This window comes from Cyanistes caeruleus, chromosome 1 (assembly GCF_971803275.1).
Source record: "Cyanistes caeruleus chromosome 1, bCyaCae1.hap1.1, whole genome shotgun sequence".
In the NCBI taxonomy this organism is placed as follows: Eukaryota; Metazoa; Chordata; class Aves; order Passeriformes; family Paridae; genus Cyanistes; species Cyanistes caeruleus.
This window is the reverse complement of record NC_141701.1, coordinates 40,332,788-40,909,503: the sequence shown is the minus strand read 5'-3', so window position 1 is coordinate 40,909,503 and position 576,716 is coordinate 40,332,788. Positions and strand designations below refer to the sequence as shown.

Genomic DNA, 576,716 nt, shown 5'->3' with positions numbered 1-576,716 from the left:
ACTAAGTTTGTGAATGACCAAATCAAGATACAGGAAAAAATGCAGCTCAGTAAAGTCAGATGAAAGAAAGGCATCAGTTTTTCTGAGCAGAGGAAGTAAATGACAGCAAAGTTCACTTAACATGTGATTCTCTGCTTTCCTTGTTCAGGTGACGTTGCTACAACAAATGAGGCATGCAGTAACTGCAGAAATCAGTGTTAAGAACAAAAGGAGTTATCACAAGGCACACATTTCCACAACATCAAAACTTCCTATCAGTTCTTTCTGTTGTTAGCATTATTATTCACCACAAAGGTCATTAGTCTGTGTAGTTTCCACTCTTATGGGTGCTGTTCATGTCAGGTGATGCTGATGTACCTGGGATGACACCCTGAGCACTGTGACAAGAATAAAGCTGCAGGCAGAAGGTGACTGCATTCAGGTTTGACCTCAAGCTGTGGTCCTTGTTGCTGTTGTTGTTGCTAGGTTAGATGGTTGGTTGGTTGGTTATTGGTAATTTTTATTCTGGGCTATGTTTGGGTTTGTTTTTTTTTTTTGGGGGGGGGGGGTTGGATGACATGTTGCATAAAAGCACAAATTTAATACATTTAATATGTAGCGCACTGTTATCAGTCAGAAGTTAAGGTACTTGTATATGTGGCAATACAGTCTAGCAAAAAAAACCCCTATAAAACAGAATCTTTTTTTTATTATTCCATTATGCTGTGATCAGAACAAGAAAACTTCTTTACGATGTCTGCATCTTGATTTCCAAATGTCATTTTCCAAGTGTTATCACTCTGAAATTATTCTACACTACCTGTATCTTTCCTTCCTGTCTAACTTGAGAAGATTGCAGATTGTAGAAATCACTAAGCAATATCTTGAGTAAACTGAGCTTTAAACTTCGATGTATTATATGCTGAGAAGTTAATTTGAAGGCAAGTTTCAACACCAATTTAAGATGAAACACGCTACTATTATCCCTGTACTACCTTATAAATTATTCAAAAGGTTAATTTCTGTTGAAAGCTTTTTAGTAAACCATTGTTTATTAATTGCCTCTGTTCATTCTCTCTTTAATAATAAAAGAAGCACCATTAATGAATGTGTCTGTTCTGCCTTAGGTATTATATCTGCCCCTAGAGCATGGAAAAAACTTTCAACTAAGTTGAAAAAACACAACTAAGCCAGCAGTCTTAACAATCTTTTACCATGCATTTTCATTAAGATTTGGTCTAGCATCATTTCTCTTGAATGTACATGCTTTCAGGAATTCCAGAATAAAATTACTTCCTGTCAAACAATCAAGTAAATATCTTTATATGCTATATACATCATCTATTTTATATGAAATGGACCAGGATTATGATACACTACACTAAGAAGTAAATTGTGTGCATCAAAGCTTCTTTGATTAACCTTATTATTTAAATCTGCCACTCCAGTATATGTACATGGCTTCCATTCAGTGAAGTGTAATTCTTGTATTGCACTACTGGCAAATTTGTTGCTAAGATAGAGATTTTTGGTCTGATTGAATATAAGTAATAAAAGATGACAAATCATACAGAACAGACATAAATTTCAAGTAATTTATAACCAGAATTACAGACTAGCTGATAGATAGTAATCCAATAAAATTTACACAAAACAGCATACACTTGTTCTTTATGTTCTGTAGTGTTATTTCTGATGGTTCACTAAATTATGTATTTGAAATCATAGAATCATAGAATACCAGGCCAGAGGGGACCTCAAGGATCATCTGGTCCAAATTTTTTCATCAAAAGCAGAGTCTATAAAAGATGTCTCAGCGCCCTGCCCAGATGAATCTTAAAAATGACCAATATGGGGAAATCCACCACTTCTATGGGGAGATTATTCCAATGGCTGATTATTTTCATTGTAATATATTCACCCTTTGTGTCTACTTGGAATCTCTACAGGAGTCACTTGTACCCATTATTCTTTATCTTTTCCATGTGAGTCCTTGTAAAAAGGAAGTATTTTATCTTCTTTATAGCCACCATTTAAATACAGGAACATGGTAATAAGGTCTCCCTTTAATCTTTTTTCTCAAGGCTGAATAAACCCAGTTCTTTTTCCTTGTATATCAGGCTCCCTGGTCCTTTGATCATCTTTGTGACTCTTTTCTGGACCTTCTCCAGCCTGCTTATGTCCTTTTTGTATTGTCAAAATTAAAACCAAACACAATACTTAAGGTGTGGACTGACAACTGGGTAGAGTGCATGATAACATTCTTGCTGATACAACACAGCAACCTGTTGCCTTACAGGGCTTGAACAGCACAGTGCTCATTCATATTGAGCTTGCTGCTCACCAGGGTCCCCAGGTCCCTTTCTAAAGACCAGGTAGATCTTTGACCATTCCTGGATTATATTTTCTCATAGGCAAAGTTGTCCTTGTTGAATTTCATGAGGTTCTTGTTAGTACACTCTTCCTGTACCCCTGTCCTGCATTATTCCACTATTCATGTCTTCCTGCTGGGTCACTGTCCCCTCTGAAGTGTCTACTTCCCCAACCAGTTTGGTATCATTGACAAGCTTTATCAGGGTACAGTTAATCCCATTATCCAGATCACTTATCAAGATCTTAAACAGCATTGGGTCCCACATGGACCCCTGTGGGACCCCACTTCTGACAGGTTCCCATTTAAAAAAGAGCTGTTCACCACCACCCTCTGGGTGCAGCCTGTCAGCCAGATCCCCACCCACCACACCAAGAACCACATGTCTGGATCACACCACATCACTCCAGAAGGAAGCTGTGGGTAACCGTGTCAAAAGCCTTGGAGAAGTCCAGGTAGACAATGCCCACCTCATCCCACATCAAGTGGACAGGTTACTTTGTCATAGAAGGCAATCAGGTTTGTCATATATATTTTTTGCTGAAGCCATGCTGTTTTTTCCCAATTCCAAGATGTGGTTCATCTGATTTATGCCTGACCCAGGAGAATTCATTCCATAACTTTCCCAGATACTGAAGTAAGACTGATGGGCCTATTATTTCTTGGATCCTCCTTTAAGCCAAAGGAAACAAAGATATTGATGAGCTCTTCAAATAATTAAATCTGTCACTTTATTCAAGTTTTAGAGGACATTATTTCCCGTTCTTCATTAGAATTTTAACCACTTTGGACTAAGCTGGATTACCTGCAATTAGGAAGACTCTAAAAGCATTAACACACGTAATTTTCTCTTGGTCAATTTTATTATTGAAAACTGTGAAATATTGGCATAGGACATGCTTTACTAAGATTTAGTATGAACATAACATCTAACAGTGTTTATTTTTAGGGAGTATATCTGAATTGTAGAGGCATCTTGCATTATACCAATTAGTCTAAGATCTCTCTCATCACACAGTGTATGCCTCCAAAACTGACAATGGATTCTGTTTAAACAAATGTTATTGTCATAAGTAAATTAAAAAGGGTGCTGCAAGAAGAACTTCAAGAAAAAAGACAGGTTTTATCTGCCTTGATATACCTTTGATTAAATGAACAATTGTTCCAGGAAAAAGTTACCTCCAAATGGAACTGGAATTTATTTCAGGATTAAGAACAAATTTACTTTGATTCAAAGGTCCTATTGTATGAACATATATATCTCCTCCTCCCCACTTTCCCCTTAAGGATTTCAGTTATTCAGGAAAAACTATTTTTGCATAAGAATGGTGCTTTTTTTCACCCTTTACTTAATTGTGTTCAATAATTAAGTGTTGCAGAGCATTATAACATACATACAGAGATTATAGAACAGGGTAATCACTTTGAAGGGAAAACACTTTGGAAATTTCCAGCTAGGAATTAAAATACAATATTAGTTATGCTTTTAATGTTCAATCCTTGCTCCAAAAAGTCCATTATCACAGTACATCACAGTAGAAAAAAATGAAAGTATAAAAGCAAGAACACAATTAAACTATTCTCGCAGAATTTTTATATTGAAATAGAATAAAATTCCTTAAACACTCTAAATATATCCTTTTTATGATTTTATGGTTATGGAAAACTAATGCAAAGAGCTAGTGGCACAGAATTTCTATAGATACTAAATACATAATGTATTTGGCTCTTTATGTGATATGTAAAAAGATCATTTGATGTCTCAAAATTAGCCATTGAGGCAATCCATTCACCTAAATAAACTTTTATGCCAATATCACTGTCTTCTTTTAGGTGTTTTGTCATACTAAATTATATATGTGCATGGTCAATAAATAATATGTACATGTAAATATGTATATAAACATATTTATATGTTATTTCTCTTTTTCTTTTTCTTTGTAAGAATTTTTTCTTTAACTCATTTCACAAGATTCTTTGATTTTACCAAATAATGGTTGGGAGAATCAAGGACATTTTAATTCATTTTTCTATACCTCAAATATAAACCTTTAGCCACCAAACTGAGACTAATGGAGGGTTCAATACTTGGGAGTATAACAGTGTCCATTAGGTCTGCAAACAAAGAGAAGTTTTTGCATCTTCCTTTCTCTGTGTAGTAGATTACTCTGGCATTGGAGGTCTGAGGAAATACATAATAGTTTGAAGGTAAAATATGTTGTTAGTCTCAGAAGGTTTGTCCTGTCTGGTTTGGAGACTCTGCTAGTAAGCAACTTTGCCACCTACATTAACAATTGCAGCATAGAAGCAAAGGTCATGTTTTAAATAGCACAAAAAAAATTCAGACCCTTCTCCCTCCTATGTAAATGCCTTGACATTCACTTTATATTACATGGAATGTTCTTTCACCTTGTTATTCAGACCAAGAGTTACCTCTTCATGCAGCTCACCTTTTGCGTACTGCAGTCTCCAGATACTGTTATCAGCCTTAAAAAGGCACGATTTTGCACAATTATGTTGATTGTATACTAAAAATTTTGAAAGCTTTATTCAAACTAATTTGCTTTGCTTTTCTATACATTGTTTTCTAACAGGACTTTTCATGTGGTTGATATAAAATTAATATTTTGATGAATCTGCTATACTAAGATCCTCAATGGAATTTCCAAATAGTGTACATCAAACATGTACAGGTGTAATAGTAAAGTATGAATCATACTTTCAGTGCAATTTGGGTTCTTAGCCTCAGAATCAAATCTACCTAGAAAATAACTCTACAACTAATCCAATAAAATATATGGATGTTTTAAAATCTCTAAGGCAACAATCAAGGTGACATAAAAGTAAACAAAAATAATCTCTAAAGGGCACAAAAGGGAGAGGGATGAATTGGTTATATTGTTCTTTAGCGACTCTAAAATATTCTCAGTCTAGGAACTAAGATTTGTCATTATTCTTTGTGATTCATCTATCTCCATAAACAGATACTTCAAACATGCAAAATAAATGACCTCTATAAACAAATATTTGGCCAGAGGGCAATTTAAAATCCACCTTTTTTCTCCATGCTTATGCAAGCACAAGTAACTGAGATACTAACTGGTATCAGTTATAAAATGCTCATTAATTTTTTTTCATTTTTATTTTTTCTCTTTTCCTTTTTCTATTTCTTTTTTCTTCCTTTTTTCCCATTTTTATTCTGTTTATTTTCCCCTCAGTCTATTTATGCTTTGTTAAAACACATTCATGATAGAGGAAAAATCATATTTATGAAATGTTCGTTGTACCATGTTTCTCAACTGCTTGCACTTTTCTCTCTTGTATATATTTATTGTGTGACTGAAATGTGTGTATTTCCAGGGCATAAACTGAGACTGAGATATAGCTGTAGAACAGAAGATGCAAAGCAGAATGGCATATTGATTTTCTCATTAAAATATCCCACATGTGTTTTGATAGTCTGCGGACACTGTTCAAAACAATTTCATCCTTGCAAAGTAGTCGCTACAAAAATTCTGGTGGTCTCTTTGAAGTGTTGATTACGTCTGCAAGCAAGCATTAGTTTCAGTAGAGATCATCAATCATTTGACAGGACTATTAATTTGTCTTTTGCTTTCTTCTAGATGCAGTCTCCCTGCAACATGATGACATATCACAGTATGATCATGGTCTGGATTAGGGTTTAGAAAATCCCCAACAGATAAATATTGCTTTTGGTGGCTCAGATCATAGGCTTGATCTATACCTTACTCTTGCAGAGAAGCAGTTTTTCACAGTTACAGCCTCTTAGGCCAAATAAACTGGAAGAAAGGTGTTCTCAAAGGCCTATTCTGTTACTGAGAAATTCTTTCACTAACCAAAACAAATTTATTTTCAGTACCTCAGGAATTCTTGAAACTGAGCAGTCCTAGAGGAAAGTGGAGAATAAACACAAGAATGGAAGACTAAACTAATCAAAAGACTGCTCTGGAGTTAACTTGAAAAATGTATGATGACAACTAGATTTAGGTCTCTTTAGAAGGCTTAGAAGTCAACAAATCATAACTAGAAATGCCTCCTTAAGAATCTGTAAGTGAACAGACAGACAATCAGCAGTAAGACTTATTTCTCACAATAACAGGTGCTAATGACCTGATTGTACAAACTCATTGCAATAATTTATTAATTTCAGTGAGGGAGCTGCATTACACTTCAACTCCCCCTACTTTCGATCTGCTGTCAGTGGTGAGGGAGCCAAAGGGTAATTGAGATTATTTTTTATCATTGAATTAATTTATCTGTACTGAATATTTACTTCTGAAAATAAGAAGTACTTCTGGCTCCTAACTCAGAACCTTTTTGAGCGATGGTTGGCTGCTAGAACAGGTCATGACTGCTGTTTTTAATAGCTCTTGGTTAAATTGGTAATGAAAATTATGTGTTATTTCAAAAAACCTGCTAAACAGAGTGTTCCATATGTATATGTATATGTATATGTATATGTATATGTATATGTATATGTATATGTATATGTATATGAAGTACTTTTTTACACAAAGTAAACTTTTTGAAGTATCAGGAGTACTTTTTTACAAAACTGTAGATTTTTTAATTTTAACAAAATATGTGAATGCTAGAACAGAGGAAATAATCTTGCAACACACCTGCCTCCAGGATAACCAGTAGCCATAACCGGATCAATATAACCACCAAACTACTGCAAGTTCAAAAATAGCCTTGAAAAAGGTAAGTTTGTACAGTAGTGAGCCGTGGGAGAACAGAAAGAGTTCTTGTCCTGTAAAAGAAATTGAGAATCTACTGAGTGCATCAATGGAGGGTTCAGGACACACATTGAACTGCAGAATAAACACCAAAATCAGAGTACAGAATAACAAGATTTTTGTCAAGGTATTTTATATTTAATATTTCTTATTAAGGAATATTGCTGCAAAGCCTTGTCTCAGAAGGCTGCCTTGGCATTAGAAACCTTGCCTTTGAGTTTCACAGCTCCAGAGACAAAATAATCATCAGAATAAAGTATTTTGTTGTTCAGGAACTTTGGAAAGTGTCCACTAATAATGAAAAGCTTTTTATAGTACCTAGGATTCAGAACAATAACTGAACAGGATGTATACTTGTTCAGATGCATTTACTGAACAATTTGAATAAGTGAAATTCATACTGAGTAATTGTAAGCTTCTTTCATGGCTGAATCTAAACTTTTGAAGATAAACTGAGAATAGATGAGCATGTGTGAAACTGAATATGAAGCTGATGTAAGAAAGGCTTTAAATAAAGTGTGTTTCTTAAAATCCCTCATTTCAACAACACAGTCCTGGAATTAAGAACTTTTCAGGGACCATTTATGATTCTGTTCAATGTAAGCTAATGTGCTTGATGTCTGAATTAACAGATCTGGGTAGTTTCTCTGTTCCTTAGGTATTCTGCCTGCTTCAAGTGAGTCAAAAAGTATGTACAAAAAGAATTATGCATAAAATATTTGCTGGTTAAGTGCTACATAGTCAAAGTTAGCAATATGTTTCCTCCAACTGAAGACTCAATCATACTCAAAGAAACAGTAATTCTAATTAATTAATTCTAAGCTTGCTTTTTGTATGTGTTGTGCTCCCTGGAATCACTCTAAATCAACAGACATGGAAAAGTTTCTCACTGGTTGCTGTACTTCAGAGCAAAGATGTGACACATAGTATGTTAGGAAGGAGTTAACTGTTTGCACCAAGCGAAATTGTCAGATTATGTTTTAAACATTTTGGTTTCCTAGAATAATTAAACTAAAATGCTTACTACATTTTTCAGATCCCCTTGAAATGTTTCGTTAATCAAATCTATAGGTCTTGAGGCTCATGACTGCATTGAGACTTTAATTTCTTTCAACACAACGTGTTTTCTTTTATATTTACTTTTAGGTTTTAATGAAAGCAACTTAATTCCACCACTAATGTAAGTTTTAAGATGCCCTAGAATATTTTCAGATGGTAAATAAATATTACTTTTACAAAATATCATAGTGACAGTTCCTTACTTTTTTTTTTCTTTTTTTTTTTTTCTTGTGATTATTTAAAGAGCCTAAGTCTCAAGAAGCAGAAGAAGCATTTTTATAAACTGTGGGAGCAGAGAGGGGGAAAAATCCTCCTATCACCATGGCAGCAAGTGGTCTTTGTCAATGCTTGTGCTTATACTTTGCATAAGAAGAGAATATAGTGATTTAGACTGCAGGACTGCAATGTTGTTCTGAAAATGAACTGGGACCAGACATAACCCACCATTCTTGAAGTCTGAAAGTGCAGTCAAAAACTGATGAGAGCAAGGTGTTAGCTTGCTTACACTGAAGGCCATGAACTTCAAATACTTCAGCCAAGGGTGAAATAGAATCTTCATTATTAACCTGGAATCTCAAAAAAATTTTATAATGGCAGATCTCCTATAAAAATCATCTTTTTTTAAGATCACAAAAATTCAAAGCACTTGAGGGAAGAACACAGACATAGCAGTACCTTCCCATCATATTTCTGAAATTTTTATCTCACCATTCTACAAATATTTATCAGCTTGTAGTACTTGATGTTTACAGGAGCTCAGCCCAAAATCTACCACCTGCATTTCAGAAAACGTTGTCTCTTTAGGGGAACACAACTACAGAAATCAAGGCATCTTGAAAGATAAAGACCATTTGTATGTCCAGTTATGACAAATCCATTATTGCAATTGCTTACATGAATACAGAATCAGATAAACCAGAGTGTACTAAACACTGAGGTTGTTGTGACACTGAATGAATTTTACATGAAGGTAAAATACCAGAATAAAACCTTCTCTTGCAGACCTCAGCTGACAACAGAGATTTTAAAAATAAAACCTGATTGTGAGTGTGGTTCATGAGTGCGTAAATTCCACATTTTTGTTAGAACATAACCCAAGGAACCCTTTCATTTCTTAGTCATCATCTCACTCAGCCATACAAGAGAAGCAGTATTCATCTTGGATCTAAAAATAGGTCCTCCAGTTTCAGTGCTTAGATCTCTTTCTCTGAATCTGCTTCAGCTTTAAATATTTTTCAGGGTTGGATGATGACATCTGAATAAAATAGTTTCTTTCAGATGGAATTATGTCATGCTAACACAAATATAATTTATTTTTTTTTTCCATATCTCGTCTGGATGTATCTTGTCTGACTTAAAACAATCGACTTTTTCACAGCCATGTGCTTTTACAGGCAGCACTTGCTCCATAAGCAGTTCATCAAGCAAGTCTAATTCCTATTCGTCTGCTTACATGCAGTGAGTTCCAAGCTTATATCTAAAAATCTTGTTATTAAAAATCATCCTTTTAACTTCACATTGATTACTGATCACTCTCTTACTGATATTACATATTATATTCCAAAGGCATAGGAAGAAGCATATGAAATCCAGCTCCTAGTTTTAAGGTGGCCACAATTGCGCCATTAACATATTTCATTATGAAATTTGCATTTTTTCCCACCACAGCCATAAAAAAAAAGAAAAAATATAGAAGATATATCCCCAAAAATGTACAAATATTCTAATACTTTTCTACGATACTATCAGCACAAACTGTGCTTTTGTCTGTTTCCTCATAGTTCTTATACTAACACCCAGAAAAAACAAAGATTTGCCACATGACAATACTAATAAATCTGATGCATTTTATCTGTATAGAAAAATGGATATTTTAGATCTGATATAACACCAGAGTGTGAGAAAGTCTAACTTTGACAGGTGTGGTTGCTTTTGATCTAATTTCAAATTTTGGAATATACTTATTCCTCTTCCCAGTTCTTCAGGTCAGCAGCAGGCCATCTCTGAGCTCTTTCTCACTCAGATAAAAATTTCTGTGTGGTTCTGAAAGTAAGTTAAGTTTCTACCCTGTAACACAGACAGAATACAGTCTTCAATTGTTTCCAGTTTTCATCTATTTTAGGCCTCTGAGATTAACCATGTTACAAATGTAATTGCTTTCTTATTCTCAAGCAAACAGGAAACTGCAGATTCATTGGTGAAAAATCTGAGATAAAAACAGGGTTTTTTTTTATGTGTACACCCCATGGGTTCAGAATAAAACCTGGATTTTCCAGCTTCAGTAATTTTTTAAAAAGTGGGGAAGAGGTGGCTGTAAGACAGCAATTATTTGCCAGTGGGACACATTGTCACTTGGACAATTTGAACTGAGAAGCCTCAGGGGGAGGTACTTCTGCCATCTTTTGCTAGCAGACAAATCTACTAATTAAAAAAACTTAGGGCTTGTGCTTTATAACAAGAGCTGAGGAGGTATATTTGGTGAAGATCATGTTCTGAAAGTCCACATATGCTGACTGTAACTAAGTAAATTAATCAGAATTCATTCATAATGTTACAATGTCATACCTGAAGAAAAAAAGCTAATGAAAATATGCAAGTATCCGAAAAAAAGTTTAAAAATTTACTAAAAAAAATAAATACCTAAACTGCATATTATCCTGTCAAATAACTGCTTTCATGAAAATTAAACTAGATTCCTTTGATGTAAAATGATTACTTTTTCCAAATTATTTGAGAACAGTTTATTTAAATGGTTGTAGTTAACAATATCCTCAACATTCAGGCATTAAAAACATTATGTAAAAAATGGGTTTCTTTTCCATAATATTGATTCTGAAAACCCTCTATGGAGTTTGCTTTCAACTTAGCAGATTATCCAACCTGAGAATGAAAGAGAAATATAAAATACAAAATACATCCCCCAAAGAAAACACTTTCCCAATCATGAAAATTCCCAAGAGATGATCTTGAATATATTTGAAATCGCTGCTTTTCAAAGGGATTATTAGCCACAAAGATTTTTTTTTTATTAAAACCCACTTGTGGGAAAGCTGTTCATCAGTTTCACTCTACTAAGTCCCTTGGGTATTTCACACCATATAGAAAGCTACAAGCTAAAATCTGAAGCCAAAAAATGATTAGAAACAAGAGAAAAACCCAGCAAATATTTGTGGTGATTATTCTCTTCCTTCTAATCCTATCCTCTTCTTACTCCTCCCTTTTTCTCTTTAACAAAGGCACTTTAAAACGGACTTTGCCAAAATTATTTGTACTTTATATTTCAAATGGCTTTTCACAAGTCTTGTTATTCTTTTGTTTCCTTTCTGCCTGAGATTAAATCCATTGTATCTCATGTATCATTAGTTTTTATTTGCAACTTCTTATACTGCAGTTTCATCTGCTTGTTGTAGCCCTGAGTTATTTATATATCTTTTCATTTAAATAGTCTTTGTTGTTATGTAAAGACAGTTTAAAAATACTTAATATTGATTGCAGAGTCATTCTGTCTTGCATCTATTTTTTTAAACTCTCAGATCACCTCATGTAAGCAAAAGTATTTTTGTTTATTTCCTTGCCAGCATAATTTCTTTTAAATCTTTCCATCACTCTATGCCAATATTTATTCTGAAAGTCTGAAACTTTTCAAGCTGCGGATGGCCTAACATGCCAGACAAGATCCATCCAAATCCAATTCTCTGCTTAAGGTCTGGGCATTAAGAGATTTCCAGCATGACTTGCCTTTTTGTCTCTAGGATTTGTTAAATACGAGATTTTCAAGACCTGATGCAGTGGCTCAGGCTGAATTTCCCATCCTGTTCCAGGAAAATTTATTTTTTTGTATTCTAAAACAGATCTGGTTTTGAAGTTGTCTTCATGTCTATTTCCACATATAACCACAAGAGGTGCAATTACCAGACATTTTTCAGGATAACCTCCCACTTTTCTGACCATGCTATCTTACTGTGTTTTGAACTTGGATCACAGAACTTTTAGGTGAAAAAAACATGTTCTGCGCTCATCAGATGAGCTTATTTATCCAAGCCTAACGAGGACAGAGAGGACTGAGCTTCAGCACTGACTCCCATCATGATCTGCCTGTTTAAACACTCAAGCTTGCCTCTAACAATCAGCCTCAAACTCTCATCTTAGGCATCTCACATGGTGAGAGTTTGCCTTCCAGTGCAGTCAGTATCAGAATACAATTTTGCAGGATACCTTTTTCTTCCATAGGGCAGAAAAAGTTTAGGGAGGCATCCCTAATTTCAGACTTCAAACCTTTTTGAAGCTTGCAGAGCTCTGCCACATAATGGTCTTTTTATTATTCCCAACAGTGGCTTTTCTCTTTTGACATAGGAATCATTAAGTGACCTTCTGAGAAAAAAAGATTTCTCCTGCGTTAGGAGATCTGCCAGCTGTACCTGCACTGATGGAACTTATCACTATGACTCAAAACTGATCAATGCCCACCTACCCAGGACAATGTTATGGCATCCAAACCTGGCAAATGCACACCTTATCTTAGCACAAACCCTCTCTTTTTATTTAAGGCTGTCGTTTCTTCAGTCACCTGTGCTCTCACTTTATGGATTAGTTGCCTGAATGCTGCCCATGAACTGTATGCTCTTCTTACCAGCTGATGAGCAAACAGGACAAAATAGCCACAACCTACCTATCAATCTTGTCACTAATGAGCAATGAGCACAGGATTAAATAAATAGCTGTTGGCAGTTTTTGTAAGGGTTCAGTTGCAAGGAAAATATAGCAATTCTTGAGCTGTGCACTCTCCTTTAAAGTCTGTTTTACTGTAGGATGGATTCAAAGGAATTGTCAGCTATAGAGAACTTTCGCTCTTCTCCTGCTTTTGGTTCTGCACTTTGGTCACCACTTTTGGACTCTATTTTGAACTATTCTCAGTACAACATAGCTTTGGGAAATTTTCATGGCTTTTACCCTCTCTGTCTCCCAAAACCATAAGGAGCCAGGCATTAGGAAAAGAGATATTAGGAAAAGAGATTATTAGGAAAATAATGACATTATTAGGTTAAATGCTGGTGTGTCTCTTCTAATCAGTGATGATTATAGCAAACTAAACATGAGTAATAAGAGGCCTATATTGCTCCAGTTATTGACTCTAACTCTTATTTAAACTAAATTGTCTTTTTTCTTAACTGATACAGTGTATCATTATAGTTAGATTTAAATCTAGAGTAATTCACTTTCAGCTAAATCAAAGCAGTAAGACAAGAATCAAAGAGTAAGAACAAGTATAGATGTAAGCAGTGGTGCAGTTCAACAAATTGAATAAACTAAGGGAAAGTAATGTGTAGTCATGTCAGAAGAATTTTCTTTGGTAACTTATTTTCAAAGAATTCATCTCAAAATCTCAAATTTGAAAGGCAGAAGTAAAAATTGTGACATCCCAAGTTGATTTTTTGATTAAAAGCAGACCATTAAGGTATGAACTGGAGATATTTTTAATGTGTAGATGACAGCAAGGCATCTTCATTCTTCTTGGCTAACCAATGATTTATAACTGAGAGTCTGGCAAAAAGCTTAACGTCCCTTGGACGCTACATTCCCAAAAAGATCAGTAAAGTGTGGAATAAGATCTGCATTCAGGGTTTACAGATTTTTTTTTATTTTACTTTGAAGGTAGAGAGGAAAGGAAGGTGAAAAGATAACTGAAACATTGCATGAACTAACCTGAAAGATTGAAAGGTAATTGCATCCAGAAGCCCTGTGTTGCTATTCATATTCAGGTACACATATAGGCATGTAAGGACACTGCTTTTACACAAAATGTCACTTAATATCGTCTACAGAAAGGTTGTGAGCATGAAAGGTATAGTCTAGTCAGAGGCAGATGGAGATCAGACTGGGATTTGAAGATATGAGGGCAGTTGTCATGTTCCATGATCCCTGGTAAGACTTTTCAGCAGAGCTCACTGGAGCTGCCAGAGGTAGCAGCAGAGCTGAGAAAAGCAGTTTGCCTCTTTGCAAACCTTGGCCATGGCTGAAATAGGAGAGGGCTGTCCTAGAGCAGAGTGCATGGCTGCAGTCTCCTATTCCCTCACAGGCATAACTACAGGGAGGGAAAATGGGATTCCAGTCAAAAATACTTAGAAATATCAGGGATTGAGACCATTAAGGTATTTTTTTATTAGTTTGAGTGCAAGTCATGCATTTAAGCTCTATGAAAAATTAGATAGTTTTGTGATAGAGATGACTAATCAGAAGGGACTAATCAAGACATTTTCTGTAATAATAATGCCTGCTATCAACTGAAAATGACTAAACTAAAAGATCACAATATTTTCTTGATTCTGAGCCAAGTATAAAATACAGATGAATTTATATACTTTATCAGACAAGTATTTCTCAAAGAGCTGGAAAAGTTTAAAAAACCCTCTGGTCTAAACACCCTCTCTGCAAAAAGTCTGTGATCCTATGAGAATTTTTAGAATGTGGAAAAATTGCAAATAAATTTATGTAAAAACTTGTGACCAAGAGAGCCTTTTTTGTCAGAAGTGATTATGAGAGCACAAAGGCATAAGGATTTAGCCCAGTAAAACAAAGACTGTGAGGATTGATATAATTGTTTTCTATAAATACATTAGTAAGGGCAAATTGCAGAGAGGGAAAAAAAACTATTCAAGACAAAGAACAATGCTGTCAGAAGAGCAGAAGCATATTCAGTGGTCATGAATACACTTAGGTTGAACTATCAGAGCAAAGGGGTTCTGGAAAGCTTTCCACTGGGAGCTTGGGGGGTCCAAAGGAAGCTCATTTTATATGAAGCTTGCAAATTTTATGAAAGATATTATGAGGTAAAAGTCTTCAAATGTGGAATATTGGGCTAAATGATCCCTGGATTTCCTTTTGGTCTTTATTCCTATGTATATTAAACAGAGTAATACTTTGGGATTAAAAAACTAAAAGTAATGTGAGAATTTGGCAGCCTACTGTAGACAGTGATTCTGAGCAAGAAGAATAAGCTAAAGGAAAAGCTTTTTTTATTTTTTTGTCAAAGGGAATTATGCAAAATAAAAAGTCTGAGCTGCATAAAGATTTTTTCATCAAAGCAACATTCAAATGGTAATTTCTAAATATGTTTTTTTTTAAAGTGTATCCTATCTCTGTAGAAAATATGTATAAAAAGTTTGAATCCTCACTCACCTTGTGATTTTCAGTTGTTAATTTTGTGGGGCAATCATTCGAGTGGCATGCCATGAAAATAAGCAGCACATTGATACAAAATACAGATAGATGAGAAACGTAGGTGATCTTAAAAAAAAGACAAAGTTACATGTTCCAGTTCTGATTATGTATTTCTGATTAAGGTACATGAGATGTGAGCAGGATGGCTGATATATTTTCCCTAGCCACCTTAATTCATGTAAAAAAGGTAAAAATCTATTATCTCCTTTGTCACACATAAACATTTCATAGTGAATTCCTCTGCAGGCTGCTAGAAAGGAAGCTGTTATGTTCCTACTACTCCAGAAAAGCTGTGCTTCACAAAGTCCGAATCTTTCTTATAGACAAAACCCATACAAAACAGATAGCTAGCTCACTGTTACCTGAAATGTCACAGAATACCAGATGAATCCCTGAAACTGTGTGCATACTCTTAGATGCTCTATCAACAGTGAGATAATTTGAATCATGTTTTACTCCCTGCATCACATGCTCACCTGTATCACAGGCTGGTACAAATGCTAAAGAAGAACGTAAAGATATTAGTTTGTTTGACATGGTGAGCATGTCAGCTTTTCTAAATTGAAGGGGCAAGGCACTGACAGTCCTGGAGAGTGAAAGTGCTGGACAAAATCATTTGCAAAATCATCACTATACAGCTCTCAGAGCTTCTTACTTGACTAAGATTCTGAATCCTATTGGACTTTTTTTTTTTAGATGGATGTATGAAGAGAGAAAGGCTTTAGAAAACAATGAGTATAGCACAGCATTTTCCAAAGGGCATTAAAGCCCTTCCTCACTTCAGATGAAAGCTTTACTGTTGTCTTTGTTATAGCTGTGTCTGACATGAATCATGTTGAAAACAGGGACCAACCATTTCCTCTCCCAAGAGAACCATTATCCTTACTTGAGAAAAATCTCGTTCTGCACATCACACCAACCTGAACACAAGATAAGGAAGCTGCACAACACAAATAACTCTTTCATGTAAGGTCACAAGGACAAACTCTGAAGGTAGTCAGGGTCTTTAAAATCTCTTAACTATATTCTGTGCTGTGCTTTAAATTTGAACTGTGAATTAAATTAATTTCAGGTAAAATGAAGTTACAGCTATTTCAATTGATTTGAAGAGCTGAGGAATTGCTAAAATTTCTTTAGCATGTGCTAAAGAAAGCATATAAATATTTCTAGAATGGACTATCATAACCAACAAAATATTAATTGGTAGAAAAAATGAAAATCAGGTAAACCACAAATGTTTCTGACTTGATACCCATGCTACAAAAACCAGAAAACAGAGATTGAAATGTAGCGTGACCAGTTTTAAAAGAAATCCAAGACTGAAAATACTGAAGCGCAAAGAAAGAGAAACATTCTGCAAGGTTATGAAAAAATCCAGAAACTTGTTTTTTCTGGCTAGTATTTTCATTCATTCAGATAATATTTTGAATGCTGCTATGATTGGTATTAAATCTCACTGAAATTTGTGGGGAGCATAATGCTATTTTAAAAATACTGAGGTCCCTTTCTCATTTGCCACCACTGGTGATATACTAGGAAAGAAAATATGAAAGAATCATAGACTCACAGAATTTTTTAAGTTGGAAAAGACCTTTAAGATCATTGAGTCCAAGCACCAAACTAGCACCACCATGTTTACCACAAAACTGTGTCCCTAAGTCACATATGCACATTTCTTGAACACATCTAGGGATGGTGATTCAAATCTTTTTGCTTGTTTGTTTAATTTATGAACATTGAAATATTTAAAGCACGATATCTCAATATTACATTAAGCTTGGTTTAGGCAGTTCATGCACAATCTTATTGCCGTTTCATTATAACTTCCTGTTTTTACTCTGTTATTCAGTAGTTTTTGGGGGTGGTAGATGTAGAGTTTGAGATGTGACAAGCCAACTTTTCAATTTATGTTAAAAATCAAAAGAAGTAAAATTACTCCCCTCAAATGTCATGTGTGTTACTGGCCTTTTAATTTCCCTGATGCTTTAGTCATAGTAATGGTAAATTGATGAGGGAATGAAGACAGTGACAACATCTCATTCAATTGAAAGATGTTCATTTGAATGTTAAAAAATTTACAGCAAGGTTACTTTGAATACATGACAAAGTAGCAATAAAATACAATTTAGTCTTTTTGTGTGTGTGTGTGTGATGACAATTTGAAGATATTTGCATATCTGTCATGAAGGGATGTGCTACCAGGCCTGTCTGACAGAGCTGGATCATGCACAGGACAGTTATCACAAAGCAGATGTCACCCAGCAAATTTACAACAATATTCATAAGGTGGCAGTAATTCATACTGTATTTGTGTGAACTTCTAATAGCTTTGTCAAGGAGCACAATTCTCCTATAATATTTTTTACACCATAGAAGTAGAAAATCTAGAAATAGTCATCTACAAATAAGCTTTGACAGAGTAAATGAAAAAACATTGTGAATATAATCTTTCTATACATGGATTTGTACCGAATTGTTAGACTGATCTTAATTTAAAAAAATAAAACTAATATCCATTCATCTTCACTGTTCCTGGAACTGCAAAACTTAAAGCATACTTTAAAATAAAGTATTTAATTGTTCTAAAAAAGCAGTTGTGTAGCAAATATAGAAGTAGAGCTGTAATTCAAACCAACTCCAAATTAAAATACCTTCATCCCCTCCTCAAGAAAACTCTAATTGGAAATACAATGGACATATCAAAGATAAGAGTGTAACAAATTACTGATACAGAAACTTTAAGAGTTTCTTGCCATGACATCTTCTCAGACTGAGTCCTAGAAATTTGCATTACGGGAAGGTTAAAGAGAGTTGATTACTAGTGTAGAATACAATAATGCAATTGGTGTCTTCTGTAGTTGGGTTCAATGTCCAAACAGGATGTGACTGCTCAGTTTATTGAAAGAAAAGAATAATCCTTCTGACAGTAATCCTCAACATGACTTTGAAAAGCTTATTTACTAATCCAAATTAGTTTAGTTTTCTGACTGACAGCTATTTCAAAAGATAAAACAAAATGTATCTGATCACAGCTTGTCATGGCAAAACATACGGATTGTAAGACGTTATGCAATTATTTACAGAGTTAAGTACACTGGCACTGAGGAGATACAACCTCTGAGCTTCATGTTACCCCTTCCTTAATCCTTTCACTGATTTGCCTTATCAATAACCAACTCTTTCAAAGCTGGTTTCAAAGATCAACACTCCTAAGTGCTTATTAAATCTATCTGACATGACTGCTGTCTTCATCACCTCCCTCCCTCTACCTGAATAGTTTCCCACAGCCTGTCCCACAGCCTGTCCTTGTCCTTTTGGGAAGACAAAGTATGTTGGAGCCTTCTAAGAATTAGTGCAGTAAAATGATAAAGCAATAGTAAAAGATTTTTTTTAGAAAGCCCAGTAGCCTATTTTGGAGGCTTTTTGGGAGCATCAATAGGGATAAGTAAGGGAAGATGAGCATCAGTTACACACAGCTTCCTGACTAAGCTGTAGCTCCAGTCCAGAAGATTCCTAGTGCAAACAGGAGGCAACATCACCAGGATGAGTGAAGAAACCCATAGTTTATGGATTCCAAAACACTCAGTGCTGTGTTGCTTTGGTTTTTTGCATTGCACACTTCTAAGCTAATGAAGATGTCTTGATGTCAATGCCAAAGCTCACATCAGTTAGATCTGCACTTTGTATCTTCCAGATATATTATGAAGCTTATGCTCATGAAGAGTGTTAAAAATAAACTGTGCTCTTCACAAAATGTCAATAGGTTTGTGAAGTTCTAGAAAACATGAGGAATGGCTGAAGGAGCTGGGGTTGTTTAACATGGAGAAAGACTTCACTGCTCTCTACAACTACCTGAAAAGAGGTTGTAGTGAGGTAGTGGTCACTCTCTTCTGCCAGGCCTGCAGCAAGATGATCAGAGGAAATGGCCTTGAGATGAGACAAGGGAGATTCAGATTAGATATTAGAAAAAAAAATTCATTGTTACAGTGGTCAGTCATTGAAATAAGTTAATAAGGTAAGTCATTGAAATGTGGTGGTGTCACCAACCCTGGAGGTGCTCCAGAGGCATCTGTATCTGGTGTTGGATGATGTGATTTAGTGGTTTATGGGTTACAGTGACTATGCTGGCTGGGTGGTTGGGCTGGGTGGTCTCTTCCTACCTTGATGATTCTATAATTCTAAAATTAGTCATAACTAAGTACAGCAACACAAACTAGTAAAATTATTCCTTTGCATAGAGAGAATTCCATTTACAATGTCAAATATTTATCACATAGCTTCTGCTCTCAAAGCATTAAATGATGCTCACGTTATTGGCCTCAATTAACAGCAGCAGCAACAGAAACACTAACTAGAGTCATAGGTTTGGAATATGAGCTCCTGATTCAGAAAAACAGTCTCTCTCCTTCTCATTCTCATTGTGGTCAGCTTTTTCATCTCACATCTCTCTAAGACGTACCTCTGTGTCAGCATTAAAAACAGATTACAGCAGCAGCAGGACAACATCAGTGCTTTTAATATTAAAAGCGTATTAATTATTTTCCCTAAATTGTAGAAAAAAGATGCCTGATACCTGTGACCTTGTGAACCAGCTTGTCTATTTCTGAAATTTTATAGCTGAGTTTTAAAACTTTTCAGAGTTTGTAATGGAACGGGTAGTAGACTTTTAAATTTATAATGAAAGTTGTTGGCAGTGAACCTTTGTAACAGCAATACTTTTCAAGCTTGCTGAAGGCTGAGAAAGATACCAGATTTCACTTATTGCTCAAAGAATTATTATATATCTGAGAGTACTGAACCTTCATTATATGCATTTCTTAATATGAATTTCCACTATCATTCTTAGAGTCTCTCCTTAGCAAATAAAATTCATTATCGTTCTCAAATTCACTGATAAATATAGAAGAAAAACTCATGGGACTTAAGTAAGCATTATCCTGAAGAGAAGTATTACAGCTAGAGTAGTCATTTGCTCATTTTATCAGTGGAAAAAAAAAAAGAAAAACCAATAAACCTTTGATTTTGGTCTATATTGACATGGTAGGAAAATATTTGGAATAGTTGTATTTTAATTATAAGATAGTACTTAATCTACAGCATAATAATGCTATAATTTGCAGGTGATATACTTACAGGATAGTGAGTCATCTTTCAACTGAAATAAGAAAACAGCAAAGTTTGGAGAGAACATAACTTCATTTGTTCTTTATCTATATCACAACTGAATTCAAATTTCTATTCCTAAAACATAAAACATCTAGGCAATATGAATCCTTTTAGTTCAGACACAATATTTTCCCACCAAATACAGAAGACACCAAGCTGCAAGAAAGTTGTAGAGGTGGCTGTTTCTATCATCACTTGCTAATGAGTGTACATCCTTGTTAGTGTTCTATCCAGGTTATGGGAACACTTTGCAGTTTCCCTTGACTGCCAGAATAGTGGCTACAGGAATGTGCAAAGTTGCATGTTTGCAACTAATTCGCAAAAAAACTAAAAAAAAACTAATTGAAGCTTTGTTGGTTTTCTAATTTCACTCCTCTAACATTTTCTACTTGCTAATTTTATTTTAATAACAAAAATTTATTTCATTTTTTTTTAAAAAACTAAGTTCTATTGCCTTATTAATATTTTTCCTGTATTTTATGGCTCATTATCTTGGCTGCAAATTATTTTCCCAAAATATGCTACAAAGTTGCAAACTCACACTTTATATATATTTATAGCTTGGCCATTGCAGTAGTAATGAGAGCCTAGTAGTGGCAGGACAGAACACTTTGAATTCCTGCATGGAAAATGGTCACAGCTTTGCCTCCACAGAGATGAGTGTAAGCAGTAGTTGGAAGTTACAAGTTAGCCAGCAGAGAGATAAAACTGAAAAAATGCTTTACATCAGTCCTTCTTCTGAGCCTGTGCCATTTCAGTCTAAGTGCTGAGATTCAGCAGCCAGGTCCCATGGGAAGGAGCCATCAAGGTTTTGTATCATGAATATTCAATGTTAACATCAGAATGATGGTGGGACTGGAACTTAATTTGGAAGTCACAGACTCTCTTTCAGCTGCCCTACTTAGCAGAGACATCTACAGCTAATGTGTCCAGGTGAAGACTGCTGTTTGTTTATCAGAAAACATTTTCAGAATAGCACATTGGAGTACAGCACTTCAGGTCAAGGGCCATTATCCCAAATTGCCCAATACATGTGTGCTGTGTAAGAGGGGAGGATCCAGTGCCCACCAGGGGCACTTTACAGCCTCAGGACTTGCAGCTAGGACATAATGAGGTTTCACAGCTACCCCAGAGGTCAGACCAGGGCTCTGACTGTATAAGGTGCTCCTCAAAAGGATGACAACAATGCATGAGCACTTCAAGTCCAAGAAACTTTTCCCCCTGAGCTTTAGGGCAGAAGCAGTTCACTGAACACTGCTTGCTTAGAGCTCCACAGGAAATTGTATGTTTGTACGTATGTATTGTATTGTATGTATCATTCTCTGCCAGAGAGAGTCCAATCATATCAATACAGGCAAAAAAGGGGGGGAAGTGAGAAAAACATCTAAGAAATTTTTCTTATTTTCAGGTGTTTTAAGTTTTTTTCTTCTATAGAAAACAAATTTCTAGCAAATCAAGGGGCATCTAATATAATTTGTCCAAAATTCTTGTGAGATTCATTGCAGTGCATGAAAAAGATAAATGTATATACATATATCTTTATGTGTGTTTTTGTAAGTATAAGCCAACAGTGCATGTTGAAATTGCTTGTTTCCTTATTGCTCTCCTATTACTATAATATTAACAGTGCCTTTGTGAAAGTCATGGTTTCCCTCAAGAAGCAATATCTTCCTGTTGTTGATTGGAACAGTCAAACTGTACAACCATTTATGACATTACAATTTTGTATTCTAAGCTGTATTGGATATTTTGACAGAAAACACAGAGCATGAAAACCCCCAGCTGTTGGTAAGTGGTGGAAGTAGGAAACTTGCTCCAGAGAATTAATTTACACATGTCAAAATACTTTTTAATAATGTTTGGATAAGAAGAATTTTGATGCAAATCCAAACAATAGTGGCTATCTCAACCCAATTTTCTTTTGTATGTTAGATCAACGGCAGATCATGGTAAGCAAATGAACTGAATTAGTCATATATTCCTCTCTGAGCTGGAGCACACTTCTGCAGGTAAACTGAGCTGATTATCAATCACCACAGCACTTTTGGGCGCTTAGAAGTCTGCTGAACTTATGGTTTTCTGTAAGACTAGAATATAGATACATTTTGCTTCCTCTCAGGATATTTTTGTTAGTGAATTTCTTAGATAAATGACTATATCTATATAAAGATTATTTTAAAGCATTTTTATCCTGACAACAGTTAATTGAAGAGACAGATACATAACATAAGCAGGTATTTTGAAATTAAAGCCTATACACATAGAAAAAGTTACATTTTCATTAATCCCTTTCCTTTTCACTATTTCTTTTCCTTCCTTGTGTATTCACAACTCAGTTACCATTTCAGAAGGAAGAAAGTGGCATTGTGGACTCAGAAGCCAGTAGGTGACTGCAGAAAATGCAGGTGGGACCCTGGTCCAGGAGGAGCAGCACCTCATTTGATGTGACTGGGTGAGCACCTGTGCACTCTTAGAGAAGTCATTTAAAAACCCACACTGAGGAAGTGTAATGCTGAGTGGGAACTGCAAATGAGAGTATTCTATGGAAGACAGTGGTGGTTGTTTCATATGAAGAAATGGTGCTAAACCCAGAGCATTAGACACATGACTGGGAGTCCTTGCAGCAGTACCAGAGACAAAAATATTTCATTTTACCATTTTTAAAAATGGTTTTGTTTCAGCCCTTTTAGAAGTGGGAGAGAATATAACACCAAATGATGTACATTAAAAACCCACCTCTATTAAGAGCTAATGTGTCTTTGCCTCGGTGATGGTACCTGAGCTAGCTCTAACTGAATATACTTACTTCTTTTATTTCCAGACTATTAAATACAAATTGCCTTTAATGTTTTTGATTTATCAGGCTCATGTTAGACTCATGTTTGGCAATATTGCCCATTTTTTCATTATTTTTTCCATAAATACTGAAGGATGCCTTCCATGTACATCATATGCCATGTATACTAATCTGGTTTTATGCAGTCCTGTTACTAGAGGACAATAAGAATTTTATATTCCCATTGAAAGAAAAAAAAAAATGTGCCTCTGGTCTAATAAGAACATATCCTAAAGTCAGTGTTCTTGGTTCTTTACAGCTCCTGTGACAACTTTATCTACTTACTAATAGTATACCTACCTGGGAAATTACTCTCAAACTGGAACATTTCCTAATGTATTTTTGCCTTCATGAAACTGGTTTAGAGCTGCAGACAGAGGTCACTAAAGCCTGAGGGAAAAACACTTCATGCCATTTTGCTTCAAAAAATATGTATTTGAATTTTAACCAAGACCTTAGAAAGATCATATTGCCACCTGTTCACCCACTGCCTTTCCCCCCCACCACACACCTCAATGACACAAAGCTTTTCTATTCAGACAATTGCAGTACTATGGTGCTAAGTACTATGGATTTTCAGATTAAGGAAATAAATTCCACAGGTCTAAACCTCCAGATTTCAAATCTGTTATTGCTTGAGATACACAGCATCAGATTTGGGCTTGACTTAGCTTCTGTCTTGCACTAAACCCAGGAGATGAAGGGCTGTTTCTAATTTCTACTGAAAAACCCCAACCCAAACCAAACCAAAACCCAACCAGTGACTAAATATCCGCTCCAGACAAATTCCAAAAAGATTTTTGCTCAGGGTGCCATTTTTGGGGGAAAGTAAAATGTGGTTCTAGGGGGAAAGAGTAAAATGTGGTTCTAGGGGGACACCTGAGTGATTTGTTTTGTTTCATTCTTTTAATATTCCTTTTATGTTATTTTATTTATTTTTACAAATATATTTATTTTCCATTTCTACTTGGGAGAGACTCAATCAGTTTGTATTTTTAATCCCAAAAATCTGAAAAATTTATGCCAGCCATTGAACCTTAAACAATGCAGAGAACAGGTCTTTTAATAGCAGGTTGTGACAAAAATAATATTCTTAAACACTGACATCTCGTGGCACGCTCTAGAAATAGCAAAATTCTCCAGAGAGGTGATGTCTTTTTCTAAGTGAAGGTCAAGCAGAGAAAATGATACATAGGACTCAAAATGCATAAACATTTTCATTCTCTTTTAAAAAGCAAAAGTGATAGATCTATTTTCTGGCTACATCATTATCAAAAAAAGACAACACAGAATTAGTTTCACAAAATACTGGTAAATGCTACATTAAACAGCACTAAGATAAATAGTTAAGAGTGTTTTACAATTACTCAGGAATCTTTTTTCCATTAAGGCTATTAATAAATTGGGCAGCCTTTTCGGTAACCACAACAGGATGTGTAATGCCAATAAAGCACTTGAGTAACAGGTCACATAATTAAAGAGCAAATAATCATCCTGGAAACCACAATGATGATTTTGAAGTGGTTTCATTACTGGGGTACATCACAAGGTGATTGCCATTAAACTAAAACTATCGTGTATTCTTGAACTAGAGGAAAATTATTACCATGCTGCTGTCAAGGGAGGTAGTGTTCCATTCTAACCTCTTCAGAATCAGCCCTAGAGAAAAGTCCACCACGTCTGTCTAGTCCAGAGAGTCAAGCAAATGGCTTTTTCTAATAGTAATAGCATATTTTTTTTATTATTTTTATTTTTTAATTGGTGCTACTGGAATACCTCTTAAAAATATTTGATCTCAGTTTGCAAAATATAGTAAGTACAGTTGACACTGACCTAAAAACCTGAAACAAATTACTTGTTACTACAGTCATTTACAATCAGCTTTTATTTGATTTTACAACGTGACTACTTGCACTCCTATTAGATATACTTACTCATCTCTCTGGCAGTGGTCTTTAGAAAGTGCTGTTAGAAGAATCACAAAACCTTTTTTCTGGAGAATTAAACCCCCTTATAGCCATTTGATTTTGATATTCATATGACATTCATCTCTGTTCTGTGTTCCAACAGTTTGCCAACAGCTGCCTAGGACAGCATCTCCTTTTCATCTGAGTTCTAAAGGGGATGCAACCTTGTTATCTGCAAGTAATTAGCTTGGTTCAGGAATGAGAAAGATAAAGAATATACATTGTGCTAGAAATAAGTGTTAAGCATCGCTCACTGCACTTAACCTAAAATCAATGTTAGTGGAAGAACATAAAGGCAGGCTGTAGTGTAGAACAAACAGGTTCCATTAGCATTATCCATTCGAGTCCAAATTCTAAACCTGGTATTGGTAACATTAGTCTTGTCAACAGCCAACAACCTGTTTTTCCCTATTCTGGAATCTTTTCTTCCATTTGATGGAGAAATGAAAGATCATCAGCATGAGCAAACAGCTAGAGACAAAAATTTGAAGTAAAACCAGCTAGGATCCTCTAAATCCTGATGAGAAACAGGGAATGCTTGAATGCTTGAAGGAACAAATGCTACCAGCACTGGAGAAATCTAATTTTCTCCAGCACTTCCCATTATAAGTGAGAACACCCCCAGATTCGTCACAGTCACCAGAAAATGCGGAAACTGTGGTTACCAACATAATTTTCTTTTATCTGTCTATGGTTGGAAGGAAGTTTGGGATTTCTGCTGTTAGGGAAGGAATTTCTCTCTATGATTCTTACCTTCAAGACATCTAACATGTACCTCAGAATACCACAGAAACTAAAATTTGAAAACCAAGTCAATTATGCAAAAACAAAACAAAAACAACAACAACTTCCTGTAAAAGATATATACATATTTTTTTTTTAGATATCACACTGTGGAAACGTCATCTCTGGGCTGTTATTCCCCGTGAGTAACAGGCGTTGTTTCAAATTTAATGAAAAAGAATAATAAATAAAACCTCCAAAAGTAAAAGTTTGAAGTTCCAACACAGGAGAGAAAATGTTAAGAACTGTGTGAGTATGAGTACAATATCAGAAAGATAATATATCTGAAAATCAAATAAAAGTATATGAAAATATGCTAGAATCCTGGAATCAAGTAAAAATACTTAAAAATTATTAATACAATAAATGAGAACAGAACTAGGATATAATTGCAAACTGGACCACATGAAAATAGAAAAAGATTAGGAGAAAACCCCAAATTTCTTTAAGTGCCTACACAGTACAAGTGTTGAAAGAGGGAACAAATTTCATTGGAACTTCTTGATACCTGCAAATATTATCTTTGTGTCCTGCATACTTTCCAGATGTCTCAACTGGAAATGTGCATTTTGTTTAGGGTACATTTTCATTTGGATTTCTAAAATGCAGAATACACTTCTACGTCTGTCATTCACAGTGGATTGTCAGTGGTTCAAACTAGGAAAAGACCAGTGGTATAATGAAAAAGCAAAAAATAAATTCACTTACCTCAATTTTTTGTCTCTACTTCTGTGTATCTATACACAGACAAAAAAATGTATGTGCTGTTGAGAAAGAGACATCCTGATCTGTGACAGTGAATGATATACTGAGATCACTGTTACTTAATTACTGAATAAACATATAGGCATTTCAAACCAGCAAGTCCAGAACTACAATGTTCCTCTTTTCACAAATTGGTTTTCAATTTTAGCCCTATCTTTTCCTCTGGGGCATGCTGAAAATATAAGGTAAATGTGGCATTTTGGAAAATAATAATAAATATAAGGCAATAAAAATTGATATAAAAGTAAACACACAGGTATGAAAGGTTTATTTTTACCCTGAGAGAGAGATAAAAAAAAATATCCACCGGTGAAAGTATTTAATTATTTTTACAGTTGCTCTTCCTGAACAACCCTAACCACTAAAGCAAGTAGCAACCAAACAGGGAAACTCCCTCACTCACTGCCAGGTAAACTCAAAATGTGATACACTAAAGAGCTTTTTGTGTCAGTTTTCATGTGAGGTGCACTGGGAGGGTCCAGCTTCTCATCATAGGAGCCCCACATGAGTGGCTTAGACAAACACATCTGCACTGTAGCCTATTTAATCTCCCAAATGCAATGATATCAGTAGAAACTTTATGCATAAATGCCACTGTGAGACAGCCCTTGTAAGCTTCAAAGATTCAGAAGCAGGGTCTGATTGTACAATTTGCTGACACTTAGGTCTTCAGGGTATCTAGGCACTTATCTCCTGCTGAAGGGAATTAAACAGAAGGCATCAGAGGGTGATGCTGAAACTCCTGAGGGCTTCATTTACATAAATGATGAGGTTCAAGACAGTGGTAGCTCTTGTCTTCAGCAAGTCCTTTTCGCAGAACTTTAACTTCTAAATGAATTTTAAAACACATTCTTTCTTCACAGTTAAACATGAAATCTCTTCACAAATAATTTACAACGTGATTTATCTTCTGGCAGAAAACAATCACTTAGTACACACTTTTTATGACTTAAGAAATTAATTTAGATTCTGCTTTTTTGTTAAAGCCATTTGCTTCTAATTACGCCCTAAAAGAAAATAAAAATAAAATACACTTCCAATATCAAGCGTTAAGGAATTAGTACAAATGGGATAAAGTATAATGGAAGATCACCATTAAAAATTAGAACAGGTACACATGTATGCACAGCTGCATGGTTTTCAGTAGACCTGACCTGCTTGTTTCTGCATTTACTTTCCCAGCATATTTATCCCTAGCAGTGGCAGGAGTGTGTATGCGTGTGTTACATCCTCCCCTCCCGTTTCATTTTGGTAGGACTTGGAAGTTAATTACTAATCTTGTTCTCTCCCTTCTTCCTCCTCCTCACCACAAATTCTGATCATAGGACACGTTGCAATTACAGCATGATAGAAAGCTCACACCCCTCCAACCCTGCACAGCTGTCTTCCACCTTGGTTTGTCTTTTCAAATAGAGAATCCCTGGAAGGAAAATATCGTCTCCTTAATGACTTTGGACTTTAGGCAGGAGATGTATGAAGGAGATTTCTCTTCTTTTAAAGTCTTTGTGAGACCCTATATTCAAATATTTATATGGATATGCATTTAAAAGGCTTTAATTATGGATTTGATGAAAATATTCCTTATTAAAGGAGCTGTTGAATACCGGGAAGATGCTTAATTATGAAGTTGTTTAAAATGCATTTTGGAGGATTGGGTAAGTACATAATTAAGGAGCTATCATTCCCAACACAGTAGGGAAAAAATGGCTTTGAATTCCATTAAGTAATCAAGGATTGATTAAATATGTCTAATATAATGCTTGGCCTATGAGGAGTATTGTTACAGAATTTTATGAGTCATTCATATGTTTGGGCCATATGATTCCATTCTAGTAAGAACTGTGGGTTTGACTGGGAAACACAAATACTTTGCAATTTAAAATCATCAAAACTATTCCCAACAAATATAATGAATGTTAGCTTGTGTCTGCTGCAGGTCCCAAATATCTGTAACACTTTATACTGAAAAACAAATTTACAAGTAAATAATTAATATCTTTGGGTGTGAATAGGTAATTTAAAAGTAAAATTGGAAATCAGAGAGGATATTTAACACTGTATGAACTCATTTGATAATGCAACAGTTCAGAGATAATTCTAATTTCAGAAAGAACTGATAAAAAAGAAAAGGTGTTTGTAATATACACTTGAAAGATAGAGGAAATAAAGAATTAAGCTTTTTCTCTCAAAAAAGAATTTGAAAGACTAAAGGATGGTATTTTTCTACACTTCAAATCCATTCCTTTGTACACCTGGTTGTATTTCCAAGCATAATAATAATAATGAGCATTTCAAACAAAATTTTATTGCTGATGCTCTAAAATCATTTACCATCTGACCTATTCTGAACACATACTGAAAATTTGCAGTGTCATTGACTTTTATCTTAGGCAAGTTATCTGATCCAAATTAAATATGTAAATAGCATAAATTATCTATTTAAAAATAAGCACAAACCTATTATCTCCAGAACTATATGAAGGAAAAATATTAAGAACTATATTAAGTAAAAAGAAGAATTCCCTGGGAATAATTCTCACAAGTTTGGACGCTATTATTTATTTTTTTTTTATTCTCTGAAGGAGAATGAAAACAAAAAGGTTCTTTTTTTGTCATTGTTTTCTGAAGAAAAATACCATCAGCCTCGAGTGGCAATAGATGATTTCACCTTGACCACAAGTTCTGCAGCCAGTTCACCCTGACCCTGGGAGCAAAGCACACCAGCAAGGAATCCACGGGTGTCTGATGAGCAGGGCTGTTTGCCTGTGCCAGCTAACAAGGTTACTCTTGCTGTTGTTCCCTCTGCCCTCCACACATGGATGCCTGACCTGTTTGCTCATCAGCTTTTAAACTACCACATTTACAAGCAAAGGGTTTTGCAGCTTATCTAAACGACAGATGATTACCTTACAATGTTATATTGCAACTGATGCTTCTATACCTGCACATGGAGGATAGAGCAGAAGGGATGTAGTGGTCTCACATACACATATTTCCCCTTGTCTGTTAGATTTTACAGACCCTTCATGTCACTATCACATTCAGATGAAAGAGGGTCTAAACTGAATAAAATAGATAGCCAGGCAGAGTAAAAAACCCTTAGGGTTTGATTAGCTGAAGTTCTAAACCATGAGATTTTACTTAAGTCATTATCTCAATAGATTTGCAATCACTTTAAAAATAAGAGCAATACCAAATATCTTATTTTAAGGGAAGGGGATAGCTAAAGTAATTCATAGAATCTGATTTTTGGATGATTTTTCTTTTCTTTTGTCAGCTTCTGATTTTTCTCCATCCTTTGGAATACCTAGAGCATTTGCAGAGAATATACCAAATAAAAGTAGTTCAGTCATGTTGGGCTAAGGCTGTGGATCAATAGTAACAAAAGAAAGGGCCCCAGAATTTCTAGCCCCCATAATGATTAGAGAAAATACAGATTTCCTTATAGAAGCCAAGTTTACCTTCAGTTCTCAGAAAATTCAGATTGCTTTTAGAGATGGTTATGGAGAAACCTCCCACAACAGCCATTCCAAACTGTTCTGGTATGTATTACCTTCATTAATAGGGTACTTTGACCTTGCTGCAGATTGTAATTGCCTAATTTCAGTTTATACACCTAAGAATCCACTTTCTTCTAGTCTGGGATATAATTCTGTTGGGAAAGCAACTACAAGTTAACCTTCACTCTCTTTGTTAATGCACAAAATCAACTGCACTGCATAAACCTTGATTATAAGACTTATTTGCTAGTGCTCGCATCATTTTTGAATGTGCAACCTCCATGAAATGGGTCTCATAACATTGCTCTGGTGGCAGTTTTACCCATGCTGTACTCAGTGGGAAGATTATTTCTCAACTTCTGCTTGTACTAAGACACATGATGTTTTATTACAGCCATTTAATCAGGCAATTAAATTCTTCCTATTATTGCATTATTCAGAGTGTCTTCTTCACCAATATGCGCATCATCTACAGCCTCAGGAAACACAGAAACTCATCGTATAATCTATTGAGCTGAGAAAGAGAAGGCACCCCTTAAGTGGAAGGACTAGCCCATTTTACAGCTTCATTAACAACTTTAATAAAACTGCCAGCAAGCTACTTGGTAATTTATCCAGCCTCCTATCTTAGCATTATTAATTGTGATTTAATGGGACATCTTGTTCAAACCCACTCATTTCACCCCCTGTTCGTTTTATGAAGAAAACTTGCAACTTTGGATTTATTTGACAACACTTACTTTAATTTCTTTTACCTGCCTTTTCAAAAGCCACAGCTGAATTATGACACAGAACAACCTTTTAAAATAGGTATATGTATTTTCAAGTATCTGTGTTTTTAAATCTGCATTTTTCCTAATTTCAGTTTGGCAATTTTTTCGTTTGTGTATTTGTGAAGGGAAGAAGGATGATTTACTGAGAGAGAAAAGAGAAGAAGGAAATTTGTTGAAGGTAAAGACAAGTAAAAGACAATAATTTCCAGTATCCTTTCAACATCACCAAATGACAAGTCAGTAGGAAAGAAGCAGTTTCACAGAACAAAGAGAGAACCTCTACAGAAGAGTGACCATGTGAGAAGCAACAATATAACTGCTAGAATTTATGCTTTCTCTGTTGAAGTATTTCAAGGAGTAGGTTGTAGGCCCTGAAGGAAAGAAGTCTCCTTTTCACAGCAGTAGTGACTGAATCATGTCTCTGTGACCAAATGATAAAATGGCTTCCCCATCAACTCCATTGTTCTGGTGCCCTTTTCCAGAGGACCATCCTCTTACTTCATCTGCATTTTTAGGTTATCAGTTTATGTCCTCTTTATAGGTTAAAATCAGTCACATTCTGTCTCTAATATCCGCTCTGGAGTTGTCTCTTGTCTTCTCTGTCAACAGCTGAAGGCCCAACAAGGTCCCTTTGCTAGATCTCAAGTTTATCCACTTTCCCTCTTCCCAGTCAGATAGGTCAGAAAACACATCTCTTGAATGTCTGAAGACATTGTGGCTGAGCTCTTGCAACTGCTTTTATTCTTCTGTACCACTGTTTTGAACATTACCAAGCTATTCTTTCTATTTCTTGTGCCCTCTTTCCAATATGAACTGTCTTTCTGAGAAATGGCTGTTTCCATAACCCATTTTTGCTTTTTGCAGTCTGTGTCTCTTCACCTTTTGTTCTTTCTCCAGTCTTGAGCAGGCCAAATTTTTTCTATTAAAATACATCAAAATAATTTTATTAAAGTCCCACAAATATGAAGATTAGGTCTCCAGTTTCAGTTGTTGCAACTTCCTCTCATCTAGGGCTTCTTTTATTGATCAGCTCCATTAACTACTAAAAAACAAAAAAAAAAACCCTCTAAACATATAATAGTAACACTCACCACACTTTGGCAATCTGGATGCAGATATATCATTTCTATTTTCCCTATATAAAAAATTCAAACTTATTTCCTTCACTTTCAGATCACTGCTGGAAGTTGTATACTCTGCATTAAAACTCCTGAATTATACAGTAGTACAAGGTTAGGAGCCTGATTTCCCACTTCACAAACACCTATCATCCATCACTGTATCTACTGAGTATTGAATTAATGCCTTTCACAAACAATTTCCTGAGGCTCACTTTCCATTTTCTTTTAAATATTTTTTCAAGAATCATTTTGTGAAAGATTTCCAAACACACTTATATGTGTGTTTTTTTCTGAACTGAACTAAATATGACTATAAATATAACATATTTGGATATCTGTGTATATGCACATGTATTTATTGCATTCATGTGTGCACGCATACATGAATAGACATTTAAGTGTATATATGGCATATGTACATGGAAGATGTCTTCCCATACCTTTTCATAGTGCTGCTTTCCGTGGAGCCAGGAGAAAAAAGAAGTCAGTAAGATCACTACTCATGGTTAACATCAGTCTGAAATTTCCCCTGAACCCTCTGTTTCTTGTCTTTTCAGTCGTCTGTACATCAGAACAGCGATTGTGTTGTACTACACACCTTGACACTGCCCAACACTGGGGCAGTGACCTCTGTGGGTTACAACATAAATAAAAGCAATGCCAGTAGCAACTGAGAGAAAATCATTCCAAAATTTCTCATCCAAGGAAATATGAAATGCTGTTGACAAAGAAAAGGTTATGTACTTCGAGGTTTTCAAAACAAATGCATTACTTTAGGCTTACTGTGAGGATAATTGTGGTTTGATTTCCATCAAGGGAAAGCACTTAAATCTACCATCAACCTAAATGAGACTTCAGAATCAAACTATGATTTTACTTTCACAGATGTAGACATGAAAATATTTGCAGTGAATACTCTTCCTTAGAGACATATCTACTACATTTGGCATTTTTGCAGTACATACTAATTCAGTGACAAAATACACCTACACTCTAATTCTTAGTATAATAACAAATTGTCTTAATTGTCTTTTTTTTGTTCCAAAACATATCCGATATAGTGCTGACAGTTTGTTCTCATAAAGGTGATTAAAGAGAAATAGAATCCTGATAACAAATCTCTTAGAAATACTACTTTTCCAAAATATTTTTAACATATGAATCAAAGACAAGCTATTAGAACAGAAGATCCTGTCACACAAAAATTATGATTGGACACACAAGAGAGGGAATCATCTCTCTGACCCTCAGCTGTCCTTTCAAGCAAATCCACCATGAGAGAACATCCAGCAGTTAAGCATGCCAAGATAACAGCCAGGGAAAAGAGCTAAAATTATTAGGAACTATATGGTATTATAGGAAAAAATGCAGAGGTATTTTGCATTGGGTCTATTGCTGAGCAACTCCACTGGTGTTAGATCCCTGCCAGAGTAAGTAGAGGCAAAAGGTATTGACACCATAACAAAGACTAAAAGTACAGTATGGTTATTCCTCACTCTGCAGATCTCCTGAAAACAGGCAAATATCTGTGAAATTTATTCTTCCAACTGCATTTCCAACTACATATCCAACATATTTCCAACTATATTTAGGATTGTAACTTAAAATTTTGAGTATAGAAATAGAAACTATTGGCAAACAAAACTAGTAGAGGCTTTTTTATAGATTTTATAAACACCTGTGAGAGCAAAAGATCAGTGATAACATCAATAAAGGAATTATTTGTAAAAGAAATATTTTTGTAAAAAATATTTCTATATAATTGTGCTCAGCATGCAAGTTGAAAGAAAGATTATCTGATATGAATGAATGAGTCTCTAGTCAACTTGCAAAAAGTTCAAAATTAAAGTTACAAGTTTATAGTAATTCAAGCAAACACAACCAATCTTTTCTACTGTTAGAAGGATAAATAATTGCTAAACAATTTATATTTCTTACGGAAAAATTCATTTTAACAAGACACACCATCACATATAATCAATGGCATCATTTTTTTCCTGCTTTCCAAAAAAAATCTTTCTCACAAGGGTACCACATCTTATTTCCATCCTACATCTTTCTGATTACGTGAAATAGCAAAAGTTCATTTCTGCCTTATAAAATCCATTTCATACTACCAGAGTGGCAGGCATCATCTGACACTAAATATGTATTGCCCCAAGCCATTGCTTATAATAGAGTTTTAAAATTAAATTGAAAATATTAGTTTCAGATTTTTTCAAAGGAAGAAGGGATGAGCAGTGATATTATTGCCAATGTATTTATTAAACAAAATTCACCTTTAAAAACCTTCAAAAAATAGTAAAGTTCAGAAAAAATAGTAAAGAAGAATTTTTGCATTTATTGAATTCTGTTGAAAATAAAAAAATAAAGTTAGAAAAATACTACTGTCATGCATATTTCATTACTTTCAAGAGGAAAATATCATAGTAGGGTTCTGTTGTTATGCCTGATTGCTTTCCTAGGAAGAAAGGTGTTGATTGTCCTGCTTTTCACAAGAAATAAAAAACATTTTGAGAAAAATAGTTTAAAAATTAATCAAAGGTCAGTTTCGCTAGAAATTAATTCCCATATTTTTATCACTACAAAATTATTTAAAAATTAATTAATAACTATATTTACTCTTTACTGTACATCTTGATGGAGATATGCTTGAGTAGAATGGGAAGAACTTTAGACTAGTCTCTCTCAAAACTAATGAAAAACTAGTGAAAAAATAAAATAAACAAGCATTCAAAAATTTACTGAAAATAAAACCAGTAACTGCATCTTCTTCACTATGGATCCTTTCTTTAAAAAAAAATAAAAATGCAGAAATAGATGGAATTATGTCAGGTTTTACTTTATTTGCCATAAGATTTTTCATGATGCATCTCCTGATTGTCTCCTGGTTAAATAATATGAGGTGCAAGATAATGTAACTATTTGTCACAGAAGTGTGCTAAGAATTATTTTTTTACTAAATTTATTTGAAGACTTCTGTTTAACCTTCAAACATAGGGAAAAATAATTTACCACCCCTCACTTAAAACTTAGATGTTATAAGAGCAAAATAACAGAAAGTTAAATGCTTTTTCCTAATCCTAAATTTTTAATGGAAACCCTGATTTTCAGTTAACATGCAAGATGACCAACACATTAGTCAGAAAACACTGTTAGCTGCGTGTGCACCTGGTTGAATGAAATGAAGTCTTTTAAACATTTGTTGTGAAGAAATTGAGTAATTTCTTAACCAGTCATCTGGTGAAGATGAATTTTCTTACTATGAAGCTTATTATTATGAATAAACACTGATATTCTCTAGTTCTTTAGCATCTATAGTTTTGGGGTTTTTTTTTCTGTAAAGGTATTTATACTATAGAGCACTAAATGCAGAAAAGTATAGTTATGTACCCATTCTGCAATGTTTCCACAACTGTACCTAATAGAGAAATTTTGTTAAAATATTCATAGGTTTTAATTATAAAATCCTGCACAATTCATTCAAGCCGTGTCAAAGATTTATAAAACAACCAAAATATCACCAAACCTGGACAGATTTTGTGCAAGGATCTAAAAATTAGTCAGAAATCAACATCTAGGCAGAGAGACTAAATACAGCATTACTCAAATCTTAGGCACAAAGGTTGTTTACAAGTTTGACTTAATCAGTTTAAAACTGAGCAGAGCTGTTTGGTGGGACACCAGCAGCATAAATGTGTGTTCAGCATGCACACAGCGATTTATCTTGTTGTTTTCATATAGGCAGAGAAATAGAAGCAAGACAGAGGGAGATCTCCACGTGCAAGTTTACAGATGCAGATACATGGGAGAAAACCAGTGTTTAAGAAGTGTCTTGCTGTCAGATCTCAAGTCATACAAGCCATTTCACTTTCTAGGCAGAAGAACTAATCTGTCATATTAGTTTTCTGTTAAGTCTGGATGTCTTTGCAACAGGTAAATGTACCATTAAAGCATCTGAGGTGTGCACCTGTATTTGAGGTGTAGCCAAATCAATATCCATGAATGAAAGATGGCTGAAAGTCTTCTTCTCAAGTAAAAGTGCAGTGGGAAAGGTGTCTTTGTTCACTTTTCTACATTGATATACCGGTGTTTTATATCATGTGCAAGGTCTGTTTCCAAAAAAAAAAAAAAAGGCAAAAGCTATGAGATGTTTGGTATAAAACATGTTCTTGAAAATGGCTTAACTACAATGTGAAAAACAAAAAAATTACCCAGTTTTTACAAAGTGATACAAACTTACTGTAAACCCATTGACTGAGGCCCAGGAAATGTGAAGCCAGGAGTGAGAAATCTCAAGATATTGTCCCAAAAATAAAGCTTTGTCAGGCATTCCTCTGAATTACTTTTGAGAACTTTGTTGTGTGAGTTACCTAACTTCAGAGTATTCTTACCTTATTCAGTACCCTCAGCTGACAAACACACCCTCACATTATTAACCTGTGATAGGTCTTTGAATAACATATTTTTTTTAATTTTATGGCAATAACAAGAAACATTTGATTTAAGATATTATTTGTTGAAAATAAGCTGAAAAAATGCTTCTATCTAATGGAAAAAGTGGTGAACTAACAAGACCAGAATAGCTTTGAAATATATTTCAAAGCTGCTAGCAAAATGTTTATAGTGTTTTGTATCAGTTTTTGATTTCCCCAAAGGAATGCTATAGGAGATGTCCTTTGACTATGAGGCTATTCAATAATAATTTGGCTCCACAGATTCGGTTTGCCAGCATTCTTTGTAGATTTTCTGAGTCTGATGGGAAAACAAAGAACAGGTACTAACATACACCAGTTATTATAGCTGCCTCTTTTCATTTCTCATAAGTAGGCACTGGAATGTGACAGTAAAGATGAACATGGACCTCTGGGATTCAATAAGCCAAGGAATAAAAATAGTGTGGGTTTTATCAGTAATGGGAGTAAACTGCAGTGAAACATTTTGCAAAGATTACAGAGACCGTGACTAGATTTTTAAACATCACATTTAAAGAGGTCTGAGGCCTCTTCCCCTAATTTTTTCTCCCACCCCTGAATCAAACACTACAGAGATCTGACTGAACAATACATTACATAAATAATACAGCATTTAAAATGACTTGTTCATTTTTTAATACAAGGTGGTTTTCATAAAACATTTTAATCTAGCTAAATAAAATTTAATTGTCCAGCTAAGAGATGATATAAGAAAAAAAAATCTCTGCTTAATATTTCAATAGTAGATACCAGTTAAGGGTTAAATACTTCTGGAGATAAATATTATTGTCATGACTGAAATCAGAATGAGTTGTAAGAATACTGAAGGAGTTTCCATTTATTCAGATCCTCTTTCAGTGTAATTGCTTTTTCAAGGAAGATAAAAGATATGTAAAATGCTAGAAGGTTATCAGGTCATTTGTGAAAATAAACAAAATCAAATCAAATAAGGTGAACAGTGAGAGGGATAAAAGTGTAGTTAGGGCATTAATATTCTAGTGATCACAGAAGTCAGAGCACAGTAGAGCTTCAAATCAACAGTGAGTTATAGGGTTTTTTGATAAAAATAGAAAGACTACATGGGGAAAATGCAAAAATGCATAAACAAAATTGATAAACATTTTAAAAGACAGGAAAGTACTGAATTTATTATATATATCAATGTTGTATGTAAGTATGTTGCTTTATGGTAGGTTTTTCTACACTTAGTCATTAAAATAGGACACTGAGGCATGCCTACTTCTTTACTACCCCTACAACTACTGAAGTTCATGCTAGAATTTATCTTCCAATAATATTAAAAAAAAAAGGAATTTCTTGAAATTTTTACAGTACCTTTTCCATTACTTGAGGAAACAGGCTTGGAAAAAAATATGGGGACTGTAGCATTTTCATTAATGCAACTCAGCCAAATCTCATTTTATTTATAGGTGCTGTGGCTGCATGGATATTACTGATATGATTCCATTGTCCTTATTGCCAAAGGCTTAATTCAAAAGGCATAAACATAGACAATATAAAATCCTGTGCACAATATTTCCTAACAATAATCTTAAGGAAAATACTCTCAATTTTAGAGAGTATAAATACTTGCTGGATTATTTGTTAATTACTATTAAATTTAAATTAGTGGTATTTTTCTGAGGTAGATGAAAAAATTCAAATCTATTATTTTTGGATGATATCTATAAAAACCCATAAATGTATGCAAAACACAAATGACTTGGATGATGAAGATATATAGATGTGGAACTTCAGGACACAAGTTAGTGGTGACCATGGCAGTGCTAGGTTAAGTTTGACTTGATCTTAATTATCTTTTCTAGCTCTAAAAATTCTATGATTCAATGATATTTAACCATGAATTTTCAGCTATTATTATCACCCTCTTAAATCCTCTTAAAAACAACATCTGGCCAGACATGGGGTTGGTATCAAATTTCAACTACTGCTTCTGTAACAGATTCATAGATAAGCTGATATTTGTTTAAATACTTACGAATTTGCAACATACTGTTCATTATTTATAAAAATGTTTCAAGGAATGGCTTAGATTTTTCCTTTTTTGTCAAGAGACCAATAATATGACAGCATATGAAGTTTCAAGTGCTCAAGCTATTACCTGTAGAAGAGAAGATGAGAATTACAAAGCTAGCAGATTCCAGCAACCCATTTGTTGGTAACATCTGCTTGTTCTATGAAGAACTATGCAGTGAAAGACATTTTATGTCCAGGGTGTAATACTAGGAATAATGCTGATGAGAAATTATTATTTTATTAAACTTCTATTATGAGTAGCACTCTATTAGTGCATGTCCTGCTCCTTACCCTGGCTTTCAACACTGTATGGATTCTACAATGGGAGGAAGGTAAATAATAAGTAGGAAAATGAGGCTGGGGCCCTCCTCAGCTATGTTACTGGCTCTATTATTCAGTCTCTGTGTGGTACTGATAATGCTTTTAATTTACTGCTTTCTGTTTCCCCATGACTAAAATAAAGATAATAATTAGATACCTATTTCACAGAGATAGCCTAAAGATTAGTAAATGTTTGAAAAATTCCTTTAGAATATAAAGCCCTATATAAATGCTAATGATTCTTATTAAATTAACTTTGTGTTGTACTAGGGTCCATGCACTGGGAAAAATAAAACCTCTCAGCAGTCTCTGGAAGAGTAAAGGAAATAAAAAGGAAAAGAAGACCACAAACAGGAATGTGTGTTGGTTTATTCTCAGTTGCCAGTGTCTGTGGAGCTTTATTCTGTTGATTAATGAGATTAAACATTATTTTTTAAAAATAGTGGTTGCAAGCAGTTTTCAAAAACAAAATTATCTTCTCCTGAGAAAGGAAGAGGCAATAGTGTATTGTTATTCACTGTGTTCTTGCTATGCTCTCTAATGTTTCACTAACAGGCACAGCTGTCTCTGTGCTCTCACACCCACTCCTACCCTCTGTGCATTTTCTTTTGCTTCTGAACTCCATGGAGTTCAGAACCAAGGAGCCCTTGCTGTCACTCTGCTGTGATGGTTTGATTTCCTGTGCATTGGAATGGGATACTCCTGTGCCTTGAGGAGGACATCCTTGAAAATCATGCAACTCTTCCATGCCCCTCTGGGGTAGTCTCTGCTGGGACCCTGCCAAAAAGGTTTCTGAACAAGCTGAAATAGGTTCTCCTGAAGGTCAGGGTGGCACATTTGTCTTTGTCTAGCTCATTTACACATTTTTGTTTAGCAAATGATGATTGAACAGAATGTTCAACAAATAAATTAGTCTAGAATATGGAAGTTATCAGAAGAGAAATGTTACAAAAAAAAATTATATCACATTTTTACCCTGGGTTCCTGCTCTGTTTACTGCTGTTATTTGCACTACCTCTTTAATCTGAACTATTTTAGATTTTTTTTTTAAGATTATTACATTGATAATATGCTAAAAGACCCGTTAAACTTTGCTGTTATTCTCACCTGACTGATGAATTTCTTCATCTTTCTATTCTGATTCTAACCACTCTAAGACCCAGCAAATCATCAGAGTATTTGCATCTTTATCTTTCTCTGCAACCCTATTGAATATTTCCAAGTGCTATGACCTACCTTGTGTCTATCTGCCCATAAACTTCTACAGGCATGTCTTTTTTCAAGCTAAACACATGCCTTTTGTCTAAATCAAATTCTGTATATCACTTCTATCCCTGAAACCTTTTCTGTCTGTTTTTAGCAATAGGATAGTTTTATACAAGAGCTAGGGATAAAAATAGAAGCAGCACTATTAGACACCTCTTCCCTTTGACTTTATTTGCTTGCTGGAAGCTTCTTAATGTGATCATTTTATGCAGTGTTAGGAATTGGGATGATCAGAGTTTAAGAATGACAGTGAGGTGCCTTGTATGCTATCAGGACATTGGCTTTTTTAAATGTTCTTTTATGTGGGAATAAAGGAGAAATATTATGCTTCTCTTAACAATAACCTTTTGCTAGTGGCACAAAGCTAAAAGCAAAAATATTTAAAAGTTTGAATAAAAGAAACAGACCTCTCCACTGGGTTCTCTAACAATCACATAAATTTTTAACTAGGAATGCAACACATGTCATCCAATAAGAAGTATATTAACATTTTCAGATAATGTTTTCAGTACTTTTTATAGGACTTCCTGCGAAGAATAAACAATATATAAATATTCTTTAGTTACATTTGGCCTTGTGGGGTCTTCTATACACATATAAGTATATTCACTGGAAGCATGTAAATTATTTGCAATAACAAATTAAAGATTTTCAGCGTAAGCACTGACACATTTTTATGCCCTTGAAATTGAATTTTATTAAATTCTTTTCAAGTGATTCTTTTTTTTCCTACAAACTTGATTAAAATACTGCACTTCTTGGAAATACAAAAGGATGTTAAATGAAATTATGGAGATACTTACAAATAAAAATCTGCAGAGATAAATCTCATAAAATTGAATTGGACAAGCCTTTGTTCCTAAGTCAATTAGAGATAGAACATCTGACAAATATCATGAGCAAACACTACCATTGACTTCAGCAGTTTCCCAAAGGAAGAACAGTTATTTGCATCTCCAGATTTTCACTTCCATTATAATTTGAACACAAATTAAACCTTAGTAAAGATTGTGGTCACTTAACAAGCATCTCTGACTTTGAAAAAAGTCATAAATTCTCTTTGTATTACTCAAAGACATGTAAAATCTTCCATCAGTCATAAAAGCCCTTGCTGAAGCTTTCAAGGAAGTTGAAACTTCGACTTAACCCCAGCCCTTAAGCCCTTGGTGGGCTTTAATAAAAAAATAGATGTGCCTTTCCCCAAAAATAATATGTGTGCTCTTTAAATATGGCTGATGTCAATGACTTTGAGACAAAAATCTTCACAAAGATTTTTTTTGTGGCGAGATGATAAAAAATTGGTTACTTTCTTGTTAAGAAACATAAGGATATGGATTTGGGACCAAATGTCATTGCATTCTAAAAATCTTGGTACAATTTTTCATTCTGGCCTAGAAAAAGATGCAGCACAGATATTTTGTAATTATATGACTTCCAACCTTATTCAAAAACCTTAAAATGGGAATTTTAATGGGAATTTTGGCATCCATACCATGGTCATTAGATTGAATTTTGAATGTTCTGGTAAAGTTCCAGCAAACATGGGAGTGGAATTGCAAACTGTTCCTGATGATCTTACCATTTTCTTAACCTGTTAAAATACTCTGTCTGACTGAAAAAGTAAATGGAATCTCTAAATCTTCATTCAGATCTTCTGATCCTGAAAGAGAATAAAAATTATTGTGTGCTATCATATTTGCAGGATTCATGTTTTTTTGTTTGGCTTTGTTTTTGGAGGCATTTTTGTGATATGACACATTACCAGTAATTCTGGTATGGGAATTTCTCTCTTTTGCTTAATGATGGAGAACTGGGTTTCTTTTATTTTATAATATTTTCAAGATACTGTTTTTTTAAACTAGAAATTCAGCTCTGAAATCAGAGCTGTAAATTCATTATGTATGAATTTACATAATGCTGGTGTAAATTATGCATATGCTTCAATAGTTGGCACAATTAAAAATAGGAATAGAGAAGTCAAAAGCTGTTTTGGGAATGTCAAAATTTTAATATTCTATCCACTGTACTCCTGAGTTAGTCCTAATACCTCCCTGGGTTGAGTTATTTCCTTCAATTTGTAATGGCTTGATTAAATTTCTAGTTATTAGAAGATACATTTTTTATTTCATAGAAAAGCTGGAGAGGCACAAAGCAGGGACTGAATACATGACAGAATAAATAGTGGTCACATTTGTCCAAAACACAGAAACAGGAGCTACATTTAGGGAAACAAATACTTAAAAATGAGTGCAAAAAATTAATAATTTTTGCTTTCTTTACTGTGCAGAGAAGCACCAGCCTGAAGGCTCTTGCCCTCCATGCTCTATCCCAAAAAAGACTGGGATCTGTATTCTGCTGTTTCACAGAGGTGTTTGTCAGTGTTCTGAAATGAAGATATAAACACTTTTGAAAGGTCAGTGTTCATTCTAATCAATATTTTTTTTTATTATCTCTGTGTTTTTTTGTGGCTGAGTGTTAGAGCATGTGTGAATGTGTCAAGACAAAACTTTAAAAAAATCTTACAGGGATGACAATTCTTTACAATAAGTTTTATAGAAGTTTTGAGATGCCTGGCACAGCCCTGTGGGCCCTTTCAGTGACTGAGCAGTGCTGACAGCACACCAGCATTTGGGCTTTGCTGAGAAGTGTTTGCCCAGCATGACATCTTTTGCTTTTTCTCACTGCTCCCACCTTGCCACACCAAGTAGGCTGAGGGTCAACTTTAAACTGGGGTGGGACACAGGTGGGACAGCTGATGGGAATTGCTTTACAGGGTATTCCATGCCGTATGATGTGCTCAGCTAGAAAAGGTGGGAGAAAGGAGGAGAAAGCTTGCGCGCACCCTTTTACTTTCCCTACTAAATCACCATTATTTCACTCCTCAAATCTTACTGCCTTCCCTCTATTTTCCCCCTGTTCTGCAGGAAAGGAGATCCAAAGACCATCTGTGTGGGTGCTTGGCTGCTGATCACCACCACAAAAAAATTGTTGGACTAAGGATGAGTACTCACTAGAGACCTTCCTAGCATTGTTTTACTGAATTAACGCAAATTTAAAAGGTTACTGAAGACAGGGAAGTAATTCCAGTCCTACTCAGTGAAGCCTCTATTTATCAAAAAGAAGATTCCTCAACTAAGCAGACAACCATGAATCCATAAGGAAAGGTGGATACAAACCAGGAAGACAATATATTTGTGTGTATGTTTTAAACACTTGTTGCAGGTATGGTTTCACGTATTGATTACATTTTGGAGGTTATTCAGGAGAGCAAATAAACAGAGAGTCACTGAGGCTGGGATATTCACAGAGCAAGAATTAGATTTCTTCTAGCAGATGGGAAGTTAAATCCCAGAATATAAAGCAGAATCAGGGCCTTCTTATCTCAGAATAAAGTCACCAAACACATACTTGTTTTGAAAAATCAGTGTCAAATAGAAGTTCAGAGACTTCAAAATTAAGTTATAAACCTAAAGATGCCCAAGAGAAGATATGATACAGCAATTCCTTTTTCTGATTGTTACAAAATGTCACTAAGTAATCAAGAGTTCTTGTATTGCGTCTACTGGAATGGAGAACGCACATATGAACTGCCAAATAATCACAAAATAAAGGAGAGAAATTCAGGTTTGCTGAATGCAGTTGGTATCAAATTTAAGTGCAGTCCAAAAGCCCAACCATCTGTCATAATGCTTTGACCTGAAAAAAATTATATTAAATTGTGAATGGCTTTTAAAACAACAACAACAACAAAAACCAAATTGAGGTCAAGAACCTTAAACCCTGCAATTCAATCCTTTCAGTATATCTTTGAATCACAATTTAAATCTGTATTTTCAAGTTTAACCCATCTCAAAACTTTTCATACTTTTTCCCTTTTACTTTGAGAGTAAAAGATAGATAATTTTTTCTCATGAAAAACCTAATAAACTTTCCCTAAACCATGATCCATATGTCTGAAATCAGAGAGAATATGAAGATTCTAGAATTTTCTTTTCCAAATTCTAACATACACTGATTTCCCTCTGACATGCATTTTGTAGATGTTTTCATCTGAAGCTGTTAAGGATGTGGGGTGGGATTCCCAAGGTGACATTTTCCCAGAAATTGGAAAATAAATGCTTAGAGGTACTTGGCAGCTTAATATTTGAAAAAAGAAATTACCTCAGAAGTATAAAATATTTTCTATTGTTCTGTACCCTGGTATTTATTTCTGTTTTCTGAAAGTGTTGAAACTATGTACTGCACTTTCTTGAAAGTATGGTGGTTTGCAGCAGAGTAATTACTCTTTTCTCATAAAAATAAAACAGGAAGAATGGAGTGTTGCTAAGGGGTGTAGCTCCAGAGGAATATTTTCTCTCAGTGTTAATTAGGGTAAGAAGCAATTACAGGGATATGCATTTCTGTTATAAGGACTGCCACTAAAATCCTTTTTGAAAACCTTTTGTAGCCAAGTAGATATAAAGAAGTCATTATTATGTTTCTTAACCTGGAGGTAACTACATTTACCCTAGTTTATTGCATTGAATCCAGTGGATTATAATCGACACTTCTATAGTAACAAATTGCATAGTCTTAAAAAATATAAGCAGAACATTCACCTTCTACAGCAACATTCATTGAATTTCACTGAATTTATGAGAGCCATAAAGGAGCTAAAAGCTCCTTTCCAAGTGTTTTTACTTACGTATTTTCCTTTTGTTGTAAAAACCAGAAAATCAGAAAAGCCATTTCTCTCACCAGATGAAAGCTCCTGACACTCTAAGGCTCTGCTTGGAGACCTCAAGCCACCAAAATTAAAGCATATAATTTCTTAAGTGCCACTAGGGGAATACCTGAATAGAAAACACAGAACAAAGCTAAGCATGTCGTGGAGAATTCTCTTATTATATCAGAGAAACCCATACTGTAGGTATCAAACATGGAGACAAGGAAATGTTTTGCAGAACACTATAGCAAAATGTTCCCTTCTGAGAAACAGCATGCTCACAACTACATATTTTTTACTTATTGAAGGAATTGAAAAGACAAAAGTAATCCCAAAGGCAAGTGTTTATCTTGCCTGAGCAGGATCAAAAGCAGATCAGATTCAAATGCTTAGGTCAGGCAAAAGCCATAATAAGAATAAAGGTTTCATTCTCCAGATTCTTTTCTATACTCCAGCAAAGTTAGAAGACATATCAAGAGTCCTTAAATTTATGGAAACAAAAACACCACAGATACACATAGTGTGTATCAAATGCTGCCTGGAAAATGTCCTTGGGTTACAGGGGCCACATAATGGCACAATTTAATAAAGAAGTTTGATCCTTGGGTTGTTAACTCTTTTAACACCTGGACTTTGAGACAGCAACTCTGCACGTGGTGGGTTAAAGCAGAACAGAGCACATTGCTTTGTTTCTATCTGTCCTGCTTGGCAACTCCAGAAGCAAAGTGTGAGGAGCAAGGGTTCTGCCTGATCTCCTCAAACCTACTGTTTTTTTCCCCTCTCTACCAGCAGCCTTATGTACAGGCATATGCAATGAAGGAGATCTGCTTGTCACAAATAAATAGTGTTATAAATTTACCTACTCTTATCTATACTATTTGAGTGTAATGACCAACAATGCTTTGAATTATAAACACTGTTTTTAATTTCAAAAATTTTGACATCTAATCATTATTTAAATATCATATAAAATATTTATTTTAAATGGAAAACACAATGAATATGGGGGAACATAAAACAAAAAGAAACAACTAAAAAACCCAGAACATTATTATAAAGCATAAATTTTGTATAAATGCATATGTGGGAAGTTTGAAAGTGACTATTGTGCAGCTTTACAGGAAAAGATATATTTCCTCCTGTGAAATGTGCATTTAAATTGGTTAAAGAGTGCTTTAGCTTGGACTGTTTATATAAAGATTTTCACAGAATCACAGAATGAAAGGGACTAGGGAGCAGATGTATAACACCATAAAACAGAAGCCTTAAAAGAGCATGTGCAGCATGTTAAGTGAAAGAAGTAATCAAAGAAATCAGAAGGCCATCTACCACACTAATAGTATACTTGGTGATTTTGAACAATTAACTTTATTAGCTCTCTAGAAATGAGAGGGTTGCACGCAGAGCTGACTGCAGTTACCATATGTCGGGCGGCCACCTAACGCGACAGTAGTTCACAACTTTCAAACATTGAAAGAGTACTGCATGGAAATACAACTTTATGGAATAATTCTGTGACCAGCACAGGATTGCTACTGATCACCTGAGGATGTCATTACATCAGGTGATGTAATGCATTTGCAAGACACTGCACATGAGCAGAAAGCAATGGGAGGGGCAGCTGAACCCATCTGAGCCAGTACTGCAAAACCCATGGTTCAACTGCACACAAAGCATTATGAGAACAGACAGAGAATACCAGTCCTATCAAGAAATGGATCTGCTGACTTCAATGAGAAACCATTTGCAGGGGTCTTGAGAAGAAAAGATGAAATTAAAGATTAAATGTTCAGGAAAAATTTAAGGGTAATGGAGAAACCCAGGAAATCTGGATTGCATAAATGATGTGCTTTGCCAAGGAGTATGATATAAAAACACTATCCTGAAAGATATAGAGGTCTAACTATAAAAGAATTTTAATTTTTAATTTTTGTTCATGCAGAGAAGTGACATTAATCCTTAGGTTTCCTTCCTCTGATATTTTTCCAAGCATTTTCTACCATTTTCTCTGCCTTTTCTATGAGATCATTTCATCTACATGTAACAAAAGGAAGGCAGAAAGCTTAACTCTGAGCTTCCCAACACAAAAGGTATGATGCTGGTGGTAAGGTAGTTCAGACTGATTAGATGTTGATAAAATGTTGAACTATAAATATGTAAAAAGAAATGAACAGATGCTAGTGTTGACAAGTAGACCCATGGCAACTCTTGCATATCAATGTGAGATAAAAGAGTAAGTTCTGCAAAATTCCCGCTCTCTTAGGAATACCAGGAGTATAAAGCAGTGAGAAAAAGATCCTTAAGTAGGGTCTTCATGGAAGTAGGGGACTTCATGGAATATATATATATGGTCGTCTGCTCCTACATCAGCATCTTACTATATATCATCATCTAATATTCTGACATGAGTGCTTAGTACCTCTGAAGAACAAGTCTGTCCTTAATTAGAACAGGTAATAACACAAAATGTCTCATCCCTCCAGAGAAACAAACATCTAAGTCTAACATCTGTTTCATTTGAAGCAGAATGTGGAAAGAATGTTGAGGGACTGAGGGGACAATGGAAATCATTAGGGAACTCAGCTTTTCAGCAGGCCTAAAGTGTATTCCCTCTAAATAATGCCAAATCGACTTGCTTAGAAAAAATTCACAGATGTTGCGTTTATTTTTATTTCTTAAATATAATATACTTTACAGCACATAATGAATATTTAATTACTTACTAATTTAAAATTCTGAACAGCATTGAAGTAGTTTTTAAATGAGGATTAAAAAAAAAGGAAGAGTATCTACAGGAAGGCCTAGATTCCTCCAGCACTGGGAATCCTAATGAGAATCACCTACCTGCCAAAAGTAAAATGACATGAGAAAATTTCAGTTCCTATGGTCGCACCATTAATAATTAGGAAATAGCCTCCTTCCTATGGACTCCACTGGCATGTTTCTTTTTTGTGACCAGAACAGGATCCTGGGCATCTTTTATTCTTAGACTGACCACATAAACAAATAAATTAAAGCAACTTTTCATTCATACCTCTGCATCTATTTGAAGAGCTATTGGAACTGAGACAGTGAGACAGAGGGGGGGAAAAAGAGAATTCCCAACTGAAGACCATGTTATCCCTGGAGAGAGAGTCTTGTTTTTCTTCCAGTCTTCTTTTTTATGCCAACATTTATGTTGGCATCTAGGTAGTAGTATACTCATCTCAGTCACCTCAGCTTATATGTGCATATATATTCTTTTGCTGTTTTCAGTTTTTTTGTTTGGGTTTCTTTTTTTTTATTTTTTTTTTTTTTTTTTTGCCAAGTAGTCTTCCTTTCTGGTACTCTGCCTTTTCTGCCAGGCACCAGTCTTCTTCCTGAGTCTGAGCCACACCCTACTGGTCAAAACTTTTACACTCCAAGCCTGCCCAGTCACTCCCAGCCTGAACCAAAATTTCTCCCTGTTCCACAATTTTAAGCAGTCAGATGGAAGAGAACAGGTAACTTTAACTTTCTACTGAGCAGCTTCAGAGGAACATAACCCATGAAGAAACAACCTAAATGAAGCACAGCTTGTGCTGCCTAATTAATTTTCCCTGGAATTGTTTACCAAGTGTAGTGGCTTTTGTTCAGCAATTAGAGTTTCCCAGCTAATGCAACAAGTAATAATAAATTAAATAAATAATAAATTAAATAAATAAAATCATAAAACTATGACACCTGATCTTTAGCCTTTGTTAATTTTCATTGGATATTTTCCCACCTCTCTATTTTCAGTCAGTGAAGGTGTTTCCTCCATGTAGTGCTACACAACAACTGTGGAGTGCATTGCAAAATTATCATAGTGACTTTCATACTACACTTCCATCTTACTGAAAGAGATATCTGATAACTTGAAAAATGTTTCTTGCCATCCTTTGGGGAGAAAAAAACAATGGTATTGACTTAATCCTCTTGATTTTATAGGCTTTTAGCTTTTTTGTTTTGACTAAATTGCAATAAGTCTGGCCAAAATAAAACCAGAATGCAAGGGTTCTAACAGCTTCAGTTATTTTGGTTTCCCTTTTAATTATAGAATTATTTAGGCTGGAAAAAACTATTAAGATTATTGAGTCCAACCATTAACCCAGAACTGCCAAGTCCACCACTTAACCAAGTCCCTGAGTGCCACATCTACACATCATCTAAGTACCTTCAGGACTGATTCCTCAATGTCTGCCCTGGACAGCCTGTCCTAGTTCTTGACAGCCCTTTAATAAACTTCAATAACTGTCTCAGAACCAGCTCAGAGAACTTAGCCTGTGGTTCATTCTCTGCTGTCTGCTGTAGTTCACTAAAGGAATTTTAATGAGAAAGATAAAAAAAGCTGCTGTGTTGCCTCATCCTGGCTGAGGTACTCCATGACAGCTGGAGCCATCCAGAAGGATGACTAGCATGATGTGCATGCCTCCTCAAGGCTGATGGAGCTGAGTTCCCCCAACCCAAGTCTGGAGAGCTCTAGCAAGAAGGCAGCCGCCAGCAAAAATGAGGCTGGTGTTCTGACAGGTTTCAGAAAAACTTCTGAGATAACAGAGAGAGATTTTTCTAAGCAGGACCAAGGAGAAGTTTCCTGAAACCTGAAGCCCATGAATGCTGCAGGGTAAGAATTGGAGACCTAGATAAGATTCACATTTGAACTGACTACTTTCAGATGGCAGATGGCAAAGTTGTTTTCATACGTCTTTTGTTTGGTATTGCACACCAATGCAAATGAGATTTCTCTAGGAAGAATACTCAAAAAAAGTTTTATTTTTTTTCTAGATATTTTAAAGAGTCATTTTAAAGAGTTTAGAGGCCTTTTTTGTTCCTTTTAAGTACTTGAAGCTTGTGAATTTGATTGCAATAGGTAAAGACTCAGACAAAATTTCATGTTTAGATTCAATTCTGAAGGCATAATCCTGTCTGTAGGACAACATGAGTATCTGGTTGATGTCTATAGGATTCTAATGGCAAAAACTACTCAGGCCATTAACTCAATTCCTGCAGATTTTGTCTAAACTTAGTGGCTTCATGTCTTCATAGGATTTGAAGAACTATAGAATGATCAAGTATATATATTAAAAAATTATCTCAAGTCATTAAACTAAGTAGGCCTATTAAAAATTTTAGATGCAAGAATAATTCTAGTGAAAACCACAATTTATTAAGCAAATTCATTATATGTCTTTTTTGTTGCTGTTAAGAATCTAATTTCAAATGAGGCCGCTATTTTCACTAAACAAACAGATGGACAATTACATGCACAGAGTTAGAAGGAGATGTCTAGTTCTAAACCTTTTATCTTCAGCTAATTAATAGAGAAAGCCCCAATTTGCTGCCAGAGATAAGCAGGAGACAGCCAAACTGTGCAAAGGGGCATCATTATTATAATTTAGGAAGATCAGCATGGTTACTGATTTTAAGTTACCTCAGTCTTATGAGGGGCTACCATATTAGCAAATACTAAATTAGTTTCTTTTGTTTAATATGTCTCTGAACAACTCAGACTGAATTGTTAGAAACCACAGTTCAGAACTGTTCCAATTTTGTGCAGAGTTGAACAGCATATTTCCTATATACTTTGAAATAGGTAACCACTTCTGACCTCTGGAATAATTTTCATAATAAGCAAAATGTAATGCACCATTACAGTAGTTAATGGTCCATGTTTTAAGCTATCATTACATATGACTGAAACACTTAATTAATGAATATGAAATTAAAGATTAAAATAATGAGCACAGCAATTAGAAATGAATCTTTACCTACCTTGTTTGAGTTGAAGTGAGACTTCTACTGTTTGTAATGAATGTAACAGTCCAAGCTCCTTAAAGGGCTTCCAGGCTCACTGTATGAACCAAGAATCAGAAAAGTCATGAAATTTCAGAATGTCACTTTGGGAGCTGTATTGTAATAAGCAAAGAAAATGAAGAAATATGGCTCTAAAAATCTGCCCATCAGTAACCAAGAAAAAAAGAAAAAAGTGATCAAGTTATTCTAAAAATCTAAAAAAAATGATTCATAGTGATAAATTAACCACTTCAGATAATATGCATCAGTGTTGCACAAAATAAACTTAGTTGAAGACCTTCAACTCCTACATTCTTGATCCTGCTTGAATCAGCATTACAAAGAGTTGGTTGTTAGATAATAAGGGAGTGAGGTCTCTTCTAACTTGAGTTATCCTATGATCCCATTTGAGATGGTACATATATACATATAATTTCAGCAATAGAATATCATTAAGCAAAAAAGAATTAAGAAAACACTCAGAAAGAAGGATAGCAATGGGTTATCTCTTCTAAATTTTAATAGATCTCTGCTTTACAAATGAGAAGAAAAAAAAACAAAAGAAAAGGAAAAAGAAAACTAGCACAACCTGCCACCCCACAAAACTAATAGATTAAGACAAAAAAAAGGACACTAGCTTTCAAACATTTGCACACTTCTACAACCCTAGAACATACAGCATGGGATAAAATTCAGTCAAGAAAGTTTGTCTCTGAAAGAATTGTACACTGAAAATTTTAACAAATCAAAAACATTAGATATGCTGTGATAAAAGAATTTACGTTAGAGGAGCTGCAGTCTTGTGACTGCTCTGGTTTTCTTAACCTCTACTTGCTCAGTCCACTGCACATTTTTCCTCTTTAGCATTTTCTGCAAGATTTTTCAGTGCTCTGTCCCACCTGCACTTTCATTTTAAAGCTACATGTGTTTTAGTATTTCCCTTTTTCCACCCTTCCTTGTATACTGAAAAAAAATAAAACTATAATAATACTTTTTTGCATTTACCCTTCATAGGATTTCCTGGGTTCATTAAACACACTGTGTTTCCACAGTTGAATATAAGAAGGATTAAGTAATGCGTTTCAAATTTTATTCCCATTTGGTTATGATGTTCCCAGATTCTGGAAAAGAAGCTGACACAATTTAAAGGACAGTTAAGTGTCCCTTGTCTGAAATTTTTAGCTTTCCTTTATACAGAGTTGAGTATGTGCTTTAATATTAAAAACCCTTCCCAGTATTTTCAGACTGGTGCAGAAGTACTTTGCTGTGAATTGTAAGAAAAAGCTTTACAGAACTCTGCAGTTAGAGCCAGTCACCTCATGTTCATTTCTGCTGCTCATTCCAAGCAGGACTCCTCTCTGTATGAGTGAGAGCAGCTGAAAATTCAGAAATATCCCTGAAATTTGAAGGCTTTTCTGTAAATTGACACCTGTGCAGCACATGATCATAGTACTCTTTTCTCTTTCACACCTTTTATATTTTTTTTACAAGGTCATCAGTCTGATTCTCTCTCACACACAAGAACAGAGGTGCAAACCCCTCCTGAATAGTTTCCATCAAGCTGCTACCCAAAAGATGAAAATTTTCTCTAGTTTTACAGGTATCACCTGCAAAAGTAAAACAGGAAGTAAAACTGTTCCTGACTCTTCTCTGCCACGTTTGATCCTTCTTGAGTGTATCATGGGGAGGTACCAGAAGCAAGGAGCATGGGTTTGTCCCTCAAAAAGTGATGTACCATGCTTTCATGTACATTATTGATACCAGAATCATTCTCTTAAAATACAGCAATACTTAAAAATTCTAGCAGTTGAACCCTTTATCCCATAGTCAAAGTTTTAATGTCTAAGTTAGTGGGTGATGTGTATTGTGTGACAGATTATAAGGCTGAAAATTATCTATGTTCCTGGCTTCTCCTCCCATGATAATTTCTGCCACTGGTTCCAAGCATGGTGCTCCTTGCTTCTTGTTTCCTACATTGTCCAGGGCAATTTATGAAAAAAGTGTTTAAACATATTGTTTATAAACATTATGGCTGATTTTATTTTTTTTTACAGAAAAAACAGAACTGGGACATATCTGCTTCTGAATGGAGAGATTATTGGCAATGGCACTTTCTCTTTTGGAACAGGTAGTAAGATATCAAACTCACTATGTGTGCCTCAGGGACCTGCTGGCTTTAGCCAGAGGTATTTGTCAAGCTGTTAAAAATTTCCCCAACTTCTACATGAACAAAAACTTCTTCCCAGTGGTGCAATGATATGTTGTACTGGCATATCTCTGGATTGCTCTGAGGCCAAAAGATAGTGCATTTATTTTGGGACTGATACAGTGGTCTCTTATCTTTAAACAGGTTCTGTAATATTGTCCCTCCTCAGTGAATACACAGAAGGCTTGATTCTTCTGAACTGTCATTCAAGCACAATTTGCAAGATTTTTTTCCATTAAAATTATGTGTTAGGCAGATGAACTCTGCAATCAGTACTGTCTCTTTGGGATATTGACATATCAGGACTCTTTTTTAGTTATAAGAGTTTCTGCACACATCAAGCACAGCAGTTCCTTAAAAACAAAAACAAAAACAAAAACAAAAACAAAACAAGGGGGAAAAAAAAGGCAATTTAACAGATTGACACCCCCTCTGACACCTGTTTCTCTCAGGGATCTGTGTCTTTGCCACAGGCCAGCTCTGAGGTGGTGCAGGCATGGAAGCAGAGACCCTCCAAGAGTGTTGCTGTGTGAGTGCAAACATAGGCAGCTCTGTGGGCTGGGGATGATCCTGGCTGCCATGGGACTTGCTCTGCAATTTTTGTTCAATACTGCAGGATTGCTCCTCTGTCCTAAAAGCACACTACCTCTGCCTGCCCTCCCAGCAAGCTGTCTTCTCTTTTCCCCATACACCAACCTTTTCCACAGGTGCTGACTCAGAAACATTTATCATTTCAGGCCAGAAAACCTTTTAAGTAAGCAGAAGAGGAGGCATGCATTCACAATTAAGCTCTAAATTTGCTTTTCTCAGAAAGAATATTGGTTTTCAAAAAAAAAGAGCTCATCAAAGCCCTTGCATTTCACTTGATGATTCAGCTCAGGAGCACTGAGTAATGCACACGATATTGTGCATCTCAGGAGCTGTTTAGAAACAGATTGCATATATGAAATATGTGGCTTTTATACCACCTGCATTGATATAATTGCCTCTGGGCCATTGATTTAATTTTAAAAATCCATTACAATCGATTTTATAGTTATATAAGCCATGAATACAGAAGAATATCAAGCTAAATTTGTTTTTCTATGAAAGTGATGTTATTGGTATGAAGATCTTTAAGTTATCAGTATTGTGAAATTTCAGAATCATGACATCCACTTAAATGTCTAGGGAGCTGTCTCTATGATTCTTTTTACTAGAAAATGACATCTAGAGATGAGTTAAAAATATGTTATTTACTTCACTTGCCTGGAGCACCACCTTTGCTTTCTTGGTTTGAGTGACTTATTTCCACATGTAATTACATGATTTCCATAAAATCAATGACAATACTGTCTTCAAAATATGTCACTGTATGCTAAGCCAAAGGCATATAGAGCAATACCTGAAATGCTGAGTTATTTTCTCTGATGTCACATATAACAATGAAGTAGGCACTTTGAGAACACCCACAGAACATCTACTTCATAAACTTTAACTAGTCACAAGATACTTTCAACTGTCTGTAACAATTCCTGCAATGAAAGACCATACAGCATTATGGTATAAAAAGGAAAGACCAGGGGCAGCCTCAGAATCAACAGGTGACTTGCACAGTGGATACATAAGTGCATTTCACTTTGTTAATAGTTATTTGTCTGCTCACACCATTACTAGTGTCACAATACAAGCATAAATTGTCTCAGTTTTGCAAGCATAATTCAGAATTAGCTTAAAACAAATCAGCTTGTGGAACTGAACTGAGAAGTGACTTGAAGGTCTCTTGACAGGGGTTAATGATAAATGGTAATTCACTGTTATGAGAAGCTGAAATGGAGTATATTTCCAGTATTCATGTTAAATTTAGTTTTGACATATTCATTTACATCTGCAAAGGGGAATAGAAAACACATTAATGAAACTGTCAGATAAACTGGGAAACGTTGCGATAAGGACAGAGAAACAGCGTAAAGAGGAAAAAAGGATTTGAAACAGAAAATAAAATGTGTTCAGAAATTTGAAGACCAGAACAAATAGGAATTTAATAATCCCTCCAACCTAGCCAAGGAAAACTTCAGCAGAAGAAACCAAAAAGCATCAAACAACAAGAGAGTTTTAGATACTGACATACATAATACTAAAGGTGACTGACTTTTCATTGCTGCTGGAAATGCAGTAATATCAATTCATGTGTGGCCACTCATCACTGTGTGTTTGGATCACCTTATCTGTTTCCACATAGTGGGAAAAAAGAATTTTTGTCTTATTATAGTCAGAGCCATCATTAAATGTAACCAATTTCTTAAAAATATAGTTATAACCAAGAAAGACATTGAAATAAAATAATCAAAGCTGTGTGGTTTAGACAAGCAGCTTTTATAAGGAAGTTTTTCTCTGAAAGAATTGTACACTGAAAAATTTAACAAATAAAAAACATTAAATATGCTGTGATTCAAGAATTTATGTTAGAGTAGTCTGAAAATGTCCACTGAAGAATTTCAATGAAGAAGGATGTTCAACTTTTAACAGGTTGGCAAACACATTAGGGAGTAAATAAGATAAAATTATAAAAAAAGAAAATTAAGAACCAAGACAGTGCTTTCCAACAGAGAGGACTATTAAACTCTGGGCATTGTCTCTCAATGAGAAGTAATGAGATTTCCATTATTCTGGCCAACTTGCATTAGTTGAGCCAGTCTAATTTTACAATAGGGAATAATTTCAATGGCAGAGAGATAGACTAGATAGCTCTAAACACACTTTTTCCATCCCTAGTTTTTACAGCACAAAGGATATAATCTGGAAATACAAACTGCAATGGGAAATATATTCTTCCTAATGGTTACAAATAAAGGCAATTTTCAGATAACATCCTCTCCCTTTTATGTATCTACTCTGACTGCACATTATCACATAGGTTTTTAAGATAAACTAATAACGTACACTTTAAAGGAAAAAGTAGTAATGGAAAAAGAGCACTGGAAGGAATCCCACTGCTCCTGAGACTGGAAAGTCATTTTGCATTTGCAAAAACAATGTTTCTTTTTGTTTATAACAGTTATAGACAGTGCAATTGAACATTATATATATCCTATGCAAATTCAAAGGAATATAAAGAAAATAAAAGCAGGAAAAAAACAGAAGAAAAAAAGAAAGTTAATGTACTCAATCATATATTGAATTCGGTTAGTAGTATGTCTAAAATATAAAAATGTGTTTTAGTCTTTAAGTCTCTGTATTTTCACTAGGAAATATTACACTCTACTGGGAGGGCATTGAATATCTTTTGGGTTGTGAGAGTATAGACATTTCTTTAACTTTTGCAAGGCCATGGTTCTTTCTTTCTTTCAAATGCTCAACAAACTCACTATATGACAGGGAAATGAGAAAGATATATTCCCTTTAAATCTGTGTGAGGTACATGTCATCAGTAATTTCATGAAGAAATTCAAATTTGAGGGAGATTAGTAACATTACAGTCACATATAGCGGTTTGCAGTCTTGTTGGAGACATTAATGCTCAGAGTATCTGCTCTTGAAATGTTTGTTCCTCTTCATTTGGTTTAGAGGAGTTTGCATTTTTTTACAGAAAATGTTTTTATGACCCTTACTGCCACGTCTCAAAGATATTGAGAGACTACAACTACTTTATTAGAGACTATCTCATGTTCATATATTTCATGTAGAAAATAGGTAAGATTCTCTACTCTAAGCTTGGTATGATCCTTTGATATCCCTCAGTGGAGCTGGAAATAATGCTTGGAATTTTTTTAAGCAGCACATTTACTAGAAGCCCTGTTGAGGTCATATTAAATCACAAATAATCCACAGTGAAATCCAATAGTTTTTTCAGTCTAGTTTGATGCATCTTTTGTATCCTTACGTGTGCCTGCATGTATCTATAAACATATATATACATATATATTTGTGTGTGTGTGTGTGTGTATATATACACATTATATATATATATATATATATATATATATATATATATATATTGCACATATATATGTATGAATAATAATAATGCAATGATAATATACAGAACAATTATTTAATTATATGTAATAAATATTTATGTCATATATATGGCAAAAATATATTACTAGTTCAACAAAAGTCTAAATAATTTGGTATCACCATATTTTAATGCCAGTATTTTTTCTGCCAGCATTATCATGATTTCCATAATATATTCCTAATTCTTCATTATTTCAGATATCACAAAAAAGGTTTGGAGGTACATTTTCACATACAAAACCCAGACAGCACAGACATTCAGATAGAAAGCATTCAGCATGATGGGCCTTAGCACATCAAACTCAGCTGTTTTCTGACTTTGAAAATGTTCTAATGTCTTACAAGAACAATTCTTGCTTTGTGAGCTTGTGGAAAAGCAGAGATCAAATGCAAGCCTAGGTGCCAGTGTTGATCTTATATTTAAGTTGTGCAATAATGAAGTAAGATCTCACATAAACTCCTTTAAGCCCCAATAGTCAAGAGTCACATAAACACATGGCAACTGTACCCATATTTCCACTTAAATATACATTTATGATGACTCACTTTGTCTATGATGAAAAATGTAGAAAAAATATGCACAAAAATATAGAAGCTACTCAGCTTGCAAAAGGTGACAATGAGTTTTGTAATCTCAATGGCTGTTTGGCAGGATATTCTTTCATCTGATGAAAGTGAAAGGATCTCAGGTCACTGGAAGAATGACAAATAAGGAACAATTAATCCACCTTAATGCTAAAGGTTTAACTTACAGCCTTTTCAAGTTCCTTTATCTTTTAAGCTTTTCTGAAGTTTTATCAGATCATCCATCCATATAAGGATATGATTCATCTCACTATTCTTAGCATCAGTTTCTTGATCCCTCTTGGGCCAATCTTTGGAAAACGCTTGCTGACATTGCCAAATAGCATGTGAGACATTGAAGAGATAAAACAGGAAAAAGTAACAGTGGCTAAACTAATTAAAAAATTGGAGGCAAATCCCCTGTAAAAACATGCTAAGAAAAGAAAATTGATGAGACAATGAGAAAACCACAGACCAGCATGCGTGGTGTCATTGTTATTTCTAGACAGCCTGAGTCATAAGTTATTAAAATGTCTGTAGCTATCCTTTACAATGATAATGAAATAGAAGCGTGCTACAGTTGGTAGCTTCTGGCATAAACTCTGCTCAGAAAACCTATAAATCTACATGCTGCTTCATGAATGTATAAGGATATACAGGCCTAACAAATAAGTAAAAAGAACATTACAGAAATCATTTCCATCTTCAGGAGTATGCAACGTTTATTTATTATTATTTATGAAGACTACCACATAAGCCTTTATGCAAAAGCCAAATAGACAGGTTATTTTTGCCACAGACACAATGTATGAAAGCGTATAGTTCTTCAGCTTGCCAAAGTGTGATTTGTTTGCCAAGTAGATGATCCACTTATAAATAAGGAAGCAAGTATTTGATCATTACCCAAGTCTCACTAGATTGTCTACCTGAAGAAAAGCACAGATTTCCAACAGAATTTTCTCAGAGCATGCAAATAATATTGGATTTAAAAATTCCAAACTGGCCAAAGCCAGGAATATTGAGTTAGATTCCCTGTGATGAAGACAACTGATCACAATTCCTGCTGTATTCATCTTGCAGGATCAGAAACAAAATCTGGCAGCTCTACAAAATATATACATCTCTCCAAGTTCCACTTAAATTTATAGTCTTGTTTTACACAGCAGATTTCTGTCAGCTACCACAGGTCTATAAAAAGTAGCCATTATATTGTGTAAACAGCGAACTATAACAGTTGAAAGCTAAGTCCTTTGTGCAGAAGACTGCAGTAAACATGCAAAAATATTTCCTTTTCATTTTTTTCTTCTGGAAATACTCTGAAAACACAGCTTTCTGTAAGGATTTTTAACTGACTGGGCTGCAGATCATGCAGTTGTGTTCACAGTCCTGAAAGATATGGGTCATGCAAAGAATAAAATCATGATCCTGAATTTTAGGAAAACAGAGCTCCAGTTCTTCAAGAAGTTAGTCAGTAGGACTACTATGGAAACTGCCCTCAGGGACAAGGGAGAAAAAGAAATTAAGTCTGCCTTCCATGGAGCACAAACACTAGCAAGCCAAAGATGAAAAAAGCAAGAGAAAGCAAGTGACCATCATGACTGAGTGTGTCCTGCTGGTCAGACTAAAGCACAAAAAGGAAATTTACGGGCAGGCACAGGTATCCTGGGAGGATGACAGGGACTCTACTCTGTCCAGCTGTATACGGATAAGGACAGGAAGGCCAAGGCCCGGATGGAGCTGGACTTGGCAAAGGATGCAGAGAATACTAAAGGCTTCTACAGGTGTGTCAGCCAGAATAGGGAGACTCAGGAGAGCCTACCTTCCATGATAAACAAGGTTGGCAAACTGGTAATAACGGATGATGGGCAGAGGAATCAAGAATTTTTGCCTTAGTCTTCACTGGCAAGCTGTCTTCCCACACCTCTAGAGTGAAAGGACCACAAGGCAGAGACTGGAGGAGCAAACTCCCTCCCAGTGTGAGAGAAGATCATGTTTGTGAGCACCTGAGGAACCTGCATATACACAAATCTATTGGACTTGATGAGATGAATCCCAGGGTCCCAAGGGAATTGACTGCTGTTGCCAAGCAATGCTCCATGTTATTTGAAAAGCCAAGGCAGTCAGATGACTGTGAGCTGTCAACATCAGCTCTGTGTCTGGGAAGGTCATGGATCAGATCTTCCTGGAAGCTGTGCTAAAGCATGTGGAGGAGAGAGAGATTCAAGACCTGCATGGTTTCACCAAGAGCAACTTCTGCCTGACCAACCTAGTGCTCTTCTATGATGGAGTAACTACATTAGTGGACGAGAGAAAAGCTATGGGTGTCATCAACCCCTTTTTGCATTTTTGAGTTTTGTGGGATTTCCATCAAATTCAGTGAATGAGAAAGGAGATGTGACAAGTTCTTCCAGGTGCAGACCATTCAGCTGCAGAACATAGTAAATATACACGATACTCAAAGGCCTCTAACACAGCTTAGATAAACCTTTTGTGATCCAACAATATCGAGGAAGAAAGCTGGGATGCACAGCACAGGTCTGCTCCTCTTCTTCCATAACACCAATTCAGTGTTGGGTTCCTGCCAATTCCTCTTTGAACTCTCATCCATACTGTGATGCATGCAGACAAGAGTAAGAATAGAGGCAAAAACCAGATATTCTGGAATATATTTAAACATTAAAAGCTGCCTTCAATTCTATTTACTTTCTATTTACTGTGATTTCAAAGACACAATCTAACATTCTAGAGGTCAACACAATGTGTCTATGCAGACCTTTCATGCAAAGCTGTGATATTATAATGATAATATTCCTAACCTGTAATTAATAACTGCTGTATCCTTACCAATTTTTCTCTGATTTTGCAAAACCTTTTAGCAAAACAAGTAAGAAAATTATTATTGAAGAAAAATCCTGATAAATATTCAGTGGAGAAAGACATGGTCACTGTAATTAGAGTCAGTTCATATCCATTAAGGGTCTCATTTAATTTTTATTTAATTTGAATTTTCTAATATTTTTAAGAGGCAAAAATAAGATATAACTACTGAAATGGAGTTTGTAACATTGATACAATCCTGTAGGAGATATAAATTTGAATAATTTCAATATTTTTAACATTTTAATATTTCACTCTTTCCTGTTATATTGACCTCTTCACTTGTCTTTTTCACTCAGCAACTGACTCAAACAAAATTGTCTGTTCATTTAACTTCTTGACCATTAAGATACAACCCAGACTATGAGGAATCTACTCAGTCGTTCTGCTTTACTAATGTCTCTACACTGTTGTGATAAAAGCAGAGCAGATACAACTTTGCCCGGCAAGATCTTGTTGCTCCATTGTTTCATTCCTTCAAAAACGTATTTTTTACAGTTTTATGGTTCATCTTTCCAGCAGTTCTATCTGTAAAACTTCTAAGAATATCATATGCCTCATCACCCATGCAATAAATGAGGATGTTTATTTTCTCTTCATCAGAGACTATCTCTGATTAGTCCCTCAATGAAAATCTCTGAGGCTCTAGTTAGTGAAATTAAAGGATGATGTTTAAAAGCATTTAATATCATCTCTACACTGCTAGAATATCCTTATTTTGTCAGTATAAAAACGGTGGGAAAGGTATAAAGTTGAACATATTATTTAAGAAAATAAAATTTTAATTTTGATTTCATACAGTGATGCTACGGAATTTGACAGCAAGGCAGGTTTCTGCCAAAAATAGGCAAAAATTGCAAGCATAGTTCCAAGATAAACCATCCAGATAGCAATTTCCATGCTGGCTCCTTCTCAGCCTGACATCTAAAGCATATCCTTGGACTTGACAGAGAAAACACTATTATATTTTCTGTGGGTTGCTTTTTTGTGTGGTAAAGTACTTAAGAGTGCTATACTGTATTGTTTAGATGGCTCCAGTAGTCATCAAAAGTAGCATTTGAAAATACAGCTAAAAGGCAAAACTTCAATCTCAATCTAAGTGAAAGACGAGATTGCCTGGTTTAGTACTTGAACTGGATATTCTGTCCAGAACATTGCCAGATTTGCAGCAAATGATGTTTACAATTAGTAGTCTGCTGAAGTAGAAAAAATTCCCAGAGTGGTAAGAAATTAGATGTGAATAGAGAATAGAAAAAGACAAACCTTAAGCCTTGCAGAAATCTAGTGTACTGAAAAATAAATACAAATGAATCTATAGGGTGTTACTGTGGTTGTACCACACAAGCAACCTAATGTTTATTTTAAACTTATTTGCATTTTAGGTGCTCTAACAGGGTGTTTGGAAATGCTCAGATCTATGTGCACCACTTCTGTGACAAGGGATGTCATTTGCTAAGGAAAAGTTCTCATCAGATATGCCCAGAGACACTGAAAGTGACATTTCTCAATAATGTCCAGAAGTGTCAGAAACTGTCATAACTTGGTATATTGATATAACCCTCTGCTTTGCTGGGAAGTTCCTAGGAAGTATTTATATACTATAATACTGCCTTCAATATTTTCTCCTTGTATAAGAAGTTGAAAAAGCCAATTAACTTGTGAAAAGTCTTCCTATAGGAAGTCTTCCTTAGGTCTTCCTTAGGTCTTCCTATAAGGATTAAAGGAACTTCGTTGGCACAGGTATATTAAAAAAAGACAGTGCAAAATCTGTGTATAAAATTAATTTTTTTTTTTTTATTTTAAGCTTTTAGAAAACAAATAATTTCATTTGTAGATTAAACTTATGTTATGCTGAATTTTCAGCACAGCTATCACTATATTATAAATAATGTGTTTGGTAGTTATTTTCAATAGATGTCACCAAGCTGTTATTTCACAATCACTGAGCATAAACATCTTTCACTTTAAAGGATATACATAATCCCCTACCCAGCTTAATTGTAGTAAAGCACTTTGATACAAGTCAGTGAATGTATATGGCACACAATCTAAATTTTAACACTAAATAAGATATTTGTTTTATGATATGCACCTGATCTCTAATAAACTAGAGGTAGTTTGCATAACACATTTGTTATAAGCATATTAAGACCTTCTTAACTGCACAAATAATTTTATGCTGTCACTTGTAAGAAGAATAATACTAAAATATTTAGAACTAAAAGCAATTACTTGTTAACCCTTTTGTTATTTCAAATGCTAGATGGTTATCTAATTTTAAAAGAAAACCTCATCTTGCTTATTGTGATTGCTGTTTTGTACAGCTGCAGTAATTTCCTAGTACACTTGGAGAAAATCTGTGTCCCAAAGCAATATCGTTACTCTAGTCTATTAATTAAAATTCTTTCAAGTGAAGTGATTGCTATAAATAGTTTCAACTAGAATTCAACAGAACTGTATTTTCCTCTTAATTTTGTTATTCTTCTGCTATCTTACTGCAGAGAAATAATTTCACTTCTCTGTTTTCTGACTTTAGCTATTTATACTGCTAGCTTTTGGACTTGGGGACTATTTCCTCGTATGTATTGAACACAGTGAGGCCTTGGTCTCACAATTTGTGCCTTCAGGCATTACTGTCATACAAATAAAATATTACTTTTTACTTACTAATAGTCTTGACTTAAATAATATAAAACACTATAAAAATTTCCTTACTGTTTCCATTCTTCATCTCTTCTCTCAAGCAAGAATAAATTTACTTGATTTCTTTTCCTCCCACTACAAACAGCATTACAGAAATGAAACTTGAACTCAGTTACTTAATGGAACTTCTTTGTTTACTTTCTTATGTTCACTATCCTATCTGAAAGCATTTGTATCTGGGACAAACCAATGCTGAATTTTGTGTTTGCACCTATTTTTCCTCCTAAAAATCAGACATATAGAAAAGTAGACATGATGTGTTTGTCTATGATGTGCTAGAATGGTGTCAGTTTGTGAATTATTACATTTAACTTGAATCATTTCATTAGAAGAGATAAGGGAAAAATACCCCAAAACCTCCTAAGTTTTGGTATAATCTTGCTCAGTACAAGAGGGTGTTTTCCAGGAAGACATCAAAGCTTGAAGACATTTCTTTAGCAGTGAGAGATTTGATACAGTGAGAGTCAATGCACTGGTGGTACTGTCACAGCCATAGTTTCTGTTTTTATCCCTTTAGCTTACCCCATTTTCATTAGAAGAGCCCTAGAATTGATGATTTTTAACCTTTTCCATGTTCTTTGCAGTATGTTGTCAACATACAACTTCCAAGGCTGAATGGCCATGATCAAATCTTTTTTGCTTAGTAGCACCCATTTAACATGTGTTTTCCTTGAAATTCCTCACCCATTGAAAGAGAAAGAGGACACAATTCCCAGGTTTCTCTCATCTGTGAAATCACAATTTTCCACGGTGGCATGAAGGGTAGGTTTCAGAAGACACAATTCATTGAAAAGAGCAGTTAACCTGGTATCTTCTTCTCTTGCTTGTGCAACAGTTCGTAGAAAACTCTTTTTTAGGGCAGTTTTCAGTGTACTGACTACTCCAGTGTCCAAGGAATCAGTGATTGGAAACTATTTAAATGATTGCAGTGTTTAGACCTAGAAACTGCAGAAAATGTGTACAAACTTACAGATCTATTTAGAGAGCTCCAACTAGCTGTGGTACAGGTACTTAAGAGAGATGGATTTTTCATCAGTTTGCATGTTACTCTGGCTCTGGTTGACAATAATTGAACTAAATCTATTTTGGTTTTCCTATAGGATGTGTTTGTATTGTCAGGAATTAAATTGATTTTTTTAATTTTAATCATCCCTTGCATAAAGACCACAAGCCTTTGAAAATATGTTCTTATAAGTTTTATCCTTCTGAAAGAGTTATTAAAATCTATTTAGCATTTCAGATGGTAGAGGAGTGTTTTTTTCCTGCAAATGTAAAGAACATAAAAATAAACAGAAACTCATGTATGAAGTTAGGAACATTAATCTCTGACTCATCATTTTCCTGAAATTATGTGAATACTTCTTTCAGTATTATAGCACTCGGAAGTGAAAAAAAAATCCATACTTATAAGAAAAAAAAAATCTAAAAGTGTGTTTTTACAGATTTATTTTGCTAAGAAAACTCCCTCAGAAATGAGAAAAGCAAAATAATTTTCTTGGTGTTATTCTATTCCACACATATGGCTTAAAATAACTTGACCACAAATGCTCATACCTGGACATAGTTGCTTTTTATTTACAGGATTCAATGAATCAGTCATATGAATGGAAGCACTTTTATGGGAAATGTTCTTTCTACCCAACTTATGAACATTATTTGCATAACTCAGAACATGTGCTGACATAGGAACTCGTCATGTTATTATTTTTCATTATAAATTTGGCAATATAGTGGTAGGTGCCCTGCAGAAATAAACTTCATTAAAATATTACTTATCTCATACATATGTGTGGATTGAAAAAATAAACTGAAGAGTATAAATTAACTTGGGTTTGTTATTGGGTTTAGGAGTAATAATTTAAAAAGACATTTTGATACTTGGGATTTTAGTTTTCTTTCTCCTTGAAACAAGTAGTACATGGATATTAGAAAAAAATTGCTTCCTATTTACTCAATTAGTTACTCTTTGAGGAAGATCTTGCTTTTATGAATAATAAAAAGGTCCTAATGTTTATCACAATTTTTTATCAATGTCTTGGGTACCTAGTGGATGCCAGTTAGGCCTAGGTGTGAAGGAAGTTTTTAATTTTTACATCTAACCTTTGAGCTCTGCAGAAAAACAGAATTAATTTCCCAAATTTTGAATTATGTCAAAGTGATTTATTGAGGTACTACATCACTTGATGTGCACTGGAAAAATAGCAAAGAAATGGAAGTTCCAAGCTGTCTATGCTGAATATATAGCAGTTAGCTGTCTTCCTCTTATCTCATCTTGGACTGCACCATCTCTATGGTCTCTCTGACTCTTCTTTGGAGATTCTTTAAGAAATCATTCTATTCCTAAGGAAATAAATTCAGGCTTCTAAACCATTATGAAAGGACAAGTTGCTATAGGAAAAGGATAGACATAATCACACCATTACAAACACAACAAAAAACATATTCACTAGGTGTTGTATTTACATTAACATTCTGTTCTTAATATGGGTTGCCAGCTAAAAATATATGCATGAGCTTAGCCTGTGGTACTTTTATTCCAATATGAATAATTCTGATGGACATTTAAAAAGATTTTTTTTTATGAAGAAAAGGACATCAAGCCAAGGGGAGTTTGTCTTGTGCATGATTTTTCATTCCAAAGTAATTCTCACAGAAACTGTTGAGTAAAGTACTTTCTTGTGTTGTTAAACGTATGTACTTGTTTAAATCCAGTGATGTTCAGGAAAGTACTGACTTTTCTTCCCACAAAATTTAATAATAATACATCTAATTTGTGCATACAAATCAATACTAAGTTTTCATGCTGTTCCCCACTAACCTTGGTTTTCCTGTGACTAGTCACAACCATCAAAAAAACAAATTACACCTCTGATTTCCCATAGCTATACACAAACACCTTTTTTAGAACATTTTCTGAGCTACAATTTTATGCCTGTAGTTAATTCCTCTTAATGATCCCAAACATCTAAATGTGGACACACCACCAGAGACTGCCTGTCCATAAAAACATGCTGCAGCCAGCTGTAGGGTGCGTGTGTTTCTTTCTGCAGCGGGCTGTTAATGATTGTCATTGCAGCATTTTCTGGTCTTTCAGCTGGTCTTCTCACCTAATAAAAACGGAAATGTAGCCCCAGGAAAAACTTTGTAAGCAATTTATCATTTTCCTAGTATAAGTTAAGTGGCATTTTTCAGGGCAATTCTTATACCCCTCTTCAATATTCCCTTGAGACATGAGGTATCAGACTAGACAGTATTTAAGGGTCCATTCTAAACAAAACCATCCTATGATTCTATGATTTCAAAAGCCACATTTATCAGTAAAAATGCTGTATTAAAAGTATTTCTTGTGATTGAAACTATCACTAGAATACTGAGCCTTGATGAGGATATTGGTGCAATATATAAACTAAGGAAATTTATTTTAGAAAAAGCAATACTGTAAGACATAACTCTAGGGTTTTTTTGTTTATAATTTTATGAGATGAGCAAAAGAGAGCATTTTGAATCTGGACCACCAAAAAATTGCAAATATATTTGTTGTGAGGAAAACCACTTAAAATAGTTATTATGGACACAACATTGAGAAAAGGACTTGCCAAATTTTGTCCAGTAACACTTAAATGTAAAGATATAACCATAATACTTCTATGCTTTTCACTGATAATCATGCTCAGATCACTATATCTACAAATTTACATAAATAGTCTTTCCATTTGGCATCCTTTCCACAAAAATTTCTTCCCATGTTTTTTGAGGGATCTTCAGTTTCAAACCCATATGCTGCCATCAGGACAACTGGCCAATTGTCTCCATGCAACATCTAAATGTGATCTGGATGAATCTGCCCAAATAAATACAGCTGCCCACAGTGGCACAGTTGATAAGAAAATTATAGATACTGATTGCACACACTATTTTTCTAGAGCTTCCTTGCTTATTTTTTTTTTAAAGTTACTGTATTATTTTTATCCAAATGCTTTTCAAATTGCAGTAATTAATGTTCACTGATTGCATTTAAGTGAGTTCTGAATTAGCCATATGAGATATCAAAATATGTGGATGCCTTGATGACACACTGTATTATTAAATAGGGGTTAAATACAGAAAAACACAAATGAAACATTTTTATGTTCCCTGCTGTCCAGTCTTAGTACTGACAGTATAATAATGTATATGACAGAATAATAATAATAATTATTTAATGCTTCTAATTCAAAACTCAATGTTTAAAGTAAATGTAGAAAATGTATTGGGCAAAATAGTTTTATAGATATATAATGAAGACTGAATTTTGCACCCCTTACATAAGCATAAGGTTACTTGGAGATCTTGCTTTTGAGAGCTGAATTTGCACATTTAGAGCAATAAATGGTTTTCCATGACAGAAAATGAGTCCTCAGTAAAACCTCCTTGGAAGCTATATAACAAAACATTTATTTCATAATCATGGTAGGAGAACTTATAGATTAAAATATTTTTTTGGTGACTATTTTATTCTTGCTTTCCCCTGAAAATATATCATGTTAAAGTTTTGAAATATTATTGGATCAATACAAACTGCTGAATTCATACTTGATATTCAGTTCTGAAATTTCTTACAGGTGTTAGTCCATCAGCTTCATTCAATATATAAGTTTCATATTATCATTAGTCAGCATTTGATGTATACTAAGGAGTCAAGTTGCACATTTAATTGAAATATTTTCATGGCTTTTATCAATATGCTCAGCTTATTCTTCCTCTGCTATAAAGAAACAGAGTGCTTTTATAACACTAACCTCCATTTTTTTAAAAAAGCTTTGGTTATGCAGTCACTAAACAAATAGTCAGACTGCAAATTTTGTTAAGTATTCTCCCAGATTATAAACTATTTCCATTAAAAAAAAAAATCCACATATGTCCACCCATACACATATGTATTTCCCAAACCTTATATTCCGTTTCTATCAATTGTGGATCAGCAAACAATTGCTTACTTCAATTTCACTATGATGGTTCTTTTGAACACTCTCACTAAAGTGTAGAAAAATGTTACAATCTGGACAAAATTCCTTTACAAAAATGATTTCCTTTTTTTAAAAATTAAGATATTCACAGGACTAGTCAAAGGTATGCATACTATTTATGTTCCACTCATTGCAGGCTTTATTTGGATGAATTCTACATTCAGTTAAAAATTCTTATAATTGCAGAAGGGGATATCTGTAAATATATTGATATTTCTTTTGGCCCAATTAAGAAACAAACCCAACCAACTAACCAACAAGCCACCACCCCCCCAAAAAATGTTCAAAACATCCACATTAATCATTATATGTCTTACAAAAATAATTCATTAAATATACTGCACTTCTCCCTTTCTATAGTAGGTGGGATTTGAGATTGCTAAATATAAAGAAAATATATGCTGTAACATGTTTAAGGTGCCACACCTATGAAAGCACCTGACTCATATCTACACATTGATTCTGTAGGCATATGGATTGTTATATATATTTTTATTAAATATTCTCAAACTAATTCAATAAGATAGAAAAACAACATAAATGAGCATCTTCAATATAAACCATAAAATCTCAATCTGTTTTATAACATGCAGTTCCATAAAATATTATTTAGAGAGCTCAATGACTATCTAAAATATTATGCCTGGTGACAGAGCTGTGGTGCATTTTTATACCAATGTATGCATTAGTTTCAACATGAAGTCTTTAGTATGGTTCACCAGGAACTTGGTTTTTCACAAATTTTTCTTTCTGATTGCAATATTTACATTGCTATGTTGTTTGTATATAAGTGCAGTTTTTTTGTATATCACATTTCTGTTTTTCTGCTTGTCCTGAACAAGAGGGGGATTTTTTAGTAAGTATACCTTCTCTGAAGGTTTTGTTAATGCAGTTTAATGATTTTGTATTTCTGCATCTTCATCAATAGTTATGTAAATTAGGTTATTTATGTTAATTGTATCCTTACAAAGTAGTCTACAGTAGTAACCAAATGGTGAAAAAATATGACAGTAAATTAAGGAGGAAAGCAGCAAAATTTTTATCATTTCAGGTGGAGCAAATGTAGCATTGTAGTTTTTTACATTTCTTTAAGGGACATTGTACCACTGATGATCTGTAAAAAATTGTAATGGGGAATTACAATATTAATTGCAATTAATGTATTAATTTATAAATTAAGATATCAATTTCTACATTTTTCTAACACTCTGGCTTGCAAAGTAAAACTCATTTACAATAAGCTTCATCTATTATGGGGATGATGTACTGTGGTTACAATAAAGCACTGTTGCATGTAACAGTAGCCTCTCTCCTCTTAGACCAGCTGATATCCATGAAAAAACAGGAGAGATCTTGGGACACCCTTCTTTTAAGTTGGAAAAACAGTCTTCAACACTAGATTTTCAAGGCTGAGAAAAACTGCTTCAATTTTAACTGCAGTCAGTGGATTAATAGAGGTTAGTACTGTCGGGAATATAATCTATAGAATATCAAAGGTATAACTTTTCCAGATTTGTGAAAGCTTGTCACAACCATAAAAGACACTTGAGGACTCTACTGCAATGGTGTGCCTATGGATAGAACAGAGAAGCTTTTCCTGCATGTGAACAACAAGTGCACACACATACAAAAGGTAAAACCTGCTTATGTCAATGCATAATTTTCATACAGACATGATTATACCTATGGGCTCTATATTCTCTTTTGAATACACATGCAGAAAGGGGAAGATCTCTAAGACGGACTTGATGCATCTCACTATTACAGCTCACGAATTTTGTTACTCTGCTATTTTGACTCTGATACAAATAAATCATAACATTAATGGGGAGTCAGAACAGAACTTTGCAAAATGAAATCAAACTGTTTAAGTAAATTTTAAAAACAGGGGAAAAACTTAGATTGCATACATTTTTCTTTTCTAGAGCTCTTGTTTAGAGCAATGCAATTGAAAGAAAACCCTAATAAAGTGCGGTTGGATTTAAAAAAAAAAACAAACTTTGAATTGCTGCTTGGACATTGAAGTTCAAAAATGTACCTTACTTCCTACTTTTCTTTCTGGTTTCATGACCAGAATGAAAATGATAACAGACATTTTGCAGCTCAGTTAATCAAATTAATATACAAGATGTTCTAATATCGTATTGGAAGATATATAGAATTATAACAGGCTTTTAGACACATTCTTTCATTATGTTTCTCACCTATCTGTAATTAGGCAGCAGATCCCCATCATTTTGAAAACATTTTGACAGTATGCAAATTCAAATGGTATATTTTTATGCAAATTTCATAGTCAGCAGTACTTCCACTTGTAAAGCAGAATAAAAAAGTTAAGCTTTTTGTTTCATGTATGCATTTTTTCAGAGGTGAAACTTTCTACCAGCTCAGGATGGCTGAACCCTGAATACAAGGCACCCAGATTCCACTCTACAGCAAGGTCACACCATAAAATCAGTAATCATGCAAGACCATACTACACTATTCTGTGGGCAACAGATCTCTCACAGCTTCTCTCTCAACTCTCTGACCAGACCTTTCCAGAAATTTTCCTGTCTCCCTGAGCTTTAATACAATTTTTACATACATATACTGTAAGTGCCAACATAAGACAATGCCTTCATACTCTTCCTGCCCTTGTGCCATGCGTGCATTTGATCTGGATCTCAGAGGCTCAAAGGCAGGTTTCTTGAGAAATGCCAGGGCTGACTTGTCTTGGCACATCCTGCTGTCCCACAGGACTTTCTGGAAGACAATACTGGGGTCTGTCTGGCACATAGACTTAACACCAGTTTTCTGTGCAACATACCAATGCTTGAGGGAGCAGACTGACACATCCAGGTCAAAAGAGAGCAAGGTCCCAAACACCAGGAGTATGAGGTGACTTTTGAAACACATAATATGTTGGTCTCAGAATTAATATAACCTGCAGATCCTTGCATCCAGGGGTTATTTACAAAACAAAACTGGATACCTCATCACTGAGGACTGATGATGCAGGCACACGTTCAAAAATTTCAGCCTTCTGTCCCTGGGACTTGTGATCATACCAGATGAAATATAAAGATCAGCTATTCCAAGATGACCAGTTCATCAAAAAAGAGTGGAAAAATTTCTCTCTCTCTATGTGACTTCTTCCTCACAGGTGATAAGGAGCATGACATAATCCCATCACTTTCAGGAAATTTTAGAAAAATATCTCTGAAACTGAAATGTTAATGCAAAAGGAAAAGCACAAAGAATAAAAGTGAACACAATAGACTTGTAACTGTTGATTTCTGTTGTAAACAAGCAGGTTTTGGGTCTAAAGTTACCAGTTCATCAAGTAATTGTGTCTTGACAGAAATGACGGCGACATCTCACAAGATATATTAAATAGTCCCTTCATTTAACCATTTAACCAAAAGCTGTAACTTTTTCTAAATAATTATTTTTCATTTCTTTTTTCTCCTTCTCTGATTATGCTGCACTTCTGTATTTTTCTTCCCTTCCCTGGATTTTTCAGTCTCTTCTGAGCTGGGCTCCTTTGGGACCTTTCTTCATGGGGAGTCCCACTTATCACAGTCTTCTAGGTTTGAAGAAAACTCTCAAGCTCATTAGAATCTTGTTTCTCATGTTTATTAGAAGGTCATTACAAAACTTGTCAGGTCTCTCCAGACTTTCTGTACAAGCTTAATTCACTGCAATCTGGTTTATTTTTTTTCTGATGGTACAGAATGGCCTTGTGGCTCACTTTGTGTTTGAAAGCACAAAATGGCCCCAAACTACGCAGTTCTTCTATCTTCATACTTATTTTTATTTAATTAACAATAGACATGTGTATTATTTTGTTTAATGACCCAATGACTCATCACTTGTGTGCTGCACTGCAGCATTTTCTAACCAATCACCTACTAATACTTAAAAACCTCTAGAAGAACATGAAGAAGAAAGAAGAAGGGAAAGAAACAACATTCTAAATCTTCTATCTTGCCTTCTGCTTTCTGAACTAACTTTAACTTTTTCACCCAGAAGAAAACTCTTTAATCTACACACACACTTTTAGCTTTTTTATCTAACTTTAACAGTTGTTTTCATGTATCACCATGAAAACATGCTCATGAATTTCATGTTATATGAAATTTAGTGTTCTTCTGGATCGTAGAGTTAAGTATCAGAAACAAGGGCACAAACTCTGTGTCTCAGACTCCAACAAATCCATTCAAAGCACCATATATTTAAGGTGTTTATTCTCCTTAGAAAAATCTCTTTTGAGAGAAAGTTTGCTGACCTTAACAGAAAATTCAAAACTTGACTCAACAATATAACTAGTTTAAAATAATTTATGGCTCTACACTTGTAAGATGGTCCTGTTCCAAAAGTTAAGAGTTCTAATTCAACCAAAACCTACTAAAACTATATGAAAATGCATGTGATCAGATGATGAAAAGATTGCTGTTCCATTTATGTCAGTAAAGAGCAAAAACATATCTAACAAGAGACAGCTCATTCATCTGAGTTGGTGGAGCTTCAGTACCCAATCAAATATAAGAAAAATATATTAAAACAAGTCAGTTTCCTATGTCTGGGTAAGAAGCAACCCTAATGGCCTTTGAAGACAAATACTATTTTCTGAGAAGTCAGTGCAGCTAGGTACTCTGCTGACATACTACACTGCTAATACTATAAAAGCAGATTTGCACAACTGACAGGATTCTGATGGAAGTTCCAATTTGAAAGAGCACTATGGCTCAGAGACATAAGAACTTTTTTTCTTAAATAGGAGCCTGAAATGAGAATGTCCACTTTCTTTCACAGATTGTAAAAAATATATTGTTGAAAGAACACGTGTTAGTGAAGACTACTCATAGCTCTAAGGCTCACAGAAAACTCTTATAATGATTTTCCCTTGGTGTGTTATTGTATGACAATATACTGGAACAGGATAAATACTGAAAAGTGAGTCCACCCAGCAGTAATACCATTTACTGTGCTACATGGTATACAGGATTATCTTTCAGACTTTGGTGTTCTTAAAAGTAAAATCAAGCTGGTTTATGCTTCAACATCTTCCACCACAGCATTACTTGGAATTAAAAGTGTGATAGATTTTATATTCTGAGTATGGCAACAAATCTAACTTTGTATATAATAAAGTCTTTTCACGGCTTAAATGAGAACAAACTTATTGAATGTTGTTTTGGTTTGTTCAAAATGTGTTTCTTCACTACTGCAATCATTCAGATATTCAACTGTTACAGCACTGCCTGCCAGTTGCATACTGAATGTGCAGAAAGCTGAAAAAGTGTGAATACACAAAGGAACAAGAAATAAAACCCATAGTCAATCAGTACATTGCTTCAGCTTGGTGAAAATTTTTGTTTTGCTTCCAAGTGTTATATTTTATTTATAATGAATTTGCATTTTTTCAGTTACTGAATACATTTAGAAATTGTTTCTTCATGTGTCAATCTCTTATTTTTATTGACCACAAAGCAACAAGGTTCATATGTCTGACAAATAAAGTGAAGGAGGGATATGTTTCTTTTCTCCCTTTCAGCAAAGGAGGCAAAATGATTCACAATATATTAACACTAAGATTAATATTTAATGCTTATTTTAGGAAATTATTAGTTCTGCAATAGGGAGCTTGTATAAATCAACTATATTTCTTAATACTGTATAGTCTAGACTTTACAGACTCAGTATTTCAAAAGATATACATTCTGAAACTTCAAAATTATATTTGAACAAATTATATTTTTTTTGTTCAAATTTTTTGAAGCATTTCTTCTTTTCTCACATTTTTACCTCCATTTTTTTTGTCATGGCAAAGATTTGCATGTAGTCTAAGTTGCCCTAATGATTTTTTCTTGTTGATATTTTGCTGAAAAGTTATAGAAAGGAAAGGAATCCACCAGCTCTATTCCATTCAGCTTCACTGGGTTTTGTGTCTCCAATTTGGATATCAAATCAATCTGGTTTCATTCCAACATGATTTATGATTTTGCTGTGGATAATCATCAAGTGGCTGCATTGTGTTTCCATGCATGGTTCTGCATGTCTAACACAACATCTCTAATCTCTAAAAATGCATGTTTACACTGGTGTTTGCATGGGTACGCAAAACTACACAGAGAGTAACTACTGTATAGATATATGGCAATAATCAGAGCAATTAAACATCTTTCTCCTTTTTATGGTGACATAACTTCTTCCTCTTCATGTGTTATTCATCTCATTACTTTCTCCTGGTGTGCTGTTTTCTAATCTTAAACCTACACTCTCATTCAAGAGCTGTAAATTGCATGTCACTTGTCTCAGTGCTTTGTTCTTTCAGTAATCTTATTTTATACAATTTAGCCCAAATTTGCAGTTTCAAATTCTCTGTGATAATGTACATCTGAGAAGAGTTTGTCGTAGAACAACAGTAAGTATTAGATAAAAAAGAAGACAGAAAATGAGTTGAAAAAAAGAAAAAAAAAGAATTCTCTTATAATACCTTCAGTAAAATCAAATTAATCTCCCTATATTTGTTCCCAGCTCTGGAAAAATCTCATTAAATTGCACATCAGCATATTTTCAGTGATGATATACTATTTAACATTCTCTTTTCTTCAACAGAAATTGAATTCAAATTTTTAAATTTGAAAGCAAATGGCAAAAGGAAATATGAAAATTCATTTGCATTTTACTTCAAATAATTGTATAATTCCTAGAGATGAAATTGATATATTTGCAGTTAACTTATCTCCTGAGCTTCAAGCTCTTTCATGTCTTGTTAAAGACATGAACTGCAGCATTTTATGTAGTTTTTCAATAGAATTTTAACAGGAAAAGAAGTTCCAGATTCACAGTGGTATAAGAGAAGTGCCTCCCATGGGCTTTGTTTTATTAAAAATGAAAATAACTTCAGAATTTCCTGAAAATGAAAGCACACACTGTCCCCAGCTCAGTGAGGTTTTTGAGAAATCTTTTAAATTTAAGCATGTAGCTGCCTAATAAGACTATTTGTGCTAGGCACACATAGATTTGGGCCAAATGCTGCCACCTTTTCCTCAGAAACTTTTCTTGTTTCCCCCTCCATTCCCCATTTAAACTAGATATTTTCTGAAGAACTTTGGAAATAAAGATGGAGAGATTCCCCCAGACAAATCTCCATTCAAGCCACTTTTAATGCAGAAACCTGTTTCAAAAAGACATCTCTCTTTGTACTAAAGCTTGGTTGCTTTCCTCTTAGTGTACTCTCCCAGAAGCAATAGTGAACAAGAAATATTTTCTCCATTATTGCAGAGCAAAGATTAAACTCTACTTTTCCTGAAATTACTCAGGAACTGCCTTTTCTGCTAAAAGGCAAGAGGTAACTAATGGATGTAAGGGTGACTAATCGATTGAAAGAGGAGGAGATATTTTCCCTGGTACCTGCCGAAAAGACTGGCCTTTTTGGCCCCTGAGAGCACGTCTCAGCAGAGCCTTCTGCAATCTTCTTTCATACCATGGACTGTAGCCCTTCAGGGTTATTTACAGAGCCCTGGGAATCAGGGCAAGATGGATATAAAACAGACAACAGAATGTGAATTGTGGGAAGCATCTATACAGAATAAAATGAGGAAGATAAGAAAGACTGCCTTGTAAAAAAAACAAACAAAAAACCCAAAAAACCCCCACAGTTTTGACTGAGAGGCTCTGTGTAGGTATTTTGATATTAAAGAACAGAGCAAAACCCAGCAAATGATAGGGAGATGTGAGATATGCATTCACATATGCTCAGCCACAGCTATTTTAAAAATACATTCTACAAGCCTTTGTGTGTCTCTTCTGCAGTAACTGTCCTTTAGTAACATAATTGAAGTTCAATAGTAATGAACAGATTTCTTAGTTCTTGACTCCATTGCTCCTCTTCTTTTGTCCAGTCATAAGCCCACTACTCTATTTGACAGAGTCATAGAATGGTTTGGATTGGAAAGGACTTTGAAGATCATGTACTTACAACCCCCCGCCATGGGCAGGGACACCTTCCACAAGAACAAGATGCCCAAGGCCCCATCAAAACTGGCCTTGAACTCTTCCAGGGATGAAGCATCCATAACTCTGGGCAGCCTGTTCAAGAGTCTCACCAAAATCAGAGTAAAGAATTTCTTTTTAATGTCAAGCTGCACCTCTTTTGTTCTGTTATTCTTCTTCCAGGATGATGGCTAATCCTATAGGTCAAGTGCAAGAGTGTGGTGCCAGAAATATGAATGCAGAAGTTATTACATTATTAATGCTGTTAGAGTCTACTTCATCTTATTAAACCTATTATTTCCAATTTATTACAATACCCATAACATTATGACACAATTCAGAAAAACAAGAGAGGTTTTGAAAGGATGATGATTTGTTTTGTGTTAGCTAATAAGTATAGCAGATTAAGAAATTTAGATAAAACAAGAAGAGATCAGCTGAGTATGAACACCTAAGAGTGGATGCTCTAAAGAGCTCTTAAAAATACTAAACAAAAACCTCATAAATTTAAATATAATATTGCAAACAATTATTTGAATTAATGTGAAAAATTCCTACTACTGAATCTTTGTCTGTTTACAAAGAACTAAAAAATATGTGAATATGTCAAAGAAAGTCTGGGGAAGGAACAGTTCCCCGGACTACTAGCAAGGAAATTATTCATTATTCCTTGAAATTCTGGGAATTCCAGTAAGCTATTTTCTGATAGCAAAGTGCTGTTGGAAGAGGTTAGACACATATGAAGACATTTATAAAATTTATTATTATTACTAATTCACATAATAATATCTCCCTTTTCAAATTTCTCTTATACACAAGGCCAACAGTGCAGTGATATAAGATGTTCTTTCAAAAGCTGAAGTGTCTGAAATGTCTCTTGTTGCTTTTTGTCTTTCTATCTATTCATCCTGGATTCATGTGACACTTTCAAAATATAGGCTACAGCCACCACATAGTAGCTTCCTATTTATTTTTACCAACAGATGATCTTTCATCCCAAAGTAGGAGTGTTTTTCAAAGACTGATAGATTAGATCTAGCATTGCCACTGACTGTTGCAAAAATGAGAAGAAGAAAATGGTATCTGAGAGAAGACATTGTCCTTAATCGTTCAAATATAATGGGAAAATTATTATGATGATGATGAAAGAGAATGTACCCTAAATGAATGAATCATTTGCAAACACTTTAAAAATTTTGCTCTTCATGTTCAAAGTAAGTGACAGCTATTATACATGGCTTGTAAACCTGTCATCCTGCTATAGAAGGCTAATTTTTTTGGTATATCCAATCCTCCAAGAAAATATGAGAAATATTTCTCATAATAACAGTCAGACTTTAAATTCACTGAATATTGTAGAAACATATTCCATTTGGATATCCACTGGGAAAAACAACACTGAAAATTGTGAGAAAAGACCTGGCTTTTGATTCAGGAATGCATGCTGTCATCAAAGGAATTTACAGTTCAGTTCTGTTCACCTACCTAATTCCCAAGCATCGCATTATCAGCTCCATAAAAGCCATTTCCTAACGTGTGGTTTAACTACCAAGGAGAATGCATTAAGGTCTTTATGGTGTTTAGAGAGTATTCATGGCACAGTGCATGCAGGCTATAGCACTAGCCTATTCTCTGCCAACTGCTTATCAACTGCAAGTTAAAAGAAAGAAGATTAAAATATTCACCAACTTTAAAATTGTGACGTTAATTTCCAGGCATAAAAAAATTAAGAATTCATTAGTAAAATTATTTCATATTTCCCTCACAGGTAATTTCACTGTATGCATTTAATATGAGTTTTGGCTGCAACAGTAGCAAAAAAATTCTATGTGAAAACCTATTTTGTGCAAACTCCATTTGATTTATAACTGAGAAGATTTGTAACTGCTATGGTCCTAACTCCTGATTCAATAGATCACAGAATCATAAAATAGTTAGTGAGAAGGGACCTTAAGGATCATTTATTTCCAAGCCCCCTGCCATGGTTGGGGACACCCTCTACTAGACCAGGTTACTTGGAGACTCATCCAGCCTGGTCTTGAACACTTCCAGGGATGTGATATGCACACAGTAAAGAATTTCTTCCTAAAATATTACCTCAACCTATCCCCCTTCCGATTAAAGCCATTTACTCTTGTCAAAAGTCCCTGTCCATCTTTCTTTTCAGCCTCCTTTAGGTATGGGGAGGCTTCTCTAAGCCAGAAAGCCTGAGGACAACCTTAATTGTCACAGACTCTCTTCATAAAGTAGTGCTCCAGTTCTGCATCAATTTATTGCCTCTTTATGTATTCGTCACAACAGGTCCACATCTTTCATGTGTAGGGTCCCCCAGAGCTGGACAGAGCACTCCAGCTGGGGTCCTGCTAGGGCAGAGTAGAGGGGCAGTCACCTCCCTCCACCTGCTGGTCACACTTTTTGTCATGCAGCCTACTGTGGTTGTGGCCTTCCAAGCAACAAGCAAACATTGCCAAGACAAACTGAGCTCTTCTTCTATTAGCACTCACTAGATTTTCTCCACAGGGCTAATCTCAATCCATATTCCTTGCATCTTGTACTTTTGCTTGGGGTTGCCCTGATGTATTTTCTTAATAGACAAGCAGAAAATTTCAACCTTGTCTGATTAATTTTGTTATATGTTGTCGTCATGTGCATGCACAGTACTCTTCTCTCAGGAGAGGTTTCAATTTACTCTCCTCAGTGACCTGCACCCAGAAATGTCTGTGAGAAAAAAGCTGGAACAAAGATCAAAGACCTTAAAGCCATTTACCTTGTTCATTCACTCTCACAGATTCAGTTTCATGGATATGCATGAAGAGCTTATCTCACTTTTCACAGACTTCACACAATTTCTGATTCTGGCATTCTTTTTATTAAGGTTAAGGCTCCTTTAGTCAGGTCTGCTTTGATATTACACAAAACATGACACCCAAATTAATATGAATCTTGTCAGAATTTGGAAATGCAACTTTTTTCACATCATTGACAAATTCATTCAAAAATCATTCAAACAAATAAGCAAAAATAATTAAGCTTGCATATGTGTGAGCTAGTTCAGAAAGAAGTGACAACATGATAGGAATAGCCACAGGAAAAAAATATGGTAATAATCACATCTTCTTCTAAAATGCTCTGAAACAAACACTTTCTAAAGGACTGTCTGTGCTCCATTGTCATAAAAAATAATTAAAACACAGGTAAGATATTTAAATAGATTAAAACAGGAATCTCCAGAGAACTGCAAAGCACAAACAATTATTGTCTATAGACAGAGCCATAAAAATGCAAAATCTCCATCAATGAGCCAAGGAGGAAGGTTTTCAAATGAAGTTGTCCTTTTATGTCTAATTAAACACATACTATGTATTATTGCACAATTTCAGGTAAGTGCTCTCACTGCTAGTTCTTGTAAAAGATAAATTGTGCAGTAAAACATAAGTACTAGAACATAATTGAAATTTTTCTTAATTCAGCAGACTAGGTAGCAGGTCCTATAAAAGTTTATTTCGTTTAGTTTATAGGAATAATTTTATGCTTATTGTACATAAAACTGACCATTACAAAGTAAGGAAAATAATGTTTTCAACACACTTTAAAAACTTCTTTTCCAAAAATGTAATTCTTTAAAATGTAATTGTTTAGACTGATCTTTTACTTGGAGGCATCAGCAACAGCAGCAAATATAGAAATCTGCAGTTCAAATAAAATTTTGCAAGAATCAGATAAAATTTCTTTTTTCACCAAGTACTCTGTTAGACTACTCTAAGAGTATTAGTAGACTCTTCTAAAAGAAAATTATGCAATTATAAATTGTAATTTTTCAAAAAATTATGGCTCCAGTTGAAAAGTCTGGTTTCAAGTAAAAAATCAAGCCTGCTCCTTCAAAACTCTTCATGAGCTTAACTTCAGCAGTAAACTGAAAATTCTTGAACAGCATTCAGTAAATAGTTTTTCCCTCAGATGCATTTTATGTTGATTTTTTTTTAATCTAAAATAAAAAATAAACATTGAAAAAGGAAAATTGCACAAGTTTCATAAGAAATTTAAGCATTTTATGGAGAAAATTAAGCTAAAGTGTTGGAAATTCAAAACAGCATTCATCCATTTAAGTTGTTCTTACATGGGATGAAAACTCTTTGGAACTTCAAAGGAATATCATGCAGTTCTATTGCATTAGAGACGATGCTGAGATTTTAAAAGCAGGAACCTTTCTTGACAAGTTTTTTCTGCTTTGTTGAGTGCTGACAGACCTTGTCTTGACAAAAACAAAGTCACATTTTATGCAACATGTAGCTGAGACATTTTCTATATTTCAAGAAAATAATAGTATTGCTTTTAATGAAAACAAAAAACACCTTATGATCAAAGTCAAGCGAGCACAAGAAACAAAATCTACTGAATAAAGCAAAATAAAGAAAAGAAATTAAAACAAATCCAACCAACAAAGCTAAAACAGTCTTATGGCCCAGTTAACTTTTCAGAAGAAATCAAGTGGTAGTATTAATTTTCTTTGTTGTACCTCATTTGACATTGCAAAGAAAAACACAGGGCCTGAACAAAGTCTTTCAAAGAGTCGCTTGAATGAACCTTCCTTCCCCCCATTCCCTGCCTCAATATGCTTTAAGCATTTTCTAAGTTTTCTGCAGCATATAAATAATTTCTAATGACCTTTTTTTTCCATTTTTTTTTTCTTTTTTGCAAACTCCTCTGTCAAATTAAAGCTATCAGAATCTCATCCCTTAATAACAGTTACATAGTCATAGAATTGTTGTAATATAATCTGAATTACTGTCAGGATTTAAAAAAAATATTTTAGTGTTCCTGACATAGCATAGTCCATGCACAAATTAACTAAAACATAGACTTACTCCACTTACATATAAATGTCTCTTACAATAAAGAGACTTCTATTTTGTATCTGTTGGTCAGGAGTCTTACATTAAAGAAACATTTATCAGAAAAATCTTGTCTACTTGAAGGCCCAAATGATTTTTCTAAGGTGTTCCAAATCCTTCAGTGCCTCCTTCAGAAATTTCTAAGACAGAAGGGCAGAAGGGAAGATCCTGGGATAAAAATGCAATAAGGAGGTAAGTCAAAGACAGCAGTAAAACTGTCTTTATTTTGAATGATGGTCTTTGACACTTCACTGTTTTAAGGCTCCTATTGTTCAATATATTCCTAAACAATTTCGATAAACTACTGAAAAAAGAGGGAATATAATAAAAGTAAATATTTCTTATGAACTGGAAAAAAGAAATTATGAGATTGACAGACTTGGTAGATGATATAGTATAAAAATAAAGCCACACATATGAGGAAAATCAGTTCTAACTTCAGATATTAAATATGGATTCTGAGATGACCTTTATTATTTAGAAATGAAATCATAAGAACCTTGATGAATAAAGATAAGCAGATCTGAAATAAGTCCACAATGAGTCCTTTAATTTTGCAGACTTAGGGTTTTTTTAATTATCTAAGTGATATGAATTGCATTTAAATTCCTCCTACTTGACTTCCCTTTGGTTTTTGAAACTGGTCTAATAAATGTGTTAAGATGTGTTTTCTAAAACTACTTCACACTAAAAACAGCCAAAAGATTGCTCATAAAAAGATGATTAGGCTTTAAATTTCTGTGTGCCACCACTGTAGAACTGTCAGCTGACATCGATGCTACAGAGTATTTGAATGGAAACTTGAGTTCTAGGTTCTGCAAAGAATTGTAACTATTAAAAAATTATGTATACAAGTCACAGATAATTTGTCTGCAGACAAAATGCCTGAATTGGAAATGCATCTACAACCCAATAGCAGATTAACTGTGAATGCAGTATGTTAAGGATGAAGACATTATTGTCTGCCACATGTTGGGAATGTTTTGGAATCTCTCAAAACAAATACCTGAGTTTGCTTTGTCTTGTTTGCCTTTAGCCTTTTCTGTTTTCTGATTCTACATGTTTCTGTATGGCTACCAGAAATGACCTTTCCACAGCATGGAACAGTTTAAAGGCATTTTGAAATGTGGGACCACGGGCACTCCTTCACACAGCTGGTGTCAGGGGTATTTTGTTCTATTCCTTGCAATCTACTTCTGCCTATCATTTAGTGAGGAAGAAGTCAGTACAGACCACATAAATTAGAGACCAGATATGATAGAAGCAATGCTTTGCAAATGTGAAACACAAATTACCTTTTTGCTGCAACATGTTCTATGAAAGCTGTTAACCCTAGTTAACCCTGCCACTGCCTCTGACCATCAGGATTATGAATGCCAGATTAAAGTCACAGTCAATAACATCTCTGAAAAGGAACATCTCAGGTTACCTATCCAAAGGAGATGGTAATTAGAGACTGAGATTCAGCTCTCATTTCAGGTCAGCTCAGAGAACAGTTGCATTAGTGTTTTCTTTCATTTGTTGGGAGGAGACTGCCTCACAGATTTTTTTTCTTGACTTACATTTGACTTCCACTGAAAAAGAAAGTGTGCTTGAATAACAGTGATTCTACTGCTTCACTGATACAAGCTGTTTTGCATAGCATACCATATCAGTCTTTCATTCCCTTCCTCTTAGGAATCAATACATTAATCTGAACTTGCTTTATTTTAGCATGAACAGGAACCATGGCTGTTTTAATTCAGGAGAACCACTGAGTTTATTGTCTTTAAACAACTGAGGTGAATAAATGCCATTTCTGAATAAGGGCAAAAAGAATCACTTTTAATACATATTTATACTTCCAATAGCAAAAACCTTGACTACTGTAGAGGAATACTTGATTAAATCAACACTCCTATAAGCTACCTATTAGTTATAAAAGATAGTTAAAAGATAAGGTCTGTTTAAACCAATGTTCTCTACCCTGAAAATAAATTATTAAATGGAATGGTATGTATGAACCAACACAAGACTTGGTATTAGGACTGGCTTGCTACCTTCAGAATATAGTTCAATGACCTAAGTGACATGACTGGTGAGTTTAAGTTGGCAGCAGTTGTTCAGAATGACAAACAGGAGACCAGTGTTAGTATTCACAAGTTGTTGAAGTTCAAATAAATTTATAAATAATGACAGTGTTTCTTGTCACAAGAGGATCTTGTAAAATCAGCAGTGCTCATAAAAGTTGGAGATAATAATAGATATATGAATACAAACCTGACATTCAGGCTTTGTGCATGACATTCATTAAAAAAAGAACAGATACATAACAATTTAAACCTTTCTTCTTTTAGTATTTGCTTACAGTATAATAAAAGCATTTATCAGTGAATCTTCAGACAGTTTTGCAAGAACATCTTACAAAGCATATTTTATTTTTTTTTTATAATTTGCTTCACTACTGCAAAATTAGAAGTAAATGTATTACTTTATCCATAAACCTGTGATAATTTATGCATAGATATCTTCTATTACAAAAATTGATGCTATGTGACATGGCAAGGCACTCCATCTCTCTGGGTGCCATGGTCCCTAAAATCAGGTTACTTCATGTTTAAAAAATTGCTGTCAGGTGTGTTAAGACATTCCTTCCACTGGAATTTAACTGATAGGCATGGGAGTTTGGTGAGACACCTGGAGAATGACAGGAACTGCATTTCTTAAGATTTTTGCTGAAATTTGAAGGAATCAGCAATGGCAGAAGCAGTAAATACTTTTCGAAAATTACATTAAGATTCAGTGCTTTAAGTTAAGAGTTAAAAGTAGAAACATCCAGGCAATGACAGCACAGAGAACTGCTCAGGGCATCCCCATCTAACAGACTTGAAATTTGTACTGTGACATTCAGAGTCACAGACATCATGTGGCAGAGGACTGCCAGTACCTGTATTTTGAATTTCAACTAATTTCAAAAATAATAGTTTTAGCTTAATTTTCTAATTGCTTGCTCAGTCTGTTTGCTGACATTAGTACAATGTATTTGGAACTGATTTTTTCCATTTTCACCAGATTAGAACAAATGAAATAAGGAGAGAGATAATTTGAAAGCTTTGGCTTGGTTTGCAGGTTAAGACTTCTATCATTAAAAGGGCTACTCTGTATGCTATTAAATAGAAGAGATGTAATTGTACTGAATAATTTAAAGTTAGCTATTTCTGTCTCCTGACAGGAAAATCTCATTAAAATATTTGCAATAATAAATGACAATTTTTTTTCAATTTGAGCCTATTTGTGAGACTAAACTTAGCAATTCACATGTATATTACATAAGTTACTTCCATTATATGCAGTACATTGTGTACTGTTAGTTCCTAGTGAGCATCCTTTTCTAAAAATCAACCCACTGTCAGATCTGCCAGTATTCCTTGGGAAGTTTCAGCCATCTAATGCAATTAAATGCATATAGCAGATTTTGATCCTGAGATGCAGTTAATTATTTTCTTCTATTACTGCACTGACATCTCCAAAATTATCTTGGGGGGGGAATAAAATCAAAACACATATTTCAATATTCATGTGTGATATCGATGACTTACTGGATACTGATCAAAAAACAATACAGTCATCATTAATCAAAGGTATTCAATCCATGCACAGGTTTTATTTTCCTAATAACATTAAATTCATCCTAGCATATCTTCAAATAATTCTATGTTGCTGGTTATTGCCTACTAATAAGAGCTAAAAAGATATGTGAACCTTAAAACCAAGAACTATTTGTGTGTTGGGACCTGGTTTTGTTACATAGTGACATTTGTTTCATAGAAATAAACAATTAAATTAAATTAGTACTGTGTGCCATCTTCATTATATTCAGTTTAGATAAGTATTAGGAGAAAAAAAGCAACTACACTTTCCTGAAAAATTTCTAGTGAAGACAATTTTTTCTCTATGAGGTCAATAAATATTTACCCTCTCCAGGAAGAATTACTGTAAAAATGGTTTTCCAATGCAAAGGTAAATTTATATCTAGATTAGAAAACAATATGTCCCAGTAGTAGGAGTAAATATGTAAATAAAAATAGTTTGTATTGAAGAGGAAATTGTTTTTATATAAATTTCAAGGAGGAAGAAATAACTTTAAGTAAGCTTCAGTCTTGTCCAATGAGCCATTCTGGATTCTAAGCTAATTTTGTGCAATCCTGGCTGGTATTTTTGTATTTTTTTTTTTTTAATTGAAATAAAATACAGGTTCTGTTTCACAAAGTTCACTGATGTGAACCAAGGCAAAGTAATAAGATGCAACTGGGATATTATTTTCAAATATGCTGATCCAGACTAAAATGGTGAAAAGAAAGAAGATCTGAAGTTACAGATCTTGCAGTGTTACATTACCCACCTATGCTTTTTCAGGCAGGGACCAGACTAAATGATTGTGTGTTGCAGTGAACAGCAAAGAGGAGGAAGTAATCAATTCATATTTCTCTGTTCTTCGGATTAAATCTGTATCAATGAAATACATCAGAAGAAAATTGCTAGTAGAGTTATAATATCATGCCCAAACATAATTTTTAAAAGACAGTGGCAAAATCCCAGTAAGTCTGTAAAACACATGCTGTATGGATGCTTGTGGGAGTTTACCTGACATAAATGTAAACCTGAATAAAGACTGACTTTATGTTCAGTCATATACATAATAAGAAGATCCACATTAAGGTTCACATGCCCTGTGCTGTTCCTCACTAATATAGATACTGACATCCTGTTCTAAAGTACTGGCTTATAGGATTCTTAGGAAGACAGCCTACTCAGATGGCTCCATAAATTCAAATTTTGATAGACTGTGGATTTAAAATTACTTGGAAAAATAATTTTTTGTTCCTTTGGAATATTGAAGTAGTATATAACTCTAAAGCAAATTTCCATTAAGCCAATATGCTTATTTACATTACCCTGTTAAAGATTTTTCTACAGAGTATCTTTGCATGATGGAGAGCAGAGGTATGACAGGTAAATTTATAAACTAAGTACACTTGATAGCAAGAATCTTTATTAAAAAAATTTACTCAATTATATTCATCTGTGTTTCTTCATCATGCTTCTGAATAAAACAATTTAAATCAGCAGTCATCCTGCATCTGGTTAGAGAAATGATTACCTCCACTGCATTCTGCAAATGAAGGAGGGCTTGGTAAAAAGAGAGCTGAGGGTAACAGAATGTACGATTGACATGCTAAATGATGTGCCAAGCTGATTAAATAAATTTTTCTTCAAATAGAACCAGTTATAAAAAAAAAAAAATGACAGATGTATATTTTCTGCTGGGATTTATACAACCATCTGGCTTTGCAATTTCCAGATGGAAGTTTCACATTAAGTTCTCAAACTGAGATTCTAAGGTATTTGAAAGATCTGTGTTTTCCTGTATTCAAGTATCTATGGGATAGATGAAGTGCTCTCATCACTTATGGTTGTAGCTGACTAAGGAAAATTTAATTTTTACATAGCATGAATTCTATTACTTTGCCAAATATTCCCTTAATAAATTCGTTCTATTAAAAGCTGCTGCATGATTAATGAAAATAGTATCTTTGAAGACATTTGTAGAAAGTCAGAATTTCACAGCTCATACAAACTTTAATGAGACAATTAAGACATAAAAGTACTTTTATTCTTGCATTTGAGTTTGTTTCTATATTTAACTTTATGCCATAAGGAAGCCTTTCAAACTTGTCTTCTAGTATTTCAGAACAACTTTCTAGAAACTCATATTGTAAACAGGACATGAACAAATATACCAGTGCTAAGGTCATCTAGGATTTAAATTAGGATGAAAGAAGTGCAAATGGAGATGGATAACACCAAGCTATGCAGACAAAATATTATGCAGATACATAATAAAAGATAGGTTAAACATTCTGGAAAGCATTTGTGGTCTCAACTAAAACACTACACTGTAAATAAATAATTCCTATGTACAAGTGCAAATAGTGGGTCACATCATGGAAACCTCTGAGAAATTCAAAGAAATCAGGAACCTAATAACCTTTCTGAGATCACTGCCCCCTCAGCCTGACCTCAGTTGCTGATTGACTGCCTGTTGAAACCAGGAACTCCCTGGTAAAGGGAACACAGAAATATGGAAATGCTTGACAATATCTCTCAGCTCTTCTGGCTGCAGAAGAGGGTTGTAGGGGGTGAGGACAGCCTTGGTACTTAGCACAGTGCTCATTTCTCTAAGTCCATCACAGCTACAGGAGTCATGGAGCTTCCTTCAGCTGCCATAGTTTGAAGAAAACCACAAAATCATCTCCTCTTACCTCTTTGAGGTACAAAAGTTAAAGTACAGTTTTAACTTTCCACTGACTTTTGGCTCCTACTTGAGCTGTAGAACTATTTTCCTTCCTCCTGTCTCTCCTATAGAACATCACTTGGGCCACAGGTCCTTGTGACCATTGCAATCTGTGTACAGCATTTGTTATGTTTGCTTACAGAAATCCAAACCAAATTTAATTATTTTACTTAGGAGAAAAACCCAAATGGGAGTTTTCCCAAAATAAATGGATATACTTATATATATATATGTGCATACATCTATAAATACATTCTAGATAACTCCACAGTATTGAAACCTTGAGAACCCAATCTAGGTCACAGTTTCAAAGCATGGGGCACTGAGATGGGTTAAAACTCATCAGTAATTCTGCATATGTTATATTCCCTCTAACCTGCAAGCAGAGAACAAATTGCTGATTCAGTGTTACTCACTGAATATAATAATCACAATATAATCATGACAGCTGCAAACAACAATAATTATTAATTCAGGTAAGTGATAAACAACCTTCTTCATCTTCATTGCTTGAAGAAATTCAACTAGGTGGCTGGTTTGAAGTGCTAAAAGAAAATAAACACTAAAAGTAAGTTCAAATCAGAATATTTACTTTAATGGCAAACTTTAGACACTTTCACTGTTGGAAAAAATGCATTATTTTTTTATCTAGAAACTTTCTTGGTTTTACAATATTGCTGAAAGTAACCTATGTGCTCAAAACAAGCCTTATTAACAGGGCACATGAACAAAAAACTGATACATTTTGAAATCAAAATCACTTCTTCAAAATTTACTTCACCCTCTTTTGACTATATATCCTGTCACAATATGTAATATTAGTATGGGATGTGTTAAATAACAATTCTTGCCTTTGAAAAAAAATCTTATTTTGGCACTGGAAATTCCACCTGCTACTTATGTTCCAGAATATTGCATATCTTTGCAGCAGATTTTTAGATCCATCTTTGGAAGGTTAGTGTATATTACATACTCCTGAGAACAGTTTGCTTTCTAAGACTTGGATTTACTTACAGGATGTTGTCACTACTGTTGTCACAGGACAGTAATCAAAGACAGTAAATTCTGAATAGTCAACCATTCAAAAAATCTGGTCAGCAGATGGTATGTAGGTAATTTTTTTAAAAAAAATAATTCATTATAGATGCTTAGTATTAAACTTCACATTGAACACTGAGAATGAGACAAGCATAAAAACAGACAAAGAATACAAATATGAGAAATGTTATTATTTGTTTTCATGTTAATTATTTTTTTCACTTACTTGCTAAATTTAAATCTCAAATTTTATTACCTTAGACATTTTCCCTGGATATGATTTTGCCTTACCAAATATTGAAACACATTTTCAAAGTCCAGTTATCACATCTTAATCATCATTAAATTTTGTCATTACTTTTCTAGTTTTGATTTTTAGTAACAAAAAATATCAACATGCAAAAATCTGGATTGAAAACACCTGTCTTCATCACCTTCATTACAGTGCTCCATACCTTTTTTATCAGCATTTTGTTTTATACTTTCAGAACTAAGACTTCACTTTAGAAAGGGAAAGACCAAATATTTCAATTATCAAGTATTGATACTTATAAAAAGATTTTAAAATTAATTTCTTCCCAAATTCTTGGTCACAGCAGTGTGGTGGCAGCATATAACTTCTTGACCTTTTAGATTTAAAAAAAAATCATGATAGTGATGGTAAATTCTCAATAAAAATCCCTGCTTTCAGAATAATAAAGCAAAATAAATAAGAAAAAATAAATAAATATCAAAGTAGGAAACCTGATATGCCATCCCTCTCTTGTCTCAGGATCCACTAAATTCTCCTTGAATTGAGATTAAAATAATAATATTTTAGTAATTTTTTTCCTTTCTCTTTCATGTCACATTTTATGGCATAGTAAGAAGACATGGGAAGGGGAAAGGGCACTAATCATTTTAACTGGAGTTTGCTGCTGAATCTTAATTTCTCTTTCACAAGGTATTATTTTCACACCCTGTTTACTCTTAAGACAGATTCTGACCAGATCAGCAGGAAAATGTCCAGTCCTTGGGCCATAAAATGAAACCTTAAAATAATCACTTATATTCAGCTGTATTACTCCCTGTCTGGAGCCAGAACATTTGTCCTCATCTCTAAGACTGTTCATGGTCTGGCTGACTCAGCAGTCTAGACACACTTTACACAGGCATAGCCAATCTTCCAGGATACTTGAAAAGAAAGAGGGTGGTATTTTCTCATTTACATTTAAGGTATGCAAATTTTACCTTGAAAGATTTCTGGGTTTGAGGAAGCATACCCAGGAACTTGACATCAAGCAGCAGAATGGAAGCATGTAGAGGTATCTGCTGCTGATGACCACTCTGATGTGAGGTGACAAATGTTTTAATGAAAGAAAATTAGAAAGCTCTGAATACTTTAATGTCCGTGGCGTACACTGACTAGGGAATTATGAAAAATTTTCCAATGCAGAAAAACAGACACAGAAATTCAAATATGATTCAAGATCTGGAGATTAAACTAAAGACAATTAAACTGCTTCATTTACTGATTTGTGGCAAGAAGCCATTTAATCAAGCAGTGCAAAGCTGCTGAATGCTTCCCCTGTGAAGTCATGTGATGAAAAATATTGATAAAATGCCATCAGTTAAAGTCAAATGTTAGTCTTGTGTTAAAACTGTCTTTCAGTGCTGCACTGTCCTGTCCTACTCTCCCTCTGTGCTTGGATTGGTGCATCGGTAAACATAAACCCCAATAATACTTTTAATCCACATTTAGTCTAGTCTGGCAACAAAGACAGTAATGACTGAGTATAAGGATGTTTAAATTGTTTAAAATTGTAATTTTCCCCAATTTATCTCTCAGTCTAGTTGTGAAGTTCTTTAACCACAGTCATAATGGAATCATAAATGTTATTAGTATTATAAAGTATAATTACAATAAAATTAGTGTTCCTTAGACACAATTACTGTATCATGAAGTTAATTACCAGTCTGCATCCTTGAAATGTTATAATTGAATTACAAAAAGAGACATTAAGAATAGCCCCACTCTTGTGTCAGCAGTTAAAACTTCCACTATAGCCATAAGTACAAGCCAAAAAGTGATGTTCAGGATTTGTTACATAAACAAAACTGCACATAAAATATGTTAGAAGCTCAGAATGTGATATGATATGAACAAGATATCGCGGCATGATATTTTTCTTAAAATGAAAATCATTTAATGGGTAAAATTTCATGGATATTAATGCTCTGTAAATTTAAAACAAACCTGGATCATGAACAAATATATTTCTCATGCCTTCAGAATTCTTTCAAATATTCTCATATTAGCATTATAAATGAATGGTAATATCCTCACTAGGCAGTTCTACATAGGAACTATAGGAGATCTACATGGGAAAATTATTAGAGATTAAATAGATATATTTTATATATATCCAAGACTAGGCTACTCTTTAAATAGCTAACACAATAATTTGGTTAATAAATGCTTTAAAAATACATAGTGAGAAAAAATTTAATTTTACAACACTACTTCTTGCCCAAGAATAATCAGCTATCACCAAACACAAGCAGTATTTCCTGCTAAAAAAAAAAAAAAGGGAGGTGGGGAGACAGAAAAGAACTAACCCAGCCTGTAATTTCCAAACCCCATTTTTCATATACTCCTTAAAAACATCAAAATGTATATTTGCTTTTGCCTGATATTAGCATCTGTGCCTTTAAACTTTCCTGATCTGGAAAACCATATTATTAAGAAATGCTTTTTTAACAAATGAAACATTAAGGTACAATTAGATAATCTTACATTTAGCAACTATGACTCACTTCATGCAACCTTTTAAAAACATTTCAGATTGGTCTTGTTGTCCCAAAAATGCTCCTCTGTATGCTCCCTTAAGTCCTCCAGCTCAGTGAAAAGCTCTCAAAACTTCATTTTAAGGTCATTATGAAACCAGCCCTTCACAGGCATTGTAAACCGTCTGAGCATGAAACAGTCCATGTTAAAGTCCCACAGTTTTGTTGAGAACATAGTACCTTTATGACCAATGTCATTTGATGTTTCAGGGTCTTCCAGGGCCACAGGAAAAAATGTTAGACATCCTGGTTCCTGAACTGAAGGAACCTGTATGAAAACTGGAAAAATTAAGGATATCCCACTTCAAAGTTAAATGTTTTCTCTTATAAATGATTATACATCAAATAAGCTAGCCATATTAATGGTCATTTTAATGGCATAACCTTTTGAAACATTAAGATTTATTCAATTAGAAAAAATGTCACATGGACTAAAGAATATAAGAAGTAATAGTGAAACAGAGGTCAGGCTTTAATACACAGGTAAACTTCATTGTATCTACTTGTTTTAATGGCTTTTCAAAAACTTGAGACATTTACAAGGATCCTCTTTTTTTTTTTTTTTCCCTGTCAACACATTTCATTTTTAAAGACAGATGGAAAGATGTTTTTTGAAATTTTGCACCACATCCAAAATATCACAGATAAGACATACTAAGTATTGATGCAGTTTTGCATGTGGGAGAGCTGTGTGTAACAGTGTCTCAGGCTGATCCAATGACTCTGGGATGACAAGATAGAGATCAGGGTTTCAGCTGAGATGGAAGCCTTTTCCTCCCTTTTAGTGGAGTTGTTTACCTTCTAAAACTGGTTTTGGTTTCAGGTCTTCCAAGGTATCTAGAGGATGGATGAGAGGTTTGCTTGATTGCTTTGACAAGAGCAAGTTCATTTGGCTTGTGCACTTACAAAAGTGTCAATTTTCCACAAATATTACTAGCAGTCCCTGCAACACACACAAAGGTGAATGAGCAGCTTAACAGACTGATCTATCTCACATGAAAGTTCATGGAAAGGCTGAAGGCAACTTCTCTTGATTTGAATTAAGTTCTAGTAAATTTGCTAATCCATAGTAGGGGTTTTTTTTTCCCTATAAATATCCCATGCAAGCTTCTCACAAGTATATACCTAGCAACACAAATGTAACCCCAGGAATAACTTGCACAACTTCCTTGTTAATTATTTCAGAACTACTTGGAACTTCTTATAATTATATTCTCCTCTTTGACAAGTCCTCTGAACTAAAGAATCAATCTTCATTTTTTGTAACAAGTTGGGTTTATATTTGATTTTATCTCTTTTTTTGTCTGCTTCAGTGAGATGTTTTCATGTGCTTTATTCTGAGACAGAGATCTTTAATTTTTAGTACAGTAAATCTCAACTATAAATTTGGATTGCATTTCATCAACCATTTTTTGTTATATAGTCAAAACATTCTTCTTTCATTACTAAAAAGATATATTTAAAGTTAATATTAAAACTGACATTTAGAGATAATGGAAAAAGAAGCTGGGTAGTGAAGAGTCAATTTGAGAACCAAATCCATGACCAATACTTAAAATGATGCTTATTTATGTGCATCTGGATAAAAAGTATGCTAATTTTCCTTAATTAAATAAATTAAGTTTTATTTTTCTTTTTTTAATTTAATTGATATATTGTAAGGGTAAAGATAGTTATGCATGTATTTGGAATGGCACAAAATAAAAGACAACAGCAAATTAAATAGGAAGCCCAAAGGGTCACAGAAAGGAATACAGGAATAAGAAAAAATATGCTAACAGAACATTTACAGAAAATAAGCAAATAAAATGTGTAAATGTCAGACGGAGAGAAGAATAGACAGGGTTTAGGAACTTAAGGAAAGATGGAGAAGAAAAGATTTACCTACAATTAAATATGTATTTTTGTTTCACTTGCTTGGCCATAAAAATCCCAAGAAAATTAATTGAAAGAAGGAAGAATTTTGTGTGACATATCTCAGAGGAACTTTTCCCTAGTACAGTTTTTAAAAATTGAATTTCATTTAACCAGTGGAGGCTGGGGTTGATCAGCATTTGACCAAAGCTAAAAGCAACTGTTGAAAACGTATGAATAATTCCCATTATTTAGTTAAGGATTGTAACCCTTGTAATTTTGCATGATTTTCATGCCACATTCAACAAAGCCTTTGGGAAGCCAGTGACTGAATTGGATAAGCCACACCCCAACACAAGCTTTCTTACATTCTATCAACATTGTCTCCAATCCCAGGTGGAGATAATTTTCAGCATTTCCCTGACTAGGGGTTTCTGGTTTGGAAACCACAGCCTATGCAGAATAATCAGTCTCCAGTCTTCTTTCCCCTCTGTAGTCTGCTGTACCAAAGGCAGCCAACGCAACAACGCTTTCATGTTCCATGAAAAACTACCAAGAAGTGTAACCATGGGAAAACAAGGGGGAAAACTTCCTTTGTCAAAGGTTTTTGGAGGTTTTCCAGTAAACCCATCCCTAATTTAACCAAACCTATGACTAAATGCTTATGCCAATAGACTGGCAGCTCACAGGAGCAATTTTGAGGTCTGTGTCAAATATTGCACAATGCAGCATCAGTGGCACTGGCTCGACTCTGCTGCAAGGTAAATACATTGAAAGAGAATCTTGAGTAACTCCCTACAGTGTGCTGAGAATAAAATGTACAAATCTCAGTTAATAACTGGACAAAGTAATTTTCTTATCTTAAAAGCTTTACTGCTGATCCAGAAATGGCCAAAATATTATGAAAAAAATACTGTTAATCTACCCACAAAAAAATTTTATACATAGTTATCACAGTTACGATAACATTTGCCTTGTCTGGAAATACCCAGAATTCTCTTATAAGTCATATTATTTCAACTCACAAACAAATTATTCTGTCCCCTTTGATTCTTTTAAAATAAATTGAAGAATAATACTGGAACAAATCCAATGAAAAGATGGGGGTTTTTTAAGAAGTGTATTTTTAATTTAATTTTGATAAAACTTAACCTGCAGCTTTTAAACATGGAACATCAAATGTTCTTTGGATTCCAACTGAAGGACAATAAAGTCTAAATGAATAACACAGAATAAGATCTTTATGTAGCAGAAAAGCTCTAGTAATTCCTATTGTCAATTTTTACAGAAATACTGAAAACTCTTTCTCATTTATTTTTCAAATAATATTTGAGAAATATAGGTGCCTATCCTTCATAATAAAAAGTATAAACTAAAGTAGGCATAACTCAAATCATATTTTAAGCAAGGACCACAAGAATGAGAAAATACTAAATATAGAAACAGAGAAACATACAAGCATTGGTATTTATAGTGGGAGAGATTTAGATTTTATGAAAGTAATTTCTTTAACAATATACTACATTCCTAGGACCACATGCTAATAATATCAGAAGAAACAAATGTCTTTTTAAGTCAGTGCCAGGTCCTACTTATATTCTGAAATTTTCCCACATTTTAGTACTCACAAAAATGCTTTTATTTTTTACTCTAGAGCAATAGTAATTTTCAGCATTGCTGGGAGCCCAACACTTCATGTTTTAGGGGAAAGTTTAACATATTGTAAATGCTTGAGAGATAAACTTAACCTGGCAGTGTCGTACTTAGCCCTGTCCCTTCTCATCTCCTGACTTCACAGAGCTGAACCCAGCAGAGCTGGATCAGCAGGATCACCAGGTGGTGTGGTTTAATCCCAGCCTACAGCCAAGCACCACACAGATGCTCACTCACTCCTCACCAGCAGGATCAGGGAGAGAGTCAGAAGGGGAAAAGCTGAGAACTTGTGGGTCAAGATAAAGGCAGTTTAATAGGAAAAGCAAAACAAGGAATTAACTCACTGCTTGTCATGGGCAGGCAGGTGTCCAGCCATCCCCAGGGGACCAGGGCCCCATCATGAGTAATGGTTACTTAGGATGTGCAAACACCATCACTTCAATTGTCCCCTCTTCCTCTTCCTCCTTCCCACTTTACATACTGAGCATGATGCCATCTGCTCAGGAATATCCCTTTGGTCAGTTTGGGGCACCTGTCCTGGCTGTGTCTTCTCCCAGTCTCCCATGCACCTCCAACTCCCTTGTCCACATGGACAAAAGCAGAAAAGGCTTTGGCTCTGTGTTAGCATTGTACAGCAATAACAAAAACCATAAATTTTGCAGTCAAGATATCTGAGAAGCAGTCAGAGAAACAAAGAAACTCAGATCTGCTTACAGATTTAAACTCTCAGAAAGCTCAAAAAATTGCAACATCAAGCTCAGCACCACTAGAACTGGGAGGTTGGGTACCCTAGCTTAAGCTAGTTCGAGTTGAACTAATAATTTTAAAGTAAAATTCAAACATGTTTTTAGATCTTAAAATTGAAAACATTTTTACAACTTATGCAAAACAATTTTTTTTTATTTTTTAATTATTCACAGATTATTTAATTCAATGGAGTAGAATTAATGCAAGAAAAAAGCAATGTTTATAAACACATTTCATTGATTAGCATGGTAGCTATTTTGATCCTTTTTACCACCAGAAATCAGTTTAAAAAATGTCACATTTAATCCTTTTTCAGAAAACATCGCCATATTTCTTCATGCCTTGTTTTTCTGATAAACCTGATTTCTTTTGCCAAAGAGTCAGAAATAGTATTAGATGCATTTGCTTCCTTGAGTTTATGGATGACTGAAGACCACCATTTGATAAAAAAAAGCTAATTTCTGGTTCCTCCAAACCAATGTGCAACAACAGTATGGAAATTCCTGTAGATTCGCTTATCATAAGACTGCTAGAAGAAGAAACATGGGAAATTCATAAATACTAAAATTGTGTCTTCTTGTTTTTATTAGTACCAGATATTGCAATTGCAGAAATAAAAAACCAAACAAATAAAAATAACCATAAAGAAAAAACTGCTTCCCTTAAAAATAACAAAACCCCCAAGCAACAATAAAAAAAACCCACAACCACCACACACAAAAAACCCAAACCCACCATCTGAATGGCTGCAGCTAAGCACTGACTGCTAAGAGAAAAATAGTATTTTGGCAATCCTATTAAAGTATCACTCTTCAAGTTCTATAAAGATATAGGAAGTACCAGAAAAAAACTTGCAATTTTTCTGTGCAGTATTGTGTAAAAATTAAACATGATAAAAGTAGCCTTTACTTTTTATTTTTAGGAGGATGTTTTGAGGATATACCAAATCTATCAAGTTCATTTACAAGCATTATGAAAAATGCAACCAAAAGTATCTAGAAATCTGAGTGGTCATCTGATATCACCATCTCTCTGACATCCAAAAAAGTATTCAAGAGTCTCTGGCTGAGTCAAATCAAAGATCCATCACACTTTGTGCTTTGTTTCAAATGATGGGTAGTAGACCTTGTCTGGAAAAAAGGAGCTGTGAAGTTACTACCCCAGATTACAAACTCCTATAATTTTCATCTCAGAGTCTTCCTGACACAGAGATTTGTATTCCACAGCCTGATTTGGTCTCTGTACCATGAACAGATCCAGCTACTCTGTGGTGCCTGGAAAAGTGTTGAGCATCAATTCATCCTGTTGCAAGAAGTCCTACAGCATAATTATAGGCTAGCCTATATAGCTATTGCTTACACAGGAGTTGTTCCAAATTCAGTTATCTTTCAGAAAGCATATGACTTAATAGCTCTGTCACTTTACTCTTTACCCACCCCACAGACCATTTACATATATGTTAAAAAGCACAAATATCAGACAATGTACTGTTTCCCCTGGGAACACAGAAAAAATATTCTTATTCTTTGCTTTCCTTTCAGTTTTTTGTTTTGTTTTGTTTTGTTGGGTTTTGGTGGGTTTTGTTTGAGTTTTTTTTTGTTTTGGTTTGGTTTTGGTTGGCTTTTGGGGTTTTTGTTTGTTTGTTTGTGGATTTGTGTTTCTTGTTATATATTGGTTTTTTGTTTGTGTGAAATTGTTCCTTTTTACCTACTGGTTTCCCTGAGACACTTTAAAGGGGAAATCTTCTTTAATGTATTTTGGAAATCCAAGCAGCCTAGACTGAATTATACATATATCTTACAAACTATGAAATACTTTCCTCACACATATCTGTATACCATGGAGACTCATTATTAAACCACAAGGAATGTAGCTCTGAGGACACCCATGAGCAAATCATATGAAATAAAAGCACAATACAGTGCAAACCAAACCACTAGAAGCACATGACAATTTCCCTTTGATTCCTTTAGTCATTAAATTACTGTTAAGAAGTAGCTCAATGGACTGAATGAAGAAAGAGATCAGCACACATGGTGAGATTATTAATTCACATTTAGAAAAGTGCCCAGTACAATCCAGTCCCTTACATCCTACTACAAAAGTGTCTCATGTTTGGAACCTTATCATAGCAGTGATCTTTGAATGAAACAAAAACTAATCTGTTTTTAATACATAAATTATGAAGACACAATTAAGTATAATATTTCCCTGAAGTCTGTCTTCTAAAGTAAAAAACTTTCACTTGAGAGAAGAAAGAAGTTACAGTTCATACACTTCTATATGTAGTATACTAAGACCTATTTATTGACTCAGAAAATAACTGCTATAACAGTAATACATATAATACATATAACAGTAATACAAATAACAGCAATATTGCCATTTACTCTATAGTAATTAATGTCACTGTTATTTTTTTATTGTGCAATATGCATTTGTCTGTATTGTACCTGTTTTTTTATCCCTGTGAGTTTTAAGAAGTGAATGACATGAGTTTGCTTATTAATCAGACATGAGTTTGCTTATTAATCAATATTGAGTGTAAACCACTTTTCCAACTTGCCTTTAGTGTTAAATTTTGTTCTTCAGAGATTTTCCAGGTACACATCCCCTGAAAATTGCAGTTTCGAATTATCTGATAAATTTATGTATTGTTATATTTAGATTTTTTCAACAGAACTATGCCTATTTTCAACCATGTTAGAAACATGTCATAACTTGATTTTATGCCTGTAGGAGTTCTAATAGATGACTGTTAGCAATTTGACATTTACATCAAAAGTTGTTTACTTGCAAAGCAGTACATGTCTGTCTATCTGATAAAATAATATAAGGATCTGAAAACAGATGCAAACTCATTTTATGTGACTTTAGCCACCAAAATTACTGTAGACAAAAATATCTATTTTAGTACAATTCAACAGAGATTTAATTTTCTGACAACTGATTTCGTAACAACTGACTCTGATTTGGTTTTAATTCTTCTGTTCCTTTTATATTTTCCATATTGACACCAGAAGTAAAATCAGTAAAGACTAATGAAAATTCACATTGAAGCATTGATCTCCATAAGCAAGGAAATTCTAAGAAATCCTAATTCTGTTGAATATTAACTCTTGAAAAACTCAGGTGTTTGTGGAAGATGATTCAGGTTAAGAGACAAAGACTATGTCTGCATCTTCTTTTGCAGACATTATGATTTCATTATTAATATTACTGAGTTTGAAAGTTTATTGTTAAATGTGCACAGGTCCTGCTCACATGAATTTTTCAGGGACTGTTATTTTTCTTGAATTAAGTCATACTTTCTCTGGTACTTAATAATATATATATAGGAGATGAGCACATGAGATGTAGGTTTGCAGCATGCTAGACACACACTCATATCTTCCAATTTGTGGTACTAAGGTTGCCTTTAGAACTCAGTAATTTTCACAACTAGAATGACAGTCCATAAATAAAATAAACAACAAAAACCCAAACCAAAACAAACAAAAAAACCACCTTTTTTTAAAACAATTTCCAAAATCTTTCCATTATTTCATAAAATACATTTCATAATAAAATTCATATTTAACCAGTCCAAACCCTATGCTGAACAAAATATCAATTGCAAGGGTTTCTCAGATTTTAAGGGAAGTGTTGAAAGAGAAAGGCTAGGCTGACTTTATCAGCAGACAAAGAAATGCAGTATGTATATCAATCATCTCAATCATCACTGATGTTAATCCCTGTTAATCACAATACTTTATTCAGATTTACAGAAAAGGAAAAGAAAACATTTTTTTATGTGAATGTCATCTCTTAGGACATTAAGGCACACTTGTGTAAATCCCAATTATTTTATTATGAGACAAACAGAATAACTGAGTGTAACTCATGAGCTGATGCAAACTTCAAAGTTTTTTCAAGAGCTATGCCAGAAAAATTTACAACAGCTGAGTGATACTTTTTTGGAATGACCAAATGACCAAGACAAGTTAAAATAAGGTAAAGGAAAATGAGACAAGTAACACATTTCATTGAGAGCCTCTTTCCAATCAAATTACCATCATAGTATCTATACTATTTATTATTACCTGAGTCCAGCCTCCTCAAAATCACAAAGAAGTAAATTTGGTAGAATAATTGAGACTAATATAATAAGTGATATTTCACTGTTTGAGAATCTTAAAACTGGCAAAACAAAAATTAAACTCTCATAAAATAGCATGATGTAAATTACACAAGACAGGGAATCTTTGTAACTATTGAAGGGGAGAAAACTTTGGACTACCTCCTGTGAATTTGATTTGTATGTTCTTACTGCATTTTTTATATGTATCAAGATGGATGGTTGATTGCTTCATCATCCTAGAGCATTTTTATTTTAGTTTTCAAGACAAATTTGTGCTTTATACATATAACCTCTAACTTTTTGATCTACTGCTGTTAGAAACCTGATCATTTTGTTTCTCCCCAAATGACCATAGTTTAAACTCTTAATATCCCATGATATTTATTCTCGATCAGAAGATTGTAAGTGTCCTTTATCATCTCAACAGATCTGAGTATAAAATATCTAGTGGTGCATAAAATTAATTAAAAACTTTATTCCATTAAATTATCCCACTTGATTTATACGAAATTTATCCCACTTGATTTAAATATGAAAATTTCCATAGTTATGAATAATTAAGCCATAAGTTCATATAAATATATGTCCCATAAAACAGTACTATTGTAAAAGCTTCATTAGAGGTGGAAATCTTCTTTATGAATTTTGGTACATCAATAGGATTTTTCCCACTGCTATTTGTAAAAATTATTATGTGCTATCATGGTAAACATGATTTCATGGAAATATGGCAAAATAAAATGTGAGAAAGGTGTATGTGTTGATATTTCTCAGATACCTCTGACACTTTAACAAGTTTAAAAGTATAATTTGTACCAAAGATCAGGACAATTTTACCCACCAGTAAAAGAATGAAAACCCAAGATGATGTTACACTAACTATTACAAAGGAAGAATTTAAAATCAAATCCAGCCTACAACCTTTTTGGCCTAGACTTGGGCTTTGGAATGGGCTACATGACCGCTGGATATTCCTTCTATCTAAAGTGTGGTAGGTGTCTACATGAAAAAGAATGATTTTCCAAGACATTTATATCATATGACCCACCCATACTTATTGGGCTGAAGCAGTCAATGGTCAACCTCAGTGTTTGAATGTCACACACTGTGTGCATGGGACACAGGAGAAAAATCAGGAAGCAAGAGATAACAAGATTTAAATCTCTGCTATAGATGGAAACAGATTTTAGAAAAGGATACAGGTTTTTAAGAACTCACAGACTATATTTTTTTATTTGCCTGAGGTTTTGGGTTACCTTCCTGATATTTGTTCTAGGCAGTGCCTCTGTCTCTCCCTTGCAATGAAATTCTTTACAGTGTAAATACAGGTTACTAAACAAAAATCACCATGAAGTAAAAGAAAATAATATTTAAAGTAAAAGAATAATACTTTTAAAATCCACCTAAACAATAAGAAGATCATCTGTTAGTTTGGGGTTGCACATTCAGCTGTGTGATTACTCTCACCTTCACCTTCCTCACGAGTCTGATAGGGCACCTCATATTTTTCCAGATCCTGCTGGGCCCCATGAGCAATGTGTAAGGTTTCAGTAGGCAACACCACACATCATCAATCATGTGGAAGTCAGGTTTGTATAGCATTCTGAAGGACTGAGAAAAAAAAATGTGGTAAACTATACTCGTAGATCATTCTGCATTTAATGCTTTGGAAAGCTATATATAAGAGGTCCCATTCTCAAAACTGTTTACTTAATACATGGTAAATTATGGTTTTACCACTTCCACAATATTTTATTTTGAGAAATAAAAGGTCAGTTTAGCAACATTATTTAGGAAAACCAGCATAGACTTTATGGATTTTTTTGATGACTCATTAATGTCACGTACAAAAGGTGTTGCATTCATAATTAGCTCTTACTGACTAAAAGGATCCAGTTAAGGAAAGAAGAAACTGAAAGGCTGTTCAATCTGATGAATTCCTAAATCAGCCTTCCTTTCTGGAAAAAAAATATTGACCACACTGTGTAGCAAATTATGTGTTTTTAAGCACTCTGTGCACAGTGTGCAGTGCAAGCTTCAAAATCTGTGATATACTGAGCTGCCATTTGATAATGCTTATGGATTTTATTGCTGGGTGACATCTTGGAGAGATCACCACCTATGGTGAACAGTAAAAGAGTCAAAATGTAGAATAACATAATAAAAATATTTGTTTTTATTTATGGTATTCCATCCACTTTGCATCTCACAAAAAAAGACGGAATCCTTCCTGACAAGGAGGAGGAAAGAAGTGTACAAGACATGGACCATTTGCACAGTCAGTGATATAGAGTATATGTAAAGAGTTTATATTTTCTGAGTCACCCTGGGCTTCTTATTAAACTTTTCTTAAGTCACCCTGAAAAGATGGTGGCAAATCTAATTATAAATGAAAGAAATAAGAATGTTCATTATAAAAGTGTAATCAGATCTTATTATAAATCCGTGTCTAATTTCAGAATTGCATGAAGATTTCAAGTAGTCTTACCTGCCAGAAGAGAAGAAAGTTTTCTAATATATATATATATATATATATATATTTAATAAATGAGATACAAAATAATTTGTTAAAAAATAATTCTAGTTATATAATCATTCTGTGATTAGTTCTACTGAACAGACTTGGAAAGGCACATGATTCAAAAAAAGTAATGTTCAACATATTAAGCTGCTTATTACCTACATATTCTATTGGAAATCAATGTTCCACCCCAGGATTTATCTTCTTATCCAAACTAAAATCATGATTTTTTTTAAAAAAAATGTGTATGTGTAACATTTCTGTATAAAAAGAAATTGACCCATCCCTTCCTTGAAGTTTTGTGACAGAGCATAGGAGACAGTTTGAATGGATAAGTAAAGTCTTTCTACAAAGTAACCGAGTCAAAGAATTCCAGGCACAGAAATGTTTAGGTAAAAACTGTGTAACTGTTACTGAATACAGCCTGTCTTTATGTCTTTATGAAGATAAAGTGTGAAATAAAACATACACAGTTTAAGTGTCTCAACTGCATTAATCATATGCAGCAAAGCATTGACATAATCAGTAATATTATTTATACATATAATACGTTGTCTTATTTTTCTTGCACACATTTTATGCATGGACCATGAGCTTAATGTAATTTTTTTTTTTTTTTTTTTATACAGGCATTCACAAATTGGCCCTTGGGCACTATAAAATGTGGGGAAAAAAAAACCTTAATGGAACTAATATTAAAACATTGTCTGGTTTTAGTTCCTCTGCTTTGCTTTCAAGTGAACTTCATATCAAAATTTTATGGCAGCTATAATTAAAAAGTGTATATACTTATATGAACACTAAAGTATTAAGCACCTTAAAGTCACTAAGACCCAAAGAAGCTTTTTACAGCAGTCTTAAGGCCTTCTCAATAGGAAAAATGTGAGCAGAATGATGCTTCATTTCTGGTTTACTTAGAAAAGAGAATTCTGACTCCTTGTCAAGATGTAGGAACCACATATTTATATCAGCCATGAACACAAAACTGTTCATTTTCCTACATTAAAAAAAAAAAAAAATCTATTGCCTATATTAAGTTGTCCAAAAATGAGCCAAAGAAACATTCAAAAGCCAAGACTTTGATTCATTATAGCAAGGGAAAGAATATGGAGGACCAAAAGGGTTGAAGCCAGCCCTCCTCAATGGTAATAAAACTCTCAGCTCATCTTAAATCTAATGGCTAATCCTGCTTGTCTAAGAAGAAAGTCACAGAGAATAAATGGGGAAGTACAAGGATAAAGGCAATATGGCTGGCTGCAGCTGGGCTTCACTGTTTGCAGATTGGAAGCTTTGAAAAATGCTTTCCCTTTTGTTCTCTTGGTTTTGACCAAGTTTGCCATGTCATAAGAAAGCTCATTCTGCAAGAAGAAGCTGTTTAAAGAGTGCAAGATGAGCAAGAAGATTAAAGAAAGAATGAAGAGTCATGGTGGAATACAGCAAATAAGACCACAGCTCTCCCACACTACATGTTTTGTCCTTGTAGCTACAAGCTTCATTCCCTCCAGCAAACAATGAATTATAAATTACCTCATTGAATGGAACATTCACCCTCATCTATATGCTAATATTAAGAAGTAAATATGCACAGAAATAAGTGCACATGTTTACAGCCATAATAATGAATTAAAAGCAAAAGGACTCTAAAGCTACTTCTCCAAGTCTTAATGGTATCAAACAGAATGACCCACCATGATTTATAGGGCTGAAAAATTAAAGTCTCCTCTATAATTCTCAGAAGACAGACAGAATGACAGAAACAGAATCTGTGCTGTTAATCTTCCCTGTCATGAGTATAATGTATGTCATAACACCTATATTAAATTTCCCACTGGTTTGGCTTTTTTCTTTTTTGTCTCCATGTACTGGGTGCTTATTTGGGGCAAGATGTTAATTTCAGAACACTGCAACATTTTGTCTAAGTATGTGTGAAACCGAGTATTCCTTTCATCTCACAGTTTTTAAAATGTTCATATTAGCCAAATTATTTTCAGAAAATACAAGAACTGATTGAATCCACCGTGTGTGAATAAATATTTTTCAAAAACATTTCTTCTAAGTACTTAAAAAAAAATCATTTTTCTGAAAATAAACAGTGAATCCAACTTGTGGGTGTCTTCAAAGTATTTTGAAAGATTCAGTCTTACAATTCAAAGTTATGCTTACTGACTGCACAGACAGGTAACCAGCATATGTCAGTACCTGCCTGCTAAATACAGATTCACAAATAAAACAATAAAACATTTTACTGGATATGATACTGGAATACTTTAATGTGATTTTTTTTTTTAAACTAATTTAGGTTTCTATCAGTTTTCCCAGTTTTGATGTTAATGGCTGTTTCTAACATGCAGATTTTCATCCTTGGCAGCAGTTAAATACTTTTAAATGTTGAAACCTTTTAACCTGAATTTCCTGGTATTTGATTTCAGGAACAGTAGAGAAATCTTACACATTTTATACCCCAGGTATCAATGTATAATTAGTTTCATATTTTGGTTTTTCTCTGCCAATGTGCAATGGACAGCATCTAGTAATCACATTTAATACTTTAGGAATCTGTAGTAAAACCTTTACAAATTTAATGGCTAAAGATTGGATTTATACACTTTAATGGATGTTTCGTATGCGTGTGAACAAAAACAGTACAGAAAAATTTGGATAATATGCAAAGACTTAATTCATTGGAGAATAGTAACTATTTATAATTCTTCCCCTATAAAAGCTATCCTATAAAATGAATTACTGTTAATCATTTTATTACAGAAAAAAAACCAACAAATTTTTTGCAGGAGCTGATCATTAACAGCAACATATCAAGTGTAATGAGACTCTTCTCTAAGGTCCTAAGCAGCAGTCCTGTCACTGAATATTATGGCAGTACATGATCTTGAAAATTAATTTTAATTACATAAAACATGTATAAAAACTAAAATATAGTATTGTCTATTGAAAGGGAAAGGCAAAGACTAAAATTTCTCCCTTGCTGCTAGCCTTTTAGCATTCCTAGGAAACCATGTGTTAACTAGGAAAATACTTGAAATTGAAATGACCTTTAAATTAGAGAGAATTTGGCATTTATATCCTGGTGATAACTTGCCTATTTCATACCTTCTTCAGTTTAAAATCCAACAAGTACGTCTCTCAGTCTGACAAGATTTATAGCATCACTTGGAAAAAAAAGCTTTTCCACTGATAATTCTTGTTAAGAATTAACATAACTTTTATATTCATCACATAAATAAAGATTTATAGTCTGATTAAAATGAGGCGCAGCAATATCCTCCTTGCCATTCTTTGTAAAGATGCATAATGGGAATAAATTCTGATTTACAATATTAATTATTCTATGTCATAAAAAGCAGTGTCTCTGCCTCACACACTCATATAGACTTTTCAATAAGAAACCTTCTCCTTTTTATCACTTCTCAACCTACAGTGGGGATTTTTTTAGGCTTTTGCTTCAGTTACAGAAACAAAATAAAGCAGTATCATAGACATAGAGACGAAGAATCTGCTAAAATGACAAAAAACACCCAAACTGTAATATTTTAAAAGATGCAATCTGCTTTAGAAGGAAATAAAAGCTGTTTTTTTCACATCAGTTGGTTGATTAATGATACAGCTAAAAAGATTAAAAACCACAATAGTTAACAAGTAACAAAGAAACCATAAAGTACGTTGAAGGACAAGCAGATGGTGACTTCTATATTGTTTTAAAACTGGGAAACTATGCTGCAGATTCTAATGATGCCAGTGGAATGTATACTATAATTACCTTTAATCCAGGCAAAGGAGCTCAAAATTTGGGTACAGTTTAATAGGTGGGAATACTAAGTTAAACAATCTGGGGTAAATTTTTGTGTAAAAAAATGACAACTTCAAATGATATAATATTGGGTAAGGGTCAAAGGTGATTAGATATAAGTTAGTCTTCACAGAAGAGGCATCTGAAATTTTTGGTTACTTAAGAAATCCTGTGTTGGAGACATCTGTTAGACAGTCCAGAGCAATGAAATAGAAACATATCAGACTAGGGAACATTTAAACAACCCAAACACATACAAGTCTGTGGGATGTACCATAGGTGCTGATGTCTCTGCAGGTCCATACAACTACCTTTGAAAACCCATGATGCTCAGAAGAGTTTCCTGAGGACTGGAAAAAGCCAATGTCCCTCCTATCTTCAAGAAGGGCAAGATGGAGAATCCAAAGATCTACAGGCTAATCAGCCTCACATTTACCTCCCAGAAGGTGATGTAGGAAATAATCCTGGAAACTGTTCCTATGCATATCAGGAAGAAGTTGATTTGGTGTATTCAACATAGATAATAGAATTATTATTCCTGATGAACCTGACAGCCTTCAACAAAAAACATTATTCATTTGGTGGCTGAGGGAAGAGAAGTTGATTTTTTGCAACTTGAATTTTCCAATTTCAATGCTTTTACAACTTCTTCATTGAAACACTGATGGATGTGTAGACCAGATGAGTGGTCAGTGATGTGGACTTAAATACTACCTGAACTTCTGGGTTCAAAGGATTATGGTCAAAGTCATGAAGTCCAGCTGGAGGTCAGACACTGGTTTGGCATCCCAGGACTGAAAACTTGATTCAATACAACTAAACTTCTTCATTTATGACCTGGATGATAAGACAGAGTACACCCTCACCAAGTTTGAAGATGATAGAAAACTGTGAGGAAATGTCAGTAGACCAGATGGCCATCCTACCATCCAGAGGGACGTTAGATGCCTGGAGAAATGAACCTTATAAAGAAAGAACATTATGAAGTTCAGCAAAGGCAAGTGTAGACTCTTGCAGCTAGGGAGGAGTAACCCCATAAACCAGTCCAGGCTGGCAGCCAAATGGCTGAAAAGCAACTTTGTAGAAAGGCTCTGGGGGTCTTTGTGGACCCCAAGCTGAATGTGAGCAAGCAGTGTGACTTCAAAGAAAATAAGAGTAAAATGATTCTGTGCTGCATTAGGAAGATTGTTGTCAGACAGTCAGAGGAAATAATCCTTCCCCTCTCCTTGGCACTAAGCCCACAAATGAAGTATTCTTTCCAGTCCTGGTTTCCCCACTACAAGAAAGACATGGATGTACTGAACTAAATCCAGCAAATGAACACAGAGAGGATTAAGGCACTGGAGCACCTACCATGTGAAGAGTGGCTGAGAGAGTTGGGAGAAGAGGAAATTCAGGGAGATTTACCAATGTGTATAAACACTAGTGAGGGATGGAGCAGAGAACAGAGAGCTGTGTCTTCTGTTCCCAGCCTGGTCCATAGACTTCTGTGATGGATTGACCTTGGCTGGAAGCCAGGTGACCACCAAACCACTCTACCATTCCCCTTCCCAGCTGGCCAGGGAGTAGAAAGTAAGGGGATAGAAAACAACTAGTAGGTCGAGATACGGCAGTTTACTAATGCAAAAGCAAAATTTGGTACATTTACAAGCTAAGAGGGCAAAAAGTTTATTCTCTACTTTGCACAAGCAAGTGATACTCTGCACTCCCCAGGAAGCAGGGCTTCAGCACATGGAGCAGTTGCTCTGGAAGGCAAATGCAAACACAAAATGCTCTCCGTTCTTCCTTCCTCCCTTAACTTTTATATTTGAGCTGATGTCAGAGGGTGTGGAATATCTGGTTAATTTGGGCCAGCTGGCCTAGTTGTGTCTCCTGCCAGCACCACTCCCAGCTCCTTGGCAGGGGGAAATATCAAGAAACAGTGCTGATCCATCTCAACCATCCCCAGTACAGCTTCCCTTATCTGTCACTGTCAGAGAGAAGACCCAGGCCTGAACAGATGTTCAGGTAACCCAATGTTCGTCTCTTTCAGTGACATCAGGAAGGACCAGCTTATTTTCTTGTTGTGTTGAGATGTTTATAATGTTCATTTGATGGTTAAGATGGGGGTGGCTAAATCCATTCTAACAGCAAGAGAATAAATAAGAGCTCCAGACTCACAATATGTACATATTTGCCTCGATTCCCAGATTTGTCACATATCCTCCTCCTTCAAAGCGTCAAAGATACTGCACCAGAATGTTGCCTTACCAGTATCAACTATAACAATAATTGGAGAGGATTCCTTAACAAAAAAGACAATGACACACAGGTGTCATTGTTGTATACCTGCATGATACCATGCACACACAGCTGTGACTGGAAATCCATATGTCAAACACACAACTGTGACTCGTTTATGTCGTTTATGTCATCACCCCTGGTACTTTTTTATGCTCATTACACTTGGTTTGGGATTATAAACAAGAGAAAGATTTGTTTACTTGTTAAGAGCTTTGTTTGTTTAGCTCAGGGCAAAATAGCTTTGTATCTTTGTTGACTAAGTGTGACAGCTACTAAAAAAAAAAGCTTTTAAACATTCCTACTAAGCAACATTATCTGGGAGACTAAATTAAAATTTATTTACAGTACAATAGGGTTTCAATGGGCTTTTAACAATTCTCTTTGTACTTGCACAGCCACTTTGAAGAAGAGTAATATGGGATATTTAACCATTAGAGAATAGTTTTTGGTTTGGTTGGTTTGGTTTTCTTTCAGAAATTACATCTCCATTAGAATATATGGTCTAACTGTGATACAGAAGTAGAAATTGTCTGAGTAAGCCCCATGGAGGCTGAAAATGCAAGGATGCTTTGTTTTTCTTTTTAGTGAATACATATTTAGAAAAAAAAATAAAAACTTTCTAACTACGCTTCAAAAATGTGTTTTTGAAGTAGCAGCTCTATGTGTGGAACAAGAACACTACTAAAACTTCACATTTGAAAGTATACTTGATAAGAATTTAAATCCAAGAATAAGTACAAGACTTACCTTGCACATTTTGCATTACAGACATAGACATCAAAGTTGAATATTTAATCATAACAAGTATTTTTCATTACTTACTTTAAACAACTTTGTTTATAGTGTCCGTATAATTTAAAAGACATTTTTAAATGGGACATGTCAGCTGATCAAATAGCTTTGTTTATTTTGGTTAAATTAGTAATAAATATTATGAGAAGAATATTGGATGTGTGACCTAAAGGGAGACTGTAGTCTCTTTACTCTCTTTTTCAGGGCAAGTAGTTCAGTCCTTTCCAAAGAGACTGGAAATTTTATGTAGGTTTTATAATGCAGTTTATATTGAATTACAAGAACAAGATGACAGTGGTTTGTATGCCCTCTCTTAACCCTTCAATTTAGGTTGTGTATTTTGGCCTCTGATGATGGCTGTTCACTCATGCATGCTTATGCTTAAGAACATCACTATTTTCATATATTGATGATTATTAGTGAAAGAAAAATATGATGTATCAAAGTTAATGCTCCAGTTAATGTCTTAATCCTGATACAGAGTTTTCCTTAATCTAGTAACTGTTCTTCTTTTCAAAAATATTTTTATGCCAGATTTTTAAAAATGCAACAAACAAACAAATGGTTTTCACTGAATAATATATAACTTTTATTCTGGAACTTTTATGAAAACTTTCAAAATTTCCATAATTTTTACCCAATATTGATAAATTCAATATGAAATAATCTTCATGATTATTTGGTTTCCTGATTTAGAGATAGTTCAGTTTAGTGAGTGCAGCTTAGAAATATGGGGTTTTCTTTGGCAAATTTTTAAAACCCTACTTCTTCTTAAATGCTGTGTGAGAGAAAAAAAAACCTTTTAAAAATTTCCCTATGACACCAGAACATTCCAAAGACATGGTAAGCTCTCACATAAGTCTGCAATTTACATTATTTTTAAAAGAAATCAAAGACCCTGAAGAAAATATTTTTTTAACAGCATTATTTATTCCCAGATGTTTTCATGCCTAATTTCCTTTAGAATTAATTAAATAAGAAAAAAAATCAACCATCTATATGCATCAATTTTTCTTCTCAAATATATCAATATAATGTGAAATATAATGGCCATCAAGTTACTGAAGACTTGATGTATTCTGGTTATTATAAGAATTATAATAAGAATTATAAGAATTATAAGAATGTTATTATAAGAATTATAAGAATCTTGTTATTATAAGAATCTTATTCAAAAAAAGGAACACCATTCACCATTCAAAAAAAGGAACCAGTTGCTTCTCCTTTATTTGATCCATGTACAAGTGTATGCAGAATTTCCCTTTGCTGAGCAAGTGAAATGAACAGTATTCTCTGGGGTTACATATACATCTTGCAGTTCTAAGGTAATAAAAAGTTCTCTGGAGAAGGGGAAAAAGGTAAGAATAGAGTAGCTATTAAAACATACCTCAGAAAAATATGTTAGTAGGGTTTTGTTATTGTGACCTAAAAACATAACCAAAGATTAAATTAAAGAATAAATAAGGTGATGAACTCTTAGATCTGATCCTAAAACTCATGGATCCAAATTCTCAGAAAAGGGGTAATTTGAATTATGTGTCTTAATGTCATTTTAATTGGATTAACAATAAGCCTTAAATTAACTGTCAAGATATTAATTAGGCTAACAAAACATTATTGATTTTGCATATAAGATGTGTATCATTTGTCCAGATAAACCATACAGATTGCAGTGTAAAAACTGTTGAATATGCTCAAAATAAACGGTAACTTGGATGCATGGAAATGGTAAAAAGAGGTTTTTACCTTCTGCTTCTGTGTATTATTCAGTGTTCAAGTCTAAAAGATACATTTCCTGTTTTCATGAGCTCCTGCTCACATATTTTATAACTGACACCAGTGCATCAGTCTGCACTGATGTCCACACACACTCTGAAGAACAAAGAAAGATGTTCAAGAAATTACACTAATGTGAATTTACATTTGTTGTTTACTACTGATTGCATTTAATGTTCCTTTTTCTTTGTCATAGTAAAGCATGTGTGATTTCTATGGTTTTTAAATATATTATTATGGATATCAAAATGGGAAAAGAAAATAAGTCAGCCTTTTGATACATAAAGCATATCTGTCTTTTTTTGTTCCTATCACTACAAGTTCTTCATGCCAAAGTACGAACTTTTTTCCTCCATAGTAATGTTCCAAACAGCTCCATTTCAAAATATCTTTTAGTCTATAACTGGGTTTAGTAACAATGTTGATGGCATTTTGAATAACATTAAATAAAAATTCCATTTCCATAGAAATGGAAATTATTTTAAACCTTCCCCACTAATATATAATTTTCAATAACATGATTTACTGTTAACCTCAATGATCATCATCCACGTAATTTTTTACCTACTCACTAATGTTAATTATGGATTAGGATTATATCCTACCTTTGACAGGCTGAACAAAATATCAATTAGTTCAAAAGACATTTTACTATATTCTCATGGTTGTTCACAGACTAGAAAGACAAAAAATTGCTCAGAGCCACAGAGTGATGTTGTACCATATTTTTAATTATTGAATGTCTAATGCATTTCTTAAAAAGCCTTTGGAAGATAGAGAGTGTCATATTTATGCTTTTCTTGGTCTATGCCAGTTTAAAATGCCAGAAAAATTGCTGTCCCTATTTTAGGTCATGTTTCAACTAAAAAGAAAGTGGAAATAGAAAGGGTTGCTTGAGGAGGAAGCTTTCAAGAACTTTTAATTAACATTTTTATGTCCTAATAAACTATCAAAGGAGTAAGTACTTTAAAAATCTGTTGATAAAAATGTAGCCTTGTCACCTTAATCTGTCATAAAAATTCACAAAAATAGGCTGACATTAAATTAAATATCTCTAATAATCATCTCTCACCTTAAGATAAATTAACTTGAACATAACTGAATTTATGATTAAAAGTTTTAGAAACCTTCAATTTTTTTCAATGAAAATTTAGAATATTTGCATGATTTCAGTAGTTTTCCTAACCTTCAAAATAAATGGCTTTTTTTCTACTTTTTAATATGGACAATAAACACTAAGGTAATTTAAGCTCTTATGGAACCTGCAGACACTTTTCAGACAGACTCTCAGTACCACATCAGCAAATGTTTTCGCAGTCTCTTAGTTTGGATGGGGCATGCTTAATCCGAAAAATTTTTCCAGGAAAACTGGAAAATTTGGAAATTACAGGATAAAATTCTGCTCATTCTGCTCAAGACAATATCCTGATGAGTCACCTCCAGGACCAAAGGAGGCTGATCAGATCCCACCCCAAAGTCACCTCATATGATTATGACAAGAATTCATCACTCTTGTGTCTTATCAAAAAGCTTAACAAAAGCTTAACAAAAGCTGGTGCCAGGCCTTGGGAAGGAGAAATTCTGTTAAAAGTAGTCATGAAAAAATTATTCAGAAGCGAAACAACTTCCTAATCTCATGCAGCCAGTATCTGACATTTTCTGAATATTGACTCTTGTTTTCCTTCTTTTTCTCTCTACCTCATAAAAATGCAATAAGGCATGCTGTTAACTACAGCTACATTTCTTCTGGTTGGCTTGGAGAATGAAAAAAGTGACTATTTTTGGATGAAAAATGCCATGGAAACATACACTGAGTTATATTGATGCTGGATTGCAAACATTATGTATTTAGTTTTCATATATTTGAAAGAATATATTCCCTTTACCCACACTAAATCAAATAATTTGTTAATATCTTTGGGTATTTTCAAATTTTTTAATTGGAAATTACTAAACAGGCATGTGTTTATTTCACATTCATGTTCATGCTTTTGTTCAGCTCGGTTGCTGCATAGTTATGCCCTGCATAAATTCTACTTTCCACAAGAGTTACTTTTTAGATGCTACTATAGTGAAGGAGGAGCTGAGGGTAGGACAAAATTAAAATACTTAGCAAATATGGAGCACTCAGGCTCTTTTATTGTCAAAGGCAAAGCCACTTCTTCAGTACACAGACGTCAGAGAGAAAATTAAATCATTATTTATGAAATCTAGCCTTTTTCCCGTACTTATATCTCACTTATTTTTATCCATATATCTGTATATATGAAGTTAAAACACAAAATCATGTTGAGTCATTGCTTTGATATTATTTTATTGAAAAACACAGTTTAGCATGTATCTTCCTCCAGTTCTCTTATTAGCACAGTTTTTATAGCATAATCTTGACTAAACAGCTCCTGAAAACTTTTAGAAAAAAACCCCAAAGAAGACAAAAAAAAAGGAAAGTACTTTCAGAATCACAAACTCCACAATCTGAACAGATCCAAAAGCATTAATGCAGTTATTTCACTCTACACACAAGTGGGAGCACAATCGTCTCTGCAGGATCTAGGACCTACTGAATGTGCAATGCTAACACAAAGATATTAGGATTAATTTCAAGTAACAAACAGCTAGAACATCTCTATATATACTCCATGACTTAGGTAACTAAAAAACACTAAGAACTATCACCTAACACAGGGAAAAAAATCGAGCTACTTCAAGAGGTCCAGTGGAAATTACTAAAATTGAAAGGGCACCCACTGAAGAACAAAGAATCATAATAAAAAAAAAAAAATCAAAAATCAAAAATCCTTCCTCTTAGAGATTACTAATATCAAATATCTGTTTTTTAACATGCTTATATGTAAAGTTTGAGTAAGATAAACCGAAACAGGGTTCCAAAAAAATAAAGGTGTATTTAGAATACTGATTTTTTTTTTCAGTCCAAGAAAGTCCAAATATATGTGCAGCGAACTTACTAGAAGGATTTACCTGTGGTGATATTTTAATGTGATAATAGTTCTGCCTTAAAATTAATTTGAGTAACCCCAGTTTGTAGCAGTCTAGGCAAGACTCCTCCCGATTTTCTTTTCTCAGGCTAGTCAATCATATTAAGGTCACAAAATATCTACACACATAAAATAATAAAGTCTGCAATTAATATTAAAAACTGGTGGATTTGATTTCATTATTAACCACTGTTGAGTTCCCTCCAGAACAGCTGGTTGACTACACATATGTACAAATGTATTTACAGAATAGGCACTCTAAGACATTGCTTTTATCATGGGTTGAGCTCACGGATATTTCCTTATAAAAGTCTTGATTGAAATGGAAGAAGAAGAGGAATATTGTTTTAAAACAACTACTTTGATGGCAAGCTCTCTGTAGGTTCTAGCACTTTTGAGCAGAGTGTGTTAGTCCAGGGTACAAACATTAAATAGGGATGTTCACAGAAACACATGGATTGTGTTGGGACACTAAAAGATTTTCTAATTCCAAAATTAGAAACAGGGACATCTTCCATTGGCTTCTACACTTGGCCTTGTTGGATCAGGGTACACATGAAAAAAGCTGTTCTTACTGCTCTTGCTTCCTCAGAGGTCTGTGCAGACAACACAAAAAAGGAATAATTTCACTTTGTGATTCATGTTTCCTCCAGGTAAGATGACAAATACTTTATTCCAGTCCAATGGAAGAAATTAGCTGTCAGTAGCGGTAACTGTGCTGCCCATTTTAGCAAGTTAAATTGAGGTCAACTTTTCTGTACTCTGGAGAGGAAAGAGATGCAGGGAAACCATATTTTCTCTCCACCACTGCAGAACTGCTAGATACAGCCTGTGTCCTTACAGTTTGGAAGCATGAAGAGTTCTTCTCGTTGGATTCCAGTATAACTCGCTCTGCAAATACCATTTTTTCTAGGCAGACAAATACAGATATTCCTGTATGATAGGATAATTCTTACCTAAAGCATCCTTGAGATTCCAGATTGTAAAGATATTAAGGAAAGCATCCAATACCATTGAAGATGTGCATAAATGCTAAATATGCCTAAAGTTCAGATGAATGTCAGTTCTTGGCAGAGACCACTTCCCCTCTACAGAGCAGCCTCTCTTAGGCAGAGGCTTAACCAAACCTGTTGTATCTGATTTATTTTCCTGAGAGCTACCACTTAAAGAACCTTTTTTATTCTATACAACTCTTCCACTCACATGATAGAAATTTTCTTACATGTCTTGTTTTATTTCACTGTAATAAGGCTGATATTGAAATTGGAAACTTTATTCTTCAGGTTTATCAACATCAAAAAACATTTGATTGAACAGACATTAACTTTACAGGTTTGGGGTTTTTGTGTGGTGTTCATCAAAGCCTGATACGATGCCTTCTGGAAAGAAATCTGAAAGCATCTGAAAGAAATGTGTCAAGATAGTAAGGTCAGTCTGATTTCTATCACTCTCATATGGCTTGGAGTTCCAAGTAGATAATTTTAGAAATTCACAGAAATTTGGAAGTGTTATCACCACTCAAGCAGACATAAAACTAAGGCAAGTGTGGGTAAAGATGCATGAAAACTTCACTTCTGCATCACAAGTTTCCTGGGATCTGTTGTACCATGATAACTGCCCATTTGTCTGCTCTCAGATTATGTAGTTTGACATGCCAAAGGAAAGGATGATGGTGTATTGCAGAAGTTTGCATTTTCACTTACCACATACGAGCTGATGAATATTATTTTGCTATGATGTTATAGTTTATTACTAAATTCTGATAAATAAATGAATTCTCCATTTGACCCTTGACTTTTCTTGAGTTGAGAAATAATTACGTAGCAGAGCAGAAATGTCCTGGCAGCCTCCTCAGTCCTAATGGTGTCTAGTTTATTAAGCATTTGTCCTTAAGGAATATTATCATGTATATATAACTTTTGTAAATTCTTCAGTAAATCTATTCCCACTGGGATATTGGAAGAATAACACTTCCTTCTCATATAGTGACTCAGTTTTGACTTTTTTAACATTAAAGTGAAATAAAGGCACAAGGAAATATATCATAGCAGAAATTTAGGTTTGTAGTTCTTTGAATAATTTAGGTTTCCACTGGAGTTAAAATGTTTTTTCAAAAGGTAATCTCATCACAATTTCATAGTTTCCATTAGTATTAACAAGGATTACATGTACATATTGACAGGACAGCAGAACCCTATGGAGACCTTAGCAATTCCAAGTTGTATCAATCCTTAATGTCTGTTTTGCCAGGATAGCAGCACTACTCATCCAGCATTCTTTGATGTACCACGTGCTGCTCTGTTTTCTGCAGTGCTCAACTCTGAATCTAGCACTTTGTAAGGGTCGAGCAGAGGATGTAGGCCTTTAATTGCAGTAAGCTTTAAGAGTTTTAAAATATAATACAATTATGTTTATAATACAGATAAATTTTCTAATTTTGCTCATTTGCAAGCTTCTTAAAAATGTATGGATTTTTATACACGTGATCAGGTTTCCTTAAGTTTTCAAAAGTAATAGTAACACTTGGATGCTTTATTACATTGGGACAATCCTGTTTGTTATGAAGATTTCTTGATAATAATGAGCTCAGTCCTACCTCTTTAGAAATAAATGCTTAAATGATGGCTAAATTTGGAAACTCCCTGGTCAGGATCTACCACAGGGATTTAGGAGCATTATTTTTGGTAATTATGAAGCCAAAAGAACAACTATGAAAAATTTGAGTGATGAATTATTTCCAGGTGTGAAGAAAGGAAAAGACACAACCTGAAAATGACTTTTTAATATTCATAAATAACATATCATCAATAGAAAAACATTTATATGAAATATAGCGTACCTTTTTTTCCCCCATGAAAAAATATTGACACAGTTAAACAATGTCAGAGGTGAAAAGGTAAGATCAAAAAATTAAGTTCAGACTTTTTCAACACAGAAATTTAAAATAATGCAAAGTGAAACAGGATGTTTAGATCTTACATCTACAAGAACTAATCCTACTCTTTGTTGGATTCTGCACCTGGGATGGAGTGATTCCAGGCACAAGTATAAATTATATACTAAGAATATAATATATAATATATAAAAATATTATATATTATATATATTATATAATATATATGATAATATATTATATAATATATAATATAATATAAATGATATAATAAGTATAAATTATATAATAAGTATAAATTGGTAGAGCAGGAGCTGAAGGGCAGCCCTGCAGAAAGGGGTCTGGGGGTGCTGGTGGGCATCAGGCTCAGTGTGAGTCAGCAGCATGTGCCCTGACAGCCCAGAGGGCAAAGCCCATGATTTACAGATGAAAAAGACGTTACAGATACTTGTATGAATTCAGGAGAATAGGTCACAGTATGGCAGCTTGAGAAATGAGAATCTGAAGGCTCTGACTTAGTCTCATTACTACTGTGACAACAACTGGTAGACTGACAAAACTGAATGTTTAAAGTTTCTTTCACCAAAATATGGTATGAGAAGAATACCCCAGACATAAATAATACTAAAAGCACAACTTTACCATGATATTTTAGGAACCTGAAACTTTATTTTTTTTCTTGTATCACTTCAATATCTTCTTTTAAACCATATATGCATGTGCAAGTGTGGTGTAAAATACTTTAACGTGACAATTCAACGTCACTATATTAGTGTCCATAACCCACACATACAACTCAAATAATTACTTTCTTATAATTACTTTAGTATAATTTTTTCCATTCGTTTTAAAATATACAACATCTATAACAATATGTTTTCAGAAGAGCATAAAATAATTCCTGATTATACACAGTTTCTCGATAAGCTTGCAGCAGCTCAAAGTTATCACAAGGGGGATGTACCTCTGAGTAATTGAACCATCACTGGGCAATATACAGAATAACATGGTTAGAAAGCAGCTCAATATTTCTTTCATCCTATCAATTTTCCATCTGGAGCAGAGATTATCAAATCCTGTTCAAGGCACATAAGATGTAAACTTACAAAAAAGTAGCACAATAATACCAAACATAATTTCTAAACCTCTAGGAAAGGCATTAGAATGTTTCAATGAATAATGAATAGGAATGGGGTCTCTTCCTTGCCTTGTGCCTTCCCATTTTCCAGCAGAGAATGCTGTTCTGTGTGGGGTCAGACTTATCAATGTAGGTTTTCAAGAGTGGCCGTGAAGCAGTGGAAACAGCACAAATACTCTCTTCCTTTTTTAACTCAATGCAGCTTAATGTGCACTGAACCTGTGCACACAAATCTTCAGCTCAGCCCCAGCATTTTACCTCAGAGAACAAGACTGTGGGGAGAGACAGAAATGGGAAGAATAGCATCCATCAATTTAATCTTCCTGCTGGATCCATTCCAGCCCAGTCAGAGCAGATCAAAAATACCTGTCAGTATGTCAAATATTTTAAAACTGTCCCAGAGCACTCTCCCCAAGGGATCCCAGTGTTTTGACCTGCAAAACACCATCATCATATCCCTAGACAGATCCCATCAGAAAGTGCATGTGCTCCTTCACAGGAGTAAATACTCTATTTCATGCCAAGGAAGGCTGAGTACAGTGTATGATATTGTACTCCAGTCAGGTCCTGCAATAAATCTACCTAAATTTACACATAAATAAACCAAGACTCTTAATCTTAGCATTCTTTTGCAGCATAACAGGGAGTGGTTCCTGTACATAAATGTAGTCACAGCTGCCCTATTGGGTTTCTTTCTGCAGCGATCCAGCAGGTATTACTACAAATTTTAGGCAGTAAGAATCATGTTTCTTCTATACATCAGAAAGAATTGCCTATTTTTGTCAGAAATTTTATTGAGCATTTTCATCTGGCCTACAGATTTACTCTTCTGTAAATCAACACTGACCCTGTGCTATTTTTGCTTTTGTCATTAAACAAATAATCATGTGTGGTTGATCCAGTTTAGGTAGATTTTGCTTTTTAATATAATATTTTCCTGGACTTTTGGGATGAGAATAAGTTATTTGGGGTAGGGGATGAATTTAAATTTGCTTACAGAGCCTCGGCTCTTAACCAAGAGAATGTTCCGTTTATAGTAGCTTTTGACTTCTTTTATTTTGACTGGAGCATATTATGAATTCTGTCTGTAATTTCTATGAAACCTTTGATTCCCACCTAGGGATTTCCACCTCTGAGAGAACTTGAAACAGCTTTGATCACAGCTGTCAGTGCAGTAACATTGTTTTTAGTTTGAGACCATAACTCTAATCTTGTATTATAATTCATTTCTGGATTTAAGCCACACACTGATTCAATAAAGGCTGTCAGCAGCTAATAGGTTGGCTCACACGAACTGAGAGAGGATCAGTGTCTTCTTTCACTCAGCAAGCCACCCCCTGTTTAAAATCAGCAGTGTCCCAAGACATGCAGAAAACATGGGAAGAAAACAGGTAAGACAGAGACACCAACACTTAGACATAAACACGGGAATACTCAATATTAGAAAAGTGACTTTATATAACTAAGCATAGTAAAGCTTACAGAGATGTTGCAATGGTTATGTGTGAGTGAGACAGATACTTGCCCTTCCTTCAGAAAACATAAATTATACATCAACCTTTCAAGATTTTTATATCAATCCAGTGCAATTTTTTGCCATCAGAACGCTCACCCAAAGCTAATATTATACTTTATCTTTACTACAATACTAATTAGCAAGATAAACCAGATCTCAGTGAAGACAAGAGTGACTCTGAAAACCACATAATAGAAACAAATGAAGAAACCAATTAAGTGTTAGCTATGTAAAGCTAATGGAAAAGGTTAAACTTTTTGGTTTTGATTTCTCCTCCAGTAATCTGGGTGTATTGTTTAAGTGAAAACAGTCCCTGCAAAGATGGACACAAGGCATTAATCCTAAATAGAGTATTGGTCATGGTGCATGCTGCATATGCACAAGTCTGTTGTGGGAGAAGTGGAGAAGGATGTTGAGGCACAGTGCTGGCAGGTGGCACCTGCTATGTTTTCCTTTGTCATGGACACAGGAATACACAAATTCACAGGGTGGAGAAGTGCATCTTATATTAGTTTGCCTTCATGATTCCCTGTGAATATTGAGAAAACTCACGTCTCTAAAATAGCATTTCAAAATTAGATCTTGCAAAGTATTTCAAAAAGCATCTTGCAAATGCCAGGTTCTGAATTTAGGTTGGAGTAATATTGGAGAGGACATTACATTGGGAAAGGAGTGCAGAAAGGGACCTGGGGCTGCTGGTGGGAGTCAGGCTCAGTGGGAGTCAGCTGTTTGTGCCCTGGTAGCCCAGAGGGCAAAACTTATCCCAGGGTGTTTCAAACACAGCATCACCAGCAGGTCAAAAGAGATGATTATCCTGCTTCACTCAGTGATGGTGCAGCCTTATCTGGAGAGCTGTGTGAAGTTCTGGGGCCCACACGGATGTGACGGTACTCACATATATCCAGAGAATGGCAGCAAAGATGGTGCAAGGGCTGGAAGCAACATCCTGTGAGGAGCAGCTGAAGACTCTGAATTGGTCTGTTTTGGAGAAAAGAAGGCTGATACAAAGAAGGCAATGAGACCTCATTTCTCCCCACAGCTTTCCAAGGAGAAGAGGTGAAGAAGGAGTTGCTGATCTCACTTCTGTCTGGGGAATGAATAAGTACGAATAACTCAAAGCAGCACCAGGGAAGGTTTAGACTGGATATCAGGAAACATTTATTTACTGAAAGGCTGTTCAAACACTGTAACAAGCTTCCTAGAAGGGTGGTTGATGAGTCAAGACTGTCAGTGTTTAAGAGGATTTCAGGCAATGCCCTTAACAATATACTTTAACTTTTGGGCAGCCCTGGTCAGGACTAGACTGGTCCAGCTGCACTAGATGGCCATTGTAGGTCCCTTCCAACAGCTATATCTATTTTTTAACTCCAGACTGTGTAGGCCAAAAGCTTGAAAGTAAGACTTTAAATGAGTGTTTCTTTCAACTCTGTTGAAAACAATAGTACCCAAAATTTTGCCAGCTAGAATTTAAATTATTATTTCTCTCATCCCTGTTGAAAATAGGAACAGACAATGTTGTGAGTTGGTTTACAGAGTACTGTATTATTATTTTTCTCTTTTTCTCTGCCTTGAAACTGAGCACAGCTGGATAAAATTTGGAGGAAACTTCAGATTGTTTTTCATTATGTTGGCTCTGAATTGTTTCTGGTGACTCTGCTTGCTGTCTTAATTTATCTCTGCATAATAAGAAGCAGTTATTTTTGATCAGAGAACTGCTGATAGCTGCTGTACTGATTCCCTGTGGATTTCTTTTATGAATATTGCTACATTCTGTTTGGTGGGGGGGGGGGGAGAAATCATAGTTATTACATGCCACCTACATGACTCATTATGCTGAATATCAAAAGGAGAATAATGAAATCATTATCAGCCTCTCAGATGGTAGGTCATAACCATTTCATAGGTAGAAAACTGAATTTCAGGAATTTGCAGAAATATCCTCTCCTAACACTTGTGTACCACGTATGCACAGATACTATGCCCTAAAATGCATAATATCTATTTTCCAATCTCCTGCTCTGATGACTGGTAAAGTAATAAACTTGCTGCCCTTCTTATTTTGCTTATGTTCTAGTTTTAGGAAAGAAATAGTTTTCCCTCTAAATATTTTCTTCAAAACAAAAACCAGCCAACTTTAAAAGCAAATAACTTATAATTTCATGTATGTAAACTTATGTGTCCTGCAATATCTGACTGCACCTGTCTTCACTCTGTCACCCACCTTTCAGTGCCATCTTTTCAGAGAGAGCTTCTGATGTTAGCACAGCACCTACAGAGCTGAGCCTGGAGTCCACATAAATCCTATATAGATTCTTGCCAATTAAAATCATAGTAATCAGAAAATTGTGCTTGGAAAAAATGAGGTTTTTATGCAAGAGCTATGACAATAATGATAAACATTCTTTGAATTCTAGAATTTAGCTTGGCCTTCAGAGATATCTGGTATCAAAAGGTAGTTGACAATGAAAGGAACCTCTGGAGGTCATCTGGTTCAATGTCTCTGCTCAAGCAGGGCAGCCTAGAGTCAACTGCCCAGGTCATGTCCAAACAGATTTTAAATATCTCCAAGGATGGGAAATCCACTAAATATAATATTCCAACTTGTCTTCATCCCTCTTGTTCTCTAGAGCTGTCTACCTTTCTTCTTCCTTTGTAGTGTCATGACCAGACCTACCAAGTTGCAAAACATGTGATTTAAAAAGAAAAGTAAAAAAAAATTAAGAAAACAGAATTTTGGTTGTTAGTCTGTGAAGAATAATCCCAGGATGAAAAATAAATCCGTTTTTTTCTTTCTTTCCATTTTATAACCAGCAGTCAAAAATAGTCCAAGAAAAAGGCTTTTACAGAATATTTCTCTCAATATAAATTGTTTTTTAAAAGAGGACATTTGAAATGGGAGGGAATCAAGATTGTCTTATAAAGTAAAGAAAAGGGATTGCATGTAAAGGCTCTTTTTACTCTGGATACTAAGAAAATAACATTTACCTTGAAAAACTTTTAAGCAATTTTTTGGCTCTAAAGGTATTGCTGCAGCAGGATAGAAATACATTAACAGTCTGTTAATGTTCTGTACTGTTAGAATTGCAAATGAAAATACTTCCTAGCAAAACAAAAATAAAAAAGCTCTTGTCAGAAGCTTTCTGAATTTGTTTGTCCAGAGACTATTATTAACAACACTGATGTTCATCCTGGCAAGAAAAAGCAATCCTGATACAATTTTCCCTCCAACAGCACTTGCAATACACCTTTACAAGATATTTTTAATCTATTCATTTATCCAAAAGGATAAACATTGTTCAGGGATAGGTATTAATGAGCTGTGCAGAAAAAACCCCAAATATTTCTATTTTATAAAAACTGGATGGGGAAAGGAAATGGGAACTATTTTCTGTTTTGTTTATAATACTTTAAGAAAAATGTATTAAACATTTCAACTGGTTCCAAAATACTTCAGAAATGATAACAACATATGTGTGGACTGTATGCCTTTTCTAAAGGACTGTACTAATTTGGCTAAGCATCATATTCTAACAGCCCTGTAAAATATATGGTGACCTTTTTTTAGTTGCATTAAGCAAGAGAATGACACAATATCCATGAAAAGATGCTTATGGCAGTGATGATAGGAAGCTGGAGATGGAGCCCATTGGAGGAGAAAATCTGGAACAAGCTTTTCACAAATGCAGCTCATTTCCAAACTAAACCACTGGTGGGAAGTTCTGCTTAATGTGTATTACTTTCTAGAATAAAGAGGACATTTGCTTTCTAGAGTAACGTGACATAAGTTCCTTTAAATCTATCTCTTGCTAAAATAGAACACTTTTCCCTCCAGATGTCATTTGGAGCCCAATTCCCTATTAAGTCTTTTAAATATTGGCTTACTATTCATCCTCTTATTAGAAATGAAGCATTCATGCCCACAGCCTACTACCCACTGCCAGAGATAAAAAAAGGGGAAAGCGACTCAGCTTTCCTAGTTATATCAAATCCATGTAAGTTGTTTTTATTTCCACTTTGTTATCTCCCAGGAACTCTGACATCTAATGTTCAAATTTACCTCCCATCCTTAGATGCTCTTGTAGACATAGAACTCTCTTCACTGCTTTGGGACCTGGACTAGCTTAGGAACAGCATGTTTGGGATGACATTGGAGCAGCAGCACAAGTGTCTGAGTAATTTGCCACTTTTCTTTCATGAAGGCAGAAATACAAATCAGCTCCAATTTTTAGTCTGGTTTTGAATTGCATAATAAATGTACGTTTTGCCTAAGGAAAACTACTCTGAGTGAAAAGGGCCAGAATAAAATAGGTAAAATGCACAGTCAGCTGAAACCTCCTGTGACACAATCCTGTGGGAAAGCAGAAAACATTTTTCAGAAGGTGGTTTCACGGGTTGAAAATTTTAATTTTGGGAGTCTGTAGAGAATAGTCATAATCTTATAAAACTATTTGTTCTATTGGCAGTTTTTAGACAGCTGTGAACAGGTGAAATGCCTTGCATAAGAATGAAAAACAATGCACAAATCAGTAAACCATCCTTCCATGACTACTATTGATTACCAGCATCAAAACTTCAAGAGAAATATCAATGGTGAGTTGAATATTTTACATGACTTTTGACATTAGCACAGTTTTTTGAGTTTTTAAAAATTATGAATAGTCAAGAAGTCTCCTCATAAATAATTCAAAATTGTTACTGTTCTGACTTTGACAGAACATACAAATTACCTCCTAACTACAAGGGCAGGACAAGAATATTTTTACCTTGATATCTAAAGACTCCGATCACTACAAATGAGGCTGCTTTGATCTGGAAATTTCAACTACAGATTGAGAAAACAAACTTTAAACATCTAAGCTTGAATATTTTGGCAGAGCTTCAAAATTTGAAGTTGATACTGCCTCTGAATGTCAGCCGTCATATAAAAAGGTTAATGAGACTCATTTCAGTGTGGTGCAATGAAGTAACATGCTCTTCTGAGGATGGTACATGAAAGGATGAAACAGCATGACCTAAAAATTCAGTAAAAACCTGATAAAAAATTACAATTAAGTGGAAAAAGTTTATGGTACAGAAAAGTGAAGTTCAACTAGTTAGAAACCAAGCAAGAGGTTGAAAAAAATAAATTAATCATTTTTTTTTTTCCTGAAACAGGCTCAGTTTTTAAGGTGGCAAAATTCCTTTGAGGAATATTTGAAAATGTATATGGATATCTTAGCACCTCTAAAAAAAAGCTTGGTCAAAAATATTTTGTTTACTATTATTTCTTTTTTTTTTTTCCCAAAAAGGAACACATTGAAATTATCTATTTAACTACTGTCCTTTCATCTTTTCATCCAGATTAATTACTGTAGAAATGCACCAGGGGCTTATCCAGTCCCGCTTTTTATAACTGAAACAAAATAATGGTGGAAAAAGACAGTGTTTTGAGCAGCAGCCACTAATTCCAGCTTTGCTTTTGATACATAAACACACAGGGAAACACATCCCAAGGATTCAGTCAAGACAAAGATGAGAGAGTATGTTGAAACAATATGGAAAGCATGCATGATAGAGTGAAGGAATATGAACCTGAGGATATGAAAACTTACTCTAGATACAATCCCTATGATTCCAAACATGTTTCTAATGTTCTTGAGTGTTTAAAAAAAATATAGCAGGCAGTTAAACGCTCTGTGATGAGTGATATCCAGTCATAATGCTTGCATGGAGTTTACAGGAACATTGAAATCAATCTGGGTCTTCCAGAAGGGCCCTGAAGGACACATTTCCAAATGGACTCTACACCCCAGGAGGGATGCAAAGCAAATGCAAACTTACACAAGAAGATTCAGAAGCAGGAGCAACAGTTTCCACTGACAGCTGGCAAAGAGTGATTTATGAATAACTCTGCTGTGTGCAGAAGGATGAGGCAATGCCATTAGAAGAGAACAGAGTTAACGAGACAGCCTGAAAGCTAAGGATTGCAACTTTCGGAATTAACCAACTGGCTTACTGGAGAGAGGGGTACAGCTTTTAAAACAGTGATTAAGTTCATTGAGACAGACACCTCTGAGTAGTTTTTATTTCTTCCTCATATGGGAAGTAGTGAAGTGCAAAACATCCTTGCCCTCTGCCCACACATGCTCTGCTGTACCAGGGAAATGTTTTCTCCTAAGCTCTAAAGTCACTTAAGCTTCTGAGAAATTCACATACCATTAAAAATTTTATTCATTGCTTACTATGAGACTGGAACAGAATGTAAAAAAAAAAACCAACCCAAAACCAAAAATCCAAAAGACCTGAAGTAGGAGTTTCAAGATAAAAAATCTGAAAAGAAGCATTTTCTAGGATAAAGGGTGCATCAGGTAAGAGACAAGAGAAAGCCTAAAATCACAATGACTTGAATAAAAGTCAGATTAAATAAAAAGATAAAATGCTAGAATTCTGCTTGAAGAAAGAAAAAAAAACCATTGTATCAAAGGCATAGTCTGTATGAAGCTGAGTGTGACATTTGAAATAAAAGATTAGGAAAGGTGCCTACTCTGATTGTGACTCCAATAGCTTGATAAGAATAAGGGATATTTGCATTTTCTATTTATTGCCAATGGAAAAAAAATTCTGATGGATAACTGATTATGATAACTTCACTATATAAAAGTGTTTACGTTACCTATCTCCACCTTTTAAGTTCCACATGAATGATACCAATGTTAATTACAATATTTAATTTTGATCAGGCTTTACAAGAGACACAAAATATCTTGGCAAAAAATTTTGATAGGGGATGCATTTTCATAGTACAGAAACATTCTTTTACAGTTACAATATCTTCTACCCTGGAAATGGCACTTCTCAAATATTTATGAATATTAGAGGTGGTGGTAAAAGAATAAAAAAAAGAGACATACCAAAAAAAAAAAAAAAAAACACAAACCCCAAAAATCTACAAGAGTGAAACAAATCCAAGAAAAATAATTCTTTATCCAGTTAAATACCAAAGACTAAATGAGTACTGTATGATAATGGTTTTAGAGCATATTAAAGTAATATTTCCATGCTGCATGCTGTTTTAGTACCTCTCAGAGAAATTATGACTCAATTCTTTCTTCTTCAATTTCCTCATTTAATATCTTTTTCTGGTCCAATTTTTCTCTCAGAGATGACCTGCTATGTACTTAATTTAATTTTAAGATGCTATTTTCATGTGTACTTAGCTTTGCATTATGAAGCTTCTTTTTAAATTCAAAAGAAATGCTTTCTTACACAAAATTTTGTCTTTCCTTCAAGCATTACCAACCATCTAATAAAGAACCCCTCTATCCACAAATAAAAACTTAGGTTGTTGCATCCAAACCATCAACATTTTAATTTTTCCCCAAAACATGATGGAATTTGCCAGGAATTGCCAAACTGAGGAAAGAGTGACCCGATATGAAGCTGTGATCAAGTGCTCATAATTTTCCCTTATTAGAGCTATTAATAAAATTGCAATTGAACTTTTTTCCAACAGAGAATAAGTGTTTTTTACAGAATCACAGAATAATTGAGCTTGGAAGGGATCTCTGTAGGACATTTTGTCCAGCCTTCCCCTGCTCAGTCAGGGGCATTTAAAATCAGTTTCTTAGCACTTTGTCTAGATGGATTTTTGAGTATCTCAGAGGATGGAGACTCCACAGACTATCTTGGCTGCTTGTGCCAGGGCTCAGTGCATTATTAGTGACACAAGAAAATGAAACACATTAGAATGAGCCTTGAATCAGTTTTCAAGTATTATTTCCGTATTTTCATTGTCACCATTTTGCGTGTCTGCACCTCTGTTTCAAATGCACAGATACACAGAGCTGAGCAAATATTTGTGTTGCAACTGCTAGAAGGTAAAGCTGAAAAAGAATTCTGAGGATAATGCATCAAAAACATAGTGTTGTCTCTATTGCATGTCTTGCTATGAGGACTTTTATGGTAACATTATTAAGTAATGACACAGAAACATTTAAGAAATAATCAAATATTCTTTTGGTAATTATATGAACTTAGAATTTTATTCTCAGAAGTTAACTTTGTTTTGCTAACACGAACATTTGTATTTAATGGGAAGTCATAATTGGCTTTTATTTTAGTTTTACAGCAGAAAATGAAAATTTTACTTTGACTGCAATCCCAAGGACATCATTAATTTCCAAAATGCTTTTCAAAGGTAAACATTAAATTATTAACTGCTACTTCTACAGAATAACAGCTCAAATCATATTTCAGTGACATTTATCCTACTGAATATAAAATTTCTTCATTTAAATTTCCTTTCTTTTTGTTATTCAATTCTGTACATGTTTCCTGTTGGGTTTTTTGGGGGTCTTTTTGAGAGGAAGACACACATATTAAGATTTGGTAGTTTATTTGGACACCATGTGCCAAATTACATTGCAGTTTTCTGTAGTGGTTCTTGGTGTTAGCACACTGGTAAGGAAGACTGGGTAGGAGACTCCTGTAGGAACCTTAGTTAGACTATTATTCTAAAACAAGATAACAGTTGCAAATTTTAATTATGGAAACTGTGGCTGCACTTACAGAATAAATTTATTCAGTTCTAAAATATGAATTTCCATATTTCAGGGTACTAGGTAATAAAATAATAATAATAGTAATATAAAATTTCTCTAAACTATGTTGCAGAGATTTCAGTAAATAGTTTTGAATCTGCTACAGATATTCTGGAAATGCCTTTTGATCTACTGTGATAATTTTATTCTTGTACAGATAAATGGAGAGATAAATTGCAACAACAAAAAATAAAAGCCATTAATGTCAGACTCAATTATCTTTTATTCAAATTGTTATCTTTCCTGTAATCAAATAAATTTGTATTTATGGAAAAATTAGATTCTTTCCAGTGATGAAATATATATGGCATGGCATTAATACTTATTCACTCAATTATTTGTGAAATTTTTCAAAACAAACTGGTTGTTTAATGTAACTCATTATTCAAAATAGTTTCAGAGGAGAAAAGCCAGCAGCACATGCTCACAATTTTGTTTTCAGTGCCTTCTCTTCTTTCAGTGTTCATTTGTCTGCCTGTGTGAGTGTGGCAGGTGTAGCTGTGACAGGTCTCAGCTCAGGAGGTGTGTGACTGACAGAGCAGCTCCTGCACCATGGGACGGGTAAGTTTCCTTAACACTTTCTCTAAAATAGATTTTCTCCATGGCCTGTAAAGAGTTTCTGGCACCACTAGTTCAGATGTTAGCTGTTGCTGTACAAGGGAAATGAACACTCAGCACCTGTAGGAGCTGCCTTTCTGTAATTCTTCTACCTTTAATTTGCAACAGAGGCATGTTCCCAAACCCCTCGTAGAAGATCTTTTGCCAGCAAGAATAAGATGCAGCAAAATTTCCTAATTAATGTAGCCAAATTTATTCTTGACAACATGCCACTTCCATCCTGAATTGTATGTGTTACTTCAAGAAAAATCTCAACACAAAATCATCTGTGAAAACCTGACCTACCATTTCTTGGGGCTGTATTCCAGTTAAAAGCATGAAAGACCCTCTTCCACTCACTTTACACAAAAATAAAATACAACATGAAAAAACTCATTAACCCCTATCATAAAATAACATTTTATACTGTGGCCAACTACTGTGATTTCTGAGCATTCATATCAAATCTTGTAACATAAATCTCCTCAAATCTCTCATTTTTGCAGCCCAAAATCTATTCTCACAGGCTCAGCTTTATGTCAGGTATCATAAGAGCTGCATCCCTAACCTGCCACTGGGTTCTTCCCTCCCATTTCATGCATTGGGAAGCAGCACACCCCAGGAATTCACTTTTTCAAGGGGAGGAAGGGTAAGTGAGAGGGGAGTGAGTCAATCTGTATTCTGCTGCTTTCTGTCTTTGTGCTTCAGTGGTTGTATTTTTATCTACATCAAAAGGCTGTGCTCTGCTTTCTCACCTGGGTTCCCTCCTCTTTTGTGCTAAGGTGGGAGTAAAGAATTCACTGTGCTGAAAAGTGAACTCTAAAGGGAATAACATGTGTTAAGTGTTGGTAAACAGATTCCTGTTAGAAGTATTTGTACTTTTTTTTGTTCCTTTTTACATATGGTGAGCAAATATTAACTCTTCATTAACATAAACAGAGTAATAGTCAAGCAAGCAGATAAAGCATAAAAAGGCCAGGTGCAGCTGTCTTTTGCAGATATGAAGATTAATTAAGTGATCAGAGTTGGGAATTTCACCTGATTGATGCAAAGATGTTTTCAAATAAAAAGTCTCTTTTACAGCGATTATCTAATAACAATAAAGGACTTGTCCAAACAACTCCATATACAAGCAGTTCTTTATCTGAATTGTCTCCAGTTTTCATATGATTTTGAAATTATTATATATTTATTATATATTCATATATTATTATATGAATTATTCATATTCCTGATCATGAGTAGTAATGAAGCATTCATGTCTTTTTTCCAAGTTGCTTTATTAAAGTGCAAAAAAAAATATTTAAAAGGAAAATGTAATGCTTTTTCACTGTTTTAGCCAGGTCAAAAATTAATCAAGAAGTTCAAGTTCTATCAGAGATTCCCTCAGCTATGTACATTAATATGTGCTGTCCAACATTAACTTGTCAAGAGCAAATGCAACCAGGGGTTTCCAGTTCCCAAATTTAGTTTACTCTCAGTGATTTCTACTTCCACAATAGGTCAAAAGCACATGATCCAACTTTGGATTTTCACCTCCAAGACTTCTGAGACATCTATACAACTTCTGCTTCTCAAGGTGTCAAAACAAAAATAGCTCCAGGACTTCTACAGGGTTATAAAAGAGGCAGAGGAGGGAGATAAATAGTTGACCTTCTGTACAATGCAGCCCCTTTTATTTACAGGTAATGTCATCAAGTATCTTGTGTTGCAAGTAACTGAGAGAAAATTTGCAAGTTCTGTTTTTTATTTCTGGTAAACAGTGCACACAAGACTCCAGTAAGAAGGGAAGCAGCAGCTCTTCTTCTCCTCTTCTCCCCTTGGGCTGCACAGAGACTTCAAAGGGGAGACACTCCTCCATGCATGTGGAGATGCAAAAGCAGCTTGGAGACAAGCATGAATACAGTAATATATGTTTCAGTTTTGTTTGCAGCCCACATAGCATAGGAACTGAGTCCAGCTTTGAGACTGTGGGCAACTGAAAAACATAAATATCTCTCAGCCAGCCCAAAGAATTGAATTTGAACAATGTCACAAAGGAAGGAAGGAAATGACCAAATATAAAAAACTAGAAAATATAAGGGATAGCATCTTGGAAAAATCTGTAGGGTCTTCTAACTGAGATGTTCTTGCTATGTCTTTATAGGTATTATTAAAATCTCTAAAAGTCACTAGTCAACCCATCTCATTTTAGATTCTTTTAATTATAAGTGGTAGTTTGAGAAGTGTCTTTATTCTGTAAGATTTGTATTTATGAGAACAAGTACAGATTTTATTAAATCAACCATCTGTATGATGCATATTGAGTATAAAATAGATCATTACCATATAAATTGGAGACAAATCTGAATTAAATATTGATCCATCCAAAACCTTAACAGTCAGAAAACAGGCTAATTTTCATGGATCTTAAAGGCTCTAATGGTTTAGATGAATACTATAATATCCACAAAAGCAAATATTAAAGCATTAAAGAATATAAAACACAGGCTTTCAAATTATTTGTTGGCAGTTGTAAAAAAATATAGTGAGAGCTGTCAGAAGTTAAAATCTAATAAAAAAATAGCTAAGTCTGAATAGAAAACTTCAGTGCAGTGATTAGCACTTCTATGAATTAAGTCAATTTCTAACCTTTCTTGTGAAGATGAATGATGTCAAGTGAACAAGTTTACACATGGAGAAGGTGACAGCTTTAATGTTTTTTTTTTAATTGATAGCACTATATCTGGTGGTTGGCTGGTGGGCAGGTTTGCTCTGTTTTCCTCAGAGCCTTGTGAATAAACAAATTAACTATAAGCTTTCTGTCTAGACAATGCTGCGACAGGAAAATATATAACAGCAAGCAGTTTTCTGTTCTGCCTTCCACGGTGTACTGCAGATATACAGAAATTGAAACAGCTTTATGACTTACAGGAAGGGCCGTGTGTCTTACTCTTCCTCTATCCGGATTAGTTCATTTGCCAAACTCTATATAAGAGAAGATTTGCATGTTCTCTGCTGTACTGAGCCAAGAGGGACAAAATTTGACCTGCATTAAACAGTCAGGTTTTGTATATTATCAGGAGCAAGCAGAGCTGTTGTAAGTGTAACAAATTCAAGCCACAGCGAAGCTGAGGTAAGATAGAACAGGTCTGCATTGCTGAGTAGTGTCTGGATATGGTTGGTAAATCTTTTGCTTTCTCAGTTCTGTGATGGTAAAGCAGGCAAAGGAGCATTCCAATAAACTGCATTCACAATCCATTCTTTCTTTTCCCACAACATTTTCATCTATAAATACCTTGCCTTGGGAACAACTTTTATTGTTGGTTTCTGACTTTGGCTTTGGCTAAGAGCTGAACTGAGAGTAAATTTCACTCACATTATCCTTCCAGCTTAACCTCTTACCACCAGCAGCTACCAACATTAAGTTTTCCAATGTGGTGATTACCATTGGTGTCTTCCTCCATTTCAATTTTATTTCCATAGGCTGCTTGCAAGAACATCACAAAATGTGTGAAATTGTGTGAAGTTAAAGCATCATCCAATACTCCCGCCTCAGACAAAAGTCACAAGAAAGATGTTAGCTGAATTCTATCTGAATGTTAGCTGAAAAATCTATTCTGATCTCCTAGGTACTCATAAATCAACAATTAAAACCCTTGTTTCAGGAATTCTGCTTTCTGAAATGTTGAAATTAGTCCTGTTACTCTATAGCTCTAAAAGTACCCTTTTTTCTCCCCAAGATAGAATTTTGGACATGTAAACCTTTATACTTTTCATGGTCTGCACATATTCTTGGAAATTGTGGTAATTTATTCTGCATTATATTTTTGTCTTAAATTCTTGAAGAATTGTAGTATACATTTTACTCTGACCCTGTTCAAGAGAACACCATCAAAATTTCTGCTGATTTTCTTTACTCAATTCAACCCCTTATCTGGTCTATGTACACATGTTGTTACTATTGAGTGTATTAATATTTCTGTCATAAAAAAGATTGACCTAATCTCTCTTCTACATGTTCATGATTTTCACAATCAATGAGTTAATTACATTAACATGAACGCAGACTTTGGCAGAACCTTAAATGTTCAAAGTTCTTATATATAAGTTGATCAGAGTCAATAAATATGTTGGGGTTTTTACACAAAAACTGTTCTACATCAAAGTTGTGTTGCATAATATTTTGTCTTTTGTTCATGATATGAAATAGAATGTCACAAATTTTCTCGAAATATAAACATGAGCAGAAGTAGTTATGGTTAGTGATTAAAATCTTAAGGGAAGCCAACAAAAGCATCAAGAGAAGAGATAATTTTTTGCTGTATTTTGCAGAATTAGGCCAGTAGACATAAAGCACATAGAACAAATTATTTCTCATTGGTTCATTAGACCAATCATCTTTTATCAAGCTGCACAATTTTCAGTAAGTATAAACTAAATATGGCAGGCAGTGAATAAGCTGTGTTGTACTTAAATAAGATGTCTTAAATAATTTTTTAATGCCTAAAAATCTCAGTTTAGCTATTGAAGGTCATCCAGGACAGGTTTCTATTTTGAGTTACACATTTTGCAGATTTTTGAGTCTTTCAAAGCAATTTTGTGATATCTTTCAAATTTGGATATTATTTAAAAGCCTGTGATACAGAAAAATATATATATATAATCTGAAATAAAACAAGAAAATTAATGATACAGATAATCTATTAATGCATGGTAAAGTCCTGTGCAAAAATATTTTTATCTCTTTCTAATTACATAATTTATGCTTTTAAAACCACTGGAAATTTTGGAAATAAGTTTTAATTATGTGGGTTTTTTTAATTTATTTCCTCCTAATGAAACCTCTTTCTGAACCATCAGACTCATATAATTACAACATGTTACATGTCAGCTGGTAAAATCGATTCTGGGAGGAATAAGTTGGATTTGAGTGATAAACATTTTATTTTGAAATCATTAATCTGCTACAGAAAATATTGTGCACTTCCTATATGGCAAATGAAAGTAATGATATTTCTGTAGTAGAGGCGTTTTTGGGTTTTTTCCAAAGGTTAAAATGCTGTCCAGAACTGATTCCACTGAAACTGTAAGCAGTACTTACTAGGATTAGATTCTTCATTAGTGGATTCTCAAATTATCCAAAATGTGTACTTTTAATTTATATTCCCTACTTGGTCACAAATTGACAAATTCATGGGAATGTGAAATAGCTAAGAGAAATAATTATCAGTTTATTTGGGAAAAGAAAAAACTAAGTAGACTTGTTGCCTGGAAAATCAGATATAGAGCTACTGTAACTACCCACCAACTGGTTTTGACCATCTTCTCACATCCAGCTTTTCAGTTAGAGAAAGCTGGACTAGATGGATTCTAGTATTTGATCACTTCTGGAGCATGTTACAGTCAAAAGACATCTCTTGCTACAGCTGTAGTGCTGTAACTGCACAAAAAACCCAGATAGTGGTCTCATTTTTTTATAAAACACTGTGTCCTCTTGAAGACACTGCTGTATTCATTAACCTCTTGTGCTCACCATCAAGTTATGTCACCATAACCCTAAATTTGCACACTGCAAATGCAGCTGAGGTGTGTCTGCACAGCCTTCCTGATGCTGAACCCATATGAAACCTTCCCAACACAGATATGGCCAAGTCTGGCAATATTCACTTGTCTGCATGGCCACTGTGCTGCCTGATAGACCCAGGCTAGGTACTGAATCCTCTGCAATCGTTCCAGCTGCTGTGTGAAAGTCAGCAAACACCTAGCAAGGCACTGAGACAAATCAAAAGGGCTTAGGGGCATCCCACTTTACATGATGGGAAGATAACAAGGGTAGGATGAAGCTTGCCTAGCTTTTTTTGTTTGCAATACTGATCTTTGCTTTCAGAAATGGAAAAAAGACTTCAGCTCATTACCCCTGTGATTCTACAACAGCAGGCTATAATTAAGAGACCAAGACAGGCACATCTTAAAAAGGGTCTAGATATTTCCACTATTAATGTTGGCAAGAAGCAACCCAACCCACATGTTTCTGCATCTTTCATATAGTCCCTAATGTAAACTCAGAGCTCTTCCATTCCACTCATTTCATCTCTACAGGGTCTTAAACCATAGGAACAATCACCAAATTATTGGTTTAATATTAATTTCCAGGAGATGAGCCTGGCAAACTTTGGATGTCCTGGTAAAGGAACCCAACTTGATTTCTCATTCAATGTTCACAACGTGGCCTGGCATTAAGACTCTGTCAGTGCCTGATGGCAACAACAGGCATCATGTTGAAGATATTGGAAGGCATCAATTCCTTTCAGCACCTATGGGTACTGATACATACAGACATAAACACCTGTCTGCTGGCAGCTTGTCCATGCCTGTGACTCCATCTCAGACAACAGGTATTTTTGACTCATGTAGTCCTGATTCTCTTTAGATTAAAAGTTTTAGTTCATATCTCAAACACTAATAGCATTAATCTCCTAGTAATTTTAAAGTTAATGACTCAACTTTTATTACTGAGTGCAGCTGGTTAATTTAATGAACAGACTTGCTCAAAAATAAAAATATAAAAGCAATGGTACATGTGATAAGAATGACAATTTGTGTTAAACAAGGATCTTGGTTACTTTCATAGATAGTTGAATGCATCATGAGGCATGTGAAGGGCATTGCTGTTTACCACAGCTCAGTCATCTTTGCTGAGTGGGTAATCAAAGAGAGGAATGAGCAATTGTACATGACCTGTTCATGTGGAGTCTATCCTTGGGACCAAAGAGGTGGTACTCACATACTCACATACAGTAAATGAAAATACAAAAGAAACTTACTGAAGAATCAATTCTGACAACTTTGTTGTTGTTTAGTCTCTCTACAAAAGAAGAAAAAAGAGCAGTGCTGGATAATTCCCTTTTCACAGTTGTTTGATGATATCTCCCACATCAATTTGTGTTTTCTTTAAGAAGCAGTGCCTAGTGGAATCTGCATAGAAAAATAGTTTTCCCTGGCAATCCACTTTCCTGCAGCAGTGCTTTGTGTGCTGATTATTTCAGAGCATTCATGTCCTCTTCTCATTTCACACTGAAGAAGTAATTCATTCCATTGTACATGGCTTTATCCCGTCCTCCCCACTTCCTCTTTTGCCCTCAATTTCACTGTGCTGCGCTCTGTGTATTTCTATCTAACAGCCATCACAAAGCCCCTGTTGTCACCTTTAATGTCTTTGCCTGTTGTGAGAGCTGGACAGTGCAAGCCATCCCCCTGCCAGCTCCCTGCCCCAAGCAGGAGGAGTTCAGCCTTTAAACCGCAGAAAGACTCTGAGTGAAACCGCTGCTCACAGCTTTACAGCTTTGCAGTGCTGTGGAAGCTCAGTGGCTGACTCTAAATTTGGCAGTAAAACCTACTAGAAGGTCAGTACTCCCCTGCTATGCATTCATTCACTGTGTTTTCCTCCTGAAGGAATCACTGGGATTATTCCTCAGAATAACTGATTCCACTTAACATGCTCCACCTGATGGGCAGCAGGCAAGACACCATTTAAGCACCAAAGAGGTTAAACCAAAGAGATTCCTCTCACCCATTACATATCTGAGCATATGTATGTAAATAGAAGTATATATATACAATGCATGTAGAAAGAATAACTCTCTACTCCATCATGCTCTTGAATCTGATGAGCTAATTTGCCTTAGCTTCAAAATGACTGCCCACTCAATTAAAGCTGTGTTGTATTAGAACAGCAGCCACACACTCTGTGTCTGAATATCCTCGAATGAGAACAGAGCAGTGTCAATCCTACTGTTTAACAGAAGCTGGATGAAAGAAGTCTGTTTCCAACTGTACCCGTTGACAGTGGTGTTCAGAAAAATCAACAGTTTAGAAGGATTAGGGAATCTGTGAAAAAGACAACAATCCAATTTTGGATCATAGCTTTGTAATTATAATGCATAAGAATATCTAAGCTGGTTTCTCATTCAGAACACTTAAAATAGAACTTTAAATTATGTTAGAATATTCAGCTCCAACTGATTATTTTTTGTTTATCTGGGCTATGCTTCAACAAGCATTGCAAAGAGAAAATTACAGGAAAAATCCTTATCAATAGTAGCAGAAGTCTTAGTGGGGAAAATAGAAGATGTACAACATTAAAATTAAATTCCTCCATCAAGACAAATCAGGGATATATTGAAAAAAACATCACAGCAATATTTTTCTTTTGATTACAATTTTTTACTGATTCAAGCAGAATGGTAGTGAAATAAAATTATTTTGCAAATACCTGAACCAGTAATCCCTCATTTTCTTCTATAATTATGTTTCTTGTAACTCCTCAAATTTCAGTAAAGTAATTGAAAGTACAGGAGCATACAGGCATGTAAAAATATAAAATATTAATAGTGAACAACTGAAAAAAATTGACTATTGAAATTATAATTACTATTGAAGTCCACATTTACACCAAAATCCTAAAAATCCTCTGGTAGCACTGTGAAAACCCCAAGAGTTTTGATGCATTAATCCAGCATCAATATTAGAAATATTAGAAATATTAGAAATGCTTGTGACAAAACACATTGCTGCATTTTGCCTCCAGCTCATTAATTCCATAATTATTTTTAAGCTTCTTTTTTTTTATTAACTAAGTGAGCAAAATAAATGTTTTCTTTTGTACATCATATGTATTCAAATAACCACATCCCACAATTTTAATTTCTCCCTGTGTTGGTCATAGTATGAAAAACGCAAGCACAGGCATGAAATATTCATCTGTGACATCAGGAAACAAAAAAGCAGATTTCCAAAATAAAACATTATTTTAAATGAGCACCTGTAAACAAACTATGCAACACATTAATGTTTGCCTGGAGCCTATATATACAATTCTTATATTTTGCATGTGTTTGGATTGATGGCTGTTTGAACATAAAATGTTGACTTTATACCTAAATTTACTGACTATTGAAACTCATTAAATGGGTCTACCTTCAACCTGCCCTTCTTCCTGTTCCATTCTGGAGATCATAATTCCTTTTCATTATGGAAATATAGGTTACAGCAAGATAGAAGAAGGGAATCTGCAGGAAGGCAAGAGAGACAAAAAGAGCAGCCGAATACTTTAAGGTTTTGAAACTTTGATATGACACTCTGTAAGATGGTATCCATGTTTATCTTGTATTTGTCATCATAAATACTGATGTTTAGAGAAATCAACCTCAGTTTTGTATTTTGTGATTAGCTGACAGCAAAACCAATATCACAATTAAGAGCAAACACACCTTGTCTCCTTATACAAAAATATTTTTAATTTCAAAGTAAAATAGTTTAATAACAGTTCCACCCTCATTTACTCTCAGTTCAGGGGTTTAGTTTTTGGGAAAATGAAGTTGTCTATTTGTTTCTTTTTAGAAAGTTGATGACACTGCTCCTAAAAATTATCAGAGGCTCCATTAATTCTATTATCTTTATAGATATCCAATCAACTTCTTCAGGTACACAGTGGGAGCTCGAATACCATATGGCACTAGTTTGAAACTCAAATGAAGTTCTGTGGAGATGACAAAAGGACTGTAAGACTGCAGTGTATTTCATTCCTAGTATCAGTGGACAGGCTAACAAAAAACTAGGCACACCTGAAATTGCACTGGTCTCTGTGAATTAGAGAAACTGGGAACTGTCACTGTCAATTACAATTTAAAGAGCTTGGAGTTAATCCAGGTGATTAAGCACATGCTTAGACTGCCCTGAGCCTGAGCGTTTCTGTGGAGAAATGCCCTGTTTTTCACACCCTATGGGAGTTTGTATTCGCCCCCAGGCACCCACAAGTGCAGAGCATTTCTGGGGAGCTGTTGAGCCCTCTTCCCTTGCCAAACAAGCCACACTGTAGGAAGAGAATATGTCATTAATTCTCCTGTTCCTGTCACAAGACAGATGGCTACCAGACAAAATTAAGGTATAACCTGTTCTGTGGCCTGTGTGTCCACCCATCTGTAGTCGATGATGTCTAAATACCTCCCAAAGTCCATCAGCAGGTGGCAAAGGCAGGCTGAGATTCAGACAAGTTTGGGTTGCTTTTCTAGTAAAAACATTTCGTGCCTATTCACTTCTCACTTTACTCTGCCCCTGGCTAAGACAGGATGTGTTCTGTGTTCTGTGTTTTTAAAGACTCAGAAAATAGATGTATCCTTTGCCTCTAGTTGTGTTCCTGAATCTAATGTGCTATTAAGGAGAGAAGCGTCAATTTTCTTTCCAGCACTAATGAAGCAAGTGAGTATTTTGCTCGCTTCTTCAATCAGACCTCTAGTAATTGAAAGAAAAAGGATTAAAAAGTACAAAAGAGTGCTTTTAGAAGAAGATGAATGTCCTGACATGTCCCCAGTCTCATTGTTTTGTAAACAAGCCAGTCAGATTTCAATCGTACAGGCAGAATTCACAATAAAACTGATATTGTTTTGCTCAATAGCAATATGATCACTTCTAGAGTTGTGATCAAATGTGGGAATAACTTCATGAAAGAGCTGTGCTTTGCAAGTTTTGTTCTTAATATTTGATCCCTGAAAACTGTCTGTAATGAGGACTGATTTATGTAATCATCATGCTGTGAAAAGGAGGCCAAACAATGGACAGAGAACAATTAACTTCAATGACTATAGTCCAAACAAGTGTTGAATCAAATCTGATACAAACAAGATTTTCCTCAGCTGTGGGTAGAGAGATGTGAAAAGAAAAGTGTTTCCAAATCAAAGCAAAAGTTCAAAGGAGATTCAGTAAAGGAAAAATAGCTTAAGCTCACAGAATTACACAAGAACCTTTGCAAAAGAGAAAAGATTAAAGGTGTGCTTGTTCTGCCAGCTGAGTCATCATCTCTACTTAGAAAAGGAAATCTGAAACAAGGAGACCTCTTTGTTTATTAAATTCTCTTCATAACTGTATATAAGTGATAACAATACAAAATTCACTAGTTACACAAGAAAGATTTCTTTATTTCTGATATTTTTAATCTCTTAACAGGAAAAAAATCACTAGAGAAAAGTGATAAATAAATGTTGTTGCAGCTTTAATGCAGAAAATATTCTATGCTCAGTGTTAAATCTTATGACACAGTTTTCTTGTGCTGTTTTAAAATACAAAGTTTTCCTCCATAACACCAGGCTTAGATTCAGTCTACAACTGAATCTAGAAACTACAGCTGTTTTGGATGCTCTGTTAAAGTTATCTCAGCTTCCTTTATGTGAGATTATAGGCACCATAACCACGTAGTTAAACACTGGGGGTTATGCCGTGGAAAAGAAAGGAAGAATTGGTAGTTTATTTAAATTGCATTCTTAAAGAGGTGGTTTTTCTCTCATAACATTTGTGGGTCTTTTAACAGCTGAAATGTGCCAAAGTAAGAATGCAGACGACCAGGTGAAACACTTTGGTTAAAAGGATCTATATGAAATGGTAATGTTTTCAAAATCCAAGGAGAAAAAGAGACATCGTACCCCAATAAGAAAGTATGACTTTAAAAAGGACCCAGAGTGCTTCATCATGTGTAAAAATGGAATTCAGATTCTTCTAAAATGTCTGCTAATGTTTGGCTAAAATTTAAAATCACTAATATACAATGAATGGTCTCAACTAGCTCCCACCAGTGCCACTCTGAGCACAAGATGGCATTTTATTTCTGCACAGTCCTTCTCTCCTTTAGACACAAATTAGTTAGAAGAGAAAAATACCTGTTCTTTTGCTTATGGAACCGATACTGTTTTGCAGTAGGACAGCAAGAATGTGTAAAATAAAGTAAGCAATAATTTGTACCTTCTTCTGGACTTGCTGAACATATGGCAATGGGGAAATAATTTTGTTGATTTTTACATTCATAAATTCTTTTTTAAATTGGCAGAAAGGAAATTTTCTATTCTTCCAGACTCAGGCATGTTCTGTTTTCTGTTGCTGCTTTGAAAAATGATTGCATATGTTAAATTCCTATGTTTGCATATCCTCATTTTGGCTTTCATTCAGACATATGAAAAAAATTTACAGTTCAAAACCAGACTATCTTATACAGTGCCAGAAGCAGCACTTATATTAACAAAACCACTGCAATCACATTCATGAGATTACAGAGTAATGCACTAATTTTATGGAGTAAAAAAAAAAAAAAAAAGAAATATAAAAGGCAAAGTCACAAAATCACCATCAACTAAAAGGTCATTCCAGTTTTTCTTCACTCTCCTTTCCTGAGGCAATGGAATTCAATTATAATAATGTACTTCATTTGTGCATTTTATCATTTCTGCTAATGTATTTGGCAGTTCATTTAGAAATTAATTTGGATCAACTTTCAGCTTTTCATAAAAGTACTGAAGAAACACAGTATTGGACATGATCCAAGCAAAGTCCAGACAGGATCATAGAATTGTTAAGGTTGGAAAAGACATCTGAGATCACCAAGTCCAGCCATTAACCCAGCAGTGACGTGTTCATCGCTGAAAGCTGCCCAAGTGTTCAGTGTTTTTCTGAACACTTCCAGGGATGATGATTTTACCACTTCCCTGGGCAGCTTGTTTCGATGCTGCCCACCCTTGCCATGAAGAAACTTTTCCTAATATCCAACTTAAACCTTCTCTGGTAAAACTTGAGGTGGTATCCTAATTATCTCATTGGAGATAATTAGTTGGTTGGAGCATGATTCTAGTAATGCAAAGGTCATGAGTTTAATCTCTGTATGGACTTGTCACTTAAGAGTTGGACACCATGATTATTGTGGGTCCCTTCCAATGCAAAATATTCTGTAATTCTGTGATTTCTTCTGTGCCTATTGATTGTTACCTGGGAGAAGAAACCAACCCCCATCTTGCTACAGTCTCCTTTCAGGTAGTTCTAGACAGCAAAACCTTTCATCTCTCTCAGCTGCTCCTCATCAGATTTGTGGTAAAGACGCTTCCCCAGTTCCATTGCCCTTCTCTGGACATAGTCCAGCACCTCAATATCTTTCTTGTAGTGAGAGGCCTAAAGCTGAACAGAGGATTCATCCTGTGGCCTCTCAAGTGCAGAGTACATTTTGTGTTCCTAAACCTACTCTGTAATTTTGGTGTCAACCAGATTGCTGGCAGGAAGGCTTAGACCCTTATCATGTCAAGACATCAAAACATCTTTACCTATAATCTCTCCTTAAATTCATAAAGCCTCTTATTGAAAGAAATATTTGGAAGAAATGAAAGCTGGACTAAAAATACTGTCTAATAATAAGAATTTTTGCTTTTAGAAATCATGCAAATCACTTACATAATACTTGACAGTTATGAACAAAGGAGGTGTCTGCTCCAGAATGTTGGAGGTCTAAAGCTCATTTGAAATAGCGAAAAAAAAGTAATTTTATTGATAGACAGTGGAAGAAGACCCTATAATCAAAAATAGATTGCAAAACATAGAAATTTCTGTGATACATTGAAAGTAGTAATTTTTATAAAACAGCCTTCATTTTAGTAGCTACAAATATTGTCCTCTCACATGTTATTCCTTACAATGAAAATAAAATGATAAGATAAACTACAAAGCAACACACTACAGGAGATAAGCGGAGCCAGTGAGCAGATTGAATTAAAATGATACAGCACTTCACAGTAGGTGCAAAGAAATACAAACCCAAAACTCCAAAAGATATATTTATTTTTTTTATATAAACTACAAGTTAAAAAAAGAAAAAAGAAAATAAGAGCATGAACTTCTGGTGGGATATAGAGACCTGAAATGAACTCGTAATAAGCACTTCTGAGCAAAAAGCTGATGTAGAAGTGCGTAAATGTTAAGGTGTCAAAAGGCATGCAATGCTCCAGAGAATGAGACCAGAACTATCAATGACACAATACCAAATCTTATGCCAAAAAAGCATAAAAAATATGTCAAATATTGTTACTATTTTGCAAATGACATGACTCAAAGCAGTGAAGGGACACATCACAAGCAGGATGGCTTGGTCTTTTTGTTAATCTCACTCACATCTTCTTATATGTGAGAGCCTCGCAATGCAGAGAAAAGATGCTGTGTTCTTGTAATCATTTGGTCTCTATGTCCATAAGAACCTTCCTTTCCATCAGCATTTATGAAGACACACATAGCAGAGGTGAAGACAGACTGTGCTGTTTTATATTTCTTACACCTGGTTTTCTATTTCCATATCCAGTTATTATCAGAGGTGCTTGCAGGAGTTGCCACAGGTGTTTATAGATGCTTACACAGACAGTTTAGTTTCTGAGTGTGTTAGAACAGTTTGAATTCACAGAATTCATAGCATCTAGAACTCATTATTATTAATTGTAACTGCTCACGATTCCTTCTTACAGAATTCTTCTTAGATGTCCTTGTATGTAATCTTATATGTTGTAAGATTTATACAGGCAAGCAGTATCTTCAAAAACTCTTGTGAAATGAAAGAAAGCCCTTAACTTTTACATTTCCTTCTTCTAGATTTTTTTTCATATTATTTTTTAATCCATTGACTCTTTTTTCATACAGGAAGAAAATCCCTGATAACAACCAAAATAAAAGCTGAACCCCAAAATGCACCAGTTCTCTAAAGAGATGAAATGGTTGACACTGGGGGAACTGAGTCAAACTGAGGTAGCTTATTATGCAGTATTCTGGGGAGAATTAGCAGAAACACTGTAAAACTAAGATTAAACAATTTACTCTCTCAGCATGTATAATATTTTGCAAGCCATCACCAGTTTCAACTCTCAAATCCCTGAAACAGACATGGGAACATATCAACATGTTACGGTTCAATCCACCTCTTGTTTCTGGATATCTTAATTGCACCTGATCTGGCAGATGGACAGTTTTGCATAGACTGGGATGATAAGCATTTTATTTTTTTTTTACACCTCCTTAAAAAAAAACAAACCACAACCAACCAAAAAAAAACCCCAACAAATAAACAAAGTAAAACAAAACCCAAGCACTTCTATTAGTATTTTCTTTCCTGTTTAGTCCATAATGACTGAGGAATAGGAATAGCTGAAGAGTCACTCCTTTATTTTGGAATTATCCCAGGCTATTCTGGCACCATCCCAAGGCTCTTTATCCTCAGAGCACTTAAACAGCAGCAACTGAGCAGAGAAGAGTGGGAAAAAAGTACAGAAGATTTATGAAAGCAGTAAATGCAATAAGACTTAGAACACAGTGAATTATTAGTTGCAAATTAATCTTATCTGAAGGTCAGACCAATCCAACTGTTTCTAGATCACGTGAAAATTGATTTTAGTTTCTGGCAATTTGTTATTCTAAATTTTAATTGAATGAGACAAATCATCTATTTTCTCCTAATACAATTTTGCCTTTTTCACTTTTCATTTCATGTGGGGCCTGCCCTGGATAGAACATGACTTCTGACTTAAAGGAAGATTGATTTTGGTACAAGCAGTTTCTTTCTTTCCATAGGTAACTACTTCTGCTATCATAAGGAGCTGTGTGAAGTGGCTGAATCAAAAAGTTCTCGAATATTCAAAGGGATATTTTCAACAGTATCTTTTCAATGCAGTAATAGCCAGTTTTACTAATGGACAAAGCTGAAAACATGAGGACAGAAGCATTAAAATACGTTATTACATATATATATATATATATGCATATTTATAGATCTGTATTTCTACAAATTTATTTTTCACAAGTATGTTCACTCAGTCTGATTAAAAAAGTAAAAATAAAGAATGAAACACTTGTGTATTCCTGAATTCTCTTCTTTCTTCTGACAAAAAGGAGGTAGAAGGGTTAAAATTTTGATTATTTCACCCTAATTGCTAGGTAGTGAAAAATAGACAGAAAAATAGTTTTATTTTTGATTGAGGATAGATGGAGGGCATCCTTCCAATTTTTTTTTTAAGTCTTAATTTGAATTCGTCTACTGTAGAGTGCTTACCATCATTTGATGCAGAAATAAGAGGTGTAGTGGATGAAGGTGGAGGAAGAGAAAGTAGAAGTAAGTCTGCTCATGAAAGGAGTCAGTATGGAAGCTAAAAGGGTTATTCTAGTCACCTTTACAAGCCTTTTTTTCTTTTAGTTTTATTTGTTTTAATGTGTGATTGAGATCAAAAGCGTTTCTTGACTCTACTAAATCTGCGTGGGTGGACACGACTCCATTTCATGTACTTTTTGGGACAGTAACTGATTAGATTAGAGCTTTTACCAAGTATGAGGACTATACAGATTTGCATGTATTGCATTGAGAGTGAAAAACCAGCACCTTTCTGGGCTTAAAAATACTTATAATTGTCTCACATAAGCGCATGCATCAGAGAGAATTTCCACATGCTTCCCCACAAGAATGCAAGAACAACAAATCAAAGTACTTTGCAGACACCACCTGAAGTGTGACCTTGTATTTGCAGTGACTGCCTCAGGATATGAAGCTGATTTCATTTGATAACTAGTCTTTGCAGCACAGGAGTGGAAAAACAAGGCTTACCAGCAGTAAAATCAGAAAAGTAGCAAAAAATAGATCCTGAAATCCCTGCTGTGAAAATTTTAATTTTCTAGTTTAAGAGATGGGATCTTCCTGATGAGACAGTGTACTTTTACACAGTTGTGCAAGAGCCTGGGAATAGAAATACTCCTGCAGCAAATAGATAGCAGCTATTTTTCTTTTGATAGAAATGTTTATCTTTTTAATACACTGAGAAAGTAACCCCCACAGTCAAATAAACAAAAAGCTATTTACCATTTAGACTTATCAGTGTCTACCTGTAGCATCATGTGCTCTGGTTTATTTCCCATCCCACAGAGCACTACTGCCTGCCAGCACAGATTTTCTGCCTTCTGACTTTGGAAACACAACATCTGACTCCTTATATGAGGATTTTTATCTTTTTTGACACTGTCTACGAGGAGGAGGAAAGGGTTCCTATACTAGATCAAATTTGTAATCAAAGGAAGAAAACTGATTTATTTTCTTGAAATCATCTAACTCTTAAAAGTACCATTAGGTGCAGCTTTGTGTGGGGTACTCTTTTCCGACAATCACAGCCTAAATGTTATCATGTGAAACAGAGAAAGTTTAATAGTCATATTTTTTGAGGTTTGGTTAAATACAATTTTCGGAGAACTGAACTTCAGTAAAGATCTTTTTTAACTCAGTAAATCAAATACATCTCTGATGAATCTGTCAATGTTTTCAACTTGTATTTTTTGTAAATGAAGCTGACTATTCTTCCAAGCTTGTATGAAAAACATTTGCAATCAGAATAACTGAATAACTTACTTGAAATACTTAAACATTAGTAAAATTTTCTGTCTTTACTTACATTAACTCTGAAGGCATTTTATGAGCAAAATGCATTTTGTGTTCACTCACATGAATAAAGAGCACTCCTAGAGCCACTACAATATATATCTTATTATTTTATAATCTCTTTACAGAGTAGTATAGACTTGAAATATGAAATTTGCCAGTCTACTGCTCTTTATATTCTACTTCCATCTCAAGAATTTATATTCATTGCATGCAACTTCCTCCTCCTTCTTATTTGTGACCTCATAGAGGCATCAAATAAATGAAAGCTAGTTTATTTTTTCCAGCTGCATCACTAGGTAAAATAAAATACTTTATCCACCTGCATAAGTTCTGTTATATCCTAAGACTATCAAGACCACAACATCCTATTTTATTTTAGCAAGGACAGTCAACTTGTGAAAAGAAATGCTGTTTACTTCTATTATATAATGACACCTTGAGATGTGGAGCCAGTTATGATGCAGGAAACAGAAAAACTCCTATATTTGTGGCTCTAAAAGAGCCCAAACACCGACTTTCATTGGAATTTATTCAGTTCTAACAGAATTAATATTTCTCAAAGCTGAGATAAGCTCTCTTTCCTGATATTTTGACAATAATATTTATTTTTTAGAAAAAAATTATATTGTTTTAGTGAAAATTTATTCCAACCAAATCAGCAGACTTATGCAGAGTTGCCTTATGCTGGTTGAAATAAAAACAAACAAACAAAACAAACCTTTTTATAATAGATGATAGTAGGGTTTAGAGAACACTTTGTGTTTGCTGGGTTCCACCTGCCCCATTCCTTCCAGGGTTGTGGGGAACCGCAGCTGTGATAGGAATTTTTCACTGAGCTTCTTACAAATTAAGAATAAATGAGTTACTACAGAAAACAGACTCCTCAAGCACCTTCAGTGATATCTGTCTATCTATCTATCTATCTATCTATCTGTCTATCTATCTATCTATCTATCTATCTATCTATCTATCTATCTATCATCTATCTATCTATCTATCTATCTACACTTTTTGTCCAGCACAACATCAACACTCCACTGAACAGTAAAAGATTTCTGCAGGGTTAAACCAAGAACTTCATGGGGCAGAGGAAGTCAGTGGCAGGGAAATGAGTGCCAATCTTAACCAAAAATAAAGAATGGGAAGAGTCCAGACAAGGACAGGGGAATAGGCAAAAGGACCGCATTTCTGAGTGGCAACAAACTGTTTACATCAGCTTAGCTCTACGAGGTAAAAAGCATTCCTGTCAAGCAACAGTTGTTTGTTGAAATACAACAATGTTTTATGGTCAATGCTGGCCAGAAAAAGGTTCTTTTTGAGTCATGGATGAGGTTCAATTTTCTTTCATTCCAGTATAAACATGCAGGTTCATAGATGACAAAGCAAAGTTACCATATAGATGAAATTTGGGATATATTCTTAGGGTAAAAACATAAGTCATTCAGACATCCAACTGGTATCTTGAGTTTCTAGGTTTGAGCTTGTGCCAATTTTTATATCCCCATTTTCACAATTAAATTAATGTTTTATACTTAATTCAGTTGTTAGGAATATTTAAAAAAAACCTATATTTTCCTCCTTTTTTTTAAAAAAAAAGAAAGGAAAAAATGAAAAAATATATAACCCCCCCTGTTTTTTCCTTCTTAAAAACACAACAAAAAATAATCTAAAAGCAAAAGCAAAAGAAAAATAAATTGACTAATATTGTAATGTCTTAAGTTAAAGCCTGAAGGAACAAGGACTATTAAATTAAAGCCTAAGGGAACCATGGGACTGACACATGCAAACTGAGCATAATGGGTAAAGACTGTTCAGGTATTAATCACAAAGTGCTAGAAATAGTCTTGATGACAAAGTAAATACCCACTGGCAAACATGATTTGAAAAGCCTTCACTTTGCATTTCAAGTTTCCATGCAAGCTTAATAGAAGTAAAAAAGGCAAAATCTACCAATTTTGACAGTTCAGTTAACTTTAAGATGAGGCCCTGGAGTTAGCAGCAACAAAACAATATAACAAAAATGGATAAACCACTTTGAGCTCCTGATCAATGAGAGTTCTTAATCACAGAATGGGGTTTGAGGATCTTGCACACAGAACCATCAGAGCTGTTTCAATAAAAACCCTTCCACAAGATGATAACTTAGATTCTTCTCCTGAAAAGCAAAATGTATCCTGAGGATTTCTGCCACACCTGAGCCAGGGGGTTTCGAGGGTCATCTTATTGCTTGCTCCCCTTAGCATCAGTGGCAAAGTTTTGCAGCTTTGACAAAAGTTTGGCTGCTTTGACAGAGAAATGGAGAACATGCAGAGACATTTGTACCTGCTGGGTCTTGGGATAGCTGAGAAGCACCAGACAGTCTAAAAGGTAGACAAGATGTGCAGTAAGATGTTTCCAAGGTCAGCATTGATGACCTCCCCTTTCAGGCATACTTGGGGCTTTTAGATTTTGGAGCCAGGATCTTAAGCTCCCTTTGCCAAATCCTTTGAGGGGAACATCCTTTCTGGCTTGTGGATGTGAATGAAACAAAACAATATGTTTTTCTTCATTGAGCCTATTTAATAAGAAAACCTGGCAGCAAACTGAAAGTAGATAATTTGAAAAATGTAACATCTAAGGGCTTTTTTTCTTTATGAGCTTTTAAAAAGATTTCATGTAATTGAAGCCTTGCAAAAACTGTAATTTGTATGCAGTTAGATTTTAATGGAAAATTTCTACCAAGTAGTTGATCTGCAGAGTGTCAAGCACCAAAAGCTTTATCTGAAATCAATAGAGACTTCTGGTACATCACATTTCAGGTGATTAAACCTTGCATGACTTCTTTGAGAAGATTAGATGGTGTTTTGTTCAGTTTTGTAGTTGTTTTCAGACTATCCCAACTTCCACAGAACTTTTTTTTGGTATTTGTTTCTTTCCACCAGCCACTCTGAGAAATTAGTTTTCAGCCTACAGTTCCTTAATAAACAATTAACATTTCCATGCAATTTAGTGTGAAGGAATTTAAAATTTAAGAGCCTTTTTTTGCTGATACTTGGTTGGATTAAGTTCTTTTGTCTTGAAGAATAATTGTTGTAAAATATCTAATGGAAAAGAATTTAAAAGGAAGGCTGTGCTTTCTGTGGAGCAAAAACAATCTTTGAACTTACATTTGAAATTCTTTCCAAAACAGAGACATTTTACAATCAGTTAGCAGAGGAACAGTGAGCTGGTTTCAGTTTTGCTTGAAAATGTATTTCAATGTCTGCTTCACTGATGTCTGTTAAAATGAAAGTTCCTTCAACTTTGCACGTTAAAACCAGCAGCATAAAATATTAACTATGTTACAGATGATCCAGTGCCCTGCAGGTTGCTGGCACACATATATCATTCATCACATTCCCTCTTTTGAGCTCAGGCATAGCTTCACATCGTGTTGGGTGCTTATTGCTGCAGCAATCCTGCGTATGCCGTACATCGCTTTCTGTATGACTACAAGTGATAGAAAACATCAGACCTTAATTTCTGTTTCTTCTGGAGTGGAGACAACTGAGACAGAGCACCTTTGAATATGACAGTGAACTGCTTTACATTTTTTTCTCAACTTACATCTGCCACATTTTTTCAAGTCTTTAACCAGACAGCTTAAACGTGGCTTTTCACATTCACTCGGAGACAAATGAGACACAACCAGTTTTTGACTCTAAAGTTTCCTGTGACAGAAAAGTATAAGGATCTGTTCCAGACAAGCAGCTATTGAACCTGCCAAACACTGCCAGTTGCACCAGTGCCTCAAGAAAAGACACTTTTTTTTTCTTTCCCTAAAGAAACTGGGTAGATACCCAGTGCTAAAAGAAATTACAGACTTGGCAGCTTGGAGGTTGTAAGATAGGACCTTGTCTCCTCCTGCTGTTTTATTATTTGTAGTCTTTTTGGGTTTGACTTTATCACTTAGCCCTCTTCTCTGAATTCCAGTATCCAAGACTCTGATAAAGAGTATGTCATGGTGAATGGCACAAATGTTTCTTTGTGAAATATGTAGGAGGGAGCTATCCCATGCATAAAACCAATTTGTAACACATTAACACCTGTACAGATTTCTACAAAAGTAACTTGAAAGCAATGCTTTTCATTATTTACTCACATATTTACTCATATTTGACTATGTCTCATATCTATGTGCATTATTAGCTACCATAATTTTTAATTTAGGAAAGACAGAGGCTGTGATACATAAGGATGATAAGCTATATGAACTACAAAAGGTCAAGTCTAAAATGTTACTTGATATTTTCTAGAATCTGTTGGGTTTTTTTCTTGAAGGAAAAGAAACCAAAACAAATCACTTATATCCAGTCTGCTGATTTTATTTTCTATCACTTTCTTATTCTTGGCCTTCAGAAATAATAAACTGGTTGTATCTGCTGACATTCTTCTGGAAGATTGATCTTCTCAGTCACACAGATTTTGCAAACATAATACTGGCTTGCATTTATATAGCTCATTTTATCTCAAAGAATCCCAAAACCTTTTACAAATTTAATGCAGTGGAGTATATACTCACCTCACATTTAATACAGGCATCTCCAGAACAAAGTATACTATGTGACTAGCTAACAGCAGCTAGAGAAAAGTAAGAGAGAGTTATTGTATCACCTTAAAAACTCAAGGCAAAATTTAATGTGGCTGCACGACATCAGTAAAAATATGCATTGGTCTCTGTTTTCTAATTAATGAAAGCAGAGGATGCACCATACTCTTGGAAAAACTCGACCAGACCTTGGCATTAAGTCTGTAAAAATGACCTTATTGGGAAGACCAGGTGCTCTTTCAATATTGCATTTTGTTTCTGGGACCAGTAAGAGTCTATAAAACAGTTTAACAACAAAGAATCACATAGTATTATTTTTCCCTAGGGCTTGCCCAGTCTCAATGAGGATTGGGGATTTCCCAAGATAAAATGATGTTTTATTTAAAAACCCTCCACAGAGTTTTCCTTCATTGACTTGTCTAGTTCCTCTTCATACTCTTCCTCTCCTTCTTCTTCATTATTATTATCTCTGATTCACTGAGGAAGGATGTTCCAAGTTTAATTTCCATGCAGTGAAAACTCTCAAAGTCCACTTAGAATTAACCCTAAACCAAGTGATAGGTATTACCTCTTTTTTTTTGTTCCTTCACTTTTTTATGAAAAGAAACAGTGAACTCATTTCTCAATGACATTCTCCACAGTTTTATTTTCAGAGGTCTCTATGCTGGGGCAAAGATTTGCTGCTCAATTTGCCAAATGCAGATTGAGATGCAGATTGAGCTGCGGGTGGGGGCCCAAGGCAAGAGGCCAAGAACTGCCAACCCTTGGGCTGACAAGGGGCACAAACACACGTGGTGCCAGCCGGCTAGATGGATATTGAGAGACACAGCAGGAGTGGAGGACTCAGGAGGAAGAGCAAGTCTTGTGAAACTTGCTCATGCTTGGACTGTGAGGTGATAAAAGCCATGGGGTCCCCCTCAAAAGCATCAGATCGAGTTCTTTCTGTGTTACTGCACAAAGAATAAATGTCTTTATGGAATGAGACATCCGTGATTTTGTCATAGGCAACCCAAGGTCAAAACTGTAAAGGAGTGTGGTCTGGCTGCATGTGAGTGGAGTGTGTGGGGAGTCAAGCTGGCCACCTGTTGCCTCACTGGAGCTGCTGTGAATGAGGTCCCAGCAGTGGAAGCCTCTGTCACTGGGAGTGTGACTGCCAGAGTCTCCTGAATAGTCAGATAGGGAAGTTGCCCTAACATCTATTATAAATTTCCTCATCTGTCTCTTTTCTACAAGTGAAAACCTCATATTCTTTTTATTTATTTCTCTGCTGTCATTCCCTACTCTGAGCTGTAGCTGCTGCCTCTTCTTGTCACCTTCTCCAGTTTTACAACATCTTTTTAGATGGAAGGAAACTGGATTGCAGTCACTGGTCAGCTTAGAAGGACACCAGGGCTTTACTCAGTGACATACTAATATTTCCAATTTTTTATCTCTGTTTCTAATTTAGCATGTTTTGAATAAACTTGAGCTGTGAGAAAGTTATGAGACAACGACATTTTGAAGGGCAGGTCTTATCCAACACAGCCCTGCAAAACTCTCTTTTGGGACTGGCATCTGTCAAGAGCTGAAGATCCTGGCTCACCCCACACAGGACACAGCACTGTTATAGAGACAGCAAGGCACATCACTGCTGGGTGGAAAACAGGGAGGAGGAGTTCTGTAGCAAAGGAAAATGCTGGACAATGTGGATGGGTAATGAAACTCCTGCAGCCAGTTTGTGGATAAAGTCCAGAAAATCAGGAATAAGAATTGACTGTGAGTTTTCAGCCACACAGCAGAGATTTCCCCCTCTATATATGTGTAATGTCTTTAATATTTTTTTTTCCAATGAACATATTTCTCACAGATGCTTAATCATTAGTAGTAACAACATTTATCATTTGTCATTTTCCAGAATGAATAGATCACAGAATACCTCAGGCATGTTTTCACCAAAGCAGTGCAAATGGACACTCATTTGTCGGTGATGTGTTATTATTCTGTGTATTCAGAATCAGTTGCCCTACTTCCTTCTTACCCTTCAATCCATGCTTCCACTTTTCCTCTGCCTGATTAAATTTTATACTTACAACCATTTTTTTGTCCACTTCTAAAACCCCAGATATTTATATTTCTAATTTTCAAGTAATTCAATATGACCAAAACCCTGTCATTATTTTTTACCAATGATGTTGTCCTGCTATTTTTTGTATCTAAACTGCATTATTTTTCCACTTTTCAGTTAGACTTATGCAAAACTCCAGCAGAAATGTTCCTGACTCTACTATAAAAAATTGTGTTCTTCCTCCTATATGATTAATGGACAAATGAAAAAATGTGGACTAACACCAGCTCCAGAGTACTTTGCACTCTCACCTCCACCACTGCATGGGTAATGAAATGAGAGTTTCATTACTCCTGTTTCAGGCTTCTCTGTCAACATTCACTCCATGTTACAGTTTTAAAGTAATAGCCATTTTGGAATTTTTTTAGTAGGGTTCATATGTACTTTGGATACAAAGTATCACATTATATTATATATACGGTCATATGTACTTTGGAGATCTCTAGCACTTCTCATTCTTCAGAAGAAACTCATGCATAAGCTCAAGTAACTCTCCTGTGGTAAAATAACACTGAATTCATGATACAGTATTCAGGACAGTTCTCTTGTTGAGAGGATAGAAGTAGTCCTGTCAGAAGCAAATGCTCAGAGTAGAGCACTTGTCCCAAATGCCAAGTATTTTCAAAGATGTGCAAGTTGCAAGATATAACACCAGTTTAACTACAGGATTATTCCAAACCTTAACACAACCTTGCCCATTGTCTCATACTGGAAACAAACCTGGAGAAGTGGGGGAAACCCATGTATTACTGGGTGTTTTCCTATTTAGAGCTCATTCAGGTGGTCAAGGGATCAGCAATATTCATCTAAGGTTTCTGTGACTAGATGGAGCCCCACAGAAGGCAGGCTCTTGAGGCTGACCTATGAAGGGCCAAGAGCTGGCCTTCAATCATCTTTGTGTGTCTCTTTCAGATTAGGATGTTCTATGATTCTGTGATTCTATCACCCAAGACAGGTCTCCCACTCCTGATTTTTGATGGTGTCAAGCTCATTTACTTCCAGCTGTCCTTGCATATGGACAGCTGTGATAAGGGGCAGGTGCTGAGAATGCTGAGGGAATAAGGATGCAAAGGGAATGAGGATGTTAAGGGACATATTATAGCTAACACACCCTGAGGGCACACACTGTGGTGCAATCCCTCACTGATCATTAAATGAGGTTTCTGTTTCATTCTTAGTCATCACTTATTCAGGACAGCATGAGGACAGAAACAGCAATTTATTCAGATTTATTAGGACAAAATAATTAACCAAGCAAAATGTGACTACATGAAGCATTAAAGCAAGTCTTATAAAGGGAAAAGTTTTCCTAAGAACTTGAAAACGTACCAATTTATAAATAAGAAGTTAGCCTTGTTTTTGTTTCTATTTATATGCACATATTGGAAATGAGGAAAATAAGATAAAAGTGTTGTAAATAAATACTATGTATGTGCTTAAAGAGGGCGGAGAGAATAATTAGGGGTTTTTTTTCTAATTCATTCTTTGTGAATTAAAATGCTGATTGCAGGACAAGCCTTAGATACTAATGATGAATTAAAGGTTTAGAGTGCTCAAATCCTCTGGTTTCTTAAGGGCACCTGATGGGATTTCTCATATCCTGTTAAACCTTAGATTTGTTGACAATGAGAAATAGTTATTCACATCTTCTCATCATAAGCAAATGCTGGAAAAAAGGGGGAAGCAGTTGTGAGGTTTCTTAGTATGTCATGAGCTTGTACTTACCGTGTCTTAAAATGGAGAACAATGGGCTGATGGAAAGAGTAGGGGGAAAAAAAGAAACAGCTGCACCTGACAGAAATTCTACATTTTGGTAATGAAATCATGTTGTCCACCAGAAATTTATCTTCTTCATTTCATAAAATCTCTGCCTTTCACAGGTGCTCAAATGCAGCTATACATATGCTACTGTGGCACCATCTGTACAAGTAAGTGACTTTGAAATGTTATTTTTCAGAAACATCACATATAAATCAGGTCCATTCTAATCAGGAAAATATTAAGAACATGATATAATGTCTCATCATGTGTCTTTCAAGTAGGGACACCCACACAGAGCACCTGCTGCTCATCTCAACAAATTAATTCATCCTCACCTCTGAACTTAGCTGCATACAAAATAGGGCAGCAAACTGAGACATTGGAATACATTTTACTCTGCCTGTAATGGCAGTTGGGATTAAAATTAATGATGACAATGAAATAAAGAGACAGATATCTAAAAACTATAGGGTGGGTTGTTCATATGCCCAAAATGCCTTTAAAAAGTGCCATTCATTACATTATGCCTTAAATACTATTTAGAAAAAAAATTTCCAGTTTTATGTCAACTATTTTAGGTTAAACCATTAACTATTAAACTTGTTTATCTGACAGTTCATGGCCACAGCTTGAATAAAGGTCTCCTTTCCACAGTTTCAGCTAATCTTTAGTCTGAAGAAGAACATTTAGTGCTAAATCAAATAAAATTACAAATTTATGATTTCTTTTTCTAAACCCTAAAAAAGAGTAAAACATGTAACATGTGATGTTAAAATGTCCTTCACTTTGCTCCTGTAAAGCTGGAGTTAATCAAAAAGGTATGGAATTCAAATTCATCCTCAGTTCCTGAACATCAATATGGTGAATAAGTTTTTTAGATATTAGCAGGCTGCAGAACTAGGGAAAGAGTTCAGATGAATCATTAATGAAGAAATGGCCCATCTTATTAATGGGATGTGTCTTTCACTTCTTCATTGGCTTTCTGCATTTTTCACAAGGTTGATGTTTTCTATTCTTACTTGACTGCTACTGGAAGCACAAATCTCAAGAGGTGCTTCTCAAACACAGTCAGAGTGAACTCTGATAACCCATAAACACTACACAGCTCTCAAACACTAGTGCAGCATGGAAATTCAATTTCTAAGGGAAAAGAGAAAATAGGAAACTAACTTTGAGGTTGCTCCAATCCTCCATGAAACTAGTAATCCTGTTAATTACAGGGAATTGTTCAAATTTAAGAGAGTTCAAATAGAATGTTGTTTTTATATCATTTCTCCAAACCATCCTTCAAACACTCATTACCGGTCATAAAAACATTGCCATGGTTACTAGTTGTTTTTGTAGATATTTTGAGATTAAAATAATTTTAAAGAAACAAACCAGCATATAACCCTTGTTAAATTATTCAAATATATTCTATAGAACAAGAACATCACAATTTTTACTGACTTGAGCAGGCACTAACTAACTTTTGACACAAAATTAAACAAAGTCAAATTTCTAATGCATGACCTAAAAAATTCAACACTTGAACTTTTGGTCAACTTGTGCAAAGAGCTGTCTGCATTTAAAGTCTGTCTGTGATTATCCTAGAAGTTCATGCTTTCCAAAACATTTATCTTTGGATTGTCTATATTTATTTTTACTATGCACTCTCTCAGAAAATACTGCCCCTTAATCTATATTATTCAGTTATTCCAAGTGAGGATTTGATATTTTATTTGCAGCCATATGTGTCTTCGACCTATTTCAATGACATGTTAAAAGAAGCTTTGAAATATTTATTCACAACTTAAAAAATGAAGAATATGGGGGTTTTTTTTGCACTTGTTTCTTGTCTGAGTCATTGTATGTTTGTCAGATCTAAGGGCTCTTAGTTCAACGAACTAACATCAGTTTGTATCGTAGAACCATGGAATGGTTTGAGTTGGTAGGGACATTAAAGATCATCTCATTCCAACACCTCTGCCATGGACAGGGATGTTTTCCATTAGACCAGATGGGAGAATACCCACCCAACCCAACCCTGAACACCTCCAGGGATGAGGCATCCACAACTTCCCTGTTCAACATCTCCAGTGCCTCACCTCCCTCACACTAAAGAACTTCTTCCTAATATCTAACGTAACCCTTCCCTCTTTCAGTTTAGACATTCCCTCTTGTTCTCTCACTACTATGTGCAAGTCAGAAGCCCTGTCCAGCTCTTTTGTAGCCCCTTTAGGCACTAGAAGGTGCTATAAGGTCTCCCCAGAGGTCTCTCTTCTCCAGACTGGACAACCCCAGCTCTCTCAGCCTTTCCTCATGGGTGAGGTGCTCCATATCTCTGATGACGTTGATGGCCCTCCTCTGGCCTTGCCCCAGCAAGTCTAGGTCCTTCTTATGCCAGGGGTCCCAGAGCATCTCTCCAGGTGAAGTGTCTTGTGTCAGTAGTAGAGGGGAAGAATCTGTATCAAACTACTTTTTCAGGAACTGGGGACCAGCAGCAGCTCAGCTATCAGAATTAATGAATTCTACAGAAAGATTCCTGATGCATAAATTACCTACATATCCCCATGTCTATAATTACTTGTTAGCTAGAAAGCTTTTGCAATATACATGTGTAGCTGAAAACCTTTATTGCCACATTAAACTATTTTTCATTAAAAACATACTTCTAGTGAAGAGAAAGAAAAATTTTTGTACAAGATGGTGTTGCCCTCAAAGTATTTAAGTAATGATTACTCCCTTTTGCCGAAAACAGGTGGTTATTCCCAACAGATGGCACTGCAGAACACATGAATTTTGAAAGCCATAGTGCATGTTATTTCTTAGAAAGAGAAGTTGCCTGTCCTATTTACAACTGCCTTACTATGACAAGACACCAGATTCAGCCTTCTACCTCCATCCTGTTGCCTTCTGTCATCTTTGTTAGCTGGACTCCAAAGGAACTTTTTATTATTTTGACTGCTAAATTAGCATACAAAACACTCTCCTTGCAAGCCATTACATCAGATATAATTATATAAAGATTTTCCTTATTAACTTCAAATTAAGTCTTTCCATTGCCAAAAGTGAGTTTGGAGTAAGGAAGCAGTAATAATCTGTAGCAAGGAAGCAGTATAATTTGGTTTAAAAATTATAGGTTATTTTCATTCACTAGCTATCGGTTTCCATCAGTATGTCAGGCATTGCAGTGCCTGTTATGGTTTCTGGGACAAACAGGTCTTTACTTAACCAACTCAAGAAATCTGAAGTTGTCTCCATCTATGAGATACCATCCTTTCACTTTCATTACCATTCAAACAGCAAGAGCTGAGAGCAGTCTCACTGGAATATTCTTGAACTAGGAGGCCAACTGACTCTAACTTTCAAGAGAACATATTTTTTTTAACTTAAAAGCATAAGATAGTATAGTTTCACAGCACATAAGAGTCTGAGAAGAAGGGTCTAACATACCACAGAAAAGTATAAAATATAAAACTCCTTCAAGACCATCAGAAATCCAGAGGGTTTTGATGGGAAATATATTGCCATATGGGTCAGATGGAGGTCACCACACAGTTGAAATTTTTGTAGGAAGGGTTGTACTGAAATTTTAAGACACGAATATTGAGCACTGGCTAAGAATCGTCTAAAAAGTCTCCAAAACTTTAAAAAACACAAAAAAAACCCAAAACAAAAAAACGAAGAAAAAAAAAAAAACAAACAAAACCCAAAGAAACAAACCTAGACTAAATAAAATATAAAAAGAAACCTTCCCAGCTTGCTCAAAAGTAATCAGTGAATATTTGCTAGCAATAATCAAATAGTGTTTGCAGAACAAAAGTTTCTATATCGTGTTTCTTTAGGTTTTTTTATCTTAAGGCTGTTACCAGACATATGACCCAAGCTGTACTCTAAATATTTCCTGACTACATTTCCTGTGCATATCACTGCTGATAATTTTTGTCTCCAAAAAGATACTTAGTATTTTTCAAAACACAATTGTGTCCTTTTCTGTTCTTATTTAAGTGTTTATTAATGCAAGATTAGAAACAATTCAAAAGACCTGTGAGGTTGAAGAGTTTTAACCCTGCTTTGTATCATCTCTAACTAGATTTACAAAGGAAAACTGAGACACCTGAATCATGAATTGTGGTCGTACAAAAGTGAGGATGTCAACAGGAAAACAAAGCTTCGTGAAGACTTTTGTCACATTTATATTTCATAAGTCAGACAGTCAGTTCTACATTAATTTTTAAGTAGTCAGTGCTTGCCCTTCCACAGCATTTAGAGTAATGAATGCAGGGAGCAAATAGAGAGGTAACTCATAAGTGCTTTTGACAACTCTAATTTTCAAACACCTGATCTAGTCATAAATGATAACTACTGTGAACAGAGCTGCAAGGTCAGGATGTGCAGGTGTTACCAGTTTAGCTGACAGCTTTGTTGTCCTTTGACATATGATGGTGGGTTTGGTTTGGCTTGATTTATGTGGTTTTTTAATTAGCAATTCAAATAAAGAAAACAGTTAATATCAGAATTACAATATTCTTTTGCATATTCTTTGCATATTTCTTTTATGCCAAAAAAATTAAAACCAGAAAATGTATCATATATATAATAACTTTGATATAAATACCTGATTCTTCTATAGTTATAAAGAAATGTTTCAGCTTCTTTAGGCTAAATTCTAAATTCAGGCCTCTCTTTTTTAAAAAAAAAAAAAAAAAAAAAAGGAAGATTAACCATGAACTGTCTCCTGTGCATTTCTGAATAAGTAGTGAATATGTTTCTAGGAATCTGTGAACTTGCAAACTATCTATAAGTACCACACAATAATTTCCTTGATGCCTTTAAACACTCTTTGCTTAGAGTACTTATTAAACTACTTGCATTTCTAATTATCCAACTGTTAGGGTATAGGCTTGGAATATCAGCATTTTAGAGGAAATTTCTGCTTTGTTCAGCTTTTGATGCCTAAACATGTACATATTATTTATTTTTTCCACATCTTATATCTGTATCACAATTGAGTTGCAGGGAAAAAAGCACTCAAATTTGAAGATTATAACTATGATGTGGTTATAGTCTTCACAGGAATCATCCCACCAGAGCACCTGTGATATGCACCTATAACCAAAGTTGAACAATCTGTATATATTTTCCCCACTAGCAAATCGAGCTAACTCTTTCAACTCTGGAATTTACTTAGTGATTGGAATTAGAAACATTAACATGACATCACTGAGCTGTCAGCTGAAGAGCTCTGCAGTAGCATACAAAAGAAAGAGCTCTTTTTATTTGAAAATCCTGGTGTATTGGAGCCTAGACAGCAATTGGAGTAGAAGGAAAGGCTTTTCCTGAGAGCATTTATTTTTATTTCATCCTAATGAAATAGGATATTCAGAAGCCCCAAAGCCAATGTTCTTAATTAAACAGTCCAAAAGCCTCCATATTGCCAAGTCAGCAGGACCACAGACTGTGAGAATGATCACCTAATGCTTGGCACAGCATGGGAGGGGTTCTTTGTGTGAGCTCCAGCCAAAAGTCTGTTATTGCTAACCTAGACTGAGGCAACTTTCTTGCAAGACTGGTAATGGCTGAGGTGCATTATGGAGAATTTTAGGCAATATTCAGATTTGCAACAGAGATCAAACGAGATTTGTATTTTATTCTCATGCATAAGGACTGCCTGGTGGAGAAAGTGTACTGGCTTTAGGTCTGGTGAGAGAAGAAAGAAGTCATATGACAAAATTGCCAGAATACTGGATGAATATAATATCCTTCTGTTCAGAAATACTTACATAACACACTTTTGCCTCCTATTTCAAAGTTAAATAAGTACATGGTGGAAAAACTCACTAAAGGTGTGTTCTTCCTCTGATAACACTGACTTGATTGCCAGATTTTATGCCAGAATCATACAGGATCACTTAGCAGCATACATGATTGTGATTTGTCAAAGAAATTGCAATCTAAAATGACTTATCACTTTAAAAACCCTTTGTAGAGGTGAGTCCCTGTAAGATAATCAAGCTACCACTACCAGACACTTTGGAGTCACTGCTAACACCAGCCCTGTCAGTGTTTGATGTCAGCCATTGGTGAGATGCCAGACCTACCACAGGGGTCACAAACAGCCTGAAAGCAAGCACAGCACACCTTCTGAGTGTGAAAACTGGCAGAAGTGAGAACTGTCCAATGTGAAAAAGAACAATTATTCATATCTGACCTGGACTACATGAAAAAGAGAAAAATACATTATCACATCTACCTGTATTACTGGATCATAAATAGTCCAAGATTAACCCATGAACTGCTGTGACAATCATCTAAGGTAAGTTACACAGGCATGTTTTGAATCCCTTCTTAGAATCATAAAATGCCTTGGGTTGGAAGGGTCCTTTAAAGATCATCTAGCCCAATCACCAGGACATTTTCAGCTATATCAAGTGGCTTAAAGCAGTTCAGCCTGACCTTGAATGTTTGAAGGAATAGGGCATCCGCACTGTGGGCGTCCCCATGGTAAAAAAAACCTTCCTAGTGTCTAGTCTGAATCTGTACGCCTTTAGCTTAAAATTTCCTCTTTTGCTATTGCTGCAGATCCCAATAAATTGTCTTCATCTTTCTTTTAAACCCCATTAAAGAATTGAGAGGCTGCATTTAGGTTTCCCCAAAGCCTTCTCCAACTCAAGCATCCAACAGAACTGTATCCATATCAGATACCTCTGATATATTTGCATATTTGCTCTGCATATGAACAAATGCAGGCTTGAAAGACACAGAATTTATTTCTTAAGCTCCTTCAGATCCAAAGCCAGAACTCACCCTGATAAAAGCAAGCAGGAAGAACCACTAATCCTCTCAAATATCACTGCACTAAATAAGAGTTATTTCAACACAAGCAATTAGCCAGGTAAATTTGTAAACAAAACAACCCTGCTCCAGCAGAGCAGATGTATGGCCCATGTCCAAGCAAGCATTTAGTATAGCCACGATGATCTTCAGATTTATTCCTGTTTTGGCCATTTTCAAACCAGAACAAACTAGCCAACTCTCCTGATATGACAATGAAAGTTTGTTATGAAAATTTTATACTTTGCATGAGTCCTAGAAAAATCTAATTTAAAGAAAAGAAAAAGGAAAAAAAATACAACCAAAAAATGATCTGTTTTATTTCTGATGGGAAAATTATTTAGGATGTATTAGTTCCTTCCTTATTACTTAACTCTTTGTTTCCTTTTTATGTTTTGCTGCAGAAAAATCACAGAAGAAGATAAAGGGGCTGAGAAATCAATTAAAAAACAGAATATGTTTCTTTATAATGTGTTTTAAAACTCTTTTATTTAAAAAATAAAATGAAAATTTTAGATAAAATATAAATGAAATTAAAATTTTAACAGTTCTTCAAATAATTTGTCTGACATAATAAAACTAACCTGGCATGGCTTAATGACCTAATCAACATATACATCCATCCATCCATATGTCTGTACATATGTTTGTCTTTACATACACTCAGACAATGTATAGCTCCATATGAATGGATTATGTAATTAATTTGTGTGCAATTAATTTCTGTGTTTTCCCTGTTAATGGCAATACATCTGGATAGGCAGTGAAGGTTTGATTGGATTGGTGTAAAATCAAGTCATAGGACAACACCATTAATCGCAATGGAAGTTTTTGAAACATGCAGAATGCAATGTGAGAAGTAAATTCCTTAGCTCTAGCCCTACTGTTACTGGATGAAATTATGATCTATAAATAACAGGGGAATATACAGATTTTACAGCAAGAAGTTACCAGATTTTAACAAAAAAAAGTATATTTTTTTGCATGGGTACACAAACTTATCTCATGAAAGATGCAAGTTCAGGTGGTAGATTGAATTTTTTTCCTACAGAGAAAGTAATTGCTGAGAAAAAGCTAGCATTATGTTTGGAGGGGGCTTTTTGACGCTCATAGTCAGTCAAAAAGCAGAACTGTTGCATCACTGGAGTGTTTTTCTTCCCACAGTTTCCTACTAATGGGAAAAATGCAAAAATCTTTAAAAAATAGAGTTAATTAGTTCTCCAGGCAACTCTGTTGAAGGTGTCCCTTGATTCCATACTCTTGATTCTGGATTTACTTTCATATATAAGACCCAAAAAACAACTCCTAGCATCAAGCGGCCTAATGTAAACTGCTTCAACAAACATTTTCCTTTCCTTTTAGTTTCAGCTAAAATAATTGAGAAAAATATCATCTTTGATTAAAAAAAACCCAACAAAAACAACCAAAAAAAATCTAATGAGACACTTGGCTTGCTTCACACTTGCACATAAAAGAGAAGTTTGGTACTTGTACTATGATCATGCCACCAAGAATTCAGGAAGGGACACATATCAGTTCCATTTTAAGTAACAGCATCTGCTTTTGTCCAGCAATATGAGAAACTCAAACTGGCCTTTCTATGGTAGAGAAAGAACTCATAAGTGAATCACCACCTTCTGTTAATATAGAAGACATAGAAGCCTCACAGACAGTGGAAAACACATTTAAAAAATAATACATTGAGATAATACTTGAGATCCCAGAATCTCAAGGGAGTCATCTTAGTCATTTACATGTTTTATATTTTGAATATGTTTAGAAGAAAAAAAAAATAATATTAGGATGCCAAAATCCATTATCTGGAATCCACAACTTGTTGAAATAGCGACTCAGAGAGCTGCACGAATAAAAATGAGACAGAAGTGTCCATGCAGGGTAATAAAACAGCTAAAAAAATATCACAAGGCAACAATGTAGGTAAAGTATTGATTGTCAACATGAAAGATAAGTGACCCCTTTTTGAAATTATTGAGGCCACTTCAGCTTTACCTAATTGCCCATATACTCTGTTTGTGGCAGGTGAAGAAGCTGGTTCATTACTCAGCAAAGATTATGGCATAAGCAGGAGCAAGTAAAACAGTATGGAATTTGAAATACCTTGAGCTTGAATAAGAATTTGCAATTAAAGAGTATACTTTGAACAAATTTTAAAGCAGGGATAGAGGCACCATCTTGCTAAAATTCCAATGTATTTTCTCCCAGCATTCAGAGCTAAAGAAATCACTTCTTCCATAATTTTACAGGGCTATTCTGAGACATCTCTATTTCTATAAATCCCTGACCCCTCTGTTATTACCACCTGTCCAAAGGTTTTTTGGGGGGATTTTTGAAATGTATGTGTATGCTTTGATATTTTAGAAGTCTGCTGACTACAGGATTATTAAAATGCATTTGATCTGAAAGAATGCAAAGGCAACAGCAATCATTGCTGTCCCATCCTGGGAAAGTCAGCCATGATAAATGGGTGTTAAATTCCAACAGAAATACTTTTCAGATTTGCTGTATCAGCTCCTTAAACTATTTAAAGCAGAAATGCTTCAGATGAGAGAGATGTAGAAAAAGTACATCCAGGTAGCACAAGAATGCCTTTACCATGCCACAGTGACTAATTCTCACACAGTCACAGGGATGTCTTCAAAAACAGAGGAGTCTGAGCAAGTTTTATTTTTCAGGAACTTGGAGGAATTGCTCTTATTATGGCAGACCTCACCTGGGAAAAGCAATGGAATGCACAGGGAATATAAACCCAGCAAGAGACAAAGAAGGAAGTGGATGGCAATAGTTATTTGTCCAGAAAATATGAGCATTATGAGAAGGAAAAACACTGTGGCTATCCAGGAGAGACTTTTGACACTAGCTGTTGTAAAGAAACAAAAATGTTGTTTCTTTACATTTCTATCAAACAGTTCTTGTCTTAGTTTCAGTCCTATAGGCAATAATGTGAGAGATTTTCTTTTCTCTTGGAAGAGCAGGCTAAGGGGAACATGAGATTTTAGTGGGATCAAGAGCATGGCAGGGTGAATTCTCTTTAAAGGATGCAGTGTGTCCTATGTGGCTTGTGAGCCATGTCCTTATCCCCAGGGTTTTCTTCAGCTTTAGGAGAGGGAGAGGAGGTAAAAAGCAGAGTGCCTGGGCAGAGCAGGCTGTGAACACAGGGGTGCTGCTCAAGAGCAGGTGTTGCAGGTCACAGCACTGTGCCAAAGACCTGGACAGTTCAAGGCAAGACAAACACTGATCTTTGACTCAAGTTTTAAGCTTGACCTGAATCTTTGTTTCAAATTTTAACACAGATATGCATGTTTATGATCACAGTGAATCTAACCAGTCTTCTTTGGGATCACGAACTTAAGGTTTCAAATGCATTCTCTCCACTTAAAATATCTGGAAATGTGAATATGGCTAAATGAAATGTCTTTGTTTCTTCCACATGCAGTGAGAAATGACAATCAGACATCACAGAAATCATAGAAGAAGTTCATGTTTATAATATATTCTTTTCCATTAATGTTGATAATCTGCAATTATTTCACAAGCCATTCAAAAAAGTTAAATATATTCAAAAGAACATATAGGTTTGTATAAAGGTTTGGAAGTGGATTTGGGCTAAAAAATATATTTTCTTCAGAAAATATATAAAAGTATCAACTCAGCTTGTGCAAGCAGATGTTTGCACCAATCTTTTCTATTAAAAGTCTTATTGTCCAAAACTCACTGTCTCAAAGATCTACTCCCTTCTTATATAGGCATTTCAGCCAAGCCTTAATAATAAAGGGTATCAAAAAGTATCACAGAGGTCTTTCTCACAGATGAAGGCATGAAGAGACAAGAGCTTCTATCTTTACATCAAATAAAATTTTCTTGATTTGTAGACATTACCAAGTATGAAAGTCAGAAGTCTAAAATTGATTTCTGCTAAGTGGACATTAATTTGAGGATGCAGCTAGTCACAGAAGCTCCATTTTCCTAATTGCACAATTGATGGTCTGCAAACGGCTGAATATTTTCTCTCAACTTCTCTTTCTCCTTATTAGAAAGCCAAGAAAGCTGAGAAAATGTCATTCTTCAGTAAAATTGCATTCAGACTGACTCAGACATGGAATTTTGGGCATAATAAATGAGAAACAATCCTTTTGGGAGTAGTTATTATGTCCAGATCACCCCAGGTCACAAGCTCTGCCATTGTACAAAACAAGCAGCATACACAAGAGAACACAGAAGTATTCTCATTAGCAAATCAATACAGCAAATGGATGAAGTTTTCTGACTTTAAAATTAATGATGGAAATCAACATCATTAACTTGGAATGAGATTTTCTGGTCTGTAGTCTCAAGCTAGTCTTCAAATATACATCAATATTTGTGAAGAAAAGCTGATGGCCAGTATATAAATTTTAACTCATTATAAGTATATCCACAAATTAAAAAGACTACCCATTTTTGACTTTTCCTATGTGGACAAGGACATATGAGCCACTCCTATTTCAGGTAAGATGAATACTCTAGCAAGACTTTGATTAATAAATTTTTGTTTCCTATCATTGTGACATGGATATTTTAACACTATTTTGTTGTAAATTAATGCCATTAGATCATTACCTTATAAATAAATTATGCTCATCCTTTAGCTTGTAAGTTGCTCTGAGAAATATAAATATTTTTGAGAAAATGTAACATCCTTACAAACAATTTATTTTCATGTTACCACCCACAAAATCAATGCATTAAATCAGTTCAACCATAAAGCTTTAAAAAAAAAAGAGGTGGAGTCGTAGAGAACTCTTCTAACATATGTAAGGAATTGCCAAAATCAGAAGCAATTTTTAATGCTGAAGTGACACTTAAGCTCCATTCTTCAATCCTGATGAAACTACTTTGAAATTAAGATGTATAAGACCATGAGGTCCCAAAGTAGGCACTGGGAAATGAAATTCTTGTCTCTGAGTTATTAATATGCCATTTTTCTTGAATGCAATTCATTTAATGCTTTTTTCTATATACAAAAATTGAAATAATCTCATCATTCAGTTAAAAAAATAAGAGTACAGCAGTTACCAGCTATCAAGTAAAGGACTTAAAGAAATATCAGGAGTTTAAAAGTCCACCAGCTTCATTGCATTTCTGAAGCTGCCACAAAACACACTTTTATCCAAAAGACTGTCATCACTTTAGTAGTCATTTCAGGTTCTTGCATGGTTTCACTATGGCACCACCCTTCCACAAAAATTTTCCACATAATTACATCCCAAATTAGATCCCAAAAGTATGGCTTTTTAGCTTTCAATTCCAAAAACAGAGAAAAAAAAAGTGCAATTGCATCATACAGGTTTACATCTATTAAAGACCAGGTTACGGTTTGGATACGTTTTTCACCTTATAGCCATTAAAAAGATTCCACATGGTATATAAGAAACTGTTAAGAAATTGCACTGTAATTTGTCAATGGTGTATTGAGCTCTGCATGAATTCTAGAGATAAATGTGAAGATCTACAGCAGTGGGAGTTGCACTCCCTCTGCACTGCTTGATGGAAACGAGTAGGTAAAAAATAATAAATTCAGTGCCAAAAACAAGAAAGAAAGAATGGAACTGAAGTGTCCTATTCTTGTCAGATTTTGATACTATAAATTGCAATAAAAAGCACCTTCATCTAAACCAGCTAGCAGTAAACTATCAGGGGGAAAATACTATAAAGATCTATTGCAGTAGATAACTTCCTTCCTCCCCTCTTCAGGAGACATTAGTGCAATCCCCAGTGCCTGATCCTAAAAGTATTGGAGAAACAGAGTCCTGTCAGTGACTTGGGTTTCTTATGAGCCTAATAGGAAACTGATTGAGATCAGGGATACCTTTCCCATCTCCAACCACCATCCTCCCCTTCCCTTAGGCAGAGGATAAATCAAAAACTCTGGTACAGCCTCCCAGGGAGCGGGCAGTGAAGCCATGGTTTAATTCCAGAAAGGCAGGCAGCACCTCCATCTTCAGGTCATGTCCCACGACACCCAGTGCAGAACAGACCCAACTGTGAATGACTCTGCAGTAAGAACCTTGGAGTTACATATTTGGAGATTCTCCTTAAAAACTGTATGACTTTCACTGTTTCTCCTCCACACAGCCACTTTACTGCATAAGGAGATTATCTATTACCATAATAATAATAATGATAATAGCCAAGTAAGCCAGTGAATTAAGGCTCTCATTAGCAATACTATTATGTAGTAACAGTTTAAATAAATTACACTTATTCAGCTCAGCAAAAACAGAGGTTAAATCCAACTCCTCACTTCGTCCGCTCGGGATCCTCTACAGGTTCAACATTTCCACTAAACAAATTCACCCTTCTGATGAGCAGCAGCAAAATTCTGGTGTCTGGAAGGAATCCTTTCTGCAATGGTGGCTTCATGCAGGGTATGTAGCCTCATAACACACAACCTAAAAACTCCTGCAATTGCCTGATTCAGGTTTATTCTACAGATGCAAGACCTTCTGCAGGTCACTCTACAGTAAAAATTGGGCAGTTCATGGATGGTTATCTCTCATTGACAAATAAGTCTCCTACACCAGAAATAAGGAAGAGACAGACATTTACCTCACAGAGCTGACAGGCAGTGATTTAATGTTTGCTCTATCTTGTTTGTTTTCACAAAATTCTGCAACACACAATGTGTAGGCCAATTTTTCTGCAATGTTGTCAGCAATTAACAAGATGACAGCCAAGCCCAAAGGGTACACCAAATGGCTTCCAGGAATAGATAAAGAAGCAAGGAGTGAAGTCCTATTTGTGGAAACCTCTTGCTAATCAGGACTGAGAAGCAACAAAAGCAAAGCATTCTCAAAAATAACAACTTACAAGTTAATAAATAAAGCTTGAACTTGGTCGAAAAAATCCAGACAACCTGTTCATAAGTAGAAAAAGTACACAGTGAAAGTACTTGATATGCAATGAATAACAACCTGCTCTGGTTTCTTGTCCTGTGATCTCAAGCACAACTTATTGTATATATAGCCAGAAGCAGAATATATATATATATATATATATATATATATATATATATATATATATTCAGAAAGGACTGGGAATGAAAGACATGAGATTTTCCCCATCCCTTTTTGTGTATCAGTATATCTGATTTTCTGTACATCTTGGGCAGAGCATCTATTTAAAGGCCGTGAGGACAGGGAATGCATCTGTTCAGATAAATCTTTCTCCAAGGAGTAACAGTGAAGCAGCACTGTATTTATACAGTGTCAGTAGCTAAGTAGTTCAGTGAAAGAAAATACTTGTGTGGTGTCTGTTAGTGATGGAGATGGGAAAATGCTGCCATCTTTGCATCCTCTCTGTTATTCTGACAACTGCTCAGAATAACAGCAGAAGCAACAGCAGTAAAAAGCCAAGAGAAATTACCAAAAATAAAGGCACACAGGCAAATTCTGTACATGTTTTCCTTGAACAGAGGTCATTTATTAGTAAAGCATACTAGAGTATATGAATACTTCATTTTTTGGCGTTGTTGTTAGGGTATTTTTTGTTTATTCTTATTTTATTTTTTTCACATACACACATGCAAAGTATTTCATACTTTTCATACTTTACATAATGATAAATCCTTAGATGCAGAAAGACAGACATGAAACAGAACAGTCACTTGTTCTCCCTAGGACACCTGGGAGTACCAGCCATATTTACCTTCTTTTTGGTTATTTATAAAAAAGAATCAATGATAATTACAGTGACTGAGGGATACCCACTTCAGAACATCCCACAGATTTGCAACAGGGCTGGTTTTTGAACACTTATAGAAGATGGAACGGAGAACCTAAAAAACCACTGCAGCTATTAGCTTCAAGAAAAAAGCAGCTCCCATACCTGTACAAACTTCCAGGATTGAGGAGTGCCAACTTGTCAGACACCAAACCATGGTAACCAGTCTTCAGAGCCTGGACTAGATAAGGCAGAGCAAGCCCATTAATCGCTGTAGTATTTCATACTCTACAAAAAGGGTGACTCTGCCTTTCAAATGTTTTGGTTTCTGATATCTAAAGCCATGAAAATTAATTACAGGACAGCATCTGATTAGAGTAGTGTAAAGATTCATGGATGCCAGAAAATCTCACAATCATGCACTGCTGTACAATTTACATCATTTCTCATTTGCTTTCACACACACTCTAATAAGATCATTTCTGCTTCAATTTCCTGAGTGGGAGTTCCCTGAGGACTGGATTTCATTATCAATTTTGATGGCTCAATGCTTTCAACCTTCAGTTTACATCCAGACAAAGTATACAGTGAAGAATAATAATACAATAAATGTCCTGTCATTGCTTACTGACAAAGTACAATGATCTAGTCTTTGTACGCTTTTCAATTTCTTATTCTTTCAAGAACAGTTTTTGTTATGTTTCTTGTACTTATGCTATGCATCACAGTCTTTATTTTCATATTTCTCATCTCAGTCATTCAAAAACCATTAGCCAAATCCCCATACTGTTAAAGCCACTTTAAAAACAATTATTTTGAAAATAATTTAATTCTAAATTCCTTCTATGTGCTTATGATCTGCCATGTCTTTCAAGTTCAAATGCCTTATGTTCAATGTACAGACACAATGGTTTTGTTTTAAAAATTCAGAAAGAAGAATCTGGGGACTGGCAATTCAATAAAGTCCATAATTACCTTTTTTAAATAACAAGGCATGGTAACAAAGCCTCTTTGTCTTTTTCCTCATCCAAAGATTCTAGTCATGTGTAGGCTTCACCCAACCTCAATTAAGCAAGAATCAAAGTACAACCAAGTGGTAGAGAGGAAATGCACATCAGTAACTCAGGAAACTCAATCCATTGTAAGAAACAATGTCCACAATAAAACTGAGCCAATCAGAGATGAGGCTGTAATTATTAATCTGTGGAACAAATATCTCTAATGATGTGAGTGTAAATCATTTAGCCTTTTCCTCTCCTCAGTAACAGACAAACACTCAAATATGAAGATGAGGAGACAGAACTTTAAATTTATGCATATTTTCCTCTGAACTTCCGCATGTTTTTCAAAATTAGGATATTCAGATATTTTCTTCATAAGAGTATCTGAAGGTTACTGAGGATAAACTAGCTTAAAATTTGTTGACCATTAAGTTTTAAGAGGTAGATATTGCTCAGGTAGCCCGCAGCACATTAGTTTGTACACCGATCTCAAAATAGAGGTCTGTGATCCAATTTCTCACCTGACTTTGTCCATTCTATCACCTGAAATGTCCTCCCTTTTCTCTGTATCACTTCTCATGAAGAGTGTGTGCTAGGGAAATATTTTTTCAAACCACAAGATTAAAAGAAACAAACAAGAGTAAAAATACACTTTTTTTTTTTTTTTTCCCCAGGAAGTCATCTGAAAAACTGTTTTTCCATGATTGAATCTGATAAGAAACTAGAATACTTCAATGAAAATGAATATGTGATTCTTCTATAAAGGCCAGATCTTCAAAGGCAGTCATAACACTCATACTAAAAAATTAAGGGGTGTTGGAAACATTCCCAGACACTTAGGACAAATGACCTAGAGTACTCTGAATATATTCCTATGAGCTGCTTTATCATCCAAAAGTGAGTGGCTTCATGCTCCCTCTATTTCTCCAAGGAATTGTTCCTAGAGCATTTTCACTGCTGAACTTTTCACTAAAGAATTACTTCTGAAAAAACAAGTTTAAACAGTTAAGAAGTGCAGTCCAGAATTATCCTGGTGGCTGTTCTTCCAGGGCAAATCATCAAACTGAAGAAAGACCTCCACACAGTTCCTAGGTCCATCTGGAGCACCATTTCCCTTTTGGGCTTTGCTTGTAAGGTGGTAAAACAGAAGAAGAAGGTCTGAGCGAGGCAATAAAAGCAGAGTCCACAGACAGATATTTAAAGTGTTTCAGCTAGGAAAGCCTAAAAAGAGGCAGCCCTATAGCTTTCAAGACTGACATAAGAAAATTATGTTGCACTTCTGCCATGGATAGGTCAGTAAGAAGTAGATGTAATTTCTGATATAGAAAATATTTAGGTTGGCCCTAGCAGAAGAAAAGAAATATGAAAAATAAAAATAAAACTACTAAACACTTGTCTAGACAGCAAATTTATTGACACATGGAAATCTATCACTGGAGGTTTGTAAATAGAAGATTAAACATAGTTTCATTGGGAGTTGTTTAGATAGGGTCAGTGTTATCTGTAGACAGGATAATGGTCTAGACTATCTTCTTCAGGTCTACTCTACCCCTATTTTTTGTTATCTACTTTGTTCTTTTTCCCCCAGATTCTTAAAGATAACAGTGTAGAAAAGATACAGTTAATGTCACTTCATTTTAGGAAAAAAAAATCTACCTGTATATATTTTTCCTTTATTAAATTTAGAGTTAGAACTCCAAAGCTTACAGCAAGAAACATAGAAAACAAAAGTAACTTTCTGTTTTATTTTGTTGAATAAAACAATAACTTTTTTCTTCTCTCTCTCTTTGTCTCTCTGTTTATTTTTTTTTAATTCTCCTTCATAGTTTTGGGACACAGATCTCCCAGGAGACAAACTGTCTGTCTGACACTGACAGCAGATATCACCCTGACTGTATTGTATCATTTCGACAAAATTGCATAAATAGAATGAGTTACTGCAGTTTTTTCCTTCCAAGTCCTCAGGGGAGCAAGTGTACATTGAAACAAGAATTTAACAAATACCATGAGGAAATTTTCCCAAGTGCTTTTGGAATTTTGCTGTGTGTACAACAGAGAAAAATTCAAAAAAACACATCTGTTTCCAGCTTCATCCTCTCCACATTCCCTACCCACAAAACACACCCTTGCTGACGGTCACCAGGACATTTCCCAGCTAAGTTGGTTTGGCCTTATCATTTTGCAGATTTTTTTCTGTTATTTTTGTCCACAGAGTGTGTCTGCAAAGCATTTCTTAAGATTTGCATCTCCACTGCTGTGTTGAGGTGTCTTTGGGTTAGTTGGTAAAAAACAAAGAATTCTATGTTTGATTAGAGACTTAATTGACTTTTCTTATGTCTCACCCTTTTCTGTGCTTGAAAGCCAGATGATTCCCAAGGTGAAACACGAGTTCCCAACATTTCACTGTCATGCTGGTGCAAGAAAAGACAGGAGATCAATGAAATGTACCTGGTTGAAGATGAATGTATCTTAGCCCCTGCTGTCCAGCAGCTTCATAACCTGTGGGCTGAGATAAGGATATTACACCTAAGCACGCCAAGGGGTTGTAGGGAAGCTGAGGACAACTGAACAGAAGCAGGGAACTATAAGCTTGGAAAACTGAGGGACGAGGTTGCGTGACCAGACTCTGGATACCCTTCATGCAACCATTTTACTTTGGCCAGTAGCCAGACTGCTCCCAGGAGAGTAGAATCTTCATAAATCAACTTCCAAAGACTGTAAGAAATTTGAGCATAGGGAAATAAAATCTCATCCAAAGACAAACATCAGCAAGCATAAAAACAAATGCATATACAGCATTGATTTTGGAAAGGTTTGGATCCCTTGGGCACAGCCTTGAAAATTCTCAATAATTATGCCATAACCCAAACATAAAATACAAATTATATGATAGACAGTTCTCATCATGTAGAAGAGTCAAAATAAATCAGGTGAAAGGCATCCACAATGTTTTCTGTATAGGCTTCAGATATGAAAAGTTATCTTTAAAAACTTCATCTTTGACATTTTCCTTTTCTTAAATGAGCATACTGACATTGATAGAATTAGAATCAAGCATCAATTAAATGTCTGACCTTGAAAATGTTACAGAAGTAATGCCATGAATGTATTAAGCATTTTTTACTCATCTCAGCAGGCACGATACTATGAATTATGTAAAAATGAGAATCAATTTTTCAAAGCAATAGATGTGACACCACTATATGGTGAAAACAAAGTACTTACATTAAATGAGACATGCAGTTGGTCCAAACTAATGTGATCTAAACAGTCTTCACTTAAAATATTTATTAGATAGAAAAGATTCCATAGCTGCACTTTGCAGAACACATTTTGTAAGCAATCTTTTCCCATGGTATTTAATGTAGTTATTCTGATGTTGGTGTTTTAACATCTTGACAGCCAGGACATATTTCACCATTACTGGAGTCAGGCCACTAATGCATCTCTGTTTCTGTGGACTGTGTCTATTTCACAATTTTATTCAATTTGCAGGACATCAGAATGACAAAAAAATTAAAAATAATGTCACAGAACCTAACTTTTAACCTCCTTATAACAGATAAAGAAATGATAAGCAATAAGTTTAAAGGGTTTTTTTGTCACTAAATGTTTACTAGAACACTCAAAATATTACCTAATAGACAGCATTATTTGGTACTCATTTTAAGAAATAAAACTCACCTTAACCACTACATTTTCTTCTTTCTTTCTCAGGAATGCTATTGTACATCATAGTGGGGGCAATCATACTCAGCCAGCAAAAGAAAACAAAGCAAAAAAGAAAAAAAAAGAGACTCAGAAAATTTCTCTTTTCCTCACAGATTAGTTCTTGGCCACAGAACAGCTAGAGTACGGTAAAATTTTGGTATCATATTCAAAATGTTCATCTTTAAAAATGTTGTCATTTTCTTGGGTGCTAGGAAAATTCTTCACCAAAAATGAAGTCAAGAATCTTCACAAAAATGTAGTCATGCTTGACACTGAAATGGTTGTCAAGCATTGGAACAAACTGCCCAGGGTAGTGCTGGGGTCACCACTCCTGGAGGTATTTAGAAGGTGTATGTATGTGGCACCTGAGGACACAGTTTAGTGGAGGACTTAGTGCAGGGTCACAGTCAAACTCAGTGGTCTAAAGGTGCTACATAATTCTGATGATTTTTAACCAGTTTTGGTTTAAGATTTTTTCTATATTTTCCATACGTGCATGTCCCCCAGCACATATGAGAGCATATAATTTTCTATAGTAATTTAGGAAAAGAGTTCTACCTTCAAAACTCCCTTGGACATTTAAAAGCATATATCTCCATAACTTAGATATAGACTACTCAGTGACTACAGTCACCATGGATGTTTTACCCAAAAATAATTCACCATTTTTCAAAAGTTATGGTGGCACAACAGCAGCAACTACAACTACAACTCAGCTGAACATAAACAACATTATTCAATATATAAGCAAAATAAGCAAACTCTGTATTTGGAGTATAAAAGAATACAAATTCTTACTAATAATAATCTATTGACTGATGACAGATTCTCAGGAGTTACATGCAAATAAAAAAGAATTATGCATTCTGTTAGGATGAATTTGAAACAACATCAGGTAACAGCCCCAAGGTTAATTGAGTAACACCAAAAGCTGTAAAACTGTAAAGAAATATGAAGTCAGAATCATTGTCCCTGAATCACATATTGGTTTATCAAGAATTCTGGAAAATGGGTTATTTTCATCAGCTCTAGCCATACTTTACAGTTTCACATAAAAAAGCAAATGCATGTCTTAATAGCTCTACATGTATTTTATATACAGATATGTTAAAAATGTATTTGTATATATATATATATATAAAATTATACATATATACATACATGCAAACAAACCAAACACATACACTATGTGATTGTACATATGCTGTCTCAGACAGATATTCTAATGCAAATACTTTTGAGCAGTGTTGGTTCACTGGGACACTTTAATCCAGAAGAGAGAAAGCTCAGGGCAGCATTTCATCAATGTCTATAAGCACTTGCAGACATTTAGGGGCAAAGAGGACAGAGCCAGGCTCTTTTCAGTGGTAGCCAGTGACAAGAGAAGAGGCAACAGGCACAAGCTGAAACACAGGGAGCTCTTTCTGAACATCAGGAAATACTCCCTGGGTGTGAGGGTCACCAAGCATGGGCACAGGCTGCCCAGGCAAGCTTTGGAGTCTCCATCCTTGGAGATATTTGAAAGCCATATGGTCTTGGGCAGTCAGTTCTGGGTGGCCTTGTCTGGACTGCTGGACCAGATGTCCTGCAGAGGTCCATTCTGTCCTCAGCCACTCTAATTTGGTGATATTTTGGAAGTTCCAAGGACAAGAGATATCTGCAGTACAATTCCTATCAGAAAAAAGTAATAGATCCATGGAAAATATATTTACAGAGTGTATCATTCAATATGGAGATTTTTAGTTAAAAAATAGATGTACATGTAAAATTTTTAGAAGCTTCATAACTCTGTAGCACTAATTACCATTTTTGTGGAGTTGTAGAACAGAGTATGTTTTTAGTTTGAAGAAGAGATCATGTTTAGCACTGTTAGAACTCTGAGGCTACATGCCTAATTAACCATGAGATTCGCAGAAAAGCAGGATATTAAACAGCTTTAATGGCACATATATGTTTAACTAATGATAGCATTGATTTTTCAGTAGTTTGGCTTTTGAACATAGGGCAGTTGGCTTACTGTTATGTATAGTTTTAGCACAGTGCTAGAAGTATTCATCATGAGCAACAAGCAAAATAATTACTTTTGAGACAGGGGAACTGAGGCTGTAAATATTGAAGTAGCAACACAAGGCTTTAACGAAAAGCCTGAGGGATATATAACACAAATAAACCTCCGTAAATTCTCATCATAAAAGGTGTTCTACTTCTTGTAGTGTACCAAGTGCTGTCACAGAGACTCAAGATAGGAAAAAAATCTTCCAGTACCCCTCTGGATGGGAATCACTCAGTTGTTAAAGGACAGACACATACTATAACTCAAATATAGCTATCTTTATCACTCAGTCCTGCAATCACTGGGCTGAGGTTACCTGATCACTGCCATGTCACTGAGCACTACCTCAGCACCCAGCAATACTAATCTGGAATGGTAAGGCACGTGAGGAGGACACAGTGTGATTCTGACATGGATGACAGACCAAGGGGGTCTCAATGCCTTGAGCTGAAGGCACATGACTGTGAGAACGATCAGCTCCCAGCTGACCCTGAAATTTTGTGGAATCTGTTGTTCCAGATGGATCCCCACAAATCTATGGAACCTGATAGGGTCCATCTAGGAATCCTCAAAGAACTGGTTGATGTCATTGCAAAACCTCTCTTGATGATTTTTGGGCATGATAAGTCCTGGGAATCTGGAGAGGTCCCAGCTGACTGGAAGCTGGTGGATGTCTCAGTTTTCGAAAGGACAAGAAGGAGGTCTCCAGAAAATACAGCCTTTTTAGACTCACTTTTGTGCCTGGTAAAATTATGGACAAGATTAATCTGGGAGGTATTGAAAAACACCTGAAAGACAACACAGTCATCAGTCACAGACAGCATGGCTTCATGAGGGAAAATCCTGCTTACCAAAGCTGATTTCCTTTTAGGACAAGTCAACCCACCTGGCTTATCAAGGGAAGCCAGTTGATGGAATCTTTTTGGGTTTCAGTAAAACTTTCCATACCGTCTCTCACAGTATCCTTCTGGATAAAATGTCCAGCACAGAGGTAGATAAACACATCATGGATGGGTGAGTAACTCACAGATCAGATGCAACCCTCTGGGCACCCTCTGGGATGTTCCTTATTGTGGTGGGTCCTAATATTGCCCTTTTCTGCCACACAACTTGTTACACACACCCAGTGAAGGTGTGTTCTTGCCCACATAGCCAAAGTGTGAGTCTCATTACTAACCACGGGTGACAAGTGCTGTTATGAGCATCCCAGGCACTCCCAGAGGACTAACAGATCAGACCAAAGACTTCCTGGACACCCAGCTCCTCCTCATGCAGGGTGAAGTGGTCAGATGAGGCACCCTTGGGTAGGTCATGACCCATGAATCACTTCTGCAGTTTCTCAGTTAATATCTCTGGTTGCACCACGTGAAATCTTTACATATGTAATGGCTACAAAACTGCTGCACACTGTGACAGGTCTTAGGCAATGAACTGTGAAGAGCTGTTTTCAGCTGCTCCAGCAGCACTTTGCAAGTAAAGAAATGCACAAAACTCCACGAGTAGAAATAATTAATGAAGACAATTATAATAAATTTGAACTTTTTTTCAATTACAAGGGTTGAATCCAATTCCTATGTTGTAACAGATAGTTAAAGCAGTTTTGTTCTCTAGCCAGAAACCAGAATGGCAGCCTTTTTTCTAAAAACACAGCTCTTCTATAAATAAATAAATAGAAATAAATATTAATTAGCCACTTAGCAGGAGAACTAATTTCTACTAAAGACTAGTTAATAACCTTCCTAGGGCTATAGAAACAGACTTGTGTCACTAGTGAATAACAAATTTGTTTAAATTTGTTTTGCTATTCTGGATGCAATTCTGAAGGTGTCAAAAATTCCCATCAGGTTTATAAGTTTATCTATATTCCTTAGTTTTTTCCTCCAAACTTTGGTTGTCCTTCTTCTCTTATTTTCAAAAGTATTTTCAAACTCCATTTTTATGGTAAGCAAGACACAGTTTATAGCATACAAGGAAACTATATATCAAAGTTAGAAAATTACACTAAGTTATATCATGTGGAAGCTACTTAAACCAAGGATAGCCAGCTTTAACAGAACATCAAATTCAAAAGGCAGTGCTTTCCCTAAGATCTTTCTGGCTTTGGTTACTGGTATGAAATACCTGTGCCATTTTAACATTACTTCAAAAAAGATTAAGCAATAAAACTAGGTATTAAAAAACTCCAAAAAATCCCAGCTGACAATAAAACAAAATGTAAATATTTGTTCTAATTTTTGCTTTATAGAGAACAGTGAATTTTTTTTAATATGAGGTAACAACTAGCTGCAACCCACTTTCTGTATACTGAATATAAATTATTTTTTTAAAACCATACAATGCTTGTGAGCATAAACCTAATTAAAACCTTTCAGAAAAGATTTCAAGCATGTAAGAAGAGGGTTTTTGTATATGTCTCATTAGAAACAGATGCATCTTTATTAGTTCACTACAACATGAATTAATTATCCTGAGTTTATAGCAGTCAGGTATTCAACATACATGGACCCATTTTTCTGGAGCACACTCACACTCTAATTCATGGAATCAGAAAGCCTTGGCTTGGAAGGGACCTTAAAATCATCTAGTTCTAACTGTTCTATTCTATTCTATTGGTGTCCCTGCCATGAGCTAGGACACCTTCCATTAGGCCAGGTTGTGCAGAGCCCCCATCCAACCTGGTCTTGAGCAGGTCCAGCAGTAGGACATCGACAGCTTCTCTGGGTGAATTCATCCCAGCCCAAAGAAAAGAACCCAACAAAACACTTGCCTGACAGACTGAGAGCAAAGGCTGGGCCTCCAGGAAACAATAAAATCTCTTCCTTACATAGCCCCTGTAACATCTTTGCAGCCAGGCAGTTCCTCTCTTAGGAAATACTTAGGAAACTAGTAGAGTTTTTTGCTTGACAGTTAACAATTTTGGAAATAACTACAGGTTTAGACATTACTTAAATGCTTTCCCAACAAAGTAAAAACAGGAAACAGAAAGGAATTTAATTCAGGATGAGGTTAACAAATCACTATATATTAAAGCAAGACTGAGGTAAAATATAACAGAGAATACCATGCAGTATTATGGCAAATTATTTATAGCCACTCTGTTAAGAATTTTTATATGTTTTATAACCATTTTATTTACACCATCTTCATTCTCATCCTCAGAGATTATTTCCTCCTGAAACTTCTCAATAAGCAATAAACACATGATAAATGAAAGTTACTGCAGCTGAAACTGTAGAAAAGTTGGTGCTTTAAAAAGCTGCCAGTCATGGTGAATAACTTCAGACAACATGCATTGATTAATGTTTCTGTCAGAAGAGACTATTCCAAGGTTTGCTTTACCATCCAGCAGAGATCAGAAGACACTATATGGTCTTTTAAAATATAGTAGGATCAGTTGAACTATGTCAAATGTTAAAATAAAAACTTAAAAAGCCACTAGAGATTAAAACAAATATTCTGAATGCTGTACTGTCCTTGGCATCAGCAGGAATTATGCATGTGAAATTGGCAGAATAATTTAAATTATTTGCACAGTTTTCAAACTGACTGCAACAGAGTACCAAATTATTAACATAAAATCATTAAAGGGGGTAAAATAAAGTTGTGATACCACTAAAAGAGGTAACTTTTAGTTCAATTAACTTCATCAGAACATGATGTTTTCTGAAATACTGTAATCACACACAATGATTCAAAAGCTAGAAAATGAAGGAACAGATGTACTAAATTAGAAAGCAATGTAGTGTAATTGCAACTTACATATATGGCATACAAAAAAACTATATATCATATCTGTTAATTGACATATATTTTCAAAAATATTAATATAGAAACTCAAGTAATGTGTCTGGAAATATTTCAATCAGTTCAATGTAACTGTATTTTATATAAATCTATTTTATTTATACATTTTAAATGGTATTTTAATGCTGTATATCATACTTTTTTGATGAATAAATATGTTTCATGAAGATTTTCTTTTCAGTATATAATTATTCAGATGGCTTTCAGTAACAGTACCTCTATCACAATCAAGTGTAAATGTTTCTATTCATACCTGCCAAGTACCTGGTCTGGCTGGAAATCTTACTGGAGTCAAACTTAGTTCACAACTGATGAAAGAAGAGGAATGAAAATAACCCCAAACAATAAAACACAAAACTAGTCCTATCCTCTTGATTTTTCCCCATTAAACCTTTTAGACTGCCAAGAAAATTCTGTTTTTCTACTCTGATGACATTGCAGTAACAATAAAGTAAACACACCATAGATTAAATTCACCTTGGAGTGCATTCTTTGCACTTACTTGTATTTGCAAGCACCAGGGGATTTTATTGCCAACAAAAGAAAATTTTACTTTTCATGACACTAAAGCAAATCTGCTAAAGCTTGAAAGGAATATTACTTGATGAATCTGCCAATTTCATAGTTCAGTTATTTGTCCTTTTTCAATTGTAGTAGATGAAATTTGTGTCCATGAAGTTCTGTGCAATTCTATTTCACTCTCCTTCCAAACTCCTTATTCCTTTAAGTCTCAAAGTACTTTTTTGCCTATTCCCAATGGAACATGAAAAGTTCCAAATACCTTTGAAAATTCAATGTTGCCAAACTAAACTTGATTATCTTGATTCTTTCTTGATATTTCAAAGACAGGTACGCTCCTAACACACAATAAATAAAAATGACAAAATACATTTGGGTTGTTTTTGTTAAAAAAAACATTCTTTTTACCCAAATAAAAGGGTCTTACATTGTTTCAGAAGTCAGAACACTTATAAAAATGTAATCTTTTCTGAACAAGAATATTGGTGCTGTGGCAGTCTGTTATACAGAGATCTAACAGGATTCATTATCCCCAGGTCCAGTCTAATATTTTTGTACATTAATGTACAGCTTCAGAGGCATGATAAAATCATGCTTATTAAACTTTTCTATATAAAACCTATGATTTATACACAGATTTATTTCCACCTTGAAATTATATTGTCACAGAGAAAAAAAGTTCTCTTCTTCTTCAACAACCAGATAGTGAACTAGAGAGCAGATGAGTTCAGCTCAGAATCAACCCTTGCAGCTCACTTTTATTAGCTGCACTAAAGACTGAAAGTGATGCTGTCAGCTGAGGAGGTTAATTGCACTGATAACAACTGTCTTCTGAGGCTTCCTAACATAGATATATTTTCAAGTGCTTCTTGAAGACTTACAGGGAGATTGCTAAAACTTGGCAACCAATATATAACCTCCTTTACTGCATAATTTGATCCCTATCTTGCTTGGATTCTTCTTTATTCGACCCACTAAACTATTTCACTGCAACATTAGACATATTTAAGTATCACAAGCTCTTTGAATCCCACTGAAAAACAAAAGGAGAACTTTTTTTGAAGCATCACAGATGGCCCAAAAGGCAAAGGTTTGTAAATAACAACCCTTCTAAAAGCTGATGCAGTAGCTGTGTAGTTTCACCCTCGCAGAAACTAGTAATCATCTCCTTTGTGAATTGCTGTTCATTTCTAATACAGGGCTGATATATATATATGTGAAAAAACTTTGTTTTTCCAAACAAAAGCTTTATAATGCAAGTATGAAGCTAAGTGCCATTAACATGAAGTGGGTGTGAAAACAGAAAAATTCCAGTTTTAGTGAAATGGTTGTGTAGAGAAATGTATCGCATGACTTAATGACTTTACCAAGAAGTTGTACAAATTTTAGACCTGCAACTGGAGTGGAATAGTACCATTTTTAAGGAATACTCCAGTTTAAGTTCAAAATAAACCCCAAACATCTGCTGCTTTTATCACATAGCCAGAGAGTTATAACAGGTCACAAACTGTAGGGAAAGGATGCCATTCAGAGGGACCATGGCAAACCTCATGAAGTTCATCAAAGCAAAGTGCAAGGTCCTACACCTGGTTGTGGCAATCCCAGACACACCTACAGGCTGGGCAGAGAAGTGATTGAGAGCAGCCCTGCAAAGATGGACTTTGATGATGGTTGGTGGAAAATTCAGCATGAGCTGGCAGCATGAGCTCACAGCCCAGAAAGCCAAGGGAATCCTGGGCTACATCCAAAGGAGCGTGGCCAAGCAGCTTGAAGGAGGTGATTCTTCCCTTCTACTCTGCTCTTCTGAGACCTCACCTGGAGAGTTGCATTCTATTCTGGTGTCCCCAGAAGAAGGACATAGAACTGCTGGAACAACTCCATAGGGAGGCCAAAACGCTGATTTGAGGACCGGAGCACCTCTCTTACAAGGGCTAAGAAAACTGAGGCTGTTCAACCTAGAGAAGAAAAAGTTGTGTGGAGACCTCACAGCAACTTTCCAGTGTCTGAAAGGGTCTTACAGAGAGGACAGAGAGGGACTCTTCTACAGGAACTGTGGCAATAGGACAAGGAGTAATGGGTATAAACTGAAAGAAGGCAGGTTTAGGTTAGATATTAGGAAAAAATTCTTTACTGTGAAGGTGATGAGAAACTGGAACTAGTTACCCAGGGAGGTTGTGGATGCCCCAGACCTGGCAGTGTTCAAAGCCAGGTTGGATAAGGCCTTCAGCCACCTGGTCTAGAGGAATGTGTCCCTGCTCCTGTCAGGTGATGTTGGGTCTAAATGATCTTTAAGATCCCTTCTAACCCTTAGCATTCTGTGGTCTAGACTAGATAAAGTGTTTTTCAAAGGATATGGAAATACAGACAGTAGATGAAAATTCTTCTGATGGGATTTATTCTTGAGGGATAATGAGAGATTTATGCTTGAAAGTTATTCTGACTTTCTTTTCTTTTGTAATGATTATAATATTTTTTAAAAGGCAAGTAAGCCCATGCTTTCTTCCTTTCGAGTGTTACCTCAGTTAGAGTGATCTCTTTAGTACATCTGACTTTTCATTGTGCTCATTTTACACTTTTTCTTAGCTCTGCAGGTCTGTAATTAAGACAAGGCAAAAAGCAGTAAATGATACTGGGTTATTTTAATAAACTATGGATTTTTCACCAGTGCTGCTCAAATCAGACCCATTCACTGATTTGCTGTAGGTGTATGGGAAGGAAACCCTCTGAATTTATCAAAATCTGTCTAATTCACGACTTTAGTCCTTGTAAAGAGGTTCACTGCAGTGACAACCTTTATTCTTTTTATGCAGCAAGTGTACACAGACAAATCATGCTCATCAGAAGATGAGCCTAACACCTTCAAACATATTCTTATGACTGAGATGAGAAGAATTCTTAATTGTCTGCAAGTAGATAAAATCATTGTTTTTGTCATGAAATATCCATACATCTACAATAAACTAATTTTATGGAGGAACGTTTCTGCTTCCCTGCCTTTTTAACCAAAAAGTTGTTTACTATTCCATTAACTGCAGGTCAGAGAACATTATGCAATCATTAAGAAACTACACCTCAGACATGTTTCTAATGGGCCTGTATTTATAGACAATAAGTTGGGCCAGTGTTTTGTCACAGTAAATTATACATGAAACAGTCTAGCCATGGGAGAAAAAAAGGCAAGTGTCACAAATTGCTAGTAAAACTGCCAGAGCTCACAGCCTGCATTTTAATCAAGGCATGCTTAATTTCATTATAAAAATCAAGTAAAAATGTGCAACTGAATATTTAAAAAAAAAAAGATTTCCACTGCTGCTATAAATGTCTTTTGGAACACAGATGGGATATAAGAACAACTTTTTATTTCACCTTTGCCAGAGAAGACCATGTTTTAAGCTAACAGTACTCAGTAACCTGCAGTCCAACTTGAATAAAGCAGTCCCTGAGAGCTAGCAAATTAGTATTGTGTTTCAGATAAGGTTTGTCAACAAAAATAAATTAAGTGTAGAATGATGTTCCACTTCTATGTAAGTATGCACAAGATGTCTCTGCTATTCAAGATGTTTTCAAATGTGCACAAAAGCACATACTTAAAAAAAATTATTTCAATATTTTTCAAGAATATAATATTTCAATAAAGTTTTTTTAGAATAGATGCTAATATGCACATTTGTTAGAAACCATCAGAATCCACTGAAAATCACAGCCTTTCTCTGACCTGTATAAACATTGAATTTAGCTCTTATATTTGACTGTGGCCTTACAGTCAGGTCCACCAACCTCCCTTCCTTCAGCATATGGAATAACGAAGTATACTGGTGAAGAAGAAACAAAAATGACAGATATTACCAACACACCACTACAGTCTTCTTGCCTGGAATAACTCATCCTGCTTTTTGATGCTTGTGGAAGTTGGTTTATGGTTTGTATTGCTTTCTTTAAAATGGCATAGCTATAAAATGTTACTACTAGTGGTGAAATTAAGTCCTCCTATCCTCCAGAGGCAGTATGAGTAATCTGTAACTAGATCTCACCATTAAGGCTGAAGAGTTGTCACTCCATGACTTTGGAAGTATTACAAGGCTATAACCTGCCAAGAATAAACCACTAAGGAGTTGAGAGTAATACACAAAGATTGAAAGATGCATTTCTTGCACTTTGTTAACACAGTGCATAAAGAATTGTCATTTAGTCCACATGCCAGTTGTAAGGGGCAATTACACACAGTTCTTGCTCCTAGTTCCTCTAGGAGTTGTCAAACAAGAGTCTCTTCTCCACTGCAAGATAAGGAAAGCCTTGCCATCTGTCACCCTGCACTATCTTCTTTTCATTCCACTTCAGTGTGTTTTTTCCTCTGCTGCTGATTTACACTGATTTTTTTTTTTTTTTTTCCTGCTGGTACTGCTTTTTACCTCATTTTCAAAAGAGGTAGAGCACTCTCAGCCAAGGTATATCAGTGATCCCAGTGGGTACCTTCCAACTTAGCAGATTATGTGGTTCTGTGATATGACAAACAATCCTTTCTACCCTTACTTTTTATCCTAAGAATTACATTGACCTTGGAACTTCAGAAAATGTGTGGGAAATTCTCGCAGACTTAAAACCTAAACTCGAGAAGAATTTCCATCATGTTTCAGAGAAATGTTCAGGTTCAAGTGATTTAGACTTTGCTCTAATAATACTTTTAAGGTTCTTGTATGTTTGAATTAATATACTAGCTGACCATACAGAAATACTAGTCTGTAAGAATGACATTTTGCTGGAAAAATGTGTTCCCTCAAAGATTCCTCAAATGATTTAAATTGAAAACCTCGATTGACCTCAGAGTTCCTTAAGAAAAATAACATTTATTACAAGATTTGTAATGAACTATTTAATTCCAGAACTTTAAGTAAAGACTTTTCTTTTCCCCCTCAGACCACAAAATTAGTTCTCCAATATCAGAGGCATCAGAGTTGGTTAGGCAAGCATATAAGAGGGAGAAAAAAGAAATGGAAAAAAAAGTTTCTACTCAACATCTGCTCAGAGTAGAACTGCAGGGCAAGCTCTTTGTTGTAGGTACTCCAAGTTTCTTGGAAAACAAGGGAGGAAGTTGACAGCTTTAATTTTTCATACCTTGGCCTCAATTCTCATCATACTGTAAGACAAGGGAAGCCTTACCCCTCTTTTCCCTACGCAGTCAATTGAAAAGTTCCTGAAAAGGGGCATAAATGAGTGTGCAAATCCCTGTACTGCTGAAAGAAACCACTGGCCAGTCATCCCAGGAAGGGATAAGAGGGCTTTTGGAAAGACCTCCTCCTCCAGTTTCTTCACTGTGGGCAAGTAAGGACCTTAAAAATTTCAGTGTCTTGCTGCAGCTAATTAAGTACACCAGTATATTTTCCAAAATGGTGTTTACAATTATGTTATGCCTACATTTTCAGTGAAAACCTTGCTTGCCTCCTGCTGTCCATGGTGACTCAGATACCTCAGGGTTATCTTCTAAAATCTCCTTAGAGGCATTTTACTGTTGAAGTCAAAGAAAATATAGTTCACTGAGAATTCAGAAGAGAGTGAGACAACATTTGGTCTTGAAATATGAGTATTTTTGATACCAGAGGAAGTTATTTTAGCTTGGCTTAATTTTGTTTTTTTAAATATATTTCCACTGTGGATTTTCTGTTCTTGTGTACACATATATGTGTTTGTACATGCAAAGACACTTGTTTTTCCTATCTGGTTTGGTTTAATTGTAAGATGTGGGCAAATAAAGATGGCTTAAATTATCATTCAAGGTTTTTTAACAATTTTAAATTCTGATACTGCATAGAGTCATCCATATAAAGCCCCACAAGTTATTCACATGATGCACATAACAATCTTTTGGTTGATTCTATTTATAACAAGAGTTGTGAAGAACAGAAAATACAAATGAAACATTACAATAGAGATCAGAACTTTTTTCAAGGGGATTGCCATATATTTGTACCCATCAACTATACACAGAAATTAGAATGAATTATGTTTATAGCTGCCTTTGCAGGTCACAATGTGAATATTTAAATGAGTTATTATTGTCACTCTCCTGATTTAAACTGACAATTAGTTTCCTAACAAACCATTAAACATTTATCAACCAACAGAAATACAACAGTTATTATGCACAGCAGTTCATCTTCTACTGGATAGGTTGGAACACCATTTTTGAGCTTATTATTTTTCTGTACTTGAAGAGTAAAATAAATAAAATCATGTAGCAAAACCTACAAGGGGTTATTACAATGGATTCTGTTACTGGGAAATTATTATAAGAATTATTATAGGAAAATTTCGATCTCATTCATGCACCCATTCAGTCAAACTGACCCTCTGTATGTCAATTTTTTTATCATCAGATGCTAAAGTTGTGCTCTGTACTGACACAGTTGAAATAAACAGCCTAGAAGTCCCAACTGTACAGGTAGATAATTGTTCATCAGTGTCATGAATAAACTACTTCATACAGGGTGACTGACTTCAAAATACAGAATCCCCATCTGGTGAGACCTAATGAGCAATGGAAAGGTTTGAAAGTAATGAAGCAAGCCCCTTTTTGGCAGATGTTACTTGACAGCCGCATCTTGGGATCCTAGCAACACTCCTGCTGGCTCATATTAATATAATCTTGAAGATATAATGATGAAACTTGTGGAAAAGAGAGGATCCTTTTCTCTTCAATGGGCTGCATTTTATGTCTCTCCTCTTCTATCTAATCCACTTAGTAAATTTAGATTTCAATAGACTGTTTGAAGTTCATTGAACTGTGTTTTTTCAAATGCTTTAGCTCATGCTTTAGCTCACATGCTGCAGGCTGAATCCCTGCAGAAAATAAAATTGACCTAACAGGCACATCAAGGTGTTTGTTTTTATTTTTTTCCCAAAGGCAAGAGAGAAGAAACATGATTCTGGGTCACTGCTCTTCACATGCATCTTGTGACATACACATGGCACACAGGGTCCCCAGTGAGCTCGACAAAGCTCTATTCTCTCGACATCCTGTTCAGCAGATCTCCACTCTTCCAGGAGGAAAAGACTCCTGATACTGCTACTTGAATTGCACACATAGAACAAACACCTACAGAAAAAAGTCAACATTAATAGTTTTGCTTGTCCTGTAATGAGTATAAGATTAATACAAAATTCCTAGCTTGATCTAAACTCTTGGAGCTAAAGTGGAATTTAAAAAAGAGGCAGTCTAAGCTGTAAGACTGCTAGAAGAGTTGTTATCCTTGGTAGTAATGAAAAAAGCAATAGGAAGGAAACACTGCTGGAGGCCAAGGACATTCAGAAGCTGTAGAATTTCCTGTTTAAAAAAGAAGAACTTTATATTTACTCAAAGGAACTGTGGTGTTAACTCATTCTATACCTGTTGTAAGGCTTTTTGGTGTAATACCCAAAGCTAATTCAAGAACTCTTGATGAGAGGAGCCTCTCAAAAGCCAAACCTTTTCCTTATAATGCAATTTGCCAGCTATCTTTATATATTATAGCTAAAAGATTTTTTTTTAGAAGAGGCATTAATTTTTACTTTAGGAACCTTACATAATTTCTCCTCCTACTGATCTTTGAGCAGCTCTTTTCTATTCTTTCTGCATATAAGTTGGTCTTCAAGGACCTGTTTTTTTCTATCTATTTACATGGTATCCTATGGAATTGCAGTTATCTGCTTCTCTAAGAAATTTGAAAATTGCTTTACATGTATTCTAAAGGAGATTAGTCATTATTTTTATTTTTTATAAAGACCAGTTTTGTGTTTCACTGCAATGCAAGATGCACAGAATTAACAAAATAAATATTAGCTTTGTAAGCTTTAAAAGTGGGGACATTGCTGGATGTGGATGTGGCACCTGGGGATATGGTTTAGTGGTGAACACAATGGTGCTTTGTTCATGGTTGGACTCAATAACCTTAAAAATCTTTTTCAAGCTGAATGTTTTTATGATTCTATGAGATACCAGTGAAGAGAATTGTGAAACCAGTCTCTCAACAAGCTGACCTTCAAAAATACATAATTTACATGCAATTATGTTAATTAAAACCAAGGCATTAAAATGTCAGAGGAGGTTTAGGTTAGATATTAAGAAGAGGTTCTTCACCCAGATGGTGGTTGGGCACTGAAACAGGTTTCCTTGGGAAGTGGTCCTATATTAATATCATCAAGTTCATGGAAGTTGTCTTGAACAGTTGAATATATTTTCGTCTTTATAAAAATCAAACAGTCAAAAAATACACCTGGAGTGTTCAGATAGAAATGATTATGCTAAGGCTAAGTTATGGTAAGTTATCATCCTCTCCATGGGAAAATTCCCTGGGTTTTCTTTAGATACACAGTCATCTGGACATATCAGAATGTTTTTGATGATTTATTGATTAATGGCCAACAGGGAACAGAAAGAGGGTCAGTGTATGTTTGTACTTTCCCAACCTAGAACATGGCCAGGAACACCAACTTCAGACAGCCATAGAAAGATCACTCAAGAGCCCTGGAAGAGGGCAACACAAACTAAAAGAATGAGCAAAGCATCTCCTGAAAGCTAATGGTCTAGTTTCCCACAAGGAAAATTCATTTACTTCTTACTGGTGTGCAGGTGGCCACATCTCACACTGTACCACTAGCAGCTTTAGGTCTACATCCTTCTCAGCTTCTCTGAGCACAACTACCGCCAGTTGCTGCCTTTGCTCAGACAAGAGGAGAAATTTCTAATTAGTCTTACAACCCTTTTCATGAAAATCTGCAAATGGTGCCAAAAGTCCCAAGCCAGGTAGTCCCATACAACAAAGAAAAAATCCTTCATAAGAGAAATGCTTTCTCATAGCCATCTAGAGATAGAACAAAGAGAATTGAGAACTAGTCTGGATTTTATACCTGCTGATATCTCCTTTAGAACAAAGGGAGAATGAAAAACGTGTCTCTAATGTATGACCTCACTTTTTCTGTCCCGAATTATCCGCAAGATGAAATGATGGCTCTGTTGAAAAGATCTGATGATTTATTGCATTTCTTTTCTGATACCATCCTTTACTTAGACAACTATTTGCCTCCTAATCTATCAAGGGAATTCCAATGAGAACATTCAGTTCCTTTATTTTATTCCAACACCTTCATAACAATACACATGAATCATTGCACACATTACATTGCAGCCCTGCAACTTCGAGTCCATTTTTTTCACTTTGTTTTCAACGTGAGTCTACAAGGAAGTATTCTCTAAGTGCTGTCTCACAAATTAATAGCTACCAGAGACCTGCTTTGTTTCTATGCCTTTTTCTCTTCAGAATTCAGCTTTCTGCTTTTGAAATGTTTTATGAGAAGGATCGTTTAACATTAAAATTCAACATATCCAAGTTAATTCTGACTCAGGGTGTATTAAATTCCGTGCACATTTCTACTGATGTGAATGTGTTTTAGGCCCACTCATTACTCTTTGAGGCAATTACGAGTTTTACAAGACGGTATAATCACGAATTCAAAAAACTTTACAGGTTTTGTAGTCCATTAAAACTTTCCTGCTGATCCCCATCTGTTCTAAAGATAATGAATACACCTTTCTTTCAAGCACTCTGCTTTATCAGCATAATATCTTTTTGCCTAAGCAGATTTTATCTTGGATTTCTGGAGAGACATGGTTTGGTTTGGAGTTTTTTGGTTAAGGAAAGGGAAGAAAAATAGCCCCTGCACAAAACCTTATCTGTTGCTTGCTTTATCTTTCCCAAGCCAAGAATCTACTCAATAAAAAATTAAAAAAAACCCCAAACTTAGGTTGTGTTGGCACCGTCAGTGTCAGAACTAATGTGGTGACAGCTTAAATGACCTATGGCTGACAGTTTCTTATAAATCTACTTCATTGCCACAGCCCTCATTGCAAACCAAAGCAGGCTCAGTTGCTCCAGTCCTGCTGGATTCACCAGATCAGGAGGAGCATCATGTCAGTGAGATCTTGCCATCCTCAAACTTCTGCAATCATCAAGCCCTGCTGGGCTGGCTGCCTGCAGATCACTTCAGAGCCTCATTGAATTTCTCTTCATGCAACTGCTGGGCCAGGCAGTACCAGAGCACAATCCAGCTCAGGTCAGGCACAGCAGATGCTGCACTAGACCAGGCTGGATAAGCCCATCCAGACCCCCCACTGGCTTCATGTAGGATCACTTGGATGTGGCTGCATCACTCTGCCCAGCACCTGTGAAACAGAATATTGCCTAAAGTTGGTGAGAAGCCTACAGCTGCAGCAGGACAGGCATCAGTTGTGCTCCAGTGCTGGCATTGTTTTGTAGTGCTGTCCTGTAGAGAACATTTGTCTCATGGGATTGCTCTTCTGACAGCAGGAAACAGGGCATGAATAACACAGCACTTCTGCAGCAGATGTAAGGTTCTGCACTCTCCATGACCTCCATCCTCAGTTATCATGTAATTTAAGATGTTCTCGGGGAGATGATCTGAAGAAGATGACACACCAACTATTACAGATCAAAGAAAAGAATATATTCCTTAGGGAAGTGATTCCAGAAAAATAGACTGCTTTGTTAGCTGTTCTTTTCACTTTATGCCAGCCATGCATAAACAGACCTAGTCAGTTCTCTTCCCACAATTAGTAAAAGGTACTTGTATACCAAAAAGCATGTTACAAACCTGAATTTCAAAGTTCTCAATAAAAGGCACATAGCCTGTCTCATTGCTGCCTAAATTAAGATGAAATATATTGTTCAGCACTGAGAAAAGAAAAAAAAATACGAGTGGCAGAGAGAGAACTTTTTCAGATTCAGAATGAAGTGCTCCATCCACTGAACCATGCCACATGCATCGGCTTGCTTTATTTCTGATACACTTGACCACTCAGCTGTTTCTGGTTTGTCATTTCCTTAGGAGACAAACAGAAATGGAGGGAAGAAAACAGCTGAGGAATAAAGCAGGCAGTAGCAATATAAAACTCAGGGTGAGCTGTGCTCTGAGAAGAAAGGTTAAGTAAGGAAAGAAAACAAATACTGGATGGATGTGAGGGAAATATTTTTGCTGTAACAGCTCTAGCTATACACAGAATACATTAGCCTGGCCAAAGCTCAGGGCTTATGCCATTAGCTTGCTTTCAGAACCCAAAATAACAATGTATTTTGGAGACACTAAGGAAAAACGCATCACCTAACAGCCCTCTGTTAATTGTGAACAAAGGCCATCCACCTGTGCTGTCCTGATAAAAAGCACTGCCGTTTCCTACCGTCTCAACACTTGTGTGTCAATGCAAAAAAGCTGACAAGCAAGTGTTTCTGTGCTCCTGGAAGTATTCAGTCACGCATACATAAGTGTACCTTTAGAGAAGAGTCTTCTGCTTGCTCTGCTTGAATAGAGGAATATGGGAATTATCCGTGAAGATAACAGGAATACAAGATCAGCTCTAAATTTCCCAAGTATTCTCACCATGGTGACTGTGTAAATTTATTACAAGTTTCAGTAGTATCTTCATCCTTCAAGTAGCACTTAATTTAATATCCTGATTCATTACCTGAAACAAGAAGGAGAAGGCATATTTTAAAGAAATACAACTCACAGCTGGTGGTAAAAAATGACAGTCTCAGTAGATTTTTCATGTCCAGGTCTCATAATTTAATTTTTAAAAAAGACTAAGGAGACTTGATATCCAAATAAATCAAGAGGTATACTGAAGAGACCATGAACATTTTGGTGGTCAATGAACAACCCAAACAATTCAACCAATCAACCAACCAACCAACCAATGAAAGAAAAGTAACCATAGGAGCAGAGAAAATAAATTTCTATACCCCATAAATTTACTCCAGCTTTTCATTCATATTAAAAAAATATTGACCAAGTTAAATTGAAAAGCACTGTTCTATCACTCTAATGAATCTGTTACTTTGAGTTATCTTCAGAAGTTTGGTTTCCACAAAAATCTCCAAAACTACAGCAAAAAAAAGGCCCCAAACCTTGATATCTACTTTTGATCCAGTGAAAAACATACACACAAGCTTAATTTTCTATTAAGAATTCTTTTCCTAGATCAACAGATCCTAAAGTAAGAAACAAAACCCAAAAGTGATAATTAGAAGTTGAAAGATATATCAGCAAAGAAGAGTAAAATAATACCATTAGAAGAATTAACATAATTTTTTAAATGGAGCTTGTATTGTAGGCTCATTTTCAAACTACTTTGCATTGTGATTATTTTCAAGTAAAGATAAAAAGAAAGAAGCTTGACCAGGGCTTTGGCAAGATATGATTCTAAGTTTTGACTTAATAGGAAGTATTTTTGCAGCTGTCATACCTGCAATGGACCAGGCATGCAGCAGATACAGTTGCACTCACCATTTAAATAAGCAAAATACAAGTTAGAAATCTTATCTTGGAGTTTTCTTGCTCAAGGCTTATAGCAGCTACAACATCATTTATTTGTCCCAGAAATACGAAGGTGCCTGAGATGATAATGGTGATGGTGATTTTCTTATATTCCCTATTACTTGACCACATTCATAAACATGCAAATTACTATTTTTTTAGTGGCACCTAAAATACTTTCTTGATTATAAATTAAAAACTGAGAACATAATTTAGATATACCCTTACATAGATATATGGTAATCTCAAAAATTGGAAAACCTGTAAAGTCATCTGAAATGTGTTCATCAACAGTCAGATAATTTGAATCTAATTTAAATCATACAAGTTAATCTAATTTTTTGGTGCCTAAGGTTAGCAAGTCCATTAGTAAGACAGAGTTGGGAATCAGAACTGATTCAGGTAGTGTAATTTTTAAATGGGTCACAAGAAATCATTAACTACTTTTACCCTTCTGTAGCAGATAAGCCATGAACTGACACACTTGAATCAGAGAAAAAAAAAAAATAAACAAAATAATGTTCTAAAATGGAAATAGATTATCTCAACTGACTCTTCCAGGAATACTTCCCTGCTTTTGGAGAAATATTTTGTTATGTCTTTAATTCCTAGGAAAGTGTTTTTCTCTAAACTGGTATATACAATATATGTTTATTATGTGTACAATATATATATACAATATATATGCTATATGCTATATATACATATACATATATATATATATATATAGACATTACTATGTGTATACATTTGGCTTAGCTCATGAAATTGTCAGTTGTAGTCGCCCTGTCAAAGGGTAAAAAACCTGGACTTCAGAGCAATTAGACACATCACAGGTGACATACTTGGCTCTGGGAAGAAGAAAATTACATTTGTTCAACACATAATCACTTTAGGTCAACTGGTTAATTCACATGCATTTCCTGCCAGAAAGGTGTTTTTTGTACCACTTTGCAAAAGTTTGGATTGCAGCATTGGAAGACAAAATAAAACAGAAATAAATATTATACTCTAAACTGAGAACCTTTGCTAAACTTGCATGGCTACTGATAGATTCTTGTGGTTTAGGAATGGTGCTCCCATGTAGTGTTCCAACAGAAACCAGTCCAAACCATGCACCACTCTCTCACTCCTCCCTCACTCTCCCTCTTTCCTGCAGCTGGATGGAGAGGAGAATTGGAGGCAGAAAAGCTGAAGATCATGGGCTGAGACACAAAAAATTTACTGGGAACAACGAGAGGAAAAAACAAACAGTAACAGCAGCAATATTAATAAAAAAGGTATTTTTTATGAATAAAGATAGGAGGCAAGCAATTCACATGCAAATGGTGATGGTGGAGCCTGAGCCCACTGTCATCATGCTCCCCCCAGCCTGGGAGAGACCCCTTCCACCTGCCCCCATAACGTGAAGTGGGGTGGTATAGAAAAGACTCTGGGTTTCAGCAGCTTCCCCTCCTGGCTACTGCAGAAATTGTCCTGGCCAGAGCCAGGGCGTAAACACAAGGTACAGGGCATACCTGAAAGACAGAAAATGGCCTAAGAGTTTTGTCACTTTGACAACTTCTTGTTTATTTCTGACAGTCCCACTTGGAAGAGAGCAGTCACAGAAATATTACTGCTGAAAAATTTCACACAGGTTTGAAGACTTGAGCTCAAAACCACCCCACAGAGGAACACACACCCTTCAACAGCAATCTAGAGAGAAAAACAAAAAAATCTTCTAGCTTTCTGAACACTTTTGACCCTGTCAAGGAAAAGAAACAAGTTTTCAATTCTGTGACTTAAGAAAGTAACATTTTTGTCATCAGTGAAAGAAACTTCTCAGCTAACAGAAAATCTTGCTCTGCAGGGAGCAGCAAGATCGTAGCCAAAAGATTCCTGGGAAGGAGACTGCTCACTCTTGAGCACTGAAGCAGCAGGGATCAGAGAAAACCCCTTAGACATATTTTCTAACCAACAAACTCAAACTGCAAACAGCAATTGCTTTCTAAGCTCTATTTTATCCTCATATAACTCCAGTAGTCTGTGTAGTAAGTTCTGTCGTCTCAAATGTACATCCTACAGATGTTTTGTGGTCAGTACACAAAGAAGCAAGAAAAACTGAAAAGTATGGCTAGGAGAGTCTCCACGCCTCCCCACACACCACTCCATGAAAAGAAGAGGGAATTAAACCTCTGCTCAGTATAGCTCCAGTTAGTTCCCCGGACACATTTGCTGTCGTTCAAACCACACAACTCTGGCCTGACTGTAGGGATCCCCAGCAGTCATTGTTCACCTTGCCTAGGATAATTCCTGAACTCCCTGGTAAGGGGACTTGGCAGTGTAGGTCTCAGATTGAGCAACATCACTTTACAGAGCCCACAGCTTCCTGAGATCTGGCATTAGGATCTGAAATGCCACTGTTGTCTGCCATGGGTTGAAACTGCTATGTTTATATAATATACTGGGAAGAATGGTAGCTTAGATAAGAAAAGCCTCATGAAGATGCTTATGTGAATCTAAAATGTGCAGAAAAGACAACAGTATACAAAATTTAAAACTTGGATTGCCAGCATACACATTATCAGAAGCTTATATTATACTTGAAAAGAAAGACCTGGAGCAAAGCTCAGGCCTCTGAATAAGCAGGATTAAATAATTAAATAGCCAGTCTGGGTTTTGAGGGTTTGATTTTGTTGTTTTGGATTTTTTTGTTGTTTTTTGTTTGGGTGGGAATTATGGGGGGGGGGTGGTTAATGTTAGGGAATCAGACTTGCTATTTTATTTGCAGACACACAGCTGCAATGGAGAAATCTCTTGGTTAGCAACAGAAGCTTAGAACCCTAAATTTTATGGGGTCTTTAATATAACTAATGATTATTCAGTGGAAACAGATCTGGAAACCTCTTGGATTTATAGTGTACTGGAAAAAAAGCAACAAAACCAAAACCCAAAAGGGTATTTAAGTGACTGCAACAAAAACCCTCATTAGATTTACTTAACCTCAACAGTGGTCACTACTTTCCCTTAAGCAAATGGAAGAAGCACAAACTACAGAGGGAAATTTCATTAAGGGAGGCACTGGGCTGTCCTTGACAGAGAGGCAGGTGGTGGCTGCAGACAGCTCTCTGATCCACAGCTCATCAGGATTTATCTTTGAATTTAAGGACTCACACAACTCAAAAATAGCATGTACAAGATTAGAGGGCTTCAGAGCCATCCTTGTCTGTTTACAGTTCCAACAAAGAGACATTATATATTTATGTGTGTCCTAACTGTGCAGGAACCCTCCCCAACAATATACAGCTTTGAATCATTGAAACATCTCAGGAAAATGTTTTAAGATAATTGATTTCTCATTTTTGTTTGCACAAGTCTTTTTTGCCAAGCTTGTTAGCAAGGTACTTTGTGAATATAAAGGGAGACTGCATGGGAGTCATGACTGTTTATGGAAAGGTTAATAATGGAACTGATCATGTCATCACTGACATTTTTCCTGTCTTTATTCATTTAACATATGGGAAGAAAGCCAAGGACAGAAAATGAAATAGAAAAAGAATAGCTGAGCTCCTTCCTTCATTGTACTTAGATGAGCTGAATAATATAGAGTCATTCACTGTGAAACAGGGCAAAAAGTCAACAAATGCTAATGAGTCTCCATAGGTTTTATAACATTCAATTCTCTATAGTCTTTATTGGTGTCTCTTCTGAAGCCTCGTGCTAGCAGTAAAGAGAGAAAACAGCAGTTTGAAGCAGTAATAGAGGTTGGAGCCTGCTGTGTTGAACTTCTCAAATTGCTGGGAATGAGAGAGCTTTAGTAGTTCCTGTACAAAATTTAAATCTATATTTCAAGTGGCATTTCAATTGCCACTGAGCTGCTGCATGGACTGAGTGGACAGAACATGAAGGCTTTGTCTCCTTGATTATTTCCTCAATGGCCTTTGAGACATTCTGTGGAGTATAGCTGAGCATTTTCAACCTGTGGGCAAAACTGAGTACATAAATAAGAGTATAACAGTGAACAAACATTGCCAACAGACCGTGTTTGTGAACATGCTCGGTCACAAGGACAGAATGCTTCTTAGAGGAGAAATAAGTTAAACTGAAATTGGAAGGGAACCTCAGACAATGCTCCCTGGTGCGTGTGGAGAACAACTTCTTTAGAAATCTTGATCATGTACCCGATGACCTCAAGGAGGGGTGTAGTAACCCTGCTGCCCAAAGTCCCCAGTGAGCATCTGGGCCTGACAGTGTGCAGCTGCCTGCACCACGCAGCTGCAGGAGCACCTTTTAGGATGGAATCCTTCACCTCTGCCAAGACAGTCTGGTGTCTCCTAAAATTGCACTCCACCAGTTCTGCACCTGAGCAAAACAATGCTGAAAAATCAGCTGCTTAGAAAATAGGTTCTTAAGACACACACGGTGACCTAAATTTCACAAGATGAGACAAATCATTTAAATCTTCAGCTCTAAACCTGTTTTAACTCTTCAGCAAGAACTCCATTTTCTGAAGAATCTCTATAGTACTTGGTTGTTACACTGGGGGAAAACTACCACGCTGTGTTCACCAGGTTCTCCTAACCATTTGCTAGTCAAAATTCCTATTCAAATTTCCTTTGGGAATCTGGGATTGGTAGACAAGACTAGCAGACCTATTTCACAACAGGAACAATCTAATTTTTTTAAAAGTGACACTAGCAGTCAGCCTACATGCATTAATTTTTCATCTCCCTGTATGCTCTGCCATGAGACAAAATAAATATCTCTCCTGTGGGCATAAGAGAGCAAAATAGCATTTATCTTCCTAAAACCTACTCTAAGCTCCTTGCACATGCACAACTGTCCTCATGCCAAATTTTTTGTTTCAAACTGTTTTGGTGACTCATCTGGACAGTGGGACAGGATAAATGAAGATATCTGATTTCCCTAAGGATTTTATTCCACATAGAGAGAAAAAGTTCAAAAATCACTGAGCATATGCTGAATGATAATACATGCAGAGCATGCAATTCAGCCTCACAGAGGTAGCCAGTCATACATTCCAAAAACTATAAGGCTATGTTTTAAAGGTGATGTGCATAAGCTAATAAGCTCAGCTGCTCCCTTGCTTATTAGAAGTTAATTCAAGCATCTATGCTGTGCTCCTGCTGAGCTGCAACATTTGTCTGATTAATGTTTTTTCAGTATGAGCTAGTAGGGAGTGATTACTTTCCTCTGTTTCCTTAGGCAGCAAGTCTACCTCTGCAACCAAGACATCTGTAAGTGTTTAAGGAACATTTCATCTCAGGGAGAGGATCCAGGCACTCTGTTCATCAGAGTGCTTTAGATCATGGCCTCAAGGTCCCACTTACCAGCTCAGGTTAAAATTCAAGCTGTCCTGATGTTACTTAGATCCAGACTTGTGTTAATGTTACCTTGAGAAAGAAAAAGGAAAAAAAAAAGTTGTCATTTATGTTACATAACCACACCTTAGCTCCAACTCTGAAACACCAGGAATGAATACTGATCACAACTTCCTAGCAATGGCTCCTACTTTGAGTAGAGGAAAAGCAATCCTTCCAGTGGCAGCAGCTACCTGAGTACCCTGGAGCTACCTGGGTACTCTGTAGTGATCCAGGGTTTCGGGGCTCCAGCTCCACTGTAGCAGGTTATGGTCCCCAGGTACAAAAGATCACTATTGGTGAGACACTGTCCTTCAGGATTGGAGTCATCCAACACACAGAGATTTCCATAGTTTCCCACTGTTCTTCAGCTTTCCTCCTCAACTTTAATTTCATTGGCTATCGACACAAGCTTTCCAACTCCTCAGTCTGATCTCAGTACAAGGATTCAACAAGAATTCAAACAGACACAGTATGTTTTACCTCGGACCACTGACTCCTGTGATTTATCTACTCTCTTGAAAGGAAACCCAGCACAGTCTCAACAATCCTTTGTGGGGAAAAAAAATCTAAGAGAAGAATGTGATATTGTCCATAAAGCTCAGAGGAGAAAAATAGAACACATAAAAATGTTATGGAAAAAAAGCATTAAAAAAAATAATGTTCCCAAAACATACTGCAGTACATTCTGTTCTTCATATATTAGGGCCAGAAAGTTAAAAGCATAACACTAAAACTACATAAACACCTGGTTCATAGAATTTACCTTGCTTTAATTTTAGCAATATATTCCAGTACTAACAATTATTAGGAAAAAAAAGAAAAAAAAAAAAATAACTGTAGACTGGAAGCATTTCAAAATTAAAGGGAAACTTGGTCTTTATTTGTTGGAGGGTGCTGGCAAGAAAATATAGCATTAATGAACAAAACTGCTTTGCATTAGACAGCACATTTCTGCTACAAACACAAATTAAAGCATTTGTTTCTAGTGTAGAAATCTATCCTATCAATTTTTCCTCAGGCTCTGTTTACTCACTCCTCAGGGTGTCTGGCTGTTGGGAAAGAAAAAGCATTGATTTAAGACTCAGCTCTGCAACACTGTTAATTGTGTGAGTGGATCTTACCCACAAGTCATCCCTATGAAGCAAATGGAAATGCTTTTATGCATAGGAATTAGAGCTGGGAATCCTCTTCTCTTCTCTTCTCTTCTCTTCTCTTCTCTTCTCTTCTCTTCTCTTCTCTTCTCTTCTCTTCTCTTCTCTTCTCTTCTCTTCTCTTCTCTTCTCTTCTCTTCTCTTCTCTTCTCTTCTCTTCTCTTCTCTTCTCTTCTCTTCTCTTCTCTTCTCTTCTCTTCTCTTCTCTTCTCTTCTCTTCTCTTCTCTTCTCTTCCTTTCCCCCTGGAAACAATTTTTTTGCATAGATACTGCAACTTTTAACAAAGTATATGAGCTTGGCTTGTGTCTGCTTCTTTCACAGGCTTGGAAAGGGATTTTCCATGCAGATTTGCACATAGAAGCTTAGGGTCAGAAGACAGCTTTTGTATTGCACTCACATAGTGCGCACAGTCCAGCAAAGGTTTCCTCCTGGGACTAACATTGCTGCCCTAGGAAAACTAGTTACATGCCATTTCTGTAGGGTCAAGAATAGGAAATTTTCTAGGACAAAAAGTTCTGCTTGCTCTAAAATAAAATTTTAAGTTATGGTGAAGAGTAAAATACATCCATTCCTGCACTGATCATTCCCTTGAGTCAGCACCTGCAATATGCTTTTCCATGCCTGTGTGGCAGGCACAAAAAGCCAGACCACCGCTCTTCAGCAGCAAGTTCTTCAGTGGCTGAAACACCCTTCCACTGACAAACCCAACTCTGTAAATTCCTTCTCCTTGCTTGGAAAGATGGTGGCATTTACTGTTTGACTCTAATCATATAAACTGACATTTATTTTACTGTTTGTCACTAAACTGCTTGGGATTTGACCTCCCTTATACCCGCAAAAACAGCTTCGTACATAATCAGCAGAGAGAGGTTCCATAAAACAATAACTGTAATTGTGAGCCAGAGAAAAATTCAACTTCATTGTGTATTACCATGTACTGTCAGACAACTTTACTGTTGCCCTTACTTATTATGTACTGGTCCAAAACATGCTCAGTTTGAGATGTAGCACAGCATTGACAAACCAGGTGTAACCTAATTTATTATAACATGTTTGTGGGCTCAGCCACAGAACTAAGAGCACACCAGAAGTCCAAAATCTTTCTCTGCTGCTCCAGCAAGTCTTGCAGGCTGAGCTGGTCCAGGTCTTCCAGCTGTGCCCAAGCCAGTTAGATTAAAAATAGGAAAGTCTCAGTATTGTGCTAAGTCCTGCATGTGTGTATATATACGTGTATGCACACATATGTATTAATAACATGGCTTTGGGGATTTTTTCTTGAATTACCAACCCATGCAGGAAGCGAAATTTTAGTACAATTGGAATTTTTCTGAAGGTATGCTCATCTTTTAATATTTTATCATTAAAGTTAAAAGGTCTCTTTGCAACCAGATTAAACTAAGCCCTTGTATAAGTACAGATTCTTTGTGGGGAAAAAAATTTAGGATTACCCTGCTGTTCCTTTTATAAGTCAATTCACTGTTCAATGTTATGTTAGAGTGGCTTTAGAGGCAAAGTACATTTCTATAGGCCTGGTACACAGTGATAAACTGAGTCCTATTCAAGGAGAAACACAACTTCATCAGCAAGGACTTGGATCAATGCTAGTACAATCAATCCCTTGGCAGGAGAAACAGGGGGTTGTTATGACCATCACACACATATACTTCATACAGATGAGGTTTCCTATCGATGTCTGTTGCAGAGGAAAAGGATTGGTCTAATTAAAGCTGGGAACCTGGGAGAGATATATTCAAGTCTCCTCATCTGGGATAGATTTGCTGCGGGACCTGGCCTATGGCAAAGTCCTGTGCTTAAGATTCCCATTTATAGAAAGTGCAAAAGTAGCTTTTTCATTTCTTTCAGGGATTTTGTGCAGATAAATATGTGGTACTTACAAGCACCATGTTAGAATGTAAAACAGAATCTGAACAACAGCCTCAAGAAGATGAGCATGATACTTATTATTTTAAAGCAAGGGTATTAAACCAGCCAAGCAGAAGTATATCACTAAACTATTCTTCTTCCCAAGGTTGTAAGTAAGCTCATTCCCCTGACTTGCCAGGAACACATGCATTTTCTGTAAGATACTGATCTCTATTTGCAGTTTGTTAAATATTACTGGGAATAGAATTAAGGCATTTATGCCTACAAATGTGGTATTCTCAATGGCTACACAGAGAATCAACAGCCTGTCCAATTTCCCCACCTTGCACCAAAAAGAAATAAGTTAAGAGGAATGGGATTTTTCTTCCCTAATCTAATAGCACAGACATTTAAATCTAAGCTAGTCACCCCAGGCTCCCTCTAAAGTTCATGTTGTGAATACATTCCTTCTAGCAGGTGATTCATCTCATCCTAAAGCAGACAACTAAAAATAGGTTGGGCTTCTACTCCTGTCAACTGCAGCAGCAGATTAACATGAGAAGCTCACCTAAAAAGGTCTATACAGTCCCACCATGTATCAATTTTGTGCCTTTGTATTGTGTAGGCTTTTTCTCATTTCTCTGGTGTGTGCTTAGAAAGTCTTTTAGCATAGTCTAAAACAACAGTTTCACAAAATAAAGCATGTTTAGAAAGAGTGTTAAATGCAAATTGTACCTCTTACATCCTATGAGATGAACACTTGTCCTGAAAATTAATTGCACTAAAATTTTCTGGAGCTTAAGTTTGTCATGTACAGCTAGGTGAAGAGCAAAGGAAGCCAAAACCCTCACTGGTCTTTTTCTTTCTCCTAAAATAGTAGACATTCCTGTTTCCACAAAAATGTGGAGCTTCCTAAAGCCAGGCCATACAAACTATGGGAGAAGAAAAGAGTATCTGTCAACCCAATATGATTTTTTTTTTTTTTTAACATAGCTTTTTCTAAGTTCCTTAAAAATATATCAGTGATTTCTCTTCAGAGGACTTATATGTGTATATTTTGAACCCGTTGTAAAATAGGAAAGTTCCTTCACCCTTCTGCAAGGAAAAGCACAGCTTGCCCACTGGATCAATCCCACATAGGATTAAAAGTCTTTCTCAAATATTTCAGAAGCAGCAAAAAGATACCTACGCAAGAATAAAGCTCCATCATTAGTATTTAATAATAAGGTGATAGTTTAAAAAAAAAACAAACTAATGCATATATTTTGCCCATGAACAGTAGGATTTAAGATAGCATTTGTGCCTTAAAAAAAGAACAGCTTCCAGAAGCTTCTAGATAAATTTTCCTAATTTGATTTCAGTGATCAATAACGTGTTCAGTAGAGGCGTCTTGGGAAGAGTTACTAAATGATCAGACACATTCACCAGATATACTCTCTTATTAGTGGTTACTTTAAAAAACATTGCTTCTGAAATGAAAGATGAGTAAAATTACATTTAAACTATTGCCTTTAATACACCAAAGAGGACCTTAAAATGAACTGAAGAGGAAAGATATCGTTTGATTTTGTGGCTTTTTCACACAGCACTAATACAAGAAAGAAAACAGAATTGCAGTTACAGAGCAGAAGTACAGATCATCTTGTTGTTTTTATGGTATCAAAAGGATGAGAAAAAAAAGTGTTTCTAAACCACTTCAGAATAGAAGTGAGAAAGGGAATGGATCTGATTTTAATTATCCTTGTTAAATGTGCAATTTATCCTTTTACTCTCAAGCCTCTTCCATTGCTCAAGAGGTCATTGGGACTTGCGAGCTTCCAAGAAAAAGCAATGCCACATCCTGAGCTGCATTAAAAAGACCATTGCCACCATTTTTAATAGCCAGATGCAAACAGCTGAATTTTATCTCTAGAATTCAGGCCACATCAGTAGGTGAGGACCTGACACATGACACCCTTGGCAGAGGAGGCACCCGGCATGTGGAGATCGTTCCCCATGCATCCCAGATGTGCTCCAGATGTCCTACTGACTGCAGGTGCCCAGGTGCTGGCAGTCAGGAGCAGCAGAGGTGGCTTCTGTGAGGACAGGCCAAGGCTCTCCAATGCCAGGCACTGCCATCTCCAGGAGACCTACTGCAGGGCACAGCTGAGCCCATCAACAACACTGCTGGCTCCTCTCCGGTGACATTTCAGGCGGTAAAAATGCTGCAGAGCATCTGTGAGAGAGGAGCAAGAAACATGTGAGAAACAGCTCTGCAGATGCCAAGGCCTGAGAAGAGGGGAAGGGGAAGCTGCAGATCCCCCTGCAGCCCCCACACTGGAGTCAGTGGACATTCCTGAATGACTGCAGCTGATGGACAGCTCATTCTGGAGCAGGAGAAAACAGTGGAGAGTAAAGAGCAGCTGTTGTGAACTGAGCTGCATTGTGAACCTGTTGCATTTCTGTACTGCTGTCTAAGAGCTGGTACCACATGGAAATTTCAGTTCATTCCTCAAACTTTGACCATCACCATTCACTAATTTAGGATTTGGTCCTTTCAGTCTTGAGTAATAGGAGTAGTACTCATTAAAGTCCATGTCCACAGGCTGTGGTAAGATAATAGATACAGTACTTTGAACAAACCCTGTACAAATGGCACAGAGCAGAGAGGAAAAACAGTCTCTATCACTAAAACTTCATCCAGGCCCTTAAGTTAAAAGAAATCTCAAAGATCATTTTGGTCAAGGAACATTTTCCAGAGTTTAAGAACAGACTGTTCACATACAATTTTTCTACAGTGCTACAGAAGAGGCAATAGAGGTATCAACCTGGGAGACTTCTCCCTTTCGTGCTCCACCAAAAAGGAATCCTGGAGCAGTCAGTGAGGTGGGCTTAGTAGTGGCCCCACTGGAAAATCCATAATAGAATATTGTATGCTGAAAAGATGTAATTTTATCTGCATTAAAACAAAAGCAACAGAAAAACATTTCTTCTTGTAAAGTCTGGTGTTTTCATGGTGTGAAGACACATGAGGATGTAGCAAAGGATTCAGACATAGATATCTTTTTAAGAACCCAGTGCTCTGGTCCAGTATTTCACAAAAAATAAGTCTCATAAACATGCACAAACATCCACAGGCCTTGTACATTTGTTGATCTCTAATTTCTTTTTCCTCTTGACAGAGCTTATAATAAATCAGAAAGGGTAACAGGCAGAATTACCACACAAGAGAAATGAACTGGAAAAAATGGATAATAGTGTTTATGTTCATAATTTACATTCCATTTGCAGCTTCATTCAGAACTGCAGCCCAGTAGCCAGTTTTAGTCTATTCAAGTGAGTCAAATAAAAGACTTTTATTATTTTTGTTGAACAATCTCTCGGTTTGCCTGTAAATAAAATTATTTTTGTTAAAAACTATTGAATTTGCTCTAGGTAATGAATCATTTGTGGCACACTCTGAGCACACTAATACAGAGAGATGCCTGGTCAGGAAATTTTTATCAGGATTGGTAGGAGAGCAGCATCAGTTCTGGCACTTCTCAAGTTTGTAATTATGAAAAAGACTTTGTCTGGGAAAAAACCTTTCAAAGTTAAATTTAATAAAACTAAAGAGAGAAAGAAAACAAAACTCAACACACACCTCCACTCTCTTACAGAGTAAAAAAGAATTTCTGGACGATTTCAACTAGGTTTCAAAATGCACTTGGTAATTTGTTACCAAGGAATGTGCAATACTCCTAAGCGTATACAGCACATTACCAAATAAATAGGTTTTCTGACAGTTTTTCAGGCAAACAGATGTATTGATCTATGAAAAAACATAATAAGTTATGTCAGATATTAAAATGTGAACAAAATATAATTTGTCATGAAGCTACATGGCAAGGTTTGATCTCAGCTGGTTTTTAAATGAAACCTTTTTCAGAAAGGGCCATGGGCAGCAAAAATCCTGAAACTGTAAACTATACTGCAGCCAGGGTTTGTCATAAATACCTGTGTTGCAGAAGCAGCACACAACTCAGTGCTCATAGCTGACCAGCCTTGAGAAACTTTTGTCATTTTCATTGCATTTTCTTGAGAAGTGAGACTGAAAACTCTTTTGCCTCACAAAGTTCCTGATGATTTCCACAGCCAAGCCACAGAAGATACAGTCAGGTGTCCTGCACCCTCTGCAGTTCAACTACAGTACAATTCTAGAAAATCTAATTTTCAATTCTCTTACGGGAAAATAAGCCAATACTGTCAATCAAAATTTCAGTTTGAGAAAATATTCATTAATGCCGAGCATTCCAATAGAAAATTTTTGTTCAGTTTCACTTTTCATCTGAAAACATCTGTGGGAAAACCTTTCTCCCTTAATTTCCAGAGAGATTCATAGGGCCCCTTAACCCACTGCAATCTTTCCACCCCAAACACAAGGGACAGACACACAGACTGTAATCCTCATCTTTGCAAAACATTCCTGGTTTTTCAGAAATTCCTTGGACTTTGAAACTTCTCCTTTAGCTTTCCTTCCAGACCCATCATCTGCAGCAATGGGAATACAGGAAGCTCTTGCTCACAACAAGCCATACATTTCAGTCCACATCTTCTGCCTGCAGATCTCCTGTTCCTCTCTTTCCCCTTAGCTTCCTGCCCACAATTTTGTTCTTCTTCAACAATAGGCCAAGCCATAAGTGACACATTTTCACTATTGAGAAGCCATTTTCCAGCGAAATTTTAGCTAAGAAAACTTTACCATTCAGCCACTTAGAGCAGTGGTAGGACCTAAAGAGGTGCTTGCTGCCCATGAAGTCTACACTTTCTGTTATATACAATATTTTATCACAAAAGAACGCATTTTGCTTCAGCTGTAATCATGAATCTATAATAAAGGGCTCAGTCAAGCTGTGAATATGCTACATTAGCTACAAATTATTCTTGATCTTCATACATTCCCAGGTGTGGCACTCAGTAGCTAGGGAATTTGTCATATCTCCCACATAACTGTGCAGCTAATGTATTCAAAAAAATGTTGCCCTTCTGCTCCAGAGACAGTCTGTAGGGTGTTCAAAAACATGGGAAAATATCTAAAACTTGGACAAGAGCTATAAACATAAGTGGAGAAGTGGTTGGCTGGAGCACAGGGATAAAAAGGTTGTGGGTTCAATCCCTGTATGAGCCATTCACTTAGGAGCTGGACTCCATGATCCTTGTGGGTCGGATCCAACTCAGACCATTCTGTGATTCTCAGTTGAGATTGCTGAAAGTAAGAGTTAGGTGAACAAAACTTCCTCATTTCCTGAGAACTTATTCTGGCAAAACTTCTTCTTGCAAGTGTGAACAGCAGACCTAAAGCTAACTCTCAGATCTCACTGCTCATGTGACACATGAGAATGAGCTCAGATATTCTGCATAAAAGCCAGATCCATTTTCCTTCCCTTACACAGCAATACAAAGCTACTCATACTCCAAAAGCTGAAGCTCTGAATGATCAAATCCAGCAAATTGTCAATGGTCCTAAAGCAGCTTCACTAAATCCACTTCAGTAACACAAAACTTGCCCTGAAGTTCAGCTCCCAGCAACAGCTACGCAGCAGAGCCCTGTATGTACTTATCTGGGGAAAACATATTGCATATAGCACATTGCTATCTCATGCTCTAATTAAAGGAATGCAAATATACCTGCAATCTTGCCCTAGAGACCAAATCATTTGCATTTTTTCCTCATAGAATCATTTTGACTTATCGGCATGAGTGTAAGTTATCTGAAACATGAGGTGATATCATGAACTCTTCCTCAAAATTGCTTTCAGAAACTAGAAGAACCTTTGATTTGCCCCATTACTAAGTACCTGCTATGCAATCCACAACCATCAATTTAGAGCAAGATTCTGGACCTGAGGTGAAAATTTATTTTTTCCACCATTCATCAGAGGAGTGCACTTCACCATACAATTTTCTTGAGGTCAAAAAGAGCATACTTGTAAAAGCAAAGCTTTTAAAGAGATGCCTTCTATATGTTAGTACGAATTCAAGAATTTATTTATAAAATTTTAATGTTAATTTTATACTTTAGGGTCAAATTAGAATCTTCTCTGTATAAGAAAGATACATCTTATATCTCTCAGACTTAATTTGTATTTTCACATATAATTCTTCATAAATTGACTTCAAAATTTGACTTTAAAAGAAGAGTTCACTTTATAGCGCATTAAACATTCTTGTGGCTTTTCCAGCCCATGTTTAAATTTGTAACATTGGTCAAACTTGGAAAACATCTTAGTTTTTCATCATATCAGAACTAAAGTTACTGGACACTGCAGTTCAAATGCAGCAGCCTTCAGACCAAAATTAAAGGACTCCATTTCTACTTAAGGAGAACACAAAGTATGAACAGAGTCAAGTCACCAACATCTCTTCTGTGCTTGTTTCACAGCAAATGAACACTTAGGACTCTGTTAAAATAAACAGTACCTGTAGAAACAAGTACAGCTTGGTGTTTAAGTTAGAGGACCAAACACAAACAGGCACAGGAATAGTCTTATCTTTTCTCTTCCCCCTTATTTCTACCTGCATGTGCTGTATTGTTTAACCTGTTCAAGCTGCATTTCTTTAGCTGATGACATTTGGATTGTGCTGGTAATTAGCCTGGGGAGGAACTGACTAATGACCCCAATTATCACTGGAGGCACAGCTGGAGAATCTTAACAGCTAAAGTTTATCAGAGTGTGTGTGGGGGTGGAAGGTGTTCCAAACAGGAGAGCTTTCCAGAACATAAGATATCTAAATAGAGTTGCAGTGTACTTGCTCTGTACTGCAAATTGAAGTCCTTCATTGGTAAAAAGTGGGGGTTTTTTTGCTGCATTGTTATTTTATAACAAGGAGAACTTTTGAGAAGTATAAGCACCACATCAGAAAAGCCCACGTGTGTTCAAAAGTGCCTTTTATTTCTATAACTGTGTAGCCCTGTTAATAGAGAATTGCCGCTATTAGTATCAGATCACATTGTTGTAGTGAGTTTGAAAGGCCTCTGTTGGCAGAATGAGATATTTATGACTCACACACAATGTGGTAGTGCAGAAAATGCAGCCTTGGTATGAAAGCAGAGTCCCTGTGAAATAAGGATGCAGGAAGTGGCATAGGAAAATAGTGATACAGCATGGCAAGAGGCGGGTCCAGTGTTTGGTATGGGCTGTGCCCAGATCTTCATAGTTTTCAAAAATTTTTAAAAGTTTTTTTTTAAAAAAAACTTTAAAACAAAAAAGTTTTAAAGGTTTTTAAAATCCTCAAAACATGCAATAAAAAAGAAAAGAACACCTGAATCTGGACAGAATTGGTCTCCGGGGCACCAAACAGAACAAAGAAATAGTGTCTAATACATGCAAAGAGTACCTCGTATGTACAGTAAATAAGGATATAGCCTGGCACTGAGGAGCAATGAAGAAAAAGAACAATATTGAAGTGTTAGCAAATACAGAAATGGTGGATCCCAAGAGGGTCATGGGAATAGAAACCAGTAAAATGAACACCATATTCATCTTGGGAAAGGACTCCAGACACCAGTGATGCCTCCTAACACTCCTCCACACACCAAACCCCAGAGTGAAGCCACTGACCTTTGGATCTGATGGAATAAGGGAAGGGTGAACATTAGCCCAGGAAAAAAGGGTAGAAGCATTTATTGTAAATTTACTAGTATCATTACTATTGTTGACATTTTCCTGTATCAGTACTGTGATTACACTATTCTTAGTTTTACTGTACAATTAGACACAAACGAATGATGGTGCTTGAATCAAACTCCTAATATTTCCAGTATATCTCACCTAAATGTTTTACAGATAGATAAAAATATACATATGTCATATTTTCTTAATACTTATTTATATAAGGCATGTTTGTGTTCCCTGTGATCAAGGTTCTTAACATGACACTACACAGTTTATCACACAAACACAGTGAGTGAATTCCTCACTGATAGTTCTTTGCTTCACTACGCAGCTCATGATAGCTCAAATCAGCCAATTCTTAGCAACATGACATCTCTTTTATGGTTGCCCTGTTGGACATTCTGCCTCTCTGACCATCTGAAATGTATGTCTTGCCCTTATGATCTCTGAAAAGAGATCCAAGGACACAGAGTGTAAAAGCCAACTAGAAGGAGGGGGCTTGCAGCAGCTGCTCAAGACTGGCACTCTCAGTTTCTTATAACATCATATTTAAAGACAAGCGTTATAACAAAAGTATTAGCAGAAATCATTCACAAAACTTTTCTGAAGAGCAAGACAGGATTCCATTTTCTCTGAGAATACAACTATTTTCATAAACAAAGCAAGCAGCCTTCTCATTGTGTCATAATGAAAAGCTAGGTATAGCATCGTGTGAGTTTGTGTGGGACTATGGTCTAAAATATTTTTACATAACATTATCTGTTAATATTCTTCTAAGAACATTGAGACTCACCCCTCCAGATCTCAGTCCAGCTGGATGCTTTGCGTCTTTTTCTGAAGAACTTTGTAGTGTCCCTGCAGACAAACAGGGGCCAGCCCTGCCTGTTTGGGGAGCTCTGCAAGTACATGCTCTCCTCAGGCACATTGCACACACAAAATTTATGCTCTTTAATTTGCTCAAAGGAAAGATCACTCCAAGCCAAGGACAATGGTGAGCTCTCTGTGTGTCCTAGACCTACCTACAAGGATCAGATGGGCACCACCTAACTCCATTTTAAAAGTCCATTGAGAAAGCTGCTTTTGGGAGAGAGTCTCTTCCATGATCCTCAGGCTCCATTAGGGCACAAATATAGGACTGAACAATCTTCCTGGCTGCATTTTTCATTTCACTGACAGAAGTATAGTTTTCCTTTGAAATACAAAACTATTTTCATTGTCTATGAGACTCTTGTGTGAGAAGAGTGCATGGACTGTGGACAAGCATAAGCAGCAATGGGGTATTTCAAAGATAAGAGAACTTGAAGATATACCTCAGTGACATGAGGTGAAGTTCCACTTGGCAGAATGATAGTAATCCATTTCAAGACCCAGAAAAATAATACAGAGACAGCTACCTTTTTATTTTCCTTTTGAATAGAGAGTCTCTCTAAGCATTAATATACCTAATTAATATACTTTGGCTTACTGAACTTTGTATTTTGTAGGACAAGATAGACCCCATGCATGCTTAGTTTTGTAGTTACATACATGTTCAGTTTCACAGATCATGGCCAGAGATGTCCAAATTTATCAATGAATTAAAAATACACTATTCAGACAAGTCCTGCCTCTGAATTAACCTCTCCAGGAATGACAGTATTGCAAATAAACAAATCACATAATTAACAGACAAAAGGGGGGAAAAAAAATCCACATTTTCTCTCTGCATTGGATTAGATTGCATTAGATTCACACAGTCGTGTGAGGAGAGGAAGTCAGTGAATACTTATTTACAAACTGCATCTGCCGAAGTAACAAAGTTAGCTAATGTGCTCCTATAATAGGAGAGTGTGCTCTTCCTGACCTACCCAGCTCCCCCTGTGTCGCTGAAGGACACAAAATGATTTGCACAACCACTCTCAGTGTCAGAACAAAACCTGTCCCTTTATTCTCTGACTCCAGTATTTATAGATTCTTGACAATGACCAGGGATTGGATAATTAAGTTACCACCTTCCCAAGCACACAGGTCATGCAAAACATCCATCAAAAGACGCTTCTTTTAGAAGGAATGTGATAGACAACTTATTTTTACAGAACTTTCATGGGAAAGTAACTAAAACTATGAAAACATTCTCAAAAGGTTTAGTTTTCAGGGTGACAGCCTGTGCCACAGCCCCTTGGCCAGCAGCGTGAGAGCCGCGCTGTCTCTGCAGCTGAGCCGCTCATTAGTGCAGGGGTGGATAGCACTGCACACACCAGCGCACAGTGTGCTGGGGAGCAGGATAAGAAAGAAAATGAAGGTAGTAATTTTCTTCAGCTCAGGCTTTTTCTCCCCTTTGATGTGATTTGTTAGAACGCACTCAGTAATTTGAGAGCGTTCCTTTTTTCCCCAGCCAGGTTCCAGCAGTACTTTCAGGGTGCCCTGGGGTGCCTGTCACTCTCTGACATCTGTTAGAGTCGAAGGCCATCAGCTGGGTTTGCATGTCGAAAACAAATTCTCAGTGGGGTCCACAATTTCTCTGCGCTGTTGCTGTGCAGCAAAGTAGTATCTATTGATCACTGGCTGTAACTGTGGTAGGTCAGCAATTACTGCTGATGGGAGCTCTCCCGCGCCTCAGTGCAGCAGCACGCATTTATGTTGCTCTAAATGAGCAGGTGGAGGGGAGGGGACTTGGGTAAGTAAGACAAGGAAAGGCTCTGCTCCTGGGCAGAGCTTTTATAAACAGAGAAACTTTAAAGCACTTAAATGTATAAAAATAAAAGCACATTATCTGATACGGAGTATCCATCTGGCACAGGAAAAATAAAATAAATAAAAAAATTCCGGGAAAATTGAAGCATGCACAACATTAAATGTCTGCATCAAAAAGTCAGAGATGACAATGGATTATTCCTAAACTCTCTCAATACTGCATCCTACATCTGATGTTTCAAATACAAACACACACACACAGAGTATTAAAGAACTAATGTATCTGAGAATTATTAAAATAATTTCTGCTTAGAGACAGAGCTATTTTAGAGAGTATTTCTTCCCTTACTTTTTAAAACATGACAAGACTTTGAAACTTCAGTCAGTTCAGTTCCACACTGTAGGCAAAAATCACTGTGCTAATTGTAGGTAGGAGAAAAGCACAGGTGATAACACACTTTTAAACAGTCCTACACATATTTAGACGATTAGGGGTTTTTAGGAGAAAATAACATAGAATTCAAGCCAGAAATTTGGTAATGCTGTGGAATAACACATGTTGCTTTGTAACAGAGGTGAAAATACATAAATGTGAATCTGGTCTCACTGCCCAAAGCCTTTGTATCACAGTGATCAGATTTCCCAAACCAAGATCTTGTTTCTACCTTAATATCTAAGACAGAGCGCAACTGGCCACTGACACAGACGTGGAAGGTGTGCTGCTTCTGAGAACTCCCTGTCATTGTCAAAGCCCCTGTTATTTGTCAATCATACAAATAAAAAATCTGACTTCTATCATTCTACCTCTTTCAATTCAGAAAGATACAAATGGTGGTTTAAGTATATACTTTACCAACCATGCCAAATGCATTGCTGTCAGAAACAGGATCAGGAAAGCTGTTTTTCAGTTCCCTAGGCCATCTCACACACTGTTCTGTGTCTCCTCCCAGTGTGACCAAGGCCTTTGTTTCTTCCCTCCAAAACCCCTGGGTTAGAGACACTTCTCATGCCAGGCTACGTGACCACCAGTTTGAGGAGCTGCTAACTTCTCTCTGGGAAGAAGGTCTGCAGCTCTAATCTCCCAAATACACTTGAAATCATGAAACAATGCAAGTCCTGTCCTGTCTAAGCAGAAATGATATTTTGTGTCTGAAATGACCCATAACATGCCTTGTATGTTTGGTAAAGGGGCTCAAATAACCCTGTCTTAATCTTATAAACCACCCATGAGCAGAGCAAAGCCATTCATTCTACTGCATTCATGTTTTCATCAGCTCAATTACCCATCCTGACATGAAAAGGAGACTAAGGAACAAACACACAGATTGACAGATGTTATTCTTTTTTGCAAACAAAAAAATCCCTTCATCCAGAGAAAAAAAGCCTTTACCACACTTACCATGACACATCAAAAATTAATTTGTTTCACAGCACTAAAACAGAGACATGGAATGGGTGGAAACAGGAGTTAGGTGCTTTTATTTTTCCATCAACATGAAAGAAAATAGGAACCAGAAACATAGGTAAACAGAAAACAAAAAACAATTATTTGTTTTAAATCACAGCAGACAGTTTTAATGTTAAAGGCTGCACTTGAAATATCAGAATTGGCCAGAAAATAACAGGACAAATAACTGAAAAAATTAAATCTAATCTGAAACTTAAGAAAGTGCAAATGAAAGCTGTAAGAATTACTAACACCAGTAGGATGTAGGTGAAAGGGCTAAAGCATTTCCTCTAATTACATGATTCTCCATGGAATTAAACCATGGCAACATTCTTGTTCCTTTCAAACAAAGGACATGATTTGAAACTTGTGATAGGAAAGAAAGTAAGGAATAGAATTGCAAATGAAGTGGATTGGAAAGGTTTCTGGATTCACTCATACCCAAACAAATAGTTGGTGATAATTATAATATTTAAGATGCTGTCTTTTGGAAAAATAACAACACACTGCTTCCTCTGAATTGCTTAAAACTTCGAAAGCACAGCAGGGGAATAAAGTTTTTTCTCTTATATGTATTTATTCTTTTTATATTCAACAACTCTAAACAGTGATTGAGTACATGAAAACTTTTTTTCTGTATCTCTATAAAAGTTGTTTTCCCTTTCTGTGCACAGAAGGATACAACAAATTACAAGTAACTCAGGATAGAGATTTAGCACCAATAGCCCAATGGCATCAGTCATGGCAATAAACATATGATTATATACTAAGCCAAATGCAGAAAAATCTATTCAGAACTGTATTTTTCTCTTTTGGTCTATTAATCTCTGGAGCTTCTCTCTTACAAGAATAGGCTGAGAGAGTTGTTCAGCCTCCAGAAGATACAACTGAGAGAGGAACTCATCAATGTAATTATCTGAGGAGAAGGTGAGAAGAGCATGGATTTTCTTGGTGGTGCCAAGCAATAGGGCAAGAGGTAATGGGCAAAAACAGATGCTCAGGAAGTTCCACCTGAGCACGAGGAAGAACTTCTTTATTGTGCAGTAGCCAATTACTGGAAGAGATTGCCCACAGAAGCTGTGGAGTCTCCCTCACTGGAGATATCAAGAAGCATCTGGATACAACCCTGTGCCGTGTGCTTGAGGATGACCCCACTTGAGCAAAGAGATTGGACCAGGTGAACCACTGTGGTCCTTTCCAACCTGATCCATCCCATGAATCTGTGATTTCTGAAGCAAGTTTGCCATATTGTCATGCAACCACAAACACTACTTTTGCAGCCTTTAATTGTATCACCTCACGCCTTTCTGCTTCTAGACTATAGTACTTCCATTTCACTACTATGTGTCCAGTATAAAAATGCTTCAATTTAGTATAAACTGCTTTTTTACAAGAAATTAACCTTCTTTGTCAAACCTTAGCTCTGGATGTCACAGAAATCTACCATGATAGATCAGCTGCACTTCTATATATGTTGTTTTCTTCTAGTACCATGAAACTATCCAAAAATATGCTCATAAATTTCATATTATATGAAAATCTGTGTTTTTCTGGATATCAGAGTTAGGTATCAGAAACAAGGGCACACACTCTGTGTCTCAGACTCCAACATAAACAACTTCACTTTCAAAATCTTTTACTTTCTACCTCTTTCAAAAATTCTTTATAAATCTTACTTTTTGTACTCTGAAGCTAGGGTGCTGTGGTGCATAAAATATCATTGACTGGGGTATTTTCATTCTTGTTACTTTTAATTCTTATTCAGTTTATTAAAGTCTCTCTTGCTCAGTTGAATAAAAATAAAATAATATAATAACCTTGGAAACATTTTTACTGTTGTTGAGAACCTTGTTCTTTCATTCCTGTTGTTACTTCTTGTCACCCAGGAGCACGATGCATGCTGATTCACCCACTGCTCTAAATACATCAGAGGAGAATCTGCAACAATGAAGGAAAAGCTCCAGATTCTCCTTCCTTCATGTGCAATGTGATCAGCAACATTACATTTTAGAATGTAGTAAATTCCCTTTTTCAGCCTATGTTTGGAAGCTTCATTTAAAAGTATAAACCAATCTAGTCACTTGATAAGGAATTTTAACATATATTGATAAAGGCTATAGTGTCATATTCTCATATAATACCCTGATAGAAGATTTATTGTATTTAGGTATGGTTTCTAAACTATTATTTCTACTTTCTTTGTCTAACATTTGATTGATTAAAAGATCTGGCAGGTTATATAAGTGTAAGCCTTCTGAGTGGTGTAAGAAATGACTGGATTTCTCAAAGTGACAGTAACAGCAAAGCAGAGACAGAAAAAGAAGATTAACAACAGTTTAATTGCTGTGTGGAAACAGGTTCTGTATGGACACTGATCTAAATTTCCCATTTAGAACCTTAATGAACAAAAAGCAAAAGAATTTGATAAACCAAATTCTTATCAGTTAAGTAATCTGCATAAAATGCATTTTTAGGTCTCTTCAACATTGCAAAGAACTACCATATGGACTGATGCTGCTAATCCTACTTGAGACCACAAACTTAATGAGACAATTTAAGTAAGTCAGGAGATAAGCTGTGCTTTTCTGCTTGGTGTTGAATTTCATGAATAACAAGGAAGAATTATCATTAACAGCCTTTGTAAAAGTAGCAGAAATACAGCTAAAAAAATAGAAGCAATTGAAATTGCTCAAAATCCATGTCATGAGGTAGATTAAAGTATGTCTGGGAAGAACCAAAAATTGTATTTAAATTGTATAAATGCAGCATACCTTCCTCTTTTGCAGTTTAAATTGCAATTCAGTTCCTAATCAGTCAGATAATTTCAAATTGGAAATAATAATGGAGTCTGTTTCCATATCAGTGACTACATGCAGAGCAAATTTTGCTGAAATAATCCAATTATTCTTTCTATTTACTTTGATATTATGCTGCCTCCAAGTAATTACCAGAAAAGTTGGACAGATGTAGTTCCATAGGAATTACACTGGTACCAGCAGCTAGCACTCAAATACCATGTAGGAACCAGCAAGTGAAACACCTAATTCCTGGATGGTGCTTTAACATAAAGTTTTTTGCTGAGAGTTACTCAAGCACTGGCAGTTCTTTTGATGACTCTTATTCTGGTGACCTCAGATTTTATATTCTCCAAATATTCAGCAGATGTGGTTTGTGCCAGAGGTGACCAGCCATACCTCAGCAACTCCAATTCCTTGACTGGAATTTAGGGCAAACAATCAAAAAGGGGCTTTTCTGGCCCACCAGCAGGTGAGGTGCAGAGACATCCCACTTGTTCAGTTTGAGCTGCCAGAGCATAATCGATCAGCTGCTGTCTGTGATGCTGGGAGGACACTGGAGACAGTGCTTGCTGCAGTGGCACACAAGCACTTTTCTCCTCTGAGCCTGACCTTTCAGTACTACTTGACATGTTTTTTTCAATGAAATAAGGCCGTGTATTTAAAAAAATAAAAGTGAAGTACAAGGCCACTTTGCACAGACCTGCATCGATATGGTAGGCCTTGAGACTCAACCCTTCACAGAAATCAAAGGAAACAGAACCTTCAGTATCCTCTGCATTTCCTTCTTTGCTTTTTCTCTATGTTGCCTTTTTACCATATGAACTTCATTCAGAACCAGGGATTTCCTTCCAGACTGACTTATCCATATGGGTTAAGTGAGTCTGGACAAATACAGAAATTTGTAAATACAAACAAATATAAAATAGTAAGCATGACAATCATTACAAATTCCAGCCTATCAGGATAAACTGCCTTAAAAATAGTCACATTTTCTAAAAAAAAAACAAAAACAAAAAACCACCAAAAAAAACCCAAACCAAAAAAACTAATTTGGAGGCAAATTCCAAATCACAAACCCTACTCATACCTTCCTGTGATCTCTGAATATGCTAGTTATTACCTCAGGCAGTAAGCTGCACTCTTGCTCAAAGCTAGAATTAATTATCAGGCACTGACACCATTACAACAGCATATATTTATGAGATCTATACTTACTAAATCTGTTTTGATCATCTCCCATTAAGCGAAAGATGAAAACCTAAGAAAATTTCTACATTATTTTTTTTTCCATTATTATTCAATAAGAGAAAAAATGCTGGAAATATTTTACAAGCTACTGAACCAATTAGAAATTTAAAAGCACATTCTTCTCATTAACAGTTTTGTAGTTCTTTCTTTTTATTTTTTCCTACATGACAGTGAACTTATTAACACTATTCCTTTCCTGATATAAAAACTCTACTGATACTTGTTGCACCTGCTCAGAAATCTTGCCTTTAAATGCAAAAAAAATTGAAAAGCTTGTACTGTATTAGAAAATCTTCAAAATCCTTCTTCATCCTTCACAACTACTACCCAACTCCATGCTTTTGTAAAGAGACAATTCTCAAAATAACTTGTTTAGACTTCTGTTGAGCCTCAGGGGAAGACATGGCCCATGAAGCTGCTGGTGAATGTTCCCATCAACCACGCCAGAGCCCATCTGCAGCACCATCAAACCCAACTCCCCAGCACATTTGTAGCCACCAAAACAGCACCAGAACCCTCTACTGTGCCTCCCATTCAGTGAATTTCCATTAAAAAAAAATCAGACTCAACCAGTTTGTATTAGTTTTGCAGACAAAGATGTTTGCAAATAGGCATTCACTGTCAGCTGTACTGCATGGTGACTACCCAGTCATCACTAAGGTTTGCATGAAATTGGAAGACCTGTAGGATCAGGCTGACCAGGCAATCTTTACAGGATTTATCTACAATTGGGCCAGTATTATCAAAAAAGAAAAAAAAAAATCTAATAAAAGATCAGTGTGATAACCCATCTGTCAATTTCTAGAAATTGGATAACAACCTGATGTAATTTTCTCGCTCTTCTTATACCAAAGAGCAGCCAGCCCAAAATCATCCCAAGAACATTTATTTAATTTATATATTCCATGGACCTGTTTCTCTGCTACCCAGGAACAAACTAAGCATAAACAAAATCCTGACAAAGAGGAACTTACTGAACAGTTCATGAACTTCATGAATGATCATAACAACATAACATTGGTACCTAAAACCTGAGAAGTTTATAATTTTATAGATCATTGCCAGCTATCATTGTAACTGACAATTTTTGAATGGTGCTCTGAAATAGCATTTAAATAATTTTAGTCAATTATATAAAAAACAAAATAAACTATGCTTCTCCCTATTCTATACAATAAAATCTGTTCTCAGTTTAGCAGACATAAAAGAAACAGAGTGTAAAAATGCAATATATTGCCCTACATGCTAAATTGGAAAGTTTTGCTAAAATATTTTTCTTTTTCCACTGAAAGGATTTTCTCGCTAAGTCCTGAGATTCTTCTGCTATCCATCCCTCCCTGCCTATTTACATGAAACTTTTCTGGCTATATATTGCAAAAGGAAATGTGTCATTAAATGCTTTTCAAAGTGCCATTGCTGAGTGTGTTGGAAGTATTTTCTGTGCTCTTCATGAATGACAGGCTGCACATCCCAGGCATCAGCTGCAGTTCATTAGTGCTGCAGTGGCAGCAAACCAGATGACTGTTCCACAGGGCTCTTCAAAGGCAGCGATAAGCAGCCAGCTCTCACTGATGAAGGAAAAGATTATTCCTTCAGCTTTTTTTCAGGGAAACAAGTTGTCAGCCCAGGAAAAGTAGAGTGAAAAATAGATTTCTAAGAAACATGGAAGCACTTACAAGAAACTTCTCTGAAGTGAAGAATTGTCAGCTGAAAACTGTTCTGGAAAAAAATCCCTATTTTTCCTTGATGCCTTGATTTATAATGGAGGTTTTTAGGGAATTCTAACATGGGCTCAGGAGCACACAATACCTGGAAAGGGTGCACAGACTCTTTGCTTGCAGAAAGTATACTTCAAGTTCCCTCACAGGTATTCATATTATGCACCTTAAATTTGACTAGCATGAGTGTGTTCATTATTACTAGAAGCTCAATTTCCTCTTATGGTTTCCTGCATAACTAGATTTTCATCAACAGAAATTGAAACAGTAGATTAAAGTCTTGCATGAGCCACAGTATTTTTCAGGTATGGATTAGGAAAGGTCGGAGCAGGATCCTCTTAGGTCTCATTTAGTTAGAACAATTCTGATTATTAGTTATCCTCACACTAAAGAATTGGATATTCCTTACAAAAAATCAAACAAAAAAAATATCAACAAACAAACAATCCAACCCCAAAACAAACCCCAAACCAACCAATCAAAAAACCTTAGAAAAAGACATTTTTCAAAGGTACAGGGGAAAGTTTAACAAAATGCTTGGTTAGTTCTCTAAAACAAAATTGCCAGTTTTAAACCTGATGTCACGAATACTTTCAGAAAGCCTTAGAATTGGCTTAGAATGTTGAAGAGGAGAGAAAACAGGTCCTCTGCCAAATCTCACTGCTACAAACTACAGAATGAGATGTGAACAGGTACCTACAGAAAATTTAAATTTTTAAATCATGTTTTTAAATAAACATGACTGGTTTCTGCAGGCACTGAGATAGCATCCAACATCCCCTGAGAGATGTCTGACAAGCTGTCCCACAGTCCAAGACACTGGCAGTACCAAAAAAATTTGTGCAGCCACAAGATACCATAAAACTACATAGACAGTGAAACAACAAGAGCATGCCATTTTTGTTTAGCATGCTCTATTGAAAAAACAATTGGAATCAAACATCACTTGATCTTCCTGATGGACGTCCAACCTGAGCATCTGTCACTCCTACCGTAAAATTCTCAGGTCTTCTTTGCTTCTTCCTTTCAATTTAGAGAGGTAAGACATCAGAAATGCTCATAACAAACTACAAAATGCAAAGAAAAAAATTTCAGGCTGGATAGACACTATCCACATTTCCTTTGTTTCTAGAGTCAGTTCAGATAAGCTTGTAACAAGAGATTGCTGGCTGCAGGAAAATTTGTAATTAGACATAATTAATACACTAATTAAAAAATGCCAAGACATTCTTGAATGGCTATTGGAGAGCAGCACATTTGACAAGACATCAAGTAAAGAAGGATGGATGAAGAATGAAGACTTTATGTGAGAAACCAGGGATGAAATCAGGTCTAAGCCCACAGCATTTCTATTACTTAGTGCTTTCATCTCATATGCACAAAAAATGTTTGTTCACGCTGAAAAGGTTTCCAGCTCAAAGAATAAAAACACACAATAAAAGAAAGAACCCCCTCCACAGATGATCACAACTTCAGGTGCATCATCTGAAACATGAAAAACAAAGTTGTATTTGATGCTCATTCCTGCTAAGGAAAAATTAACTACTAACTGGACTGAGAAATGCCAAGTCTCAAGAGAAATATATTTTGTCCTTGACAAAAGACATTATTTCTTCAAAATGGAAAGTATCTTTTTGACTATCCTTACTCTTTTCACAATTTGCATTACTGCTTTAGAGGAATAGTTAAACTCTTCATTTCTACAGCAAGCAAAACATGCCATGAATAGATAAAATATGAATTTGACACAATCCAAGCAAGAGGAATACTTCCTACAATATATGGACAGAATCGTAAAATAGGAAAAAACCCCAAACTTTTAGAAAAGGTATTTAAAATTTATATCTGACAAAGTACTGACTACAGTCAAATGACAACCAAGTATTGATATTTTTGACTTTTTCTTTAGTTATTTATCTTCTGTACAGATTCCCATACAGTTCACTAGAGAATTGAACAACATATTGTAACAATGCAGAGCACTCAGCTGAAACAGCTGAGACAATGTCAGTCTCTGTTAGCAAGCAGCTATTTTGCATCTAAAAACCCTGTTTATTACCAAGATTTTTTAGATCTTCCAGCTTTCTGATCCATTGGAAAAAACAGATGATTTAGGCATCTTTTAGGTTACTATGGGAGTTCATGCTCTTTGAGGGACTTTACTGCATGCAATGTGTATGAGTAACTAAATTAATACTGAAGATAAAGGATAAAATTTCAAGTAAATGTAGTTTTACATTTAATTTTAGTTTATTTGGCTTATATTTAAACAGCCCTAGTTTTTTAAACTGCAACAGAATAAGGTTACAGCTTATTTTAATGAATGAAGTGAACAGGGTCAATTACATGCATACAAACCCTTACTTAGGGTGCTGCTGGGTATTTTTGCAGGGCTTGGTGATTTTTTTTTTTTCATTTATTGTAAGTAGATCTGTTCCAGACCAGAGGTTTTACCACTTCTTTTTCTCAGGTCACAGGCTTGAAAAATGGCACACTATGGGAGTTCAACACATTTCTTATTATACATTTCAAACCTTTGTTACCATTAAGTTAATTTCAATATTTTCAAATAAATCTCTCTGTTCCAAGAGGTTTCCATTTTCTATATGTATTCCACCTTTGCTGGAGAACACAGCCTTAATTATCTTTCAAAATCCCACATTAATACCGTGCAAAGCACTGATTAATTGTACAGCACCAACAATAAAGAGAAATACCAAGATAAAACCATGTTCCTTCTTGTGGAAGGCATGAACCAATGATGACTACTATGCTAGGTGGTAGATCCCTCATGTGCAGCAGCCTGGAGGGGGCTGCTGCCCTCCCAAATGAAAACTCTTGACCAAAAAAGCACTCACAGAGAAAACATTTCAATGATTTTCTCAACAGACTTTGGCCCCTTTCTCTTCCGCACTGCATCATATGTAGTGTCTTTCCAGTGCTATTGCACTCCCTGTACTACACATTTCCACATTTCTTTCAGCTGTGGACAGCACCTCACCAGCTCCCTGGCTCTGACAGGGCAAATTGCACTGCTCAGGACACAGGCAGAACTCCCACAGGAAATTTCCACAGAAGAGGCTCCCTCGTGCAGGAGTGATGGGCAGGGTTTGACTTTAAGCTGTCAATTGGTGCAGGAGCTGTGCAATGAGCTTGACATGTGGGCCTTTCATGAATGATCAGTGACTCAAACAGTACCCACAGTAACAGTGGTTTTGATAATCATGTTTTAATTCATCACTTAATGCCACTACAATCTGCTTATGACTTAACTCTTTAACTAAGGCCTCCTGCACTCCCCTGTATGTAGATGCTGTGACGGTGAATTCCCCTTTTCTTTTTCAGGAGAAGTAAGTGGGTGTGAGAGGGTGAAATTTTCATTGATCTGAGCTTCAGGAAAGAGATTTTGAAGGAACTTCCCACAGTGTTGTGGTTATAAAACTTACTGCTTAACAGCTTCAGGTAATAAACTCTATTTGAGAAGATTAATTCAGATCAAATCCATCCCAAAGTTCTTTCATTTCCCCTATCATTTCCTGCCCTCCATTTTTCACCCTTCTAACAAACTACTGCTTGCTTCCCAGCCTCAAAAAAAAAGCATCAGACAGGTCCCTATCAAGGCTATAAAGAAAAGAACAATGATTACAAAGTTCTCAGAGATGCTGTAGCTCTTTCCTGAAGACAAACACCTGACTTGGATCATACTAACCACACACACAGAATTGGTCAGGAAAACAAGGAATATTTGACCACAATTGTTTTAATCAGTTACAATCAAACTAATTTTGATTATAAACAGTTCACAAGGAGGTGGCAGGATCAAAAGTCTAATTAATTACAAACACACTGTCTAAAATAATAGTAATTTGATAATCCCATGCTGCTGTAATCATTATCCAGTGTTCCTTGTTCATATTCCACTCCCACATAACAAGCATTTCCAAGCATCCCCTTCTAATGTACAAACATAAGGAGTACAAAAATTACATGTGGGAACCTTAACTAAATGACAGTAGAAGTAATCAAGCTGAAAACCATCTGCCATTACTGGCTGTGCAGTGAAGTTTGCTCTGAAAACTACAGTGTGGGAGGCTTATCTTGTGAGCAGAGAAAAAGGTATCCTGGCTAGGAGAGCCAGTGAATCCCAAACCTTCAAATGCACATCAGCCTCCTCCACCAGCAACTGCACTGTGTGGCCTGAAATCTGCCATCCACTATGCTTCAGCTTCCTCGGACATGAAGACATTACCCGCTATTTATATTAGCACAGTATCCAGCAGCTTTTTTATTCAGCCACATGGTGCAGGAAACAAGCACTTCTCAGTTAAGCAGACAATATTTTGTCCTCTCACTGCTGCTTTTTATTCTGCTCTGAAGTCCTGCCAGCACTAGGACCTTTGGAGCTGCTGCACTTTCACCTCTGATATTTCCAGAAATCCAAGCATTTCAAGGTTCTGCTGTGACTTTTTAAAGGGAAAGAGCAAACAAAGGTAGAACTTCTCCTCCCCTGAGAAATAATGAAAGTCAGGCTGGACAACTCAGCTGTGCACATGCCTACAGGAAAAGGGGGAAAATATTACTGATGCCAAACTGTCTTGTAAGAGGAAATCTCCCCAACACAGTCTGATTCCAAAATTCCTGAGAGATAGTGTCAGTCTGAGACTGTGATAAGGAAGAAGCTATTTACATTCAGAGCCTAAAAGCTACATCACATTCTTTGTAGAACAGGCAGGTAATCCCTGTCTCTTTTGCTCTTGCTCATTCTTGTCTTTCACTGCTGCCTTTTCCTGTTCCTTTCCAATAAGAATTCAGGAAAGCAGGTCTCAGTTTCTCCTGCACCAGGATCTAGGGCCAGCTGAGTAAGGTCTCATTTAAATTAAAAAATGCTTCTCATAGAGAAGAAATTCTCTTTGTAAAGGCATTTGCCAAAGGGTCTAAGTGACACAAAGCATGTTTTCCCAATGGGTAAACTAAGGCACGGGTTAATGACCGTATGTATGGTAACCTACAGACCAGGAAAGGAATCTTCAATGCCCCTCAGATTTCTTGGATCCCTCTTAAGACAGGCTGTTTTCCCAGATCTGCTGGCAGAACTCGAAATTTGTGCTTAGATCCACTAAACAACTTAGATCTCACAGTTTTAGCATAAGCATTGCATAGTACTCCCTAACTTTTGGACATCTTTCCTGCAGATGATAAATGTTCCCATTGCCAGGCAGCTTTTAAAGCTTGAAGAAAATTTTGGAGATGAGCTCTTTGTTTTCAGCTTTGCATTTTCATGGAAATAGACTGGCATCTTCAGAGGAAATTAATATTGTTCCCTTGGATTGCAGTGTAGAGCATCTATATTTATTCACAGACTCGTGTTGTGCCCCATACCAAAGAGCTAATCCAGCGCAGCACTTTCGCCACCTCCAGTCAGCTCCTGTAACAGCAGATTTTAGGGTACACATGCCATACACATTAAACAGGCCCCCTCCCTCTGTAAGGCCCCCTAATTGAGGCTGGGGCCGAGGGACGGGGGAACTGCAAAGGCTTGGGAGAATATTCAGCTAAAAGCAGATGCTGAAGAAAAGGTGGGCCTGGAAGGCAAGTCTGAAATATTGCAGTTCTAGAAACAGGGTATTTCATTGTGTCTGACCATTTATCTTCATTGAAACTGAAAGGGCTGAGCATTCACCTGATAGAGGCTTGTACTGCTCCTTTCTCATGAAAAAAGTGCAAATGTCAGCACTTTCTTTCCTCAGTAGTTGAATTACTGCAGGAACAATTTTCTAATATTTTCTCTGCTCTCCTGAGGGAAATATGCTCTACTGGTGTGAGATGGTGTGGTCACTGTGAGCCGTGGCTAGTGAAGGGCTGGCCAGACCCTCTAATAAAGGAGGAACTGGTGGCCAAATCAGCACTTGGTGGTTGTGAATTCATACCAATCCCTCTTCTGGGGGCATCCACAGCCCTTCCAGCCCTTCCATCCCCTCATTTCTTCATCTTTTAACCCCCCATCTTTTACTCCCCCCCTCCATCTGCTACCATTTACCTGTTTGCAGTCAAGAGGCAACAGCAGAGTCTTTGACTGACTTCAAGCAAATCAGGACTTCATCTTTTTCAGGTGCTCTTAGGTGGAGTGCTGCTTTTTGTTCTAGTATCATTGGTGTTATAGGTAAAATCAGTCAGAAATTTCTACACTGTCTATTCTACTCTGAGGGAAGGTTTCTTAAATATTTACTTCTAGGATATCAGAGAACAATACAGTGAGAAGCTTACTGTTCAGCTATTTTCATTAAAGATTTTATCATCTATTCATAGCCATATCCCCAAGTTCTAATTAGGAAATGGCTTTGACAGTGAGCTTTAAAAATTGTCAAAGCAGCATTGTTGGTGTTTTTGCCATTCTTGTTTGTGACTGAATACTTTCAATAGCTTTTTCAGTCTCTCTTTTTTATTATTGATCCTGAAATCTCCAAACAGCTTAGCAGCAAAGCAAAGCTGCATCATTAAAGGCAATTGACTTACAAACACTAATCTCTGGAGAAAGTGGGGGGGGAAAAAAGATAAAATTTGAACCTAACACAGCATATGCAAGCAAATGTAAGTTTTGCTCCGTGGTGCCTAGACCATAGTGGGGCTTCTTTTCCTCAGAAGTGTTAAACACATGAAGGAGACCTGCTGTCCTGTTACCTGTCCACCATGCATCCAAGATAATTTGTGGGGGTAGCATGGGATTCACAACAGTCAGCATGATGGCATGGGAACTAATAAAACCAGCCCCATATATTGAAGCCTAAGAGAGGAAAAGGTGGTTGTCATTCGCTTCCATAAATTCTCCCAGTGTAGAATTTGGATTTCTTACCTATTACAAGGAAACTTCCATTGAAAACCTTTGTCTTTCTGGTTTTCTCAGAGCACTTGCACCAATACCTTGTGTTGTTTGCAACGGCTTCATTCACCTTCTCCAAGGCCTAATGCAGCAGGAGCGTTTTGTGCTTTCAGGACAAAGTAAACCAGGGGACAGCTGCTCCATGATCCCTTGCTGGGACTTGGGTAACAATTAAGTTACATTTGTCATGGAGTTACTTTACCTTTAAGGGAGTTAGAGTTGCTGGGAACTGCCTGGAGTCTTTTCTCCTGACCAATTATCGGTCATTGCTGGGAATTGACAGCAGTTTAGGCCATTGAAAAGTGGGATCAACTTGTGAACCCTACCTGAAAGTGTAAAACCAGAGCACTCTGGGTTCTCTTTATTTCCTGGCTGTGGAGGGTGGCGGAGCTCCAGGCCTCCCGTCCCTGCCCAGGCCATGCGGCCGGGCGGGGATGGGGCCGGGCCTGCCCCGTCTCCCGGCCGGGAGATGGGGGGGCCTGGGGAAGGTTTTCCTCGGGCCGGGCCGAGCTGATCTCTGGCTCGGCTGCAGGTTTTGCTGTAACTACATTCACTAGAAACTGCCCAGTGAAGAAAGAGAGAGGCCCTGGACTTGCAGCGGGCTGGAGCAGCGACTACACGCTACAGAGCAGCTATGAAGAACTTTCCATCGCAGACGGCTCCAGCTCCTGTTCGGCAGAGATCCCCAAACCATCTACAAAAGCCTGGGCAAGATTTTAACTCTTTCATTACCCAGATGAGACTTGCAGATTAATCTTTTTTGTCCAGAGAGAGAGAGAGAGAGTGATCAACATGAAAAGAGACTTTATAAACTACCAGTGACAGGAAAGAAAAGAAGCTTCAGGAAAGGTAGAGAATTAAGAAGATGCTCTAATTAAGCTGAAATATCTTTCTGTTAAAACTATGGAGATGGACAATGAAGTCCTGAAAAGAACTCCTTTAATTCATGATACAGTATCTAGAGAGGAATAAAGTGTTCAAAGTGTAAATTTGAGTAAAAAGTGGAGTAATTATGGTATAGTGAAGTGCTAGGAGATTTGAAGCCTTGAGAGGCAATGAGAAAACTGTTGGGAGATTTGAAGCCTTGAGAGGCCATGAGAAAACTGTTTTCTGGTGAAGCTCACAGAAACAGATGAAGAAGACTTTTTTTTTTTGCCTTTGAATAACTTATCCTTAAAAATGCTACCTCTAGACTCATGGCCCATACACACTTCAGAGTGATGTGAAAAAGGGAGGAGTGAACTCTAATAATAGCAGCTCTGGGCAGCTAACATTAGGGCAATGGAAAACTACAACAAAATAGTTTTCTTGTGAGAAACTCTATAAATTAACAAGAAGGAACTTCTGTTTCTCTACAAAGACTGGTGAAAAGACTGTAGCAAGAATTGGGACTGTTTTAACCATCAAAGTTCCAAAGTTTTTGTCTCTGTTGTCATGTGAACAAGGGAATAGTGGGTAGATAGGGGATGGAAAGGTTTTTCTGGAAGTTTATTCTGGTGTTCTTATTATTGTGGTTTGTCAATAAACTTTTTTTTTTTTCCTTTTAAGTTTTATGCCTGTTTTGCTCTTGTTCTAATCCATATCTCACAGCAAGAAATAAGTAATTTTCTTAGTTATTGGTTTAAAACCACGACAACATTAAATCTCAAAGCAGGAAGGTGGGAGAAGATATGGACATACAGGATTTTACTTGAGGTACCTCAAGAGGCAATGGACATTTGAACACCACTGTGGACCTTTGCCTATATGATTTATTTATTTTTAAAACTCAAGTTAGTATCACATCATTATCACTACCTTAGCCACGAAAACAGAAAAACTTGAAAAAAATTGGATATACTTTTGTGATCAAAAGGAAAATAGTCTGCTCTATTTTTAAACCAAATTTCCTGAAGCAAGATAAGGTCCTGGAACTGCATGTCATAATTAACAAGATTTAGTAAGAATTAAACCAAACCTAAAATCCTGGCTCTTCGATGTGCGGTAGTCACTTACTGCAGGTACCTAAAATGATGATCCTGTAACATCTTTCTACAACACATTCACACAATCCGTATTTTGGGGAGTAGAAGAGCTGTGGTTTTCATAAGGAGATAGCTCATTACCCATTTTTCCACATCTCACATTGTTGTTTACTGGCATTTTGTGTTATTTGGGCTAACAAGCCTGACATTTGTGCCCATGCAAATCCCTACTCTGGCCTTTGAACATTCAATATTCAGTATGTCCTTCCTCTGCTATTACAATTGTTTAGAAATGTGTTGGCTTTATTGTGCTTTTCAAGAAAAGCTGAAACTGCATCTGAACAAGATTGTTGCCAATGCTCATCTAGGCACTGGAATCACTGGCAAAGCTGAGATCAAGCTGTGGAAACACAATGATAGATCTGGTTTATGCCTTAAATATGACACTTGCTTTTTTGGCCACCATTTCATACACTGCCCAATTTTCAGAAAGTAAATCAACAACTGCCAGAGACGATAAACACTCAGGGCTGAAAAGTTGCCAGTTTTCTGGGTAGTGAGGTTGGTTGGTGCTGTAAATGCTGAAGGTAGGGCTGGCATCTGTTTGTGGTGTAGCTTGAGTATCTGGAATGGACACAAAAGTCTTGCTGGGGTGCTGGGCAGCCGAGTGGCAAGCACAGCTCTGAAGCACTTTCTGTCAGGTTACACCTCTTTCTCTGAGAAAGTCCTGCAGGGTCCAGGTTACAGTGCCACAGGCTTCAGAACATATAATGTGTAATTGTTTCACAACTCAGGCCTCCCAGCCTATGCCTCTGCTCCAGGCAGGAAACAAACAGCAGCACTGTACAGCAGGAACAGCAACTACTGCATCACACATCTGTGTGTCATGCACAGGCATGGGGTCTGTCAGCCACAGAAGGTTTCTGCACAGCTGTGCTTTCCTCAAGCACCCAGTTCACAACACAAGGTCTCAAATAAGCACTAGGATGAAGTCAAAAGTAACTTTGGCAGCTGAAGGCATCAAATGCCCAATTACAGAGCTAGTCAAACCCTTACTGACCCTTTTACAGAGTAGGACCTTGAAGGGTTACGAATGAAAAGCTTTATGCACACCATCAATTCTGGAAAGGTCTCGCATTGTATTAAAGCACAATTCAGGAGAAAACCTCATACTATACACCTAACACAGGAATTTCAGAAAATTATTTCGAAAACTCATAAAGAATCTTCTGAGAATGATTCTAAGTTTTACAAATATGCATTTGTATCTAAGCAAGTTACTCAAAGAAATATTTCATTATGAAAACATCAGTGTAGCTTTTTTGTGTTTCCTAACAGCTGCCAGCAGCCAGCCTTTGTTCCCGAAAGACAATGCTGCCCTCTTCTGGTATCCTTCATTACACACGTTTCAGATAAAATTCTTCAGCAAGGTAAAAAAGCATTTTTTAAGGATGTGCTGACTTTGGACTGTGTAGAAAACACACGTCAAGTTTTGATAAAAACAAGCTAAAACAAGCAAAGTGCCACAAATAAACCCACAACTTTGTTTTGTAGGTTGTTAATCTAAAAAGGGCCCTACTGTTAAGGATTTACTGAAAGTCCATCTTATAGAATTTGTTAGATGTGGAGCAGAGTACAAAAGGAGTGCTTTACAGTGTTGTTTTTACCGACTACAGCACAAAATCGCATTCTGCAATTTAGTAAAGGGAAAAACCAAAGGCCAAGATAGGAAGGCTGGAAAGATTTAAGGTATTTAAAGTGGTTAAAACAGAGCACAATCTCCTTACAAGCTAACATATACAAAGACTATGCATTGTGCAGACCTGCTAAACAGCAGAAATTAAATATTTTTAAAGAGGAATCAAAATTTGCAGCTAATTTTATGTAGTTTATATAAAGCGCTCCATTTATTTACCAATAACTTCCCCATACAAATTATCCATCTCTCCTTTAGTCCTGCTCCTGTTCCAATCCAGAAAAAAAAAAAAAAAAGCTTTTTATCACTGAGTCAAGATATGAAGCTTGTTTTAATGGTTGTGTATCTCTGCCTCATGTGTATAGTACTGACATCACCCATGGCAGGACAAAGACAGCAGTCTCTGCTTGACCTGTTGTCTAAAGGTAACCATGCACTCATCCATGCTTGTGTGCTACAAGCCTGCCTTTATACAGGCAAGAGAAACATGCCACCATTGCTGTAATATACAAGCTATTTATCATTCTCACACAGTGCTGTAGTACAGAAAATGGAGCCCTGGTATGAGTGGAAAAAAGTGGTGACACAGGAAGAAGCAGCAAGGGGATCAAGGTGTGGGCCACCCTTGGCACTGGAGATTCTAGAGCTATGCACAGCTCTAAAACAGTCAGTCTTAAAAATATGCAGACCCAAAACTTGAAACAAAATACTGTATCTAACATATGCAGATTATCACATACAGATCACTTGAATACAAGCTGGAGAGGCAGAACAACGAATAAAGATGCAAAAAGCACATTATCCAACATAAAAATTACCCCTAAAGTGATCCCAGGAGAATCATTATAAGAAGGAACCATCAACATGAACAAAATATTCTGCCCACGAAACATGTCAGAGGTGCAGAAGGCTGTGTTACCCTCTCTAGCTGTGGATCTAAAATTCAAGGGAAACAAAGGGAGATTGAGCATAACTTCAAGAGGAGGATTAGGAATAAAGAGTATGTGCTACGGTTCTAATTGCATTACTATAATATAAAGAACCACAATTTAACTCTTCATATCTACTTGCCTGCAAGGAACATTCTTCAGTTTGTGAAGATTATCTATGGAACGCATCCCTGGAAGCAGTAGAGCAGCAGGAAACCCTAATGAATTATTTTTCAGCCAGGATAAACAGGCTACCAAAATGGAAAGGAAATGCTTATAAAACAAAATGCACCACATTTAGCATGTACTGATACCTATTGCTTTGCTGTTTTCTCTTTATGCTAAAATCATGGTTAATCGTGACTGCATGAAGAAAAAGTAACAGAAAACAATGCAGTGCCTTCTTTCTAGCATAGAAGTATTTTGCAAAATATTGCAAAGTATTACATATATATTGCAATATATTACATATATTCCTTGTTTGCAGTGAAGAGGATAGAGCTTTAAAAAGGATGTGCAAGTTCCCTCTGCTCCTCTGACAATTCTCTTAAAAGCATCACAGAATATGAAAGATGTCAGAAAACTCAAGAAAGAAAATGGTACCATCATGCTGATATGCACTGATAAATCAGCATTAGATTCTTGCTTCCATACTGACCATGAACATGGTTAAAGCCTTGGGGATAAACAAGCCAGCTTCACTAAAACAGGGTAATTCAACAAGTTGACAAGTACACTGTGAAGCTACAGAAGTAAGAGACAGGCAGTGATCAAGCCAGTCATCTAGATTTGACTGAAGTTGTTTTACTAAAACATCTCAAAATTAACACACACCTTTAAAGTCTCACTGTTCCAGTTACACTCCAATGACCTTCTCAGAACAAGTTTATGGAAAACACCTCATACATGATTCAAGTTTGTCAAAATAAGTAGCAGCTCATTAAAGTGAAATTCCACATATACACCTCTAAGAACACAGAACACCACTCCTTTATCTTTTATGACTGATTAGTAAATCACAAAGCCTTCAGTTCTACTCAATTACATGAATGATGGAAGGAGACACTCTTGAGGACATATAGATAAATATTTAATGAGCTAAAATAGCTTTAATCAGAACATAGCACATTTGATTACATTCCCTATTTGTTTTCAAACTGACAGGCAAAGATGCATTTTAAAATAAGTAAAATAAGTTTAGAGAAAAAAAAATAGAGGATTAAAAAAAAAAAAGACAGGTTGCCAGCACCTGAACAAGCAACAGAGTCCTCAGCCAAGCACAGCTGTTCATGCTCACTGCAATGAAAACTTCTCTTTTCAAGTTTTTGGGAGGTAGCTGCTCAGTTTTTCCTGAATGATACAGGATTAAAAATTCATGTCTTTTTAAAAGACTGCACTGGTCTTGGGTCCTTGTCCAGAACACAGAAGCTAACCCCCTCCCTGAAGTTCCAATTCATCTCACCCTTCCTTACAGTGATCACAATTATAACACTGCTCATCAGCCTACCTGACCCACCTTGAATCTTTCCTCTAACTGGCAATAAAATAAAGCTGCATCAAGAAGGAGCTGCAGTACGAAGTGTGTCCGTGATTGCTTACCACCCTTGCAGTTCTTACCTCCAAGTTTTCCTTATTTGTTTTGACCCAGATAGCTGCTCAGATGAGGATTAAAAAAAAAAAAAATTCAGTATTTAGCAAAAAAAAACCAAAACATGGGAATGTTCTTTAGTGTATAACTCAAGTTTAGTTTCTGGGCTCTCCAGAGGAAACTCTTCACGTTAGTACTTCAAAAGTAGTGCTGGAATTAAAATAGCTTTCCCTGTGTCATGAATAACATCTCATCTTTCAACCTTTGCAAAAACTCACAATTTAGCAAGAATGTATACTTCTGAAATTCAAGAATAGCCTTTATTAAGAGATTACTGATCTAATTATGGAACAACTGGTACCTGAATTTCCAAGTAACTGAAAATACTTCCACAGAAACACAGAAATTCAAGCAAGCAGAAACCACAAAAAACCATTTTATTGCAACAATGTCCCCATCATCAAGTGAGATGGTAAAAATTAAATTTTAATTAATTTTGCGTTTCTACCTTTTTATTTATGTAAATATAAATTCAAGAGTGTAAAATAAATCCACATATAAAACACAGAGGAAACATTCTTTCAGTGACTCCAAAAAAAACTCACATACTGAAGATTCATGACAAGTCATCCACTGTCCATTTTTCCAAGTATACAGGCATGAAAGAATGCAGAAATTTATTCTCAAAAAGCATCCTGTATAAAGTCCTTGAAGTACTTAAGTAATATTTAGTCATCTCATTCTTGAGCTCATGGATGTAGATTCCAAGAAAAGAAGAGACAAACATCTCAAACTTCAGATTATTTAACCTCCATCTAAAATAACCCATTTAAAACAAGATTATGTTCAATTCTTATAGCTGAAGCATCACAATTACTTTATTAGTATCATTATTTTGGAAAACTATTTCTTATAAGGTTTTCCTGCTTTTAAAATAAAGTCAGAATATTTATTTCAAATACTTTTGCTTACTTATATGGTAAATATATTGCGGAAAGTAACTCCACATGCTGGTACAACAGGCCTTCATGAAATTCCATTTAAACATTACTATGATGTACCTTAGAAACAGGGACTACAGCATGAAATGCACCAAAAGAGTCAGTGTCATGGGATTGTGTCTGACCGTCCTTCTCAGATGCAACAAAATGCTAACATATTTTGAAGTAAAAATTGGACTTCTAGACCATATGAGTACTAGTTGGTTATAAATATTTGGAAGAGGAACATTTACTGCTTTAGAAATATGTGATTATTGTGTTCATTGTTTTACACAAAAAGAAGTGTCACCAGTATCATAAAATGTATCATGGGGATATTTCAATGGGAATGTTTTTCACTGGGTCTAACAAGCATACATTTATTTCCACATTTTCAATGATTGTGGTTTTTAATACATATCATGCCAAGTTCTTAATAAACTGTTTACCCTCATGGTTATGTTACAACAGAATGAAGAAATTAAGATGGTAAAAGCAAAGTTATAAATGAGAACTGCAAATAACTCCACAACTAGAAGAGGAAAAATCATTGAAGGATTTAAATCAGCACTATTGTGGGTCCCCACAGTTGCACTGCTACTCTTAGGTTTCCAAAAGATGCATATGATTTTATAAATATTTTTGTGCTAAGAGCCATGCTCAGAAACAAAATATAGGCTGGCACAAGTCTACCTTCTTGGAGATGCATGTTAAGTATAAAATTCACTTTACTAAAGTGCATTTGCAATTCTAACTTCTACTATTATAGCTATCCCAATAAGCAATACAAACTAAACTTTGTTGAAATTCTACCTCTACTTAAAAGCAGTAAATATAGATGACTGAAATCTTAATTACAATCTTGAATTACCAAACTTTTTGACTCAATGCTGTGAGCTCTAGAAATAAACAAAATGTACTGTCCTATACTTCCCACAAATGAGGAATTGCCTCTAGTTAGAAATACTGACAGTGTAGAATGGAGTTAAGTATATAAGCAGAGCTGAAGTAAGCATTGCTTTGCTTCTTATTCAATATGGTGTTTCTTTAAGGCTCTGAGAGAAGCTGTTAGTTGTCACAAGATCTTTTGGCAAAAGATAAATGCAGAAGTAGCAGGGTCGTCTGACATTTCAGAACTTGTATTTTCATATTTCACTAAAGCCAGCTCATTCAGTGTCTGTATACATTTATTGCACTTGTGTTGTTGGAATACATCTATACCAACATAGTAATAATGATTGCAACAAAGCCATAGTAAAATAAATTTTAAAAGGGTCTGATTTGGACATTAGAGGATAAGTGTCTGCATGTTTAAAATGTTTCCCTAATAGTAATAAATACAGACAAATTGCTCATCAAGTGAGATGAACATGTTTAACCAATTATTTAGCATATATAAAATTTCACTCATCCTTTTATCAATACAAATCTGTTAGGGATCCAAAAAAGACTTACCATGCAAAATATTGATTAGTGCTGCATAATGGAATATATATTTCTATCAGAGTTAAAACAGCATTTTCAAAATTTAAAGAAAAATAGACTTTTAAAAAGGGATTCTACTGTTGAATGCAAGTCTTCCTTGTAGCAAAGACAAGATAGAGACAAGTTACCATTTATCGCTGTACTTCAGTCTTGATGAAAGACTAATAATAATTTGTCCACCTACTTCTTAATAAATGCTACATTTTCAAGAATAAAGGAACTATCAGTAGGCATTATTTCTACTTAAAACAAGTTATTTTTCTCTGTAATAGGTCAAGTATGCTTTTAAAGATTCAGGTAATGGTAGACTCATAATTTTCTCTCTCAGCAGATTTCGAGGAGGCTCTTCTGGCTTCAAGGCCTCACTGTGATCTTTATCTTCCTCCTCTTTATTATCATCTTCCATTCTTTCATCTTCTTCACTATCTACAGGCTGAGGAATGAGCTGGTTACCAACAAACACATAGGTGTTTATCCTGCGTCTACGACATCTCCTGCGTTTGCGTTTTGGAGGAGCCTTCTGAGCAATACCCTTGGCTTTCATCTCCTCGTTTATGAAGTTTCTAAGAGTGCGTCTGATATATATTCGAGCTAGGTCCTGGAGGTTCCTAACAGCACACGGAGCTAAAATGAAAGAAAAGTAAGTTATACTACGTGAAATTTCCCTGTAGCAAAAAAAACCCCAATCTAGCTGCAAGGCAGTGAGACTAATGTTCAAAAACAATTCAACTGAAATTTTAGTAAATTATAAATATGCAAATGACACAAGGTTAGATAGTCCCCTTGTTTGTTAGTCACAAGTTAGATTTGTCACCTTGACAAACCCCGTTGCACAGTCCAGGAAACAAGTAAGTCTTCTAACACATGCGCAGGAGACGTAGAAAGCATGAACAAATAAAAACACTAAAATAAATTTAAGAAATTATACAAGTACTGTCACCTTTTAGCACCTGGCATGCCTTGGAACCTACTGCTACCGCTGTTAAGACCCTATTGTGGGAAAACAATTTCTACCCCTGTGCCATGCTTGCTTAGGCAAGTGCCTTTCTTTGCCTCCTGCTCACTTCCTACTGAATCTAACTGATGAGGGAGGGACATGTCTAATTCACAGGTGATGAACCAGATAAGCCACCTGCATCTTCGCAGCAGAAGAGGAATCAAAATTACTCAAGTCCTAAAGGGAGAAAAAAACAATTCAACAAGTAAGAAAAAAACAAAAACTCTGTTTTCCAATGATAGCCAGGTGATGACAGAATATTGGTTGGCTGCTGGACACCTGCCCTAGATGAGCTATGGATGGCTGTTTCCAAGGAAAACAAAACCAAAAAAGTACAGCAGCCAAAGTTGAAGCTTGTTCAACTTTCTTACGTGTCACTTTCCTTCCTGTACAGAATACCATAAAATTAATGGGGACTACAGCAAGGAAGTTACTGAAGAAATAATTTCGAAAATTACACTTCCAGAAAATCCATTTAGCTATAAAAGCTTCAGATGTAGTTGAAACAAGATCTATTGTTACATACAATGACTTCAGTTGCAGACTAATTAATTTATTTGAGACAGAAAGGATATTAAGACTGACAATACTGATTTCAGGTCATGCCAAAGAGAGTGGGGCAAAAAAAATAAAAAAATAAAAAAAAAAGGAGTCCTATTTCTTTAGTATAAAATCAGCTCAAAATTCAAGAACAAAACCCTATCTAACCATCCAAAACATGTTCATAAGTTCAGGTGAAACAAACCATGATTGCAGATTGCATCTCAATTATAAAAAATGCAAGCATTTTTTCATGAGAGGAACAGGATGCAATATTTTGGATATTTACTGTCAATGTATTTCCATTTGTCTACTGCTAGTGAACTGCATCCTATCCAATAACTACATCAATAAAATGAACCTTTTAACACCATCTCTGTAGTTTTCTACAAAAAAAAAAAAAACAAAAACCAAAAACTCTACTTTGAGCATGGCTAACAGATATTTTACATATGAGTTATTTTAGTCTATATTTAACACTACATATGTGTCAGAAAGCATTCAAGGGTTGTCCAAAGTATGGCACAGACTCTGTGTTTATTTAGTAATGACATTTGCAACCTCTGGCTAAAGTTTACAGAAGAAGCATGTTCACTAGATTACTTTGAACTTTTAAGATAAATTATAGGACTGTGGATTTGAAACAAATAGACAAAGTTGCTATAAAAATTATCTAAAATTTTATTTACTGAGCTTCAGCACATTCCTTTTTATACCCCCCATCCCTTCCATGTAGACCCAACACACCCAAAAGAACACTTCTGCTTTATTTTTAAGTTTTTAAATAAAACCACGTCTGCCAGAGCAGTGCCAAGAAGCTTATCTCACTGATCTCATTTTACAGTGCAACTTCAAGCCTCTAACACTTTTTTCTTCTAAATGTGAGCAATACCACATTTGGTTATGTTTTTCTCTTCTCACTAAAAATTCATTTTTAAATTGTAACACAGGAAACACCTTTCCTGTACTACCATTCACCTCTGAATGTCCATGGTTTGCACTCCTCATTATGAAAATTTAGGAATATTGATAGAAAATCCTCTTTTGTTCTAGGGAATTAGACTGTATAAAATCATTGTCAAGTTTGACTAGCCACCTCTGTATTTCATTGTTAGATATGACACAACCTACATATTATGGATAGAACAGAGGAAAAAAATAATCTTGAATTAGTAAACTAATTTCATGAAATTATTTCTGAGGGCTCAAACCGAGCATTAAAACAACAAAAAATAATTATTTCTGGGTAGGAATAGATTACATAAAGGAAATTATCTTCTATGCTTTGCATAGAAAACATAAAAGTACCTATCATAGCAAGCTCACATACACTCAAAATTAATAGCCAGATCAGCAGTTACAGGCAACGTACGGTGATAGGACATCCTGGATTCGTGAAGGGCTTATACCAGTTTCACAGTTAAAACATGTTATCTTTCAGTCTCTTTGTTGCATTTATTTCATTTCCCACATGCTACCATATCTCTGTGTTCTACTTCTAACCCTGACAACTCTGACAGAAAATTTCAACTCTACGCTTTTCTTTGTCAGCTTTTTCTCCTTCCCTGACGTCATCTTACCTTACCATTTGGCAACAGGTGTACTTCCAAAGACTTTCTAAATACCTTCACCACCTCTGCTCAAAGCACTGCAGCTAGAAAGCCAATCCCAGTTACTAATAACAAACTGCTAGCTATGACTACATCCACTGTAAACAGACAAAGCACACTTGGGCTAATTAATATCCTATCATACCACAGCCCCAGTTTAGACCTCTTCTTTCCATTTCAGGGGGAAGAAAAAGAAGAAATTCCCCTGGTGGATTATGAGAAAGTTAGCACTAGAAGGGACCTAATATTAGCTGGCTGTTTTATCTATACCACTGTAATAGAGAAGCTGAAACAAGCTGAAAACATTTAATCACTTAAATTCAGAATATGAACTGCAAACCAACACACTGGGAGCACAAAAACGTATCAGTGAACTACTGCTTTGCTAAAAGGAATGTTTCTACAGCACAGCCTCTCAACTTCCAGACCTCCAACATCAGGCACTGTTAACATCTCAGCAAGCCAAAGGGAGGGAGCACAAACTTACGGAGTCCTACAGTGTCATGTTTGCCGTTGTCATTTCTGTTCGGTTGCACTAGTGGAGCAAATGAAACAGCAAGAATATTCTTACTTTCCCATGTGTTCTGTCCTGTTCTCAAGATCTGTGTTAGCTGAAAAACAAAACCAAAATAAATCAGTGGTTAAAATTTTGTCATAGTCATAATACTATTCAAATTGGTTTCAAACACACTGCTATTTTTATTTTTTTTTTAACTTCAAAATTAATGAATTAAGGCTGTTTTATAAACAGAAAGGACTTTGATAATCCTTGAAATATCACTTATTCACTCGAGTACTGAATAAGGCTCTTTGCTAATGGGAAGAGATGCAGATAGAAAACAAAGGCCCTAAGGTAAAAACTAAGGTAAGTTTTTTTTGTTTTTTTCTCATTTTCCCAAAAGATCAAAGAACAATTTAGATTGGAAGCAACCTCTGGAGTCCTACCCTCCTTCTTGAACAGGGCCAACTTCAAAGTTAAATCAGAAGCTTTTCCGATTAACTGAAGAAAGATCTAGGATGAGATTCCCCACCTGCCTAGGCAATCTGCTGTAGTGTTCAACCACTCTTACTATGAAAAACTGTTTTCCTTATTTTCAGGCAGAAAGCTCCCTTGCTGCCAATTTGTAATGCTCTTTCAGTATGCTGTGCACCTGTGAGGAGAACTGGACTCCTGTCTACCAGGTAAATTCTCCACCCCTTCAGGAAGACAACAGGAATAAAATATTTCCTTGGTGTTTTTCTGCAAGCTTGATTACCTCAGATCGTGTAGCTGTACCTCACACTTTACATGTTCTAAGTCCTTATCCATTTGTATAGAAGGCAAAAAAAGTCACAGTTTTAATTTCTCTCTTAAATTGTGACTACTTTGAAGTTGGATTCTTTCAATTTCAGCTGATAGTATCTTAGTTGAATAAATAATGAAATTATTTATGGAACAGAATCATGCAGGCTATGCTTAAATCCCTTTGGTATTTTAAGAAAATAGATAATGTAAAAACTCTTCTTTGAAAGTAAAGTAACTAACATGCTTATCAACAAGCATTTTAGTAATTATCTTTATTTACAAGGACATCAACTTAAGTCACATGATGTGCCTTTCTCAATTTCCCTATTAGTAAAACAGGGAGAATACTACTTACCATTGAGAAGCCTTTTGAGGTCTAAGGATGAAAAGTGATAAAAGTGCGAAGCATTATTAAAATAATATGCCCCTGTCTGAAAAGCGTTAAATCTAATATGGAAAAGCAACATTGAAAACTGTTGCAAATACAGACGTATTTTTCCTTTGGTTTTTTTCACCCCCTGCAATGTCCCACTAATCAGTTAGCTTGTATTCTTTCAAACCAATTCTCCTGGTTTACACGTGGTTTCTTTGTTTTGAAGTATTGACTAAAAATATCTGTGTGGCAGGTAGATTTCAAAGCAGTTCTGGTATAACACACAGGAAATAGCAAGAAACAGACTTTGTTAAAAGCAGAATATTGATGCTTTCCTACAAATTTAAGGGAAAAAGTTCAAGACTTCATGAAAAAGATTACTATCTGCTTAGCTGCAATAATACACCAAATTAAAGTATCATTAGTTGAACATTAATTTAGTCAAATATATACTCAAAAGCATTCTTTAAATTACATATTTCTCATACTAGAAGATAAGAAGGGGAAATTGACACTAAGTCACCTGATCTTCTATAGGCATTACTAAAATGCCTCCAACTTTCAATAAAATTTTCATGTAGTTTTCATGGTCTTTCTGGACTCCAGCTCCACAGTAAATCCGGTCATATTGATGACTGTCTGAGGCTATTTCCAAACAATTACCAACCACAAAGGCAGGTTCACAGAATTCAAATCTAAGGGGAAGAACAAAAAAAGAAAGAGGGGACACATTTCAAGTTAGAATTTTTAAGAAAAGACAGTCCAGATAAAGATATAAAAATATATTCCATATCTTCCCGTATATAATGAACAATGATTAGCATACATAGTTTAAAAGTTTGTATTAAGACATTACTTTGAATGTAATCTGGTTTTTTTTCTGCCACACCAGCGACTACTGAAGAAAAAAAAAAAAAACTCTTAAGCAGTTACAATTACACATTATGCAAAACAGAGAAATCTTCAAAACATCACCTTCCTAACTACAAGCAAATAGATTGATCCAAAGACATCTTAAACCAAATGGTACAAGGGCCACTAAAACAGTATGAGATAATAAGAGATATCTGGGCTGCTGAATAAACATTGAAAAATTTCATTTGCTAGTAGCTCCCCTCCTTTTTCTATCAGTTAAGGGTCTTTTTAAAGACTCATTTTTCTCTACCTCCCAATTTACGACCTTGAACCCAATCCACCTTTCCCCAAACAGGAATTCAATGGAAAAGTCTGACATTTTTTGACCACATGCAAAGCAAAAAACCCAAACCTTTTGTTATCTCAGAAACACCTCATTTTTGTCAGTGGAAGTTATACAGCTGCATTTTAGTGGATCCAAGCTTATAACAAAAGTTGCAAGGACTCTAAGTGTTCTCTGTCACTGCATAAAATACCAAAGGAAAAATGTACAGGCCAGTACTTTATTACTAAAACTGTATATATTCTCCAAAACACTCTTATTTTCTGACATTTTTTAAATCTCTGAAGCATGTTACTGCTTTAGCTGTTAACACCATAAGAAAATTTACCATTTTGTAAAAAAATTCCTTGAGTAACTGTACATCTCCCCCAATTACTTTACGTATAAGAAGAAATGTTACAAAGTAGCTCGTAGAAAGTATTCATGGTTTTCTTTGAAAAAAATATTACATAAACTAACACCCTTGTTGAATGAAAAAGTTCACAAATATCATCTAGCGGTATTGAAGTCCAATGCATCTCAAACAGCATCTAGAAGGAATGAATTTTTCTAAGAACTTCCAATACATGTAAACATTTTATGAACTTTATGGCTGACTGTCAATGGAAAGTAATTTTTCTTTTTGCTTGGCTAGCATTAGCAAATCCCAGTACAGTATCTGACAACATTCAAATCCATATTTTTTCAGTTACAGTAAAGTTGGCAGCTTTCACTGCTTAGGGATGAAGCCTGTAAGGCTCAGCTGGCTTTCTGATCTAGCGTGCTGCCATTAACAAATCAGGAAATTGAAGTTTTTGCTGGAAGTGTATCTTTCCCTCCAAGATGGGATGCTTGAAAATACTCCAGTGCTTCTTTCTTTGACTAGTCCAGATAGACCTCAGAATTTTTAAACAATTACTGCATGGTTCTCTCTCACGCACTTCTTGTGGTCAACAGTCCATGCTTTCTCTTTCAAATCCAGAGCGGGAGGGAGTGGGGGGGAAGCGACAAACAACACTGGTCAATTGAAGAGAAGAAAGGGAGATGGAAGTGGAGGAGGGATAAATTGCCTTGTTGCACAAAATTGAGAAGGTGAAGCCGGCCTGAACTGTGGCTGAAATAATTCCAGATTAACACAAACATCAAGAAATACATTAGGCAAGGCTAAATGATGGGAAGAAAATTAAATCCAGCACACTGATGAATCTACTGAAGGAGCAAATCTCATTTCCTAAGCACTTGGGCTATTGTGTTCTTTCCTACAGTTTCTACATTCCACATACAGGTCTATCAGGCAGTTTATGCTATAGTTTTCATTTCAGATTGCCTAAATGAGTAAATGAAGGATTACCACATCAATTTAATTTGAAAGTTTGAGCAAAGTACTTTTGTGGGCTTAAAAAATAAAGGAGGAAGGGGGAAGGGGCATGGAGAGAATAAATATAGTACTTTTCCAAAACGCAGGTTTAAACCTTGACACAGTCCCTGGTTAGTTTTAGAAAAATGAAGATTGCCTCCTTGTCTGCCTGTCCCCACAGCTTTCAGAACTTCCTTATCTTCTCAGAATGCTCCTCTAAAACCTACCCAATTTATTACCAGAAAATCTTGTTTCCTCTACTAGAAACCACCCTATAAGCTCATGAATACACTGGTCACAACCTCTTAAAACAAGGAGGAACACCAAACTTTCCAAGGAATACAAGACACAACAAAACCCCATGAAACGTTCCCCAGACACAAAATACTCTATACATGAGCTGAGGACAAAAATAAACAGTAGTCTTTACTAATATAGTAAAAGCTGAAGAAAATTCGTCATTTAGCTCTGCAGCTTGCAACCAGAAGGGCACAAAATACAAATAAAGACACAAAAGAAACTTCTTAATACACTGGTAAGAATAAGATGGGTTAAGCACTAGAGACCAACTGTCTGTAGGCACTTTAAATTGTCTGGACTGTGCTCCCTCCAAACTATTGGTAGAGTTTTGTGAAGATACAAAGCTCATGACTCAAAACAGCTGCTCATTTATTATTCCATTTACTCAAAAAAAATACCTTCTTCCTCCACACAGTTTTTCAGCTAGTTTCAACCTGGTCTGACAACAGGTGGTCCTCCTGACAGACTCATTTTCCACAGCAAAACTAAACACTTTATGGACTAGGTTATATGTAATTCCTGAAGACACCTCTTTAATCAATGTCAGATGAAAAATGAGGTCTAATCAGCTCATCTGATAAACATGTAACTGGTGTGCTAGTTCAGGAATTGCCACATGAAATTAGTTCCCTGTTATCCAGAAAGGTAAAAGTAGGTAGAAGAAGCAGGAGGAAAAGGTGATAAACTGTCTCTGGAAATAGCAATATGCCTGTCTAAAATCCAATTCCTCTTCATTTATGCTTCTCACAAAATTATTCAGAAATAAATGCTTCATGTGTTAGGGCATGAACAGTGAGTCATACCAGAAATACAAGAAAATCATACTACTTTCCTGCTTTTCATGGACTAGTTCAATTGTAGAACAGTGAATCTTGCTTCTCCACACTCCCAGGAAACACACATCTCATTAGTGATGCAGCAAGATCCTTCCCAAATCCCTGAATCTAAAAGATGATTTTGATTATATACACAACTCTATATCAGAAAGAGCTGATAAAGGTATGTACTATTTTCTTGTATTTATCCAGTAATAAGAGATGACCTTAGAACATTGACTGAAGTATAATTCTGAAACTTCTTTCTGCTAACTTGCCTAAGTAATTTTCAAAAAGAGTAAAGTTTAGATTTTTTTTTACTCAAGTATATGAGACCCCATCAATTGATCAGGAAATTACTTAAAACTTAAACACAAAGGTTCTACAAATATGAGAAAGTATTTGATATTAAGAATACCTACCAGGCACATCACAAGCATTTTAATCTTACAGTAGTATCAACCATATTAGGTCAAGTTCCATTTTAAAACAATCAAACCCCAATTCTTTTAGTACTAATTGTCGCTACATCCGAAAAGTTTATTTTATTCCTACTGCATCTGGGGTATCAAAACAGATCAGATATTACAGTTTATTCTTAGTTACATGGAACTATCTTTTACTAATATTGATGAAAATGAGATTGTTTATTCCTTTAACATGCAGTATTGATAAACATGTAACATAGCTATCAAGAAGAGCTAGTATTTCACTTAAATATTTTGTTTATTTCCAAGCTGAAATGGAACTAAGAATTATTAAGTGTTCTTTAATGTTTCTTCGCCTCTACCATGTGACCAGAGTGGCTTTACAATGCATTATATTGGTAGCATGAAAAAAACCTATTTCACACATTAGATAACAAAAAGAAGGAAAAAAAAGTGCTGGAACTATCTGGGAAAGTTTAGTCACTTCAGGTTCTTCAGTTGAATCTGCTACCTTGATTACAAAAAAACCAACTGTCAAGAACACAGAAATTAAGGGTTCCCATTACAGATAACATGGAAACAGAAAATCCCTGTTTAAACAAACATTTGCCACAGAATAAATTTAAGCACACACAGATCACATGTAGTTATGGCCCAAGATAACCAAGCAGTTTCAAGCATGTAAGACTTTTGCATGGAATGGGCATTTCAAGTTTGTACTCAGCATGGCCAAGGTACCTTTCTTCCAGCTAAATTCAAAAACAAACAAACAAACAAATAAAAAACTGTAGAATTTAAAGTGAGTTTTTGCCTTTGCTGCAATTACTTCAGAAAGTTATCAAGTAATAGATTGTAACTGCCCATATTTTTAAGTTAGATTCCCTATAAATAGCAACACAGCGAAGTATTACTACTGAAATAAAACAATCAACCATTTAAAACATTTACAGCAAAATGTAACTAAGGTTAAGTTTGTTGCTCCTGTATCCATATCCACCAATCTAATCGTAGCAAAATACTAAATAAAGAAGCAGGAGAGTATAGCACTAACCTACCCTAGTACCTGGGATTTTTTACAAGGGTATTCACTGGTTGGTTCTAATATGATACCCACCCATGAACCCTACCTTTAATTACTTCCAGCTCTGAATATGTACAGGACACTTGAGGTAAGTTTTTCTATATAACCTCCATGAATGCAGGATGTTATGCTGATGTCTTGTGAAGATGAAACTAGGTGCAAAGAGGTATGGATTGTCTCCTTTTTTGTTGTCTTAAGTGGTGAACATACTTAATTTTTTTTTAAAAAGAACAAGGTAAATAAAGTTAGAGAAAAGTATCAGGTAATTTGAATGAAAAAAAACCTGTCAGCATCCACAGATTTGTATCTGAAGGAAACAGTAAAACATGTAATGAATATAAAAGCAATACTGAGGAATCACTTAAAAAACTGTTTTTGCTAAGAGAAGAATTACTTAGTTCTTAAAACTAGCACCACTCCAGCTATATTTTACACCTCTCAACTACTACATTCGCATCAAAATATCATCTGACAGTACCCTTCTGCCTATCCCCATAAATACTAAACACACATCTCTCAGCTTACTGTTCACAGCTCTTATAGAAAAAAAAAAATCCATGTCAGCATGAGTTTAGTATGCTTTTTTCCCCATCCACACACATTTCCTTTAGTTGGTCAACTCAAAGCTATAAAAACCCTGAATTTACATTCAGTACCATTAAACTGCTTTAAGTAATCCCCTTCCAATGGGAAATTTATTTAAATTTAGGGCACAAAGGATTACCCATTCAACTTGAATAAGGTATAAGAAAAGGTTGGCAAGTTGTTAACATTTGTCATGTGAACTACAGTGACACTACATTGGAAGAAAGAATTTCATACAAATCTTTGTGGGGAAAAAAAACCACAACAAAACATAACATATCTGAATAAATATTTCAAAACAGAATAGTAAATCCAGCATAAGAATTCATGGAATTAGCTTTATATCAAACTACCCTTAAACCATCAAATACATCAATAACCAGACACTGAAATGAATCTGCAAAATGCGTAGAGTCTGAAAATATGTGATAATTAAACATTAAACAATTTTCCTTACTGTGATGAGGAACTAATGCTTACTTTTTTCCTATACTACTGCATTTTTGTCCTAGTTCTAATATACTGATGGCCATAGTTTCCAAAAACGGACTCCTAAGGACTGTGGAAGAAGAGAGGAAAGAAGAGAACAAAACCCCCACCAGTTCTGACACATTTGCTGGAGAAGAGAAACAAACCCAAAAACTGGTGTATAAAGCTACAGCAGTCTCAAAATGAGTTCCCATGCTGACTTGAAGACCCAGACTGAAAAGCTACACATTATTTAACCTAGAAAGTTGTGGCTTCTTTGTGCAGTTGCATGAAGAATACAATCTCAGAGTTTCCTTTATATCAAACAAGAATTTCCTAAATCAGTAATGCATTCCTAGAATCTAGTGTTTAAACACTAATGTGTTCACTGAAAGAAACTTTGAAGAAGTTTTCAAATTATTTAGTAAATTTTTTACATTTTAAAACTTTTGTTCTTTGAAAACAACAGAGGAAGGTGAATATTCATACAGCTTAATGTGATAAAACATGCCACAAGAAGATGCAACAGATTAATTAAATACTTTTTGACTTCTACGATTCATTAGTCTCTCTCATTTCACTTGACTGTGAAAGTGCTTTAAAGCTAAGACTAGTCAGATAGAAAGGTAAACAATTTTTAGGGAGTTAATTCTTTTCCTATGAAGTGGGGCAATATCAGGGTAAGATAGCAAGCTCTTTCCACCTTTTCTCTAGTTCTTTCTCCATTGTTCATTCCATCTCATTTAAGCATTTTTCCAAGCTCTCTGAACTAGTCTTGGTTCCTCTATAAATGCATATTTACATATTTCTAGCATGCTTTGCTGAAAAGTTACACACCTTTCACCCACTAGTATTGTTGATACCTTGTTCATGTATACTAGAAAAGAAACAAATTAAAATATTGCATTTTTAAAAGCCCTCATTGTAGATTTATTTTTAAGTCACATCAAATTACAACAGTAATTTTAATCAGCATTGCTGTAATAGCCCAAAGCAATGCTGGCAAAATTTCTATTCTATACTTTTGTCTTGGACATTTTTTCAGCTTCAGGCAATGCTGTAGGGATATAGTAGGGAATCAGTATCTCTACCACACTTGTACTTGTCATTTTTCCATCTCTGAATAAAACTGTCATGCTTCTTAGCTATCTCATTCATAATTTCTGATATTCTCATCAGTTTCACTGAGTGGACCAATGCACATTATTCAATCACTTGTGAAGAAAAAGTCAAACACTACTTCATAAAAATACTTATAACTCATGACACTCTTCCTTCAACACAGATTTACAAAATCTAACCTTAATAATATTCTTCTTTATATTATATTCAAACTTTGGTAGTAAAATTAAAAGTAATACTGAAGCAATACATTTCAGCAATTCCATAGAGAATCTTAAAAAAGGTGAATGGGCATAAGGAAGCAAGAAATTTTTTTCAGTACAGTTTATCCTTAAGGCCCTATGATACCCATGGAAAAAGTCAAGAGAAAGATTTGTCTGTTAACAAAAACTAGAAAAGTATTTTCTTTCTATTTTTACTGAAGCAGAAAATGAATTTATAGGTTGAAAAAGTCATATTTTCTACTGTGGATTTTTGTGAAACAATAGCTTTTATAGGAGCCATACACCAAGTAGTGTCATCACTTGTTTTAATGCAACAAAAATTTTAAGTACTATCAAAACTTGTAGACATAAGAGATTTCCAAAGGCAATGTCCACTATGGGATTTATTTTCAAAAGGTATTTTACTTGTTCTAAGGGCAATATCTATTTTTGTTACTATCAAATACTTGGAAAATGCAGGTTTAGTTCCTCCCCAGGTAAGAGTAGATTCAATTGTTTTGGAGCCTTCTGATTCACAAGGTAAACAACAAGAAGCAGTATTTCCCTCATACCTCTAAATAAAATCACTATGTCAAACCCCTGCTTTCCTTTCCTTTTTGTTTAACATAACCTCTGTCATTAAAGAACCCCACTGCCTGTGTTGGTCTGATTAGATTAAACCTCAACAAGAATTCGCTCACCACTAAAAAAGCAGTATTTACAATATCTGAAATTAAGTCTTACTGAAATCAGTAAGATTTAAACTGAGAAAGCCATCAGTAAGTTTTGGAGACAGTTGGCTTTTCCTGCAATCACTTGCCAGCTGAACACCAAGGAGCTCTATTTTTCTTTGTGTGTACATTAGAGACTTGCCTTTCAAATCTAATTTAATTTAAAAAGTTTAAGTCTTTTGAGTTCTACCAGTAGCCTTACATTTCAATGACAAAACATACTCTGCTGGAAGATGTTCTTTACTATTCTTTAATGCCAACAGAATCAACTACAAGACTTCAGGAAGAAGTATCACCCATAACAGTTATCCCAGAATTAGTACTAGGGTTCTTGTCACTTACCATTGAAGTGGATTCTTTTGATCCTGAGAAGGGTTGGTGATTTTCTTTCACAGCAGGAACTTCACCAGCTTACCCAGGTTTGGGTTTTGATAAGGTGCTAGAAGATGGGCAACCTAGCCTTGCCCTGTGGCTCTCTCTCCAAGCTGGATATTCTAGGTCTAGAAGTTGAATGGGAGCAGAAAAGACAACACATTCCCCTTCAATAAACAGGTGAAGCGGGGCCTGGTACTTGAACATACGTGTTTTAGAAAGAGCCTTCTTAAGGAATGATTCTTTTCCCCTTAATTGGCATGCATTCTCTGAAGGTTTCAAGAATGAAAGAGAGCCTTACAAATATTTCAGACTCAAAGAATTTTCTTTAGTCTATACCTAAAACCTTTGTACCTCAACCATCATGACACTTTCAGATGTTTTCAAGAAAGAACTTCTCCTTTGCTTTTACTGGCAAACATACATCATATCAAGTAAATCAAGGCAGCACTTCATCATTCAGAATGCACAACTCCACCTCCATTTAGAGGAAAAGTGTTTTTATAGATTGGTGGGATATGGATACAGATACAAGTAATTACTGAAATTATTTGAAACAGATATCAGAGAACTCTTCTTCTGATGAACAGTTCCAGAGCCCAAAACTGAGATAAGACCAGCTATCAGATTTAGACAGCCCTCCCATTAGGCTGAGAGTCTCAAATCCTTCTGGACATGCTAATTTTATATACTGTTGGGTCTCTGGTGAAGTACCTTACCTGAATCATAGAAAAGTAAACTTTTAATAGTACTTACTATCAGGAATCAAAAAAGCAAGTTAAACTGTATCACACAGCACTGGAACATTCCCACATACAAATGGCATCAAAGCAATATCCCATCTTGTTTTATTAGGCAAGAACCCACCTAAATCATTATGACCCAGCTGCACGCAAAAGCCAGATGCAAAACCAATGGCCTATTACTAGAGTCAAAGGAACAAAGTTACAAAGTTACAAAGTGTTTATTTATGATCCATGCTGAAGATTTCCAAGTACCTACCCATAAGGTTAAAGTCATGGCTTTTGTTTCAAAAGCAGAAAGCTTAGAACATTCAGAACAGACTGCAGAATTTAATAAACTAAAGAAAGAATGCAGGGAAGTGGCAAAGCAAAGCTTCACTGAATTTCCCATTTACATAACTTCATTATTGCCAGGAATACACATCATGGTCTCTGTGCTCCTTATGTCCCCTGTGTACCTTGTTAGAGGCTGCTGGTCAAGTCAAAGTTACTTTTCACACACATATTCACTGAGACAATTAACTTCATTCATACCAGTCTGCCATGTAATCTACTTTCCAACAGTGAGGACTCCTGCTTGGAATACACCAATGTTCAGAAGCAGACAGGTATCACACACCTCTTCCCTGGGTGGTATTTCAGCCAAATACTAAGCTGACCAAGGTAGTAAAGTTCAGATGCTTCAGTCCTGTAACTCTGGGTAAAAATTACTTATAAATGAAAATGAAGGAAAAAGTTACTGAAAAAAGGAGCAAAACCAGATTTACTGAGTTAGAGAACATTACTTTGAGATCAGCTTAAAATACAAGATATGACAGTAAAAATAAATACAAAAGAACCCTACCACAGGAAAAAAAAACACACACATCATCTTCATTAACTACATGAAAATACAGAATAATTACAAAGAAAACAGTCAGACAGAATCATCTATGCAGACAACTTGGAAATTCCCCCCAAAACATAAAAACCCAACCAGGAAACCATTAATGTATCAGCAGCACTGCAGCTATTACAGGCAGATTTGTACCAGAAAGCACTTCCACAAAAGTGTAATTTTTGTTATGTTGGTGAGGAGAGCTGTATTTCCTTGGAACATACACAACACTGACACTTGCTTACATAATGTTTAACAGTTTTGTTTTACTTGTCTCAAGTTCTTGCATATTTTAAAGCATAACCAATCCCCCCAGTGTTCTGCTATTAATTTACTAAACTATCGTAATCAAATTTTGTTTCAATAAGACAAAACTTCATTGCTGTCTCAGTTTCCTTTAATTTCTATACATAAACCTATCACCTGATTGGAAAGACATTCCAATCAAAACCAGCTTTTCTATGTCTTATACAGACACCTACAGTAATACACAAGTACAGGTATGTGCAGGAATTCACTAGCTAGCAGGTACACGCAACTTAACACAGCCGTTAATGCAGTATTATTAGTGATCACAAATGACGGTATTTCACACACATTTTTTTAAAACACATAAATTGCATCATAATGCTGCTCACTGAATCCATTTTTATTTATTCCAGCTTGTTTTATAGATTAACCTCAGCAAACATAAATGCTTGTATTAAGACAATAGTAATGAAAAAATATGCATATTCTCCTATATGATTTTATTTATTTTACTGGGCTAACATAATACTAAAATAATCTAGCCAGTATCAGAATTACAAAATTGACTTCAGACACAGGTAGTACTAGGATGATGCTCTTCTGTTACTTAGGAGAATGAAGAGAAAGGCTTGTGGTCAGACATGAGCTCCTGAAGTTTGGGGTATGGGAAAAAGTGGATTGAGCTCCACACAACATAATCAAGAACTTGACAGCTATAAAGCAAATTACACAGGTAGAAGGATAGCAAGAATTTTCTTTGTTGCCCACAGGGGAAGAAAGATGTAGAGTGTGCAATTTTTAGGCTACTCCTACAATTCAAAAGCTTTTCTGCATTTCCAGAAGTTACCTTATAATCACTCTTGGAGAATTTATTGCCTGCAAGGAAGTAAGTCTCCGAAGAACAGCCCTAGCCAGAACTTTGATTTCCCCTCCACAGATAAGAGACACCCAATACTCTTACAGACCAACTTATAATAATAAAAAGTTGTTGAGTAGGTAGAAGCAGTCAGGTTCAAAGCCCTGGAACCAAGAGTTCCAGAAGTAAAAATGAGTAGTACTATGAGCATAGATGATTACTCTTAAGTCCATGTCGTTGGGAAGTAAAAATGAAGGCAATCAGAAAAAATTACTCATGTCCAGATCAACAGGGGTAGATTAGAAAAAATCTAACTACAGTTAATACCTTACAGAGAGATAATGTAAAATTACATAATAAAAACTGACTTAATGGGTAAAAATTGCTCGGTACATGCAAGGATACCCACATCATGTCACTCTCCTAAATGCATATATGCGCACATACCCTCATGTGCCCGTGTATACATACACATCGTCAAAGTGCAGGACTGTGCCGAGCACTGCACAGCAGAAATACTCCCGTACTTCCAAAAAGTGCTTTCTTAAGCCTCAACTTACCTCATGAAGTAGATCCACAAACAACTGGAAGTTTTAGATTTTGGTTGAGTGATGCCATTCTTCTCACCTCCCTAAGTTTATAAGTAATGACTCGCTGAATTTAAAACCAAAATTGTTATTGCAAAGCAAGCTAGACAAATTAGATACTTACTTATCAAAGCTATCACTGTATTTTATGAAGCTCTCCAACTTTTCCTTGGCATATTCTACCACATCTGAATGAAGCTCTATTCCATGATTTATCCCGAAAGGTCCTGTAAATAAAAATAGCATGGTGTGTTTTTGTGATGTTTCTTTTCTAAGCACAGCAAAGCTGCATGGAACAACATTATAGTGTGAAAACATTAAAGACATGTAAAACAGAAGTCTCCAAACATTGCTAGACGAAGTTATTTTTTGCATCTGTACCAGTGCCTAAAGAGGCAGGTCAAAGGCCAAAGGTTCAATAAAATAATAGACACAGACCTACAACAAGAAACTACAGAGCAAATTTTCTTGAAAACATGCAGAAAATAAGTTGACTACACCAAAGTCAGTCTGAGCAAACTCTTTTCAAAACATTACTAAACTGGAATACAACAAAGAAAAATTATAATGTAGTCTGTATTTTGATATTTAGATTTTGAAGCTTTCTTATGAAGCTTCAAAAGCAAACTTTTCATCTTTTGACAGTTTAGGGATTGGGGGATTATATACCTTCAGCTACATATGCTCTTCTATTTTGCAGGTTGCAAAATAAAAAATTTGGTCTTAATTTAGTTATATATAATAATTGATTTCCACCTAGAACAGTGAAATTGCCCACACATTATGTTCACTCATCACAATCCCATCACAACTGCATTGCCTTCCTGTGATCAAATCCAAGTATAATTTCAAGTCAAATTGTGTGCCAAAAGTTAATGCTATATTTCAGGAACAAGAAGAAATCATGAGACAGTATTATGAGGATTATCCACATCAGGAAGGACTCTGAATCAGACAGTCACATTTGCTGTAAGGATTCTAAATTTAACACATACTCATAGCCCAGGGTCTTTAGTCACTGGAGCATAGAATTGGAAGAGGGAGAGGGCAGGGGAAGAGGGAAAGTAAACATCAATAAGATTGGACAAAACTTTTATTTATATCCTCTACTGCATTCTAAATCTTTCCTAAATATTTAGTTCCATGATGTTACTCCAGTGAAACAGAATTCAATTTGTCTTTTCTAGGATACAGATTAACAAAACAGACCTAGGGTTAATAATAGAGATTTTGCTTTACTGCAACAAAAATATAGCATATTGTATACCATTAACCTGATCAATAACTGCACTCTTAACATAGCTTAAAGCATTTTCTGCTGGGTGAAATAAATGCAAAACTAGGTTACCACTGGCAGTGCTCGTAAGATCTTATGGATTGCAGGCAAGAGATAGCTATCACCAAGGCATGCTCTCAGAACCTGTGAAAACATTTACCTCCTGCTGACATGCATTTTTACTGTAAATTCATTTTATTATTGGTTATTTTAAGAAAAGTATTGTCATAGGCAATCCCTTTCTAGCTGTTTAATATTCTCTTGTACCATGACAGGCTATGATGCTTCTATCAGCTCTACAGCATACAGCAGCATTCAAGGTGTCTTCTTTACCTAAAAATTAATCACAATTTCTTTAAACTCATAATCTAAAGTAAATAAAAAATGCATAAACATCATCTGTCCAAAAATTCACATGTACATTCCTTCAAGCACCTAACTTTGAGGACAACTACAACATCCCGCAAGTGTCAGTTGCTCCAACAACCTGAAATTAAAACTATGAATGCAGAACATTACCACATCATCATACACCCCAGTATCCATAATTTAAATGGAAAGATGAGAAGCATGCTCTTTTTTTTCACTGGGAAAGTCACAGCTGGACATGTAAGCAGAGTCAGCTATTCTAAAAATATGAAACCAACTTCTCTACTTTCCGAAACCAACTGGCCCCCTTCAGCATAAGGAGACAGCAATTCCACCAGGTAGTCTGAACTTTGTTTACATTTTAACAGCATCAGCAACAGTTAACTTAATCTCTGTGGATTAGTGTGTGGTCTTTTTAGTATGTTGCTATACTTAGAAGTGATCACCAGCTTCAGATTGTCTAATAATTTAACCTAGTCATTTTGACACTGCCAATGTGCCAGAAGCATTACTCACGACATTGTCAAATTGAAAGATACCCAACTGCTGTCAAAACCCACATGGTTCTGCTCCTCACTGCACTGTGCACTGAAATTGGTTTGGAAAAACAAAGTGAGCTTCTAAAAATGAATATGATTTATTTGTCAGAAAATGACATCTGTTTATTTTTCTTTGTTAAAACAACTGTTCCCTGTTTCAAAAAACACTAAAGTAGAATTATTATACGTAACTAATTTTATAAGAAGGAATATAGTAAGAAAATAAAGGCACATAAATTTTATTTATACCTTCTACACCTCAGCGTAGAACTCAACACTTTACAACACTAAGACTTTGGTGACAGGGTACAGCACTCCAAAACATGGAAAGTCTACTTCTGCAAGTAGCAGGGCAATTGCTTCTCCAGGCTGCTGAGCCCTGCTAGGAACTATCAGCACCTGAGATGCTGTCTTGGGAATGTCTGCAGGGTAACTGTGCTCCTCAGGGGCGGTCAGCCAACCTCACCCTCGCCAGAAGAGTCTTTTTTAATTCCCTCAACTCTGAATCTACTATTCTGACAGATAGGAATTGTGTTTCATATGGAGAGGTCAAACCCAGGAGCATTCAACAGCTGGTTGAAATTGGTTAAGTACAGAGGTACAAATGCAATATACAGAATCAAGTGCAATAAATATAAATTTCTTGTCTTTTTTTTAAACATGGAAGTTAGGAAAGAATAATGAAGTAAAAAAGCTTTCTACAAGACAGAAATAAACACGTACCATTAGTCACCACCCTGTATAAACATTTAATTTTTCAGAGAAAAAAATACTGCAATATTAAGAAATTATTTTAATACTGAATTTAAAATATTAAAATCCAATTTAAAGTATCTACTCTCGATTAGAAACATTCCCAGAGAAAAGCAACAGTCTAAAAGAGTAGATAGCTATACCTTATTTTTACCTGTGAATCACCATAATTCCTGTTTCCATAAAACAGTGGAATCTCTTTTATGTATTAGTATTAAGTAGAACAAAAAATACTGCAGATACCAACAAATGATGTTTGTTACACACTATTAGCCATAATTTCTTCCTTCCAATAAATCAAATTGATGACAGAAAGCAACTAAATTAATTGAAAATGAGCAAACCAACTCTTGACACCTTATTTTTGTATATAATTAAATGTAAGCAAAATCTGTATATTACCGTCAGCAAGATTTCTGCAACCAAAGAAAAACTGCATGTAATATGGTCAAGAAAACTGTATCTATAAAGAATACACATTAAAATAACTACAGCTGCTTTATGTAATAAAAAAATTTGTAAAATAATTAGTTGTTGGTGCATGTGCTCTGTAATCCAAATGTTGGGCATGAGGAGATTCAATGCATTTTTCTCTCCAGGTGTTAAAATTTAATTTAGGAAACAATATTTAGTTCCATCTTTTTTCCTATAGGAAATGTATTTGAAAACAAGAAAAAACACAGTGCTTGTGTGTTATTTTGAAAACCTACAGACCTGATTAAAAACAGTCTACATCCCAAAATTTTCTCACTACAAAACTGATTAAATGTATTTTAAAATAACTGTTTGCATACTGACACAGATTTATTTTTCAGTTAATTCTCTCCAAGATAAATTAGCCTTTACAATTTAGATTTGCCTTTCCATAAATTGAAGATCAAAACAGTAACATATAGTGAAGGTACAACAAAGAATGCAAATGCACAGGAAAATTTTAGTCTTCAAAATTTCTGCCTTTCCCTTTTAAACAAAAATATAAGGATTGTTTCCTTTCAAATGAGAATTTTAGGCTACAGAATACAGGAAGAATTGCCTTTTCCAAAACACCCATGAAATGTTACCAAACTACAGCATCAGTGAACTGCTTGTAGATAACAAACAATATTTTAACAACACATCTCAAAGAGCCAGCCTTACATATGGTAGTGTCATTGTTAAAGAAGTAAAAGTAAGGTTTTACAGGGCATGTGTAATCTCATAAAATATGCAAACACACTATATTTGAATAAAAACGTTCAAGTTACCTAATATTAATAATTACCTAATATTAATCCCACCATTGTACTCAAGTATCCGGTTCCACTACCCAGATTTAGAAAAGACAATCCGGGCTGAAGTTTCAGTGCTTCCATGACTTCAGAATAAATGCAAGGTGCTGACAAGTGTATATTTCCATGCTTCCAGGCCAAGTCTTTGTAAGCATTGTCCCTGTATCCTTCCAGATAATAATCACCACGATCAATCGCTCTGAAGGCTTGCTCCACACTCTCAGTGCGAATGTACTGAGCTTCCTTCAAGTTATCGATTAAGTCATCATTGTCTTCTCCAGCACTCACAGCTCCTCCCATGCTGAACTTCCCTGGTAATTCAGTTAGTTTGCAAAATACATTAGGAGGAGTTTTCTCAACACTGTATGTATGTAATGGAGTCTCAGCTGCTTTTTCAGAAGGACATCACAAGTGAATCCTGCAAAACAGATATATTTACATAACTTGAGTTTCAACAGACAAAGAAATTGACAACTATTAGCAGGTAATGAAATATTGATAGTACTGGGTAACTTTATGAAGCAGAACTAAGAGTCAGGAGAGCTAGTATTCAATCAAAATACTGTTCCTCAGATTTTGACTCAGAGCTGAGAAACATCAGCTTAATATGTCAACATGGACAGTCTACAGTGTGCAAACCCTTACACTGTGTTACTTGCTAGACACTGCAAACACTACAGTGCTAAGAACTCATCATCCTTGTTATGTATTTGAGGGGGCATGGATGGGACAGCAACTGCCCTTCGGTGAGCTCCAGTCCCACCCTGAGAACTAAGTGTCCAACAGCAGCTGGAGCTTGTGCCAACTTAGATAATTTTGAAAGAAAATAGGTTTCCATGCTCTAAGATCACCCCATGGGGGGAAAACAAAGCCCAGTAAGGGATGATGCTCAGGAGATGCTTTTCAGATGTTCACTTTTTAGCTGAAACAGAATACTAATGCAGATACAATGGCACATTGCTCTCTTCTGCAATCAAAACAGTAAAGCCCAAAAAGTGTCAGAGCGCCTCCTAATGCCTGCCATATTCAGTAGAAGAATAAATGTACCTAGAAATTTTTAACAGCTTGTCAGCTCATAAGTGTAATTCTACACAGAACACTGCAACAACACTTCAAAATAATTCCTTCAGATCTGTATTTTATCTGCAGTTATTTCATTATGAATTACTAAACTCAAAATCCAGATGTTAACATTTTTCATGTTTCATGAATTACCAGTAAAACAGCAACAGAAGACTAGGAGACAGGAAAACAGGAAGTTTAATGCACCACTTCTAGGCAAATAAAGTACACAGTGAATATCAGAATAATGTTGACAACACACTGAAGTTTTAGTTGTTGCTCAGTAGTGCTTAGCTTAAGCAAAGACTTTTCCATTTCCTACACTCTGAAGTGAGAGGCACACAAAAAACCAGGAGGGAACATGGCCAGAACAGCTAACCTGACATGACCAATGGGATATTCCATAGCACAGGGTGTCAAGACCAGTATATAAACTAGAGGGAGTTTACTGGGGATGGGGATGGAATGTTCAAGGCTGTTAAAGCTCTGGTAAATCATAGATGAAATGATGACTGCTTGCCATTCAGCTGCGTGTTTCCCTCTGAAGCAAAACCAATTCCCACTGACATGCAGGAATGGAAAGATGTAAAAAGTCACCACGTGCAATTATCCAGCAACAAAACCTTTGATTAAAGTAGAAAAAACAGACTTCTGAACACCTCATGTGTATCCAACTGCACATGAATATTTCTTTCTACTTGTGAAAAAACCAGAGGACAACTTAGACAGAAAATATGAAACCTGAGACATTTTAAGTATAGATTATAAAAATATTCCAGCCCTCCTTGTTTGTCTGAAGTTGCACCACACCTGAAGGTTCAATGAAGCAAATTATGATACTTCAGTTGAACAATCTACAGAGACTAAAACAATACTTTCTGCCTTCTTTCATACTAGGAAGTTCATTATTATCTTGACATATGTTTGGTAATAAATTTAACTAAAACCACAATGGTAAGAACTGAGGTTCCTAAAGACTAAATTCAGCTGCTTCATTTGAGAAATGGGAATGCTGCTTTCAGCTCTTCCTGCAGGGTGCATCCACCACCTCGCACCAGCAGATGGAGAACTCGGCTAGCCATCAGCAGTGTGCCAGCAAATGTGCAGAGGCCGCGAATGGGAAAACGTAAAGCTTTAGCATTTCCATCAACAAGTGTCTTCACTCCTTTCACGTAACGCTTATTCCCTGTAAATAACATTTTTCTAACTTTTGACAATCACAACACTGAAACAGAATTATTTTAGGTATTTGGAAATTTTGTGTTCTTGGCATTATATGATGGCTCAAGTTATTGCAGTATCACAAGACTTTTTACTGATGACACCAACGAAGAGTCTCATCTTCAGTAATGGTTATCACACAAAATCTCAAAGGCAAGAACAGAAAAGGTGTGGTCAACACTGTAACATTGAGGAAAGTAGGGGAGAAGAGAAATGGAGTCTCCTCTCAAGAATGAGACACAGCAAAATAGCATGGCTATCTAGCAGTGCAGTTGAAGGCTACATCTCATTCTACATACACTGCCCTTGTCTTAAGAAGGTGACATTAGGTAGATGACGTTTGCTTTTTATGTATCTTGTTCTGGTTTACTTCCATTAGTCATCTACAGTGCTCTACTCTGCACTCTACAGCTACAGGTAGGCAAAAATGCTGCTCAAATGGAAAGTATCTTTGTTCAAAACCAAAAAATGCCCTAGGAAGTGAAACAAATAGGTCTTTTCATGAGAAATGGCCTCTTGTGCTGCAGAGAAATACTTTTTGATCGTTCACTTTCCTCCAATGCTTTTATGTTCACAAACTTTTGCTCATGAAGTACAACTGCTACTAGCAGAGATGATAGATACTTTAAACACACAGAAGAAAACATCTCAGAAGCCGTTTTAGCAGAGGTGGAGAAAAAAAGGCAAGTTAGTCAAATCTTCCGTGTGACAGTTGACCCAGGACCAAGATAAAAACAGCAGAGCATACTATGATAAAACTTTCTACACAGCTGAATACTCACCAAAAACATCCTGTGAAGCTCCCTGATATTAAGATTGAAACACAAGCAGTTCACAAAGAGCATAAGCAGCATTCTGATACTATTACACAAAGAGGTAGAGCAACTTCACAAGAAAGATGAAGGTTTATCAAACCTTCAAAATTAACAAAACGCAGCTATTAGGAATATTAGCCAATACATATAGCTAACTATATATATGTTATATATATATAGCTATTTGCTTAGGAATCTCTGGAATACAGAAGCCAACAAAAATTATAGTATAGGAGTTAAAATTCCAATATAGTCCTTATAAAAAAAGTTAATTCACTTAGTAAAACCAAATGCAATTAACACAATCTTCATTTCTCATTCCACACTACTCATGGATTTATTTTCATAAGTTGGAACCCTGTCTTGAAGTTTCTTATATTCAGGATAAAAAATGAAATGGACACACACTTTCCGATTTCCATAACTATCTACAAAAATGTATAATACCACCTCTGAACTGTTTCTGACCTAACTTGTAACCAGTTTCAGTGAAATATCTTAAATAATTTCTGGGTGATTTTTTGATGGCTTTCCTTTTTTTTCTCCTTAATACTGCCACATTAATGGAACACATTTTTTGGCTATGTGGCTAAGAAGCGATGACAATTTGAGTGCATTTTAATTCTTCATTGTTTTATAAGATTTGTAAAACTCTTGGCTGAGAAGTTAGTAACAAGGTACAAGGTTAACCAAGTATTTTTGCCAGCTTTTAAAAGGACACAAGTTTTGCACGTTTCAGAATTTCTATAAATGTATTTGTACTTCAAGTTATTTTCCTGGGCCATTAAGGACTTGCACACTCTCTTAAATACAGTTTAAATACCATGTTAACAAGGTATTCAGTGAATTTGCCAGACAAAACCTCACTGACATTGCTACAGCCATACAATGCCAAGTATCTTAAAATTTAGTATCTTGCAATACTGACATGACCTGACTCCACACAGATTACTCAGAAATACAAACTACTTGAGCCAACTAACTTGATCCCTAACTTTGTTTCAAAGAATGGAAAATAGAATAAAACTTAGAATCAGCCATATTTGAAGTCTCCTCACAACTTTTCACTAACACATCAGCTTGGAGAAACATGAGAATGAATCGGGAGTGTGATACATTACTTTAAACTCACACATAGAATACAACCTTGCTTGGTGAATCCTCCCTCTTTCCTAGGAGAGGAAGAACTCATTGAGCTGCACATTAATATCAGGATTCAGCTGTTCAGTTTCCCCAAAAAGGAATATTCTGTGACTGGCAACAGAAGGGAATTAACCATGAATACACACACAGGTCTCAAACACTTCAGTGAATTTAAGAGTTCCAGTTTACTCATGGCAAAGATCAGCAAAATCACTCTGATCAGCAGAGATTTTAAGTTCCCCAGGCTACAAATCAGATATCAGACCTATTCCTTTCTGTCCAGACTCAATACATGACATCCCTGCAGCTGTTATGAACTCAAGATCATGTTTTGCCTGTTGTCATCCCATCCAATGACTCCTTTAACCACAGGACTCTATTTTCAGTTTAGCTTCCTTTCTTCTCCCAAGTATCTTAATAGCGACTCACACAAGGGAATTCAACCCCAAACCACAGAGCTGAGCTTAAGATTTCAGCAGGAGCTTTCAAACAAACAGTATGATTGATTAAGATCTGAAAGGAAAAGAGTAATTCTAATATTACTGTCACCCAGCAAAGCCTGGAGAAAACCAAAATATGAAGTATGTGCTGGCATTAACTAAAAGTAGTAGGTGACTACAAAATTAAGAAAAAACAGGGGGACACAGAGGTATTTTGGAATGAAGTCTTCATAAATATTTTTTTAAATTTTTACACCTAAACCTTGCTGCTAAACTGATACTAAAGACAGCAAAAAGTGTAAGTGCTGTGGAAACCAAACTACTAGAACTACCTTCTCTTTAATGGCTACTTGTTTTGTCACTCCAAGCAGCTATGAAATAAGAAAACCTGTTGTTTTTAGGATATATGATGCTGCTTGGTGCATTAAGGAAAACTGTCGGTAACACTGCACATTTTTAAGTCTATACTCTAGACTAATCTTACGTAAAAGCATTCACTCCTAAACTGCTGTTCAGTGCATCACTTCAAGAAGCTCGTCAAGTTAAACAGACACAAATATAAAACCAAGCAGAGGCAGCTCCCCAGTACAGTGTACTCCACAGAGCATACTTCGAGGTTCTTTGCAATATAGCAATGGAACAAAAAATAGACCACAGGATTAGTGTTAAGTCAAATGAATGTAAACAGCTACAACTACTGACTTAACCTGAATTGCATTGACCTACTTGGGCAGAAAATGTTTGTCAAGTCTGATGTAAGCTTAAGCCCTGATCTTCCTGTTTGAGCTTTCAACAGCTGTTTATACAAGATTCCAGGTATGTGCCTGCTCTCACTGTTCCTCCACCTCTAGTCACCTGAACACACTGAACAGCAGACATGGTACTGCATTTCTCTCAGAGGAGGTACTGAAACTTATGGAACTCCACAAACGTATGAGCAGTGACAAGCATATAAGCACATGATCAAATGAATTTAACCTTGGTAGCTACGCAAGGGCATAATTTTGGACTAACTTGCTGAATAGCTACTCAACTTTTCTTTTTCTTTTTTAATATTGAGATAGTTCACAAGACCTTGAGTAAAAAAATAATAAAACAACATAGAATTTTATTAGCTGCTTTTTTTGTTTGTTTGATTGTTTTTCTCTTTTCTTTGAGCTAGGAGACATTCCTTTCATGGTCTACACTGTCTCTTGTACTTAATTTGCTGTTTTCATCTGAAATGCTACCTACCCTCTGCACACCACACTAAGGACTGAATGCTGAAAGGAACATTTTTCTATACATAGTTTTTGTGCCAGACCTGTTCTCAGGTATGCTGAGAAAGGCTTGAAAATTACCTGTTACTACAAAGTAAAGCAAACAATCCTACATACTTCTTGGACAAAAATTTTAATGTGCAGATTAACCCCACATCCTGAGTTAGCTCTCATTATTACTTAAAATCTGGACAATCAAATCATTTTAACAAAGCTAAGCCCCTCAGGCTTCAGGAGCAGTTTCTTCTTCAAACACAGACTCACTCATTAATTGCTGTAGGCAAACTGGTGATTCCCTCTCAACAGGTTGTATGTATACCTTGATGACTGAACGAACACTAGCTCTGCCTTAGTTCTGAATACCATCAATTGCAGACTTCAAAATAATTAATATTGCTTCGCTATCCACAACAGTCCAAAACATTTCCTGTTGCTTAGGTGTAAGACAATGCACAAAATGTTCTCATCTCTGGGGAGCCTAAGATGACTTAGTGACCTTTCAAAGCTCCATTAAAGATCTCCTAAGCAAAGAATATCAGTTTAACCCAATGTCTAACATGCAGAATATTCCCTATCCTTCCCCTAATACCAGTGTCCATGACAGAACCTGGCAGTCCTCCTCTAGCACATTTTGTAAAGGTCTCAGCTCCTGAGAGGTGTGCCTACAGCTCTGTCTATTCCCAGGCCACAACTATTTTTAGTTTACCCAGTATAAACTAGCCAAAAAGCTTTTATCAGACTGGTTGGGAGAAAGGGGAAAGATGAAAAGCTTCTCTCAGGGGCCTAACAGACCCATAGAAACAGGAGGTACCACATAATAGCAGTTTGTTCACTGTCTAAAATATCAGGACTTCAGGACAGATATGAATTGATGATGTTTAATACCTACAGATGTCTGATACTCACTGAGCCTGTCTCATGCACCTGTTTTGCACATCAGAAACTGCTGTCTGTGCACATATTTCACAAATTAGTGAGCTACAGAATGATCAGGCTGCAAAACTCATTGACACAGCTTTGTACAAGCTACAGCTACAGCTGTAGAAGGATTGCTAGAGCTTTGTAGAAGGATATTTAATGGAGAGTATTTATTTTGAGCAGGTTCACATAAGCCATAACAGACAAAAGTTAAGAATCAGGAGAGCTGTAGAGCGATGTGTAAAAAGAACTGGTTCTTGCGTATCTAATTCTGTTTAGACTGAAAAGGAAAAAGGCATAAAAGTGACACACTTTCTGCAAATTTTAATATTGTGATCGTTTTCCATCTAAGATAACTTAATATATATATAACAAGTGAAATAGTCAACATTTTTAAAACAAAACTTGTTTCTCTTCATGAAAGAAGATTTCATTTTAAAGGTTAATAATTTAGCTTGGGTGACCAGAATACAAAAATTATGCTCCTTTACTTGGAGTAACCTTAAGAGAGTAACCAATAACAACTGTGGGATGGGGAGGGAGAATGCTCTTTTACAATGAAATACAAAACTGATTTTGTACAAGAACTGAAACATACTTTCCTAACCTTTTACCATAAAAGTTACAGTTCTTAAGCATATCAAGTCACACTTCATATAACTTTGACTAGGCAAAATGTGCCTCATGACAAAACTTTCACTATTTCAGCCAGTACTAAAGTTCAAAAACTTACTGCACATAAACATTTAAAGTTATTTAAATAACTCACTTCTAGCAGCAACAGAACAACATACGCCTGTTGCCTTTAGCAAAAGAAAATAGAAATGAGGTCAAGTGTAAAAATAGAAGATAGTTGCATTCCAGACACTTGAAACCTCATCTTAGAGCTATGCATTTACTTCAGTCTCTATAAAAAAAAAAAACAACAACAAAAAAACCCACAAAAAACAAAAAATAAAACCAGGCCCAATTAAAATCAAAAAAATATCAATCAACTTTACCAATCTCCAAGTATTGAGATTCAGATCTCTGAAATTTTTTGGTTTCTAATCTTCAGAAGTGTATCTAAAAGCTTCAAAATAGCGCACAATAATCACAGCATAAATAATTTAAATACTGTATTATCATGATATTTATTTTCACAGCCTGAGAATCTCAACTTTAATTTATTATGCATCCTTTTATGAGATTCTAAATGAATAAAATTAAAGGAAAAAAGAAATCCCAATTCTTCTTTGCCTGACTCTTAAAACAGTATAATGCAATACAACAACAATTATGTTTTGAGAAGCTATTTTATTACTTAGTCCTGTAATTCTCAAGAAGGAAGAATGAGAAAAACCTACTCCTGTTTCCTGCTTCTGTCCCTCAGAACCATGAAACAAAATTCTTTCACTGATGCAACCTACCAGAAGCATCACACTGGAATCACCATTTTTTTTCAAAGGTAATTTGTTTACTAACATTTGCATACTGAGCTAGTTTTATCTTGTCAAAGAAAGCAATGGATATCTACCCCACTTTCTTCTTTTTAATCCCCAAATCCTACATATCCAAAAACTTTAGACTTTAAGAATCCATATCATAATTTGTCTCAGTATCCACAAATGCCACAAATCCATAAACAGCACAACCTAAAAGGATGTGACTTTGTCCATAAATCTCTACTACTTAAGATTTTCAATGCTTACTTTATATAAAACAGAGATCAACTTTCCTTTCATCGTTCATTTATCAAAACTTTTAAAACGTTTGAATCAAGCACCAAGTAAATATATATTAAAATTCTACCAAAAAGTCTACTGTCATCAAAGAAAAAAAAATCAACACTTTACAATGTAAAAGGTTACAGCATTAATACTGTTATCAAAGTCTGTTTCACAAAGTTTCATATAAATACTTTATTATTCTCCCTACTTTGAGGTAATGTTTCAAAGTATTACTTTTGTAACAGTATCACTTTAATTTACATCTCTGTGGCCAGTCAGTACCTTCCACCTTAAATTTTCCACAGTGCTTGCAAATGATTAAACAGGTTATTTGCCTGCACTTATCAAAGTTGACCTTGCTGGGTTATGTGATAGAAAGCTGTTCTGCACACAGAAGAGCAGGAGTGCACTTACAAGTGGGGGAAACACTTTAATACCATGAACTGGGCTAGGATCAGCTCCCCCCACACTCCCACCACCACTGTGCCTCTCCAAGGCATTTCTCAGATCCAAAGGAGCGACTCTTAGGGAGTTACTGAAGTTACCATTGAGCGCAGGGGAAAGAGAAATCCCCTGTGAGGGGATGCATGGGGGAGAAACCAGAGGCAGGGAAAGGGAAAAATCACAGTGACTAGGAGAGAAACAAGCCTGGGAAAGTCAGGGCTATGGTGACAAGTGAGACAGGTCCCCTGTGAGCAGGCTGCAGATCAGTATGTGTGTCCAGCTGTGCCCTGCCTATCCTGCTGGACTGTTAAATCTCCTTTTGCAGCTCTTTCTTGGGCATCTGTCTGGTTCCCATGTGCATCTACAAGACATGGATACAGACCACAAGTCACAAGGGCTGGTGGGTCTGTGGTAGCAGTAAAGCAGGGCATGAGCTTCTGCAGGTCTGGGTGTAGTCACATGGAGTACCAAACTGGACTGGCCAGCAAACTGGCAGAGTGGCCTTGGAAATGGGATGGGACACATTGGCTGAGTGAGGCAGCTGAGTGAGCTGGCTGCTGGAGAAACAAAGAGGGCTGAGCTGCTGGAGAATCTGTGGTGTTTGGGATTGGCAGCTGTGCATGTGTGTAAGAGGCAATGGGGCATAAACAGACCGGAGAGCTCCAGGGTAGAATGAGTGCCTAAACCCAGTAACTGGAAAGATTCATAATACATAGACAAGTGTTTGCAGACCAGCCAGTTCAGCTTGGCCATCCAGAAAGAGTAAAAGGATGAGGCCATTGGTGCTGTTTGTGCTTGCATTAATGCCATCTCTGCATTAGTGTTGGTGTGGTGGCAAATTATATATGTACATGTTGAATACACATGTTTGTTTGCTACTGAGAATACGTGCTTAGCCTCACAACTCACTGGACCTGAGGACATGGACACCTAAACTAAAAACAAGAAATACTTGAACAAAACTCTTTATAGGCCTTCTTTAAAAACACAAACCAAAATACGTAAGCACATTTAAAACTTGAAAACGTTTCTGAATTATTGGTTTTCTTTGTCTTCAGGTATGAATCAAGTAATATTGTAAATGTGGCTCCAAACTTATTTACTTAAAGTACCAACAATGTAATGTTCCAGATATCATCTGGAAGGGATTTGGAGCATTTGTGAAAGCTTGGAGCATTCCAAGATATTCATGCAAATACTTCAGCAAGAAATGGAAGTTGAGAACCTTTTAACATCGCCTGTATAGCAGCTGTGCACTTGCACAGCTCATGATAATCATAATTCCCACAATCTTACTGTATCAGGTTTTTACAGTCATACAAAGCACATGGTTTTCACCTGACAGAAGTGTAGTTTACAGATACAACACAAGAGGCTGCTACACTCACACAACCTGATGGAGTTATACCATGGACAACTACAGTTTATCCAGAGCATGCCAGAAGGGAGAAGTCAAATTTTACACTGACTTTTTCTGACAACTGAATTACTTCAGAAAACATCACAGAATCTCAGGAAACTTAGCAGTAATGAGTCTTAGTCATGATGAATGCATAATTAACTGAAGCAAATAATGAGAGACTAAGGCCTATGGGATTTTATAATACTGCAGATGTCAGCTCAGCAGAACTCAAAGAAACTCAGCAGCTCGACTTTTCTATGTCCTTTCAATTTCGTGGACCTTCTGACTGCAATAACGCCAAATTTAGAGTTTCTTGAAGGCAGAACACAGCAAAGGTTAACAAACTGGACTACACTGAATGGAAGGAAAACCACAGTTCATTCTCAAAAGGGTAAAGGAAACAGTTTTGCAAATAAAGAGCAGGATCACATGCCCAGCAGAAGAAGAGCCAGCAAAATCCCACCCACCTGAACACAACAGGAACTACAAGAGTATGAAAGAACTTCATCAGTCTCAGGCAAAAATTTTCAAATGAAAATCAAATCCTGTGATGACAAACTGAGGTACCAGTACAAATACAGCATTCCTGATTACTTGAAGTTATTAGTACTACAGAAATATTAATAATTTGTCGAAATTCAGCATCTCCTTTAGCAACTGCTTTGGAGTTCAGTCTTTCAGCAATGCCAACTTGCATTCATTTCAGTCATGCCTATCAAGCAAAAATTTTTCTGAAAATATGATTAAGAAGATAATGGCTCCCACAATCATGTCTTTTTTTACTTTGATACACAGACCATGATATAACAGCATAGTCATCCTGACTGGGTTGAGTAGTATTACTTTCCGTTTTCTTTTATATGTCAAGAAAACCATATGCAAATTCCCAAGTATCTGCTAGAAACACTTGCTATAGAAATAAAAAAAAAATCTCAGAATAGTAATCACTTCTCATTTTCTGCCAACCACATGGTCTTAATTCCTCTTTCAGTGTTAAAACAACTACTTATAGGAATCAAGCCTTTCCTTTGGGACAGGGATGCCACAGCACATCAGTTGCTGACTGTGATTCATTATTAGCTGGTTATTACTGTAAACAATTCCAATTACTAACACTTCACTTCCAAAAACCACACATTGATACAGCAATCTCCTTTCGGAGAGGCAGAATTGTCTTTTTTAAAATATGAATAAAAAATTAGCACATCACCTCTGAGCTGATCTCTTTGAAATCTAGTTCCCTTTCACTCCTGAAGACAACTCAAAACAAATTCTGTTTGTTTTGCTTGTAGGATGGTATCAATACACACTTTTAATAGTTACATTCCTTTTGTGTCTACAATATTACTGTATACTGCCTTTCACTACATCTTCAACTAGTATTTTAGAAAAACTCTGATTTGACTCTAACTCTTACCACTAAATCTAAAATTACATTTGTAGACATCATCTGGAAAAAAAAAAACAACTTCCCAGTGACAGATGCCTCCTGGAGGAACATTATCCAGTATTACAAAGCTGTCACTATTCATCCTGAAAATAGTTTTCAAGATTGTTTAATTTGCCATTAGAAATATGCACCTATCACTAAAGACTTTAACAAGACAATTGTTAAAAAAAGGAAGAAATAATTATGATTACTGTCAGATTTAGTAAGACTTACCTATTTATAAATCATGCAAAGAAAAGTTTTTGTAATAAAAACAGCAAGCTTGTGGTACTTGAGTGCTCAAACACAGACCTCTAGTGCTATTTAAGGTGCTCATGCTAACTATTGGCTACTTGGCTGGTGCTACAGCAACAATTAGTGCTAAATAAAACAGAAAATTCTTCTGCCCACATCCTGTCTTTGCTTCTCTCCAAGTAAGAGCAGCTCTTCTGACTTTCTGTGTGACTTAAGACTGCTTTGAAAATTGAGTCTGGAAAAGCAACCAGATAAAAGGCATTATTGGCCAAAAGAGAAACAGAAGAGCAAACCTGAGAGATTTTTGACCAGTCTCTCATCACCACGTTCTAAAAAACATTCAGAACAGAGATCCTGTTTACAGTGTCTCCACTGCCACAGAACTGGTTGGTTGTCCAGATGTTCTTTGTGTATGTGTGTCTCTAAACACACACCATCTCCAGTAAAGCAGGAATGTCATCAGCCAAGACAAGAGCTCTCTTCTCTAACTGCTTAGCTACCTCTACTTCAGATTTACCTTGTCTGTCATCTTTTTTTTTTTTAATACTTCAAATAATGTATACCTGCAGTAAATCCTCTCATATCTAACAGCTCCATGCTGACAACTCTGATGCCCTGCAGCATCTCCATATAAATGTCTTTCATTCGGGATTAAAAACATCTCATGTCTCTATCAAACCACTTGATGTAAGCCTGTTACCTTTTAAACCTGATTTTAAGGTTTTGTTGTCAAATTCTGAACTGTTTCCTCAAACAAGTTTTTCAATGTTCATTCCAATTGTACTCTTTTACACCCCAGAAATGCAGAAAGCCCAACTTTGTTTTTCAAAGACGTATGTACAATTTTTTTTGTATGCTGAGCAAATACTACCTTGAGAAAATCAAGTGAAATTAAAATACCTGAGAGGCATTCCAAACCTCACCTGTTATGTCACCTTAACAACACTCACAGCATCTTAAACCTCCAATTGCCTGCAGCTTGTAGAGCTCAATACTCTGCACTTACAAAAGCAAGATCTTTACATCCTTTCTTCATTAAACATTAACAAAACAAGACTTCATTAAGTGCATTTTCTAAGAAGCAGGCTTATTTTTCTGCCCCAAAACAGCCCTTCTAAGAAGAGGAGTTCCACAGTAATTCCCCACTCTAGAACTTCACCATATGAGAATACACCAGAACCTGTACCCTGTGAGCTCCCAAGGTGATTCCTGATGCCACATCTAATCTCTTTTAGGGCTGTGGAGTTTGTCTTTTTTTATTTTAGGTGTTCTGTAATGACCTCTAAACCAGTGCCTTTCTGACAATAAAGGACAATTTATATGTTGTGTTTCAGTTTAAAGGACTGATAAAATTAATTGAGAAATTTGTCACATACCAATTGTAGTCACAATGTACAGGTGATAAAGAACCTACAGTTGTTCTCCAGGCCCGTTTCCAATCCTACAGGTTCCAATCCTTTTCTTCTTTCCAAAAAATACGTTTCTTTGGACTAACTGCCATTTTTAAAGACATCTTTGCTTACAGTTTACTTTTACTTCTTACTTTCAACATTTCCAATAAGCTTCTGACCAGAAGCAGATTCAGCAAGAATCCACAACATACATTCCATCAGTATTCCAACCTCCTTGAGGTTAACATCACTGTCGACTTTGCAATAATTTTTCTGAAACATGAAGTAGGCATGACATACCAGGACAAAAAGGAGAGAAAACCAATACCACTCTTCTGAATGCCAGCCAGCTATCTTTCAGTTCTGCAAAAAGTCATATTCACCATCCTGAGCTGCTATAAATTCTATCCTTTCTTCAAAGACCAGAAGTCCAGCCCAAATTTCTTAAATAACATAGCAGCAGAAACTGCTTTATGAGCTTGCATGAAGGAGGCCTGAAGGCTTTCATTAACATCCAGTGCACACAAATAAGTCCCAAAGGAACTGGAGCACAGTAGTTATTTCCTGATGCTCTCATGTAATTATACCCATAATATTTGATATAACTACCACACTTCAGTCCCTATAACTCCATAAATGATGAAGCAGAATAGTGTGAACACAGTTCTGCAAAGCAGATACATTTAAAAAATTCTCCATTCAAAAAATCCACACTTGGTTGGAGAGGATGAAGCATGCAGATCAACTTCTGATCCTACCAGAAGATTCCTGGATTGCCTTAGGCCAGTCACATACCCCATTATTCATCTGCAAAACATAATTGCACATACATCCTACCCACTTTTGCTTTGAGGAGTTTACATTCTAAGTAGGTAAAATAAATGAGATTATATTAAACAATGTCTGCATTTAAAAGTGCCAAGTGCTGGAGACTTCAAGGCACTTTTCTTACACAGAGAGCTAATTAATCATCAGCTACAGAACATCATTTTCAGTTCAGCACGGTAGAATAGCAGATCTCTGTGACATTCCTGCTGAAAATGGGAACAAAGCAGGAAATGACAAGAACAGGTACATGTAAAGACACTTCTCATCCAGGAAAAAATTACTGTCTTCTCAGGTATTTCTCTCCATGTACCTGACAGTGGCATGAGCATTATCATAATGCTTCATGTTTCAGAATTGCTTTTAATGTATTTGTTCAGGAGAACTTTTAAAACACCTGACATCAACTTTCTGAGACACTGCACGGGGAAATTTTATTGCCTGGTTCTGGGGGGGAACAAAACAAGAACCATGCACTACAATGTCTTACAGCAGGAATTTTGTGCTGTCTTTTAGCATTAAAAGACATTTGTGCAAAAAAGCATTTTAAATGTCTTTTAAGTTTGCCTTAAGACTTCCACCTGCACTGGTATCATGCCTAAGAAGCCTACCTTTAGCTTCAGAATACATGCTTCCCGTCTCAAGGCACTTCAAGTTTACAGAAACAGCCAAGTCACTGCTCTGCTATCATCCAGAACAGGCATGGAAAACTAAAATACATGCCTGACACTGAGGACCTATTCTTAGGTCTCCTATTAGACAGCAGCCTCTTCAAAAGGAGCTGCAGGTTGGGGCAGTCACTGACAGCCAAACAGAAGACTAAATAATAAAACCACTAAACTGCCAAGATTATGTTTATAAAAATGGCAACATTTCATAATTTACAAATAGAATACTGCAAAATTAAAACTGGCTAATCACATATGTAAAGCAAGTCATGACTCAGATTGATGAAGAAAATCCAGAGAACAGACCAATAAGAGAGGCAGGAAGATATTTACAAGTATTCTGGACTGAAGGTAAGAGATTATGCAAGGAAGGAACCTAACCCTGTATAGACAGAGCAATAAAATTTGGCCATCCAGGACTTAAAAAGTAAGAAAAGTAATATATACTTTTTTCTGTTTCTGCAATTTCATCAAATCCTCCTCACTGCAGACCTTTCAACAACATCTAATTGTATTTTCTAGCATTTCTGAGGGACACTGACTGTTGTAAAGAACATCTGGCTAAGTGTCCATCTCCAAAGCCCTCATTGTGGCTCTCTGACCTCACTCACATACTTCTAACATTCCTATCATTATATTTATTCAACCAAATTCAGTTAAAATGCCGATAGATGTCACACATTTTTCCACCTACATATCCAAAATACTTTTCAAACTTTCCCAACAAATCAGGCAGGAGCTCTGCAGAAGACAGCTCCATTTATCCAAGCCTGATTCTTTCCAGAGATTGTCTGCCCAGAGTAAGGTAATGGTCCTGCTGGGGAAAAAAAAACATATCACACATTATAATTCATTTTTAAGCATAACTGATTAAAGTTACAAAGATATTGTCACCACACATTATTGTAATTTACTAACTCTAAGCACTGGATGTTTTGTGTCTTGCATCTTAAAAAGCATTCTCTGTAACACAGATGTCATAGGGTCAAGAGGAATTGGGTATCTTCATTAATTTGCTGAAGTGCTGACTAGCCTTATTCTGGGTATTTTTTGTGTGTTTCTCAACGTTTGCTGCTGTTTATGAGAAAAAACCTTACCTTCTTGCTAAAGGCTACGGCTCAACTGAACTTGACTTATTACTTGACAGGAGTAAAATACCCCATAGAAGAATTAACTATGTTGGCACTGACAAGTACTGCAAGGACACAAGTATTTTCCACACACTGGAGAAGTTTAGTAGTTTCATGAAGAATTTGTTTTCAGATACCCCCTCACTCTTCCACCTTAGGTGTTTTTTTCCACTTTTGTTGTTGTTGGTTTGGTTCTGAGTATTTTTGGGGGCGTTTTTTGTGTTTATTTTTTTATATGACAGAGCTGCACAAAGCAGGCGGCTGACCGAGTATCAAATAAATGCCAAGATTCCTTCCCCCTCTGCCCTCCCTTCCCCTTCCTGCAACTTCAGAGGGAGCCGCTGATTAACTGCCGAGGCAGGGGGGAGGACGGCGGACGGAGGAGAGACGAGACCCGCACATGCACTGCAGAAGGTGGCCCGAGGTTTCGGGCCCAAGAGGAATCCCATTAACACCGCAGACCGCAGCTCAGCTACAGACATGACCCCAGGACGCCTCCTCGAGCAGATAACAACAAAGAAAACAGACGGGAGGAGGTGGCAGCCCTGGAGCCAGTTCCTGCTCCTCCCCTTACTCTTCTCCCAGCCAAAACAGAGACCACAACATAAACCGAGAGAGAATGTGTGTTTATGGCAAAGCTGGGGACACAGGCAGCCTCCTTTTCCCCCGGCGGCTGCCGCCAGGAATGCTCCCCGACCGATTCACCCTGGCTTACGGGCGAAAAGTGAAGTTATCGCGCATTTCACACACTTTATTTATGTAAACAAAGTATCCCGCTCGCTGCAGCCGCACCACCTCCCCCACTTCTTAGCCCACGGTTTTTCCTTGAAACAAAACAAAATGTTGTCTCACGTACTCCTCAGCGATGTCTCGGCCTAGAAGACGCAGACCCCACAAGCCCCTCTGGTTGTAAAAGCTCGACAGCAAGAAAAACAAACCAAGCCCAAACAAATCCCCCAAAACGCAGGCTCCCCTTCTCACTGCATTTCCTCAAAGGCAGAAAGCAAACGCAGAGCCGTCATGGGGGCGGGGGGAGGCAGAGCGCTGAGCCGCAGCGGGGGACAAGTGCTGCTCTCACCTTGCCTGTACCAGCACCCCCCGGCCTGGATCTCGAGGCTGGAACCTTCTCTCTTGTCCCCGTCCTCTCACAGCTGCTCAGGCCCGCGGCAGCTACACCAACCACCTCTCCTCCTCCCAACCCGTTTTGGGCCAGAGATTATTTATTACGCGGACGGCGCGAGGGGTGGTAAGGGTCGGGCAGAGGAGGAGAAGGAGAAGGAGGAAGAAAAAAGGGCTGCCAGGAGCGTACGCACAGAGCCCGTCCTGTCCCTCCCCAGGGCGAGCCCTCACCCTGTCCCGGCTGCGCGAAAACAACCACCCCCCCCCCCGCTCCATCCCCCTTCCCCCGCGCCTGCGTGCGGGGCCCGCGGACAATGGGGATCGGAGCGCTCGGGGAGACAGCGAAGGGCAGGGGCCGGAGGGCCGCATTCTCCCCCCTCCCCGCCGCCACCCACCGTCCCGGCCGTCCGACGGGGCCTCCGCATCGCACAGCGCGGCCGGAGCGCAGTTCTGCCCACCCCCGTACAGTACGGGACACTCACCCGTTCCGCAGCGGGCGCCGGACCCTGCGCTGGGCACACCGGCGAGACCCGCCGGTGGGGGGGAGGGAGGGGGGAGAGGCGAGAGGAGAGCGAGAATTGTAGGCAGGAGAGCACTCCGGCGCTGGGCAGCCGCAGGCCGGGGATCACGGTCGGTTCGGCGGCCGGTGCCCGTGCGAGGGACGGGACGGGACGGGACGGAGGGGGCGGGGCCCGACAGCTGAGAGGATGTAAACAGAGCGTCACGTGACCCCGCCCCCCGCGCGCGGGGCCGCCGGGCGAGGCGAGGGCGAGCTCTGCGCCGTTCCGCGCCCGGCCCTGATTGGCCGCTCTCCCCCCGCCCGACAGCCAATGGGCGGCCGGCGCTCGCGGCACTCGTCACCAGTCGCTCAGGGGTCGCGGGGGCCCCGCGCGCTAACTCCCCCCTCCCTCGCGCTCCCCTTCCCGCGCCCCGCCGGCTGGGAAGCGCCGGCAGTCCCGTGTCCCCGGCCCCCTGCTCTCCCGTGGGCCGCCGAGGATGGACAGCAGGACTGCCTATTCTGGTTATTCCGCACCGTGTTCTCGTGCGGAAGGGCCGAGCCGCGGGGGGAGGAGCGGCAGTGGTGGCGGCGGCACCGCGGGTGGAAGCAGGGGTCACGCAGCCGCGCCGGAGGCCCGGATTTAAAAACATGCGCAAGGTGCCCCCGGGCCTGCCCGAAATAGCTTCGCTTTCCCCGGGCTTCCGCGCTTGTGGCGTTCTCGCCTTTCTCAGGGGATGCGGCGGCTCTGCTGGACCCATCCGTAGGGCCTCTCTCAAGGGGAGCCAAAAAGTTCACCTCACACCCTGAGAGAAGGGGCTTCGGGCTGTGTTGTCGATGCTCCGAAAGATAGTTTGAAAAACCACAGGTAGTAAGATCATGGGGAAAGCTCAGAGAAGTCGTTAGAAATGTCAGAAAATGTCTGAAGGGGGGCTTTAAAGATGGTAAAAGGTCTAGAGGGGATGTCGCATGAGGAATAGCTGAGGTCGCTTGGCTTGTTCAGCCTGGAGAAGAGACTGGGGGGAACCTCACAGCAGTCGGCGGCTACCATGGGAAGTGGAGGGACGTTTCTTTCTGGTGACCACTGAAGGGCCTGCGACAACGGCATGAAGATGTGGAGGTTTTGGTTGGATATTAGGAAAAGTTTCTTCGCCCTGAGGGTTGTTGAGAACGGGGACAGGCTCCCTAGGGAAGTGGTTAGGGTACTAAGTCTAACATTAGTGTTTGGACAGCACTGTCGAATCAGCATAGTGTGATTCTTGGTGTGGTCCTTTGCAGGGCCGGGAGTTTGACTTTGGTAATCCTTTTATAACCTTTTCAACTCAGGATATTCTATGGTTCTATGAATTTAGGAAAGGAAGAAGTACTGCAGAAGGAAATAGACATAAATAAGTGGATATAAATAAGGGAAGCCTTGGGCCCCGGTGCAGACTTGAATCCCAAAGTGATGAAGAGTGTTGGGTCATTCTGAGCTGGTCTCAAGTGACATTTCTGAGGCATTTTCTCTGGTTTGTTTTAGTAAGGAGGAATGATGTGGGATTTGGAGAGTCGGTGGAAAAATTAGGCTCAGCTGGTGTTTGTGGTAACTAAGAGTTACACAGGTGTCAGGACTTGTAGCAACTTGACTAATCTGTTTTCCTTGTGGAAAGGAATGAGAAATGCCTGAGGTCAGTATCAGAAAAGTGATGACATTCAAACTTCATGAACACTAAGTTCATATTCACCAAACAATCAGGGAGAAGGTTTCGTATTTAAGGATTTCAGGCTAATGGATATGAAAACCTGAAGATGTAGAGTGGATGTTATAATAAAACTAATTTAGATAACTTGTAGACATTTACAAGGACAATTTAATCTGGAGTGTTGTAAGCACTGAGTGCTTTGTGAAATGCACCTAAGAGGCATGAAGTTTTGAGCTTTAGCCAAAGTTTGAGTAGTGGTGGAACAGGATTTCTAACTAAAAGTCTTGAGAGTTGAAGGACATAAAAGTGTAGCTGGTAGGAAGCCAGGAGTGAGTATTACTCTGTTGGGGGACAGGATTAGTTAATACGTGGAGCAGACAATGGTTGTAGATAGCAAGAACTGCAGTGAAGATAATTAGCAATATAAGGGGAAGAGTTTGTGTTAGTTTGGTACTTATTTCTAAGTCTTCTGTCATTTGGACTGAATGATTCAAACAGTGCTACAAATTGCCATCCTATTAGTGATGTAACTGATGGCTCCTTGAATGAGAGAAATAGAAGGGAGAATAAACACATAAATTCAATATTTACATTGAAATATGCCTTACATCAGTGAATGAATAATTTTTGTTGGCTTTGAGTACTGTAAGAGTTGGTACTGGCTTTGATTCTAGTAAGAACTTTTAGTCAGATGTAATAAGTGTATATTACTGTATATATTCCTGCCTGTTGCATGTGTGAGGGTTTCCTGGTTTTAATTCCTTCTTTATCCATCAAATCCTAGATATTCTTGTGACTGAGCAGCATGTAGACAAGGTGCACTTAATCAGTAGTCAGGACAGAAGTTATGGCCATGTTTTTGCTCATTGAGTTTTAAGAGAATTTTAAAGATAGTTTTTTTCTTCTGTAAATTACCATGCTTGAACTGATACTATCTTTTCCATTTGTGAACATGGATGTACAATTAGGAAAGCAATTCTGCCATCTTTTGTAGCTGAAAAGAAGCTTCAGCATTCAGGTCTAGCAGAAAATTCTACTCAAGCATGTATGGTTCTCCAAATCTGTTCTAACTCCTGTCCATCCATTGTCAAAAAAGAAGTAAGGTGTGTATTTTCTGATACAGTATGTAACTTCTGCATCTTGATGTGAAATATATTTATTGTCACATTATTTTCGATTGAAGATGTGCATCATTTGGGCAACTTTTGTTTTCATTTGAATGTAAGTTAATAGTCTCAAAAAAAGCTAAAGTGTTATGTGATAGGCCCATCAAAACTCCATAAGCTTTCTGAGTTCAAAACCCACATTTGCCACTTCTTAACTGAATGAAATTGAAATACTGAAACCCACTTCTTACCTGAATCACTGCGAGAATCCTTTCAGCCTCATAAAACAATGGGCTAGGCTAAAATTCCCCACAGACTTCATTATTCTGTGCAGGCTTGGAGTTGTTTTATTGTATCTACAGATATAAGCATAATTCACTTTTTTGGTATTTTGTCCTGCTGCTTTGTTATTTTTTTCATGATCTAGATAAAGTCTGAACTATGTGGAAAACTCCAGTGAATCTTCATTCTGTGCTTCTGGTGAAGGTTATAACATTCAGTTATCTAACAGATAAGTACTCAAGACTGACATTTTTTTGATAAATTTGAAATTTGCTACCAGGGGTCATTAAGGTTAAGTATTTAGACTTAATTGTTACTATAATGAACAGAAAATTGGATATACACAGCAATTTATAATGAAAACTGTTTAAAATAAAGATAGATACTGAGTAGGCATATTATTAGGCATATTTATTATTTATGTAGAAAAAAGTTGTCCTTTAGACATATTTACCTTCCTAACAATGGCAATTGTTAGGAAAAAGCTTAAATAGAGTGGTGCAAATTGCATTCCCTGAATACAATCCAGTTGGCACAAGGCTAACAAATAATGTTTCATTTGCACTACTTATATTTTTTACATAGCTCTAATTAAGGAAAATCATTTATATATCATTGCAGTTAAGGTACTTTGATTTGAATCAGTTTCAACTCTATGTTCTGTTGTTGAATAAGCATTTTAAAATATTTTTAAATGCTACAGAAAACATATAAAACAAGTATTAAAGTATTTTTATTCAACATTTATTTTTAGACATATGTGCCATTTTCTTAATAAAGCTTAAATTTGTAATATTTTGGTGGAGCTTAAGCTGATACTGTTTAAAATATTTTTTTTATGTTCTGCAATACAAACTAATTTATATAAAGTTGTGACAGTATAATGTTTTGTAGGATTCCTTAAGGCTTAGATTATTCCTACCAAATAAAGATCATTTTTACTTTGTTGCTTAGCTGAGGAAAGTCAATGCAAGGATAAGGATATTAGAGACTTACACTTTAGCTCTATTTGTAATTAGTTATTTCACACTGTGGCGCATACATTTGTACCATTGACACAGCTTTTCAGAAAATATTTATAACTCACTGTCATTTTGAAGCAATCCATTTTCTGATTCTACTTTTTTTTTCTCATTCATTTTGCATATAACTTTTTTTTCTGTAGTTTCCACAATCTTATTAGATTTTCTTTCCCCAGACAAATTTCATTCTATACTTTTGTTTCATGTTTAATTGCAAAGTATTTTAAAATTATAGTTGATTTCCTATGTCTATTTTATATACTCTCTCATACTGATAACTTTCTGACAATTAACTTTCATCCACTGAGCTCTTTCTCTGTGTTTTTAATTTTTCTTTTGATCGCCTTCTTTCTTTTCCTTTATTTTTGATAGGATTTCTTTCCTGGCAGACTTTGACTGGTTGGTTTTACAGGTGTAGAACAAAAAAGATGTGCTACACAAGTAGCAGCTTCAGTTTTCAGATGTTGTCATCTTCTCTCTACAACAGATACCACTTCTGGCAGTTGGATACGGTGAGCACATACTTCACACTGTGTCACACATTCCATTGGCAGAGCTTGTTTCAGGAAAAGAGCCTGAAATGGAAAAGTGATGCAATGGCTTCCCCTGTCTTGTAGCCTTGGTCTTCCTGCATTACTGTATTATCTTAGAGAGTAAAAGTACTGTGTTCTTGAAAACAACACAAGTAATATAAAGGAAAAAATAATGAAATAACTTCTGGAAGCAGTTTAATTTGTTCTGGGTTTTTGGCCTACCTTTCATATTTTTAAAATGTTCTATTTTTGCATTCTTTGCTCCCAGATGTTCAAATGTACCTTCTGTGGCTCTCATCTGTATCCCAGCACTCATCCTGCCATTTCCAAAGATTTGTGGTAAGTAATGTTCAAGTTTCCAGGAATGGAACTGGGTCATCCCCCGGAGAGTGCCAAGCCCAAGCTGAGTCCCTCAGGTTGCATGTACAGGATGAACACATCCTTAGCTAAGCTGTCACGGACTGGTCAGAGTGTAACCTGCAGTCCTCATGAGTGGCCAGACACCAGCCTGGCAAATCATCATCCAGGCTGTTGATGTGGGCATCTGGAACCAGCAGCTGCACTTCTTTGAGGTGTGGCCTGGCTCTGAAAGCTTTTTAGTCACATTTGTACAAAGTGTTGCTTTCACAGGTGAGACTTGAAAGATTGTAAAACTGGTAAGATCTACATATGCCGTGTATAGTGTCTCTGCATCTTTGACCTTGTTAGCCTGCAGTCTGGATAAACAAACTCAGCATTACTGTCTTAGATAAAAGTGGTTGTATGCTAATCAAACTTTAGATCAGAACAACAATTCCCAAAGCTCCAGAGCTAGGTGATTGAAAAGAGTGCCTTTAAAAGGACTAAATCAACCTTTACTACAGACCTTGTCCATGTGCCAGATTCCTTCATTGAGTATTCCCACTGGTCTTTAAGACTTGCCAGTTTTTCTTTGAGATTTGCACATTCTTTCTGCTCTCTAGCCCCCTTCAGAGAGGCAGTTTGTTACTGTAACTTGCTAAGGCATTTTGAGTTTTTAGGGATAGAGATTTTCATTACTGTAAATTTTGAAATACACTTTTTGCAAATATTAATTGCATTAAGCAATTGAACAATGTTTTTAATGCTGTGGATCACAATCATACTCCTCTGGATGGAGTTATTCATGTACTTATTTGGGATGCCTGTAATCTTATCTGTGCATCCCACCTCTCAAAACCCATTTAAGTGGTCATAATTTTTATCAGCTTTGTTAAAAGAAATGTAATACAATGGTAGCAAAAGCATCTTCTTTTGATGCCCTGGGTAGGCAGGAATAGCAGTGATAATCTTCAAAAGTGATATGCCTGAATACATTTGGTTAGGAGAGTGCATGAGGCTTTTTCTCCTTGCCATGAAATCCTCTGCTAGGGTGGTTTTAGCACTCTCAGCCTCACTGGAGCAGTTTTTGGGAGAGCTTCAGGCAGTGGGCAAAGCATGGCTAGAAGTAAAAAGTAAAAGCTAGAAGTATCGTAGTTGTCAGAACGTAAGCTGAGCTCAGTTCAGATTTTAAGACATTGAAAGCACATACTAGAAAAAAAATACCAAAACAATGAAACCTGTATTTTAACTTAAAGATGTAAATGAGTGAATGAAATAGAGAAAGAAATTAAATGGAGTCTGTGGCCATAGATATTGGTCATAAGGATGTGTCTCTCATGATCAGCTGTTTGGCCTTCTTCAGATTACTCTTCCAATTTCTTGTGTGCTCCTTCCTTTATTCTATTAAGAACAAGCTTGAGGTTGTAGCAACAGAAGGGTTCCCGTGACCAGTAGTCACTGCCAAGTGCTTAACCAAATGTTGCTCATAAATATAACAAACTGAGCACATCTAGATAATGACTGACATACTACAAAATCTAGTCACACAATCAAATCTTAAAAAATCTTTCAGAATTTGGTACTAAGGCAAGTGTCAGTTATGTAGATTTCATGTATATTACTTTTTATTTTTTCCATGATCTGTGATGGAAGAAGAAATGTCTTCCTTCAGTATTTCTGCTTTAAACCATTTGTAACTTGTCTCAGAGGTATATTAGGATACAAAATGAATATGTAAGCAGAAAGTGTCATATATTATCACTTCTGTCCTCCTTATCGATTGTAAACTGCAAGCACGAGACATTCTCCATGGAAATATGTTGATTTGTCTCTAGATGTAGCTGACAGTGAGTCAACAACATACTCTTTATGTCATCCTTTTCTTAAATCAATAGGGTGTTTTTCTAAATTTATAACGTCCTTTTTTTAGAAAGAACACAGTCCTTCAAACCAAGAAAAATTATATGCCACCATGGTTAATACTTTAAAGACAGTCTCTGAGCTTCCCTTGGATGAGTCATATTTAAAGGAAGTTGCTGTATTTATAGCAAATAAATAGCAGAAATACTATTCTGAAAATAAGAAATGTTTTCACTTTATTTTTGCCTGATTTTGTTAATCAAATATGGAACAATATGTAATTTAATTTGTATGAATTAAAATTTTACTTGTGGAACCTCTCTTCTGTATTTGGGCTGATAATACCCTGAGGTGTATTAGTGTATACAGTGTACACTAGTCCTGTTACTGATAGTCAGCTGGTCTACATTCCATATTTTCAGAGGCTTTTAAGATCAACTGATTACCAGATACCTAATAGTCTCCAAGTACTCTTTCTTACATGCAATCTTTGAGTAGGAAAGATGATGAAAGCTATCTGCATCTTGTAAATGTGTCAAAAAATGCTTATAGTTCCATTTCTACATTTCTAACACATTTAATATTTTGGCAAAGTGAGAAGGTTATGTTTATACATATTTTTTCCCTCTAAGTGAATTTAAATCTTAATCAGTAGGATTGAGTTGTTCGAGACAAACTTCTTTTTTTATTGTATGAAAGCATCCTTTCATACAATACAAGAGACATACATACAACAGACTACCAGAAAGACAAGGAAAAAGTAATTTATTTTATAAATATTAAAATATATTAATATTAATGAAGTTCAAATTATATAATATCCTATAGTTTAAATAATTTTTCTGAGACATTGACAAATATTACATTATGCCCCACAGGCTTGCTTAAGGATTTGTGCTTAAGATGCAGCATACAGGTTGCTCCTGAAAAAAGTGTTCTAACAGAGCTTAGTCTTTTTATTTAGCCTCCTCCTGATGCTTTAAAAAAAAAAATAATTGATATTTTTCTCCAAATTTGGCAGAGGTTTAGCACTTTTTTTTTGCTTGTTTTTGCATTTTTGATGATGCAATTGGCTATTCCTGAGTCTTTGATATATGTGCAGATGGCAAGGGCACTAAAAGTGAAACTTCATAACTGTGTCTGAGGAGAACATTATTTAGTAAGTCAGATGCAACTTCATTGTTAGGAGAGCTGCAAAGTGTCTCTAGAGCAGATCTGTTCCAAGCAGAACCACAGGCTTAGTTTTACAGTAAAAGGAATTAAATGGCCTGAATATTCTCCCATTTTAACCTCTGGCTCTTGGACCAATTGTGAGAAAGGCAAGGTATTTTGAGATGTTAGCTAGGTAAGATACCATCATGGAAATAAATTAATTGACTATGGCTATAGGGAACAATATGCATTTCTGGTTTTGGCTACGTGAGGCTCTCTGGCCATTGCTCCAGCTGTTTCCCCTGGCACTAATGGCAAGATCTTTTCTGCCTTCAGCTGTTCTCATACAAAGGCATATATATTGAATCACAGCTAGACTCTTTGTTGTGGGCAGTGGGACCTTCATCTAAAGTTTATTAAAGAAACTACTACTGTTGAGTCACAGGATGCAGGAAGAACCCCTTTGCTCTCTAGATCCCTTAGAGAGGAGCCTGGGTGTGACTGGATCCAATCTTAGTCCCACATTTGTCAACCGTTTATGTCTGAAGGACATAATATGTGTAATTGAGCTTTGTCCTGCAAGATTAAGGATGACAAACCAGATATATTTATATAAATATGTATGGTTTATTATAAAAATTACACAGAAAGATTTAGTCAGAATTATTTACTAGACAGTGCAGAAGCTATAGCAACTATTATAATATAGTGCATTATAAAACAATTTTGAAGCAATTATGTTAAAGCACGTGTATTAAAGCTAGCAGAAACAATTATTAAATAGAGATTAATGTTACTCACCCACACCAATGACTGTGGGCAAATCTGTTTTGCTAAGAAGTAAACTTGAAGGACATCTCCACTCATGGGAGGAACCTCCACACGTATACTTCAAGAAGGCATGTGTTAGAAGACTCTCCTGCTAAAATTCAAGACTGGGCTTTTTACAGTGACTGGGTGTCTGTCAGTCTCCAGGCCAGCTGTGTCAGTTCAGTAGCTTTAGATAACTTGTTGGTAGTATCACTTGTTTATTCCTTTATCTGGGTACTTTAAAGTCCTACCACATCTTCATCTCACTGTCAGAATGCTTAATTTTGGGACTGATGATTCAGATTGGTTTCAGCTTTATTCAACACCAAAAGCAGTGTGATGCCCCTTTCTTTATTTACCATTGGTAGCTTTGCAAATAGGACATTGTTCAAGTTGTTGTAGCCCCTTCCAGTCAGGGCATCCTGCAAGTGCATTTGCATGTTGGAGGAAGAATTGGAAAGGAGTGGCTAAAGTGGGAGAAGAATGCAAAATACTGAAGGCAGATCTCGTAACTGAGTATACTCATAGTGAGTGGTAGATTTGAGCTGTTCCATGCACAGCTGTTTGCATGATATGCTGAATACTTTCAGGGGCCTCTCTTTTAAGAGAGATTCATTTTGATGGGAACAGTGGCCACTGAGTACCAGTCAGCAGCAAGAAAAGGACTCCAAAGTTAAAGGGGAGCAAAGAGCTGAGAGCAGCAGGATGAGTAGTGCTTTCACTGCCAGGGTACAGTCTGGTCACACTTGAGCTGGATAAGCAAAGGAGAGTGGTAATAGCAACAGTTTATGGAGAGATCATAGAACAAAAGCAAGGCAACAAGCCAGAGCACCAGTGTGGTAACACGGGTAACACCAGGGAGGTAACACCTATAGGATAGGGCAACCTGAGGCTAGATGAATCTTCTCAAGCCACAGGCAGGGCTTGTGAGTGGACTCCCATCAGGACCATTACAGTCTCTTGGTGCACTAGACCATTACATTGAGCTTTTTAACTGATCAAGCCCAGATGGAGCTCTCAAAAGACATAACTCGGCAGGCCAAACTTTGCAGTGACTTTATACCTAGTTACAGGGTATAATAACCAGATGAAGATTGTACTGATTTGTCATGTTTAAGGTATGCCAAGTTAAAAAGATTCTGATAGTTTCAGCAGCCTTAGGTGGGCATTTGGTCTCTTGTAAAAATTGTCTTACTGTTGTGATAAGAAATAGGTTTATGATCTCTCATTTTTTTTTTTAATTTGGCCTAATGCATCTATCTTCATGTGCAAGACAAGGATGAGTAAGCTTGTGTTAAGCCTTGAGCAAATGCTGAAAGACACTATTTTCCCCTTAGTGCATACTGATAGTAGTTAAAGCCAGCTCGTTCTTGCATGCAACTACAGGACTGAACATTCTGTACTCCAAAAGATCTGCATGAGTGCCTAAATCTCCACCCTTTAAATCATGCGAAGGATTATATCAGAGTGAGATACAGGAAGTGGCCTAGAGAAGCTGTGGATGCCCTGAACTGCTCAGAACCATCATGAATGGGGCTCTGGTCTTAGTGGGAAGTGTGTCTGCCCATAGCAGGGAAGTTGGACTAAGTCCAATTAAGTTCCCTTCCAACCCAAACCATTCTATGTTTGTTTCATTTTAATTCTTGGCAATTCTCAATTTTCTACTAACCTAAAGAAATAAAAAACCTAAACAATCAACTATTTGGCAGTAAAAAACTATAAATCTTCATAGGGGTCATACATACATACCCAAGCTTTAATATTTTCATACATTAAAAGAAAAAGAAAAAAAAACATTGAAAAAACACAGGCATGAGAGAGTGTGAAAATTACTCTGCTAAAGTCTGCGACTTCTCAGGTAAAATAACAGCTTGAAATCAATGGAACAACACACAGATTTGAGGGTATGCCTCACATAGCCTTTCTTCTTTGAGTGTGGGTTGAGACTTTCAGTGGCAAGAAAATGTTCAGGGGACTCTAAGTGAGAAAAGTAAAAATGTTTTCTGCTAACAGTATGCTATATATTATAATAGTGGTAGAATCTGGTCCTGAAACAATTAAAATCTCAGTACATTAAAGAACACAAGTCCTTTGTTTTACATGCTAAGTTTGCCTCTGTATTATTTGATAGCCTGCTACTGTAAGAGATAAAAAGACAGTTATAATACAAACCTCATTTTCCTCCCCCAAAGGTATGAACTGTATTTAACTGATGTGCTTTTTTGCATTTTCTAGCATATAATTAATTGGAATTTGCACTCATGAAAATGTCTTACAGTGCACAGGTAGCAACGTGTTATTGCTAGTGAATGCTCACTAATTATCTCTAATTGGACTTCCTGTTTCTAAAGTCTGTATCTAGATAATTTTTAGGTGCTTCAGTACTTCACATAACCATTTCCGATTGAAAAAGTAGAACTCAAAGCATACTCTAGATCACAGGTAAATCTAGCAGTGGCAAGTAAATGTGCGTATTTAGAATGTGCCAGCATCAACTTAGGTCAATGAACGTTTACACTTAAGCCTCACATTGGCTTCTAAGTAGTTGTAATTGAGAACTCTGCTGATTTGATAATTCTGTTCTCTGAAAAGAAGATTGGTGCCGTAAAATAGAAAATGAAGCTCAAGAACTTTATTTTCTGTGAAAAAGTGTAGAAAGGAACAGGCTGGCCAGAGAGGTTGTGGAGTCTCCTATGGACATTTCAAAAGCTGTCTTGACACAAGCCTAAGTAACATGCTGTAACTAAATGACCTTCAGTGGTCCATTCCAAGCTCAACTGTTTGATGAAAATAAATGGCGCTTTTTCTTGCTTTTTTGTTTTACCTGAATAAAGCTTCTTGTATTTTTGGCATATAATAGAGAACTGAACTCATAATGTGCACAAAGTTACTAATTAAGGCCTATGAATAGAATTGTATCCAAATTATTATCCAAAGTCTCTAGAGCAATAGAAATCTTTAGGCACTAGCCAGCATGTAAGTAACCACACAGGTCAAACTTGTATGTTAAATGAAATTATTTGGTATCCAGCTGGATTCATGGGGATTCTTCAAATACATCTGTATTAAGGGTAAAATTCCATAGATTCATTAAAAAATAGATATACAATACATACAATGGCAAAACAGAAACACCCCAGAGAACCAGGCTAGTTTATCTTGCTCCATGTTGTTTATACATATCTTTTAACATTAAAAAAATAGATGAAGGCTACTGCATATCTCTTCATATCTTTTATTATAGTATTCTGCCTTCCAAAACTTGCCAGAATCTTTAGATGAAGTTTTAGCACATAAGAGAAAAAGAAATAACAATAATTCCCTGAACCTCAGCTGTGAAGAGGAAAGAGTAGAAGCATCTTACTTTCTGGAATAATTCACAGAAACAGATTTTAGAAAGCCACAATGGAAAATGTCTTCTAGATACCGAAGAGTTGTTCTGAATAATTTTACAAATGTCACATTTCCTTGGATTCTAGTTTAGGATCTTTTCTTCTCTGTTATACCACAGAAGCATCTTTTGACTGTTTAATCCTACTTTATTACAGATACTTAAACATTACTATGAAATTTTCTTCTTTTTTGGGTGCTTTAGACCTTGACTGTCAGAGTAGCTTCAGTTTCTCATGTAATGTGGGTATGTGTCTGTTAAAAATTTATTTAGCCAAGTGACCCTGAGGCTTTTTTCATTACCTTTCATTTGGTCCCATATACACTATCACTGACATTAATAACTTTCTAATAATAATAATATCACTGACTAATAATAATTTCTTTATTCTGACTTTCCACCTGCAGTCATGAAGGGTCATTTCACACAATAACAGTAACTCATCTTTATACTGGTGTTTAAATGTAAGGGATGTCTTACAGATCCCTCATTTAATTCATTCAGTGACCTCCTTTAAACATAAGAATTTATTTTGTCACATATTAAGTAGTTTTCCACAAGAAAGACAAATTAAGTATATGGTTTATATATAAGGGTTTGTGTGGCTGTTTAAAACTGATTTAGCTGTTGCAGAAGAGTGACACCATTCATTGCAATCAGAACTGGGGATCAAAACACCATTGGATACTGAGAGTCCAGACTGTAATAAATACTTGTTTTTTGACTCAGAGCTGCAGGTGACTGTAATGTCTGAAGATTTTTATGGGATTTATGGGTGTGTTTAGAGGATTAAACACACTCTCATTCCATAGGGAAAAAAAAAAAAGACTTGGAAACACATAAAGGTAGAGGCCCAGCATTTGAATAATGTTGCCTTCTTAGTAAGTCATGTTGTAAACCTTTCAGCATGCTGTGACCTACTATAATCAGTTTCCAGAATTTCAAGCCAACTTATTCAATACCTACATTTTATCCAAAACCATAAAAGCTTTAAATATCAATTAAAAAAAATAACTGATAAATTTCTTTCTTGATGGTTACTATTTAAACAACTATAAATATTCTTAGGGTTATTGTAGCACACTTTTTTTTTTCTGGTAGTCACAGGCGTTGGTAATGCCCAAAGATGGTGTTATTGCAGAGTACAATAACATCCAAAATATCTTCACTATTTCCTCTGCCTAAAACAGAGTGTAAATTTTTTGGGAACTGGGCATGTCTTTACATGGGTTTATTACTGCATCTCACCTACACAGCTCAACTATCAGAATATTCCCTTTTAATAGATTATTTAGCTTCTGATGTCATTGTCAGAAGTGACCTTTCTGTAGTCACCTTTCTGCTGACAACTCTTCTGATTTTGCAAAAGTTTTCAGAAGCAGTCATTGGTTAGTACAAAGGAAGGAGGAAGTTACATAGCACTAATAATTGTTACTAATTTTCAGAGAACCCTTAGACCTGATTTCTGCTTGACTGGAAATTCTCTGAAATACCTTATTTAAGTCAGCACAGTATTGAGGAAATTTTATTAAAATTCTACATGGAGATTAGTGTTTAATCCCATCTGGGACATTAACACCAGGGAGCTTGATTTCTTAAGATAATTTTTAGATAATTTTTCTTTGCAATATAATTATTAGAGCAGCACCGTAATGTTTACAGAACCAAAAAATTCCCAGACCTGAAACACTAAAAAATGACTGAAGAGCCTAAACTGGTGATAGGAGTTTGATGTCCTTTAGACAGAAGATAGACTCTATTTCCTCTAAAAAGACTTGACTTTGCCAATCAATTCATGTAAATACCTTTACCTGTAGAGAAAATAAAGGACTATGGTATTCATTACTTCTTCTCTCTCTTGTATTAAATACCGAAGACTTTAATGGAAATTGAAGGATAATTTTTAATACAATTAAATAACAGTGAAGTAATGATACTTTTCATTCCCATAGCTTTGAAATGTAAAGATAATTATTTTCCCAGTTCTCTGTAGAATAGGCATGTATCATTAGCCTTTGAGTACAGTGAAGTACAGCAAGGTTAAACAATTTTTTCAGAACTAGAAAAAAAATAAGGAAAACCAAGAATAGCACTCTAATTTCTTGTCATCTTGTTCTCTTCTGTTTTCATGAGATCAGCCTTTATTAAGTTGTCATCTGAAGCACCTTTAACAGGTTACACCCATGAAGAATTTAAATTAGAGGCTTGGAAAGTTTATTTAGGAAATTAACTACCAAGACAGGGGATATAAAAAGCATTGCACTGATGATGAGTTTTGTCAAGTATACACAATTTAAAGTCCCTGTCATGCTGCTTGCTTGGATGCAAATTTCTTGTGGGTTTTTTGTTTTTTTGTTTGTTTTTTTATGTCTGGAGTGCTTACCAAAACAAAATCTAAAATGTCATTATATAGGAGAAGTACTAGGCTGAGGTACTTCTGGGTTCCCTTAAGCAGAACAAGTTTCCTGCTGTTGTAGGGGAACCTGAAATACTGGTAGTGCCCTCTGGTAGCTTTTGCACTACAAGCCTTACATTTTTCTCAAGGCAAAGGAGAGTGATCTCTGATTTGTGGCATGCAGGGACAGAGCTCTTGGCTTTTCTTTGGGCACATTTTTACTTGCTCCTGTCTGATTATGTGGTGGAGTTGGGCAAAACAGGGATACCCAGCATTTATGGTTTTTTATTCTTTGATAGATCTTACCAGATTTTGTAGACTTCAAGGTGAAATTTCTAGAAGCAAAACAGTCTCTTGGCAAAATTGTATGATAGATACCCAGTCTAGGCAGCTTTACAAGAAAAATAAGTCTTAGAGTGTTTTGTTTGGTTGGTTGTTTTTTTTTTCTTCTATGGGGAAAAAAAATTCAACCAGACAAAAATCAGTTTTAATATTAAGCTGAATAGCCAGTATTCCAAATAGGGTTCCTGAAGTGAGTTAAAAACGACAATCCTGATATTTCTATTTAGATTTTTCTTTAGGGAAATCACATTTGGATGAGTTCAAAAGCTGTTTTCATGAGTTTTTGCAATATTCTTCTGCAGCAAAATTTAGCTGTTTTCACCAGGCATCACTGCAAGTTGCCAGGAAAGTGTCAGAATTCCTCTCAGTAAATCAGTTTCTACAAATTTGTCCCAGGTAGAAAAAACATTTGCAAAGAAAATGAGTCTTATGACTAAAGGGAAAAAAAAAGTAACAAATGTAGTGATGGGGAAAGAAAAACGGTGTTCTTGCTAAAGGCTATTTAATTTTATCTTTGTAAATTTTAAAGACTATTATTTATATTCTTGTAGGAAGCTCTCTTGTTTACTGATCTAATCATTGGTAAGAAAAAATGCTTTATGACCTTCAAAATATTTGTGATAGATGAGGATAAAAAGGTTGCTACACTCTATGAAAGATAATTTCTCCCGTGTTCTTGCTGCCTATTTTTCATTTGTAGGTCAGTGAGCTCTCTAGTCTGTGCTTAAATAAGTCTCTCTGGTTGCACCTTGAACCCTAAAAACAATTGTTCAAAATCAGCTCTTCCTTCAAGCCCCAAATGGCACTAGTGAGGCATACACTGCCAGAGTAGACCCCACCTTCCCATGGTGGAAGGAAGGGTCAGAGCTGCCACCCTACGGAGCTTCATCCCTACACTGGCTTCCCAAAGTGGCAACACTAAGGAATATTCTGATTAAATACTAGAGTAATTTAGGTAAGACTTGAAAATAAAATCTGTTTTTTTAACTTATTTTTTTATGAGAGACTGTGCCACGTAGTTCAATTTTAGGACTGTAAACACGTAGTGCTGTTCTGGCACTGGCTCCAGATATATTAGAGTTTTGTTACCAGACTGTACATCTTGCCGGAGGTCTTAAGACTCTGCTGTTAGAATCCTTGGCACTGGAAGGAGAGGAATGCCTGGTACTTCAGTAAACATGTAGACTGTGCTTGAAACATCTCCAAGATCTAGTCTGAGGTTCAAAGCAAATGCTGAATTCTTAATCGATAAAAAAATTGTGATGTTGCATTTGCATCTCTCTCTTTCTTGAATAAAGCACTCTCAGGAGGATTCTTATTTTGGGAAAGATGTTTTGAGAGGTTTAAGAGATACCTTGGCGTAGACAAGAAAAGAATTACAAGGTTAGACGTTGCTTGAAAAGCATGCATTCTATAAGAATGCAATTTAATGACAGAAAAAATGGCTTTTTCTGTTGGGATTTGTTGTATCTATCTCTAACATAACAGACCTGAGTCCCGAGTGTGTTGCAGAACCTCTGCTGCTGGACTGTTTCTGTCAGAATTGATGTTGGGGTTTTCTGCAAACTTATGTGGTAATCTTTCCATTTTCCATTAATGCACGAGCTCAGAGCTTGCAGTTCTAGAGCTAGTCAGGCTTCTTGTCCAGGGACTTAATGAAGGTCACTCAGGATCCATGTCTATAATGCACACTAAAACATGTCACAGATGAGAAGAAATATGTAGACACTTCTGTTCATTTAGAAAAGGATTGTGTCTGCAAGCATAATGCCATTAGTTTTCTTTCTGAGATGTTTTCTAAGTAGAGAAATGTCAAAAGGCAAAACCCTGAGGGAACCATTGTGCTATCATTTCTTTTATATTTAAAGATAGTGTTCAGGAGAAGCAGTACACTTGTTAAAAGGGTAGGTGTTTTAATCTGAAGTGAAAAATGGAAGGCATTCTGTAAAAGACTTGAAAACAAATTCATCACTTCACACATTAGGCTATCTAGAGATGAAATTTTGGCACAGTGTTTGAGGATAAATGGCATGTCTTTTTGATCAAAGTTTTTGGAGATTAGCTGAATATTAAATATGTAAATATACTCGCCTCTAACAGGTATGTAATTGGCAAGAATGATCAAAGTATCCTTTCAAATCTCTAGACAGATACTAAGTATGTATTTTCCTGTGTTCAGAATTTTTTTTTTTTTTTTCCTTTTTACACAAGCCTCTTCATCTGCTTTTCTTTAGGAAAAAAAACAAACATACTGACAAAGAAGACTTCTTTTGAAAAGCTTTAAGAGGAGCATTTGCTTTGACATATTGATCCTTTGGAAGCAGCTGATAGTGGCAAGGCCCACTCCATCACTTAGGAGGCTGACAACCCTGGAAACAGGCTGGCCAAACTGCATTAATCTGATTGTTGCATTGCTTACATCCCTGTGCTAGCAGCTGTTATCATAGTATTAGCCTTCTGTGGTCCTCATGTAACCTCTTGAAACTTATATGGGCTCCATACTCTGAGATTACCTGCCAAATATTTAAAAAAAGAATCATCATCACCTCTCTTTCTTTTCATTTTCCACCTGGGGAGAAAATAGCTTGATTAGTTTGGGTGATGATAGGAAGCTGGAGGAAATCCAATCATGATTTTTCAATCTGAAGGGTTTATTTCCTTTCATTTCATTCATTTTCCATTCAGCTGAAGGTAATGAGGTTATGCAGGTCTGATTTCAAAGGGCACAGTTTTGAAATGATGGGCTTTGCTTAGGTACATTATAGCTTTAAATTGGTGATTTTGATGAAGTTGCATAAACTAGAATATAATGCAGTTTCTTCCATCCCCCCACCCCCCCAAGAGATGTGGTGGCTCAGCAATGAAGACATGCAGTGGTTTGTTTTGTTTGGTTTTTTTTCTCGCTCCCTACTAAAGCATACAAGAACAGATCTGCTGAGTAGGAAGTGCTATTTTTACATAATCACTTTTCAAACCAGAGCCTCACTGTAGACATTTTGAAGACACCAAACTAAGCATTCTAGCAGTCACTTCTCCTCCAGCTGCAAAACTGCATACAAGAAGCTGTAGTGTAGGTCATTTAATAATTTAATAGTCTCTTCTTTATCTATTCTGCTGTCAACTAGCTGTTTACCAATAAGCGTTCTTCACGTTTCTGGGGTTAACCATCCATAAATTCCTTGCTTGCATACAAACAGCTTATGATTTAAAAAAAAAAAATTGAAATCAAGGTGTCTAAAAAATAATGTAAATGTGGTTATTTTGTTCTGAAAATTCTTTTTAATTTACTGGGACTCATTGCTTTAACATCTCAGCATCTAATTTATTTTCATAATCAGCCCTTTGAGACAGAGAAATGTTATTGTTGTCCTCATCATTCAGATGAGAAGTGTTTTGCTTAAAACTGTCCAGGGCCTGCATAAAAGAGAAGGGAGATAAAACCATCTTTCATATTTCAATCTGAATTATTCAAATGCTAATGAAATGGCAAACATGATTAAAGTGCTTGTTTACAAGTTGTTGTAGAGGCATCTCTTCCTTGACCATACAACTTCCATCCTCACTTTTTTTGGACTCCCTCCAGCTGCTCTTTTTATTCTTTGCACCAGTGATAAGGGTAATATTTTCCCCCTTCTGATTTGAGGCTAAATTTCTTTTTTTCCAGGCTTTGCTATAATCTGGGATGACTCTTAGCAATTCCCTTCTATCTGTTATTTTCAAAAAGAAAAAAAAAGTTGCACGAAGGACAAACAAAGCCACCCCAAACACATTCAGAAATCATAGATCAAATAAACATGTAGTAACCATAACAATTCAAAACATTTTTTTAAAACTAACCTTTCTAGCCTTTCTAGGCTAGACAGCCTAATTTTGCAGTTAATTAATTACTGGTTAAGATATGGATGCATCCATAATCCTTCTCTATAATTTCTGCAGAAGTTATTACTTAAAAACTGGCTCACGTCAGGCAGATTAATCCTTTGCACCCCAGCTGGGTTACCCTGTGTTTGTGATAAAAAGCTGACATTATTAAAAAAAAAAAAAGTCAGCAAAACTATTTTGAAAGTTTTCTGCCACCCTTTCTTTCCAACATGAATCAGAAGAGGGTTTTTTCAACTTCCTGAGAGCAGTCTCCTTGACTTCGATAGCTCAAATTTCAGAGCACCTGTGTACATTTTTATAGCACCATAGCGAGGGACTGCTGGGCCCATATCCAGAAATGGGCTTTGAGCCAAGTTCTAGTGACTTAGGGGCTTTGTGGGTAGAAATCAGTGTTCTTAAACTCAAAGCACTTTTTATTTGTGTTAGATACTGTCCTTAGTAACCTTAGAGTTTGAATTAATATTGCCCCGTAGTTTTCAGTTAATATATATTCTGTCAACCAGAACATCTGTTTTTCAGACAAATTAGCCTTTGCTTCCTAGCACAGTCCTTACCGTTCATAGACCAGCCTAGATGATGCTGAAAGTTGAGATCATTTTAGGCTTAGCTGGACAAGGACTTCTCTCATCTGTGACCAACAAGGTGTTTTGCTGACTTCTGAAACAACCAGAAGGAAAATGTACAGAAAGTGAGTCATTTGTGTACATGCCTCTGAGCATTTAGCTTTCTCTTGGAAGAGCATTTTTCCTCTGATCCACTGAAGCAGAAAGAAATAATATTTTAATTTTAGGACTGGACTTACATGTAAACATTGTTCCTTGAAATAGTACATTATTATAAGCTGGTAATTGGCTATGCCAGTATTCAAGGAAGCAAACTCACACTGGATGAACAGGCAAGTGAGTGCATCCTATCCTGTAATGATATTCCAAAAATCACTTTGAAAATGACCCAATGGGCTTCTGCTATCCAAGGAATAGATTTAAGTCACTGCACACCCTTGCTTTGTAAACACACAAATAATTATTACATTATGTGTACATTCTGACATCTGAAGTTAGGTACTTATCTACAAACCCGAAAAGCTGGATGCTTTGTATAATGTAAAGATCATTGCCTGCTATATTCTTTACATCCTTGTGTAAAAATATGTGCTGAAGAAAATACTTTTCATTCTTATTATTTGATAACTTACATTTTAGATTTTTTTATTTTTTACATAACAGAGCAATCAATGACCTCAATTATAATTCAGTATTTTTGTAAAAAATATTTTACATAGTTTATTCAGTAATATTTCATTTAACTGCATTTCAGAAATTTAGATGATTTCAAACTTTATCTGATAGATAAAATAAAAAAAAATAATTGTTTAAATTGTTTATTGACATTTATTTTTTAAAGAATATTTTAGAAAATTGCTAGTATGCTACACTGAAGAAATAGCTATAAGAGTATCTGGTAATACATAAAACATATAATTATTCATTGATACATTAGTATGTGAACTCTCCTGTTGTATTGCTTTCCCTGAAGGCCCTATTTTTACCTGAATAACAGAAAAGCAATAATATTACTGAGTAGCAAGACATTACTTGGTAAAAAAGAGTTTGTGAGATACAAAACTAAGTTATCTCGAGATGGGCAATAAAGTTGTTTTCATGTGTGAAACTAAGGGATCGTGACAAGTGCTGCTAAAATTATCAGGCTTTGAAAAAAAATGCAAACATTATGCCAATTGCAATGAAAAGCTGCACAGAACTATGAGGAATGCTGTTTTCTTTGTCTTTTCCTCAGTCATTTTCTTTTAGTTTTAGTGACAGCATTCATTTTGCTTGATTTATAGAAAATTAGAATTTATAAGTATCAATTTAGAGACCGTCTACATTTTAAGTTCTTTGAGATGAAAAAATGATCAAAATCCTTATACAGGATTGCAGACTTGTAAAATGAAAGCATATTTTTCTAATAAAATTTTTAAAGGACAAATGTACTTCCAGCTGTGCCATACTTCTGTAGCTAATAATATGCAAAGGGCTGGCTCCTCAGCTGATATAATTCTGTATTACTTGACACTAGTAAGGCAAAATCTACATAAACACATGGCTCACTAAAAAAAGCCTGCAATGTGTTAGCTAAGCATTAGGAGAAATTAAACAACAAATCAACATGCTCTAAAGTTTTTCCTCATATTAATTTGTTGTGATGGGAAAATATGTCTTCAGTTCTAATAGCTTTATTTTCCATCTTTGTTTACAAGTGAGAACGAATTAATTTCCTATTTTTCCCAGTAAAGGAGCTACTGGAATGAAAGAGCAGTTGAGAAGTACCTGATAGATTCTGCACTTGGGACAATTAATTTTGTAGTACGGTTTTGATTAGTAATATGGAATGCCCAGCATCCTAAAAAGATTAGAGGAATTATTTTCCCTTGCTTTCGAATTGTTTACCAATCTGCGGTTTATTGAGGCATGGAATGCCCTCTGGTGGCGCACAGGCTTTATGGCAAGTTAAAGTACTGGATAAATGGGAATTAACAGCTGAGTGTGCAGCGTCTCTTCCGCTCCGATTTTTAGCTCAGTGACAGAGCCTTCCTAGTGATCTGCAGTTGTGGTAACTTCTGGCAAGTGGCGGAGGTTAGTACTGAGAATTTATTGAGAGTGCCTCAAAGAGCTACAAAGTTCCTGCACCCCTGCTGTGAGCAAGTGCCACTGCCCTTGGAATAGGTGAGAATCCTGCCAGTGCTGAAGCAGAGTTAAAGTCAGATTGTACTCTGATTGCTCCACCACAGGACTAAAAATAAAACACGCATCTTACTCAGAATTTAGTCTTGTGTATCTTTATTGCACCTGGAGAATTATATATCAAAGAAAACATTTATCTTGGTAATATGCACAGGGGCCTGTCATTAGCATTTTTTCAAAGTTTGTCTCAACCTGGAGCATAGAAGTTGAACAGTTCTGTCGCTGCCAGATATAAGAAATTTTTTTAATTATTTTCCAAACGTTATTAATGCATTATACACTGATACAGTTTCTTAATATCACCTGTTGTGAATCCATATCAGTCTTTTATTAGCACAGTTATTGGGATCAGATGGTGTAAATACTTCTTACCCCAACAGGTAAACACATGGGAAGAAGAGTAATCTAGCTTGTGTTCTTGTGAAGATTTCAATTTTTTTAGGAGATGAAAAGATGATTGAAAAGATAATGAATAGAGAATGGATATAGGCAATCTCTTCCCCTACCCTTCCCCCCTCTTCCCCCTCCCCCCAGTCCTATCTACCTGATACTGTCTTTCTTTGAAAAACTGTAAGTAAAAATAGTAATGGAAAAAGTAAAGGAAAATATATTAAGTGGTAACTGGAAATGAACTTCAAGCTGCAAGTAAAAGTACTTTCTCTTGCTGTTTTATTTCTTCTGTGTTCCAAAAGACAGTAGTTTTTTTTGCTCTTTCTGTCAAAATTATAACGGAGACATCCGTGATAGAAAAACAGATACTTTTTCTTGACCCTGTTGTTAAATAAGGAATTTTTATACAGCTTTATAAATCTACTGGCTTTCTAATGGAGAAGTCACTTTCCTATGGCAAAGACCATCAGCCTTCAAAGTTTTTAACCTTTACACCCAAGGCAAAACACCAAGTATTAGCAAGACATAGAAAGAGGATGAAAAGAGCCCCCAGCATTTATAACTTACATGATTCCAGCAGGAATAAAAGAAGCATGAATGTATGAGGCTTTTTAAAAATCCAGGCATTCTGTTTTGTTCCACTCCATCTGTATTTAAATACTACTGCTGCTGAAAGGTGTTGAGATTATTCAACATAAACTGATCTAGACATTAAAGAAATTTTTGCCTTTGGTTAGATTGCTAGTGACAGTGTTGTGGGTTGCAAAGGGCTGATTGTGAAATCAGGCGAACAACAATAATTCAGAAAGTTCATTTTAACATGACAGAGCTGACTGGAGGCTCATTATAAATACCAGCTCCATATAAAGAAAGGCAGAAGGGAATTGACTGCAGTGTTTTTATTCCTGGAGGTGACAGACACACACACGCAAAGTGAAAATAAACAATGAATAAAATAAAAGCAACTTTTCTTTGTGAAAGGTCAAGCTTGTTTCACTCTAAATTTTGATTTAATATTGTTTAAAAACCCCACAACATTCAGTTTCCTTCAACTTTTACATCCCTTTGACTGAATACCATTCCATCTATTCAGAGAACAATCTTATTTCAGATCACAACTGTTCTGTTACTGTGAAAATCCTGTTCATGTCTTTTAAGATCTCCAAAAAATTCCTGTGAAAGCCCTATTTTGTCATTTAACCTGTGCTGAGAAAACTACAGTCCACTTTTAAGTGCCTGATTGTACTTCCATTTTTAAAAGCCTTAAGGTATCTTTCTGCTAGAGCCATAAATGTAGATAGCTTGCGCCTTATAGCACATCTTCAGGTATTTTAAGGGAGACACAAGCTCAGTCTGACTGCTCTGAGCTGAGTAAACACTGCATATCCCTTAAGGTGAAGACAAGATAGTGTCCAATTCCAGAGCCAACACAAATAAATTCTCACTACATGTTCTCTACGCATGGCACCTGAACAGTTATTCTTCTTATTCAATGCTGGCACAGTAACACTGGATAATGCTTTCTTCCTCCTGAAAGCCTTCAGTGATTTTCTAAATGTATAATCATCAAGTAAAAAATGTACTGAAAGATCCATCTAGCACATTCCCAAGTCATTAACTCTGTTTTTTTGTGGGGATGACGACAGGAGGATCTAGAACTTCCTACCTGAAAAGTGCAAAACATTTTTTTAAAGAGATGTATTTGAAGGTGCTCACTATTACCTACAGCAGGCACGAAGCCCCAGAAATCAAAGGCATGTCTGTCAGAGTTATGTGGATGACATTTGGCATGGCAATTTGAGCAGAATATGAAAACTCAGGAAGCTACTGGGATAGCAGAACAGTGACAGATTGATGGTATGGTAAATCCCTTAGTCAAAGGCGATCCTAATAAGCCCTGAAGAGACTAACTCAGAAAAGGTTAGGGGAAACAGAAACCCATGGCACACATTAAAGTTCAAATGAGTAATTGTCATGTGGATTCTATTTTGTAGCTTACCAGCTTCTCGGGTTTGGAGCAGAGCATTTATTTTTTGAAAAAGCTGGTTGCATTTATAGGGCATTCTGTCCCTGGATAATTTTATTGACAACAGGTATGCAGCTAAATCTGCAGTTTCTCAGACAGTACTGTATTGATTACCTTTCACCTTATACTGTATACTCCTTAAAGATCGAATCACCTAGAGTACATTAAGGAGCAAACCAGTTTTTAATTGAGTGCCTTTTTATTATACTAGGTAGTTTGGATTAGTGGCACATCAGTGTCTGGAGTGTGTTCACAGCTTCCTCCATTACTGTGCTTCTATAATAACTAGAGGAAGGGAAGCTGAGGCCTTAAAAAAACTAAAAAAGGAAATCAGTTTAGATAGCTACAGAGAGCTTCACTGACTAAAATATGATTAACTTAATGGAGTGAGGTCAGACACTAGTACAATAGATATTTGTTTAAAACTAAACAGTATGCAAATCAAATCTGTGAAACAAAGAGAAACAAAGTGCAAGTTTCCCTGGACAAGAACAAAGTATGATGTGAACCAAGAGAATTACAGGTAAATGCAAAAAAAAATATAAATAAATAAAAGAAAAAAAAAAAGGGGGGAAAATGCTCACAAATAAAAATCAGATTTAGCTTAAAACAGATTAACATCAAGCAGGCCAAAAGTGATATGAAAGGAAAAATAGAGCTATATATGATGCTCTGTATGGTGAGTTGTACTTTAATCACAAAATCTAAAGTGTAGGAAGACAATATTCCTGTCAACAATTGATTATTTTTATTGCTTCCCAAGTCCTACCCTTTGCCCCAGCCATGTTTGTTTTCTCTTCTTTATCTAGTTTTCCTGACCTATCTCATCTCATATTCTGTGGGAAGCAATGACCATTGCTTTCAGGGCTCTCAGTTCATCCCAAGAGGAGAGAAGGCACAAGAATTGCCAATACCTCAATCAAGGTATTGATCTGCAGGGGGATGTGTTTTGGCCAGGGTTAAACTTTCCGTTTATGCAGCATCCTCAGACCAATGCTATACTCATGTGACACCTTGTCTACTCAGGAGCTCAATAAAGCTGCAATAAGTGTTCTCAGTCTCAGGGCTGATGTTTCTCCTTCAGCTACTAACTGTGCTAGGTCCCAGCAGGTGACAGAATGGAGGAGGAAGATGAATCACTTGGATTCTGCTGCCATGGACTGACTTATCTCTGACTTAACTGTGAAACAACTGATGTGTCCTCCCAGAGATGTAGCCAGCAGCCCCCGCTCCAGGGTACATCCTAACAAGAGACCTCTGCCTCCTCCACCTCCTGTGAGCATCAGCTTTGTCAATGTGCATTGCAGCGCTCCCCCAGCTGATTATTGGTAAAATGATTGAGGACGCATCAATCCCCAAAGAATTTGCTAATGCTGTTCATCATGTTGCAAATTATTTTTAGCCTCTCTTAGTTACTTCTGGGCAGACCAATCACAAAAGCAGAACTGCAAAACTTACTGTTCTACTTGTGCTTATTTATTGTTTCTCATCTGCTTGGCTCTGTGTAAACAGCACATGCTGATGAACATATGGCTCAGGCTGAGTGAGACTAGAAGGTGGAAGAACACCCCAGCAGAGCAAAATGCTTCCTCCTCTGGAATCATCACAGAATCATAGAATGGTTTGGGTTAGAAGGGACCTTAAATATCTACTTCCAACTCTCCCGCCACCTTCCAATAGACCAGGTTGCTCCCAACCCTATCCAGTCCTGGACACTTTCAGAGATGGGACATCAGCAGGTTCTCTGGGCAACTTGTTCCAGTGCCTTACCACCCTCACAGTAGAGAATTTCTTCCTGATATCTCACCTAAACCTACTTTCAGTTTAAACCTGTTGTTCCTTCTCCTGTCACTCCATTGTCCTTGTAAGAAGTGCCTATCCAGTTTTCTTGCATAGTCCCTGTAGGTACTGAAAGGCCACAACCATCTCTCTGGATCTCATTGAGCCTCCAAATAAAAAAATTACTGACTAATTTACTAATAGTCAAAAAAACTTTTATTTCAAATTACTCATTTTTGTTTGTTTGTTTTGTTAGAAAGGAAAAGTTAACAAGTAGTATAGATGATAGACTAGGGCTCCTACCTGGCAGCATTTTTTAGCCTATGCACAGGCTGGCTGACTGGCTCCAAAATTATATTTTGGTATCTTCCATCCTGTACAAGCTGCCCCTGGTACCCAGCAGTCCAAATTGTTCTATCTTGTATTGGCTTGGAAGTTGTGCCCTGACACCCCTCTGCTCCAGTCATGCTATGTACAAGGCATCAGTGAACACCCATCCTGGGACCCTGACTAAAATACAAAACTCACACTGATATTTTTTCAGCCAGATCAGCAGGCTGGAGATACTAACTTCATTACAAGACCACTAGGTGGCAATTTAGTAGTCCTGTTTTAGATGTTTAATATATTTGATTTCTGTGTTGCTTTAGATACAAACTTGATGAATGGCAAATTGAACAGCATTCTGGAAAACCTGTACTGGTTGTTCCTGCCAAATATATCAAAGTCTTTCTGCTTATCACACCTCTCCCAGAGATTCATTTAATTCAGTGAATGCCTCTGAGCACACAGTGAACACCTCTGGCCAGGTGGCAGGAAAGTTAATTGATTATCAAGAAAACATAGGAGTTCTTCTAGATCTTTAATAAGGAGTCATAGCTATATGTGCCATGAGATTGACCCTGTCCACAGCCACAGATATAGGACCGTGACATAACTATCTGCATACACTGAAGGTGAATTTCTGTGGCAGCACACCAGAGTCAACAGGAGAGCTACTGTGGCCTTTGTATCTGCCAAATGTGTTTGCATTGATCCCACAATCCCCTCGCCTCAATAACTGTAGATCAGAAAGGTGGTATAAACCATTTTTCTAGAAATTCAAAGTTCTTTTCCTAATAAACAACTTTTGTATGGTTGTCTGAGAGAACTAGATTGCTGCAAAAAGCATTTCAGGTCTGGAAGATTTAAGACTGCCATCTAAACAGAGAGAGGACGTGAACAACTCAAGTATATGTGTATGTGAGCTTGTACAGTTATTTTCATTGCAAATACTATATAATTGATAGAAATTGATGTGATACCACAAGGTATATACCAAAACACATACAAAAGGTACATACAAGAGAAGTGTTTTGGTTGCATACCTTTTCACTTTGGGATAATTTGGGATTTTTTGTCCCTTTGTTCAGTGTTGATAGTCTTTATGAATTTTACTTAGCAGTGAAGTGATGCTGAAATAACTGATCCCAGAATTTTTGTGAAAACTATTTATAGTAGCGCCCACGGTTAATGATTCAATAAGGAGGCTTACAAAGTATTTTTTTCCCAGTGATCTCAAGTGACACATACTAAAAGTGGTGAGCTTTTGATGCACTGACATTTGTTCCTGGGGAAAAAAAAAAGAGCAATAGCATATTATAAAATTTCAGCCTTCAGATGCTAAAAATAGGAGGAAATGGAAAAAAAGAATTGCTTGAAGTCAGAAACAAACGTAACAATATGTAGCGCTTCTGTAGCTTCAAAGCAGGCTGACTCAGAAGCTAATGTTTTGGTGGAAAAGGTCAAGAAGAGAATGGTTTATCATTCTCAGTTATCTTAATATTAAGTGACTCTTATGTTTCCCATTATTGAGCTGCTACCTGGTGAAAAAAAATTCAACCAGTCTGTTAATATCAGAAAATATTTCAAATGAGTGCAGCTTAAAGTTCCAGGGTGTGGGGAGGAGGGGCAGAAGAGATAACATTGCTGAAATTTTAAAAAAAGGTTTTGCAAAGAGTGCTTCAATCCAGACAAAAAATAGAACAAAGGATGCTCCTAGATAACACAGTATGAGGAACCAGACTGACCAATAAATAACTACATTAATAATAGTAATAACTACATTAATAATAGTAAGATTGATACCAGTTCAGAATTTCTTTTTTCCTATGTTTCCTTTCAACTGTGGTTTTCTTTTGTAAAGGATCTGAGAAGGGGTTTTTCACTTAAGGTAGGAATATTTTAGCATTAAAGAGAGTCAGCTGAAATGGGGGCAGGGTGGGAGGAAGAGGAGGTAGCTGTTTCCAAACTTGCTAGGAGAAAGGAAAACTTACTTCTTTTATGAACAGCTTGGAAACTGCACTAATTTTTATCAGTAATGAATATGAAAAATAGGAAAAAAAATCCCAGGATTTATTGGAGTAAGAGGGTTTGAGCACCTCATCAATATATAAATATCTGAAAGGAAGGTGACAAGAGGATGGGGCCAGACTCTTCTCAATGATGCCAAGCAATAGGACAAGAGGCAATGGGCAGAAACCGATGTTCAGAAATTTCCACCTGAATATGAGGTAGAAATTCTTTACTGTGAGAGTGACCATTCAATGAAACAGATTGCCAGAGAGGTTGTGAGTCTCCCTCACCAGACATACACAAGAACCATGTGCACACAATCCTGTGCCAACGTGCTCTAGAATGAGCCTGCTTGAGCAGGGAGGTTGGACCTGATGACCCACTGTGGTCCCTTTCAACTTGACCCATTCTCTGATTCTGTGAATCCATTAGAAACTGAAGAAGATATTAGACTTCCCAAGTCATGTGGGTTTTTTGATAGTTCAAGATCTTAAAAGTTCTAAGAGTGATGCTGTTGCTTTTCATGCAGTGACTGATAAACAGCTGCTGGTTTTGTGTTTGCTCCCAGCCCTCAGCCGGTGTTACCTGCTGGAAATCCCAGTACCATCAGCTGAAGGACGGAGTTTATCAAAAGGTACTGAGGTACACAAACATGCTGTGATATGTTTAGATCTTTTTATGTTGGCATTTTTCTACCAGGATTCTTTCCCTATGCTTCGCGCATGGGTGTTGGATGCTGTTACAAATCGCATCCCACCCCTCCCTCCTTCATCCCCATCTCACATCTCCCACAGTGCTTCTTGCAGTCTAGCAAGGAGAGAGCATCTCCAAGGATTGTCCTATGAGGAAAGGCTGAGAGGTTCAGGGTTCTTCAGCCTGGAGAAGAGAAAGCTCTGGCAGACTTAGAGCAGCCTTCCAGTGCCTGCAGGGGCCCTGTAAGAAATCTGGAGAAGGAATTTTTACAAGGTCTGGTAGTGATAAGAGAAGGGGAAATTAAACTCTAAGAGAGTAGATTTAGATTATGTCTCTGGAAGAAAATCTTTATTGTGAGGATGGCAAGGCACTGGAACAGGTTGTCCAGCTTCTCCCAGAGAAGGTGTGGATGCCCCATCCTTGGGAGTGTTTAGGGCCAGGTTGGATGGGACTCTGAGCAACCTTGGTCTAGTGGAAGGTGTCCCTGCCAATGGCAAGAGGTTGGAACCAGATGATCTTTAAGGTCCCTTCAAAGCCAAACCATTCTAGGATTCTATGATGTTTTATTTAGCAGCAGGTAGAGGGAAACTGATTAGAGCCTACAAAGCTGTCTGGCAAAGACATTCCTTATTTGACACTGCTTCTTCACATTAAGTAGTTGTTAATTACACTGGCAAAGTCTCATATTTGAAAATTTTCTACAAAATCTCAAAGGCACAAGAAGTATTTTTTTCTTGTTTACTTCTCATGTGCAAACTGAGAAACTTCATGTTCAGTCATAAGTAGTAGCAGTAGGAAACTACTTTTTGCATAAAAGTCCTATAAATTCTTTCAGAGAGAATTTTTCTTTCAGAGAATATTCTAAAAATAAACATTTTCTTTAACCTTAAAAAAAAGTATGGACGTTTTATTTTAATTAAATAAGTGGATTTTGATTCCTCTCAGATTCCTATTTCTTTATCAACAATTGAAACAATTTCATAATACTTTCATTTTGAGAAAGTAATAATTTTCCAAACACTCTTTTTTTTCCCTTTAAGCCAAGACAAGTTAATGTATGTGGGCATTTCAACACGTACATCTTTAAACCACACTTTTTTCCCCCCCCCACCCTGAGATTACTGTCTTACTTCTTGCCTGTATTAATTTTCTCCTTTAAATAAAAAACAAATAACCAACCAATAACCTCTTCCATTCCAGATCTGAAACTCATAAAAAAAAAAAAAATATCAGATGCACTGTTATCTAAATAACATACTTAAAATCTGAACTATGAATAGAAATTAAAGGCTATGGAGTAATTTTTTCCTCATTTTTGTGAATTATACCAGTTGTCTTCCTACTTTATGGCTGTCTTTTATCTTCCAGCAGTGACACCCCCATCTGACTTATGATCTCTCCACAGGAAGTCATTGAGTGACACAATAGAGTTAATGAATTGGTCTTTCACCTCCAAAAACCTGATCTAAATGCTAGCCTGAAATAATGAGCATGATGGAGTTCAGTAATGTCAGCAGAGTATTAACTTCTGTTTAAAGGAAGAATGAGCACTGGCAGGAAAATGGATTTTAAGAGAGATTTGGAGCAATTGCACCTGCATGCATTATGGCAACTCCAGCCTTCCTTCATTAGAGTCATATTCACATTATCCCTTTGCTATTTGAATAGAATTTGGCAGAGGTTTGTCTGCAGAGTGTATCATTTATCAGGGATCTTTCTAGATATTTAAGTTCCCTACCATTCTAATATCTGAGCACTACACCTTCAGTAGCTGGTGGTTCAATGTCATAATACACCTATACAGAGAATCAGAGAGGAACGCTTAACCAGTCAAGGGTAATATATTTTATCACAGACATACATAATGACAAAGTATTCCACTGAAAACAAACCACAAAACACTACCAATCTAGGAAGTGCTGGGTTAACTGCAGAAGTCAGCAGGACTCATTCAGGACTAGCAGTGTTTATCTTTCCACTGCAGAAAGGCCAAATACAGCATACTTCACTGAGGATCACTGCTGTAGGTGGATTATTTGGATGTTCTGGAGGCCTTCAGAGGTAACTCTACAGAGCGTCTACAGAGGTAATACCTTTGCTCATTTTTGGAGTCACTCCCTAGCTGCAGCTACATCAAGAAGTCAAACAGAAAAAGAAAATCCCAAGCAGCAAACCCCCAAAATTCACCACCAGCAAAAATAAGTCCAAAACAAGTAAAATCTCAACACAACAGGAACAGCAGCAGCTCTCCCTCCCCCACATTTATCCTCACTGAATTTCATACCCTGTGTATGTCCTGTGTCTTTGGGAGAAGATGGTGATATTCCTGTCTGCTCTTCAAAACTATAAGGGAGAACAAGTTGCTCAGACTAGCTGTGCTGTTGCCCTGATTTATTTCCCTCACACAACACAATTCAAGCTTTTACCTCAAAAAACCAATAGTAACAACAAAACTGAAACTAACCAACCAAACCCCAACCTAATCCAGACCAAACCAAAAAAAACCCACAAATCACGTATTTTCAGACTAACCACTGAAATTTTTCAAGGCACTGAAACCCTGAAAAAACAAAGGAAGCAAGGATTTTAGAATAGTGACATAATTGGTAGCATAGTGTACACAGAAAACACCATCTTTACCTCTTAGCCGAATAAGCTTTACTTTTTCCTGAGTGGCAGCAGCATCTGAGTATCTTGTACCCTGCACTGTTATTGGCTTGTCACACTCTTACACAGACTGACATTTATGCACTCACCAGTTTTGTATTTCTCTGACTTCAGGCTTTCAGCCTCAGCAAAATATATCTCTTACAGTAGGCAGACTGTAAACAGTTTACAGGCTGCTATTCTGTTAACTTAAACATTACCATCTCTCTTACTTTCTTCTTGGTTTTACCATTGGTTTGGGTTGTTTGTTTATTTTTTCTTCACAACCTTTGATTCACCCCTAATTACAGTCCATAAACAGCTTTAATATTGCTTTGTTCTCCTCTTGTGCTCTCCTGCCTTCCCCTCCACAGCTGCCTGCAATTCCCACCAAAAGGCTGGTTCAGACCCTCACTGTGCACGTGTTTGTATCCCAGTTTATCTAAGCCCAGACTATGCCTGTCTCTGATCAAAGGTTAATTTTAATCTTAAACAGATGTTTGTCCCTGGAGTTTACATAGTTTATAAATTTAGAAGACAAATGTTCTCTTGGCTGTTGTTATTCAATATTAAACAAGCCAAATTCTCTTTGGGTATGACCAACAGGGAGCAGGCAGTGGTGTTTGTGCTCAGGCAGTGCCAGGGGCCAGCTGAACCACCACAAACTTGCGCCTGAAGCCAGGCAGGTTCATGTGTGTGGATACCTGCTCAGTGCTACACTTACGGTATTTAGTCTTGCCCCTCAGGGCTTGTTTCAGCAGCAAGGATCAGCCCACATCCAACAGGTATATTATTTTCAGCCCTGGATAGTTTTGCTTTGGTCATAATACAGGTGGGGAAAATGCAGCAAGATGTGTGAAGCAGGACCTCAGTCTCTTCTCAGACATGGTCCCCAGTCACACAGTTTAAAAAGAAGTTTTCTCAAACATAGCTGTTAAACATAAACAGATGTGCTCTCTTCTATTCATGGAACATTGTTCTTAAGACAATATCCTTACACCTGGGAAGGCTGAGCTGGTTTCCAATAGGTTTGAAAGTTTTATTTGAGTTTGTTTCTTTTGTTGGAGGCCCAGAGCTGTAGGGCTTGGTGTAGATAACTTGCCCTGGTGTATGACCTAGAGCTTGTTCCAGGTGGCATGAACAGAGCACTCAGCAGGGCACTGATGTATCAAACACTGAGTAGGCACCCCTGAAATGCTGAATGAGGCACACAGGAAATGTCCTGAGCACCAGGGACTTGATGTCATGTGTGGGACATGCAGGCATGCAAGCTTCAACACCTGCAGAGCCTGACATGAGCACAGCCCAGGAATCACTGCTTTAGAGTGCACGTGTCTGGGGGAGAGGAGGACTGTAATTATGCTTGGAAAGGAGTTATCTTCTGCTTTTTCTGCCTGCCTATTCACTCCATTTGTTCTTTGCTCTAGCTGAGAAGGAATTTCTTAGATGTACCAGTGCAAACTGTCATGGCACATTTGCTCAACTACATGAAGCTTTGTTGTAATTTTGTATTATTTTGCATGTCTTTTTGAATTTTTTGTTTGTTTGTTTTGGTTTTTTTTAGATGCATTATGGTAAGATTTAGAGGACTTTTAGGATATATGGGGAGTATATCGGTATGTCACAAGTTTGTCAGTTAATTTCTTTCAAAAGTGTGTGGCAAGTCAGTGGAAAGAAAGTCTCCTTGCCCTGTCCTTCACACAGTAGGTCCTTCCTCTGCTTTCTGGAGTTGCCACCTTCCCCATAAATTCATGGATATGATCATAGAAGGGCAAAGTCACAAGGGAAGGACAGGGAAGACAGAAGAATGAATAGAAGATCCAGCAAGGAAATAGCACAAAAAACAGGCATGGGTGGCTCCCAAAGAGAACAACATCAAAATCATAGCCAAAACAGGAGATGAGCTAAAAAGTCACCCTTCCCTTAGGTTTTGAAGAGGGCAATGTGGGCACTGGGAAAGTCACTGAGTTGTGAGTTTGAAACCCAGACTGGATGTGAAGGCTGCCTCTGCTGTGATACTTGGGACTGGAACACCCTCAAATTATCTTCTGTCTTCCCTTTTAGTTTTGAATTTCCTAAGATTTAAAAGTATGCTTTTCTAGCATCTGTTCAGAAATAAACTGGCTTATATATATATAAAACTCCTTTGTTAATCTGAGAGTGGTTACTTCCAAGAAGGAGATTTATACATGTCTACCTTAGGCTGTGGTGTATTCAGGATGAACATCTAAACAGTTCCAAAATATATCTCCAGTACTTCTTGGTGGCAGTAACTGCAGCCTTTCACTGTGCTCCAGAAGGAGGGAACAGGTTCAGGAGCTTCATCCTGCTCCTTGTTTTTCTGAAGTCAGTTGAATGTAGAAATTGAGCAGACAACAACTCAGAGACTTAAGAGTGAACTTGTTTATGCCTTCCTTCTCTCTGAGCATTGTATATTCACAATTGGATTTCAAAATGTAGCTGTCCAAAATATCTCGTGTCTGGATATGCTCAGAACAAAATAAGAAATGGCAGAGCCACATTTTACATGGTGCTGTGGTCAGGTTAATAAATCTTGCAAGCTTTCCAAACAGTATGTCATCTTAAATATTGTTACATAGCTTCTGCATCTTCAAAGATTTGCATCCAGTCAGCTGAAAACACGCAAAGACCAGGCTCATTTTCATCTGCAGAATACCAAGTAATGTACCCTAAAAGAATTTGTATTTGTGCCAAAAATATGTACACAGGAATAGTAGCTATATTTTGAAGCTTTAGGTTTGTTTTTCAGCAAACTAACAGAAATGGCTTTGTTTTAAAATCTGCAACCATGCCTATAAAAAAGTATGATACACCAGAAACATTAAAATAGCCTTATAGGAATGCACAGTATGTCTCTGGTGATAATACTAACAGTGTTCCTTGTGCACATAATTTTATTTGCATGACAGGCTAGCAGAGTTCTGCTTCTTTTGATCATATACATGGTGGAAAATTGACCAGATTAATGTTCTCTTGACAAACTGAGATTTCGGATACTCTGATCTGTGCTTTAATGACCAGTGTAAACACATCCTATGTTTTTAGCTGGCAGTGAAATGGCCCTGAAGCTGTAAAACAGGAATTAAATGCAGGCTTTTTTGTAAGATGTTGAGGATAGAAATAAGAGAAAGACAAGCAGTAATTTTAAGGCATTGGTAGAATGTTTCCTAAAACTCAACCACAAACCCCAGGAAAATGTATTTTTATACTTTCTTAAGAATTGCAGTGTGCCCTGTTCCTTGGGGGAGTGTGGCTCAGAAGTGCTCTCAGGTAGCAAAGAGCTCTCAACCACCCAGCATTTAACAAAGAGATATCTATCCCCATAAAGAGATAGGTGGCTATGCTTCCTACTATGAGAAAGCTACCTTTTGTTACTTGAAAGCACTTTTCACTTTTTTCCATAGGTTCAGACAGAAACCTTCCCAGAGTTCTCTGTCCCAGGATTATTTTCCATTTTTGTGACATTTGAGAACTCCATAATTCATGTGGAGAGACAGAAACTAGCTGTGAGGAGTCCGGAGAGTTGTTAAACCTCATTCACATGGAAATAGGTTTGAATTCCTGGAAAATGCAAGACAATTATTTTGCTGGTTTTTGGACCTAAGCAAACTGAAGAGACCTCAAGGTGCTCTTCCCAGTCCTAGAGTGCAGAGTTTAGACAATAGTGCCAGTGATGATTTTTCAAGCAAACTCTCCTTGCTCAAAATAGGCATATCCATGTTTTCAGGATCTGAGGCAGGATGCAGTGAAGACAGGGTAAGAAGGAGAATATTCTCCCATAATGAACAGAAAACCTGCACTGATCTCCAGAATGATGAAATAGAGAAGATCCTCCTGAGGTACTGGCAGGAGCAAACAGAAGCTATAGCCTCTTCACTACATCTGAGACAGGGAGATAGTTTGCATTTGTTATTACCTACTGTTGATGGTGTCATACTTCAACATGCATGTACTCTGGTGTTTCTAGTATCATTGTGGCCTTGAGAAAGGTGAATTAAAGATTTAATATAATAAGTTTACTAGATGATCTACTGGCAGTGCTAATTTTCAGTGGAGAAAAAGGAAGTTTTCAATTCTTTCTAAATTTAGGAGACAATAGATCTGATAGACAGACAGTGATTCTGTGGTGTAGGTTTTGAACTTTGCAGTCATTTAGTTTGCTATTTTTAATTTACATTCAAGTCATTTAGATTCAATTTTGAGGACAGAAAGCAGATTAGAAATCCACAGTGTGGTTTCAAAAGTTTCTTTGAAGTTAAATTTGGCTCATGTGGTTAATGCTACTGGGTTTTGTTGCTCAAACTGTCTGATGAGTTTCTTAAGTAGATTTATTGAAAATTATTGCTTAAAACACAGTTCTCCCTAGAAGAACTATAAAAACAAAACAGATTAAATAATTATTAAGAGGGAAAAATAATACTAAAGAATCTGACTATACTTAATAAGATAGAAAGTTATGGAAACTATTTTAATGATGTCTTTTCCAGTTATTTAGGAAGGAGAGAACATTGAAACCCTAGTAATTATTATTACTACTTCAGGATTTGGGGCTCGCCTTAAGAGGAGAAAATTGGATGTTCTAAAAATTTGGCAAAAAAAATACATCTTATTATGAAAATAAACAAATGCTACTATCTACACTTTGTGTGGTAGAACAACAGCAAGCTGTAGGACATTTAGTGAAAGAGAACAAAATGACACAGTGCTTGTATGTCACGTTGGTACTGGTGCCCTGCCTGAAAGCTCATGGCCCACTGTCACCTTGGCCCAGGAAGGAACAGCACCATTAACTGCAAAATAACTTCATTGCAAGTAAAATCCCTTTTGGTGGAACTGTGTGAGATATGGGGTTATAATTGTTAAAGCTGTTGTGTTCACTAGGAGACCCTGTGTGAAAGCACAGCTGCAGGTTGGACAGTTAGAAGTGGGTTGAGGGATGAGAGAGATTTCCTTCGCAAACCCAAGAGAGTCTGTGTCTTTGTTCCCCATTAATACAGACCTGCTTATTTCTGACTGCACCATAAAAGAAAAACACATAAAAGTACATTTTAACTTCTAGAGTATTCAATTTCTTCCTTACCTCCTTCACATAGAAAAACTTATTACTCCACTGTCCCATGAATCAGTTTGTCCCCCTATATTTTTCATTACTGGAAAACCAAAATTATAGTCCTTATCAAAATTTAAGACTTCCTTGCCTTCACTGCAGGCTTCTTAATATAAAAAACCTTGCTCCTAGGTATGTGTACTCACAGCAAGTAAAAAATTCCAGAACAATGTTTTTAATCAGAATTTAGCAACCACGTTTGGATGCTTTCCTGCTTTACAACACTTGGTAAGGTACTAAATCAGATGGCTGAGTGATGTGTCTGTCACACATCAGAACAGGGACACGGAATTAAGAGCAAACTCAGGAAAAGTGGTTTGTTCCGGTGCCATTTTATAGGTGTGGCAAAGGGCTTGTTTACATAATCCAGAGGCAAGTGGGAAATACCCCAGCTGGCAGGGACAGTTCCTTCACAGGCAGAACCAACAACTGGCAGAATTGTTATGATCAGCTATATAGGAAAATCCCTGAAAATGAAGGTGAATATTTGTACAGATCCATACACACATTCCATTTGCTTTTTTTTCCTTTTAATTTTTTAATATAATGTGTTTAAGTGCATGCCATGTGGACATTTGACTGTTTCCTGCTAACAGTATATATATGTTGCCTGTGATCATTACCCTGGAACAGGAAAATTGGAACTTAGAAAGGATTTTGTTAATAAGCCTTTCCTAAATGACACTTTTACAGTCCACCTCTCAAAGGAGTACAGTGCCAACTTTGTTGTGAGGCAGATGGTAGTGAAAAAGGTGGATGTGACTCTGATCATTTAGCAGGGAAATTAATTTATGTGGTAGTAACCAGCCTCCAAATTGGGTTTATTGGCTCATTACAGTTTCTCCAAAACGCCAAAGCTTTATGTTTTAAAGAAGCTGAAGGTTATTTTCAGAATATTTGAGAGAAAGGGGGAAAGGAAGGGAGAAAGGAAGGGAGAAAGGGAGAAAGGGAGAAAGGGAGGGAGGGAGGGAGGGAGGGGGGGAGGGGGGGAGGGAGGGAGGGAGGGAGGGAGGGAGGGAGGGAGGGAGGGAGGGAGGGAGGGAGGAAGGAAGGAAGGAAGGAAGGAAGGAAGGAAGGAAGGAAGGAAGGAAGGAAGGAAGGAAGGAAGGAAGGAAGGAAGGAAGGAAGGAAGGAAGGAAGGAAGGAAGGAAGGAAGGAAGGAAGGAAGGAAGGAAGGAAGGAAGGAAGGAAGGAAGGAAGGAAGGAAGGAAGGAAGGAAGGAAGGAAGGAAGGAAGGAAGGAAGGAAGGAAGGAAGGAAGGAAGGAAGGAAGGAAGGAAGGAAGGAAGGAAGGAAGGAAAAGAAGAGAAAATTTATTGAATTATGAGGATCTGTATTAAAGGTAAGATGACAACTTTAAGCAAATTTCAATGGAGGACTTGGCAGATAAGACAAAGAATGTTGAAGAAATTCTCCTGTCTGGTATTGAAATGCATCTTTATCCACCTTTCACTGTTGTAGTATGAATGTTCTTAGATTATTAGCATTGTCCTTTTAGCATTGATACATCTTCATTGCGTAAAGTAAATGAAGTGCACCCTGGTCTAGCATTACAACATATAGATATTACCCTATTTTTTTAATAAACAAAAAATATGGATGTCCTTATAGCAGATTAACTCTGTGTCTATTTAGTATACTAAAGCGAGTAAATTTGGGATAAAACTTGGACAGCAAAATGGAGATCATGCTTTATGTTTCAGAATTTTATGTCAGCTGGATAATCCTTATATTATCTCTGCTTGTGGCATTCTATGGCCAGCCCATCATTATCCTAAGGACAATTAGGAGCCTTTACTGCCAGCCTGCCTGAGGAAACAATGGTGTTCCTAGATTTGGTGCTTTAAACTTTATTGCTTCCCTTCCTTCAAAGTAATTATTTGTGAATGTAAATTACCTACTCTGAAAAGGTTTTATGTAATGCATTACAGTATGCACTCTGATGAGATTTGTAAAAATTCCTTAAAAATTAGTTCTGAAGTTTTATTAGGATGCTATAGTCAACTGTTATCTTTAATAATTATTTGACATTTCATGAAATACGCTACAACTGCAAGGCTAATGAAACTGTAGTTTGTGACTTGGTTTTAGATATCTTTCCTTACACTCATGTTGGGAGAACCTTAAAGATCATCTAGTTTCAATCCCCTGATAGGGAGAGGGACACATTTCACTGGACCAGAAACTACTCCTAGTTTGAATCCATTACTCTTTATCCTGTCACCACATGCTCTTGTAAACATTCTCTCTCCATCCTTCTTGCAGGCTCCCTTTAGACGCTGGAAGCCACAATTAGGTCTCTCTGAAGCCTTCTCTTCTCCAGACTAAATAATCCCAAATCTCTCAGCATTTCCTCATTGGAGGGGTCTTCCTTCCCTCTAATCATCTTGGTGGCCTCCTCTGACCTTTCTTCAATGGGTCCATGTCCTTCCTGTGCTGGGGACCCCAGAGCTGGACAACACTGCAAATGGGGTCTCACCAGCATTTAGTTTGTGTTTAACTCAGTAGAAATTATTTGAGTAGAATTATTTTCCAATGGATTTTTTCAAGAACAAGTGGTATTTTAATCTTTCTATTTTTATCACAGTATTTTTTTTTAACTTTTAACATGGGGTGTAGACTTTACAAATATTAGCTGTTTGTATCCAGGCACACCTGCACAGAAGCACAAGTCATGATGTGGGTCATACTCCCAGGTTAGGGTAACTCCTTCACATCAGTTGGATGGGCTTTTTATAGATCCTACACTACAGCCTGAAATTTGCAGTATACACATGATTGTGCTTTCCACTTGAAACAGGGGCACTCTCATGGTTGCCTTGTTTTCATTCTGTGAACTTATATTTATCCTCAGAAAAAGAATCACAGAAAATTTTCAAAAGGAACAAGATGATGAGAGCCAGAAGCTTGGGGGAGTTTGTGGCTTTTGAAACTTGAAGGAAGGGCTACTTGTATTGTCAGGTGACTTGAGGTTCCTTTTTAGATAATGAACAAAATTTTCTGATGCTTTTTGAAAGTGGGAATGTTGCATAGAAGCTCATATGTGTCTTCGATTGCATTTCAGTCCTGTACTAATACTCATTTTCTCCAGAGCAGATTGTCTGTAATTAGTTGAAATAAATACTGCTATGGAGTTTAGGATATCCTCCAGAAAGACTTGGCTAGTCTTCCCAAATTAAGGCTTCCCAAATCCCGAACTGAGATTTAAAATAGTCCTCCCTAATCATGGGGATATTTATATTTGACAGCTCAACCTTGTTTGACATGGAAGTTTTCAAGGCCTATGCTTTTAGTCCGCTTTTCTAAAAGTTGTCTGCACTTCATCCTGTTTTTCCAGCCTGATTGGGTATCTCATAAACTCTCACATGTGGGATGTATAAAACAAGCTGCAATCACTTTATGTAACAAATGATTGTGGTAAAAGCTGTGCCAAAGCTCAGAGTTCAGAGCATCTCTGAACACAAAGAAGGTGCACACCTTCTTTGCAGAAAACAATAAACAGTCCCCTCCCATGGTATTACAAAGAGGAAAGTTTTTTTTCTCCAGTTCTGCAGATGTATATCAAAGTGGTTGACGTAATCAAGATATGTTGGATTCATAACTACAAGAATTTCCTCTCTGCTGGTTAGGCTTTTCATTCAATTACAGCCTATTCCTTCCTTGATTTATGTCAGAGACTCTCAACCTGTTCCAGTTGCCTGACTTCTTCCAAGCATCAATATGGTTGTAAACTTTTCAAAGGAAATTAGAGGCAAAAGAATTACATATAAAGCCTGATGAAGTTAAATGGAGCAAGGAAAAATAAGGGCTTCTTATCAAATGGGTTTTGGTAGCACAACTGGAGTGTGGAGTAGCTCCCTGTGAAAGCAGCAGTAGTCCAGTTATCTGAATAAAATGCAGTTGTGGTGTAGTTGAGCCCCTCTTGCAGCATCACACCTGTCTCCTCCTTGCCTGTAATTACAGGCTGACTTTGAACACTAGGATATGAGTGTCTCCAGATGCTGAGGTAGAACCTTGAGGAATCCAGTAACAAGCAACCAAAATACAGCAGGTAACAGTTGAAGGTGGAACTTCAAGGTGGAAAAAATGCAAATGAAAGGGCCTGTTCCGTGACATGCCGCAGGTTTTCTTTTTCCTCTGAATCTATGGCACTTGTAAGTGTTCACTGCTTACAAAAGATAAATGGGTCTATGATACCATACTCAGAGATTCCCATGGGAACATTTTGTGGGATGGTATAATTGATATCACCCTGAGTGTGAACCCTCTGGACCAAAAAGTCTGCACACTCCTTCCCAATTTAATTCCTTTCCTATTCAAATGCTGATCTGATTGAGTACCTGGAATACTATATTCTCATTTGATCATTAAAAAAAAAAAATAAAAAAATAGAAAGGAACCAAGCACTTTAAATGGTTTCTTAAAATCCCATACACCATATTTTTGATGATTGTAATTTTAATAGATTATCTTTCAGTTGATAAACTGTAGCATTTCATAAAGCCTAGATCACACTTTGGAGTTATGTAGTAGACATTGCCACTCCAGGTTTTAAGTGACTATTTGAAGCATATCAAAGACAGATTTTCAGAAAATGGCAACATTTTGTCTAGAAAGACTGAAAGGCTGAGAAAATTTGAATTGTTCAACCTGGAGAAGAGAAGGCTTCAGGGTGTCATAACTGAGGATCTAAAGGGAGACACAAGAATGATGGAGAGTGGCAATTTACAAGAGTGTGTAGTGACACAACAAGGGGCAATGACTTCAAAATGAAAGAGGGTTGATTTAGGTTAGATATTAGAGAGAAATTCTTTACTATGAGGATGGTAAGGGACTGGAACAGGTTGCCCAGAGAAGCTGTCAATGGCATAGGGGAAATAATTAGATTATCTTTAAGGTCAGTTCCAGCTCAGGCCATTCTAGGATTCACTGAAGTGAGATGTGTTTCTCCTCATGCTTCACAGTGTTCCAGGTCTAGGTGTGCAAACATATGAGGAAGACATGCAGAATGAGATGGGTACCTTGCTAATATTGTGGGGATCTCTGTGCAACACATTAGAGCAGTTCTCTGTAGACCCACTCTGTGACTGCCATCACTGGTGCAATGCAAGAGCTTGTAGGATGACGTTTACCAGAATATCTAATTTCCAGTTCTTTAAGTCTGGTTTCTTACATGCATTTGGTTTGTCTTAGCACTAGAGTCTGTCACAAGACATGTTCTGGGAAGATTATGTGGTTCAGGACAAAACATGATTTGAACTTGATCCTTGTGCAGGTGCTGTGCTTCAATAACATCTGCCAGGCTACCCCTGAAGATGAAGTGTCAGCTGCTAGGGGAACCACACTCCAGAGTGGCTCTGCAGAACTCTAACTGGTGTCCTGAGGTGCTGGTAGTGGGCCAGCTCAAGAGAGCTCAGTGCATTTTCTGCCCCATAAATTCTTGGGGATCTCTAACTGGTTTTGGTATCCTGCTGTACTAACAGTCAGTTCCTTGCGCTTTTAGCAATACCCACATTAGGTCTTCCCCCATCTGACTATTGTTTGTGCCCTAGTCCTAAATCACAGAGTTTGCATTAGTATCTTTGAAGTTAATTTTATTTCTTTAACCCCAAGAAAGAGTATTAACCACGTTTTTTCATTGTTCGGGATATACAGTATGAAAATCCTTAAGCCCGAGTATTTATTTACCTGGTGTATAAGGTTGACTGTTTGCTGACATTAGGAAAGACATGGGAGTCCATTTGTTAGTAAGGGTTTTTGTATATATCCTGGCTTCATAAATTCTTGACTGTCAATCACCCATTGTCTTGGCTCATTACACAAACCATTTCTTAAGGCTCACCACAGCAGGAATTGTTTTCATTTTTGTTCTGCTAATGGAACCTGATTTGGAAAAACTCAATGGGAATCATTTAAGGAGCCTTAGCTTCAAATGGAAAATATGAAACAATTTATTTCCCATTGGGGAAAAATGTGGGTTGGAGAATGAAAAAGGCAGCAAAAGAAAGAAATGGAGATAGATATAGAATCACAACTCAGTCCAGAGTATGAGAGCCTGAAACACTGCAGGAGTAATCCAGGTAATGAACCAACAGTCTGAGAAACCCACAGGGAGTTTCTGAAACATTTTGTCTTTGGAGAAGATAAAAATAATTTCCATAAGAATTATGTTCATGGGCTTATAACCAACACAAAGATCATATACTATATTTTCAGCCAACTCTTTCTCCAATGTGGCTGAATAGAAAGTAAAGCCCTTCTCTCAGATAAAGGATGTTGTTCTGCAGCTCATACAGCAGAAATATGCTTGTTTCAAGTCCTGTTGTCACCACCCTATAAAGGATTGCCCTCTATCTTTGATAGACAGCAGTATATGCAGGTGACAACATCACTACAATGTTTGGTTTGTTCAGAGTTGAGGCTGACAAATAATTTATAACTCTTCTCAAAAAATTCAGTATAAATAACAAAACTTTCCTCTCTTAATAAATTTTCCACAAAATCTTGTATGAGGTTTTTTTAATTTTTTTTTTTTGGTAAATATTCGTTAGAATATGGGAAACAGAATAACCAGAACACTCATTATTTGCACTCATTATTATCAGTTTATGAGTAGAATTTTTTTTAGGTTCATGGATATTCAGCACTGTGGTATCAAAACTCCTTCTCTCAACAAGTTTTTTCTTCCAGTGATTGAGTCTCAGGATAACAAGTTGGGAAAACATCACAGTTCAAAGGGGTTATAAAATTGTGGTTAAATGGCTGCATTATTACCAGTGAAAACAAAGTACAGCATTTGGTATAACTGGGTTGTCAAGTGCTTAATCCATTGTTCTTGAGAATTTTGTGAATTACTATGCTTTTTTTTAAAAAAAAAAAAAAATATGGAAGCACTGAAAATAGCATATAGTGCAGCCAGAACTTGAATGCTAAACTGGCAGGCAGATGAAACTGGTGCTAAAAGCAAAGCAATGAGCACTGAAATATTTGAATCCTTCTCTTAAAAGGGTGGTTGGAGACCATGAGAAAAAGTTTACAAAAATCTCAGTCCACACCCTCTGCACTGCTTTCTGGTCAATGTATAAGACCAAGTAGGAATTTTTCCAGGCTCTAAAAAGTGGGAATTTCTCCATGTCCAGCCCCACCTCTTGACTGCCACATCTGACTCTGAACTTCCTTGGTGAGGGCCTCCTTGCAGCTCTTCATAATGGCAAGGTTCTTCAGAGTTTCTTTGGACCATGACACTCCTAAAAACACCCCAGCCATCAAGTTTCTGCATTCAGCAATCCAGATGGATTGAGATTGGATCCAGAGTTGAGGGTGCAAGATAATTAACCTTGAAATCTGTTTCCATCCTCTTACTTTGAAGTGCCACAACTGTCAGAAAGCACAGGTAGAGATACTGCTTAAAATATGATCAAATACTTTTTATTACCTAATGCAACCAAGGTCATCCACTCTGGAATACCTGCTGTAGCCATGGAAAGATGTGTTGCCTAAGGGTTTGAACTGAAGGAGAAAGAGTTTGCAAAACTCAGTTATACTGATATTAATAGAATACAGCCAGATGGTGCAGTCATCAATAATCTAAAAATATCCCTGGTGCATAGTCAAAAGCAAAGTAGCATGAAAATTAAAGAAAAAAAATTGCACTCACCAATAATGTCCTAAAAAACCTTTAATGACATCCTATGTTTGCTGAAAGGTCAGTGCATAGAGACAGTGAAAGTCTTTGACTGTGAGAAGTCATTAAAAGAGAATCTTAAACATTACCTACCTGGCTGATTTTAATGTTGTGCTCTTAAGCAAGTAAGTTAGAATAAATACTTCAATCAGTGGCTTTAAATGACATCAAATTTTTGTTAAAAACATGCACTCATCCCTCTGTATACCTGGCCCACTAATGAGTCAAAATTCCTGTGACAAGCCTGATTCATCACTCCTGTGTGGGTTTTGATATTGTTTCTAAACCCTTTTTCAGAAAAGGCAAAAATTTACCATTCTGGTATGGTCCTGTTTATGCAACTATTGACAACTGTCTTAAGATAGAATGGTAATCAAAATAATTCTCATCAAAATCTGAATATATGTAGTTATGTTTATACATAAAGCTATGAGAGTATCATAACCAATATACATATATATATATACATACATATATATATATATGTATGAGAGTTGCTCAAGTTATTTATATATATATGTATATATATATACACACACACATATATGCATACATATACATGTATTTGTGAGCAGTGATCCACCCTGCCATCTGCATAGAAATAGTTCTAGACCTCAGCTGCTACATTTTTGCATTACTGTGAACCTCTCCATTTAAGACTCTGGTTGACCGCCGAATTAAAGAAAGCAAAATAAGCACTAAGCAATAAGCACAATATTTATTTCAATGTTTATTTAAATGCTAATAAGATTTTTAATATTTTTATAGAAATTTATGAGGAAGCAGTCCTCGTTTAAGTCTTAGCAATTAGTTAATGCAAGGTTTAAATTCAACAGTATTAACTAAGGGAAAAAAAATATACACATGTATTTTTTAAAAACCTTACCTGGGATGATCTAGAGTTTTGATTTTCTCTAGGCCCAGGGGAGGAAATGCCACCAAAAATAAATCAATTTTCATTCTGCTAATCCCTAAAGAAAAAGGCTGATACAGTACATTTTATTTTGTGCACATAAGGTATTTCTCACTAACTCAGTCTTTTTATAGGACATAGCAAAAGTAGGATAGGTTTTGTTGGTGTTTTTCTTTCCCCCAAAGGTATTCCCTAGCAATGGATTTGGGAGCCTTTGTTCTATGCAAAGCCAAAAATCTCTTGTATGCCTTCAGAGATCTACATGCGCAGGCTCTATAAAAGAAATAGTACATGGAATTTCTCAGGGCATGTCAGCTTTTATAAAACTGAGCATTTCTTCAGTAACAAGAGAAGCAAATGGAAAAAGACATGGCAGGAGATTATACTTGTCAAGTGGAAGAAATAGCACAACTGCCTGCCACAAAGCCACCTCAGCCCCACCACTGCCTGTATAGCTCAAAGAGATAACTCAAACCAACAGTGCTTGAAACGGTAATGCACAGGAAAGACTTGATAAATCTTCAGAGCAGGAGATCATCTAAAGATTTTTTTCCTTGGTTTTGGAGATTTTCTGGGGGAGGGGGGCTTTGTTTTGTTTTCATTTTTCATTTGTTTGGTTTTGGTTTTGTCTTGGCTCACTTTCCCTGCATGTTATGTTCTAACAACCTTCTCAGATTTCCCTTTTCCAAGGCAGCTCTGGGCTGGGTTGCTGGTACCACGTGGGCTTGCTTTGTCAGTGGTGGCTTTTCTACAGTATGGAAAAGCGTTATTTTAGGGGGAGCAGGCACCATGAAAATGGGAAGTGAGATGGAGGTAGGATGTAAAGTTTGGGGTGTTCTAGAAATGGCACTAGATGTAGAATACTCCCATACATGACCATAAGAAATGCCCAAATTATTAAAGTAAAAACCCCCATTTTTAAAATGCTTGAGAGCTGCTGAGAATAAAAGCATTTGAAGGAAATGTGTAAACAAGGCCTACTTTTGTTCAAGAGAGCAGGCAACTAAGACAAGGTATTCTGCTCAGCCTCACGTCTCACTACAGGTTTATATTATAGAAATTCAGCAACATCAGAAGCATGTATAAGAATGAGATCTGTGCTGATTTTTCATTGGTCTAACCAACAGTTGAATCTGGCTCAGATTTATATAGTTCTAATTTTCAACAGTTGTTTCTTGGAATGATATTTATTTTCCTCATAGCTATTCACTCCTTAAACCATTTCAGAGTAGAAAGGAACAACCCTAAATCACACTGAAAGACTAGCAACAACTGAAATGAAGGTAAAATATATAGTTTTTATAAACCTTTATCTATTTTTTGCGCAAAAACAAGACTAGAGATGTTGCGACTGTTCTTAGAGTACAATTCTTCAGCAGCTATAAAACCTGAAACTTCTTTTCTGTGTTACCCAAAAAAAAATTCAAAGGGCCAAAATATCCTCATTACCAGAATTCTGTAATCAAACACTCATAGCACCCATGAGTGATACTCAGAAAACATTTGGATTTATATTTTAAAAAAATTAAAAGGAACACATTACAATTTTTGGGTTTTTTGTTGTTTTTTTTTTTTAAAGGAAATGAAAACCAATTTTTTTCAAAGCAATTCATTGAGAAAGCCTGAACACCAATATGGTGTTGGGCCTGTTTTATGCTTCCCTTTTTTTCAGACAGCTGGTGATACCCATGTTTCTATGAATAATTTTTTATTCATGCTCACTTCAGGAATGATTTCTGAAGTTAACAGTGGTACTTGTGAAGGAAAATCACTTTTGAGCATCCAACTTTTAAGGATAAATTTTTCAAAGGCACATAAGTGACTTAGGATCCTACACTAATTTTCAAAAGTGATTTAAGCCCCCCTAGCCTAGTTTCCTGACAGCCAGAAAGATTTAGGATTTGAAGGGATTTATTTAGATGGTTTTCAGCAGTGTTTGGCAGACATGCACAACACAACTCCTCGACCGCTCACAGCTTGGAATTGCAGCACCAACTTGAGTGTCTGTTTGCAGCTTGGGATCCCTACATGGGAATTGCTAAGCTTGTAAGAAAGGGATTTTCAGCTTTTTAAGGCAAACAGCTGAGCGAGGAAGCTGCCTGAATTAGCCAATAGTGCAAGGCTGAAGAATGGGGCTTATGTGTCTGAGCAGCTGATGTGATGCCAGTTTAAAGGTGGCTCCCCTCGCTCGGGATCCTTGGCTGGGAGCTCTGCTGGACGTGGGCACCGCAGCCAAGTCAACTATTTAAGCAGCCTGTGCCCTAGTTGTCAAAACCTCTGCTTGTCTTGAAGGCTGTCTCTGCTCACTTATTCTATTATTCTCATTATCCCTCAGCTGTCAGGTAGTCTGGAGTTGGGCTTTTCTTCCATCTAGAGGTTTCCCTGTATTTATTTTTCTACCACACTGCTGGGAGACAGCCAGCCTCAGGCATGCTGAGAACCCTGCTGGATGGGTAAGCCAGTAATAGAAGGATATTGTTTAGATAGAAGGATATATATGTTTAGATATCCAGGCTAAAACCCTGGTGTCAGGGCTTGAGGCAGGATCTTTGCTTGAGGCAGGGCTCAGAGTAGCTCATTACTGTGCTGCTCAAGTTGAGATTGGGCTGATTTGAATGTGCTGGAGAGCAGCGAGTGAGAAGTTATCATCACTGATTTGCACTGATGGATTCACCGTGATCCGGTTTTAAAATGCTCAGTGAAGCCTCTTCAGGTGCATAGTTTGATTGTATGACCTGGCTCAAAGGAAGTTGTTTTTGGAAATGGAATTCATTGTCGTAACCTATTTATGCTGGGATCCCTCAAGGTGATCAGTATCACAGTATTACTCAGCATAAGTGACTAAATATTTAGGTATCTAAGTGTTTGTGTAAATCCAAGTCTTACATGCTTTAAAAATCATAAATGCCTATCAGCATCCTCTAATACCTTAATGTCATTGCAAACTTAACCCATAACTTCCCTGAAACTCTGTTTTTTTAATTGGAAGTTGTTCTGTGTATCTGAATTGCAGTTCACAGATTTGAACGTTAAATTATTATAAACATATTTTAAAAAACTCTAAAAAAAGCTTCTTTTGAGATAACTGTTAAGCTGTTAACTATTGAGGCAGCTGCACTTTCTATTTTAAGCTTCTTTATAATGCAACATGGCTTTATTATTTCACAGTTTGTTTTGAAGTCCTGCCACCTATTGGTTTATCAGAGCAATGATCAGGGTGGCTGGATGTCTCCCTGTGAAACCACAAAGGAGAATGGATCTTACAGTATCGACCCCATAAGCACTAAGAAATCCATCAAGTGAGCAGAAGTTATTTAGCCCCTTTGCAATTGCCAGATAATTTTGTACTGCTATATTTGCACCCCATATGGACAAGGCAATTGCTAAACCTTAGTTTCTCCCCTTTTGAATTTAGAAAAAAAAAAAAAAATCCTCTTCAAAGATCAAAACACTGAAGCCCTGGAATCTTATTCAAAGGATTTGCAGACTACACTAGAAAAATGTACATATGTTCATTGATGCAAAATAGTTTTTAAATATACAGATATGCATGCACTACATTTACTTGTTTTGAGCCAAACTGTGCATAAATAACTTCTCTGATAGCTGCAAACAGATCAATCACTTTGCCTCTATTTGCAAATGCTTTCTTCTGTACCACTAATACACTGCACTGGGAGAATATTTTAGATACCTCTTGTAGCTTATATTAATGTTATCCTGGTACCACATTACTTTTAAGGTCCTTACTACGACACTAAAAACTGGTAATAATTAGAATATCTGGGTAGTGAAAACAGAGCACAGACAGAAGTTAAGAGTTACATGAACATTGCAGGACAAAAGTCTAAGGAGTAAGTATCACATGTATGGGAGCAGAAGTAAAAACTGGGTGAAAAAATGTATTTCTAGACTTTTTGGTACTGAGATATTTGAAATTTTGCTATGAAAGTGAGGATTTTTCAAGACATAGCTGAAGCTGCTTTTAATCTTAACTTAATGCCGTGTTTAGGAGCTGTTTCACTTTTGGACAGTGACCTTTGTCACCGCCACTGCCTGATTTCTGCCTGGCATCCTTCAGGGCAAAATAAAACAAATAACCACCTGAGGAGAAGGAACTTACAGCTACTGAGGGCTAGTCAGTCAACCACCCCTCTGCTTTCTCTGCTAGTACCAAAGCAGTGTAGTAGCATTGAACAGAAGAAGCAATGATCAACTTGTCACAGCTGCAACATAGACTGCATAGAATAAGGCATCATTGTCAACAAAGCTTGCCCTGACAGCTCAATCAAGTTGTGTTATGCTTATTCATGCAAAAGGGTCTGCATGAAGAGGACAAAATATTTTAAGAATAGAGCTTAAAAAATATATCACCCGCAAGAAACTTCCAATTAGTTAACAGTTCTTTAAATATTGGGGATAGGAAACTGCTTAATTCACAAGCCTTGCTGTCTTCTGTTCATTATTTTGTGTACCCAAAAGAATTCACTAAAGTGCACTCCACACGATGACAGTGTGACAAGGGCCAATTTGTGAATAACTTGTCAACAGCTTGAATGAAACTCTAGAAATCCATAACAGGTGCTCGATAGCTATAATCGAGTGACAGATGGATTAGATACATGAAACCACAACAAACTGACTGAATGGGAGAGGGAGAGAGAACGAGGGTGAGAGTGGGGGAGGTTCATTAACTATAGAAGAGAGCGAAAATACATGAATTATTAAAGAAGCAGCATGAGCCAATTTGTGTGGATGCTTCCTGCTCATCTTCAGCGGCCCTGGGAAGAGGAGCTGCAATGCCAGCTACTACACACAGCAGCATTGGTCTAATATCTTGACTCTAGGCAGGGGTGTACCAGAGCTTGGCACTGGCCTTGATTGCAGAAATCACTGTTATATTTCAGTACACACACAAGAGCTGATTCAGCAGCGTACTTGAGCGCAGGCCTTGCTCTAGGCATGTGAATAGCACCATTAAGGTCAGCAGAACAACTGTGTTAACTCACATAAACATGTTTAGGGGTCTTGCTGAATTTTGCTTCTCTGCTGTGGGATACAAAACACAAGGGGATGAACCCCAGCTCATATAAATTGTAACAAGCCCCCTGGGGACTGCTGACACAAGGGTGTTGAGTACCACTCAGGGGTGCAGGCAATGATGGACCAACATTTCTCTGCAGCCTTTAAGTGGGGGGGTTGCCATCTGGGCCAAACCTGGGCCCTGCAGGTCTGTTCCTGTGCCAGCAAGCCCAGAGGGCCTCTCCCCATAGCCAGAGGCTGCCTGCACCCAGCCCATCAGCTTTCCCTGGTGGGGCACCCACAGCACCACCAGAGCTGGATACCCTGTTTTTTAAGCACCCAGAGTCATTGATAGGCTGACCACACACAGTTTTGTTCCAAGTGTGTCAGAATATTATATTTAGTCTCAGCAGAAACACATTCTACTTAGTCAGTGCCCAGCCTTCGTCTTCTACCTGACTGCCAGGAGGGGGGCTCCTGTTACCACTCCTCATCTCTCTTCCTCTCCAATGGGGTTTCCCTTAAATTAAATTTTTTACTTTAAATTAAATCTTCCTTATTTTCCTCCTGTGCAGCCTGCTTAGTGCCACAATCCCAGATTTGCAGTTATTCTATCCAAACAACGCTTTTCCACAGCTGCCTATTACGGGAACAACCAAAACCTTGACAGCTGGTTTGATTTCATAGAGTGACGTGTCTTTTTTGTTCTGTCACAAATCTTGCTGTGCCTAATATCTTCTCTCAGAGAAAAAATTGTGACATTTTGGAACCTATTTGCATGATAAACAAAATACATTTCCTGAATATTTCAGGTGCAAAAACAAGACTATCTTTTGTAAAAAAAAAGCCCAGTAGAGACTTGATTTCTCTTCTTCATAAATGCAATGTAAACGCATGGACTATACTGCTTAGAAAAGGAATTTGCTGTGCAGTCATTATTGTAGCAAAAGCCTCTGTGATAATAAAATGCAGCCATTTTGCAGTAAATGTTGGACCCCTGACACCATTTAATTTTCTTGCACTTTGGCATAGTCCTTATGTTTTATGATATATTCACTCCTGCCACCATCCAGGATGCTCTATTTACCTGAGGTGAGACTTTTCTCTCTGGCTTTGTGGGTAGTGATCCCTAAAACACCACACTAGCACACTCATACTCCTATGTGAACTTTGGGTCTGTGAATTCAAGGTGTCGGAATTAACCCAGGGAAGGCACTGTTTCATATTTTAATTCCTAGCAATGAAAAATAAAGTTGAGTTTCTAGATCCAGAATGTAGGGAAAGGCAGTCCTGCACACAAGGATCATGCATTAATGAAATTCCATTTTGTTTCATTTAATCTCTATAGTGTTTAGCAGCACATAGCTGCTTGCCTTGAAAGATTGCCTTGAGAAGGAGATTTCACTGATTTTTTTTTATTTTTTTTCCTGTGATGCTGTAATGTTCATCTAAAGATATGACTGAGAGGCTGAAAGAGCCTAAGATAGGAGATTAAGAGATCATGAGCTCTGATGCGGGTACTCAGCTGTCACCACTACCATGGCGGTCAGTAATGATAATACAATAGCTAACACACTGCTTAGGACAGAGCAGGCAGGCACATGTAGCAAGCAATAAAAGTATATTGAAATCCATAGACAATCTCAGTATCTCAGTCTCTGGAAGAGTTTGTGTGCTTGGGTACTTCTTAACCATTGCTTCTACAGAAACAAAACTAAAATTGGAAAAAGTTTCCTGTTTAGTAAGTGAATTTCCTCATTCCTCATTCAGATCACAATAAATGTTCCTGTCTTTTGGCTGAGAAACCTATTTTATGTATATTAGCCTTGGATCTAGCAGTGTTTCTCTGTTCCAAAGTTAAAAAACCCAATCTGATTGCATGCTCTTATGTCTATGCCTCCTTTGTAATGCACACTGTAATTATCACCATGCAGAGAATTTTGCCTGTCTACTCCACAGCTGCTTGTGGGTGAAACAGCAACTCTGTGTAAGCAAGTACACAGATGTTCAGCTATTGAATCACTTCTTTGCAATCCAGACCTGACCATAATTAGGATGTCAGTGATCTCCAGGCACCTGACCCAGTGTTGGCTTCATTATTTTGAGAAATCAAATTAAACTTTGGCCTGGTGGATTTTAGGGTACTGAAACAAAAGGTGATGGTTGTGTAGACTGGGACAAACAGGCAATTGCACCTTGAATCAAACAAGGAGATGCTTATTTTGAACCTCTCTAATCCTTCTGAGGAATATCAGTAACATAAAGAAGGCAATCAGCTTCTTTCACTGGAATGGGAAAGTACTAGACAATGTTTTGGGTTTGGTTTGGGATTTTTTGCACCTATTAAGCCAGGTACAAAACTCTGTCTGAACTCCCCAAGACTGTGTGAATAGCTGTACCGTAAATCAGTACCAGTGTGCTGATTTACACTTAGGATCTCATTGATCTCATTGAGAGCATTCTAGAGACCACTGCAGATCTTGCTCAAGTCTACTGCTAACTGCTAGATGAAAGGAATGTTATTAGCCCCCCCATTTCACAGATGGAAGGTAAGAAAGAGGCAGCAGCAGCTTCTTCACAGTTGCAGATTCAAACACTTGTGTAACCAAATGGCAGACAAATGCCTGTGCACATCTTTCACTCCTCCATGAACAGGAGTGAGAATTTGCACATGTGCCATTTGCATGTGGTCAGCTGTCTGAAGTGTAAATGGTGTTAAAGTGTTAAACCATGCAGATTTGCTTTTCAAACTCATTCCATTAAGTCACTTCGCTAAGACTTGTAGGTTTTAAGTGTTAGAGGCAGGAACAGCTGCAAAGAGAGTACCTTCCCCCTTGCATTGTTAGAGCAGCTGTTGAAAGAGGTGTTCTCCTGATTGGATATTATTAACAGAAACTTGAAACAACCTGAAATGCTTCACATTACAACTTTTGGAAAATCCAGTCATCTAGATGATTAATCTGCTGGTAGCCCATATGAAACTGAAGAACTTTAGAAAGCCATTACTTTAGCTTAAATAACTTTTCCCTTTTGCTGATCTGACCTTAGGACATCAATTTCTTCACAGCTTGATTTGGTTTAGCACTTGCAGCTTGAGCCAGTAGAGAAAAGGAATAAAAATGTCACACACAAAAAGTTTCTCACATAATTCACCATCTTCCCAGCCAACTTGTGTATGCTATTTCTATGTCAAAATAAAGGTGGAAAAAGAGTATAAATTTTACTCAAGCACTTTTCTATAGAGATTCTGTCTTCTGGACAGAAAAAAAAAACCACAAACAAAAAACCAAAACAAAACAAAAACCAAAAACTCAAAAAAACCCAAAAAAAACACCCCAGTACAACAAAGCAATATAAAACCTCCCATTAAAACACTCATTCTTTATTTACAGCCTGTGTTACCCTGATGAATCACAGGATGAATCACTGTGTAAGGACTGGGTCTAGGTTCTGAATCTTCAAAAGTTGTTTTTAAAGACCATGAAGCCAACCATAAAAGTCATGACCAGACCTCTTTGTGTTTAAACCTGAAGTTAAGAGTTGGTCTTAAGCAAAAAATCCATGTGTATATTGTAACTTCTAGGTAAATTTGAGACCTGGAATAGTAATACTTGGTTGGATCCCAGATTTCAGTGTTAGAGCTATTCCTGTGTTACTGAGGTACATGCCAAGCAGTGCATAAGACTGTATTAGAAGATGAGTTGAAGAGACTTCATGCTGATTTTCAGCTCTTCCTCATATCTTAACTTACTGACTGGCTTTGATATTACATATCACTCTGAAGCGGACAAGAAGTCTAAAGGATGAAAGACCTGAATCAGATTTCAAAGATGTGTATTCATACCGTAGGGGAAAGAGAGAGAGTACTAAAATTTTGGAAGCTGAATGCTTGTGCCCTCAGGCCAATGCTGTACATTCAGCAGCAGGCTGTCATACCCTAATTGCTGGTACCCCTTTGTGAATCAACATCTCTGAGAAGCCAATTCTACATGAGGCTTCTTTAATATACATCTTCTCATTTGCCCCACGTATATTTCAGTTTGCCATCTGATAATTGGAATTGTGTGGGTAGCAGCCGGTACCATCTGGCTTGTTAATAAGTAGAGGATAAAAATGTCTAATGCCTTGCTCTACATAAATACAAGAATTACCCTACAAATAAACAGCTCCCTAAAACCTCAACTGATGAGAACAAAAGAAAATAGTGTGGTCTTAGCTCATTAAAAAACACTGAGGAGAGAATGAGGGAACAGTGGGAAAGCCTCATCACTTCCCATCTGAAGTTTTAGTGTAACCAAAACATATGGGGAAAAGAATGCAAAATTAAAAGTGATAATGCACTTTTCACACCAAAACATATTGGGCCACTATACAAATGATGCAATTAAAACTGCTGCCTTCAGGAGCCAAAACCTAAGCTGAATAAGTACGGTACAATTAAAGTTTTTGATTTAAAACCAGTGAAAGATTTATCATAATGAAGCTCAGAATAGAGATAATATGACTTGGGGGCATCAAAGCTAAGCTATAGAAAGCCACATGTCCTACAACATGGAGTTAGAATTGGAAGACTGACATCAGCAGATTTTGGGGCACAGAAAGGCTTACAAGTTCATTTGCACGTGAATGGCCAAGACCATGCAAAATCTTGCATGTAAACAGTGCAGTATTGTAATCACTACTTTAATTAACAGGAAGGCAGTGCAAAGCTGTCTGCATTGGGGAAATAAACTCTGATCCTGTGGGCTGGATGCGAAAGCCGCGCTGTTGTATTTGGAACCTGCTGGAACTTGTACAGCGCCTTATCTGGAAGGCTTCATGCGCATCACGACAATGTCCTCTAATCTGGCAATAAAAAGGGCATCATGAGCTGTGGCAGCCGGGCCAGCCAGCGAAGGCTGCAGCCACGCTGTGCTCCCAAGATGGTGAAAGGAGATTTAAGCCTCTTGCAGAAAAAAACCCAGCAAGGACTGCCTGCAGCCTGGCCTGGTTTTGGAGAGGGGGAAAGGGAGGAAATGCAGCTGGACGGCCGCTAGCTGTTTGGGGCTGGCAGTACGTGGGAAGGTGCCACCAGGCAGAGGAGAAAAGGCACGCAGCCAGCACCTTGATTCCTCCTAACCTCCAGCCACCCCCACCAAACCTCAGCCTGCAAAAGCAGACGTGCTGGCCATTGGAGTTTTGCACCTCTGGGGTTTTCCCTAGCAAGGCTTAGCCTGCCCTGTTGATGCTGGGTAATACCCTCATTCTTCCAGATACAAACACATCCCGGGTGGACCAGAGCCCGGAGGCAGCATGTGCTTTCTCAGGAGGGAGGGTTGGTAACACAACTCCTGACAATCCCATAGAAAGCTGGAGAGGGTATTTAGTGTGACAAAATGGGTAAAGATCCACATTTGGAAAACAGGCCTGTTCTGCACTGGATGGAGCTGGCACCCAAGGAACTCCCAGGTTTTCCGCCCTGTGCCCAAACCCTGTAGGTGTCACTATAAACACAGGCCTGTAGTCACTGCTTGTCTACCTTCATTCTTGCTCCAGTGTTTACGCTCACACGCAACACTTGCACTCTTTACATCCTTTGATGCTGCACCAAGCACACAAGTACAGTTCTCTGTCCAGCCTTGCACCAACTCTCGCTGCTACTCTGAGTTGTATGCCATGCTGATCTGGAACTGGCCCTTGCCAAACAGAAGCTCTAACAGCTGAACCTGCCTCCTCTTCCCTCTTCTCATGAGTCATAATTTTGCTCTCATAGCAATCAGCTGATTTTTCACAAAATCTGTAGGAGCTCCATTGTCTCAATAAAAATACTTCTGCTTTTATAGCCTTTGCTTCTGTTGTTTTGAAATTTAGCTTCTGCATTTTGAAAATTTAGTTTGAGACTGGAAGATATCTTCAAGCAAAGCCATGCAAGAAGCAGGACAATAGAATGAAGACTGTAATAATGTCTTTTAATGAATAAAAAGAAAAGGGGGCGAGGGGGGAAAGAGAGGTTGCATGCCCTTACACATCTGCCCTGGCTCTTTCTCCTTCACTGTGCACACGTCTGTACCTCATGGCTCTGTGTAAGACTGGCATTTCTCATTACCAATGCACTTTGGAGTAATTTTCATTTCCTAGATGTGGAAAGAGAGCTAGAATCAAGTGTCTTGCTTAGGGTTACCTAGAAGCCTGAGTAGGGCCCCAATCTGGGGTTTCTGAGGTCGCATTTTGTCTCCTGCCAGCTGGAAAACACAAGATATCCCCTTACAGTCTTCAGTACTGGCACTCCATGTGTGGTACCTATGCCACATGTGCCTGCACAGAGAGCTCAGCTCTTCAGTCTGTGGAGATGGCACTGTACTTCCACTGAAAGAATTCAATTTACACTCATATTCCTGGTAAGTTTTTATAAGCTTTTTAAAACCTTATTCCTTCCCTAAAACCCTTTTAATCATGCATCTGAATTAAAGAAACTAGCTCCCAATTCTAGGCACTTCCCTCCCAGAGGAACTAAGCTCATCCTGCATCTAAAGGATCAGATCAATTTCTTCCCAATTATTTTGAAATTAAGATGAAACCTTACTGTAATTAGGGAATATTGCTAGCCAGATAGCTTCAACCCTAGCCCCAGCTTCAAGAAAATGTTTGGACAGACAGTATCTTCAGTTAAAGAAAGAATGAGATTGATTCTTTTTTTCCTTTTTTCCTTTTTTTTTTTATTTTCTGTCAGAAGAAAAAAATATTGAAAATAAAATAGAAAAGGTGTGCACAAACAGTAAACAAGGAGTTTGGTAAGATTTAGAAGCAGGCTTGGGGAAACAAAAGTGATGTTTTCTTCAATTTCTGGGATGGGTACAAGTACCCATGTGGAATTTTATGATGTATTGTTTGTGCAAACAAGTGTTAACAAGATATATATATTAGATATAGATATATATATTGATATATATATAAATGCTATGATATGAAATAATATGAAAACTTAGAAGCTGATAATTTTGATTGGCCAGACGAGGGAATTTGGAAAAGGCCCTACTTGGCAAAAAACAGCTGTGAATTTGGCTCCTAAAAATCAGGTTCCTCCAAGGGATGTGAAGCTGGGCACCAAAAGCTGGTGCTGGGCACCAGAAGCTGGTTGGAAAAAATCTTGTGCAGTAACAGTTTCAGGAGCAGACAGCAGCAGCCTAAATAGTAATTGCTATCACATAACTGAAAAGTCCTGAGATTTACTTAGACAATGTCCCTGGGAACAATCGTTAAGAATGAAGTGCAGTTGAAGCAATTTGTACCATGAAGTCAGACAGGAAATCAGACTAATCCCTGATGCAATTATGTGTAAGCTTGGCTGTCTAAGACTTACTAGAGCAAAAGGGACAGAAGAAAACCAAGCCGGAATGAGATATTGAAAGGTACTGAAAGTAGGTCACTGTCCTACATTACACAAAAGCTAAATGGAGCTCTATCATCCCACAGTATCCTGAGCAAGTTGAACAAAGGACTTTGTCTGGTGCGGATCTCCTGGCAGCATCCAAGTTACACGGCTGTATAAATCATAAAAAAGTTTAGGTACAGCAGAATTTCCAAGACAGGTGGAATGTATTGCACTGAATGAACACTGGAGGAAACCAAGGAGAGCACTTTTGTCATAACTCTGTGTCACTGCATGATAACAAATTCCCATCAAGAAAATCCTGCGACTTATTAAAAGTACAGTGTCATAAGACAAAGGGACATTGAATAGAAAAGACAGGACACAGTTAGGTATATACACTAAGTCACCAAGAGAGAAGAGATGCTTAATTAGTAGAGATAAAATCCAGTAATAAAAATAAAATTGCAGAAAACAAAATCTGTTTTCTACCGAATCTGTTTTCTACGTTATAGACTCAAAACTCTTCATAACAGTTAGTTAGGAGAGATAAGCTTCCTGAGGTGTCAGGACAGCAGATGTTGACCATTCTTGCCCCCCTTCCTTCTCTTTCATATTTAAAGCTTCAATTCCTTTCAAGTTAATTAAAAAATTGAAATTTTTGTATTTTTACTGCATTAAGTACTTTTCCCCCTTCTATAGGCATAGTTAGAGAACAATTGTTAAAAATGAAAACTTCAGAAGATGAAAATAGTTTGAAAGGTTGTTCAAGCACAATGGGTTTTGTTGTTTTGGAATATCCCCAACTCCCCCAGCTTATATTAGCTCAATAATTAATATAGCTTAAGTGTTCTTTTGTTTTTTGGTTTTTTGTTTCATTTTGTTTTGATTTTTTTATGTAAAAAGGTCATAATTTCAACACTGAAGCATTATCAGAGCAAGCTGTTTAAAGATGAATGTATATAGTCTTTAGATAATAATAATTTAATCACTTAACTGTGGATATCATATTCATATCCAAAACCACTAGGAAAAGTGTTTTTCTGCTCACAGTCTTGTTGTAGATTACTGGAAATATTTGAGATTAGAGCATAGTTTTCTTAGGTGTATGTAGAGCCCAACATCCTGATGCCACTGCCTTTCCCCGATCTTACAAACAGCAGATAATCCTATTTAGTATCGAACTTTGAAAATTACATGAGAAGAGTTGTCTGTCTGACAATAAGGCCTTCTAAGTTTGTGATTTGAATTTAGGCATCCAGACAAAATGAAAATATTGGCCTTGGCCTTTATCTATTTAGCATGAAGGAAATTGCTAAGACAGACCTGCTTCTGCTTTATTTGTGATGTGTGAGAAGAGATTGTCTCACTAGCGTCTCATATGAGGATCCATGGCAGAAGTTTAATAACAAATTTTAAGAACGCGTAAAAATATGATTTTATATTAATTGTCATATTATATAAATAAATAATAATTGGCTTAATAAAAAGAACCAGCTCATAGTGCCCTTGGATAAGTGTCCTAGAACAAAGAAAACTCTGAACTCCACCGGAGCAGAGCTTCCCAGGACAGTCTGTCTTCATTCCAGCCCTTTGCTGACCCTACAGCTTGAAACCTGGCAAGATTTATGAGCATCCCAGATTCATGTGATGCAAATTTTTAAATTCCCTTCTAGCTAAATGCAGGACATGTCATTTTTTTTTATGTGTCAGTCCATTTCAGTTTATCTAAATATGACTATTCAAATAAATAATTATCAGCTACTTTATGGCATTTAAATTTGACTTATTTTCCAAATGAAAATTATTCTCTATCTCTGGAAAGTTGGAATCTGCGACAAGAAATGCTCCTGAAGCCATTAGCACACATCCTAAATAAAACTGGCCTGTTTTCGCTACAACGAGCAGTGAAAAAAGAAAGTCCATTAGATAGAAATATTGTCTTTCTAAAACCAGCAGATTTTTATTTCTGCAATGTCTAAGCACAGCAATTCTCAGCAGAAAATTGCACTGGAACAGTGGGCGGTTCCAAATTGCTGGAAACTTTACAATGGCTTTTATGTTTAAACATCATTTAGCAGCTGTTAAAGGTCAGCACAAATCCAGTACTTTATCAGTATAAATGAAGTCTACAACTGCCAAGAAAAGAATGCATTAAATAATGCAGTGATTATCATTTTGAATTTTTTTTTTCCTTTCAGAAGTGAAAGGGACCTCTTAAGTGGTTCTATTTTTCTCCTCCTTATTTCAAATTGACAAAGTAAAACACTAATTAAATTATTTATATCAGAAATTTACTTACGAGGATGACACATTTTATACACAAAGCAAGTGAACCATCTGACATATCGTATAGTGCCAGGTGCAGTTAAGAAAATGTAATATAAGTCGGCATCTAGAGGCTAAAAAACCCAAGAAACTTGCTCAATATTTCATTATCAATTTTATTTCCTACCATACACCAAATGTACAGCACAGAACACAATTTTGTTGTTTGGATGTAAGAAATATTAATTGTATGAAGAAACAGTATACAAACTACTCCAAATTAAAAAATGCATACATCATTGCTCTTTACAAAAGGTCTAATTTACAGTATAGCTCATCAATGCATTTAAACACAAAAAAAAAAAAAAAAGGAAGAAAAACAGAAAGAAAAAAAAACAAAACAGTGCACATTACAAAACACATCAAGTACAAGGGAGGCAAATAAATACAAACATACTTCACAGAACATCCTGAGCAAACAACCAAACACAGATAAATTAACCTGAAGCCATAGTAAATCATAATAATAAATACTTAGGTCAGTAAGAGATTTTTTTTTTAGTTAAATAAAATATATAACAAATTTGTTAAAATATTTAGTAAATTAAATTTTAGTCTTTGTAATGAGTGAACTCATTTTGTATGCATTTAACAAGTATAACAAATGTTTGCTTTTTTGTGTTTTTAGCAAGAACAATAACTTTAATAGCAAATTTTTGTTTGGTGTTCTCCTATTTATATTAGACAGCACATATGGTAGCTTTTGAAAAATCAATTTAAAAATAAACACAGCTCCTAAGAACACACATTGTCCCCTGTCTAAACTAAGATCGGAGAGTTGAATCAACCCCCCAAGAAAAAGCAAGCCCCACCTAATGCAGAACAGTGACCACAGTGCATGAGAGTTGAATCACTTCTGAATAGTACTTTTGTGCAGGAACAGTAATAATATAATTGTATATGTCAAGCCTGTGAATGCCATCATATTCAATCTAAATATAAATGCGGCTAATAAAAATAAACACTTTCATTATAGCACGGAAAAATTAAACACACGCTAGATCCATGTATACATTTACACTGAGGCACATATGCACATGAGGTGTGTGTGCATACAAAAAAGGCAGTTTAGCTGGTTGTTTATACCTTTTTCTTAAAAAAAATAAATATAAAAAAAACTTCTGAAACAATGTTTAATTACTTACAATCCCTGAAATAGACATTGCCTCTGTTATAGCAACCGCTAGTTTCTGACGGATTCAGAAGTTCCACACCCAGGCTAACCGGATACCGAGGCGCACGCCCGCACCTCTGCGCAAGTGCTCGTCTGTCCACACCTCCACCTGTCTGTCTGCTCTTGTAGCACTTGGAACCCTACCAGAAGACTGGTGACAAATTCAGTATCAGCCTAGTCTTAGTGAAGAAGGATGGGAGAAACCAGTCACGGTGTTGCTACAGGTCATTCAAAGGGACAAGCGACCACCGTGGTGCCAGAGGGGTGTTGTTGCCCTCCAGACCGCTGCCTTCTCAGCTGCCATTACCTTCAAACCAGTATTAAATGCCATTTCAGGGGAGATGTGTTCGACTCATTATGTACAAAGCCTTTAGCTTGGGATGTGCTTGCATTTTTTTAAAATCCAAATCCATTGCAATACTGGTCACTTGCTTAAAACCTCAACGTCTCGTACTAAAAAAGTACCAGTACCTACCTAATTACTCTTCTTGTTTAGAGATATTTGTCATTTTCCTCCATGAGCTAACTCTGAACAAAAACTGCAGTGGTAAAATAAATCTGAAGTTCTCTTGAAGCATTTTAAATAATCATTCTCATAGGCTAAATCACACAGCCAAGTCAAGTGCTTTGCTGATTGCTATATTTCATTATTGCTAACATATTCTTTAACACACTGTTTTCCAGCATACTGTGCTTTTAAGAGCCCAAGTTCCCCACTAGTGGGCACCATTTATCTTCTCATTCCATGCATCTTCACATCTCATGTTACTGCAAACCCATTTCTGATACAAAGCCATTATAAAAAAGCAGGATGTGAGGAAAATAAAACTAGAACCACGGTTCAGTCATTTGTTACTTTCATAGGTATTTTTTTTTTCTTCCTGTACAAACCCAGCAAGTTATTTAATTTACAGTATAGCTTTCAGTCTATTTAAAATCCCATTGGAAAATAAATTAATAAACACATTTGTAAAAATATGGCAGGCCGCAAAAATGCTGTTAAAAGATAAAAAAACCAACTCTTTGATTAGAAATAAATAAAAAATATAAAAAATAGTCGCACACACTTTTTACATTCACTTTACAAAAACTGAGTGCAAAAGAAGAAAAAAAAAGAAATTGTACTGAAATAAATACAATATACTAACAGAGTGCATTGCTGTTAATACAAATAGTCTGTTGTGGTTTTATTCTTTTTTTTTTTTTATGTCAGCTGGGAAAAAATTAGTGCAATGTTGCAATTGTAAATGCAGCATGGCAACCTACACCCCTTAGCAGTACATGAACTCCTAACAGATCCATCTGGAGTTTACTGCTGTTAAGTAATTTCTGTTGCCCAGCAGCTTTCACATCCTACACATGGATGCCCTTCACTGCCTGTTTGATACTTTCCAGCAGAGCTTTGCATTCGGGGGAATAGTCCCGTTCCAGATTGCTGTACATGTCTGTGAGTGTATTTACATATGCTTCGAAATTCTGCTCACTGATTGGCCCCTAAATGGAGACAAAACAGATTATAATTGTAGGAGGTAAAATTAAGGCTGAAAAAACCCAAAAACCCAACCCCAAAGCATGTCAAAGGAGCGATATGGCAACTGAGGAGAAGCCATAAACGGGGCAGCCATCCAAATTAAGGGAGGGGTCGTGGAAATTATAGGAGTTACATGTCCTGGGGAATCCACACTGTCTCCAAGCAAGAAAAGGAGTTGGAAATATTATGGTTAGTGTAAGCTTTTTTTTCTTTTTGTTGTGGCCAATTTGTCTCTGGGGTTGTGACTGACATTCCCCTTAACTGTCCTTTCTTAATCTTCCAGTGGCACTCTTGACATTTGGAAAGGAGACTGGAAACACAAGTTCTTCTGTGGATTTGGCCTGTGTTTGAGAGTAAGATGTGAAATTTTTGAGAAGATAGACCTTGGTTGTCTCCAGAAAAATTATGTATATGAAACAGGTTATAGGTTTGATCTGGGACCTGAGTAAATAAGCTCATAATTCTCATCAGAGGGAAGTTTTCACTCTGTGCAGGGTGGTGTTCAGACAGGGAGGTTTGAGTGAAAAGTCTGCCTTGCATGATATGGTAGAGGATGGAGATAACAGGGCTGGCTCATTCCTGAAAGGAACTGCACCTACTCCCACACAGACTTCATGATCCTGCATCTCTGCAAAGCAAATCATCCTACAAGTGCTCTCTGCTAATGCAGCTCCAGTGCTCCTGCCGGTCCCTGAGCTTGCTCATCTGCTTCAAGTGCTGGCAAGACAGTCTCAAAAGAAGACTTAGCTGTTACCCTGCTGGCTGTGGTCTTACCATCTGCGGAAGCTGAATGTCAGCGAGGCTGGAGATAAGGGCTTGGCTTAAGCCAGCTAACTCCTTCAACAGGCTCTCATTGTTCTGCTCTATGAGTTTGTTCTCTTCTTCTATTGTTTTCAAATTGCTCTCCATAGATGTGATCTAAAAGAGACAGGCAGGCACAAACACAGACAGACAAACCCTTGGCAGCATTGTTACAGCAGTTTGAACAGAAAGAGTCAGCTGGGTGATTACAAGAGAGGCCATGGTGGATCTGAAACTCAGATGTACTTTTTCTAGGAGACACATAACTTCTCCACAGAGCATTCAAAGCAAAGAAGAGGTTGTATTTGCTCTGAAACAACAAATTTTGCCGCTAGTTCATGGGGAAACCTTGTGGTAGCAAGGCACTAGCGAGTGTCCCAGAGTGGGAGGAGGGAATTGAGCTTGGAGAGGAAGGTCAGTGTGGAGCTGGGATGGAGAGTGTGGCCTCAGGGCTGGCAGAGAGAAGGAGAAAGGAGGCTGATGTTTACATTGCTGTCTTGCTCTTACAGCATCCCTGCTGCTCCACCACAATAGCAAGGGAACGGGTATTAGCTGTTGTGCTACTTCCCCGCCTTGCTCCTGGGTGAGCTCTGGGCTGGCTGGGATTAGCAACAGGCCTGGTGCTGGGAACAATAAGAAAAAAATAGAGTGGAAAGGAAACTGAGAGGCTGAGCATGTATCACAAAGATGATCTCCGACCAACAGAATGGAAAGGAGGGGTTTGGAAAGAGCAAGAAAAAGCAGCCAAGGTAGAAAAAATGGTATCTTTTTAAAGTGAGAACTCTGGGACGTACTCAGATCTGAAAGCTTAGATTTCAAAAGCAGTGCTGAAAAAACCAGCAATGGAAGGGTCTGGCTCCCCCTCCTGCCCCGTTCCTTGTCCCGGGAGCAGACAGCTCAGCAGGGCAGAACCACGGGCTGCCATCCCTGCACCCCGTCAGAGCAATGACAAGGCACTGACTGGTTCAGCCATATCCACAATTGTCATGCCCACTTTATCCGAATTAGTATGCACCTCTTTGCACTACTTAATTGCCTCCTGCTTGTGGCCACTTTACTTCTTAGCTCACACACAGACACATGGCAAAACTCCTCATTGTGAGAAACCCCTTTTTGTGCACCTGTCCTGCACTACAACCCCTCCTCTGGAGGGTGTTTGTAGCAGTCTAACACCTGGCTGGGGTAGAGTAAAAGGAGGTAGGAGATTTATGGCTTCTTCTGTAGTTCACTTCAGGCTTTACTGGTCAAACTGCCCTCACCAGGGAGAAAGTTTGGGGAGAAGAAATCTGACTGCATAAACTGGGCAATCTCCGTGCAAATCTCACAGTGATCAGAGAGAACCAATTGTCCTGAGACAGTGAGCACAGCCCTCCTGCAGGGCAGTTTGGGCTGGATATCCCCACAGCTGCCGTGGTGTGAGGCCAGATTGTTTAGATCCAGCACAGGTGGTAGAAGCAAGGCTTGTACCTTGTTTAGACCATACAGGCAGTGGTTATTGCACAAACAGCATGAGTCAACGCTGCTCATTCCAACGTGGTGCAAATACAGGGGGGTGTGGTTGCACTCTGGTTTAGAGCAGTCTAGATTTATATTCAGTTCACAGATTTCATTTTATTTCACTCTTATTCAGAAAATTCTGAAACTTTTGCTCATGCTTTTACCCAGTCTGCCCAGGTTAACTTCCAGGTGCATCTGGGAGTCTGAAGGGATGAAGGTATACAGCTCACTCCATAGAACCGCTATCAGCATATTAAAGCCACCTTTATCTCTCCAGTACACAAAATAATGAAAGAGAATGACTTTTTTTCGTAACTCCCATCAAAATCCTCTGCTACACAAATTAACAAAATTCTTTACCAGCTGTTGCCTGGAGGAAAAATTCAAACTATTTGAATAGTTGACACTGGGTGAACTAAACTAGGGAAATTTTCTTAGGTACATATTAAACTCATTAAACTCATTAAATTCAACTCTCATTAAAACTTGGAATGGGTTTGTAAGAGGAATTATCATCCATGAAAACTCAAGTCGTAGGACGTCCATGGTTTGGTAAGCAAATGTTTGGTCAATAAAGGAAACTGAATGTTTTTTTCGGTAAGTATGTTTTATTTCTGCTTGCTAAGATTAGCTACAAACTGCCCTGAATTTGTCATTCAGCAGATCTTTAAGACAATACCTGCTGCTTAATTACAAAAAACAAAAAACCAAAAGCTTGGAAAAACAAGTGCAGAGAAGACTATCTATTTTTAAACGTAGCATTTACAAAGCGTTTACTTTATTTATCATGTTTAGACATAGCATAAGGAAAGGTTTTATATTTATGGCATACCTGAGTCTGAAGTTTCATCATGTCAGCTTCAATTTTAAGATTGGATTCATTTAGTTCTTTTATTTCCTCATCCAAGTGTCTTATTTCTTCATCACTCTCAATACCTGTAAATAGTTGAAAATAACAATATCAGATTTAAAGTATCCATATGTAAATGGATGTATGAGTAACAAGCTGCATTACAGGAAAATAAGCTTTTTAACAAATGATTGATCCTTAAATTGTCTTTTAGTTTGTTTTATTGTCAAAATTCTTTCCTACCTGTTAAACATCTATATGAGCTGAAACATAGATGGGGCTATCTTAGTCCTCATTTTTTCACAATTTCTTTTTTTTCATTACATCATGCATATACAAGCTGGAGGATACAGAAAGGAAACATTGCCCAGAAAGAGGAAAGTTTATCATAAAACATGGCGAAATATTTATGGTGCTTGGGTGTGGTTTTTTGTTTGGCTGGCTGGTTGGTTGGTTGGTTTTTGTTTTAAAAGGAATACAACAGCAACCTTTCTTTTTCAGGAAACACACCAGGGAAACATCTTCACTAGTATTATAATTTTTCATTCATCTGTACCTGTTTCTGATCTTGCAAGAATCTCTGTGGGTGCTGTGCAGAATAACCTCAATAAGCACAGCCTTAGTTATCTCTGGTAAACAGTGACATTTAAACAGGAAAGGGTGAAAGTTTCTGAAAGCTAATAAGTATTACAGGGAAAAAAAAAAATAAGAAAGGAAGCCAGTCTTTTTTATCCCAACAAGTTACATAGCAAAGAAAAAAAATCTTCAGTTCTTTAATAAAAGCCTTGTCCTGAAAAATACTGAGCAGTAGCAGCTGCTGGCAATACATGTGCCTGTTTCTGCTCAGAGTATCACTCTGAGCCCACCTCTGTCTGGAGATTTGTGCCACTGTTGTTACTGCTTTAAAGCCTAGAGCTGAGTCTACTGGGGAGCCAGCCTGGGAAACCTGTAAGCAGTAATGCAACCCTTTTCTTCAGCAGTTGGAGGCTAAAGACTGAATTTCCTGAATCCTGGCTCAATGCCCAACTTGCTAAAGCACACTGTATAAGAAGGGAGACTCCTACACATTTCCCCCTGCAACTCTTTGGTAATTATTGCTTTGCACTTAGGTTAGCTAAATTGCACAAGCACTGCATAGATACTAAGCCATGTAGAAATGAAGTTAGAGAAATGAGTCAATTTCTGCCCACAATATTTCTCCCTTCTTACCTTATTCATCAGATAGCTAAGTCCTCCTGATCTGTAACTAATCGTTTATGAATAAAAACAATATTGAAAGCATACACGAATAAAAAAATTATGCTCTGTGACGAGAGCATATCCTCAATTTTGAGTTATCAAAATGTAAATGAGAATTATTTTATAATCTCTCATGCAAATATTTTTGTTAGTCAAGATTTTTTATTGCTAGAGACATCTGAAAGTAGTGAGAATTAATGCCAGAATGGCATAAAGGGGCACAAGTATAAATGGGAGTCAGGGCCCTTCTATCTAAATAAATGTCATCATTTTTTACAGATCTCCTTACCGCCACTTGCTTTAAGCTTGATAGTCATTAATTCTTCCGAAATTTTGCCCTTTTTTATGGTTTGTGCATTCAGAGGACAACCAGACAGGCTGAAACAGATAGGAGAAAAAAACATTAGCACCCACTTGAAAATGGCAACAATCCTTTCAGGCAATATTATCATGCACTTGGACAGACCTCTGTACCTAAGGTCACATCAGAATCTCCATTATAGCATGGCTTCAGGGAATGACATAACTCATAAAGAGTCATTTAGCTGTATATTCCAGCTTGAAAATTGGCACAGAAATCTCAATCTATGAGTAAACAACTCTTAAGCATATTTCAAAATAATCAGAATTGCAGTAGCAGCTACTGTTAAGCTATATGAAGATGCATTTACAGAATTCTTAAAGTCTGAACACTTATAAATTGGGGTTTTTTGCTCCAAAAGGGAGGAGAGTATGGTCCTTTAAAACGGCAAGTTTACTATCCTAAAAAAAATTAGTTAATGGGATGATGTTCATGGTGCACAATTATTGTATCACTTTGTTGATATATAATAATGATCAATACAATAATAACTCTGGATATACCCTATAGGGTATAATAGCTTTTTTGAACGGGTCTATTATATAGTCAGTTTGCTTTTTAACCATTGTTCACATTAAATTCCATTTTGCTATTTCAAAGCTTACAATTTCATCAGCTGGTAATTATCTGAGGCAATTTTTATAGCCCACTAAAGGGCTAAGAGGAATTGCACTGTCTTAATACTATCTTCATAAATAACAAAGAAGAAATACCCATATGCTAAAAAACTGGCAGAAGGATTTGTTTTTAGGTGTAGCTGAGTAAGGAGTGAGGGAAAAATTTGTTCCACAGGAAAATGTTTGATATGTGTGTGTGTGTGTGCGTGTGTGCGTGTGTGTGTGTGTGTGTAAAAATAAAAATAAAAAATAAAAAAAAAATTAAAAAAAAAAAAAGAATCCTATCAGACATGGCATTTCCACATAGAAAAATAAAAACAACAAAACAACAAAGAAGCTTTCATTAGCTTGGCTAAAAGCTATACAAGGAAAGATGGTAGCTCTTCAGTTCTAAATTTCTGCTTATTATCTCTGGCCAGAGCAGGTAGTCAACTGGGAGACTGTTTGAAAGCCATGAGTTACTTGTTAGGTTTCAAATGTCCTAAGAAAGGCTGTGGAACAAAGTTATATTTGCTGTGTCATTTTAACTAGCATGATCTTGAGAATGACCCATCTTACGGAGGACAGGAATCATCTGTACTATGAATTGCTACTAGCTAACATACAGGTTTTTGCTACTTGTTTCATTAGCCACAATTTACAGTAGTGTCCTAATGAAAAGACTTTTAGGTGGAATGTAGGAAATAAATTAGGATAACACTGGACTCTGAATTTATTCAAATGACCTTGGGCATTTCTTGTTTTGGAGAAGTTGGCTCAAAGTGTTAGGAAGAAAGCAAAGGAGATAGAGAATGTAGACTTAGTTACTATTAAAGACAGAAAACCAAACTTGCCAATCAGACTCTGATTATTTTTGATTCAATATGGTCAGATTATTATTTTTCACTGTGATAGATGGTGTTTAATGTTGTTAGTTATATGTGTGACTCCTTCTCTGTAAGGATAATTTTCTTTGTAAGATTGGTATAACTTCGAGCTTCTTTAATCCATATGAGTGCTGGGTGCTTATTGATTTTTTCTTTGTGTAACTTTAGCTCTTTAAATACGAAGTTTATAAGTTTTCCACTGGTAGAAAGATGAAATAAATGACTCTTGGCCAAAGCTTTTCTGGTGACATTTCAATGCTATTTCTCTTTTCTTTTGAAGATAGGCAGATAAAACTCCATATTTCCCTAGGGAAAAACTACACTTAATTTTAAAATGCATAGGCACTGTGCTAATCTGAACACTTTGGAAAGTCATGCTTCAATGGGAACACAGAAAAAGACATAGAAGTTTAAGTATCTCAAAGTAATTCTGTTTTGTATTACTTCAGCTGCAAAGTTATTACTCAAAAGACTTCAGCACAATTTATTCTGACTCTAAACTCACATGTTGCCAATTCAAAGTGGAACGTTAAGGAAAAATGAAAAGAGAAAACACAAAGTTATACCTTCTGTGGGTGACAAAAACATTATTAACATGACCCAGCCCGTTGCAGCCTGGCAAAGGACAGTGTGGCAGCTCTTGTTTGTTCAGTTTCCAGGATAGTGAAGACCCATTGACAGGACTCTCCTTCTGTCTCTTGGCAGCCAAAGGACAACCAGAAGCAGTGCGATGAGAAGTGTATTTACCTGATATGTGACCTTGGCCATCACAGCCTATCACTGGACATCTACAGAAACACAGCAAAAGAACCCTCATTTTCACTGGAGAGAGCAGGAAAAGACAGTCTCAAAAAATGCCAAGAAAATCATTCTGGCTGCCTTTGCTGCTTTGCTTTAATGGAGTAAGCCTGGGTCCCTGGTGGCACATTGTACCAGAGCATCCAGTTCTTGTCAATCTGGGTTATGGGGGTTCAGCTATCTTAAAATAAGGAGATTTAAAATACAGTCGTAGAGACTAAGAAAATAAGACATTCATTTAGATAGAATTTTACCTGAAAAGAAAATTGAAATTCTATCACAGGCAATAAATCACCCTCCTTCAAGTGTATGGAAAGTCAGCATTGTCTCCTTTCTATCTTAGCAGAGGGTGGATTCCTGTAACTGCAGGAAACGTAAAACTTGCATGGAAACCCATGCAAATACTTGTAAGGAAAGGATAGGGGTTTTTTTGTGCTCCTCTGTCAATGTTTTGCAGTTTTGCATATATCATTAGCAAGTATTAAGACCACATTCCATACTACTCAGTCTTCACTTTTATATTATGGCAGTATCATTTACAAATTTTAATAGAATGTGAATTCAGTCCAGGAATGTAGTGAATCTCTACTGAGTTTCCAGTTTTCACTATAAGTGAAATTTTCATTCATAGATAAAGACATGAGACTTACAGATATGTAAGTTCTCTGGAACATATTTTGAAGGTGTCACTCTGATTTAATTAGCTGACATGTTTCACCTCAGTCAGTAATAATTTTCATTCATTTTGCCAATTTTTTCAACCAATTGGCACTTGCATAGCACTCTTTAAAATAATTGAAGCAATGCAAGCAGATACAGCAATCCTTCCTCACTGTTCAGTCTCCTAGGTGATGGACTCCACCAACTCCACTGGAAGCAGAAACACTTGGTTTGGTTCCAGCTCTGGGCACTATTCTCACATGGCTGAGGTTAACTGGGGCATCTCCCTATGAATCCTCAAGTCCTGAGCTCTTACAGGGCATTTCTCCCCCTCCACTGGTGGTGGACCCCTGCTCCTGTACTCACTTAAGTTCAGGGTCTTCTTTTTCTTCCTTGGTAGGAGTGACTTTGATACCTCCTTTCCTGGCACGAGGACAACCAGACAAGCTGAAAGAAGCACACAGAATAAGAGCCACCTCTTTCTGCTGCTGCCAGGTGAGAGCCCTGAGCGCTGCAGCCCCATGTGATGGGATGGTTGTTACCTTCTGTGGGATGCATAGTTCCCTGTCACATGGCCAGAGCCGTCGCAGCCAGGTGTTGGGCACCTATGGAATAATACAGGAAGCTTACAAAGTACAGTCACAAAGATACAGAGTAGATAATAATAATAAAAATATAGACAAAACCTATATTTTGTCTAGAGTAGAAGAAAGAACAGCAGAGCTTTTGTTGAATAATTAAACCTACCTCTTGCTGTTTGTTTGGTTTTTTTTCTTAAATAAGCAGGCTCCCTTTTTTGGGGAGGATTTATTTTTATTTTTTTTAATAGCAGAGTTTTAATAAGGAATGTGAAATATATTGTATATGATGTGCAGATTTAGTTAGTTTATATCAATGTTTGCATCAAACATTTTTCCTTGTACAGAATCAACATTACAAAGAGAAGAAAAAAACCAGCTTGATATAGATCTATCTGTAAATTTGCTATTACATGTTTGTTTGTTATTGGTATGATGTTTTCAGGTAGAGATATAAATAAGCACTTTGCCAGTATTTACAGAAGGGAAAATGAAAGCAGAGGAGCAGTTTTACTTTTGGGCATCAGTAGATGATAGCCAGAATTTGAATTTAATAATTTGTGTATTCTAGCACTGTAAGCATAGCACAGGACCATCTCTCTCTAGCTTGAGATTCAGCTGGGTGTTCAGCTGAGCAATTGGATTATGGTTATTTCTGATAGTTAAGGGGTTTCTCTGTGTATGCACAACAAACAAGCCTTTTCAAGTATGAATGTTTAATACTGAAACATCCACACAATAAAAAAAAGAAAAAAAACCTGTTTGTTACTGTGCTTTTACCAGTGGCCTGGCAGGGTGGGCTCCTTGCTTGCTGTGCTCAAAAGACAGCTAGGGTCAGTAGGTCTTTCCACTGACTTCTGTGGGGTTTGGATCAGGATCTCTCTGTTAACACCTTCCACCTCAGAAGTACAAAGATTTTATTTTTTCTTTAATTTTTCTTTTTATTTTTTTTTTAAATTTAAGCTTGTTGTATATTTGTGGGGTGGTTTGGTTTGAGGTTTTTTCAGAGAATATAAACACACCTCAGCAAACAAAGCAGCACCAAAATCCATTTGCCTTTGAAATTATGCCAGCCTTTTCTATATTTCTGTATTATACAACACAAAGTTCTTACAGGAAACAACCCAAAGGGACTTTGAAATGCTATGCTTTTCACAGAGTATCAGAATTACGTAAGGAATTGTGCCAAACAGTGTTGTACTGAACCATTAAGGAAACTTGCAGGGTTCACTGTGCTCTTAAGAGTCTCAGTCTTTACTGAATCTTTCCTGAGTTAAAGAGATTCGTGATTTCATCTAGGCATTGGTAGGCTGCCATGGAAAACACCTACAAATATAATTGTAATAGCACATCTGAGTGTGCAGGTGCATCTCTTCACTGAATATTTAAAACTAGTTTTCTGTGAACAATTAATTTGTCAAAAAATCTGACTTCTTTTGGACATGAACAAATTTATGCATTGATTCCAGTAGAATACAGCAAATAATTTCAAATGAAGAAAGGGGTGACTTTTTTTTTGAAGATAATGTCAAAACATTTCATGATGACACTTCGTGAACAAAATATTTTTGTCAGAATGACTTGCCTCACACTGACAGCAAAGGTAAAGGTGGGGGTTTGCAGAGTGCCAGAATATGCTTGACTGTGTAGAACTAAATGTTGACCTGTTTAAGTATGGGACAAGGACTGGGCACAATGTCATGTGGAGCAGGCAAGGGCAGATGTCTGGAGATTGTGAAGGCTCACAAGTAAATCCAAAACACCTGCCAAAAACTAAGGAAATTAATTTTGGCTACTTGTTTTATCAGATGATCACAGATGGAAGGGCTCCCTGCATAGACTGGAGGTGGACTTTAATTCAAGAAAAGCTCTTTGTGTGAGACATTCAGATCTGAAACTCTGGGAGTTGTGAATATACTTAAAAAGGACACTGAACTAAATTTCATATCACCCCATCTGTATTTACCACCTCTGGCAGCAGACAGATTTCCAAACAGATTGTAGTCCAAGCTCTTCTGTAAATCACTGAAGATTTGAGGCTGGGATATTATCAGTACTAATGAAACTGTAAAAGGATATTTCAGGTAGGCCGCTGACAAATTAGTAAAAAGCTTCATTAGCAAGACTCTTAATCTTGACCATTGGGTTGGGTTTTTTAAATACTGGTTATATCTTTGTATGGATTGTGAAATTCCTGAAGACAAAAGACACTAAAAATCTACTGTCTTGCAATCAGTAATGGTGTGGAATTTCGTCAGCTTTTAAGTGGTGTTTGGACTGGCCCCTAGCTTAGGGAGTCATCCTCTGTAATGGATTCCTGTGCAGAGCCAAGAAAATAAGATTTACATTGAAGATTTACATTGAAGGTCTCAGGACGTCAGATTAAGAGATGTGAACCCTCAGGTGGGTGTAGGTTACAAGTTCTTTTCCAATTCTTCCAAATTTGTTATTCAAAAATAAATCTCTCAGTGATTTCACATATAAATTCTTGCAAATGGGCATTGAGTACCTCCTATTTTGTCCCTTTCTCCAAGAGGATTGCTTTATCTTTAGGAAGATGAACTACAACTGCATGTAAAATTCAAACACTGAGCTGCAGGTTTAGGAGCACTTCTGGTACATTTTCTCCCTTAAAAGCTCACCAGAGGTGCTGGATATGAACCGTAGTTAAGGCAAACCCATAGAGAAGAAAAGAATTTTCTGATATTTTTTGTACTGTCTATGGAATATAAATCAGTATCAATGTTTTACGTAGAACCCATGTAGAAAAACTGCTCAAATCTCTCCTAAAAATTGATATTAACCACTGCAAAAACCAGTCTAAGGATAAGACTGACCACCTCTTCCTAAAAGTTGCTGAATTGTAACTAAATACCTCTCTAAAATACACATTTAAAATTATTTAAGGCTGGATAAGCAAGCTCTTTAATTAAATGGGATATCAGCCACAATTATCGCTTTTAGCTTTAAAATCTGAGTCATCATCAAACTTACTATGTTTTAAATTGACTACCTCAGATTGTTCTGAGCAGCAAGAATCCTCACACAGGAATTTTCTTGAATCTGAATCACGGCCCACTTTCTGAGCAGATCTTCCTTATTTCCAAACTGTGGATCACATGGAAGCCTTGTATCTTTGCTGGCATAGAGTTTCATAATTAAAGCCAAAATCTTATCTTGATTCTGGCAAATTAAACATGAATAACATTTGGAAAAAATACACAGCTTTTTCATATTCATGCCTAACTACATGAGGGTACTTTCCTGGCCTGATTCTATGAGCATTTATGCCCTCTGCTCACACAGCAATGCTAAAATTAACTATTGATATCACTATACCAGCACAAGCATGATTGCAGCATTTTGGAATAAGATTTAATTTAGACAGAAACAGAGTTTTTTTCAAATTATCACCTGAATTATGTTTGCCTTAACCTAAATTAAGGTGGTGCATTCGTGAAAAATAATTTTATTTAGCCTTTTTTCCTTTTGCGAATTGTCTGTGAACAGATTTTGATTTTTGCTCTTTTTCTAGTTAATTGAAATTAAATGCTAACTGCGTTATGCAACATATTTCTGTCTGTGAAATGTCCATGAACTTTGACTTTGTCTTTCACAACTCACTTATTATACATGGCGTACAGTGTGCAGTTTGTCATTTAAGTCATATGCTGTTGCTCCTCTTTCCTTATGGCATGACCAAAACTCTAGAAGCTTTAGTGGAAAAATAACCATATTGGTATGCAAATTTACTTATTCACACATGAATGGGGCGGGGGGGGGTGATGCATGAGGAGCAACTATTCAAAATATTTGTGTGAGTGTCTCTGTATGGCAGAAAGCCAATAAAAGCAGGGACAAATATATATGACTCAGCAAATGACTTCAAATTTGTCAGCATTTTTGCAAGTCAGTTCCTTGCTAACCATTCTGCTCTTTTGAAACAAACTAAACCTAAATTTTACACCTCTGAGGATCAGAGATGTCAAAAAATGAAGCCAGTGTGCCAGTTTACCTACTGGCTTTGCAAACTGCTTTGGACAGCTGCCTATATAAATGGTCTCTCTTTGATATTTTGCTGCATCTCCTGTCATTCATCTTCATCTTCCTGACATTCATCTTCAGAGCTACCATCAGTTCGGCATTTCAGTTATAACTTAAGTTGTAAGGCTATGGAATAAGACCACTAACATTTGATCTGAGGAAGCCAAACACTGTGCCAAGCCTAAATGTAGTCACTGCTGCTATTAATACTACTAGGAAAGGAAAACAGTGACATGATCAGACTTTATTTTCTTCTATCTGGACTAGGGACGAACCTAAAGGACAGAAAGGACAGTCACGGGGTTCTCCCCTTTTTACATGCATTCATGAGTTTTTCCAAGCCATCTATTATGGGATCCAATTTACAAGTTGCAGAGGGAAAGCTATGAAAGAACTCTAATTATCCTTCCCCTTTCCCCACATCCTTATTGACAAAGCCAATTCAATAACTAGATGACTGGTTGCCAGTGCCTCTCTTGACTACAGATTTTTGAAATATTCATATGTCCCTATACATCTGTCTATATAGCAAAGCCTGCACAGTCCTTTTGTAAGTGACATTTCATGGTGAGAATTATGCCAGCACAAAATCATATGACTTGATGTCTGCTTCAGTGACATTAAACTCATAGTATAGGGTAGTGAATAATAAAAAAGGATTTGCAGGTATTCTGGTCTCATTTTTAGATTTATTCTAACCAGATTTATTTATAACTAAATAATTCCAATTAATTCTATCTGGATCAGTTGCCATATCATTCTTACATATTAGATATTTTCTATTCCTCTCTGATTCAGACATACTGAGAAAACTGCATGTTTCCTAGTGTTTACACCTTTTGTCCCCCCAGGTCCTGATTAGTTAATGAAAATGAAGGGGTACAAGAATGAAGAAAGACTAATGGAGAAAAGTAAACTTTGTCTCACTCAAAAGCTTTCAAACCAATTCACTGCACTTTTTAGACAAAGATTTGATACCGCTCAGAGCAAGTCAAATTTACAACTTCAATAACACAAGGAACATGTTTGTAGAAGATAAAAAACAATAACATTTGTGCTGTTGTCAATACTTACTTCAGCTCCTGAGAGTTAGCAGCCATAAGGGATTTTAATGTCTTGTCAGCTAATGGGCACCCAGAAACACTGAAAAGAAATCCTGATGTGAAATATTTTACTAAACCAAAGCATTTATTTTTATCTAAAACAGCAACATCCAGACAATCTGTGAATTTGTATTAGTTAAAATTATACTCTCAAATATTTATTTTTGGCAAAGAAGGACCAGCCAACATAAGACTGTGGTTCTTAAACCACTAAAAAAATAAAAAATGTATGTAGGTAGGGGCAATGGTTTCTAGCCCCTGTAAAGCTTTGCCATGAGGGGACAGTGGTAGACAGAATCCATCCTTGATGTTTCCTTTAGGAAGGAAAGCTAGAGGATCTGGTCCACATGGTAGGTAGAAGGTAGAAAACACATTCTGCTTCAATTGGAGAAGCAGGAAATTATTGTTTCAATGCCTTAGTTGACAGCAGGCTATTTTGAGGAAAATAGGTTATAATAGCAAATTATGAATTTTGAAGCCATTCACAGATAGGTATGCAGAAACCTCATTTATAATCACATGCAACAGCATCTGTATAGTGACTGCTTGTGCACTCAAGGAAATGCAAATTTCACTAAATGAATTACCTGCAGGTCTCAGCTGAGAAATGCAGCTACAGTAATAAGCATATGCTGCTTAACTGCCTCACTGTATTAAATCCAGCCCTTCACAAATATAACAAAACCGGGAAAAACAGCCACATTTCCACATTTCTCTGTGGATTACTTTCTGAAAATTGCTTTTGAATACTTGTCCCTGGTTAGTACAAAAAGGTTCAAAGCTGACAAGAGCTAGAAGTAGCTCTATTTCCTGCTTTAGGCTTCCTGTTGTTTCTTACCTGCGGTGTGAGGCATAGTTTCCTGTTACATGACCGCTACCATCACATCCTGGGGTTGGACAGCTATGCAAAGAAGAGGGAAGGAGAAATTAGAGTACATATAATACACCACATAGCTCACCATACTCTGCAGAGAATTATGTAATGATCCTTAGGGCAATCACGTTCACCACTGCACACTGTCACGACATTGCAGAAATCTAGAAAAACTTCACTTCTACTTTTTAATTATTACTTGAAGCACAGAGGGAAAGAATTTCTCATATTTCCACAATACAAATAATTCAAACCCTCATTTTTTTTATCTGTGTAATATTACCTTTGCAGGGATATTTTACTTACAAAGTGGGTTCTTAAAAATATTGATTTATTTTTGGCACAAAATTTTCACAGCAATTCATAAATGTTGGAGTTGAAGTTTCTGATCTGACCTCCAGTATAACATACTGGAGGCTAGAGAACAGTAATATTTAAAATAATTCCTTTCACTTCTGACTAAAATAAGGCACCTTCTTTGGAAACATATCCAATATTTATTTCCTGATACAAGTGGGAAACATGTTAGTGTTGCTTGCAGAACAGAAAGCACTTCAATATCGCACATCTGAAGTTCCAAGAGAGAACAAAACTTTCTCAAGCTGTTTCTCAGCTGAACTGAGAAGTGATACAAAGGTGGTTGGTGTGGTTTGGGAATGGTACTCTCCAAACTAGTGTTCCCACCAAGACTCTCCAAAACATAGGCTGCTTGTTTGCCCCCCCTTCCTCCTTCCCCTTCAGCAGGTTGGAGAGTAGAATTGGAGGTGAAAGCCACGTCTTGAGCTAAGAACAATTTACTGGAAACAGCAATGAGATAACAAAATGAGTGGTAACAGCAAAAATGTCCATAAGAAAGTGCCCAAGATGGGCAAATGATTGCTTAGAACAGGTTACCCAGCCACTGACTTTGCCAAACTTACTTGACTGGGAGGAAAACCTTCTCCCTGGGTGAGGTTATAGAATAACCTCCAGGTTCCAGCCACCCCACCTCCTGACTATTGCAAAATTTAACCCTGTCCTGGCTGGAAGCAAGACAATGGCATACACTTAACAGAACAGGTATACTCATTTAAACCAAGAGATGGAGGTATGCACGACCTGGAGATGTTATAGCTTCTTTTTTTCCTTAGCCCTTCTTCAGTTGTAACACTGATGCCATTTATCAAACTGGGATACAGTTTGCCCTCTGCCAAAGGGCAAAGATACCAAGGAAGACATGGAGAGGGAGGTGAATTAAATACACTTTTGTACAGGACTTTAAAGCACTCTAACACCAACCCTGCAGAGTTGCCTTATAAAGAACTATTTTTCTTTCCCTGGGAATATGGATAAAAAGGGCAAGCAGGTGCTGCACATAAACTGTTAGGTAGTGCTCCATGCTAATGAAAAAGGGGTGCCTGAGATGCTCACCTGGCTATTTTCTCTGAGCTGGCAGAATGCTAGGAAGTTTTTCAAATCTGTAAAAAAGCCTTAGGAAGACATCAGCCTCATTTTCACAGCCCATTTCAACCTGAGCGATGCTGTTATGGCCAACAGAATTAACATGGTAAAATAGAAAGCACATGCTAGATGGTGGAATTCATACAGTAGTTCACTCCAGCTGCGTTAACCATGTTCAAAATTTCTTCTCTGCAAGTGCATATGTCATTTTAAAAGCTTCCTCATGATGGAGCCAACTGTACTGAATTGTTCGGTAAAATATCTGAGCTCAGTGGGATCATAGGAATATAGTCTGATCCCTGCACTGCCTATGGATTCTTCAGATAAATTAAAACTATTTCTTATTTAATTTTTGGCACAATTATATTTTATATACCTGTTTTTAGATACTGTTTGAACATAATAGAGTACAACCACTGTAAGCTCATCATTGCCCTGGTAAATGTTTTGGTGTTATTATTTAGGAGAGAAGAAAAGTGTACTACAGGTGTCTCAAAACAGGTCACTATCACAAAGGAATAAATATTACAAAAGAAAAGCCATTAGTCTTCAGCAAATAAACTCTCAGTGATGCATTTGTTTTAGGAGAAAAGGCAAAACAACCTGACCTGTAGCAATTTAGGTCATGAACTACGACTGCAGATATAATGTGGCGAGTAGACAATGTGCAGACTGCTTGACATGAGGGGAAAGAATCGCTTTTCACAGCAGCTTGCCCCAGGGAAATGTGAATTCTAGAGGCAGAGGCAGCTCTAACTGCTCCAGTGCCACCAAGTCTGGAGAGCAGGACACAAGTTGCCAGGACATGACTAGTTTATTTCTGGGTGAGCCTGCAGTGATATGTTATGGGCTATCACCACGAGGTGATATGGACCACACTTGTTCAGAGAACTGCTCTGGTTTGGGACAAAAAGAAATGTGTCATAAATGACTGCTGAGTCCCAGTTGACTATTATACAGAAAACTCTGTGTTCATATCAAAATGATATTGACATGAACCCAAAGGGATTGTGAAGAGCCTAGATGAGATTTTTAAAAAGTGACTTGTGTTTTGAGCTGCTTGGGACAATTTTAGTGAACAATTCTAAATGAAACAAGCTGTTGTATGCAGATAGATTTAATAGGATCTATCTGCAGTTCTACACAGTCAAGTCTTGGAACTTATCACAGAGCAAGTGCATCTCAGAAATTGAGAAAAGAGAGTATTAGTGTATAGTCCTCAGCGTGAATTTCTACAACCACTAGATTTTCAGCAGGACTGAATAATTCTGCTTGGAAGGAAGCAGATGAAGGACTTAAATATGCTTCATACAGGTTGCAAGACCCCATTCTGTCGTGTATTTTTTCTTTTTATGGACTCTGCATGTTTTCTGTCTGAGAAATCCTGACTGCTTCTACACAAACTCTAAGCAATGGAGCTATAATGGCAATTGTTCAATTAAAGCTTATTTAATTATGTAAGCATTAGCAGAGTCAATCTGTAGCATGTTATGAAACTGTGTGTTTTGTAGAAGGAGCTGTTGCCCACTTGTTACCTATCTATCTGAGGAAGAAGGAACAGCACCCAGTATAAATTTAGTCCTTAATCTATCTAGACCCCCAGGCACACTCTGGCTTGTGGCAGCTCCAAACCTCACGTCTGCAGACCCACGATGTGGAACTAACTACTGGCAGTGAATTGTGCAAGTCTCCCTCCTCAGCTCCTGCAAATCTACTTCAAAACAGAAATCAAAACAGCAGCATGACCAGTCTTTACCAGGGCAAAGGAAAATGCAGCATTTTTTGTGACTCACGTGATGAGCTCCTTTTTGAGGTCTCTTGAATGGAGCTTGGGTTTAGGACTCGGTATGGAGACATCTCCTGGGTACTTCTTTTCCTCCATGTTTTCTGGGGAGCTCACTGGATCTTTCTGAAATATCAGATGAGAATTTAATAAAAGGTCTCTCTCTTCTAATACTCCCACACATTCAAGAAACAATTTGCCATGGCAAGAAAAGAACCTCTTCTAAAACTTAAAAAAAAAAAAAAATCAAAAAAGGAAGAAATTGAAAAGAAATGTCGGAGAGAAATTAAGGAAGTTTAGCATATCATCGTTTCAGGTTCTTAAAGGCAAACTTTTTAAAATGTTGTTTAAATATTTCTGAAAGCAGATGCAAGTTTAAGCCATGTAGAGGAGAAATTTGTGTTTGTTTTATAAGATGGTGATAAAGGCCAAGGAAAAGTACACAGAGAAAGGTGGTTGTTGGTAGATCAAAACAATACTTTGGTAGTTGTGTTCTTTTTATTTGCTTTAGAAGTACATTGCAGACTTTTGAATACAGTTGGTGACCATAAATTACAAAATTACAATAATAAATTTTAAAAATTGTTATTTACCTAAGCAAATGTAAATGCAAAGCTTTTTAGGTCTGTGGAATAGAATCCTGTTATCTTATTGAAAGAGCAGATTCTCTTTAAAATAAAAATCATAAAGAACAAAAAACTTTGAAGTTTTCTCAATAGCAGGCTGCTAAGGGTAGTTCTTGATTTCTACTATTTCTAGATCAAAATCATAACTGTTACTATTCTGTTTGGTGGATGGTATGAATCATGAGCATTCACCCCCTTGGGAAGGCATTTTGGAAACTTGGGCGTCCTGAAAGGGAAATGATTTTTTTTTCTCTGAAAAATCTTCTTTGACCACTTCAAAATAGCTTGGTTTATATTGTTTTGAGACTCAATGCCTTCAATTATTATTATCATTATGACAGATAAGTATTTTCTTTTTGGAGGGATGCTCTGTAGCCATTCTATCATTCTAGAATTCTCCAAAGCTTATAGTGTCAATTATCAGATCTCTATTACTCCCTTCTTGGACTTCATGTTGGTTTTGGGATTCCATTCCAATACTCAGGTGTTTCCCAGAGATTGCCATCTGTAGGAGCAGAAACTGCTGCCTGTGGTTGAGAGGGGAAGGTCCCAACCTCTGCTAAACTCACAGTGCTGGTGCCATGGATGCTCTGGGCTTGTGCAGCTGACAAACGTGCCAGGACAGAGGAGCAGGGCTGTCTGCAGAGCTGTTAACACGGAGCGCAGGGCTGAGTCGAATCTGGACTGAAAATGGAGTTTCTGCCTCCTGGGTCTTGTCAGCTCTGCAGGGGTGCTCCTTCTGATAAAGCTTCCATATGGTCCTCAATTCTGGCAGCTCATCTTTGCCTGTTTGGAGGCTGGATCCTCAATATGACTTTCTTCTGCTTTCTGCTACTGGCTACCTACTGCCTACTGTAACTCACGCTTCACATACATGTAGGAGTGATGCCATATTATTGCTGTATCAATTACTACTGATTTTTTTTTGAGCCACATTTGTGAGGTTAATTTGGTTGGGAATAATCTAATCTGCTACAAATACAAAAAGCAAAAATACATATAGTCAGCTTTGCTAAACACTATTTCACAGTAATTAATGAGTAATTATTTTAAATATGTAAAAAAACCTTCATATATTTCAGTCTTGGGGAATTATATTTCTGAAGGAGAACTTCAGATAAGGAGCAACAGAGAAAATTAGCAGCTACAGAGGTCTTGATAAAATGTTAGTGCAGAAATAATAAATGACTGAAAGTCTTCCAAACATGGAAACTAAAATGCTAAAATGCAAAAGTGGAAAAATGGGTGTCAGCTCTGTTCAAGATCCAAGAAACATCAAAGATAATTTTCCAAAGTTGGGTTAAATCTTGTTCTCAGTGGCATATAGGGGTGATTTTGGCAGTGGCATATAGGGATGATTTTACCATGGATATTTGAATTCCTGACTACTTCTGCCCACAAGTTCTGACCCACCTTTCTTGCAAACACATAAGTGCAAGCAGGGGTCATCACTGGTACAAGTTACATTAAAATCAAAAGATCCAGAAGCAACAAAAAATTCTAACCCCCTGTTACCAACTGGAAGGGATCAGATGTCAAAATAATTTCAAAAAACACAGGTAGAATGGTTTCCACTTAATTTAACAGAGGTTAAAAAATGGTGGTTTATCAATTTCCTGTCTAACAACTAACTCTGCCAGGCTACATCTGTATCACTGAACTGATGTGTGTTTCTAAAAATTTAAAGCATGCCTTGCCTTTATCCTATGTATCTAAGCCAGGCATACATCAGCCTCTTCCACTTCTTCTGAGAGCAGCCTGGAGTAGGGGGTGGTGAAAAGAACCCTCTAGCACTCTACTGTGGTCCTGATCTGGGTCATGTACCTTAGGGTGCACCTGCAGCACACCAGAGTAGCCATAACTGTTTGTGCTGAGGGATATGCTAATATTTTCATATGTGTAACTTGTGTTCTTTATTTTCAGTGAAAGATATCCTGATCTTTCACTGGTGATGACAAGAAACTTTGTATGTGTATGTGTGCATGTGTGTGTGTGTTATTCATCATGCCACTATCTGATACCTGCTGCACAGAGCAGAGTGATGGAGAATCATGTACATCCAAGGCTTGACAAAATGCTACAGTATTGCAGTTCACAGCTTCATTTCATTGAGTCATTTAATAAAAACAACATTTCATGGTGAAGTCTGACAGGAATACACCTACAGCCACCACTATAAGTGATATTAGAGGGTTTAGAATTGTATTATTTTAATTTTCTTTCTTTAAATAATTGTTTGGGTTTTTTTTTTAAATCTTAGTGGTGAATTTCCTGAATTGAGCTATTTATATTTGTAATTTTTTTAGACTAAAGCTATACACATACATACATACATACAGAAACATCAACAATTTTATACAGTTTTTCTCCTAGTATATTTCCCAGGAATAGGGAGATATATAAACATTTAAACAGGTGACTTCTTCAGCATTTTCTTAGTTCCTTGAGGGACACTTGGTGTTATTCAAGCAGCATAAAATTTTCGTATGTGTGGAAGCTGCAAAACCAGGACAGTGCAAATGAATTGTAGGCAAAGGAATACTGAAACTCTGCCTTTCTAGAGCCTTACATCACTACATGTGGCCCAAAAGGGGTTGCATCTGTCTGAAACACAGAAAGTCAGAAATAAAGAACGAGTGTATTTTGATCCTCTGCACTTAAGACTAAAAGTAGAGCATCATGTCTTGGCTTGTGTGCTTCTCCAGCTATTTATCTTTAGAGGGAAAGATAATCCTTTGGGAAAACACCTTTAGCACTTCTCTCTTTTTGGTGTGTTGGGTGATGATCGTCACAGCTAGTCAAGCCCAACTGTATGTATAATTTTTCCTTTTCCATTTGAATGGATTTGTAGTTAAATGCTATTAAAATCTAAAGAATTTCAGACTAAAAGAAAAATCGGAACCAGCCCAATTGGTCCAAGCACTACTATTTCCTGCAAAGAGCATGTGTGTATTCATGCATGCACACTACTGAAAGAAAGCAAGCAATGATACTCCATTAATGTACAGATGGAAGTTTATATTGATTTCAGCAAAGACCAGAACATAATGGTAACATGAATAACAGATAATAGCATCTGGCACTTTTAACATTTTTAAGCCCTGAAATCTTTGGAGAACTGACAGTTGAACTAACTGACAGCTCTAGTTATTTCTCAGCGCTTTCCTTTTGGAGAGATTTTGAGCTTTTTCCAAATTCAGATTTTTTTTTTAAAGGGGGCATCTGGACAGGCTATTTTGCTGAGAGAGAGAGAGACAATATTTTCTGGAAATTACCACCAAAATTAAGCAACTGTTGTGCATATGAACCAGATAACAATGAATTAGAAATAGATATAATCAGTCATTTTCTTTGCATAAGGATAACTGCCAGTCTTTGATTTTGAAAACAGAGCCTCTGGCCCTGACATCACTGGATGTATCAAGGCTCCCTGGGACAGCAGAATCTCACAGCAGAGATCTGGGACCAGATCCTCAATTAGGGACAAAATTCACAATGTCAAAACACCAAGTGCAAGGGGCACCAGAGCCCGAGTGCATTGGACCATTTTGTCCTGTTGGGTAGTTTAGTCGCCTCCAGTTCCCTGTGCTGGAAAGGGACAGGGAAACATCCAGACACCCATCATAGCCTTGTGGAAGTCAGGCATGGACTGGGGGGAATGTGTAGGTGCTCCTCTCTTGGCTCTTATGCTGAGCTGTGATGGCAGCAGGGAGAAGGAATGACACGACAGGTCCCCTGCCAAGCGTGTGACACCTCTTGATCCCATCAGCAAGGCAGCCCTCTCAAAGCTGGATGTGCCTGCTCATCCTGCATGAATGGGGAAGGGCCTGAGCCCTCAGCCTCCTCCTTCTCACCAAACCCGCTCCAAAACCCTGGTACATGGATTGTTCATTATTGGTGAGATAAAGACCATCACTAGCCTCCAAGAGGAGACTGCAAAGGGTTCAAGAAAACCCAGCCTCCAAGAAATGCAAGCTTTTTCAGTGGACACATTGCAACCCACTACTATATAAGAATATTCACTCAACTGAACATTCTTTTAATTCCAGGTGGTTTTTTAATTGGAGACCTGGATCCCCTAACCTCAATTGTAAGTAGCTTTACCCCATCTATGTCTTCTTGAAGTGTCAGATTTGATATTTGAGCAAAATATAATTTCATATTAAAATTATGATCAAATTCTATTATTAAATATATAAAATCAAACAAGGAGTAAGTAGTATAAAACCTTCCAACCACGATATCTTTTGATTTGTTTCTGAAGGCTGTAATGAAGGCTTTTATCTAATCAGCCTTTTAAAGAGCTGGTGGTCTCTTCTTGATTTAAGAAAAGTGAAAGCAGCCCATATCCATATCCAGGCTCAAGAGAAAAGAAATATACAATCAAAGATGCCAGAAAAGTAAAAGAATAAGAAAGAAAGGCCATAATAGACTATGCTGCCTTGTCTTCAAGACAGGATAAACAGAAATGAAAAAGTAAAATAAAAAAAAAAAAAAAAAAATAAGACAATTACTGATTTGGAAGTGACACTCTAGAAGATTTATCACATAAGTTGCAAATTGGAGATGTAAAACTCAGTGGCAGAAATTTCTTGCAGTCTTTAAAATAAAAACTTTTCCAGTGAAAGAGTAGTACAGGCAAGGTTTTAAGCATGTTTAAATGCTTAGATATCAAGTTATCTAGAAGTCTGAAAAGATGGTATGAAGAAATTGTCTTTTATTTCAGCATGAACAAACTGTCTTGATTTGGTTTGATTTGCTTGCTTTATTTTTATTTTGTTTTAGTTGGTTTTTTTTCTTTTCTTTGAGTATCTGTGTTACAGGACTGATCCATTAGGAACAAAATTTAAAAAGCAGACTTTAATGATGGATACCTTTGTTTCCCTTACCTTAGAGACTTACAGACATTAACAAGTAGGGTCTGAAAGCAAGACTTTTTCTAAGTGAGTAATGGGGTTTGTTACAGCCCATCCAAGTGACCAGATCAATGTTCACAAGGTTCTATTTGTGGAAACTGATTCCCTTTAAACTGCATAAAGATCTTTAAACTCCTAAAGACCATCATATGGTCTCTCATGCAAAGGAAAAAGTCACTCAGAAACTGAAAAAATACCTCTTTTTCTTCTTCTTTCCTGCCATGGGTCTTGCTGTAGTTGATTGGTGTGTCCCAGCCTTCCTGTTCACAAAGTGCCTGGTAGAAGGCTGCATTTACCAGGATGCTGCTTGCTTTGAAAGGAGAAGAGGAAGGAGTGGGAAGTGCTGTGCTGGAAGAAGTGAGAGGCATAACTTTGTCTTGGCTTCGATTCTTTTTCATGCTCAAATCCAGTGTGCCATTTTCATCCACTTCTATCTCAGCTCCCTGACATGCAACAGGAAACAGAGACATGTTTAGATACAGACATGGTAAGGCTGTAAAACAACCATGTGGTGCTTTTAAAGGATAAATATAAATGCACGCTTTTATTTAAATTTATCTGAATCTAAACCCAGCTTTTCGATTTATGTCAGTTAATGTCCAACTCTTAGGCAGACTTAAGAGTAGCTTCAGTAATGGTATCCCTGCATCTCAGCTTAAACATAGTAAGTGGAATTTAAATAAGATGCCACTAAACCATAACCTATACACCCTAAATCTAGTTTTATTTAAAAAAAGTTTAGCTTTAAATCTTCTTGATCTTTTCACTCTTACAGAGAACTATGACCCCAATTCACAGTTAAAAGCATTAATGCATTGTTTAGGTCATCAACAGCATTACTATTACATATCCTCCCTTCCCCCCACACCCTGGAAACATTACAACATCTGCATCATGGTGGGGGAGAAGGAGGGGGAAAGAAATACATCTAAAAGTAGCACAGTAGGAGAAATTTTCACTAGCATTTTCTACATCGCTTGAAATAGCATACTGATGAATGATTATTTATCATAATTTGACTAGGCCACTAAAGCACAGGTCTGCACTGAGACCACTAGACTGAGAGGTACAGGAGGGTCTTGAGGAGGTTCTCCCTAATGGAGACATTCTGCCTGAGTCAACAAACCCTTTGCTTCCTGGGAAGCACAGCACAGAGCAGCCTCTAATTGCAGAGGTGTGTGCAGTCTGGGGAGAGACCCAACCTCTCTTTCCAGTCTGGGAGAAACTCTCCTGCTCACAAAAAGGGGAAAATGCTGCTTGGCTGTACAAGAACAAAGGAAGGAAAGGTCACTGTTCTGCCTTACGCAGATCACAGAAAAAGAGGACAAACTCCTCTTCTAACAGTGATAAAAACCTGCTGAAAATGCAACTTACAAGACAACAACAAATTTTCCCTCATGCTTAATATGCTACACTGCATATTGACATATTTTCTATATAGGGATGAATATAAGACTAGTCCTTGCTATTGCCAATGTTTACTGAAGGCAAGCAGGAAAAAAGGTGAAATGTGGCTTCTGGAGGACTACTCAGTAGTCTAGTTTAATGTTTTCCTGAATAAAGTGGAAAACATTCAAAGACTATGGAGATAAACAGTGATGTCAGATATCTACACAAAGAATATTGTAATTAACACTGCTCATTGTCTTCCTGTTACTGTCATGACTACTATATTTATCTTGCATCACCACAAAGCTTGGATAACACTTGGGAATTTGGGGTACATGTGTTTGGTTCTGTGTAGGAGACAGTGGTATAACCCAAGATTCCCTACCTTGAGTAATATAATAGGAAACTCATAGTGTAAGTGAATCATCTAGAAAATGTGTTGTTAATAGAAAAGAGTCAGGTATGTCCAGGGGGAAATTTGTCTGTCTTAGACCTCTTCCTCAGAAAGACATTGGCTGAAGGAGTCCCTTTCTTTTTCTGCCCATTAAATATTGCTGGGGCATCATGATTAGTCAACCATTCAATTTCTAAAGACAGGGCAGTGAAACCTGTCCTTGCTTGAGGATCTTAAGAGTTGTGGTGAAACAAGGAGTTCTTCCCCTGTGCTGCAAGTGTGACATGGCCATGCTGGCTGGACCAAGGATGCAAGCCTCCTTCATACATCCTTGCCTTCTGCCACTGTCAGTGATGACTCATTTAAAGGTAAAATGTGACTGATTAAATCTTCTGAATCAGAAAGATATCAATATATTGGTGGTAGATGACAATTTAAGGCCTGACAATCTCTCTTCACTCAGCCAGCACGACTCCCTTTTGCATCCATGAGTCTGACACAGATGCCCACCTAGACCGAAGCACCACCAAGCCATCTGCTTGTCCCTGGTTCAGAAACTCAGGCATCTCTTATGTTTGCTTCTCCCACATAGCCAAGTTCACATTTTCAATCATACAGCTTAAAGAGAGAGATGTTTTATTATATTTATGGGAAGTAAATACACTTCTAATATGTTCATACTAAGACGCTTTGGTTATATCTTTCTGCCCCTTTTTAGTAAATAGTTTAATCTCCTGTGATAGTTTTAAGCCCTGAATTTGACAGTGCAGCTTATCCTGGATAATAACTTAGTAACCACAACATCTTATGCCATCTGTATAATATCAAATACATTTTTTACCAGCATTAATAAACCTTAGTTACAAAAATCCAAGATATTAACTATATCAGTGCCAAGCACACACTCCAGGATCTGACAATACAGCTCTGCCATGATCGCCCCAGTGTTTTTTGGCTTCATAGTTGATATGTAACTATAGCAATGAAACAGAGCTACAGTAATCAAGTTTAATGACCAATGTAAAGTAAAATGCTAAATATTGTAGTTGCTGACATTTTTCATAATAAAAAAACTTGGGTTAAGTCTGCACAACCAACATTCACATAAAATTCCAGACCTCTGTGACAGATGGCTTAGGAAAGGAAGCCATGTGACTGGGCTGCGGTAGTTTTATAGTGCAAAACCCATAAATAGTGCAGATTCTCTGTCACTGACAAAATATCAACTACTCAGAAGGCAACAGCAACAACAAAAAGGGCCAAAAACCATCAAGGCCCCCTTCTTGATGCAACTTGACATAGAATAATATCAGAAAATCATTCTCTCCAAGAAACAGACACCAATAGCTTCCATGAGGAGCTCTGACTGATAAGCAGAACATTTACTAACATGGATATTTAGAGCCTTCTCAACACTTGCCTGAAATTCATGTAGAAGTTGGGCTGCCCAACACGTACCTAATTCCTATGAGGGAAGGCTGGGTTGTGTGTTTGTGAAGTAGAGTGCAGATGGGGTTTAAGTGAGCTCACAGATGCACACAACAATTAAATAAAGTCATGGGAAAAATATCCCTCTTTGCTCACTGCAGGACTGATCACACGTTTACAGCATGTCTTTTTACTCAGAATGGTATAAAAGAGCTATTGCTTTGGTGCCTTCCTAGCAAACTCCAAATGGCAGAGCAAAAAGAGGGAAGCCAGAGTTATTGCTCCAGTTTACATTCCTACTCCCATCCCACCCTCCTCTCAATATGTCTCCTTTGCTTGCTTTACCACATTTATTTTTACATTAATTTTTAAATGGAACTAAGAAGACAAAAATGGCAAATGGGAAAATACACTAAAGCAGTGCTCTGACATGCTGACAGAAAATGGCACTTACTAAGCTTAGCTCAGGCTTGTAAAGGCTCTGTTCTCCTCACTGAAGGCAAGATCTTATTACTGCTGACTCTAGTGCATGTGTGAACAGACCTATATTATCCATTTATCATGACATATTTAAAATGAAGCAACTAAAACAGTGTAAACTGTTCTGATTATTCCTTAAAACTGGAAGCAAAACAAAGATGAAAGTGTATCTTTTTATTTCTTAACTTATGTTTGTTTTAAGCTGTGAAATTCTTTGCAGCCTGATTTTGATCTCACTCACATTTACATTTACACTGGTGTAAGCCAGGAAAATACCCACTGAAGCAATGAAGAGAAATCAATGAGCATGATAGGATACACACAGTAATTAAATTCAGGTTACTTCTTACCTACTACCTCATCAGTATGAGGAAATCCCCCCACCTCATGTCTTACAACCAGCTGGTAAAGGGATTCCAGAATAAAAAATGAAAGAAAAATGATCAGAGGACATTTTTTATATTCCAGTAGCTATTCAGTGAAAGAATAAGGTACAAATAGTACTTTATAACCAAAAATAAAGACTAATATAAATATGTAAACCAACACTAAAGAAATGGTTTGTATACTCTCCAGCTGCTTTGTACAATAAAGTCAATCTTTTTTAGCCTTGTTTATTTTATGACATAAGTATTAGGGAATATTTTCTAATACTTAATTAGGTCCTGTCCTTAGAACTGAATTACACAACTAGGACAGTAAAGGATGCTAGTTTTTTGTCCCAAATTTCTCCTGCATTTTTTCATATGCTTTTGGCCCATCTGATCACTCATAACATTTAATACCCTTCAGTGTGTCTCCTCCAGTAATGATTACAAGTTAAGCTTTATCTCAGCTGGATCAGAAAGAGTAAATTATTGTGTCTGCATGGATCTTATTTCAAACCTGGGACACCAGGGAGATTGTGTCATGATATATAAGGGAATTCATGTACTTTTTGGTTGGCATCAGCCATGGAACTTAATGCTAAGGAAGTCCAAAGAAACAAAATGATCAATGATTTTGCATTCCCCCTAGCAGTTCAGTATGGTTTGGAAAGCTCAAAAGAGCTCTTAAGTTCTGGTATTGGGAGTAAATGAGACTCATATCTTGCCATGTGTATGAATAATATTCTTAATACAACTCCATTCAAAAGAGTACAATCTTTTCTATTCACAGCCAACAAAAACACATGCACCTGGTCCTCAGTTCTACACACTTAGACTTAAGCAATTGAGTACCTCTGCAGAAAATTAAAATATTAATTTGGGTCAAAATGAGAAAAGTTGTTAACAGCCCAACAACATCTGAGAGAAAAAATGGAGTCACGATTTAAGCCTAGAGCAGTTCACAAATTAAAAAAGCTAGCCAGGAAAGTGCTTAGAGAGTAATTTACACAGCCGTATTACAGGATGGTACCTAGTAATACTCTTGGATGATTTGCCATCCTGTATTTAGGCTTTAAGGTATTTGGAGTAAAGTACTGCCTGACAAACATGCTGAGTGCTAACTACAGTTTTTAAATAATAGATGCAATTTTCAACACCATCAATATCCAAGAAGGGAGAGATGACACAATTTTGTTCAAAACCAGAATTTAAACATTTTTAGCAAGTGTGATTTTATTTTTTGTTGTTGTTGTTGTTGTTTTCTTTCAAGGCATAGTGTGCATATGCCGTTTTGTCTAAACAGGTGGGAAAAACACCAAAACAGTCAACAAAATGTTTGGCAAGCAACAGTGATGAGGATACAGATAAACTATTGCTTGCAGCTACCTCACTGAGACTTGTGTGGTGAGGGCTGTAAACAGGGGAGATCCCTAGAAGTTATGATGATGTGGATTCTTACACAGAGCTAGAAACTGCAGGCTAAGCCTCCTAGGGGAACCCTTCTGGTGGCTTCAATGGGAGCTGAGTGAAGCTACATGAACTGAAAAATCAGATACAACCAGGCTTGGGGTACTGCCTGCAGGAGAATTGCCTGCTTGGGGTTATATTCAGGGGAAAAGTTTCTGCAGTCCCAGGCTGAATGGCTCAGGCAGCGCAACATTAATGTGGCATTAATTATTTTGAAAACTATATCATCAAGGTATCTGATGATCTTACTATTCTGTATGCAACCGATACATAATTCATAGAGAAGGTTTAAGATTCATTTTACTGTTCATTTCAGAATAAATGTATTATTTTAATGGCTTAATTTTTGAATTATTATTTTTAAACTTGGGCTATTTGTCAGATCACCTTGAACATAAGGTCTCTCTGGAAGTTTTTCTCATCAGTGGTACTGTTAATGTGTAATGTGTAATGTGACTTTTCTATCCTTTCTACACTTCTCTTTCTCTTTTGTTGGCTTGGACTCTCCTTTTTTGTACTGATATGTAGAGAATGAGAGACACATATTTGAATACCCATTATTGAAATTTGTAACTATGTTATAAAATACATTTACTTTTTCATTTAAATATTATGTGTATACACAGGAAAGTGGTGAATATTCAGGGTAAACCATCCAGCTCTTTCTAGGAGAGGGACAATGCTTTGGAGGTCAAGAAATAAAATTTAAGAGGAAAAAAAGAAAAAAAAAGATACTTGGGAACACACTTGTGCTAAAAAGTATTTTGATTTTTTCCCCACTGGTTTAAGCAAGGCAACATATGCATGTCTTGAGCAAATACAAGAAAATGCCACCTACTTTAAATGTTTGAACTTTAAATTCTGCTTTTAAAACTTAGAAGCACAATATTTTTGCATCTCTGACAATTGTGCTACTGGCAAAGTATTTCCAGCAAGCCTGGGAAATCTGCAGTCTCACATATCCTTGTTCTACCACCACACAGCCTCCCATCTGTAAAGAACCAAGGATTGGATTGTTGAGAGGCTGTGTGATGCTCAAACACCTTTACAAGTCAGGAGCTTTGAGCTGCAAAATTATGGAAGATGGTAATCAGGTTTTCTTAGAAAAAGGAACAAAAGGGTGTTTCAAGGGGCAGGGCTGAGGTGCTTGATACTGTGGAGCTCAGAACACAGCCACTCCACACAGTTATTTCCAAGCCTGTTGAATGTGTGTGCTGTCGAGTAGAAAAAGGAAATAATTAACTCTGTAGTAATGTGTTGCATTATTTGAATTCAAATACAGATAAAGTCTCAAGTGGGGTTTTTTAATAATCTAAAAATTTGTAAGATATTTTAGCAATTAAACATTTACATTTGTGGCCCCTACCAGCCACAGAACAATTTGGAAACACTGATAAATAGTATTTTATTGTTTTATATTTTAAAATTAGAAAGTGCCTTCATTGAAGAGAGTCTGACAACTTAATTCCACAGTTTTTTGGTTTGAATCCTGTATGATCAAAGTAATAAATTTCCAAACCCAAATAAAAATATGTTTTGTGTACTTTTGGACACCAAATCTGTTGGAGGCTTACTTGTCTGTGTTTTGGCCAGAAGCTAATTCTGATTCTTCTGTCAGATGTTTTGTAGCAGTATGCCCTCCAGAAAGTCTGGCAAAATTGGAGGCAGGCAGATATCAAGGTAGGCAGGTGATTTTCTTTTAGTCTGGATTCCTGGCTGTGAAAAAGGAGTAAGCTATGTGCCCCAAGTGCCCCTCTGTATCATTACTGTTATGGTCACTTCCATTCAATCCTTCCCCATGATTTGGCAACTGTGAAGCAGGTACATAGGAGAAAATCTTTGGGTTATGCCTGGTCCCTTTACTGCTCTTCTCTGGCAACAAAGGTCTATTGCTGAGGTCAGCCAAAGGCTGCTGCAGCAATTTAATCCAACCATTGGCATCAGTTTCCATTTCCCTACTAGAAGAAGTCTCTATTAAAGACTTTTTTGCAGCAGATATCAAGGATGGATCTGTCATTAGGAAAGGTTCTATGAGCAGTCTTTGGAACAGATAATGAATTACAGGGAATGCATGTGGACATACTATAAAGTTTACCCTGTGACATCTCCCAGCATTGATTTTAATGTCCAAAACTTCACACACAAGTAGAAATCAAAAGCATCAAAGTAGGGGATACCACTCTGCAAAGCCACAAGGCTCGGGATACCTAACAAGGTATTATGCTGATGGAAAAATGAATGGCTCCACTCAAAAAATTATAGCTAACCTCCTAGAAATGGTGACTAAACCCTCAACCAAAATGTAGATCAACAGCTGTGGAAGACACATCTAACCACACTGAGCCTTGTGGGGTTCAGATAACAGAGAGATAAGGTAGAGTGACACTGACTTGCACAAAAACAGATCATCTGTCTTTCAGAGCAAACATCATGAGTCAGAGTCCCACAGCAGAAGCACACCTGCTATGCTCTGTTTTGACAAATGCACCTCCTTTCACTCCCCAATGATTTCTCCTTAAGTTCTTTTAATGACACCCTCTCATCTACAAAGAGCTTTCAAAACTTTCATTGCAGTGGAACATGTGTGACTTTAATGCAAATAATAAACAAAAGTGCTCCCACACCACTGTCATCAGAAGAAAATCTTGTCTGTTTTCATCAGCATTATAATACTATGTAATGGCACAGAAAATAAGGCTCATAGCTCACACAGCACCATTTGTAAATCATAAAGATCTGTGAGGAAACGCAGAGCAGAAACCAAAACACGAAAGCCACACAAACATCTACAAAATTAGGCAGCTTTCCATTATGACAGACTTGCCCAAATTATCTATCTCCAAACGCAGTGGGCCTGATTCTCCTCTCTTGCCAGCAGAAAGGGGAATTTTACCAAAGTCAGTTGTTATTCCCCCCTCTCCATCTTGCCAAACTGTTAAGGGCTCCAAACACAACAGACTCCATAGGTAGTTCTGTTCCACTGCTAGCAAAATATACCCTTGATTAATCATATGATTTTTATATATTTTTTTAAAAATCAGTCTCCAAAATGATCACCAATGGCAGGTCTCAGAGGGAAAAAAATTCCCTCTTAAAACACACCCTTTTTCTTTTTTCCTCCCAGAAAACTCCCCCCTTGTAATTAGGGCTCAATTATGAAAACAATTAACAACATAATTCCCCCTATTTATTTAGTTTTATCAGAACTGGTCACTGCATTGCTGATTTTTTTATTTTTTTTTTTTTCTCTGCCTCTCCTCAAAAGAGCATGCAAACAGAAGCCTCCTTTTGGGGGATTTAATGCAGTCACTAACATGAAAGACAGTTTATTCGCACAGTTCAGTAGCTAGCACACCCTCCAGGTTCTTGGACTACCCTACCTTGGCAGACAGACTCTGTGGTTTGTTGGAGAGGATCTCTGCTGCTTCCCTGCAGCGGGTGGAAAGGTTCAGGATAGCAGCAGCTGCTGCTATGTGGGTGTCTTCACTACATTGACCGTAGCTATAAGAGTTGGCATGGCAAGGGCTCTGTGTGTGGGCGCTAGCACTAGGCAGTCGATTAGAAAATTTCACTGGATTTGAAAAATGCTTTGCTGTTGAAGAGAGATTTGATTAGCAATCGCATGTATGAAATTTTTTCCCATTAAATAGTTTTGCTTCTCAGACTACAATTTCATACATAGAAAAAAATACTCAAAGATTACATTTAAAACAATCCTTTTGCTATTGCCAGCAAGGGTTTACAGTAAAAATGGCTTTAGAAACACAATAATTTAATTTTTCCTTGAGAAAAACACATCTGTCAACAAACCTGCTGAGATTTTTTACTCATATTTTACTTAACTCAGGCATTAACACCAATGATGTCGGAGAAAAGACTGAGCAAGCGTTAGTGTGGTATCCACCATGATTTTACCACTCCAGTGGACAAATGCAATTGTAAATGTATTCTTATAAGGGCTTCCTCTTGAAGCTCTATTGTGCAAAAAAACAACAGTGACTTGTCCAGTCTTAGCTAAAACAACACTGCTTACTCTACCTAGATGAATAAGTCAGTTATTTAAATAGCTCTGCTTATGTGACTGAGGAGCACAAAACCGGGCTCTTGAAAGAAACAATCAGATAAAAACATTACCTGTAAGGAGTATTCATTACTGATTTTGTGGAAATATTTATAAATTTAAGTCTATCCCTTAATCAATTTTTAAAAATAATGAGCATACATATGATCTTGGGTTACAGTTTTTTGTTGGCTATATTTGGAATAATACACAGTTTTATTAGGCACAGGGAGGTCAGTTGAATATTAAATACTAACAGGTGAACAGAAAAGCACTTTCACAGATAAAAGCGGTGTGTTTGGTTCTTTGTTTTCTTCTTCAGCAGCAGCATTTACTCTAAAACACTTAGAGAAGACTCTGCTTTCTCTTCTGGATTTTGGAGCTTGAGATGGCATAAACTGTTGCAGAGAGAACACAGCACCATGATTTCAGCTCTAAAGAAGCAATAATCACTTCTTTTGTCTGCAGCCCTCACAGTGTCCTACAAAGATAAACTAAGCAAAATCCAATTTCTCAGCCTACACCCAGATACATCAAGAACATTTCTGCGTATGGCCATCTGCTCGTTCCCTAAAGATCTGAGCCCCAAGGCTCTGGATCCCGTTGGATGTAGAGCTTTGGCTGAGTGCTTTTTAATGCTAAGAGCTACACAAGGCATAGGAGGACTCATCTTCCCTCAAACTTGGGATGCTCTGAAAGAAATGCTTGTTTATGTGCTTTGACTGTAGCTGAATTCTATATTCCATTTCTCTAAGCACTAGAGGCATCTCAGTAGAGCAGTACATGAAAGCCTCATGATTCAGTCCTCCCTTTTTCTAGTGAAAATTAAGAAGGATTTATCTACCCTGCTGTAAGCACAAACAAGACAGTCTACATTTTTAACAGTTACTACAATGAAATTTAAATTGTGTTTAAAGACCAGAAAGTGTGTTTTTCATCACCTATCCTTAAAAAAAAATATAAAAATGATCAACCAACAAAGAGCCACCCCAGGCTATAAAGGGTGTATGTTTTGTTAAAATAAAAACAAGTTTACAAGTGCAGAATCCACAGAGGGCTAATGATGGGCTTTTGTCTGGCTACATATTTACATAGGACTCTGAACCCATCACTACATCATCAGCTTCTTATTGCCAACTTTTGTATACCTGGATGGTTAAATCACTCACCAGCTCTTTTACTTTCACCTTTCCATTAAAATAATAGCTGCACATTGCAATCTTTGCAAGAACAACAGGCTGTAAACTTCAGCTCTGATATACTTCATACATAAATTGCATATATATGTTTCTGCATTTGTATAAAAACATTTCAATCTTTTTTTTCCTTGAAATGAACCTGTGAAATAGATATACATCTGTGCAAAGAGACAGCTAATAGGGAATATTCAATTTTACAAACAAAATTGGAAAATCTGCCACCCAAGAAGCTGGCAATGCATATATTTGCTTTCATTTAAGCAAGCCTATTTTCCAGGTCAGATAAATATCTACTTTTCATTTGCAATTTTAAATAGAGCATTTATATATATATATACACAAAAAACAGATACCTACATGTATGTTTTTGTGTACTCAGGCACATACACAAATGAAAATAAAAACACAAAAAATTTATAAATATATAAAACATGTATAATATTTTATCATATTAGATGTATATTATATTATAATTAACTTATATATAAATTTATTCATTAACAAAGTTTTTTGCTTTTCTGTTCACCTTACTATGAATGTTCCTCTTTGTTGGAGTAAGTGGGACAAAATTTGTTTTCCCGTTTTATTTTCCTTTACTAGTCTTTATGTCACTAACAAAACAAAAGAAAAAAGGCTAAATAAAAAGCCTTTTTTTCACATTTCTATGGAACTATTTTCTTCTGAATCCAGTTTTGGTGGAATGAAACACTTCTTTTCCATTTCCCTCATGACAACAGAATCATTTGTTTCTTTAAACTAAAGTGTATTTTATAATCATCAATACAATGGCAGAACATTGTTGATGTTTCCCATCTGCAATAAACCATCAGTTTTCACACTGTGGTATCTCATTTGTACAGAGTAGTACCTCAGGAAATCTGTAAATGATGCAAGCAGAGGAATCTTGATAGCAACTTGATGCACTGGATATGACTGCTCTACAAATATGATTTAGTACAGAAATACGAGGTACCAAAACAAATTCAGCCCAGGCCTGGAATTAATGTAGCTGGGCACATGCTCACCTAAAAGGAATAATACCTGTATAAATTCACCTAAATGGTACCTGAAGTACCTCTGAAACCTAACTTGTATTTCTTTGTACTACAGCTCATTACATCTTGTGCAGACACATTCCATGGGACTTCTCATCTATCCCATAAAGATACCACAATTTAATCAAGGAAGAAGGTAATGAGTAAAACATAAAGCATTACTTTTTATTCCTCTTTTCTACTGATAACTGCTTTTAAGAGAAACATCAAAAAAGTAAACTTTGTAGTGATGATATTTAGTGTTTAGTGTTTTAAAATTCTATATTCCGCAAATTAGTAATTCTATTTTACACTATAGACACAAGTGATTAAAGATGGTTTCTACAGACCTTTTTAGAATTCTAGAAGTTTGAAAGCACAACAAGCAAAATGGAAAAAAAAAAAATCATTGCTATTTTCCCCCTTTTTCAAGAGAAAATTGAATTTTGAGCTTACATTCAAGAAACTGAGGTGTTTTTTGACCTTGTGACACAGGTGCTGTTGTGCGTTTGCCAAAGACTTGTGCATCAAAACTGGCATAATCAAATGGGACTTTCCCAAACTTCTCCTGTTCTTTCACCAGGGTGCCTCTGGAGGAAGAGACTGGCTGCGAAGTTCTGTAACTGTACTGAGATATCTCAGGCTGCTTTGCTAAATTTGTCCTGCAGAGAGGAGGAAAAGAATGAAGGAGCAACACAAGAATGTCTTTAAATAACCTTGTCTTGAGAAAGAGGGTATGATTGCATCTCATAATCCAAAAGTGTGCTATCATCATATGCAAAACTTACTGGTGGGTATACGAGAAATAAACAACATAAACATGTGGTGGCTGACTAGTAGTCAAAAAGAACTTTGACCACTTCACAAACTAAAAGATGAGGACATTAAAAAATGCAGTATTCTTTAGTAGTAGTTTGAGATATTTACAAGGAAGTTACTGATTTGCTGCTAGATTACCACTTCCTTTAGTTCTAAAAATTTGTCTGGATTTTTTTCTAAATTTTAGTTTTTTTGGATCAGTATTGTTCTCAGTTTACTGTGAATGAGTATGGTATAAATATAATATAAGATGATCTGAAATAATTGTTTGTGCTATTTGGTAGGAACGAATGATTTATGGTGTGTTATTTCATTTAGTCAATATTCAGTAACTACTTGTCTTTAGTAATTTCCTTAGGACTTTTCATATGTAGAGTTAAGGCACGTGCAGTTGGCAGACACATGGACATAATATTCTGTAATGGCTCTGAAGGAACCATTAGAGCTGATCATGTCAATAATCCACAAATTAAAGTGTCCCCAAATAGACCTGAATATAATAGGTTGTAATGGTCGTGGTGCCAATGATGTGCAAATTATGCGTGTCTGTAGGGTCCATATAACTCAGACAAAATACAATTGCAATAAAAAGTGTTTCTCCTTTTTTATATCATTGTATAAAAAATAAATTAAAGTAATTAAACCAATAAACTAAAAATACAGATATTCTATGAATTGCTCTGATCAGGTTACTTGTGTGGAAGTAAGATTTAATGGGATATATTTGATTGCTTATCCAAAGATACGTCTTTTGTCTATGTCAGCCACGTGCACAACAACCAACAGAAAGACGGTGGTTTGTTTCGGGAATCAGATAGTTTTGCAGAGGCTCATCATGGAAAACTGAAAGATTTCAGTTTCACCAAAGCTGAAATCTGAAGTGGGTGAAAGATCTGAGGACCAATCAAGAGAGTTTGTGCATAAATAAGAGTTTGTTTGTTGGAGAAACTGGTTTGTGATGGTTCCTACCTGTGAGTCTGATCATGGCACTGCCCAGCTTTTTGAGACTCGAGCTGGTTCTTTTCCTGGGACATTGCCAGCTTTTCAGCTGCAGCAATTGGACAACCAGAAAGGCTGTTGGAAAGCAAAGGTGAAGAACAGAAACAACAAGAAAAAAACGTTGAAATTAATTTTTGAACAAAGGAGATGTGTGCTGTTTTTCTATGGAAACCAGTGACTTTGATGGTCTGTGCATCTAAGGGAACTGCTGCTGTTATAGCCCAGATTCATCTGTTTTTCAATCCTTAATGCAAAACTGTGAAATCTGTGTATTTTAGGTGATATATCTGGAAACTGAATCATGTAGGAGTTTTCCACAGTTCAGCTTTGATGTTTTGTGTCTGGCAAGTCACTAGTAAATTTTTTGACAAATGACATTTACTTTATCAGCTAAACCATGCATATAAGCCTCCTGCTGATTAAAAGGAAAGTGAATTTGGGAAAAAAAATGCAGGGATATATGAGAGAATGTTACCAAAGAACACATTTTGTCATTTCAAGTTGTGCTAGCTTATATTTTCCTGTTTGTTTTATTAGATTAGGACATGTTTTCTTATCCTATTCATGGGTTGCTCATGATACAGCTGATGTGCTTCAAAGATAAGTGGGCATTGGAAACAGGAAAAACAAAGAAAATATATCTGCTTGTGCCTTAAATATTCTTGTAGACAAACTTGTCATATGACTAGTAAAGACTGACTTACTTTTTCTAGTATTAAAATACAGTATGATAAACCTTAATTTTGGTGTACTATGCAGTAACAAATCAATCAATAAACAAAAAAACCTCAAAATCTCACAAAAATTCAGATCAACAAAGAAAGTTGTTTTTTTTTAAATTCTCATGTCCTAGGTTCAATTTTAAGACTGACATTATATTTTCCCAGAAGCAGCAGAAAGCAGTACTGAAAAGAGCTGTGCTGACAGCAATAGCTTGCTGGAGACAGAGTGTGTTGACTCTCTGCCTCACCTGCAGTCCAGCTGTGATTTCCCAGCTGCCTGTCTGGAAGTCTTTTCTCAATTTTACTTCCTCCCTGCAGGCACCACATTAAATAGACAGGAGGGTTCCAGGCAGGAAGGTGGCATTCCTGAGGGTAATAAGTGGAGCTTCTAAACAGATTTCAAAATAGTTATCTTAAAGTTTTCTACTTGGTTAAAAGGGAATGTGCCTTGATTGGAAGTTCCAGTCAACAAGTAGCATGTAGTGGTGCAAAACAAATGAGTTTTGGTTTCCATTGGGTTTTCCAATTGTAGCAGTAATAATGTGTTTTTCATTCTTTCCCCTTGTACATGATGATTTTTCAATGTGAGGACTGTGATTGAATTGTAGCTTTAAATACTAGTGGAATTTGCCATCCTCTGTGCTGCAGCCATTTTTTAATATAATGGAATTAAACACAATTATTTGGTTATAAATAATGCAGGCTGCCCTTGCAGTTCATAGGCACTCTTCAGTGTAGTGCATAGCATCTAATTCCAAGGTGTGCCTATCAATTTACTCCTGAGTATGTGTTAGGTTTTAAGTGGACGGGAATTTTTCTGATCTACCTTCGGTGCGTGTTGCGATTGCTGTTGACATGTCCTCTTCCAGTGCATCCTGGGGTAGGGCACTTTAAAACATTTTCATGCATGGCAAGAACTATACAGAAATAAAAAAAAAAAAAAAAAAAAAAAAAAGTTGATAGTAAAATGGATCAGTTAAAAAAAAACACATCTTTTAAAAAATGAATATAACCTCTTTGAACTCAGATTCTCAATTCTTTCACGTTTTTAGCACAAAAGAAGAGGAGAAACCTACAACACAGTAACCATGGTGCCTCCAGCGTAAACCAGTTTATTTCTATATTACTGTGGTGTGGCTTTCCACACACACAAAATTGTTTATACAGATTTTAAAAGAACATAAGTGGAATTCAGCAAAGATATTAAACCATTAAGCCCTTTATACACCACTAACACTTGAAAAGACAGGTGATAGAGGAGCCCTGGGCCACACAGCCCGTATTAGATGGAGCTGCAGTCCCTTTGTGTCCCAGGGAAGGAAAGCTCTCAAGTACAGGAAGGTTGTTCATACATTTTATCAGATACTTTGAGTATGTCCCTTCAAACATTACACCTTCTGGTCATCTGAGCTGCTCTGAAACTACCTTGGAATAATCAGGAACGGTTCCAAGCATGAGTTTACACTCTTAGTAGCAATTACAACTTCTTGCCTGTACATTTCTTATGCCCTTGGATGGTGGATCACGTTTGCTGAAACACAGATATGTTTGTGTAAACATTATACATCTTTGGGCCATAGTGTTTCACAAAGGCTCTCTGTTCAGCCTACAGGTTTCCCAGGAACTAAATTCTAACCTTTTTCTTTTTTCCTTCTTTTTTTTTCCCCATCAGGACAGAGCACATCTAATTGGAAGTGTGATAATTAACAAGGACTTGTTAATTTTAAGTTTTTAGGAAGTTAATGTTGCTAAGGCCTTCCAAATGCAGTCTGCTTAATTCAGCAGCTGTTTCCATAAATACAGTTTAGTACCAGATTTTAAAAAAGGGAGAGCTACAGTTAGAAAGAGGACTTTGGTAAAGTGCAAATATCCTTTTAATTTGTTGTTATGCATACCACCACAAAGTACAATCTGACTAACTAGGTTGTTTAAGTGGATAGTTTCACATGAAGTTTTTCCTTATTATACAGCATTTCATTGCCCCATGTTGCAGGATTACACACACAAACCAGTGTAATTAGAGCAGCACAGTTAGATATAAGCAGGGAGACTCAGCCTAGGCTGGGCATAAAAGGGTTAGTGTGATGCTGTCACAAGACAGGGACCTGCTGTGGACCAGCGCTGGGATGTACTGATGGAAATAACCTTTTTGAGCTCAGCAGTAAGGGGGATACTGGAAATATCTCTGCATAAGCATGCCCAGGCCTCTCATCTGTTGGCAATGAAAACCAGCAGCCTCTGTGTGTGACTGCGGCAAACGGGGCCACGGCTCCAAACCAAGCATGTGATGTCTGTGCCTTAGCAAAGGTGTGAGCGAGCAGCATCTCGAGGGGTCATGGGACTGCAGCATGCAGGTCTGCTGGCAGCGTGGGGGTGGGCTGTCTGATCTTGTTCTTCCCAGGCTACCTAAGGAGCCTTCTGCTGTTTGTACCAATGCTGCTGAGGAGAACTTGAGCTGTCAAGTGTGGGAAGCAGGACTGTGACTGTGAGCTGGAGGGCAAAGAAGGTGTGATGGCTTCTTGCCCAGTCTCATCCTGCAATCTCATGCAGAAATAAGGGGATTCTTCTCCAGCACGAGCACGCACTACCCACAATACTGAGACAGATCCAGTTGTTATTCTGGACTGCAGGGTGATGATACTCACTTTCTAGTGGCACTCTAACTTTATGTGGACAGCCTGAGAGACTGCGGTGGTGAGGGTACAGCCCAGTCACGTGCCCTGTGCCATCACATCCTGGGATGGGGCATTTGGTTTCTCTCTTTTCAGGCCTGGGTGAATCTGCAGAGAAATCAGATAAAGATTTTGTTTGGGTTTAGCCCCTGTATGCACTCAGATGAGTGATCCTAGCAGTGTGATATTTTCTGTTATATACTTCAGATTTAATTACTGTCTGAAGTTTTAAAAGGGATGTATGCAACTGAAACATCACTTCAGGTTTTCACACTGTGTCCTTTAAACAATGATTTCCCTCTCCCAATATGCCATTTATGTGCTAAACTATATAGCTTTAGGATTGCAGTGTCATTTATTCCATTCAGAGCCTCAAGCAGGACAGAAGCCACAATCCAATAAGCCAGAAAACTGGCAGCATGAGCCAACAGCAAGATCTATAAAGGAATAAATAAAAAAAGAAGAAACAATCTTTTGCTCTGTTAATGTCAGACTCCAGGAAGCTGGGACAACCAAATAAAAGCTGAGGTGTGAAACAAATAAACAAACAAACAAAAAGCATTTCAACCAGAAGCCATTCCTTAAATATCACAGATCTCTGGGCTGTAGGTTCTTTGTTAGGAAACTGAATACATGCCACTTTACATTTGAGAGGCAAGGCAAGCAGCTCCCTCTGGTACACATGGCAGTGCTGCTTTGTGGAGCAGCCCACAAAGACACTGAAAACATGGAGCAGCCGATACCCTTTCAAAGGCGAGGTCTCAGCCCAGCCCTACAGCTACCACTCTGTAATGGCCACAGTGCATTCCCAATTTCTGTTTCAAGCACCTAGAATTGTGCAAGAAGCGCTGGTCAGAAAACCTTTATTTGATTTCCAATGCAGGATCAAAAGTCTGGGCGAGAAAGGAGTGATTTCTGGTCCAGAAATTCTCTTGTGAGAAATCTGAAGGAAGTGGCCGCATAAATTGCTGAGGATGGTTTTAGCTCCATCTGTGATTGGCTGCCAACAGCATTTGGTGCTGAGGGAGAAAACAGCTGCAGCCAGCACAGGGAGCTGCCTCCTTCTAGCTCATTTTTCTGGACCATGAGGTGGGATGTGCTTAGGGATAGAATCACAAGGGTCAGCTGAGGTTTAAACTTCCTGGCAAGTTTTTAGATTAGAAAAGTATAAATAAATAAATAAGGATGAAAGAAAATAGACTCAGCACCATCGGGAGACCACATGCTTTTTAGAACCACTGCAAATGGGAAGTGCTGCAATAGTGAACAGAAAATAAAGAGGGACCCTGAAATATGATTTAGTGTTTCCTCAGGTAATTGGAAAAGTTTATCATGAAAGAGGTATTTTTCTCATCTAGCATCCAAGAATGAAAATCAAAAGCTAATGGATTTAATGGTATTTTAGAAATAAAACCCAGGTAGTTATATAATGGCAAAATCACATGCCCAATACAACACTGACTACAGTCATATGATGCTTATACAACCCAAACAGAGCTTGGTGTGTTTCTCCATGGGTGTTACCTCTGCACTCACCTGGAAACCACAGCTAATTATAATATCAGGTAAATCAGGAAAGGATAAATTCTGCATTCTTACATCACTGCTTTGTCCTATGTGTGCTGTGAGAAAGTCACAATGTGAGCCTGGTGAACACAGCTGCTGTCAGAGTAGGAAGAATGTATCTATAAAGTTCTGCATAAAGTCATCTGAGCAAATAAAGGTTCATGTAGCTTAATAAAAGGTAGATAATTATCATGCATGCACAGCTTAAGAAATGCTAATGAAAACACTGCTTGAGACACAAAAATTAGATGTCTGCATTTTCTTCCCAAATACTGAGGGAAATATTTTATAGTTGCAGCTCCTAAAAATGTCTGTCAGTTCTCTTTCACACAAAATGCTTTAGATAAGTAAATTACTGTAATATTTGCAGTGTCCACAGGGACTACTGGCAAGTTACATTAGAAATACCAAAGTAAATCATTTATCAAAAGCAGAAATTGCATCAATGTTAGAGTGACCTCGGGATGTTTGGAAGGCCAAAAGGAAAAGTCAAAGGACAGATGAATGTATTGTTACTTACTACAGAAGGGAGTGTGCTTATAAAATGACATCTCTTGATGTTCTGTAATTATCCTCAATTGAGGAGTTTCATACAAGACAGCCCAGTTTATAGATCAAACCCAAATCTTTTTCATCTTCACTTCTGGAAGCCTGATTAAGTGCTGAAAATTGTTTGATGTTCTTACGGGTTTGTAGGATACCACAAGCCCTCAGAAAAAATAAAATTCTGGAATTTACTGGTATTTCTCTTGATGGCAAATGAGGCAGAAGAGCATGGCTTATACTTTCCTGGCTCAGAAGTGCTGGATGTAGCAAAGTGTAACATTGATTGGTACGTGAAGTAGACTGAACTCAGAAAACACACGGTTTAGGAATTAGGTAGTATCTTTGGGAGAGGCCAATCTTTCACCCTAAACTTGCCCTTGAGCACTGTTTAAATGCCTTGTCTTTTGGCTGCTGAAACTTTGAAGGTTTGTATTAGTACCCTACAGAGGAGGAAGCAGAGGAGGAGGAAAAGGAGGAGAAGGAATGCCAGTGCCAGCTACACAGGCCTTTTAGTACCCATTACTGATCATTTCACACAGCAGTTTGGCAGGAAGCCAAGTACCTAGCGTTTAACCTGGTTAGATGTGAGGCACTAGTGTGAAGGTACATAATTAACAAAATTACCAGCTAAATTCCAGATTCTTTACTGTTGCTATAAAACCCAGCTCAGAATCCTCTATCAGTCACAGGACAAATGCTTAAGCCAGCAAGAAGAGCCAAAAATACTTCCTTACGTTTGCTGCTAAATATCTGTCTCCCACCAATGTCAATAACTTTGGTTTGTCTCCTTTCCCCTGCTAGATGCTCCAGAAGAAACCTATCCAGTTCCTTGTAGGTGCTGTGAAACACATGCCCTTGCTCTGCCTGCAGAGCGATTGCTTGCTCTAGCAAACTCAAGTTCCCTTTTGTTTTGTCCAGCTCAACTGACACATCTGTGGTTTCTGACAGGCACTCATTGTCATCTTCCTCACTTTCAGGGAAGAGATTCTGAATTCTCTTCTCGAAAGGATCAGAGTGAGGCTCCTGGGGTGCTCTTAGCTCTGTTTCTGAGTCACAGAGTGTTTCACAAGGACCATATTCGACCTCTTCCTTCTTAATTTCTGGAACTTCCAGGATGCTGGGTTGATTACACTCTACAATATATTTCTGAGTTACATGGGGCTTTACACTTGTTTCTTCTGAGAAATTTGAAGAGCTATCCCACTCGTTGTCCATAATTTCAGAGTTACTTTCATTTTCCTCAGATGAACAGTATTTTGGGTCAGAAATAGCAGTCTTTTCCTTTCCTTCAGCTGAGCTAATCAGGTAACATTCATCAGTGTCATCACTTTCTGTTTTTAAAGATTGAATTCCACTATCATTTAGATTTTCTGCCACTGTTTGACTGGGTGCCTCTTTTGCTACTTTTCCCATGCTCATCAAAGACTTGGTGACGGCATCTTGGTAGCTGGAGTAGTTGTCTTTTCTTTGACTAGAATTTTCTTGCCCAGCCAAATGAGAGCTTTCCTCAGATGATTTTGGAGTACTCTCCTCTGCATAAGAAAAAAAACAAGAAAAATATATAAGAATGACTAATTTTTGTGTCTTGTAGAAGTGACATGAAGATACTGACTTACCAATTGCTGTTTCATTACTCAGAAAGGTACTCTGAAATGATTGAATTCACACCAAGGATCTGTTTCAAATGACTGTTTGTAGAATGATGAACAACCCTTCTCAGACTATATATATATTACAGTTCCAGCACTATATGAGAAAAAATTACATCCCCCATTTCTCACTGATGGTGAAAAGATATATTTTCTTAGATCATACACACACACTTACATATGTATACATGTGCATAAATATAATGTGCCAAACATTGATATTACATATACACATATAATCTATATAATGTGTGTGTGTGTATATATATATATATATATATATATATACAAGCACACAAACACATTCTAAAATTCCTTTGATCTATTTTCACTTTTATTTCATCTAAGATTCCCAAATATTTTGTCAAAATAAACCCTAATTACTTTCCCAGTCACCCTGGATCCCATGAAAAACCTTGATGGAAAAATCCTCCATACTTCACAAAGGGCAAGCTTCTGGTCACCATTGAAATTGCCACACTAAGTGATAGATCAGGTCATGCACAGGCAAACAGAAATGGTTGTTATGTACAGACTCATAAAGGACTTGTTAAAGACACCACTGAAGTGCATCCTGTCTTTATAAACATCTTTCTTCAGAAGAAAAGCAGCAGCCAGCAGGTAATAAAGGCTGCATGTAGGAGAGGTTGTCAGTGTGGAAGACAATATGCCTTTTGTATCTCATTTAATTTTTTATAAACATTTCCTCTGACAAGGACACTCAAAAATACATCTCCATCATCTTCCTTTCTGGTAATTATCTCTCTAAAATCAACACTGGTTTTGCCAGGATCAAGTAAATATTGCCATAGTAACTAAAAGCATTTTTGGATGAAGGGAAGAATTTAGTCACAACACTAGCCCCTTCAATAATGCTGATTATAGGGTACATTCTTTTGTTGGGATCTATTCAACATAAACTGAAAAATTTAACATTTTACTTCCTAGAAAGGAGGATGAATAAACAAGCATAGACTATTTCATAAGATGTGTCTGTCCTTTCCTGAAACAGAAGAACTCCAGGTTTAAATAATAAATTAAGCATAGCCTAAAATGCAAATGGAGTTTCTCTCAATAACACAGTGAGCTATTAAGAGAAAGTGTAAAGGGTTATGATAATTTTAAAGTATTATGAACTACAGAAAACAAATAAAAAGCATTTTCAGTGAATATGTCCAATTCATTGAACTATTCTCTCAATCCACTTAACTACCCACATGTGTACAATAATGATTTATAGACATTATACCTAATTATGCATATTTGGGCTGTGTTAGAGTGCCTAACAAAAGCTCTAGAAAGCAACAATTACCTCTGTTGCTTAGCTACATAGTTTAAAATATTCCTATTAAGTGCAGATTATTGTGGAGGGGAAAAGGGGGACAAAAATGCACATGTGCACCACAATGCATTTCACTTTACTGCTGCCAAACTGTTAGCATTTTGGGTCATTTCCAGTTTACATAATTGTTTGGTTCAACTGTTTGTTATATGTTAAAAGAAAATATTGATTAATTCTTATTCTTCTTCAGAAAATTGGACTCATGCAGGCAGAGGTGGCCTTGTGCACCGCATGCATAAAGTTGTATTTAAAGAAGTGTCTGTAACTTTTTAGCAGCTGGTCTGCTACCACACACATTGCATGTATTCTGAATAAAGTCTGCCATCTTTTCACATCTCAGCAAGTAAGAATGATGATTTGGCTCTATAACTAACTTTAGTCAAATGGATTTCCGTTATTTGCTCTTCTGCCATTTGGAAAATAACAGAATCCCATCAGTGGGAAATTTCAAAAAGTAACAAGATCTATCTTAAAAGAAATCTCCCACCCATCGAAAGAAAAAAAAAACAAATAAAATGCTCAATGGTAAAAGGTTTTTTCAGTTATTCTTATGTTTGAAAGATGAAAAAAATAGAAGTTGATGATAAAAAAAAATTGTTCCTTAAATAATCAGCAATTTTTAAAACAATGTTTAAAAATTTGTTGTTTAATCAATTTTAATGATTCAGCTGTCCCAGCTTTGCTTTTTACATCTACATGCTGTAAATTTACTTTTAAAATAATCAAAACTCAGCTTAGTTTACAGTTGCATCAATCCATGAACAGAATCATTAACTGATCAACTGAAAAAGATCATGAGTCCATAATAAGGTGAGCAATATTACACTAATATTCCCAAGTAAACCTGCATACCCATACCCATTGTGTGCTTTCACTGAAACTTGTTTTTTAGCTGGTAAAATTTATGCAAAAGATGTTAGTTGTATCATCAATGACACAAGTAGGTTGGAATATATCCTACTGATGTCTAACAAATCTTTTTGAAATCAAGGGGGATTTTTTGTTTTGACTGAAGGGCATGGTTTCCCTGCTTTTTAATCAATAGATTTGGCCCAGCACTTGCCCCTTTCTAAAATGGGAACTTAAAGAAGTATAATAACTTAGGTTTGTCTGTATATGACACAAAGTCTACCTTTACACTTGTCATAGTAATTTCCCCTCATCAAGTTCTTCAAGTTGTGCAGAGGACAGAAAAAGGGGAAGAAAAAGACATCACTGAGTGTAACTCTGGATGGTCAGGAGCCAGGCTGAATCAACACAAAAAATTTAGCTAAAATCCAAATATCTAAAATAAAAATGTCAAAACAATAACAAAACCCCACAACAAGAGCCGTACAGGAACTCTCACTCCAACAGATTCCCTTCTGGTGTTAGGAGCTAAAAATATTCCCTGAAGCCTGAGCAGGAACTGAGAGGTATGGGATATTTTCCCTGATTAATTTTTCTTAAAAATGTCACCCAAAAGACAGAGACATTGTGTATCACCTTGCTAATTAATGTTCTGTTTGAAGATGGAGCTACCTTCCAGGCTTCCACAGCAATGGGATGCAGACCTTTGGAAAAATCTCCTCCTAGAAGATTTACTGGTGACAGCTGACTGAAAACTTTGCTGTTTGTCACAAATGTCACAAAGACCTCCACTGACTTTGGTAGAATCAGGATTTGACTCTTTAATCTGAAAGACATTCTTCTTCCTCTTCTGTGTATTTTATAGTAACCATATGTATAAAATTTGTGTGGTTTGTTTTGCTTTAAGGAAGTTCAATTTAGACTGCATAAATACACAAATAACTAATCTCAGTTCATCATAAAATAATAGGACAGCCCAGGCTGGAAGGGACCTTGAGAGAACACCTAGGTCCAGTCTGTTGTAGTAAAGGGACCCTAGATTATATACCCCACCCTATCCTTCAAGAATGTTTGATAAGAATAAACTAAGTAGAAAATCATTTATCTTTTAATAAATTTATCTTTTAATTCCAATAGCAACCAGCAACTGAGTGACATTTAATTTCATTCAGCTTGCATGTTATCTATGATTACTAATTTCCCATTTCCAGATCACATTCCTTCTATTTTAACATTTGCTGTGTGCAGGTGACTGCTGATGTCTTCCTGATATCTTCCATTGATATCCTCTCACCTGTCTGATCAACTATTTTGGCAGGACTTCTTAAACAAATACGTGCAAAACAATTTGGTTTGAGAGTTTTTGTACAACTTGGATATATTTTTAAAATGTATTAGAAAGGAAGAGTAATCAAAACATGCTATAGCCATATCTTGTCCCCCATCCTTGTCCATATTTTCCAGCATACACATTGTAGAAGCTGCTATAAATTGTTGGATGTGTTTGGCTTACCAGTGTTGGAATAACAAGTACGAAAGTGCTGAGTCTAATAATCGCGTTAAACAGAACGCACACAGCAGTCACACGCATGAAATTGCTTTGCTAAATGTTAAAGTCAACAATGTTTTGCTAAGCATTATTTTTCTCTCCTAAGAGCCTTGTATATTCCAGTGAAAATCTGCTCTTCAGAAATGCGTGGGATGGTGGCGGGCTTAAGCTTTGACAGAGGTAGTGGAGAGGCAGATGTTGCTCCATATCTGACCTGCTGTGGTAGTTCTCTCTGTGTGACCTACAAAGCATTTACTAGACCCCAGGAGAAGTTATTGTACAAAATAAATGGAAGTTTGATGGTTAAACCTGGACAGAAAAGCACCACTCCAACTCCTTAGAAGTCAAACATGACATGCATCCTGTTACAAAATACTGGTTTTTATCTCCCTTCCTATGGAATTCGAGTTCAAGTGGAGTTCAAGCGACTACCTGGAGCTGAGCCTCTCTCAAGGACACTGATATCTTCCTGTAACTCTGGCCTGTCTTCATTTTCTTCTTTGCATTCCAAGCTGGGGCTGTAGTGGCGGGGTTTCATTAACAGAGACTTCCTTTTGTTGACAGGAACGCCTGATATCTGATCTTCAGCTTTTCTCTTCTTAGCCATGGAACATTTGTAGGCACTGCAATGATCAATTTCCAGGGACAGAGAAAAAATGGGAGAAGTGAGGAGCAAATTGTTTTTTAAAATAGCACCATCCTATAGTTTAATTCTAAGTATAAAAGTGAGCATTGACAAAATGCTAAATCACTTGCAGCTTCAGCAAATTTTGTCTAGTGGATATTTAATTTTAGCTCAGGTACTGAAAGTCCAGGTCACAGGAAAGCCCTGTTTCTTTTCATTGCTGTCAAAATCTTTTGGGGGGATGGGGAATCAAGAGTAAGACAAAACCAAAAAAAAATCCATAACCCAAAAGCCTTAAGGAAAGGATATACAAAACTGTAGCCTGTGTTGATAATCCATGAAAACATCTCAAGGGAAAATTATACCACCAGTTGTATTACAAAATCCAGAGCCTTTGGTCCATTACCTTTACATCAGTGTGAATATCCAATTATATATGTTGAGTTAAACAGCATAAAACCTGTGAGAAACATACTCAACATTGATAACATTTTGCAACACAGGTCCCTCTTTCAATATTAGACCTGAGCATCAGTCTGCTTTAATTTACTCCATCCATATCTATGTGAAAAAAGGGGGAGCTATTCCCTGGGAAAGGTCTTAACCAATTCAGGTGCCTAACTTTCAGATGACTGACAAGAGGAGGAGTGGCAGGATTTTAGAGAGGAAGATCTTTAGCAGGTTTAATATATTTCTTTCAGTTCCTAATAGACCCATATATTGATCTAAATATTCATTTGGTTCTGCAATTATTCAGCCAAACCTTTGTCACTGGACAAGTCTGTATGGCATGTAGGTGTTATAGCAAAAGACACACCCCTAAAGAGGCTGGAATTTTCAACACTCTTTTCTTAGTAATTTTTCATGTAAGTGATTTGACATGATTTTGTTTTTCTCTCACACAGGATATACTAAGAAATCTCTGTAGCATGAATAATAATGCTCATATTATGTCAGAGATGAAAAAACTACATATATGGATCTGTGTAATCCACTCAGTGGTTTCTCAACCTTAGGTAGCCCCAGGGTGCATTACAAATCTATATGATGCCCTCAGGTGTTGGATTTTGCATTTGGCTCACTGACTTAGTTGCAAGATTTGCAAAAGAAAAAAAAAAAAAGTGTGAAGAGAACTATTTGTTACACATATTAACATATTAAAAGCTCAACAGCATAAATTAATCCTTCTAAGGTATCTTACGTGAGCTAAATTGGCTCAGGTTCTGATTGTTTTGGATGAAAGCATATGACTAACTTGAGCTTTTTGTTAAAAAAAACAAAAATGCTTTTGGCTAATCACCTTTTTGGCAATCCCTCATTGCAAATAAAAAGGACATGTAAATACAAAAATCTGCATTTTAGGGGGAATGTTAAAATTCCATCATATACATTTCAAATACTGCATATTTTTGATCTTCTGAAGCCTAAAATGCTATGGGCATCTGAAATCCAGGAATATGGGATGGTAAGTATATGCTATAGTTGAATAAAATATGTCTTTTATGTTATTTCTCTGTTTATGAATAGGGGATAACATGAATATCATAATGAAGGTCAGAATCACAACAGTATCAGTGTACCACTGGAAATAATGCCAATATAACAGATATCAGAGATGGATGCAGTGTCAAAAAATATGCATATTTTTTTCTAAAGAAATACAGTTAGTTTGTATTTGTGAATGGCATTTCATACCAGTTATGTTGTTCCAAGAAAATTGAATAAATGACATAAGTTTGAAATCCCTTCATACACAATTGTTTTTATAAACCAAAACCTTCACTAGGTTTGCTTTTGTTGTTTCTCATTTATTTGTCAAGTTACTCTCTTGTAGATATTGTGGAAGTGTTTAGGATGTGATGAATCTCCAGTGTTTAATTCCCCTTTGACCAAGCTACAGCTGTTGCTTATACCAGAATAATTAATAGTTTTGGAACAGAAGATCCAATTGGATCATGTAATATGCCCTCCTGTGCAACTCAAGTCACAGAACTTTATCTGTTTCTTCAGCCTTAATCCTGTAATTTGTCTAAGTACTCTCAAGATTTGACTAACCTCAAGTTAAGGGAAAACATGATAACGTGGTAAATTTATTGCTGTATTCTTGCTCACTGAGTACAATACTTTTCTAGTAACATAATGTTACAGGTCTCGCATTGTGGACTGGCATAACCCTTATTCAACATGTTGGTTTTCCACCACAACCAGAAAACAGAGTCAAACTCAGATGTCAGCAGACCATGGTCAAGACCAGGGTGTGGGTACTGCTGCCACCTGCCACCTGCAGATCTACTCTGGGAAGTGAGAGCACAAGAATCCCACCTAAGAGAACCACCACGGTTAACAAAAGCTGCTACATCAAAGTTGGGACAGGAGGCCCACAGATCTTCCTGGGAGCACATTGGTCATGTTAGAAAATTTCTCCTCCATGAAGGACTGATGCATTAACTTGTCCTTATTGTACCTTTTTCTGTACATGAGCAGTTACCCATCCAGGTTTCCTCTGTAGGTCCCATCTTTTTTTTAAAATACATAAGATTCAACTTTTAGTAAAATCATTCCTCAAACCAATCTGATAACAGGAAGTTGACAAGTATAGTTGTTGCTTATTTCCTAGGAAGTTCAAATTGCTCTTCATTCTCCAGAAAGAGATTTTCAGCTCTTGCTTTTGTTGATGGTCCTTTAAACTCCTGGTTTTGAATTAATTGTGATCTATTAGTTTCCAGGAACTAATTTAAAGTTCTATCACATATCCAAAATTGCTCCCCTTTTCTACCACAAAATGAAAAATTTAAATAAAATAAGAAAAAAATTCACAAGTGGCAGCTTTTTCAAGTACACATGATTTGTTAAGGGTTTGATAATGGAAAACAGGAATTTTGCTACTATGAAAAGAATATATTTATGCCTTTGTAACATTCATGTCATGCCAATTTAACCTTTGTCTTTAAAAGTTTCTATTTCCCTCTTTTCCTTGTGTGCTTTCATACATAGACACACATGTAGGTTATCACTGATTTGTCAAGCTGTACTTTGTCAAGTGGTAAACCTATAATTTAGTTTCTCTATTACTCATCTCTTAAATTCAGCATCTAATAGTTTTGTTGCTATTTATCAATGGCCTGCTTGTTGTCATGGAACACTGATTCAGCTGTCAAGGTTATTTGGTAATCCAAGGTTCATAAAACAGGAGAAGCTCTTTTTGTTATGAGCCCAAAGCCAATACATAGTTGGGTTTTTTTCCCAGTTTTAACTGTGCTTAAATCTTATAGATAAGAAATCATGTTTGTATTATCTAGAGTAAGCAGAGTTTTTATTATATCTTTTTTAATCATGTTTCAGTTGCCAAAACCAGTCTTCTTTTTATCATAGTGTATTATCACAGTGTGAGTCAAGAGGCAAAAATCTAAGACACTTAGGACCTGGCTGCATATACTGAAAAAACCCCCAAGATAAATCTTTCATAGATATTTTATACCTAAATATATTTTGGGGGGATTTAATAGGTCTTTCCTTTATTTCTTTTCAGATCACATCTTGCAGACTCCGGTAGTATACAGGCAGTACTGTCCTTTGGTCCCCACCACAAAACAATGTCTCAGAAGAAAGAGAGAGGTTTTCAGCAGTCCCAAACACATAAAGCTGTCCTTAAAACTGGCCATGCTTGTTTTTTTGGTGTTTTTTTGGTGTTTTTTTGTTTGTTTGTTTTTTTTTGTTGTTTGGTTTTGTTTTGTTTTGTTTTGTTGGGTTGGTTTTTTGGGGTCTTTTTTTTTGTCTTTTTGGAGTTTTTGGTGGGTTTTTTTTGTTTTGGGGTGTTTTTTTGAGGTTTTTTGTTTTTGTTTTTGTTTGTTTGTTTGGGGGTGGGGGTTTCATTTGCTTGGTTTGGATTTTTTGTTGGATTTTTTTGTGGGTTTTTTTGCAATTGGTTCATCTAAGTGATGTGTTTGTCAAGCCTTCAACCCGACCTTTAACCATGTTGTATCCAGCAAGGATTTGTTGTAGTTAATCTCTGGCAAGCCTTCCAGACCTCTGAGGATTTTTTCTTAGTCACAATAGTCTGCAGATTGGCAAAGCATGAAAACAGAGCAAAGAATTGCCATAGTGGGTAAAATCAGGGGTAGATTCAGCCTGAAAACTGGTGCTTAATAATGCTTGTAATGGATACCATGTAAAATAATGAGACCAGAACACATCACATCTCACATATAGTTCTTAGATTCAAGAGAGAAAATAAAGGCCTTTAAATATCAAGGCACATTTATTTTCTACTGATATGTAAGGATACCATACCTTATGTGAGTTTGTGCAACAAAACTTAGTGGAACTTTTTAGTTGTGCAGAAAATTATTTTATATTCATAACATGAATTGGATTTTGACTGTTTGCCTAACACTGAATTACAGTTAAAGGAGACAGCATCTTCTGATGTGCAGAAGCATTTAACTTCATACTAGCATTTACACAGAGAAGGTTAGTCTAACTGCTCTTTAATCATATTGTGTTTAAGAGATTGACAGATGCTTTAAACCCTGATTAGTTTTTTTTCTTTTCCCAAACTTTCAGATGCCCTAAGACAATGCAGTCAAATACTACGTTTTCTTATAGGAGGGAAGAGCTGGTATTTGAAAATTCAGGGACACTTGCCACTCAAAGATGAAGAAGTACAAGTGTCCTTTCTTCTAAGAATGTTAAAAAGCAGAAATATCTAAGAGGAAGATAAATTTTGAACATCTCCCCATCTTAGTATCCCTTTCTATATCGGTTTGTTCTCTAAAAAAACAGATGTTTTTTACATCTACATTTACATTTACAACAGGATTCTGTCTAATTCTTTAGCACAAGGGCTTCATAGGGTTTAGTCTAGAGCAGTGAAAATACTTGGTCACCTAAAATCACAGAAAAATTTTGAGTTCCTCATAAACAGATGATGATTAGGAAAATTTACTAACACTGGATACAGGAAGATCTGCTCCTGAGATGGATTGCATGTCAGTTCAAATTACATTGCTGATATAATTTACATCAGCCATCAATGACAGAGGTTCATGAAAGGAGCTGTAATGTCAGAGTTCAGAAAAGAGTGCTGGTAGTCTCATCACTGCAATTGAAAACCTAAACAGGTGTTGCTAATTACAGTAGCTTCAGATGGACAACAGAGGTTGGGAAGGAAGGTGGAGTGTTACTATGACTCAGTGGTTTGTCCTGAGATTAAAACAGATTTATGTTCCACTTTCTTAATTAGCTCTCATTGTTTGTGAAGAGTGTATGTAAATCTTGTAGCTCAGTGACAGTGAAAGTGTTGTCAGCTCAGATTGCTCTAAATGTGATAACAGACAGAAAGATGGTATTAACAGTTTCAGGAAGTCAGAATCTCCACAAAAAGTCTGGAAATCCACATCACCAGTTGAGTCTGAAAGAATTTTTCCACAGCTGAGGCCTAAGGTGGTGTTTTCAATGCCATGAACTTAATTAGTGAATATGAAATAATTCACAAAATCTAACTGTATACAAAATCAAATCCTAGCTTCAGAAAGCTAGATACAAGTGACTTTAAGACACATAGATTAGTCACAGATTACATATATATATTATATATATATATGTTAAAATTATATATATTTGAATGCTTTCTAAAAGAAAGAAAGCAAAACACATCACTTTGGATCATGGATACTAAAGCATAAAAATTACAAGGCTTATAGACACTTGGAAAAAATTACAACTAAACAGCAATTCTGCTTGCTCTATCCCACTCTAAAATCCATATATTTGCTGGATTCAAAAATGAAGAAAATTCTTACAAAGACAATAAAGAAAATTACTTGTGTAATGAAGAAGGATTTCTTGACCCATCCCATTTATTTTTTAGGAAAGATACTTGATGAGATGTTTTTCATAAGTGAGAATGCCAGTTAAGAAAAGGCTGCAATGATTTCAACCCATTTGTGTAACCTTCAGCTCTCAATCTCAGAAGGATTTGTTTTTCAATACCTCCTCATTTGTCTGCTGTATAGATTAATAAGCATGTTAATTCATTACATTAGGATTTCTACTGTACTGTATTCTGATGTTCCATCCTGCAATGAATTTTGCAATTCCAAACATTTTTCTACTCAATGGGATATGAAACTATGCTTACAGAGGTTTTGCATGTCCATGAATTTATCCCTGAATAGTGGAATATGCTGGAGAAAGGGATAAAGAAATCACCATTCTACCAACTTAAAATAAGTAAAAGTAAGATTTGTGAACTGTCAGGTGATGGAAAATTGCAAATATCCAGAAACAATAGTTTGATTTGCAAATTGTAGGTAGCCACACATCAGCTACTTGAAGAGCTTCAAGGGGTAAGGCTGTGACTGGCAGCTGAGAAAATTGCCATCAAGGTTTGGGCTAAAATTCATCAGCAGTCTAAGGCCAAGTTAAATCAGAAAACAAGTGTTTTCTTTCAAACTATTTTAAATATTTTTTTACAATTGTTAAAAATATCTGAACATTATGCAAATAAAAACTTGATGCTTTATGTTAAAATATTAAAGAAGGACATTTGTTAACTCAGGTATGAGATCATACAGATGAAATTTCAAGTACTAGTCCTGGAAAGGGCCACTGAGCTCTCATCATTGACAAGAAGTTAAACATGTATTTATCCCAATTGCTCATCTGGAACCAGAGTTATTTGCATTAATGGTTTCTTCTATTTTATAGATTTAACTGAGCTACAAGATTATTTCCGATAATTTATAACATTTGAACTCCATGACTGTGTGTATCGTATTTTACTGATTCAGACTAGGAGATGAAAAAAACCTGAAAAAGTGTTCCACTGTGAATTCCTCAAAAATACATTTGTGAAAAAATTCATCAGGTAAAAACCATTTTCTTCCTTCAACATTTTAAAGCATTAAAATGTTAAGAATATAAACCAATATAATGTATCAAAAAATACTGTTCTTCATTTGAACAGAGAGAATTGTTTGCAATGAAGCTTACAACTGGGATGACTTACTCCAATGGTAATTAAAGAAAATCTAACTCTCATTTTTAAATGTCACATACTCACAAAAAAAATTCATGCCATCCCTTTGTAACTCACACACTTGGCTTACATGTTACATCTGTGAAAGAGACAGAGGCTGTTCCTGTGCCCCCTAACAACCATCCCAGGGTTAAAGCACCTTCTACAACTATGGAAGTTTATTGCAATGTTCTTTTTTCTAAAATACCAGGGCTGTGAGAAATTCACTCCAGGGCTGGACCAAGATTAAAGGAATGGACATGAGATATAGATGGGAAAAAGATAAAAGGAAAATTTGTATTTATGAACACTAATATAGAGAAAAACAAGACCAGTAACTTGGGAGTATTAAATGTCTTCCATATACACAAATTGAAGGTTTAGCTAGAAAAAAAGGAGCAGGACAGATGATAATGTGGAGAAAATATGGTATCATAACTGAAAGATGGCTGGAACAAGATATTAAAAGATGTATTTTATTTAAAAAAGACAGATAAGAAAAGCAAAGGAACTGCCATAGCCTTGTTGGTAAAAGAGGATTTATTAGACCCCATAAGAAGAGGCTGGGGAGAAATGGGTAATGGTGTTGAGTCATTATGTACTGAGCTTGGAGATGTTTCAGGCAGTAAACTGAATGTTACAGGCCACCTGACCAAAAAGGACAACTGGGCTGTGAAATGATTGAGCAAACGTGAAGATGCACGTAAAAAGAATAGAGCAATGGTAAGTCAACAGTAAATAGGAGAAAGACATGCAGTTATGGTGAAATTTATCCATGCCTCAAGTTCATGCCTCTGAGGACAAAAATTTCAGGCTGCAAGAGGTTCATGAAATGGCTTTTTATTTTTCTTTTTAAATATATTTTTATTAAACTCTATTTTATTATTTTGTCAGGATTCTCCACAGAGGAAATTCAGCTCTGAGGAAGATAACAGAGATTTAACTTATCTGATTTTCTTGTTTTCAGTTAACAAGCCTGTAGGATCATAAGGACATTCAGATCATATGAAAAATATTGCATATAAACCCTCAATTTGAAACTGAAATTGAAATACTACGTCAATGAAAAGGACGACTTCAGAGTGTCATTCCATAAATCAAGAACTTAACATGGTTAAAGTTGTATGGCTGGACCTTTTTCTAACAGGTAAGTTCTTTTTAGTAAGAGCCAGTTTAGAGAAAATTCAGTTTTTATTCTGTGGAGCTCAAGAAGTTCTTAAATTCAGTAATATGAATGAATGCCCAAGATCTGGGCCAAATCCAGCCTCCCTAGCCTCTTTTTCATTTACTCACTCAATCTGTCCAGGTTCAGTAGGTCAATAAATTCCAGTGGGACCCAGGCCAAGAATTTGGCTTAGAATGGATTAAGTTTCCAGGCAAATCTACAGATCATCCACACAACCTATGCATCCAGAAAGCCTTGCACATGAGTGGTCAGCCTGCTAGTGCCAGTAAATGCTTTAATAAAAAGCATATTGGTAACCACAGTCTGGTTAAAGAAGAAGTAAAGAAGATCAGCTTTGTGGATTTTTTTTTTTGCCAACAGAGAATGTGACTGTAAGCAACTCATTGTGAGCAGCCAGTACCTCCCTTTAATGTAGCAGGAGGCCCCATGGCTGCATTCTTTCCCTCTCCTTGCTATCTCCAGGCTGTACACAGTCTGTTCCTGCTCACTTTTGCTTGGCTGAATCAACCCCTTGACATCAGTCAGAGGCAGCAATTCAGCTAGCCATAATATTTAACTCATGATTGATGTATATGAGGCAGAAGTTACGGGTTGGCGTTTCCATCTCTATACGGCTCGTGGTCATCTAGAGGGAAAAGATCAGCCGTAAGAGGAAAACAAACATTTGGGGCTGTAATGTTCTGATGCATTCTGTCATGCAGCAGAAGGCATGAAGGCATATGCAACCCTAAATTTCTGTGTAGGTTTGGGAGGGTAGCATTTACTATGTGCCGATAAGCACAGAAGTTGTGATGGGAAGACAACGACCCATGTAATATATTAAACAACATAAAAATTTTAGTCCAAGGCAGGGAGTATTCTAAGATACAACTAGCTCTCAGATAAAACCTGAAAATAGCTATCTCAATCTAGCAGCCACAATAAAGTGATGTGGATTTGACATACATTGTGAAAAACCTCTTAGAGAAAAACATAAATTGAAACTAAATTATAATTACCCTTTTTAATATTAAATGGAGGCTTTAAGTAAAAAAAAATCCTAAAACCATAATCAAATATAATAACAAAGAGAAAAGAGACACTGAGACTGTGGATTTTGGCCGGAAATCAACATAGTAGACATCAAAAGAGGCCTATAATATGCTAGAAATATATCTAATGAAGTTGTTGTTAAACAGAGCTGTAAATGTCACCTATAAAGCAAATGCACATAAAGTATCAACTAAAGCAAGCTAAAATAGAAATCTGAACATGAAACACTGTCTCTAAAAGTTCTAAATAAATCCAGCAAGAAAAGGTAGAGGTCACATTACACAGATCAAAAGGTCTGGACATGTACAGGAATTAAGCAAATTATTAATCATAATTAACAGCTCCTACCACAGTTGTCTCAAAAGAATTATGAGGTACAGTTCTTATTTCAACCATCTTAGTGGTTATTCAGAACATTTCATTGAATATTTAAGCCAAAGAACTGTAAACCCCAAGGTTACCTTTAAAATGTTAAAAGTCATTACTTGTGGCCACCCAGAACAGTGTTATCATTTATTGAAAGAGAATGGCAGTTCTTATTACCTTGTTGCTTTACATTCAAAGATTGACATTTTAGTAAGAGGGAAATTATTATCTGCTCTTCTCCATACACAAGTTGCAAACATTTTATGTAAGCTTTAACCCGCTCACATGAATGTTGAAAGAAGAAAACTTGAAGTGGAAATGTTTGAATTTTGACTTTCTGTGTTTATTTGTTGTTAACTGTTGTCTTGTTTACTGGTTTAACAGTACTGAAAGAATGACTTGGTTCTGAAATATGGAAGCACCTTTTTTTTTTTACAAAAGAAGTCAAAAAGCCCAAGGTCCATTAACTCATTCTAACTCTTTGAAAAGAAAAGGAGGAAAAGAAACAAGATGGAGAGGCAATGTGAAGGGACAGGAGGGATGACAGCTCTGTAGATTTCACAATTTGATTGTGAATTAAAATTAAAAGGCATCTGGGAGATGAAGGAGGAAACAAGGGAGGAACTTAGACATGACAGACTATAAACTTGATTGTCATTACAATTTTCATTAATGTTTCTTTTTTTTAGCTATGATGACTATATTGTCAGGATATAATAATAAGGGTAGGTGAGTTCTAACACTATTCTTTGTCACTACCATGACTGTGACAATATACTGTGACTATATACTTACCTTTACCTTGCAGTAAATGGCACCACATAGTGATTGTTCAGTTTTTATGTTTGACTGTTCAATGTTTTCTATCAAACATCAACTACAAAATCTTTGTTCCTTAGTGTAAAACATAGATTTCAAGAGATTATTTGAGAGTTAACCAGATAAAGTTCCTTAGGAACCTAACAATGTTGTCAGAAAAGAATAGTAAATTAACAAGATTTAATGGGAGTTTAAGAAACCATGATTCATAATAACATGACAGACATGCTTGTACCAGAAATCATGGAGTAAGAGACAGAGGTTAATATTTTCAGCACCCCATAACCATTTCAATTTCTACAATGGCTAGGGCAGGGAGGAAGTTCCTTTTCCAAGCTAAAGAGCAAGCAGCAGATACTCTAACTCATTCTGTTAACAGATCTTGGGAATAGCTACTCTTGAGATTAATGCCCATTGTTTAATTGAAGATCAGTTATCAATAGAAACAGCATGATACAGCTCTTTGACTCAGGTGAAATGCTTAATCCGATATTTCATGTAGAAATATTTAAATGCCAAGGTGGCACAGCTCTGCCCGAGCCAGTTACCTTCATGGGGAGCACTGGGGAGGAGAGCTGGAAGTGTATGCTGTCAGCATCCAATCTTCAGTTGCAAAAAAAGACTTTCTGTGAAGCTCAGATATGTCTGGCAGTAGCTATAACTATTGACCATCTTCATTTAACATTTACTACTAAGTCTGTTTGAATTCAGAGATACAATTTGTTTCAGCAAAGCGCATTAAGGACTGAGAGGGTCCCATACTCTCTGCCAGTGGGAGACAGATGAGACACCAGGAAATGCAAGAGTCCACCTCAGTTTCTGTTCCAAATGTGCTTATTCAGGATTATGTCAAATGTGCTTTTCCACAGCAGTTTCCAGAAAATCAGTCTCTGACCAACTCCTGTGGAAACAGAAGCCAAGCCCAAGGGACAAACCTGACAGCTTTTCCAGATGCCAGCTAGGAACAAACAGATTTCTCAGTCTCTGTCTCATTTCTAAACAGTGCTATGGGATAACACCAATGTGAAGGTGATAGCTACACAAATCAACCATAATCTCAATTCTTACTGAGGAACACCTTGGAGCCTTTTTGTGTGATTTTTCTTCATGTGCTCACTTCTTCCATCATCTGACTATCACTTTCACCTCCTTCTCCAGTCATCTGCCGTACTACTGCTTTCTTTTCATACAAATACTTCTTAAAAATCAGCTTACTTTATGAAGTTCAGAAAAAGAGTTGCCAGCCATTCCTTTCTAAATGCAGCTAGGCATGAGCAGGCCTTTTCTTTCATGCCATGATCTTTTCCTGAATGGGCAAATTCCCTTCTAAACTCTCTACCTTCATTCTATTACTGTGAAGCAGAGCTCAGTTATAATTGCATACATGTAAGGTAATAGTTCTTAAAGAAAACCTGGAAAATATTTAGCAATGTATAATAAAGAATAGCTACTTCAGTTAGTGAAGTGCTTTCTGGCATGTCGTCATATACTTGTATACAACAATATATTAATGTACCTCTTAAAATGTTACAGGTAAAAATGCAAGGAATACATTTTAGTAACACGGACTTTCTGAGATACTTTAGTTCCATTGCTTTGCTGGTTTCTCACCCTCCTAATCAGTAGACAGCAGCAAAAGGTTGAATTGTCCAGCTACTACTTCTAACAAGAAGATACCCAGACAGGTCTGCTCTGTTAGTCCGCTCTCTGCTAAAGGATTCTAGGTACTCATAACTCTGTACATACACAATGAGCAGTTCAACTTCTCTGAATATCTAAAATGTCTCGCAACACCTGGAACAAGAGTTCCAGATTTAAAAAAAGGTAATTTTTGTTACTTTTGAAGAAGTGATGCAACAGTGCAGAAAGCAAGGGAAAGTGTAATATTCCCACCAAACTACAATGCTGTTCTCCATGATTTGAAGCACCTTGTGAAGTCTACATTAATCATCAGTGACAGAAGCCCAAAATACTTGGTTTCACCTGTATCTAACTCTGAAAAGGTATCCCTTCTATTCAGATATGGATTTTGCCAAATGGATCTATTCTTTCGCAATCCTGTGCTTGGATCAATCCAATTTGCTCTTCCTTGGTCTGACCCAGATGCCACTCCATAACCTACAGATGGTTCATTGTACTGTATCCCATCTGTTAAATAAAACACAGTAATGAGAATACATCACTCCAGTATTCCTCACTTTACTTTGGTTTCCATTCTAATCCTGAACACAGCTGAAGGTCCCGGTCCTTTCAGTGGTCCATGACAAAATTGTCTAAGAGAAGACCTCTTCATTCTGCTTCTTACACAAGATGGATACAACAAAGCTTCTATGCCCAAAAGGTGTCAGATTTAAACTCAAATGTATGGGACAGAGATCTCCCGGCTTCAGCACTCTCTTCTACCGCACATTGTTGCTTGCTATATTTGGCTTGTGATAAAAAGACTCATCTTTTCTTAAGGTAGCTTACCTACCAGTGAAAACACCACAGCAGTAAATTCCTGAATAAAAAATTAAATCATGTTGTTAATAACTAAATTATCAATATTTCAAGGAGAAACAGTTCTGTTTTGAAGGACTTACTAAGTACAGCATACTATGCTTCAATATACTACTACAGCACATACAGTAGATATTGTTAAAATAACCCTAATAAATTTGAATTAATAACACAGAAATGTTAATAGTGTTCATGTATTAAGAAAATTATTTACGTTTTACTGGAAGTTTGGATTCCTTAGGGCATATAGTTATATGAAATAAGTGCAGGTTTGACACAAAAATCGTTGTGTATACCTGAAAGAAAAGTCTGTTCTCTGAAAAGTCAGTGCAGTGCAAGAGAATTTTTAATTATTTTACTAAGAGAAAAAAAAATCTAAAACCGGCTTATCTCTTATGATAATGCTTTTCTAAAAATATAATTTTTTTTATGCGGAAAGGAGGTCCTATTTTGCAGGAGAAGATGAATGATAACAACATTAGCCAGTTTTCTTAGTGAAATCTTGGCTTTCTTGAAATCAAGAGGTTTTTTTGGCATTGAATTCTATTAAGCAAGATTTCGATGCCTGAAATTTAGAAGAGAGAATTTTTCATGTTTTATTGAGTCTAATCGGTGATTGCAACTCTTTGTTTTGCTTTTCATTTATTTTATTGTCTACTTTTGTGAAACATGAGTTACAGAATAAGAAAAGGCTAACAAATGCTCTAGAACCAATCAATGTTATGAAATTAATAATAACACAAAATGAGCATGTAAGCTTATGTAGTGTCTTTCATGTAGAAGTATCCCAAGGCACTTCGTAACAGAAACTCAATAAGGAGTGCAAAAGTGCTTTGTCAGATAGGATAAGCCAGGGGAAAAGGGGAAATTAATTAAACATGGATTTAAATTTCTCAGCCAACACAGCATTTAGAACCTTGGTCAGAAAAGACCGTAGTTCCAATATCTGTATCCAGGGAACACAACAGACTATTTCAGTCTTTAATTCTTGAGGAATGTTCCATAGTTTTCCTACAATAATATGGGTATGACTAACAGGAATGAAGTCTGGTGGCTGCATTTCCAAAAAAGCAGTCCCTGTCCATCTCCCTCTACTTTTTCATGGACAAATAGATTCATGAAAGTTGATCGCCTGACTTGTGTGTCAGTCACTTGACTGTGGGGATACCCAATATGGAATTTGGTACAGCAGAAATTATAAATACCAAGTTAAGGTCTGGATAATGCTTTTCTGAGCTCACTGTTTTACACCAATGTATGTTTCGTTATGGAGGTAGTCCACATCCCTGACACAGTGATCTGCTACACAGCAGTTCCTAAGACAGCAAGTATTTCACAGGGAAAAATAAAGTTGCTTGGGAAAAACTATAGCAATCGATAATACATAAATCACAGCTTCCCTGATGTTGCAGAAACTTGCACATCCTCTATTTTTCAAACATTTTTCTCTTAGGAACACATGGACCATCCCTTTTTTTGGATGGCTGCCTCTTCGGATTAATGCATCCTTCTGGTGCATAAATTAGCGATGCACAGAGGAAAAAAGGAGAAGCACTAAATCTCAGGAAACTGAAGCCATACAAAAAAATGAGATTCACAGTAGAGCTGAATGAGTGACTCACCATGAATAATTTATCCAAAAAGTTAGCCTACACTTCTGTTCATGGAGTAGCTATAAGAAGCTTATAATTTCCTCAGTTTTATTATAAAACAAAACCTTAAAATATTGTATGTCTTCACTGAAAATAACTTCCTGTAAATATTGCATGTCCTATTTTAATCGATTGGGCATTTTTGGTTGATCAAATAAATCACATGATGATGTGATTCTGTTCCCTAGATGGATGAACCCACAAGCACATATTTTGGATGCTTGCTGTGATTAAGCAAGCATCTTGTGATGGAAAGTGAGTGTAGGGAAAATAAGTTAATTTACAAAAACTCTAAATATTTTTAAGTATTTACATTGAAGCTGTAATGAATTGTAATTGTGATTAATAACTCTAGGAATTTGCAGGTACCTCTAAATATTTTCTTTCTTGAAGATTTGGTACAGACTAACCTGCCAGTCTTTCCAGAGTTTAGTCTAAACTTTTGGGGCATCTATTAGGATTTGGTGCACACATAGGTAGATTAGTTATGTTGAAATTTTAGTAGAATATTTGCAGTCTGAAATATCCTTGTGTAATTTTTGAGTGGACAGACATTCTTTGTGCAAGTTTGAGAAATACTCCCTGCAACTTCCATAAACTATGAAACCTCAACAAATACTTAAGGAAGAATGAGCCATTAGTGCATCTAGAATTTGCAGGAGTATGTAGGTTGGTTTTATAAAAGTCACCTAGTAAAATATATTAATATCTCTTATAATATTCAGATATTGAAATACTATAATACATACTACAGGAAAAAGAGGAATACTGAAGATCTAAAGATTCACCAGAAATTAGTTTGTTTTGTGCCCTGACATAGGCTGAAAATAAGGACAACATACCAGAATCGTCGCCACTTCACATTACTTTTGATTATGCTTGCATAATAAACATTTTGCTTTAGTTTTTCTATATCTAAAAACTGAATTCGCAAAAATTATCCTTTTCAGATCCATGCTAAAGCTTTCCAAAATACAAATTGTTCGATTCTTTATTTTATAGCAGTAGCAGTGGTATAAATTTGTCAATATAATAAGAAAATAAAACTGAAAAAAAAACCCAATGTAAGTTCTTACCTGAGCTCTTGAGCTATAGAGTCCACTTGAACTGTTAATAAAAGCAGGAAAGAATTAATTAATTTACACTTCCGGACTTGTGCTTTCTGCAGCCTTGCACCTGACTATCTGTAATGACAGAGGAGTGGCTATCAAAACACAGGTGGTTATTTCATGCTAACCACAGGATTGTAGCTACTAGTGACAAATGCTAAATGAACATGTAATTCTCACAGTTATTTTAGGATGAATAAAACCTGGAGTATGATGTTCACTGGAACAATAAGGAAAATAAAAAAAAATAACAAAATAGTAAAAGCAAAGACCCTTGTTTTTCCTGAAAATAGAATTAAAAATCTCTTATTTTTCAGAATTTAAAATCAGTTTGGGATTTGCAAAGGCTGGTGTTTACAAATTCCTGCCCACACAAGAGTATACAGCATACTGACAAGGCCAACAGGTGTGTCTAAGGATTACTCATATTGCAGAGGCAACTTTTGTTGTTTCCACTTCTGGGAAAAATGTTCTTGATATATTCATTAATTGTTATAAGAGTGTATGCCCATGTGTAAAAACATGGGGGAAAAAAATCCATAAGTTTTAAAATTGTGTTATTAGCCTTTTAAGTGAAAGGGTATGAAATCCTTATTAACTACAACTAAAGTTTGCTATGCCAGCCAAACTGTTTCAATTCACAGTCCTGACCAGCAAGGACACGCTGTAAAGCTGAGGTGTGAATTACTTTCCTATTCAGCGACTGTCCAAGTTGTCTGTTCAGTACTTTTGAAATATATATATGAATTTTATATTAATTTCAGTCATCACCACTATGGGCTGTATCAAATTTTTGGTATGATAATGATTATGTTTTTTGAAAGATTTGTCCCTATTTATCCCTCTATCTGCAGTCAGCCTGTGGTACTTCAATGTCTTTCCCTGAATGAAGACTAGCACTTTTTGCCCCTTTGATCATTTGAAAATAGAGAAGTAATGCCAAACCATTCTAATTTTTCATTCTGACCATAACTTGAATCTGAAGGCACAATGTTAAAAATTCAAATTAGTGAGTTGTGACAACAAATAGAAGTAGTCTGTTTTGCACAACCCTGAGAATGCACAATTGTCATTAAAATCAGAGTGAAGGGTGGGTGCTTTTTGCCTCTGAAAATAGTCATAAGCAAAAATGTTCACAAGGTAGGCAAACCTTTGACGTTTATTTTTAAGTATATCCATTTTTCACTTGTTATCAAGATTCACAAAAAGCGTTATGAATTAAAAGTTATTTTCCTGGAAGGGCTGTACTGCTAGTCAATCATATTCTCCAGATGTTGAGATCATTAAGGACCTGTTTATCTCTCAGTACTGCATTTCCATCTGTTCCTTACAAAAAGAGAGTAATATCTGGGAAATACAACTACGTCATAACTTTGCAAATGAAACATGAGCACCAATACTTCAAAAAAAAGGACAAGGTTCTCTTCTGCCACATACACCTACAACTTTTGATTAAAGAAGATTTACTTCTGGACCATTTACACAATTATTTTATAGATAATTAATGGCAATAGACAGAAAAACATTCAGGTGGCTGAGACAAAGTTTTGATATACTATTTTTAAAGCATCCATTCAATGTTGTCAACTCTACTCACTATGGAAAATAAGTTTGTGTTTTTTTACTTTTTTACTTTTTTGCTTTTTTGGTTGGTTTTGGGGTTGTTTTTCGTTTGGTTGTTTTTTGTTGGGTTTTTTTTGTGCGTGTTTGTTTGGATTTTTTTTAATAATAAAAAGGGTAACCTTTATTTTCTCTGAAAAATAACTCAAAGGAAATAACATCAATAGACTTTTTTTTGGCTTTTCTTTATACCATAGCTAATAACATCATTGTGTCTCTTAATGCCAGCAGTCTGTGTCCTGCCTTGATTGAAAAAGCAGCCGTGAGGAAGCTACAGAGTCTCTCGCTGCACATTAAGGACTGTGCACAGGAACTGTGATATTTCATGGTGATCTGGGCCCAGGGTTGTGGAGCGTGCTTGCTAACTCACCCTTGGTTCCTTTGGAGCGTGTGCGCAGCTTTTTATTTTCCCCATCTGCATCCATCTGTAATATTAACACAAGGTCTTTAATTCATACCTTTTGCCATTGAGAAAAAAAATACTCCAATGCTTTTTTTTTTTCACATTTCCAAAGGCTAGACAGTAATAGAAAAAAAAGAATAATCATGCCTTATTAATCTTGTCAAAGAGATAAAAAGCCATCTGTGAATATCTAGTAAATACCTAGGAGATACCTTTAATGATGCAGATTTGTTTAATAAAGTGATGGTTATGAGTGACTCTGTAAGGTTTAATGATGAGGTCTACAGGTGTTAGCTGAAGGCATAAGGTTAGAAAGAGTAATGCTGCATGAGTGTTGCTTTCAGCATCCACCTCCTGAAATAAAAGATCCCAGAACACTGCCGTGACTACAGGAACTCTGCATTTTTAATATGACTGAGGCATAGCTCTATAGCTATGTTGGAACCTGCATTTGTGACAACTTTGTCCTTAAAACATTAAACCTTCTTGCTTGACATTGCATAGCTACACATATACAGCTTTGAAATTCTTCAACACTTAATCAACTACTTCTTAAATAAGTTTTGTTTAGAGACAATGAGTTACAGATTTATTTTGGGAGAATATAGTGTCCAGATTTGTATTTTACATTGAAAGAAACCAAACCCAAACAATCAAAAATCCCAGACCACCCCCCCTCAGAAGTCAGCTGCTGTCATAAGTTTTCGAACTGAAATAAGAGAGTCCTCTCAAGATCAGCTGTTCTCACTACACTTTTGGCTACATCTAAACCCAAACTGGAAATATGCACCTTCTGGTCTTGGATGTGGCCCAGAGACATAATTATAGGGGCAGGTTTTCAATCCATGGATTTTATTGCAAACCTCTGAAATTCAAAGGGATTAAGATTTCATGTTGTGCTGTGGAGAACTGCAGTGACATATAGCAGATTGTACAACAGTGCAATTTTGACCATATCCAGGGAGACAAACTCCTTTCTAAAAGTAACACTTTTTACATAAGAAAGACTCTATCACCAGGAATTTTGTCTAAGCAAAATGTTGGGAACTATGGAATTTTTCTTCTGTCTCTGAGGGAACCTTGTTATCTATCTTTGCTTGAATCTCGGTTTCCCTGTTTGTAAAATGTTGATGATCAAATATACTGTAGACAAAGCAACTACCATGGGCTTCTGCAGATCAGTTTGCAGTCACCAGTGTTTGATTTATAAAACTGTGTTGGGTGATAGGTAGATATGGACAGCAGAAGTTGCCTGGCATCTCTCCCTGTAAAATGTCACAAGATAAATACTGATGTCAACAGAAAATCCTGTCTATTACTTCACTTTTTCTTTCTGAGGATCAGCTGAACTGCACTGAACTGAGGAAAGATGCAAGAGGTCCTGTTTGTGCCTTTTTCCATTTATAGACTTTGAAGATCTGAGTATGCTTTATTTTTAGCCCTATGTGACTCAGATTACTGAGATGTTTTGAAGGTCTTATCTGAAAGAACATTGCAGAATATGACAAAATTGACCTGAGAAATAAAAAGAGTAAAGTCACCCTTTCTAGAGAATAAAAAGAATTTCTCTAATTTCCTGGTGTTTATTTGTTTTTATATATGTTTGAACATTATAAGCAGCTATTGGAATCAAAATACATATTTGAAGGAGAGAACACAAACATTTGAAAAGGATATTCATGGACCTGAAGAAGTGTAATTCTAGAACACAGGTTAGTGATGTCTGAAATGAAAATATAAATTGATGGAAACGCACATCAAAGCCAGACGATACCTTTTCTCTGTTTAAATTTACATCTGATATTGATTATTAGGAGGGAAAAACATGAGGGGCTTCTGTTTATGTAGTGGGGTTGATGGCAGCCTTTACTTGTTACTATCCTTAAAAGCTGGAGAACGAGTTTTTGCAATGTGACTGCAATGGTAATGGGAAACATGGCTCTGTTCTCTGATGCTGAGTTGTGATTGAAGGCACTGACCTGCCATAGACTTATAATAGGGGAGCAGGTGTGGCAATGATGGACTTTAATTTCCTTTAATAAACCTTTTATGTGCCACACTTTTACTGCCATTCTATGCTCTCCAAGGTCCTGCACATAATAGGTTCATTACTTTTGATTACTATAGTCTATTGAGACAAACAACTCCAGAACACACTATATATTATGTTCAGTTAAACCAATATAGACTATTTATCCACTGTGCATTATTTCACCTGCAACTCCACAGACAAAATTAACAACAGCTCCTGTAAGCTAAAACTATTAAAACCACTGGTACCCCTTTGTCATCATTTCATAATAAATACCACACCAATCACAGTGCTGCTCTTTTAATTATGAAACAAAAAAGTGCCCACTGCTTCTACTGAACAGCAGTTACTTTGGTCTAAACAGCAGGTTGCACTGTAATGAATATTTAAAAACTGCACAAAGAGTGAAAACCAATGATAAAATCAATGCAGGTGATTTTTCAATTGATTTTCTTTCCTTGTGAAAGTTTCAAACTATGAGATATCCTTTTATCAACTCAAACATAAAATCTGTAGGACAGTTTAGCCTGGTGCATATACATATCAAAATATTCATCATGTCTGTGTTGCATAAAAGACACCTCAACTTAAAAAATAGTTCTATGCATTAACTTGAAATACAAAACTAACTGAATAAAACTGAAATTTCTACCTGCATCAGCAATAAAACTCACTTGGTCAAAATTTAAATGTACTATCTTTGGAGTTTGGTAATTCTTTTAGAGACTGCCTAATACTGATACAAAGTCAACTAAGTGTCTCAATTCTGTTTTCTCGCTACATAGTGAAAATTTTACATGAAATTACAGCAAAGGATGGTCAGCAAGAAGCACTCAAGTTTTCAAATCACCCATGGAACAACAAAAAGATTAAATTCTGAGAAATTCTAGCCAATATTTTTAGATGTAACTGTTATGAAGGTGTTAATTTGAGACATATATTGTTACTGCTGTGACTGTTAAAGTTGGCTGGATTCAGGAAGGTTCTTCATGCTGCCAGAGCTGGGGAGTGGTCATCCTCCCTCCCACTACTTATGCTGTTGTGAGTCAAGAATTCATGAGGGGTAAATAGAATGGTCATGTCTGCACAAAATCCTCACACATTACCTCAGCGCTAGTTTTTTTAGACATCAGGACCGTGGGGATAATAAAATGTTCTCCAGGAAAATTTTTTTGGGGGTTATAGCCCCACGATTTTTAAGAGCAAGTTTTACAAAAATAATGGCAAGTGAATAGTGGAACTAAGTCCACTTAATATTTGTGTTTTATAGCTAGTTTCTCTGATTAGATGGATTTTAAACTCATCTAAACATTTTCTTTTCAAAATTAGTTGAAGCTAGCTAATGGACTCTAAAGGAATTAGTGGGAAATAAACAAGGACAGAGGTGCAGCAGCTCTGCAGTCCCAAGTCGTTAAGCAAGTAGGCTAAGGAATAAATACATTCTGCTTCAGTTACAGTGCATTTCTGTGATTTCAAAATTTATTGAAGATATTGATATTGAATTATTTTCTGAATACATGTTCCAACGAATCCCCGAAGGTTTATGAATGCCCTCTGTCTGATTTAGTGAATTTCATTCTGATCCTTCCTCCACTTTTCCTTCAATGTTGATTGAGATATCAGTCTAAGTCAAAAACTAGAGCATAGAAAACTGACTGGAGTCACTGACAATACCCCAAATTCTGCTTGGCTGAAACTGTAACAATTTGCTATTTAACTGCTACATGGTATTCATATTTCTCCAGACTAATTTACTGCTGCAATAGCAGCAATCATACTTTCAGGGCAAACTATTTCAGAGTTCCTGGCTGCAGGAACCAAATGGTACTTCTTTTGTTTGTACCATCCCACTGCAGTTAACAGGCTCGAGAGCAGCACCTGGAAATACTTCCCTGAGTGAGAGAATCAGGATTTGGCTCCGAGTTTGGTTTTTTGTGTGCCTGGAATCTGTCTGTGCACATGTGCATGTACTGATGTTATAATAGGATCCAAGAATATGACTAACAGCTGAAAATAGGGCATGTACAATGAATTATAATAATGATAATAATAATAATAGCAACTATTTCAGTTTACCAGCACATTTTTAAATTTGAATTTCAGAAACTAAATTGACACTACTATCTAGGTTGGATAGTTTTACAGCACAATACTATGAAATAAACTATGACTTAGGGAAGCCAGTGCTGCTGACATAGGTAAAAATGAAATGCTTTTTCTGGAAAGAACTCATGTAAGAGTTCTTTGTAATTTCCATTGTAATCTTCATACAAGCATGACTTTCCCAGAGTGGGTTTCAGACTGCTGGGGTTTCAGTCTGTTTCCTTTTGCATACTTAGCTAAAGAAATAGAAATTGCCAGTTTATCTAAAGAGTATAAGCTTTACCATTGCACTGTGAGTTTCCAACTTAAAGTTATACCTGACTTTCAAAATTAAATTTGGGGAATCATTTCACTAAGACAAGCTTTATCTGATTTTGAGAGGTCTGGAAAAAGAATAACTTTTCTCTACTATTTTTAATTTATTAATTACATAATTTGGTATTGAGATAAAAGCTATATCAGTCACAAGCTTAGGGAACTCAGTTAGAAGAAAAAAACCTCTCTGATTTTTTAAGCACAGAAATCATTTCTCAAGTCTCCAACACAAGCCAAAAACTTCAAAGCTGGAGTCAGATTCTGCTAAGGACAATGAACAGGACGGTGCTATACTGTCCCAAGGTGACACAACACTTTGTGCTTCTCCCTGCAGTAAATAATACCCTCAGAACAAGATTTTCAGTGGTTTTCATAATCATATTTTGATATTTCTTTTCAGTAACTCATGTAAGATTCTACCATATGAAAGGAGAATAAAGTCATAGAGGAACAATTTTTAAAATAAATCTGAAAATAAGATTTCCTATAGCCCGTCCAGAAGAGTAGAGCACTATTTCTCTGTATGTGTATATGTGTGCTGAATATTTCTCTTAGTCTACAATAACATTTTTAATATGAAGTTGTAATCTCACACTGACGGTGAGAAGTATAGTGAGTGAAAGAAAAGCCAAGAACACATATAACAGCTTCTAGACAAAGTTATATATTTTCATTTCTGGCAGTAAAATTATCCAAAATCCAAATCCAAATATTTTAGGAACACTGCATGTAATGTAGTTAGTTTTTTTTCTATTTTTCTTTTTTTTTTTTTTTAATAATATGTTAATGATCAGAAAGGAAAAATATTTAGAAATATGTTCCTAAAGCCTATCACTAAAATTATGTCTTGTTTAGCGATTTTGACTATTCTTAAGTAAGGAGTTATTGCATCCTTATTTTTTAAATTTTTGCTTTAGTTTGCTCAGTGTTGTGCCTGATTTCTCTAGGAAAAAGTTGAATGACATGGAAATAATTGGTTTAGCTCTATGAATTTCTCGGGAATTAAAATAAGTACATTTACTAAATGCAAACTTTAAAGCGTGTTTATAACACATATAAATCATTAACAATTTGGCATTTTATAGTGTGATTGACTGGTGTATCTGGTTTTGAGAAGTAGATTTTTGTTATATTGAATTCACTACTTGAAAATATGCAGAGACAAAATAAGCCTTAGATCAGAGGCAAGCTTGAATAGCTTTGTAATGAGGATGATTTATTTTGATTCTCACTTCTGATTTCTGAGTTGTCACTGCTGTTGTATACTTCATCCATGAAACTTTGCACAACTGGCAGTGCTGAATATAAACCAAAGCCATATGTTTATGTCCTTTTGCCAAACGACTACAGCAAATAGTTCTATTATTCCCTTGGGTAAGCAACATGTGCCAAGTATTTCTATTAGTCTTCTTTACCAAGGCTTTAGAGGGCAGAGTCACAGCTTCATGAAATTAAGGGACAACTGCTAGTTTTTTAAATTCAGAGAAAAAAATATATAATATATTACTTGAAATGCAGCTCAACTCAGGCTACTTTCTGGAGGTTTTTCTTCCTAGATTATTATTTTTTATGTAGTTCAAAGTCTTGTCACTATTTCCTGTGCTATTAGATATTAAACAATTTTTTTTTTTTAGAAGAGTCAATATTAAAAGAAAAGCTTTGATACTTCGAGATCTTTTTAAGTACACAAAAGTTCTAGCCCATCCAACTCCTATTTAGTTAAAAAAATCCGCAAACAATAAACTTTATAGATATATATATAAATCACTAATAAGTTATCAAAGATTGAATTTTAGCATGCATTGTGAAATATATTCTCATTCCTAGAGTCATATAGATTCAAAGATTGCATTACTGACAGTATGTATGGCTAAAAGAGTGTAATTCACAAAATTAAGAACTAAAATTTCTTCATATTTGCAAAAATTTTTACCTCCAACTTTTTAATACTGCTATACCTAACTGTTGAAGACTTTTCTTAAAACAACAGATATTAAGCAAGAAAAGTAGCCCTAATGTATGAGGCATGACATGTAATATTCTATTATTAATATATAGTCATATTTCTGCTCAAATTAATTTTTGTAAATAAATTATCCCACCTTTGCGTGTTTCCAGGTGAAAATACGTGCAGATTCCAAAGGACCAAATTTGTCACACAGCCCAAGATGCCTTGCCTGATTTAACAGATAATCCTCGAATTCATTCTCTGGAAAAAGCAAACAAACACAAAAAACAACAAAAGAAAACAAAAAAACAACTCTGCTAAATAAAACATAGATGAAACAAGACACTCTTTAGATCAAATGGGTAAAAAATCCAGGTGCAATATTTTCCTCAGCAGTTTTACAAAGATAGGGTGTAAAGGCATCAGTGATGACTCTAAAAGGCATAAGAACAGGGTTTTTTCTTTTTTTATAGTAGTTTCTTTATATCATTAATGCCCTTTTGATAGCTAATGAAATAGACCTGTCCTTAGAAAAGTTTTTTTTTGTCTCGTGTGGACAAAAATCTACAGTTCTATACATAGAAATCCTTAGTCAAATGTTTTAAGTGAATCAGAACCCCTTTGACTGAGTGGGATGGTTCAGTTCATGATGTAAAATAAATGAGAAGCATTCTGAAATATTTTAAAAACAGAAGAAAACCTCTCCGTTTTATATTTTCCGACTTCAAACACTAAAATTTAAAGTTTGGGATGCTGAGAGTGTTCTCAGTATAAGCCAAATTAAGGAAATCTTTGACATTTCTCCATTCTCAATTTTTATTCCATTCTGTGAGGGACTTTATGCTAAATCAACAGTGACAGCGAGGGAAGTAGAGCTGCAGAAGTTTACATTTAAGTGTACAACACCGAGATCCTTGTTTTCAGAAATACTGAATATCCAAACCCTTACACATTAACTCTAGCACTTAAAGTTCTGGGCACTTGCAACTAGGAAGAATCTGAGAATGAGTAGTTGAAAAGGGCAAGTTTTATTTAGGTTTTGCTCCTAACACAAGTGACTAAAACATTACAATTTTGTTGTCGTTTGTGACTTCAGAGGTCTGTTTCACATATCATCCAGTGTATTTAGTAAAATACATCTGTTCATTGAAGATATTCCAATTATGACAAAGTTTGACAAATTTTCAGAACTTTAAGTATTTCTTTAATGATAGCTAATGATGTTTTTTTCAACAAAATTTTAAATGTTACATTTCTGAAATTGCAAAGGCTCATTCTAAACAGATTCTCAGGGAAGCTACATTTTCTTGAGTGACTAATTTCTGCTTGTATCCCAATAGATAGGGAACTAGTTTCATCCCATCAAGAACTTTTAATTATAATCAGTACACTTTTATCAAATAATGAAACAAGCAATAGATTTCAGATAATAAAGAAGGGAGAAAACCCAGAGCAAACCATCCTAATACCAAAAAGATTTTTTAATCCTTTTTTTAACCAACATGCTACTAGAAAGAGATGCTGTTTATCCCCAAAGTCCTATTTTCATGTTATTCTATTTCAACATTCATTTAAAAAAATCCCAAACCACAAAATTCTCAAAGCCTTCCACCTTCCTCTTCCTCTTTGTTCAAAACACACTAACCTAAAACAAAATACCTCTGAGAATAATTATAATGGTGAGCAAAGCTCTTTCTAAAGTCTTAAACTTAGCAGATTTTTTGTCTAAAATTCTAACAACTTAAGTATTTATTAACAATATAATTTTCCTTTATTTTCTCAAAGATTGCAAATAAAGATCTAAATCACATAAGGGAGTAGCTGCAAACCCTTTGAGTTCCCTAATGTCAAACTCATTAGCATCCGAATAACCACACAGCAGCACATCATCTGCACAATTGCAGTTTTTTACTACTTTTAATAGCGTTTCTCAAAGGGCTCATTTTCAACTTTCTTCAGTGGTTAGTTGGTTCTCTGGGGAAAAGGAGCTTCCTGACGCTCACAGCTTCCACTCAACAACCAGGCCGTTTGCTGTCAGAAGCATCAGCCCTCTGCCCTAACCCCATCTGCTGTCTCTCTCATCCTAAGGGACCGAGAGTTAAGACAGCACAGCTGAGATCCACTTAGAAAAGTGCACAAAGGACAAGGAAAAATATACAAAACTTTCCACATTTAGCTTTACATAATAAGCTAGTAGATTGAAATTCTTCCTTATAAGAAAAGGAGTTTGGACTGGGATGGGTCTGGGGGCAGGTTTTAAAATTCTAATGAAAAACTACATATAACAGCATCAAAACACAAAAACTTGTGCCCCTCTGCTGTGTTTAAACACAACAGAAGTTGTTGGTTAGTAAGTTTGAATGTGCTGGGTTTGATTCCTTTCACATAACAAGGTGCTGGCTGCCATTCAGCTGATTCGTGGGTGAGTACCCACATTTGAGGATATGGTGTTTCATAAAAAGTCTAATACACTGTCATACATCTGTCATGCTATAAACAGGGTCTGTAGGATTATGCTGTGTCATGGGATGTGACATACCCTTTATGTAATATAAACTATGTGTCACCCCTGTCCACACTCCAAAAAGTAAGTTGTATTTAAAATATAAATGTTGGGATCCCATAGTTCAGGTATCAAAAAAGGCTTGGTGCTGATTTCACAGGAATATCAAGGCCTTATACTGCATTTATTTAGTAAATGAGTTATAAAATTACCATGGGCCAGATTTTGAGGTATTGTAAGAAGTGCAGAAATCTGCAATAATAACTGGAGAAAATAAGATGTCAGCCTCAAGAGCCCACAGAGAACATCTAACTAGGTTGTTGGTGGCTTTGATGATAAGATCATTGTTGATGGAAATGAGGCAGAGCTAACTTACTTATTTATCAATCAAGTTTCTTTGGTGAGGTCACTCCCCTCAGGTCCAGATGTATCTTCATTTAGCCCAATCTATTCATGGCTTGCATTAACTCATTTCTCTTTTTTAATCAAGAACTCAAAACAATTTACAGACCGTAAATTATGCGTATACTTCAACTACCTATGTGTCTGAACAGTATTTTTTATTCTAGAAGGTGAAGCCTGCCTGTCTATAAAGAAAACCTTCACCCTTTTCAACCATCATCTCAATTCAACTAGAATAATAAACTAGACAAACCCACAAAGATGGAGTATATGAGTTGCTTGATTTGTCAGTGTAATTGTTCAGTGAAGTCACCTGGAGCCTTTGCAGTTCTTTCCTTGGTTTATAGCCATTTCCAGTGCGACATGATTTTGTACTGACTCTGAAGTGCCATCCTACTGAGATCCATGAGTCATACCAGGATACTGATGTGAATGACAGTTTAGGTCCTGATCCTCTACATCAGATGTGTGTGACAAATCCCTTCAAAGAACAATTTTTTTTGACCTATTGTCTGTGGGTAAAAGTCCACTCATTCAGGTCAGATTACCAGAGCTCCTGATGATTTTAAAATGCGAAAAGACATATTGTACAAGCACAAAATTACCTCAGCAGAAGTCTGAAGTTGTTTTCTCTATCAGAATTTCAATGTTCAAAGCTGTACTATATTTGTGAAAGATCCCAAAAGCTTTTTTAAGCGTAATACATTCCATTTCCAACAGATTAATTTGATTTTCTCCCATTTATCACATCACTGGTCAATATATTTCAAATGTGGTAATGAATAATGTCTTCAGTTTGTGATTTGTTACCTCAGAATAAAAGTAATATCTAAGGAAACAAAATCCAATGTGCTCACCATTATGATCCCTGAACATTTCTTGTGCTTCTACAGTGAATTCTCCTTCTACAGTGCTTCTCTTTTCTGTAGTGTTTCTACAGTGATTTCTTTCTCAAGACAAAATAATGCAGCATATTTAGCATTTGAGAAAATAATATGTGAATGAAAGCAAATAAATAAAGATAACTCCGTATTTCAGTCAGATCTTTATCCTGAGCAGTATGAAGTCTGGGACTTTACACATTAAGTTCTGCACAAGCCTCAGGGAGATCCTGAAGTACATGTAAAATATTTAGCTCATGAGTAACTGAATATCATTTGGCCTACACCCTCCCTGCAAGAAATCTGCAGGACTCTACTTGGAAACATCTATTTTTTTTTTTTTTCTGGTTTATAATTTGAGCTTCAGAAAGGAGTTTCCTTAGGGCAGTGTACTCGTCTTTGCACTTGTTTCATTCAGCACAAAGTACACAGGGAGCAGAATTATTGCTGTTTCAACAATCACATTTTCTTTCTCAACTCTAATGCTAAACTTTATCTTTTTTTATTCTACCATGAGATGAACAGAAGGTCATGTTAGCAGTGTGAAACAGGCTGGTAACGCAGGCCATTGTCCTTCTAGTATCTGTAAAAAAACTTCACTTTCGCCCATCCTCTCTTTCAAACAGGGCAGTAACTCCAAAGCCAAGATCATATTTCACCTAGCAGAGGAGTTTAACTTTCACCTGATTTAAGCAACAAACTATCCCTCAAAGATGCCAGAGGCTTTGCTGTAATTAACATAACTGCATTTAGATGCTATTCATGACCGATAATTCCAACACCTTGTGAAAAAAAAAAAAAAAGGTTGCAAGCTGTAAACATTATAAACATATTCAAATAAGCTTAACGCAATCTGCCATGCTTATTTCTGCCTAGATCATGGACCAGTGAAATGGTTAATGCAAATGGATTTATAATTTGCTTTGGGGGGCCAGTTTCTTCTCCTTATTTATTAGCCCAGCTGATGGGGCAGATTTGATGAGGCACTTCTGGAATAATTGAGTCATCACACAAAGAAGGCTGCTAGCATTCAGAGTGGTTTTATCAGCAGCAAGCAGGCCTGATTACTGACAATTACACTCTGATCCGGTGATGGAGGAGAAAGAGCCAACGAGTGGGAAATGTCCGTGTTTCTATCCAGGAATAATTTCTACATTCATTTTACATGCTAAGTGTTTCCTATCTCTGCATAATAAACTGTAAACAGGAATAGATGGCACAATGTCCCTTAATATTTCCTGGTAATGAAGACACAAATGTACAGTGAGTGCTGATAAATATAGATGAAACATAAGCTATTCTCTGAGTCAGTATTGTTACCTTTAGAATAAATGCATTTTGGTGGTAAAAGCATAATCATAGCTAATGCAAAAAAATGACAGAAGATTGAAGCTGTCCTTGTAACTACACAGAAACTTTGTAAAAGTCCTGTTAATCACGACTGCTCTAGAGGCTCATAAGCTGAAGGTGATATACTGGAAAGAACATCATTTTGTTTCTCAATAGTCAACTATGTAGGAACTCTTTTGCTTTGACACAGTAAAGGAGAGCAACAGCAGTGACCTCCATTAACACTTCAGGGATAGAGCACATCTCGATGCTAAACTGAAAAACAATGAAGCTGGTCCTAGAAGACATCTTCACTATGATAAATTCTCATTTCCCTCTCATCAGCTTTAAGACAGTGTTTATAATGAATAATAGAGCTAGACCATAGATTTCATGAGTTGTGCTAAGCAATACATTATTGCCTTTAGAACGTTATTTTTATAGCAATTTAGATGCTGTAAAATGACAGTTATTAACAAAATTCTGCAAACAGAACTTTGAAAACCTGTTTCTTCAGGGGGAAAAAATAGTGAGGGAAAACATGAAAAAAGACATAGTGGAGAGTTGAAAAGTAATTTTGTTTGTTGATGGGCAATTATAGATTTCAGCTAGAAAAAGTTAATGCCTTAGTCTAGGGAGAGTTTTCCTTTTTAAGAGTTGATCAGGCATGAAACACTGAATAATAAACTTTTGCATGCTTGTTTATTCCTTTTCCTCTTTTTAAACTAATTTATAGCTTCAAAAGAACTAAAAGTTATTCTCTGCTCGCCTGCAGTAACTATGGCAACTATGTTTCATTATAGTAGCCACTTAACTTCAAGGCTTGTGTTACAATGATATGCATTATTTTGAGTAAAACCACACCGTAACAACCTTATGATTTCAGAGCAATTTTAAAAGAAAGTTCAAAGAGCATGCGTCATCGACTCTGGAACACTGCGTTTGTTTTCTTTTAAAACATGTTTACTCTTTTCCAGCCAGGATGACTTTCCCTGCATGGAGCCAATTCTGCTGTGATGCACTGTGTGGGGGGACCACTGCCGCCTTCAGCAAGAGATGACCACGCTCTGCTCACCGAAGGGCTGCACAGTAGTTGCAGGATTGAGGCCAGCAGGAGATGCCTGAGCACACAGATCAGCACAACTAAGAACAGCGAAATTGTCTGTGTTTAATTACTCCGCTACCGCCTTCTTCGGCAGCAGGAAGATCCCGGTCTGGTTCTGATGTTTGCTACACACCTGCTGTTTAGCCACCACTGTTACAGTCTTTCTACTGTACTTGATTTCCAGCAAGTTAGTTAGGAACCAATGGGTTTCAATGTCAATTTTGTGGGGTGTTTTTATGGTTGCACTGAATCTCTGTGGAAGTTCTGAAGCTGGTTAGGTTCAGTAAGAGTGGTCCCCTCTCAAACATTTACAGGCATAATCTAGGTGCCTCTATTCCTTCCCTGTGATTTCTGACTGTTCCAGCCATAGTTTTTAGGAGTATTTTAAAAGTCAGAATTAGGGCATCATAATTCTTATGCTGGACAACACCCATGGCTAACTAGCTGACTGGACATTTTCTGGAGTCAAAAGGAACAATAAACCTTAAATTACAAACTACTTTTACTAAAAGAATATAACTACCATTCTGCTATCCTATGCATTCATCTTGCCCTTTCTAAACAAGTTCTCTTCATTAAGCATGACAGGCATGTCCCAGGAAAGTCACACAAAGGGAAGAAGTGTGCCTTCCCTCAACATGCAAATCACATATGTTCATTAACTTCAAGAGTGCCATGTGAAGTACAGTCTGCCACCATTTAAAAGACTTGTAATGACCCTAACTGCTAAAGATAATGGGGGCTTTCTTACACTACTGCACTGCCCTGAAGATCTTAGGAACATGTTGAAGAGCACAGGAAAAAACCTCCAAGAATAAAAATATCACCTTGCAAATCAAAGCAGTAAAGGATACCAAAAACATTGATTATTACTTGTCAGATACCAAAATGTGCATGTCAAATGTTCCTTGGGACAGACTCCTTATGCAAAATGTTTTGCTCATGGTATGTTTGCATCAGGTGAAGGGAGAAAGTAGAAACATGTCCAGTTTATTCAAACTCAAGAGGTCAGCATCACCAGGAATGGTGGTTCATGTTCTCTTTTCTGAGGCTTTCATGATTCTAAAGTGAGACAAAGATTATTTCCTAAAATGACAGCTGTCTTCTGTCGTAGACATAAATAGAAGGTATTGGGATTGAGCAAATAACTGGAAAAAAGGGATTCTGGAATTATCTTTCTGCCTCTGCCACTGCTCTGTTCTGTGCCCCTCAGCAAATCTTTTCACCTTTCAGCGAAATGAGGATAACAACATAGAGTGCTGTAAAGTGCTTTTGTGCATTTCTAAAAATACTTTAATATAGAAAATATTGTTTTTATCATCATGCATTTATCAGTTTAGTAGCCTGCTCATCTCACTTCCTCTGAAACTCAACTTGAAATGTTTCCTCTTTCACTACAGGCTTTTTAGTTAAAAAAACAAACAAATTTTAAAAACCCCAAAAATTTGAAGAAATAAAAAAGGACAGTACTGAGAAGGATGGGTACTAAAAATGTATGGTGAACAACAAAATAATTTAAACACATTTCCATTCTTTTCTCTCCTAATAGCTTCAGCAATCTGGATAAAACTGTAATCTTTACACATCAGACCCTCATCTTAAAAATCTGTTTGTTTTCCTATATAGAGGAACATTCTCTGAGAAAATATCTTTAACTGTTTTCCTTTGAATATTTTTTGCTCTCATTGCCGAAAATGTCAATAAGGCATATATATATATGAGTGTATATGAATATATATGTGTATGTGTCCATATAAGTTGATAAACATTTCTGTGTGTATATAAATTTATTTATATATTTGTGGTAACATTAAATTCAAATATCACACCCAAGAAACAAGAACCAAGAAGTGTTTAATTTAAAAGAAATTTGAAGAGGAAAGTTTCTTTCAATGTGAACCTTTTAGATGTGTGGTAAGAAAGTGGTCTGTGGTACCACTGAACAATACTGAGTTAAAAATGACACTACAGGAACATATCTTTGTAGTACTATTTTATATTGGAAAAATAATATTAATAATTCTCTTGCAGTAAACTGGACTACAGCAAGATGAAAAAAATCTTCCTATGGAGAGATGTCTTACAAACTTTATCACTTAAAGCTCAATTACCCTTCAGATTCCCTAGTGTTAGCCTGGCTGCATTGAAAACAACCAGGACACTCTAAATCTCAATAATACAGGTTATCTGCATGTGAAAGTACTCGCATATCCTTGGTTTTAGTCACACAGGTATACAAATACAGAGTCCTGGTCAGAAGGTTTGACAAAGTAAAATGATCAAAACTATTTTGCATGTGACAGCTGTAAATAATAAACAGCAGTTTAGAAATTCCAAAAGCACACTAAATGAAAATTTGTAATTTTAGGTGATAGATTTTTTAATTCTTGATAAGTAGGTCTTAGTCAGGTGTCTTCATATCTGTGTAATGGTCTGGCTTGTTGTTTGGACTCTGATTAAACCACAGGCTCTATGTCTTATTTTGGTACCGCAAATGCCAAGGTGTGTGCAGGAAAGGAGGTGGGCAAAGGGGTGTTTTTTGTGCTCAGGACATAATCCTTTTTTCTCTTTTTATTTTCATATGCTGTGCTTACCTATTCAGGAGACAGATTTTTGTTTTCTTTTGAAGAGGTCTGATCATTTTGTATCAGAACTGTGTCCTGATACAAGTAGTAGATGTGACTTTTAAATAATTAGACTCACTAAAGACCCCATTATAGCAACCAACAACCTTAAATCATTTTGACAGTGCATTCTCTGCACTGCCCATGTTCTTGGAGGCTGTCCTCAAAACACTGAAAGCTAGGACAATATTCATGGTTAAGGAAAGTCCAGAAGCAGCCAAACAGGTGGGCACTTCTTTCAGAAAAGGCCTTTTAAAATAGAAGATCTTTTATACATTAGTTCTATCCTAGGCCCCTTTCAGGGGCTACACCTGAGAGAGAAAGTGAATTATCAATGACATTTTTTTAAAGAATCAGTGGTTTAACACTAATTTCTAATCAGATCCTACAGAAAGGAACAGCTCGCATGGCAGCTGTACTTTTCCCAGGGTTAATTACCTTTCACTGCTCTCTACTAATGAGTCAGCTGTTCCTGTCATCACACAACTACACTGTGTTCATCTGTAGCTCTAGCTGTGGACAAACACAGTAGCTAGAGCCCTGTTTACATATTGGCGAGGTTTGTTGTGCAAAGAATTTGCAAAGCAGTTTAAAAAAAAAAAAAAAAGAGAAATACTTAAAACTCCTTCCATTCCTATGTTTTTTTTTTTCATGGAAACAACATCATTTTGTGGGCAAACACCATGTTCTCCAGTTTATTAATGCATCAACAGGAGTAGGAATCTAAAGACATAAAAGCTAATGAAAGAGGGGTTTTTTTTTGTAATATTGCATAATAGTTTATATAAGGAAGATTAGATCCCTGCAGCCATCTAGCTTGTCTTACCTGATTGTTGAGTGAGGATGTTTATTTATAGCTTGTTGATCTAGGAACTAGAAAAGTTCTTTATAAAATATGGTTTACGTACTATAAGCAATAATCGAACAAGAATTAATGCAGTTAGGGAACGAGTTTGTATTATTTTATATGGCAAACTTTAATGAGACAATGATTTAAGACTTTCAGTAAACTGTTCATGTTTTTATGTAATTCCAACAGGTAATTCAATAGCAAGTAAATAGAACATGTCATTTTCTAGCTAGGTGGAACAGGATGTATTTTTTAGAGCCATATAAGATCGAGAGTAGTACTCACTACATGTTATTTTAGCTTTCTTCTGAGATGCTACAAAGACTATGGCTAAAGTCAGACACAGATAGCTCTTCCAAATTTCAAGTCCTGCTTGTGTCAACATTCAGAAAATGTTTTTCGTGTAACTGCAGGCAAGACTCTCAACTGATGCTTCTTTATAACATGATTTTTTTTCTGAAAATATGTGTATGGAGGTTGCACTGATCTGAGGAGATTTCCTCAGCATAAGATCTGCAGATGTTGGCAGAGAAAGTAAATTTTCACCAGACACCAAAGGGACAACAAACACATGCATGTCATGTGAGAATGAACTCAGCTACCTGCAGTTTTATCTGCAACAGGCCTGTTCATGAAGTTATTATTTAAGGCTGAATTCCTTGCTAGCTGTCACATGAGATAATGAAAATGGACAAATTTATGGCAGGAATGTAGACATCTTAATATGATGATGGAAGAAGAAACTTAAGCTTCCAGCTCCAGGTAAACCTTGCAGGGCTGACAAATCAAAATATGTTAAATTTTCTTTTGAGACCAGCAAAGCAAAAACACCGTGGCATTCCAAGGGATCACTTCAGTGGTCATCTAGGAAAAGAGGAGCACACTTTCCTTAGAGCATTACTGTAACAAACCACCTCTTTCTGTCTATAAACTGACCTAGTCAGTGCAAGTTGTATTGACAGCTTGAACACTCTGAGCAGAGAGAAAATGTGAGCTGTGTGGTTATGCTCTTTTAAAAGGCAGATATTTATTTATTGCACCATTAGAAGCAATTCTCCTGCTTGATTTTGGATTAAGTGAAAGTGAATTTCCTGAAGGTACAATAATTGGGCTTAATGATTCACAGAAACCCCTGATCACTGAGGTCAGGCCATGGAAAACTGTTATGTAATGCTCATTTTGTCTCAGATTCTTCCCCTAACCAGATAATTCCTTCTTCCAACACACTGTATGTCACTCATTGTTCATGAAAAAAATATATAAATTCCTGGGGATAGCTTGACTATTCTCCACATAGTTAAAGTCTTCCCATGTTACTGGTTTGTCTTAGATTTCCTGAGTTCTCAGGAATATTATTCTTCCCTCATCCACAGACAGGAAATAGGGAAAAAAGTAATCTCCACTTGTTGAACAGAAAAACTTCACCTTTGGAACGAGTTTCAGCTTTCCTGAGATCTGGTCTGCTTAACTTGAATTCTGTCAGTACTCAGGCTAAATATCTCTCTACTGGAGGTAGACTTCATTCTGTACACTGAAGGAACTGGGATGCTAGAAGGCAGCTTCTCTAAAGAGTCTGTTGAGCTGATGATATTCCTATTGTGGGCATCTCTGCCGGAGATTCAGGAAGAAGGAAAAAAATTTGGTACCACAAAACATGATGTCTTCCATACTGTTTCCCCTTATAAACTTGACTTCTTTACTCCTAAATTATCATGTAAATTTAAAAGACAGGGACTATCATGCAACTAACAAATAGATACCAAGCCCCAAATAAACAGGGAAGTAAGCCTTGTGACCTGGAGGGTGTCCGCAGTGCTGAACTTGCTGTTTGCAGTCTGACAATCATTGATTGAAAGCAGCTTGCACTTCTTCAATATTACAGTACTATTCCCCATGATCACAATATAGTAGCATGTAAGTCACATTAATAACAATAAAAATAACTGGTATTGCTAATGTTGTTGCTATAAATAACACTGGGCCCAAAGCATTCAGGGCTAAAGCTGTTTTTTCTCTCAGGCTATTCAGAATGACTTAGGGATATTCAAGAAGACACTTTTTAATGATAGACACTAAAGTGTTGATTTTGGGGAAGAAAAATCTGAAATAAGATTATTATGTTTAAGCTTTTCAGGAGAAATGTTGTAACATAATAAAGGCTTATATTTATTGAACTGGTGCCAATTTATACCACAATAAACTTTGCACACCCACAATCGTTTGTGTGATCTTCATTGACATTGAGTCTGTGGAGGTCCTACTGGGGATGCAGGGTCACTCACCCTTTGTAAAACTTGTTATTTCAAGATAAGACCATGCTGAGCGTTATCTTACAGCAGAATCTACTCCTGTGTCTATCCTACCCTCAGAGAAAGAGTCTGAAAAAGCAAAACAGTGTCAGAAACCCAGCTATCGCTCCCTGCTCCCAAGGCCCACCTGTGCCTTTGGTGGCAGGGATTAGGGAAGTGCATGGCCAAATACTGTCCCATAGGGACCATCCACTGCACAAGGGTTAGCACAGATCTGTGGAGCTGCATGCAATTTTGAACCCTGAAGGAATCTTGAACCACCCACCTGGAGAATTTAAGAACTTCGCCTTGATCTGAAGGAACTTTGAGAAGCTCTCCCTAGAAATTTAAAAGATTTTTTTTGTTTTCATTTAAGGGATTATTTGTTTAAAAATCATACGCCTACGTGCTAAAATCATGGGATGATAAATAATCCTGTAAAAATATAAATTTGTGTCATCAAATCCCTTGAAAAATGCAAGAAAATAGTTGAAATCTATGCAAAGTATGCACAGCATCTGAAATTTTAACCTGAAAGCTTGTTTATAGTTTTTATGAAAGCATGGGGAATATTGAATCACTATAATCACCCACTGAAATAGTGCAAAACCATAATCAAATCAATCTTTCCATTAGTTTGAAGCTTGAGAAACGGAGTCCTGAAAGCCTGAGGAGACTGAAAAACCACCCCTAAAAGTGTCTCTGGACGTTAAGTGGTGACCAACAGGAAAATGACTGGAAATGCTTCTATCAGCAGTGTTTTAAAAATCCAACAGAGTCAAGGTATTTCTGAAGTAATGGATATTGTTAAATCTTTAGGGTTTATTTCTCTTTATTTTTTTAAGAAGTAGCTTTGAGAAGAGAAACTTTTTTTTTTTTTTTAAAGAAATGTAATGGCTTCTAAGAAGAAAACAAGGAACTGACACCTTCGCATTTGTAAAAGCTACATTTCAGGAGCAAAATTTAGTCCTCTGAGCCGCACAGCTGTATTCACTGCTGTTATTCTGCTCGCCATTTAATAACTAAGCAGACAAAGATTTTCATCAATGTCATGTGAGGAGAGGAGCAAGTGGAGATTTTTGATCTAAGCTATGTCATATTATCCATATCACTGTCTTGTATGGATATGTGAGAAAAGTTTCTGTGTAGATATGATTTAAGAAGAAATCAACTCCAGTTTGTAGGCTGCATGGGAAAGACAGGATTCATCTTCATAACTTTACATGCCTGAAATGCAAACATATATTTCTGAGGCAGGAACTGCTGCATTCCCATGGTCTCTGGGTAGCCTGTAGGCAACCTGCAGGCATCTCTGAGGCTGTGTAGATGTGTCATGCATCTTACTCATTTCATACCCTTCCTCGGGGTGTGATGAATTGCACACAAGAAATGTCTCTTTCTACTGACTCTAAAGGGAATCTGGATGACTGGCTCAGGTCTAGCTACTTCCATTGTGCACACTGACATCTCACCAAATGGTGATGCCTAACCAAGGGACCTATGGCAATCACCGAACAGCATCCTAAAGCTTAAATAATGCATATGTCATGTGAGCTGTGTTGTGAAATAGGACTGGGGAAAGCAAGAGAAATGGAGTAGGAAAGCATCCTCCAGGAACGAAGGCAGTGCCAGTCCTTGTAGGAAAGAACTGGCAAACAACGCGAAGCTGATGAACAAATAAAAGGGAGCACTAGGAGATGGTGTAACTTACGGAAAAGGAGAGTTAGCTGTGACTTTGATGTGAGCAGTGTGGTTTCAGAGACACAGGAGAACCCAGTGCCAGGAGGCAAAGGAAAAGGTCAGCATGATATGGTAAATATTTCTAATCAAGATATAGCAGAAAGAAGACAATCAAGCTGTGAGCAGAACAGAGAGAAATTGAACTCTAAGAGTTGGTATGGACTGAAATACTATCCTTTTAATATATGCATTGGACAAAATTTTAGAGAGAAATAAAAGTAAGTAAATTCATCACATGGATTAATGTCTGATAAATGGAAAGGATCTGGTATGACTAAAACTTGTTAATAGAGCTTATCTGTGTTTCTTGCTTGGTTTACTATGAACTGCTGTACACCAGAGAAACCTGATGTCACCAGTGACAGTGGATCTGCATTTACTTCTTTTGGATTGTCTTGTTTTAACCATACATAATTCTATCTGCCCCTTTTTATTTGGTGTCTTCTGCTCTGAGCCAAGTTTTCAACCATGTAAATAAATAAATTAAAACCCAAATTCCTTCTTGTGACTTTTGCTGGTCTTTGGGAGCTAATAAGAGCCAGATTTTCAAAAACTAAAATGTCATAATTGCCTGCATTTCTTGCCACAAACATGCCCTTTTTTTAGCATGCAAGGTTAGTGTTTAGGCAAAGAATTATCAATACAATTCTTTGCTTGATTCGTGAGTGTCAAACGTATCTGAGTCATATGCACTCAGTGAAATGCAGTGTTAAAAAAAAAGTAAAGAAAGATTTTACATTATTATTATTATTATTATTATTATTATTATTATTATTAAATGCATTTACCCCAAAGAAAAAAACTCTTGTTGGTGAAATTCATCATATCTAAACAAAAGACTGGCAGCTTAAGTATATGAACAGGGGGAAGGGAGACTTATTTCCTGAGTTTCAACAGATGTCATACTTAATTGGTTGTGAAATAAACCAGAGCTACTCTCGGCCTGTTTCCCTAGTTTCAGCTGTGAAGACACTTTAAAACATGTGCATTTCCCTCCTGCTTCTCATAATGAGGGTGTGGGGTGAGAATCAAACCTCCAAAAGGAGTAAAGCAGTATGCATGTTACATACGGGCCTTCAGATGCACTAATTAAACAGAAGTGAGTTGCATCTTTTGTCCCTGCGAGATACACATCAATACAGAGTGAGCCAAGACAACTCTGTTGAAGGGTTACTGCCTTTGCCTTCTGCTAATATCAGGAAGTCACTGGATTATCTCATTCTGCACATAGATTTGCCACCTTCCTGTACTTTCTCTCAAAAACACTCTTTCTCCTAAATCACAGCATTGCCAATATGCTACAACTAGTTGAAATGGAATAAATTTTTTTTATATTTTTTTTCTTTTTGACAGGGAGAGCACCTTAGAGGTTGGGGTTTGTTTTCCACTTGTGGTTGTTTTCTGCTAGAAGCAGCAGAGTAACGTCACATTTACCTCAATGACAACTACAAATTTTTTTTAAAAAAGAAAGAAATGTCAAACATAAAATCGTTTGCCTGCACAAAACGATTGAGTAGTGGTGGACACAAAAAAACTTCTCACAGACCAAAAGCCCAAACCTTTGCAACTGTGGCTAACCACCAGTCAATGGTATGTTAATATAAATAAAGTAATTTGTTTCTAAAGGCTATGGCAAAGAATGTTAGCCATTCATTTTATGCCTTATTGGATATAGCCCTCTAAATCAAAATGCTTTTTTGAACTTCACAGGAAAAAGCTAAATATATGATAGGTGCCTCTCTGTGAAACTCAGTAAACAAATTAAAAAAAATAAAAACTGGAATACTGTTTGTTAAAACATTTCAAATGGAAATGCAATGAAAATTGTGTAAAAAGAAAAATTAAGGCCAAGGTTAAATACATTTAATTCACCTGTGGCAACCAAACTGAACAATATTTGTTCTTTTAGTTTAAACTTGGAACCCAGATCCCAGAGGTGCTAGGAGAGAGCTTTAATCCCTAGAAAAAAATTCAAATTCCCAAAGTGTGTGATGAAAACCAATATAATCCTTCCTGAAGTGAGAAACAAAATAGAAAATACTTTTTTTCCCCTGTTAAAACAAGAGCAGTCAACATGATCTTTATTCTTTTAATGTTTTACAGGTCTGACTTTCGGCAGATGACCTCTCTTGTTTGTCCCTACATGTTTTCCAAAATATAAAAGTGAAATAGAGTCCCAAGGGCACTGTACTTGAAAGGTTATGAGAGTTAGAGAATTTTAACCATGCCTGCCAAATCAGCAGATGGCTTGTGATTATAATTATATGCATCAATAAAACGAATAATCTTTACAAAATTTGAATTTCTACTAAAGTAAGGGATTTAGTAAGCAGATGCAACAGAATGCATTTTCTTTAACCCTTTTTGTAGACAGTACTGTTTATCACAAAAATAATGGCAAGGCTCTCCATAGATTAGCTTGGACATACACTTGAGCCATAAATATACGTTTCTTTTGACCAAGTGTCAATGCTATTTAATGTGATTTATGTGTTCAGTTGCACTCTGTTCACTAAATGTTGAATGCTTATATATAGGACGATTCCCTTCAGACACATACTTCAAAATGGTCTTTAATTTTATATAATGTTAGAGATACAATGAAAATGTCATGTGTACTCATTCCCTTCATTTTTGCTGCAGTGTTTGTTCTTTCTGTTTAGGATTTGGTGACTTTCCATGCCTCTTATGGAGTCTGAGTGAAAAAAATACTTCTTCCCCAAATGTGGGATATTTAAGAAAAGTGTTTTTGTGTGTGTGTGTGTGGTTTGGGATTTTTTTTTTTCAATGAAAGTAAAGAATTTTTTTCAATTAGACAAATCATATTAATAGGAAAAATAATCACAACTGTGGTTTTCTATGACCACTGATCTTACTTTCAAACTTACTTTTGTAACAAGATCATGCATGTTAGATTGTGTCAAACCTGTGCCTTAAGTAGGAGAAAATCACACAGTAGAAATATTAAATAAAACACAAAAAAAGCCCCAAAGCCAAATTTATTTCTGGACTGGCTCATAAAAATGCTATTTGAAGACAAGACATACACATCCTATAATTCTTCTAATATAGTAAGGAAGAAAAAAAATTGAGAATAAGTACATTTTCAAAAATGTCTCAATTTGGCGCATTGTAGCTGCCTAAATGTATTTTAGCATTTATTTTATTCTAACACTTCAATGAGAACTTTTATTTAGGAAGTTATGTATATATTTGTCCTTTTAGCTCCCCTTGTATCTCTGATGTGAAGAGTGCAAAACAATATTTTTATGCTCATTAAAAAGTGGGTTTTTACTTCAGAAATGACAGACCCATTACTCTGTATCATGTAAATCCTTCTTAACATAAGGATTATTGACCTGATAGTCCATAACGGTGCCTTTGGAGCCATTACTATTTTGCTGTGCCAGTCCAGATGCTGAACATGTGCTTCAACTTGGGGGCAGGAGGGGCTGCGAAATTGTCAAAATTTCTCTTGAGATTTAGGGAACTGACCCAGTGACTCTACTGCTGGAAAAAGAAGACCACTGTTTAGAAGACATTGGGATCTCCGTTCCTCATTTGAACCGATGTTTTGGAAAAGTTCTAAAGCATTTTTTTAAATCTAACGCCCAACGGAGCAGAGTTCAAATACATGTCTTTAAATGAAAATCTAGCTCTTTTTCACCAAAGTTCCATAGTAAAGGGAAAAGTTCACATATGGAACCAAACCTGATATATGTGCTAGCAAATTTTATTTGAATCTCTTAAGCAAATCAACAAAACCCTCATCTTCAAAACGCTTACTTACTTGCTTTACTCTACTAAAGTGAGCCATCGACCTCACCTCAGTGGAATCACTTATGTGTATAAATATTTTTGTCAGTGTTCACCTAACCAAGAAAGTAGACCCCTTTTCATTCTAAAATAACTTCTGTTTTTAGGTTATCACCTTTTCTTTAATCAGAAATCTGTTATTAAGGAAGGCAAGAGTTGCTAGTATCATTAAAAGTGTTCCATAAACATAAAAGATAGCAATTTTCCTCCAAAGAAATTTAAATACTAGAGAAAGTTAAGAGGGAGAAAACCTTTTTTTATTATTAATTAAACAGCATCTGCAATTTTAAGCACTTCAAGATAATTAAAATCCAGAAACACTGATTTTGCTTATGTAGTTTTTTAATAATCCACGACCATGCGGACAATAACTATAAAGTGGCCCGATCCCAGGTATATATGTATGCTTCCAAGATCAGTCAGTTCAGTAAAGACTTTGGTCTAGATTCTCTATATATTTGTGGGTACAGTAGAATGTAAAGTTTATTCTGCATGTCATCTGTTATATTTAATTTTGGAGTGACAGCATCAGGCCCTGATGGGGATTGTCTGTAACTCTGGAGGTACTCGCTTGTCAGGAATATCAGATGTTTTGGGATCACTGGCTTGAAAAAAAACTATAAACATGTAAATAAACTGAATTAGATTTGTTCAAATCAACTGCATATTACCATAAAGTTTTTCAGATCCATATGCACAACTCATACTGTTATGCCCTGGAACTGTGCAATAAGATAAAGGTAGAGGCCTCATATTGTGATGTAAAGTCCAAAATGTCCAGTGTAAAGTGGTTTCTAAAAACCTGGAGTGTTCCATAGTTTATCAGGGAGATCAGATGAATGACATTAATAATCAAAAATCAACTTTTCTTTGTCTTTTCTCTTAGGTGTAGTAAAGAAACGACAAGAGGAATAAAAAAGGAAGCTGTGAAAAACTACTGAAACTTACTGGGGATCAACCTGTCGGATTACAGAATGTAAATTGCTAAATGACAGCAGTATGATTGTTGTAACACTGCTGCATATGCATTACCCCTGTGAAACCATTCTTTGCTTTTAACAGTACAAATAGCTGAACTTATAAATGAGGTGAATGCTAAAATATCAAATACCCTTTACTCTTTTTGGTGTAGGTACATAAAAAGGATACATGATTGTGTCACAGGGATATGCTAATTTTTAAAAGCTGTGGGGATGGACTTGAACATCAAATAGCTTGGAATATTTTCTGTTGAAATAAACTGAAAATTTAATATCAGTTAGCATATTTTAAAGCAAACTGTGTTGCAAAACTGAAGCTTTATAAATCTCTGTTAATCTAAGGCTGAATTATAGGATTTAGAAAGAAAGCTTGTTTTCTGATGCCTGAATGTCTCATATTTGCTGAAGTAACACAGGGAAAACACTGCTGAGAGGAACAAAACTTTTAAAAATACGGAAAATAAATAAAATACACAATTTTACTACAGTTTGGTTACTTTCTCATTATATTTCCTAAACTGGAATTACTGGGAAATGCAAAAGCCCATGTAACTGCAGATATACCTAATATATACTGAATGTCAGGTAACTGGGATGTTATATAGGTGAATATAGTGTTTTGCATGCGTGAACTTTTTTTTTTCAATGTGCCCACATGGATTTGTATATATGCATAAGCTCATACCTCTTTGCAAGGAATCATCAAATGTATGTGTTAGAATGTCACATTTTATCTTAGTGTGTGTAAGCTGTGGTGATAATTCTATTGCCCATGCAGTAAAAAAGATGTTCCTAGGTAAATGACATATCATAATGAACTGACTTCTCTGACCCGTGAAGAGTTTTAATTAAGTGAACAGGTTATCCTGATATGTCTAAATACACATATATTGACAAGTTTTTTTCTAAACTAAGTTAAGTCTCACAATGCAAAGCAAAGCAAAACAAGGCAAAGCAAAACAAATAAAAAAACCTAAACAAAACAAGAAACTAAGCCCCAAATACCCAACAAAATATCAATTGTAATGCAGACTGATATCTAAACCCCACTTCCTTAACTGTCTGCATTTGATAAAGCATTCTTCTAAAACATGGTTTGCAGTGGTTTTGTAGAGAGGAGGGAAGAAGCATTGCTTAATGCACACAGGCATCTTGCAATAATATCATGTTGTTTTGAAGCTAACATCCCCTGAGCCTCCAAAGTGCAAAGCAGACAGAAACATTTTAGTAATGCAAACAAGACTTTCCGGCAACTTCCTGTTGCCATTTTTCAGCAAAATAAAGGGTCCTGCGGTACTACACTGAAACACTACTAGAAAAGATTTTACCATTGGTTACACAGGCAGGCACCTGCTATTATAAGATATCAGCTGAATATTTTGCTGCTGTGCAAAGAAAATAAGTAATGACTGTGCAACTGTTAAACAGTAATCTTCAACTCTTTAATTTCAGCTCATGTAAAAGACAACACAGAAAAGACATCACGTAAAAGTCTTTTTTAAAAATCCCAAAATTATAGTATAGTATAGTATCAAGTTCATTTATATCTGCATACTTCTAAAAACTGTACCAGGAATTTAGGGGTGTAAGTAGCTGTCTAGTGGATAGAAATTTGTATTCATATATATAACACATTTTCAGCAGATTTTTACAGAGAAGTAGAAAGAAACTTTCTGTCTGTAAAGTTCATCAGACGTAATGTACATCTGAGGCAAAGATTACTGTGTGTCAGTTCCTTTAAGGAATATTTAATTCATTAGACTATAATTGAAATATCCAGTTCACAAAACATACTGTTTCACATTACTTTCAGAATTCCAGAAACTTTTGTAAGCTGGCAAATCAGACAGTAAGAAAAGGAAACAAACAAACAAGAAATAAACCCAACCTTGATTCCAGAGACATTTTTTCTCCCCTTCATGAAGTGACAGGGGGGGAAAAAAATCCCTTCATTATGACCTACTTGTCTAGAAACGGACTTTCAACCCCATGGTTAGGCTAAGATTTGCTCTACTTTCTCCCTAGGGCATAATTGTCAGACTGACTTACCGTGTGCCTTTTAGCCTTTGTTCTGCCTCTCACGCTGACATCAGGGAAGCAGTGATGTAGAATAAAGCAGGGGTGGGCTAGGTTAGTCCACTGTTTGTGTCGTTGTGTGGTGTGCAGGGACACTCTGTGATACTCTAGTGAGCTGCTAAGCTTTTTTTGTAGGCTTTGTGTCATTTACTTAACGACCAATCTCATTAGCTGCCAGGGTACAATGGGCTGATGCATTTTCTATGTACATACTCTACACAGTGACCCTCAAGGTTGCCGAAGGTCTACTTAATCAGTCAAAATGCTGAATATATTTGCAGTAAATCACAAAAAAAAAAAAAAAAAAAAAAAGGAAAAAAAAAAACGGGACCACAGAGGTATCTCACGAGTGTTTACTCTTTCCTGGGAGTTATTTGCAGGTAATAAACTGATAGGAGATGTAGGCAAAAGCAAGGGCAAAGACGGGAAAAGGGCACTCACTGGGTTAGCATTGGTCACCTTTAATTTAGGGAACCTTGGGGGCCCTGGATATCGCTGTGTCTCTGCTTGTTAATTTCTCCATGCAGTTCATGCTTCAGTGTAATCATGTTATCACAATTAAACCCCTTTAAATAAGAAGAGCAGCACTAACAAAAAACACAGCCTTTCGCACATTGGGGAGGGGATGTGTTTGTGTGTGTGTATGTGATATTTATTTATTAACTTCCTCACTACAGGCAACCTCAGGGCTGGCATCTTTGCATTTCTAACCTCTCGTCAGTTACAAGGTAAAACCCTTTTAACTCTTATGAAAAATGAAATGCTGAAAAGCCCCATGAATCACGACAGCTGTCCATAAGTAACAGGGAGAGTTCTATTGTCCAAGTTGTCCCTGGATAAAATGAATACTTTACAGCAGAGGCTGTTCAGCTTGGCTAAAGAGTATGGGGAGAAGGGGAGGAGGTCACTGGAGATTTCGCACACTAATTTAATCTGGGAAAAGGACAGGCACTGCATCTCACTTGAACAGACTGGCGGCAATCTGGGCTCCCACAGAACTATCTCCTTTTGCCTGTGCTCTATTTATTCCTTATCTCTGTTTACCAACCGCTAGGTCCCTTTCATTCACACCACGAGGCCGTTCTCCTACTATCAGTCAGCAGCTGACACTGTGGAAGAGCCTCAAAGGCAAAAAAAAAGGGATCAAAACTAAACCAAAGCTGTATAAACAAAGCAACAGTAGAAGTAAATGCATAAATCCTAATTCTTAACCCAACCCACAGGGTGCGAACAGAACCTTTATAGTAAATCCAACAAACCCACCACAGTGAGCCATGGGCTACAGAGGAAATGGGAAAAGCCAAATATCATTCATGAAATCACCATCTCAAGCAGAAACATTGAAAATAGGCATTGGAAGATATTTAGCTGGTTTCAGAATAACAGGTTCATCGGTCCTGTGAATTCCTCAGCAAGTAATGAGGCACAGGTTCACCTGTGTGCGCCTGGTATAAGATTTTTCTTAGGAGAAGAGATTTTTTCACTTGCCCATCTTACTGTTGACTTAACTTTGCACTCGCTGCTTGTGATTTAGATTAAATTAGAGGCAACCACTTAAAAAAAAAAAAAAATCTTTATCTGGAGACTGTGATAATTTGGAAAACTTTATATCTAGAATTGAATGTCAATTTATTATTGATGCATTTGTCCAATTAATTTTGCCTTTAAAGTCATGGATTTTTAAATATCACCCTTTCTCTCTCTAACTTATATTTTTCACTCATACTCTAAGTTTGTAGCACTTAACATGAAACTCAAATGGATCAAGACAGGAAAGAAAAGATTAAGCTTGTGATTCCAATGGAAAACTTGTGACTCTAATAGACAAGTAATAAATTCTGCATTTGATGTTCAAGGTTCAGATTATTATGGTGACTTTACTATGCATAAGTCTATTTTCTAATTTCAGTGGTCCCTTATTTTGTATTCTTAAATTGACTTAATAAAAGAGAAGTTTCAAATATGCATAGAAGGACACCCATATTGTTTCACTGAAACAACCTAACTTTTAAAACCTACACAATCTGTAACTCCCAAAGTAGGGTTGTTCCTTCTGGAAGAGGAGTTATGCTTTCAGAACTATCGTCAACTTTTTAAGACATAAAAATACTGGTTAACTGCATTTAGTCAATACACTGTCAACTGACTGTTCAAGATAATTATAACAATTACAAATAAAATGTTTCTCATTTTCAAAGATGATAAACTGGACTTAATTTCAGTTTTGATTTTCACCTATGTGCATTATGAGCAATGAAGACTTTACAATTTGGATCCTTTTTCCAAATGAATTAATGAATTAAATTTATCCTTTCACCAGCTGCTAGGCAGCAGATGGAACCATTTCTGAAGCCTTGTTGAATTCAATCCATAAAACTCATTTCCTAGGATTAGCAGTCCAAAGTTTCTTTTAATGTTTATATACCGCTTGGGATTTTGAATTTCATGATGTTAAACTTTCAATTTAACTATTTTTTTTTCATTTCATATCAAACAAATATGATCGTTTGGATTTCTATAGCTTTATAACCACACATTTCAGGTCACATAAGGACAAGAATTCATTTCAAAAACAATCAAGTAATGCAAGATTGGGATCTGCGGGGGTTTTTTTCCCTTTGTTTTGTTTACATTACAACACTACCATAGAAACCATTTGTGTTGTACTCATAGATTAATTTAGACTGGTAAAGTTTAGTGTCTGTTACTTTGTCAAAAACCTTTGCATAAAAATTTAATCTTACTAAGCAATTTTTGAAACTTACTGTGATCTGAGCGTTTATTTGCTATTCACAGAAAGGTGTCATGCTCCTGAATTTTTTTTCATGCATATCGTTTTTATAGTTGACTTCGTTGTAAGGTGGGTGTTTTTTTCTATTTCTGAGGGGGAAAAGAGTAAGTAACAAATGGTGGCAGTTTTGTGAACACTTCAGTAAAGATGTCTTTCGGTACAGTAACAGGAAATATTAGCCAGTACCCTGCAGTACCCTGGACAGCTCCTCTTCTTTCGTTTTCGGTTTTCTCACCTCTGCTACACACCTCTGTCAGGAGAATCAGAGATCAGGGGGCTTGAACTGCAATTTCGCTCACAAAGATCCCTATTCATAGATCACTTTAAAAATTAGCCAAAGTTTGTATAAGAATATATAGTTTGTATATGAAACCTACAAGAGAAAAAGCAAAACAAAAAGACACCGTGTCCCGCTCAACTTTCAAAGAAATATTATATTAAAAGTCTTAAGAATAAAACATCCTGATGTCAAACTCTTCCTGTTATTCAACAAAGTAAATAAAACTAAACAAAAAAAAAAATTCGTTGTTGTGTATAACAGTGATTTCCGCTAATTTGGCACAAGAAATCTATATTAATCTAATAAAGCAGTAAGCCAAGAAGGCCACATAATAATAATTACCATTGAGTAATTGAATATTTAGAAGGAGGAGGAAAAAAAGGAAGACTGGTAATCTTAGCCTGCAGGCATGAAAGTACTATAACACAAGGATGATATTTACAAGTAAAAATAAAATGCTCCAAACTGGGAAGTTAAGAGGCAAAGCCTATATTTAGAAATTCCTCATTCCAAATCTGTATTATTTGTTAGCCACCTTAGAGCAGAAATATATTATTGTCTCAGAGAAAGCTTTCATCACAAACGCTGTAATTTTCCCCAAGAATTACAAAATCACAGCCAAGGCAAAGAAGACACATCTACGCAATTAACTTAACTAATTTAATTGACAAAAGAGGTAGTAAATGGTCATTTTCAATCCCACAAAGATACTTAACTAACAAAGTTCACCCCATACAGTTTTGCAGTTTAAGGATAAAATCTGGGATTTGTGCTTTTATAATCTCTTAAATGAAAAATTCACTGCACCTTGCACAAGATTGTCTTGCTATTTACATATGAAGGAAGACAAACATCTGAACTAAGTGCTTTGTTAAAGACAAAAGAAAGTCAGAGAGAGAGAGCTATTGCTGATCAGAGTGTTAAACAGACTTTCTCTAGCATCAAATGCTATTTCATAAAAATTATCCTCCTGCAAAATGTTGTCCCAGAAGGTCCATTTCATTCTTCAACCTTGCCTGATATTACTGTCATTTAACTTTCTAAAGATTTTCCTGACACATACATTCATTCTGAAGTACAGTATTCACTTTTTTAATCAGAAGCCCTCAATTCACGCTCTGAATCCCAAATAATTTAAAGGAAAGAAATGCCATGCTTTGAAAGACCCTTTTCCCCTTAGAGTAAAATTAATAAGCATATTGATCAACAATTTTCATTTCAAAAAGCATTACACATTATTTCAAAGCATTCTAAAACATCCTGATAAATCTCTCTGGTCTGTAATACAGAACTGCAAATGAACCTGCATCTATCGAACAGTTCCTACAAATACACTGGTCCCACTCGCCCTCTCCCAGCTCATTTTTTCTCTCTCCCTTTTTTAAAAAGCCGGTATTTAAGTTCAGTAACTTTTCAAAATGAGAGAAAAAGTGTTCTTGTGATCATTTCCTCAAATCAAATAGCTAGAGCTGCAAATTTCCACTATTGTAAAATGTATATGAACAAAGGCTTTACTGAGGCAGTATAAATGCAATTACACCATGACATTTTATTCAGAAAGCAGTCTCAAAGCAGTTACAAGTAGCTATTTTTTAATTGAGGCCCAAAATAGCATTTAAGATAATGACCAAGCATACATTGTGGAAGAAACAGCATTAGTGTCATTAGAAAAAAAAAAAAAAGAAGAAAAGTTTGCAAAGAGCATTTTAAACACAGATTAAAACCCCTCAAACTTCTTAACACAAATCTCTAAGGTTTTAACATGAATATATGGACAGGATTTTTTGCTTTTTGCAAACTTAGAGCACAAACAAAAAATAAAAGACAGAAAGTTACTAACAGTACAAGCTGCTTAAACATCAATGGGTTCATAGTGTGAAAAAGTTGTTAAACTTACTTTATATTTTGTTTCCAAAACTTATATGTTTCTCCTCCCTTGTGTGCTGAACTGTGCACTAAAGCTGTGTCTTTGAAAGGTAGTTCCCATGATATGACATCCAGCGCCTTTGACTGCCTAGAGATAAGCACCTGCGTTTGTGTCCCCTCTTTACGTCACACCTCCCTATTCAAACCTTCTCAATATGATTCACATTTGCACATCAACAGCCTCATGCGCATACACAGATTTTTTTCGGCTCTGGGCCCAAAACTTTCACTTTAATTTTCATCACATGATTGCTGTGGCATATGTCCTTCCAAACCTCCCATATATCAGTCATCATGCAAATGAGATGGAATATCACTCCTCTGCAGCAGATGGCCAGGGATGATAACAATGGCTCAACAGAGGAGATTCAATGTCCCTGACTTTATCGCCACGGCAACAACAACCTAAAATATATGTAATGGAAGTGGTGCTTATTAATTTTGCAGGCTCGAGTGTTCTGATTTTGTGAGTGAATGGGCTGAGTTAAAAAGGGGGCTGTGTCCTCCTGCCTCTAGAAGACTATCTATAAAAGCCAGGGACCTGGAAATTATTTTCAGTGACTAAGAAGGCAACAGCCTAGCAATTATTTGAGTAATTAGGTGTAATTCCTCCCTGTAGGCCTTGTACCCTCCTGTGCTTGTTTCACAGAAGCTCGTGAATTAGACAGGCACAGATTCTGAAAAGAAAAGTGCCTCAAGATATAGCAGGAGAGCTTGCAGGAACTAAGCTTCAGTGATATGACACTTGGCCTCCACCAGGCTTGGTAAACACAAGCCCCAAGCCATAAGTAAATAGAGGCCCCACTCCACAAACACAGACCAATTAAAATTACAAAGGCAGCCACACTTCTGGGTGGGGCTGGGGGAAGCTTTATGCTGCCATGGTCTCACTGTGAGTTGCACACATAATGGTCTCTTAGTTCGGAGCACTAAGTACCGTATTCCATTGCTATCTGTCACTATCAAACCCAAGCACAAGGCTCTCTCCGGCTGTGAATTTCTCCCTAGGGATTGATCATGCACCTCTAAGGAAATGTTTCAAAGTGAATTTTTCCCCTGTGTTGTCTTCTGAATGCAAACCAGAAAGAAGAAGTAAATGCAGCAGTTTGCTATTTATCTTCAACAGTTTTGCAGGCAAGAGTACAGATCTCCATTTTACCCCTGAGCAAGCAAAATCTCCACAGTGTCTCTTCACCCTGTTCATGCCACAACTTTCAGATGCTTTAATAGTTTGGGTGTGGGAGTAACCATTTGATTTCTCAGAAATACAGTTCAGTTGCAAACTGTATGTTTAACTAAGAAAATAGACTTAAAGAAATGATTTGCCTTTTGTTCTTTTCCCCAGGGAAGACTTTAGAAAAATGGAGAATCCTTTGTCTCCCTCTGCAGTAGAGGGGACAATATTTAAGTAAAATTGATGAAACGTCCTGGGGAAGGAGTGGCTCCATCATGTGCTAGAGATTTAGTGCAGAGTTGAATCAAGGAAGCTGGCTACCCCTTACATGAGATAATTCTTCAAAATTAGTAAAATTGTTGAAAGCAATTTTCAGTGCTCACCTAGAAGCCCACATACCCTGAGTCCTAAATTTAACACCAGAGAGGAGACACTGAGTGGCATCTGGAGGAAAATTGAGATGCCAGATGCTTTCTTGAAGTGAGTGATAGAAAACTACAGAGGTGGTGCTGGGCCTGTGGATTCTTCTCATGTTGTGTCAGGGCTCAACATCATCTCAGCACTGCTCATGTACTCTATTTCAGCATTTACATTTTCTCTCAAACCTGTCTTCCAACTAAAAAAAACAAGATGGGCATATTTCTGTTGTGCACCAATGTAATAAACTTCCAGAACATTTATTTTTTTATTTACCTTAAGATTATACATCACTCAGCACTCTCGTCTTCAGACCTAGTAATAGATACTACGGGAGTACAAATGTTATCAGCTCCCAAGAAAATTATTCAAAAAATAAATAAATTTAATGCAAAGTTTATTGTTCATTTTTACTTCACACTTTGATATCTAGCTTGCAATTACATTTTCCAAGCATAATGTTGCAGTTGGGTCTTGTTTTCTCTTTTCAGATAAGCTCAGTTAAAATTAAAACCCGGACACCTTTTTTACACGTACATGGGATTTTTGTCTTTGTGTGTCTGTGCAATAGGATTCTAGAATTCTATATGTCCATGTTCTTTACTTCTGTACATTTCTTTCTTCACCTTGTTAATTTCAAATAACTCATGAACGAGGCACTTATGGTGAAATGAAGAGATAGGTTTGGTCCAAGCCTATGCAAAGCTCTGAAGGTCCTTGTCGTGGAGCAGTAGTTGGACAGAAAGCCAATACAGAGAGTACTTCAGGAATGATGTTTTCCTGACAGCTTGTGTTATTTATGGAACTGGCCACTGTCTTCTGAACCAGATGGAGCTTTTTCCTAGTCTTTTTTTCTTTTTTTTCTTTTTTTGTGATCTGCTGTGCATGGCCTTAATTGATCATAGAGATTGTCATTTAGGTCACTGTCTTCATTTTTTCTAGGGTCAAGTACAAGCACCTCATTTACCTTAAAGATACAGCTCACTTAGCAGAGATATTCAGATCTTCTTGAACATGGGAAGAACATGGGCCTGGGAGGATGAGTAAAATTTGTACATACAGATTACTTTTCCCTGTATGATAACTATCTATGTAGTCACAGTAGAAGTGCCATTCATATTGAAAACTACTTCCTAAAAAAGGATTTGAATAGTATTTTTCATATTCCACTTTATGACACTTAAAGATGAAAGAAAAAAATCTTTGTCATTAAATCAATCCTAATTAAAGTTCAGATTTCACCCAACTTTGCATTTTTCATGGTTTGAAGTCCCATAAGTAATGGAAAACTGGCAGGTTAGATTGTGTTTAGTATCCATTTAAAAAGGTATGTACTTAGGATGCAAGTGCTTAAAATTTAACAAAACTTTAGGTTGCAACAGTAATCTTGTTTTAATCCTCTAAGCAATAGGAGCTTCTAAACTTGCAAGACTAATGAGAAAAAGGTAAAAAAAGCTAAATTATCCCTCAGATTACTACTTAGACAAAAGTGAAATATAATAGGAGAGAGTGATGGCCTGTTGCAAAAACACAAATGGAACAAATGTGCAGAGTAATATGCAGTAGTTACTATTCAGACGTGTGATAAGAAATTGTGCATTCATGGTCATGCACACAGGACTTCATAACCTTCAATTGATAAATAAAATACTCCTCAAAGACCACAGATAAAATTGTAAATTAATGGTGGTAAGACATCAGATAAACCAGACTGACAAAGAAAATTTCCTTATAGACTGTACAGCAGTTACCTGACTGCTATTCAAGTTCAGGGAAAACTTCAAACACTGCGCAGAACTTTAAATAAGTATCATGATTATTGGATTAAATAGTACTAAAAATGTCAATGTTTTCATCTGAATTTACTTTATCTTCCAGTTATGAAGGAGAGACTAATACAGTGAAAAGGGTAGTTTTCCTTCCTCTGAGGAAATAGATGTACTCTCAGTATCCCCACATTTTACCAAATGATATTCCAGATCTACTTAAAAGAGAAAACCTTGTTTTACCTCCCAAACAAAACAAGGATGCCTAAGAGACATTAGGAGACAAAAAGTAGAGATTGACAATAATTATAAAGAAACTTCAACATAAAAAATGAATTTTTACTTCCGTAAACAGCTGTTAGCTCATCAGAATCATAACTAAACATTCTTGAAAGGGAGACACATCAAAGAAATCGGAGAGATTACATAAAACATATTGAAAAGCAAGTGATATGGGAGATGAAGCTTTCTTCTTCACAAAGAGATAAGGGAATGAAATATTCTCTGCTGGTGCCAGTAAATTCATTGCACGTGTTGACATCATCAAGCACCAAGTGCAGAGTCATTATAGACAATAACATCGGCAAAGTTGCCAAACCCCTGAAGCACCTGGCTGAATAAAAATAATAAATCAGCCTGGAGTGAGTTATTTTAGCAGGCTTATGGTGAGGAAAGCTGGCAGATATATACATAGCATAAAAACTACAAATCATTAAGCATTCAACTTTGAAATGACATTTAGAAAATGTACTAACCATGTTTGTACAACATATTACTTCAAAAGTGTCAGTTTAGAGGAATAGAAAGGAGGAAGAAGAAAAGATACCTGAACTAATATGAACAAGGGAAAAATTATTCAATTAAAATTATATATTGGCTCTTGGAAATGTAAAGGTTTTCAGCATGTTCCCTAAGAAATACTCTATTCGCTGAAATAACAGAAAGATTTCATCTTCTCTCCAGCCAATTTCTTTCTTAAATGTTTGCTCAACATTGCCCTAGAGAAAGCCAGAAAATTTTGAAGTACTCCTTTCCTGCCAATAAATTATACCACAGAAAGCTGAAAAAAGACATTTCAGGTGAGTTTTCTCTAAGTCTCTTAGTGCAGGCATGCACCCAATTTTCTTAGACTTTCTGCGAAAAAATACTCAAAGGACTATGGAAAATTCTCCAGGCAAAGGAGAAGTGATCCAGGAAAAAAAGTGATCTTAATGTGGCTTACTGTTAGGATTGTACCTCACTGAAAGCGAGATTAGAATATTTCTAGTTAGAGTTGCAGTTTTATGAAATTCAGGTCTAAATCCGGGGGGAAAAATTGTCTTTTTGCAGTCTTATTTACTTTAATATATAGCCTTAATAAGCAACTGAAAGCAGTTACTTAATATTCACTGAAAATTAGGTGTAGTTGATGTCAAATATGGATTAAGCCTTTCAAAAATTCCCATAATAAAGCTAAATAGTAACAAATTTTCTCAGCTCCTCCTGCTAATTAAAAAAAGCTCTCAAACACATCTTTCTCCTAATCATTTTATTATTAAATGCATAAATAAAAAACAATAATCATATTGCTATTGTGGTAACTTTCTCTCTGAGATACTACCAGATTTTCATTTGCATTTTAGATAGCTGATCAGCTGGAAAAATTCTTTTGAGTCACAATGTTGGATCTTGTCATAAATTAGTAATTTTTAAGTCTTGACTCAGAACACAAAATTATTCTCTTTATGTAAACTTCATTTAGAGAACTTTTGACTTCTAAAATTACTGATCTGTTTGCTGCCTAATTTAAGGATTTGTGACTGCATGTGCCATTCATACCTTTCACAGACCTTCATAAATTTTGTAACTAGGGGTGACACCTTCTACTGTTAACCTTGAAAAACTTCATCATGGGTATCTGCAGCATCAGACTCTGGGAATATAATTGTTTCTAACAGAGCAAATGAGCCCTGAAAATGTTAATACAAAGCTCACCTAATCTAAGTACTTCTGACAAGTAAAACGCTCAGCATGGTTGTGTAAATATCCTGATATTTGACAACTGCGACTTTCCCCTCAATTCCCTTCATATTTTTCTTTACGTATTTTTTATTAAACCTTACCTATGGCAACTAGGAGCATTCCAGTTTATGTTTGGGAGACATTCTTTCTCTGATTTGGACTTGTCTGCAGGCAAGTGTGCCTGCTTGCTCCGTTTCTGTTGCTCACATTCCACAGTTTTCCAGATTAGAGAATTCAACAGGTAAACACCCATCTGTCTTGCAGGCTAAGTTCCTGTCCTCATATTTCCTTAGGCTCCCAGCTGTGGTTCTTCAGAGTTTTGTAGCTGATAGCCATGCCTTGGGAAAGTGCCAAGGCAATGTTTTCTGCTGCTCTCTCAGTTACATACACAAAACTCCAATATCTATTGCCAGCAATGTCTTACCTGATCCCTGACAGCAGCTTCCTCCAGGGAAATCCTCCATATCATTTTCCTTTCTCCTTTCTGCTTGTCTAAAGAACTTATTCTCCAAAGAATACTCTAACGATGCTGTAGAAACAGTGATTTCAGTGTTCCTAGGGTTTAAAAATTCTACATGGCGAACCAAAATTCAAAGGGGTCTCAGCATTAATTGATACATTGAAAGGAGCCAATTGAAAGAAGTATTTTTAAATATATACATATCCTTTGTGGATATAAAGACAGAAATTATTGGCATCTCCTTCCTTCTTTAACTCGCCAGGATTTTGGCACAGGATTTTCCTTCTGCTTCTAAATTTTTAAGATCTATTTTATGGATCTATCCTACTAAGACCAGTCTGACTTGTTCAGCAGAATCATCTTTCTAGTAGAGAGATTTCCATTATATTTTTAAAACTTGGTCACTGTTAAAATTTTTAAATTTATATTGGTGTTTGTTTTTTTTTTAGCAACATTAAAATAATGTTGCTGAACTTTGAATAACTTTACTGGAATGTGTTGAGAGACTCATTCCTTAATACACAGTAATCTCACAAGAAAATCTTAAACATTGCATGAAAAGGATCCAAAGTTTGTGCATGCAATATTTTGAGTAAATGACCACAATTGGATTTAAATTTACATTTTATGCATCTTGTTAGGATTTTATAATACCATACTGATGCAATAGACAATTACAATACTTAATGTTATAACACAGTGTATGCAAACTTCAGCTGTCCAAACCGCTATAAATAGGCATATGGAAATTAATCTCTGTTTTTAAGTATCTATATACAAATATGTATTTAACATAAACGTGTAAAAATATATATGTAAATTTTAGGCATAATTTAATTAAGCCTTCAGGGCCGAAAAATCTTCTTTTTAAAACTGAAGTGATAATTTTAATAGGATGGAAATAGTACTATAAGTATTTTCTAAACGGTTTGCACAAAAGTAAAGGAGGGCCGTAAGAGGGATTTCTGCCTTTCTTTTTTTTTTTTTTTTTGTTTTGTCCCTCAGTGAATCAATGAGATCTACAAGAATGCCTGGTCTTTTATCATAAAGTATTTAAAAAGCTTAAATCCAGAAAGGGATAACAACCATCTGAAAAAAAGGGGAACTATGTTTCCATGGACTAGACTTGCTTTCTTTTCTTACACACTTTGTTGAACAGCCTACATGGCCAGAGGCTATTCTGGACCTAATCCTAGGAAATGAGCCAAGCGTGATAAATAAGGCTGAATGCTGGGAGTGGCTAGTGTAAACCACTGTGTCATTAGTCACTAGCGCTCAGTAACTAAGTATATGTTTTCTTCTGGCATTTCTAAAAGCAGTCTTTTAATTTAAAGCTCAGTCATTCCCTCTGTGTTGGAAATGCCAACCAAGAATATGCAGAGAGCCCCAGAAGCTAATCACTTGCTCAAAAACTCCAGGTAGATCAACGCATGAATTACGCTCCACTTTGAGATATACACCACACTCCCAAAAATGACTTGCTTCTGAAAATATCCATCAGATTGCCTAGTCCTACATCCATACAAGTCAATGGCAAAATATTCTCACTGTCAGCAGCAGCAGAAAAATTAGGCCCATCCCTCCTCCTAGAGAAATGGTTTTTATTAAATTATTTGAAAATAATTTCAACTAATAGGGGCAGTTATGGCAGTAACTGTAAAAAAACTCCAAAACCTAAAAATTGAAAAGTTATTTTTTCCTTACTCACTTAAATCTTGTAGCAGTTAAACAATTTGTCAATTAAAAAACAAAACCAAAAAAAAACCCCAAACACAAATAACAACAACAAAAACAAAAAAAACCCAAAAAAACCTAAGCATCACACCCCACTAAATAAACAAAAAAATCCTCAGCTATTCTTCTTTGCTTTTGGAGAAAATATGGCAATTTGTATTCCAATTTTTTCAAGCCAAAGTTACAGGGGGCTAAAATAGGGCTTTATAATGGAAGTTGATTGCGACCCTAACTATAGAGGGGCTACTGCCTTTCCATAATAAAGAGCTGCACATTTCCAAGGAGGGGAGGAGAATACTGCTCTGCATGACTTCTTGTAATTTTGCTTCTTTAAATTAAGGTTGTGTCTCGGGAACTTTCTTAGCTCTTTTGAGCATAAAGTTTGATATTTCACTTCATGTGGTTTTAATTCTGATCCTAGCACACTGGCATTTTGCAGTTGATACATTTTAGAAATAGGGAAAATTACGAAGCTTTGCACATTTTCAGAACTGTGATCCCAATTTAGTTTGGGGTTAGTGGTTTTTAGGGGGGGATTTTTTGTGTTCTTTTGTTTTAGGGTTTTTGGGTTCCTTGGGGTGTTTTTTATTTGTTTTTCTTTGTATGAATCACATGAAAAGGCCATGCAGGCTAAAGCAGCAATTTAAACATGTTTGGATTTAGTTTTCTTGCTTCCTATTGTCTCCTTGCTTAAGGGTAGAATGATCTTTGGCTTTTTAAATTTCAGTCTGTAATGTGTGCTGGCTGTTTTTCTTTTTTCTGGGCATAAAATGGTGAGACCACAGATACAGTGTCAGGAATGTAAACTGTGACCATAATGAGCAGTGCCCAGGTATGATATTATTAGCCTCAGCTTCTATTGCACGAAAGTTTGACTAGCAGTAAATGTTTGTCAAAAATTTGGATGTTTTACCACCATTAAAGGCTGCTGACAAACAACAAAGAAGAAGTTAAAGAATGAGATTATGCAAATTTAAATCAGGATTGTTTTCAAATAATTATAAGTCATATAGGTGTGGGGTTTTTCAGTGTCTTCAATGTGGTAAAATGGACATCCTTGGAGGAATGATTTAATTGCATATAAATTCAGATATACTGCCTGGTGTCCAAAACATTGGTGTAGATTTAAGTCCATTCATATCTATTGCCCCACTGCTTCTAATCTCCACAAAAAGCCACTGAGCTAGATTTTGTGTCTTGTCTATGATTACTGAACCTTACAAATTAAAATGTTTTCATAACAATGACAAGTGAGAACATCCTTCCAACTTAAAGAGCTTTGCATTAAGGCATGCAGATTAAGAGCCTTAAAACCACAACTCCTAAGTAAATAGGCTCTTGCCTTTTTGGAGGGAACAGGCAAAAATCTTCACTTGTATAAAAGACAGGATTTTTCCTCATAGTTTGGAAACTCTGGAGCAGAACTATAATGTACCAGTGAGGATTGCTAAAAGATTCATGCATTTTAATTCTTTTCTGCAGTATTAAAATCTTAAGTGACTATGGAGGAAATTAGCTTAAAAATTTAATTCTCACACACATTTATTAATTGAAATGATAGAATAAAGGACCGTATTTAAAGATAAAATTTATATTTCACATTTAAAAAATGTCTCCTAAAATTTCTGCCTAAGTCTATAACATGTATTTTTTTGTGTTCTTTCTCTAGAATATTCTAAAAAGTAGCCTTTCATGTTAAAATTATCCTTTCCAAATATTACAATAATTAAAACAATAGTATTATTTTTCAAGAGTCTTATTCAAAAAACAAGAGTGTTGCATTTCATTCTTGAAAAGGGTGTTATTACATTACTAGCAGAGAAACTGGAGCCATGCATTTTTGGGTATCTAGGACAAATCCTCGCTTTCTGGTTTAGGTACTCAACGTGCAAAAAAAAAATTAATTATCAGGTTAAATTAAAGAATCAGTAACACCATTTTCCACTTCATGTCTATGTATGAATAAACATGTGAATAAATATGGGAAAGGCTAGTCATAAAGCATCAAACTATATTTTATTGTTATTAAATAATAATTTAATAATTTAATATTATTAAAATATTATAACTTTCTTGTTTTACAAATCACTTCTAAGTGTAGAATGTTTAAATACCTTTTATAATGTATCTAAATCATAATTTTATGTATAAATAGCAAGGTTTGATTGTCTATGTACAACACTGAATTTCTATTTCCCCATAGAAACAGTGAATCACATGATAACGGTAAAAATTAAGTCCCTTAAAAAAAAAAATGTGATTTTATCTTTTCAAACAAAATACACAAAATAAGTAATTGAAGAAATGGACATTCAGATGATTTTATTCAAATGTGAACCTGGTGTTTCCTCCAGGTTTTCAAAAAGAAGTAGCAAATGTAGTGCAAGTTTCTCGCTAATTCTTGCTAATTGAAAATCTTCATAGTTCAACTTTGCATTACAAAAATAAGTAAAAATACAATTATTTAAGTTTTATTGCTCATTTATTTAAAGTATAGAAAGAGCTAGATATTTAAATTTCTGTGACTTTCATCTGTCTTTACTTAAGTAGGTTCTGCAAGAACTGATTAAAATACTGTGGCATAAACTCTGTAACCTCTAACTCCATAGAACACATTGATATTAAATTAAAACTGAGTAAAGCCAGAAAAACTACCAGACTGTGAATGGATCAACCAATATTTTTAATTCAGCTTAGTAGGTGCCATTGACTAAAAAACAAAATGCAATCACAAATTCACCAGGAATGGAATAAAATAGAAGCATTTGATTTCCTAATTAACTTACCAAAGATATGACTAATTTTATAATATATTAAAGCATCCATATGCCTTAATTTACATGCTTCTATATGTAGAAAGTCAATTAAGGAGAGAAATTTTTCTAGGGTAAGCACTGTCAAGCACAAAACAAGAATCAAGGAGTGTCTAAGTATAATGCCTTCTTCACAAAAAGTTATCTTAAATCCACAGTAAGAGTAAAATCCATCACAGCTATAAAATACAAATTTATACCTTTAATATGTTACTCACTTGCTCAATTACTTATTTCTGTTGAAGTTCTTTTGTTTCTTGAAGGCTCAAATTTACCATAAATAAACAGTACATCCAGGAGTTTAAACACATTAGACTCATTCATACAGAGCACTAAACGTTCTGGCACCAAGAAAAGCGCCTGTAATGGGGACTTTACACATTTCAGGATGTCTGACAACATTCCTAGGAAAAACTTGCAGTTCATTGTGAAATGTTGATTAGGAACAGCACACAACTGCTTTGCAATGGCTAGTCTGAAATTATGTTCAAAAAAAATAACAAACAAAAAACCAGTTATTTCTATTACAGGAACAAAATAATTAAGATTTAAGGGATAGTACCAAATGTTAATACTGCATTTCAAAAATCAGCTGAGAGACACTGCTTGTTAAAGAGAGCAGGTTTGATGTGCTAACTGTGAGACTTATGGTTTAGTGATTACTCACCTTTAGGTTCCTACATGGAGCATTGCAAAGGGCTACCTGACCTTACAGAGTATTCAGATAGGAATGCTGAGATCCAGTGCAGAAGTGTTACCTAACAAGCTCAGAATTAACCTTCTTTCATTAACTTTAGACCTTAAACATAATAATTTATTTTTTTTGTGGCTTAAAAGTATATAAGCATCTGTTAGCAGAAGCCCTTTATTTCACATAACAAGAGAATTCTGTTTATAATGTGTCACCAGCTGCTCAGTCAAAATGGGTTCTATTAGAACTAATTTAATTTTACATAAGTTGATCTATTTGCATTCTGAGTCTCCAGTTAAATGACTAGGTACTATTTTGTAGACTGATCCCGCTTCAAGCCTCAGTGTATGGACAATGCTTAATCAGTGTGTACATCAGGAAATAAACATAATCAGCAAGTGCACTAATTAAGCCAGGAAAATTTTGCAACATGCATACACTGTATGGATTAACAAGGCAATTCATTAGAAATCTTAATTATGGAATATTATATTTTCCGTACATTTTATTTTATGATGCTTCAGATGAGTTTTCTCTAAATACAGAAGCCATCTACACTTCTCAAAGTACACAGTGAGATCCTTTTAACTGAGGCACATCTGTGTAGCCTCTAGTCTGGAAGCCTCTATGGAAAACATGCTTTGTTATCTCCAGCCAGATAACCTGATATGCTCTCTTAAACAAGCAGTTGCTAATCAGATGGTAATATGTAGATGATTGAAAAATAAATACAAAATAAAACATATAGATAAAAACTTCATTTGGTGGTATGGAGCCTCTTCTAATGCTTAAGAAGGGTTTTTAACGTGTTTATTTCTGAAAAGTCGACAAATAGGCACCTAGGGCTTGAGACGCAGCACTCAGGTTTTAATGCAAAGAGGCTCCATTGAACTCAGCATGCTTCAAGCTTTTAGTATAAACTGGTGGCAAGAATCCAGTCTGAAGCAGAGATGTCAATAGTTCCAAACTTGCATGGTGGTAAATATGTGGGCTCCTCTTCTTTGGGCAACAACACTGCTTCTTTGACTCCCTGTCTAACAAATGTTGCATCCCACTGTACAGCTTCACGTAAACTTCTTGAAGAAGGGGTTTTTCTCGTGGAATAAAGGAGACTGGTCTCTTTGGAAGTACAAGGAATCACACAATCAGTTTGCATCAGCAGAAGTGGACTTAATAAAAAGCACTTTATCTGTCAGACAGAAGTATTATAATATAGCTGACTTCTGAAGTTGCTCTGCGCCAATGGAGAAGGACTCAGAATGTTAGCATAGCTTTCTTCTTTGTAGCCAAGAAATAGTCTGTTTTGGAGCTGCACATTGGTAAGGTCATTGTCTCACTTCTAAGCCTTGCATGTACAGCTTGCATTTTGCAGGAAAAGGCTACCACCATTCTAAACTAATAGTGAAAGGGTTCCTGCAGCACCTTCTGAAGATGAGGATGAGCCTTGTTTCCACAGCAAAGGGGCACATAACTATGCTAAGTAAATAAGAAATGTTTACCTGAATAGACAGTTTATGTATAGAAAAAGATAGAAAGTTCGTCTGTCAGGTGCTCCACAGCTAGATAGCCCCAAGAGCATCTCCTGGAGCACCGGTATTTTTGGCTCCTAACTCCAATGTGGGAATGGAAGAAATAGAAGTGCTGAAAGTCTCCTAGCACATTCTTTTTAAACCTTAGGTTCGAATACCATGGAAGGAGATTTCTACATAGGCCCAAAACATAGATCATATCCCTCTAATATGATGCAAGGTATCCTTCTTGCCCTTTTATTAACTCATTCTTTGCTCCATTTCCATCTTCATCTCAAAATCACTCATGGGAAGTGCACATATATTTTCAGCTCTACAGATGCAATCTGCATAAACTATCAGGAGATTCATTGTTGGGAAATATTCCAGTCATCACAAGAATGGCTGAAATGCAGTTATGAATCTTTGCCATTACTACAGCTAAGCTTATTTCTTAGGAAAGAGGTGAAGCTAAATTCCAGTGTTAATTTAGTTTAGGTCTCTTTGAAGTGTGTCGAATGGGCACACTTCCATGTTGTCATTTTACCACAGTACAGGACAAATTTTGTTCTTGCTTGTACCATTCTGTGGATGTAAAATACTGGCTTGAACTGCTAGCATTTCCTGCCCTTGATGTCTCTCTTATTAGGCAGAATAAGTCAAGTGTACCTTTATATGAAGATGGGTAAGGTCTGGGGGCTTTGAGAGTAAACTTAAAAACTACTGTCAAATAAGAGTTACACTCTGGTCTGTTGCTAGCAGAAATGCCAAGCAGTGCCCATATTAGGATGGTCCCTTGGCATCTGCATGAGTCATAAACGTGTCTTTTGGCCACTGCTTCATTTATTGCTCATTATGTTTGTTGTGAACTGGTAAAGCAGATATAAATAGGAAAATGCTTACGTCATATGATGGACAGATTATGTTTAAACATTTTCAATAGCCTAGCCAAAACCTGAAAAGTAGCTATTATTGCCATCTGAAAATTCCCATCCCATAAAGGATTATTCTTGTATATTTAGGCTACGCTTACCACCTTATTTGTGGCAACAGGCATGAAAAAAAAGAATAAAACCAGGGTCTAATATATTCAGTGAAAGCACTTAGTAGAGATATGAAATATTCATGTGTGGGACACAGGGCTTAACAGCACAATAAAAATGCATTCCCAAAACAGAGGCCAGATCACTTAAATGAGATGGAAAAGGATATGTGACAGCACCAAACCCTTGTCCAGAGTTCTGGCCTAAAGGCAATGAAATAAGTGAATCGACAATCTGGGTAAAGCTTTTGTTGTTGAGAGTAATAATTCACATATTCTTTGCATGAACATGACAAGTGAAAATTACTTTTACATCCAGTTCTTCCTTCTGTCCTAAATCAGCCTATGATACAGCTAAAGATTTTAAAAGGACATTGGCCATCATCATAGTCAAACAATATGGAAAATAAAAGATTAAAGTTCTGAAACTTCACTAATCCTGTAGTAATACTTCTTTTCACATCACAGATTGTACTTATTGCTTTCTTGAGACCACTAAATTATGATAGTGTTTGGGTGTTAATTTCAGTTTAAAAATAAAATAGGATGCCTTTTTAAAAACTTAACTTGAAGTATAAATTAATTTGCATTAGTTTATCAGTTACAAAGTATATTTGCCTTTGAGCAATGACTTTGTCACATCATCAAGTCATAGAAAATTCAATCTGTCATAGGCTGAAGGGCCAAACTATAATAACTTCATTAGAGCATCACAAAGGGAGACACAGGAAATTATATTGACGGTAAATTATTCCTCTCAAATCTCAACAGTTAGAGGACTTTTCTAATATTAATTTAAAAGAATACAATCCTATGTCATTGCTGATTTCACAAAGTGTAAAGGTCATACCGAGCAAGTGTGAACAAAACTTTTTTTCTCCATTTGACTGTGTGCTGAAAAGAAGAGATAATCCCAGACTTGTTTCAGGGACCAGTTTTATACTTCTATTATCTGAGGTCTTAGATATCACAAACGGTGATAAACAGAAGTTGCTTACATCTAAAGAATGCAAATTGGCAGGTTGTCAAATCATACAAAACTCTTGAAATTATTGTTAACATAGGCCTTCCTAAGGCCCAAGGTCTTTGTTCAGAACAGTGGTATTGCTGTCTGTGTTTATATAGAGCCACATTTAATAGATTTAATAATTAAATTGATAGATATTATCCTGAGCTACATGGCAAGAGTATTTCACTGTCATGCAGGCATGTGGAAATTACACTAAAGCCATTGTGAATGGAAATTGGAACTGGTTTAGATTAATCCACCCTATGTTGAAGTCTATGGCTCAGTTTAACACAAGTGAATCAAAATCAGTGAATTTTCAAACACTTCAGGTTCACTATCTCACTCTTAAGAGCATTCTGTAACCACCAATATTTGCACATATAAATAAATATTTTGGACATATAAGACAGAGGGTTTCAAGATGCCAAGAGCTGAAATTAATTTAAAAATACAGTCCTAATGTCAGATACTACCCTTGATTGATGCATACAGATCACAATGATTTCACCCAGAGTTCTACACATTGCTTGACAGTAAGATATGACCGTAATATAATGAACATTAATCTATGAACAGAGTTGTTCTCCACCATAGGGCAATGATACATTCACCATAAACTTTTTCCATCTGTCAGGTGCACTGCAGTGTTCCTGTGCCTACACTAATAGTCTTTCCTACTTATACCACTGGTTTTAGAGTACCTTATTAGACTCAATTCAAAATATACCAAATAAAAGTAAGTCATGTAAAAATCCAAAACGGGCTTGGAAAAAAAGAGGTCCTGTAACTTGCAAAAGAATCTGCCTTCAGGCCGAACAATGAATTCCTATTAACAGCATTAACATCACTAGAATTGATTGAAATATTAATACTATTGAAATAGTAGTCTATAGTTTCTCTTATGGGAGGAAAAAAAAAGCACATGTTAAACTGCTGACAGAAGCACAGCTGAAGGGGTCAGCCTCCACAACAAGAGTGAAGAAGTGAGATCTGCAGTACTTCTCCTGCAGTCTGTTAGGTTTATTCCTCCTCTGATGGTATGTTGATGGTGCATGTGAGGGTACAAAAGGTTTTACTTTTGCAGGAAACATCTTAAAGCAGGTTCATAGCATAAGCAAATGTATTGAAGTAATGAAAAACAATAATACTCAGTTCTTCATTTGTTGATAATAATTGAATTTAACTCAATAATATTATTTGATCATTTAAAAAGCTGGTTGAATAATGAAAATAATTACTTGTGAGTATCTTAGTAGCAATTGATGGAAAAATATGAATAGGTCACAAAAATAAACATTATTTGACTATACAACTAATTGAATAATGGAAACATTTATTCACCAGTAACATATTCGTCAACTACAGGAGAAAGGAAACAAACAATTTGCAAATCAGAACTACATTAAAAGGATCTGATGAATATCTGTAATATTGTCCAAAATTTTTGTTATTGTTACAAAGGATATGAAAGCCTACTGAAATAATATTGTCATTTACAATGACAGAATCTCAAAAGGGAAATAATTTGGCTAGAACACACTGATATCATTAATCCACTGTATATTTAACTTGATGAATGGAATGACATTTCAAAGCACAGAAGGAAGAATAATCTCATATTTTAGGTACAGGACCAAGAACTAGATGACCTGTTTTCTTCTCCTAGTCCTATCATCAATTATGTTCACAGGATTTTCACCTCCCTAGCTGGAAATTACTTGTTTCTGAGCTAATTACTTCTACTTAAGGCCAAGCTATGAGCTCTATTCACAGTCGAGTGAATAACTAAGTACACTTAACTACCTTTGAGTTAGGGCAACTGTAGTAACAGGGGTATCATTAACTGAGGCTCAGAAGAATGGAATACTTGAAAGAAACAATATTCTTACAAGGTATCTCACTTTAGCTTGCTCAAGGGTTGCTGTGAGAGGATCTTTCACCAGTGAGTGAAATCAATGATTAAGTGTGAATAACTTCAGCGGTTTTTGATGTTACTTGACACCTTAAAAAACAGTCTGCCTGAAACGCATGAAACCAAAGTGGTTGGAAGTACAAATGTAGAACTGTGGAAACCATCTGCAACTGGTGATTAATGTAATCTCCAAGTTCACTTAACCAGTGCAGGACAATGAATACATCCCTTTTGCAAAGAATCTCAGTGTATCAAAAATGTCAAGTTCCCAATGTCTATCGATGAGAAAACACCAGTCTTGGAAGATGTGGTGTGCCTTCAGTACAGTGTCAGTAGTGGCTTGGAAAGTTGTAACTTCACCCTGTATGAGTAGCATTCAGATCTTCTCTCTGAGCTTTGTTTCTAATTATTATTAGCCAGACTGGGAACAAGAAAGACTTTCCATGGCAAAATACTGGGTGAATTTTATAAAGGCTCTTTGCCTCATTCTCTTCATACACTTCAAATTATTGTCTGTATTCTCTGCTGCTGAGCAGAAAGTAAACTCAAGAGGTGTGAGATATATGCTCTTAACAGAAACAGGATACTTGGAACCACAGCAGGAAACCAGAATTAAGAAAAGAGGAAAGTTGTTGTAAAATACTAAAAATAAAATAAATTGTTTCTCAGGACTTGAGAAAGAGTACAGTTTCAACCTTGGAGAACCAGATGTCTGTTTATACTAATCTGAAAAGGACTGTTAAATATGCAAACAAACTTAAGACTCTAAGCATAGCTCTTTTCCAAACTAAAGCAAAAGCTAATACAACAAAAACCTCAAATGATTTTTTTTTTATTATTATCCAGAATTCAGTAGCAACTGTGTTTTTTTGTATTAAGGCACAATAGCAAATGTCAACAAGAAAAATCAGCTTGAAGTTAATGTTTTAACCTTTCTTGTTCTGACAGAATTAGATTTCCCCCTACACCTTCCCTTTCAAACAGAATTCATGCAAAACTGTCCACTTCAGTGACACATTTTGACTTTGACAGAACTGCGCATTCTCTGAGCAGCAACACCGGTCAGCCCTTAGCTATAAAGCTGCATATAAATTAATGACTTGAACAAGCTTGCAAAGCCAAAAACTGAATTTTAATATGGACCTGTACTTTTTTCTCTATCTTCCTCTTCAGAGTACAGTATAATACTGGTGATGAATATTTATTCAACCCTGACCATTCTTAAGCTGCATTAGTGTACTTTAGATTAAAGCTCTGTTGTTTCTACTGCCAATTCTCATGTATGGTAATATTTTACATTTTAGATCTTTTGATTCACACACAAAAATATACTTACTATAATGTCTGCGTTATTAACTCTCTTTTCTGTTCTACCTTCTATTCATGGAAGTATTGTATTAATGCAGCGGGTTATTACCTTTACAAACTTCCTTATTTACTGCAAATGTAGAAATTGCTATAATTAACGATGCATTCAGTACAAAATTTAACTATTCAGACTTAAAGTAGGATCTTATTCTTCTTAAAACCTTTCATTACCAAGAACCTGGACATGTTTTTTTTTAATTTTGAATTAGTATAAATTTGAAGCTACTGTGCAGTAAAAGTGGTGGTGTTTCCACAATCAGCACAGGATCCTACAAGACAGGAGCAACAGGAAGCCTGACCATGCAGCACCTTTAGATGCCAGGAATGTGGCTTGCTGAAGACATAAATTTAGTAAAGCACCTGTGGAAGCCATCCAGATGACATCTCTACCCTCCAAGACTTTACTTCTTTAACCAGTCTTCTCAAAGAACTGAGAAGTCCTTATGGGCTTGGCTTATAAGGTATTGGAGAAAGAGGAATTCCTGAGTTCATTGCAGGTTAATATGTCTGGATGGAAGGCATGAAGTATGCAGCTAAGTAGCTGCTATACCATGCAGTGCCCCGTGAGCTGGTGCTACAGGGAAGGTTTGCTATGGTTTTTTGTCTGTTTTTTCATTGTTTTGTTTTTTGGGTTTTTTTGCTTGTTTGGTTGGTTTTGGGGTTGTTTTTTAATAGAGCAATGGCGAGAGGATCAAGAATCTCTGCTAGTCATTGTCACCCAGTATTCTGAAGCTAACTTCATCATTCACACAGCTGAGCCTTACAGGCAAGTGGAGATTCATCTACGAGTTCATCAGTGAGGGAAACATTTCTACCCAGCCCCAAACAGCAACTAGTGCAGTTGCAAAGAGTAAGCATAAATCTCACTGTAAACTGGCTAAGATTCAAGCAGAGCAAAAGTATTGTCACCATCCAAGTACATGTAATTAAACTATTTGCCATCTGTTTCAAAAATTTTCCAGGTAAGTGGTAACATTTATCACCATAACCAAAATCTTGGGGGGAAAAAAAAAAAAAACCAACAAAAAACTAAAGCAGTGAAGAAATAAAACAGAAAAAATGTCCACACTGAAAAATTTCTTTCTTCTCCTGGCTTTATATGTGCCCTTTACTTTGCTTCTTTTCCATTTCTCTTTCTTTCTCCTCACATAAACAGGTTATACAGACTTTTAAAATTAAGAACAATGAAAAGATAATTAGAAAATACATAAAGTGCAAGTAAACATCCTTCAGCCAGACAAATATCATGCCAGAATCTGATACTCCTGAAAGATCTTGCTTTCAGTACGTACAATGAAGTACTTCCAAAGTACAAGCACATCTCAGCCACATATTGGAAACCATTTACCACTTATATATTTTCTATATGCCATTGTAAATACAGAATATTTTCTTGTGTTTGTGCATCTGTCAGCATCAGCTCCTCTGAGCAACTATCATGGTGCACTACAATACAAATGAATAAAAGAAAGTAAAGGTGTTAAAAGCCACAATATCTGAAAATGCAGCTACATAAGAAATTAAATATTGTATGACATAATGAAAAAAGAGGACTGAAGAGAGAAATCAGGTAGGTCATTACTCATTATTTAGACTTCTATATTGGTAACACCTATTTGTCTCTTTCTGAGAAAATCTATAATGTCAGTGAATCTGTGTGTAACAGAGAGGAAAATACCAAATTTCCTAATCTGAGTAAATAAGAGAGAGTCAAAGCAAAAGAAAGAACAAAACTGTGCCAAAGAAAGTGATGAAGAAAAACAAAGGCAGACAGTAGTAATAGTACAGCCACCTAAACAAAACTTAGGTGGAACCCTTGCAAGCTATTTGGACGTAGGCATTTGTAGAAAGCAACCATGTTCTCAGTTATATTTCCTAATGTCTTTGTCTAGAGACAAAGAGAACTATTACCCTCCCTACCAAAAGTTGTATTTCAGAAGAGTAGGTTTCAGCATTCCCTCAGGAGAGCTGTCACCTCATTGCAGCTGAGCAACTTAGGAGCACAGGAACATTTGGACACTCAGCTTGTCTTAGAAGACCAAAAATTAGACACAGATGGAACTTATGAAGAACCTAGAAGACCTTTAACATGCTCAGAGGCCAACCCAAGCAGTCAATTATCATTTCCTGGGAGACAATCCGCTTTTTGAGAAAAAAAGCAGAGTAACCAGCTTCATGGTGTTGCAACTTAGCTGCAAAGAACTGAAACTCATCACATTTGAGACATTAATGAGACAGTGGATGCTAAGGAACTCAAACAGTATGCACTACCAGAAATTAAATTGCTAAATATTTTGGCTAACTGCCATTTCAGTGATCATTAGGCTGAAATATTTGGCTAGTAAATTCAGTATCTTTAATTTTAATCAGATTTGAGTGTTTGCAAATGATGCAGCTGTTGCTATAAAGATAATTAAATAAACAAATAGCCAACAACTTTAATTTTAGGTTTGGGGTTTTTTTGAGAAAGATTTGAAGATTAGAGTTATTTGCAAACTCCTCAGACCCCACTGGTCTCAGGACAGAGAAAGAAATAATCTCAATGCATGAACTATGTGAAATATTTATGTTCTTAGGCCAGTGCAAACAAAGCATGACAGACTTCACAAATCTCACCATCTTAACAGACATCTTTGTTCCCAATCTCAGCAAAAATTACTATTACAATTGGTGCCACTAAAAAAGCAAGCTGATGACATGGATCAGCAGGAAGGAATTCACGGTTCTGACTGTTTGCACTGACTGGTTTTGTTTGTTACTGGTCCCTCTACACCAAGTTGTGGATTTACAAATGGGATTACGTCTCTTATTTTTAAAATGATGACCTTACTTTGTAACATCACTGGAAATCAATATATACTCAAAGAAAACCAACTAGCTCCAACAAAGTCACACAAGATTTGCATAAAAGTTATGAGAACTGGTTGTACAGGTTGCTGCTGATCTTTGGCTTGGAAGACAAATTTAGGCTTAGTCTATATGAGAAGCAGCAAAAAATTCATAAGAAAATAAAGCGAAGTGCAGCTCTCTCCTCAAGTTTGTGGAATCCTGCTTTGATTATACTTAAATATAATATCTTGAAATAGAAATACCATAATGACTGTAGCCACAGGGACTACCCTGAGGGATATCCTAATAGAGAGAACTCTTAAATCCTAGGGAAAACGAGGGTTGCTTATGCAACTCTGGATACTGTTTCTATTCTCCAAGTGCACTTCTTTTTGTTGCATACATGTGACTTCAGTAGGCATTCACATTCAGAAACACAGTATAGTAGACCAGAAAAGGTCAAATCCCTAAAAAATTCTTTGGCATCTCCATAAAGCAGTACAAGGCACAGCATGAAATATTCCAAGAAGTGTAGACATAGCTTGACTCAGTAGTGATGATACTTAGATTTGAGAAAAACAGGAGGTTTTAATTAAACTCTTGCCTTCAAAATCATATAGAATCTCTCACTAACATTGACATGAAAGTCAAAAACCCATCCTAGGTGTCATCAGAGTAGCCACATTTTTTTTTGGTTACATTTGTATGCTAATCACATAAGAAGCAAAAATAGGCTTAGATTGGAAATCAAAGATTGGTTGTATACAGGTAATAGAGTGCTCGAATGCTTTATTTTAAGATAGAAGGCTCTTGAACCAGGCTTTATTATTGAACTAAGACTATCTATCCTTTTTGACACTTTTTAAATTAAGTTCTTCCTCTAATTTATGTTTTTGTCAGCTTTCCTCCCTTACCTGGCTTTAAACTGATTTTTTTCTCTCAAAGTAATAAACTACTTCGGAGAGGAGAGAAAAAAATTTTAATGACCCTAGGAATTCAGATTAACAAAATGGATCATTTGTATACAGCTGCAGAATTATGAAACCTTTTGAAATAGAGAGAGAGAGAGAGAGAGTCTTCGACAATACACTGCTTCTACATATTGCCACAAAATTCCTGTTAGTACTCCCTACATTCTCAATTCTTAACATGTTTTAGCAGTTCCTCATCCTTTTGGTGCAAAATTATGAGGTCAATGTTAAATTAAAGGGATAATGTTAAGATCAAGACCATCAATGTACTCTTTCATTTTTGCTGCTGTGAGGGATAAACTCCACTAGCCCTTGTACCAAAGCACCAAACAAAAGTCTTGGTGAGCCTGGATTTGTACCACCAGTCATGTTTGACTCTTTACTGGCTTCATAGTCTGCCTCCTTATTATTGTTAATCCAACCTGTTTTCAAGCACAATCTGCATCCCATTCGACTTCAGCAGGGAGCTGGTTCAGGCAAACAGAGCTGGGTAACAGCTGCAGCCTGATGAGTGGTGGCAGCCAGATAATCTACTGTGATGTCTTGTTGGGGAAAATCTGGGACAATGTAATTTCCCCAGTTTGATGTGGAACCCTTGTCAGAGTAACGTGAGGCTCTACACAGCACAACCAGCCTTTGGATGCTGTAAGCAATATTTATTTCTCTAATACAGAAATCAAGATTGCACGTGCATGCTCCTAAGGTGGCTTCACATTTTCAGTAGTTTCCACTTTACAGATATGAACACAGATTGCAAGAACTACCGGTTCAAGAGGAAAATGATAGCAGCTCACATTTCTTCCCTTCTTCCTTTCTCTCTCTTTTCCCGTCTCCAGTGTGATCCTAATTCTTCCTATTGGTGGGTCAGGCTGCAAGTTTTTCTGAGGGTCTTTTTAAAGTAAATAAAGGCAAAATAATTTTTTAAAAAGGAGTTACTGATGTGAAAAGTGATCTGGTTTTCCTCCATTAAATAGAGTCATGTTCACACAATCATGCAAAAATCCACTTCTCTTAATCCTACTCCAAAATGGTATCTTTATTTGGCACATCTTGTAGGGTTCCTGGTTTAGCATGAGGAAGAATTACATCTGGTTTTAAAGATGAAATTTTAAAGAATTATAGATTTTAAAAGCTCTGAATTCTTACAGAATAGGGCTTCATTAAGGCAGTTTCATTCAGAGAAAAATCCAATAACAGCTTTAATAAAAATACTATTATCATGCAGGTCACTCTGTGGACATTCACTTTCCACATTTTTATTTTCAGTACAGAAAATATGCATACTCAACTAAAATAAAATAACAATTAGATAGGATCTTAACTTGCCTTCAGAACCTCAGTGTGTCCTTTTAGTTTTGTTTGAAGTTTCTATGATTGTCTAATCATAGACAATGTCCCTCCCTGTATTTTTCAGCAGATCTTGATTCAAGAACATTTTTCATATTTATTTTGTACTGTATAGCTGTATGCTGATTTTGTACACCTGTTCATCAACTTTGGCCACCAGAATTTAGATAAATGTACAAAAAAAACCTCAGGTAAAGAATATGAATGTCCTGTGTGATTCACTACCACAAATTGCATTTACATTCCAGATTATTTCTTAAAGTGTCTCAGTGAGTACACATCCTAGGATGCAATTCTCTGGTGTAGGAATGACACTATCTGACTCTGGTGTGGACTCCTATAGACACTGAACCATGAGGACAAATGGTAGAGCTGAAGCCCACTGTGATTACACAAGTACTACCAGATCTAATGATATGAAAGTAGTCTAAATTCACCATTCTGATTTCTCTGTCCAAACTCCTACAAAAATACAGGCCTAAGTATCCAGAGAATAATCCTTAAATGCCAGACTTCCAAATAAAGATTAAGTAACCTGTGTGAAAAGCTTAATTTGAAAAAAGAAAAAAGAATTCTGAGAGCATGCAATGTCTATTACAACTAACAAAAAATTCAATGAATGAAAATCAAATGTAATTTAGCTACTTTGATCTAAAATTTAAGTAAGTAACATTAATTTGTGAAAACTGTGCAAGCTAAAAAATAATATAATCAAGTTTTCTATTTATCTGTAGAACAGATAAATATTGTTTGCAGAAACTGCCTAAGCTTTTCCAGCCTATATGTTTCAGATGTGTTTTACAAACATATTACTCACATCTTCCCTGTTTTGGATTTGACGATTGAGACTTCTCAGTACATAGATGTTATCATTTTGGGAGAAACAGGGACACAGAAGTAAACTAATATTGAGTGTGACTGTATTTGTTGTGAACAAAAAGTAGAAAGCATTGTACATTTCCAGTGGTCATTACAGTGAATAAAGAGAGTAGAGAGAAAAATTAATAAATGCCACTTACTTAGTTATTATATAGCTACTAGTAACATAACTCTGTTGTCTAAACTGGATTAATTAACTTTTAACTAAATTTGTCACTGGATTCTCCCTAAAATACTCAAGTACGGAGTCAAGCCAAGGGTTGCTCTGACTTAAAATTGGATTTCTGCTACAGAAAAGGTTATAACTGATAAGAAAAGATTGGAACACACTATGGCTTCATCAGTAGTAACAGCATTTTATATAACTAAGTATTTAAAAAGAAAGGACCATGAAATATATTTATGCATGAGAGATGCCACTCTCAGTCTCCCCATGAGTGCTGATTTCTGAATGAAATCAGAGTCTAATGCCACCGAAGCAATTCAATTAATACTTTTGGGGCTGAACAGATCTGTCAGGAAGAGAGACAATGCCATAGATTGTCATTGTCTTTTCCACTTCATTATTGATTCTCTGTCAGCATACAGTGCCCCTGCCTCGCTGCATGGTGTGTACTGGTGTCATGTGCCATGTTTAACACCTGGGCTCATGAGAACTGAAGAAATGTGGCTCGACAGTCCTTGCCACTGCGTTAGCTGGACCAGAGATATCGTTTATTCTCTCCTTCAAAAAAAGAATTCAATAAAAAAAAAAGAAGTAGGGAGAACAGAAATAGTTTCTACAACATGGTTGATAGTAAATTTTGCTATGAACAGCATGCTATGCTTGATGCTGTATTAAGTTGTATTGAACCTGTATTATCTCCTGTGCAGAAAAGAAAACTCACAATTGAATTCTTGAGGCAGATTGTGTGTCATGCTCACAGACACAAACACAAAGTGCAAAGGTATTATTACTGAACAGCATCTATGATCTTTTACCATGGCAGGAAAAGTTACATCAAGCGTCGTGCACACAAAATGCCCAGCGAGGTCAAGAGAAATTACACGTTTGATTGCAAACAACAAAGTGCATGCCCTGGCATTATAACATCTAGGCAGCTTTGCTGTGTAACTTGGGATGTTTGTTACAAGGCATGCAAGTGCTTTTGCAATAGTTAGTATCATATTTTCAAAGTAATGTGACATACAGTTAACATATGTCCTAGGGTAGATTTTTTTAAAGTGTTGAATTTTTTTCTGAGCTGGATAGGCAGTATCACTAAATACCACATACCTGAAAATTATCAGTTTCATTCATGTCTGTGTTGCTGGGAAAAGTGCATTTGAAAATAAAAGTGCATTTTGTACAGCTCATGTGTGAGTCATCACAGAGGACATCCTCATCGGTACATGAAGGAGCTGTGCTTGTGTCATTGAGCTCTTGATTTGTATTCTGTTCAATATGTTTTCTCAGTTCCACAGTTATGCTTCATGTTCTTGGTATTGTGATGCTTGGAAACTAGAAAAGCTAGGGTCTCATTTTTCTTTCACATATAGTATAATGGGAGTGGTGATGGCAAAGTAATTATGCTTCTGGGTTGCCATCTAGGTATCATTGTATTAGTAACAGAGATGAAACGTGTAAAGCTGCTGAGGTATTTAATTCCATCTCTGTTAGTGATAACAAAACAGCAGTACAGTTGCATTCAGTTTGTTGACACACACAATTATTCCAATGTAGTATATGTCACAGTACATTAAAGTAGTCCAGGATTTTCATTAAAGTTTTTCTTTTCAGTACGTTGCAAGTTGATCTTAACAATTTTCTTTGTTCTCAAAGCAGATATATGAAGCCTCAATTAAAATGTGAATTTCATTTGTGTGAGAATGTTTGCAGGATAATAATAAAATTAAAATGGAAGATTCCACTTGGTTTCCTGCATAGGTGTCTTTAAAAACATTTCTTCTTCCAATGTGAGATCACATAAGGCAAGTTTGGATGTCAGGAACTGTACCAGAAAGGAGGTTTGACCAAAAGGAGTCAATTCCCTGTCTAGCTATGCATCTATGGGGGAAAAAAAGACTTACAATTTGTAAAGGCCTGTTGCTGTGCAATTTTGGCCAACTCTGCTGTATGGAGGAGAATGCAATCAGACCTACGTACATAGACACATAGGTACATGCATACAAGGTGTAGAAGCAGTGGGAAAGTGGTGTAGAGCATACTGTTTGCTCTTCCTCCTGTTCTCAATACACAGTCTGACATCACAGTATGAATCAGGGAGTTAGAAGAGATCTGTTAGAAGTTAGAAGAACTTCACAGTCCTACAGTTTCACTAAGTAGCTGGCAAAAATCTAGCATAATGAGACTGGAAGGGCTTGAAGGAAACTCCTTGCAGAATCCACATTTTTAATCAACAGTTAGAAACACAGTTTGTGGGGTTTTTACATTTTAATTTGTGTTTTTCCTAGATTTTTCATTGTTGAAATAATCAAAGTCGTCACTTTGATTAGAGCTACCTTGATTTTCTTTAAAGTAAGAATTTCGGTTTTTGCTCATCAAAAGGCAAAATACACATTTATTAAAGACAGGCTTATTTGAAAAACAAACCAACAAACCAAACCCAACCCAGAAAGATTAGTGAAATCACTGAAGTGGCTTGAAAGCTTTTGAATGATTTTGAAAAAATACTGCCTTTAATCTCTAGTCTCTTTTTTTTTTAAGGGGAAATTAATCATTCTGCTAGTTCAGAAGAAAGAAACATGATTACACATACGTGTCTTGTTCATCCTACCTGTAGGTAGCTTCTTTAGAGAGGCATAAACTGATTTCACAGTGAACCATCTTTTATACACCAGAAGTGTAAGATAAACTGTTGCATGCTGTAAGATGAGTTTTTAAATGTATGTTGTAAAATGTGGTACATTGATTTTTAATAAGTCAGTAACTGCTTTAGATGCGGTATTTGAAGGGGTTTTTTTGAGTTAGCATTAATTTAAAACGCCATAAAATTCTAACCATTAAAATCCATTTTGCATTAAACTCCAAAATTGTACCAGAAATGAAGCCATGATAAAATATATGTTAGAAATCTCTGGAGAATTTGTATTCTAAGGGATTTTACAAGAAATTATTTGGCAAGATTTATAAAATTGATTGCAGAACCATTTGTTCTTAAAAGTTGAAAATGATGTGAGATATGTGTGACTGACTATATAAGAGTAATTGTTCCACTTATACATGATGTACTTCTTTTTCTATGACCTATAACTACCACACCTAAAAGGACTCAAAGTTTTCTATACTTTTTATTCCTGGAAACTAAAATATATCATCAAGGGAAATCTTTTAGAACCCTTTCAATGCCCTGAAGGATAAGGAACTATGAAGTCCAAGTCACAATATTAACTTTCACTGCAAAGGATGTCATTAAATCTCCATGAATTCTTATAGCTCAGTATTCTCGTAGAATGCTTTCATGGAACATATGGCATGTGAGGGTTTCACAACAGATCTTATAGGAATTTTAGTCCTGTTCCCAGTAAAACCATAGAATCATGAAATCATAGAATCATTAAGGTTGGAAAAGACTGCCAGGATCATGAAGTCCAACCTTTGACTGAACACTGCCATGAACACTAAGTGCCATGCCCAGTGATTTCTTTAACACTTCCAGGGATGGTGACTCCACCACCTTCCTGGGCAATCTGTTCCAATGCTTAACCACCCTTATAGTGAAAAAATTCTCCCTGATGTCCAGCTGGAACGTCCCATGGCACAGCTTGAGGCCATTTCCTCTTTTCCTGTTACTAGTTTGCAAAAACATAGAATATCCTGAAGTGGAAGTGATTCAAAAAGATCATCAAAGTCCATCAAAATCCTGACCTGCACAGAACGCCCCAAGAATCGCTCATGTGCCTGAAAGCATTGTCCAAATGTTTCTTGAACTCGGTCAGGCTTAGTGCTGTGACCTGAGGAGCTCCAGGGCATAACCATCCTCTGGGCAAAAATCCTTTTCCTGATATCCAAGCTAAACCTCCCTGACACAACTTCAGGCCATTCCCTCATATCCTGTCATTGGTCACCACAGAGCAGAGATCAGTGCCTGCCCCTCCTCTTCCTCTCACAAAGAAGCTGTAACTGCAATGGAGTGTCCCCTCCGTCGCATCTTCTCCAGCTGAGCAGGCTAAGTGATCTCAGTTGCTCTTTGTATGGCTTCCCCTCTAGGAGCTTCACCACCTTCATAGCTCTTCTTTGGACATTCTCTAATAGCTTTAAATCTTTTTTATATTGTGCTGCCCAGAACTGCACACAGTGCAGAGTACAGTGGGATAATTATCTCGCTTGAGGTAAGGCCTTGAGGAAGGTCTGTGGTGCTGTGCCTGATGCATCCCAGGATAATGTTGGTCTTCCTGGTTGCCTGGAGAAGAGACTGACCCCCACCTTACTACAGCTTCCTTTTAGGTGGTTGTAGAGAGTGAAAAGGCCTCCTGCTGAAACTCGTCACCCCTTGAGCTTCCTTTTCTCCAAGCCAAACAACTCCAGCTCCCTCAGCTCCTCCTCATAGGACATGTACTTCAGACTCTTCACTGGATTCCCTGCCCTTCTTCTTCACTCCAGCATCTCAACGTCCCACTTGCAGTGAGGGGCCCAGAACTGGACACAGGATTCCAGGTGTGGCCTCACCAATCACAGGTACAAGGGGACAATCACTGAATTACTGCCCTGCTCCTGCTGGCCACACTATTTCTGATCCAGGCCAGGATGCCATTGGCTTTCTTGGCCACCTGGGCACAAGTCTGGCTCATATTCAGACAGCTGTTGACCAGCACCCTCAGGTCATTTTCTGCTGGGCAGTCTTCCAGCCAATCTGCCCCCAGCCTGTAGCATTGCATGGAGTTGCTGTAACCCAAGGAAAATTAAATTTCTTCAGAAAAAAAGACAGGTAAGTACAAGATAGTAATTATTTAACCCAATATTTCACTGCAAAAAATAGCCTTAAAATTAAGTACAAAAATGTGCTGCATGCAAAGTGAAGCAAGATGGTATTTGTAGGCAGAAGACAGTTAAAAGTAATAGGTAAAATGAGAAATGAAGGTTTAAGTAAAACCAATGTTATCATTATCATCACCATTGATTAAAATCTGCTAAGAACTTTTTAGCATTAACACAAACACAAAAACCTGGAGTATGTATTTAGATTTTCAGTATTCACGTGACAATTGAAGGAAAAAAAATGGGATGAAAGATAGCACTCAAAACCCCTTTTGAATCAGTAAAACCTAATATGAAGAGAGACCTCAGGATGTGCTTGCACAAAAGTCCAGTAGACAAAAAACATATTTTGCCCTGTGATAATAAGGGGGAATAAATGGTTGACTAGAGGTAGAATATATGCATTATCTTTGTTTAACAGGTTAGAATATTCTCCTGGCTGGAAGCTCGCTGGCATATGTGAGGGTGAATCAGGACATGTAATTCTCAGCAGTTTCACAACTTGATGGCATGCTGCCAGAAGAGCCAGCAGGTCATTGATTGTTATTGGGGAATCCCCTGACAGTTCCAACCCCCAGGAAAAGAGAGGGAAGGCTGGGCAGCCAGCCAGGACTTCACTCCTGCAAAACTCCCAAATGCCGCTCCCTGACTAGTTATGCAAGAGCCATATAAACCTTTGGTACTGCTGGCACCCATGAAATTCATGATAAAGCATTGAGACAACATAGAGTTTTCTTATATTTACTTAAATTACTTAAATTAACAGCAAAGGGGCATAATAATAGTAGTAATAATAATAATAATAATAATAATAATAATAATAATAATAATATATTTTAGTACATAACTTCCAAGGCATGAATGCCTTCTATAGCATGAGTACTTAGTGTTACATGTGATCTGAACCCCAAAACCAAATTATTCAATTATCTGAGCACGTTCATGTGACAGTACAAGTGATATAGCCAGTGGTTGTCACTCTGATCACTTCAGTGCATGTGATGCACCCAATGGGCACATGAAATGTTTTCCACTAATGCAGGTGGATGTATAGGTTACTGTACATTTTGATATTCCATCCAAATGAACAAACTATTTATTCAAAGCTGTTGCCACCAATAGATTTGGCTTCTATATTCATAGCACTGAAGAAGCTGACAGCGATTTTTCATGAAAACAACTTGTACAACATGGAAATACAGTGCTGCACAATACTGAAAATAGTCTCCACCTAAACATCAACAAGGACAAAAGTCAATAATTATTTCAAAACATGACTGAGTGAAAAGAGCATTTCTCTTGCTCAGTGACTGCAAAGGAACAAAGAATTAGCCTGTCAAGTTGGGTTCTTCAGTCTAATTTCTTCTTTGTCTTATCCTTTTAACACACTTGCATTTTTGAACAAATTCTGGTTTCCAGAGGTACTGAGTTCTCCATGCAGGACTCAGAATATAATGCTAAAAATTTCCATATAGCAAATTTTCAAGATGCATCTTTGAGCGCACAGGTAGGAATTTTGAGAAAATAAGTCAGCTGTATATTTCTGAAATAAATATTTATGATTTTTTTTTTTTTTTGGAGAGTGTTGCCTGTGAATGTGGTCAATAAAGTAATTCTTAAACATTGTAAAAAAAGCAGAAGGTAAGATGAATGGTACTCTGAAAGACTTGAAATCACTGAGTGCTTCTTTACAGTCCTGGAGAACCTTGAGAGAGATTGTCTACTCAAGAGGTGTTAATACCATCATCTAAACCAGACAGCTGATGGGGTCTTTCTTTAGACTTCTACATAACCTATTATGTAATAATAATACATAACCTATTAACACTGAACAGTGTTAAATCTTCAGAGAAATGTTGAAATACAATGGACAATAGTTACTAAACATTGAACAGCTATTGGTCACTATTGCTTATTGATGGGGAAACAGACTAATTAACAATTTATTGCAGTAAAAAATCAATTCTCAGAGTAAGAAAGCATGTTCAGCTCAACAATTCATTGTATTCAATTCCTTACTTTGAGTAAATTAATAGATATTTCATTGGAGGTGATTTAACTATATTCACATCCAAGGCTAGTGATAGGCAACCAGAGGTAAGAGAACAGAAGCAGTTTCTCCACATGCTGGTAGATGCATCCAAAAAAAAGAAAAAAGACTCTTGAGATCACTAAGCCCAACCACTAACCCAGCACTGTCAAGTCCTCCACTAAACCCTGTCCCTAAGTGCCATATCCACACGTCTTTTAAATATCTTCAGGATTAGTGACCCCCACCATTTCCCTGGGCAGCTGGTTCCAATACTTCAAATTAGAAAAATTCAAAACTTTACATGAAACAGTGGTTCCTGTTGCCTAATCTAAGCCTCCCATGGCATATCTTGAGGTCATATCCTCTTGTCCTATCTCTGGTCACCTGAAGAAGAGACCTACCCTCACCAGGCTACAACCTCCTTTCAATTTTATAGAGTGATAAGGTTTCATCTGAGCTTCCTTTTCTCCAAGCTAAATGACCCCAGCTCTCTCAGTTGTTCATCATCACACTTGTGCTACAAACACTTCACCAGCTCCATTGCCCTTCTCTGGACATTCTCCAACACCTCAATGTCTTTCTTGCACTGAGGAGCCTGAACACAGCACACAAGGTGCAGCCTCACCAGTGCCAAGCATAGAAGGACAATCACTGCCCTGCTCCTGCTGGCCACACTATTGCTGATACTATTGCTGTCCCAGATGACATTGGCCTTCTTGGCCACCTGGGCACATGATGGCTTGTGTGCAGCCACTTTCCCACTGACCAGCTTTCCAGCTGCTCTGCCTCCAACCTGTGGCACTGCCTGGGGTTGTTGCAACCCAAGCACAGAACTCAATACTTCGTGTTGTTGAACCTCATATCACTGGCCTCAGCCCATCAATTCAGCCTGTCCAAATCCCTCTGCAGAGCCTTTCTACCCCGCAGCAGTTCAACATTACCACCCATTACAACCTGGTGTTGGCTGTGAACAGACTGAGGGTGCTTTTCAACCCCTCATCCATATTGTCAGTAAAGATATTGAACAGAACTGATCCCAATACTGAGCTGGTCCCTACTTGTGAAGCATCTGCCAGCTGGATGTATCTCCACTCACCACCATTCGCCATCCAGCCAGCCAGATTTTTACACAGTGAACTATGCACCCATTGAAGCCATGAGCAGCCAGTTTCTCCAGGAGAATGCTGTTCCAAGGGCTTTACTAAAGTCCAGGTGACAACATCTACAGCCTTTCCCTCATCCACTGGATTGGTCATCTGGTCATAAATGGAGATCAGGCTGGTCAGGCAGGATGTGCCTTACATAAACCTGTGCTGGCTGACCTGATTCCCTGGTTGTCTTGTATGTGGTGTGGGATGGCACTCACAGTGATCTGCTCCATGACCTGCCCCCACACCAGGGTCAGGCTGACAGGCCTGTAGTGATGTATTTCAGGATAATGGAGTCAGAAAACTTTTGAAGAAACAAGTCTTGCATTTAGGCTTTATATAAGCTACTTTCCTGAATTTTTGCTGTTAGATCAGCATCCAAATAAATCCCCCATCATTTTATTACAGTTGTATATAATATAGAAAGAGTCACCATTGCCTGTACTTTTTCTAAAAAATGGCTAGAAATAATTCAACTTCAGGACTTTACCTTGAGGATCTATTGAATTCTTATTAAAAGTAAATGCAAACTCTATCTTTGCACTCATCTTCAAAATCAGTATCAGAATCTGCAGGTCTACTTTTTCTTCACATAAAATATAACAGCAAGATGTTTACTCTCCTTATTTCTTTAGAAATGTGCTAGAGAAAAATCACAGTAACACACTTGTAATGTCAGTGTTGGAACTAAGTCACCAAAAAGAAAAAGACACATATCTAGTCCTCAAGACTGTCCTATTCAGAAGTCAGTACACACACACACACACACACACACACACACACACACACTCACACACACCACCCCTTTCCCCTTCTCAAACCCCTTGGGTTTGCATTGAAGTGGTACCAAAACTGCTGTTGGAATCACCTTAGAAGCTGATTTCAGGCTTGAGCACACACAGTGAAGTCAGACCACAATTCCAGGTACAGCTGCAGATGGTGAATCAATCCCATTCCATAAGAGCCTTTGGTCAACTAATGTAATCCACCAAGTACCAGTGAAACATCACAATAAAGAACTAGAACTTCTGCTTATTTTCTGAGAATCATCTGAATTTCTTGGTAAAGTGAAAAAATTATCTTTCTCTGAGATGAAAAATCAAGCACAAACTAAACTCTCTGGGTGAAATACAAGGGAGAAACCTGGAAAAGCATCTTATGAAGGGATGAGCACAAAGTGATCCCCCAGAAAAAAAAATAGGAACATTGAAATGCAAAATATCCTACCAACAGCTCCATGTAGCCAGCCCTATTTACAATGGTGTGCAAGCACAAAAAAAACCATGTAGCCCACTTATGCAATTAAGGCTTGGCAATTTGATGAAAATATCATGGAACAGAATTGATGTGAATTTGAGCACCCTGCCAGCTCATTGGGATGGAATTGGCAGTCAGGAAAAGAGACGGGTGGTGTGATGTGCACGCATGAGCCTGCAAAGGCAAACTCTGGGCTCCAGGGTAATTGCCAGGAGTTGGTTATCCTGCAGAAAAACAGGGATTTTAACAATAGTTAAGCTTTCAAGGAAGGTAGGTTCTTCCAGCCTTTGGGTAATTGAGGGAAAATCGTAGGTGATAGATATATTACCAATTTCAGATCATCACAATCCCCCCCAAAAATTTAAAACACTGCCACCACAGAGGTAGAGGCAAATTAAGTGATTTTTCTCTTAAATGTAACTGCATTTAATTGCAAAACTTTATGCACTTCACAGTAATTTTTACCTCTCTGGCACTTGAATGCTTCTTCAGATTACCTCACTTAATACTAAATAAAACCAAAATGCATCACAGAGAAGTTCACATATGCATGATTTTCTTCAGTGATTTCAAATTTATGCTAGATGCTAAAGGAACTGCTGCAAAAATTTAGGCTCGTAAAGAAATAAATATTATATGGCAATAGGCCACCAGGATTTATGGAATTCTACTTTAGTATTTAAAGTTATAGTACTGTGTTTCAGAAAGAGCCAGGAAGTCTCCCCAAATACAGAGTAATTATTATAGTTATATAATAATATTTTCTAAACAATCCTTCCTCCACTAAGAATGTTTTTACTCCACCATAGAGAAACAACTGACCATTCCTGTAACAAGTTTGGCGCAGAACAGAAAGACAATGAAAAGTTAATTATATGCCAATGTAATAAATGTTTAAGCATCCTGAAAAATAGTCTTGTACTACATTTCATTTCAAAAAGGGGTCTATTTTATAAGGATATTTTTTACTTGTATTCATTACTTACTGTCAGACAGCAAGCACTTACTGTCAGATCTCACATTGTGCATATTACTGTATGATAGCAGAATGGTCACAATTCTGCAAAAGCTTATAAATTGTGCCAATAACTGGACTTGCTAGTCAAACCCAATTAACTTCTAACACCAGTTTGCCTAGTAAAGCATCCACTTAGTCAGAACTCATTTGTGCTTTAAAACTGATGCATTATACAATTTTTGAAAAGTACTATTTTTTCAGCATGTCATTGGAATTAAATATATATATATATAAAGCTGTTTAGAAAAATCTAAATTTACAAATAAAATTAAGCTCAATATTTAGATTTTGCAACGTTTGAATGTGCTGTAAGTACACAGCATTTTGAAGCATCAAGCAGTTCTCAGCTTCCTGCTGTGTCCCATATAGAGTCTCCATCACTATCATCAGTCATGCATAAAATAATTGTTTTTCTGCTCTTACAATAGGACCAAGAAAACCCTGTGTTCGGGTTGAAATGAAAATGAAGGCAACATGAGTAATCACATCATGATGGGTCAGCTGTTGTGTTCTGAACATCCTTCAATAATGGTACCTTTAACTAAATGTTTATTTACATAATCACATAGGTAAAAATGAACAATTTCTTTTTTTTTTAAAAAAAAAAGCAATATAATTTTAAAAGACATTTTGGATTAACTATTTAGAAAATCAGTGATAGAAAGAAAAGCTTCTTGACAGTGTCTATAAAAATGCTAATAAAATATTTACAAAGAAAAAAAAAGCAACCAAAAAAAATAGCAACCCAAATTTTTCACATCTGAGATAGCACAACTGAAGAAATTAACGAGAATTAAACTTTCTATTAACCACTGAATTGCATTGTGACAAAATGGAAGTAAACTGAACACCAGATATTATTTTGATTTTTTTTCTGAAAGGCATTTGAAATAAACAAGTTTAATTTGAGCAATCCATTGTTGCTTGATCTGTTAGCAAAATACAACTAGCATTTTTTAAATTTTTTAATTGTTCGACTGCTTTCACTCTGGCTAGTATCTTAAAAAATCTTAAAAGCCAGTGATTTAAAATATATTCTATTTACTTAAAAATTAAACTGAAACTCAATTAAAAATAAGATAATTTTCTGTCCTTTCCTTGAGCAATGGCAGATCTGGGATGCAGAATACTGTTATTACAGTATTTAGTTCTTCATACAATGGTACACTTGGATCCCATGTAAGTGCAGATTGGTAAAGATTTAATTACACTAGAGAACTCTGTTATTCTGTTAGTGTGTGTTTGACTCTGGTTGGCTCTTCAGTTTTTTTTAATAACAACTGCTTGACAGGAATATTTGGTCTCGACCCTTGAAATGCTTAAATATGTGCGTTGCTTTACACACCTTAATTGCCACCTTAAACTCAAGTCAATTAAAGCATGTACATGTTTGGAGGATAAGAGACGGACAGGTTTTTAAAAGCACCTCTGTGGTGTGAAAGAAAAAGCAAACATTGTACTGTGATACATAAATACAAAGATGGAGAGGCAGTGTACAAATAGGAGTGTCATGTTAGATTCGTGAAGTCATCTTTCCACTCTACTTGGTTCTGGCTCTATCACATGGAGTTTTTGGCAGGGAGATGTGGATCAACTGGAAACAGTCCAGAGGAAAGCAACAGCAATGAATTAGGTTTGGAAAACAAGATTTGGAAATAAAGACTGAAGGAACTGAGTTTGTTTATCTAGACAAGTGAGAAATTTCAGAGGATGCAGGTTGTTTGTTGGAGTTTTGCAGGCATTATGTGAGAAAATACCCTCAGAACTTCTGTGCAGGTCACTGATGTGTAGGTTCACAGTTACAAGGTTACATGTCTTATCTTCTAAACACTTCTTTATGTATTTTATATGTGTGAGGTTCCCCACAAAAATCCTACTTAGATATTCAAGAGATGAGAATGAAAGTGCCCAATAGTTTTTGATTTTGCTTCTGACCGGTTGAAATGTTATAATTTATTGATTTCTCCTTTGTGGCGGAATTAATTTATTATATCTATTAATTTATTATTATAAATTCCCAAATAACATCTACAGCTGTACCTAATTTTTTGTTACAAATAGCTATTTTTCAGAAGGACTTGGGGGGTTGGGGGTAGCAGAGGGGATACAAACTGGTTATTTTATTTTCCTTTTCTGGATTGTTTTTGTCATTTGTAGGAAATGAAATGCCTCTGAGGTAACTAATTTGATCCCAGTGCACAACCGTGGTGAGTCACTCCCACCATATTATCTATAGATTACTGGAGTTTAATATTCTTACTTACAGAGATTAGGAGGCGATCAAAATGAACAGAATGAGGATGCTCATCCCTAATTATCTGTATTATGACAGAGAATCATTGTTTTAAGTTGCAAGGTTATTGCTTATGAAACCGTTGTGTATAAAATATTGATATTACAGTAATACTGTATTTTGACTGTTAGCATGGTGCATGCCGTCTGTATGAAACATAAGATCTGGCAAAACAAAAATGTTTTTCTAGGAGATTTACAAAGTGACAAGTTTTTTTATTATTTAAGCAATCCTAAAGATTGAATAAATACATATTTTTCTTGTAACAGTATTCCAAGAGTGAATGCCTCAGTAGCAACATTAATCAGGGAAAAAATCTGTAATCTGTAGCATTTGTCATGTAATTAAAATGATAAAAAGCCGGTAAATAGGAGGGAAATGGCTGTCTGAAAGGAGTTACAAGTAGGCAGATATCCAACACATGCTCCTACAGTGGAAACCATAAAGCAAAGCTAATGCATTTATTAATTTGTAAAATTCTAAAAGCAATAACTCCTCAAACAGTAAATAAATATGGAAATATCTCAAGAGTTCCAGCTCTTTTTCTTTTCATCTGAAATTCCTGCAGTGTGTTTGGTTCCTACCTGGGCTTTGTTCAAGCTTCTATAAAATCATGATGCTCCGTGTATCTTTCTTCCTTCTGTTGTTGTGTTCCTCCTTTAGCTCAGTCTATATTGCAGGACATCCCATTATGCTACAGCAGCTCACATTCCATCTTTTATCTTTTGTGGTAGGAAGGTGCTCAGATTCAACCCAAATTCATAAATGATCTGAACTTCAAGACAGAGTCAACCTCCCTGAGGCAACTACTGGAGAGAAGTCAGACTCCAGAAGGTGACATGGAGCAGTTCATAGGCCTTGCATGATGTAATCTGAGAACTAGTCATTGCCTACCTGGAAAATCAAAATTTTCTTCGATATCTAATAATGTTATGTTATTTTTTTCAACCAGACAAAGAATCAAAGGGAAAAAAAATAAAAAGAGATTTTAAGAGGAGACAGAGAGAGAGAACAGGAAAGCATTCATATTTCAGGAAACCTAATGTTTCTACCTGAGTTGAAAAAATAAGTTGAAACTATGTCTTTTACAAACCAGACATTAAACAAACTTCCCAGAAAGTTTCCCTCTAAGTGACTGAATATTTAACAATTTATACCACATTTATAACTCTAGCTTGGTTGTGATGGGTGGGAGGGTGGTGGAGTAGGTGTTCCTAAAACAGGCAGACAGAATATTTCTACACAACTATATGCAGACAAAATTTTTGTCTTAGCGGTTTCAGTGTTCCCATAGCACTCTACAGAGATAGAATGGCTATATCTTCCCTCATACATTAGCAAAAAAACAGAGGAGCTCTCATTTTTTTTCAAGTAGATACGCTATCCGTGTTAATGATATGCTTGAGACAGAATTATCCAGGTTCTAGTTCCCAGTCAAAGACAGCCAGAGGGGCAGCCTACATCTGGTTTTACACACTCATAAGGAACTCCCTAATTATGGTAATGTTAAGTATTTCAGATTGAGGGTCTGCTGCACCTCCACATTCAATTCCTGATAAAGGTACTTAGGAATTTAGCTCTCAGCAGATGTTTTGGTAACATCAAATCCCTGGTTTTGAGTTAATGCATTCTTGGGAAGTCCTGGTGATCTCTGGGTGTGGTCCTGCTCACACTCAATGAACATTGTGGTGAGAGATTTGGGTTCACTGGGAGGCCCAGTATAGTCTGTTATCAATTCTGCCCCAATATGGTCAGTGACAGAACTCCTGTTTCAAATGCTACATAGTGAGTTTTCAAGACCATAATTAGGAGTGATGTCATATTGAGCGGTGGGCGTATTCAACACAGACACATTTAAAACATTTTCTTCTCAAAGTTCTGAAATTCCTTGGAAAAGTTTCTATTAATATCTTATTATTAATCTCCTTTCTTCCGCTTAAATCCAAATGGTTTATTTGAGCTTGACTTTTGAAAATCTAACTGTAGGGGACCCTATATATCAAGGAAACATTTGATGTTTCCTTAAGATTATATTGCAAATTACAAGGCAAATTACAATATAAATGCAAACAACATATGTTATAAGCAAACAGAAAACTGTTAGAATTATAGTAATTCAGGAAAATAACAGCCTATTGATCTGTTGAATCTAATCGAAGAGACTAACAATTGACTAAACATTTGGTATCGCATTTAATCTTTTTATGAACAGAGCTTTCATTACAACTTATTTGCATGTACTCCATTTCAATACATACTCTATAGTTATATAAGAATGAACATTTCTAGGGAGAAAATGGAAAAAAAATATATGTTTCATGCTCACCTAAATGGAATAAAGTAGAAATAAGAAGCAGGAAACACAGACCTTTGTGGGTATGCTGTCATTATTGCAAAGGACTTCCCTCTTCAGACTGTATCAGAGATTTTTTTCTTAGGGTTTTTTTTATTGCTTGGCTTGGGGTGTGGTTGGAATTTTTTAGGAGAGAGAAAGAGAAAAATGGTGGGCACCAAAGTATTATAGAATTATAGCCAAGGCATAAACCACTGAATCTCAAGCAGTATGTTAAAGGAAGCATTAGTTTAAATGGAAGATCCAGCTTTGCTGATCTGTACATGTCCAAAAATCACTGCCTAGTTATGAATTTAAAAGGTTAAGGCAATATAAAGGCACCAGTTGTGTATAGTAGGAGTAAAACATAGTACTTGTTGTTTAAGTAGACATCTGGTTGAGCACACACCTATCAATGTGCTTCTAAGATAAAAATTATTGGAAGGATCTCAAACTGTTTTCAATTAATTAAGTCCCTCCATCTAGCATTGGCCTAGGGATATATATTTAACGTGGATATTACATGAAGAAATGAAACAGGCTTTTTTTTTTTGCTTTTTTTTTTTTTTTTTAACTGGCAAATAAAGCTTCAGGGAAGTCTAGTTTTACTGTCACATTTTACAAAGCACTTTTCCTTAAACTAGCCCCAGATGCACAGTTCAGGTCCATTCACCTCATCTCTCTTTCCTACTTTATATGAGGTGATAATATCTTTTATCACAAAGCTGCGAAAGATGTCCTTGAATGTACCAACCATAGACATTTATCTCGTTAAGCCTTGATTATAAAATTCAAGATCTGATAGGCAGGGACCAATCCAGATTTATAAAAGTTTCATTGGCTCTGGAGAAAGTGTCTCCATCTTAGCAGCCAAAATAGCTTGTTTAGAACCTCTGTGCTGGGACACTATTTAGTAACCATAATGTAAAGGGCAGATTTGGTCTATAGACTGTTATTAAAAATAAATTAAAACCAGGAACGTGTCTGAACTGGATACAGTTATTTTTGGATTGTGGTAAAGATTAGACACCTCAGCCGTGGGTGGTGAGTCTGTGAGAAGCCCATTTAATGAGGCACTGTGAACACCATTAAAAGACAATCCCTGTCTCTAAAAGCTTGTTGCAAAACAACCCCATCAACAGTACATTGTACTTTGTTGGACCTCTGCCCTCCATTTTATATAAATTCTTTCTGGGTGCATATCTAACCACATATCTGGAGAAGGAGCTACACTTTCACTCAGAGCGAGATATTGTGAGGATGAGACAGACAGATGGGGGAGCACTGTGCACCAGGGAGATTTATGACAAGTGTAACATGAAGTAATTAATCACTTGAACATACATTTCTGGGAAAAAAATTGTTAATGGCAAATTTTCAGCAGTACAGTCCAGCTTTTCCAACCTGTTTATATACTTATCATTTAAAATTAGCAATCTGGTTGCATTCATAAAGGTCACAAAAATATTTATAGTTCAGGCCTCTTCACATTAACTGCAAGGCAACTTGGCACTGCTGTCAGGAATTCTTTCACACCAATAAGGGACTCTTAGGTGCTACTACTAGAGAAGTATGATTGTGCTAATGAAGTATCTGCAGGAGGGGGAAAACTGCCATTTCATATAGATTATACTATAATGTTTCTGCTTAAGCTAGTGAAATAATTTCCTCATTTATTACAATAGCTGTAATTATAATAGCTGTATCATCATTAATAGCTGTATAATGGCTATTCCGTTATTAATACTGAGGTACAAAATCAATTTAAATTGTCAGAACTTTTGTTATTATCCAGCAGTTATTAAGATGCCTTTTATCCACTACTTTCATTTGCCCCCTAGGAATGCTGAAAAGTTGGGCTTGAGGCTATAGGATGAAAGATGATAAAATCACTGAGGTAAATTCTATTTTTTCAGAAAACTTAAGAATAACTTCAGCAAGTAATACTCATTAAAAACTTTTTATTACAAACTCACATTAGTTCAGAAAGCCTGCCCATCTAGTCATCCCCAAAGAAAGAATGAATTGCTGTATTGTCCTGATGGCCACACCTATGCTCTGCTGTGTTTCACTATCCTCCCTTCTCCCTTTGCAGCTTTCTCCTTTCCTGGAGCTCTTAGGGTGTTTTTTATGTTAAATGGAATCTAATGAGTAATGTATGACCTGATTTTCTCAATGAGTTAGTTTCCCATGTAAGACCTGGTGTTTTATGCTTCTTGCAGAGGAGGACTTGTGCTGAACAATCCACCTACCCCCCCAGGATGATGAAGCCACTGGGTCCTTAAGTTTTTTACCTGTCACACAAATTCTTTGGCTAAGAACAAAATATTGTTTCTCAGTGTAACTGAAAGACAATTTGTCCAGTGACTGTAAAAATTTTGGTCAAATGATGGTTACATTCAGTTGCATATGAAAAAATATGGTTCCAGCCATGAAGAACACAACACTATTACATATTAGGAACTCTGAATGAAGAGCATTTAGCTGAGTCACTTGAGGAACATACCATGTATTTGCATGTGGGAAAAGGCTTAAAGAACTTTGGAAAAAGGAGGCCAGGAACAAACAGCCATAAAAATTCATCTAGACAAGGATTTACTTTCTGTCCATATCTGAAGAGATCCAAGGAAAGAGAGTTATTTTAAATAAGCTGTAAGTCAAATGGCTTATTTTTCTGTTGGGCTGTATCCGGTACATGAGGGACATTCTCCCAGGAAAAAGACCAGACTCCTTGAGACAGACAGTCTATATCAATAGTCAGCTTCAATATCAGAACTGTATCAAAGAACATAAATATTTCCTATCATTGTCTCATATTTAGAGTTTACTTTCAGACCATGACTCTGATCAAAATTAACAAATAGGATTTTTTTGTATGAATTAGAAGTCAAGACTTCTGCATTTATATTAACTCCTATTCTGAGACTGTGCAGTAAGTATGCCTCAGAAAAAATTCTATCTAAGATACATATCAAGGACAACACAATCTTATGCTCATATGTATTAAAGCAGGAGCAGACAAGTGCCATGAATTGTGGGACCTAAATTGAAGGGAAATATTATCACCAAGCAGTGCTACCTCACACCAGAAGAAAGAAGCAAAAAAGAATAGTGCAGATCAGAGAGTTTTGGACAGGGTAGAGAAATTTCTTGGGGGCTGCTTTGTTGGCAATTCAATCTGTGTTTTATTTAATTCACTCTGGTTGCCTTGTCTTTTGCCTTTTGACATCTAAGATTCACAGGCCCATAATGACATGCATTAGTTAATTAGTTAATGTTTCTAAAGCACTTTTAAAATGTAAAGCATTGTGTTGAGAACTACACATGAGAAATTGATACGGGGATACATTTAACTGTGGGAGTGGGAAATATACTTTTTGGAAATGGTGTAAGGGGAGATAAATATTTTTGCATAATTAAACTAGACTATTCTGCTCCCTGTAAATATACACCAGATATATTTGTGTCATACCATGCAGCTACAGCATCACTGAGATTATATACACAGAAAACCCCTACTCACACATTCATTGGAAAGAACACCACAGATCTACGGTAAAAGGTACAGAGCTTTCTGCAATATGAGAAAATTTGCAGAGACTATAGTCCATATACAAGGTATATGATATTTGGACGTTATATTACCTGTTTTATTTCTATTTAGTGCTGTGAAATAGTACTTATTCATTCTGTGGTGCAGAGACAGCTAAAGGGGAGGAAAAAGAAAAAGGAAATTTTGTATTGGAAGAATTTTATGTTGCCTGACTGCAGTAGTCTTTAAGTAATAGACAATTTTTAGGGACATCTAAAATTAACATCTAAGGCAAGGTGCTCCTGTGCAGTATTTAAGATGTAGGCACCTCTGTGCTGGCAGCTTGTACAGGAACCTGCTCTGGGCAGCAATATGGACTTGCACAGATTGCACAGTGCACTGATGAGTCTAACTTAGATATGGAAATTGTAAATGAGGATGTGACCAGCAGGTCCATGAAAAAGCATGAACATGCTCTCAGCTGGCATCAGTCTTGCTGATAGAGAGCAGTTCATAGTCAGTCCAGATTCAAGTACTAGAAAGTTTTGGCATTTCTATGCAGGATAGTAGCATGTCAGGTTTAGATTTAAGGGACCCACTAAACATTTATGTGTGTTTCTAGTACAGAAGCCATCCCATTATCATGTACTTTTCCCAACCAACAATCTGTGTGTTCCAGATATATCAGGCGAGAGCAGATAAGAATTCTTTTCCATGTTATGATTAAAGATGAAAAATGTAACTGCTAGGAAAATGGCAAACAATTTGTAGCAGTTGCAGCAGAAGTGCAGAAGTTACAGTACAAGTGCACACCTTCAGTCAAACCACATAGGTTACCCAGTCTCATATTCTAGCTGAAGGTCCATGAAGAAAAACAAAGATGTATGCCTGCATCCACAGGAAGTAGGTTCAATACAGTTTCATAAGGGAAACTCTGAGCACTCTCAAAACTAACAGAAACTGATTTATAAAAAAACTTACAGTTTCCTTTTAGGTCCACACTGCAAGGAGCGAGAGATACTCATTTATGAGAAATTAAAAGAGAAAAGAAGCAAAGTCAAGACAAATAATATCTGGAAAATGTCAAAGATATTAAAATAGTCTCTTTCATTACAGTAAATTATTTGGCTTGATTTTTGTGAAGCAGTATCTAGCAATTTGGAAAAAAAAATACTGTGTAGGTGAAGATCAATGTCTCCATTTAAATAAATTTAGCTGGCATGTGTCTGTTCACCCCCCCATATGCTTCAATTTCATTAGATGAGAATTTTCTTCTGAAAACTTCTGAATTCTTTTTTAACAGATCATCTCATAAAACTATTTTATATTGGTGAAAGATTAAAATATTTTATTTTCACTTATAAAGTATAAAGATTCATTAAATATTCTCCATCAAAGTGGATGTACCATCTATCATACTACACCCCACTGTCTATCATTAGTCTTGCTATCTCTTTTTCAACTCCTTGCATGGTTAAGAATTGATTTTTATGGCAAAAAGTATATTCAGTTCTCACTTTCTTTAAAAACTGAAGATGAACCTCGTCTTTGTTAAGAAGTACATCAACTTCTGTCTATTTTTCCAGTTGACTGTTTGCTAATTAGAGAGAAAAATCAGACTCTACAGCTGCTGGTGGATTGGTTTCCATGTCCTTCAGTGGGGGTCAGGATTTTTTCCTATGAAGTTTTATTACTTTTTTCCAGAAGCATCTAAGCCTTCCTGTGGGCATTGATAGAACTTTGTGTCTGGTAGAGGGCAGGATGTCCTCATATGGTGGGAGCAATGAAGGGCATATTCTAGGAGCTATAGATTCCCCTCTATACGCAGTCTAGTCCAGAATTGCCACACTTCAGGAAAACAGTTTTAGTCATTTTGCCATACACATATCTTCTAAGATGTAACAAAAAAATTCTGCAGCTTTAGGAGCCTCTCTTGATAGTTTGTTCTCTCCAGGACTCCTCATAGAAGTGATGAATGTAACACTTTTTATTTCCTCCTTTGCTCTTTAAGAACAGGCTGTTGCCTGCTACCCTTTCCTACAAGTGCTATTTGCTCAATGCTTCTCCCACTCAAACAACCATTTTCAATCTTCCCTCAAGCTAAGAAGAAATAGATAAGCAAAACTGCTAATACTGAAGAATACAGTGATGGAAAAATAAATTCTTGACTGAGGAGAACAAGCACAAACCTTCTAAAACAGTTAATATATTTTGTCATAACTTTTCCTAGTGCAGGAATTTGTCTCACTTTTGCAAAGGAACATTAGTTGGTAGGTTGACAGCATTTAAATAACAGGCATTTCTGAAAATAAATGGCAGAAGTTTCTTTCCCAGCATTTTTTATAGCAAGCATAAAATACAGGGGCAACAAAATCTACTCTCTGTCATTTTCTTTTCAAAATTTTGAAACAGATGACTGTGATCACCTAAACCACAGCAATAAATGTTATGTCCAGGGACGGAAAGGTAGGCAAGACTTGCAGCTTTCTTCTGTCTGTATCACTAAAACTGCTTTATTCCAAACCCAGCAAAGCTGCTCTGGAATCACCCTTTTGAAGTGAAACCAGATTTACCTTTCTTTACTTGCTGTGAACTACCACATGCAGTCAATCTTTATATCTGTGAAAAGAAAGATATCAGACTTCCAGCTGTGATATACCATATTTTATCTTGAGCCTTTCTTGCATCACTCACTTGATTACATCTGTTACAGTTCACTCACAATTGGAGATTTAATATATTTATTAGCTACACTTGGGCAGATACCCACTTTAAAAGTGCCTCCAGATTTTATAAAGATATTCTGTAAACATATCTGAAACAAATTAAAGATTTTTTTGGAGGCAACCACTTTCTCTGTCTTAAAAAAGGCTTCCCAACCTCAGTTTTATTCTTAACTTTCCTAGAAACTATTAGACTACAAAGCATTGTCCTAAACATTTTTTTATGTACCTTTTTGATGTGAGGCTGGCCCATAGTATTAGCAGGTCATTTAAGAGTGGCAAACACTTCAGCATATACATGTGCAATAATGGGGAAGAAGGTTAGGATAAAAAAATAATAATAGATGGGTATCACAACTGGTGATGTTAAAGCCTGTAATGTACAAGAATGATACTACCATTATGAATTATGAGAATCTGTGACACACATGACACAGGTTTAAGTGACAGACACTGTAACAGTTGCTCTTTAGTACAATATTACAGGCAATGGCAATGAAAAAGATCTTAAAAAAAACCCAGTGGCCAAATAATTGTAAGATAAATAACATTTTTCGATCTATAATATAAGAAAAGCAGCAATACACAAGCAGTGAACTAGTATTAAAGTAAAATCTAGTCATCTCTCTTCTAGTCTGTTCTTCACTCACTCAAGAATTCCTTATTATTCCCCATTTTTCTCAACGTAACCCCTGATTCCCCACAGCTCTCTGAAGTCCAGATGAATTAGACTTTACTTCTTTTAATAACAGCAAAAATATTCTTACCTGAGGTCAATCTAAAATGACCTATGAGCCCTTTGTTTTATGCTGTTTACTTCCATCTTTTTCACAGTGTCAACATTTTCGAACTTTTTTTCTGATGATGTAACAGTTATAAATCCATATTAGTCTGCTCCCTATTTTTAATCTTGTCTTAAATGTAGCTAGCATTTATATTAGTCCACAATTTTATGGTGAAGCCACTCATATTTCTTAACTCTTTCTGACTGTTATTTTACATTCCAGTGTTTTGGGAAGGACATAATCTTTTTGTGCCCCATCTCCTTCACTTACACATACAATAAGCTTAGTGAGATTTGCTTCAGTAAGCCTGCCTTTGCTTTTGTACTTAACATTGGCCCCACTAATAAGTGAAACAGATATAATTTGGATCTGTTTTGGGTAAAATATATTTTTAAGCAGATCTGCCTTCTTCATGTACTGCTAAGAAATTAAGAATCTTTTTTCTAAAGCAAAGACACAGGCTAATTTTTTCTTCCTTTATCCCACCAGTTTCTAGTCAAAAAAACATAGGATTCTTTCTTGTTTTTTCCGTTCCACATTTTTTATAGTTTTCTGCTTAAAGTAAATGTATTTTTGAAATTCATTATTCAGAACAGAATTCAAGTGCAGTAGCCTTGGACTGGAGCATCAGTTCTAGGGAGGTTTTGCATCTCTCTCTGAGAAAACGCTCATTTCTTTAAAACTTGATTCCCCAAACTCTTGATTCCAATTGTTTTTTCCTCATTTATCGAAGTCTTATCTTTTTAATTGAAAACACATACATAATAAGACTAAACTAAAATTTCAAGGTCTATTCCAAATTTCTGAATAATTATTTTGAAAGTTTATGGTTTTAATGTTTAAGATATATCATAAAAAAATCCATTTGCTGTGACATTCTGTTTACAAGAATTGGAAGTCTTGATAGTATGTTTTTTTTTTTCTACTGTTTCTTTCTACAAGAACTCCTTGAGGGGAGTATCTTGCTGTCACAGCTGACTCATAATGATCACAGGTGTGTTTTGTCTTTGACTCAGAGTCAGTCACAGATGCCATAGAAATCAAAATCTTTCAGTTGCAACTTGATCTAATAAAATACAATTACAGTACCATCAGCAGGGAGAAATCTCCCACACAGCCTGGTGAGCACCCTGGGGGGAATGTTTTTAGTATGGTGCACAGTAAATTAACCACTAAGCACCCATTAATGCTAATGAGAGCTCCATGGTTAATTTCCTGAGCACTGTGCTGAAAAGATACCTGTAGGTATTGGTTTTAAGCCTGTCTACTGTACATTTAGTCTAATAAAATGTACTGTGAAAAGTGAGCTATTCTAATTCAACTATTAAAGCTGTCCTTACAGTGTAACTTACACAAAGCAGGTTAGCCAATCTGCTAAAGAAAATAAGGTCAATGCAGAGTAAAAGGAGACACTTTTCAAATGTAGAACAAATATATTTGCACACAAGATGCAAATCAAGTATGCAAAAGGAAGTGCAAAATATACTTTAAGGCTGTGATCAAAGACCTCCTGTCCTGCCCTGATAGGTGTTGTCATCAGACATAAGGGGGCAAATTTCTAATTCACAGCGCAAAGATGTGTGTTATACTTGAGTCTGTCATTGGGATAGACACCAGGATTTTTACTCTTAATTCCATTTCAGTGCTGAAAGTCACTTAGCTGAAGGTTCTGTTTTCTTTTGAACACTATTTTGAATGTTTATTTTTCAAGATACAGTGACAAATTTTAAGTGGAAGTTGCAGCTGTTACATCCTTAATGATGAATTTCCAGCTCACGCTACAACAGCCATCTCGGATTACACCAGCATTAGCTAAGTTGTCCATAAGATGAGACAATTCTATTAAGCTACAGGATCAGATCTCGAGGAAATGTTTTGTAATTCCATTAAAAGGGGATATAATTTTTCTTCCTATGCATTGGTCAGGACATGTACGACACCAGTTCCACAAACCCTTACAACTTAAATAGCCTTAAATTAATAAAAAATGAAACACATTTTAAAGTATCTTGCTTAAGTATAGATACATGCTGATTGTGTTTATCTTTGGAAATCATGTGACTGTAGAAGCTTTGCCAACTTCCCCTCATCTCTTCATAATTAAGCTGTGATTCCTTAATCTTAGTGCTGAATATACAAGGATAGAAAAACCTGAAATGATAGAAACCCTGAAATGTGATAGTCCTTTCAGGGACAATTCTACCACCACAGAACACTTGTGATTTGGAGCTGGCACTCCCATCCTCTAGCTCCTAGAAAATTTTGCATCAGAGAAACAGAGAAGGAAGCTTTTTAACATCTTATCATCTTTCATTTTTCTATTATATTCTGTATTTCTTCAGTAATATACATTTCAAACAGTCTGGTTTTTTTTCCTCTGGCTTATCATTTTCAGATATCACATTCTTAGAATCTAAGGTTCTCTCAATGCAGAAAAGAGGAGCTGCTATGTAATCCTCAACAACTGCCCAAAGTACAAGCAAATCCGTAAGTTTTATTATTTATTTCTTATAGCACAACACTAATCAATAATCAGAACCACTGTGCAGGCAGAGTATAAATAGTCACCCCCAAAAACTGACAGCATAACCTCAACATAAATAGCCAAGTGGAAGGTTTTATTAGAAGCTTTGACATAGCTTCAGTGGTGGGCTTCAGCTATTGCATTCTGTGCTCACTGAAACTGTGAGAGCTCTGCAGCCTACACGAAGTCAGGAGTAAAAGTACCAAAGAGGCAGATTCATTCAGATATAAACTTGGACAATTAAGTTGCCACCTCAAAGTAATTTCAAAGTCTTCTCAATATGTTTAAATGCACTGTACAGCTTCCACATTAGGTACTAAGTAAAGATGCAATTTCAGTGTTATGTTGGTGCACAGGTTTTGGCAAGGAGAGGGATCATTTGCTTCATGGTAGCTGGTAGGGGGCTACATTTTGGAGTTGTGCTGAGAATGGTGTTGATGACACAGAGGTGTTTTCATTATTGCTGAGCAGGGCTTGCACAGTGCCAAGGCTTTTGCTTCTTCTCGTGCCACCCCACCAGTGAGTGGGCTGGGGGTACACTTGGGAGGGGACACAGCTGGGACAGCTGACCCCAACTGACCAAATGGATATCCCACACCATTTGGCATCATGCTCAGCATATAGAGCTGGGAGAAAAAGAAGGAGCAAGAGAATGGGCATTCAAGTGTTGGCATTGTCTTCCCAAGTCGCTGTTACACATGATGGAGCCTGGCTTTCCTGGGGATGGCTGAACACTTGTCTGTCAATGGGAAGTGGTTAATTAATGATTGTTTTCCTTTTCCTGAAAGTGTGGCTTTTATTTTACTCACTCCACCACTTTTAATGTAACCAATGGGTTTTCTCACTTTTACTGCTCTGATTCTCCCCCCATTCCCATTTGAGGGGAGCAAATGAGCGTCTGTGCAGGGATTACTGCAGGCTGGGGTCAAACTATGTTAGTGAGATTAATATAAAAAATAAACAATTAATAGCATCCTGAGTCCCAAAGACATGTTTACATTACTCTTTAAAGTGTATTTGGAGGTGCCCTATTTTTGAAAATTCAGTGTACAAATCCTGCGAGTGAGGAGAGTGTAAGCTCTTGATTTTCAGTGTCGACTCCAAAAGGCTTTTTAAAAGGCTTATTGGCTAGCAGCTGTTTATGGAATGAACCATCATGGTTTTATGCACATAAAGAATCCTTAGACTTCACATTAATGTCACCCCTTTTAAACTCAGTCATGCTATTCAGTTTCTCTAATGTGCAAACTTAGGGAAGCATACAAAACTACAGGTCTTTCTGTCATGGTAGAAGAAACATATATACAGATATGGAGCATGCAATTCTCCTTACCAGTTCCACTCCCTGCCCCCAGTCACATCTCTACTCAAGCTGTTTCAATTGCAAATGAATTGTTTGCTAAATAATTGGCTACTGAAATGCTGTCTTGAGACACCTTTACCTAAACTACCATTGAATTCCTTACAAAATTTTCAGTCCTCTTTACTTTTTCAGATGTTCCCTCTGACATTCTTTTTCTCATATCTGCTTTTTAGTAAGTCAAGCACAAGTCAGACGATTTTCTTTCCCTGAAGCATGCACAAACCAGTTCCAGGATCTGACTTTAACATGTCTTAAAATGATTTAAACTAGGAATTCAAGGCAATCATCAAAGCTTTACTAACTTTACCTTTAAAACACTCAAAGAAGTGTTCATCAGCTTTTCACTTTCAGATGAAAGTGATAGAGCACACAGAGCATTTCAGCTACAATAATGCAAAGGTGCCCTCTGGGAAGAGCCTAGATTTCCCATGTTAATGCTCATCCATTCTCTGGATTATATTGCAAAGCAAAAATTCAGGATGTTAGTCACACTTCAGGTTTCTCACACCAGGTTAGATTTTTCCATGCCTGCATGAAGTAAATCATAGCAGTTAAATACCTAATCCACATGTAAAGATGATTCTCTACATAACAAGTATATGCAATCAAATAGGATTCCATGGGAATAAACACCAAAAAAAGTCACTGTTTCTTGTCTGCTACCCTATCTATTTCTCAAGACTCTCCAGACCTGTAAAATCAAAGTATAACTATTTTAATAAAATAAAGCAAACAGATGCAGAAACATGAGGTTGTGAAAAAGATATATTTGAGTGAAAGGAGTAAAACATAGATTATTCTTCCTAAAATAATCTATTTCCAAGATTCTCTACAAAGAAAACTAAACAGATTATTTTGTTCACAAGAATAAAAGGTAAAATAAAGACATAGCAATTCTTCTGCAGGAGACATAAACTCAGTGAAAGCTTGACTCTTTCTTCACGCTATGCAATTTGATAGAAAAATGAAAAAAAAAAAATTCTGGCACTTCAAACTGGCAGTGTAGCTATCCATTTAAAACCCTGTATCAGATTACCAATACCATGTGATGTCTTATATAAAGCTGGATAACATTCATGATCAGTTTGTATCCAGTACAAAGCTCCTCATAAATAAATAGGGCTAGAGGCATGTTTTGATGGCAGAGGGCATCATCCTGCTCTGTTCTTATTGAAAGATGGCCCTGGTTTAGTAAAGATATGTTTTGTTGGCAAAAAGTCTGCTATCATCTGGTTAAGTGGAAGGATGTTCAGACATGAAGCTGAAGCAAACATTTAAGCTTAATCTTGAAGGCAAGTGATTTACTTTGTAGCATTTCAAGGCTATTTATTTTACAGTACAGCAGCTTGTTTGCCTGGAATCAGTGTGACTCACAAAATCTTGTTAAAATGCAATATTAGGAGGAGGAAAGGGAAAAAATAAGAAAAAAAAAGAAAAGGCAGAAAAAACAGAGCAAGTGTTAGGAGTTAGAAATATAAGTAGAAAAATAAATAAGGATTTAAACAAAAAGAATGTTAGAGAATGAGAAGATATCAAGTAAACATACATTTAACTTTATATTCCATTTGAACCCTTTAGCAGAGCCCTTGCTTACTCTGGCCAGCAGTTTCTCTTGCAAATAGCTTCATAGGCATCAGTGGGACAATTTCTGAGAATTACTGCATTTTTATGTCACTTAGAAGTGGACTACATAGTCTTTCAGATGATAATTAACAGAAAAAACTACAGAGTAGTCAGAAGGAAGAGAATATATATTCTATAAACTCAAATATCAGAGTACCAAAAATATAGGCTAGTATTAACCACTGGGAACTTGGAATTAATGGGCCTTTTAATACATTTGGATTTATTCCACACATAAACAAATATTATTTTGCTGGCTATTTCACCCATTATTTTTCTATAGCAAAGTTGATTAATTAACGGAAATTCTAAGTCTTCATTGGTCCCTTCCCTCCTGTTCCCCCCAAGTATTCCTTTTTTTTTTACACTAACACAGGGAAAACATAATGCAGCTACTATTTTAAATAGAAGCAACTATTAATTAAACCAGTTAACATAAATACAAGCAGTCAATGCTGCAGCTTTTATCAAAGCTATTAGTTTCCACACTGGCCTGATCAGCTACCAGTTTTTATGTTACACAAACATGCCTAAGTATTTATCTACAAGTTTAGCCTATCAATACCATTTTGTGAAGACATTTTTACTGAATTATGGAGATCCTCATAAATTTTGTCAGTAATGTTACAAAGAATCTAAGTTTGATATCAGCTTCAGTTACGGAGACATTAGGTAGTCATTTATTCTCAATTTCAGATTTCTGGTAATACATTTAGCAAGAAATAATAATTTATAATTTAATATAAATTATAACAATAAACAATAAACAACAAATAATTATTTATAATAATAAATAATAAAATTTATCTCATTTGGATGATATGCTGGATTTCAGATTTCTATGTTGATACTAGATGTTACAAGACATTTTCAATATGCACTGAGCACCTCACTAGTCTCTTACATTTTCCTTGGCTTAGTTTTTTCTAGGTGAGAGTTTTGCTGTGTAAATGGCTTGCTGTTGCAACAGAGTGAGTCAGTGGCAGAGTACATGAGAGCTGAGGATATTTTTTTTGCATTTTCAGCAACCAAAGATGGTGACAGCATCCTTAACAGGGGCTCCTTTGAGGTACAAGTTAAAGATGAGTCTGCCACTGCAAGTCAATGGCCAACAGCCATCATCTCTTCATCATTCGTATGTAGATGTGACAACCTCCATCTGTCTCTGATGCCTGAGCAAGCAATCACAGAATTTAAGGAAAATATGTGGGTAGATGGAAGAAAGACTTAAGACCTGCAAAAAAGGATGAATTACTCCCTCAACCTCACTGACTGCAGTGGAATGGAAGTACAACTAACAGACAGAAGACAAGGATTGAGAGCAGAGAGGTGGGCAAGTGAAATAATCTCAAACTGAGTCCATTGCTGGCCATGTAAGTCTCAGTCACATGCAGAAGTTGTGCTGAGAGGTTCGCATGTGGGGCTGTCAAACACGTGAAAATCTACTTTTCCTAGGACTGAAGACTACGACAAGAACAGATTTTAAAGTAAGTTTTTGGGCTGCTTACTGGTTTTGGTTAAAGAAATTAATCACACTGTCTATGAGTCCCTATACAAAGAAACAACTGATTCCAACAAGTTCATAATCTCCCCATCCACTTTATTCAATACTCAAACTCCCCACCACTAGGGAAGAAACATAGGAGGGTTGTATGTGCACAGAGTAGTTTTTATTTTTAGGCAGGACCTGATGACATCTAACAAAATGAGAAACAGAACCAATGAAAACTTGATGTCTTTACACAAAAAGACCTCTAATTAAAACAAGAGAATATTAAACAGATCACTCAGAAAACCTTTCTACAAATATGTTCATTTTACTCTCTTAATGTTTGTTATTCCAGTATTTTCAGGTTTTGACATTTTTTTTTATTTTTCCAAATAATTTTATTAAGATGTGAATATTTTTTATACATTGTCAGTTGTATATATCAGTCTACAGGAAAAAAAAAAAAAAAATTATTTCTAAAACAGTAAAAAGAGACACAAATCACATTGTATTACTCTCTTTACTCATAAATGAAATGTAATTTTTTTTCTTTCTGTTTCAGCTAGGTGCAGCTATTCAGAATTTAAGTATGCTTCCTGAGAGCACAAAGTGACTTTTTACTTTTAAAAGAAAGCAGCTGCAGCCATATTATACATCTGTATAGAAAATACTTTGAGCTTTATTCTGCCTACCACATTTGATGAATTTATCACCACATCCTTTTCTCCAGTGTTCAACATTGGAGAAATTCTTTGATTTTGTAAGGAGCAGATATGAAGAATGATTCAATTGCATCACAAACAAGATCAGGTTTCTCCTAACAGCTAGCTATAAAGCATCAGAAATGTATTAACAATAAAAATAACTTGCAAAGACAGAACAAGGCAATGGCATTAAATAGTATGTGCAGACATACTAGAAAAGAAGATTGGTGGAGGAGCAAAAAGCTGCAGATCTTCCACCAGTCAATGCTCAGAACCCCTCCAGGAGGTGCCAGGTGTGTCTCACAGTAGCCTGGCCATGGGACCTTCCAAAGTCACAGATGATCTAGCAGCAATAAACTGTGTTTCAGCAGATAAAACAAGCAGCTGGTTCCCCTAATCTGTGGATCTTACCACATCAGTGGAATCCCTCAGCAAGTTAAGAGGTGAGGAAACTGGTCTTTCTAAAAAACACGCTTGAACATGACAAGAGACATCAGGACAAAGTGGCCAAATCCTTTGACCAGCCCCTGGAAAGTCACGGATGGGGAAAGCCAGTCTATCTGCCTGCAGATGACCACAGTCTCCTGTTTCATGTCCCCAAAAATATGCAGGTAGTTATTGGCCAGTTTGAAAATTCTGCAAAGCTCTTTAGACTTACAGTTCCTCTAAAAGAAGTGTGAATTTAGTCAAGGCCAGATAAGACTGACTCTGTAATGCTCAGGGTAATGAAAAATTCTCTTGTTTTTGTGCATTTCAGATGCAATGCTGCAGGTGCCAGGGTAGGAAGATGGTATATTGGCTTGGCTGGTTATCAGCTGCTGTCTAGGGAAGGGATATGATGCTGATGGTGATCCACAAGGGAGACCTGTCACGTAGTTGTGTCTCTACCGTGTCTCACAGTGGAGAGATTTAGGCTGCATATCCTTGATAGGCATAACCTTGCTTCCATCAGCTCAGTCCCCAGGCTGTTCCGTGATTAACTCAATAATTCCATTTGCAGGACATGATACCTAGCTCCACAGTTCTGGGGCACACTATATTACTGGCACTGAAGTTAGGATAATCACAGCTGAAAGGCCATGTAGTTCGTCTACATGATGACACAGCCCCTCAGGTCATTATTTGCAGAGGGCTCAAATCAGAAACTCAAACACTGAAGTAACCTTTAAGCTAATCTTATCACGTAACCAACAGACTTTAGTGGGAGAAGATTACTGCTCTGTTCTGGCAAACTTGGATAACATCTCTATTGTTGTTCTGAATTTTGGCTATGAACTCTATAAAGTGAAAGAAAGAAAAGCAAATAAAAAAATAAACACTCGATAATATCCTGTCTCTTCTGTGATGTACCACTGTACCAGCCTCTGCTCTCACCTAAAATGTATAAATTGTCATTTACAAATAAGGAGATGCTGAAGCTTTTACAATATTTTGAGAAGATACTTCATCCTCACACTGACTGGCAGCAGAGGAAAGCAACTAGAAAACTGCTTTTTCATGGAGTAGGTGAGCAGTAATCTATAAGAAACAAATTGTGATACTGCCACAGCAAACACAGGGTAAAAATTCAGAACCATCACACAGCTAATTCAAATGGAAGGGTATTGAACAGGATTTGCCAAAACTAGCTTGCACATTTTTTTACACTGTATTCTTAAAAATATTCCTTCAAGATGTGAAACTAATAGGCTAAATTGATGAAACTCTTCCAGATATCACAAAAAGAAAGAAATATATATTGCTTGGGGTGTGAAAGATAATTGTAATACTGCTATGAGATTTTCAAATTTCAATCATGTGTTTTAGTATTAAATTCAGGGTTGAAAATATACATATTTCTTTCCAAAGATTGCCCACATGGAGTTTCACGATTGCAATTTGGGTACCTGATCTTCAAACATTCAAAGTATTCAACAGCATTAAAGTTGGATGAAAAAGGCAGACATGCAAAACACACATGGGTATTTCTATATGGACTTCTACATACCTTATTCTCAAGGCCAAGATCACAAGTAATGTGTTCTGGATATATATTTGATAGTTTGAGTTTTTACCACAAAGTAGAAATGCCGAATTTAAAATAGCTGAATAAAAAAAAAAATTTCCTACTTCCAAGTCATGAATATGCCATCATAATAGCTTCATTTTTACAATACAGCTTTATTTCAATAATATAAAGGAGCCTTTTCTAGACATGAAACTATTGCTAATAATTGCTTTTTTATTTATGAAATGATAAATTCTCCCTCACGGGTCTTCATTCCCATCTTGCAGAAATCTGATTGGCAGGTATACCCACACCAGAAACTATCCCTGTTATCCCAGGTGTATGGTGCAGAATATGTTTCATTTTCTCATGATCATGATAATATGAGCCACACTGCATAGTCTCACTATGTAATATGAGAAGATATGTAGGTGATCTCTCTCTTCATAGAGGGTTTACAGAGGTATGATTACTTTCTGTAGAATATACATAGCCTTTTTTAACTGCTAGGATATTTATTTTGAAACTTTATATTTTTTAGAACAGGGTGAGTTTGATTCTTAATCGTCTGTTTGAAATTTGCCACTTATTTTATGTGTCTATAACTCAGCTCTGAGGTTCATTTCGTGTTTTTCTGTAACAGACCCAAAAATTATAGAGAGGTAAACCCCTGGTTTCATGAGATAACTGATCAATAATGAATTGTTCTTCATTTTCGTGATACCACATTTGTGGACTGTTAGGTTCACAAATAACTTGAGAAATTGCAAATGCCCAAGTGTTGCATTTGTTTTGCTGTTCAGATCCAGAAGGCAACATTTCTTGTTCAATAGTAGCCCATCCTTTTTTCCCACATCACACAGTGCCGATGAAGTCAGCAGGGATGGGATGTGCCACCCAGCTCCAGGCTGCAGGCCATGAGCCAGCCAGCAATCTCCTGCAGCCAAGGCTGTGTTTATTGCACCCTCTTCTACCAGGGCTATTGCCTTACTGGGAACAACTTCTGCTTCCAGGGGAACAGCAGCTCAGTGAGGTAGTGAGAGGTGACATTTTTCAATAGAAATGCTTCTCCTGTTTTTTATCAAGTATCTTGACACTAGCAAACAAAGCTAGCAAGCTTGTTCCAAAATGAAGCTTGCAGGCTGAGAGGAGAGGAAGAGCATTTACAATATGGAATTGATCCATTTTAAGCGTTCTAGTTGGCAAATATGCTAGAGAAAAAAAAATAAAAAAAAATCAGAGTCTGCAATAGATAATCTGGCACAAATCAGAAACAATATTTTGTAGGTGGGCCCAGCACAAAGCAAGGTCCATTAGGCTCAAAGGACACTGCAACAGAACAATGTAAGCAGACAGGAAGTCTGCACTAATAAATATGCCCATTGGGCCAGTGCCACTGCCTAGCATGGCATAGATACATACAGAAGGATTATACACTAAATGGTGCAAACACAGTCCAGTCCATCTGTCATAAACATTAAGTCCAAAGGCCACAGGTGCAGATGGCACTAAAAAGTAAAAATTACACCCAGACAGAGACCACTTCGTGTAATATGAAGAAGAAAAAAACAGTCCAGCAAAGCAAAGCAAAACAAAACAAAATAAAAAAAATTCCACTGATTTGTTTCCAATCAATAAATGTTCTCAGAATGTCCTTGGCAATCTCTGCTCCTTCCTTTCCCGCTGTCATTGTACATGCATAACATACATTTTATTTCACAAAAGTACTTTGAGCATTCAGGATCATTTTTTATTCAGTTAAGTAGCTTTACCAGATATTTTGGCAAAAGGGAAAAAAATTTAGGTATGATTCAGTCCTTCATTCTAGTATGTTGAGAATAGAATGTATTTTGCCTTTGAAGGTGGAATGTTAGGCTCCAGGTATATTTTGAGGAATGTTCTCATAATAAAAGGCTCAATAAAAAGGAGGACAATATGCTTCTCTCCCTCATAGTCCAGATAAACAGAAAGTCACAGATGTTAAAGTTCTAAAGAGCAAAGAATTTCTGCTTTTAATCATTTTACATAACACTTGCATATCACATTGATTTCTCATACTGAAGTATTTGCAGATCATGTACATAAAAGGTGGCTGAACACCACAGAACCCACTGTACTATAGTAATATTTAATTCACCAAAGTTTTCTTCTTTTGCAATCACCAAGTGATATTAGGCAAGTGACCAAATATCCAGAGCTAAATGGAAACAGACTGCTTAAAAAAGGTTCTAAAAACTCTTCCTGCAAGTGAAAGAAATCCTCAGAAAAAAACTTTGTCTCTTCAAGGTTTTGTCTTTATCTACCAAACTAACTGCATCTCAAACCTGTTACAGTCAGTTTCAAGTTTGTCCTTTTTCAACCATACTTCGATGCAGTTGTAGAACTTGTACAAGCACTGGTCAATTTGTCAGCTGATTAAAGGAAGGATGTCAATTCTGTAGCAGCACTTAAGAAAGAGTTTTAAAATGATAACAAATTGCTTATATCTTTGATGGGGTGTTAGACAGTGTTTAACAAAGAAACAAAAGCCATCCAAAAATATAATCATATTCCAACTGTATAATCCCACTGAAACTCCCACTGGAAAACCCAGTGTTGTTTCAGAAAGAGAAATAATTTTACCGATACCAATACAAATTTTCTTGCTGCAAGAATAAACCTTATCTTTCTATTTTAATCAGCATTGCCCATTGTGCCTCATTCACTTTACTCATGAAATCTGACCTCCAGAAATCAATGAAAGAAACCCTGATGATTTGCAATAGCAATATCTAAAAGATTTTATACGCAGATGTATAGGATGTGATGCCTTTTTCTTCTGGACAGACTTAGTGTAACTGGGCAGCAGACATGGTAATCACAGAAATGATTGTTCATGCTGTTTCTTTGTTGTACTTCCAGCCAAGTACTGTAAAGATCTAATAATACAGAAATAAATAAACTGAATGCCATTTCCAAAACATTATAGAATTTTTTTAAAAGACCCAAGCTGTACAGTTTTTAATTGTTAAGAGGTACTACCCATAGAGCAAGTGTTTGACTATGGTCTCTACAAGAGATAACAATGGGCAGCATCAATGTCATTTTCCTAAAGTCTCAAATCTAAATCATTTAAGAAACTACTTTTTTTGTGGGGCTTGTTTGTTTGTTTGTTTGTTTTTTATTTTTGTGGGTTTTGGTTTTTGTTTTTGTTTTTTTAAATCAAAAAGTGTGAACAGTGACTTTGAAGACCTGTTTCTTCATGTAATACCAGAGGATTGTAGTATTTAAGTTTTGCCTTACAGCTGTGGTGAGTTCCAATGTCTCATAACCAGAGCACATTGCCATTTAATTCCCATTTAACAGCTGACTACCCAAAGTTATCTGGCTTAACCATGGATTGGAACTGGGGACTTTTCCAGTATTCAGTTTCTAAGTGTTTATTCCCACACTGATGCTGCAATGACAGCTGAGACTACAGCTACTCCTACTTGCTCTGCTACCCCTGTCCTCAGTGACCAGGAATGACAAGAAAAAAATTTCCTGTCTCATTGATAATGTCTATTGGTGCAACAGTGAGACCTCACACTGCCATATTTTCAGTCAGCTAACTCTCATATTGCGTACAAGAACTGATAAATGTGATGCCATACCCGGCCTTCCAACAAGGCTTACTTACCACAGCAGCTGTGGTGACATCTACTCACACAATATTAGAGTTCTCATTTCCTACTAGCTCACAACTCAGGCAGAGTTTGCTCCCATTTCCATTCACACACTGTGCAAGTAGCCCTGGCAGATGGGTTCTTGTGGCAGGATGTATGGAAGGAACCTGTATGCATGGAAGAGGGTTCAACCATCCATCACCAGCCGCTATTGCCCATGCCCTGATCTCCTCATCTCCCCTTGTGCAGCTGGACACCAACAGCAATAACTAAGGATGATGATGTCGGTGTTAAGGCTCAGGAAAGCAACAAGCTACCACCTGGAGTTAAATCAACTGAACAGGACATGCTAAAACATGCAAAGTAAATAAAAAAAAAAAAGTATTGAGAGATTATAAATGGAGAAGCTAATAAGTTATACATATTCTTCAGCCAGTGAAGAATGGGTGGATTTCACAGGCAGTTGACAGACAGTTGTATGATCAGACCTCACAGACACAGGACCACTGGGGACCTTCTGGTGAGTGCAGTCAGGCAAGGTCTACAGTGCCCAGGGAACTGTAGCAGAAATTCTGCACAAGGCCATGAGCACACTAGCAATGGTTTCAGAAATACTGATCTGGAAAATTGATACAACAAACTGGGATCAGTGGGAGGAAAAAAAATTTGGGCAGGCTGTTTTTTGGGAGGAGACTGAAGCAGAAAAGAGTTAACCAGAGAAATAACATCTAAAAATAGTTATTAGAAGTTATGCAAGTCCTGTGAGCAGTGCTGCCTGCTGGGTACTCCTGCATTTGAGGAGCCCAGCCTGAGTCAGGACTACAAACCAAACTTGTCAACAGACAATGCAAATATCAAACCTTCTTCTGCAATAAGGAGGAAGAGAGCTGGGCAGAGGTATTTTCCTTGGCCTAAAAGGACAGCATCTGGACAGGACAGATTGAACATTCTGGCACAACTCCAGGACTGATTACATTGGTATCTTCCCAGACACTTCCTGATATCTTTCACAGTATGAATCCCTACAGTAAAAGATTGATTACAATGTAGTCTACATTCCTGAGTATTTTCTACCAGTGACTCAAGAGGCTTAGTTTCTTTCCTTCTACTTTTAGCTCCCAGTCCTCACTGTTAGTCATGTTGATTCGGCATAAGGAAAAGGTAGACTTCCAAATACTTGTTAATCACTCTCTTTGTTCTACTGTTTTCACTTCCCAGCAAAAATGCAGCAGATTTCTTTTGATTTCCTTTTCTTTCTTCCTTAGCAAAAATATTCACATAAAATTTCAGGGAAAAAGAACAAAGCAGAGGATAGGCACCATCAAATAAAACCAAGGCACAGCTCAGAATCCATAGCCTTCGCTTCCTTAGCAAGAACATTCACCGCCCTGGCCAAACAGCTGTACTCTGCAAATTCCCAACATTCCAGGAACAACAGCAAGAGCTACTCTGCAGGAAGAATCCTCCCAGCAGACATAGGAGGTTCAGAGACATGGATAAGCCCTAAAATGCCAAATTTTTTGTATTTTTCTTTACTGACTATGTGAAAACAATATTTTAGCCTTACAAATTAATAAACTACTACTTGACTATTACCCACTTACAAGGAAAACATTATTTCAGAAGTTGACACACTATTATTTTCTCAGGATTGCTCTGCCTAAAAATTATTTTTTTTACCTGCAGGCATCTTTTCTAAATTAAACAAGCCCTGCTTTCACAGTGTTTCTTCACAGGACATGTGCTGCTGCCTCCATTTGATAGTTCCCTGCTGAACTTGCTCCAGTTGATCAACTTCTACCTTGAATGGAGGTACCCAGAACTGGATGCATTTTTCTAGGTGTGGCTTAATGTGTACCAAGTATAAAGAAATCACAACTTTCTTTGATCTACTGGTAGTCAGACACAGGCACTGCTTTTTTCCTTTCATCATTGTCAGCATACAATGTTTAACCCACTGTCCACCAAGACACTGATGAAGTTACTGAAACAGGGTGGGCTTCTGGACAGTCCCCTAAGGAACTCAGATAAAAAGTTGGAGTATGAACCATTAGCCCCTGGATTTCAATGACTGATCTGTTTTCTACTCATGTACCTGTTTGTCCATCTAGTCCATAAATACACTGCATCAATATTAGGATGTCAAGGGAGATTGTGCTAAAAATCTTGCTTGTCAAAGCAGATGACAACCCTTGCTCCCCTTTAAACATTAATCCAGAGAGCCCTCTCATCTCATTGTCATGCTACTGTGTTGGTTAAGAATTAAAATCCATGCTACTCCAGACCACTTTTTTTCCTAAAAGAACATGACATAATCATACCAGGTATAAACATTCATATTCTCTCTGGTCATCTTTACCACCAAAATTAAGCTGCCAGAAAATCTTTACTCATATGTTTTCTCTGAAGTAGCTTAAATCTGCTAACAAAATGGAATATCTGTGACACATGCGATCACATGATTAACACTTCTATAGGAGCACTACTAATAAAATTATTACCAAGAAAAATAGAAAAAATATTTCTGTGAGTCAAGTTCATGGGAAATGTGTTTCAGTATCATGCTGTTTAAAGCTGCAGTTAGTATTTTTTCAGACTTTTATCCATATTTCATCTAATTTTAATGAAGTGTTTTCTTAAGTTTAACATCTTAATTCCTGGAAAAAAATACTTTCAATATTAACTTGTTGAAATCACAAAATATATTAATGAGCTCTTAAGTATCATTTCCCTGCAGAAATTTCAAAACATTCTGTGCAGATACACATATATAGAGAGAGCTAAAATATGAATGTATTGATAACAACACAATATATAAAAAATAGATAATAAGTTTTCAGAGGAGCACACTTTTTTTTCTGGACCAACATGAAATCCCCAAAGAATAGCAAAATAATATATCCAAATAACATTGCTATTTATTGCACATTTACAGTGTTGATAAAACCTAGTGCATAAAATTGAAACTGTGATGTGCCATCAAAATAAAAGAGGAAAAGTTAAACCATGGAAAAGTAACAAAAAGAAAAAGTAAATGTACTTTTCCAATATTTTCTCTTTTGTGAAGTCTATTCTTAACAACCCCTTGCACTATATTGACTAATCACAAACATCTACTACACAAGACCTTGAAGTGTTACAGAGCATTGATAGAAGAGCTATTCTATACAGTTATTCTGTACAGCAGAGCAAATTATAGGATTCAGTGTTAGACAAGATTTTTTAAAAACATAAATATCTTCTGAAGTGGTTTTGCTTGTAAACATAGACATGAATATGTATTAAAAAACCTGAATTCACACTTATTTTATTTACAGTTGGCAGTGTGAACAAAAAACCCTTAGAAATATATGTAAGAGGAATAATAGAAATTTTCTAGGAAAGGGGAGTGATTCTTCAGAATTTCTAGAAAGCTTTAATACTGCATATTCCTCATATTTAATGTTGAGACCATGAGGTTCCTTAGCTTTAGGTCACCACAACCCATAAGTTTGTTGCTTTTTCTTTTTGTTCCCAGGATGTGTAAGACACTCAAGATTTGTACCAGCTCTGTTTGGACTTCAGTGAGAGTCAAAGAATATCAAGATTTTAGACTGGAGTCTAAAGTTTGTTCTTGACCAATGAGAAAGTAAAGAAATGAAAAACAAAAGCCTAGTATTGACTTAAGATACACAGTGAAAAGGGAAGGTAACAAACTTTCAACAGAAATCCAGGATAAGGTGAAAAACTCCCAAACCCAGCTACAGGATCCAATCTAATATATTCAGGGAAAATCAGCATTTCAGATTCTTAAAGTACATAGGAATAAAGACACCTCCACAGATATGTTTCAGTAAAATGATAGAACCACCAAAAATGAAACTGTTATATTGACATTTTCTTGAGATATATGTCTACATTTTCCAAAATTATACCAATATCTTAGGTTGTCCATTTATTCTTGAAACAAGGGAAAAATCTATAATTTTTTTTTCCTCCCAATCAAATGTTTAAAATTAGGGTTTATTTGCCTACATGTATCATTCCAGTTTATTTGCTCTAATTTATTTATTTCAAAATCCACAGATTGATAACGTAATTACCAGCAAGGAGCTTGAATTTATTCAATTGCTGGTGCAAATGCCACAGTTTCCTTGTTTACATGAGGAGATTTTCACTAGCACTGCTATCTCAGTCACTGATCACCACTGACTGAATCAGTGCTATTCCCATCTGGACACAAGCCCACATTTTTTTGATATGTGCCTAAACAGAATGCAAAGCTTTATAACTGAATGAAAGATACCTTCATTTCAGGTAACATAAAGATACTGGTAGTCACTCCTACACCCATATGCACTAAAAATAAAGAAATATATCCCTGAGTTAAACCAACATAATCACGGTTATATAGTGGCAGGATAATTTAACTATGCATAGCTAGTTTGCAGGGAAGAACTTCTACAAACCAGCAAAAAAAACCCCAAAAAAACAATAAAAAACAATAGATCAAAGATACCAGAAGAGAAGCAAAAAAAAAAAAAAAAAAAAAAAAGAACATGATGTCACTATACCAGTATGCATGAATGTAATACCACAGTCAAGAAAATATCAAACATTGCTCTCTGAGAGACTGGGAACTTCAGTGATAAGATAGACCTTCTGTTTCTTGGTCATGAACAGCTTGGCTCTAAACTTCCATCTTTGGTCAGGATGCAGAAGAAACACCAAATTTCTAGTATAGCTTTGCACTTGACTAAACCACACATTTTCAGCAATGTTATTTTGGCCGCTGAATTTTGGGGGTTTGCATTCAATATGTTACAAAAAAACAAATAATTTTTTTTTAAAAAAGAAAGAAACAAAAAAGCTGACCAGATGTTGATGAAATTTAACAAACAAGCAATCTTAATTGAAGAAAGAGTCCACTTGGACTTTTGGGCTTCAGCATCGACTGCCTAAAACCGGAACACTAAGTATTAAAAAATAGAACCTTAATTTCAACCTCTGCACTACTTTTCAGGAAAGGCAATTGAGGAGAAGGGCTCCCTCCCAACAATAACTAATGAAGAGAATCAGTTGCTGAAATTGAGCACTTTTGCTGTGGCTCAGCTAAGCACAACTTCACACAGCCTTTTAAACTAACAAAAAATGAGAGAGATACATAAAAACCAACTGGAAAATATCATTTGTCAAAATGCTGTGGGCAACAGAACCCCTTGTGGGGAAAGAAGGTGGATTTGACTTTTGTATTCACGACTATTTTTTCAAAACACAGTGAAATCCAGGAGTGAAATCAGTATATAATTTCCTCAGTTTTAAATAAGAAATTAATTGAGAGGAATTTAGTGCAAAGTTTTGGTAAAAATTTCAGCTCAAACTGGAAATTGTCATTTGACTTACCATCAGTTGTATGCCACTCTAATAGATTGGATCCTGTGTTATGAAAAAGAAATGAGATTATTTCTAAGTTTCCTTTGCCCCAGGGGAAAAAAAAAAAAGGTGAAACAAGCCTGTAGAGGTTCTGGTCTCACCACTGAGTCAAACACTTCATTGGCTTCAGCAAATCCAGCATTTTATGCTACATGTATAAAGGGAGATATTGACATGAAAACACGTGGATTGGAAAACCTGTGTGCCATGTTACACAGAGGATTGTAACAAAAGCATGTCATGGGTCAGATACACAACAGCAGTTTATAACATCTCTCTCTCCTTCCCATCTCAGTTTATGCTGCTGATAGCTGCTACAGCTAGCAGGGAATCCCTCCCCTTCAATAATCCCCTTTAAAGCCCTTGGAGCTTCCTTCACACTCATGGCACTCAGCACAAGTGCCTGTGAGGAAGGGTTGCACAGTCTCTGTCTGGTTCTTTTTCCACTTTTAACAACATAGTAAAGCAAATGAAAAGAAAGTATGATTTTCAAACGTGTTGGATTCTTTCCAATGCCTCCATAATCAATTTTAAAAAGCACATGAAAGGTAAGCAGAACAAGTGAAGAGGATTTTCAAGAATATTTACTGTTTGTATGTCTCTACTCTCTTTAAAGATACAGGAAATTTCTCCCTAACATCATAGACAGCAGATGTAAATTGGTATTAGAATCAAAGTAGAACATAAGCCCTTTTATCTGGTGATAATCTTTTTGCAATTCCTTGATATTCAACAATCACAATTCAATAGCAACCTACTTTTCAAAGTACTTAGTTAAAGTGTAAGGAAATAGAATGGGGGCAGGCAGGTTGCTCTTTCTAGATCCACAGAAAGCTGCTTGAACAGAAGCTTTTCAGAGAGGAGACTTTGCACCTAATATATATTGAAGGATCTTTTCATGCACAGACTATAGGCCGTGATTCTTTTCCTTGCTTTAAATCACAAAAGGAAACCACGAGCAAACAATGGCTTTAAAAAGAGAAACAAAAGATAATTCAACTTTATATAGAGAGTCTGTTTGCCTCCCCACACCCCCTGCATATCTGTATGTATACACGAGGAAAAGACTTTTAAAACACCATACAATGATAATTATCCAATTTTTTTACCAAAAATGAGAAAAAAATCTGTTGTTACTCTAACTTCAAATATCTGAAAACTTGTTCTCTAAAAATTATACTTTCTCCTACATTTTTTTTGCTATTTAGCCAACAGTTAGACATAGCTATCACTACAATATATGTAAAAAGTATTACACATTGGTTTCAAAAATTATTCCACCAAATAAGGTTTCTAGCATCTGTCTGCTAGCTATAACATGCAACAAAATGTGTTTTGTTGCTTAAATTGATCTGTTTAAACACTGTGACATTAACATATTATCACAAGTATGTTTAATCTATCTTTTGAAGGGGATAGCAATATTGGCTGTAAGCCACTTTAAGCCTTCACTCTATTTTAAAGGAAAAGTTAGAGATCAAAAGTAGAGAGCATAAATACACAAAGCCTTGGCACTCTCCTTCCATTTCAGCACTCTGCACTGACCTCTACTGGTTTCTTCACTTTAGGTTTCATCAGTATGAAACTATACACTTTCATTGAGCTTTTGCACTCTTTTCTTCTAATTCAGGGATGAAGTACATTGCATCCCACCCTGCTAACTTCTCCTTGACTTAAGGTCATAAAAAGATCAAATTTACACTTATTGTGTAGGCAGTTTATCTGTAGTGAATGAGACACTGCTAAAAAAAGCACCTCACAGTATATATCCAGCTGAAATCTGAAAACTCTATCTTAACACATTTATTATTACTAATTTGTTTTTTTTTTAATTTAACTGCTATCTCATGTCTCATGTCGTTTGCCTTATACAATTCCAAACATCTGACCTATGACGAAGATCAGAAGTACTACTGCAACACAAATACCAAAGTTGTGAATATAAATTTAACATCTTTAATCATCCCCATCTGAAATACTTCTGCTTCGCAGAACATGCTTCTCTCTAGAAGGTTTTTCAGTACAAATATTTGCTTTAATTAAGGCAGACCTTGCAGCTTTTATAACTACACACCAATGGATTGAGGTACAGTAGCAGGCTTGGCAATATAAAAGTATCACTGTAAATGCTTTGTCAAACCAAAGTCATCACCCTGTCTTATTGGGAGGAGTGATGAACTCACCACATCTTTTATACAACTAAATTAAATATAAACCAACCATTTTTAAACTGATGACAAGAAAAAAAAAAAAAAACCTAGTTCTTTATATGCTTTACAGTAAAAAGCAACTCTAGTTAGTCATAAGTGAGCAAACTTTTCCATCCTCATTTACCAAAGAACACTTTCGTTGTCAGCAAAACCCAAAACTTTCCAATTTTAAAAGCATATTTTTAGATCTCTTTGTTAAGAAATTCTTTTAAGTATGAATAACATACTTCTTACATATCATGAGAACTCGATTTCCTCTCACTTCTCTGCTGGTGGCTCTAAACAAACTTAAGTTTTTTCATTCACCTGTACTGTCTGGAGAAAAACCCCGACAACTGCTGACCACAAAAACAATGAAGCATTGTTGTTCTGTTGAAATAGATAGTAAAGTGGATAACATATAATTAATTCAATTTTATAACAGCAAGTTCCCTATTATTCACGAAGCTATTTCGCGCATTTTTGTTTCATTTTCCATAAAAACCTTTCTACATCCTGGATACAAAACCCCCTGAGCCCGGAGGTGCTGGTGCCCGTGCGCTGGCCAGCAAAGGGAGGAGAGGGGGTGCCCCCAGTGCCCGCAGCCCCCAGGGCAGCGCACCCCCTCTGCTCTGCCTCCACACACCATCAGCTTCACCGTCCGTGCTGGAAACCCGCTCCTGGCCCTGCCCAGAGAGCTCGATGCTTCTGCTCTGTGTGGCTTCTCCCCTTACCTTCAGCCGGGGACTGAGGATGGCTGTCCGCAAGGTTGCCCGGTCTTGCTGGGTTTGCCACCGCTCCGATACTCACGCTGCTGCTCCTAGGACTTGGATGAACAACTGGATCTGATCTGCTTATTGTCTGCTGTGTTAGAAAGAAAACATTTTGATGATCTGTCTCTAGAACTGGGCCTTTGCTCAATGAGCAAGTACATAATCGTTCTAAGATTTGCAAATCAGCCTCTTTTTCCACGTGTGGGAAATTGAAAATCTCATTAAAACTTCCTATAATTTAAAGGACTGAAAGACATTGATTTTCACTAAACAAGGTGTTGACTGGTTCACCATGAGACTGTCTTCTTTCCAAAAGGCATTTTAAAGCAGTACTTTCGTCCAGCTCTGTGCAAAATATTCCACAACAGCCCCAATAACTTTTTTCCTTACCTCTGGTATTCCAGTGAGGTCACATTCTGTTAAAAACATCCTGTCAAGCTTGGTACAAAAGGGCTCCAAAGAATCAGAATGCAGAAGCTATGCAACTTGCTGACTAACTTTGCTCTGTGTTATTTACCAACCACACAAAGAAAATGCTGTCTATTCAAAACACAGTTCAAAACTCTCTTCACAGAAAGTGAGTGAACAAACAGTCCCATGTCCGATGCTGTAGTCACATCTCCCATGAGGCCCGGTGATAGCTCTGGGGCATGGGACGGAGTGACACCACCAGCAGTCACTACAAGGCACTTTTGTAAACAAGTAGTGTGTGTGTGCAGAGGAGAAGGAGGAGGAGGAGGAGATGGGTGTTACTCTTTCTCTGTCTTAACATTATGCTTTATTTGCTTTATCAAGTTGAAGCAGAACTTCAATCTACTTGGTGCATTTGCTATAGTCCTTGCACAGGATTTTCCTCATTATAACTTTTATTTTCTTCCAGAAGGGATCTAAAAAGAACACATGGAATTTTTGCAGGATCTAGATTTGGAATTCTGGAGCTCAGTTAAGTAGCAAAAGTTAGTTCACAATCTTCCAGACTCATCACAGAAACGGAATGACTTAATCTATTTCATGACCAGAAAAAAATCCAAAATGGTCTAAGTACTATTTTAAATTCAACTATTCTTTGTAAATTCTTACTCCACTTGTTCAAAGGCACACCTTGGCAGAAATGTCTTTTTCAGCCCCCTAAAGGAAGAGAAAAACCATACAGACCCAACACTTCCAGTACTGACCACTGGCCTCTACTCACACCAAGACACTCCGGTGCCTTTCCTTATACTTACAATAAATCACAAACAACTGTTTCCACATTTGGAAGGATAATTGTCATCATTAATCCCTTTGTAATTTCATTTTTTAACTGTCAGACAAGCACTGGAATCCTATTTTTGCTGCACAATCCAAACCATCCTCACTTCCTATCTCCAAGGTATCTCTTCACATGCTTGTTTTTTTTTCCTTAACATTTATTTAGTAAATATTTTTTTGATATGTTTTCAAAGGTCTAAAAGACAGGTGTCATAAAACACCTGAAACGTAGGTTTGTGAGAGGAAAATATGAGACATAGTGACATTATTATGATGTAAAATAAACTCAGGTCGGAATTTTCTTTTATAGGGTATTGATCTGCACCTTTATGAACATTTATAGGCTTGTGACATAAGATATTCCAAACCTATATTCCAGGAATAAGTATCATTCCAGGTATGACATAAAGCACATTCAACTGCTGATATTCTTCAATAGCTGAATGGTCCATAACCAATAATTGGATAACAAAACTATAGCTTTTAAAATGGAAAGGTTTTCTAGAAATACATAAACCCTTAAAATACCTAGATACATTTCTTTCATGCAAACTAGAAAACAATGTCTCTAAAATACTAACGGTGAATGATCTTGCAAGTAAAAATGTCCAAGTAACTTAGGATTTCTTAAAAAAAATATGATTGTTTCTCACTATTCAACAATCAACCAGTTTTCAGTTAGAGCTGTGCCTTGGCAAGCAGTTCCATTCTCCAAAAGCATCTACTTACAGATATCAAGTGAACTTGCACTTGTCCTTAATAGCTGAAGATACTATACCAGTTGTTATTGCTTTTTAGTCTATAAAAAGCCAATAGGAAGATATCCACTTATCTTTGGGGTTTTTTTTATATTTCAAGTTTGCAGCATAAGTTCTTCTCATGTCATTAAAATTAGTAATGTACTACAGAAAAGTATACATACATTCTTCCCCTTTCCAAATAACCTCAATTTTCCACTTAATTTTCTGTGTCTCAGGAGCACATGCCCTGCCTACTAAAGTACTGCAGAATGTAGTAAGTTGATTATTTTCATGTATCACTATGAAGTCAGAAAGTCTATAATCCCTGTTTTATGGACTGGAAAAACCTTAGTCACATCTTCCTCTTAAGCTTTTTCTGAGGCCTAGTACCTATTTTTGAATAGGTCAGAACCAACATACATACACAAGAGCCAGGTATATAAAACATTTAGACTCTCAAGCCTAAGTGTCTGATGACTTTTTCTTCTCTGTTTCTGATCCTGTAACAAACTTTTGAGAGGTACACTTTACTTCTTTAGGGAACTCTACCAAATTACGTGAGTTGAAGAAATCTAGCAATAAAAATTTTGTTCCGATCATAGTCCTTCATATAATTCCAAGAGAATTTATTTTTTCTACTTTGTTGATCCTTGTGGATTCCACCCAATTCAGGATATTCTATGATTCTATAAAAATCAGCAACACTGTTGGAAGAGAGCAAAAAGTGGAGATGTCACTGTTAGAGAGACAGTTTCACGTTCTCTTGTTTAATGCTGTGGAATTCTGTTCTTTGATGCACCCGAGGTTATGTTTGCCATAAGTTTATTTTGTCATTTGCAACCTGGCTTTCTACATCCCACACACAAAATCACTTCAGTGATTTTCAGTGATTTTTTCAGTGGTCACTGAAGGGTGGCCTTTAGGCACTGTCCTTCCTTTGAATCCTTTCTAGGATGCCTGTTCCCTTAATTTTTGACATCAGTAACTCCCTTCAACTTCACAAGGATTATCAGGTTGTTTTATTCATGAGTCTCAAAACTGAGACAGCAAAGTCCAGCTCAGATTAGAAGGTACTCCAATCTGCTCTCACAATCTATTAATTTAACAGGACCAGCTCCAGTCTATATGTGTGTTTTTCAAGAATTGCCGTATACTTCAGTCTCATGGAGAAAGAGGGTTGGAAAGTTTAAGTTTTGATATTGATTTGCCAAATCCCTCACCTGGGAGCTAAGATGTGAACCTAATATGCCTAATTAATTAATTAATTAATTAATTTTACTAATATTAAAGCCTTTAATGCCAAATACTCTTCTCTCTGTCCAAAATAGCTCCACCAAATAGGAACTGAGATGAAGAAAGCTTGATACTAAATATGCACAGAGAGGACACCTGGCTTAGTCAGCAGCCTGATACAGAATTTTCTGGGGATGACAGGCAAAGCTAGCAAACAAAAATGGAAGGAGGTAGAAAGAAAAAAAGGAACAAAGTGCTGCTTCTGGCTATTCACAAAATATACACATCACTTTAAAAAAAAAAAAAATAAAAATACACGCACACAAAAAATCAGGTAGTTTGTGGATAAAACAGGTATCTCATAATTCCAGGAGCCACACTGGAAACCAAACACCCACATGCTCCCATCAGGTGGTTTAAAAAATAAAACAAAGAAAGATTTTTAATAATCCTGTGCTTCCTCCTGTTCCATGTAATTACCATGAATTACAGTCTGGAGTGATTCTGTAGAGAGGGTTGAGGGGACTGGGGTGAATTTGAAACAGATAAAAGCTGGGCAAACCACTCCAGTAGTCAGGCTCATGCAAAAGTACTAAACCAGAAACAAATGCTGCTGATGCTTTTGTTCTGGTCTTTTACTGAAGCTTATTCTGGCCTTCTGATGTGCCTCCTATAGGTTGCCTCTGCCAGGCAACTGTGCATGTGCTCACAGTCCCAACTGCTAGCATCACATTTATTTATTTATTTCCAACCCAAATAAACTCTTAATGGCTTAACATAAAACATTTTGGATTTTTTTTTTTTTTTTAAGCACACTAAATAATAAAAAAGCCAGAAGCACAAAAGGCCATAAGGGAATGAAAGGGATGATTGTTCAAAGCCCTATTAAAAGGTTTGTTGCTTTATTTATATATTTTTTTAACAGCACAATTTCAGAGCCTTTTAAAGAAGACTCCTCCTTCCCAGTTGCCTGCCAAGACAGTACTTAGCTGAGGGAGGGAGAGCCCTCTCTTTAAAAGAAGATGGTATCTATTAGAGAGAGAAAGGAAAGAGAGATACATAAAAAGGCTTTCCCAAAAACAGTTGTCCAGAAGGGTCAGTGAAAAGAAACAAAAGGTATGAGATGACAATTAAATGGAAAGAAGATGAGATCATTAAAGCAGAGCACACTGAGAGGAGAGGTTTTTACAGCAAAAATGGTTCTGTAAAGGTCATTTTAGTTACTCTATTATACTAACCAAGGCCCATATTTAGGCATCTGTCAGGTAGTAATTACAAAGCGTTTCACAAAAATTAACTCTGAAAGCCCTCTTTCATGAGGTAGGTGAGGGACAGAGACCCACTTGTGGGCAGGCAGAGACCAGGTTATTTCCACAGAAGACCAGAAGACTCTTTGGCATCATTACATGTTACAAAGCAACAGGCACAGAAAGATTAGTCTTCTTCTTGGTATGTTGCATTATTTAATTGCATTTATCAATTTGTCTGGGTAGAAGACATTTCAAATGCAGTTAAAATACCTAGAGATAAAGCTGAGGTCCATATTGGCTCTCTTTTCCTTTAGAAGCAAATATTACAGTCTAGGTCTCACTCTTAAAATAAGTTCCTCCAAAAATTGTCACTGGTTGAAAGCCTGTTTTCTCAAAGTGCTGTCAGCAATCACCATCACAGACATGATCACAAACCCCCAGGTAAGTCATGGAAATCTGAGTAAATGCTGCCAAATGAGCTTTGGTATTAACAGGACACAGTGGCCACTGATGACATGTCATGGTGGCTTTTACTGCCAGGGGATGGTCTGTGGTTTGTTCTGGCTGGATTTCTGTACAGCTCATGACACCACTCCAGACATTAGGAAAGATGTATCTCTGTTTTGAGAATGAGAAATCTCCTGTGCAGCTGAGGAGGGAGTTTGAAGAGCTGCACCTTTCCTGGTGGGCTACAATCAGCTACATCAGCTTGCACTGTCAAAGCCATTGGACTCTGGGGCAGTCTACACTGCAAAAGGGGTGCAGAAGCCTTTGATACTTCCCATCTTTTAAGAACAAGAAAGAAGCTAATACAAGAAGATATTTTCATTGTAGTTTTGATGCAACAACAACAACAAAAAAAGTCATCCAGCTCCCAAAGACAGGTTTATTAGAAACACCTCTGTTTCAGAAATGAAATTTCATCCTGTGAACCTAAAGACAGCTTTCATTTTCCTTCAGGTGTTTTATGATATGAAGCACCCATTTTAGTGACAATCTCCAAATCAACTCGGCTGGAAACTTTTAAAGGAAAACAACTGAAAATTTTTCAAGGACTCTTAGGTTCTCAGACTGATATGTAAGGGTCATAGATTAAGGTGCAAACAAATTCTTCAGAAATTATCCTTTTCCTTAACGGGTTATTTTTTGCCTGGGTTTGATTTCCTAAATTTATCAGGTCCTGAGATAGACATTAGGAGATGGAAAAGACCTTGGAAAGTGGTATGCTAAGTGACTTTCTGCATGACACAGCTCTGAAGCTGCTAGCACATTAACATGTGATTTTGAGATCAGAGAAAACTCCAAGCTAGGGTCCTTTTTCAGTGTTACCCAGTTTACCGGGCCTCTGCATGGAAAAAGAAAGGATCCATTACCTTATTTATCTACTGAAGGAAAATAGTGCAACCTTTCCTAAAGGAATCTTTGAAAGTATCTGAAATAATCCAAGGTTACACAGGTTAAACTAACAGATTTCTGTTGAAAAGAATATGGCTTGTACACTAGAGTCTTATAAAATTTTATTTCTTGTATTATACTGCTTTTAGTGAAACAATGATTAAACTATGATACATGCTGTGAGGCCATGCAATTCCTTGGAAAATCCATTAAAATTAGTGAAAAGAGAGAAAGGTGAAATTGTGTCCAACAGAAGGTACAGAGAGACTTTCAGTACTTAAGGAAATTTACTTTTTATGTGGCATGGCCAGGACGCTGCAATTTCTCTTTCCCATCCTGAATAGACGATGGGGTCTGTGTCACCTGCAGCTGTTGAGACTGGTGTTTCTTGCTGGCTGAAGGAAGGAGTCTTGGCAATGCATCCCTCACCAGGGAGTGTCACGGGAGGCAGAGAGGCTCACCACTGGTGAGACTTACAGAGACTACACAACAGACAGCAGTGATGACTGCAGTCACGGGCATGAGCCTCCCAGGACAGCAGATCAAAAGTGCTGCCTCTCACTGAGGCAAAGATTCACTTTGTTCAGAGCTGCTTCAGTGTGCACTGAAGTACAAGGCTGTGGGGGGCACACAGTGCGTGGCTTCCCCCTCAGTTTCCAGACAAGCTGCTTAAATCCATTAGATGTCTCCAGTGAATTCTGTGATCAGACAGTGCTCATGGTGAAGGTGTTCATTTCAGAATCCTCACTTTAAAAAACAGTTTGTGTGAACTAACCACAATCTAATTAAGAACAATATGGAAACTGCCTTTTTGGAGAGCCATTAGTAGGAGAGAGCATCTTGCCATGAGTTCCTGAGGACGAAGGGGCCAACACCTGACTCACTAGATGCACAGAAAAGTCTCAAGAGGCTTACAAAGTGCAGACATGTGAGGGTGATGGTGGTTTTTTTTCAGAGCTTGCTTTCTGGTTTGTGAAGAGCTTTGGCTGCCACCCAGTGGAGACTCGTACAAATTTTGTACCAATTTAGCTTCCCAGTCACAGTAGGACAGCTGGCTCCCTAGCTCTTCAGTAGTGGGAAAGGGAACACCTTAATAATTTTATTGCTTAGTGCCCACCAGTTATTCTGGATCACTATATTCCACCAAAAATTTCAAATATATTTATTAAATGCTAACCTAGGATCTTACAGTCAGACTGAAATTTTGCCTTGCATGTCTGCAGTGGTAGTTTCTGTAGGACAAAATTATGTTGTTAAATATAAAGAAATAGTGTTAAATACTTGTTCTATTATTGTTTCAGCCATAATATAACTTTTATTCTACAGGGGTTTTTTTGGCACTCTTTATGACCAAATATAGGATTTTGCACAGATAGGATCACTTGCACTATAATTTTACTAGCAAAAATATACAGCAAGAACAACTGACATTCCTACAAAACCTCTAAATCAAACTTGAAATACTGTCAGGATAGATAAGAAAGAAATTCAATCTCATGTATTAACAAGAAAAATTAGGCACAATTCAACATCTACACAGATTTATGTAGGTGCTATATCATTTTTCTTTCTATTAACTCATATCTGGCATACTGCTGCTCTAGTACAAACCTACTTTCTGATTGGTTTTATTTTTAAGCATGAAAAATAGTATTTCAAATAGTATTTTGAACATCTTTCTTGTGTACAAGAATAAGAAAGTGGAACTTACAAGGGACAAAGTTAAACAATCTAGTCTCTTGACAAGTTGTGAATGGGGAAAACCAATTCTCTGACCAGGTATGTCAGATTTTACAGAAAACCTCTGGTATCTTGGAAATTTCCCCCTCCCCCTTTGTCTGGACAGGTGTGCAAATGTTTTATGTTTGATTGCAAATAAGATCCTTTCCCTTGCATGTATTACTCTTGCTTTCAAATCTGCACTTCATCAAACTAAGAAACACTAAGTATGCTTTGGCATACTAAGAAAGTGTTGTTCAGACTTCTGGAATGCCATTAACTACCAGATCAGGAATCTTGTACTTGCTTATTAGCAGTGTCTTCTGTTAAAAGCTATTCTACTTGCGATATTTATTAACCAAAAAAGACAACATTTGTCTGCTTTAAAGGTCTGTGGTTAAGGCATTCACTTGGGACACAAACTTCAGACTCTTGCTTCTATTCTAACATGACAGAGTGTTTTGAAACCCATCTCTCATTCTTTCTGTTTATCCCATGTAGTCAAAAATCCCCTACATTGCCACATAGCCAGAATATGTTCCCAGGAGCATCCCTTCTGGGTCAGGTCACAGAATATAAGAATGTATCTTTTGTCAGGTTAAAAGAGAACAAGTGACTTTGTAGGATTGTAGTTAGAGAAACAGAGATAGAAAACACTTTGGCTCCAAGTCAAAGAGTTTTCCCTCTTTTTCTGTATTGCGTCTAAAATCTGGAAAAAACACCAGCTCAAACACTTTGTATTCTGTTTTGAAATGGGAGACCAAAACTCTGTGACTACACTGATTGCTCTGGTTGTGTGCTTATTCTGCCCAAATCAGTGCCTTGCAAGGACAGAAGTAATTTAGTGGCTCAAGAGTTTGCTGTTGATAAATTCTACATGCTTATTAGCCCATGTTTGAAGGACAGCTTTGTACCTTCACTTCCCTCTGAACTATAATTCCTGCTGCACAGCAGCTTCAATAGTTTTGACACTTACAAGCATTTTATTATCTTTGGGAACTCTTTACATTCAGCTTTGCAGCAGTTTTCTTAAAAGTCTGGTCAAAATTTAACTTTAAAACTTTCCTGCACCTTTAGGAGAATTCTCAACAGTTCAATTAAAAGAGCGTAAAAATTTTGAACATAAACATTTGAAGATTTATAGCAATGAACAAATCTGAATTCATGAAGTGGGGTGCTCTTTTCCAGTGGCTCTGATGAACAATTTCTGGTCAATGTATTTTCACACCTCAAGGGGGAGACACAAGAACACAATTTCTTCACTTAAAATGACCTGATGCTTTTACATCCTGTAAATTACATTTATCAGGAAAGTTGTCTTTACCATTTGCTCTCTCATGAACACAATACTAGCTCTGGAAACAAATGGGCTGGCACAGAGGAGTGTGCCATACCACATCATAATAAACTGACTTAAAATTCAGGGATATTAGGCTTCCACTGATGTACATGGAAGGAAATGTGCAAGAAAATCCCAAGTACCTCCCAAGGAGATAACACAGATGTTGAGCTTCTAAGCTTCCCTCTTAGAAAGAGTTTGTTCTAGGAATTTAGAAGTGGGAAAGATTAATTATTTCCCATTAAATTGGTCTTGTTATTATATACACTTCTTATGGGACCAGCATTTTATTTTAGCCATTTCTAGCTGCCATCATAAGAATGTTGCTACAATTTTAAGACAAAAGAAGTTCAGCTAGATGGGTGATTTGTGTTACCACAGGTATCAAATTTCATAATTTGTCATTTGTACATAAACTTCTGTTGATGGAACAATCCTCAAGGATAAAGAATATCCACTCAGCATGTGGACGTCTCGAAATTTGATTTGGCTCAGAGCAATGCCTCAAAATTAATTTCTCCACCACATTTGTAGCTGGATTGCTCTGAGTCACCAGTCAAATAAAATTTAACATTATTTTTTCTCCAGCAGTGCAGTATAGGTCAGTTTGGCTAAATACATCACAGAATGGACTGAAAGCTGCACTACTTCTTGAAGGATTTGCAAACCACTACTAACAGTGATATAAACCAAGGTAAGGAAACACTGCAGTGTTCAACAGCTGTGTTGACAGCATACATTAATTCAAATAATTAATTCAGTACTTGGACTTATCCTGGATAAACTAAAGATAGTAGTTGTCCTGGCAGCTATTGAAAAGCATATCACTGCAATTTCTAAAAACCTAAACTGAAGAACACAGGAAAGAAAGAAAAATGCAAGACAGAAAACAGAAAAAGTTGAACGCAAAACAAACCCTGTTAATGTGAGTTGTTCAGAAACTTCCCTGTAGTCATCACACTGAGCCTAATAACCTAAAACTTATTTTATATTCCCCTGTTCTTCAAGAGAATGATATTCTCAAAATAAATCAGTACACTAATAACACTGGAAAATAGTCAATAATTTTATGTTTGAAGACATACCAAAATCAGGTTTTTTCCCCCATCATTTTATGGATCAAATGGAACAGATCTTAATTTCTTTAAAAAGGGATAAAAACCCTGGAGTAATTAAATTTGTTTTCAAAGGTCTTTAACATTATATGTTGCTCTGCCTTACAAAAGCAATTGTTAATAATCAAATAAATTAACCTCTTGAAAGAAATCCTTGCAGAATTTTGAGATACTTACAGACCAGTATATGTAGTATTATTGCAGTGCATTTTGAATTAGCTCAAATAATTGCTCAAAGCTGAATTTAAGTTGCTCAGAGGGCTGAATCAGAATATGCTTTTTCTTGACAGAAATACATTCACAGAAAAGGGAGAAAAGTAAACAAGAAATGGAGCCTCATCAAAACAAGGTTTTGTTTAATAGGAATGGTTGGTTCTGAAAGTACTGAAACACTTAATTTTGAAATTGAAGCCAGTGATGCTAGAAGAGTTCAGAGAAAATAGCTTCATTTAATGATATCTTTCAAAATCTCTATTTTTAATGAAGTTTTTCTGACATTATAAGCTTGAAATACCGGTATTATGAGAAAAATCATTTCAGAATAGCTCTATGATGCTTTTGGCATATGCTTATTATGTTATTGTGTCAGAGAATCTGACGAATAAAGTCAAACCTTGAAATACAAACAATAAAATACTTATGAAAGTTTCATTAAAAAAATGTTGCTTTCTAAGCACTACAGTAGAAACTACTAATAGTGTTTAAAGTAGTGTAAACAATAGAGTAGAAACACTTCAAGGTATATAGTGCAATGGTAATTATAAAGAATACAAAATTAATTTGAAAGGAGAGCATAGATGGATTATGACAAAAAATCCTCATGTTCTCCAAAACTTAAATTTGAGTGTGAGTTTAATAAATGTATACTATGTCTTAAAAGGTAAGAAAAAAAAGAACATTATAATCTAAGAAAATAAATTAATTTAAAAGTGGGTTTGAGCTCTATAAGTAGACATTGCAGGAAACTTATATCTGTAATTCTTAATGACTGCTCCATTCATTTCAATATTTTTAGTGAGTTTACTACCATAGAATATCGATACTTCAAATTTCAAACACAACATCTCATATGATAGAAAGCAGTGAATAACTGTAAATAGATAAAAATGGCAGCATTTTTATTGAAAGAAAGGTTTCATAAAAGGCATAATATTTTTTTTCTACAATATCAATCCCCAAGCCACCCTAGAAAACCCTTCTATTTCTTTGTGAAGATCCTAAATATTTCTGGTTCTGACTGCATTTTCCATTATGGATTTAGTTTGGTTTCCATAACAGAGTTCCAAATGCATAGATCACTCTTAAATACACCAGTGGATGTTTCACTAGAAGGAGTCACTTCGTATTCCTTTCCAACTTCCTCCCAGCATACATCAGCTTCACTTCTAGATAAAATCTCTGAGTCTTCCCTCACCACCTGAAGATGCACAAAGGTAGGCATTTTTCAAGCTACAATTAGGAGCTGATGACCTGTAAGCTTCCCTTAGCACACCCTCAGCACATGTAGAACTAAATATTAAATTATTGCCAAGAAGCTACAGGTTATACGTGCTCATCTGAACAGAAGAAATTGATTAAAAAGGTAGAAGCATTCTGAATGCTGAAAAAAAGCACTGCAAAAGCACAGTTTTGAAGGTTTTGCTAGCAGGTTTATCACAGTATTTATAAAGCTACTTGTTACCCAACTGTACCTGTGTTTTAGACTGGATTTCAGGCTCCTGCTGAACTTGACATATGCTTCCTTCCTCTTCCATTGAGCTTGAAAATGAATTTCCAGAGACTTCCTCAAAAAGGAAAAATTCAAATTCTGGGTCTGAGACAAAAAGAAAAAAAGAATAATTAAGCATTTATAACGCTTGCTTTCATCATATGCTGATTCATTAAATTAAGTTTTCATAAGTCGTGTCTGTTTTGCTCATGAAAGCAATTGGTAAGGGATGTCCCCATCCCCATCTCATGGATTCATGGACTCATGGACTGCCATCTTACCAGAGGATAGAGCAATACATGGTAGGGAACTGCAGAAAGTAGGAGCAAACCCACCTCCAGAAGGCTAGGCAAAATGGGAATCTCAAAAAGATTTTCATCTTATTTCCCTCCTGATCCCAGCTCTGTTGAGAGAGTGATTGGGTGGGAACCTGGTTTCTGGCCACTTCTTCCTTTCAGGAAAGGGAAAGAAATCTTGAAATCTGAGAAAAAAAATGGAACAAACAGTCTGGTAAGTAGGTATGAGCAAATGAAATGCAGTCAACAAAAACCAGAAAATTTGCAAATGGACTGACTACAGCCAGATATACCGAGATGGAATTAGGTGAAATGACAATTGTGATTTCAATAAGGATTGGTTGAGCAAGCTTTGGTCCATTCCCCTGCAGTTCACATCATCCCATTAGCTTTTAGTGCTTTCACTTTGTTTCTGAATTTTCTCATTTTTTTTCGCCGCTCATTTCTTCAATTTCTTCTCCTGCCTCTTTGTTAATTTTCTTCCCTGATTTTGAGATTTTGGTGGGAATAATTCTGGCAAGTTTCACGCAGGTGTTCCTTGATAGCATACTCTCTGTGACACCAGAAGATGCAATAGGGATGTGAATGTGAGAGGCAATCAATGTAATATCCCAAAGTAATGCAGAAAGAGTTCCCAAAAGTATGTTTGCAGAACCCCTAGAATCCTTAAAGAGGATGTGATGAAACTTCATAGGATAAGTATCAGATGTGTCCAGCAGCAAACAGAAGGTCATCTGGGTTTTTTATAAGAGGAGTCAGCTTGAAAGGACATATAGGAGGCGATAAGAGAAAGTTTGTGGTTGCAGAGAGAGACCTGGGAGTAGGAAAGCACTTAGAGCAGTACTCAATCTGTCTGGCACTGGCAGAAATCACTTTGCTGCCATTGTAACCCTCTGTAGGTCTGACACAGCATGGTCCCTGTCCCAGGCAGAGCAGGCTGAGCCACCCTGATGGGTGACAGGACAAGGTGTGGTGGAAGAGGGAGCCCCCAGCTCAGGAGAGGGAGCTGCAGAAAGCAGGAGCAAAGCCAACTCCAGCAGGGTAGGCAAGCAGGGAAACACAAAAAATGTGGGCATGCCAGTAACCATTCATAAAAGATGTGTATATAAGGTGGAAAGAAACATGTGCATGACTAAAAATTTTTGGCATTTCTTATGAAAAGGATATTTTGAACCTGCTAAGTTCATTAAAATTTTGTATCTAGTGAGGTATATCTGCTGCTCTGCTGGCACTGGACTGGAATCAGTTAACTGATTCCCAGTTAATTATACGTCATTAATTTGTCAGAATATGTTTAAATCCTGATTCAATTTAAACCATGTGAGTTCTATATAATAACTTTCTATGTGAAGAGAAGAACCTGAATGGAATTTCTGGACAAGCTCCATGTATTAAATGATTCATATGTGATTCACCTGCTCCAAGTGCATATCTAAACCAATTTAGTTAAAAGACAACAATGTTAAGAGACCTGGCACTCTGGGATGAATTATACCAGACTGAGTCAAAAGATTGGAAAAGGAAATGTTGCAGTATTTGTCTATTTTTCTGTGGTCAGCATAAAATGTTAGACCTTAACAGACTTATCCAGAAATTTCAATCTCCTTGGCTGTCTTAAATCTCAGTTCTCTTTGGCTGTTTTGTCTTGTGAAGATAGAATATGTTCTATTCCTTGCAAGACCAAATATAAAACCTGAGCTTCAGCTTGACTGCAGAAGACCACTTGCTGTGTTTTAATTTCTTAGCAGGAGGCTGTCAATGTCGAACATTCAGTCAGCAGAAGTTTGCCATCTTCAAAACACAGCAGATCTTTCAGCCTTGAGCACTCATAACCCCATAACACCAAGGAATCTCTTTATTACTGGTGAGCCATTATCTATTAATAGCTATTGATGAAACCATTACCACTATTTTGAAATTTATTGGTGGATCTGTTGATGGACATGTATCTGCTAATGTTCTGTGTCAATTTAATTTTGAGCCAACAGGCTGTGACAGTGACTGGAACCTTACAAACAACTCCCAGTAAGCAAACCTACTGTCAGTGGATAATGGCACCGGACTTTTACGAAAGATGTTAGGACTGAACCTAAGAACAGCATCTAAAGGGAAGGAATTAGCATATTTTTTATCATGACCCCCAGTTGCAACTCAAGACAAATGGCACCTTTAAAACAACAGCTGGTGTCAAATGTGGCTTCAAAGTTCACCCCCAAAAGAGCCCCAGGTACTACGGCACCACAGGATAGTTTTCTTATTTTTTCCTGCATTTCTGAACTTTGATTTACCTGTGAAAATTGCAGTATCCTTTTAAGAGTAAAGAAGCTGGGCCTTCAGGAGAAGCCTTATATGCATTTCTATGTTGCAACAGTTCAGACACGATTTTTCAGGTCAAATTTTATTGCTTAAAGTAAAATATCTGTGTGGTGATTTTTTTCATGTAAGCTGAGATCCTAAATCCTATATTATCTTATTACCTTATATTCTCTTTTTATAACCTAAGCAGGTTAGTTGAAGACAAGAACTAATGACAGAAGATGAACTGGCATCTCAGACTCAGTACTGAGTTCATTGCATCATGTGCTAGACCTTCTGTGTATGCACAAAGGTGTTCTAAAACCACACAACCAAATCATTCAAAACTACGTTTTTTTGGGGCACAAGATAGCAGGTTTCCTTTAATTGGAATTCCCAGACCCCAAAGGCCATTGATTTTATGCCACAGTTTACAGTTTGTGGCACAATCACTTTAAACAACTGACTGCCATGGTGAGAGGCTTCAGTTCAGCCCAGTACCAAAAGCACACACAAATATGTGAATGTATACACAAGTTTTCAAAAGTTTATTGTTCTTTAGCTAGCTATCTCTTAACTTTTGTTGTAGATTGTCCACTTTAGAATGATGTGTTATATATAAACATACATGGTATGTATTAAAACCAAATATCAAGGAAATATTCATCAAAATTTTCTGTTTAAATCTCACTAAATTTACAGAGAAAGAAGTAATGATAAGTTTAATTGCTTACCTAAGATTAGTGCTACTAGATATTGTCTGGAAATGCATTAAAACTAATTACTTCTCTTCACAGTAAAACATTGAAAGGAAAACAATGATTTTATGTTCTCAGAGAGAACTTAAAATTAAGTGACCAGGAAATGTCCATAAAGAATAAAATTCAGATTCTAAAAGGGCCCAGAAAAAAAAGGAACTTTTCCAAATTTCAGTTGATGGCATACAGAACATAGAAAAATTAGTTTTCTTTAGAAGACTGTATAGATATTTATGCTCTGCCAAGATAAGGTGGAGACATTTCCATTTCATGGGATTCTATTTCACTTGTTCCTGTCCTTCTGATCATCTCTCTTACTTGTCACGAAGGAACAATAAGCGAAGAATTCAGGGATGAAAGTATGGAGGTTTGCATCTGCTAAGCCTACTCAGAGAACCAAGAGAGGAAAATTAAGCACTTGGAATGCTCAGGAAGAGAAAAGCAGAGAAAGCAAAGTGCCCCTTTCCAGAAGCTGCTGAGACCTGGACAACCATTTTAACTCAGGCAGCTTAGCTTAATTGTTCACTTTTTCGACATTCCTGAGTTATACATGGACATTTTTGTGAGGATTGCATCTTAACACCTAGGAGACAACAAATATCTTTGTACATTTACTTTCCAGTATTGTAGAATATTAAATTTCCTGAGAATGTCACAGCTGGCATTTTGGAATGCATTATAATTTGAGAAGTAGTCAAGTTGTAGCTAATTTCCTGCATAGCAGCCCTCACAGTGCTGTGCTTTGTATTGATAGTTTTGGGGGTTTTATCATCTAAAACTAACTCAAAGTACAAGGGGGAAAAAGATATCTCTGTTTTATGACACATTGTTGAAAGGTTTCTCTACCAAGTTTGTACTTTACTACACTAAAACTCCAGTAGTTCTCATTTTATACCACTGAAGATTTAAGGATCACTACACATATCAGAATTCACTTTATGATTTACAGGTATGATGATAAATTCATCCATCAAGCAAGAAGAATTTGGACCTGATAAATTATGTTTGCAATAATTTCTCTATGATCAGTGCTTTTGAAAACATTTCAAAGCCAGTATTAAAGACATGAATTCCAGAAGCCTTAAAATTCTTAATCACAGTCTTATACAAGTCATCCACAGGAAACTATGCAGAGAAGGCAACAGCTGCCAGCATGGCTCCGAACAAAGAGGTGAGGTTGTCCCCAGTGACCATGAATAGCAAAAAACATGTCAGCTAAGGAAACCAGAACCCCTGCTATTATCTTGAGAAAATGATCCAAACCCTAGAAACCTTAAAATAATTTCTTCAAAACGTATGACCTCTGTAACTTCTACCAAATTATGACAGTCCAAAAAAAAAATTATTATTATTTTTATTTATTTTTTTATTCTTTTTTCTACAGAGAAGAGTATTTGTGGAAAAGTGACTTTCACTACAAGGCATTACCAACATTTTTTTCACTTCAGCCCACCTTAACTTTTCTTAAGAGAGAGGACAAGAGTGGCTCAGCCTTCCTACAGGGAGGTACATTGGAACAGAGAAAACCCCAGCTCAGACAAGCAGGTATTTGTGGGCAGATCCTCACTGCTGACATGGCATGGCATTCTAAATGTACTTCAACACATTTAGAAATAAAAAAATGCACATTTGGTACTGTGGTGTGCATTTAAGTCTGTGTAACATGTAAGCAACCATGTCTGACATTTATCACATCTCATGATCTGACTTCTGACTCCTTTTCCAAAGGAAGTCCTCAACAGTCAGTAGTATCTCTGAAAGAATATTCTGAGGAGATCAGCTTGAGTTTTTATATAAGATACACAAACCTGCACTCAAGGAGCTTTATTCTACATGGAATCTCAATCAAATTAATTTGTGTTCTAAAGAAGGAAAGTCATCAAAGCAAAGAGCTTCTTGGTTTTGTGTTTCAAGCACCCTAGCAGTGCAACTTTCAATGCATGAAGAGAAAAAATACCATGAAACAAACCCTGTGAAGCAAGATTAAAAGCAGTTATGTGTTTCCTTTTCAACACTTTTCATCCAGGTCAAAAAGTCAGTAACACAAGGTGAAAGTCAGACAAATATAAAAATATGCAGATACCAAAGGAGTCGAGTCATTTGCACTGAGATTTCTAAATTAATTAATCAAATAAATAGAAATAGAATTTTACAGGAATACAGTTGTTCAGAGGAACTAAACTATACAGGGAAGACTTAGTCAAGGAAAGCTGAAGTTAGGACTGGGAGATATTTGAAATGCTCATTCTTACAGTGAAGGCAAAGGTGACAATTCAGAAAACAAAGACACAATCTCAATAATTCAATACTGAAGGAACAGAGATTATGGATACAAATTCTGTGGTGATCTGGAGCTGAGGCACTCCTCTGCTGGAATGCAAGCTTGAATCTTTCCGATTTCTGATCTGGCTGGTGAATCATGATATTTCATCCTGTTGCTGTCTGATGTCAGAGAAAGCTGAATTTCTTGACTGCTCCCTTCAAACATCCACTAAGAAAAATGGAACTTAACTTCAACACTTGTCTGCCCACAACAGTAGATGGATGTTGCTGAAATGCACAGCTTCACAAGGAGGCAGGGCAGAGAATGATTCCTCCCAAACAAAGGATGAGTGAGTTTAATGAAGCTGGTTTTGGATTCACCCTCAAACAGAAGAGGTGGACCCACCCATAAAATGTCAGGCTGCTGTGTCAAGACCATACATCCCAGAACAGAGTGGTGAAATCTTCTGGGATGACAGTGATTCTAAATGACTCAACTCCACCTTAAAAGTCAGGAGAAGGCACTACTCTCAGCAGAGTGAGTGTTCAGAGAGGGAACATCGACAAGAAACTTTATCAATAGCTCTGCAAATAGAATGGAATTGCACATATACTATTTTTGTGAATTTTCATGTTTTATGGGATTATTTAGGAAAGCTAAACTTTCTATAGGTGCTGATTTTGAGCTCAGATATTAGTTAGCTTATTAGTACTTAGCATTCATAAATTCTGCCCATTAACATTCTGTTGCCATAGTCATTAAGAGAGAAAAAGCAAAACCAGAATGTGAAGCATAAATGGGTGAATGGTGTGAGTGGGGTCATGTCATGACAGACACAGTAAGAGAGTTAAAAATTTTGTCTAAGGGTATAATTACAAAGACAGTAATTTCCCCACTTCTCAAACTCATCAGAATGGATGGAGAAGATGTTTTTATTTCAGCCACTTTCCCATTTTATTTTCTACCTAAAATAAGGAGTATCTCACGGATGTTTTGGGAGAGGGAAAAAAGATGTTATTATGATCACTATTATTAAAATCATAAAGCAGTATCCACTGTTGCTCTGTAAGGATCCTGAAAAAAATTTTATCTGGAGATAAAATTAAAAATTTTTGGGATTCTGCTCTGTATGATGAGGAATATTTTCCCAGCAAGATGTGCAGATGACAGAATATGGCAAAGTTTCCATCTTTATAGGACTGGCAGTTTCTCTTTACCTCCTTACTTCATTTAACCCAGATACTACCTCTCTGGGCACAAATAGCACAGATTAACACCTGGGCTATTTCTGTAAAGGCAGCTTGAAAAGGAGAGAAGGAAAAACACTGAGCACTCATCTAGCAGTGCTGCAGTTGGGGTTTTTTATAATGATGTAAAATCTATAAAGGAGTCTTTGCCAAAGTAATGATTATTCCTGATTATAGTGCAGAGAGGCAAGTCAATAAGTCAGAATTGATTGGGTAAAAAACCAAAAAAACAGAAATAAATAAAAAAACAACAAAAACAACAAAAAGGCAACAAAAAAGAACAAACCTCAAGGGAAAGCTTGTTCTGCAAAACATTGCTGCAATGGCAACCCGAATCAGATACCTCTAATACAGTTTTATTTGGACTTGAAGCTTTGGACTTCCCTGTGCAACAGTTCTCTGCACAAAATTGGAGAAAACTGAATATAAACCACACCTGCCTCTTTGTGACCCTCTGTGGTCACTGAGTCCAAGAATTGTCAGGAGTTGCATCTTCAACAAGTCATGAAATAATGTTTGGACACATTCTTGTACAAGGAAAGTATTAAAAAACTACTTCCAAGGCAAGCATCTAAGTCATTCCTAGGAAGTTTCATCTTCCTTGTATTTTGTACACGTGATGATATGAATGAATTTAATAGCTCAAATAATTTGCCTGTTATCATATATTTAAAAAAAAATGATAACTCCACTGGAAGCTGACTAAAATTCTAGGAGAGCACAATCTATTCTTTATGACAAAGAATTTGACAATACCATAGTTTTTCTCTGAGAGACATTTTTTTGAAGGTATCCACAAATGAAAATTGTACATTGAGTGTGAGAAAAACATTTTCAGTTTTGCAAACTATTTGAAAGAAATGGAGAATGGGGTGTGGGGGCAACCCACCCACCTCAGGTATTCACAAATATTAATGTGAGACTACAGCATATTGACAAAAATAAAATACATTATTTTTACTTTTGAAAAACTTTTTGTATTTTAATTCATCCTATCAGAATCACTGCCTCAATTCCAAGAGAAAGGTTTCTGCTGTTACCCATCAAACTTGAAAATGAAAACAAGTACAGCTTTACTTCACTGATAGCCAAAGGGGAAGTTGCCACTCCAACACCACAGGTCATGTGTTCATGTTTTATCATCTAAGAAAAAACATTCATTTTGAAAACATAACATGTCCTATCTGGATCTACATAACATCTTTCAGTTTCAATTGCCTACAAAACCCAAGGTCATTGTTAAAGTTTCTGTTATATAATTTAAAAATCACCAGCTGGCTCTGTTTCATATTAACTTTTCCTCTTCTTTCTTTAGCATTTTATCCTTCTTTCTTTAGCATTTTCCTCAGCTCCCACCTTCTTTTAAACACCCATAATAACATCATTTCACAGAATTTTTCCTTTAAACAGAAAAAAGAGACTCTTACTTGTTTGAAGTTAGAAAAAAACAGCTCCAAGGGCAGCGTGGCACTATGCAAAAGGGAAGCTTATAATGACAAACTTTTGAAGAACTCTGGTCTTAAAACCTGGCCCTTACACAGACACAAAAGTTTCCACAAACTTTGAGCTCATGTGACCAACTTATCCTCAGCAGCAGCTTCTTCTTTTCTCATGGATTCATATTCAAAACTTCCACTGCAGAGTACACAGTTTTACTTACTGCCTGCAGGTTACTTTGCATTTACTTCTTCCTTGTGATCTTTATTGTTTACTTTGGCCCTGCAAAACACTTCTATACCTCAGTGCAGTGCCTAAGAATTTTCTCCCAAATAATTGTAGCCTTTTTGGGAATATATCTTCAGAAAATAGAGGCAACACCAGTAAACTTGTATTACTTAATTAAAAATTTGTTTTCTGTTGGATCCGATGAGCTTAAAGGTCTTTTCCTAAGATAAATTACTTTTGATTGAATGATTTTATTAAAATATTCCTGGCAAAATAGTAGATAAAATTCATGGCATCTATTTAGGATAGTATCTTTGTAAACTGCTTTAAAAGTGGACATTGAAGTCTGAAAGAAACATGTAAATGTCTCCTTGATATTATCTCAAATTCAATATTGAATATGTTTTAGAAATTATAATTTTAATAGTTCAGTTAATATTTGATTCTATAGTTGGCTTATGCAAGATAAATCTTCCTTAAGAAAACCCTCTTGGTTTCTGTTCTTCAGATCTTCCTCCTACTGTCATTTTCTTGTCAGGCCCACCTTGATTGTTTTATACTCTTCAGAGAAAAAGATTAATGAATGAGATTTCAAATGCTGTTATGAGTATGTTGAGTGCATATTTTTAAGTTACAGCACAGTGGACTGCTTTCAGCTGTCTGTATTCAGTGTCCATGTCTGCCTACAGCAGATAGCACAAAATTCCTGCCTCACACACATTCCTTTGGGGAGCTCTGTTTAAGCCTCAAACTGGCCTGCACCAGAACTTAAACACCAGTGCAGCATATCATATGAGAGGAAAAAGAAAGGGAGAAAAAAAGCATATTCATTCATCCTTTTTCACACAACACTAACTAGAATTTCCTTTATCAGATTTATTTTTTTATAAACCATGACTAAAACTAGTCTAAAATAGCATAGTATTTAGCAAAGAAGAACAAAACAAATTTCTATAATATCTGCATATGTTCAGAAGGATTTAGAAGTGAAACTTGTTATAGTTTAACATCAAATCTGTGTCAGTAGGACTTTCTCCAGTAGGACTTTCTGGAATAGGATCCCTGTGAAGAATTTCCCTTTCCAGAAATGAAAGAAAGAAAGGAAATTGGTCGCTTTGCATACTGTAGCTAGATGTCCTTAAGCCTTGGGCCATAAGCTGTGAACTTTCACCCAGATATGCTGAATTTTCACCTGCTTAAGAAGGTTCCAGATCTGGCTCATACTGGAAGGTAAGGAAGCAAGGAAGGTTGAAACTACAGTCTGGGAGATAAAAGAACCAACAGCCTGCCTAGAGAGTGGAGAGATCCAACAAAGAACAACTTCTGAAGACTGCAGATCCTTAACTTAGTCATTGGACAAAGCTGTCACATGAGGAGCAGGAAACTTAGACAGTAAGATTTTAAATGCCCCATTTCTTTCTTCTGGTTCTCCCTCTGGAGACATTCTGCTGGAATGTATTTTGTCACTGCACTCTAGAAATTAATTAGTTGAATCCTGCCTGAGGTTCAGCTCAAGGAAACCTAGGGTTGAACCAGAAGAGAAAACATCTGCCTTTGTGTGTGTGTGTCTGAAGCCGACACAGGGCACCCAGCAGCTCAGTGGAGCCGCCCTCCATGGTGGCCCACCTGCTTGTTAAATTCTCAGGTGATGTGGATGATTGAGTGTGTGATGACTTCCACTTTCCTTAACAAGAACACTTCATTTCTATGTTGAAAGTGTCCAGGAACAAGTTTCATCACTTTTGACTTTATGAATCTGAAGCACCCTCCTTATACAAATAATGCAAATTGTCATAGAAGAATTGCAATTAGTATTTGCTTTCCTGCTAGTGGCATCTATGAAAAAAGAGAACTGGAAGAGTAAAGTCTGTATTTCTGTATTACTTCCTCCTCCAACAAGCACTCACACTCTGATTTTTATTTAGTGTCTTATTAGTACTCTTGAACATACACTCTGCATACATTTTATGCATAAAGAGAACAACAAAAAGTTATTTTTCAGTGGGGAATGTTGGAACAAATCTCATACAAAGTTAGTAAATTTAAAATGTTTTGGTCTTTCTTGTTCCTACCCTAAAATATTTTCATTTATAGTGTTTCCTTATACATAAAATATGGGAAATAATTTTTAATTTCTGAAACAATTGATGGATTACAAATATTTATGTAATCCTGCAGGACCAAACATAATCCCCATTGGGTCTTCTGAGTATATCTTTAATGAAATGAAAAGTAAAAATATCTCACTGAAAAAAAATCATGTTATAACTTCCCCTGCTTTGGTAAAAGCTCTAGGCTGCCAGAAGCTTGGAGTTTGGTGTTACTGCTGGCAAACATCTATGTGTATGCTTATCTCAAACACATATTAAACGTGTCACAAGTTAAGGGGTAGGCTAGAGACTTTACTCAGTGTTATGGATAAAACCATACATTATCCCACAAGCACGACTTAGCATAAATACCTGCCGTCATACCACCTGTATGTATTAATCATCCTGTTAATTAGCCAGAAAATGCAACAAAAGTTCAGCTACAGAGAAATACCAAAGGCTAGAAAGGGCTTTAATCTGAGGCTTTCTAATTCAACCACAGACAGGAAAGTATTAGAAGGGATTTAATATCTACAGTAATGGGGGGAGGGGGACTAGTTAAAACTGGGGGGGAAAACCTGACAAAGGAACAGCACATTTAATTAATGCAGTGCACTTCTGTTCAGGCAAATGCACACTCTTGAATGCAGCTGGGAGGAGAAAACTGGTCAAACTTTCCAGTCTTCAACACTGAGGCTCTTGGAATGGAAGATGGACCTATAAGATGTCAGGAATGTTTTGGAAGCCTGGACCAGAGTGGGCCAATGTGAAATTAATTTACTGAGATCCATTTGCTGTGAGGTTTGGCAAACAGACTAAGTATCCAATAAAATTTATGGCAATCAGCAATTTGGAAATACTTATTTATATAACAGCCAAAATACCTATTTGCTTTCTAGGTTATTTGCATGAAGAGTTTTGCATTGATGATTGCTGATCTAGTGTTCAGTGTTTTCTTTCAACAACCTTGCTGAAAAATTGTTATTAAAGTCCTGGTGTAGTGCTGGCTGTGAGCAGTCACTGACACAACATCCAGTGGAAATAACTGTGGGGGAAAAACTCAATGTTCTGAGTAATCCTGCTGGGAAAGACTGACAGAAAAAGACACATTCACATTAGTGACAGAATGAAATGCGTCAGATAATGTCTCTTCCAAACTTCACCCACCAAAATTCACAGCTCTCTGTAGATTTATACTGTGGGTATTAATGTTGGCATAGATCACTCTGATTACCCTATGTCACATGCAAGAGTGACTGTCCTGAAGTGATAAATAGGAACAAGAGTAACAGGCCTCGCTGCATAATGAACACAGTGTACTGATCATCACATAATTAGTGCCTTAAAAGTCAGTGAAAAAGAGAGGGTGGAACTTTAAATTAAAATCTGCATTAAGTCAAAGTTCCTTAAGGGACACTTGGAAGTGATAGCACCTGCAGGAATAGATGAACATAAAATACCAAGCAATCATAAAGGAATAAAATGGAAGAGTGAGAAAAAAAGCTGAGGACTAAGTATTATAGTTAAATAAAAGCATATTCTTAGAGTAGTGCAAGCTAAAAATGAGGAAACAAGAATCAGTCATGGATTTCTCTATTAGACAGGACATTGGAGAAACCAAGAATTACCAGTATAAAATTAAAAATTTAAACGCCTGCTATTGGCTTATAAATAGCACATATCTTTTGAAATGGAATTAAACAGATATTTTGTTGTCTTTTTTTGTTTGTTTGAGTTTTTGGCTTTTTTTTGTTTGTTTTTTGTTGTTGTTGTTGTTGTTTGTAAAATAGGTCACCTGTACTCATAGCAATTAGTTTAAGGTGAGGGACAACAAATTACTAAAAATAATAATAATAATAAGGTGCATGTTCATACAAAGATGAATACAAGAGGCAGAGATTAAGCTTTGAGTCCAACAGTGAATTCATTGATCAACATAAGCCACACATATGCAAATTTCATCAAAATCTCTCCTAAATTTGCTTAGGAAAAGCTCATATTTTAAAGCTGTGAGATTAACAAAAAGGCGTGCCTGCTTTATTTTTTCTGTTCTCCTCAGATGTTCCTGTCAATTTTGTTGTGGTGAACCAAAGCATTTCTGTGAAAGTAACTGAGGACTTCTGAGATGTCTAAGCTTTTGTGGGGGTTGGAGAGAGAAGGAAATGAAATGCTGCTCTGGGAGGAAGTGGTTCTTTTTCGGCAACAGATTGGATTCTTACCCACACTGCCTGCAATGATAAAGTAAAGAAAAATGTGACAGATTCTCCAGCCTGCAACAGCTACTTCAGAACTCCTTCTCAAAAGTCCCAGAAAAGTCATTTATCATAAGTGAGGAATTAAATATGATCATCTTTCTAGTCTCTTAAAAAATATATATATAGGAATCTACATTGGCTTACAAAAGGCACCTTGTGATCACAGGACAATATCGTCCAGAGTTCTCTAAAGTCTTTCAGATTTTGCCAAATAATCAAACCAGGATCTGAACCAAGACCTGTCAAGTCCTTGACTTGAAGAGAGAATAGGAGAAATAGATTGGTGTAAATCCCTTTTCTTGCTTATGGGCAAATATTCCACATGTCTCAGAAAACAACTGAATGGTCTTGGACAAAAGGTCTTGGTTTTGTCTTCACCAGTTTCAAAATGGCAGCCCAGAATTACTAAACCAGAATCATACTTAGAATTATACATGTATTATTATATTTTCTGTCTGGAGCGCCACAGCACACCTTGGTAGCTCTAACCATATAGAAAGTCTTCCCTTTCTTGCCTTTTGGAGTGAAACTGCCAATACTTCATGAAAATGGAGTAATGGAAAAGTCAAATAAATGACAAAACTTTCTGAATCCCCAATTTAATTTATCTATCCCTCCAAAGTACTAATTAGTAAATTAATTAGACATTAAAATTTTAATTTAGTCCATTAAAAACTATTAAATTAAAAATAAAATTTACAAGAGGAGATAAAATATTCTATTTCTTGCGCCTAAAATTAGCACAAAACTATCTTCACAAACTTTTATTATTACTGCTTACTTTGAGAGGATGAATTCATCCTTCTGCTTGTCTATCCCACAGCAATGCTGCAGCAGACTCTGAAATGTAGCAGACTACATTTTCAGATATTACCAAATAAGAGAAGGGCAGACACTCCTCCTATTTCTTTTCCCTATTACATCAAGAAAGAAGGCAATTTCTCCAATACAATACAGATTTATCAGAGTAAAAAAAGTACAATATTATGCCACTTTTGTTCTGATAAATTATTTGCTTGCCTGTTGAGTCAGTGGAGGTCTGGGCCTTTGTGAGTTGTTATTTTGCTAATCTGTATCATATTTATCTGAGTTACATGTGAACTGCATTGTAAAGATGCATATTTTCTTCTCTAAGACACAAATTCTTGTCATTCTGAATTGTTTTCCTTAGTGAAATATCACATAGAGGTCCTTAGTTCTTTTATAACCAAATGCTCTGAGGTTCCTGATTTGGGGTGGAGATAAAAATAAGCAACTCTTCTACTCTCTGCTGTTTTGAGAACTGAATTCTAATTTCTTTTATACTTTCTTTTATACTTTGCAAATCATTGATTTCAGTCCAAAGATCACTGTGATCAGAAGAAGCTTGGAGTAAACCAGAAGAGTTGAAAATAGAACTAGCATGAATACTACCCACTCTTAAAATTATTACTGAAAGTTAAGTTTATGTGATATTGTGTACTGTTATAAACTTTAAAAGTTTTCCTGGAAGCTTTCTGAAGATGATTAATGTATAGAGTGGCTAGAAGAAATCTAATTTACTAAAGAGAATAGACTCCTTGAGAATAGAGTTTAGTGTCAGATAGAAACTAAATGTTGCATATTCATTAGTAATCCAAAAGAAACATGGAAAATAAAAAAAATAGTTTTAAAATTAACCAGGAAAAAATCATAATTTGGAAAAACTTGAAACATTAAAAATACTAAAGAAAAAATAAATGGTCTTATATTTTCTTGATTTTCGGGTAGAATGAAGCTAAGGGCTGTTTGAGAGATATGCATTAGTCATATTACTCTAATATGTGTTTACTTTCAAAATGAAGGAATTCTGCATTTCTTTCTGTCTGTTAAGCAATCAGGATCATAATGCTTATATATTGAGTACTAACATTTTATGTCTCTATTAAGAATATCATAGGACTCTCTAAATAGCAAACAAAATACTGTGGCAACAGTTTATGTGGTACTAATCATAAAATTTTCCAGTATTTCTGCTGTACATTTAAACTTTGTCTAGTTCTCAGACAGAGCACTCCATGGGGCACTTATTTCCTTTTTTCAGTACAGCTTTACTGAAGTTCTGTCTTTTATTCCCTGAACTCTTACATCATAAGTAGTACTAATACCATTTCACTCAGTTTCTGCTTTGTAGGGTGGGATTTGTGGGTCTCTGAATTTTTCAAGATGACTGTTAGTGCTGACAAATTGTTCCTGGCACATTTCCAACTCATTTCTTCCTCCATCAAAACCTTATTTTCTGTAATGTTTCTTCCTTGTCACTCCAGAACTTGGATACACACAATAAAGAGTGACATTAGGTTATGCAGACATTACCATAATGATGCATAGAGCATGCCTTTGAACAGTAGAAAGTTTAGGGCTGAAATTAGTGGAAATAACTCATATTGAGTAAAGTCAACTTTTGTTTTTAATGAGGGAAAAAAAACTAGTGAGAAAATAAGCAAGACTGAATAAATAAATACATGAATACCCTTATAACTGTCAGAGTCTGGAATACAGAGTGTACGCTCTTGTTTCTGATACTTAGTTATAAGATCCAGAAAAACACTGAATTTCATATAACATGAAATTCATGAGCATGTTTTCGTGGTGATACATGAGAACAAATGTTAAAGTTAGATGGAAAAAGCTAAGAGTGTAAGTGTGTAGATTAGAGAGTTTTTTTTAAATCACTGGGTGAAAAAGTTAGTTTAGAGAACAGGAGACAAGATGGAAGATTTAGAGTGTTGTCTCTTGTCCCTTCTTCTTTCTTCTTCATGTTCTTCTCCTAGAGGTTTTTGGGTAATAGTAAGTGATTGGGCAGAAAATGCTGTAGTGCAGCACATAGGTGAAGGGTCAATGGGTCATTAAGAAAAATAAAATACGTGTCTATTGTTAATTGAGTAAAAATAGGTATAAAGATAAAAGAACTGCGTATTTCAGGGCCATTCGTGTCGTGCATCAGACACGAAGTGTGCCACAAGGCATTGTTTGTACCATCAGAAGAAAGAAATGTACCAGATTGCAAAGATTAACCTTGTGTAGCCAGCCTGGAGAGACCTGCCAAGTTTTGTGATGACCTTTTAATAAACACGAGAAACAAGATTCTAACAAGCTCAGGAGTTTTCTTTGAATCATAAGAACTGAGATAAGCAGGGCTCCCCACGAGGGAGGATCCCAAAAGAATTCAGTCCAAAGGAGGCTGAGAATCCAAGAATAAAAAGAAAAATACAGAAGAAATGCAGCAGAATAAAAGAAACAGAAAAAAAAAAAAGTTTTTAAAGAAAAGTTGCAATAACCTCTATCTACTGGACTGAGAACTTCTGAAATTAAGAGTTGAACTCTTTACCTCTCTAGCAAGGGAGGGAGGGTGCTTTACTTGTGTTTGGTAATTCTTCTGAATGCTCAGAGCATATTTAGATCTATTTAGTGCATTTAAGCACTGGAGTCATTAGCCATCAGTTATACAGGGTGTTGTAGGCTCATTTTCTCCAAATGTTTTTTGGTTTTTTTTTCTTTAAATGGCCTCTTACAAAATTCTGCTGCACTTGTGGGCCAGTATAAGCTATAATGCTATTTGGGGCAGCTGTAAGAAACAGCAAGGGCACCTTGCTCCCAGCATCAGCCTTCCTATGTACAGAATCACAGAATATTCTGAGTTGGAAGGGACCCACAAGGATCATTGAGTCCAGTTCTTAAGTGAATGGCCCAGAGAGAGATCAAACTCACCACCCTGGCATTATTAACACTGTTCTCTGTTAAACACTGGCACTGCTGGTGTTGCAGTCTGCAATAATGTTTGGGATCACAAGCATTCAAGAACTACTACATAGAGCTTCAGTAAGCGCCATTAAAAATAGGATTATTTCCACCTACAGTATTCTTGTGCTGCCATCAATAAGATACAGGACACAGGTTGTTTCAACATTTCAGGTTGTTCACTAGATGTTTGTATTCTGGAGAGGCCTAGCTGTTGTCTGCAATTGCAAGCAGATGTACCATTTTTAACTCCTGCAACCTCTTCCATATTCATATGTCACTAAGTTTCTAATTTGGTGGGGTAGAAAAAAAGGATGGAAAAACCTTCTGCGTTGTGGATAGGAATCTTCTAGAGACAAATTCTCAAAGAAAAATTTAAAAATTTAAACGGGAGAACTTTCCCCACCCTATTCACTTTCATGCTCTGAACAAAGCAGAAAGGTTTTTCAAAAGGAAATTAAAGCTGTTTTTGTTGATGAAATCACTTTAGAGTTATACAAAAGTGGAGGTTAATCACAGTTCTTTTAGTCCATAAAACATTATTATTATTATTTCCTTAGGCTTTTTGAAGGCAAAGCACTCCTTAATGACTTCCACAGTAAAATAAATTAAATCCAGCATTTAAATATAAGGAAGTAATTTATGATTGACTGTAAGAATCGACCAGACTTTACAGGCAGTATAAAGATTATGGTGCAGAGGGAAAAAAAATTCTAAAACTATAAAAATAATCGCAGATGGCTTTTGTGTCTTTCATATTCACGAGCCTCATGAAAAGGTGAAGCATTTGAAGTATACACATGGGAAGGTGATGGTTTCTCCTGAAGCAGTGGGAGGATCATGGAATATCAAAATATAATCCTCTTCTGTAAAATGATTACATAAAACACCAGAATTTTTCAACCTTTTTATCCTGAACCACTTAAAAATGGTTTAACAGCACATTCAGCCCTTTATAAGACCAATGTTCAGCTCCCTGTTAACTACAAGAAGATTTGTAACATCATCTCCTAATTCAATGCATTTTACTGGGCTCTGTTTCAATGACAAGACAATAACATATGCAAAAGTTCTGAACCCTATGTGTCTTCTCTGTGGGAATTTCTTAGCCATGAAACTTAAAAATCCTGTTCATTCGTAACAACTAAATACTTCTAAAGGTGTATGGAATTAATCTTGTTAAATCTTCTTAAAATGGACAGCTTCAGCACACAAATTGGAATTGAAATTTCATAACAGGGGAATTCTCCTGGTCACAACATAGATGCCTGTGGAAAAGTGTCTTTTCAAAGGATCAAAAATAAGAATGGGTTTTATTTAGTCATGCAGATCCACAGGTATTTAATTCCCAGTGGAATTTAATTTATATTCCAGTAATCTATAACTGCCTGATAATGGCCTATGTTTGGCTAGCTTCTTCAGAGGATGACTTCCTGCTTTCTCCCAGCACTTGCTTAAAAAGCTAATCGCCATATCCAAAATTATTTATTGCTATGCCGTAACAAAACATTGAGATCATAAAAATTTTACGTGTGTATAATATACAGATTTATTTCACAAAATGTGATGTTTAAAAGTAAATGCAAATCTGCTTTTATTTAGCTATTGCCTTTGGCTGTATACAAAGCATTAGGTTTGGATTTTGATTTTCTTAGGGATGTGAATTATTCTTTTCAAAATCATAAATGCATGCTTGTGACCTAACTGCTTCCATAGTAATAAATCAAATATTTCAGGGAATACAAGCCCCACAGAAAACACAGTGAACACTCTCTTCATACAGACACTACCAGCAATAAAAGAAAGGAGAAACTAACCTAAAATATGAGCAGCCTTGTCTGAATAGAACAGTCATCATTTCCATGAACTGGTAGCAGGCCATCAACAGACTGCTAATTCATATTTCCCCAGCTAGGAAATTAGTGCAATGTTCTATTATTAGAGACTATGCATCACAACACATGGAATGGAATATCTTCATACCAAACACCCAAGTGAGCAGAGAACACACAAAACCTTGCCAGGTGTAAACTGTTCTAAGTGGACTCCTTTGTGAATTTGCCCCTTTTGAATCAGTGTAAAAGTATTTCCATTGATGTCAGAAACACTTTGGGTGGAAGAACTGAATTTAATTTTAATTATTTCTAAGGAGACAATCCATTATTCTTTTATAGTTGTCAACACATAGATGAAGGGTATCTTAATGAATTAGAGTAACTATGTAGTAATTGCCATGAGTGTTTTCAGGGTTTTTTTGTACATAAGCATCATTTATAACTAATATTAAAACAATAGGATCAGAATTTCACTTCATAATTTTCAAATGAAAATGAAACAAAATAATAAGAAGAATTGCAAAATGTTTATTTTCACATTTGCTTGTTTTTACTATACCTGCTGTGGATCAATAAATTGTACTATGAAGAAGGTACTAGAGTTTAGTGCAAAGGTTGAGCTGATGGCAAAAATTCATATGAATATTTTTTTTTCTGCTGTGAATGTGTAACAGAAAACACTGTTTCCATTCTCATACGATTTACTTCTCTGAGTTGGTCAAATATCACCTTGGCCAGAGTTACCTGTCAGGATTCTCATGAGGAGACAAATGGGGAGGACACATATCATCTTTCTTACATAAACACAGAATCTTTATTTGTTTTCAGGAAACTCAGTTTGCAGTAGTCCAGTTTGTTGGTTTGCCCTGCAACATTGCATAGTTATTTTCTTCCAAATGCAGTTTTTAAAACTCTCTCAGATGCACTTTTTGCAGTTATGCTCTTAGCCATAAGAATAGTTAATCAAGGATTAGAAATATTTTACAGCTGAATCTACCTGGAAGAAAGTGGAATAGGAAGATTTAATGTCTAGCTCCACAGGTCATTTCACTCTGAGCACATGGGAGTCCTTTTCATGAAAATGTTCTCATGAAAACTTTTGCCTGTATGCAAAACCTGAGTGCTCAGCCTTTCACTGCTTTTGCATATCCATCTGCTGTTTAAGAGCCACAAACAATGGTCACCAAGCATCTTGCCACTGACTACCGTGAATATTTTCATAGTATCTGTAAGCTCAGTGAGGGTGAAGTTCTAGTTCTAAACATGACATCACTAAAATGGAAAACATTTATTTTATTGTATGCTGTCAGTCCACTTTTCTTGAGAGTCATACTTTGATGGTGTGAGTAGGCAGATACTATACTTTCCTACAAATTCCTCATGTTTGTGAAAAAAAGTGCATAAGAAAAGGCATGAAAAGTCTTTAGTGAAGGCTCTTTTGTTAGCTTTTACTATTTTGCATGCTGAAAATAGAGAAAAACAGGGTTACAAGCCACCACAAAACACACTGAAAAAGAATATGGTTTGAACAAACTGAAGATAACAATTTCTTGGTGATTTTATGTTATAGTTTATTTGACTAGGAAAGGGCAGGAAACTTCAAGCAATTAGCTGTCAGGCTATGTTATGCATTATCACTATTATTATTATTATTAATATTATCACAATATTATTATTAATATTGTGATATTATTATATAAGGTCCAGTGAAAGCTGCTTTCTTCTGTGAAGAATACCACATAGTCACCTAATGAAAAAAAAGAGAAGCAGAAGAATGTTTAATAACCAAGAAAAAGCTTATTATTGCAGCAGAAAATATATACCTCCTGTGTAAGCTGCAAGGATCAGTAGCAATACTGACTAGAAGCCTTGAGAGGGAGACTGGGTATAAAATCTAGGATATTCTCCCAGAGGAAGGAGGAATGCAGATGCCCTGAGTATTGCTGGATCAAGAGGGAAAGCAGTGGATGAGAAGGTAAAAAAGTCCTTCATTTGGTACAAGCAAACTGTACACAGATTGCCTTCTGTTTATCCACCTGCAACTCTTGGCAAAAGTGCAAACATTTGTAACTGTGTTGCCTCTTTTAGCTATTGTAAATAAGTGCCTGTAGATGTCTTTAGACTTCAACTTGATTTGGGCAAAGTACCACTTCTTGAGTTAGAAAATATAGTTTGTTCTTCATCCAAGGCAGTGGAAGATCTTTAAAACAGGCCTGTGGCACAAGTGGTCTCCATTCCATCCAAGAACACACCCAGTGTGAGCCAGGAAAAGCCATAGAGGGCTCCACAAGGGACAAGACAAGTAAAAATATCTTCTAGTAAAAATATCTTCTAGTGGCTCTTAGTGCCACTAAACCCCCCCTCACATTCATCAGAACAACCTGAGTGTCAAAAGGAGAGTGTCCCTGGGACTCCAAGCTGTGTCCTAGTGAACCCAAATTCAGTTATTAGGATTTGCTAACAATATAAATTTGAATTAGATTTATGTCTGATTTATTCTATCATAGCAAAAATCTGAATTCTATGGAGGTAAATATTTCCTTACTTCTAGATACCATGATAAATAGCTTAGACACACAACTTGCAGACTACTGAGGTTAGCAGAATTCCCATCTTATAAAGGTCATAGTTAGGAAACTAGGAAATAATAACTAATTATTATTAGGAAAATAAAAGGAAAAGGAAAAGAAAGGTTTCCATGGTTTTACTTTTCATTTGTTGAACCTTTAAGTTATATTTTAAAGCTTAATACTGTGGTCATGAAGTCTAGAAATTCATATCTGAGTCCTTCCTGTTATTGTTGAAAATGCATTTTAAACAAGAAAGACACAGCTATAAAGTTTTGTTAAATCATAGAGAACAAACATAGAAAAACATAATCAGAACTCAACATTCCACATATTTTCGCCCCACTCATGAATTAAGGCATTTTCCATGGCACAATTCACTAATTAAAGGCCTATATACAGTTCTGACATTTTGCCCTTTCTTGCTAGATCTGAAATTCACCTTTCACGTACAACATCCTTTTCAAATAATAATGTGAACAAAATATATATTAAACTTCCACCTGCTGAGATACAGATTTATTGTGTTGACACAACGTAGATAGTGTTATTTCATCCTCATTCATTAAGCATGTTTCACTGTAATTACTGAAAAATACTATATCATTATGGAGCAGCTAGAAATGCTTTAAAATTGAAACCCTTGAAGTGTGTTAAAAGTACTTTTGGAGAATGAAGAAGGATGTTTCCATATTTCTAATAGAAGATTATAGCAAGCGATGATAAAATGCTGTTATATTTTATTCAGAGCAGGAGCACATTAATCATCAGTAATTTATAGTCTGCATGACTAATACAATTGGCCACAAAAAAGTAACATTCTCTATGTTCTCCCATTCAGCATTCATTTGCAACTTTATAATTATCAACTACTTTAATTAGAAATAACCTTCCTATAGAAAATTTCAGTCTACAAAATATATCTTTCTGTTTTATCTTCTGAACATTATTTACTGAGTTAGGATTTTTTTATCATTATTTATTATATAAAAGGGCTATCAAACAATCTGTGGGCTGTAACAGTTTCAATTCATGTCATCTTGGAAATATAATTGTCCTAGTTTTCAGCCAACGATGGGATGAAGGTGGAACCTGAAGCTGTGTGGGCATGTCTGGGTTGTTATTCTATAGCACTCACTTCATCTCTGGGGGGATGGAACTAAGGGACTCACTTCTGTAAAAAAGGGAATGTGGCTTTGGCTGGAAGAAAAATATGTGGTTCAGCAGTGAGAAAACACAACTGATGCTGTCATGACCTTAACAGAGTTCAATTTCTAAGTTAATAAGGATTTAGAAGCTAGGAGCTGGCATGAGAGCTCTAGTTTATGGTGTAGGGATGGTCAGCTTTTGCTCCTGAAATGACTCATTAATTCCTTTGGGTGAATTTGAAGAAAATAACTCATCCAAGAGGATAAAATTCAGTAATGGAATACAAAATACTTAAAAGGTTTACATTAAATTTTATTGTGATTCCTTATTTAAAATACTGCTATTAAGATATAATTCCCTTGTTTTGAATATCAGATATGTACATGTTTAAAGGCTTTGATTTTATATATGTACAAATAATCTTTCTCCCTTAGTATATTATAATAATGAGCGGTAAAAGTACAAAGCTTACTAAAGAGGAATAGCATTCCTCATGAACACTTTTCAAAGCAGAGAAGTTGAAAACCTCAACTTCTTTGAGAAGCTCAGTAAAAATTTGGTAGTGTCGGAGCTATACATTCACCCAGTTATAAAACCTTCTTCTTCTGTCTTGAGCTTTTTTTCACACTAAGTTTGTTTATGTGTTATAGTCAAATAGAGACAGAAGTAAACAAAATTTAGTTTATATCAGAGCAGTTTTGCTGTTCAGAGAGAAAAAAATAACTGTAGCAATACAACAAATATATTGTCATGAAAAGTCTACATTTTCACTTTAAAAAAAAGTTAACTTAGGAGCAGGAGAGTTTTTGAACTGAACCTTTCTCCATGAGGATACAATGTTTCCACAGATTAATTTCTCTATTACTTGTTACAAAGGAAAGCATTAGATAAATATGATCAGATTCCTTTTAAGGTTTGGTTTGGTTTGGCATGTATGAAATTTTCTGAATAAAAGTACCGGTGAAACCACAAGGCAAATGCTGAAGCAGGACCACCAGTCAGACACTGACGAGTGCCTTGCCTGACACATTTCATCCTGATCAAAACCCATGTACTGGGTACAATTCCCTGAAGCTGGCAGAGCACCTAGGGTTGACACTACAAATGTGGGTGGAAAGCTGAACTGAGCATCTTGTCAAAACATATTAATCCCTAATATCAACTTGCAAACTAACTGTAGGGTCTATAAATGATCTGCAGTTTCCCTCAATTCTGACCAGCCATTTTGTGGCTCGACTTTCAAAGAGCCAGTCTGCCTCCCCTTCAAAATCTCTGCCTACTCCTCAGAAATCTACTGGAGATTTAGGGACATCATATACTTAAAATTAAAAAGACTGGGATGGAAAATGTGAGATGCTGTTTGTTACCAGGGCTAATGGGAGCTCAGACTTAGGAAGCTCTGTCCATAAAGCTGCTCACTTCACGTTGCCTGCCTTGACCAGGAGTCACAGATGAGTCCCCAAGTGTGATCGCAGCACTGGCAAAAGGGACAACATGAATTTTGTGGGAAAGGCCAAAGCACATGAGGTTACAGCACATCTGTCCCTGGATCCCCTGTGCCTGTATCAGGCTTCACTGGCCTGAGGAGAAATACCTCTTTCCACTAAATAAATCCCAACTGAGTGATGCCACTAGAGGGAGAGCTGACCATATTTATCAACAATATCAAACTACTACATGCATCTAGGTGGTACCAGTGGATTGCTGAGCTAGGTAGGGGCAATAAAACCAAACCCCTTCTATTCCAGACAAAGACTACCCCAATTTAAAAATGTTACAGTTATATGGTTAAGTTGGATTATGTCAGTCATTTAGGAGAATGATGGAGACAAAAGCGGAGGGACTTTAAAGCACATTTCCACCTCATGCAAGTGAGACCAGTTTCATTCATTGCACTCTTGGAAAGTACCTGTTGATCTGTTCCTAAGAAGCTCAGTAATGATGGCTGGAGTTTCTGGATATAACATCACTGGTTTGATGACCAAACAAGACTATTTGTTTTTTTCCTCTGAGATGGAAAGGTGTTTTCTTCCTGATAACCTACACATTCCTCAGAGCAATTTATACTCAAGACCTCTCTTCATCTTACAGTGTTTGTGAAGAAGATTTTGTTTCTCTCTCTTGGTTATCAACTTTTAAAGTTTCTAAGGATATCACCAGATCTCCCTTCCCTCAGTCTTCTCCTGTGTAAATTATTCTAATTTCTACAACTGGTCCTTACACATGACCATTTCCAGGCTCTGGTTATTCTCATTGTTCTCCAACTCAATAACCTCTCAATGATTGACACCTTTCTTAAACTGCATGCTTCTAAGTGCAGTTATTCTACATGCACCATTGATTACTGTTACTAGGCTGTGCTTCCATACACTTTTCTACTTAGACTTGCAACTTGAATAAAAAAAAAAATTCACTCCAGAAATGGTTACCAAATGTTACTTTACCCTTAATGAGAGTTTAATTTTCTAATGCAATTATAACTGCATATTGGGTAATTGCTTCCAATTCTATCTCCAAGTCAAAACTGGAAAGTATGGACCTTAATAAGAGAGATTCTTCAAGAGTCTCATCCAATGGGTATTTTTAAAAGCACATGCTCCCCTCTCAATTTACTTGTGTAAGAGATGTCTGGCTTTATTTTCATCAGGTTCCCAGTTCTTTTGGCAGTGTATTGAGCAACTGTGTCAAAAGGCTTCTCACAGTTTATTATTTCAATATTGCTTCTCCTTAATGCAAAAAGCCTCTTGGTTTTGGAAGAAAGGTACATTAGTGTAATCTAGCTAGTTCCTGATACATTCATCGGTTTATTTCCTAGGTGCCCAACAATGTTTTATTCCAACATTCTTCTTCTAGGAATTGACACAGAGTTGAGAATTCCTCGTATTTATACGAGCATTGTTTTTTTTGAAAATAAAATGATCTCATCAAGTTAAGTGATTATTCATTAGACGGTGCCATTATTATCTAATTTATTATTTTTCTATATTCACTGGTGTTTTAGATCTGTTTTTGAAAATCTGTTTACTGCCTGATTAGAGCAAAAGATCCTTGGAAGGCTTTTTACATTTCCTTTGGGTATATGCCTGAGGAATACCTCTTGTTATTACTATTTTGCAGGTCAAAAGGTGGTAAAAGGGGAATAGTCCCACCCTGATAATGAAAATTATAGCAATCAGCAACTGATTGTTGATCTTAGGGAGCAGTTGAAACTTGAGTACCATGAGAAGCAAGAATTTGCTTGGATTGGAACAATTGAATGAAGGAAAAAATCTTGATGCTGGTGGAAATTCACCAGGAGAGGAAAAAATACTACAGTTCTTAATGAAGAAAGAATGATTAAATAACCACTGACTCTCCTTAAGGCCACTGAGAATTAGCACTGAGATTTCCAGGAAGCTGTCTAGTGATTTAGGAAAGAGTGATGAGAAGCTGTGGATTTTTTGATACCTAGAATTAAAATCAGACTTTTTTCCTAACCAGTAATCCTACCTTACACATTTAAAAGTATATGGTGAGTGAAAGACACAAATACTCAGTCAAAACCAGACAAATAAGCTGTGCCAAAGTTAAATTCCTGCTGAAGCTCCAACCAGCCAACTGTTATTTCTGCTATTCCAAATGACAGAAATCTATGAGTTCTTTAGAACTTCTTTTAAGAAAAAAAATCAACTTTTAAAATTTATACACTTTTCATGCTTTTCAAATTTGTTCTTTTTAAAAACTGTTTTAAGAATAACAGGGTATGTCAGTTCCTCATTCATTCTCTGTAAGCCACTTTTAACATCAAGTCATATTCTAATATAGTATTCTGAAAACTTTCCTGGAAAGAGATCAGTTTATTATTTAAGCATGTTTTCTTTCTTTGATTTTTACATTCACAGAAATCATAATTGTGGAATTCCTCTCTTTATATTGCTTGAAATCCATTGTAAAATCATAAAAATGTTTTCTCTTTTAAACCCGATTCCCCAGGAATTATAACATTTAAGAATTTTAGAAGGTAAATAATAATCTCTTTTTCATTTTGGCTATGTAAGATTGCCAAAATCTCCTGAAAAGTGCTCAGAATATTTTTATCTCAGCCAAAGCCAAATCAGAAACTTGTCTGATTTAACTTGAGACTGTCAGAATTGTTAACCTAAAGCTTATCCAAAGCAAAATGCTTTATTTGCATCCTTTTCCTATTCTGTTCTGAATATCCTTGTTCTGAACCAAGACTAGTCAGAACAATTCTCTACTCATGTTATTATTGTTTCAGAGGATTTTGATCATGCCTTCTGTAATCTTATTCCACAAAAGCAAGAGTTGATAGTATTTATATGCCTTTGAAATTTCATGTTTTATTTATTTTTGCCTTATACTTCTGGACTACTGTGATATCAACCCTTGGGAAAATTAAATCCTTCTGCTGAATGGACTCCAAAACAGGTTTGGAAAGCACTACCACAATCCATGTTTACTGAAATATCACCCTTATTACCTTTTTTTCCCCTTATTAGTAGTACCAGTGATAGATTTGGCTGCATATGGAGCAAGGATTTCAATTTCTAATTTAAAGAATGATAAACAAGGGAAAGATAAACAGCTCTGCAGGAGTATAAGGTAACATGTTTTTGCCATTTTTGCCATTAGTTTCACCATTGCCAATATGGTGAACAAAGAACATCAGACAATAGGCAGCAAGGAACAGATGGAGGAAACAGCAGCACAGTATTTAAAACAGTTTAGAAGATTATTACAAAAGTCAGTGTAGTATTGGTGAGTGGGGGAAAAGACATGGAGAGGGAACCAACTGGCTCTTTGAAATCTCTCACCAGGTGGTTAACACTACCTGTACATGTGATGTGGGAGTTATTTGAGGAAAAACTGATGCATGCCTGGCAAGAGCTGCTGCCAACAGGAATGTCTGCACAGGCCTTTCTGACCCACTCATGTTCCAGCAAAAAGTTTCCAGTCATGTCTTTCTGCAGAGCTTTGTGCCAGTGAGCACACGGGAGGTGACATTTTCCTCAGGTACCCACAATGCAAGATTGTGGCTGGCAGCTCCACTCATAAAAGGGGTTCCTTCACACTGAAAGTATTGTGTGTTCATGCTTCTGTCACTTCATCCCCTTGAGACTGGAAACTTGCAGGAGAGAACCACTTACAAATGCTGTCATGTTTAACCACTGGTTTTCAGTTCCATCCATAGGATGTCATTTTAGACCCAAAGAAAGTCATGGCAACCTTTGTTTAAACAAACAAACTAGATTGGCCTTCTCAGTCAATGTCTCCAAGACACAATATACAGAACTACAAAAGAATAAATATTATAGAAGCAAGGATGTTAGTCCAGCAATTCTTATGAAAAGAACATTTTTATAGTAAAAACATACACCCTTGCCTTCACTTCAATAGTGTTTAATTTTTGGTCCCTTTTCTATTAGTTTGGAAGAATATTATCTTCTCCAACATTCTGATTAGAATTTTATTTCCATTTTTAACTCCCATAAGAATTCCAAAGCTTATAGACCCATCTTCCTATCATTTCAAATTCTTTGAAGAAACCATAAGCGATATGAAATGCCCTTTATTTTTAAATGTGAGGTTCCTTTAAACTCTCTGTGGTTTTCTTATATTCACCATCACATTTCTAGAGCTTCCCTATAACAGCCTTATGTTTAGGACTCCTCTATAAACACTGAAGTTCTGGCTCATTTTCTACTTTTTTTTAAAAAAAAGAAAAATGGCAGGGGCTAATTCTTCCAATTAACCATCATTCAGAGACTGGCAGGAAGTAAACAATAAAATAATTAGGGAGAAGGAACAACACACTGCAATGAAATATCCCAGAGGAGATTTTTCACCTGTCAGCAGGTTAAAGTAATTACTTCTTTCTATTTCTGATCCATTAAAAAATAGTAACTACATCATTCTTTGTCAATAAAATAAACTGTTGAATAGACTGGGGCAAAATCTCTCAAGGCTGCCTCACCACCAGACAGGACACCATAGTTGTTGAGTCAGGAAATGGAAAAATATAAAATAATACCTTGCTTGCTAACAGCATTGCTTTCACTAATGAAGAATAATTTATTATTTGACTGTCAATTGTTCTAAGCAAGTATTTAAAGTGCAAACATAAAATCTAGTCAAATAAACATGATTTAAAGATTTCTTCCTATATTCGTGATGTAAAGGAACCTTGGCATTTTCCGTCACAAAAATGACATGAGACATGGTGTATATAAATTACAGTTTAGAATGTTTCTGTGTTGTTGAAAGAGATTGTGAAAGGCAGACAAAATATTCAACATGTTTTAAAAATTAAAGTGAGTAATGGAAAATACATTGTCTTACTGACCCAGTATCAAAGAAGATGATGCAACTTTCCTGTACCATATTTTTCTTTAAGAAAAAAAATTTGTTGTGGTAATTTTTAAAATATTAAATAAGACATGATAACAAGCAAATTATTCATAATGTGATTTTACACAAGACAAAAGAAATAGGATCTTTTCCTTTCATGTGTTTAAATATTGAATTAATTACATCAACAGCCTTTGAAATCTCACTTGTGTGAGATCATATGTGAGTGATAAAACAGAGTTGATTACAAATGCAGAAAAGACCTGTTAAATTATCTACTTACATTTGGAGTATGCATCAGTCTGAGGAAGCCAAGTCAGCTAAAACAAATTCCTGCTTCCTCAAAGGTCTCTTTAATTGATTCTAAGCATTTTTGGGATAGAGACTATGACAAAATTTGCAAAGTGAAGATAATTAATGGGATAAACAAGTTCAATATAATTTGTTAAAGTTTTACTAAAATTTCTAAATGTTAGTTAAAAAAAATTTACTATTTTTTACTAAATTTTAAATATTTCTTGTATTTGTTTGCCTTATGTGGTTTTGCCAGGCTTAGGAGTTTTTTAACATTTTTTTGAAAGAAACTAAGGGTGAAATTTTCATTCTTTTCTCTAAGGAGTAGGACCTTTTTCCACCTTGGCCTGTAGCTTTCTGATGAAGACCCCCACAGAACACAACAGTGCAGAGTTCTGCATCTGTTGGATGATGGCAAACTAAGCCATGGAAAATCTCTGTTAATCAGACAGGACTACTGGATTGTTTCAGGTGCTGCTATTAATTCTGTTTCAGAGTTAGCATTTATTTTATTTTTAGTTTTATTAAACTGTTAAGAAAATCTCTGTATAGAACTCCAAAGAATACACCATGGAATAGCCCTAAGAGCAGGAATTAATGGAGGATCTTAAGTGATTCTTCAGATTCTCACCTAGAGGCAATAAATCATAGTTGAAATCAAGCATACACACGTTCTTCTGTAAAACCACATTATAAATAATTTGTTTGTTATCATGTCTTATTTAATATTAAAAAAATTACCACAACTTTTTTTTTTTTTCTGAAAGAAAGATATGGTACAGGAAAATTACCTAATCTTCTTTGATACTGGGTCAGTAGGACCAATCATTCAGGCCAGGCATCTGAATCATGATGGATTCACAAGGATTTTACTATTCATATGTAAAAATATTAATCAAGCTAAAAAACCTTTCAGCCAAGCAGGCAGAAAAGTTGAGTTTAAGATCTTTGCAGTAAATTTTGAAATATTTTTAAAGTGACCAGGTCACCCAATTAACACTTCTGCTATTTTTGAGGTGTTCTGTCTGACTAAGTACACAGGATGTCGAGGAATTTATTCCTCACAGGCTGACAAGTAATTTGGATATATATATATGGAACCCGCAAGTCTGAAAAGCAAAAAAATAAAACCTTGATAATTTATATATGCCAGTGAAATGAATTGTAGCCCTTGTTCTCATAATTCCGTTCATTGTACATGTACAAATTATGAATCACATATTTTATTTCCTTGTGACTTGGAAGAATGCCATTTTTCCATTGAAGTCAGTTTCTTCCCAGTGCCTACTTTGGCTATTTGGATAGAAGGAAAGCTTGCTGCAATTAATGCTCTGTTTAGTGTTCCACACAGGAAAATTCTTGTAGAGCCTAAAATACTGAAAAACTCTAAGCTAAGTACTTTAACAGTATTATTTTGGAGAAGCTTGAGTATGTGTGCATAATCCAAAAGATTGTTGCACAGTGTGTCTACCTTTGTTAAAACCACTGGTCTGAAAGATCAAAGTCCTTTTGAGATTTTCAGATGGACTTGCTGCTTATTCCCTGTGACCATATTGCTCACTAAGTGCTATTCTTACAGAACACTGTATCTCTCTCATTATTTTTATTAGAAAATAGTTTTGGAACCTCACTGCAATGATAACTCTATAGTGTTTAGTTTTCAGGCTAAAGTAATCCTGAGGAGTTTTCATACACTTCTTTCTGTGCCTTTTGCACCTTCTTCCACAAACATATTTTTAGAGAGCATTAAGCAAAATTATATTTGATAAGGATGCAGACAAATAAGAAAATTCAGATCTCTCCCTGCTTCATACTAATACTCCCTTCTCACATTTATCTCAAGCCAAATTAATCTTTCTTGAATGTCACTGGCCATTTTCTTCCAAAACAATTCCACAACAGAAGAACTCGTGTCCTTTCCACAATGACCCTCCATGTGCCTACCTCTGCTGAGGTAAATAAGAATTAAATTTACCATCTCCTGGTGTTGTGAATGACTCATGCTCACAAGACAACTGAATCACTACTTCTTGTCCTTCTCTCCAGCTGCTGAAAGCTAAAATGTGCATACTTTACATCTGTTCTTAGCAACTTTTTGGCTTAAATATTACATTTTTTACTAATCACTTTTATTCCAATCCTATTCATTGAGGCTTCAAGATGATCTAGGTGTTAGTTACCTTGAGATCTCAAATGTCCTTTATATTGATCACACCTCCTAGCCCTGCATCCTCAGCAAATTCCCTGGTACACTCATTAACTGAAAATAGCAGAGTTAAAATCCTTGAGGATTCTGTTTAATAATACTTTTATTTGTAATCAATACTTACCTTTCAGTCTGCTAGCTTTTCCCACCTTATTGGCTGGATCCTAAACCATGTCACTACCCCGAATCTAATATTCTCTGTCATAACTAGTCATTCCTCACCTCAGACTGAACTTTTGGCAATAGCAGCTTAAAAATAGAGCTTAGACAAAGCTCTAAGGAAAGTTAAAATTTCTTACTCAGTCAGTTCAACTGAACATGGGCAGAAGGGGAAACATAAAAATTGCAACGTGCAGGGAGATCAAACAAGCTCCTTTTCTTATTACTCAAAGAAAACAGTTTAGTGTTGCAAAATTCACCAAATAAGCAGCGTGTGCAGTAGAGCTCCTTTAGCTTTTTCCTAGATTATCAATGGTTCAAAAAATCTACAGCTAAAAACTTCAGCTGAAGACTTAAGTCTAAAAGCTAAAAACTTGAAGCTGAGATCCATGGTAAGCCCATTGCAGCTCATGATTAAGTCACCCCAATAAAGACTGGCTAAAGCTCTTGTCTCAGTGACTATGAAGACCCTCTTACAGCAATGCTTCAGCTCACAATTTGGGAAAAAAATGTGCTAGTGGCCTTGAAAATCATCCATAACTTGGTAAAAAAAAATCTGATGAATAATAAGGAATCTGTCCGTTTGGATTGTGAAAAGTATCATTTTAACAATATATATTGATATTGCAAATATTTGGGGTTCTAAAAAAATACAAACAAAATTTTACAATGATTACTGCAATGGATCCAAAATTAAAATAACTGCAGTTAACTATCCCTGACTTTTTTCCTAGATAATGCTAAAACCCAGCAGATGTTTTCACAGCTCAGCTCCAGCTCATTGCCAAACTGACTGGTGATTCTTGCACTTTTAACAAAGATGGTGTACTTACATCTACAGAAGGAAATTTTAAGTGAATGTTTTTTCAGTAGAAAGGAGGAGAAGAAGTTATACTGATTCAATTAGAGGAGCTTTTTTTGGTATCTAGTTTTGTACAAATTCAACTTTCTCAATAAAGAAAAAAAGTAAACCTTTTTTTCTTAATAAGCCTTTAAAATATCTTATCTCAACAAAGCATCCAGATTTTCTTCAGTTTATCTCCTTGCACATTTATTCACCATGTTCTACATTCTAAACCTTAAGAAATTACTGAATGGAACCCCAAGAAACAACAGAATGCTACAAATCATTCAAAGTTAATGAGTGGTCTTAAGATATGTTAGTTTACAGCCAATCAAAATATGCATCAGGAAAGTGATTGTTTTTCTTCATTTGACACTAATCTTTAGCTACTATTTACTAAAGTTTTCACCAAGACTGGTATGTAAGATACCCCAAGATACTGGAATTTTCTTTTACTGAGTTTTTTGATCCTTTTCACAAGTCCCTTTAGACCTGCTATTTAATCAACATAAAATGTTTCCTTTGACACTTTTCTGAAGAGTGCTCACAATTCCGCTTTAAAATTTTGCTTGTCTCTTCATGCACATTGGAGAAAGGGTGATTCCACACAGTATTTCTATTCTGAATGTAGAGATGTCTTATTGCAAATGAGAAACAAAACCCTTAAAAATTAGTTTAAAGCCTATAAATGTATGAAGGGCAAAAAAACTCAATACAGGACAGAAACAAAAACTAAAGGAAAAACATTATGATCTTTTTAAAGATGAAGCAAGTTAATTTTGCCCTGAAGAGTAAACTATGCAGTAAAGTAAGTGATTTTTATTTAAAAGAACAGCAACTTCTAGATGTATTCAAAGAAGTACTCATTGCATAAAGTCAGAGGTTTGAGAGTAGCTATAAACTTTCTTGGCTTTGGCAAATTTATGATCCATTCCTGATAACCATGTAGCATACCCAGAATAGAAAACAGGACCAAGGCTCTACTTGGACAACCTGGTAAAATTCCTTTTCTTTCCACTGATTGTGCAACTTGTGTAGAACTATGAGCTAGAGCTTGAGGGTGCGTTTTTTTCTCGTGTTCTTTTAATAATTTAGACATGAAAGCAAGGTGGCACGTCAGTGCTTGGCAAGAGATTACAATAGATCTCAGAATATTCTTGCTCAGGAGTGACCTTCTGCTTGTCTGAACACCTTAAACTGAGGCTGCCTGAACAGACTCTGCTGTTTCTGGAAGGTTAGTGTTGCAGTGCTTTCCAGGTACAAGAAATACCATTTTTGTCATAGTATGACATCTTGTGGACTGCTGGTAGTACTACCAAAGGACTCTCTGTTCTTAACCTAAATATTACTCCCATCAAGCAAACGAGTACATAGAGTGCCTGTTTCTTTTAAAGCTGACTAGGTCATATACACAGCTGTCATCTATTTATGGATGAAAAACATTGCAGATGATAAGCTTGTGAGAAAGAAGATACATAGGCAAAACCTATTTAATGTACAAGCACTGAACCGTGCGATGGCGAAGTGCAGGGCTCAGGGAAGGGGAGCACCTTCGGTCCCTCAGCAGGTTCCTGGCAGGGGAAAGCATCCAAGACTGGCACATTCCCATCTTCAGCCTACTGTTTTTTCTTAACCCACTTTCTGGCAAGCAGTCAGAAAAAAGGATAAGGATCCCTTGACATGTTGTCTGGCAGGCAGGTGGTAGGTCTCTCTTTCCAAACCTCTGAGGAATGAAGAATGGAATGGACAGACAATATCGAAAAGGTTGAGGGTTTTTTCATTCTCATGCCTAAAAATGGAGAGTACTCAGGATTATTTTAAGATTTAGAGCATGACTAGACCTTGCTTACAAGGCATGTGAGCTTGCCTGCTTGTATCACTGGCCCACATCACTACCTCCTGATTAAGAGTAATGGAAAAAATCTGTCTGATCATTAAGTTCCTGACTATATTTGAATACATCCCCACATATGCTTCATTTAATTTTTTCCTGAGTGACATATTTAAGGAAAATCTGCTGCATTGTTTCAAATAACAAGATAGCAAAGAGTTATGAGCTGACAGAAGAGTTGAACTGTATGAAATCTATACAGTATTTTTTCTCCCACAGGACCTGAGACCAATAGTTTTAGCTAAAATGTTTTTTATTTTCTTTTAGATCCCTTTGCTGCTTTTTGGTTTTGCACACCAAATCTCCAAATCTACTCCCTCTGTTTCAGGTCACCTGTTAGCTCTTCATTTGTAAGAATGTACCATGCACCCTTCCAAGGAGCAAGAGATGCTGGACAAGGAAAGGAGGCTGTACTTTACAGAAGAACAAAAATAACCACTACCATTATTTAGATGGCACTGTAAAAAACAAGTTTCATGAACAGGTACATTTGATTGAAGTTGTGAAATGTATCACTATTCATGAAGGTGGATGCTGAGATACAGTTTTTGGACTTTTCCTCCACAGTTCAATTTAACTTTAGAGTTTTGATCAAGCAGGAAAACGCAAAAATGCTCTGAGAACTTGGCAGGAGTTTCCTATTCTAACTGTATGTGTTTCAGGGAGCTGGAAGTTTTGGCTGGGAATATAATCTCTGTATCCCTAGTGTAAATGAAGGGAAATTCCAAAACATCCTTTTCATCAGTTTTTTGTTGGTTTTTTCTTTCCTATAGAAAAGATTCATCAGCTTAAGAATGACTTTCAAGTTAAAGTCTCATCAAGTGCAGAGAAAATCCTTCAGAAGGAGGATAATATTAGGGGTAGGATTCAGCCCAAGATTAAGACCTCGTTGGTAGTGACCACATCTCGACAGCACAGGAAACTCAGAAAGTTATCATGGGTTAGAAAGCTAAATTCAGCTGTGTCAGCCTCAAGCTGATTCCCATGCTGTACTGAACACAGACAAAAGATGTTGTGTAACCTGTTAAGTAGCTGTCGGTGCTGTACCATTTTTGCAGACACATAGATTAAAAACAATCAAAAAATCACATGACTAATGAAGCACAGTAACACAGTTAGCTACCATCATGAAAGCAAAAAATGAAAAGGACACGCTACCAAAGAAATTGTACTCAGTTGAATTTGACCCACATTGCATATTAAGCCTGGCACAAATAAGTATGAACATAAGGAGAGCTAGGAATGATGACGTAAAACACTAAATCTAGCCTTCAGTGGAATCTACCAGCCTCACAAGGTCAAAAGCTGAGCTTTTAAAACTAGGGGGAAATTAGCCTTTGTCAAATATTTACAATTATTATGTTATAAAACCCCTTTGATCTCTCCCCTGCTCTATCCATGTTTTCTAACTCTCAAGTGATTGCTTAAGAAGAGAAGCAAAAAATAATGTCCCATTGCTTATACATATTTATTACCAGTGGTCAGCTGAGGGCTAAATACATACATCTATATATAAAAAAAAAGCCAATAGTAATTACTTAGGCATCAGTAAAAGGAAAAACACTGGAAATATTGAGCAAGAATTTAATCAGAATTATGAAAAAAAAAAAAACACAATGCATTTTGGTCTCAATTTTTCTTTCTTTCCTTCTTTTTCTATGATTTATATTTGTTCTGCTAATCATTAATCCCTCCTGTCCCTGTTCCCAACTCCTGGCTGTAGTTTGCACTGGGCACTGAACTTGGTCAGGCCAGTCTGCTGGCTGTAAGGCATAAAGAACATTATGTAATTTTTGCTGTAATTTTTTTGCTACTCTTAGCAGTCTGCTATGTCTATTCTTTGCTTGTGTGGATCTGAACCTGTATTACCATTCCAGAAACAGACTTACAAAAGAACTTGAAAGGGGTGTATATATGATATTGGTAAATGAGCAGTATGCAGTCTGTAGCTGTTTGCTAAAGCAACAGCAAGATACAGAGAGTAGGATACAGATACAAAGAGGAGGAGTCAGGATGTAGAGAATGCTTAGGGGGAGGGAGAGAGATGAGTGATACCAATTTTTCAATCTAAAGTGTATCTCCTAGATAAAAATCTGTTATCAGCTGTTACAAGGAGCTATCAATAAGCTGTCACCAAAAGGGAAAGCACAGACATTTCCAACACTTAACTTTTCCAGCCACCACAATGGAACAGCACACCGCACTGCAGCAGCACAACAAAGCCAAAGCAGCTTCTTGTTCACAAACAGCTGTAATCCACAGTACCAACCACATCACTGGGCAGAATGTCCCAATGTGACATCTCTTTCCATGATGAAATTTTTCCTAATATCCAATCTAAATCTTCCCTGGCACAAATTCAGGCCATTTCCTCTCATACTGTCACTTGCTACCTGAGAGCAGAGATCAACCACCACCTCACTACAACCTCTTCTCAGGTAGCTGCAGAGAGAAATAACCTCTCCTTTAAGCCTCCTTTTCTCCAGGCTAAACCACCTCTGTTCCCTCAGACACGCCCCATAAGGCTTCTTTTCTAGGCACAAACTGCCTTAATTCATTATTTTATTCTTCTGAACAGACATCAAATGCCAGGTCAAGTTCTTAATTTGCTTTTCATTTATATCAAGTCAAAGGCAAAGTTTAACTTTGCATGACTGTGAAGTCTACGATTTTCTGGCAAATTCCTAATGGATAAATGTTTTAGACATTTATAATAGATTTTTAATATTACATTTTTAAAGAGAAAAGCATATCTTTCTAGAACTAAAGTGAATGTAATTGCTACAGCAGCTGGACAATGACTGTTTCTGTCTTCAGTTAAGCAGCAGATTCTAAGCACCAAAGTAGATCAGAAGTACCATATTAATCGTTTTTCACAAAAAAAAAACCCTCCAAGAAATAAAATTGTGTAGACATCTTCTGTTTGACAGGGACATTCAGATATGACAGCAGAAATGTCAGGATTTTTTCCTAAATTAGCTTAATCACTCCCATTTGTTATAAACCATACCTTTTTGTGTGTCCTAGTCAATAAAATTGTATCAGCATTGTTCTAGGCTGAGTAAGGAAGAGATAGCTCTGACACAAGCATCTTTTACACCTGAGTCACTTGATGATCAAACAATTCAGTCTTAATTGTTTTAAAACCAGGTCTTAAGTACTTCAGGAGGAATGTGGTACTGTTAGTGGACACAGACCAGACTTGAGTCATTACAAAAGATGTAAACAAATTGGATAGAGTCCAGAAAACAGTAATAAAAGTTATAAGAGGTGAAGAGAATGACCTATGAGGAAAGGTTGAAATAATGGAGCTTGTTTAGTCTAGGAGAGCAAAGACTGAACTGGGATATGACAACAATCTGCAAGTATGTATAATGCCCTTTCTATGGAGGAAAATGATCAACTGTTGTCTATGTTCACTAAGGAAAGTGCAACAATAATTTACAAAATTTGCAACAAAGGAGATTAAAGTTTGGTGTTAAGGATAGATCTCCAAAGAGGCTAGCTAAATAACAGGATTCCTGGTTTGGAAAATGTTCAAACAGATTTTCAAGAGTAAATTGAAGTTTTGGACTTATTCAGAATACTAAAAACAGTACTGCAAAAATTCATAACATTAAGGCAAACGACAATCAGTCAAGAAGGATTAAATGTAATACAATTTATTTTAGAGAGAACATTTTCAGTTGCATTAAAATTCAATTAAACAATTAAAAACAGTTTTAACTGCTCAGAAAACTTGGAGAGGCTCTGAATGGCCTGGAGAGGTCTTTTAAATCTTGGCTATTCTTATATGTGATGGAATTTCTCCCCGTGTGGAATATTTTATGTCTTATTCACATAAATAGAAGGTACACACTTACTGATGCAGTAGAGTTCTTTAAAATACACTGAGAAGTGGAGCTCTTTAGAACTAAAGGACAGACTTTATTCTTTAACATGATATAATGAAGCTGCAAGAAGTATCTGTATAGTTTGATTATCTTATAAACCAAGCAACTATAGATATAAAGCCACCTTCTTTAAGAAAAAAAATAAGAAAAAAAATAAAAGGTGCTGGAAGTCTAATTCCCTCCACTCATTATGAGGACCTGTATGTATAAATCATAAATAGCCTATGAAATGCTTATTTAAACAAAAGTCAGCTTTAATTCCAGAGTATTTATTCAATATTTATTCATGGCAGTTTATTCCAGAGCACACTGAACTTGACCAGCTTCTCTCCTCTATAAGTAGCTGGGACAGATAATGTATACATATACAGCTTAAAAAGCCATGCACACACATTTTCAATAAATATGAAAATAGCAGGTGGTTTGTCTTACATGAACATTTCCTGTCTTTTCCCATGAAACCATTTATATTCATTTCAGTTGACAGGGAAAAAAGATTATTTGGTGGAATTCTAGCCATTAGCCACAGTCCTATATAGACACTTAATAAATATTTTATTACTTTTAAAGAACCATCTAAAAGTTAAAAAAAAACATATTTTCAACACAATTGTACAATGTACAATTCATAAATGTTAACCAATTCAAACATCTTTTCATCCTGTCAAGGATGGGCAAAAAAATAATTTTAGCATCCAATTTAAGTGCTGACAATAAATTTCTTTTATTTAATATGGATATTATCCTTGGAAAGAGACTAGCACCTGAGAGATGTTAAAACAGAAAAAGGTTGTTAGGACAAAATTTGTGGAAATTAATGGCATATGGGGATGTGCCAAACCAACAGTCCTGTACACTAAATATCATTACAGTTGGCTGCCCTCAGAAGAAATAAGCTTCATATTTAGAACTCAAAAGCTTCCATTTTGGTAACAAATGCAGAAGCTACAGTTTGGATTACTCCTTTATGATAAATACTGAAAGTGTAAGTAGCACCATCCAATCCAATTGTCCCAAGGAAGGGAACATTCAGTATGTGAAAAAATCTCCATAAACCTATCTGAAACACAGTTGAACTTGGACTTGTCTCCACAATCTAGCTTGGAGGTGGGAAATCCACTTGCCAGAAGCAGGAGTTACTTTTGAGATATGCTGTTGTCACGTTCAGCCACAGCTGACAAACATCAGACAGCTAAACTAAGGACTTTCCTCAGGGAGAGCCACAAGGTGTTCTAGTGTTCTACACAGTCTGTTAGGAGAGGTTACCTATGTTCTCCTTCCTCTGGTTGCTTGGAGAACATACAGCAAAGGAGGGACTGTTCCACTGCTCGAGATACACATCCACAAGCACATGTCAGCTCCAATCTTCCTACAGAGCTTTGCAGCTCTCTGGACTGCAGAGCTTGGAACATACTGGAGGCTGCTGAGGAGCTGCTCCTGCTTTTGCAACCTCTGCCCTCTTACACAACGGGGCTTCATTTTGCTAAGATGTAGGAAGTCCTAAAACACCCCAGAGCTGTAGAGATACCCAAAATCTGGAGCAGAAATGAAGGGCTGAAAGGATCTTTAGAAATACTGATGTATTGTCTAAATAGAAAGTTCAATGTATGTTTCAACATTTTGATATATGTAATGTTGTTTCTGTATTAGACATGCATTTAAACAAAAGGAACAGTAAGCATAATCACCTCACCTAAGAGAAATACAAGTACTACATTTGACAAAAATTTCAGAGGAGCACAGCATACAACTTTGTCTTTTGTTTGGATGCTTAGGTGTTCCAGTTTTAGCTTGCCATGTTCTTTCCAGGAGCTTTAGTGCCAAACATCAAACAGCAAGTGTACCTATGTAATAAGAAATTCAGCCACAAAAGTCAATAGGAATTTAGTTCTATAGCCAGGACAATTTTATCAATAAAACAAGAAGGTACAAAAATTCAAAGATTTTCCTGAACTTGTCGTCTCCTTGTATGCTGAAGATTTGAAATTCAATAAATTATATTGCATTTGATAATTATAAATTATTTTTTTTATTAATAATGCTCATTTTCACATATATTCATAGGAAAGTATTATCATAGATATACCAACTTGCATTACTTTTATTTTCTTTCTTTACAAGAATTTTTACATTATACCGCTTCATAAAACCAGATTACCAGAGATTATGCTTTTGTCACAGAAATGGGAAAAATAAATTAAGAATAAAGCCTAATATGTTACTCCTTTACCCCTCCAAAACAGACTTAACAAATCCCAATTTAGATTTAATTATTAAGATTGTAGCTACTAAAAACATAAACTTAGAAGAATCACAGTTGTATAGAAACATTAGTCCAGTTCTCAAAACAGGAAAAAAAAATGGGCAGTATAGACTAAGGCCAGGATGGATGTGCGTGGCAGCTGAAGCTTCAAATTTCAAGAAAATTTGCTTAGCTTTCTATAATTATTGTTTTATTATTATTTTTGTAGCTATGTGCATATAAAAACTCTGAACCTCTTCTTTGCACTGCACTCCAAGAATCCCCAGAGGTAGCCTTGTCCCCAGGGATATACACTCAACACACACAGAGCTGTTCCAGTTCTTTTGCACTTAGGCTGACTATTGACAATCCCTGACAGATCAGGAGTTTAAGAAACCTACTTTAGAATTATATCTACAGTGGATTGTCTACAAAGAAGACATGATATTGTGACTAAAGGGTATTTGATAATGTAATAACCAGGCAAATTAGGTAGCTCTGTTTTCCAACTTGAGAAAAGTGACTGACCTGCAACTATACCTCACTGCTCAGAGAGAAAACTGGTTTGTATCTTTCACTTGTTCAAGGAATTGAACTAGAGGTATTTAAGTTGTTAAAGAGCCACTTATATTAGGAGGAAAAGAAGGTGACAAAGATAACATATATGTAGAATTAATCTGTCACATGAATAAAAAAGAAGGCATTTAACTGAACATTAGAAATAATTTGAATCCTGAATGACCTACGGCGCCTTCTCAAAGTTTGGAATATGGTTATCCAGGAAAGCAAATAAAGATAACTTCTAATGCCATCAGCAGCAGGAAATTGGAGTAACAGCTACTATCTGGAAGCTCAATTCTATTTAGAACTGGGATTAGGGGAAGTAACTAAATTGCAAACAGATGAGAGAAGTTGTCTCTTCAGTTCTGTTATCCATCAGATTTGTCTACATGTAATGCCCTTAAACGTGGCAAATACCAGAGAAGCTTTAGTCAGTGTGTAAAAAAAAGTGTCTTAGCAGCCTAACCAGTAATGTGTAGGTAGTTACTGATTAATTTCACAGGATTTTGGGACAATATCTGCCTGTAAATACTGGAGGAAATGCCAATTTGATTAAAAACTAAATATGCCAAAATGCCACTCTTTTGGAAGACAATTCACAATGAACAGCACAGGATGTTTTAATCATCATTATAATCATCATGTGTAATCATATTGATTCCTTGAGAATCACCATCAGCAGATGGCTAAATAGTAAATCACTGGTTTTGGGAATGCCTATGTTGCAAGGGTCCTTGCAGCTTAGTCTTCAGCTGGACTGGATGAGACACTCCAAAATTTCTGTTCTGTTCAGTTCTTAGAACCGGTTAGCCCATGGTCTTCCATGACACCCCTACAACATATATTAATCTATGTCCTAGAAATCTTCTGACTTCCTTATGAAATAATATCCTGCATGACCACCTCTACAGCTGCAGGAACAAATTCTACTGAGTACTTACGAGGCCAGTTTGATGAGCAGGAGCCAACTGGCCTGCCATGATGAAATTCAACACATTAAAGAATAAAGGAAGGCCTGTCAGAGGCTTATCAATACATACTCCAATCATCACACAATTTCAACCCTTTGAATCTGAAATGGGAAAAATTGTCTTTATCATTTTAAGGGGGGGACAAACTTAATTTTTTTCTTTCCTACTCCTTGATAAGCAAATATCAATATCTTAATAAATGATGGGACTATCTCACTGAAAGTTAGTGTTCTGAATATTCATTTGTGCTGGTTTAAATGTGAAAGAAACTGCCCACTACACTGACAAACATCACCTAGAATTTCCCATCAGTGCTGATCCAGGCACAGTCTTGCATCTAACACTCAGATTGTTTTGGGAACCCAGTGACTTGGCAAAGTATTTGTAGTGTGAATATACACTCCACATAACCCTGAGGTACAAGGTAAGAAATGGTGTTACAAGATGCTAACGTAGCATAAATAATGTTAAAGTAGTTTGTGCTGCTTCCTTCCCATATGTCCCATGTGTCCCATGTCTGTATGACCTATCCTGTTTCTGCATCTGTTACAACCTTCAACAGAAAACTTTTACTTGCAGACAGACACGTTTTCTACCAAGGCCAGACTTAAGTGTGACTGATTGACTATTTCATAGTGTTGACTACCAAGTTCTTTTTCTTCACTTCAGAAGAGAAACCAACAGCAAATATCACAACTCTTTTTTCTTCTACAGATGTGATTCTGCTGACAGAAATGAAGAATTCACATATCTTAACCATTCAAATTTGCAAGAACTTTTTCTCCCATTCTTAATCTTAAATAACTGTTAAATCTGCAAAAATTTTTTGCAGAAGTATCTTCCTAATGTTTACCCAAAATTGTTTTACATTTTCTGGTGAAATGTGTGACACAGAATTCTCAGCTACATTCCTGTACAAAAGTTCTATTAAACACTTTTAAACTAAAGTAAGCAACAATGATAAACTACCACTAGATATATAAAAATATTTGTAAACTACAAAAGCAGGAAACTTTAGAAGAAGATAAGGCTGCATCTGTATCCTGTTTCTGTGTCATATGTATCACACACCAATAAAGCAATATCTGCTCCTACATATTTCTTGCCACATGCAGAGAATCCTCCTGCATCTTTTAAGACATAGAATAATGGTCATGAAAGTAAGTTTATGTACAGAATTCCATTGACATTCAATAAAATACTATGGCTAAAAAATCAGGTCCTTTCCATGCTTCTAGAGTATACAACACTAACCAGATTCAGAAAGTAGGAAAGCTGTTGATGTCAGGTTTTTATCCAGGTCTGATTTCTTTATAAAGGCAGGCTTCTATCACACATGCCTTGTGGGGCAACATTTTATCAATTCATGTTTCTGTCTCGGATCAGACTACAGCTACCGACACACAGAGTCTGCCAATGGCCAGCCATCAAGGAATCTGACATATTTTGATATCTTCAGCCCTGGATTCCAGTCTGTGAAAGAAGAGAGTAGGAAGAAAGGGGCAGAAAGGTACAGTGCCAGTGCTCCTGGCATTAGTCAGGGTTGACAAATAAAAACCTTGGCTCTCCATTGCATTTATAGCAGATAGATAAATGGTAGATAGGTAAATTTTTTCAGATATGATTTTTTTTCTATTTGTTTAATTATTGTTTAGTTTTAATGATTTTCTAAACAATCAAGTTTTAGCTAGAAAACAAATTCAAAAATGCCTTTTTCAGCCAGTGACTTCAGTGGGATCCAATTTTTCCCTTGGAGCATTAAGGAATTCACATTTCCTGCCTGTTGGAGCCATACACTCTTTAGAATGGTTGTAAAATCTCTTTGTGGACAGAAGGAAAACATTCTAAACATGCTTTTCTCAAAGAGCTGATTAAAACACATGAGACCAAAGGTGTGGGTAAGCAGTTGAATCTCTCTCTAACACCATGCTACTGCATCAGAGGCCACTTAGAGAAAAAGAAGTCAAGGTTATATTTTCCTCTTCCCTACTTATAAAAACTTCAAGAGAAACATGCTAGTATGCTCTGATGGAAAATGCTAAAGTAGCCAATTTCTCAACAGTGAGCACCAAGAGCTTTTAAGAATATAAAACCAGAGCTCAATATAGAGACTAAAAGTCAATTTAAAAATAGAATAATTTTCATTCTTTTGCTGAATTCAGCCAAACATTCTTACCCTTGACAAATAGCTTGTCTTCTTGAGACATAATTTGAGGAAGGCACAAAAACCCATTTAACTGATGATATTTAAGTTGCTGTTTCACTCCCACATCCAGTTGTCCCAAAAAACTTTCTGCCTTCTAAAATAAGATTACTGACTTGGTGAGTGAGGAGAAAGCAGAGGTTGTTGCTTATTTCAATTTTAGTAAGGCTTTCAACACCATTTCTCTCAGACTCCTTACATACAAACAAACTGAGGAAGTAAAGACTGGATAAGCAGACAGGGAGCTGGACTGAAAACTAACAGGCTCAAATCTAGTTAGAGACCAAGCAACTGTGGGGTCCCACAGAGGCTGAAATTGGGTTCAAAGCAGTTTAATGTCTTCATTGATGACCTGGGTGATAGGACAGACCCCCAGCAAGCCTGCACATGATACAAACTGGGGAAAGAGATTGATAAACCAGATGGATGTGCTGCCCTTCAGAGGGATCTCAACCAGCTGGAGAAATGGGCTGGCAGGTGTATTGGGAAGTTCAGCACAAGGGACTGCAAAGTCCTCCACCCACAGAGGACTGGACTCAGACACCCCCAGTCAGACTGGGGGCTGAGAAGAAGTAAAGCAGCTTTTATTTATGACTATCACCATGTATAGGTTCTGTTTTTAAAATTAACCTTTAGGAGCTCTTGAGAGTGAGGAAAGCAGAAATAAGAATGAAAAGAACTGTACTCGTACCATTTGTATGACTGCAAGCAACAGCAAGAGGATGAGGTTTAATTCCATTCAGTGAGTTCACACACAGAACAGAAGTGCTTGAAAACAAGATTCTCATCCCATCCTGACAGGCAGGTAAGATATTCCAGTTGTGGAAGGCAGATGCTACAGTACAAAATGCAACACCAACCATCAAGAGCAACTGTGCCATGCACAAGGCATCAAGTATGAGAGTTACTGACACATTTTCCCAAAAAGGCAGACCCTTTGACTTCAGTTCTTGACTAGATAGTCAGTGAATTGCAAATGAAAGGAAAAAAAAAATAAAATCAGGCCATTTGCCCCATAATTCTACATAACATAAAGAAGTTAACATTATTATTATTAATTAATTATTAGTCTTAAGATTATTATCTTGTTAAGATATTAACAAGCCTCCTGAACTGCTTGCATCATCTCTAGATCACATAGAAGGTAATCACTCTTGCCCCTTTATAATACAATTTTAAAATTTGCATGGGAAAAGAAAAAAAAAAAGACAATTTTATACTCCTCACCATTCAAGAAGAGGCAATTTTCTTTTTCTTTTCCACTGATATAGCAGTCAGAGAAATATGGAGAACATTAGCACTGCCAGCTGGAAAGTTTCTTTGTGATTTCTTTAGGGTACTACCTTTTCAGTTGCCTCAGTCTGATGGTCCATGAGGTCTAACAATTCATGATAGAAATATTATTAGGTGAGAAAAAGCATGCTACTACCACTGTAAAGTTTAAGTCACACCATATCATGATGCCAGAAGAAACAATGGTATAGTTCCAAATTCTAGGTCAAAACCACTTAATCTATCCCTTCCTAAAACTAGTCCTGATCTTAGGTATGCAAGACCAAATTTTGAATGCTTATTAGTTAGATCAAGATGATTTATCAGGTCTCCTTGCCTTATTATTACTATATTTTGTTTTGTGGTGATTGAGATAGTGGATAAATAACAATTTTAAAACCCCAAACGACAAAGCAGAAGTAAAGGTAGGACAATATTTCAAAAGTAAATTTAACAGGATAAAAAATCAAGTGGTTCTAATGGGGTCTGATATCTGTGGCTTGTTAGAATCAAGGCAGTAGTTAAGATTGGTTTTGGTGGAGACAGGGCACTGCAGCAAGTCTGGACCATTTTGCTTGCCAGTTATACTCTTTTTTAAAGTTTATAAAGGAAAAATGAACTGGTAGCACAACCTAAACAGGGACAACTTGTTAATATAAGAATATATATACATTATATATATATATATAAGAACATCAAAGATGTTAAAAATGTTTTTATTTGGAGACAGAGAGAAAGGAAAAGGAGAGACAATGATTATGAGAGAGATCAGGTGGAGGGATATAATCAGTGAGGCCTGAGATTGGATTACTAAAATACCAGATTAGCATCTGTTATGAGGGGAGGAAAGACAAAGGGAAGAGGAAAGTTGCCTAACAATCAAATTTCTTTTAGATGATGTTCAGGTCTTCTTCAAAGAGGAAATTACATTAACTTTTCAAATGTTTCTCTTGTTCTGTCTCTGTGTCCTGAAAGAGCAGTGTTGCGAGGATAAATAGGGATTTGGGTTTGAAACTTGGCAATACATTTAAGACTAGACAAAGCAAGATCACCCAATTTGAGTTTTCCACAAATTTAAGAAAAGCAAGGACAGAAGATAGTTATAAGAGGTTAATTTATAGCCATGTTGGCCAGGTGACTTATAATAAATAGGGAATTAAATATTTGCACTGATTAACTATAACAAAAACTACTATTTTAAGTACTGATGTAAATTATGGAGACTGAGCTGTCAAAGGAGGTTGGAGAGAAAAAAGAACTCTGAAAATGATGAGCTAGTGGTGATAGAAGGTCAATAAAAGGATTTGAAAAGATTTCATGAATAAATGGAGATAAAAGTGCTAGGTGACAAAAAGTTTACTAAAGGTACATTTAGTATGCAGGAGAAATAATTCTCAACTAAAAATAAAGAGGGTAAATTGAGGAAACAGGACAGGTCAGACCTCATTGATCATCTACTTGGAAACCAAAAATTACTAAGCAGTGAACATAGGAGATGATGAAGAAAAGAAAGGACGAGTAACAAAAATTAACAATTTTTACAGTCTGGCATTCTACTAAGTTTTAAAATAGTTTCAAGTGGCTGTTATATAGTTTCAAAGCCTAGAGAGTAAAAAGAGATTAGGTAAAATCACAGTGACAGATGGAAATGTCAATGCAGATGATATAATGCCTTAATGTCACTAAATGAACAGCAAGTCTTGATTGAATGAAAACTTTGCAGCAGATGGTGCCTTTATTATTGCAGACAATCCAAAGTGTCACTATATCACAATTTATAATTTTTATTGATCAGTGGAAAATTTAGTAGTCTATTTCTATAAAGGTCATTTTTTTCCTGATGATATCTCTAAATTTCTAGTATCTTTTGCAATATTTATAACTGCTGCCACACAGAGAAACCTTTTCTTCAGCTTGCAGAATTTATTGGAAGTGCTATAGGCCCTTATTTGACTGCCTTAGATTATGAACTGAATATAAAAAGATGGAGTGAAAAACTGACACAAGATAAAAAGGTATCATGTTATCATATCCATAAAGCTATGGATATTTATTTCCTGGGCTCCTTTATGTTGGAAGCACAAGTTTCCTCTACAGATCCAGCCTTTATGCCTTGGAAGCCTAATCCTTGTTGGAACTCATTTAGGGAGGTATTCACAAGAACAAGGTGTGATTTAACAGACTTTGTTTGTTAATCTTCACTCTGGTGAGCAGAGAAAGTGAAAGTCATTCAGAACCTTGTTCAAAAGATGTACTAAACTGAACGAGTTCAGAGTTGTTTGACTAGCTGAGGTGCCAGCCAAATGTGCTCTGAAAAGAGGAAGCAAGATTTGGTCTCACTTCTGGCTTTCTCTGTTTCAGTGCTATAAACCCTTGGAATAGCTCACAAGGTTAGTTTGACCTTCTGTTCCTAAGCATCCAAGGAAAACACTCATAACACACTATTCTACCTAGCCTACTGAAGCTAAAGAGGAACTAAAGAACAAGTGTGAAACCTACTGTAAGTTTTATTCAATTTTCTGTTCCACAGAAACAATTATATGCAGAAATGTGTGAGATTTTTAATTTGCTTGTTTTACCTGCAGTTTTTCAGGAATGTAGCTTAGTTTATTGAAAATAAATTTTGAGCTTTTGGATTTGCCCATTTTTTAATTACTCTTACTAATTTATAGGTGCTTGGAGATGACCTCATTTTTTTGTTCACGCCTCCCAGTTTCATATTCTCTAGTTGATCATGTCACTTTCCAAACTGAGATATCAATCTCCTTAAGAAAAGAAAGAATTAACAGCAAGTAAACCAGTTTATCAACAATTGCCTTTGCTCATGCATTAACAGGAAGAGCCATTTTTAAAAACTTTAACAAAATCCTGTTCACCCCAGTTTTGCAACGCATTCTATTGTTAAAAGGCATGAAGGAAAGAGGAAGGAATTCTGTCCTACCATCCCTGTATAGACTTCCCCAAAAATGTCAGAAATAATTTATAATTTATATGGAAATAGAGCACCAAGTGGTCTGTGAGGGATATTTCCATGTCTCTAGGCTGTTCCATGTGGTTGTAACCTGGGGTATTTTACTGAAAAAGCAGGGCACTACTAATGGCACAGGAGTCCTCTCCTAGTGCAGTACATCACTTTACCAAGTACTCACTTCTAGGAAGGAATACAAAACAAGCAGAAGCTTATGAAGATCTTAATTCTTATCTGATATTGTTCAAATATGAGTTATGACATCACAAAGGAACCCTCAATCCTGGATAAATATTTGCTTGAGCAAATAATTTAGCAAATTTTTTTTTCCGGTATAAGAAACTTTAGCAAGAACATGCACATAAGAATTTCAAAAATACATACCCAAGAGTTACAGTGTAGTTTGAATTTAAAAGTTATTTTCTATGACTGTTCTAGAAAGAATACACTGCTGAAAGAGACTAAGATCCCATCTCACTAACTCTTCTGCAGTTCATTCATTTATTAGTGATGTTACTACCTCATCACAACCCACTCTTTTCTCATCAAACTCAGCAGCAAACATCATAACATTGACTTGCTTGGATACTTAAACTTTGCCAGAAGGGAGAAAAAAACATTGTTAGTAAATTTTGGGAGAAAAAAAGAATTGTTAGGAAATTTAAACTTTTTAATTGATGAAAAAGGAAATGCCAGTGCATGCACTGTACTGACCAGCACTAACCACTTCTATTTTATGAAGCTTACTAATTATAGTGTTACCTTTTAAAATAATCATATAAGTTTGAGGGTTTTTTATTCTGGTTATAATTAATAATGACATTAACAAGAGCTTTTTAAAGAAATTTTAGGCCAAGTTCAAGGAAGCGTAGCAAATTAATGGATCTAAGTTGTATTGATGCTAGATATTAATTAAACTGTTGTGTTTAAAAGGCAGACAGAAGACTTCTGTACTGAACCTAAAAAACTTTTTAACTTCTTCATGGATTAGGGTGATCAGTAATGTTTTTTGTCAAGTAATAATAAAATCTCTATAGTGATCTGCTCTGGCTCCATGTGGAAGTTTCTGTCAGCCTCAAATCCAGGTGCTGAACCCTTGATGGGAGGTTATGTGGCTTATAGGGAAGAGCAGAGACAGGTGTAGCCCCTCTCACATCAGTTAGCTCAGCTAGGATGATGCTGCCCAGCCTTGGGGCTGAAGGGAGGGCTGAACTCTTCCCACAGAGGTGGGAATTGTGCTCTGGCTCAGCACCTGGAAAGCCTGTCCAGGCTGACAGACAGGGACAGGTGAGCAGGCTCTGCAGAGAAAGTGAAGTGTAAGAAGTGAACGCCAGTCTTGTGCTGTAGAAGAGAAACTGACGTATCAAAACAGTAATGGGCAAGTTGAAGAATTAGCCTCATTACAGGGAAGAAAATAATGTTCTGGAATAATCATGAATGAAATCTAAGGAGAAAATTAAAATGAAATGGTTTATTACTAAAAATTATCATTACCTTTTTTTACTAAAAATTTTTACTAAAAATTATTATTACTAAAAATTATCACTGTACTTCTTACTAGTAATTATTGTAATGGTAATTTGGTTGGGAATCCTTGACAACTGAGGACATGCATGATATTATACCACCTAAACACACACTTTACAAAAAGCTCCCAAAAATGAAAAAATACAGTTGAATTCAGCAAGTCCATTATCTAGTTAATATTGCAATTTAGTTACTGCTGTGTGCTATTTTTGATGAAGTTTCAAATGGAAGAACATTCAAAGTTTATCTGAAAAAAATGTTTAAAAATTTTAAAACTGCTATATTTGCTTATCTAAGGATAAAAATCAAAAGAATTTTCAGCTATGGTTCATTTATATATTACCCATGTATGCATTCAAATGTGAGCTTTTGCAACACATTTGCTTTGAACAAGAAATGACTGCAAAAATGCTTTTTTCTTGCAAGGTTTTACACTACCTACAGTCTGAATTTTCTCTTCCTTAGCCACTTACATCTTTAACAGGATGTGTTTCTCCTACACATTATCTGCCAAATGATTTGGCATATTTCTAGACACAGGGAGACCCAAAATCTGCTAGTTAATTTTTGTGGAGTTGGCACCTATGCATGTTTGCCTGTAAAAATATGATTGCTTCCTTCCTTCATTCATTTATTTCCTGAGTTTAATGGTTTTAGTTAAAACATTAATGCAAGTGCCAGAGAAGTTATTGCTTGAAATGAAAACTCTGTGATTCAAAAAATCAAGAGGGAATATATTTTATATGAAAATAAATCCTTCCTTAGCTTTAAATATATGTATTCCTATCCCAATAGTTTACAAAATAATTTGGTTTTTTTTAGAAAATAAAATGCAGTGTGCTGGTGAGATTATTGTATAAAAGACACCTGTACCAACCGAAATAAAACCCTTGTCTCATAGAAAACAGATGAACAAAGCTTGACTTCTTTTAGTGCTGTGAATTTGCAGTCACAGTGTGGCAAAACAATGCAAAGTTCCTGAAGACCTGTACTCACAGGATCAGAGGCAGACATGGGTGAAGTAGGTTCTGCCTGGGTAGAAGGGGATTTACTTCTCATGGTGATACCAAGAAGAGGATAGTTCTGATGGCAGGTGATGATAGAAGATGATTTCTGCAGTCTAGCTCCTGCCTATGCATGTGGAGGTGGAAAGGAGCAGGATCCAACTGATCAAATATGAGCCCAATTCTGCCTGTTTTTCAAGAAGGGTAAGCCCAGCACAAATCCTTTGGCCCTCTACCTCTCTAGCTGCAACCTGGAAGAGTTGTGGGGTCAACTAAGAGAAAATGTCTGGGGTAGTAGTTAAAAATGTAGCCCACAGTTAAAGAAAATGAAAGCTTGTAGTGTTGTCTGGGAAAGAAAAATTCTCTCAATTTAATTCCTCTGGTTGTAAATGGAATTTTGTCTTCTTTTTTTATTCATTTAGTGCTTGATGAAGTCAAGAACAGTTTTTGATTTATTGTTAGCAAATAAACAGTAGAATAGAATAGAATAGAATAGAATAGAATAGAATAGAATAGAATAGAATAGAATAGAATAGAATAGAATAGAATAAACAGTCACTTTGTATTTATTCAACGATCACCTCATTTTCCCAACTGAAAATATCCATGGTACAAAAATTATAGTTGATATCTCAAATCAAAGGAGTAATACTTCTCTTAAAACCATGTTCACAACATGTCAGAATATTTAAATTACTGTTCTGTCTGTATCTGCCATTTCTTTACAAGTTTCATGGTGTTCTGATGTCAGATTATTTTGAATGAGAGATGCCAGTGTAAATCTTTTCATCTTTTACCCTAGTAATTTATTAGTTACTGGTAAATTCTGCTGTCTGACATAGGCAATCTCACAGATGTATGATATAGGTCTCTTTTTCATCTGGGTTACACGAACTAGGCCTCTCTTTGGTACTGAAATGCACATATTCCCTGATCTATGGGAGTATTTTATGGATGTTTTCCATTATTCACCAAATGTCCTATTATTTTTGCACCTTTTTTTTACAGGATCAAGATTTTAGACCTCACTCCATGTGATGCCTTTTTTTTTTTTCCTTTTTGCCCCACTTCCATAAGTTCCAACTCTTAAGGAGAACATGCATGAAAAGAAACTGACTTCCTCATGGGTCATGACCTTTCATGCATAATATAAATTCACATATTATGATTATAGTGTAGCTATAGTCATTCAGAAGTACTGCAGAGAGCTATTTGACATTATTGTATACAGAGTGAGGGCAAAGGGAGTTGAGCTACAAAGAGAACCAACTGTTTTTATTAATGCACAATTTCATAACTAATCGTTTTGTTGAAGCATAACATACATCTTGGGAAGTGATATATTTGTGTTAGACATTTGTAAATCTAACTAAGCATAAACACTTCGCTTCAAAGCATTCCTGTGAGGGAATGATCGTATTTTAACAATATGCCCCAAAAGGCATGTCTTGTTGTTCGAAACAGTTATACCTGAGGGAAGAAGTGTATTCTGAGGTATACTCCTGCTAGCTAAAAATCATGAGATAGGGTAAACGCAGTCTAGTGATTAATACTTTGGGGGGGATCTGAATTTTGTTATTAAGCAGCACAAAAAACTTGTTTTGCACCTAAAACAGGAAAATACCCCAAAATTTCAACTTTTGCAGTCTCACTAGATACTTAAGCTGACAACAGCAGCTTCAAGACCAAGATGCATCATCTTGTGCATTATCCAAGCTCATTATAAATGTTGGCTACACATAGAGCCCATGGGAAAAGGAGAAAGTCATGACCTTGGATGTTTTTTGAGTCATCCTACTCTGAAGGTAAGAAATGTTACCTACTCATTTTGGTGAAGCATGCACACTGGATTATTTAGTACGGCTCATCTGACAGGCAGAAATGTAACAATCCTCACATTTACTAGAGGTACTAAACTGGGCTGTTACATATAGTCCATAACATGCAGCATTCTTGTTTAGAAGCTAGCTTTACACTTCCATCAGTTTCAGTAACCATTTGTTAATAATACTAATCATCTGTCTTGGAGGATATGCTGGATGTGTGGAAGTGCAGGAAGAATGGCTGTTGGCATCTCTACCACAGCTGGGCGCAGAAGTTTGACTAAAGCTGTGTTGGTGTGCCCCGCTTTCGTAATGAGCCTGGTGTGCAGAAAGGATCACACTTGTGCAATTGCTTTGCACACTGAGGTGTGCCTTCAGTTTGCTCTGGAATTTTCCATGTTGCATTGGTCTGTAGGAATACAGGCAAACGCCTTAAAATAGGTTGATTCATGAATTTCTGCTTCAACTTTCTGTATTGTGTGATAATCTGGAGATTATCACATAGATATGTTTCAAAGTGATGAAAGAGAGTGAGAAAGGGATTTTTTGAATACTTGGTAGAAACTGGAGAACAGGACAGAAGGATAAAGCACTGCAGTTAAGAATTAGTGATACTAGAAAGCAGTCCATTACTTAGAAGTGCAAGTCAAAGAACTGTCATTTGAACACATCACCATGTGGATAAAGGATCCTTTCCAAAGGCAATTGACACTATCAATGGTTGTTCGTCCCCACCACTCAGAGATGCTCTCTCTATCCTGGTCTTTTTTCAGTCACCTTCTAACCATGGGATTTCTAAAGCTGCTGAGTAATGAAAATGTAATGTGAATGTACGAGCAGGATCTTGCTCTCCTGCTCCCAGCCCATGAGAAACCATCATCCATATTTGTAGTATTAATAATATCCAGAAGATGGATTAAAGGTATTATAATTTCTATTATATAAGGCTTACATGTCAAACATTAAAATAAAAGTATTCTGTACAATAATCGCAATGTCACTGGAATAAATTAAAACATGACATTTACAATATGGAGAACAATTGAAGCCACAAGGTGACAGTAATATCTCTCAAGGAAACTGTTACTTCTGAATTTACAGTGTTCTTGCATATTTACAGTCTGGAAATAAAAATCTGCTCATTCTTAATTCTAATTTTTTCACATTCTCGTTACCTTCATCACTGCTGTCCACTGTGGCAGATACAAAATTTTGATTACCATAAACTTTAATACAAACCTAAGTCCATTTATCCCTACTATTTTCACCTTTATGAGCTGTATTGATTCTACCTTTCAATTACTGACAGATATGCTGTAGGCCAGCAATACAAAATACTACTTTCACAGCAGGTTTTGCTGAGAAGTACCAAAACACCTTGACAATTTTTCAAAAATGTCTCAGTATTATAAAATCTCTTATAAGGCCTACAGGTGTTAGAATGCATGTCTAAGTTTGATAATGTGCTTATGGTTTATTCATACAAATATCTCAAAAAACTCAGAACTGGCATCAACAAATAAACCTTTATAGAATTAATTATTTCTCATTTCAGTGATTACTCTGTCTGGAGGATGACTGTTGGTCTTTACTGATGGCTGCAGAGAGTCTGAATTTTGATTTCCCCCACTTTCCATTAGTGATCAGGTTCTAATTCTGTTTTGAGGAGACCAGCTGTGGTTGGAAATTCCATTTCATGAAGGGGATGTGCTGAAAACAGGCCCACCAAGTGAACATTATGGTACCTCTCATGACACGTGGCTACATTTTCAGACAGAACATAAACTGACCATGTAAAAATCTCTCACTGGCAAATACATACAGTTCCATCAGTCACTGGATGTTGCAGCTTAAATGAAGGTATGGTCCTTGCTTCACAAACTAAGTTACGGACAACCTGATTTTATTTTAAAAAGAAGAGTCATGGAATGGTCTTCAGAATTAACTGCAGCCTCTGTAACATCTGCAAAAACATGCAAGCCATGTTTTGTTCAACTACTCTTTTACAGGTTCCATGTAAATCAGCTGCTGGCCATCAGGGTTTGGGGTGGTCCATTTAGGCTGTCTTTATCTGCCTAATCTATCCATTGTACAATCAAGCTAACAAAAACATATCTGGTCAGCAGCAGTCAGCATGGAGAGGCAGCAAGTGGCACTCAACCATGGCTTAGCTCTGACTCCCTCCAAGAATGTATCAGAATTCTCTAAATAAAATTCTACAAAAATATTGTGCAGTTGAAGGGTCAATAGTTGGTGGATTAGCACTTAATTCCCTGGAATAAGGATATAGGAATGAGCTCATTAACAACAATATTTATTCCTGGAACGGGGTATAGAGACAGCTACTCTCCTGCTGCTCAGTTTTGCTTCCCTCCTGCAGTAATTCCCCAAACCCATACATTCAATTTCCTTAGACCGTGGTGTCATCTGGCAGGAGCTGCACCTTTAGCAGCTGTTGCTGGACGTGCCACACATGGATCCAGCCAGCACTCTGGAGCCTTGTGCCCTCTCCAAGCTCCAGTTTTGTTGCTGGGATAATTCATATTCCCCAGGTATTTGTTGCTTCTCTCCATCCATCTCCCAACCCTCCTCTGCTGCATACAGTGTGCTGCTGGAAGGCATTTTGTGAGCTCTTTGTACTCTCTTCAGACAAAATCATCCAGATTAATGTTACTTTCCTCATCAAATTGAGCTGACCTTAGTGATTTTCTCAACATAACTCCTTAAAAGTTCTTCAAAGACTTGGGAACACAGTGTACTCCACCTAGCACACAGATTAGAAAAATGAACACCTTTAAGACTAAAATTTATGTTTAAATTATTTTATGATTTTATATTCTCTTTAAAGTGATAATTGAAAATGAGCTAAAACTTGATTATATGGTCAAATGTTAAATTTCAGACTGACAAACATTTTTATATCAGAAACCTAAATAATTCCTCAACATTGGAAAGAGTCTATTGGCTTCCAGCATTAACATTTCTTCTATTGGATCTTCAGAATTTTGTCTTTATTTTTTTGTAAGACCAACTGTGAGACAGTTTATTTTCTGATGATAACAAAATATAATTCACCAATTTTGAATTTAAGAACCACTAACATTCTTTTTTTTTTTTTCAAAATGAAAACTGTATTTCAGCAATTAATCTAAAATTAAGACCTTTTATTCTTGGAGCAGCTGCATTTATTTTTCTACAAACTGTTCTAATGATTTGGCAAATAGAGGCTGGGAAGGGCATTCCCACCAAGAGCTCATACAATTCAAAACCTCATGACTAAATTTCTTTAGATGTCATTTGTAGTTTCAGTTTGTAATATTCTTACATACAGTTTGTCATCTTTTTACATACAAGCATCATTTCTGCATCCTCTCCCTTGAGGAGAGGTTTTTTATAACATCTTCATAAATGTGAAAGAAATAAAGAGACATTATCCTGCAGTAATTTTTGGTTCCCTCTCTGCTGACACAGACCAGTTATACCATGAAGAAAAAGATCCCAAGCTTAATTCTCCTTGGCTTTGTGTGTGGATGAGGAAAATTACCTATTAAGAAGAGTATTTTTTACCTCTCAGAAGTCACATGGAGGCAGTTGATTGCAATACATTTCAGATATGTGGGTTAAAGACCTTGTTTTGAGATATAACTTCATTTTATGCTACCAGGTGGAAGGGTTGAATAACTGAGTAAGATTTGAACTCGGGAAATGCTGAATTAAGGAGTTAAACATGTAGATAAGTCAGCTCTGGTTTTAAACAGAGACCCTAGAATCAGAGAACTATATGGCCTATATATAAAAAAAATAAAAAATAAAAAAAAAAAATTGTGACTTCAATGAAAAATTAGGTTAGAGAGAAGAAATCTCTCCCATTTGAGAATTACATGTATTTTAACAGTAAAATATTGTATGTGTTTAGAAAATACATCAAGACACAAAATTCAAGAGGTTTTAAAACCTTAAAAAGAACATAAGATCCAATTGAGGATGCAATTTTTGTGGAATTAACAGCATTGGATACAGAGCTGGATATGACTGAGAAACAAAAACACTTGCCAAGTAGATCTGATGAGCCTAATTGTCTGAACCGGGGATATAGAAATAAATACACAAAATTTCATACACTAATAATCAAAATGAAAGCAGGTATATTTGCAATGCAATTAAAATATAGAAAATCTCAAAACACCACAAAATATCAGAAAACTCATAAAAATCAAAAGACTTCAAAAACCAGCAACAATTTCCCAGTTTCAAGAAAATGTGACAATAAAATTATTCTTTTGGAGGTGCTCTTCACAGGAACAGGAAAAAGATTTCTCCTCCCATCCTAACCTTGAAAAAATCGCTTTGCTTTCCTTTAAATTAACAGTCCATTTGACTAAGGGAGATCCTTCCCTATACAACACTGGCACAGTCAATTCAAGAGCTGAAAGGCAGATTTTAACAACTTGGTGGCGAACAAGACTTTGGGTTGTTTGGTCTCCCAGATCTGAGTTGCCAGTCGTTCAGGAGTAATCAATGCACCCTACCTATGTTTGGACTGCTGCTCTAGGAATGGCACTATTTGTTGTCAGGTCACCAAAACAACTTTAGTATTGACTGATATGTAGGATAAGAGAGCTAAGCTCTGCTGAAGATTGGACTGTAATGTGATTCTTGTCATGGAAACAATTATAAATTAAAAACATGAGACAAGGAAACAAAATTGCAGACTATCGGTTCACAGCTGTTTGAAGATCATCATCATTTTGGCTAAAAGTGAGTCTGGCCATCTAACCTTTTCTCTCATGACACAAAAAGCTCTGAGAGTGATGGATTGGCATTTAAGAAAACAAAGAGAAACACACAAGGAAGTTTAGTCTGCTGGAGTCTGATGGGAGTTTTTCTGCTGGCCAATAACTGTCCATTTCTGAGAACTGACAACAGTTTTGACCATTGAAAAGTGAGATCAATCTGTGAAGACCACCTTAAGACCTAAGCCTGAGAATATCTTGGTCTCTTTTTGTTTCCTGGCTGTGAAAGGTGACAGAGCTCTAGCTGGCTTCCCGTCTCCTGGCCAGGCCATGCGGCCCGGGCAGGGGCTGGGCTGGGCCTGCCGCGGCTCCCGGCCGGGAGATGGGGCCTGCAGTGGGGGCTTGCCCCGGGCTCTGGCCGGGCCAGGCCGCTCCCTGGCTTGGCTGCAGGTTTTGCTGTGACTGAATTCACCAGAGACTGACGAGTAAAGAAAGAAAAAGCTCTTGACCTGCGGCAGGCTGAGACAGTGACCACACTCTCCAGAGCAGCCATGAAGAATCTTCCATCGCAGATAACTCCAGCCAGCGCTCCGGCAGAGATCATAGAACCATCTACAAAGCCTGGGCAAGATTTTAACCCTTTCATTACCCAGATGAGACTTGCAGATTAATCCTTTTTTTCCAGAGAGAGAGAGGAAGAGAGAGTGATCAACAGGTAAAGAGACAACATAAACTATCAAAGACAGTGAAGAAAGGAATTAAGCTTCAGATGGGGAGAGAAATAAGGAGATACTTTAATAAGCTGAAATATTCTTTTGCTAAAACTATAGAGATGGACAACAGTGTTCTGAAAAACTCCTTTAATTCATGAAAGAGTATTTTGAGGGGAATAGAGTATTTTCAAAGTGTAGATTTAAGCAAATAGTGAAGTAGTTGTGATCTTATGTGATGCTGGAACAGAAATGGAGAAGTGAGAGTTGTTGGAAATTCGTGGCCTTAAGAAGCGAAGAAAAAACTTCTGTTTCCAGAGATGCTCACAGAGACAAATGAAGAAAACTTTTGTCTTTACATAACTCATCCTTAAAATGACATCCCTAGACTCATGACCCATAACACACCTCAGAGTGATGTGAAATGAGAGAACTGATGACAGAGTTTTCTGGGCAGCTGGCATCAGAGAAATAGAAAACCATAAGAGTTTTCTTGTGAAAAACTCCATAAATTAGCAGAAAATAGCTTCTTTTTCTCTACAAAGACTGATGAAGAGACTATAGCAAAGTGGCGACTGTTTTAACCACCAAAGTTTTTTTGTCTCTATGTTGTCATGTGAACGAGAGAATGTTTGGGTAGTGGAGAAAAAGGAGTTCTGGGAGTTTTATTCTGGTGTTCTTATTCTTGTAGTTTTGTTAATAAACTTTCTTTGTTCCTTTTAAGTTTTAAGCCTGTTTTGCTCTTGTTCTAATCCATATCTCACAGCAAGAAATAAGTAAGTTTTCTAGTGATTTTTTAGCTAATGCTTTAAAACCGTGACAGTTGCCTGTTTCCTCTGCTTGGTATTAAAAGATGGATTTTCCTCTCCTTGGTGTGCAACACATATGAGGGATAGACAGCTGTGCTTTTCTAGTCTTCAAATCTGCTTCCGCTCCCCAATGTGCCTAATATTCCTACTGTGCTATCTTAACTTAGATAATTTCTTCCAGCTTGCCTTCTGCCACCATAATCAATTAATGAAGAACCACGAGTTGGACTATGTGACCCCAAAGGTCCCTTCCAACTTAAGATACTCTGAAAACATCAATAAATTTCACACCTTGTTAAAAAAGTGCTTATTAAATTCTATTAAATTTTAAAATATGGGGAAAAATGACATAGTCATTTACAAGTCATTGTATTACTTCCATAACACAGAAGTAGTTGAAACTAAAATTCTGAATATGACAACTCTGGTAACATTTTGTTTGAATGGTACCGTACCCACCAAGGGCTGGCTTATTTCATTCATGCACATTTGGACACAGATTGTCCAAAATTTTACCTATGTGTCCTCTCCAGTTTATTTTCCCAAGGACACAGAAATTCAAAGGTGAATCATAACTGAATCAAACCAGCTTACTCTTCCATCCATAAGAAGATGTAACTACATATTTCCTTTTTAGACGGAATTTGCAACCAAGCTACATTTGACCCTTTGACAAAAGTTTTTCAAAGTATGAAGCACAGTGCTCTTTTCCTCCTAGAACACAGTAGTCCTGCCTCTCCTGCATAAAAATTGTGCAGACAAACTGTAGGCTCATAAAAAAAGGTTGTCCAAAATCTTATGCAGCTTCATGCTTTGAGAAAATAATAATAGTAAAAAGAAATTCTACTCTATAGCAAATATATAAATATATATATCAAATTTCCCTGTCATTAAAAATGCATTTATTAACACTTTATTCTTTCTAAATCTGAATATCCATCTAAACTTTCATTTCATAGTATGACTGTATGATCTGGGACTACTGAGCCAGTCTTACCTGTATGCACATCCATTTTCCCTGAACCATATCCTCAACTTTTTATATGAGTCAGATATAAACTGCAACACTGAAACATGGGATGTTCATATCCCAGGTCAAGGACACACAGCTCAAGCTTATGTGAATAAACGTGAAGTCTTTTTTTCTATGGGTGATTTAGTGCCAATTGTGTTACTGAGGGCTACAGATATCAAGCTTGAACCAAATAGTTTTTATTTTTCCTCTGCCATCAACTTGCCAGACAGAGTTCATTACAGCTCTTGCCTTACAAGGAGTTTAAAGTGTTTTGGGGCTTCCAGGAACTAAAAAGTTTTTAAAAAAACATTTTATTGGAATGCATTGGCTGTATCTATGATCCTTCAAGGGCAGACAGCCAACAGGCACTATAAAAGAAAATAAAAAGCCACCAAGCACTATAAAAAAAAATTAAAAACTCACTTTCTTCTAACCAGGATTCTTCAAGTTCTTACAGATACCCTGCTTTTACAGATGCTTAACTCCCAATACCTTGTACAAACTTTGTAAGGTGGTTTTGCAGAGTCATATCTGCTTAGCATAAATAGATGATTGTCTCATGTCTAAAAAGCTGTAAATACAGGTCACAGAAGAAAAGGACTGCATGGATTTATGCCAGTGGCAAAAGAATTTTGAATCAAGCAGCATAACAAGAAACTATATACTTTTTTGTTTTAATAACATTTCCCCTTCCTTCAGATGTTAAGTGTGTAGCTAGAGACAGATAAATCATTTTGCCTGAGATACTCCACTTTTCAATAATACCTTAGGTATGTGATCAAATAGCACTTGAGAGCATTCTTGCATGTAAATTATGGTTCAATTTTTTCTTTTTCAACACTGAAACAAATGGATATATTTCTTTTCCTCCAACTACCTTCAGTGTTCACTGTTCTATTTAGGTCCAATCTGCTGCATGTTTCAAAGCTGCATTTGAAACTTGTGAATTAGCCACACTACCATGTGAAGGACAGTTTCCTGATGGTGGGAAAGAGTCTAAAAGAATGACAGCTCCCAAGGTTTAAGTGGTGCTGCAGGGTGTTAAGCTCCATAGGAGATTTTGAGCATGTCAGAAGTGTCAGGTACTTTATATTCATGGACAATTTCACAAAGGAGTTGATGGTGCTGTCTTTACATTATTAAAGGCGAAAGGAATGACATGGTTTCCAAGTTTAATGACTTCAAAGAACTGGGCCTGTCACGTGGGCTGTTACAGAGCTACTTGTATTGAACTATTTTAAGGCAAACATTCTTGTCAGTATTTGCTATTAAATTGTTTAAGAAAGGCCACATTGAGCTTTTAGTCAAGCCCTGTAATGTTCTCAAAACACTGAAAATTTGCATGAAAGCCTCGCGGCAATGTGCTAAGTTGACATAAGTTAAAACATCTGTTGCAGGATTTATCCCTGGGAAATTAACTAGACTTGGCATAAAGGAAAGGAACAGATTTACCACTCAGCTATAGAAACCTGTTGCAGGGAAATAACTGCTGAACTTTTCTTCTTCCTAATTCTTTTCCTAATATCATAGACTATTCTTTTATTTCATTAAAATGAAAAAAGTGCTGGGTATCCTGTAAATCAACACAGAAAATCACAAGTGTGTTTCTAGCATCTTTATTTTTTAAATTCCTGTTAACAACTCTGCCATATCATGTGAAGAAATGTGCAGTCTGTTAAAACCACAAAGTGTCCCAGGTTGAGGTTTATTCATTATATCTAAGTGAAGCTCTCCCACTTAGTGTGAAATACCTAAGATCCCCCACCAGCAACCCTGGATGTTGCATCATTGAATGAGCTTAGTTTTCCTCTGTGCAGTCAGCCCACCTCTAAATGGACCTGGTTCAAGCAAAAGAGCTGGGAAACCCTGTCCACATTACAAATTTGCCTTCTAATTTGGCAACGAGGAGTATGAATTTGGCAAAGACTATTAAACATCTCAAGAAATTGAAGGATTTCAGACTGGACATTAGATCAATCAGAGGTGACCTAAGAGGATGTATTTTTCTCCCCTGCTGTGCTTTCTTGTGGGATAGCATTATATGCTTATCTAACAGAATGCCTCTCTTCTGCACGGGGTCCAGAGAAACACAAATCTACCCAACACATTTCCTGAAGACATCTGAGAGTTCCTCTGCTAGCGTTCTGAGCTCACAGACACAGGCCAGCTGTGGTCTGGAAGCTATAGATCCAATTTAGCGTGGCTTTGTGCCCAAACTAAGACATCTTGCCTCAGCAGAGCTGTGTTAATGCCTGGATGACTTCTGGACCGCAAGGGGCAAGCATGGCCCGTTGCAGGATGGGCAGGACAAGAGCACTTGCCTGTGTGAGACATTCCTCACTCACAAGTCCCTTGGCTATTCGGGCTAAAGGAGCTCACCAGTTCTGTCAAGAGTGCTGTACATGCCGAGAAAAGGCACCCCTAGGAATTTTCTGCTGCAAGCTCTAGCACCTTGAGAAATTTAATCTTCCCCAGGAAAGGATTTGGGTGCCAGGTAAGTGCTTAGGGACAAGAGAATATTTGTCCATCTCATCCATAGTCTTGTGAAGCAGCTGAATAACCTTATATTAAAGGCATATTAATTAATGCATTATGACCTTGAATAGGATTTAGACTAAATATTAGAACTATTTCTACAGTGTATAAGCTTGCTTGTTCTGCTCAGCCTAATTAGGATATTAACGATGCAAATTTAGAGAATATGTCTGATTTTTAGACAAAACAAAATCTATTGTTTCCACACAATATGTACAGTTGCTGCATACAAGACTGTGTATGGTAGAAATTATTTTGCTTTTCAGAATCTTCCCAGAAAAGACAAACTAACAATTCCTGCACTCTCTAAATGATTCTGAGTACAAAGTCAGTTGTAGGAGTGTGGGGAGTGAGTTTTATTTGCCTTTAATTAAAAAAAAAAAATAATTAAGCCAAAACAGTTACATAACCAAAATTAAATATAGATATAATTTTTTTAAAAAATTAATTGCGGGGGGGGGGGGGTGCTGAAAATTCTACTGAGTATTTTAGATTTTAATTACAAATTTCAAGCCCAAATTTTTCAGTGACCAGATCAAGCAGTAATTCAAGTCACAATTTAGGTGGATGAACAAAATGAAGAACAAAGCCTATAGAAATTTGAATGATGGTGTAATTACTTAGTACCACAGAAACGTAGAATATGCTGAGTCAGAAGGGATACATCAGATCCATTAAGTCCAACTTCTGACCCTTCACAGGACACCTCAAGAATTACACCACAAGTATTTCATATAGGCTTTGGATTATTGCCACAATGTCGTTTGCCTTGGAGGTATGTTCCACCCCTGACATATATTCTATGACTGGGTCAAAGACCCTCACATATTAAATTATATTAAACAGATAAGAATGAAATAAATTGCAAAAGTGTATTATTTCATTAGGGGCAATACTGTAGTTTGACTGAAATTTGGAGGGGTATCACAAAATCTCATGTCTAAGTACACAGAATTTTCTAAACTGTGCACATGCCCTTCTAAATTGTGGGCTTGAGGGAAAAAAGATATTAATTGCTAATATACCATGATTGATATGTTAGCTATTGCTGTCATTATCGATTTGCTATTTTGAATAACCTTTAAGGATGAAAAGAACTGCAAAGAATTCAGACATTTGATAATTCATATCAATGGATTCCACTTCCTGATGTGCCAGTCAGGTTTGTAAGAAGAATCATGCTTATTTACAACTACAGAAACCACTATATCTCAATATTTAAGAGATTGCTCCAAATACATCAATAAAATTGCTGAAATAAATATAAAAAAACTTGTTAGAATTTGCCAGTTTCTTTTAAGTTACAGCTGTAAGTTTGGTGAAATATTGTTTGAAAAACAAAATCCATAGGAATTCTTCTACTCATTCTATCACTGGAAACAAAAATTCATATAATCCATCTGAAACATCTTTTTAAACCATCTAAACCTTTTTAAGCTATCTCAAAATCTTTTTAAAGATTGTTGCTTTCATTTTTCCTCATACATGGAAGTACATGAGTATTTTGCTACTCCAATCAAAGTCTTGAAAACACACTAAAGTCAGGAAACTTTAGATGAGTGTGTAATTAGTTTAACTAAAGCTTTATCACTGCTTTTGTTTGACTCTCCATCACTCATCTCATCTCAACTGAGGTATTAATTCTTGTTTGATTATAATAATCCTTAGCTACAGGTGTGCTGAAGTGATACAAACACATTATTCTTTAACTGCTACCAGCCCTCTAACCAACTGGTGGCCTTCCAGCAGGATGTACTCAAGCACAGTACAATACCTTAATTTCCACTGGCATTTTGCTGTGGCTGCACTACTGTCATACTCCTCTCATCCCAGTGGTTAAATGCTTGGAGCATGGGTTGTTTTATTCTAGCCAGTAAGCTTAATAAAATATAAATATTTATGGATGCAAATGCAATTCCAACATTTTATCAAGCTGGCCAAAATCTACTCACATATCTGGTTCCAGGGATTTGACTACTGAACTTGGCAACAGGAAAATGATTGAGTTGATCAGCAGTCTAAGAAGGTAAATATGACAGTGAGTTTGCAGGAGATCAGTAGTAGTGACTTGCAAGTGAAAATACACTGCTGCTCAGATTCAGAAACATAACCCTACATGAGGTGTCTTAGAGAATAAAACAGATTACTGAGAAATTAGTATTTTACTGAGCACTTTCCTACCGAACCACAGAAAGCATGTCTCTCTTACTGTTCCATATATTTTCATACTATCATGACCTTAAAAGGATAAACGTTGTAAGA

General features: G+C 36.3%; 2 protein-coding genes and 2 long non-coding RNA genes across 11 annotated transcripts; 1 reads left to right on the top strand and 3 right to left on the bottom strand.

Moving 5' to 3' along the window:
* Positions 1–185,747: 185,747 nt before the first annotated feature.
* On the bottom strand, positions 185,748–190,729 carry LOC111924864 (uncharacterized). The gene is made up of 2 exons (XR_002861868.2): positions 190,532–190,729; positions 185,748–190,359 (listed from the first exon to the last, which is right to left on the bottom strand). It is a non-coding gene; the product is annotated as an uncharacterized LOC111924864 (long non-coding RNA).
* A 40,877-nt stretch (positions 190,730–231,606) lies between these two features.
* Positions 231,607–272,659, bottom strand: PCMTD1 (protein-L-isoaspartate (D-aspartate) O-methyltransferase domain containing 1). 4 transcript variants are annotated; one of them, XM_086888326.1, is made up of 6 exons: positions 272,339–272,659; positions 254,620–255,044; positions 250,546–250,648; positions 238,994–239,165; positions 237,300–237,423; positions 231,607–234,289 (listed from the first exon to the last, which is right to left on the bottom strand). In XM_086888326.1, exons 2-6 carry the CDS (start codon positions 254,924–254,926, stop codon positions 233,919–233,921), a joined length of 1,077 nt encoding a protein of 358 aa, XP_086744452.1. In that variant the 5' UTR covers positions 254,927–255,044; positions 272,339–272,659; the 3' UTR covers positions 231,607–233,918. The 4 variants fall into 4 exon arrangements, with proteins under 4 accessions (XP_086744452.1, XP_023776909.1, XP_086744465.1 ...); XM_023921141.2 differs by lacking the exon at positions 272,339–272,659 and adding an exon at positions 271,816–272,165; XM_086888339.1 differs by lacking the exon at positions 272,339–272,659 and adding an exon at positions 270,302–270,424.
* A 26-nt stretch (positions 272,660–272,685) lies between these two features.
* On the top strand, positions 272,686–302,010 carry LOC111924861 (uncharacterized). Of its 3 annotated transcripts, XR_015286670.1 has the most exons (7): positions 273,021–273,220; positions 275,003–275,137; positions 275,568–275,655; positions 276,857–276,956; positions 277,246–277,316; positions 297,118–297,232; positions 297,416–298,284. It is a non-coding gene; the product is annotated as an uncharacterized LOC111924861 (long non-coding RNA). The 3 variants fall into 3 exon arrangements; XR_015286668.1 differs by lacking the exon at positions 297,118–297,232 and having other exon boundaries at positions 272,686–273,220; positions 297,416–302,010; XR_015286669.1 differs by lacking the exon at positions 297,118–297,232 and having other exon boundaries at positions 273,059–273,220; positions 275,568–275,626; positions 297,416–302,010.
* A 30,268-nt stretch (positions 302,011–332,278) lies between these two features.
* Positions 332,279–570,026, bottom strand: ST18 (ST18 C2H2C-type zinc finger transcription factor). 3 transcript variants are annotated; one of them, XM_086888301.1, is made up of 25 exons: positions 569,895–570,026; positions 512,603–512,748; positions 512,251–512,372; positions 500,479–500,608; positions 407,354–407,460; positions 400,769–400,823; positions 398,746–398,776; positions 382,905–383,095; positions 377,818–378,615; positions 374,945–375,079; positions 373,126–373,216; positions 371,548–371,652; positions 370,216–370,421; positions 366,847–367,058; positions 358,138–358,383; positions 352,409–352,524; positions 349,140–349,202; positions 348,273–348,341; positions 343,119–343,181; positions 342,943–343,023; positions 341,685–341,906; positions 339,564–339,652; positions 338,018–338,121; positions 335,662–335,805; positions 332,279–334,850 (listed from the first exon to the last, which is right to left on the bottom strand). In XM_086888301.1, exons 3-25 carry the CDS (start codon positions 512,311–512,313, stop codon positions 334,710–334,712), a joined length of 3,462 nt encoding a protein of 1,153 aa, XP_086744427.1. In that variant the 5' UTR covers positions 512,314–512,372; positions 512,603–512,748; positions 569,895–570,026; the 3' UTR covers positions 332,279–334,709. The 3 variants fall into 3 exon arrangements, with proteins under 3 accessions (XP_086744427.1, XP_086744437.1, XP_086744444.1); XM_086888311.1 differs by lacking the exons at positions 512,251–512,372; positions 512,603–512,748; positions 569,895–570,026 and adding an exon at positions 500,908–501,404; XM_086888318.1 differs by lacking the exons at positions 500,479–500,608; positions 512,251–512,372; positions 512,603–512,748; positions 569,895–570,026 and adding an exon at positions 432,762–432,859.
* Between the last annotated feature and the right edge of the window lie 6,690 nt (positions 570,027–576,716).

Bases quoted from the DNA above. Each gene is read 5' to 3' on its own strand.
- ST18 (XM_086888301.1), bottom strand. From the start codon at position 512,313: ATGGAAGAGGAAGGAAGCATATGTCAAGTTCAGCAGGAGCCTGAAATC. The intron at 378,616-382,904 runs GTAGTCGCTTGA...TTTCTTATGCAG, and splicing joins TGAGAGAGGCTCAGCTCCAG to AGGAGAGTACTCCAAAATCA. The intron at 373,217-374,944 runs GTGAGTATCATC...ATTTCTGTATAG, and splicing joins AGTTAGAGTGCCACTAGAAA to TTCTTGCCATGCATGAAAAT.
- PCMTD1 (XM_086888326.1), bottom strand. From the start codon at position 254,926: ATGGGAGGAGCTGTGAGTGCTGGAGAAGACAATGATGACTTAATCGAT. The intron at 239,166-250,545 runs GTAAGTATCTAA...TCTTCCCCTTAG, and splicing joins TACAGTGATAGCTTTGATAA to ATTTGAATTCTGTGAACCTG. The intron at 237,424-238,993 runs GTGACTTAGTGT...TTTGTTTTTCAG, and splicing joins TAATGCCTATAGAAGATCAG to CTAACACAGATCTTGAGAAC.